The following is a 541,780-nucleotide window of genomic DNA, read 5'->3' as shown; positions in this document are numbered from 1 at the left end:
CGATTATACGAACGTCTGTCACGGTGTACTTAAGCGGGTCATTTGGCTTGAGGCGGGATCCTTGGAGCTCTGACTCTCGAACGAAGGCAAGAAACTCTCGGTCGTCTGTGTGCAGAACTGCCATTAACTTGAGATTCAGATCACGAGTGGTCAGAGCCGTAATAGAGTCCACGTTGAAGTCATGCTCATCGATGTATGCATATGCGAGCGAGGCATTGTATTCATGCTTGTGCATAAACGAGACTTGGGCAGGAGCAGGAAAACCGGTGGGGCGAGCTTCGCAACGAACGTTGTCACGTCCACATCCACTTTTAACGAAAGGCTTCCTGGGATGGTCTAATAAAGATGGTTAGTTTAAAAGAGAGTAAATTGGGATTGGGATCAAATCTAAATATGATACAGACGTCATTTAGAGCAGAGTTAGATATCCCGTAGTGGCTGTTGGTAACCTCGAAAGGTTTCAACAGGCACACGAGTCAAAAAAACCCCCCCAAATAAGCTGTGGCCTGCACATTTGGGGGTAGAAGTTCAGAAGAGGAGGAAAATTCACTTGCTCACTTACTAAAATAATTGTTTCGAGTAGTGGGAAGATGCTCAAGACAAGAGTCTCGAAAAGAGGATCTACTGCGTAAGTGGCATAGCTCCAGGCAGGAAAGGGGGAGTCTGTGACAAATCTGAACGTTGTTTGGGATTATGGTTATGTGTGTATGGAGGACCGAATGAAGCTCCCTCGCGTGTCGTGCTGAGAAGTCCTTTTTTCATACAGTCAGCGGTTCAGTAGGTTGGAGATATCAGCAAGTCACACATGTGTTATGGTTCAATTTGAAGGTAGCAATAATACAAGCTTGCATAAAGTAGAGAGTCCAAACTATGAAAGAAGCTTGAATAAAAGCAATGAACCGATGAACCAAATGCAATAGCATACTTCACTATAATCCCACTCCCAAAAACTCAACTCATGAATATATAGGGGGGTTATAACACGGTCAATCCTCTGCGGAGCACAGTTTCCTGGGGTTGTCGCCTTATGGAAAGATTAGCAATTATTCTATAACAATTTGAACTCCACTCGATGCGCGGAGGATGTACCTACCTTAAGCCACGGATGGCACATACAGGACCTCCCGCACCACGTCTTCAGTAACTTGGTCGATCCGATAAAGCCAATCTCGAATAAAATTATCGCGGTCCGTCGACTGGTATGAAGAATCCTTGTCTAGGCCAGTAGTCTCACGCCTTTGTCTCTTTGGCGGGCTCGAACCCTGGTATTGATCATTGTCTGGCGGAGCTTCTGCCGTGCCTCGCTTGGGGGGTGAGCGAATATCCCTTCCTGGGTAAGGGCCGTGGTCCCTATGGCTATCTTTCTGGTCATTGCCGGGCGATTTCGAAGACTCGGGATTACCTTCCACAGATCTTGCAGAAGTTGGTGAGGGAAAAGTTGGCGGACCCCGACCAAAGTAAAGTTTCATAAGCGTCAAAAGCTGTTCGGCGGCCAAGGGAGGGAGCAGATTAATCCCGGGAGTAGTCAGTGCTATAACGGCACGTCGTATCGCGTAAATCGGCTCCCCATGCCAAGTCTTAGCTTGGAGAATCTTCTGTTCCTTATATGGCTGTAAGAATACTCCTTGATAGAGCCCGCCTTTCTTACCGAGCGGGATTTTTCCGTTCTCTTCTTGGTAGCGCCGATAGTCAGATGCCGTTGGTACGCGACGTGCTCTCATCGTGACTGTTCGCTTCTTCGCATCTGCGTGTTCAAAGTCTATAAAGTATTGGAGATCCGTTGGAAGAAACACGAACCCGGGAGCCCGAATCTCGTCAAACATCAAGTGGCAAGATGGACATAGTATAATACCATTCGACGAGCTTACGGGATCGAAGTCGGGAGATATCACGTTGAATTCTTGCCATTGTTCGAGCTGAACGAGGATATATCAGTGACCAATTGAAAGTAATTCTAGGGGAAGGCAGCCATACCTGAGGGTCGTGATTTTCAATAATGTGGCAATGATGAATGTAAAAAAGAAGACCGCATGCCCAACACTCCTTTGCAGGGTGATCTCCGCCCATGGCTAGTTTTGCAGAGGGTGGGAAGTGAGTCTTAGAGGATTTTGTAGGAGTTCTGCATTTCGAGACAGAATCGTCTGGGTGAATTGGTGGTTCAGGACGTTCGTGGCCAGCGGTTCGGGTATCAGCAAAGGACACGACTTTTCGTGAAGATGTTGACATCTTGAAGGTATTGAATGTGGAGAGGTGAAGAAGATAAGGGGAGACTAAGCTATTCGAGGTGAAGAAATGCCTTTCCCACCCGTAAAGACTGCCCAGAGCGAAGTTTCCTTCTGAAAGTGCCATTCTGGAGAAGGTGCGGCCGTCGAGAAGAGCTGAGGTATTGCGAAAATTTTGATCTTGATAACGGTGGGATCAGATAAAATCGCTAAAAGATGTGAAAGCACATCACTCACATTGTCTGAAAAGGGTTTAGCAGTACCATGCCGCTACCGTCTTTGGATCCGGTCGACGGTCGATAGAGCATAATGACGATTCGAAATAGCAATATGGTGACGCGAATTTTGAGTTCTATCGAACTTGGTGCGCTGTTCCTGGAGAATTGCTGGACTTAGTGTGCACCAGGAAAAAAAATGATAATAAAGATGGTGGTTAGTTTAAAAGAGAGTAAATTGGGATTGGGACCCAATCTAAGTGTGATACAGACGCCACTTAGACCAGAGTTAGATATCCCGTAGTGGCTGTTGGTAACCCCGAAGGGTTTCAACGGGCACACGAGTCAAAAAAGCCCCCGAAATGAGCTATGGCCTGCACATCCGCGGGGGAGGGAGAAAAGTTGAGAAGGGGGAGATAATTTGAGGAAGTTCTAAATTGGCGAGAGAAGACAGAAGAGACGTAAACAGGCACAAGACACGTGAGGCCTCAATCGCCCAAAGTGGGAATCGCCATCCTCAGTTGTAGTTACAAGTTTAAAAGTGCATCGAGCTCTGAAATCGGTAGTAGTATCAGATACTCACCGGCCATTCCTATTTGCCGTGCTACCTCGGACATCTGTGATACTGACACCAACAATGGCAAAGAATGTTTTCTCCCTGTCGAGGAGCCCTTCTACTGCCCTAATGAAGTACCTGTTGTGCAAATCGAAGATAAATATGTGGTTCAATCATCATCATATGCTGCCCATACTCGATCACTCGCTAATTTTCAGTACTTTGGACCGAATCACCCCTTTTTAATATATCCTTTTCATCGACATGATCATCGAAGCTGATGAAAGATGTCGTCCGGCTTCCTGGGTGACCAGTGATGGCTAGGCCATCTTGTCTATTATCTAACTTGTATAAGGGCTTTTCTTTGATACTGTTGATGTGACGAATCAATGACCAGATTCGTTCAATCCACGTCGGAAATGATTTATCCCTTCGCAATAATTACCAGATTGACGATGGTCCAGAGCAGCCTAAAAATGGTTCTGTGGCGCGGTGCTCCGCGAACGGGTTCAAGTTAGGGCTTACTGTACGGCTTAATGCGTATGCTTGTTGGTTGGTTGATCCAATGATCTTCCCGGGTTCACTGAGTGGATAATGTCCTGTAGGAATAGAGTACATACCCCCACGGTCTGGCGAGAAAATGGTAGATGTACTATGTACTTCCAGGATACCGTTTTGGGTAACCTGGACGTGGGGCCTTGATCAAGAAAGTTTGATTTTCGGTCTTTATAAGGGTGTTACTCATGCCACATCTCATTAATATCACCATATAATTGTGAAAATTTCTCTACTTATGGCAACATCTATCGGTCGAAAAGCCTTACAAGGGCTTGCAGCTGGTATCGGCCTCGTTTCTGAGGCTAGTACGGTCCATAAATCGAAGAAACAGCAGTCTTCTCCTTCAACGCACGACGAAGTCCCTAGAGGTACAGATGTGCTATTGCTAGAGAGATATAGTACTTCAGTACACGAATTGCCAGCAACTAGTGGTACTGGTGCCGACACTCTCGAACAACAATGGATTCTTGATGAGGCCCAGGAAGAACTTACACCCTCATCATATAATCCTCCTTTGCCACCATACAGTCCCTCTCGAGGGCCGGTCGATCAAACTGACCTCGCTCAGAGGTTCTTATCCTCATATCCCTCGTCAGTAGCATACTCGTTACATGCCGACATTCCTCGACCACAACTGCCAGCACCAGTAATCCTTCCCCAGCGACGACCAAAGAACCGCGAACGAGGGTTTATTCGTGCATATGCCCCTACACTGCAAAATTGTGGTATTGACCAGGCCATGTTCATTGATTTTTTGAACATCGCCGAGAAAGCATGCCAAGTGAACCCGTGGCTAAATGCCATCAATCTAGCTTCCATCGGAACTATGTGGATGCCTTCTGTCACTGGGATTGCTGTTTCTATTGCCATTCAAATTGCCACCGATGTCGCTATTGCTGCTGATGGCCGCCGAAAGTGAGAACTTCGATGTACATGACATTGGAATCATGTCTCATTCGATAATGCTCATCATCGTGCTGACAAGCTCTTAGGACTAATTCTTTTTTCGACAAAATCAACAGGGAATTCTTTCGGCCTCGTGGTCTCTATTGTCTCGTTATGACCTGGAATCCTGAGCTTCTCGATGCGCCTGCTACAGTAATTGATCTCAATTCACTCGTTTCTAAGGCAGCTAAGGGTGGAGACTCAGACATGCTCAGTCGACTCCATCATCGGTTCAAAAGCTCAGATGGGAAAACGTATGGTAATATGTTCCCAGAGGTAGCTCCTCTCATCTTTCCGCAAATTGATCAACTCGACTCGGACAGAAATGCGGGAGAGAAAGTATCCAAAATGAAGAAAGGGAAAGAATTCGTGGGAGAATATCTTGACAAGAGAGCCCGGGCTAAATTTGTAAGTATCGAGGAACTTCAAGGCCTTGAAGTACCTTATATCTGCCAATTTATCTAACCAAATCGCTTCCAGACTGCAAAGAATCCTACAAGTCACTTAAATCAAGGGCCCAAGCCAGCCTTCACCTCGCGGTATGCTGATCCAACCCATCCGGCCAGTAGTGGAGATCCCCTCGCCTTTGTGACTGGTGGTCGTTTCACCACAGACGATTTACCGCGTAGACAAACTCTGCAGTCTCGATTTGAGAGCCGTGGCCTATCAGGCGTTCGTGAAAACTATCAGATACGCGAGAACTCACGTCCCAATGCACCGGCTCCGCATACCCCCCCATGGACGACCATTCGGGCTATCCGATGCGATTAGCGTAATAAAAGATTTTAGAAACCCCCCCTAATGGCTATCAAGTACCCAGGGAAAGAGTATATGATTATAATGGAGGTAATCAGGCTTCACGAGGCCCACTGGGTGCAAGAGATGATCGGCCAGCCAACCCGGTTGCAAAATTACTCAAAAAGGTAGGCATACTTGCAAATAACAGAAAGAACGTGAGATTAACTATTCGCAGAAAGTATTATATCTCGCAATTGTCAATATGCCATCCGATGAAGAAATGCAACATGCCCAAAATGCTCTGGGTCATGCCTCGGGGTATTACTAGAACTCTAAAAGCATCAACTGTTCCAGCTTCCTCTTTGCTCTTACGAGGTCATAATTTATATTCAATCTCTCAGTCACATCCTCATTGAGGGATACCAATTATAAATCCAATGAACATTATCACATATTTTCATGCCTCATGCTGAGTTTATACTAAAAAATGTACTGTTCTCTGAATTGCCTTCCTCTTTGGGCGTAGTGCTATCCCTTCTTCCTGAGTTCCGCGCCATTTCCGACCTTCACAACTCCGCATACTTCCACTCCATCATGTTTCAATGCCCACAATGTGAGAAAACTTATCAGAGGAAAGCGCATTTACTGCGCCATCAACAAACTCGTAAGATTTAACACTGTATCTTGCATTGAATGGCTTAGCTGACTGGTCGCAGACACTTCCCAGAAGGCATCCAGTTGCCCATTCTGTAACAAATCCTTTCTAAAACCGTGAGTATTCAGTAATAGACCTTCGCAACAATGCTCAAGTGTATTGACTCGAGCACTATCAGCGAGGTTACTCGAAGGCACAGCAAATTATGCGCAAAAAAGCACAACCAGCCTTCTCCTGTGGCGGGAAAACCAGGTAGGAAAAGACAGTCATGCGATCCATGCTTTTCAGCAAAAGTCGCCTGTGATAAGAAAAATCCATGTACAAGATGTACGTCTATCGGGCAGGACTGCATCTTTACAACTCAAGATGTGCTCGCGACTAGTTCAACTTCTATTTCACCCGCCTCGGCCTCGCCGAGCCCATCTTCAATTTTTAACACTTCGGCCAGCCGATCTGAAGATGGCCCATTTTCATTTCTTCGTCACTTTGCAAACCCTTCCATTCAAAAGGATCGCCTTGCTATTGGCGAGACAGCAAAGTATTCCTTGCGCAGAAACCTTGAAACTCTCTATTCGCGCCTCGAAGATGCACTCATTCCCACCAATGCCGCATTCAACCCGCTGGCTGATTTTCAAATATCCGACCTGCCCTTTCAGATCTCTTCTAGCACGGATGACTCAATATTGACCCAATATCCTTCCGAGGTTTTCTTTCCCTCGAAGCTCTCTAACCAGCTCACCGAGATCATGGCCGATCTGGTCGAGACCTCGAAGTCCATGAGCCCCTCGAATCCCAATCAGCCAGAAACTCTGGACATTATGGAGCTCACATCCCTCCTGGGGGTGTCAAACATTTCATCTTTTATATCTGCCTTCTTTCACTCACTTCATTGGCACCTGCCCATCGTTCATTTCCCGACCTTTGATCCGGGAAATGTGTCAAACGCTTTGCTACTTGCAATATTCATGGCTGGAGCAGCATATACAGCTCCGCTAGAAAGGGCATCAATGTCGCCGTGGCTTTTGGATGTTGCCGAGGAATATATATTCCGAAAGGTCTCGAATTTACCTGCCTCGCCTCCGCCGAAAGATCCTGCCACTCTTCTCCCTACTGTACAGTTGATCCAGAGTGCCCTTATCATTGAGATGCTCCAGTTCGGACGAGATGATATGCAAACAAGGAGGCGCATTCGAATAGTCCGTAATCCGTGTTTAGTGTCTACTATCAGGTCACTGGGGATGCTCCAATTCAAACGCCGGACACGCCCAAGGGCCTGTGATGAACCAACATGGCGAATAATGGTAGCAGAGGAAATGTGTATAAGGTATGTGTCAGATCAACACGAATGATCTTCTCATCAATTTTCAACTAAGAATCCACCAGAATCGCATGCTGGGTCTTTCTGGCAGACGGCTTTCTTACCGTCTGCTTTAAGAACCACCCGTCCTTGTCGATATTCGAAATGAATTGTGACCTACCTTGGAGTGCCGAGCTTTGGGAAGCCGAAAATGCAGCTGTATTCAGCAAAATGGCCACAGCCCACCCTATTCGAACCCCACTTCCACCTCTTAAAGAGGTGGTTACTCAGCTGCTTGACACACCTACTGGCGAAGATTCAATACAATGGAGTCTCTCACTCTCATCCGAGCATCTTTTGATTCTAATCTATGGTATGCCTTGCTTCTTGAACATCCTTCAGAATAAGCCGATGCTCACCCGTCCAAGCTATTAATTCCCTCGCATTTCAAGCCCGAAATGGTCTCCTCAAATATCTTCCCTTTGATGCCATCAGCCGGGCTGCTGGGAATTGGAAGAAAATGTGGGACTACGTTATTGGATCAGTGGAAGAGGAGCAGATCTTACATCTTGGTTATCCAAAGCATGCCGAGGAGTTGTGGTGGCTCTTGAAGGCTACGCTAGAAGTGTCCGATAAGCCAGGAACGGACTTTGCGTATCTTGAAAACAATGCTACTGATGAATTAGGGACTTTGAACGACTTCATACAATCTTGTTATCGCAATGTATAATGAAATAAATAATGATATTATTATAATGATATTATCAAATATTGAACCATAAGCCAGATTCTTTCTCAAGCCTGCTTCTTGATTGCCTGTGCAGCTTTATCATTCTTTTCCATGAAGGCGTCTCCCTTTGGTGTGCGGTAAGTCCCTCCCAGGCGATCCCAAAATGTCAAGAATTGACCATAGTTGTAGTTGAAGTACAGGTGATGCATCGTGTGACACGAAGCGCCATTAATGATCACCGATGAGGCCAAGTACTCAGCGTCGTCTGGTCAAGGTTAGAATATCATCCCTCAAAAGTGCATATGCTGCCGGGTGGGGGAAACTTACGAATGAGTACAGTCCACAAGGTCACGAAAGCGAAAAGGCCCAAGTATGCTGTCTTTTGAAGGGGGAAAAGCATGGGGAAGACGTGATAGGGGAGACTTTGTGACCAGCCATCCAACGGATGAAAAGCATAGCTTGCAAACGGAGTTGGAACAGCCCATTTGTGGTGTGGCTTGTGAAGCCAGCGGTAGACGCTGGGATGATGCAACCCACGATGAATCCAATAGATACCACTATCTGTGAAGCAGATGAAGAGAGGGTACTGGAGAAATGTATAACCCCAGAACGGAGCCTCGCTGGAGAAATCGTACAATTTGGACCACCCTCGAATCTCTGCGAGAAAGAAGGGAACTGTAAGAATTGATATCACCGGGATAGCTGATATACCCTGCTTTATCTCAAGTTGCATCTGGTTTGGGAGGTATCGAGGGTGCTGGAGTAATCTCTTGTCGAATATTGTGTGGTATAAAACGAAACTTCCGACAAGATACATGATCATAGCAAAGACCCTAAGGGACAGTTTGGATCATTAGCCAACTGGTCATTATTGGAGGAAAGAATACTCCTTACCAAGCGATTAGAAATAAAGAAAAAGCTTGTCTGAGAAGATCGTCACGCTTCCAGATGCTTGACTCGGCCCATTTCGATGGCTCTAAAGGGTAATACACCTTCACATGTCGATTTAAATTGGGATCTTGGGCAAATAAAGTCGAGTTATTTGCGTCAAAGAGGTAATCGGGGGCAATTGATGCATAGAATCGATCGAAGACAAAAGTATCTAGAACATCGAGGAATACATCCATGTTGGCGGTGATTTGGTTTGCAGGTATGAATTTCGCAGATCATCGGGGAAAGGCCTACCTTTATATGCATGTCACTTCATTAATAAGATTACCCAGATGTTCCATGTTGAATACCCACTCGGTCGATACCTACCTGGAGAATACCTACTTGGAGAATACCTACCGGAGAATACCTACCGGAGAATACCTACACGGAGGTTTCTCCACTGCCAGGTCTTATACCCATATTTCCGAACTTGAATCATTGCCAAAAAAAAAAAAACTTGATTTGATAATAGTAGTACACTCTATCTCTCCCTTTTACTATGTTTAATAATAAAGTCTTGCTTAATTCCGATATTTTTCCTGTACACCTCACACCTTCGGGAAATACCTACATGGTACACGCAAAGATCCGCAATCTCCACTTGCAACCACGCCACAAGACCGGAACGAAGAATTCCGTTATAGGGAGAGTAGGAGATTTAATTGCAGAACGTACGATTTAATCAGTTCATACGCTAATTAATCCCCTATTTACTTACGGGGTAGTTCGGTACCTTAATTTAGTTTCGTAGATCATGCGCTATGAACATAAGTCGTGCTAGTCTCTGGAGTATCTACTCAACAACTGCATGGCTGTGCGAAGATCCGCATAAAGACACTATCATAACAAAGTTGAACTTGAAATCAGATTGGTACGAGGGAACTAAAAGTTGTCAAATATATACATAAAGATCATTGTATACATCTCCCATCGTCATACCTCTATGTATCCTCTGGCTCCTGCTTGATATCTCTCTCTTTACCTTTATCCCCTTCCAATCCCTTGGCCTCTTCGGCCTTCTTTTGCTTGATAGCTGCTGCTTCTTCCTCTGTCGGCTTCCGACCCCAAGCTCGTCTCCTGAAGCCTTCATTTAGCAGAATATCAATCTAAGGGGATAGAATACACATACGCGACTTGATAGAAATGATGCTGCGGGTTATAAATCTCCTTGCGGACCTTTGCCATCAAAACTTGAACCTCATCGGTCGTCCAGGGCTCCGGAACACCATATTTGGTAAGGAAGAACATTGCCCAGCCCTCCATACCAGAGTTCCATTGATGATGGTGCAGTCGGCCTGCCTCCTTCAGGATAGGATCTTTAGCCCATGGGCCGATTGGCCACTTGTAATCCTTGACGTGTACATCAACAAATCCAGCCTCTTCTAGCTTCTCCCGAAGATTATCAGCCCAGGTAATTGGGCGTCCCCAGTTATCTGCTGCATCGCAGCATTGCTGACCGAAGAGAAGGGTATGGCTATCAGGAGGTACACTGCCATCGTCACAGCGGACACGCGGATTACCTTCCATTTGTTCGATCCAACCGCCTGGTTTCAAGTTACTTTATGTTCTACCATTAGTGATGAAGCCTCATTATAATCGACTGAAACGCGGATAGTTGAATCACTTACTCATAGCACTGCTGGTAGAATGTCTTCCATTCTTTCGGTGTGAATGAGCCCATCATTTGGCGCAGGTGGACAAGATCAAATGGGTCGCGCCAGGTCCATTCTTGGAGTACATCGTCAACCTCCATGATACAGTTAGGAGGGATCCATGTTTCCGGTGGAGGATACAAATCGACTCCTCGGACGGTTGCTAATGATTTCCATTAGACCAAAGTTGCAACCAATACTAGTAGAGAATAGAAGAATAGTTACCCTCGGGAAACATATCAGCGACATCACTAATCCATTGAGCAGTATTAGCCAAGGACATCCCCTGATCTCGTATTTGCAACATACATAGCCCAGGTACCTCTACCGGTTCCCACGTCCAGAATATGCTAAACAAAACATGTTATCAGTGGCTGTCATTTCAGGTATAACCCAGTATGTCTGTCTCCATTTAAGTCATATGTATGTATTTACCTTGGGATTAGAGACTGGGGCCTGAAAAAGAGGATTTGGCATTTCGGAGTCGACTACCAGATAAGTCAGATGGCTATTCTGAGTCAGCGCAGCCCTGATGATCAAGTTGTATCATTTCGATGGCAATACCCTGCTTCGTAGCTTTCAAACTGCTGCTCATCGGCAGGGCTCCTATTGACAGTGCGGTTATGATTCACGTCGATATTGTAGATGGAATTGACTTGAATGAGATCATCTCACCAGTATTCGCCTTGTTTCAGGTTTTGATACCGACGGCCATTCTCCATAATTCCTCTATAGATGGTAGAGGAGAGTGACGTCGTCTCCCTAGGATAGATCCAACATAAGCAATCCGATATTCGCCATCATTTTTTTTCTATTTCTTTTTCTCTTGTTTTCCTATTTCTTTAAGAAACTACTTACGACTTGAAATCACTGGGATCATAATCATTGAGCTCCCGATAATAATTGGGATCCTAAATACTATTAGCTCTTGATTTCCGAATCGCCGAGGTTAATGAATGGAAAACGCACCACTGCGATTCGCTCCGACATTTTGGGTTGTGAGGGGTCGAGACCAAGGATGCGATATAAGTCGTTAAATGTCACACCGTGTCCGGTCAGAGTCGGTGAGATAAGTCCTCGACACCACAAAAGTGGGAGCGATGCGAAATGAAGAGGGCCGCGCACGTTCACAGCGGTAGGGTTGGCAGCGACGGGAGAATCCGCCAGTTGCGATGACTGGGAATGTACAAAATGGTGACTCCGTACTAACTACGGAGTCTTTCTCTGTCGAGCCTAGTTGGAACGCCATAGTGCGTGGAGGCGAGTCATCGGATATGACTGGCTTATTCTTTTTTTTTTTCGCATGACGGTTGCCCGAGTGTGCCATGGGTTGTGACAGACATTTACTATCTCGATGTGCGATTATGAATCGTTGTATTGGAATGGAATGAACAATTGATAAGATGGGCTGCAATACGAGGATATTAACTTTGGCTCTTCCACAGAGATCTGCAGAAGTTGAACTTGAAGTGGTGACTGCGCCTGACTGCATACTACTAGTACAAGTAGTAGTAATATGCGTCGTTGGTCTTTGTAGTAGAGTAGAGTAGTAAGTCGATTTATTCATCAATCTGAACCAATTGGCAGAGAGTATAATATGTTAATATATTAATCTACTAAAATGAACTATATACATTTCTACCCTACTCTGTACCATCAACTAACTACCAAACTGAATGTACTCTAATGTAGAGTATGTCCTACTTCCGTTGACTATATTATGGGGAAATAACTCTACCATCTATACTACTATTCTATAACTTCTGCTTAGTTTACAGCTATATCCATACTCGACTCTACTCTATCATTACTCATAGTAGTACATACTATTCAGACTCAAGTATTGAATGTTGTATTTTGTATCTTGGATGTCAGGTGATCGGCCGTGCAGGTCCGAACTGCAAAGTTACAAGTACATAGTACAGCAGAAAACAGTAGGATAAATCCTCGTAGATTAGATGAATAGTAGAATACTTTGATATATTAGCTATCAATCTAAATATAATAAAATAGATCCATATACATCTATACCGTATACTCACTTATATGCATCGTAATAATTATGATTGGACTGAGCGTGTCGTAATACGGTGGAGTCGTCGGTTAACAGGGCTAGCCGTGGCGATGAGACTCACTGCACAATTACTACAAGGTTATATACTATGTATACGTAGAATATACAGTATGAATTATATAAGTAAATAATATCCTCGATTATAATCGACTCTAACTTCTATAATCTATAATCTATGCAATTAAATATGTATCTACTGTTTCTATATTAAGATGATCTGAATATACACCTCCGCACCAACTATACTTCTCGTACACCAGAATAACACCGAGTGTCTACAAGTCTATACTCGATATGATATACTAATTTTAATAAATCTATATCTATTAATTAGACTACTATTAAATCATTCTGAAATCTAATTATATCCTCTACTCTACTTCATTCTATACTATATAGCATATAACTCCATCTACTGATTGATCCACTGCTGACTACATCATCACTTCGCCCCTCCGCTTCTTCTTCCCTCGTCACTTTCAATCTTCTCTTCTCTTTATGACTTCCCTTGTTCTGTTCGATTATTGCCCTTTTTTAGATGATTTGCACCTTCTTCCTTTTCCTCATGTATCTCGAATGATTCGTGCTGTCCTTGCCGACCGCCTCTCGTCATTCCCTGTCATCTTCCCCCCAATTCCCCGACGAGGACCGTGACTCTCTCTCTCTCTTTCTCGCTTCCCTCCCCTTCCAATCTCCCTCTCGTCTCTTTTCGAAACAACAACTCCCCTATTTTTCCCCCATCTGTCCTTTTGAGGGACCAATCCCTCCCTTCAGTCCATTGACAATTTTCCTTCCGAGTCTTATCCCGTTGAGCAGCAATCCGTGAGAGAGATCAGATCGACATTCAACCTCCTTCGCCCCGGTATCCCCGTTCGTGTGACGGACGGCACTCCTCCGTGTAGACAAAATGTCCACGCCCTCCACGGCCACTGCAACCCATCCGACTCACCAGCATTACGGTTACCCTCATTCTTCATATCAGGCGACCACCTCATATCCCACTTCATCCTCTAATACTACGGCCGCTGCCGCTGCCGCCGCTGCTGCTGCAGGGGCTCGCCTGCCGAACCCCTACGCTTATTCGGTCCCTTCGCCTACAACCACGACTCTCCCTTACGCTCAGCCCGCGCGAGTCCCTCCCGCAACCTCGACTCCCTCTGCCATGGCCTCGTTACCGAGTGCTTCCAGTGCCGCCCCGTCGCAAGGTTCTCGGCGCAAGAAACCCGATTGGGGCGAGTTTTACAAAAATGGTCTCCCCAAGGAGGTCATTGTGATCGATGATAGCCCTGGCCCTGATGCTTCCAACAAGTCTACTGCCGCAACAACGACAGCAACAACACAACCACCGCCACCCCCTCCCCATGGCAACACCGCTAGTCAATATGCTGTGTCGCAGCCCGCTGGGAAAAGGCGACGGACGGGAATTGATAGCGCGTATGATATGGGTTACTACGATCGGCCGTCCTTTTCCATCAACCCGCAACAGTATGGAGAAACCCAGGCTCAACACCAACATAGTCACCCTCACCACAACTCCTCCAACTCTCTCTCAACGGATCGAACCACCTCCTTGCATACCACTGCTCCGACATCACTTGGTTCTCAAGGTAGTTCCAACGGGGCCAACGGAATGTATCATTATGAAGATCCAAGTATCGGCCAAAAGCGGAAGCGAACCACTCGGAAGTCGGCTCGCGATGAACAGAAGCGTCGCGAACTAGAGACGGCCAGTGACGCCTATCTCAGTTATGTTCCTCCGCCGCAACCCATCGTCAAGGCCAAGGATGTCCCAGTCCCGGTTGTTCGTGATGTAGGTACCACTTCTTACCGAGCTACGATCGCGCGATCGTATCGATCGGTCGATATTGGGATCAATGGGAAACCAAGAGCTAATGTCATATTTCTCTCACTCATAGATTGCGGCTTCTCGACACGAAAAGTACGACGATGACGATGGTCATTATATTGTCACTCCCGACGTGCCACTCACCGATCGATGTAAGTTGCCTGCACTTCTTGCGTTCCTTTTTACCATATCCGCTGACTCGGATGACTTCCACTTCTAGACTCTATTATCAAGCTGCTAGGTCAAGGCACGTTCGGCAAGGTCGTTGAGGCGTACGACAAGCAACGTAAATCACGTTGTGCTGTCAAGATAATTCGTTCAATCCAGAAATACCGAGACGCCTCTCGCATTGAATTGCGTGTGCTGTCCACTCTCTCCTCCAACGACAAGAGTAACCGCAACAAATGCATTCATCTTCGAGACTGCTTTGATTTCCGAAACCATATCTGCATTGTCACCGATCTGCTTGGACAGAGTGTCTTCGACTTCCTCAAGGGCAATGGATTTGTTCCATTCCCCAGCAGTCAAATTCAGCAATTTGCCCGCCAATTATTCACTAGCGTGGCCTGTGAGTAGTCCAGCAAAGACTTCATGTCCTTTCTCCAAGTCGCCGAGCTGACCTGTTCTTGTAGTCCTTCATGACCTCAACCTCATCCATACTGACCTCAAACCCGAAAATATCCTCCTCGTTAGCAACGCCTACCAAACTTTTACCTATAACCGTACCATCCCTTCTTCCTCCCACGCAAATCCCCGCAATGCTCGACAACGGCGTGTCCTTCTCGACAGCGAGATCCGATTGATCGACTTTGGTTCTGCGACCTTCGACGACGAATATCATTCCTCCGTTGTTTCTACTCGGCATTATCGCGCCCCCGAAATCATACTCAACTTGGGATGGAGTTTCCCTTGTGATATTTGGAGTATTGGCTGTATCTTGGTTGAGTTCTTCACCGGAGACGCCCTCTTCCAGACACATGACAACCTTGAACATCTCGCGATGATGGAAGCTGTCATTGGGACCAAGATCGACTCGAGACTTGTCCGACAAGTTGTGCAGGGTCGAGCTGGGAGTCACAACTCAGCAGCCAAGTAAGCACATCTCGTTGCATGTTATGCATTTCCCCCGGGTAGAGTCGGACTAACAATCTTTCAGGTATTTCAACCGAAGCAAGCTAGACTATCCCAACAATGAGACTACTCGTGCTTCAAGGAAGTACGTCAAGGCTATGAAGGTTCTTACTGTAAGTGCCTCAGGATGATTTGTTGTAAATTCATCTGAATGCATCCCGCTGACCCCTCAAAGGATTTCATTCCTACCAACACACCATTCAACCGTCAATTCCTTGATTTATTGCAACGGATCTTTGTGTACGACCCGAAGAACCGAATTTCGGCTAAAGAGGCGCTGAAGCACCCTTGGTTCAAAGAGAGTCTGATTGATGATGGCACTGAGGCGTACCGTATTGGCATGGGTCTGCACCGTCAGAGCCGTGGGTAGCCAGAGGTATAGCCATTCTGCATGACCATCCAGCTTTCAGCTCTTTTCAGTCTTCCAGCATTTGGCGTCTTGGATCCTAATCAGGATAGATGGTTCATTCTCTCTCCCCTTTATTTGTTCTCACTTGCCTATTTATTTGGATTGGTTTGTCATTTGTCGTTTTGTTCCGGTATAATCATTTAACGAGAGGTTCTTCATGGTGGATGGTCGGTGTTTTTTCAGGGAAAATGATGATTACGATGGTGCCTTATTCCAATCTTTTTTTTTTCTTCTTCGTTGATTTTATGGCTCTTCTTGAAGCCATCTCTACTTGGGATTGTGCTACATCAGTGCTTCATTGAGCATTTCGCGTTAATACAGCGCAGTATCTTATGGTTATCTATCCATTGTTTGTTATTCATTCTGGCGCAGGATTGTTATGTTATACTGTCTTTGCATCTGCGTTCTTACATGTGTACCCATGGGACTTGGGATATCTCAACACATTCTTATACCATGTTGATCGGTGATATCTGGGCGTCTGGAGTGGAGTGAAGGAGATGTATATAGGCTTTGGCCTGACCCGACTCCATTATCATTGATTCTTCTGCTTTTTCCATGTAAACATAGCCATAGCAATGAAGAGAGATCACTGCGTGGTCAATCTGACTGAATTATCACATCTGTATATCTATAGTATATCCATTAGTTATTTTAATTCTTCAAATTTGTAATTCTTAGCTCCACAAAGCGAGGCATTTCTCATTTCGGACTTCATTCCGACATTCTTCTGTAAACATCCACTTTACTTCTACTCTACTTTTACCCCAGTTTTTCAATTATTACCTCTGCTTCTACTTTAAAACCTGCAAGATGGGCTCACATGCAGGTAAAAGTACAAGCACAATCGATGTAACAGAATTGACTATCCCCACATTCCACGCCGCACTGCGCAAGGGACAAACTAGCATCACCAGCGTGATAAACACATACCTCGCCCGCATCGCGCAGCACGAACCAACCCTAAAAAGCCTCATTACAATCAACCCAAACGCCATCAAAGAAGCTTATCAAAAGGATATTGAAACAGAGCAATTCCTCAACGATCCATCTACAACTGGATTTGCATTCCCTCCACTCCACGGCGTCGCAGTCCTTCTAAAAGACAACTATACAACACATGACCTCCCCACCAGCGCCGGATGTAAAGCCCTAGCTACACTGACAAGCCAAAATGACAGTCAAGTGGTTCAGTTCCTCCGCAAAGCAGGTGCTATCATCCTAGCAAAGACCAATCTCCATGAATTTGCTCTCCACGGCACAACCACGTCCTCACTAGGCGGCCAAACACTCAATCCCTACGATCTCACCCGTACACCTGGTGGTTCATCCGGGGGAACAGGTGCAGCTCTAGCGATGAATCTGGGAATGGTGGGATGTGGAACCGATACAGTGAATTCATTACGTTCACCTGCATCGTCGTGTTCGATAGTGGGTTTTCGTCCTTCTGTCGGAGTCATTCTTACGACGGGCATTGTGCCTGTCTCTGAGACGCAGGATGTTGCAGGTCCCATGGCGAGATGTGTAAATGATGTGAGGATATTATTTGATGTTATGCGAGGGGACGAGCAAAGTACTATTTTGAAAAGTGCAAGAATCGAGGGAAAATCCCAACTTCGCATTGGCGTTTTGGAAGAGTATTTCTGCTTGGAGGGCAGCAGCAACAGCAACAATACTATCAACCCGGATGTCCTCGCTGAAAACGCAATTATCCAAGATATAATTCGCAAGGCATTATCATCTGTCTCATCTACATCAACCTCGATCAACATCAGTCTCATCCCTATCCCCAAACACCCCAGCGCCTGGAGTGTATCAACCCTCCTCGAAAAAGCAGATACACAAATCTACGAATTCCAAGAAGTTTTAAACGAATTCCTTGCATCGCAATCAATCATCTCACCACACAAGACTCTCCAAAGTATCGCCAACAGCGGAGAATACCATCAAGACGCCATTACAAGCGTATTCAGTCTTCCACTCTCGAATCCAAAGATATACTCGTGCACCAGTGTAGAATATAAGTCCCGACTATCCTACATCTCATCATTAAAACAATCTGTCCGTGATATCTTCGCTCAATACGCAGTCGACGTCCTCGTCTATCCGCACCAACGACAATTCCCCGTTCCAATCGGGGAGACAATTCAGCCTAATAGGAATGGAATATTGGCTGCGTTGACGGGGAGACCTGCTATTTGTATACCTGGTAAGCTCTACTTCAATTACGTCTTTCTCTCTATTTCCTTCTAAAGCTAACGCATTCAATCAGCTGGATTTAGCCCGCCTACTCTCTCTGCTCCCAGTGGTATACCCATTGGATTGGAATTGATGGGTCAGGAAAGAGGTGATGAAGGATTATTGGATTTGGCAGAAGTCTTTGAAAGGGTTCTTAGAGCTAGAAGAGTGCCGTTTACACAATAGATAGAATTATTCAGAATAGATCATTATCTTCCAAGAATATTGGGGTATTCATTGGCACTTCTCACTACTGTTGCTCCTACTGCTGCCGCTGCCGCTGCCGCTGTGCTCTCTTTATACTCCAATAGATTGACTGTACTAATCTAACCCATGCATATCTAATATAAATGCAAACAGACGCCGAAGAAACATGGAAGGCTGAAACAAATCTACATTCCCCGATTAAACTCAACCATCCCAGCATGACCACCTCGTTCCCAAAACTCTTCCTCCAAGCTACTCGCGCTAATAGCCTGGCGCTGCGGGAAAGCAGCTAATGCCAAAGGCAGTGCAAACAAAGATGTACCCAGAATCAAACCAAGATTAACAGGGAGAACCATACGAGGACGAGCCTTCAACCAAGCAGTCTTCTCCAGACGCACCAGGATAAGAGGGGGAAGGACCATGATAGGCGTGGCGTTCAACACACGACTAATAGCCGTTTCACCGACGGCCAGAGTAGCAGCCTTCTTACTCTTACCCAGGCTCTCGAGAGGCTGGACGTCGTCACCGAGAGATTCGCGCTTGGCACGCTCCTCGTCCGAAAGGACGGGGTAGACGTCGATACCGCGGCGAATTTCCTCGCCGCGCATAAGGAAGACGTTCAGAGCGGAGGCACTGGCGACAGCAGCGAAGGGGACAAGACGAGAGAGAATGAGGCGGGTGTTGGGGGAAATTCCCTTCAATCGAGGAACGAGGGCATTCAGACCCAGGGCCACGGAGCAGGATGCGGAGACGGCCATGAGGTATGATTTGGCGATCTGCGATGTGGAGAGGGGGGGTGGATTTGTTGGCATTGGCATTGTTGATAGCGACGTTAAGCGACTGGTTACCGATCTGCCAGAGAAGAGTGCCGGTGGTCTGGGTGTGTCAGTTGTGCGACAATGGCGTTTGGGGGGGGGGGGGTCGAGCTTGATTCTCACCTGGAGGCCCGGGGTGAGCATGCCGGCCGTAACGACCAAGTTGGTCAAAACATAGGCCGACATACGGAAAGGGAGTGTAACGGGTTCACCAGTATCTAATTTTCAAGTATCAGTCAAAGGATCTTCATTTCTCACGGTTATCCTCGGTCGAACATACCCGGGTGCAAGGTCGAGTCAACGACCTTCTTAGCCCGCCATAAATCCGGAGTCATGGCGGGGATCTTGTTCTGCTTATAAGAGGAGATGAGGCCTTTCGCCTGATCTAAGCCAGCAGGCGAAACCAGCAATGTCCTGAAAACATTCATTTAGCAATTGTCCTGCACATCGGAGTCACCCTCGTAGACTCACCGAGGGTCAGAGAGATCCGCGGCATGGCGAACTCGGCCCCAATAACTGGTCAAATCATATTGAGAGACTGGAAGGTCCCGAGGACCAGGAAGAGAGCCAGACATAGTCTGAATATAAAACGAAAGACGATCAAGCGAAAGATGAAGAAGTCCGGGAAAGTTCTTTGCGGGGGAATTTCTTTAATTTTACGATAAAAAGGCGGTGAGGGAGATAACGGGCAGCCTTCCGAGAAATTTGAAGAAATGGAGGAATTCTATTGGAGAGAAAAGTAGAGGAAAAAAAAGAGAACAAATAAGTAAAAGGTATGAGATAGACAAGTAGTAAAGTAGTGTGGGAGTACAGAGGTATCATCAATGGCAGAAACAATTAAGAAAATAAATGCGGGAGGTGGCCCGACTAAGTCAAAGAACCCGGCGAGAAGAACAAAAGAGAGGGGGAGGTCGTCATGATGCCAATATATAAGGGGTTTATGCAGCCACGGCAGGGTTACCGGAATCGAAAGGATTTGTGTGCCAATGGGGAGGGAGGTCCTCCACCATAGCTGGACCGGACTCGGATTTGCCGTGATGGAGTTTGGTCACAGAATACACATACGTAGAAGGACGGGAGGTTGGACCGTTCTAACCCGACACATTTAGTATGTAGCCAGTGGGTACACGATTCACTGTGATAATTAGTATGAGTTTCGTAAAGATGATGCATAAGGGAGAAAGGAGAAGGGAGAGGAAGGCTCACCATTGAATCATTAAATGGCCGCCATTATCCATCGAACGACAGATACAACGTGTGCCGTTGCTGGGATTACTATGGCGGTCGGTGCTTGGGGTAGCGAGATCAGGGTCTGTCATGGTGGTGGGAGAAGGGTTTGATTGGCGAGTATGGATATCGAAGTCACTGTGTAGGCGAGGAGGAGAGGACCGAAGATTGGCAAAGGTATGCGAAGATCGTGACATGCGGCCTCCATATCCAATTGTAGACGGTCTTGCTCTGGGGCCGCGGCCACGGTCCTTCAAGACTTGGCGGAGGGCATGTTGAGCATCGCCACTGTCGGATTCGTCCTCTCCCGGCAGGGCCTGTGATGCAGTACTACCTCTGGTGTATGTCGCATCAGAGTGTAGCAACGAGGAATGTCGCTTGGGTGTTCGCTTGACAGCCTCTGGAGAACCCCGATAAGTCGAGCGACCACTAGCACCTCTAGAGGATCCCGGCCAAGGGGACATACGACTGGAGTGTGATGAGCCCACGGTAGAAGCATACGAACCCTTGGATGGAGGTCTGGAGCCTGAGTCGCTGCGGGACAATGATGATCGGTTCTCGAAAATAGGGAAGGATGATTGAGATCGGGGAAGAACAGGATATTCAGAGTACTCGGCCGGATCAGCCTCGCTTTCGGTGGCAGAGCCATCGAGATCCATGCCTGTCAAAGGATCTGTCAATCCGGTTGGATTTTCGTCTGCGGGCTTCATCTCTGCCTTGGCACGGCCATCCGAGCCAATTCGTAGCACGACCGACGATGAACGAGTAGGGATACGTGCAGCAACAGAAGCTGAACGACTAAGTGGTGCAGGTCGCATGGTTTTTATAGGAGAAGAGCGACCGGATGCTCGACCCTTTGAAGGGCTTTTACGAATGCCATTAGTCGAAGCCATCAAACCTCCTGCTTGACTAGATGGCCGTGATGAAGAGTTGGTGATAGCCGTGTGAGTAACACTGCGAGTGAGCCCTGGGCGTCTTCCTCGTGGTGTAATGTCTTCATCTTCATCCTCCTCAGAGAAATTATCAAAAGACCGTTGGGATCCTCCGGGCTGACCCAGCGCACGACGCAGCTCCTCACGCTTATACTCTTGGGTTTGGTGGTGATATGGTTGTCTGATGCCGTTGAGAGGTCTTCTTTCTGGACTGAGCTGAGGTCCGCCAAATCGCCGAGCAGGTGAGCTCAGAAACATCGCCGGGTCTTCGGCCTTGGCAACAGGTCTTCGTGGAGAGGTCGAGAATGGAGCAGGGAACAATGCGGCATCCGTTGGAGGAGCCGAGGCGATGCCAAATGGCCCGTGGAAATCGGGTAAGTCGACAGATCCATCGATAGCAGGCAATTGGGGGAAATGAGTATTATTGAGGGAGGGAATGGCGTTGGTTGACTTTCCAGCATGAGCACTGAGACCGGTGCTTGGTAAAGGGATATCATTACTCGAGGCCGAGCTTTGGTCTTGATGATGCGGTTGATCCCAGAACAGTCTTTGTTGCGGGAAAAATGGGGCGCCTGTAGAATCCAATGAAGCCAGTTGAAAGAGATCAGGCGAGGCCTGTAAATTGCCAAACATCCGTGGAGACTCCCCTAGCAGACGACTCGGGGTTTCCAGATGTCCTCCGTTCTCCATCTCCGAGCCGGAGCCAGTCAGCGGCTCAAAGTCCGGAATTTTCCTTCTGGAAGCACTTGTGGGAGGCGGAGTTTGCATTGAAGCAGCCGATTTGGCTGAATCTACCGTTCGTGGGCCATCTTCGCTCATAGACTCCAAGGGTTTCACGGGACGAATACGTCTGACGGTATCGGATTGGTGATGGTGGTCTTGGGAGAGATTCTGACCCAATCTCTGCGGGGAACGAAGGAATTCTGGACTCGAGGCATATGGGTCGGCAGTATCCCAAGTGACTCTTGGATCAAAGAAGCTGGATTCAAGTTTGGGAGTAGTGAAGGAATCGAGGGGGTGGGTGGTAGGCGTCCTCGTAGGCGTCTGAGGTTCGCCGGGGTAGCTGAAGCTGAACATGGCGGGATTCATTAGCATCATCACGCATGTTAGAGCAGAATTAGAAGCAGCAGCAGTAGCAGCAGTTGTTGTAGTAGTAACAAGCAATCAAGATAACAGCAAAATTGTGTAGACAGGAGGTATCCCACACACACACACCCCGCACATTAGGAAGGGGGGGGATATAGCATACCTGTGGACAGGGGGATCCCAACTCATGTCAGCAGGACCCAGCAACCATGGACTGCCAGGCAACCTTAGGTTAATCGAGGGAAGGAATGCTCGACAGGGAGCATGGAGGAGGAGAGGAGAAGAGAGGAGAGGAGAAGGTAGGTGGAGGTGAAGTTCCCAATTGGTAGGGGTGAGTTGTGAGAGAGAGGAGGTAGGATGTGGTGATAGTATAATGGCCGTGGTGTAGTAGATGATATGGTGATGATGGTGTAAATGAGGCTGAAAGTGAGTAAACGAATAAATGAGCGAGGAGTAAAATGAATGAGAGAATGTTTTTCTTTTGCTAAGTTAGTCCAGATCGATTCGTGGAACCGTTTGATTCTTTTTTTTTCTTGTGATCCACTGGTGTTTGTTCCTGGTTCCTGCATAATCGTATATGCATCTGACATCCATTTAGGGCAAACTTGTATCTATACACATCCACCCTATACTCTGTAGTACGATTATCTACTCAACACTTACTACTTTTAACCATTGAGCATTCTCTATCTATCATGTACAGTATAATCTACTTCTTTTTATTTCTACTTGACACTTCTCCAGCTGAATTCAGCTGCGCCAGGACCCGCTCAGCCCCGTACGAGCCCCGATTGGCGCCCACTCGAGAAATCAGAAATCAGCCGGCTCCATCGAAGAAGTTTTAGTGTGTCCAAGAGTCTTGTGAGTCGTCGAGAAGGCTGCTAGTCTAGTCTCGTCTAGTCGAGTCATGACGACATGAGATTACTATCCTTAAGATATCCATGAATTGTCCGGAGTCCTGGAGTACAGTGTACATTACAACTTAACTATCGTAGGATCGTGTACTATCTACTAGATTACTGAATCTAGATGTATACACAGTGTAGTACTGTACAACACTAGTCTTACTCTGTCTGCTGTACTCCAGCTCTGCCCTGTGCAATTTATTCAGGTGATCGATCTGATCTCCCCCTAGTAGGGATAAATCCCATCCCAAATCTAGGAAGATCCAGGAGTTCAAGGTTGTTTGTTCCCCAGGAGACCCCCTTGCGCATAAACCGGTTTGTCTCCCGCCTTGCTAGACCAATTGAACCCTAGTCACTTCTACAAAGTAGATTATTTTATGAACTTGGAACCTTGGATCATACTATCTTCGCATAATACTACATCGGTCAATTGTTCTTACTTGAACTCCGTGGATAGCTACGAACTCCCGTGTAAGATCTGGTAGATCGCGTTGATCTCAATCTCGCCTCTACTGGGTACAATGCGATCGGAAGATCCCCCCTAGCACTGTGACAAAGTTAATTTTCTCGAGTAGACTCTTTATTACTGTACATAATATTTTGAATATTCCTCGTCCAATCCAGATCCATCTCTTGTATATACTTGAACTACATTTAAGTATACTTCATGGTTGGTTTTTATACAAACTTGAAGAGCAAACCATAGGTATCACGTGCCTCAGTGTTTACCCGGTAATTGCATTTTCATTCAAACAAAACCATCCCTGTCTATAATAAATCTTGTATCGACAGTGTATTTTATTAATAACTTCGAATTCCACCTCTATATTCATTCAATCTACACATGAATATCTTATTAGCTCATGAACTATACTTAGTATGTATTTCATAGACTGACAATGTTTGTACTCCACGCTAAGCCAAAACAGAGGCCGCCTTCCCCTTTCAGTTTCCATTTTTAAATTCAACTTCAACTTCAACCAACTTCAACCACCAAATATTAATGGAGTGGCGCATTATCAGTAAAATGTTGGTCGTTCCTTGAATTCCATTGTTTGTTTCCCAGGCAGTATCTCTTTTTTTTTTTCTCTTTTCTTACTAGCGTCGTCACTCTTTTATTCTCATCAACATTTTCTTTGTCGATTGTTTTTTGCGGTGAAGTGTATCTGCCCCTAGATATCATCATGTCGCGATCCAAGTCTTCTGCAGCGAAGAAAGAACGTCGCAGAATTACAAGAAAGGCACGAAGGGCACGAGCAGCGAACTCAGTCAACTCGGTCAATTCGGCCAAAAAATCCAAATCATCCCACCCATACCCCCTCCGCTCTTTACTTGGGAAGGCTGATAATCAGCCACTCTCTACTTTGAATTGTCCGCTCCCAAAGACTGGCCCGAAGACTGCCTCAAAGGCTGCACCAAAAGAGACAGCAAAACCACAAAAGAAGGAGAAGAAGAGTGGAAAGATAAGGAAGCTTGCTCGATCATCTGATCCTTTGGAAAAGGTTAGTATCTCGCGCTTTTCTGCTATATAATACTGATTCGAAAACGCCGCAGCATGTCCGGAGTTATCATCCTATGCCTAGGGATTATGTCTTTGTTCCCAAAGGAAACGTGTACATCACTAGACACTGTCGCAGCAAAACGAAATCAATTCAGAAAACGGTCTACATTGTGTGGGTAAGTTTATCAATTTCAGTTATCCACCTATAGCCACACTCACATCAGCTAGGACAGGACCGGCAGTAAGAGCTTGGGAATTCGAGTCCCATCCTCGATCCATTCTGAAGTGCGAGAGATGTCATCAGAAACAGCCCAACATCGCGCCCTAATTGTTCAAGCCAACAACACCAAGATTCTTGCTCATGGACGCCGTCTACTATTGAAGGAGTATCCAAAGGTCCCGCCAGACTCACTGGAAACAATCCTCAACCATGCTTTCCTCAAGGGTTCTGGCCGTGTCGGTCGCTCAAATGTGTTGACTGACAGGCGAAAGGCTTTGCTGGCAGTACAAGCTTACATCAGACATAATCTCACGTCTTATGAATATCTACTGAAGAGAAACAAGAAAAGAGACGAAGCCCGCAGGGAAGTGGAGCCTCTTGTACGGGCTATCATGAAATCCTGGATGGGCGTGAGTAGTGAGCAAGATGAGAACCTGGCCCCTCCTGGGACGTCACTTGATGACCCGATATCAATTTCCTCATCCCCTTGCTCTTCGCGAGCTGGATCTGTGATGTTGGTGGACTCGGGAGAATCCGAAGGCGAGTCTGAAGACTGCGCAGAATCTGTTCAATCTACAGATTCCCCTGAAATGCTTTGATCGGCCAAATTTTGCATCACATCGGCGAAAGTGAGAAGAGAAAGGCATACTGCGGATGGGTATTTCGGCAACAATAACGAGAATTATGAAGATTATGAACCTCATGAACTGATGTAAATTACTAGGTTGAAAACCCCTTGTCTTGCTAGTTAGTTAAAAAGGAGCATCTGGGAAAGGAAAGTATCCTTATCACCCTGTACTTGACCACCACACATGAATATACCAGCCGCTGCCACATGTTGTATTACGCATCGAGTTGGTGAAGCAGTCCAGATCTATCCTGCAGATGCACACCACCGCACTACATCAGCTGAGCCTCTGCCCCAGGCTTTACGAAGTCCTCATCCGGACCTGAAAATGAGGATGCGTCCACGGCAATCCAGGAAACCACCCCAGGCCATCCTGAGCCATCCCGACCATGTATCCGAGTCTCCCATCAGCATCGATCAAAGCAGTCTCACGATCCACAGAGAAAGTATCGATAATGATACGCACATAGAGACGACGAGGTGCAGCTCGAGCTGGGTATCGAGGGGCGTTCAATATTTCATCCAGCATCATGGGAGATGGTTGTGGACGATCGAAACGGATACGCGCGCGCGCCATCCGGATTATTTCCACATCAGACAGACGGATTGACTGTTGACTTTCGATCTCGATGTTGAAAGTATGTCGGTAGACGGGGTTGTTTCTGTGGTGTCCGTTGGGCACGGTCAATCCGGCTGTGGCTATTTGAATGAGAGAGTATGGAAGAGACTGAGGTGGATGAGTGTCTATCTCCATTGCGTCAGGATCAGTGGGGTGCAGCCGGGGGTTGAGCGAGGAGACTGAGGCAAGATGAGTCCAGGCTTGAAGTTCATTACCGATTTGGGGTTGTTCGACAACAATCGATAAGGCAGTGCTTCTCATTCGATCTGCACGAGCTTGTTCTGGGGCTGGTCTTGCATGCTGTGAGGGTTGGCTGAATACTCGGTGACTTCGATCTCGATTGGATCCTGGACTCCCAAGGGTAAATGGGTATCTTTCTAGCGGGGAGTTAGTTAGTCGGTGCCATTCTGGATGATAATATATATGATCTTGGATTTCAAACTTCAAGGGAGCTAGCTGTTAGGGAAGTATCATACCTCGAGAACCATGTCCACCAGGTCCACCAGATGGACTGGGACCATGTCCGGCTCCACGTTGAGAACCCATCGGGAGTTATGAGAGGATATCAAATGGTTGTGGAAATTCACAATCAAGGGGAATCTGGTAATCAAACTGGCTGAAGCTGAATTTGGGAGATCTGGGGAGAGGATATGGTTATGGTGGAAGGAATAATTTGAAGGAGAAAATGCGTGAGGTGAATAAAGACTCGGCTGGCTAGTTTGTACATTTCAATCACTCAGTGCAGTCATTCCAGTTCAGTATATAATTAATCCTAACTAGAATATTTTCGATCTATTAGCTATCAATCTTAAGGAAGTAGTTCTCTATATCAATCTTATATTAATTAGTACTACAGCATTTATTCTTCTAGTAACTACGTATAATAGATTATTGGAGTAAATACTGTGACTATCACTACTCTCCTCTATATACTCTATTCCTTAACTTCTATATCCAACACTATTCTATTCTATTACTTATATTAACCACTAAAATATACAGAGTACACTGTATATAGACTATGTATACTACAATTAATTAATTAACTACCACTTTCTCTTTTTGGCTAGTAAAATGACCCACAATGATCCGTCCACCAACCATCCTCTGCTACTCTCTCTCTCTCTCTCTCTGCTGAATGATGTACACTAATCCTTAATTAATTTTTGACTCTTCTCTCTCACTTCTTCAATCATGGCTCATCACCCATTATGAGGCGATTTAGGCCCTCCACCTCGAACCGGCGCAAACCTCTGCTTGTCGTGACATTGCTACTACTCGTCCTGTTGCTCGTCAGGAGTTTGCCAGAGTTGCGACATTCTCTCCACTTCCACGCGCATTCCCACGTGGATGGCCGACCGCGATTTCTGTATCGCTCCACATTTCGTGAGAATCCTGACTCAATTTATGAACAAAAGCTATCGGAGGCTCTACGCGATATCGAGCGCCAACAAGTCACAGTACATGGTCCGTCTGGTCCTGCCGAGGAGATAATATGGCAAATTATTCTGGGAAAAGAACCGGGCGCAGAACAGCGGGGCGCCGATTCTCTACGGTTTGAGGAGAAGAACCCCGAGTGGAAGTATAAAGTAAGCATCTTTGGGTCTCTACTATCTTTGGCTACAAGTACTAATTCATGATTCAGCTGGTCACTACCGAATGGGCGGAGGAATTTATCACCATTACCCTCGCATCGATACCCGGCCTAGCAACTCTATACCATGCCTATCCTCACCATGTCCTCCGAGCCGATCTGCTACGATATCTGATTTTGTGGTATTATGGTGGTTACTATGCCGATACCGATATCTTCCCTGCTCGGTCCATCAAGTCATGTCCGTCCCTACAGGACTCCTCCATTTTTCAGACAGACGATCCGGATATCTCTCTTGTTGTGGGTGTGGAAATCGATGAACCCGAAGCCTCGGCTCAAAAGATGCACGATTGGCATTGGGTTCGAAGTTACGGCTTCATCCAATATACGATCTTTGCCCCGCGTCGATTCAGTCCACTTCTGAGAGAAGTCATCGTGCGAGTTCTCTCCCATACGAAACGCCACTTGGACGAAAGCAATATCTTCCTCGGTGCAAGGTATAACGAATTGACTACCTTGGAAATCACCGGTCCCGGCGTCTTCACGGATGCTATCTTGGACGTGCTATCTGACACCTTACCCGCTTCCCATCCCTTTGTCACTGAATCGGTGAAAGCTGACACAGCACTGGGAGAATTAATATCGCCATCCACGGGGGGGCCTAACACAACGGGTGACGTGGGCACCGTTTTCTAAGCTTAGCGGCCCCCGCTGTGTTCAGGGATCTGATGCCAAGAAAGGGGCTGAGCTTGGCGGGCTGTGTGTCTTACCCATCAACGCATGGGGGAATGGTCAGAGACATAGCGGAGCCGAGAATTTTTTGAGTGCCCATGCTTGTGTGAATCATCGCTTTGGTGGTACTTGGAAACCTTGGAAACAGAGTTGGAAGAAATATCTTGTTGGTTGACTTTGATTGCTGATCACGATAGAAATCCCTTTGTATAGAGTGAATAGGAGTGTAACAATTACACATGTAAACATAGCCTGTGCATTATATCCATTGCATGAGATCAAACAATTGAGCCTACTGTTTCACTCAGCTGAGGATGACCACCTGGAAGAGCAGAGTCGATCGAATATGTCTGCGCAAGTATCAGAGGATCGTTCACGTTGTGTGTTGTGTAGGCATGGACAGTCTGCTCGCCGGCTGCAGCAACCTCCTGATGCCGGCTTCTCCAAAGTATTTTTCTCTAAGACAACCCGGTCCTTGCAAACAGGGACTAATAGATCCTGGCCGAGGATATGGCCCTTGTCGAGGCTTAAGCAGTATAGAGGGTAGGTGTTCCATGGACAATATCCTCTCTGTGATCCTTAATTCCAGGGTCGTAAAGGGTCGAAGAATGATGATCATCTACAACACCTTAGCCCAACCATAAAAGCCGAATTGTTTGTTCGGTAGGAGGCTCTTCGTAGATTTCAATCAAAGATGTCAGAATCACCTGGCTGATGTTGGAAAAGTGAGTCTGGAGCCCCGATACTAAGCCTCGAGACAAATGGAAACTGAATGAGCTAGAAGCGCTCATTTCATAAGTATAAATTAACCAATTCTCTGCTTGCGTCGGACCCAAACTTCTTTGTCGTCTTCGGCATCTGGGACATCCCGTAGCTGAACTTCCCACACCTTTAGCTTGTAGCTCCCTCGATCTGCCTTGCCAGTGATGATATCGAAGGACCAGTCATGCTTAGGACACATTATCCCAGTAGACAGGGCAATTCCAAAATCTTCAATGTCAAATAGATTGCCCTGAGAGAGCGGAAATGCCGAGTGAGGACATTGCTATATCAGTTCGGGTCAGCCATTGTATCTGCGAAAGGGCCTGACACTATCACTTACATGATCAACAGCGTGGACCTTTCCCTTGTACTTGAAAACAAGAACTTGATCTTTCATATCACCCGGCATATCAATGTCTTCGACCGGTTCGGAAGAGCCGCCCTCTTTCGGGACGTTGAAGGCCTTGCATCGTGGCGCAATTCTATACCCCTCGTCGTCTCCCAGATCCGGTAATTCGGAAGAGAGACCAATCCTCTGCCAGGCGGCTCCAGCCTGTCGTCTGAAAGGATTGAACATCTTCAAAGGAAAACAGACGTTCTTTCTTGAGATGAGTCCGTCGTTGGAGAACAAGTTGGCGTGAATGTTTTCCCAATGGGGAAATTAGGGCTAGCCCCGCGCTATCCCCAATGCGTGAAACTTCTTAGCTCTTCGCAATCGTCGGATCTTCTCAACTCCAACCCCCGCGCAAAATGGAGCACCCTGAGCTCATTGAGTCTCCGCGAAAGCGGCAGAAGACCGAAGCAGTCGACGCGACTGATGTTGCAGTGGATGCGCTGCCTGAGGTCAGCATCCCGGCTGAGAATGCTCAGACGTCGAAGGAACTCGAAGTCGGTATCACCGAGTTCGTGACCCCAGAAAATGAAGGTTTCTCCGGTATTTTAAAGAAGAGGTAAATAATTGAAGCTGGTTTGATCAATTTGGGATCCCTGCTGACCACCTTTGCAGGTATACCGACTTCATGGTCAACGAAATCCTACCCTCCGGCGAAGTGCTGCACCTCCGATCTACGACTGCGCCGAATTACACAACCAACCAGACCCCAGAGCAGACGCAAGAGCCAGAAGAGCCCGCCAAGGAGGAGACCCCCGCTGATTTCACCGTGTCTGATGAAGACAACACACTCCTCGCCGAATACCTCGGTGCCGACAAGGCTGCTGAAACCATTGACATGCACAAACAGGCCATGTCATCGCCGAAGGCAAGACCATCGGAGTTTGGAAAAGTTACTGTCGCTGTCTCTGACAGGGACCTACGAACCAAGATTCACCAAGCTCTCCGCCGCATCTTCAGATCGCAGCTCGAGTCCACCACCGACGGTGAGGGCAACCTCGACATCTCGCCTGCGCCGAATCGCTTCAAACGCAAGCCCGATGGTCGAGGCCGTGGTGGTCGCGCCGCTAATGGTGGAAGGATGAGCTGGGATGAGCTTGGTGGCCCATACTTGCACTTCACTCTTTATAAGGAGAATAAGGATACTATGGAGGTTATCTCATTCATCGCGCGCACAATGAAGGTCAATGCCAAGATTTTCCAATTCGCTGGCACCAAGGACCGACGAGGTGTGACTGCTCAGCGTGCATGTGTTCTCCGTGTCCAGGCAGACCGTTTGGTCAATATCAACAGGACGCTTAGAAATGCTATGCTGGGTGACTTTGAGCATCTGAAACATGGTTTAGAGCTTGGTGACCTGGGCGGAAATGAGTTCGTCATTACTCTCCGAGAATCTGAGATTCCCGGTATTGATCTGAAAGACCCCCAGGCTGCTGTTTCCAAGGCTACTGAATTGGTCGGAAAATCTCTCAAGAACCTTCGTGAGCGAGGATATTTCAACTACTACGGCCTCCAGCGCTTCGGTTCATTTACGACCCGCACGGACACCGTTGGTGTGAAGATCTTGCAGGACGATTTCCAGGGAGCAGTGGATGCTATCTTGTACTATGCCCCGCACGTTCTCGCTGCAGCCCAAGAAGGCACCTCTTCGACGGCCCCGATTAGCACGGATGACAAGGCGCGCGCCGAGGCCATCCATCTCTTCCAAACTACCGGGAACATCAGCGAATCTCTGGCTAAACTTCCGAGAAAGTTTTCGGCTGAGGCCAACATCATCCGTCACCTTGGAAAGTCAAGGAAAGACTTCCTTGGAGCGTTGCAGGCAATCCCGCGCAACCTTCGCTTGATGTACGTCCACGCATACCAGTCTCTGGTGTGGAACCACGCGGCCAGCCAGCGTTGGCGCCTATATGGCGACAAGGTCGTCGAGGGCGATCTGGTTATTGTTCAGGAGCACCGTGAGAAGGATACCGCAACCTTAGAACCTGCTGGTGATATTGATGCGGATGGTGAGATTATCATTAGACCAGAGGGTGAGAATAGCGCCGCGGCCGCCGAGGACATGTTCGAACGAGCTCGGGCCTTGACAGCCGAGGAGGCTGCAAGTGGCAAGTATAGCATCTTTGATGTCGTACTTCCTCAGCCTGGATTCGATGTGATCTATCCACCCAACCAGATGAAGGATTTCTACCGTGAGTTCATGGGAAGCGAGAAGGGTGGTGGTCTTGACCCCTCCAATATGCGTCGCAAGTGGAAGGATGCCAGTCTACCAGGTGGTTATCGCAAGGTCTTCAGCCGTATGGGCGCCGACTACTCAGTTGATGTGAGACTATATTCCGAAGACAATGAGCAGTTCGTACAAACAGACCTGGAGAAACTGCGGGGAGGCCCTACCGATGAAAAGGCCTCCGAGTTCCAAGGTGACAAGCTGGCGATTGTCCTGAAGTTCCAGTTGGGCTCTAGCCAGTACGCCACCATGGCTCTTCGTGAATTAACCAAGGGCAAGATGCAGGAGTATAAGCCTGACTTCGGAGGTGGTCGATAGATTCTGAATCTCTTCCATCGTGAATGAAAATTATCTGATGTATATAGGAGGGTCTCGTTCACCCGATATCCCTACGAGACTGAGTCCAGGGAAATGGTTTTACGACTAGAACATTATTATATACTGAAGAGTTGCAACGAGTGAAAAAGTCATCAATGTTTATTATTCTGTACATCATCGCATCATTCCAAATACTCACCTAACGCCATGCTCGATAAACAGAAGAAATAAGAGGAATACCACCGATCCTACCGCCACTCATACTAGTATAGACGTATAAACCCATTCATCGCAAGTTCCCATGGCCATTGCCATTGCCATTTCCACTTCCACGATGTTCATCCCCATTATCCTCGAAAGAAGAAACAGAAGACATATCATCAAAATCACGCTCACGATTCCGACGAGACACAATCGAGATATCATCATCATCATCATCCTCCTCCCCATCCCGACTGTCAAACGGCATCCTCGGTGTCGAGGTCATAGATGCAGTCCCACTAAATCGAGGCAGATCTTGCTGCGAAGCACTCCGTCTCTGATCCATCGGAACAGCAATAGTAAGACCAAGTTCCGTATGCGAGTCGTTAACACCAGGCCTTACCGAGCTCGGATCAAGATCAAGGCCTCGGTTGGATATATTGGTTACGGAACCAGGAAAATGAGATATACTCGACATTCCCGGGTTGGAAGTTTCGACCTTTTGAACGGCCATTAATTCCGATGTCGATATTCCTCTTTGTTGACCTGTTGCGATATCGTATGCTGGGACTGTATTGCGGCGTTTGCGACGTCGAAGGAAGAAGAAGATTAATGCTCCAATGACGAGTAGGCCTACTATGGAAATTGGAAGGGCGATGGCTAATTTTGTTTTTGTGGAGCTTAGACTGTTTGAAGCTCCGGTGTCTGTATTGTCTGGTGATTCTGTGGCTGTACTTTGGGCTGTGCTGGTTTCTGATGCTGACATTGATGATGACGTTGATGTTGATGTCGTCGAAGAAGAAGTTGAAGAAGTTGAACTTGTGCTCGAAGATGTTGTTATTGAAGTATGGGTGCTCGTTTCTGCCGATGGCTCTGGAGAAGATATAGATGTGAGCGGCTGTTCTGAGATGCTGGCAAGTTGCATGTCGCTACTCCATATCTCATGAAGTACATGCGTTAACAGATGGAGACTGCTCACTTGATATTGTTGTTTGTGCCCATGTTGCAGAAAATTCTGTGCCGGGTTGGCTTGTCTGAGCTTCATATGGATTTGGCTTAGTTATGCCGGTCTGGCCAATAACCTGGTCATTCAGACTTTCTGTTTCTGATGCTCCTTCGGCTGCTGTTTGAGCTTGGGCATTCTGGTATGTGTTTCCCAAATCACCATCCGGTTGAGGAAAAAATCCGCGTGCCATGTCAGCCTCTCCACGCTCAACAATCTGGACTATATCATCCATGACGTCCACGGTAGCCGGGCAAAGGGGAGGAATTGTCGGGGTTCGGAGTCGATCAGTTTTTAAAAGAAAAGAAAGGCTGATCCGGGGGTAAAGACAAGTGCAACACAAAGGAATGGGGGCCGAAATGGTGCTCTTCGAATGAGCATGAACTAAAACACACGCTTTGTTCGCCACTAGTACTTTTTCCTCGTTCGTGGTATGCCGTGGTATGTGCCAAAATGCTGTGAGATCCAGTTGGAGACAAATGAGTACTAAGATCCCATATAAACTAAAAGTGCAGACTGTCAGGTGGCGTAGAATACGGCCGTTGGACGGCTCCTAGGTGGGGATCTTCCCTTAAGCACTGCCTCGGGACTACGAATACTTCGAGCTAAGATTTATGAGGTGCATTTGAAGTACAAACAAGGCTAAGGCCACCGCTTGAATGAGCGGAATGGTAGCCGTGTATGATGGAAGAACAATGAATGGGCAATATTAATACTGGGTTCCGTAAAATTTGAATACACGACTCTAACAAAGAACAGTTCATCGTCATCCGAATTCATTCAAAAGGAATGAATGAAGACCTCGTGGACGACGCTGACGCTGTTCTATAATTAATTCAGGATCGGCGTCAACCCTAACTTGATTACGTTTAGCCCCACGCAGAGTGAGGCTCCCATTTTCAATTCTTCGGCAGGGCAACGCGGGTGAACAAATATGCTTCATTCTTATGGGCTATTTCTGGAAGATCAATGGAATGTTTGGCAAATAGTCTTCTTGTCAGCCCCTCCATCCCCGCTTGAAACACGAGAATTCTTCGGTGGGTTTTGCGTATTACCGAACCAGTGTACCTACAGTATTTAATCATTGCGGCCAGTCTCTATAGTAAATAAATCCTATTGAGCCAAAGCCTACTCCACGCTCGCTGCTATCTTTAAAAGGGCGCCAGTGATCCTCATAATAGCTTCATATGAATATCGTGGGATCAGCTATGGAAGAGCTGTGAAGTGATCGGAGAACTGCAGTCGATTCAGGAATGCCGCACAGCGACTTGGATTTCTTTCCGTGGATGAATACTGCGGGTTTTTAAATTAGCACCTGGTCGTGAGTATGTGCTTCTGGGCCTCTGTTTATATGACTTAGTATACCAACTTTTGCTATCGAGGTGGTCCAACTCGGTGGTGAGTTTGGGGAAAGTCAGCAGATATCAGCCGGGCTTTCGGATGAAATTTATATTGTAGACATACCTGTACGGTAGGCAACCATACAGAGCCATGGATTGAAGTCCAAAACTCCGAGATATCATTTCAAGGCCCATGATTTCCGTGTAATCGAAGGATTATCACATCTTGTCTAAGGATACGTTCGAATAACATTGGAACCCTCGCGGGATAGCCATGAGAACGAGTACGGAGTTGTACACGATGAATAATATTTATTCTGAAATATGAAGTCCAACTCTGCTTAGTAATTTCTATCGATTGGCAGTTTGGCCGAGTGGTCTAAGGCGATTGACTAGAAATCAATTCTCTTCGGAGGCGGCGGTTCGAATCCGCCAGCTGTCGATTTTTTGCTAGAATATTTAGATTTCCAATCTAAATACTGCTTGCAATATTTCCATGGCCTGTACCTATCTTTTTGGGCATTGACAATCGTGTACGGAGTAGTACCATGTATGTGATCAGTCATGCAAACTTTATATGTAAAAACTCAATCTTGTCCTCTGCCTATATAGTGACCTTCATTTCTGTGATGTGCTCCAGGTACTTACTTCCTTGTCTTTTGTATCTCGATCTCTAGACATATTCGACATAGTACAACATTTCTAAGAGATTGTCGTCGGCCAGAGCTTAATTCTACAAGTTGGATGCAGAGATGGAATAGAAGCAACCATTTTCGGACTGTACCACCACACCTGTGTCTCCAGACCAAAAAAAAATTCAATGGCAAGCGATGATATTCCAGTACATATGATCTGTCAAGAGCAAAAAATCGACAGCTGGCGGATTCGAACCGCCGCCTCCGAAGAGAATTGATTTCTAGTCAATCGCCTTAGACCACTCGGCCAAACTGCCTTTTGTATGAAAATTGGCAGAAAACTAAGCAATATGAAAGTAAATTGCTATATGCTGTGAAAAGCATTCTCACCGCTTTCCCAACTCTGCATGTTTACGGACGCATCATCATGTAAGACTACGATGTTCTGGCACATTCCGAGGGTATTTGAAGATATACTACGATATTGACTCCGATTTCCAGTCTTCGGGCATGTAGGAAGAATCCACGGTGTGCCATATGGGTTGATGGTTGAAGATATGGGTGGCATATGGGTGGCCACGCTTTAGGCTACCATTTCATCTCACCGACCATGCTCAGAATCGTGCTGCAGTATAACACTAATTTAAATTGAATAGTAATAGCTACTAGTGCTTACAGACTCATCCCACTAACATTGAAAATATTTTGCTATTGCATATTTCTGTTGATGGATGATCAGCTCACGCAGACAAGAGATCGCTCTTGGCTTTAATTCCGCGGCTCCGCGGTTCCATCAATAGCTCAATCATTTCATTTGATCCAATCGCATCAACAGACAGATTAGCACGACCATGTGAAAATCATTCATCAAACTTTGAGTGTCCTCAAAAATTGAAATTGTGTTGAGGCCGAGCCGAACTTCCCCGCATTTCGGGAGGCCTAGGAGAGCGGGGAAACTGTAAGATTCATATAAATTCGAGTCAGACCATGCACTTCACTTTGATTTGCCCCCTTCTCCGAATTCAATTTTTGCGATTTTCCCTTCTACATCTATATTCGTGTATATAGTACTCGGTACAACATTATACCATGGGCCGCAACCCCCCTCACGAATCCGCTGCGGTATGCAACGCCACAACTGCGGACAGGTCCTCCTGTAACCTATGCAGCAGCTGAACGGACCCTGGTAAGCTATGACTATGGTATGGATAAAAATTCGCGGCATCTTTGCTTTTTCTCGGTTTTCTTAGCTAACGGCATATAGTCATCATTGGTGCCGGTGCTGCAGGTTGTGTCTTGGCCAGCAAACTCTCCGAAGACAAGAATGTTTCAGTTTTGGTCCTTGAAGCTGGTGGTGACAATACCAAAGTTTTCGAATCAAAAGTCCCGATTCTATTCTCAAAATTGTTTCACTCACCTCATGACTGGGATTACTACACAGTCGAGCAACCGGAGCTCGCCAACAGACAGCTCTATTGGCCCCGTGGAAAGATCCTCGGAGGCTCGACTTCAATGAATGCAATGATGTATCACCACTGCGCGAAATCAGATTTCGACGAATGGGCCTCGGCTCATGGCTGCTCAGGATGGAGCTATAGCGACTTGGCTCCCTATTTCCGTGACATGGAGCGGTTCACCGTGAATCCTGGACGCCCAGCCATCGACCCTCAACATCGCGGTGTCTCTGGGCAATGGCAGACAGGCTACTCATGGCTTTCTGAAATCGTTGAACATGGTTTTTTGCCAGCCTGTGAAGACGCCAATATACCAGCTACTCCGGATATAAATACCCACCAAGGTACTATGGGTGTGACCCGATTCCAGACTTTTATCGACCAGAAGGGCCAGCGTTCATCAATGGCCACTGCCTTCCTAACACCGCAAGTTCTGTCTCGACCAAATCTTCATGTCGCATGCCATGCTCGTGCCACTCGCATTTTATTCGATCAGATCACAGACAAAATCCCAAGAGCGATCGGTGTGGAGTTTCAAACTTCCCAGGGTGGTGAGCGCTTTCAGGTTCACGCTCGGCAGGAAGTTATCCTCTCTGGAGGAGCGGTCAACACTCCACAAACTTTGTTACTTAGTGGAATCGGACCAGCCGACGAACTGAAATCTCATGGAATCCCTGTCATTAAGGAAAATAATGCAGTCGGTCGGAACATGAAGGACCATCTCTGTACGACCCCCATAATAGCCAAAGTTAAGAAGGGGTACACCCTTGATTATCTAGACAACGATCTCAAGGCTCTACCCGCACTGGCACGTTGGCTTCTCACGGGTGGTGGTCCATTGACCAGCAATGTTGGTGAAGCGGCAGCATTTATCCGAACTACCGACTACAACTTTTCTGAGACTGTCAATAAACCCATCTCCAACACATCCGGCGATAACGCACCGGATCTTGAAATCATCGGTGCTCCAATTTCATTTATTCACCATGGCGAGGAGAAACCACTCGAAGGAAACAATCTTTTCAGTATTGTTCCTATTGGTCTTCGCCCACAAAGTCACGGCACAGTTACCTTGAAGAGTAGAGATGCGTTCGATCCACGTAAGCCAATCCCCCAAATTTGCCTTTTTTGATCCCAGACCCACGAGTGAAAAGAGCTAACCTTGTTTTGATTATTTCTAGCAATCATTGACCCGAAATATCTGAGTGATCAAACCAGCAACGACCGAAATGTTCTCCTCGTAGGCATTCGCGTATGCCTTCAAATTCTGAACAGCCCGGCATTCAAACGGTTCTTCGAGAAAGTCCCTGTTAACGATGATCCGAGCTCATACTGGTGGCCCTACTCGAGTAGCAACTATGACAAAATCACCGACGAACAACTTCTACGATTCATGGATGAAAAAGCCTTCACATTGTACCACCCCGTCGGCTCGGCTCGTATGGGCTCTTCTCCCGACTCGAGCGTTGTAGACGTCGAATGCAAGGTCCATGGTGTCAATGGTCTCCGAGTTATGGATGCAAGTGTGTTCCCAGAACAGATCAGTGGACACCCTACTGCTCCGATTGCAGCTATGGCCTCGAAGCTTAGTGCAATGATCAAGGCAGGTAATCTAGGACCAAAGGTTTTCAGTGCAAACCTGTGATGGAGGGCAATCAAGTAAATCAAGAAGTATTTTTGGAAGTTTGAATCGCGTGTCACCAACCTGAAACATTTCTAGGAAAGATATCCCCGAATACGTTGTTATTGTTTGTATCAAATCAGTATATTCTTGCCAAAAAATATCAAGTGATAACTCCCAAATACTTCTCCCCAATCTACATAATGGTACGTAGCTTCTGTATCGATAAACATACTAATTAAAAGAAAATGGCAGTCGAAAATAAACAGATCAGGTCAAATTGATTGATTTACAACGGAGTGGACTGAAAGATAGTAATTCCGCTTGAAGAAGGCTCCGAATGTATGATCTATTTGCACTTTCCAGTGGCAGCGTTGGCTTGTTGCTAGAGTCAAGTATCAGTTCCTGATAGCGAAGATTATGGATGCCGGGGTTATTCTCAACATACCACGCAAAGTCCAGATTGACAGTTACCCATGCTACCATCCTTCTTGCAGGTTCCACCGGCAGGGATCTGAGTTTTGTTAGAAGCCATCTTGATGAAATTTTGCATTTCGAGTTCAAACCGGCGAGGCAGCCATGCCCAGACCAGCAATGGCAAGGATGACGAATGTGAAACGCATAGTGTCGGCTTGGGAGACTCGATTGAGTGATTGGAAGTTGAGGGATTGAGAAGATGGTTTTCAAAATCAAGCTGAAAAGATCAGGGAGAATTTATATTGTTCGGGCCCTGGTATGATCTCTAAGGTGTTTCAGAGAATGTACTATGTGACGTTCCTGATCGACAGATCAACCACCCCATGGAGTAGGTCAGAACTTGAAGTCTACCACTCCGAACAAAAATAGTCGCAAGCTTGCCAATAATTCGCTTAATAACGAAAATTGGCTACCGAGAACGCAATGATATGCTTAATTTCAGATCTGGAAATTATTAAGCCAAGGGGATGAAAGACTGACCAAGAAGTCCAACTGATCATTGGGAAGTCAAGAAAACCCGGTGGTTTTCAAAAGTAACGAAGTCAATTAGGTTAATTCATTCCATTCTGAGAGGACTCTCAGTAGCAAAGGAGATATTTTAATGATAGAAGGTAGCTCTTTATACATTGGACGGGTCATTACTATCCTTGGGAGCCAGAAACAGGGCATCAGACAGGACCAGCTTCAGTTCATTTTGAGTTGATATATTGAACAAGATTGCTAATGTCGGTATTCAGATACCAAAGACTCTTTATTTAATTGAGGCTAGTACTGGTAGAACTAAGAAAGTGTGAAAATGATAGAGTATAGATTGTTATCTGACCAACAGCTGTAGGCATGTAATCTCTAAGATGTATGGAGCGTAGTCCGCCAGGACGACCCGCAGAAATTCTACCACCCAGGCTGGATATAGCTTAACTAGAACCCAGGTTACTCCATGATTGAAAAAGAAATCAAACTGCTGTTGGTAGTGCTTCCAATGTTATCAAGATCTCTTCCACACAAGCCCTCCAAGAACCAGTAACGTTTATTAAAAGAAGATAGAGAATACCAGACCCAGAATTGTAAGATATATTGTGGAAGAAGTCCTCCGGGAAGCGCCATTCTTCTCATCCTGAACAAACTCATCGCTTTGCGATGTCGCCGTCGCCGATGAAGCTTCACTCGTCGAGCTCGCACTCTTCGAATGGCTTGCAGATGCCATGTTCAAACCAGTATGGCCCATGTCTGGAAGAACGGTGTCGTTGTTTGTAATGCGCACCGAGCTTTCTAGTCCATCTTTATTGACATAAACATAAGACCGATGTCCATCTCCCGACCCCGAGGGAGGATCATAAGAATGCATTGTGATGTTAGCAAAAGATGCCGAGTAATAGCCATGATCTTTAATATTCTCAGAATCCCAATTGATCTCGCCTCCAGCCCAATCGATGGTACCCTTGGCGTTACTCGCTCGACCTGCTGGCCAGAGTGATAGCTGCATGCGAGATGGAGTCTGGGGGTACTCGTATCGTTTACAGGTGGCATTCCAAGTGGACTTCTTGGTGAGTGACCGTACAACATTCCCATCCACTGACCATCGAATAGCTTCAGGTGTCCAGTCAATTTCGTAATGATGCCAGCCGGTATAAGTATCAGGGCCTTTGATCGCATGCTTAACTCCGTTGGTATCTATGGATCGTGTAATATCAGCATTATTTATTGATACAATCGATCAAAGTATTCCAGCATCAAAGGGCATCGTCTCACAGTTCGTAATTCCTTGGAAATAAAAGTTCGACTGCACCTTCTCCAGATCCGAGCCAACCCATTCGAAGTCGATCTCATCCTTGACATCTGACATCAAAATAAACCCCGTGACAACACCCTTACCACGACTACTTTTCACATCCGCCGCGATCTTGCCGTACCAGATATAATGAGTGCTAGAGAGTAGGGTACCAACACTGTTCTTCGGCATGGTCAAGACGATATTGCCATCCTCCAACTTAGGTTTTCCGGAGTATTCCCAGTCCGAGGCAGATGCATTTCCCAGATATTTGGTATTCGAAGCTGCCTTGTCGAGATTTGGCCAGGCAAAGGTTCGGTTTTGACCAATCGCTTTAGGCGTACAAGCTTCCAGGGAGTAGGATTCAAGCGGATCACACCCGCCTAAACAATAGGTTCCAGTGCCGCATGTTCCTTGAGAGCAGCAAGGATATTCTATGGGGCAGAGCTTAGTGCCACTGCAAGAGGGTGCTTTGAACTCAGAGGCTCCCCAGGTAAACTGGACCAGAAGGCCCGTAAGAAAAACAAGAGCCCAATGCATCATAGCATATGGGTAAACGAACGAATGATTGTTGGTTGTGAAGCGATTGCTAGGTTCACAAAAGTCGGGAAAAACAAGAACGAAGGAATGATGATGAGATTGAATGAAAGACTGAGAAGTGGATGCAGATGCAAGTTCTTCAAACTAAAACAAAGGAAATCTTTTAATCGACTTGGTGGAATACCGATACCGATATTATCTCTCGCGAGCATATAACAGGACCTCATTTTGGCTAAGACTATTAGGCACGATGATTCTACACTCACATTTGGAGTCCGCGGAGCCCTAAATTCTCGTTGCTGCCGGCTAAAAATAGGCGGCTAAACATTTTCAAGATTTTACGGCGTATACGTCCCCATTAGCAGACGCTATGTCTATAGACCTTGTAATTTGCATATAGTCTCATTCATAGCCCACAATAACTTAGGCTTCGGCATTATATAGCACCAGGACTACTTGTTGGCCATATTTCATGTTTCAAGGACAGCTTCTTGGCACTCGGATAGATCTTGGATCCGACAACCCAGGGCTTTTAGTACAACCCTATACTGGAGAATGTGGAGCAGACAATGACAAACTATTTACTTGAGAGGGCCTTGTAGTACTTGGGATACAAACTAAATACTGATAAAGTTCAAGCATGTAGGTACACGATTTACATTGGTATTGATATCAACCGGTGGGTGGTGGCTCGGGCAAAAGGACTTTGTCGATGAACTAAAAAGCTTCATTCCTGTACATCAAATGATATAATGTATGGAGTTACTGGAATCTAGGTCTCTGAGAATACGAAGTATACACCAGCTAGATTATATTGATTGTGGACTGACCAGTAGTTATCTCTTTGGGCTATTCAGATGACGCTGATGCTAAATAAAACAGGACGTATACCAATCAAACACCATTTGTACAACAAAATAAAGGGTTCCTTGCATGCTATAAATCACAAATTTGCCATCAGACGACTGAGCTCCTTTATGATACCGTTCAGAATATAGTTCACACCGGTGATGAATTTGCAGTCAAGAATCAGAAGATGCTGAGGCCACAACTTTAACCGGAAACTGGACTTCGACTATGCGAGTCTGTGCCTAGTAAAAGTCATGTAAATTAGAGGAGTGCTCTGGAGTCACAGGACAGGGAGTCGATGTTCAGGTCTTACCTTCTTCGATCCCCCCTTGAATCCTAATCGTACTTCGAGCCTATGGCTGTGGGCTATATTGCGCATCTCAAATGTCGGAGTAATGGTTCCTGGTAAAGCGTGTTCTCCCCATGAATTGCTCGACAGGTTTATTGTCGTCCCAAGCGGTTTATCAGCTAGTCCTGTTGCTGTATTCAGATTGCTCACCGTCCGCAGAATGCGGAACACACGCTGTGCTTGAGGCTTAACGCCCACTCGGCTGACGGTCTCTTCAATAAGCATTGCCTGATAGTCGTTCAGGACAATATCCTCGCTCGTAGGGTCGACTTTCGTAATGTCCACGGTGACTGGCAAGGACCGGCCCAATACGATTTCTTCACCGCGACTAAGCTCGACAGAGACCTGATAGGCCGCTGTTGTAGATACCGAACCCATCCCTTCATCTTTGCAACGACTTGGAAAAGTCACCTCTTGCCGGCGCATAAGGGGTTGTAAATGTGGTTGCAAGTTCACGACGGGACAGAATTTGATTTGTTGCGATTTCCTAATGACATGTTTGAAGATGCCGTCGACTGTCACGCTCGCCTCGATCGAGTAGGTTATTTCGACATTGCTGGCGTAATTACCCATAGACGGTGGAAGTTGATTGAGAAATAATATGTTCTCTTGCGAGTGTTTCGAGTCCAAACTTTTATGGCTTCTTCTCTGTAGGGCTTCTTCTTGATATGGCTGGCAATCTTTGGAACCATCGGGAAACTAAGAGAGATCATTAACTTGCGATTATTTCTAATGAACGAGGTGCTATATCTCACCGCTATGGAGAAAGGAAAGATGTACGTCTTCGCTCCCATGGTCAGTGGCTTGGAGTCGGAACTAAATTTGCTGAAGTCGAACTGCCTGTACTGGGGAAGTAATTGTTGCTGTTTTCGAAGAAACTGAGAGAGACTTAGTATTAGTATAACTTCCCCATGGAAATGGGTAGTTTAAATGCTTGCCTGGTGACATTGACTTTGTTTTGAGCCAGATTTTCTGGAAATAGACATTCCTGATAATGTGATCTTGATCTGCGAGATGTGTAAAGGAGCACTAGGTTCAAGAATGACTTGGCCTAGAATGGGGCTATCGGTCGTATATGTTGTGTTGATCACATCCCTTTTCAGACGAAGTGCCATGACAGGTGTAGGAAACAAAGTGTTAATAATACAGGACATTGAGAAAAGTATCTGGTTGTGATGCGCGCCAGAATAATCACTTGAAGTTAAAAATTTTATCCTGGTCAGAGCCTTGGGGTTCAAGTTGATCTTCTCCGATAAATAGTGTTGGCAAATCCGAAGAAAAAAAAATTTCATTCAGAACGAATGAATAGGCATTTATTGACCCTAGGAACTATTACTAGACCCATTACTGGATTCTAGAAGACCGACGTCTAAAAGTGACTGGGTGTATATCCTCTTGGCATTTCCTACACTTGTGCATTCAGCATCGAAACGACTATTTTTAACCGGTTGTTGAATGGACATGAAACTTTTTTTTCCCTAACAGACTAGCATAAAGTGTGGTTAGGATTGGAACAAATATTGATTTTAATTATTACTATTGAATCTTTCTATGGATATCTTGCCAGTCTGCAAAGATCCACTGTACCATGATTGCGCGGATTAAGTGGGCGCTTTTACCGAAGAGACCAACTGAACCTCAACAATGGATAACAGCATCAGCTATTGAAACTTTCCAGCAGGTGCGGGAAATTGCCGATCCTCGTTCAGTAGTTGCTAGAAAAAAACCCACGGCAGATGAAGCTGAACGGACCGCGGCCGATTGGCTCGGTATAAGAGCGGGCCCTTTACTGGCGAGTGAAGTGTCTCAGTTTATTTGCGCTCATGAATGACCATTGAGTAACTAGATCAGAATACGGACTGGAAGCCTACACGATACTCCGGTAAAGAAGACTATGCTCTGAGAATATGATTAAGCTGACCATTCAAAGGCACCGTGCTACGCGGTGTTTCAGACTGATGGCATCGTTCAAGCCTCCAACCTAACACTTGTGAATCACAGCCCATTCTCCCTCTCATCTCACTCAACCTCTATAGTATTTTGCTATTTTCCATCTGGGTATTCATTTGATGACTTTATCCTTCGAAGCCTGTTTCTAGGTGGAGTTTTTTTTTTCTGGTTGAGCATTACGTCCAGGGAAAAGCAATGGATCAAGGCACAAACCCCAGCTACCCTCTCTCCCTGTACCCCGGTACAAGGGAGACGAATCAAAATACTACACCCCCGCAAATGAGGACGATCGTTTTTTGGTGAGTGGATTACCATGTTTGAAGGAAAGAAGGAAGCCAGAATGAATAGCAATAATTAACATGCAAGCTCGCAGCGAGTACATGAGCCGAACGGATCTTCAGATTTTCACGAGCCCTCATATTACAGCTCAGCAGCGAATAATCCGCTGACGGGGCCTCCACGAGGCTATAGTCTTGTCGAACAATATGCAGAGGACTGCCAGCCAAATCCGTTCGTCGACGGTTCGCAGAAAACTTATCAAGAGCAGGCCAGAAGACCAATTTCGATTTCAGGCGAAATACAAGAAACTACATCAGTAGTAGGATGGCAACAGAGACAAGAGAGGGGAGCAAGTCGGCTTCGACGGTATCCAACCCGTAGAATCAATTTGATTCAGGGTACAGTTCTTAGTGTGGATTATCCAGTCCCCAGCCCGATACGAAACGCAGTGGAGCCACGATACTTGAACGATTCTGGTAGTTCGCCGGAAGAATTCACCCATTTGCGCTGTTAGTCTTATAGTTGATAACGAATTTTACATAGACTGACACATTTCAGATACGGCTGCGACCTGCGACCCTGATGAATTTACTCTCAGTAATGGCTATAACCTCCGCGCCGCCATGTACAATCGTTATACGGAGATGTTGATAGCGATCACCTACTACAATGAAGATAAAGTACTTACAGCGCGAACACTACACGGGGTCATGCAGAACATTCGCGATATCGTGAATTTGAAAAAGACAGAATTCTGGAATAAAGGGGGGGCCTGCTTGGCAAAAGATAGTTGTCTGCCTTGTATTCGATGGAATTGGCCCGTGTGACAAAGAGACACTAGATGTGTTGGCTACTGTGGGCATTTATCAGGATGGAATCATGAAGCGAGATGTTGATGGTAGAGAGACGGTGGCTCATATCGTTCGTTCTACCAATTCTCCTATTCTGACAGTGTGAGAATCCGGTAGGATATCTGAATTGCTAACACTATAATAGTTTGAATACACAACACAGCTGTCTGTTACGCCATCACAGGAGCTTGTCCGACCCGTTATGAACGACCAGCCTGCTCGGAATTTACCACCAGTCCAAATGATATTCTGCTTGAAACAACAAAACAGCAAAAAAATCAATTCCCATCGCTGGCTTTTCAATGCATTTGGCCGAATTCTGAATCCAGAAGTCTGTATCCTCATTGATGCAGGAACCAAACCTGGCCCTAAGTCTTTACTTGCTCTATGGGAAGCTTTTTACAACGACAAAAATCTCGGAGGTGCTTGCGGAGAAATCCATGCACTTCTCGGTAAACGCTGGGAAAAGGTCCTCAATCCCATCGTGGCAGCGCAAAACTTCGAATACAAGATTTCGAATATTCTCGATAAGCCATTGGAGAGTGTTTTCGGCTATGTTAGCGTTCTTCCAGGAGCTTTTTCAGCTTACCGTTACAGGGCTATTATGGGCCGTCCCTTGGAGCAATATTTTCATGGCGATCATACGCTATCAGCAAGGCTGGGTCGCAAGGGTATTGAGGGCATGAATATCTTCAAAAAGAATATGTTTCTTGCTGAAGACCGGATTCTTTGCTTTGAGCTTGTAGCAAAGGCGGGATACAGCTGGCATTTGACCTATGTGAAGGCTTCGAAAGGCGAGACTGATGTTCCTGAAGGTATACTACTATTCTTCCTTCCCTGGTGCATAATACTGATCAAAGGAATTAGCACCCCCTGAATTCTCTGCCAAAGACGAAGATGGTTGAATGGGTCATTTGCAGCTGGTCTGTACTCTATAGTGCATTTTACTCGAATTTACAAAAGTGGTCACAACCTTTTGAGACTAGCTTGGCTACATGTTCAGCTTATCTACAATCTCATCCAGTTGGCCATGACTTGGTTTTCTCTCGGTATGGTATTTAGTATCCAATGGACTCGAGAAGAGGATATGACTGACATTTTAAAGCATCTTACTGGTTAACAACTGCAGTTATCATGGACATTGTTGGCGTTCCAAGTACGACAAACAAAAACCGCGGCTGGCCTTTCGGAAACGACATGACTCCAGTCTTCAACAATGTTATCAAGGCTCTATATATAACATTCTTGATTCAGCAATACGTGCTCGCTCTAGGAAATCGACCAAAAGGGTAATGGATACATTAACCTGAAGTTTATGGCCATACAGACGTGGGCTAATCTTGGCCAACAGATCGAAATTCGCTTATTTGCTAGCACTTGTATTTTTTGCAATCGTACAGTTGTACATTCTGGTTCTCTCGTTCTACCTGGTCGCACAGGCCTTCTCGGGTGGAAGTTTGGGCCTCGAGACTGGGAATGGGTTTGGTGGATTCATGTCTTCCCTCTTCACCTCAACCAGTGGCCTAGTTCTCATTGCCTTGGTCTCGACATATGGCATCTATGTCATTGCTAGTATTCTCTACGCCGATCCGTGGCACATGATAACATCTTCTTGGGCCTATTTCCTCGGCATGCCTTCCTCGATCAATGTGTTGATGGTTTATGCATTCTGCAACTGGCACGATGTATCCTGGGGTACAAAAGGATCCGACCAAGTGTCTGCACTCCCTTCAGCACAGACGCATTCGGCTCCCGGTTCTTCGACGAACAATTTTGTCGAAGAGGCCGATCAACCACAGGTGGATATAGACAGCGAATTCGAGAAAACTGTCAGGCGTGCATTGAAACCGTTCCAGGCGCCGGTCGAGGAAGAAAAAATGGACTTGAGTGACTCTTACAAGACATTCCGCACAAATCTGGTGCTTTTATGGAGTCTGTCGAACGCCTTATTGGTGCTCTTGATCAATAATGCCTCTGTCAGAAATCTCTGTTTGACGGTAAGTCAGCTCTTGCATTTCTTCCTTGTCTTTTCACCATCACTTGGATATCGATATCCGATAAAGTTCATGCTGACTATGTTATCAGAGTACTTCTACCACCCGAACGGCATGGTATTTCAAAGTTATCCTCCTTGTGACATCGGGCTTATCAATCTTCCGCTTCCTGGGAGCAATGTGGTTTCTTGGTAAAACCGGGGTTTCTTGTTGTTTTGCCCGTAAGTGATTCAAACGGCCGAATCTTCAAAAGGGAAGAGGTGGATTGCAGTTTCATACAATTTGGTCTTTGTTTCAAGTTTCAAGGAGTTTATATGTTCCCTTTTTGTGTTCTTGTCGAGGACACCAAGAACCCCTTTTTGAAGCATCTCATAGTTTTGTACTGTCACACATAATCATCGTCATTCCCTTGTCTAATTCAAATGATTCAAATTCATCTCATCATTAATTAAATCAAATCCCACTCGATCATGGACATAGTACGTATTATGTACTCTGATCATGTCTCCACAACTCTGATTCAGGCTAGGTTCCATGCTTTGAATCGTTCTTTGGTTCTTTTAGGGCTCCACCTACGGCCAGGGTCCCCCCCCACGCCGGGCACACCGAACCAATCCCAATATCAAAACAAGCCATCGCCTCGGGGGGGAGGAAAAATTTGGGCCTCGTAAATTCTTGGCGATTAAGTGATTCATTAGTTAACTAGTGAACTTTCGCCTGTTCATTTCTGAAGCTTTTAACCTGTCAAGTTCTAATTGAAATTTTAGTCTGATACTGAGATTGCTTTTTTTTTTTTTGATTTCAAGACTCAACGACGCAGTTCAACCAACATAAGAATCTTTTCTTTTAGCACCGAGTGCAATGAATAAGGCCCTCGGAAGTCTGTAAATCATGCAGCCCGCGGACCCCGAGCATCATTCACCCTATCCTGTTCCCCCTGTATGATTGATATTCCCAAGCAGAACTTCCATTTTCGAGATGTAAAGGTACTGACTATTTCGGTTTTGCGGATGACAGTGCGATGTTTGCCATAAGCGCAAGGTATCGTGAATCTCCAGCGTGGATATACTCTATATAAACCACTTCAAAGTACTGATACTGACCATGCAATAAAGGTCCGTTGCGATCGGGGAATACCATGCGGAAATTGCATCGATCAAAATCTTCCCTGTCTAAGACAGCGAAATAGACGACGGCTACCAAAAAGACTTCGGAGTGGTCGGGATAAAGCAGTGACTACTAATAGCTCTCAGCATGCAACTCCTGCGAGTAGTGCTGTATCACAAGTGGCAAATCATGAGGGGACTTCTCCCGCTCTGCCATCATCTGACGGACAGTCAATTGAGAGTCACCAGATATACGATGTTTCCTCGGAGGAAATACCCACAGGAAGGTTGGAAGTTTCTCTTAGCCGTTCTCAACCCCAAAGAACAATGGAAAATGAGATGACCATCTGGGATCCGCCCTTGAGGCCGATCATAACTGGGTTCAACATGCCTGCTTTTCAAGACAGTTTAAAGCAACAAATGATCCGCGAAGCACAGCAGACATTGCAGACAGCTTTGGCTAATGCGGCGCAAGCTGTTCCTATGTCTAATCCAAATTCATCTTCTAATGGCGATATGACCGAACGTTTGGAGCCACCATCACCGGAGTTCTTAGCGTGGATGTTGCAAGGTAAGGCCTCGCTTCTAGTACATGAGGAGATAAAAAGTCAATCGCAAGCTCACATTCTATGGTATGAATACAGATATTGGAGGTCCCAAAGGGGGGAAATTCGTCTGGGACTACTTCAAACATGTATCAAAGTCGACCTTGAAGCGCATGGGTATAAGCCTTCTATCGAATAAAGCATCCGCCGATGAAAAGCACATATTCACCGTTTGTCTGAGTGGCGCTGCCCACAAGTTTCTTAAAACCATCCTCGCTAGTGGCGAGCATGATGAGGAACTCACCGAGCATCTTTACCAAAGGCTGCTCATGTATAAACAGACTGTCCTGGTGGCACTCGATCGAATTTCTCTAATGACTACACCTTCCCTTGCGCTGCTTCAGGCTCTGCTATGCGGTGTAAGTGACCTCCTCTCAGGCTGTTTACCCATCCCGACTAGTACACTTGATGTCAGATCTAACATGTAAATAGATATTCATACATCAAGGATCTGGTAACGCCCGGACTGCCTATAACTTGACTCGTACTGCGTGTCGTGTTGCCACCGATCTGGGATATCATCAAAACCGCACTGAAGGAATCAATTCACCAACTGAAGAAGAATCATTCTGTGTGCTATGGTGTTATATGTTGGATCAAAATTATGCATGGAAATTTGAATCCTCACATCGTTTCTTTGATCCCGAGCCGGGCATTATCGACCACCATTTCAGAGGTACTACATCGGGGCTACTCGCAATCTACATAATGATGTCTCAAGTCCAAGATACAACGATCTCTTTGTTGAAATCGCCGAGATCCCGACCAGGCCACCGGGACTTGCATCAATCAACTGAGCAGCTGCTGGCGAAGATGGAAGACGTACGGCAGCAAATTCAACAGGTTCGTCATCCAAAAGTCTTTCGATGAATTTGCCCCTTTCATTAACCCCTATCCTTCAAAGGTCTTTTGGAGCTAACTTAATTTATCCAGATAGCATCTGCGTCACCTGAGGTCTGGAAAGGACTCGACCATACTAATGAAATTGCTGCGCTCCAATTTGCCCATAATTCAATCCGGACTACGGTTCTTTATCTGTCTGAGCATTCACCGGAGAAGGAATCTGACTTTGGAGAGTCACTTCTTTTGTCTGCTCGACAAGAATTGTCTTCCTTAGTTGGCATTTGTCTTATCAGTGAAAAGAATAACGCCGTGGCCTTTCTACACTGGTAAGTTCTCGCCAAGTTTACATTTTACCTGTTCTTTCCCCCCGATTCTTCGGCCTTGGCTGATCAATTACTTACCTTGTTCTTCTTAATTAGGACTCTGATGTATTACCCCTTGACTTCCTGGTTTGTGCTTTTTTGCAATTCTATCACAAGTTCACACTATGGAGACTTGAATCTACTGAAAACTTTGGCAACTGTCCTGATGCCGAATATATCATTCAGTCATCCAATCACAGTCCTACAACGACTCTGCAGGGATTTCATAGCCCTTTCACAATCCCACTTTGCCAATGTGGGCAGTGGCACGGCTCTTGCAGTGGATAATTACCCTTGTCCTCCAAGGGAGTCCACGAGAAATCGTGCTAGTTTCAGCTCACTCGTTGCGTCCAGCTCTGGTAACACATCTGGACAATTCACATCAGATATCTACCAGATGTATCAAACTAGCGAGAACGATGTCTTCCCTATGTTTGGTCTGCCCCTAGCCAACACATTTTCTCTCGATCTGTCAGATGAGACCTTTCTTTACGGTGACTCTTGATACGCCCGAGACTTTTCTTCACAGACAAGGACGAATTATAATTTCTAAAAAGTCTACACCAGCTGATCTGGCCACCTTGCCAAGATAATAACAAAAATAATCTTCTTAAACTTGGCTTGCTCGGGTCCAAAATGAAAACATGGAATGGCTCGAATTTTGGCTATTGCACCTGACCAAATAAATTCATATTGCAGAATTGCCATTACTTTCTATACAGAACATATTGAGATAATTATCAATTTTGAACCACTGGCTTTATCAGTATGATGATCATTCCGAAATAAACAACAGAAACAACAGGAACTATTAAAATCTTCTAGAGATGGCTTTCTATAAACAGGTGTCGTCCTCAAAAAAAGGAAAATTATCAAAAATAGGCAGATTTATGGCCTCTAAAGATAGCATAGAAGCCTCGGGAAAAGTAGGAACCCCATTTGAAGAAGATGACATGACTTCCCCATTGCCTCTCCAGTCTGACAAGGGTGGATTTATAGTCGGGCCAAATTCCCCTGATTGTGAATTTTGCGTCTGATGCCGTGTCTCGAGCTCGTCAAGCCTCATCTGCCCGCTGTTTTCGTTACCAAATACCTCTTGAGAGAGCTTGACGAAGCGTTGAAGCACTAATCGAATCTGTGCGATAGGGTGACTTCTTGCTTCACCCCAAGCCAGGCAATCAGCCGTAGCCTTTAGCAGATTGAAGTCTCCATGATCTGAAGTTGCAACAACATTGCAAAAAAGGACAAAGTAGGCAGAAATAGGGTAGAATAGCAAAGTCCTAGAAATATAGTGAGTTTTATGGATCGTCAATTCTACTGGAGATACTAACCAATGGAAAAAGGCTACAGCACTTTTTCTTTCGGCGGCGAGACTCATTGACATCAGAGACGACAGTCCTTGTCGGGCTGAGTGAAGATATGAATCATGTACTCCAAGAGGTCGAGCTTGAGACCTCTGGAGAAGATGGAAAATGGTCGTTGAGATGGAATGGTAGCCAAATTGGAGAGCCGAGACTTCAGACTGGGCATCAAGACCCTTCCAAAATGACGAAGAGTTCGTTATCTGCCGCACTGGTTAGAAAACTGAGATACATCCGTGGAAATTTTATTTCTGGGTAGAATCTTTACCAACTCGAGTCTCTTTTGTATTTGGTCCATCTTTATTAAAAGCTGTTCTCCAGTTCCAGTGAAATCAAGTCCGCCTGCACCAGTTACCAACCAGCGATTGTCCAAATAAGGCAACATTACAGCTTGTACTTTGGCGAGTTCGAGATTCACAAGAAGGTTCTCCGACATTGGATGGTTATTTGATACCTCAAAGCAACCCGAGCCAAAATCAAAGTCAAATGGAGATTTACGGTTTCCCAAATTGAATGCATAGCTCTTGTTTAGCATGAAACACCAAGCAAAACAGTAGTACTCTTCTTCGGTAAGATAACCACCTGACCTGAGGGTTGAATGAAGACCAAGATCAACGCAAACCCGGCAGGCAGCCTTGGTAAGATCGCAGCAAATATTGATATCGCCAATTCCCTGGTGGAGAAAGATCTTCCTGCTAGTTAGTACCAGTAATACTCGATAGCATTTTTATGGGACTCACCCCTGAGAGAATTGCCTGTAAGAGCCTAAGTGATGGTGTTGTGACAAGAGGGATCTTTTGAAGTGCCGATTTGGCCGTTGTTCGATATTGCAATACATTGCGCTGAAGCTCATGGCCAATCTCATGGCCAATATCAGTACTGACGTCCATATTTATCACGCAGGTTAGGAACTTGCAAGCCATGGCATTCACGCAGACCGTGTAAATTGTGGACTCGGATTCGGGGAGATCCTTTGTGTAAAGTAGTGAAAGACCCATTTCCCTGACCGATGAATCCGATATATGACGAAAATAGTCTCTCACAAATAGCCCGAATCTGTCCCCTTTGATGTCTATAAAAAGCCAGTTTAGTCCGTTAAGCGTTGCATTTTCAAGGTTTTCAACATGGCATTGGATGGAATTTTCATGGTTCACCTTGTAGCATCCAAGTCAAAAGCTCGACGGAGGGGATCTCAAAATGTCCCTCGCTCAGAGTATCATCAAACGAATACTGCGGCGAGCTTCCATGCGTGCTAGTACCTGACATATGAGAGGTAGCCTGTAGCGCAGACTCTAGTATTTGACGCCTACGCCCTTGAAGTTCATTGAAATTCTTAAGCTCGAGCGAGATGACCGCCTGCGCATCACGCAGTACAATGTTCGAAGAAATTCGCAAGGGCTCTTCAGAAGTGCCAGTGTGCTCCTTGGGTATGCGAAGGTGAGTCTTGTCCGAATGACTTGCACGTTCTTGTTTGTCTTGCAAAAAGCTACCGGTACTAGCGTCGGCTGAAGCCTCGTCATGACTCGATTCCTGTGAATGCCGTGTCCGAGTCTCTCGCGAATTTGAGCGATACATGTTCTTCTTAGCATGCCTTTTGCCTCTCGATCGAGTGCATGGTGCATTTGCATCTTGACAATTTCCGCATGGGCTCTTTCTATCGCATCGTACCTAAATAATTCAGCCATGCTCTCAAATTGGAACAGCCAGGGTTTGATGATACCTTTCGGGCATGACACAAATCACACTGCGAGAAAGATTGTGTTAGTAAGGTTCGCATGGAAGCGGAATGGGTCCCATACCACCCCAAGAGTAGAATCGGTGGCTTTTGTTGGTCTGTTCATATCAAAAAATATAGATTAAGAGATCGATTCATGACTTTTACCGATGAAAGGGCAGGAATCGACGGATATCTAAGTATCTGCATGGTTCCGGCAAGTATACAAGTGCAATTGCGCTGTAGGCACAGCCACCGTCAAAGATCTATAAAGAGATGAACAAGAGAAGCATTAAAAGCTGGAACTAGCGGTGGCTCAGTCAGTAATAATAGCTACCATGTGGTCCTTCTAAGCTCAGCCCTACTACAAATTGGTATTCGTCATCTATAATATTTGTCTCGGGTTGCCGGGTATGAGTGTGTAATTTGTAAGGCTTTTTCTATTGGCCTCCGGCAGTGGGTTATAATTTCTTGGCGAGCCTACACAGAGAATCTCATGTAACCTTTCGGCTTATCGTCGCTACAACTTTAAGAAAGGTAAAGATTGACCAAAGAACGCTTGTTGACCATTTCTTTCGCAGAGTTGCCGAGATTCAAGTTTGTTGCCGGCTATTTTTAATCGGCGGACCCACATTATCCCCTTGAAGTCTCGCTACAGATGGACGGCTTCATTGGAAGGGGAAAAAGTAATTCCGGAAATTTCTACATGATGTGGACAGATATTTCTTTGTGAACGAGAAGTATCATATTCTTTTCTTTGGTCTTTACATAGACTGCTGCGACGCCGAAGACGCGACTGGTCTCGGCATACCGTATCCGATGCTAGCTTCAGGTTCAGAGCTCTATAGCACATGAATGGAGAAATAACCATCTATTGGCAGTTTGGCCGAGTGGTCTAAGGCGATTGACTAGAAATCAATTCTCTTCGGAGGCGGCGGTTCGAATCCGCCAGCTGTCGGTTTTTTGCTCTTCTCTTTTTCTTTTCTGTTAAACTGCGTCAGATCAATGGAGGATATTCTTTAAGACGATGAAGGTGAGGTCAGTGCTGCGAGGAATAAAGAGATCACCGCTATCATGTGATTCTTGGGTCAAAAGGTATACATCTAGTATATAACGTGATAGGAGTAGTTACTCTCTCTCTATGTTTTTATTGATACACAATTGATTCTACCAGGTCTGATGCTACTAGATCTCGTACTGGCTCTCTTGGTATATTGGCTATTGACCTGTCACAGATCATCAACCAAAAAGGAAGAAAAAGTTGTGGAGGGGAACAATGACTCAAAGCGCTGAGTAGAGCAAAAAACGACAGCTGGCGGATTCGAACCGCCGCCTCCGAAGAGAATTGATTTCTAGTCAATCGCCTTAGACCACTCGGCCAAACTGCCAATAGATAAAGAATTATTGAAAAATTTGACATTATATTTCTAAAAGCTTTTCGGCTTACTTTTTTGAAGTAAATTGCGATTCATATTTCCCAATTTGTCGAGTTCTGTCCAATCTACTATTTGTAACTTCTATCTTATACCTGTACCTGTCACGAAATGACACCCATATCTTGAATGGTGTAAATGCATACTGATACTAGTAGTACCACTGTACCCATCCATGGGTACAGGGAGGTCTCGTACTTAATAAGGTAACTAATATATATTTCTCCAGGTGCGTGGCTTTGCAATTGAAATTGCATAGGTATGCAAGCTTGCATAATCTTACTAGTAAGAAATAAGGCCTACCATCGAATTCCCATTGCCATACTATGTACTAGATTGAGGAAATCCCAGAGCCTACGACATCTGTACCCGTCGAATCGCCTGATCCCCCGGCGAAGGGCTGCATTCTGTTCCGCTGGTGGTGTGCCGTTCAACTTGAGGTTCCAACTTTACTTTCTGCTACTTTCAAGTTGACACCATACCATGTCGTCTCTAAGGGGCCACATGCATGAGGATCACTACATTCAGAGCCTTCCAGGTATTCCAGCTCCTCTGCTGGCATGTAATACTTGCCATCGGTATCTAACGGGTGCTGTGCAGTAGTTCACACCTAAACAACCTGCGGCAAAGGACCCAAGGATCTGTTTCTATAATACAGCTGTACCCGGCGGGAATTCTCACGAAAAGAGGGCATGAGATTATCACACAATCATAACTGATCTTCTATCAAATATGGGAGTCTATATTTCATACAATAGTATAGAGAACCTATCTCATAGACATAGGTAGACCATGGATATACCGGATGATGCTTCTTTCTTTCGAAAGGCTAAATACTACTACAGATATTTAGTTCTGATCCATGAGGGTAGTATAAAGATGAGTATTAGCCACGGGAAATGTAAATATAACTATCCGCACATTAGAGGTTAAGCTGTAGCATCTACTTACCTACTGAGGTGGCCAATTTGTCACCCATGGATAGGTAGCAATGAGTTGCAAATAGTACCAATGTCACGGTCAGCGAAGCGGGAGGCCAGAGGAGTAAGCTATTGAGCGATATGCGCCGTTAAACATCCACAGAAGATACATTAGCCCACCAGAGGGACAGGTTCGAATCCCTTCTTTTCTGGAAAGTTTCCATCGGGAGAGCGTGGTGGAATGGCATACGATGGGACGCCTTGGTCTCATTCCCCAGATTCTAGTCGTAATGGACGAACAAGCTCTGAGGACTCGAGAGGAGAATTGTTGGAGTCAAGTCCCTGAAACCGAGGGCAATAATGATAGATTTACCTCCAATTGCGCCTTGCCGGTGATTTACTTCTAATAATCATACCATTACATCAATGCCTAGATACTAGCCCAGCATAAGTATGATGGGCTAGTGCCACAAGGGGTCCTGGCATACTACTGGCCAATAACATATTGGCTAGGTAGCTAATATATTTTTCTTCCACCAAGCCAATGTTCTTCAGTAGAACCAACACCTCGGCAGCCGACTGAGGCGTGTCAGATTTTAGGCACTTGGCTAAGCTTCTTCGTATTACAAATTGAAGTTTCCCCCTCCCCCCCACCACAATCTCTCGTCGAACAGAAATAGGTCGACTTCCATACCAATACTAGTACCTAGATGGTACTTTGATGAAGGGTTGGAATTCCAAGTTCCCACAATATCTTATTCCCGCGACATACCCGAATAGAATACGCGGTTATTAACCCAGGGAAGTTTGCCAACCCATTCAGAACTTGTTCAGTGTGGCAGGTGGATCAAAAAAAGGGAAAAATCAGATACATTCCGATGTCATATTGGACACTATATTATCCCAATATCAAGGATGAGAAAACGAGCACATTATGGTACCCAAGATAATCTAGGCTAATATTGCATCGACATATTCTTTGGTATTCAGGATGTTTCACTCAAAAAAAAAGCCTTGTCCCAGAATATGGAGGGCGTATGTATATATGATAACAATATCTGGGACGGGATTGGAGTTAACCGATGAGCAAAAATCGACAGCTGGCGGATTCGAACCGCCGCCTCCGAAGAGAATTGATTTCTAGTCAATCGCCTTAGACCACTCGGCCAAACTGCCTGTAGATAAAATGTTGCGAGATTTTTGCGAATATAAACCAGAATGATACAAAGTAGCTCACGTGGTGAAGCGGGCTGTGCTCTCGTGTGTCGTCATCCCTTCAACCCAATGGAAACTCTCCCCTGAGGAAAGAGAACTTCCCCTCATCATCCATCATGAGTGGTTTCAGCAAGGTTATGAAAGATGGCTGGCACCCTGAAGGTAAAGGGGGCCGGAAAGAAAGCTGGCGCAATGACTTCAAAGGCATTAATCAAGTGGTGGGCTCCTCTTGTCCCAAGAAATTAGGCTCGGCCGCTAACCCTGCAATGACATCTGACAGGCTGGTTGGATGGGGAAAGGCAAAGACCCTGAATCCGAAAAGTCCGAACATGTTTCCCGGCCTTTAGCGTCTCTGAAAGACCCATCCTCTTTTGCTCCTCCTCCCAAACATATCAATTATCATGGAGCAGCCGCTGTACCGAACCAGACCACCCCGGATCGAAGTGGTTTAGGGGCCCCGCTCTCGCAGAATCAGGTAGAATACCAGAACACACAGCAGCAGCAAGCCATTGAAGAGGAAACAGAAGCAGAACAGAAGCCTAAACCTCCTCCGGTCCCATATAGGGTCAATACCACTGGTCTGTCTACAGAGAATCTCCCCCCGCCACCGCGACGTCTGGACTCGCCAAGTTCTGGCTCGTCAAACAACACAGTCGCAGCTCAGAAGCCAAAGCCTAAGCCTTCTCTACCTCCTCGAGTCCCACCCAGAAATTCTCCTCAAGTGTCGCAGGACGATGCTCCTCCGCCCGCCTATACTCCCGTGGCACCTTCATCCTCCGATGGATATATCAATCAGCAAGCCACATCGCGCCTTGCTAACGCTGGTATCTCAGTACCGGCTCTAGGAATTGGAGAGTCCAACAATGGACAGCAAGCAGAGACTACCAACTCGAATTCGCCTGTGAATGAATTGAATTCACGTTTCTCGAATATGCAAACAAATTCGGGGACTCGATCTGCGCCGCCTCCTCCACCACCAGCACGGACGTCAACTCTTCAATCTGCCCAGGCATTCCGGGAGCGCCATGCTGATAAAATTGATGCGGGCAAACAAAAGCTTGGTGGGATGGCCTCCCGTGTCAATACTTATGTCGACGAGCGCAGATCTTCATCGGCCACGCCGAATGCTCCCAGTTCAGCATCGACACTCCCCCCTCGCGATGCAGAGGAGGCATTGCCACCAGCTCAGGGATTCCGAGAGCGTCATGCTGATAAGATTGACCTGGGCAAGCAGAAATGGGGAGGAGTAACTTCTCGTATCAACACACTTGTTGAGGATCGCAAGTTCTCGGCAGAAGCGAACAAGCGGATACCTCGACCTCCTGGCCCCCAATCCCCCGCGACGAGCTCGTCCCCTGCTAGTTCCACAGCAGGAGTTGGCGCTACTCCAATTGAGGCCCAGGCCCGTAAGAAGGCACCCCCACCCCCACCACCAAAGAGAGCAGAGATACGCGCGGCGCCGGCTAGCGAGTCGCCAGTCTCATCTGCATCAACACCACCGCCTGTACCACTCAACACGAAACCCCGCTGAGCGGGAGAACGGATGAGCGGAGGGGCGGATCAGCGGGGCTGGCGGGACTGTATAGTATCCACCTATTCATCAGTGATGACATACATGGAGTTGGTACAATTAGTGTTTAGGGTTCCTGGGGAAAGGAGCTCGATGGAACGGAGTTTGATAGTGGAGAGTGTGCAATATGCAGTATGTACAGTACATACATGATACCACGGATGGGAAGATATTATAAAGCCTTTCTAGTTCCGAAAACACCCCCCCCCCTACTGGGGTTTTGCTCTCTACATAGTATATTCTTTACCCTGTAGCTCAACTTCTTTCTTTGCCTCTATACTTGATATCCTTCAGCTAGCCTCGGCCGCATGTGAGAAGCATAGTTGACCGACGATGACGATCTAAGATGTTGGGACGAAGTGATTGCGGGAGATCAGCCATGATTGGTCCCAACAAGAGTCGATCGCCATGAATTTGAGGGTTCACGCGCAGTTCGCATGAAATTGTATGCATGATGGGTAGTACATGATGTCGTTGATAAGGGCAGTGTATAAACACACACACATATAGCACTAACTATACTTCGAAGTACGTCTTGTAACTATAGGGGTTGAGTATTACTAATGTTGTATACTAGTAATCATTAATATGAAAATAATATTGTGGAAAAGAATATTGAAGCTATTCCCCATATATGTACTTAAACTCATACTCATACTGTAGTATATCCTTGTATAGAAAGGTAGAAGGTGGCTCTAAGGTGGCTCTGTACTTTGGAAGTACCCGTCCATCATTCCCCCATACTAAATTGTATTGTTCCGCAATGCAGAAATACCTCGGCCCAGCAAATCCCAACAAACGCAGGCTCCACTTTTGATAACCTCACAACCTTTTTATCGCAAGTGGAACCCAACCCCAGCGTCTTTTTTTTTTCTTTTGTATTCCTTATTTTACTTTTCTTTTTTTTCTATCAAAGGTTTCCTCGATTTTTTTCGTGTCTTTTTGTCCCCTTTTCGAGCTATTTATTAACTGTTTTATAAGTTGGGTTCTGCCATTGCGGCCGTCCTCAAGTCTGGCATTGCGTACAACTCCAAACTTGGAAACTTTCTCTCCCATCTTCAACAATGTACGACTTCAATTTGCCCACTCAATTTGGGCCGGCCACCGTTCGCATCGCCCTACCACCGGCCTCTCTTATGAAATTCCCTCCGACCGAGCTGCCTGAAGTTATTCCTGCGCCGCATGTTTCGGATTTCACTTGGAAACAACCTTTCAACATCCCCAATGGCCTCTATACTCAACTCCTCGACGTACGCGTTCCTGTCACCATTGCCTCCGTCTACGCGATCACTGTTGTCGTGATCAATCGCATCAACAAGAGTCGTGGATATAAACCCTGGGGCTTCAGCAATACCCCATTGTTCAAGCTCTTCGTCGTTCTGCACAATGTCTTCTTGGCCGTCTACTCTGCCTGGACCTTTGCTGGTATGCTTCAAGCCTTTGGAAACTCTTGGGCTGATCGCGACCAACCCAATGGCCTGGCTGGTGTTGTCGACTCGCTGTGCAAGATCAATGGACCCCGTGGCTACGGCAATGCTGCTACTTACAGCCCTATCACCGATCAATGGTCTATCCCCAACCCGGCCTACTCGCTGACCAACGGACAGCCCGATCCATCGGATGTTGGTCGTCTCTGGAACGGAGGTTTGGCCTATCTGGGCTGGATCTTCTACCTGTCCAAGTTCTACGAGGTCATTGATACTGCCATCATTCTTGCAAAGGGCAAGAAGAGCTCTACTCTGCAGACATACCACCACGCCGGTGCCATGATGTGTATGTGGGCCGGAATCCGCTACATGGCTGCGCCTATCTGGATCTTCGCCCTGGTGAACTCTGGTATCCATGCCATGATGTATACTTACTATACCGTCACTGCCCTGCGTATCCGTGTTCCTAATGTTATCAAGCGTAGCTTGACCACCATGCAGATCACCCAGTTCGTCTTCGGAACCAACATGGCTGCTGCCTATCTCTTCGTTCATTACACCATTCCCTACCCAGCTGGTAGTGCCGCCCTGGGCCATCTGGCCAAGGCCTCCCCTGCTGCGGCAGCTGCGGCAGTCGAGGATGGCGTGCTCCCGTGGCTGAAGAAATTCGCCTTCCGCGCCGCCGGCGCAGAGGGCATTGCTGAGAATGTGGGTGGTGCCGTGGCTGCTCCTCAGTCTGGATACATCCAGCAGATGGTGACCTGCATGGACACCACTGGCCAAGCATTCGCTATTTGGCTCAATGTTTCCTACCTGCTGCCTCTTACCTACCTCTTTGCTCGCTTCTTCGTGCGTTCCTACCTCAACCGCAAGCCCTCCAAGCAGCCGACCCACATGGAAGCTGCCGAGAAGGCCGGTATGGATGCTCTGAAGAGTCTCAGTCGTGAGATCAAGAAGGCTGCAATCGAGGGCGAGAACAGTGAGGTGACCACCGACGACGAAGTCATTAAAGCGCAGGTCCAGAAGATCGCCGAGGTCACTTCTTCCGTCCAGGACTCCCCCGTTCGCACACGTTCCTCGGCCGCCAACAAAGCTAAGGCTGCTGCCTCCTCATCTAACCAGTCTGGCTCGGATGAGGGTTTCTCCACCGTGCCCGCGAAGAAGGGTGCCAAGAAGCAGTCCAAGACCGAGCAATCCAGCCCCTCCTCCCCCGAGACTAACGGGCAGAACCCATTCGGGGTCCTGGACCGTGGCGCTTGATTCGCCTACTTTCGCTATTTTTGCATTGCACTGAGTTATCGTACTGCGTATGAATCTCGATGTTGACCAATTTCCCGCATAGAAAAGTCGGAGTCCTGGAGTTTCAGAGCCTTTTCAACAACTATTCCTACGCAGCGAGATACATATATGACATGGCATATCCTCGCCTCACGTCCCGCCGTCTTCAGTCGGCATTAGGACTAGTTTATGTCCTGCCCTGTCAATTCGACTGATCGTCGATCCCAGCGAGTCCATCTGCTAAGGATGAGCTTCTCCGGATCAGAACGAGCTTGACTGGATGGAAGATGAGGCCATTCAGAGATGTGCTATTTGCATATATCTGATGCCTGGCTATTTATCTCTATTTTTATCTTTATTGTCTAGCTTTTATCAGCGATACGATTTGAATGTACATTATAATCTATTCAAAAGCGAAAATCTACGTTTTATTCTTGTACCATATTCCTTTCAAGCTCTCTGTATTTTCTTTTTCTCCCACATTTCCTCCACTGCGAAGTCTCATTTCATGTGTCCCACTCAATTTCGTCGACACTTCTGAGTGGAGGAAAAATATCGCCGTAGGTCGAAGTAGCGGGGAATACTAAGGTATGAACTAATTGCAATTGACCTTCGCTTAAGGCCATACAAATTGAATTATGCAGCTAACCCTCTGTTGAGTGACTACAACCCCACCGGGAATTGGAGCAATGAGGCCAGGGTCGAAGTATTCGCTACTATAAAGTACCTCGCATGCAGGAATGACAGCATTCTTCAAGGTCGCCCAGGATAATTCCATCCAGCTATTCACTCGGCTGCAGCCCGAGTTGCTGGAAAATGACGAATCTCGCGCGTCTACTATATGTACTGTGTATAACCTTGCTATTCTGTCTCTCTGTTACAGGTGAAGACTCAACTGAATGGCCTCTCAAAGATGACGGTCTGAATGAGGTTGTTCAGTGGGACCATTATAGCTTTCAAGTTCATGGGCAACGCATCTTTGTCTTCTCAGGCGAATTCCACTACTGGCGTATCCCTGTGCCAGGTCTATGGCGAGACATTCTGGAGAAAATCAAAGCTGCAGGCTTCACGGCCTTTGCTTTCTATTCCAGCTGGGCATATCATGCACCGAATAACCATACCCTTGACTTTTCTACCGGCGCACACGATATAGTTCCTCTGTATGAGTTAGCCAAGGAGCTGGGACTGTACATCATTGTCCGACCAGGCCCATATGTCAACGCTGAAGCCAATGCTGGTGGGTTCCCACTCTGGCTTACGACGGGTGATTACGGGACTCTGCGCAATAATGATACAAGGTATACTAAGGCGTGGACACCGTACTTCACCAAAGTGTCTGAGATTACTAGCAAGTACCAAGTCTCCGACGGAGAGAACGCTATGGTTTACCAGATTGAAAATGAGTACGGAAACCAGTGGGAGGGCAGTGCGGTGGACAGGGTTCCGAATGAAACAGCGATTCATTATATGGAGCTTCTCGAAGCAAATGCGCGTGCCAATGGAATTGTCATTCCGCTGACATCGAATGATCCAAACATGAACACGCATTCCTGGGGAAGTGATTGGTCGAATGAAGGTGGAAATGTTGATGTTGCTGGTGTCGATTCTTATCCATCGGTAGGATACTTCTCCTCTGACTACTATCACACGCATGTCGTTGCTTTTAATAACAGCCAGTACTAATTGAAGGAATATAGTGCTGGACCTGCGACCTGAGTCAATGCACTTCAACCAACGGCGAATATGTCGCGTTCTCGGTAATGAACTACTACGATTATTTCGAAGAATCATCAACTACCATGCCATCCTTCATGCCCGAGTTCCAGGGAGGTTCTTATAATCCCTGGGGTGGACCCGAAGGTGGCTGCGCCGAGAATTCCGATGCAGATTTCGCCAATCTCTTCTACCGATGGAATATTGGACAGCGAGTCACGGCTATGAGTTTGTATATGTTATTCGGAGGCACGAACTGGGGGTCACTGGCTGCACCTGTGACGGCAACTAGCTATGATTACTCGGCGCCCATCTCGGAAGATCGATCTATTGGATCGAAATATTACGAGACAAAGCTACTTGCACTATTTACACGCTGTGCAAAGGATCTGACAGTGACCGATCTGATTGGCAATGGCACACAGTATACCGACAACGTAGCTGTCAGGGCCTACGAATTGCGGAACCCAGATACCCATGCCGCTTTCTATGCCACGTTTCATCTGAACACCTCAGTTGCGACGAATGAGGCATTTCATTTGAAGGTCAATACATCGGCTGGTGCTTTGACTATTCCTCGACATGGAGGCAAGCTCCGACTCAACGGTCACCAGTCGAAGATTCTCGTCACGGATTTCCGCTTTGGGTCAAAGGAACTGCTCTATTCGACTGCAGAAGTCCTGACATATGCTGTTCTCGATAAGACACCGACATTGGTATTTTGGGTTCCTACTGGAGAGTCTGGCGAATTCTCTGTCAAGGGCGCAAAGAAGGGCACCGTTAAGCAGTGTGAAGGATGCTCCGGAGTCAAATTCTGGAAAGAAGACGGCGGCTTGACCGTGTCATTCACTCAGTCATATGGTATGACTGTGCTGCAATTGGATAACAGCGTTCGAGTGATTCTACTTGATAGAACAGCAGCCTACAAGTTCTGGGCGCCAGCACTAACGAATGATCCATTAGTCCCCGAGACTGAGAGCAGTAAGTATCTGATTTCCTTTAACTTCTAAACTGTTTCCACTCTCGCATTTAATAACAGGTTTCAGTTCTCGTCGAAGGCCCCTACCTTGTCCGTAGTGCTGCCATTGAGAAGAAAAAGCTCACGTTGACCGGCGACGTAGTGAATGCTACAAACCTTGAAGTCTTTGCACCAAAGGCTGTGACATCTATCACTTGGAACGGAAAAGCAGTGAAAACTCACCGTACCGAGTATGGGAGTCTAAAGGGACACCTCTCCGCGCCTCAACAAGTCACCTTACCTAAATTGAAGTCGTGGAAGTCGAAGGATAGTTTACCAGAACGGTTCCCTGATTATGATGACTCTGGAGCAGCTTGGGTTGGTAGGTTTAAGGACACCTTTGTTTGATTTTCTCCTGCTGAGTTCGTGCACAGACGCGGATCATATGACGACCTTGAATCCAAGAGTACCCACCACTCTTCCTGTCTTATATGCAGATGAATATGGTGAGCGTCATTTCTTCCAATAGAAACCCCGATACTTACGTTTCATACAGGATTCCACAACGGTATTCGTCTCTGGCGAGGATACTTCAACGGCACCGCCACAGGGGCCTTCATTAATGTACAAGGAGGAAGCGCTTTGTAAGTCCAAGTCTATTCATGGAGAGAGTGAGAACAATCAGTAACATTGACAGTGGCTGGTCTGCCTGGCTTAATGGGAAATTCCTCGACTCCTTCCTAGGAGATGCATCTTTAGAGCAAGGAAACCTAACTCTTTCTTTCTTGAATGCAACCTTGAATACCGAGAAGCCCAACATCTTGCTAATCATTCACGACGATACCGGCCACGATCAGACAACTGGGGCTCTAAACCCACGCGGTATACTAGAGTCTCGTCTCATCGGTTCCTCTACCGGCTTTTCACATTGGCGTATTGCCGGAACCGCAGGCGGCGAATCTAATATCGATCCAGTACGCGGTACCTACAATGAAGATGGGCTATACGGTGAGCGAGTTGGTTGGCATCTACCCGAATATGATGATACCGACTGGGAAAAAGTATCTGCCAAAGATAGTTCCAACTCTGTTCTAAGTGTCCAAGGCGCAACAGTCAAATTCTTCCGCAAGACCGTACCGCTTAATCTGCCCTCTCAACAGGATGTCTCTGTCTCATTTATTTTATCTACTCCCTCTTCCTCAAGCAAGGCGTATCGTGCTCAGCTCTTTGTGAACGGTTATCAATACGGTCGGTACAACCCGCATATTGGGAACCAGGTTGTGTACCCTGTTCCACCGGGTATCATCAATTATAAAGGAGAAAACACGATTTCAGTTGCCATTTGGGCACAGAGTGAAGATGGTGCAAGCGTTAAACTTGATTGGAGAGTCAATTATGTTGCTGATAGCTCGTTGGATACGAGGAATGTTGGCGGGGAGGATTTGAGACCTGCGTGGACAGAAAAGCGAAACGAGTATGCATGATTATGTTTTGCTTCAACAAACACGACAAGCCTCAGATGAGATAAGACTAGGAGATATTATTTATGGATATAGTCGAATAAGTTCAACTGTACATCAACGTGTGTCCGCATTGGAACTCATGGACTACGTACATAGCCAACTAAAAATTCTATCAGGTCATGATCGTGAAAATTCTATAGCTTAAACTTTAACTCTAGCTCTATGTATAGCCATGGCCTATAAGAGTAAGACAAGATACCCTTGGAAGACACAAATTTGAGGGACATTGATCAAATAAGGAACCGGAAGCCACGGCTACTGGCCTGGCCTGGAACAGCACCCTCGACGTGCTCGCCACGATCCAGCTTCTTGTTGAGACGAACAAGCATAAATCGCAGGACAGTCGCTGCAATAATCGCGATGAAGGCTGTTGCACAATTGACAGACATCGCAGTAACTAGAGAAATGTCAGTCTGTAAGATCACGAATGATACCCAAGGGAAAGAAACTCACTAAACCTAGGCTTATCGCTGTCTGGGTACATATAACTAGCATAGATGCTGCTGGCATTACTAACACAATTGATAGCCGCCAGCGCAGCAGCACGTTTGGAAGCAGGACGTGGGAGCGTATTTGAGATCCAACCTAGTGCCACGACGTATCCCGAATAGAAAGATGGCACCATGAGCATCATTGAAACATAACGAGGTGCGACGTCCGTTGTCGTGGCGGCAATAATGAAAGCGGCGACAGAAATGTACAGCGGTAGGGTTACATGGAAATATCGTTCTCCGGTACGATCTGAGTGCCAGGCGTTGATGAATGCAGTGATAACGGCGAGACAATATGGAGGCGCGGTGAGAAGAAGGGTTTCAATCTTTCCATAATTCAAAGTCTCGACGACGGTAGGGAAGAAGTTGGTGACAGAGGCCGAAGAAACAATGCAAAGGATCATGAGCATCTAAAAAGAGAGACTGTCAGCATTCCATTTTCATTGAATTATTGTCTGGCCCTGAATATGCTTACCAGAACCCATGTCTTGATGTCGGTAAAAGCCAACTTAGCACCGTGCAGGAAAGATTGTTGCTCGCTGTCAACCCAATCGTCCTCGCCAATATCTTCCTCGAGACGCCATGCAGCCAGTTCCTTTTCTTCCTCAGTGAGCCACGGAGTAGTTCGGGGGAAATTGGGCAAGATCCAAATTGCGATGAAGGCAATGGCAATAGTGATAGCACCCTCAATAATGAATAGCCAGCGCCTATTTTAAAGAGCCGCAAGTTAGATTTAATCACCAGTTAGGGCATAGATAAGTGTTGGAGGCTCTTACCAAGCACGCAGTCCCTTTTTGTAATCCATGTTACCGGTAATACCCGCGGCAATCAACCCAGAGAAAGCACCTGATAGTAAAGAACCGGAGTATAAAGCCGCAGTACGGAAACCCAACTCCTTACGAGTATACCATGCACTAAGGAAGTATAGACAGCCGGGCTTAAAGAGTTAGCCCAAGACCATGCAACAGATGCAGGGACACATACGAAATAAGCTGCCTCGACAAAACCCAGGAAGAATCGGACTACCACAAGTCCGGCATAGCTTTGGACGGCGGCAGTGAGAGTTGAGATAATACCCCATGCCATCATGGCGACGGGGAGGTAGATAGCAGGCTTTCCGATCTTGTTGAGAAGCAGGTTGGAGGGAACTATTTGATATTAGTGGATTATATACGATTTGAGTAGTAGTTTGACTTGCCCTGCATCAAAAGATAACCAACAAACAAAATGCTAACGCACGTCTATGCTGTATTAGTATGGGAAAATTGCCAAAATTCGATATGCACTCACCGCGTATTGATTGCCATGCAATCCGAGGTCGGATTCGAGTCCTGCCAAGCGGGCAGCAGCCTAGAGATATCAGTTTTTGGTCAGAGAATACAATCAATGCCTTACTCACGATGTTATTTCGATCCAGGTAGTTCAAAATGTACATGATAATCAACATAGGGAGCAAACGAATGTCAATCTTGCGAACAAGGGCCTTCTCGGCTTTCTCTCGTTCTTCGGGAGTCAGACCGGCGACATAGACAGGAGCCTCTTTGCGAGGATTAGGCTTATTAGCATTTGCAACAATCTCGACATTATCCACGTAGGACTTGTCGAGATCTGCGGTCTCAACGTCGCCAGATGGTCGAGGGGACATTTTGATTGTACAATCCGTTTCCCCAATAAATGCGATATTAAGAAGAAAAAAAAAAAGCCCCGAAGAAGGTTGTAATCAACTTCCAGATACTGCCCAGGCCCTCAGATACTATATATCAGACCTCAAGTCAGAGATAAGAGGATACCGTATCAAGCAAGGGGCAGGAACGTGGATAGACGAAGGGTAGAAAGGAGTCGAAGGATCACGAAATACATACCGGACAGAGACTATTTAGACCGGGATATAACTCGGGACTTTGGGGCAAAAAGAATGGCCAAATGTGGCGTCCATCCATACTCTTCAGAATCTCCGAGATATGCGAAGTTCTGGTCAATTCCGAGCAATTCAACCGAAGCCATCGGTGTTAGTCCGACTATCATCACCATACAACCATATCCAGACTGGACCCTGGGGGTATACACCCCCCACCGGGAAAGGAGGAAAACTCGGCCAGGTCGGGGTCAAGTGGACTTATTGGAACCCGAAAGAGCTGACATCGGCCAATAATGAAGACAAGCGATCCATGACCGGGGCCCCCAGCGCGGGGGAAGACCGGGGAAGAGGAATAGCGTAACAAGGAAATACGGGGCCCAGAATCCCGGAGCGAAGCGAGAAGTTCTCCGTTCTTGCGGGGAGATTTTAGCCTATTGCACACCGTACTCTCAACTTTCAATCTGTACGGCAGGTTGAGACCGGTCAGGGAAAGGATCTTCCCTGTCTCGTGGGGGTTGTCATGCGTGCAGAAGACCCTGGATCGAATTTGTGGAAGTTGACGCTAAACCAGGTCGAGAACGACGGAAGCGTGGGGGTGCACATTACTGGCTATTCTTTCAAGATCTTGTTTTGAATTTACCTTTTTCTTTTTCTTCATTTCTCGTGCCACCGTGGCGTAGAGCCCCGTACCGTTCATTTGATTGGTGAATATATGGCATCTGGGGAAGATGCAATGCAGCAAGTAAGACCCGGGCCCATTTGGGAAGATATCGAATCTCTGCACGCAGGCACAGACAGCTCGAAGGGCCTTGGATAACTGTAGAATCAATGGAAATCTGATAGAAAGTTCACGGAAAGTGGAATCGATGGTACCATCGATGCACAGAATGCGCTTAGCACGAGAGTCAGAAGAATCTACCGGCGCGAGGGACAACCGGTCCACTCAGGCGTGTATCAGTCCAGTCATATGAATGGCCAAGTTCCAAAAAAAAAAAAAGATATCTAGTTGCATTCCGGAATAGTAAATTTTATCTGAAGCTTGTTGCGCTATTTTTCTGTCCAGTTGATACGGATAATGACCGGGGCACTTCATAGCTAAAGGCACGTAGTTGACCCCTTTCCCTGATCAACCAGGCTTTACGTGCTTGAAATGGACAAAACTGTGGGCGCAATGACATCTATGAATGATTAAACGTACTATGTTTAGTATCTACACAGTAAGTTTGTCTCAAATTGAAAGTTATTTGAATCTGACGTCCACTGATTGGTGTTCTAGAGCGAAAAATTACTATTTACATTGCCTGCTTTCTGGAAGTACGAAGTAGGAAAAACAAAGCTCACTCCAACACGCAACAGTTCCAATTTCCAGAAGCTAGAGTATATCCATTTGCGTTTGAATATTGAGGTGGTAGAACGGCTAATTTACAACGATGGACTTCTTGACTTGTTGTAGACGTTGACCCTACATGACACTATATTTCGAATCTGTTTCAATAGATACAAGAGTACACACAGCGAGGTCCCCTAACCTATTTGCCCAGGATCATGAACGATCCTAATACTATAACAATAGGTTATTATGGGATGTACAAAAGCCAGTTATCCAAGACTCCTGTCAATGATACGTTGAATATCAGACAACATCGGCGGAAATCCAGAGTTTCAAGCTGTGAGGTAAGTTAGCTTGAGAAACCGTTTAAATCCAAGACCATACAAACTTTAAAGTATTAAATAGCCCATTCTCTATTGAGCAATCCTCCCCACAAGAGAAAAATCGGTGGACTTAGTAGATTTAAAGCAGCCCATATAACTACCAATAATCCCGCTAGCAAGAAGAGTGCCGTAACCCTTTAGAAATAAAAGCCAGCCGTTGAATGTATCCTTTTCTGATCCATCCGAGAAATAAAGACAGCCTGAAAATAAAGACTACTACTACATTTACTGAATTAACTAGTATGAGAAACGATTGGACAGCCAAAGTACTCACGCTAAGAACGCGGGGTGTATAGTCTGAGCTGCTATACTGTGAATTCCATTGGATACAAAAGTCCCTTTCACAAGCATGTTTGTCTCCGTCACTTGTACAGTCTAGATTTAAATGATTCTCATAGGTTGATTAACTCCGACCTTCGTATATCCGAGGAAAGGGGTACACTACGGAGTACATTTGTACATGCATACAAGTATTTACCGTAGAAGGAAATCTCTCATCGCCACCTGAAGCTCATCCTACTGTACAGTACTGGCCCATGAAATGTCTCACTTTGCCACTATATACATAATCTTTCACTAATAGCAAGAACAGCGTGAGACTATGTAAATTTCAAGGAAAAGAACGGGACATTCCCCACAGACAGTTCCCCTGGCGCACGCACATCTTCATCTCCCGCTTGGACCGCCTGCCAACAGGGTGAAGGTCGTTCTGGCTCAGGGGTATTCAAGTTTTTCGTTGCTTGATGCGTGTGATACATGCAGGTACTCCGTTCAAGCATTTAATAGACTCGAAGGACTGTACGGAATACTTCGTGCTCGTGCTCTACGAAATCTACTCATAGTATATCGTTCCAGTGTTGTGACAATGGCAATACAAGCTCAAAGTGATTTATTCAGTAAATAACTCCCTCAAACAAACACCGGGCGAAAAGAAAAAAAAGAAGAGATTTTGTCGATGCAGGGTTCGTCCCCTTCGCTATGTACCTGCAGATAAGAAGCAGGGGATGGATGAAAGCGGAGGGAGAAACCGAAGGGAGTACAATATAGAGATGCTAGATGGACGAGGATGCAGTGGCTCGGATTGCATTCAGATGAGCTGGGGCGAAAACAAGAGAAGAAAATGAGGCCCAGTGACATGACCATGGAGAAATGATGTGCTAGAAAAACAAAGAGTAAATGAAAAGAATTGCCCACGCTCCCAAATATTCGATGACAGTGATTCAAATGCATGCGGAAGAGACAGAAGGCGATGAAGTGGGAGAAAAGCAGAAGACAAGGACAAAGAGGAAACAATTGGATCAAAAACCACCACGCCCGATAGATGGTTGGGAGAGGGGCAACATTTCATTAAATCAACGCCAATGGCGAGAGTCAAGAGAGAAAACGAGGCTGCAGAATTGAGGAATATTCGACCAAGTTTTGCAGACAAGCCGCACCATGATTTTTTTTTGTTTGGCACAGAATCGCTGACCACGCGGTAGAAAGGGAGAATAGAGAGACACAGGAAGGAAAGTCGATATTGAGTAGATCGACAGTCCGAAAGGAAGCCGATGCGTAACACGAAAAAATAATCATCAAACACAACCCAATCGCCGAAGTTTATGCAGATCTATGGGACAAGAATGCAGGACTTGGCCAACAGAGATGTCGACCACGAAAGAGAGTACCCGATTGATTTCAAATGAAGTGCGTGTATATCTTGGAGTTCTCGTGAACCTCCATCTCCTATTCACAGTTGTTAGACTCGATATTCAGGGGGTGGGGGGGGGACGTAAATCAGAAGCATGCACTGGGCTGTTTTGAAACTTACCATTTTGAAGTTGTTGATCTCCTCGCGAATCTGCTGCGCAAGTAGAGGCGTGAGGCGATTGCATGTTGCAATATCACCCCGACGATCATACTCGCCGCTTGGCCAAGTGTCATGAAACTGAATGCGAGGGCTGAAGGCAATATTCCTCCCCGCCACAGATTGAGGAGTGATGGGGGCACTCTTGGCATCAGTCGAACTGTAACGTCCACCTTCGGATAGGAAGTAGTCCTCGCCGGCAATCTTCACATGATCGGTCTGACGAGGTCGGCCGGACTCGTCGGGGGTGGTCGGAGCACTCGAGTGAGGCGATTCGCTGCCGTTCAATGCATGTGCAGGGGATGATACGCCTAGGTCGGAATGGGTCTTCTTCAGAATGCCTCTCTTAATGCCCCCGAGAATAGCGGCACGCTCCGAGTCTCCACCCACAATGCTCTTGCGAGTTGAAGAAAGGGGATCCGATACAATGCGCTGATCTCGTTCTCGGATAGACGCAGAGCGTCGAATATCTAGACTGTTGCCGCTCTCGACCTTGGGGAAAACAGTGCCACCTCGGGGGAGGTCGGCCGGGTCTGGATTGACAGCAACACTCTCTCGCTCTGCTTCGACATTGATGACTGAGATCTCCGGAGTTATGGGGTTGATGGCGCCCTCCACATCGGCAACGGATTTAGGACGAAAGAGGCCGACTAAAGAACGACCGGACTTCTTCACACCTTTGCCCATTTTACGAAGCATCATCGATGCCGAAGAAGCGGTGGAAGAGACCGACAAAGCATCAGTAGACCGAGAGAAGAGACCTCCCTGGGTACTGTAGATGCTTTCACCGAGACCACTGGCTTCCTGCTGGGCAGCAATAGCCGCTTGTTCCTCCCCAAGTTCTTCTCGTAGAGCCTCCTGGCGAGCTTTCTCTGCGGCGATCGCTTCACGTTTAGTGGCATTCGAATGTTTCAACAGCTCGGATGCACTGCCGAAAGAGAATGCACGTCGTAGACGTGATTTCCCGGGTCTCTTTGCAGATTCATTTTTCAAATCGGTGAGGCGTTTGGCAGCGGGAGAATCGGAGGGAGGGGATGCAACGTTTTCTTTGTCCTGATCGTCGGCCTCGGATTCGGGAGCTGTGGACTCTGGAGCCGTTGACGCGGGCTGGGATAATGGAGAGGGCTTGGGGACTCGTTTTTCTTCGGGCTTGCCAGTCTTGCTATTAACAGAGCTGGTGTCGGGTGATGATCCTTCGCGAACCTATGATAGAATCAATTAGCTTTGTTCTCTTTTGTTTCCCTTGCCCCATTTCTCCGTAGTTCTTCCAGTCGTTCTATTCCTGACGAGTCCGCTGCAAGAAAATACGTACCGAAGATGTTGAAGAATGAGCGGAATGCTGGCTTCCTGAACTGTTACGGTGAGAGTGCGATGACCGAGGCCGCTGGTTCTGATTGGAGTCGAATGAGATGAAGTCGTAGGGACCAGATTGAGCGGGCGACGTCGATGAAGAAACAGGTAATTGAAGGTTGAGGTCAGGGTATGTACTAGGGTCCATATTTCCTAAACTTCGACGACGGTATCGCTTCGCCAGCTCTGGTTGATTTTTGTCTGCGTTGGAAGACTCATCCGCACTCGAGCCCCGATGATGTGCATTAAACCGCGGAGCACGAAGGCCTGTTACCGCGCTGTCATCACTTGAAACGGGAGCGGTAGATGGTGACGACAATGATCCTCCTGCTGCTTTTGTTGTCTGAACAGGGGATTGTGAACGAGCTGTTTGGTTTGCACGACGATAACGATTCGGGGATGGTTTGGCAGAACCGGCGGGGGAGGAGATGGTCATAACGGAGGGAGTAGGAAGGTTGACGGTAGAGAGGGGACGAAGAGGCTGGTCAGCCCTCGGTTGTCGCGAGGGGAGAGCAGTGTCATCTTTGGAGACGTGGGATTGAAAGGAGGAGTTTGAGGAAGTCGATACAGAACCAGCTGCAGGATTGGCATTTCGGGAGACAACGCCGGCATATGAGGAATTGACCGGACCCTGCGAAATAACAGGAGCGGACGATGTACGGTGTTCTGGACGAAGATGAGGAGACCAGGACTGGCGATGTTGCGAGTTGGGCGAGGGTGCCAAATTCGAGGTGTTGGCATAAGGGGCTACGACGGGATTTCCGGCTCGATAGCCCCCGGCGTTGGTCGTATTAAAGGAAGTCCACGACATATTTTGATAGCGAGAGGCCGTAGATTGTGATGAAGGGCTAGCAAAGGTGCCCGAGGAGGAAGAAGGACGCGTTTGAAGCACAGGAACCGTGCCACTCTGTTGGGGGATGGTTTGAACCAACGCAGCCATATTGTTCTCTCCGCGTTAACGAGAGAGTGTATCCAGGGGAAATGACGAGTCTGCGGGTCGGTCCAGAAGGGGTCTCGACAGAGCAACTCGTGGAACAAATGGAGGACCAGATGGACAATCGTCAGGATGAGATGGGGAGTGCTAAGATAAGAGGTGTCAGTGTCAATCGTTGTCATTGCAGGATTCGCATGGTGGTGGTGGTGGTGGTGGTGACGGCAACGGTAGTGATGGTATAATGAATGAAATAAAAAGGAGATAGCGATGAAGATCAAAGGGAAAAGAAGACAGATGGCAGTCGCATTATTTTCTTTTCTTTTTTTGGGGGGGGGGGGAAGTTGGGGGGGTGGGAAGTTCGAAGAGCAGCAACGCGTCAGCCAGGGGGGAAGAGAGAACCATACCTGTTCTAAGTAACGTGAACATGGAACTTATAGTTGTACAACGATTAAAAGTAGGGAAAAAAAGGAGAGAGAGAAAGCAGAGAGGTGGAAAATAGAGACGCTGAATGCGAATAGAATGCAGAAAACTCGAAACCAGGCGAGTGGGAAGAAACGAAAGGTGGACTGGTCAGACCGGGGGAGAGAGAACCCCGGGGTACCAGGGGGGTGTTTGGATGGAGAGATGTACAAGAAAGAGAAAAGAAAAAAGAAGGGGAGGATGAAAAAAAAAAGAAGAAAATGGCCCGAAGAATAAAAAGAAAAAAAAGAAACAAAATCCTTTGGAAGGGCCAGAAAGAAGCCGATCGTCTGGACTGGAGGAAGAGGAGAAGGAGGAAGAAGAAGAAAAGGAGGAGAAGTTGAAGTGGGCAGAGGCGGAGGGGTTGGCTGGTGTTGCTAGGAGGAGCCCATACTAATAGTATTTAGTACAAGTATTCCCGTTGATAATTCGTAGAATAAATTATAAAAAATAGAGGAATTATGGGAAATAAAATAGCAATCAAAATATCCATAATAATTTATTATATTGAATGTTCATCTTTGGTGATGGGTAGTAATAGTGGTGATGGTGGTGCGTGTTATGTATGGTGTGCTAACCTTTAGATACCACCTCTACAACTACTGTTAGTCTATGAGTAGTTTCAGCCAATGTGAATATTGTATTCCTATTATTTATTTAGTTCTATATGTATTAGACTAAGTGATCCAAGTTATTCTTTATTCTAAGTAGTTGGTGTTAATACTCTTTAGTCTAGCACTGGTAATATTGGCAATACTGTCTATTGTGAGATATACTCATGTTCACAGCTAGTCTATATAGCTCCACGACTTTATCAAAATACCAGACTTTCAGGATATGTCTTAAACCTTTAGTTTACAGAACTTGTATTGCTCTCCACAAACTCCCGCGATTGGCGATGCTCTCACGCTAATTTGAAGTGCAACGCTATCAGCTTTTTCTCCACTGCCAACGCGAATCCACCCGTGCCATTGGAATACATTATATCTGTGAATATCTGCATAGAGGATAGAAGTATACTGCTATTTCCTACAAGTATCCATAACTATAGTAGAATCTACAACAATGGAGTATCAATACAATTACACTCTAGAAGTACATAGATCTGCTGCTACATACAGTATGTATGTTGATAAAACATCTCTGGTACGAGATAACGCATCCATGGATCACAGTCCAACATGAGCCGAGGAACCGTCGGGTAAACTGCACCACTCCGGAGTACCTAATACTTCTCTTCTCATCATGCACTCCTCAGGAGATTCAAATTGGAGATTGAGGATGAGGCTGAAGCTCCTGTGCGAGTCGAAAATTCGCAACTCGGCGGGACTCGAGATTCGTTTGTTGATCGGGTCATATGGGAATGTACAGTTAATAGTATTGAATATAGTGAAATACATGGTAGAATTACATATGTTGGCACTAATTCCGTATGTATTGAGGTACCATTTACTCATTTGTACTAGCTAATGGTTCGTGCCACAACGCCTCTATCGCTCTCCACACGCTCATTTCAGCCCGCTTGTCTTCCTTGGTTGAGTACGTTTCATCTGCAAATGTCTTGCTGTCAAACATTGGAATATTTATATCAATATGCCATGTCTAGTCTAGTATATTCGTTATTGTTGACTATCAACTACTCCATGATATAGGATGACACTACATACTTCATTCTATGTACATGCCTCTGGATAATTCCAGCTGAATAAATCATCTTATCATCACCATTTTATCTTGATTATCTTCATTTATCATCCCCTCTTCAAGCTCCACCAAAGCAAACCACAAACCACAACGATCCACCAGACTTCCCGCGTGATCGACATTGCCCCAAGTTCAGCACGCAGCACGAGGACGGAACAGTGGAACTGCATAATGGATTATATATTTCAGTCATAAACTCATCGAGATAATCTCCGTCTGTTGTACTCCGTGCTGTACATAGAATATTCAAGTTCAATTCCAAGTTCGATTCGGAGTATAAACCAGAAACATGAGGATCCTCCCCTCTTATCCCTGACTGGTGAACCACTTTCTCGCTGCATCCACAGTTCGGCCTCACTCGCTGCATTGGCTCTTGACTCTCTCTCCGATGCGGGCCCCGATCTCTCTTTTTTACCCACCGAAGGATTTAGCGCCTCCTATTTTCGATACGAATGTCGCAGACAGCCGTCAGCACAGCCAAATCTTCTTCCCCGTGCGTGCCGATAGGAACAATACTTAGTACGGAGTACATAATAACTAACTAGTACATATGTATGTATGTATTTATAAACCTGATTACTTTGGACCTTGCATAACAAAATGATCAGCATCCGGAATGCGTCTACCTCGTGTTCGAATATTTGAAACGGTCATGGAATGTTAATTAGATGAGTTTGATCTTCTCCCCTCTCCTGGAATGCTTCCGTGCATCCGGTTTGGACTTCCTGATACAGTATCGCGCCAACAATTGCAATGCATCGTGCTCGAAAAGGAGATCCACTTCTTTCGTCCGGTGTACGCTAAGGTGATTAATTAGTATAGACTCCGTTTGTGGGTGAACCAAGGGGGGTCCATCACCCATACATGTGCCAATCTCGCGGAGATGAGATCCGCATCGAACGAAATTAATCCCTGGTCACATCTGCTTCAACCAGGCTTTCATTCTCGTCGGACCAAGCGAAGGCCCATATCCACTGCAAATCCCGTCAATCCCGTCCGGGGAAAGGTTGGAGTGGAGGAAGAGGGGGCTGGTGGGATCTCACTGGTCGCAAGACCGTGCACTGGGAGTGTCGTGCACAGTCGTACGAGTGACTGTCAAGGAGACTTGTGGCTGTCCAGCTGATTCAATATACCAGAGTAGTTTTGCACAAGTACGGAGTACTACTGAAACTATTCTTTATATTATTAAACCCGGTTGGTGTTGATGAAACTACGGAATAGTTCACCCTGGTACATCTCCGTCCTCCAATTAGGGTTAATGTTCTTTTCATACAGGCATTTCAATGTTTCTACTTCGTACTCTATTTTCTCATCTCTTTCTCTATCTCTCTCTCGGTCCTCACTAAAAAAATCCTCGATTCAATTAAAACAAAGTAAAAATTAACCGAGTCAGCCCATTATCATACGACAGAACCAGACCCACAAACAGAGGTAAAAAAAAAACACCCAGTCACAGATCAGAGTACGGAGTAGCCTGTGTACATACATCTTCTCCACAAAGTAGGCAGCAAAAGACCAAGCTAAAGTACGAAAGTACGAAATGTCTTCCTTCGTACGCGCAATTCCCCGTCTCTGCATTGCAGCTGTCACTACAACGCCGTAGTGGAGAGCGTTCCGAGGATCGACACCAGCAACTCAGTCTTTGCGGGACTCGACCGAGGTAGTCTCCATGCTCGTAGTCATTTATGCTAACCCAATGGACTGTATTAGCACTAATGACGAGTGAATTATGGCCAATCAATCTCTCTGCTAGAATAGAGGCTATACGCGACACGCATAGTGGTACAACAGACTCGAGATCTAGTACCACTCAATGGATCAGCTGATGGTGCTTAGTCCTATCTCATTCGCAACTTGAGATGGCATTAGCCAGAAATTAATTCATCGTTTATTGCAATATTATTGCTGACTGAGTTCAAATGAAAAAGGAAGCCTGTCAGTAATTTCAACGGATTCCTTTGAGGGCTTCTTTACCAGAAGACGGAGAGTATGTAGTAGCGCATCAGGTCATGATGATATGCTTCTCATTACCCGGGCTAGTATCAAATAAACAGTAGTAGTCTTGCGAAGGGGGCTATTTAACTGCATTAAACTCTGCCATATGCACTTCATCAACCCAATGGCTTCTAACTGATTATGATCTGACCATGTTGCTAATCTCTCTAACCCCGGCCATGAGGAATGACCCTATGATCTGGGGATGCTGTTCTACTACATACGTAGCTAGTACAACTCATAGCGGCCCCCAGGCCACGAGCTGAATTCTCATCGGGGCTACTCTTGCAGTTGACATCAAGTATCACCAATACCAGGATGTCCGGAAAAAGGTCAGTTGGTTATAATTGTATTGAGCTCGGATTTTTGTTGGCGATGCAGAATAATAGCTCTAGCAATACTGGTAGAATAAAGCAGTTGATGTTTATGCCAATTGAACGGGTTCGAACTTGAATTTATGAATTTTGGTCATTGGTCTATCTCATCACACATGATAGTAGAATAATTGATCGGCTCATCTCAAGGTATCAATTGTATCAAATTAGAACCCCAGGTCAGATCCATTATCATCAAAGTCCCCAGAGTCATCCATCTCGTCATCTTCGCCCTCCAATCCTCCAAAGTGCATGAATTTCTCCCCCTTCGCATCGGTATCATCCGGAACCACAAAGCCGTTGTCGACTTCACAGTCTTTGAGAACGCTGTCCCGGCCGACTTTGCTGTGTCGGCCTACAATTGTACCCGTGACAACAGCCTTCTCACCAACAACTGCATACGGAAGAACCACACACTTAGACAATCGTGCACCCTTGCAGATCTTGGCACCCTCGCCAATACAGCATTCCTTGACCACAGCGAACTCTTCAATTGTCACGTTGATATCAAGCAGACAATCGGATTCTGTCACAGTGCAGCGCTTAGGAACACCTTCTGGGTGCGCAATTTTCTTGCTATGCGCAAGAGGAGAGGCAGCTTGGCGACCAACCTCATCAATGGATGGCAATTTGGCAAGTCGTAGAGAGGTGGAGAGCAAGACTGCGGAGCTGTCTACACGTCGAACGAAGGGCGCAGACCCTCTTTGAACATATGCCAGGATTGGCGGGATTTTAGCCAGCTCTTCGGATTCAGTATTCGACGGGGCTTTCACTCGCGAGGCGAAAGTAGGCGAGGAGAGGCCCTTTTCTTCAGCGGCCATGGGAGCTACACTCGATCCGCTCTTGGTAGTGCTCATTGCTTGAAGGTCAATCTCTTCTTCCAGAGAATCTCCATCATTGCTTCCATTCTCTTCAGCGTTATCGGACTTGGGAGCCAACACTTTGTTCATTCCCAGCTTCTCCCCCAGTCCCTTCTGCCATTCGGATTTGGCCCAGTAGCCAATCAAGTCCTCGCTGACGGATTGGAACTTGTCTTGATGACGGGCGAGATCCTTGACCCAGTAGGGAAACACGTAGAGATGAGCATCCCGATATGTAGAAAGCATCTTAACCTGAGCATGCTTTTCCACGAGCGAATGACGGACCAAGAAGCCTTTGTCGGCTTCCATCCTCTCCTTGACGGTATCCATTGGCATAGACATAACCAGCTTGTCCAATGGGAATCGAGGTCCATTGACTGCGGGCGCTTCATCCTCGTCAAGCGGTGCAATGGCCACAAAATCGGTTGCTTCACCCTTGACACTCTCCTCACGACCTTGTGTCGGATAATAAACTGCCAGACCACCGCGACGGCCACCTTGTTCACCACCTGGTCCGGAAACGGGGCCATCAGCATGGCGTCCTTCCCGGGTAGAGGAGCCACCAAGTGCACTCTGGGATACCATCCAAGACTCGAGCAAAGATTCACCAGGAATCTCACAGATCAGATCGCAGGGAAGAAGGAGGAAATCAGTTTTGATGCAGCTTTGAACTTCGGGGAGACGGAGGAGCTCGGCGGTACCAGTCACCAGCTCTAAGTCCTTGGGAGCGAGGACTGTTGGGTTCGGTGAAGGGAGGGAGGTCAAGTATTGATTTTGTTTTAGGGCGGCTTGGAGGGGAGGGACGGCAGATGGAGGCGTAATCAATGTGATATCTAGACATGCTGGTTAGATCTTGAGCAAGGTGAAACTTCTATGAGCCATTCAAACGATCTTGCGCACCTGAGACTCCGGATCTTTTAAGCCTATTGAGTTATCCCAAGTTAGTGATATACGGTTGAATCGTGCTGACGGGAAATAAAACTTACCAATCCAGAACATAGAATACTAGAGGTCTATTGGCGACGTTAATCAGAGCTTTGGGAAGATCCTCTGGTTTTGAAGCCAGCGTGAGCGAGACACCTGGTCCACACTGTCTACAGTTAGTCACATTGTCCAAATACAACCCGATAACCCAGATAGGGCCGAAAGCATACCAGGACGAGGGCCTGGAAGCCCAAAGCTGGGACGGGCATCTTTTTTGGAGTCAAACGAGACCCTCAGAGTCACTAATTCAGTTTGATATATCGTATCAAAGCCCCGCGGATATGGTGGGGGAAGAGTCGCCGAAACTTCTTCTAATCAATCTAGACGAATTCCTTCAAAAAGCTCTCTTTGAAGCTTCCTAGAACCAAATTGAGCTCAAAACCGGTTTCAAACAAGGTCTGCACACCACCGTGAATATTCCAGCTCAATCTGCCGCGAATGGAACAATGCCGGATGACTCCATCGCATCCCGCGCTTCTTTTTTTGTATAATCACGTGATTATCTCCCCAGACCGTAGTGCAAACAATGCAAACTTACAGTGTAAACATCCGCGGTAGTCTTTCCCCCCCAAATCCACCCCCAGCCACATGTTTCCGAGCCCCGAGGTTGAGGTTGGTCTTTCTTCTCTTCTCCACCTCCCTTCTTCTTCTTTGCAGGAGCCCTGCAATGTGACTGATATCTCTATCTGCGACCGCGATTGTTTAACTCTACATGCGCTATCTTTAAAATCCGACTTGCGACAATGTCTTTCCCCCCAGGATCCTCGCCGCCGTCGCGGTGGCGCCGGTACTGGCTTCAGCTCGACAGGGCGCCGAACTGCTATGGGGTATTGGATTCCTCTCGCTCTCACCGTGGGAGTCGCAACATTGAGCGTTGCCGCTTGGATCTGGAGCGAACGAGATGAAGACGATGACGAAGATGACCGCCCCCACGACGGACAAGGCCCCTACCCTCCACCACCTTCTGGTCCTGCTGCCGGCGATTTCCCTCCTCCCGCTTATGGCGCAGAAGGGTATGCGAGAAGTGCAGGAATTGATGTTGGTCCCGGGGATACCCCGTATGATCCTACCTTTATGAGTCGCATGCAGGGTGCTTTGCGCCGAACTCCTAGTCCGCAACAGATCTTTGACGGCGCAAGCCGAAAAGTCGCGGCTGGTGTGACAGCTGCCGGTGCTTTTGTTGGAAATGCTTTGACTTCAATTCGCGAAGAAAACCGTGGCGACTTTGAAGATCATACCAGATGGTCCGAAGAAGCTCAATCTCGTGCCATTGGTGGTCAACAGACTCCGACGATGAGTGGTGCGTTGAATTCTCGAGGACCTGCCACTGCGCAACAATCAGTCGACAAGAAGAAGAAAACTGTTGTGATTGTTATCTCATCTCTTTCCCCTGCTGATTCCGATGAGTTTGCCTCCGAGCATGCTGTAAGTGTCTATTCTTCCTCTCTCTGATGCCTCTTCAAGCCTGAGACTGTTCCCTTACTTACTTGATTATTTCAGTCTATTCTATCCCATCTGCCCGAGCATGTCAACTTGGACACCTCTCGGATATTCGTCTTGATTTACGCCCCGGAAGTGAAGCATGCAATCGGCCAAGGGAGCTCATCGCGTGCCACTCAGTCGATCGCCTCGTCCTACTCGAATATTGCGACCGAAGAGGCGAACTCGTCCGGCGAACTTCCAAGCAAGGATCTGCAGACCCTCGAGCCCCGTCAAGATGATGAGTTGGACAGCCACAGCCCCTTCTTCAAGACCTTATACACACAAGCCCAAGCCCTAGTCGAGAAAGAGAACATGATCATGCCTTTCAGTACAGCTACTGGCTATGTACACCTCGTCCGTCATCTTGCACCGGATCTTGTCTATGTTCAAGAGTCTCTCACCGGCAATGAAGGTGAAGCTGTTCAGCATATCTCTGGATGGGTTCGACAGGTCATCGTTGTCGTTGGCGACGAGGGTGGTCGAGGTGGACTCATTGATAGTGATGATGAGTCGGCTCTTGCTGATAAGGGAGAGCGCTGGTGGCAAAAAGACGGCACAACAGGTATTGGCAAACGAATTGATGTCGTCGATGTCCTCCGTGTTGGCGACGACTGGCGACGCCGAGTCAGTGGCTTGGACTAGTCTGGTTTATTCCGATCACTTCTCACACGACGTTGATGTTGATATCGATTATATTTGCATGTCCATAATTTCTGCCCTTTCTTCTTGACGATTCTGCGCCTTCGATTCCCCTGTTATCATGATTCTTGTTTCCCAAGCTTGTTCTCGCTCACTGCCGATTTGATATAATCCCCCAATCTCAGCACATCTTGTTGCTGGCTTGACTCAATTCCATAGCTTATAATGAGATACACTTGTCTCAGACATGGACTGAATTCCATTGAATAATTCTTTAATACAAATAAGGGGCTATATCTCCCTAATTCAAGCCAATGAAAGCTATTATCAAACCACTCTCTTCCCTTTGTATAGAAATTACCCTTTCCGGCCAAAATTGCACTAAACCATCTTAGGCACTCCCAAGTCATGTGACAATCACGACCGCGGCTTGGCATCATCACCCAGCGACCTCGCTGCACGACTTCCGCCGAACCTCCCCAAAGCGCTTCCTTGGACCCCGACTCCTTCGCGACATCGTTGGATGGCCGCCTTTACTCTCTTTTCCTAGGCGTCTCTGACTGCTGACTGCACTTTTTATTTTCCGCTTGACTTTGCCGCGTTGGTGACCAAGGCCGACCGACCGATCCCCACATGTCTCGCGCATCGGCTATCCCATTCTTTCTCGGACCCCAGCTTTCAATCAGCATCGTCAAATCGGTTTCCCGATAAATCGCATTCTAATCCGCTTTTAAACATACTGTTAGCGCAGGTCGTCCCGCCAGCATGGCTACTGCGGTCTCAAAGCCCGGCTCTCATCCCCCGAAGATGAAGCGGCCGCCCCCGCCTTTCCCCCAGGTTGGGGTTAACGGAGTCAAGACCCAGCAACCTTCGTCCTCGCCACCTACAACATCTACACGTCCTCCGGGGAGTAATCCCACTACCTCAAATTCCAGCATGACCAATGGTATGGCGAATGGGGCGAATATCGCGAAGGGCTCTCTCAATCGGAATCGGAATCAGTCGCAAAAGCCTGGTGATCCTACCTCGCGTTCTGGGCGTCCAGTAACAAGGACAACTAACAATGGAAATGGGGACCGGACTGGCAAACGGTCCTCAGAGCCATATGGTGAGATATGAACCTGATATTGTACGCCAATGCCTATGCGCAGGTCGGAGATGCTAACCTTGCCCTTTGTTGCGCCTTAGTGAAAACCACGTCTTACATTCTCAAGAAATACTCCAAGTCCCCACCATCTCTCATAGTACATCTTCATCCAACGCATTTTCGATTTGAACAGCAAGACGGGAGTTTCCCTTACAATTCAGAGATGAAGGTCATTATTGAGCATATCCGCGCCGGAACTGTTCCCCATGACTTGATTGAGGAGCTCTTACGCTCGGGTGTCAAGTTCTACGAAGGTAGCGTCTGCCACACCCTTTGGTTGTTTACACGAATTAGTTGCTGATGATATATCAAAAAAGGCTGCCTCATTGTTCGTGTCGTCGACCACAAGTCCATGTCTGCACAAGCCCACAAGACCTCCGCATCCAAGTCAAATGAGAACAATACCCCATTCTCCCTACATAACTACAACGAGCATGTAACGCCGTCGGCTTTTGTTCCCTACCCGAAGCAAAATCAACTCACCGCCGATTTACAAAGCTCAAAACCATCCGAGACACCAACCCAGCCTGAGTCTCAGGCTAATGGACAACCCTCTGATGGACAGGGTCAAAGCAGTGAGGCAGAACAAAAGCCTGCAGTGCCAAAGCCCAAAGTATTCACCACCGTGTTGCACCCTACCTCCCGCACGTTGCAGGCCGAATTGACGCTACTTGTGACAACCCCCGACCCAAAAGCTGCGAAAGCAGCAGCTCAGAACCAGCTTGCGCGCACCCAATCATCATCCGTTGTGCCACAGTCACCTGCCGCGACTCAGGCTGATCGTGGCCAAGACGCGAAACGACAGAAAACACTTGTTGAGCCACAAGATCTTCCGCAATGCGAGTCATTACTTGTTCGAGCTCTAGCACCTCCACTCTATTTGGAGCCTGTAGACAGCTTTGCAGCTTCACAAGACCTGCTTAAGGTCATGGAGAGTCCGCTTCACTCCAATCCCCCACCGTCGCCTAAGCGTCGCAAGAGGACTATTGCCGAGCTCGCTGCAGACGAAGCACTCGCTGCCGAGGAAGAGAGATTCATGCTTATCATGGACGAGCGTCTCGAACCAACAGCTACAGGGGCTGGTGGCGGCTCCAAAGCTACTGTTGTGGATGATGCGGCAGGTGTGGCGCCGTTTGAGCCTCGTTTCTCCCGTTTCAAGACCCTCGAAACCATTCGTATGCAACACGAGGAGAAGGCTAAACGCGAACACGAGATGAAGCTGAAGCAGGAGCTGGCAAAGAGACAACAGCAGGAGCAGGAGCGAGAGCGACGACGTGCGATTGAGCAACGCCAGAGCGAAGAACATGCCAAGGAGGAAGCCCGAAGACAGCAGCTCGCAGCCCAGCAGGCACAAGCTCAACTTGCAGCCCAGAATCGCCATGCTATGGCTCAACCAAATGGCGTCAGTCAAGGGCAACAGTCCTCCCCAGTCGTACGCAATCAAACTCCTCACAACACCTCTTCGCCACTGGTTGGTAACAATATGGCCACACAGGCAGTTCCCATGAGCATCAGCGCGTCCCAGCAATCTGGAAGTCCTCCACGCCCTCCATCTTCCATGCAACATGGACATCCAAATGTGATGGGCCACCCCATGGCACCTTCACGGAGCCAGCAGGGAGCGAGTCGACATGGAACTCCTCAGATGACTCAGGGCACTCCGGCGATGTCGCATGCCACACCAATCATGCGCAATGTCACACCAACTCAGCGTATGAACACCCAGGGAAGCCCTACTCATACAATGGCACAACAAACACCAATGATGAACCAGGCTACCATGGCCAACACACCACAAATGAACGGCAATATGGGTCTAACCCCTCAACAACAAATGTTGTTACAGCAGCGACAACAGCAGCAGTTGCTTGCAGCTCAGCAGGGACAAATGGCTGGCCAGTTTACTCCCCAGCAGATTGCGCAAATGCAAGCTAGCGCACATGCCCAGCAGAACATTCATTCACAGCAGCAGATGCTACAGAAGCAGCAGGGTCAGCAAGGTCAACAGCAGAATATGCCGAATATGCAAAACCAACAGGCGTATCAATCGCAACTTATGCGGGCTCAATTTGCTCAAATGCAGATGGTGAAGAATCAGCAGGGACAAATGTCGCAGGGACAAATGCAACAAGCACCACAGATGCATAGCCAGATTTCTCAAGGTCAACCGAATCAGCATCAAGGCAGTCCGCAAATGACACCTCAGCAACAACAAATGTTGATGGCAGCTGCACAAGCCAATGGAGGACAAATGCCCAATATGCAGGGCGCTAATATGGCCCAGCGATATAATCGACTATACCAACAACGGTTGTTGCATCTACGTCATGAAATGTCGCAACGCTTCATGTCTCAATATGGTCCGCCCACGCAATATCCGCCTCAAGTTGCCCAGCAATATGGGGCCGGACTAGAAAAGAACGCAAAGGCATGGGTCCAAGATCTCATGCGACGCGAGCGGGAGGCTACTCAGCAGCAACGAAACCAGGCAGCCATGCAGCATCTACAACAGCAGAGCATGATGCAGAATGGAATGGGAAGCTGATTTCGAATGACGACAGCATGAATGGCAATACGATATCCCTTGGCTTGATCTACAACATGATCTGACTCGATTTGATTTACGAAAGAAAAAACTATATCTGGCGGGAACATCCCCGTAGAGCATTGATTACTTATTCCAGCAAGACAGATTCGCTCCCTCAAGTCTTCTTCACTTTTGTTTCATCTTATTTTGTTTGGGAATGTACAGGGACCAGGCATCGCGGAGACTTGAGAGACTGGCGTTTCGCAAAACTTTTTGCCATTGATTTTTTTTTTCTCTTTTTTCCTTCCATCCTTTTCTTACGATCCTCTTCTTTTCTGCCTTTCCTGTTTGTACTATCTTGGGCACTGATTTCTCTCTTCTTTTCTCTCACACTCTCTCTTTCTCTCATATGGTGGGGGTTATGGGTTCAAATTTGATACCATCTTGTAAAGGAGTTTCGTTTGGGGTTGGTTGGTTGGTTGGCTTCGGTTTTGGTTGGAAATAACGGAAAGGGTCCCAAATGCAACTTGAGTTAATACCCATTTCATTCATTTCATCGCTTGTATGGTAATTAGTCCCATTAGTCTCTTCATACGCGTAATCATCGCATCTCAGCTGGTCAAGCTCTTTCTCGGGGTAAACGCCACCGACCGGAAAATCCGAGTTTCCTCCACATTCCGACTTCTTAACACTTGCATCTGCCAGGGCAAAGGTTGATAGCGTTGATGAGTGCCCTTCTCCGGTATCGAAGTCATCAAAGCTCCTTTCACATAGAGTGTTCTCCCAATATGGCATCCAACTGGACACAATCCGCTCAGTGGATTTGGTTACCAGGCTATCACGAAAAAGAAAACCACCCAGGACGTTATTTTCTCTTCCGCAAAAGTTTCCAATGGTCAGCTACTCTAAATATCGATAGCCTACCGGTGCATGTATCGGCAGATAGTCGATACAGGCTCTTCATCAATGGCCAGCGGTTGAGTTTCGGTCCTTGTAAGAGCTATATGGAGCGATGGCACTATGAAACTGTAGATCTATTGCCCTATCTTGTTGAGGGCGAGAACGTCCTCAGTGCACGAGTACTGCGATACTCTTGTATAACAGCTGGCTCTTCATCGATCTTCAGCACGGAATTACCGGGATTTTTATCACACTGCGAACTGGAAGTAAGTTTCATAATGATACCAGGGAGATATGAAACCAATTTGATTAATGAACAAATAGAATCTTTCACTGTCTACAGATACAACATGGAAATGTTTAGAAGAGACAACTCGACAAATCATCCCTCATTCTGAATGGAATTTCATCTTAGGTCCCCCTTTCCTCTCAAACAATGAAAGAGTCCAAGAGGCACCCGAGCTGACTGGTTGGAAATCTCCCAATTTCGATGATTCCGCCTGGGGGAATGCTATATTGCAATTTCGACCTGTCAAGATGCTTCCGATTCAGCCCCCATGGAGACTCGCTCCGAGGCCAATTCCAGAACTTCCTGAAGTGCAAGGACGATTTGATGGGATTGTCAGATGTCAAGGTCCAGTAGGCAAAGACCAATGGACAAGCTTCCTGAAAGAGGATTCTGCCATTAAAATACCCGCCGGAGATTCTATCACTGTCGATATAGAGACAGAGTCTTTGACTACAGCATTTGTAACTCTTCAATGCGGTGGTGGGAAAGGATCCAGTATAACAATGCTGTACTCCGAGTGTTATGAGAAAGACCTGGGGGTCGAAAAGGCACCTTTTCCTATGCCTCGCACGAAATCAAACCGGGCAGATTCCAATGGCAGACTATACGGCATGGAGGATCATTATACCGTGACCGATGGTCAATTCGAGCAAATATTTGAGCCCTTTTGGTTTCGAGCATTCCGATACATCCAAGTTACAATCAAAACTGCCGAGGAACCCCTAACTCTAAAAACTCTGACCCTCCGAGAAACCTACTATCCTCTCGAAATATCGACTGATATCCAGACCAATGAAGAGCTCAACACTATCTGGAAGACTAGTCTGCGAACTCTGAAAAACTGTCGACACGAGACATACGAAGACTGCCCTTTCTACGAGCAGAATCAATTTATCTCGGATTCCAGACTTCAGATGCTTTTCACCTATCAGATATCGTCAGATGACACTCTTGCTCGAAAGACACTGCAGGAATTTCATGCAAGCCAAGGTCCTGATGGGCTGGTCAAAGCACAATTCCCGGCTGGATTCAGAAGTAAACAAATTCCTCAATTCTCTTTATACTTTGTCGCGATGATCCACGACCATATGCATTATTTTGCAAATGCATCTGTTGTCAGAAAGTACCTTGCGACAATCGACGGAATTCTCAATCACTTTGAAGAGAGGATTAACGATATCGGGCTCGTTGGCCGCTTTGACGAGGATACTTGGCCCTTCGTCGACTGGGTACCAGAGTGGTTTGTCCCAGGCAAAATATTCGAGTCATGCATGCCCCGAGCATACAAAACCACTGGGATGGCAACTTTCAATAGTCTGCTGTACATCGTCACTTTGATGCAAGCTGCCGAGATATGCAACTTTATTGGAAGACGAGATACTGCCTCCGAGTACGCTACACGAGCCAATCACCTTCGAAGGGCTGTCAATCAGCACTGCCACGAGGAACAAATATACTCGGATGGCCCCTCAACAAAAGAGTACAGTCAACACACGCAAATATTTGCAATCCTGTCAGAGACGATTACTGGGGAAGCCGCTCAGGATCTCATGGTGCGCACACTGCAAGATAAAACCTTGGCCCAATGCTCCTATTCAATGCAATTCTATCTCTTCCGAGCGGTGGAGAAAGTCGGCTTATACAAAAAGCTGTTCCACTCCCTCATGGCGCCATGGCGACAAATGATTGCAGATAACTTAACTACCTGGGCCGAGCATGCGAACAATGCCCGGAGTGATTGTCACGGTTGGAGTGCAAGCCCTGTTCATGAGATCGTGACTCAGATATTTGGAATATATCCGGCTCAACCGGGCTTCAAAAGAGTTCGCATTGCGCCTCGAACGGAACTGTTAGAATCGGCCAGTGGGACGTTTTCCACGCCCATTGGACGTATTACCGTGACATGGAGTAAAGAATACTTGGAGGTGGAGGCATCGGCTGATATTGAGGCCGAAATTGTTCAGGGAGGATCATTGTCTGTATGCCACATTGAAAGAGACAGGCGAGTTTATTTCAGCAGGTGATAGAGCGCAATCCATCTATTTTGACATAATGAACGGAATAGCTTTTTTTTCAAACATCACTGTATCTGTCTTGAAACAATCGGGATGCACTAGAAATATTATATCAATTTTAGTCTCAACGAAGCGAGACTAGCCTCAACACGCCTAGTCGTGGGGCAGAGATATACAAGATGATTTTAGCGATACTCGGGAATCCCGAGTATCGGGCGAATCTACCCCGACGCAGAAGTGGGAAAGCATTGAAAATCAACCAGCTCGGCTTCCCCACACTGGGGAAAACCCGGGGTAGATTGCTGGCCTTCAAATGTCTGGTTATTCCTCCTTTCAGATGCCCCAGATTCCAGGATCCAGGACAAAATGGAGGCCGCCGATCTAAAGTCAAACTCTTCACACCTGGAGAATGTCACAACACACGAAACTATACCAGATGAACTTGGAAAACAAGACCAAACTGCATGGCAGTATCTGCGACAGAACTCTTGGGTCTTTCTTTTTTGTCTTTATGGAAATCTAGGGGCTTTTATGTATGGGTTTGATAACCTGGTCTTATCATTGTCACTTTCAATGCCGGGGTTTGCGTATGCTCCTCTAATGATTTGAATAATTAGTCGGAAGACCTGACCTGACTTCTATTTAGAATGCAATTCGGAGAGTTGGCAAATGGATCTTACGTGATTCCGGCATACTGGCAGTCCCTATGGAATGCAATGGCACAAATAGCCACCATGCTCGGAGCCACCACAGCCGGTCCCGTTCAGGACTTTCTGGGCCGGCGTGCTTCATTCTTGCTTGGTGCGATAGTTTCTGCAGTCGGTGTAGCTGTGGTTTATACTTCAACCTCGCCTGGCGTCTTTCTTGCTGGCAAGATTGTGAATGGTCTCTCAATGGGCATATGCTTGACAACTGGACAGACTTATATCTCAGAAGTGACACCACTTCCATTGCGTGGAATTGCTTTATCATTTTTCACTTTTTGCATGGTAATTTGCCCAAATGTGAATATTGTATATTCATCAAACTAATGAGATCTAGAACCTTGGTTATATGATTGCTGCCTCGGTAGCATTGCCTCGTATGTCAATCGTCTCTGAGAATGCGTACAGAGTAAGTCAAGGAAAACCCCCGGTGTCCCCCATATTTTTGTTAGAATATTGAAAATAACTTGACTTCAGGTACTCTTTGCTGCCGCTTGGGTCTGGCCAGGAGTGATCGTCCTTTTTCTCCCGGTACTTCCAGAGTCGCCTTACTTTCTCGTCATGAAGAATCGCCTTGAAAAAGCACGGAAATCTCTAGCTCGACTAGGAAACAAACAATCAGAGATCACCGGGCTATTGAATCAGATCATTCGAGTCAATGAAGAAGAAAAGGCACGCAGTGCCGTCTCCAAGGAAGCAACTTTTATTGAGTGCTTCCGCGGGACAAATTGGCGTCGTACTCGCATCATCTTGTTTTGCAATGCTCTACAACAGGTCATCGGGTCCAGCTTCATGTCCAATGGACCTTATTTTATGGTCCAAGCTGGCATGTCTGCAGCCAAGACTGGCATGATGACTGAGATTGGTATTGGCTTTGGCATCGCCAGTTCTATCCTCACTGCCTATCTCATGACTCAAGTCGGACGCAGACGACTGATTCTGTTTGGTATATCTCTTTCTGTCACCTTTTTTACTGTGATGGGCATTGCAGGCTGTTTTCCTCAATCAAGTCAGGCATTATGGTAAGTTCAACGTTCTTGCAAATTTTCTCTCTTGAACCCTGTAACTCACAATTTCTACTAGGGTGGTTGGTATCTTCCTCCAGCTTTCATGGTGGGTCTATGGACCAGCTATTGGTCCTGCCATGGCTATAGCCGGCGAGGTGTCTGCTGTTCGCCTTCGTGCAAAGTCCATGGCTATTGGCTTCACATTCAATTACTTTTTTTTCCACGGTGTGGAACGTAGTCATCCCGTATCTGTATAATACGGATGAAGCTGACTTGGGTGGAAAGATCGGGTGGATCTTTGCGGGTATGGGGGTCATCGCATTAGTGGTGATCTACTTCGAGATTCCTGAAACCAAGGGACGTTCATTCGAAGAGCTGGATGAGATGTTTAACGAGAAGATCAGTACACGAGCATTTCGCAGGTATCAATGTGCCGTACCTCAGCAATTCCAGAAGCTTGGCAATGATGCATAGTGTCTTGCGAATCGAATAGTCGGCCTGATGTAAATTCATGAACAAGGATTATTCCCTTGTGTATGATGAGTTTTGTGCCAATGCCTGAGAGCTTCTTCGAGAAACAAGTCAGAATGTGTTCGAGTGGAATGGTAATCTTCAATTGTATCACTTTATCTGAAAGGGTCTCTAAAGCATGCTGCAACTATTGTAATTCTATATACAGAGAACCTTGAAAGATCCTAACTCAGACTGTTGAGCTTGATAATTTTATTGGTGTCCACGGGACATGTCACGCCAATAGAAAGTGGTCATCATAGGAAGGTTCAAACAAGGTTATTCTGTGAGTTAAAACAAAGAGTCGGTTACTACTAATACAACAGTGGATTCCTCTGCCATATCGCCATGGAGAATACATTTTTCTCGTGGCAGATGGTCGAAGTGGTTCAGCTGTCAGAATTTTTAGGAGGGAAAGATGACCCGCTGGCCAACGCGCAAATTTATAACAATGATGACATAAGCCATATTAAACTACCTTATTCGGGACTAGTTAGTCCATGGAGTATAGCCAAAGTAATAAAGTAATAGAATAATATGAGGATATTCTAAAGTATGAGACGTGCAAAATGGCTCTATCGGTTTTGAAAGAATCATCAAATTGGGCTTCTTTCGTGATTCGGTCATTAAGAATGAACCCAAGGTATGCATACTCCAGATTCGAAACTCCGAGATCACCAAACAATCAAGCTAGAGATTGTAAATTAGCGTAGTAAAATGATAGATCGACCATGAGGCATACTATAGTTCAGACTATTATTATGCTTGTTCTTTGGGGGGGGAGAAGGTAGTCTTAGTATGAGTAGACCTGCATTATTCCAAGGGCATTATCGAGATATTGTACTGATAGTCTGATACATAAACAAGGCAGGGCACAAGTCCCCTAGTATCGACTGGACTAACTCAGCCTTACCTAGCAAAGCCTGAATTTATAGGCGATGCTGTCAAGGATGAAGTATATCAGCATCAGAAAGTCGATAGCGCAAGCCACGATTACTGTGCAAATAATTCACTACTATCGCACAACCCTGTGAGATACAAGACTGTTACTCTTAGCCCTATACTGGTAAATTGAAGTCAGTCACTAAATTTCTAACTGGGCATAATATCCAGTATACTTTCTGTGCGCCTCTTCGAAGTATTAAACAAGCATCACGATGCTTATCTCAAACGTGTCTATCTTTCAATACCCCCATTTGACAAAAAAAGTTAGGCTAGGAGACCTTCTGCTCAACTTTACTAAGCCCGATTTTGATATAATTAACTCGTATCTAGAAGCTGATGGTCAATCCGAAAGCACGGGAGATCAAATCGGGAATTGCAGTAGAACTTGCTGTCTGATGCATATGCGGCATTGACTCGTATTAGTAGGCCATTCGAATTGTTGCAGATATATTAACTTTGCAAGTATAAGTTTACATTGAGTAAAAGTTTCTTCTCTAGAACTGACAGACAGGAACGATCTTGGCGACAGGCAAGTGAGTTTCGATTGTGTTCACCGCTATAGAAGCCATGAACCCGAACTACACCGACAGCACGCTGCATGAGCACCCGATTTATTGATTTGGAAAATCGCGCATTAATACGTACATTATACAACTCAAATGAGTGTCTCCATTTTACCTAAGGCATTTTGCAGTTGGGTTCGAAGTTGAGTTTGCATCAGTATCTAAGAGCAATACTATGTAGAATGTAAGACAATTAAGCGAGGGATGAGAGCAGCAGTCCAGATGGCATTCATGGACTGATACTGGGAGAGACTTTGGTCCGAGGGAAAATTCCCAATTCTGGCTTACACAGATTAATGCATGATAAATCGACAATGCATTTGTTTTCTCGATCGAAATACAGGAAATGTCCAGACCGACTCGATCAGAAGTTCATCCTACCCCGGCCTCACATTCCAATGCATGTCGCCCGCAGCATCATCATAAATCGTGCGCAGACAATTGCTAATTCGCTCAAATTTTGCATGGTTGCATCGAACAGCAGCATTCAGGGTAGTTTAGGCGTCTACTTCTGGAAGAATAACCTTAACAAGAAAACTTCCCTTATCACAAAACTAAACAAGACAAGATTGGCAACTGGCATATGTACCAGCAAGTTCCGCCCAGCCGACATACTGGAGGCACAGACATACCAACAAAGCACGCGATGGGTTCCAACTGGTTGGATAATGACTGGAATGCTATAATAACCCCAGCTACGTTACCCCATTGATCATCCCGCATCCTTCCAGCCGTGCTTGCGTGGATACTTGGCGGGGGAGGAGATCATACCACGAAGCTACAGAGAGACCGGCCACATTTATTGTACATAGTACTGCAAGGTTAGATTGATTCTGTGTACTGTATTCCAAAGTTCCTGTAGGCCGTTGGAACATACATACCTCGAATGTTCCCAAAGGGGAAATTTCCCAACATCCAATGACAAATCGGGATATTCGAAGCATGAGCTCATTCCCCTCAAAAAAGAAAAGAAAACAATGTCCGAACAGCGCCGGCTCACCGTCCCGGCAAATTCCAGAACCGTGAAAAAGCAAATTGGCAAGACTTTTTCCCCTGAGGATATCCTTCTATGCATCCAGATTGAAGACGCAAAAAGACCCTGGACCCTGTACTTTGTTCCCGGGTCTTCAGCTGATATCACTCTACCCAAAGTACATAGCATTACACGGTGTAACGATGCCGGAATCAACGTCTCTTGCCATGCATTTTTCGTCGTACCAGATGAGCCCCATAATTTGAAATCAGACAATTCGTAAAATAGCAATTATCGAAAATTAAAAGAGAAAAAAGTAAAGTAGAATGTAATGGAGGGTAGTATTGTGAGCCAAAGTACTTTGTTACAAGCTACGGCTAAAAATAATTACCACCTTGAAGGGGAGCAACACAAGTAGCGGTGCGAAAAGGACACCCTGTTGATCTCCCAGTGATCTTGTCAAAGCACTGCAAGCATATGCAGGCGCCATCGAGAATCTGTAGATCGTAACTGTTGATCGATGACGAACTGGTGAGTTAGAGCCAAAGCCAAATCCTTTGAGACATTCCCTAATTGGGATATGAGTCGATCAGGGGACAATGTCAGGAAAATGATTTTTGTTTTGCATCTGCAAGTTACTGTTTACATCTCATCCGAGTAGGTCAAAGTTGTACAGTACCACGCCCGCGGGAATGAGGGTACAAATGTACAGACCCATTGGAGGAGCTGAGCATAGGCGAGTCTCTCGACCGACTTGCGCGGCTCTGACTTCTAGATCGTCAAAGCGTCGTTCCCGAGTCCTTGGCAGATGATGCATGTCACCCATTTCGTGGTGTCAATGATGCGCGCGTACTGTTTTGGGGGGAGCAGACCACGTCTTGTTAGCCACAGAAGGTCACGTCTAGTGGCGCAGGGTACGTTAGCGAGAAAAGAAACTTCTCACTCGTAATGAATCATTACTGCTCAAAGAGAGAAAAAAAAAAAGAACCTGGAAATGGTGATCCTATGCTATGGCTGCACTATTAGCGGGTGTCTGTTGTCCAGCCCGCCACATGCCGTAGGACAATGGGCTATGTCGAGGCTGAAGAGAAATGATGACTAGATTAACTGGGCCGATCGAATCTATTGAATCTCATACGATAGAAAACAAATCTGAAACGAGAGAATACTGTAGGTTACCACAGATGAGAAGCCAGCCAGTGACTTTTTGGAATGTGGAGGTGATAGGATGGATGGGCTCTGGGTGAGAACGAATAACGCCATGAGAAATGTGAGCAGCCGGTTGAAGGTGTGGCAATCGAGTGGATTACACCAATTTAGCTGATCCACATAACCAGATAGATCGGATGGGATTCAGGGACATGCTGGAGGTGTCTCGAACTGTCGGGGCGTGGGTGTGATGTGTAACATTGGCATTGGAGAACCGCGGAACGGGGTCGAACAAGATTCGATGGCCCTGGTTGTACGAACTTGGCAAATCTATCGAGTAATGTAAATACAGATTTCTGCAATATCAAAGAAATTCGTCCGCGACATTCGGTGCCAGGCATTACTGTATGATTTAGGGGGGAAGAAAGAGAGAGGATGTGTGGAATGGTGGAGACGCGGAGATGTTCAAGCGGCAGATGACGATTCAATACGATACTAACACGCCCCACGGTGTGAAGACAAGGATATGACACGGTCAAACAGTTGGGGGAGATCCCGAGCCTTGAGAAAAAGCCAGCAGATCTATTGAACCAGGTATGCGGGTGCCTGAGAGACCAAGATCTACGGTGAAGAAAAGAATTTGGAAAAAGAATAAGCCATTATTAGAATATTATGTTTTGGGTTTGAGTGTGTTAAGAGTGATATCAATGGTGGTACACGCGAGGATCTGAAGAAAATAAAAAAGCACATTGTAGCTGATTGTACATGATCGTTTCCCATTCCTCCCTAGTGATTATCCAAACCGACGATCGAGGTAAAGATATGCAAACGCCGACAAAAGAAGAACCCAGACTACCGCACCAAGCCCTTTTAGCACCGGTCAAATTATGCAAGAATAAGAATAAAAGGAAAAAGACACAAGAGAAAAAATAATATCACAGAGATCTGTCTCCGATCCCGTACCCGGGAGACATGTACAACGCCATATCGGCAAGCTAGCCGGTAAATGCTTGTTCCATCGTTGTGGCCGGTCCTTGTAAGAAAGGGTATCACATAACAAGGCTCGCTTTGGAAAAGGGGAGGTCCCTGCGTAGCCAGATCTAGAATGATGACTTCGATGTGAGTCGTGGAACTTGTTGAGTGTATCGTTTATGGTTTGAAGTATTTGGTGTTTCGCGCGATTGTGGATTTTTTTTTTTGCTTTTGAAAAATGATGCTTGCTTTTGTTGTGGATTGAATGGTTTCATTTAGTCGTCCCACCCATCCAAATCACCACAGTCAGGGATGGCATCTTCCAATTTGGAGCCCCAGATAGGGCGTCCATCGGGCGTAAGTTGACCACGGAAGTCTGGGTCGTAGTCCTGACTGGTCTCATCAAGGGTAGCGACATAGCGATTGCGCCCGCCCCGCTTGCTGTGGGTTTTCGTATAGTGTGCGTTCAGGTTGTCGCTTCGTGAGAATGCACGATGGCAGCCAGGGACCCAACAAACATGAGGCTTCTCCTTGGAGTGGCTCTTCATGTGTCGCTTAAGGTGTTCTTGACGCTTGAACCGACCCTTGCAGCCAGGCTCCTTGCACTTGAACTGAACCTGCTTAATGACTGCAGGGAGGTTCTCAAGGCTGAGGTTAGATCGGATCAATTGCTTCTTGGAAGATTTGCGAGATGGTTGCCGGTGGGTACGCATAACTCCGTCACGGTAAACTGGGGACATAGGGAATTCCTCCTGGTACTCATTTCCCCCCGATAGACGGCTCATGGGAGTATCAGTACCCGAAGGTGTTCCGATTGAGTTTGACCGCATAGGAGTAGACGGTGTGTGAGTTTTGAATGTGTGAAGATTGGCAGGGAATTCGGAATAAGAAGACGAAGGGGGAGTAACAGGTTGCCCGAAAGCCTGCGAGGGAGTGATGGTTTGTGGTGCCATTGAGTCGGCCGGAGGCATGAATTGAAGCATGTTTGTCATGGATACAGAGTTAGGAATGCGCTCTGTGGGTGGTTGGTTGAAGATTGGTCGAGACAGGCAAGGGTTCGAAGCTGACTCGGGTAGATATGTTGTTTGTTGAGGTCGATACTGGTAATGATGGTTGCGAGGCATAGTGTGATATTGGCCGATTGGGGCCTGGTAAGGAAATGAAGTCTGGTCGAAAGTTTTGGGAACATCTTGCGGGAAGTAGAACTGGTCCACGTTCTCATCGTAACCTGGAAGATACTCCATAGGCATTTGATCTTGACGATCCACGTTGCCATAAGGCATAGCCATAGGATCACCGGATGTCAGATCAGCCATCTTAAATGCGCTACGAAGCGGTGTAGCGGAGGTTCGGCGTTCCATGGGGATACCATGGTACTGGCCGGCCTCATGCCAACTTGGAGAAGCCATTGAATTGTGGCTGTAGAGACTAGTGGGAGTCGGAGTAGGAGATTCCAAAGGAGAGAAGCTCGAGGTCATCGAGGGGCATTCACTAGGGCCCAGAGAACGGCAGTCAACTTCAACAGTCAATCGGTCAGAGATATGTTGGCCCTGAGGTCTCATATCGTCAAGGTCTTCAGATTTGAAAGAACGACTGGCGACAGGGTCAACGATGCTGTCACCTGATAGCAGTGGGATGTTAGTCCTACTGCTTCTTAGAGGGAATGAATAGTGAACGAGGGCTGAGAAGGAGAGACAAGGAATGAAAGGAAAGTAGAAAAGTAAAGAAGGACGAAAGAGAGAGAGCGAAGGAAGCTAGTTGAACGAGGGAACTAGCACAGAGGACGAAGGAAAGAATGTTGGAAGGGTAAAGAGAGGGACAAACGAGCAGAAATAAACAAATTGGCCCGGCATCAAATCGGCGGGTGGGGATTGAACTTACAGCTATACGCCATGACTCGGATCAGATCCAAGCGCGTCGCGTGCCCGAAAGCAAGGCCAGGAATGCAGAGTATGAGACTTCTGTTACCGAAGAGACGGCTGCAGCGCGTCGCGAATTAGACGGGTTGCCGAATGAAGAGGCGTGAGGCTGGAAGTCGGCTAAAGGTACCACTTCACAGGCGAGACAGTAGTGATCCAGGGAGATCAATGGAGCAAGTAGGATGCTAGATTCTGGGGGAGCAGAGGGGCAGGGGATGTTGTATTGAAGGCTGGGTTTCAGATGAAGATCACCCTTGTCTCGAGGGTTGCTGGGGGATGTTATAAGGGAGAGAGTAAGGGTTTCTTTAATGGACGGGATGGAGGTAGTGAGATGTGGAAATTGAGAAGCAACGAAAAGGCTGGAGGAGAACAAGGGGTTTATAGTAGTTACATTTGGAAAGGAAGCTTGTTCATGCTTTGCTGTTTAATCAGTGCAGAGAGGGTCGATCGACTTTGATTCGCATCCCTAACCTAGTGGATTTCCATATTAGGGCTTAAGAAATTCGGGATTTTAAGAAATAAAAAAATAAAATAAAAAGCTCGGGCCTAATTGATTTCTACGATTTTTCATTTTTGAATTAAAATAACCCCCAGAAAATGATTTTTCACACCTGCAGCCTGCAGCTGTGCATCGAGCCCAACAGCGTCTGGAATGTCCGGCTGCGCCTCATACGTTCCGCGCAATGTGAGTAGAGTCTAAATGGCGTTTGACTTGCATCGAACTTTTTTGCTGGTAAATCTGCCCCAACATCTCATTTCTGCTTCTTTTTTTTTCTGATTTTTATTTTTTTTTTCATTAATACTGTTCGATCACCGTAAAGGCTAGTGCGAGTTTTAGTCTGGTGGTACTACTGTAAGAAACACACGGATCGCCCCCGGACGTCGATCATCGATCCTCGCCCCACTCAATGTCTCGCTATCCTTTCTCCTAGAAAGACAATTTGTATGTTTCAATTAAGCTAAGACACCTGTTAGGTGGACAATATCATATTGGGGATGTTCTCTTATTGAATGATGAACAATTACTTTGTACTACAAAAATTATAGAGATTAACACCTCCCATGGATATGTGAGCTCCAATGGACTGACCGATCGCCCTGCGACAGGTCAGACAGGTCGAACAGGTCAGACGTTGTTTGGTCTGTGCTGATTTTTCCTCCCCCATAGCCCGAGGGTCAGGTAACATTGCGGATTCCAATTCTTCATTCTGCTATTCTCCGCTCCACGCACTTTGGCTTCACTCTACGAGGGGTATTGATCGACTTGTAGGGCTCTGGACAACGGTGACAAATAGTGGCCTCCGTCGTCATCAGGCATGATGGGAATGTGTAGTTGCCAGAAATACACATGCTGGAGGAGCAGCTAGTTATTGTTCAATACAATATTCCGGTGTTTGGGGGATGCTAGGATGTTTTAGATTATTACAGATAATAGACTCTCCCACTAAAGAACGTCAGGCTCACGTCGAATCCAATCTACTGGGAGACCTCAATGGTAGTACTGCACAATCTCTTCCAATTGTCTGGTCTCGGCGCTATGAGGAGCTAGTTCGGACCTGCATTGGGGTTCAGGGGAGCTTTCTGATCCATCACGCGTCAGTCCAGGCCCGAATCCCAGGAAATCCATCTGGTTGAAACAGATACCATCTGCTCACACAGCACCTGCGTGGCGATTTCGCCAGCTTTCGTGCATTCTCGACCTCGAGCTGCTGCAGATTCCTGAGAGAAACTCCACGCCACCGAGTCAGTGGCGAGCTAACTACAGTAGACTGTGAATCATTGGTTTCACTCCCCTTAAACAACTTGGAGAAAGATACCAGCAACGACTTCTCCAGCGAAACGTCCCGCGCGCCTACTACTCTAGTCGCGGATTCCAATCCCAAAAAATCCCAATTTGCCTCCCGGACGCTTCTCCCCGGGCGGTTTGTATGTCACATTGCGAATGGATGTGCAGTCTATGTACACCTAGTGGGTCTATGGAATACCAAATCTATACGCTCGATCAAACCAGTCGATCATGGGTTGGATGAGCATTTGGTCTTTGACTCGAGCCTCTACCAGAATACGTCGTAGGTCCCAGCGCATCCAGAAGGTCGAACGGATTACTCCGTAGTTCATCTAGAAGCCCAGAGCACTACGGCACCGCCGCGTCTGACAGCTCTCAATGGGCCCAAGCGTTGACCTGATTGGCGATGAGCTTTTGAAACTCTAATGCTCGTCTAAGGCTGAGCCACAGGGGACGTATCGTTTCTCAGTCCCACGGTTAAAGACCCCGTAGGTAAAGAGCCCCCGGCATAGTACCATTGCGGAACCGAATATCTGGTAAATAAAGCAGATGAACCATTGCCTGATCGGTACAGTACTCTCAAACCTCCTCCCCAACCCCGGGGTAAAGTAACCATCCCCTCCCCAAGTGGCTCTCATCTGCTCGGGATGTGGGACCCGTTCCACTTTTCGCACCGGCATCGTCGATCCATGTCGTAGGACGCTGATCGTATCGATGGTCAATATCGACCTCCAATTTGTCTTTGCTATCTCGTTGGACGAGAACTCTCTCTAGATTCCCACTTTCTAACTACATAAATTGCAACAGCACACGAGTACCGATCGATTGATGTTTCATGCAGATTAGTTTCAGGACGGCTTTTGGCCACAGACGAAGAATGATCGACATCATCAGATATGAGATGTGTCATCCTGCAATAACCACCGGGACTATTGTACTTTGTTTCCGATCCAGCTCCCTGGGATCCAATCTACCAGGTGTCCAATTGCCGGGTCATTTGTTACTAATTTAGTTTCGTTCGTCTCTGATCCCGGCCACTCACGCTCATTCTTGTCTAACGCCAATAGTTTAGCATTCTGAAGCTGTAGTATCCAAGACTGTCGTCAGCCTGATCCGACTCTACTGGAAAATGCGATATAGCCTCAGTTGTATCATACTGACTCTCATCTTCTCCACTATTTTGATCGAAAGTACTTCCCCGGCACGGACCTGGCTTGACAGCAAGGGCCAGGGGGAAGCCAAAGTGTCCCCAGACAGTGCGGGTGCCCCTGCATCCCAAGGGATGACTTGCTTTGATTCAATGACTTTATCGATGCTCTTAGGGCTGCCAAGATACTCATTATGAGCTTCAAATTTTCAAAAATTTGGAAGTGACGGCCCACAACGGCAATAATTGTGAATGAAAAGGTTGACAGAACCCCCTATTGATCGACTTTTTCAAGCTCGACATTGGCTTATTCTCAATGGTTTCGGATTCCATTGCATGGACATCTGAGCTGCGAGGACAGAGTTTGAATAGTGTGTCTTCAATCTGAGCTCCATGGTCACATCGAGTCATGCCATACGAAGTCGCCTCATCAGCCTATCCACAAGCTGACTCCAAACGCCACTGGGGGGCTTGGTGGCGATGAGCTTAGGCCATGGTGGCTGAACTTGACATAGGGCATCCATTTTTGCGTACATGCCATTGGGATATCCGTGCTTGCTATCTCAAACTATTGGAAAACGTTCATGGTTTGATAATCCCGGTCGATTACGCCATGAAATTTGGTACGTGACACTACGGATCCTCGTACTGCGTTCAGGGGTTATAGCAATTATGGATAATCTATATTCTACAGATTTCTATATTTCAATTGAATTGGGAGATATCTCAAGCACTGCGCTTTGAACCATTGAACTATCCATCCTTAGACTCAACGCTCAGGCACACATCGGCTGTCATTCGATCATCACAAATTTAGAACTCAGGCTATACCATAAAGATAGATGACTTTCAGGAACTACCGTTTATCTTCCCCTTCACGTACAAACTCAATCGAGCGACCTGCATCAGGGTATGCATTAGCACGATTATCACAGTTTGGTTCCAGGTACCCGGCCCTCGCAATTGGCACTATCGATTTTGGATCCCTCTCATACCCTGTTTCTACAAGAACCGCAGAGCATTAAATTTCAAATCAGAGATGATATGTCAGGAATCTTAGCTCAGATCGCGCAGAAATATGCAAGTCTGGGAGTCAACGCACAGGCGAAGCACCAGCGGTCGATCAATTTGCGGGGAAGAGACGGGCCAATGGAACAGTATCTAACATTCCACACTATCGATTCTGATACGATTTGATCTGAGTTTACTCTTGAGACTGAAACATTCTTCAGTATGTCCTAGCATCTCCCATCTACATACATAGTATGTACATGTACGTAGAGAACTTACAGTGTAGTCGATATGGATCTTTATGGAACGCAATGGCAAGTGTCAATCAAACTCTTTCATCATGAGGCGAGTTTCAGTTCCCCATAGTGTACAAATTACGTCTTTGTGTAGTTTTACTCGGGATCTGGTACAGCCAGCCTCATTCAAAAACCTGTTTTTGGTTGGCGATCATTCGATTCATAGATTATAAGAATCGGTGAAGCCCGACTAGCGGAGAATAAAATGACCCTATCTGTCTTTTCTGTCGTAAATAGCTCAGGCCAACTCAGAAATTAGCTTCTTCGTTTTTCTCGGTGCTGAAAAAGAAATATTGATATCGCTCTACCGACATATTGATGCTCTACGCAGTCTAGTTCACGGGTTTCGGCATCTGGTAGCATCTTGATCGGCCCGATTTGAATAGCCATCCTATAAGAAGAGAGACTGAGAAACAGCTTCTGCAATGCACATCAATAGTTATGTGAGCCAATGCAAAAGTCCTGATTTGAGTATTACTCCTGAGGCTTGAAGGTCCCGCCCATCCCTTCGTTCGATGTTCTCCACCCCCTTGCAGAGTATCTTTCTTTTTCGACCAACGGCCATTCCCTCAACTTCCATGTCAGACAACAATAGATTTCTCAAAGTAAAGAACAGAAGCCGAAAAGCAAAGCAGATCATTTGCTTTTTTCTCTAGGTTATTGGGACCAATTTAGATTGTTCATGGTGGCTTGCATCGCGACACCTCGAATGGCCTTGCGTCGTTGGTTCCGGTTTCCAGGATACTACATATAGTTGGAAAGTTTATCTTTTGGCAGAGCCCTACAGAAACCTCCTTCGACACGATTTCCCCGGTAAATATTTCCAGGGGTTGTGGATCATGATTTGTAGAGGGTTATCTGGCGTTTGGCGTCCAAGGAGTTCGCTCCTGTCACCCTCGTGTTCCCCAAGCTCAAAGGGTCGCGATGGAGGGAGAAGGGATTGGTTTCTGAATTACATTCACGCCATCATGCGAAAAGCTTCTCACCAAGTTGTCTCTCTGAGACCAATGCCAAGTCTTTCAAGTCTTCGTCCGAGCACAAAGACTACGCAATCACAGCCATAGCGTTGGGGTTCAATGCGCATGCCAGTCAATTCAATAGTGCAGCAAGTTGCTGGGCAGCAATGTAAAAACGTCCTAATAAACGGTATAGTACAAAATGATTCACATCGGTGGCTCCGAACGGTTCAGGTTATCCATGATCGACACTGCACATCACTCATGCTCGGCATTCCTAGTAGATCAGACGAGGAAAGTGAGAGGGGTGGTAATCAATGCACAGCACGGTCCAATATGTCTTGCTAAGAGGCCGCGGGGGATGAAGCTCTGACTACATATAGTCGTACTATAGTCTGCTCTTTACTCCGTACATACGGTAGTATTGTTTCCATCCTGAGGGGAATCTAGATGACATCATATTATCTTGCCCTTGCTCGAGGAGCAGAAATCACGCGTATCCTATTAGTGGACCTTAGTCTAAGTTTCATATTTATCGAAGCATTGCGGCATTATACGTGGTCCTTCCATGTTGCAGCTCAGAAGTACAGAGTGTATTCAATATACTGCGCGCAGTAGCTGTGGAGTACTAGTAGCGCTGTAGGGATTGCTGGGAGATCTCCTGCAACGCGAATCAATGGATCTGGACCCTGTATCTTTGGCCTGGGGTATCTGCTCGAGATTCCTTTGGGTAATGAACGCGAGTGTCGAGGGGTCTTTGCATGGAATATCCAAATCCGATTTCCTGGGCTACCTTTGGAATGCTATCTCGTACTATGTAATTTCAGAGAAAGAAAAGATCCATGGTTATCAGTGACTTGTGGGTGATATATCATTACAACCTTGAAATAATAATTGGGACAGGCATTGGCTATAGTAGTGTCTGGCCCATACTACGTAGTGGACCAAGGTATATGCATTTAGTAGATAAGTTTGTACGCCGGTCGTGCTTTCAGGGCTCATGGAAAATATCGCAGTCGAGGGCTCAAAGAATTAATAATATTCAAGGTGCTGTCTTATTCTCCCGGCTTTACTATCATGAGCTGCTACAGCCTCAAAGGACTATAGAGATAGGCCCTGATCTGGGCAGACTGTTACAGACTTGTGGAAATATATTTCTCTAAGCCACGCCGGGCAATTACTCTCGTAACAGTATCTGAAGAGTCTAGTTGGAGTAGTAGTAATAAATAAATAACCTCCCTCCGTGTCTGATATCCATTATCTCGCTACTGGCAAGTCTATACAAACATGCAAGAGATGATTCTCTTTTCTGCTGCTTTCTTTGTACCCCTGGGTCGGACCAGCTGAAGTGATTGTCCCTTTGCACTACGCATGTCACACAATGATATATCCCTGGTTACACGACACCACACTCCCATATCTCATCTTCGAGTCTTCCTCTACTCACTTCACTCGGACGTCGATATGATAACAGGTCAAAGCAAAGATCTCCATAGCCCAGACAACTGACTTTGGCTAGACATCATAGACAGTTCGATTGCTTCGCAAGTTTTGAAGTGGTGAGGTCGTACGAGTGAGGACTCCTTGTTGCCTTCCATTCACCCCCGAAGACAAGCCAAAATGAATGAAAGAAACCTGCTAACTACCACTTCTATCCCTCAGTATTTTGATTCCAGGGCAATTCACATTACTTCATTTCACGAGCATCATGTTTTCAGGTGGGCTGGGTCTCCCAGTGATTCCAATTTCTGGCTGGCGAAGCAAACAAAGACCCAGAGAAATGAACGCTTTCGAGGAACATGATCCTCAACATCCCTCAAAGACTCGAAAACGAGTACCTGCCATCTTCCGGCTTTCCAGAACCATGTACGCGGGCGTTACTACCCACCGGCCCACCACAAGCTCAAGATCTAACAATATCCGACTAACTGTGCGCAACCGGCGGAAAAACAGAGACCAGCAATCACCATGGGATCCCAGAGCAATTCAGTCGGACCAGGAATACCTCATCCCCGGTGACCAACACGCGTATGGGATGCGCCAACCCGAGCGTGGGCGTCTTTTAGCCCGTGTGACGGGGCGAGGTAGAAAAAGCAATAAGCGCGATTGAATGACTCGGGGAGCGTCACGCCCGGCCATTGAGGAAAAGGCCCGACAATTGCCAAAATGGCTAGTCTCAGTCAAAAACCCCGGGGAATTGCTTATACTGTGCGGCCGGCTGCGCCTTGTGGTGGGTTTTTGACTATAAGAACATGGTACATAGAGGGGAAATCATTCCAGCGGCCGAAGGTTCAAGTTGGGCTTGTTGATGAGATAAAGGACTCTTTTTTGCGGAGAGAACAGCACATCTCTACATTATCTATATCATCTGAACTATCTCCTATCAGCTCACCGTATTATCATGTACTATTTGAAGGATTCTGTTTCGAAGGGGCCGAGTCAGAAGAGACCGTCAGTTGTACAGGCTTGTGTAACCCTAAGTTTCAGGCATCCAATATGATTTCTCTCGGAAACGCCAGTCTAAAATCTGGATAATCTAAGACTTGTTCTTCTTTCTATTGAATATATTCTTTATAATATCCTGTTCAATCAAATTATCTTAAGTAGACACGCGACTCCAAGTTTGATGGCTGTGTTGAATCCTGGAAGTGCCTGATATGCACTGCACGCACTAGTTAGTTATACATAGTAACTACTCCGGGGCTGCATGAATATACATCCTCATCAACTAGAATCTCTTCACCGTATCTTTAGGCACATAATTTTCCCCGCAAACACCAACCTGACCTCAACAAGTCATCAACAACACAAAATTTCATTGAGAATAGCTTATTCTAATGAGAATCAGGCAGCAATTTGATCCTTCAATCCTTTACTCCTGAAGGGGATTCTTCCTTGATTCCAACGCGTTCATGAACGCCGAACTCCGCACTTATAGCATTGTTCTGGCCCCCAAACAAAGAATGCCGCATCCCTGTTTAGCTTGTCCCTAAAACACGTCCGACATGTCTGTGGACGCGGATAGGCCACCCATGATGGGAACAACTTATCTTAAGCGGGGCGCACACCGCAATCAGCAAATCAGCAGTTCTACTTTCGATTAAAAGTCCGGAGTCAAGTGCATTAACCACGAGCTCCGGCTTTCGATAAGCTGCGAGTGGGCTACGACCCAACGGCCTGACGCCATAGGGCCCTTTTCCCCTGTCATTCAACGGTCTGGCCGTTGTTATATTCCGCCGATTCCCCCTCTCACTTTCTTTTCCTCTGCAAATATTGAATATATGCTGTGATCTGATATTCTTGAAGTGATCATGACCGTTGAAACACGATTCTCGGCCGATGAAACGGCACCGCTGCTATCGCCAACTCCGAACTCCGATATTGAGAACGAGCAACACGATAATAAACGCAAGAAGTTTCTCATCCTCGCTGCTTGTGGTGTATTTATTCTCGCCGCGGATTTTGGATTCTATATGAGCACAGCACCACAGACGAGCATTTTCGAACAGATCATTTGTCGCAATTATCTTGCGAATCTGCAAAACACACCCGAAACCAGCAGACTCGATTTATTAGCGGAAGATCCGTGTAAATCGGAGTTTGTTCAAGGGGAGCTTGCTGTAGTTAACGGCTACAAAGAGACCTTCAATATCCTCCCCAGTATCCTTTTGTCACTTCCATATGGCGTATTGGCCGATCATTGGGGCCGCAAGCCGGTGTTGTATCTCGGCATCATGGGCATACTCATGTCAGAGCTTTGGGTGAGATTTGTGGCCGCGTGGTCAGAGATGCTGCCATTGCGTTTGGTATGGCTTTCTGGTCTCTTCCGAGTGATTGGAGGTGGTGATCAGGTTGTGACGTCGATGGCTATCGCGATGGTTGCAGATGTTTTTTCAGAGGAGGAGAGGTAAGCCACAGAAAGGAACAATAGGAGTATGTATACCAGGACTAACATTTTTCTAGATCTACTGCTCTTTTCCGTCTTCAGTCATGTGTCATTATTGCAGAAATACTGGCCACTCCATTCAGTGCCTATTTGATGACATTTGATTTATGGTATCCATATGTCCTCGGACTTATCATCATAGTTTTAGGCAGTGCACCCTCTATCTTTATCCCAGAGACCCTTGACGATGCCAAAGCAAAAATGAAGTCTCTTGACCTTGATACTCAGAGTGAGGGTCATCAGAGCATGGAGCCATCAAGAAAGCAGTCATTGTCGAAGGAAATCCTTCAGCAGGCCCACGAATTTAAAGAGTCAACTGGATTCATCTGGAGAGATGGCAACGTTTGCCTCCTTATCATAGTTGCTGGAGTCAGCTTTATGAGTCGAGAATCTACCAATCTGATGTTGCAATTTGCATCAAAGAAGTTCAACTGGAGTATCGGAGAGGTAAATAATATCATATACCCCCCAGCCCTAGAATATCGTTCGACTAACTTTTCGAGTAAATAGGCCAGCTTGCTCGTCTCACTCCGAGGAGTATTTGGTTTAACAAATTTACTCGTACTCATGCCAATCTTCAATGCTGTCGTCGCCAAATTCTTTGATCTGCATGGCAAGCATCGAGACTACCGGTTGAGCCAAGGGACCAGTGTTCTCACTGCGATCGGATTTGCTCTAATGGCCTTCGCGCCGGTCCCTGGTATCTTAATCTGGGGACTCGTCTTCCTTTCTATCGGACTGGTATTCATCATGAGTACCCGTAGTCTTGCCACTGCACTTGTTCTACCAAACCATATCGGAACGCTCTATTCGGCAATGGCAATCTCGCAAGCATTAGGAGGTCTCATCGCCGGTCCCCTTTTTGCTTATCTCTTTCGTATTGGGATGCATCTGGGAAATGCTTGGATGGGCTTGCCCTGGCTACAAGCCTCTTTCATTTTCGTGTTCGTTTCTATTGGGATTTGGCACATTCGGGTCCGCGATCCATTATCGAATGACGAGGAGGCACCATTACCTGCTCAATAGTATATTATATCAACAATTTAAATATAAAGCATCGATAGCCTGCAATATTTCTCGGCGTTTTACTTTTGTTATGATTGAAATGAATGATGTCAACTCTACCAGCACTTGTTCTAAGACTTCGAGTCGTTACTTTACTACATACTATGTATGTCATCTAACTATTTGTTGCATACTATACATACCAAACCCTAAAATGCATTCGAAACAACCACACCAACCCTTTTTAATTTATTCGCCGGAGAACGTGGAAGATGCTTTTTATTCTTTGCTGATCATATCAACCAGGACCCCGTCGGACACGCCAGTTCGTTAATCTATCAGGGGGCTGGGACGATCAGCAACGGGTTTAATCTCGCGGGGGTTCAATCACAATCGGAGATCCGTAGGACTCCTGATATTTAGAAACAAGGCACTAGAGACTCAATGCAACCTCAATCATTCAGATCCCCGACAACTTGAACCTAGAACCTAAGATTCTCAGTTGGACTTTGGTGGTTGTACTACTGCGATTGGCTGTTTCACCATTTCCCCATTTTAACAGAATCCCCGCTGGTCTCCACTCGACTTGAGCTTCAGGACGGCGATATCCGATCTCGTTCGCACGAATCAGCGTCCTTTTCACAGTGCATGTGCTGCTATCAGTAGCGATCGTCATTCTCTGACAAGAGGCCGCTTGTGTAGTTCTGCCAGCCGACGTGCTTTCATAGTGTTCTTGGTACCTGAACAGAGCGACTATTAATTCACCCTTAATCCTCGAGATTCATACTGATAATATTCTTGTTTACTTCACTGTTTTACTATCAGCTCTTAGAACTGGTATTTTCAAAGATATACAGTTGCACCCTCTTTTACCATGTCTTTCACTGGCGTCTCTATCAGCTTGCTTGCCCTTGCGGCATCGGCCTCTGCTTCTCTAAGGACTTGTTCCAACAACAACACTCTGAGTTGTCACAGCTCCTCCAAAGCTCCAACTTGCTGCTATAACTATCCTGGCGGAGCTCTCCTTCAGACTCAATTCTGGGATACAGACCCATCGACCGGACCAACTGATTCATGGACCATGCATGGACTGTGGTATGTTTGGACTCTCCTATGGCATTAGAAAAAAAAAATCCAATTCTTCGTAAATAAATTCTTGTTTTTTTAAATTCATTTCTAATGAATTATTAGGCCCGACAATTGTGATGGCACCTATGAATCCAATTGCGATGATACTCGCGCCTACACCAACATCACCGACATTCTCAAGGCGCAGGATCGCGCCGATCTCCTGTCTTACATGGACAAATACTGGCTTGACATCGATGGCGATAACGAGTCTTTCTGGGCTCACGAATGGGGAAAACATGGCACCTGCGTCAATACCATCAAGCCCAGTTGCTATTCCAACTATTCACCACAGGAGGAGGTTGGAGCCTACTTCGAAAAGACGGTCGACCTGTTCAAGGGTCTGGATACTTACAAGGTAGGTCCTTGATCTTATGAATCTTTTCATTTCTTTTATTCTTGGGCATATCTCACATATAATAACTCCTAGGCCCTCTCCTCCGCGGGAATTACCCCCAATGACTCCAAGACTTATACTCTGAAGGAGATCCAGTCTGCTCTGAGCAAAGCGCACGATGGTGCTGAGGTCTATCTGGGCTGCAAAAGTGGCAAGCTGAACGAGGCTTGGTACTTCTTCAATGTCCGTGGAAATGCCATTGATGGAAAATATCAAGCCGCCGATTCTCGTGAGTCCATTGAAGTCTGAAGTCTTCCCCATCTCTCCAACTGACCATCGCCTAGTTACCAAGTCGAGCTGTCCCAGCAGTGGCATCAAGTACCTCCCCAAGGGAAACTAAACGCATGCGCGGAAATAGATTTGCTATGACATCCCAGAGCTGACGATTCGTTGCTGAATGATGATTTGCATTTCATATTGGGGTATCTGTATTGGTATCTGAGATATAGAGTACATGAGTATTATTTGCCCAGAATTAATGATACACCTTCACTCGAGGCTTCGCAGGAGATATACTAAAGTCAAGATGGTCTCAACGTATATGTGGCAAGAGTAGTAGCGTCTTTGTAGCTCGTCGTCTCTTTGGTGGACAACGCTGAGGCTTTGCCGGTGGGTTGTATTTACCTGAAAGCGCATTCCGACAGCAAAGCTGAGCTGGAAAGAAGTCGAGTGACTTGTTTCGTACTGGCGGAGACCTGCCAAAGTGGCTCTCCCACTGGATCAGGATAGACTGTTTGCTTTCTGGCAGGTTATGCTCAGACAATTGGATGGGCAATTCCCAAATGCATATCTATTTGCATGCCGAAGCGGCAGTCTTCAGGATGGTAGTTTTCACAGCCGAGGGCTTTCAACGAGGGGCTGCTTTCGTATGTATCACAACACGCAGCCGAGTTTACATACCCTTGAGACGCGCCTGACGAGCCTCTTCTTCCCTCTTGGCATCCATTCGGCCCAAGAAGTCCATGCGGCCCATATATCCTTCTTTAGCCTTGCTGTGTGTACGCAATTCCTCCTTGATGCCAGCCTCGTCCACGTATTGCGCCCAATCAAGACGAGACTTCTCAACCGTGTTGATTTTAGGACCCTTTGCATCGCCTTCGCCAGCCTCCACCGGTTGTTTCTCCCAGCTCTTCTTGATGGCTCCGGTCGGGTTTGGATCAAATCGCGAAACTTTGCGAAGCGGTCGGCGTATGTTGCGAGCAGCGTTCACGGCTTCAGCATCGGTATACTCCACAGGTTCACCACTAGCAAGAAAAACCTTTGCCTCGGCAGAATCCTTGGGTACTGACTTCTCCTCTGTAATCCATTCGCCTGCAAATTTGTATGTTCGCTTTATCTTGATCATCTGGTCGTTGTATTGGTCATTGTAAGCTTGATCCCGAGACTCAGCGGCAGGCTGTTCCTGTTTTTCCGTATTTGTCTCGGATTCGGATTTCGAAGGAAGTTCGGGCTGTTTTATAGTTTGAGATGTCGGCAAGCCCAGCTCATTCCCCGGGGTATTCATCTGTTCCCATAGCGCGTCCACGTCCACGGTTGCGCCGTCGATCTTGGCGAGCGGTTTACGTTCTCGTTCTTCTTGCCTGTTCGAATTTCAGGAATTAGGCTCTGGAAGTATGAATAGGAAGGCGAAAATATTTCTTACACTCTCGATTTCATTGCGCGTGTTCGCACAAATCCACCAGAAGCCCCTTCATCCTCGTCAGAATCATCGTCACCATCCTTGCCCCTCTTTCCCTTTCGTTTCTTCCGCTTATCTTGCGCCTTCTTAATTGTAGCCTCATCACCGGAATCTAACTCAATGTCTTCTGTGGCGTTTGCTTTCTTATGAGTCTTGCGTTTCTTCTTCGCGGGCTCGGCGTCCGCTTCCTCATCGGAGGACAACTCAGACTCATCCTGTCCAGCATCGACCTGAAAATCTTCATCTTCGGCAGAGTCATAAGGTTCATCTTCTATATCAGCGATAGCCTGAGCTTGATCGGCAGACATGGTGAATCAAATAGTCATGAAATGCAGAAGGAGAAGAAAAGAGACGCGCTGGACGAGATAGTCGATTCTGCCAAAGGCGGTACTGATAAGGATTATGTCATTATATCTTGGCCTGTGATTGGTGCATTGCAGAGTATACAATTTATCCCTAGGTCATTTACAATTTACTTAGCAAAATTACAGGTCTACCGGTCAATATTTGCATGTGAAATTATCCAGAGCTGAAAAGAACTTTTTCAGGTATATACATTCTCTTCGAGGATTATATGGATCTAGCCACATATATTTGTTCCAATCTATGTCCAGCATGATCGTCTCGAGATGGCCCATTGTACCATAGCCATTATCGACATCAACATCATAAAAGATATACACTGGCAACTATCCACACTCAAGCAGTACTTGAATCAACCAATGACACTTACCTTTGCTAAAATGGCCTTAGGTACTACCTGGCAGACCAGAATGATTATCGTTCAGCCTCGATATGCCTGCTTAGTGGCAATCTCCAGCTTCTCCAGTTGGAATTGCTCTTGTCTGCGTCGCGAAACGCCACGTTGAGCCAAAGAGCCAACAGCAGCAACAACACCCATGATTATCTCCAGTCCGAGGGCTACGCATAGAAGCACGAAACCTGCACGAGTGTCTTTGCAGTCCCGCGAGAAATCAATGGGGGTTGTCTGTCCATCGGAACTATTCTTCCACTTGCACGTCCAGCTGTGCAACGTCTCGTTTTTTGTAAATCCAGAAGGATGGCTCGAGGATGGTTGATAGATGATGAATATTATACCGACCAGAGCAGCGATAAAACCACAAATTGCCGACAGGGAGGAATAAGAATTGAGTAGCTTGATTCGAGAATGAGGCTATGCATTATTGGTCAGTCATATTTCGCGTTGATAAAGCAGATAATCCGATACTCACAGATGGAAGAAGAGCAGCAATCACATATACTAGGTTGAGAGTTACAATCACGCAACCACATGCCAGGGCTGCTACAGTAGGGCGCAGATCGAAATTCAAGGGCCACAAAGGAAGATCATCACTCGCCCATTTCGATGTGTCCTTGTAGTGGCGTAGAGGCACTGCCTCACAGAGTATAATGGCAATGGAAACAGCAGTTACCAGGATAGAAAGACCAAGGCGAGCCCAGTGGATAAGGCGACTGCGTTTGAGGAAAGCCGATTCCTCCATATCTGTCGAATAAGGGTGAGAGCCCGATGTTGACGAGCCTGAACTCATGATGATATAGATCGAGCAGGCAAGCAGAAATAAATATAATATTCGTAATTGAGAAGGAGGAGATATTAACCTCGATACCTTGCCGGCAAGGATAAAAAAAATAATTCTCGGGGAGGAGATAGAGAGTGAGTGAGACTTATAAAGAAGGAGAACCCTGGCCTGGGGTTAAAGAATGGAGATATAACACTGATAGATAAGTTCAGATGTCCTATCTAGTGTTACTAGTAGCCTTGAGCCTTAGGAGGGAAAAGAATGGCGGATGAGAATAGTAGAAATAGAAACCCCCTGGTCCCAAACAAAACAAGAGAGGACAGAAAACTGAATATGTACCTCGTAACCTTGACGAAACACTTTCACTCCGACAACCATTGCAACTCATCACGGACAATTTTTAGCGAGCGCTTTACCCATCACAATGCATTTCTCTTCGTGGGCGCTTATCAGACACTGGGGATAGGATCTCTGCATCACGACATCAGCCATGGCAAATAGACAGGATAAGGTACGAAAGCTTTCTGCATTTTTAATTCGTTGTTATATAGAAGTATAACTCTCAGGACCGCGAACTAAACACCGCAAACACGGACCTGCAGCTGACTCGTCTTGCGTTTGGGGGTTAGTTTGGCTGAAGCATCTGGGCACTAGCCTGCAGGCTTGGCTGGGGAAGGGTGGGCGGTTAACTACCTCAGTGCTAATTTTGGGCACTGGTGGAAATCGGAGTAGCTCATTGGCAGTTCTTAAATAGAACAAGCTGATGGGGGGGGGGGTCTCTGATTTGTGTTCCTGGTTTTCCTTCTTCAGGGCTTGGAGGTGGTTGATGAGTTGTGATAGGGTGCAGCTTAGCGCCGAGGACGATCTGTGACCAGTGGCGCTCGTTCATGGCCCTGTGGAGAGGTCTATGAGGGATGCCATGTTTCTATTCTAGCCATTTCCTGTAGAATTGTGGTTTCCTAGTTAAATGCTAGTTTAAATTGTTGTTGCTTTCCATACTGGTAGAGTCTAGCCATGCCGATGCTTACCTCGGAGAACAGTGGCTTGTTCCGAATAGAAATGCACGTTGCAGATATGTGAGTGGAGGATAACATCCTGGGCAATCAGATTATACCCTGAGCCCCAGATACCACTAAATTATCATCGAACTTCCACTGCAATGTCTTCTTTCTTCCCTTTTATTCCTTTTCAACTTTACATACAGCAAAATGAGTTGATCGTATACTTCCATGTCTACCCCAAACCGGTCACCGCCCGGCAGAATAAATGGCGGGGCAGAAACTCCGCAACTTTTCGATCTTTTCCGATCTTCTTTTCTTTCTGGATTCAGAAGGGATTTCCAATTGACTTCGTATAACTATTCAATATGCCTCTGTCTCAGCTGCAAGGTGTCAAGATCCCAGCCTCGGCTGATCTCCACGGTATGTGTTGAATCACTCCTAGGTGAATGCGATTTGTGAACTGACTCTGCGGATAGTTCACCTACGCGATGGACCGATGATGGAGTTGGTGACCCCCACCATCCGCAAGGGTGGTGTGAACACCGTCTTTGTGATGGTAAGACAATTCAGTGGAGAATGGTGTTGATAGTTGACTCGGTTCAATTGGCATCTAAAACTTATATACAATTGTGTAGCCCAACCTGGTCCCGCCCATTACGACTGTCGACCGCGCTCTTGACTACCAAAAGCGCCTGCAAGCCCTCGAGCCCAACGTCAACTATCTCATGTCGTTGTATCTTCATGAGGATGTCACCCCAGAGACCATTGTCGAGGCCAAGAAGCGCGGCATCACCGGCGTCAAGAGCTACCCCGCCGGTGTCACCACCAACTCAAGCGCTGGTGTCGTTGACTACACATCCTTCTATCCCGTTTTTGCGGAGATGGAACGTCAAAATATGGTGCTGAACTTGCACGGCGAGGTTCCTTCCAAGGGTGACGTGACGGTTCTGTCGGCCGAGGAGCTCTTCCTCCCCAAGTTATTCGAACTCCACGAGAAGTTCCCTAAGCTTCGCATTATCCTGGAACACTGTACTACCGCTGCCGCCGTCGAAGCTGTCAAGAAGTGCGGTCCTACTGTTGCCGGTACCATTACCGCCCACCACCTTTCCATCATTATCGACTCCTGGGCCGGTGATCCCTTCTGCTTCTGCAAGCCTGTCGCAAAGACACCGGCCGATCGCGATGCGTTGATCCGGGCTGCGGCCTCGGGCAACCCCAAATTCTTCTTCGGTTCCGATAGTGCCCCACACCCGGCTGCTTCGAAGCGTGGTGGTGAGAAGATTGCTGCCGGTGTTTTCACCCAGCCCTACACCACCCAAGTTGTGCTTGATTCATTCGAGCAGGCAGTCGCGAACGGTGTTCTCAAGGACAAGGATATTACACCGGAGATCGTGGCGGGATTCATGAGCAAGTTTGGTCGCAACTTCTACCAGATTGGAGAGGAGACGAAGGAGTTTATCACTCTCGAGAAGAAGGGAGAGAAGATCCAGGAGATCCTCAAGTCAGATCAGATCGACGTGGTCCCCTTCCGTAAGACCCAGGACACTTGGTCCGTGTCTTGGTCGTAGGTAATCGACTCGAATAGAAAATAAAAATAAAAGTTCCAAATCTTCAGAAGAATTTCCTCTTTTCCCTTCGCTCTAGGAAGATTTCTTCTCCTGGGCCAGCATGTTCGCCACATTTTCAAGGGCATGGGCCTCGGTGATATCGATTCGACGGCCTGCAACGACAGGTCCGTCATCGCTCATAGCTAGCTGTCCAGCTCGTTCGAGATGCAGCCTGATGCGACTTTCAATATATTCTTTCCGTTCATCGCGCTTAGACTTGGACTCCATCTGTTCCAATGAACCGGGGAGGGCAGCCAATTTAGGCCGAAGCTGTGCGAGTGTCGCCCGCAATGCAGGGAGCTGAGAAAGAATGAAAGCTGTGTTGGTTGTAAGCGGGGCGTGTTTTGAATTAGATCCAGCGTCGACGCCAACACGGAGCTGGCGAGCAGCTGGGCTGGAAGTGAGGAAGGAAAGGTCAAGCTGGTTGGGATCTTTAGTTGCTTCGGTAGCCTCGGCCTTGTTGTTGGTCTTGGAGGTATCAAGGGTTGAAACTATTGATTTGAGTTGAGAGATGACGGCGTCGTTTCGCGCACACTCGTCTTTCAATGCTCGGTTAAACTTTTTCGTTTCGAGGAGCTTCTTTCGTTGGGCTTGTATGGTCTCTGGAGTGGGTGCGTCTGAGGAGCTGTTGAAAGAGAGGCCCTATAATTATATTATGTAAGTTAAATCGTTCGAATGGGCTTTTATGACAGGAAGATTCTCTGCGGTCACCGTACCTCGTAATGCTTAAGTTTCACCCACGACAGTAAGTCGTCTGGCACAGTGAAGATGTTTCTCAGCACATAGATCTCGAGCTTATCAAATGCCTTGTCGACATTGGCTTCGAGAAGAGTTTCCAGCTGGTGCAAGCCATTCTCAATTTCCAATTTCGCTTCTGGGTATATAATGTTTCCGTCTTCGTCGGCTTCGTGGATAACAGTCCCATTACTGTCGTGGGCAAATCCCAGCCGCTCAGGAGGCGTGTTTATAAGTCCTGATTCTAGACTTGAAATCGCTTGGTAAATCAAATTGTTGATTGAGTTGATAATGTCGTCAATCAGAGACTGAGGAAGTGGTGAGAAAGGCATTCATTCCCCTCTTGCAGCGCAAGGAGAGCGCTCCCAACGGAAGCCAACCCCGGCTTCGGGTCGAATTAAAAAGAATCGACTTACCAGCGGAGTGTAACTAAAATGCTCAGTGAGCAAGGAAGTAGTGGCATCGTTCATCGCGAAAATAAAAGGTTATTGCTGATTCTGTAAGACGCGCGCGCGTTTGCGGAGGAGAAAGACGCGCGGGGAAGAAAAACAGACCGCCTTTTGCTTTGAACACTTCTGCACTTCACATTCCACTCGGAGGTGGCCTGCATTCAATATGCATTCACCCGTGAAGATTGTTTGAGGAATGGACTCGATTTGAAATTGGCGAGGTCATTCTTCCATAGGTGGTTTTAGTGTTGACTCGACTTGATCTCGATGGTGGTACAAATCAGAGTTGAGACCAAATACCCTATACTCACGCCACAGCCACCAGCGGTGGCATTGAAGATGAGACCGGGAGGAAATGAAGGAGATTTCATATTTCAGTCTAAATTTTCTGCTTGTTCGAAATCTGCAGGTCCGAGGAGACGAATTCAAGTTGCTCTGGCAATGCATTCGAAGTGGCGACGGACTAGTAGTATATATTGACTTATAGAAATGGCCAGCTGTAGTAGATAACTTCTAGTACTAATATTCCATCAACCTGAATTCATACTGGCTCAAATAAACCTGAGCATTCACATTCAAGTTTCATTCCAATTTTGGCTCCCATACAGACACGGAGTAGTCACCAACCGTAAATGTAAGGCACCAGGTGTAATATTGTAGTATAAAACCAATGCTAACCTCGAGAATATTCATTGATACATCAACAGACCATGGCACAGTCTCGTCTCCGGGTCTTGGTGATAGTCTCCCAACGAAGTCCTCTTCTATCCAAAGCACGAGAATCTCCACAAGACCTCATCCTTCCAGCCCTTAGAGTCTTGAAGAAGAACCAGCTTATACAAGAGCCAATTCTCCCCTCTCAAACGAGACTTCTAGCTGGTCAAAATTGGCGGACACGAACATTTCTCGTCTTCGATATTGCAAATACAGACTACGATGTCATGCTGGGTCATCTACCTGAACATAACCAGCTCCCTGTTGTAGTCGCCCACTTCAGCAAAACAAAGACAGCATACATGGCGAATGCTGTGATATCACGACGAGTAAACCATGATGTTGGCATGTTGCATAATGCCAATGGGTTCGATGCACTCCCGCCTTACATTGAGGATCATACGTCGGGAAATCCACCGGCCTACCAAAACCCCCGGGACATCTCCATGCTGCGAGTCATATGGATCAAGCAGTAACTAGGGTGAGGATAATTAGGCCAAAAGGGAAATTGGAAAATATGTTGACAACGGTATATGATGCGATGCATATGAAGGTGTGGTATCTCGAACGCATAGTGAGCTGAATAAAAGAACAAGAATTCCTCAACGCCATATCCCCTGGAAGTTCATAATCAAAAGTCCATTGTAAGCTGTGGTGCCATTTTTTCCAAGTCTTCTACCTATGCGTGATATCGTTAGTTACCAGAGACACCATCGGTGAGCAAGAATGAGCGCGGGAATAAAATGGGATTTACCTCCAAGAAACCATCACTCGCACCTTTCCCCCCACGATTATCCGTTTCCGCCCGCTCATATGCTGCACGTGCAATGGCTTCTCTCACGAAAACATCCACATACTTGGCCACAACGGCATTGGCATCCTTGGCAACCTTAGTCTTCTCGTTGGTAAATTGTTGATGTAGTAATCGTGTCAACAATTTCGGTGGTATAGTCGGGTCGCTCGAGGCCACATCCTCGGATGGACTATTTGTTACAATTTCTGCAAGAATATAGTCCGGTTCTTGAGAGATTGAGCGTTCACGACTATGCACAGACGAAGCTGATTCCGAGCCCGAATCCGACTCGGCGGCAGATTCGGGCGGAGACTGGGCGCGCGGACGTTTTGTAGTAGTTGTGGCTTTGGATTTTGTTTGAGCAGATGCTTTAGAGGAGGATGCAGCGGTAGAGGCTTTTGTGGAGGTCTTGTTGGTTTTGGTATTTTTAGACTTGGGCTTGGGCGCGGATGTTGATGGTCCTGCGCTAGGTGCGCGACTGGGTGGTTTGAAGGGGAGTCGACGTTTCTTTTGGGCAGGTGGTTCGCCAGCCATTTTTTTTGGCTTTCGTGATGAGACTTTCGTCTCAATCTAGTCTTCTGGAACAAGAAAGGTGTAGTTGATGCCGATGCAAGATTGATGGAAGCAGTGAGTTCCGCGGCGCGAATCGCGGAGACGCGGTGTCAGGTGATGCATCCATCCACTTTCGGAAGCAAAGTGTATGAAATAGACAGACGACTTTGCCTTTTAACCCGTCATATTTCAAATAAGCTGGCATTGGTGATTCATATAATTCTGCTGGTCTTATATTAAGAAGTTCTACTCTAGTTTTGGTAAAGAAAAAGGTTGAGTTCAGGTCGTCCATGGATAGCTATTTAATGATACTACAACTATTATAAACGTAGTTGTTCTTAGATGCATTGATAACTATTTTCAAAAAAAAAATAGAATCTCCAGCAACTTTTTGGACAAAAAAAAACAAACAAAAAGAAACTCTCCCTCGGGGAATCGAACCCCGGTCTCCCGCGCTTATCGGTGTTAATGACAAGCGGAAATCATGACCACTAGACCAAGGAAGATGAGTTAGTCGAGTTACTGCTCGACCACTTGGTGCTGGTTGATGAAAATAGAACGTCTTACTATGAAATATAAATAAGAAAATGAGCTGAAGTGGCGGAGTTAAATATTTGCCAGTGCTTACGGCTCTGACATGTCAAATGAGAAAATGGTGTTGGAATATTCAAGAATTAGAGAGATAAGCGTAAACGAATGAAGAGAATGATGTTTACTTGCTCGATTGCTACCCTGTGATGGTAGTAAACTAGGACATCACTGGATGGTAGCAATATATATTTCTATATCGAACCAGCGCTCCAAGTTGTTCCAACCCCAACCTTGGGGCTGGAACATCTACGATAGACTGCAGGACGGAGAAAGACAGAGAGAACAACCTGTGTTTGAAAAAGACAAGGTTGTTAGTACTCATAGTCATCAAAAACATGGCATGCTAAAAACATACCTAGTTCTTGCTCTCGCACTGCTCAGCAAATTTCTCAATGTATCCAGGAATAGTCTTGCTCCAGAAGGTCTCGTCGGTGTCGAGGTCCTTAAGCTTCTCACACTGAGACTCGGACAGCTTGGAAACAGACGCGAGCTGCTGCATATGCTTCTGGTATACTGGGGCAGAAGCCTGGATAGCACAGGATCCCCACTCAAAGAGTCCCTGAGGATCATTGCACAAAGGCTGGTTACCCATAGAAGTGCACTTCTGCTCGACTGCGTCCTTGGCCTGTTCACGGACCTGGCTGAACACCTTCTTGTCGCTGGCGGAGATGTCGAGGTTCTTGTCGAGGTCGGAAATGAGCTTAGGGAAGACATCCTGGACCAGGTAGTCATTGTGCTCGTTGATAGTGGCATTGCACTTGTTCTTCTCGCAAACCTCATCATGGAATTGTTTGAGGAGCTTGACGGGCTTGAGGCCGATGGCCTGGGGGATCTCCTGGCAAGCCTTGGGGAGGGCGGGAAGGCTGGATGGGAAATGAGACTCTGCGGCGACAGAGGCAGAGACCAACGTGGCGACAGCGAGGGGGAGTGAAAGCTTCATGATGAATCGTGGATCGAGGATTATTCTTTGGTCTTTGTGAAAAGATGTTTCTGTTTCTTGTGCTCTGCTAGAGTCGTGAATGGTATTCTGGAGAGGGACATGATGCGGTCTTTATATTCTTTATAACCTTCACCAACACGTAGAACGTATAGCATATAATGCGCTCGTCTCAGATTGACTCTCAAAATTTCGTGTTGGATGTTTGATCAGCAATCCCTGGAGACTCAATAATGTGTTCATCCAGGCACCGTGGGATTCTTGCTCGTCAATATTCCCCCGCGGCCGTTTCGAGACCGACTCCACTCCGAAAAGCCTAAAAATTAAGCCATCACCACCACCTCGGTCATCTTGGGTTGTCCGGGGCCGTTTATGAACTTTTCACTGAATCCGGACTTCCAAGCAAATACCTGAGAAAATCATGTTTCAAGAATATCCAAGATCAGACAACCCAGTTTCCATTCGGCTGTGTTGGCTTTCCAGAATCCTGAGCTGATATCAGCCAGCATTGCTGTGTTAACTTTTTCAAATGTCTTCGTTTTTTTTAAAAAAAAACGAAAAATAAAAAAGAAACAACAGAAAACAATAAGATCCTCTGCATGTTTTGTGAGTAAAAACTTGTTTCTTTTTACCGAGTTTTCTTTAAATGAGTACAACCCTTCTTCAAGTTAGCCCGAAGTGTAGATCGCTTTTGCTGTCCGTACGAGATGTGTCTCCATATGCAGCTGAATGACTTCATAGTCACAGATTTGAAACAGATGACTCCCTCCTCACTGTACTCAAAGATTCGATTTCTAGTGCATTCCGGCGAGCAAGAATGGACCCTCATGTCCTTTGACTAAATCCTACATCATTAATTTGCATATCCAATTTCAGTCACTCAATTCAACATTCAAGAAACTGAGCGGGTGTTCTTCGAATAAGCACTCAAGTTTTATAGGTCATACGAGTACTTATAGTACTTGATCTGCTTTGATTTATGACAGACGGACCGGGAACATGATTCTAGCAGCCACATATTCCAATTACCATATAGACGGAGGGACCCGCAAGAAAGTCCCCTAGGCTCCCAGACACCACAGTGAAGAATTTGACTGATGGTGTTGCTAGTGTTGAGACTCAATTCATGACATGTGGAATATTCCCACATGCTAGTTCGATTTGTTAATTTGTGCCCAACGAAAGCCCAGGGGTGCCTGGATCTGGATGTAACTACCAATCAATCACGCTCAAACTTAGCAAAATGAGCATCAATTCATTTTATAGTAACCAGAAGGCCATGCGATGCTGAAACCTCATTGAGGTGTTCTTATAATGGGGGTATGTCATTCAATCCGGGGTCGAAGCTTCCTGTCTATCGAGGACCACAAATTAGCGAAAATCTAGAATAATACATATCTGATCACCGAGAACTCAGATCTAGCTCGAAAATGTTTTGTTCAAATATAATGAGACTCATTCCAGATGGAGTTGAACGTTCTATTTATAGTATTTGAACTATCGGGTACCCTTAGGTGCTGAGATGAAGCCAGAACTGCCCTGTATAGAAAATAATCTTGATGATAGTGACACTGATGTCAGTGTCGACACTTTCAGAGCTAATCAGGACCAAGGGTACTCCAAATACAGAGCACTCAAGGTACACTACAATCTCTTTGTGCCGAAAATTTCATACTTGAGCACCATAGCCTTCCTGTACGTTATATTATTGGGAAAGAGTAGCTGCAGATCAGGGTTCGAGCGGAAATACCCTTCACTTAGTCGTAGTTTCTCATTTTTGCATTCTGCGAAAATTAGCACTGGTGCTAATGATCATTGCCACATGATCACCATATTTTTATCTGCAGCAATTGTAGTCTAGAATATTCTTGGCTATCCTCGTTATATTCTCCAAAGATATGACTACTAAATAGCCAAAACGCATGTCATAGTGAATGGAGAAACACAAACAATTGTTTGATTCCCAGCCTCGCCTTATCCCCCTTCGGGATAGATGACAGTCATGCTTAACCCCAAATCATCAATAACCTCCCTCGTCTGATCCCAAGGAACAGCAAAAAGTCCAGAATTGAATTTGCAAGAGAACAGCTCCCCGGGTGGTGGTTGGTCATCATCATCACTTTCTCTCATCTGCTCCTTGAGCATAACGAGTTGCATATCCAAATCTTCCAAGGCAGCAGCGGTATGATTCAGAATCATCTCAGGAGAATCAACTCGACTTCCGAATCCACTGGATGTAAATAAACAGATAATCCAGTGTCGCTTTTTGCCGTTCTCGTAGTCTTCTGGTTGAGGGGGAATAACTAGTGCCGTGCCCAGAGGTAGACGCACAGAGATGGTATCTTCATCATCGCTTTGTAAATCCACAATGTCATGGTTGGCACTTTGCTCTTGATATTCTTCACAGTGCTCTTTGTAGCACTGGAATGCAGCTGGATACTATCATCCCTCGATGTAAGTCACGCGGCATATCAAATATAGGCACTCGTAAGAATAGAACGTACCTTCTGTTTAAAGGCCTTCGCAATACCAGCTCCCCATGACCCCTGAACATTACACGCATCTAATCACAATATTAGGCCAGATATTGCCAGGGGTAAAGATCTAGACTTACGAATCAGACATGATCCCTCCGGTGCATCGAACAGATCGCCACAGACTTCCTTCACTCTGCTTCCCTCATCCATGCTATCATCAGATTGGGAGCCCATGGTAGATAACGATGTAGGAAAGAGTCCCAATGGAAGCTGAAATTTGAGATGGAACTGTGCAGACGTTAAGCGCAGGGAAAACACGAGTTTGAGCTGTGGAGCCGCTGTGGGGCGCGGGGCATCGCAAATCGCGAAAGAAGTTTATCAATTGGAAGAAGGTCGAGAAGTGGAAAGTCTCATCGAAAATGATTGTCATGGTTGTCCATTGACATGGTTGTTCAGTATGATGCATGTTTTATTGATGAAGAGGCTGGAATTGGACTAAGGCTCTAAAAGGACGTGGCAAATGCTACAATGGCCAATATCGAATAGAATCGTGGGAAGTTTCTTACAGAGAAGAACTATGAGAATTGGATTAATGAATACAACTAGCCTCTTTTTTTTGGTTTCCTCCACGGTTCAGCTTGGATAATTCGTGGCCCAAGACGACGACACAATTATTTCTCCTATGTCAAACACTGCTGTCAATCTATGGGCCTCTCTGGTCCTCGTCCTCAAATCGGACCCTCTCTCTTTTTGGCTTCACGGCCTCCGTTTCCACCTTAGGAGATTCTTCTTCTTCTTCTTCATCCTTTGGAGAAGCAGTATGCCTATTACGAAGGCGTCGACGAACAAAACTTTGTACAGATTCTTTGACTCCAATTTGATGTCGTCGTTCGACGGCCGCTATATCATCGCTGGCGCTTATCGGGGTTCGACCAGCAGACGAAGATGCGGTAAAGCCCGAGGGAGGAGAAAGAGGACCACTGGTCCCGTCACTGCTTGATTTCAAACGTCGCCGCGAAAATGATCTCCCAATGGATTGAAAAAGATTCGGACTGCTTCCTTGTTCACTTCGTTCCATTCTAGATAGTTCGTTCCCGGCTGTTATCCCATTCGTAGCCAAATTGTCATGGGGTATTTGTATAAATACAATAACTCCGAGCTCGGGATTGATACCAAGTTGATCCTGCAATTCGTTGGAAATCATTTCGGTACTGCGCGCATTGATAGTTGGCGCGATAACATGAGGCAAGGAGTATATTTTCAACAGGTATACCGGGAGAGAAATGTTACCAAAAGAAAGTGCGGCGTCATGATTGATAGTCAGGAGTATTGCGGCCTCTGGGCGCTGGTATATCATAGCAAGATGCCTGGAAAAGTCCATCATCAACGTTCCGATGTTCGTGACCTATGGCAGAGAGTGATGGTGAGTATCCAAAGCCATTCAAGAAGCCCGGAGAGCAAATTCAATGCCTGCTTACCTTGGCGCTGGTCGTGAGCTCAGCAATCACTACCGAGTCCTGGATGATACGCTCTCGAGGAGAGTTATGAGAGCCACGACTGGAAAAGTATTCCTCGTAATAAGTTGATCTTGCCTCTGGCTTCTGGGTCATCGTGGGAAGTTCCTCGATACTTTTGCCCTTGGCATGTGCGATCGTGAGCCCGGCTGAATGTCGAACGACGGGAGCAATATTTTCATCTGAGAATAGAGAAGGGACTCTGGCTGGCCGTTCGGATTTGATGTTCCAGTCTCGGGAGTTAGGTCTTGCGAATACTGATCGACGGCTGTGTTCCTCAGGCTGGATATTGGTTGCGAGGGGTGGCAAGGCCGGCTTCTTTGACTTGGATGGTTCCATGATAGCTGAGTGATAGATAGAGTACTGAATTGATGGAGAGAAAAGAGGAGAAGAAATCGAGGAAAAAGAAAAAGATGGGAAACGGGCTAGTCCTTCCTTTGACATTCCCAATTTGGCAGGAACACTACAGAAGTTTTGAATTTGTACTGAGGGAAGGTGCGAAGTGGAACATGCTTTGAGTTTGAAATTCCAAAAGAGGAAATTAACAACTATATCAAAATCGATATTATCCATTTGAAAGTATTCTGCGTTTGGATTCGATGTCTGAATTGACTTATCAGGCATAACGAGCCTATTGCAAGAATGCCAACTCGCTAAAGGCTGAATTCCCACTATTAAAGATCTTATCGATGCGTCGTCGCCGATCCCAGACCACTTCCCCATTTGTGTGTCGAATGTAGAGGACACGATGTTGTGGAATGAATTCCTCATCGGTTGATTCCCTTTTCCAGCTATCCAGAGTGACCTCGAGTTGTCCCTCAAAACGATCGACAAATCCAATGATGTAGTCATTGCGCTCAAAATTGGAGTCCCACGTGATGCGGTTGATGATATCTATCAATGATCCTGTCAGTGAGCATGCTATATCATCTTGACTATCTTCAATGGAGGCATGGGACTCAGAAGTGATATCGATGTACAGGCCACTCATGCAGATACTGGAAAAACTCACCTCCTGCTGGACGGAGTCGATTTTCTCCAGTTCGGAGCTCTGGAGATGGACTTCGACGGTTCGGAGAACTTTTCAGAGGCTTTGTTGTACTGGGATGGGCTGGACTGGTGGGTTCTGATCTCTGAGTTGACAGATCAGTCTCCACAGATGGCAAGGCTTGAATATTTGGAATCGATGCCATGGTTCCTGTTCACGACGGTGTATATAATTATCATGAGGTATTTACTCATTTTGCGAACTGGACAAAGTATCTTTTATAATCGCTATTCCACAACTTCAGTTCTACAGTAGCCATCACGAATTCTGGCATTGTTTCTGGGCGTCTCGTAATTGTCTCTGATCAACGAACTAGTAGTACAATGACTCCCCAATGACTCACAATGGGCGCAGCCAAATGAGTCACCAAGGCAGACAGATAGCTGTGAGTTGATCCACTCAGGCAGAGAACGGTGCTATATTCTCGCATGCATTTAGGTCTATAATAGAATATGGCACTGGTAGTCATAGAAAGAAATACCGTATACTATAAGCAAGTAACCGTGCAAGCGGAGAAGCGAATACCCCGATGGAGTGCAAATTGGCAGAAAATTAGCATACCCGCGGGCGGTGCACACTAAAACTGTCAATGATTCGCCAGAAATTTAGATCCCGCTTGTGATTGGCCAAAATTGAGAAATTTGTGTAGTTTTGCAGTTCAAAATTAATCCACCATAATCCACGATCTCGAAAAATGGACCTGCCCAGTCCCATCCAGAAAAAGAAAACGCAAAAAGTAACTCCGATAGGGGGAATCGAACCCCCCGGCTGCCGTGTGAGAGACGGCGATGTTAGCCACTACACCATATCGGATTAATTGATGAAGACTGCAGCATTTTTTGGTTATATGAATCAACTCCAGCGCCCGTGGCTCCTTCCCCGTGCGTGGTAGTATATCGGTTTCGACCTCTTCTTTCTATTCTAACGCTTCTACAATCTCGTTTTTCGCCCCTCAACCCCGGTTACTGCAGCTGAGGCATTTTTCCTATTGATCTGGCTCGCAGATCTCCGGGGCTTCGCCACGTCCATTTCTGGAGCCTGCTTCGCGTCTTCGTGCCGGTTTCGCAGCACGATTCTTGTGATGAATCCACCGTATTCTCCGGAGGGATTTCGTCCGTTGATTCCGAGGGCGGCTCTAGTGATGAGACGGTCTGTGGCGACGACCGCTGGCACCATCGCTGTCTGAGGTGTTGATTCCCTGGCCGATATTTGGCCGTTGTCAGATATATATGATATCATCTTATTCAAGGGGTTGTAGGCTATAATTAGTCTGGCGAATATCTGTAGCGGTGTAGTGATTTTGTCAGGATCGTGAGACCATTTCACACAGTATTATCCCTCTTGATCGTTAGAGGTTTGTCCTCTTCACTGAAGAATCTAATAAACCATCCTAGTTTGCTAGATGCTCTTGATAGGGAAACTTGGGAGTAGGAAGTGATTCTCCAATTCAAGGTGAGTAACCCCGGGCCCATAACCTGTTGGACAAGAATAGATTGGTTCTTGTTGGTTGGCTTCTTAGAAGCTATTTCTATCTTTACAGGGTAGGATGCTGTATATATATCATTTCCAATCCCTGCCGCACGGTTCAGCCACCGTGATATTCAACAGGCAACCCCAAACTCTGCCTGGATAGCCAATGGGCAGGCTCTGAAGACGAAAACCCAACCCGAATTTTGTCGAGGTCTAGATATACATATTGCCTTGGCCTTGCTTCTATGTCCACTGCTTCAAGACTTAGGGTCATTTTGTTAGAGCCTTGACACAGTTCTCGGGAGCCCTGCCGCTTCCAGGGTAAGTATGGTCATTTCTTCGGACTGGTGGTTTCCTAGCCACGTTTGCGTTTGAAATACTACTTTAGCAGGCCGAGCAGTTTCGGCGAGTTACAAAGTATGCCCGCAAGTATATCTTTTTTGTTTACTGCCAAAGACTGATCAGATCTTTTAGAAGGGGGTTGGGTGACCAGCCTGGCAAGCTAGTTGAACCTGACGTATAAGGGCCCCTAGACTTTTTGTAATATCTTCCTATGTTACATTGAGTAAGCGCAGAGTTAGGATTGGTAGGCATTCATCCCTGTATAGCTGAAATGAGGAGGTAGAGAACGAGCCGTATTGGCATGGCAAAGAATTGATATGGATCGTCATTAATGCTTGCATTGTATGAATATCCTACTATACCATAGTAAAATAGTGCCCTACGACTAATCCCGGATTTTATTAAAAGTAGTTGAGCCTTTGCATTCGAATAGAAAGTCAAGTATACATGATAAATCTCAAGGATAAAAACCTATCATAGGTATTCGATGTACAAAAACTTCCTTTATATTCCTCTGTAACTCCTAGCTCTTAGTTCTTCCGGCACTATTTGCAGTACATCAGCGACTATAGACGTCCCGTAGAGTAAATCACTTACATAACCCCAGCATCCTGGGCAGTCAGCAGTGCAGTCAAGTAGGGGACAGCAGTCAAGCCCAATAGACGGATTGCAGCGCAGTCCAGGCTTATCCTGGCAGCTAATAACAGGTGTATTGTCATAGATAGGACTGCACGACTCAGAGTATCCAGCACTGAGAACTGAAGCTGCAAATGGAAGCACTGCAACGAATCTCATACTGAATTTGTTAACCAATATAATAAAAAGGTGATTTATCAATGGTATTTGCTTTGCAAGCATGGATTGCAACTAAGAAATTTGGGTTTCAAGCTGAGAAATAGCATCTTCTTTATATGTTTTCAATGCGGTGTAATTACGTTTGTCATTAAGTCATGTCTGGAATGAGCTCATTATCTATATACATCTATGACTCTTTACGTCGTTTATTGGTTCTAGGCATCTGGTATATGACTTCACTTCGTACCATTGTGTCGTTCGCTTGACATAGTGCTTCAATGGAAAGAACACAAGCTTGCTGTCCCTACGTAGCACATACATTCGTGCCCCAGTAAGCTACATGACAACGGCTTAGCGCTACATCCGGAAGCAATCGGCAGAGGACAATTTATATACTTAAGAACCATGGGAGTCTTCTGCCAGCTGATGTCGAACGAATATGTATTTTGGCCGCTCTAGGAGCAGTGTGGCTTTCGATAGAACCGCCGCAGTCGGAAAAATGTTCACTTCCATGGATATATCGCTCTAAAACCCCGGTAAGGAATCGCGGTGCTATATAGTGCGGGAAGATCCGCACTATATAGCACCGCGATAAATATTTGAATTACGAGCATTGAGGCAAGTTGGATAGATCTAGGACTCTTCTACTACTAGCCCTAGCTGGCTTGTCACCCTTTACGCCAGAAATCAGATGGCGCTCCACATGTTGTCATGTAATAAGAGTTGCCGCGCGAGAGGCGATTCATCATTCAAACAAGCGGGGATAGTACTTAATTAAGCTGATTGTCGCGATCGGACATAGTTGCTCAATACTTAAACTTAATTAGGGGGCAATAGTTGCACAAGGATCTCATTGATTCCATAGCCGTATTCCACCATTGGTTGGACATACGGACATACCAGCCCAAAACCCTACCAGAGATTAATCAACTCAGGTTCAACTGAAAAAGTCCTCCTGCTGACACGAACCAAGTGCGGACGACGACTTGGCGATAAATGAGTGCTGTCCCGGTTGTTCGAACAAAGACAAGCGTAACTTTCGGAACGGCCCTGCGCCTCGACCATGGAATCTCCAAGTACAGTGTGCCAACAAGCCTCTATGATCGGACAACACTATATACGAGCAACTTGCCGATTGCGGAAAATATTTTGACTATATGATGTTATGTCGCTTTACCAATCACGAAAGTGCTTGGCCTAGGCGATTCTTTCTCCAAGATAGGTGTCAAGTGCCTGTTTTTGACTCCATGCCGGTCTCAAAAAGGTCTATCTAGATACCTCAGTACTCGTTATGCAAACATCTGCTAGACTTGCGAGTTCTGCTATCTTCTTGCTATGCCATCTCAACTAGTTCGAATATGCACCATAGGAATATATATCCTAATCTCCGTTCTTTTCAAGGCGTTAACAGGATATTTCAATATAGGGCGCCTGTACTTGATACTTTCTCCGCTTGAATCCAAAATATTTTCAAAATGCCATAGTCGTCTGTACACCAAAATAAAACCAAACAAAGTTACGAGATCTTTGAATCCGCAACCGCCGACTTGCGCAGGAAGTTGAGAACCCAGGAACGATCTAAAATTTCCCACCATCACCTTTTTAGCGTGGTGTTCAATGTCCTAGCTGTAGTGCAGTTGGCGGTTGGAGCAACAATCACCGCATTAGGGCCCTTGGCTAACAAGCATATGTTGGCCATCACTATTATAGGGGCTCTGAACGCAGTTGTTGCCGGCATCCTTGCCCTAATGAAAGAGACGTGGTCTACCACAGCAGCTTAGGAATGATATAACGGAGATCAGCAAGGTGCTGACATTCATTCACAACACGGGTATTCGACTCAAATACAGCGATAACGATTACCCAATTAGTAAGGTTATGTGACTTATTGATGACGTGCTCGGCCGGTACACAACAATGTGCGAAATACTCGAGAGAAATCAGCCTGATTCATACGCTAGCGGAAATATATCTCAGAATCAGGCAACCAATGAACCTCTCGAAAGAAGGATAAGAGGAACAATATCTTGGCAAAGGACCGCCAACCGGATGAAGAGATGGGCCATAACCTTTCACGCCGATCGTTTCAGTACGGTCTCTTCTGACTGAGTGCCATTCCCATTCACAAAGGATGTTTTCCAATGAGCACAATTCAGTAATCTTACTGCCCCAGGTTTGTTACTCCTCATTCTCTGATCGTATTCACAAGTTGAGCTTCCGTATGCAAGAGATACATGTACTGAATATACGTTGAGCTCGTTAAGTAAACATATTCCAGTCAGAGACCTGTAATGTATTACATATAGTTGACCTTAAGCGAAAATAGTGGCGCAATAGCCTAATTGTTGTAGCTTAACCATAAACTATCACAATTTTGAGTACGTTACATGATAGGAGCTCGGATGATCATTCATGGCGCTGGCTATCATTGCTTAGACTCGATTTTTGTAGATTCAACCTAGATCAGAAGCAACCGTGGCACTCGGTCATCATGGGGGTACAAAGAAAAGCGGAAAATCCACCTGCCAATCTAGAACAGAGTCGCTATAATGAACGCCTCATATATGAGCGCAAGACTACTGTCAATTGTGAAGATAGGACATGTAACTGATTTGTAACAGCAATAAGTCGGTGATGCGGGGTTGACACATGGTTGACCTTTGGCTTGGAAAGTATGGACGTAGCAGCAATGATGTACTTTCAATGCATTGCATATTGTAGAACAGCTGTCAGACCTGGGAAATGGCCAATGAAGCCCACTAGAATATCCCGGGGCTCCTTATTTGGGGTCGGACCGCGGTTCTAACCCGCGAACGTAGTTGAACCTCTAAGCAGCGGTCATGAGACGTAGTTTGATAGCAATAATCAGGATCTCATGTAGTGAATCATACATAGTGCTCGATGTCAGACTTACGCAAGGGTAGGTCTGGACTCTGGCGATGTCAATTGTAAATGTAGCTTGGGGTTTTTGCCCTTGGATAGATGGCAGGTATTGGCTATAAAAGACACTGCTTTCTCATACATGACTAGATTTTGGACGCTTAGCTCTCAAGAAAAAAAAGATTTTCTGAGACTTTAAACAGAAAGCAGTCTGTCACAATGAAACCCACTCTATTTGTTCTAAGCTTGACCACCACCACTGCTCTTGCTGGTAGCACCTGCTGCAACCGTGGCCAGTATTATTGTGGCTGGGCTCTCAACCAAGTTGCAAACCCCCCCTAGTACGGTAACCTTTCTGGCTGGAAAAATATTCACAAACAGTTGTTGGAGATAGATATATCAGCTGCTAACCTATTAAAGCCTATCAAGCCAATGCAATCTATTTATGTGACAACCCCGGTGGCGATCAAAGTTTCGTTCGGGGTTGCCCAAATGGATGTGTTGGCCAAGCTCAATGCATTGGTGGCCTTGGTGGTGGCCTTGGTGGCCAGTTTTGATCTATTCTCCCGCAAGGACATTGACAAACTGCACTATTTCTGAGTTTTTGTTGGAATCAACTAGGATGTGCTGTAGTATAGGGTTTACTACTTCCCATGCTGATCTATCGAAGAAAAGTCAGTTCAATACTTCTGACTTCTGGCAATCTGAGCTTGACCTGGTCGCTGTCTGCTTCGTTAGCTGTGTGTGAGGGATCAAACTTAATAATGTCTGTTGCTTTTGCCATAGTATAGGATTTCACTAATCTGAGATGTACCTATACTGTCTGAAGTAATGATCTCGAGATTTATTATCCAATAATCTAAGGACCCTGCTCCAGCTACACTGACCTTCAAATAAAGTCACAAACACACGATAGACTCGTGGTACCCATTTATCAACCAATATATAAAGACACCATCGCCTTCTATATATTCGCCATACAATGTTTTATTGCACCTAAAGAGTTTCATGTGTTATTTCAATTTCCTCTCATTTTTGGAAGAGAAAATGTATCTAAGTTGCCGCCTACTCAACTATCTATGCGAATTCTTGTGAGCATTAAATATCTTCTTTAGTTCCTTATAATTGTGATTTATTATTCATTGGCTTACTATCAAAAATACCTGTCAGTCTCAGTCAAAGATTATAGGTTTCCAGTCCACTTCCCCATCTAAGAAGAGGCTAAAGCTTAATTTGCCAGTTCCAGGATATCAAAATAGAAGATATCCCTGTTGTTAGGGTATACCACTTTCAGCATACCACTTCTTTATATTGTCAATCAGCAATTTGTTGATATATTCCAAGACCTTATCCTAGACCTGCTTATCAATAATGACTGTACTAGGCTTACAATATTGGTAAGTCTATCCAATAGGATAAGAGATAGAGAAAAGTTTTGCCAAATCGAGACTTATTTAAGGTTTCTGGAGTTTTCGTATAGGATATAGATATTGTGGCCAACTGAGTATACAGTATACTTTGTTGGTATAGTACTGGAACCCTATTTGATATAGGAGTTACCTTAGTACCAATTATATTTAAGTAATATTTCCTCTTAATTATATTAAGTGATATCCCTAAATATATATTGTATAGGCTTTAGTATTACTATTGGGAATCCAGAAAAGTGCTGTTTTGCTTTATATACAATACCACTTAATATGAAATATTATACAGAATGTCATAATGTAATACTTCTACTTTGATTTAAGATGTTTTCTTTAAATCTATATACTACATTGTTCTGATATATAAAATACGTAGGATAACTTGGAAATTCCCTGCTATCAGTTTATATAGTGTACTATATAGTACATATTATAGATATAAGGTTATTTAACCTGTGGGGCCTTGGGACATAAAGCGAATCCCCTGACAGCGTAGAATTATCTAAGGCAAGAAGGGTAAATATACCAAATGCCTTCCAGAATACTTGACAAGCTTGGTTTCATGTTTTAATATGCTCTTCATGAGGACCTATATTGCGAAAACGGCAACATAGAGTAACCCATACAATCCTGGCATCACACGCAACAGGAGTATTCTTCGGGTACATGTCCATACTGGCTAATTGTACTATGAAAGCAGAGCTTGCTACGAAGCAAAATATTGTATGCAAATGGATGGCTCGTCTATTCATTAATGTTCAACTTCTGTTTCCCATTGCAACAAAATTTCAGAACTAGATAAGATCCGGTGATGATTGAGGCCCAGTATTTGCTTCTGTTTGGCTAGGCAATTTCGCAGTAAATTGAGGGCTTGGGTTCCATGACATGAAGATTTTCAGGCGAATGCGAGGCCCACCGTCGGGATGGTCCACGCCGAGTTTCGTCTTACGAGCCTTCAGAACCTGCACATTGAGCTGCTCCGCCTTATTCCATCGGTCCTGGCTCCAGAATGTCATCGCAATGTTGGCCATGCTTCTTAGCGTCTCCATTCCAAGCTTTGTCTGGCGAATCTACTGGATCTGCATCTTGAGCTTTTCTGTCTAGTTTCGTCAGTATTGATTACCATATATCGTGGTTAGATTGGCTATATTAACTAGTATACTAGAATAGTCTACACCGAATTTCGTTTTACAAGTTTTCAGAATCTGTATATTGAACTGCTCCATCTTATTCCATCGATCTTGATTCCAAAATATCGATACTAGGTTGGCCATATTTCTGAATATATCGGAATGGTCCATTCCAAACTTCGTTCTACGAGTCTCTAGAATCTGCATCTCGAATTGCTCCACCTTATTCCACCGATTCTGGTTCGAGAACATCGTCGTAAAATTGACCATATGTTCTAGTATTTCGGAATAGTCCTCTCCTAATTTTGTCTTGTTTGTGTTCAAGATCTGTATTTCGATCTGCTCTGCCTCACCCCATCGGCCCTGGTTCCTATAAACTGTCGGAATAGTCTATATCGAATTTCCTTATACAAACATTCAGAACTTGCAAATAGAACTGCTCCGTCTCCCAACATCGGTTCTCGAATAAATATACTCTTGCCAATATCGCAGTATCCGCAAAAACTTCTTTATTCTCGATATCTAGTAATTCCATTTTCTGCTATCTAAATTTCAAACCTGTATCCCTCAAATCTGCGATACTACGACTTTCCAATATATACTATTCACCGTTATAAAAAAATAGCCCAGGGCAATAAAAGTCTTTTGTAAATCTGACCGTTGAACCACCGCTGCTCGAACAAATAAAAAAAATAAGCGGTATCTCCCCGAATTTTGACATTCACCGGTGGAAAACTTTTGATTTAAATTGTTGATAAATAAAAATATTCTTGTTTTTTCTATAGAAACATTTTTGCCAATCAGAATTTTCCGCCGTCAACTCTGGCTAGCCTAGTTCTATCCGAGACTAACATCGACATCCGCATCCAGCACCAAATTGGTGTGGAATAGTCGGCGTGGAAACAGCATGGTTTTTTGCCCTAAAGTGCACGACAGACCGTGATCTTTTCACAGTCACCCCCATTTACATCATGTCGGATTAATTGTTAAAGACTGAAGCATTATTTGGCTATATGTACATATTGTAGAGCAATCTATCATCTCCCACACATGCACGTGGTCGTATAGCTTCATTTCAGGCGATCTTCCGCTGCAAGGTGGGCATACCTTCCATTTATAACTTTTTGAAGACTATAACTTACGCAAAATCCATTTGTGTTTGGAGTGAATGGAATATACAGATTACAGATCGCGTTTTTAGCTCTTAGAAACTTACCCCGTCAGCTAGATCCCGAAAATGATTCAGCAATGATTTTTTGGTTGGCGACACAGCTGCAATCTTTATAATAGTCGGATCAGATTCCGACTCAGCTTCCTAATTCTTAAGAAAAAGCAAAGCAGTAGTATCGAATATATTGATTAGCTCTCTACAATCCTCCAAAGATCCTCTATAATCTACTCGAAAACTTCTTGATTCATCGGACAAACGTCGTTGTACATAACAGTATTCCATAATATTCTCATATGTATTGGAACCTAAGCTGAGGCCTGGTCTAGTTATTGTAGACTATTATTCTCTACACTATGTTAAATTATAGAGAAATATACAAAGTAGGAAAAGTAGCGAATAGAATACTATCGGCGGTGGCGGGGAATTTAGTATGCGCTCTTAATAAGGTGCGAGTAACATTCATCAGGAGCAATTTGGTTGATATATGACATTACCATGATTAGAAATCAGGTACAAGATACTCAGAAACGAAGAACACCATTAAGCTCACCCGCGAGGAAACTCAATAAGCGCACAAACAGACCACAAAGCCGAAAAAAAAAGGCTCAGCCCAAAATTGTTCTTTGGCCATATAACTCCAAGATCCCACGTGAAAGGAGCATCTCAACGGACATGACTGATGTCAGACTTGAGCGGGCTCACCATTCATTCCCGGCGCAGAGCCGGCGCTAGGGGTCGTAGCAGTTGCACCGTTGGCGCCGGAACTTATTGCACCGTTTGGTTTTTCAGGGTGGGTAATGGCAGATGTATGCCAACTGCCGATATAAACATTGGCGATTTCCAAGCACAAGCCACAGAAGGTCCAAAAGCTTACAAAAGAAATCAGAATATGTGCTCAGGTATTAAGAAAGGGAAACTGATTAACGACTTACAACGAGAGGAAAGAGAATGCTTCAATGGCATTCCTCCTTTTGCAACTAGTATTTAGATCCCATATGAAGAAAGAGCATCCGGAGCCACCTAAAAAGTCATCCGTTTGGGCAACGAAGATGAATGCTGATAGCCATCTATGTATCCTAGTGCATCAGATTCACGTAGTCTGATAAAGTATTTGCTGATCGCCAGCAATTGAGGAAGTTGGAGGGCGAAGGGTCTAACATACAGCGCATAGAAGATTATGTCCAATGGAAGCATATAACCGCGGTTACGATGCATACATGCGGTGAAGAGAGCGGGAATGTAAAATACTGTAGTGAGCACTGCCTACGCAAGCAAAGTCAGTACGATATTACCAGTTCGAAATATTGAAAAAAAGTACTAGTACTCACAATAACAAGGGTGAAGATGGCCCGGTAGCCTTTCAGGTGAGCGACTACCCATGCAGTGAGGCCCAAAGTGATTACTGCGCTGATCCATAGGAGTAGGCGAACAGCAAACAAAAATGGCCGTATATAGTCTGCGTGATCCTTCATAATTATGGATGCTGGGTTTCGTAGTTGGGACGATGAAGTTGTTGCGAGAAAATAATCCTTTTAAAATACCTTGAGCGAGCCGCTAGATAAGAAATCCGAAGTCAATGACGCCAGTGAGAGCTCTATCATATATAACCAAGGCAGGATAAAGAACGCTGCTATCATTCTCCAGATATCAGGTGATGAGCCGCTGATAGTCAAAATTCTCATTCACAGCGTTATTTGATCAAGCTCGGCGTGGCGCATCATGTCGGCTGATCGATTGCTTCCAGAAACGGAAATAATGATGACTGTCTCTAAGAACTAAAATCCAAGATGGATTTGCTGGCCTACACCACAAAGAACCCAATTTGCTTCCCTCCACTAAAGTAAATCAGGAGATTTAATTCAGAACAGGAACGTTCATAGCCGGTCACTGCGGACACCGGGGTACAAGTGGGAGAAATGCCCGTGGATGGTCTGAAAACAGACAGTTCGAAAGGTGCCAAGCTGCACTAAAAGTTCACCCACTTTACTGGTCACTCATAACAAGGCCACTGCTGAACATTTTTTGCGTATGATATGGTGTTGCGAGTCAATAAAGAATAGAATTGCCAAATACGTAGCAAACTGACTTCCAGTAGGTCGTGATACTCCAAAGTCAAAGGATCGTGTGACCATATTGCGACAGTACTTAAAAGAGGTCGATTGATTTGATTGATACTATCTATTCCTAAATAAAACCCTGGCCAGACCCATATAGATCTTGTGCAAACGCAGGATCGATCATCTGCACGATTCAAACCTCTAGTAGCGGATTTGCTACCAAGGTACCGTAGCAACCAATGAGATCTATGAGTATAACCATCATGATTCAGTGGCGTGTAGACCGTCAATCAGCTCTTAAGGCTATTTCAACTTTCGACTTCGGCCATTATATTTAATTGGCTCTTTGTATTAGTTGAGCTCTCGTTTCCATCCCTCTCTTCATTTGGTGGTATGCGCAGGTCATGACCGCGATGGTGACTCCCACCACCCTTTTGTTTCACTGGTAGTATTCAGAACGTAAATCCATTATCCCTTTTGAGTAGTTCATTTTTCTGATCAGTATTTAAATGTAAATGGCAACTCTCTCTGCCCTCTTCAGCTAAATCCATCTAACGAACGTTGGCCATATCCCGCCGAATATCCCTGTGATTTGCTACCCAATAGCCGCGACTTCACTATTGTAATGTTGAGCTGGAAGATATGGATTTTTATTCTTTTTTTTGCTGTTTTCACCTCTGGCCTTTCGGGTTTGGCCAATTCTCAACTTAGTACCCCTCCTAGTACTCTTATTTTTAGAGCCTTGCCAAACGCACCCGATGGATATACACCAAAAGACGTACAATGCCCGTCCACAAATCCTAGCGTGCGAGATGCAGGAAATATTAGCCAGCACGAAAGGAATTGGCTACAGAACCGTAAAGGCAAAAGGCTGAAGGCAATGCAGGCCTTTCTCACACGGTTGAAAATTCCGGACTTCAACGTTACCCAATATTTTGCAGAGTCCGATGCAGAATCTCTACCTAACATTGGGATTGCATTCTCGGGAGGCGGCTACCGGGCTTTGCTCAACGGAGCTGGGGCATTTGCTGCATTTGATCAACGGACGAGCAGGTCGACTATGCCAGGTCACCTAGGCGGATTGGTGCAATCAACTACCTATATTTCCGGCCTCAGTGGTGGTTCCTGGCTGGTCGGATCGATTTATACAAACAATTTTACTACCGTGACTGCAATGTTGAATTCTAATGCCAGTGGTGTTTGGGAATTTGATCAATCAGTTCTAAATGGACCTACTGGTGATGCAGGCTACTTTCGTCAACTTCACAAAACTGTGAATGGCAAAGAGGAGGCCGGATTCCCTGTTTCAATTACTGACTACTGGTACGTAGCTACCATTGTCCGCCCGAGATAATTGCCATACCTTGGCTGTTGGCTGCTGAATATCTACCCCCGACCAGATTTGACAGAGGAATATTAATAATTAATTTCCCAGGGGCCGCGGGCTATCCTTCCAATTGGTGAATGCTAGTGAGGGCGGTCCTGCATATACATGGTCATCTATCGCTTCAACAACGCAATTTGCTGATGGAAATATGCCAATGCCTATCATTATTGCTCTTGAAAGGAACCCTTCAGAGCGGAATCTAAGTGAGTATACTTGGTCTTTTACAATGATGCATATATTCTGCTGTAACTCTGCTAAATTGCTTGTTTTCAACACCAAACAGCGTTGAATTCTTCCGTCTACGAGATAAATCCATGGGAACTGGGTACATGGGATCCAACAACCTATGGATTCATGCCACTACAATTTTTAGGGTCGAATTTCACAAAAGGCGGGCTAGCAAATGACACCTGCATATCCGGATTCGATAATGCTGGATTCATCATGGGTACATCTTCTTCCTTGTTCAATCAAGCCTTGCTTCAAATCAACAACACCGATGCTCAACGCACGTTGAAGAGCCTCACCACATCGCTTCTACAACAACTCAATGAATCTTCAAATGACGTTTCAGTATATGAACCCAATCCATTTCTCGGCTTCAATAAAGCGAACAATCCAAATTCCCAAGCAAAGGCTCTGATCCTCGTTGATGGCGGCGAGGACTTACAGAATATTCCCTTTCACCCACTCCTACAAGCCAATCGCAAGGTCGACGTTGTCTTCGCCATTGACAGTTCGGCAGACACACTGACACGGTGGCCTAACGGGACCAGCATGGTGGCTACCTATCAGCGCAATAGTAACTCCTCAAGTATTGCGAATGGGACTGCGTTTCCCTCTGTTCCAGATCAGAACTCATTTGTCAATCTGGGACTGAATAGACGGCCCACATTTTTTGGCTGTGATCCATTTAATAGCACAGGCAAGCCTCCAGCTCCATTGGTCGTCTACATTCCGAATAGCCCATATACCTACATGTCAAACATCTCAACATTGACACTGGAGCTCAACGATACTGAACGGGACCAACTGGTGCTCAATGGATACAACGTAGCTACCATGGGAAATTCTACTGAATGGGGCACTTGCATTGGTTGTGCGATCATTAGCCGTAGCCTGCATCGAACTAATACGTCGATACCAAGTGCGTGTGCGGACTGTTTTCACCAATATTGTTGGAATGGCAGCATCAATGCATCCACTCCAGAGGTTTACCAACCGAGTCTGAAGAAACAGTAAGCAACCCTGTCGGCGGAGACACGTTGAGCCGGACTCAAATCTTTCGATCAGCTTCAACACACTCAAGTGATTCGTCATATCGTTCCACATTTTCCTGCGTCATTTGGCATAGCAAAATGTCGCTGTTTCTTGCTTATAAGCTAGTGCAGTCGCTCGTTCGATTGGATGTTTTATTATCTCTCGTTGAGAACCGATTCTTTACCGCTGGTGACCATATAACGTCATTGTGGCAGGGCATATCCTAGTATCCAAGGGAGGGACTGCTTTATATATGATTGCGTTTGTATGAAAATGGTTTCTCCTTGCAAATATTGAGCCAACTGCACGGTACCGATTACACATCGCGGAAATTCCACCAGATCCCCTATTTACGCCATATTTGATTAGTTTTTAAAAATTCCTGGAATATTTGGTAACATGAATCAACAAGATAGCATGGATGTATACAGTTCGAAAAGTGGAATCGAACAGCTCGGCCTTCCCGTTCAATCCCTCGAGCCTGGTCATTATGGGCGTATTGCTCGAACGATGATTTGAAAATATGACGAGGTCTATTTGCATCCAAGTCATTCTTCTCTCTCTGGTTTTCATTGCCTCTTTTCTCGGCACTGGTACTTAATGAAGTAAAAGAACAAGTTTGGAGTCTCAAATTTCTCTCTCATGAGCTCATTTGTATCTGTAGTAATACTTTAAGCCTTGAGATTCGGTCACAATGGTATACTGCACTGTGCTCTTCCTAAGCAATATTACATACTGAAACGGAGGTGCAGGTGGAAGTACAAGTCTGCGAACCAAGTACGTCCACTGGGGGTAGTGGATGATACAGAGGGAGACCCTCTAGTAGGGGAGGGTATAGAAGAAGAAAGGGTCTGAATTGCTTTCTAACATCAACATTGTGGCTTTATACCATACAATAATCTCGCTTATCACAAATAAGATAGATGACATATTCCCCACTACAATATTTACAAAATAGCCTTCTACTGGTTTACGGTAATTGTGGTGTCTGATTGGGACTGTAGATTTGACGAACACTGTGGAAGCCTTCTAAATGATGCCTGACTGCTACCTCCCTAGCTGTCTGTACGGTAGCAAGCAAAGCTATGAGTGGAAGAAAACAATATCGCGGGATCGAAATTGACCAATTCATTCTAACTATATCAAATATCATCGATAAGTAGTATGGCCGGAAAACAAGACACAAATTTGTTCAAAAGCATGGTGACACAAAGTAGATGTAAGAAATCAATAACACAAAGTAAATTTCAGAAAAGAGCACTGGAAAAACAAAAAGCACTGCCACGTAAGGTCAAGTTCCAAGGATACCAGGCAGGTTCTTCACATGATAGTCCATTCTCATCTTCCGATGTAAGATTAATTATGCATTCAAATACACCTGCACCTTCTTGATAAGATGAAAAGGAAGAAGAATAATCGTGAAAGCGAGTTCCTCATTCCCTCACATGATTTGAGCCTCGAGCATTAGTTTTGGATCTAGCTCAAGGCAATAGATTAGTAGTTCGCAAAAGAGTTCTCCATTGATGGTCGGGTACAACGCCAGGAATTGGAACATGTGCCACAGGTATATTTGATTGGGTTATGTCGAGTGCAGGAAATGGATTAGATGTAAGCGCTGTCTTAGTCCTTGCGAGATGTAAGAACGATGTACCGTCTGGTACTGTAGCCGTGTACACCATTTCTCGTATAAAGGGGCCACCAAGTCGCCATAGTCCCCGACGCCGGTAGGGGGAACATTGAACTTCTGTAGGTACCCACGGCGTTAGTTCATTCGGCGGAGCCGCCGAATCCATTAAGCAGCATTCGAGCTCTACCGTGGGATCCACAAATACACCTCCATTGGCATTCTGGAAAACAGCGAGTCGAATAAATCGCGCTCGTTGACGTGAAGTTCGAACAATTGTCTCAACGTCATCCCTGAAGATTTTTGTTCGTGAAGAGCCAGTGTCGTCGAGGAATGTCAATCGAGTACCGTCGTTAGATCCAGGCACGCGAAGAGATAGACTGTACTTTGGTCAAGTTAGAGCAAAATTCTGAAAAAGACAAGGTCTGTACATACACCATGATGACGTCCAAAACCAAGACCAGGGGGGGTTGAGAAAACGATTCTGAGTCCAGGTCACTTGATTGAATGCTGGTCCGGGGTCTTCTCCCTAGAATTCGATATTAGCAGCTGTTAATTTGAAAGGCTAGAAGCCCAGATGCCTCGGCTATAGTCTGGGAAAAGTGGTCTAAGTGAGCGGTACGCATAAAACTTCATATAGTCCACACTAGCGATATATGAACTGGCTCTTGATGGAGTTCAGAAAAACAATTCTTTGTGCTTAATCTAAGCACGCAAAACTCCTTATCTTATTCTCCGTAGAATAAATAAGGAGCCTTTCAAGACCTGTCACTTACTCCTTCTACCCAGATTCCTCCATATCCTTTCTCGGGACCCAGGTCCTCTTCACTCTTTGTCCTATCGAAGTGCTTATCACTAAGATCTCGGAATCTCTCCCAGCCAAATTCTTCGTAATCAGTAAGTTGGACCCCGTTCGCCCAATACGTGACACGTCCAGGAGTCCAAACCAATTCGCGAGCACGATATTTTTCCATCATAGTAGTGACGTTTCTCATCTGATCATAATCATCACCATTCTTCAATACTGCTTTCCTTATCACTTCGAGGGTTTTCAAACGCATGATCTCGTCATAAGCTAGACCTTCTGGCTCACTGGCTATGAGTTCTTGAACTTCAGCTTGGTCTTTCTCATAGTCTTTCAGCTTTTGCTCCCACCACTGCGGCATGATACCATCTTCGATCCTTTCTTTGTATCGCTTTATGTTTGCTTCCAAGTCACTACAATGGGGTAGAACTGTTAGTAGGTGGTCTTCTAATTGTGCTATAAAGATGCAGCAGAAGATGAGGCTGTAGAATGAGGAAGAATAAATAGCCACGTGGATATTCCAACGTAAAGCCGTTAAGTAAAATTACTAACTCTTCATGAATGTCATCATCTTTCCAGTCCCAGCCCTCAGGAATGTCTTCAAGCTTCTTGATGAGCCCAAGCCCCTTTTTGTTCCAGCGTTGATATGTGCTGGTGGCTACGGGGCCCGTCTTGAGTATATTCGATTCATCTTCGTGGGTACTTCTGGCCTTGCCAGATTTTTCACCGGACGGTGGAGATTCTGCGTGTCGTTTGGGTGGTCTAGGCATATTGCTGGAATTGAAGCATTTATTTTCAATAAATAAGTTTTAAAGTCGCTCGTTAGGATAAGCAGACTCTTGACGAAATGAGAAGTGTTCTAGTAAGATAAGAAATGTCTTCGTAGGATGAGAAAAGGCGCCGTTTTATGTACTACTGCAGATACTCGAGAGGGCCGACTAAATTCTCAAAGGAATTGCACCAGTTCAGACCTCGTAAAGGAATTGCGTGGGCTCGGAATTTGGAATCTCATAAAGAAAAAGTGTTGGTTCAAAGCCCAATGAAAGAAATTGGCCATTTCGCCTCGAAAGATTCTATGCATTCTTTGACTCCGAGTCGACTTTGAGTGATACCTTTTGTCTGGGTTCAAGAGAAAGAAGATGGGTTAGGATTACTACCAGACGAGGAATGTTCTCAGCCTCGGGAGGGATATCGACATAAGAAGTGACAAAGACATGATCCCTAGCTCCAATATCTACTAGTATAATCTGGATGAAGTCTCTTCAGCTATGATGACTAGTGCAAACAAAGGACTGTAATGAAACTGCTACGGTAGTTTTCGAAATCAGTCTAGTCCATTCTTTCCCTCACTTTCCCTGCCTGACAATCAAGAATTTTATGTACATTTCTGCTTACCGTTGTTAGTGCAGACGACATAGCTCCAAAACTCTCATCTTCAAAGCTTGCGCTCATTTGTGATATGATCAAGAGAAAATCTTTTCGCATATCTGAAATGGCTGAGCAGGCTGAATATATCAAACAGATTATTATCAGTATCCGCAACAATCTGCGACAATTTGGAAGCTTATGTATATCACAAATCTAAGTAGATCGAAAATGAACTGTATTATCTCTGATAATTGAAGTTTTCTGTAATTATCTATATAAGAAATATAGTCTCTATTTTGACGAAATAATTGTATTCCTATAGAATGAGTTTCAGACTATGATTGTAATTTTCAGTATCAGAAGAATTTTTATTGAATAAGATTGATCTCAAAAAATAATACAGAAATATAGTAAAGAACGAAGTTTCAATTTGCGGAATTATTATCTACATTATCTATCAGATTTTAAATTATACTATCTAATCTATATTGACAAATCTAGATATAATAAATATATTGAATTGAGATAAACAGACTGAATATTATATAGTATATCTTTTTTCCAAATAATACAATTCTATCTAGATCAGAGATATCAGATATTATCTATTTATACACAGAATAAAATTGTTTTATTGTATATCTTCTATAGTTCAACAAATACTACTATAGTATTTGAAAACTTTATAGTCTAGCAGCTTCAGTATTGCAGAAGATAGTCTAAATCCAAATATATCCTAGTTATAGACAATATCTTATTTCACCGGACTCAAAATCTTGAATAAATATACTCAGATACTGGGGTGAAGCTGGTCTATTTGCCACTGTATTTGCCGGACCTGAATCCGATTGAAGAGTTCTTTGCTGAACTGAAGAGATTCAGTAAATGTAATTGAAACTACTATGAGAAAGATCCGGAGCGAGGATTTGATAGATTTTTTGAATGGTGTATCAATATGGTCGGTGCGAAAGAAGAGAGCGCCAAAGGTAATTTCCGACATGCAGGCTTCAACATCGAAGTTTTTGATGTTTAAACTCCTGAACCTATACCAAATTACAGTGTGCCCCGAAACCGCTGCCAACAACTTTCATTCATGAACTTTTTTTCGATCCCGACTACCCAGGCACAGTACTCTGTATCAGGAATAATATCGGGCTATTCACCTTCCTGTGTATTCAATGGATACTGACTTACATCGTACATATAATACCCAAGTTAGAATGAGCACGATGGGGCTGTACTCCAAAGAACATATTTTGGGGTTACATCATGTTAATCTGACCTCCAGCTTCCAACCTGGGTTTTTTTAAGCCTTGAAAGTGCCCTTTCAAAATCCAGCCTCCCGTGAAAAAGAAGACTGGTAATGACGACACACCGGCCAACAGCCCCAGCGCCCAGCACATCGTACCCCAACCACTATGTTCACGAATGAACCCCGCAAAGAAAGGCCCTAAGATACTACCGGTCGCAAACCCTATATTAGTTAGACCGAGTGCCAGTGCCACAGCTCCTCCCTTACCGAACACATCTGGTGTCTGGTGTTCCTTGTCTCCGACAAACCTAATGACTTCTGCATATAGAGCCGGCATTGCTATAGAAACACAGACCCCTATTACTGTGAGGAGTGCACAAAGGAGAATCTTGTGTCGCATAGAAGCATTTGTCACAAATCGCAGAAGGATCGTACCTGGCATAAGCGACAGGAACGCACAGGCGGTTACGTAGCGGCAAGACCGGGGAAATTTATCCACGATGGACCCTGCGGCTGGGCTTAAGGCGTGTGGTATGATGAGTGGGAGGAAAATCAACCCCTGACCGCCTTGCTTCCACCCAAAAATTTCCTGAACAAACAGCGGAAGAACACTGTCGAATGAGGTCATGGTTATGGAGACAACTAGGCTCCCCCCAAATGGCAACAATGACACGAGGTGAGCTCAATAGGATTCCAAGTCGACCGAGCACACCTCGTGCAGGCGCTTCCTGATGCTGGCCTTGTCTAGCAGATGAGTTACTAGTGTCAGTACTTTCAAGCCTTGTTAGACGACTTATATTGCAAGCAACTCACTGTTCCATAGCATGCTGTTCCATAGTGGGTAGCCCATCCTCCAGCTTAAACCACTTCATGGCATGTCTTCTTTCGATCAATGCTAGCCGGAGAACAATATCGAGGCCAATCAGACCAAACGCAATACCGAAAACAGAGTAATATCCGGCATGTTGATACACAACACCACCAACAAGGGGCCCAGCCAATAGTCCGACACAGCAAGCCATTGTAGTGTATCCAATGGCTTTACCGACACCGTCTTTGCCTACAGTGTCGGCCACTAGCGCATTCCCAACAACCCAAACCACCGCGGATGCTGCCCCTTGAAACAATCGACCGGCGATCCAAAATCCAATATGGTCCCCGGCGCAGAGCAGAGCAGTCGCTGCGCCTAGGCCTACCAGGGCGAAAATATAAGGATATCGGCGCGATTCGAATCGATCGGCCATGTACCCGGCGATAGGGGAGGAGGCCAACAGACCAACACCGAACAATGCCAAGAGGATTGAATTCCAGTTTTGTAGACTTCCTTCCGAGATACCAACTCTTGATAATAGTGCAGTAGGGGTCACAGGCACGATCAGCCCATACAAGAAGATATCTGTGGCACTGGCGTACGAGACGACTGCGGTGACGAACCATCCCGATGATCTGAGCTCCAAAAGCCAGGGACGTGTGGGAACATGCTGCTTATTCTGGGAGCCATTCCATTCCCAAATACCCATGCTAGTGAATGGCTAGCTGAATTTATAAGTAGCGAAAGACGTCGAGTCGAATCGGTGGCGGCGTCATATAAGCTAGCCGTTCTCTCAGTTGACATGCAGAGAAATGATGTGGGCATCAATATATACGTAAATGCTGATGAGCATTTACTAGAATGATGCGGTGAAATTGCCCTCAAAGCGACTTCTTCACATGGCAGAGGCAAGTTTTCTTCTCGCTACTGCGTAGCCGCCAGGACCCGCTTTTGATGGTTCAGGTCCCCACATCTCCCGCTGAAACTTCCATGGCGAGGGATGACTCATGTAGGCTCATGCCGATCGCCCGAAAAATGTGGACCTGGGGGGGGGGGGGGCAACACCAGTTCTTATTTCTAGCCAAGTCTTCTACCATTGGCTGTTGGAAAGGACTCAGATTGACTCATTCTGGCGGCGGAGCGACCAACTTTAAATTGGCACCACGGATACCAGGCACTTAAAGAGTTTTCGCGTACAGAAGATTGGTATCGCATTGGCCTCTCTGTTTGCTACGTCGTGGATGTGACGACTACGTCTCGCAGATGCGTTTTCTATTCCTGCTCAAAGACCATTTTGGATGATCTTTTGCAAACATTTCCGCCCCAGAGTCGAATTTCGTGGCTCTTTTTTCGCTCACTTCCTACACAACGGGATGGTAATCTGCACAATCGTCCCCGTGGCTTTGCCCCAAGATGGCTCATCACTGGAGTGACGCTTCGTGGTCGACCATCCTTATTTGGCGGGGTTTTGGCGCTGCCAAAGATTCGTATCTTGGATGTGATTCTTGGAGTGATTCTCCTGTTGCAGCCAACAGCACATGCCATCTGCGATACAGATAGCTGACTACTGCGGGTCATGTCAGAGATAAACTCATGCTTTGAGGGGGCTAAGTATGGTGCCATCCCGATTTGGCCACTTAGAATGACGGTTCATCTGTTTGTGAGCCGGGCGATCGTCTTTTGGAGTGGGGTACAAAGACACAAACGAATACATACCCTAGCGGTAGGAAATATGTGTAAGAAACAATACCGCCTCAGTGCCGAGTATATACGGATTGATTCCCAGTAGGGATTAGCTTATATTAATAACACAGATTCAAGAATGGCAACACCAGTTTCGTGACACTGTAATCTTCTCTCTGGTTTTCATCAACTATTGGCTTTGAAAGACTCAAGTCTGATAATTCTCATGTATTTCCTGATATCCTGAATACAAATTAATCATGTTCGCCAAGGACGTTTCCTTGGCGAACATGTAAAATATGAAACAATTCCATCTACTCTAAAGGACATCATAAATAGGAATCGCTTTCATGACTAGCTCAGCCCATTTTCCGATGTCTTCGACGAAACGTCGAGGGATGCCTATTTTTATCCCTTTCTCGATAAAGAATTTTGGATCTTGATCTTTGTAGATCTGCTCAAGGTCGAGACCATTGTCGAGCATCATATCATATACTTGCCAAAATGCCGATTTGAGTATATCGTTTTCAATATTTGATATCTGCCACTCACTATATTTCTTTGCGGCTATATCTCTAGGACCAGGAATTTCTAATGAATTCAAGTCTATCTGTTCAACCGCAGTCTTGGGATCTGAGATATCTAATTCTTGGGCAATAGATTGAGAGGGCAAAACATTGTAAATATTGCAGAAAGAATAAGATACTCCAGTTTCAATGACTTGATCTTTTTTGCATTTATTCTTTCTCTATTTTTTTCTGTCTCTTTTGTTCTTTTCTGTACAATTTATTGTATATTGCTTCTAGTATATTTTTATAATTCTCTAGAATCCTATTTTTTTCAATATAGATTATAAAATATTTTATATAGTGAGTTTTAAATAGATAGTATTTTTTCTCTACTGAATTTATTTAACAATAAGATTTATATAGATATAACAATAAATTGCATTGCACAAAATTATAAATACTGTACTAGGTCAATTTTTTTTTCTGAAATTCATTTCTCTATATCAAACTATATATTTTGTTTATCAATTATTCTCTATATAATAGATACTTTTCTCTTTTTTATTTTTTGTCACGGCATTCCTGACAAAGGATCTGGAGGATGATGCGATGAAGCTACTGATCCTCACACTTCGAGCCCGATTCGATACCGCTTCTTCCTCGAAAAAGGCATGTGAGGAAAAGATTGAATGACTTCGCTTGTGCTATCCTGATTGCTCGAAGATTCTTCAAGAACCAGTCTCTGTATATCCTACTAAGTGATTGAATTGATCTCCTGTTCTTCTTCTTCCATTATCCTCCTACCTAGTCAACAAGTGCTAGCTTGTACTTTAGTACTGTTATATTTTTTCAGTTGGTGAACTGAGAAGAATAATGACTGTCTATATAGTTAGAACTGATCTTCAGTCTAAATTTTTTATCTTCAGAAAAGAGATCGGACTATATCAGCAGTTATTTCTTTATAACTAATTATATAATATCAATATTATTAAATCGCTTTATCAGTTTGTATTTAGTGCAATTATTTGTTGATACAATAATAATAGTATTATTAGATATTATCCGGCGACAGCAGATAGTTTTCTGTCGAAATACTTTCTCTAGCTTTTTTTTTTCAACAACAGCTGCCAAAAGATACTAAAAGCCCAAACAATATCTTTCTCAGTATCTATTAATACTTTCTTATTATTGACTATTATTTGTCATTCTATATAGTAGTAAATATAGATTAGAGATTTCTCATTATATATTTTACTCTCTTTCTATTTGTGCAACAGAAGAAATCGGAGAGAATATAGACTATATTTACTTTTGAGATCGAAACTATTTTCAAATATACAGAATCAAGATAGATTCAAGATTGACAGTATTGGATCGGAGCTGATACAGTATTTAGATATTGGCATATAATCTGGATTGTATTTCTATATTTTATATTGAATGGATTGAGATATCTGATTAATGTGATATAGACTCATTCTAAAGTAATCGGAATTCTTGGAATGTGTGTGTTAGCCTACGGGATGACCTATATTAGATTCGGAAATGGCAACGAATGTACGAATGAGATATTCGCATAAGATAAGATCTACAGAGAAAAAAGTAAATATCTTTCCCTACCAGAGTTAGCTCTGTACAGCATAAATACAGCCTTCTGTGTGATGACTGGCAGATATACAGCGATACACAAAAGACTGCGCTCCGTGCGGGACGAAAAAGGGGGAAGTAGCAATCCCATAGCCAGATCTACCAAGAAATTCTTCACCACATCTTTTCCGCCCAACTAAAAGAGCGGTGATACTAAACAGGATTAGTGTATCTCCGAATTATTTTCCGGGAATCAAATCGAAAGAGTTTGGGGTCAAACCGATTTCGAAAACTACTGTACTAGCAATTTTCTTTCATAGTATTTATGATTCTCTCAATTGGATGTTCAATTGTCCCTTCCAACTTTGGAAGAATGTACGCCTCATTGGGATAATCATATGGCAGCCCTCGAAGATGCAACAATGAAACGAACAGTGACTACCCCCAGCTTCTCTTGTATTACCCCTCCGATAATGTCGATAGTCAGATCAATCAACATTTAAAATAGCACACTTAAATCTGCCAAAGATAGTCCAATTGGGAAAGCTGGGTTAGGAAATCTGGCTCATGAATGCCGTATGAAGATATACAATGCTTTGAAAAGGGAGTGATATTATAAACCTTGTTGTTTGACTGCAAGAGCATACGTAATGTGAAAATAGCAGGACTGATCATTCCAAAGACCCGACATCCAAGAGGCTGTACAAATTATCAGAATCAATAATTCGCCATATGCACTATCACGGTAAGAAAATGCGGGAGAAGGAGGCTTGGGATCAGCGGTGAGAACACAAGAGACACGAAGGCCAGAGAGCTCACATGGATATTAAGGCCTCAGATTGACCGAATTGACATTGCTATTGCTACTGTCTGTAGTTATGAATACACATAGATACATTAGATATATTCTTACAACATTCACAAAAATTCACGCGAGTAATCAATGAACATTGTCCAAGCACATGCGCTGGGGGGCATCCTTCCCATGATCTTTCGAGGTATCAATTTCTTTCGAAAGCAGCCTGGGCACACTGGCCCCCTTCAAATCACCAGATCGAGCGGCAATATCGTATACGGTCGAATGGGATTGTTCACCCCAACCTTCACTCCCATCAGATGAAGCCTGGGTAATCGAGTCATGAAGCTTCTGTGCAACGAGGGGCTTGAGACCATATTCGGTTTTGCCATATGAATCAAAATCAAAACGCTCGGTTCGGAACCCATTGTTCACCTCGTCGTCCAGGAGATCTACATAGGAATAGGCAGGCAGGCCCGCAATGGCGAGTCGCTCATAAGAGTCCTGAACCCCGAGCTTCCACTCAGGCACGGCCTTCAAATCATCTCCAAAGCTGTACTTGTAGATATGGTTGCCTTCTTCATCCACGTCCTTCCAGCGCTTGTACTGCCAGTTAGGAGCAAGGGGCTTGTACAAGGTGTGCTGTTTGCTATCCGACTTGTGTAATTCTTTCATCCGCTCCACTCTGTAGTTGACGACAGGATGGATGTATTCGAAAGTCTTACCAGCATACTTGCCATTGTCATTTCGAGTGCCATAATATCCAGGAGTGCGCCACTTCTTGCCATTCAGATGGTAGAAAAGAGTGTAGCTGTTGATCAATATGCCTTCTCCCCATCCGTAGCGACGAATGCCCTTGTATTCAGGAGGTTCCAGCATTCTTGTGGGGTGGATAATGTTCTTGGCAGCTTTGTACACCCATTCTTTGAATGATTCCCTCTTGAAAGCGTTCACAGAGGCTTCCCATTGCTCGTATTTCTGGTTAAGCTTTTTGAGTCGCTCCTCACGGGCTCTCATAGCTTGCATGACAAAACGCTCATCAATAGAGACATGAGCCTTGATTTGATCCAGCATCCATGAGTAGGTAATGTTAGACATTTCCTCCATATCACCAACGTTATTCAAGGTACCAGGGTCACCTCCACCGATATTCGTGTGGTAACCGGGGAACCAGACCTGTTTCAGCTCGGATTGACATTTCAGTCGCTCTTGAGCTTTCATTAGTCGTCTAGTGGCCTTGTTCCACACTCTCGCGACTTGATTGACGTTTCTAGCGGCAGCGTTCACTTGAGCATCCGTGGCCTGCCCCCCTGCCTTCAGATCTATAGCCGCTTGTAAGGCCTCGGCGTATTTCTTCTCGGCTTCACTCTCCTCCTTTTTTCTGCTTTCAACCATTTCCGGCGTAGCTGGCTTGTTTGGCAGATACCAAACTGAAGGAGAAAAGCATTGGCGGTGTTCATCCAGGGCTAAAGCATGGAAAGCGTGTTTGATGTCTTGAACAAGATCAGTCTCATGGTTCTATTTCGATTATAGAGTGGAGAAGACAAGCATGATGAATACTTACTCGGTGAAAGCCCAACATTGTGCCAGCCATCCTTTCCCGTAGATGGCAGTTTGAAGCCCAATACCTGCGGCATGCCTATAGCACCAACAGTGTCAAAGACACCCACAACCTTGACCTCTCTTGATCCTTCCTGTGCCCAATCGCCTTGCGGAGCATGTTCATAAAGGAATGTTCGGTCACCCTCTTTACCAGCACCTTGGTGTTCATCGGCCTTACCGAACATCCAGTCAAACCACGCATCACTTCTATCAAAGCGCTTCCCATGCTTGACCTTTTTGTATTGACGCCAGAGATTGGGGAAGTTATTCAGCTCAGATTTACGACAGATGCCAATGTCCGAAATCAAGCCTGCGATGGATCGAGCCGTATACGCGCCGCGTGAGAAACCAAAACACATAATCTCATCACCGGGGTGATAGTTCAATACACAGAAGTTGTAAGCTTCGATGACATTTTGCTCGAGACCCTCGCCAAATGCCCCCTCGACAATATCTTGCAGTATACTTGGGCTTGTCCCGACTCCAGAATCATACCAGACGATTTGTTGCCATTGACTGCCATCCTCATCCGTACCGATGTGATTCAACGACCGGCACAGACGGGTAACATTCGATGGGACGTTCTTCTCGCCAGATGTAGCAGATTGCCAGGTGCCATCACAGCAAATAATGATGCGCTTGCGAATTGGGGCGCGTTGCGCGTCCTTTCTGTGGCGGAGAACGTAGTTCTCTCCCGGGATGTTCTCAGTATCTGTAGAATCCATAATGGGCGAATGTGTTCGCAAGAAGCTAGTGGTGCAGAATAAAGCAAACAAAACAGGCTAGGGAAGATTATATGAAGCAAAGATTTCTCGGCCAAGGGGACGGGACAGAAAGCACTCCATTTTTCAGGCGTGCGCAAGTCCTCGATGGAGCTGAGTGAACAGCACCTTTGTATGGGGTGCCGCCGTGTTGGTAACATGCAAGAGAGCCACCTGAGCAACCATCGCCTTGAACTCTCCACTTGGCAAGCCATCATCACGAACCTAGGGGGCGAGGATGAAGTTAGCATGGAATATCCAACCAACCAGCGGTGTGCAACATTGGGCCCCTTGACGCTAAGATACTCAGCTGCTCCACTTGTGGATGCATCTTCAAGATCCAGCTCGGCTCGCATCGCCAGTGGGGGTGTCACTTGGCCAATAATCATGGAGCGATTGACGATGTTACGAACGATAGAGTTCCTCACTGGTGTACAGAGCAGGTGGCCCTACGGCACAATGAGTCCACTTCGAGCAAACGCGATTGGAACACCCTGCACATTTGCATGAACTTGTGTAACCCCATAAGTCCAAGTTCATGCAGGCGTGTTAGAATCGAGCAATCATTGCTCTGCACTGACATAATGACACCGCCCATGTAGAGGCTTATTAGATCATAGGTACGGGATGTATGTAGGGGAGCGCGGAGAATCCTTGAAATTATATCCCCACTGATAGTCACTCTCTTCTCATTGATTAATTCCAAACTCCATATTCGAGTCCAATAAGACCCATTCACCACATTAACATTAAGCGCTCAGAATTGAACAGTTTCAAGTAATCTCAATGAACGAAAATTTAAGAAGAGCCGGCTCCATCATGCTTTAATTGCTTCTGCGGTGCGCTTCTGTAATTTCGATCCGAGTTCTTTGTCAACGCGACTGAAGAGATCTGCGCCACCGTTAGCCCCGTATTAAAATCCCCAATACTTTCGAGAGGGGATCATACCATACACAGCCTTACGCAGCTCCGGATACTTGACATCTTTGACGGTGGAGACAAGGTTATCAATGAGTCGGTTCTGGTGAACGGGTTCTCGACCAATAACCTCCCACAATGCCCGGGGCTGAACGAAGACTTTGTCAGTGATCTCACTGGTATAGGCTAAAACCTTTCCAGCCCGCTTTTCGTGGTCGGTATGTGGGCTTAGTTGGGCTGCACTTAATCCTTTAACATCCTGATAGAACTTTGTTGGCTGGAGTGATGAGCTCACATAATTTGGATCTCCACCGTAGTTGCCGTCGAACCGCATTAATCCATCTCGTTGGAATGGACAATAAACTTCAGATTTAGCCGAATTTGTAGGAAGCTGTTGATAGTCCACCCCAAGACGGTAACGAGCTGCGTCTGGATATGCGAAAAGTCGTGCTTGTAGCACTGCATCTAGATTTAGTCCACGGAATATGACTACACAACTCATCCACGCCAACTCACCTGGATCGGCGGAAGCAGCAAAGCCCGGAACCATTGTTGATGGCGAGAAAGCAGCCTGCTCGATATCGGAGAAATAATTTTGTGGTTGTTCAGTCAGTCCCAGGAACGTAAATTTCGAAGACCCGAATGAAATCTCACGTTACGATTCATGGTAAGATGACCGATTTTTTGCAAAGGAAAGTCTTTGTGTGCCCAACTTTGGTCATATCGAAAATATTCCATTCATATCCCTCGGCCTCATCAGGGCTCATTAGCTGAACAAAGACATCCCACTTAGGATAATCTTCCCTTTCAATAGCTTCAAACATATCCTGAATCATACAGTAGTTTTCGAAATCAGTTTGACCCCAAACTCTTTTTGTTTGGTTCCCGGAAAATAAGCATCTCATTCATGTATTTGTTGCTACTCCCGAATCTAATATGGGTTATCCTATAAACTAACATAGGTATTCCAAGGATTCTGATTACTTTAGAATGAGTCCATATCACTTCAATCATATATCTCAATCTATTGAACATGAAGTATGGGAACATAATTCGGATTCTATGCCAATGCCTGGGTACTGTATCAGCCCCGATCCAATACTGTCAGTCTTGAGCCCATCTTTGACCTCAAGAGTAAATGTGGTCTATATTCTCTCCAATTTCTTCTGTTATATGAGTGGGAAGAGGTAAAGGCGTATGGTGAGGAATCTCCAATCTGTATCCACTACCGTATAGAGTGGCGAGTGACAGTCAATAATCGGGAAGTATCAATGGACATTGAGAAAGATACTGTTTTGGCTTACAGTGTCTTCTGGTAATTTTCATTAGAAAAAAAAGCTAGAGTAGGTGTTTTAACAGAAAACTGTCTACTATTAATGGGTGATATCTGATAATACTGTTATTATAATATTAATAAATGATCGCACTAAACATAAACTGACAAAACGATTTGACAATACTAATATTATTTAGTCGGCTATTGGCAAACAATCTCTGACATAGTCCGATCTTTTCTCTAAAGATGAGAAACTTACTTTGAAGACCAGTTTCAACTATATAGACAATCATCATTCTTCTCAGTCTACCAACCGGAAAGAAAAGAGAAGAGGGAAATCATCCGTCACACAGAGAATAATCAGTGAGCAAGATACACAGCTTGATATGGAGGAATATACTTCGGGGGAGAGGCCGATCTGGCACAACATTTATAATTTGGTACGATGTGACTCATTGATATATCCATATTGGCCTCAATGTTGAATGGATCCAATGGGGAAAAAATATTATTCACTTAAAGCTCATAATATAAAATATCTTATAACCTATGTTGAAAAAGGTGGGGTTCCAGAGGGTCATAAGGATGTTCCAGAAGTGGTATGCGATGAATTATATAGGGAAGAGCAAGAGAGACAGGAGAGACAGAGGAAAGACAAGTGTAAAGGAGGTCAAGTTATTGGGACTGGAGTACTATATTTTTTCTGCAATATTTTCAATGTTATGTTCTCTATCTAATAAGCTTCGAAATCAAGCTCAATTTGTGTTCACAGAAGAAACGTCTACTGTACTCCGTATTTAGGAATCATTGCTTAACCCCAGAGGGCGAGTATCTTCGCGTCAGACTTGAGCGAACATGAAAATTCCGATCATTTCATATACTGATTGATCTCTTTTCCCCACACTCATTCTCTAATAACGACCTGAAACCATCATTTTTCATAAAGTGAATTATAGCCCACCGCCCCATGTCCCGCCATCGGTGATCCACGAACGATTAAGGGTTGTGCAATCCGAATGCTTCCGGGCCCCTCCTGTAACACCCCTCTGGCCTAATATGGCTAGTATTTCTGCCCCTGGATGATTGGAAAGAGTTCTGACCAATAAAATGAAAGGGAAAAGGGAAAGCCCAACTTGAAGTTCAATCTTCTTCCATCATGTTTGATTCCGCCCGCTATCTACTACTATTGTAGTAAGTACAGTACCGATAGTATGCAGGGGGGAAAATAAAATTTCACCTGCCTACACCTGGGCAGTTCAAAAAGTTTCAATGAAGAACACATACCTGACCTGCGCCAGCAACAATTCAAAGTCATTATCACTCAACCGTGACTGGTATCCATGACAAGCCAGCTGCAGCACACGAGCAAAAGTGCCATTGTCAGCTCTTTTTTCTGTTTCACGGGTGCTGACCAAGTTCGGTAAACAGCAAGAATCTTGGGGGCTCATCTCCAACCCCCACAGTTCCGCCCCTAACACACTAACACACTAACACACTAACACACTAACACACTAACACACTAACACACTAACACACTAACACACGCTAAAGATCCCTGAGATGGACCCCTTCTCATTTAATTTCCGGCTCTTTGGTCGCTCTCTTTTATTTCCCCCCTCCATCCCAAAAAACAAAACCCGCATGTAATGACAACCACATATCCGCCCACTACAATAAGAGGCACTGAAGTGACCTATCTGCCTCTAACCACACCATTTGAGGCCCCGGATGCATGTTCCAGCTATTTTCTCGGTGTCGGATCTGAAAAGGACCACGAGTATACCACCTCTTTGAAGTATTTGGAGGCATGGAACGTTGCTTATCAGAATTATGTCAACACAACTGCTGGTTGCTTTCCCTCTGAAGTAGCATCTTCCGCAAAGGCCGCCCACGATGCTTCAGTTACCCAATACATAAGTTTACTCGCGCACAATGATGCAGTGCCGACTATACGGCTTGGACCGTTCTCTTGTTTGGGGGGCTGGACTTCAGTTTATTCAACTCTGGAAGGCGAGTCTGCTGCAATGACTGCCTGCTGTCCCACGTAAGTCCGGATTGTTTTCGCAGGGAAAAATATATCAATCCGTTCTTTTCTCTTATTTTGACCTCTCCTTAGCTAACAACAACTTCATCTTCAGTGGATACGTGGCAAGTATTGACTACTCTGGTACTCAAAGAGCAGAAATCACTTGCATGTCGTCATTTTATGTTACCACGAGCAGAGTGATCACATATGCTGAAAATTCCTCCCCGATAAATTTAATCACTAGTGGCACAGAGACAATCGCTGGCACTCCTACATTCTCTCTCCACACAGCTGACTACACATCTATGTCAGTAGAAGCATCACCTATGAGAGGGTACAACTTGCATGTTGCAAGCGCTACTCAATCATCTGAGAATTCAGTTCAACACGAAAGTGGGCTCAGCACGGGAGCTAAGGCAGGTATTGGAGTCGGAGTTGGCGTGGGTGTCCTTCTCATTATCGGTGCTTTGATATTCTTTCTCAGAAGACGCCGGCGAGGTCCCTCTAATTCAGAACCCAAAACCGAAAAGGTGCAAGTTCCAGAGGCTACTACGATTGCGGAATTGCGTGGTGAATCTCGCCCACCTGTTCATGAGCTTCATAATCGAACAGATCAACCTGAACTAGTGGGCTCATATAACCCGACGAATGAGTTGGCGGGAACACATGAATGGCCTCCGCAAGAGCTGGACGCTTCTGGAGATCGACCTGTACGACATGGTTCGCAATCTTCTAAATGATTGTTGAGCATTCAGCGGGTATTATACATTAGGACACAAGAGAATTTGTGATTTGAAAATTATCGATAGTCGTGCTACTACGGGTAGTACTAGTAACTTGGATGATGTTACCTTGGTTTATTCCCATTGTGAACCAAGGCGGAATATCAGTTTCATACCTAGGTAGTAATTCAAGTTTCATCTCTATCCTTGGAAGATTTGGCCACAAACTTTGACCACACCTAGGTAGCAGTTGCCGACGACTAGTATTTCAGAAGGAAATTCTTGATCAAGATCAATTGATCTTCACTGCTTTGCGAGAGTTCGGAAGCCAGCTCCAAAGGGTACTTCGACAGATCGATAAAATGAATTATTTGATCACGTTGGTCGGAGTAGGCGAAAAGAGTTTCCCGATCTCATTCTGCTGGCGCGCAGCACCCATGTTCAGCTAATCCGTGCAAATTACAGCATGAACAGTACTGAGGACGTATTGTAAAATACATTGACTATTGTAGAAAGCGGTCTGAACCAACAAGCCTAAAATAATATCAAATCAGAACTCGCAAACTAAGGAATTATTATCCAGGAATCAAATCGTAAGAGTTTAGGGTCAAACTGATTTCGAAAACTACTGTATGATCGGGATTCTCACCGGAGACCTTGATGGCCTCTTCGCAGGAGAAGTTTCGAATTCCCTGTCGTGTTTTCAGATGGATTTTTGCATAGTTGAATGAACCATCCTAAAATCGAGTTGGTGAAGGTAATTTCAAACCTAGTATTTTGACCTACGGCTTTGGTAAACTTATACGTATGCCCACTGTAAGCGTTCATATGGCGAACGGACTCAGGCGTACTTCTATCGGTGAAAAGAATCATAAGTTGATGGATACCTTCGGGATTACCAACGTGAAAACTAGAATTTGTTAGATAGTGGAGATCATCGTGGAAATATGGCATATATGTACTCCCAAAACTGCAATTGAAATCAGAATCATTTATTCAAAATACACTATCAATGAATGATCTTACCATGTTAGGGTCGGGGGATGTGTTTGCGGGTTCCGTTTATGGGAACGATTCATCGATGGAAATTTAATCGGATCACGAATAAAAAACACAGGCTAACAGACATGAAATTTTCATTAGAAATAATCCTAAACTCCCCAAACGCCTTGCAAACATACCGTATTGTTGAATACCCAATCGAGGTTTCCTTCGTCTGTGAAAAGTTTCATTACCCATCCATGCACATCTCGAGATGTATCAGCGGACCCTGACTCCTGACCGACAGTTGACACACGCTGGAGAACCGGCGTCCTTTTACCAGCCTTACTCAAGAAGCTGGCGGAGGTAAAGTGGGAGCAATTACGACTAGCTTCAAACTCTCCAAAGCAGCTTATAGTTCATTAATCCGAGATTGCTTTTGAACCGAGGAATGACGACTTACCCGACGGCTTTTGCATGAACTTCTCTTTCAAGTTCAGTGGCGTTAACATCTTAAAATTTTACTAAGACGGAAGCTTTTAGGTAGAATGACATGCACACCGTTCGGGAATTCTCTCACGGGAGAAATGGGCTAAAGTCTCGATGACCTGAGTGTCCTGTAGCAAGCCGAGACTGCCGCCTCAATTGCCGCGCAGCAGAACAGAAGTTTTACTGCTTGCGAAAGGGCAACCTAGACAAAGTCAGCATTGTAGATCCCACATATTTCAATGACGGGAGAGAAGGCCCGTACCTTCTGCCAAAGTGTAGTATTTATCACTGGCCATGATGCCAATGATGGGAAAGCAATGGTTGTTTCGATATTGGTAGTAGAATTATTTGCCGAAGATGAAGGTCAGGGACACCCCGAGATCCTGAATAGGTCCGATCCATCTCATTCATCTCACTGAACAATCTATCAATTGCATTATAATGTCAGTCCCAGGGTCCTCGCAACATTACGCTTTTATTACGCTGACATTCATTGAAACTCTGTCCAGTCATCTAAACTATGCTCTTTGTAGTACCACTAATTGCAGTTACTTACCAAGTATGCGAGCCTTTCTTCAAATTCGGACAATAAAGAAATGGAAGATTGCAATACACAACATGGCGCTGGTTACATATGCAAAAGCTAAGGTTGTGGAGGACAGGTATCCCACCGAGGAGCGTATGCTAAATCCCTTGAAGACTACTACGTTTTCCAGAATTAAAATCAGAAATGAACATTATTAAATTGTTTTTTAGCCCCCTCAGCCCGCTGGAATGGAGCTTCATGTTTCGCGTAGCAGTGATTTAGAAGGCAATGCAAACTCCTCATGATGAAGTCAGAGTTAGGACAAAAAGCCGAATGCCGCCTACAGCAATGCCCACAAGACAGATGTACGTCTTCCAAGGCTGGTTATACGCGGGCTCCAAGTCTACAGTAGTACCGACTCAGTGCGGGCTAGCTGATGACTTTGTATCCCTCTCTATATCAAGTCATTCATGCCAGACCTGGACTGCATAAAATGATAGCCGGAAACCGAGGGTCTGAGCAATCATTTTATGCTCTTTACTGACTCGTCCTCTAGCTTGGCGGGCCTTTTTTGAACTAAATGGGTTCGACCCCGCAATTTATATTCTTTAGATGTGCACATTTCGGGGAATCAGTAGTCACCCGAGGTTAACGAAAGGGCCATATTGTACATGACAGCAGCCCCTGTCGAATAACCGAACTTCTCTCAATCGATCATATTACAACATGTACAGCATAATGCCTATGCTAAAATATATACCGGATCCCTTATGCTTGCTCTAGAAACATAACAGAATGCGTGATCACAATGATCTTCCTAGGTCGTGGTTCAGTTTCAAAACATTGGCATTAAGCCACAGCGGGGTAATGCTACAGCAAAAATGCTTCAGAAAATGCATTAAAAGCTGCTATCTTCCCTGCAGCTCAAGACCTTCAATTTTGCTTTCTGTCTGAGCATTAGGCAAGAAACTGAAATAAGTCTCGTATATCTCACTTTTTGATTATTAGAATTGTCAGTAGTGCCCGCGAAATGGCCACAATGAAAGCCGCAATCTGCAAGGAAGTAAGAGTCCGATTTTAACTCAAAGACTGGGCCATGCTCTTCCTAATCCCCTCATATTAAGGCCTGGGAAGGGCAGTGGTTGAGTCAGGAGATATTTGAATAATCGGGTTGCTAATGATCTTCCTAGATCGGGAAGCCGGTCGTGATTGAAGAGATCCCGATCCCGATCCCGAAGGGACGGGAACTCCTTGTCCGAGTACAGGCTGTTTCACTTTGCCATTCAGATGTGTCCATTGTGGATGGAATTGTTCCCAATCTTCCCCTTCCTCTGATTATTGGCCACGAAGCCATATCCGTGGTGGAATCTTTAGGTCCGAACGCTGCCTCATTTGGATTCAAGGTAGGAGACAGGGTCGGCGCTCCATTATGGCATGGGATGTGTTTAGAATGCATAGATTGTCGTGAACAAGCTCCAGAGTTTTGCCCCAAGAGAAAGATGAAAGGCGTGACAACCAGCGGATATTTTGCCGAATACGCCCTGGTCGACCCAGCAAGTGCCGTGCATGTCCCGAATATAGACCTGCCATTACCAGGGCATCTAGCTCCAATCTTCTGCGCAGGAATAACAGTATGGGATGCACTGAGAAGAGCTAGGCTGGAGCCAAATGATACAGTAGCAATCGTCGGTGTCGGCGGCTTGGGTACATTAGCTGCCCAGTACGCAAAGGGGATGGGCGCCAAAGTCATCGCCCTCGACGTTCATGATGAACAACTACAAGACCTTGAATGCAATGGTCATGCAGACGAGATTATCAATACTGCGTTGGCTGGCCCAGAAAATACTCCAGCCAGACTCTCGGAACTGAATAAGGGACGACTGGCCGATGTAGTCGTGGTCACATCCGGCGCCGTCCCTGCCTATAACACTGGACTCAGCATAGTCAGAGCTGAAGGCCGGTTGTTGGCGGTCGGAATACCTAAAGAAGAGTGGCCCGTCAATATTACTACTTTAACCATGCGCAGCATCAAGTATGATGATCCGAGACTTCTGTCCCCACATAGCTTTTTCATTGGCGTTGCTAATTTGACCCCAGTTTGATCGGTTCGAAAGTTTCCGGACAAAAGGCCAGCAAGGATTGTCTTGATTTTTCTCTTCGTAAAGGAATATTCCCCAAAATTCATTACAAAAAATTCCAATTGGAGGATATCAACGAAATGATGGACTTGATGAGGGCAGGAAAGGTCCATTATGGGAGAATGGTTGTCCAGTTTTTCTAATATGTGGAATTTCATGTTTGAAGCTCGGAAGACTATTTTTAGTGTTAAAGGCATCAAGGAAGACTTGGTAAATCATTCAATGTCTATATTCTGAATGATTATACCATTTACCAGGAAGACGCTATCCGTTCAAGTCACTCTAGTATTGATCTACATGTGCCCAACAGAACCCGGACTCATATGGTATAATTTGCCAGGCACTGCGCAGTAGGGACTCGCCTAGCTTCAGTTGAATACATCAATGAAACTTGAAGAAAATAAGTGCAGGACTTTGAATGTTTCGTCTTAGTCAATACTACCCGTGATATTTAACTACATCCATCCTAATGGTCTTTATAATTGCAACCGCCAGCATAAAATCCCCCAAACTTGAATATTTTGCCTCCATCTATTATTGAGCAAGGATTTAAGTTGATCTATATAACTCAGCACTAGCATAATAATACTAATCAGCTTCAAGAATGTAATTTGTATACTTTATATACTCTAGTTTCTAGAATGCCCCCACTCCCCCACGCTTTTGTCTCACCGCCCGGCCGTGATTCATCCTCGGCCCGGCCAAGCTGTGCTTCATCTTCGACTCATCGCCCAAAAGCATGACGACTCTGACCCCCCGAAAGCCCTACTCCCCGGAGGAGCTGGAGCAGCTTTATCCAAAGGGGTTGAAGTTACAATTGGTACAAGTCGTAAGTTTCAAGAAACTCTCCCAGCTATTTCCGTCATCCCCGAGCTAACCCCGGCCAGTTCCTTCGTCATGGTATGATCCAGACTCCGTCGAATATGCAGGTTGACCGTTAAAACGATTGGAGAATTAACATAGAACAGGAGAACGCACACCGGTCTCCTCCCGCTTCCAAAATGTACGTTCCAATTAAGTTCTCATGCCGTAACGACCTTGCTGATGATCTATGTAGACAGGCCTAGCCCCATGTACTACCGCCTTGACCCTAGCTATTAAGTTATCTTTCCAGCTGACACTTCTCCGATGATAAGATTGGCCATATTGTGGGGTTGCGCGACGTATGGTCCAGATGGCTGCCAGTAACCAGGAGCTCTCATCATGGAATGGATTTCAATGGCGCCGGAAAATGGAGTCCTTCGGCGATAGAGACCAATCGATCGTCGCAGTAGGCGCTGGTAATGAGATTGAAGGAATATGGTCAGTAATGCTGGACGGTAGCTCTATCGCGCTCACCAAGGCCAATGTAATGCTAACACGCTCCATGGAATAGCCAGCACGGAGAACTCACCGATAAAGGTCGCGAAACCACATATGCGTTAGGCCAGCGATTGCGCCATCTCTATGTGGATCAGCTTGGGTTTATGCCAGAGATCAAGACCGACAGCGAAGATATGTACTTACGAGCGACGCCGATCCCCCGCGCCCTCGAATCCCTGCAACAGGCGTTCTGGGGTATGTACCCGACCCATGCGCGCACCCTGGACTTCCCACCGCCTGTGATTGTTGCCCGCTCTGTCTCCGAGGAAACACTCTTCCCCAATGAAGGAAATTGCCGAAGATTTCGTCAGCTAGCTCGGCTGTTTGCTGACCGTGCGGCCTCACGATGTAAGTGTTCTGCATGTCTTCGTGGTAACTGCCGATCATAGCTCATGCTTGCAAAAGGGAATGACTCCGAGCAAATGGATTATCTCAATAAGCTTTGGTCTAAATATATGCCTGAAGCTTCGCCTAAGGTTGCAGTAGATGCACACCCTCGTCTTTCCGGTATCATGGACACCATCAACGCAACTGACGCTCATGGACCGGCGACTAAGCTACCTTCCGAGTTCTACGATAAGAAGGGCCGCGCGGTACTCGACCGCATTGCAGTCGAAGAATGGTTTGCTGGCTACAACGAGAGCAACGAGTACCGCAAGCTTGGAATTGGTGCGCTCATGGGAGACGTAGTGGACCGCATGATCAGTACTGCCATTGATGGAGGCTGGCGCAGCGAGACCTCTGCTTCTGGATCTAATGACCCCGAATCTGGAAAATCAATCAAATTCGCCATGAGTGGATGCCACGACACAACCCTTGCTGCAATCTTGTCGAGCGTGGGCGGCTTCAAGGATGGGTCCTGGCCGCCTTTTACTTCTTCTATCGCAGTTGAGCTCTTCTCGCAAGTTCCTGACAATAGAGCGGACGCCGGATCCATGCTGGAGGAATTCTCTAACCCTCGAGTTACCAAGAAGCCCGGCGTTCTTTCATCCATTTTTGGTAACAAACCCGCAGCTCAGCCTTTGGCTCCATCTGAAACCGCACGCGCGCCCCTTGAATCATTCCCCGAGGAGACTCGCGAGTCCCTGCGCAAGCATTACGTTCGTATTCGCTTCAACGATGAGCCTGTTCGAATCCCTGGCTGCGCCTCTAAAGCCGAGAACCACCTTCCAGGCGACGAGACCTTCTGCACCCTGGACGCCTTCAAAGCCATCGTCGATAAGTTCACACCTAAGAACTGGCAAGATGAGTGCATGCAGAATTTGGGCGCGGGCTTGCACGGCCCCAATGATCAAGAACGTATTCCGGCCGGATACTAGATGTTTCTTATCTTCTGCTTCTTTCTGTCATTTGTTTCCTTTTACTCCTACCTTACCTATTCCTTTTTGGCCTTGAAGATGTTGCAGATAAATTGGGTATGGGTACAGGCATAATCTAGGCCATATAAATATTATGAAGACATTAGAGCATCGGCGCTTTCAAACACTTCTACCGATTCTTAGCCTTTTCCTCCTCTTCTTTTTTCAACGCCATCAACTTCTTCGAGGAGATCATCATCAGCATACTTCGAGGAAGGATATCAAACGAAAGTCCCTGCAACCAATGCCAAAAATATGCCCAGACGATAACACGACCACATCCAACACGATTCAGTCCAGCACTCGCCAAGGTGCGTCCATCAGGAACAAAAAGTCCAGCTTCAATATCAAACCCAGCAGTCTTCACTTGACCAACTCGCAATCCCAAAATCTCAACCTTCCTCCTCTCTGCTTTACACTCAGCCTCAAGCGCCTTTGTAAAAGAATCCACAAAGCCCTTCGTCGCAGCATAGATACTAATATACGGCATCCCAACCGCCGATATAGAAGAGACATTCAAAACCACACCCCCATCACCAGTTTCCAACAAAGGCAACAAAACTCTCGTAATTTGAGCCATAAACCCTGCATTCATCGCAATCGTTCTATCAACCTCTTCAAATAGATAGTCACTCAAGACAGTATATGGCCTCACCTCCCCCCCCCAACATTATTCACGAGAACGGCTAATTTCCCACCCTCAACTGCAAGAATAGCCCGTACTTCCTCGGATATCCCATCCACATCCGCAGTCAATCCAACCACATCTCGAACAATGATCGACACTTTGCGCGTGGGGAATTGCGCAGATAGTGCACCGGCGCGTCGGGCGAGTTTCTCCCTGTTTCGTCCGTGTAAGAGGACATTGAAACCGCGGGCACAAAGCTCTTCGCAGAATCCTAGACCAATTCCATCACTTGCACCGGTCACGAGGGCCCAATTGGTTTTCGTACGATTGTACTTGTTTAACGAGGATCGGAGCAGGAAGGTTGTTGCTGATCGGGTGAATTTGAAAGTCGTGTAGGCTATGGTGGCTAGTCCAATGTAACTTAGTGGCTTCTGCCAATCTGAGATGTCCATTTTGAGTGGAGGCGATTGAAATACCGGGAGTTGTGGTGCGTGTTACTCAGTTGATAGGGGGATAGCGGAGTAGAGAATGCGATCCGATCGATGAGATCATTGATCAGCTATGTATGATCAGCGCGTCTTTGCCCTATTTGGGGTGGTAAATCAGTTCAGCGCCTGATCGTGCAGTGTGAATATTGATATTGAATTATATTGAATGTGAGATATTCAGATAGCTTGAATAGAAAACTGAAAGTTGCTATTTACTTCATTTCATTTTTATATACCGCGCATCATCGGCGATTGATTGGGCCGAAGAGTTGGGGTCGGGCCGGTTGACATGCCGAACGCCGACTTTTGGAGACCCGAGATGACCGGATGGAGGTATAAGCATTGGCATTTGGTGAGAGAGGCAGTTGCACTTGCACTTGCCAGTGCTGATGGCAAAATACGAATATATGCTTCTGGCCAATGGTATCTTCTTGAATACCAGATTACAGAGTCGCACCGTCAATTGGGGACCGTGAAGGTCAGCAACGCCATTCAGGTACCTTGAGGGCTGGAATCGCCAACCATACAGAACCCTCCATTTATCAGCATATTGGAGCAGGACTACGTTCATTGGACTGGTAATGTCTCCACTCTAACCCTATCAACCTTGGAGGTTCTGTATGAGTATACGTATCGCATAGGAAATACTACTAAAGAGATAGAACGATGAGGAACTTGGAGGTGATGGCTGGGAGGGATAAAAAGAGTAGCTCCCAAGGTGTCTGCGTAGAGAGTTTCAAATTTTGTTGTACTTTTGTTTTTTTCTTGTAACTTTCCAAGCCTCAAGAGCTCGAACAGAATGGTCATTGATTCGGGTCGTGAGAATCTGGCGTACCATGTCCAGGTCCCTAGCCAGGAGGCTGAGAAGCCCAAGACTCGCCAAATACCAGTCACTCTGCTTTCTGGTTTTCTGGTAAGTTCTGGATCAATCGTTCAGCTCATAGTTCAATCAGCATGCTGACTTGTTGGCTCTTCAATAGGGAAGCGGAAAGACCACTCTTCTAAAGCACATCCTTGGATCACCAGACCATGGGATGCGTATTGCTGTTATTGTCAACGATATGAGCCAGTGAGTATTGCAGGGCTGCTGCTAGGATGCGCGATACTTATCATATCTTGATTAGACTCAACATCGATGCTGCGCTTATAAAAAACCACAAGGTTTCCCAAACAACGGAGAAGCTTATCCAGATGCAAAACGGCTGCATCTGTTGCACTCTTCGAGGTGACCTGCTAGCCGAGTTGGCTCATTTGACAAAGCAAAACGAGATCGAATATGTGGTAATTGAGAGCACTGGAATTAGTGAACCAATGCAGGTTGCCGAGACTTTCACAGCAGAGTTTAGCTCTGCCATGCTTGATGCCGAGGATCAAATTAGTGCCGAAAACGACGAGGAGGCTAAGAAGATCTTGAATGAGATGTAAGAGCCCCCTTCCCTTCCTCGCCATATGTAAGTAGTCTAACATATCATCATGATAGTGTCGAACTGGGAGGTTTGCACACCATGGCCCGCCTCGACACCACAGTGACCGTCATTGATGCTTTCAATCTCCTCTCCAATTTCGACACGACGGAATTCCTCTCTGACCGATACGGCCAAGATGCGATCGTCCCTGAAGACGAACGAACTATTTCAGATCTGATGGTTGATCAGATCGAATTCGCCGATGTGTTGATAATCAATAAGGTTGAAACCATCGATCAAGCCCAGCGCGAGAAGATTGTACAGCTTCTCAAACTGCTAAACCCCGATGCAAAGGTCCTAGAATCAAGTTACTCCAAGGTTGACGTCCGGGAAATCATTGCCACTGGGAAATTTGACTTTATCCGGGCAGCCTCCGGGGCCGGCTGGCTGCGCAGTTTGCATGAGATGACGATGCAAAATACTAGCAATGGTGAACGCTTGGCACCTAAGCCGGAAACTCTGGAATATGGAATTAATAACTTTGTCTATTCGGCAAGACGACCCTTCCATCCTCGCAAACTCTTTGCCTTGCTCCATGACAAGTTCATTCTGCTCCAAAACAATGAATTGGAAGATGATGAGGAAGACGAAGAAGAGGAAGATGAGGACGCAGAAATGAAAGAGGCTAGCGAAGAGGATTCCGACGACGAATCAGAGGGTGAAGTAGAAGACTTCGATCAGCCAGATCCAAAAGACATCCTTGAAAACAAGCGTAATCATGCCGCATTTGGCCCTGTGCTTCGATCCAAAGGATTCTTTTGGCTTGCAACGCGGGCTTTCCAGTTCGGCGAGTGGAGCCAAGCAGGCGGGATGCTAACGGTTGGCTGTGGGGGGGCCCTGGTTCGCAGAAGTGCCAGATGATGCATGGCCCGAAGACCATGATGTGCGACAATCAATTAAGAATGATTTTCAGGGACCCTGGGGTGATCGACGCCAAGAGCTTGTGTTTATTGGTGAAGGTGTGGATGAGACGGAACTCACAGCCATTCTGGATGAATGTTTGCTTGATGATGAAGAGATGAAGCAATGGGAGAAGATCATGAAGAACAAAAGACTCAGTCACAAGGCGAAGTCCAAGAAATTGGCGGGAATGTGGGAAGATGGATGGGAGGAATGGCCCGAGTTGGAGATAGAAGAAGTTGAGGAAGCGGAAGTGCAAGCGGGGAGACCAAAGCACCGTGCGAGCAACTTCATGCAGCATTCTCAGCACACTCATCACGCCCATTAGAATATTCTTTTTTTTCAGACATAAAAAGTGATTTCAATAAATGGAGTACATTTTACAATTTCAATATATAATCTAGTCATATATGCATATAAATATGTAATTCAACAAAGGTGATATTCATAGTGGCTTATCGATAGCGACTCCGCCTTTGGGGAAGTTCCAAGCTGCTCCAACTTTGACTTCTTCAACTTCTCTTCCTTTTTCTTTCTTCTCTCTTTACTTCTCTTCGCTTCACAAATATTGAATCTCTGATCATTGGATCACTGGTCGCTGTCAGAAGTTCCTCTTGAGTCGAACATGCAGGTGTAAAGACCCTTGCTCCCTCAAATATCATCAACTCCACCTCCAGCACTTCCATCACCACCACCACCACACATCCCAGTCCGGCCTAAAAGCGGATGCACATTTCGATCTTGACTGGTTCGTTTGATCATTGATTGTCGTTCGTGGCTCCTCGTAAGTTCGCCGCCTCCCTACTCGCTCATATCCGTGAGTTGCTTCATACTAACTTACCTCAAGAAACCTCCCCGCGGTGATCGACTGCTTCAATGGAGGTAAGAATTCCCGCTCCACTCATGAGAACAGGCCTATGCCTTTCTCTTCGCATCCACCCAATACCTTGTTTTTTGGCCTATTCCGTTTTTCTTTTCCCACTCTTCTATGCCATTGCCTCTCATCCGTCAACTCTTCTTCAATCACAAGCTATGTGCTGGGTTCTGCCCCTCTAGTGGCTGCCGGTTGCGCGCCGCGTTCTTCTGCTTGCCGGGCACATGAATGGTGAAACAGATCCTCGGTCCCGGTCCTCTTCCATCTCCAGATCAGTTCAATGGCATATATATTGCTTTTTGATATGCAGGTCCAAAGATAAGAGGCAATCTGAGCCTGAGGCGTTCAGGCGCAAGAAGGCGCACGCGGCGCGGTGTTCAGATGGTGCCCCGTGAGTCGTGATGGCCCGAAACACCCGTGGACTACTACCTCGGAGCGTATTCCCAACAACAAAGGGACTCGGAATACTTATTTCTGAGCTGTGATGGCACGCGGCTTGTCATGTTGACCATGTGATGATGCACGATCCTCATATCTGTCTCTGCGCGAACCATTCCCAGTCCAATATGCCCTGGCCTGCCGTTGAGCAGTCTTGGTCAACCAAACGGCTTACCGAGCACCATTCAATGGACGCTTGCCGATTCTTACTTCCAAAGTCCGAGGCCCAGCTAAGTCTTGAACAAAATCTACAGGGAACTCATCATGTCGGATCCTCGGCACAAGCCCGGTCGAGCCTTGTACCTAATACCCAACCACGCGATGCTAAACCCCGTCTCCTCTTAATGGGACTTCGCCGGTAAGTATACATTCTATAGTTACAAAGCTTGTCGATCTCAAAATATTTAATATGGTTTCTAGGAGTGGCAAGTCATCAATCGCCAGTGTCGTCTTTCACAAAATGCCCCCAAATGAAACGCTATTCCTTGAATCCACCACCCGGATCCAGAAGGATTCTATCCAGTGAGTCGTAGCTGTGTCTTAACTTTAATTTTTTTTTTTTCTTTGTCTAATGTCAATCTTAGCTCTTTTATGGACTTCCAGGTTTGGGATTTTCCGGGGCAGCTGGAATATCTTGAACCGTCCTTTGATCTCGAAGATATTTTTGGCAGCTTAGGGGCTCTTGTCTGGGTCATTGATGCCCAAGATGACTACCTCGATTCGGTCGCGCGGCTAAACCGCACCATTCTCACTGTACAACAATATTATCCAGGCATCAACATCGAAGTCTTCATCCACAAAGTTGATGGACTTTCCGAAGAGTATCGCCAGGACACCTTCCAAGATATTGTGCAACGAATCTCGGACGAATTGAGCGACGCGGGCTATGAGAACGCGCCAGTTCACTATTATCTTACCTCCATCTATGACTACTCCGTCTTCGAAGCCTTCAGCAAAGTCATTCAGAAACTCATCCCTAACCTCTCCACTCTCGAAAATCTGATCAATACACTTTCCAACAACTGCGGATTCGAAAAGACATACCTTTTCGATGTTCTCAGTAAGATTTATATAGCTTCCGACACACGGCCTGTCGATATGGCCTGTTACGAGATGTGTTCGGACTACATTGATGTCATCGTGGATATATCAGAGCTCTACTCTTGGGATCATCCGCTCCGAAAGTCCAAGGGCGAGCAAGTGCAGGAAGCCGAAAGTCATGTCATCCTGCACGATGAGACCATGATTCATCTTATGGAGATGAATAAGTACCTTTGTCTGGTGTCGGTCATTAGGAATCCCGAGGCTAAGGAGAAAAAGGGACTCATCGACATGAATTGCCGCACGTTCCAAGATGCGTTGAATGAGGTCTTTTCTCGGTCTTGGGAACAGGAGCAGATAGAACAAGCAGCGCAGGGGGAAACTTGAAGTTGTATAGTTAGGTATGAGTGAAAGGTAGGCATGAAGATATCTGGTCACTATATGCCACATTACTTTGCTAGAATCATGAATTTGATGACAAAATATCGCTACCCATTGCTTTTACATATGATCCTAGTAGCTATTTCGAATACTTCACAATATTTATTCATTGAAGTCCGTTCTATTCTATCCATTTCCTAGTTACAAGTATTCAATCATTACTTAGACCAAGTAGGTACTGGGGAGTTGGCACTTTTAGTGAGCCGAGCTGGACTTCCCCAGATTTTCCACCACACCACTTCTTCACCACCAACCAACCCTCTGGCTTGTTAACCACCCCAAATGAACCCCTTATAACTCCAATCTTCCAACCGCGAATATAATAAATCCTACAAGAAAGCCCTCAACAATGTCGGAACTCCGTCAGCGACAGACAGCAGCGACTTCAGAATCCAGTCGCGACACAAACACCACCACCCAACGAACACGCCGCACTTCCGAAGACCGCGGCATTAGTGTACTGGATATCCTCCGCATTCTGGTGACTCTCATTATCACATCATGCGGTCTTTCATACTATGTCACAAATTCTGAGTCCGTACTATGGGGATACCGACCGTGGTATACCCGATGGCCAGTGTTAAAGGCATACCTGGTGAGTAGCACAGAGCAGCACAGCTCTCCCAGAGTACAAGCCAAATGCTCCCAACAGCAATACTGACAATATACCTTATAGACTGGACCTATATCACTCACACCCAATCAACTTTCCCTCTACAACGGCTCCGACCCTTCCCTGCCAATCTATCTCGCCGTAAACGGTTCCATCTTCGATGTCTCCGCCAACCCAGGCATGTACGGACCAGGCGGGGGGTATGGATTCTTCTCCGGACGAGATGCATCGCGCGCCTTTGTGACGGGATGTTTCGAAGAAGATCTTACCTCTGATCTTGTCGGGGTGGAAGAAATGTTCATTCCTGTCGAGGACGTGCCGGATGAGGATATTACGAATGCACAGAAGAAGATTCGAAAGGAGAGAGAGAGAAGACTAGCACGACAACAGGTCGAGAAGACGATTGCAAGATGGGAGGGCTTTTTCCGGAATCATCGTAAATATTTTCAGGTTGGAAGGGTAGTTGGGGATGATGGGGTTGGTGATGAAAGTTGGGGGAAGAGGGCACTTTGTGAAGCGGCGCAAAGTCAGAGACCGAAGAGAAGTGAAGAGAACGAGAAGAATGACAAGAGTGAGAAGTAAGGGGTAGAAATCGAGTCATGAAATGGTTATTACTGCATCGGCATAGCAAATTATACTGGGTTGAGTGATATATCTACGTTTTACGTAGCGAGGACACGAAATTGAAGTTTTGAAACTTTTTTATTCTTCGTTATCCTGATACTAGGCCAGGGGACGAAGTCCACAGTACCGATCAGGTGTCGGACCACTATGCATCACACTGAGCTTCCCATGTGAAATGATATCATTCGTAAGAGAGAGAGACAACCGCGAGAAATGGAGGAACGGAGCGTTTACTCGGCGGCAGCGACGCGGGCTAGTCGTAGTTAGTATATACTGCAATAGTGTTGTATCGAGAGTACTGGAGTACGCACTGTAGATGTTCATCTTGGAGTGGCCAACGACCTTCTTGATCTGTCCCTTCTCCTCGAGGTCGGCAAGAGCCTTGCGGGCCAGGCTGCCGTTGATCTTGAGACGATCGACGAGGGTGGCGACGGTCACCAGGCGGTAGGACTGGACATCCTTGTTGAGCTTCTCAAGGGTGGACTTCTCGAAGACAACGGCGTGCTGGGCCTTGTCCTTGACTGTGGCAAATGTTAGTGGTCGTTCTTCTGCTATTCATGCGCCTATCCAGATTTCCAGATTCCATCGATCCACTCCGATCATTCAACGATTCCGAATCTCTTTCTTGCGGTGGTAGGTTATGGCCGGCCGTGCGAGTAAAAAGTTCAAGATCGTTTTCACGGTCGGATGGATGATGATCATGGCGATACTGGTGATGATGATGATGATGGTGATAGCGTACCCTTGCCCTTGCTCCACTTCTTCTTTTGCTTTCCTGCGGGCGCCTGTAGATAGTAAACTGATTAGTATTGTGTCGCGATACCTATATCCCAAGTCTGCTGGATGAAACTCACCATTTTGTCTGTCGGGTGTGGATGGTCAAAGGAAAGTCGCCTCGGACGGCCGTTCGAGTGCGAAAATGGCCGTGGGGCATGACTCAGCAGACCAAGCCCTAAGCCCCAGGTCACGTGGTATGTATACTCGGTTAGTGCGGAGCTTCTGATTGGTTGGAGCAAGTATACAATGAACAGTACAGTACAGCGTGTGTACTGTTCAAGAGTTGATTAAGTACATGAATGGAAAATATTTTATACAATGAGATATCATCAATTGGAGGTGGAGAAGTGATATACTTCGGATTATGGAGTATCAAGGCGTTGCGAGTGACATGATATTGGTAATGTGGTGCATGGTAAACATCAGATTGCATCATAGTCTACCGACTTAGACTACCAGCATGACTTCCATAACCTCGACTCGACACCGAATTAAGTACTTCAAATCCAACAACATCATTCTCTTCAGAAAGATACCCCACTATATACTCCTCCGTTGAAGCAAACCAAAAGGTCGAGTCGTTCTCTGCTCCAGCAAGCCACTTCACCTCATACTTCCCGCTCTCGCTTTTCTGAGTAGGGACGCGAGTGATCACAGGTTGATCATGAGGTGACCACCATCGAATAGTAGGTAGATTATTTGTGATCGTATTTATGAGCATCTGGGGCGTCGAAGGGTTCCAGGCTACCTGGCGAACAGGCTGTTCATGTACCAAGGCAGACACCAATCTAGGTGTATCATCCTGAGACCAAACCCAAACAACGTTAGGTCGCATGGTATCTACTGTTGCAAGCATAGCTCCGTCAGGGCTAAATGCCATTATTTGTACACCTCGAGGTGGCCCTGAGCTTTCAGGACTCATGTTGAATGCGGAGGAGCTCGTTGTTTCCGCGTACTCTGCATCCCCAAGGGCGCTTGTAGATCGTTCGCGCCATATCTTAGGTGAAGCTTGATCATGAGGGAAAACATGTGAGAGCGTAGTAGAGCATGTGAACTGTAATAGTTAGCAATGTTTATCTTGGAGGAACAACGGGATACATACCGTTCGTGTTCGCAGCAGGTCGATATTGCCATTGACTTTACCAATAGCGAGAGTATGAGAGATGCCATCTTTCCTCACAGGGCTCCATTCGATATATTTGACTCCAAGATCAAATGAGTCATCAACCTCGGAAGGGCAATCATAAGTTCTGAATAGCTGGCCATCGGCCGTGAAAATAAGTACTTTGGTCCCGGAACTAGCAGCATCCCAGACGGCAATCCATCTCCCATCTGGACTCCATTTTAAACCCTGGGCATCATTGGTGGAAAGTGTAACTTTCTTGATTGTTTCGTAAGAGTGAGGCTCATGGATCGTCAGCAGATCGGATGTTTCTGGCTTCAATAGAATGGCAAAGTGATTGGTCTGTGGCCGGTACCCAAATCCAAGATGATGCGCAGACTTTGGCGACTTAATCATGGAGCTGCGGCCCGTCTCCAGTGAGTGGATGATCATCTTTGTATTCCATGCATGAAAAACCAGAATCTCAGTCTCGTCAGCTCCAAATTCAATGTTTACTGTTCCCGGTTCCAGATTCTCGATTTCAGCAAATAGATGAAGTTGGTCCAATTGCCAGACTGAGATGCGAGAGTTGTTGGAGCTAAGCAGCCTTCGATCGCTGGGCGGCAGTGTTGTATTTCTCACGGGTGAGAACTTGAGTAGTTTGACATTGGTCTCTTTGGATTTGGCCATTTGCACTTCCTTGTTCTCGGAGGCAACGTTTGAATAGACAACAAGGTCTTTGCCCTGGACATGGCTCGCAAACAAACCATCATCGGACAATGAAAGAATCAAGGGAGCTGTTCAAAGTTAGGCAGAGCTCCATGAGATCAAATGAAAACCACTTACCCCCAGCGCCAACCGAGATGTCCATTGTTGATAGAGTATCAACAATTGAGGCGCGTCTATATCGTCCGCGGTATATCAAGGTTCAGCAGTATTCACTTGCTCTGATTCATGTGATCTGAAAAAGATGTGTGATGACAGTTCGATTTCATGTATTGAATTTCAATACGTCCTTTATTCATTCGTTCTTCTGCATCTTTTGAATATCAAAATGAACCCAGCATAGACAATTGACTGCCTGAGGTATACAGAGTTAGTCATCTCCGATAAGATAAACGGACTATCTGTTTCTCCGGCCCGAGATAAGCCGCGCGCCGCAAAAAGTTGCGACGCTCGCCATTCTTCGATGAAGTGGAACTCGGCTTCAGCAGTCAAAATAGGCTTGGCAACCAGATTCTCTCCGTGGCTGGGGCGATACGTCTTGAGATTTCCCCGGCTGAACTTCAGAATGTCTTCCGACGCGACACCGCAGAAGGCGCAGAATGGCGCCCAGCTGCCCTCCACTAAACCCCACAAGAAACTATTGGGAAGGCAGTTCTACGAAAGCATTGGAAGTCCCAAGTACATTGTCGCTCCAATGGTTGACCGGTCCGAATTTGTGAGCTTTTGTCATACCATGTGGCTAGTCATATACTAATAACTTGCTTCTCAATCCAGGCATGGCGCATGCTCACACGATCCTTCATGACCGAAGACGAGTCCAAGTCCCTTCTTGCATACTCACCCATGTACCACGCTCGTCTATTCGGAGAACAGGAAGGTGTCCGCCATGGAAATTTCCAGCCTACTCGTGAAACCATTGGGGATAAGACTAGGAAGGACGAGCTATATCTCGACGGAAATCCCGCATTCGATCGACCCCTCTTCGTCCAATTCTGCGCAAACGATCCGAATCAATTCCTCCAGGCTGCCCAGCATGTCGCACCATATTGTGATGCTGTTGATCTCAATCTTGGTTGCCCGCAAGGTATCGCAAGGAAGGGACATTACGGCGCTTTTCTTCAAGAAGACTGGGATCTGATCTATAAACTCATTAACAAGCTCTCCACTGAGCTATCAGTGCCTGTCACTGCTAAATTCCGCATTCAAGAAACCAAAGAAAAGACTTTGGAATATGCGAAGATGATTCTCTCTGCTGGTGCAAATATCATCACAGTCCATGGACGTCGACGAGAGCAAAAGGGTCATGAAACGGGCGTTGCAGATTGGAGTTATATTCGTTATTTGCGCGACAATCTACCCCCGGATACTGTGATATTTGCCAATGGGAATATCTTAAACCATGGCGATATCCAGCGATGCCTCGATGAAACTGGCGCTGATGGCATTATGAGTGCCGAAGGAAATCTCTCCGACCCTACCATCTTCAGTAAACCACCACCCGTTGGCAGCGAAGGACGAGACTACTGGCGGGGCCGTGACGGAAAAGGTGGATACCGTATTGACGCGATTCTCCGCAAATATCTGGATATTATCTACAAATACGTTCTTGAGCAGCCAGTTCCAGAGCGTAAACCTCTCTTCCTGCCTTCGGATCCAGTGGACGCAGAGGAAGAAGCAAAGGAAACAGAGCAGGACGAAGAAGAAGATGGACCACCAAAGAAGAAGCAGAAACGTGACAAGTCCAAGAAGATACACTCACCTAATCTCGGGTTCATGCAAGGCCATCTTTTCCAAGTGCTTCGGCCAATGGTTAGTACTCATACGAATGTTCGGGATGCCCTTGCTCGGGCCCGAGTTGGTGATATGGCTGCTTTCGAGAAGGTCCTCGCCCTCACCGAGCAAGCAATCAAAACTGGGCTGAAAGAATATGAGCAAAACCCCGAGAAATTCGAGAAGAAAGAGGATGAATCTTTGACAGGCTCCAAAGCGACCATCGCCGAGTACGGTCGTCCTTGGTGGGTCTGCCAGCCTCACATCCGACCTCTTCCTGAGGAGGCCAGAGAGACTGGTGCCCTCACTGCCAAAGGTACTGTTACTACATCCAAAAAGAAGGTAGAGAACGAGAAGACCCAATCGGCAGAGACTCAGACGCCTACTTCGGAGGGAACAGGTACACCAGCAAATGGCACCTCAGCAAATGGCACCCCAGCAAATGGCACCCCAGCAAATGGCACCCCAGCAAATGGCGTTGGACCGGAAAACCTCACCCCGGATCCTTTGGTCAGTGGTTAAAGCCAGACGCGAAAAGTCAATATAGTATATGATTACGCAGAATAGACGAGGTTAATAGCTCGGGCAATGTATAGCCAGCCCTTGATAGATCGTTGATAAGCATAGCGTTTTGATCTCCCTGAAATACAAATATTTATTCCACAAAACATAGAGATATCAGACTTTATAAACTACACAGCCACCTCAGCTAATCGGGCCCTGACTGAAGTATCCATCAATTTCCCAGACTCTCCCTCCCGGCGACGGTAATCTCGATCATTCGCCGATGGCGATCCATCAAATGCAACCCTCCCGATCACTCCTCGTGCCCGATCTCTTCTCTCAAGATAAGCAATCAGCCCTACAAAAGGAAGAGTCAATGCCCCCGTCACTAAACTCGCAATATATCCCTTCCGGAAATTTGGGGCATCGGTAGCAGGATAGAAAATGATTGGCCACCAAGTCACAAATGCAAAATCAAATGAATTCATGAATCCAGTGGTGATGGCTCTCAGCTGGAAATCATGACCTGTCACATCTGCCATCCACGAATACCAAATTGCTTGAGGGGCGAAAGTAGTTCCCAGCAAATAAAAGGCTATGAAATAACCGGCATCTGTTGATGGGTTTGATACGAGAATGGCTGATCCAATGATGAAAGTCAACCCGATTGCAATGGAGACCTCCCAGCGAGACTGCAGTTTGTCCGATATTATGGCATAGAAAATCGTACCGAGGATAGCTGTTGCGTAAATTCCTGTAGGATAATTGTTCTGCTGGATAGTCGTGTATCCTCGTGACGCCATCCAGTACGCCATGACGTTGTTCTGCAGCATCTGCACGCAGAGAGAGTATACTTCGAAAATGTTAGCAGAGCACTTAGACACTCGTCTCAAACTCTTTTGTCTTACACATGAAGATGAAAGGTAAAAGCCAAAACTGCCAGCTCCATAATACTCTCTTGAAAACGGTCAAGTCCCAGGATTGTTTACGGGGAGCACCCAGCCGTGTGATAGCATGCTCTTTCAGTTCAGCATTCAAAAACCATGCTGCGCGATGGGAAGGGAGATCAGGAATGAAGACCCAGCCTAGATAACAGTCAATCTTTTCCATCTTGATTTATATCAATCATTGTACGACATACCAAATAAAGCAACCGGAACTGTCATCACAGAAACGATGATGAAAATCCACTTCCATGCCGGAAGACCCCCTTTGCCTGCCAGCGAGGCTAACAAGCCTGCCTGGATCCATCCACCAGCCATAGTCCCGATATGACCAAACACGCAAAAGACTGCAGCTCTGATACCTAGCTCAGATCTTTTATACCAGGAGCCTAGAATAAAATGGGCCCCGACACTATCAAATCAGTCAGTCTCAATAGTCAACAATAGTCAACAAACAGTTCGATAGGGTAATTCTTACTATGCGATTGCAGAAAATCCCCCTTCAATTGCATTCAATAAAATGACCTGCCACGCATGGGTCATTTTATAAGTGATCAGCGTCAGAACAGACCAGGTTACATTCGCAGCAACAAAGACGTATTTTGGTCGGACGATTGTCAACAAACTTGTCCCTGGCATTTGACAGACTGCATAAACAACCAGATACGCCGTGTGCATGTAGTTGTATTCCTTTCCCTGGAACCCAAGAGCTTCTTTCATCCCGCTGATATACGCGGTGGAATAACTGGCTCGTGTGACACCGAAGAGAAACCAAATTAAAGAGAAATAAGGTAGTAAGGTGATATCGAGTTTAGACAGTAGAGCTCGGTCCTTGCTATCTGGACCCCAGAGCCAGATTGCCAGTTTGTTTCGAACTGAGGACATCGTGGAGCTCCCTTGGGATTTGAAGATTGAATCTGGGGAATATCAGAGTTTATGTTGGGTTTGACGTGAAGTTGCACCTGACGAATGTTGATATCCGTGATTCCCGCTGGGACAGGCAGTTCATAATTTACCGAGACCATATGATGGAGTTGAGGAGTGTGAGGGCTTTAAGACTTCCTTTTTGATGGCGAGATACATTGGGGAAATGGTGAAATAGCTGGATATGAAGGAGCATACTTCACATGATGGTGTGATGAGAGGAGAAAAAAAAATATGACATGCGGGGCTGAAGGTGCGTCGTCAATTTAGTCGGGGATTATAAACAGAGAAGACTGGGATTAAAGTCAGCTTCAAGTAGTACGCAATTCGTAAGGGCAAATATAATAAGAACAATAGCCAAGATGTCTACTAAATTAGATTATGATATGAATGTAATACAAGTGTACACTCGTGTCCTTTCAAGCAATCGGTACTACATGAGACACGACTAAATTAGTCTACTTATTCAATATCAAAAGGCTCGATAGCTGATCTGACTTTCATATTGTGAGACCTTGTACATCAAATGGACTTTGGCCATCCATTTCCATTTGAGAACCTGCTAGGCATAACAATCTTGAGGCTGTAATTCAAAGAGCCCAGGTCTCCCACCAAATTTCCGTCCTGAACTTCAAAATTCATTACAGTCGCTTACGCCCGTGATGTCCCTGGAGAATCAGATCTCTTCCTTTTCTTTTGTCCAGGGAGTCGAACGACTGGCTTTGGTACTTCACAATTACCAATGCTATTGACGGGACTTTGCAAAATTGTGGCCTCGGCCCTGGTAATTAGGAAATCGCAAAGATCGCGACAGCATTCCACTGGAAGTTCATGCTTACGCGTCGCAAATTGAACCGAAGATGTCGGCTTAGCACACATATCAATAACGAACTGCCGTAGCGGTGATCTGCCATGCGAGTGCAGCTCATTTGCCTGGTTAATGATGGACTGATGGTCTGTATGAAGCTTGAGCAAGAGTCAGACGAAGTTGATACGGTGAGAGAGGGTGGGAGATGAGAATGGAAGAAAAGAGAAGAAGAAACAGAGAAGGAGTGAAGGTGACTTGACAACTGGACACTTCCTCCATTCACTCATATCCAATGACTACATCACAAGTATTGATACGACCAGCACATATCATTTGTGATGCCAGATTGTACATTTCTATATACTAAACACCCTTTTGAAATACAAATCCCAACCCAAGCCTGGGTATATGCAAGAATCCCCCAAAATCCACCTATTTACTCTGTATCACTAATCTCCCATCCATCTTCACTTTCACTCGCATCGAAAACAGACGGAGCCTCCTCATCGGCTTGAATACTAGCACTCAAAGCCGCACATAAAGCCGCAGACTCCGCAGCCCGCTCTTTAGAATGTTTCTTATATTTCTTCTCATTCTTCTTCTCCTCTTCAAGTTGACGCTTTTTCTTCGCAAGATCCGCTTCCCTTGCCGCTCCACGTTCCATGACATCGATCATTTTCTCCAGAACGGGCGCATACGCTTGGGCGTAGATCAAATCGCCAACCTTGATCCGCATGTAGTCCATGGCTGCTGCGACAGGGGCGGTTTGTCCTGGGATACGACAGCCCTTGGAAGAAAGTCCTGGACGATCGGGTTTCGGAAAGGCGATGTCATCGAGTAATTCGTAGGCAGATTGCATGGCTGACTCTGGCTTTTCCTCGACTTCATCGTCGAGAGGGATATCCCGGGCTGCTCCCCCCTTGGTGACATCTTTGGCTTCAGCTTCGGAATGAGAAGGGCAACGATGTTCTTGCGTCTTGCCGTCTTCACCGATCTGTGCAATCTTTTGATAACGTTGACTGAAGTGGGTGAGGAGGATGGAGCGGGCGTTCATGCGTTTTCCTACTTCCAGTGCCTCGGCGGCGGTTGAGTGACGCTTTGCCAGGGCTGAGCCGGCCATGTCGTTGGAGAATGTCGCCTCGTGAATTAGAACCGTTGAGCCGGCTCCAATAGAGGCAAACTTGTCAGAGGGTCGACAGTCACCGGAATAAGATACCTTGAATCCATCCGGAAAGACGAATGAAACGGCTAAAGCGCCGCGGCAGTGACGGACTCTTGTGGTGAGGATATCTTTGAGACCGGTGGCGGATTGCAAGAGAGGGGTGAGAGGGTCAGACTTGTTGAGGAAGCTAAGGTCGATCTTGTTGCTATTGCGAGGTCCGAAGGGAGGTCCACCATTTTGCTTGAAGCGATAGCTAAATCGAGTAGCGATAGTTTGGCCAGAAACTTCAGGGTGTGCAGAGATAGGCAGGACTTTATCGAAGCCAAAGTTCTCAACTGATGCATACTCCTCCAGCCAAGTGATCATCATCTCATCCGAGACAACACACAAGCGCTTCTCTTGCATAATTTTGGCCAAATCTGTTTCAGGGTTCGCTGCTGGCTTGGCGTCGGCACCGTAGACCTCGCGGTACCAGGCGCGAATCACTGAGACAGTACCCAGATGGTGATCAGCGTGTAAATGACTGATCCAAATCATACGCAGGTTTTGCAATACCTCGCGGAACTTTTCTGGTTCAAAAACTCGTTTCAGTTGACCGAGGGTATTTTCACCGCAGTCAAGAAGATAGTAACCATGCCCGGGGGAGTGAATCAAGGTGGCCGAGACATTGCGATACTTGGACGGGGCAGAAGAGCCTGTACCGAGAGCAATGATCTCGGCATCCGCTCCAGGCAGAGTCTCACGGAATGCAGCATACTGCTCTTTGAATTGGGCCTTGGCAACACGCTTTTTGATGACATCCAGACGTTGCGCGACGGCACGGGGAACACGAACGGTCATAGCAGTGTTCACAGGCTCGACAAGCTCGGAAGTGTTCAGCTTGAAATTAGGTTCCATGTCAATGATCAGACCTGGCTTCACCGGCTCGAATGGTAGGTTGTTCACGTCGATGGATCCAGCCGCGGGGCTGCCTGCAATCCCACGCTGAGGAAGAGTTTCATTGTCGTGGACAGGGATGGAATAGCTATCGCCATTCAGACGGTTCAAGCGAATAGTAGATTCCGCCGCACTTTCGAGTGCCAGGTAGTTCGGGCAGTAGTCTGTGCTGGAGACCAAGTGCTTTGCCTGGGACATGCTCGCCACAAATTCACGGAACTTGGGGTCCTCGCCAACACCGGGGCCGAGAATCCACACGAAGACTTTTAGCTGGGATATGATAGATGGAGACTTCCATTCCCGGCGATTGATCACGTCGTCAAGGTAATCAGCAGACGGGACTTCCATAATCGCGACTCCCTGGCCCAGTCTCGGCGCCCCAAGGACCATCTCCGGGGTGATCGTTTTGCCATCATTCGAGATGACACTTCTCCCTTTTGCCAGCTCAGAAAACGCAGGTCCGGGGGATACATTGCAGTTTCTGGCCTTATTCACGTCGAATTTACCCCGAACGTCGTGATTCCGCACAATATAACACAGGGCTTCCTTGGACGGGGTTGTAGTTGGGAGAGTCTCCACGGTTGCGCCAGGCCACGGCTTGCGAACTAGCACATTGATATCGGGAAGAGGTTGGTTGTCGCCGGGAGCAGGACCTTTGTATTGCTCAAGGTCTTTGGTTTCCGGATTCCGTACAAACAAGGTTGCGGGCATTTTCACCTGCGCCAATGGAGTCTCGATGAGAGCATCCATCTTCCATGTCGAGTTAAACATATCATGGACCACAGATTGCCTCAGGAGGTTGGCCTCTGATTGCTGTGCTTCAGAGTCAACAGTCTCATTGAACTCGTCCAGGCTGCGCTTCCGTGGGCTTTGCGCGCCGCGCGGAGAAGATTCCCTGGAGCCCTTTGGCTGAATCGGAAGGATCCAGACCTTGATATTCTCGTCGCACCAAGTAGGTTCTTGGAACGGATCTTCCACGCCAGCGGGGAGTCTCTTTTCAATTTCCTTGGCGCTGTATTCATTCATATACACGGGTAGGCCCTTTCGAAAAACAAATCGCCGGGCTGTAGCCATCGTATGCATCAAGTTGGTGGCACCGTGAATGTTCAAATGACTCTTCTCCACAGCTGCATCGAACTGGTTTGTCGGGTCACGTAGCGGAGCAGCACCGGAGTTCTTCTCTGATGACTCGTTGGCCTGGCGTTCAGCCGCGCGCTGTTGCTTCGCACGATTGGCATCCTCCAAAGCGGAATAAGTCGCCGCACTTGCGTCCGCGACGGTCAAAATAACACCAATCAATCCACCATTGTTGGCCCATTCGGTACGACCTGTTATGAAAAGATGGCTTAGGTGGCCGCTAAGCTTGGTTCCCCGCTGAACACATGCTCGTTGTGTTCCCTCTGATACCTGACCGAAGAGATATCTCTTCTCAGGAAAATTGAGTGTAAGAAATGTACCCGGGGTATCGGCCGTCGGGGTCGTCAAGATCTGCCAAAAGAACTTCATCGGGTGGGCTAGGTTTGACGGCGGCGGACGCTCGTCAATGTGAAGGAGGGAAGGTTCGCAAAGGAGGTACTCTTTTTTCCCGTGTCGATGAGTTTGGAGAATAGGCGTTTTCGGGTCAATATACTGTTTATCTTCGTTTCGGACCTTGTCCAAGCCTCGGAATTTTGCTTGTCGCTGGGCGAGAAGAGGGGTAGGTTTTTTGCGGGAGCGCGAGAACGGAGATAGTCGTGGCGAGCGAGGTGTCTTAGCAGTTACTATGCGTTTGAGACCACTTGTTTCTCGGGATCGAGTATTTGTATAAGTAGTCTTGTGAAACGTAGCGGCGCGCTGGATTGGTATCGAGCTGGGAGTTGCGCGCAAGACGCCAAAAGCCGCGGTAAAAAGAGAACCGCGGGCCTTTAGAGAAGCCAATTTGGCTGTAAGAGGGAGTTATATCGATCGAGGGAAAAGAGACCACATTGAAAGAGAAGTTGAGGCAAGTTGTGAAAAAGTGAAGAAGTTGGGAGATACCGTGAAATTGTTTGATCGGCGGAATATACTCTTTGGTAATGATATGTCATGTGATCAACTGCCAAAGCGCGAGAGATCTCCGGTTCGATCCTAGCTTTGAGCCTGCTTCAATTGAAGTAATATTAGATAGGGCTATTTTAGTGGTAAAATGATTACTTTGTAAATATGAGGAGTGATAGAAGGGCCCAATTATATCACCAAGAATTCAAGGGGTGGAGTGTGAAGGGATGGCCGCAGTGGGCAACCAAAGGCCAAAGATGGCCTTATACGGTGAGATGTGAAGTATGAAGTCAAAAAATAATGTCTTAATCGTAGAATATTCAATTTTGAGTCTCGCTGATCCTCGAATACGCCGAGTAACCGCTACCAAATTTCCACCCAGAAACCCAACCCGGGAGATACATGAATTATAGAAAGAAACGAGCGCCGTAAAACTCCCGAGGGGACATCTGACAAAAGAGACCGATCACTCGCAGGATGTAGCTAAATGAGATGATAAAGAAATGGAAAAGACGACACATTGTATAATCAAACAAATGATGCCAGAACAAAAGACAGATATACAAAGAAAAATGCTATAGAGGGGGGGGGGGGGATCACTGAAGATGAGAAGTCACAGAAGACACTCGCTGGAAGGCCGCTTCCATACTTTGGCAGAGGTAGTTGAATCGATTCTTGGCCAAGGCACTAACCTCGGAGGGGTCAACGACCAGCTCATATTGAGAGGTCTTTCGGGACTGAACACCATCGAACGCAGGAACATCGGAAGAAACAGGAACACTAGAAACGGGAGAATCGACAAAGAGGGCGAAGGCGGGGTCAGACTCGTCAATCTCGACATCAGGGTTGGCAACACCGAAGTCAGATTGTTCGCCCGACTGCTCGATCTCCGGGAGATCGAGAACGGGTGGCTCGTTCTTAGACGAGGTCTCAGTCAGGTCGATCGGGGAGGAGGAGGGTTTGCCGGAGAGAGCCTCGACATCGAGAGCAGGGCCCTCAGGAACATCAAGGACAGCGAAGACGGAGGCATTACCAAAGTTCATGTCGATACCGGAGTTCCAGCCACCGTTGTTCATCGCCATCGAAGCATCCATACCCTGGTTGGGAACCATCATCATGTTGGTCTGGGGGGTTCTGCTGCATCTGAAACTCTTGGGGGCGAGGGGCACTGGTCTCCTTGGGCACAGTAGCAGGCTGGGGCTGCTGGGCCCGAGGAGCAGCTTGCTGCTGGGCCTGGACTTGGGGAGCGACAGCATCGGGCATGTCAGTGAGGAAAGAGGAAAAGTGGGGAGAACCCAGAAGCATGCGAGCCAGGTCGTTGAGGCGGGCGTTCTCTTCGAATAGGGCACGGTTCTGCATGCGGAGCTCGTGGGCCTCGGTGGTGCGAGTGGCAATTTCGCTCTCAAGCTGGCCAATGTACTCTGGAATAGATGTTAGTTAAAAGTTCAAATATAAATGCGGAATTTAATCCTACCCTTGCGACGAGAGCGGAATGCACGAGCGGACACCTTGTTACGCAATTGACGGCGCTCCTTGCTGCTCAGCTTCTTTCCCTCTTCACTAGCCAACAGACGCTCATCCTCATCCATATCGGCTTCATCCTTTTTGGCCTTGGCCATGTGAGGCATGACCGAGGACGGGGATGGCGATGCCTCACCATTGGCAATGGCATTTTGGCGCATCTGATGAAGAAGTTGAGAAATTCGTTCCTCGACCACAGGGTCAGGCTGGCGAGAACTGCGGTTGGAGGGGGCTCCGGGGCTTTCTTCAACACGACGCTGCTGTTGTTGTTGCTGCGTCTGCTGTTGCTGCTGCTGCTGCTGTTGTTGTTGTTGCTGGTGCATCATCTCATGTTGTTTCTGCTGTTGAGCCGCCGCCTTGGCCATCGCAGCCTGCTGCTGATGCATACCAGGGTACATGCGGCCGACCTGAGTAGACGGACCAGCCTGAGCCAGCTCATGGCCGCCGAGAGCGTTGGGGTCGATGTATTGGTTCTTGTTCGCGTTGTTGAAGTAGAAAGGGGTGGAGTTCATTCCATCGGTCTCGATATCCATCTCGGAGGGATTGCGAGCAGGAGTAGTATTGAAGTCAAAGGGAGCATCCTCCCGCTTCATCTGTGCCGGGAACATGTCTCCATTCATCGCATAACCAGGAGTGGCATTTCCGTAGCCCATTTGGTTGACCTGGTTGTAGGTCATTGACAGGGCACCAGGGGGCAGACCGGTCTGCTGGCGGTGCTCTTCGTAATGGTGACTAGGGGCTTGGAAAGCCATCGGGGACTGGCCGCTCGAGGCGAAACTGGCGCTCCGGGCATCACTGGTGCTGAAGTCGGTACCTGTGACTGAGGGTTGACTGGCCAAGGCGACCTTAGGGTGGGCGGGGTCGGCGGATGTGTAGGCGAGTTGATCGAAGTTGATGAAGGAATCGAGATCTTGGTCATAACCGGCATTCATGTTAGGCATCGGCGACGCAGTCGTCTGCAACGGGTGCTCTGCGAGTGTAGCCATGATGGTTGGTGGTGGTGGTGGTTAGGTATAGGTGTAGGTGGTGATGTAGAGGATGAGAAGTATTGTGTCTTGAGTGAGACCCTCCCCTTTGTACTCAAACAGGGATAGGGCAGAAGGGTATATAAATAAGGGGAGGATTGTCAGGAACGAGGGAAGAATAAGATAGGAAAAAAAATAGAAAAGAAAAAAAAAAGAGCGAAAGTCTAGAATGAAGTCTGAATGTGAATGGAAAATAAGAAAATCGGGGGGGATCCAACGATGGGCGAAAGTGGAGGAAGGAGTTCGGAGATGGAGAAGGGGGAAGGTGCGAACGATCGCTTCGCCCAAAAAAGGATTGCGCGTCCTCCGTGATGAGTCAGCGGGGTTGCACTTGGCTGTTCTCATTGGTGGATAGCAATCAGCAGAACAATGTCAGATTTTATTGTATTTTGATTTCAGATGATGTCAATTATTATATCAGTATGAATTGAGGATACTATTATTTAGTTCAATTTAATTCTATCATCATTATATCAATATGTATATATGATATTACTGTTACTTTTCATCGTGCAAATACTCTCGTTTCTATTCCGAGAGTCCTAGGTGGATCCCCATTATATCAGTGATTGGTTGTTTCATATATGAGGTCAGTGGCTGTGTGGAACTCCTGGAATGCTTCCTGTTGATTTTCAATGGTTGCACCTTCAACGGCATTCCGGGTACAGTAAGCAGGGAGCCTAGTAGTTACTCATCTGTACATACTGTATGTAACTATACTCTACATGCCGTATAGTATGGAGAAAGAGAGGGAGATCAAATGAAATGCTTGATTATGGAGATACGAACTATACACAATAGATCCCGTTAAGATACAATCATTCTGTATCGAAATTCAGAACCTTCCTCGCCTTCTAGCACCACGCTAGGGTTTTCCAAACAGCTTGGCATCGCCCCGTAACGAATAGTGATGTTAACATCGCGGGTTAGTACATAGTATACACTAGGAAACGAAGTAGTGATCAATTACAGACCCTATGGGGTCTGCAGTCTATTGCTACAAACTGTAAATAGTTGACAACTTATTGGCATCATTATGGCACCTCATCAATAGTCATTACCTAATTCTATACTATAATAGCCATGTTAGTTCTAACTGAAGGCTGTAAGTTCCAACTTACATTTCTACGCAGTAAAAGTCCAACCCATGGATATACATCTACTATGTAGAGAGCCCTGATACTAGCACCTGATACACCCTCCCTGAATTTCACTACTGCAATCATCCGAGCCAACGGAAGTTCGCCGTGTTGCAGATATCTTATTTTCTCGGATCCTGACTATTTACTCCTAGTTCCTACATCTAGTCATTAGACCTTTCTCTCCTGATTGTCTGCAATTAAGTTTCTTCGAAGCGAACTCGGAATAGTGGCATGACTAATCGGCGTAAATACCCCCGAATGCGGTTAGCTTGTCCGAGACCGATCTCGGTGGACTTTTTTCGATGTTTGAACTACTCCGTACTTCGTTGTACACTAGCTACAATTCACAACGACAACCCCTTGGATACAGAATATAGGTTCCATGGCTAAGGCTGTCCCTAATACATACCACTATGTCTCACCTGTCTCATGATCCTTTCTATCACGACTTGGTGGCAACTCACTAGCAATGCTACTGTACACTATAACTACAATCGTCCGGTTGAAGTTATAGCCGCGTGGCCTCGGGTTCAAAGTGGATCGCGGACCGAGAACTTTGTTCGAAGAAATGACAACCTTGGATAAAGTGCCGGTTCATTTCCCCCTTTCAAGCAACGATTGTCTACGCCTCGAGTAGGGCTGAGACTCCCGCCTGTCTTGAGGCTGAGCTCAAGCATTCCGCATTGCGTTCATCTCTACTCCGTACTCCGTACTGTTAACCGTCTGCGCCTCACGGCCACATAAACAAGCTGATTTAGACTCAATTAAAAATAGCCCGCCACCATCTTTGTCCCGTGGCGCTGTAAATCATCGATAATCAGCCGATCATCTTGGATACAGAGCACCTTATGGTGATCATGAGGGCAGCCAATTCCTGCTTCCTGTTTTTTCTTCGGTGCAGGTCATCCTCTCTAACCATCCAATTCCCATGTCCGAATCTCGGCCTCGAAAGTCATCGAGTTAGCACTTATAGAGTCAGTGCATAATTTGGTTCACGGTTCCTGGAGATCCACAATATGGTTTCGGCACGTTCAAGTTTGCCTCCACCGCAGTCAATATTCCACCGGTGTGTAGATAGTCTAGACACTATCTATATCCCTATCCCGAATGGATCTTAAAACTTCAGCGGTAGAACTCCGGAGTACAAAGCAAACCAGGCAATTTAGGGGTCTGAGTAATCGGAGTCCCGGAAAAACAAGTTGCTTTGTTTTTGCCATTCAGCATGTCAAGCATTTACAGAGCAGTCCCGATGACTACAGTCTAAATCCAGGCTTTTTACTCTCTCTGGTTGTCTGACGACGCATCTTGCCTATGCCCCGCCAGGCCCTGATCATCCAGTCCCAATAAACCTGGCGACCCTGACCGATTCCCAACAGGGAGATGGATAATTTACGAGGATTTGGTTGACTGACGACTCCTCCAGCTTCTAGACCGATGAACGAATGGGTCGAAATCTGAACATGTGGTACTCTGACGACCCCAGCTCATCGATCTAGGACCCGGGATCTAGATCTTAATGAGCTTAAATAATGTTAAAGAAAACTCTTGCACGGTGATCCACTGGCTACGACCAGACTCAAGTATTCAATGCTTCTAGAACTATTCATGATTCTAGATCGCGTGTTTTGGATGTCATTCGGCATTTCGCGTGTGAGGCGTGGAATCCACGAAGCAACACCCCGGCCGAGTATCGAATGACTTTGGGTTGATCTCATTCCAGCCAAAGAATTTCGAACGACTACGAGTCAGGCTCGATTCGGTTTCTTACACCATGCTGTGCGTTGTGTCATTCTAGAAGGCAGGTCATCACTAATGACAAGGTTATTGGATCTACTACCTCGATTAGATTGATACTTGATTAGACAAGGGATTTATTCTGTGATACACTTGCTATACATTTTCATTCATGAAATTGTTATTAAATTGGTACAGCGGATCGTGATGTTATCACAAGGTGAGAGTATGTCATGAATAGAAACCCGGGAATCGCACTTGACATTCTTTATACCAGGTCAATCTGGAATGTCCTACTGCTATCAGTAGTAGCAAGTATGTCTCTATCTCAATAAAACCAGAATATCAGGCATGCTTTCTGATTTCAGATTCTTGCTTCCATCCCGCGAAAAAAGAGTCACCAGCCCAGGATGCAGGCCAGGCAAATGTCTCCGCCTTAGGGTTATCACTTGATATCAGACTGTCAATGACATCAATAAAGATATAAGCCCCAATAGCAGTAGATATGTGCCACCTAATAGATCAAAAGTCAGTTCATCGAACACGAACAAGTAACTAAAGGGATCTCACCATCCATGCAACTCCAAGTAAAAGGCCCAAGGTAGGCCAATTGCTCTCCTTGTATCTCTCAAAAACCCACAAGTTCACCCATCAATCAACCAGAGCCAGAATCCAACATTGAAAATGATTGCAAAAGATTAGTGAGAGCATACAAAGTATCGAATATGAATAAAGTGAAACAGACGGGCACCGAATCTGACCATCCCCCAAATACGTCTCCGTGCAGTGGAGTTAATCCAGGTGCGAATATTGATAAGCTGCGCAGTACGCCAGCCGATAATCGCAACTGAAACCACGAATAAGGTAGAATGGATCAATAGCTCATCAGTAATGACATGATACACGACAAACACACCGAGCCCAATAGCTAGTCCGAGTGCAATCTTAATAGACTGCTCACGGGACGCATCGACGGTCAAAACGCGATGCAGAATTGGGATCGTTGTCAAATGCATGGAGAGATCGTCCACTATGATGAACAAATCAGTAGAGTAATCACAATCGGCCGCAGACAAAGAGATATAAACATCTCTTGAACGTACATATTTGTGTATGATAATGAAGAGTCATATGGTAGATGCAGGAGCATATTCCAACAGCAAAAATCCCCAGTATGGAAGAGCGCGGAAGAAATCCACATTCCATTTATGAAGAAGCTTGCGAAGTCCGTAGATTGCGTAGAAAATGTACGCGAGGTTTGAAAGACTATTTATGAATTCGGCGATATATCTCGTTACTAAGTAGTCCTGGGAATGGAAAGAAGTCGTTATTAATCTAGACCTCACATTGAGACCTTTGGAGGCCTACCTCTTCACAAAAGCTGTCAATTTGTCGGATTAGTTTGTTGTTCATCTGCTGTGTCTAAGCTGTGCTAGTATACTGACTTTGAATTTGCTGTCGGAGCACCCCAGAATGGGCTTATCACTTTTTCAGGATTCATTTTCGGTTTTTCTGATTATCGTTGATGATGTAGCGGAGGGAGGCAGCAGAGAAATTAAGATTGACAGGAAGATCACCTTTCGCTGTAGCCTCGTGGGGGCGGTTTTGGCTTCAAAAACACAATCTTATTGAATGAAGAAGCATAGACAACCCGTGGCAGTTGATGGATATGGATCAAAATTAGATCGTCTGTTATTGACCATGCCAGAGAAAACTCATTGATGAAACAAAAGCTGACCTTAGTACCCTCACCGTGATCAAACCATCTCTAATGGCGTGAAATCCTGGACGTCGTATTTCAATTGTGGCTTAGCGCGAGGCCTCGACCTTTCCATTCTCATTTAACTTCATCAACACCTCCTAATCACCTGGAACAAACCCCGACATGGCCAACGAAGATGGATTGCTTTTTTTCAATGCCTCCAATCCGAGTCGCTTTCGCGACAAAGACATCCAGCGTGCCATTCGAAAGCGTGTAATGCGTGATATTGGAAAAGCGCGGCGAAAAATCAAACGTCCCCCTGCAATGACCTTCGTCTGGCAGACATCAAACGTAACACCGCCAAGTATACCGGAAAGGCCAGCCCCAAGTCTCACCTGTTATCCCTTACCTGTGGATATGGACTCTCGCGCCCTTGAACTGATTCATTTCAGTAAGTGGTCCGACCCTAAGTTATCCGACGGGTTTCAAGTTAACCATATATCACAGTGAATGCGGAAGCAGAGTATAACTTTCGTCCCTTTCGAAAGATCTGGTTCTCTATGGCTTTGCAGGATGAGAGTGCTTTTCTTCTCTGCAAAGCCAATGCCGCCATGTTTCTAGAAGAAACCCGATATCCGCACACCTTTCGTTACGAGAAATGCCAAGAGACTTTGACTTATTACGGCCAATGTGTTAGACAAGTCACAGATAGACTGTCTGATCCGATTGAAAATACGGGCATGGGTGTTATCATTTGTATATTGGGATTGATTTGTCACGATGTAAGTACCCTGCACCTTCATGTCTCCCTTCTCTGACATCTCAAGTTATACGTTGGGACGTTAGATCGCTGGGCCTACCATATCCAAGGATTGGCAGAGATCATCCAAATCCGAGGAGGATATTGGCAACTTGATGAGAATATTCAATTATTTTGTTCTTGGTTTGATGTTTTGGGATCAGTGACTCGAGATACTCCGCCAAAAATATCCAGTTATCCGATTACTCTCGATATCCTTGATGCTCCAATGAAAAGTACCAGCAAGCACCTCCAATTTGAATTGCTTCTCGGTGAACTACAAGTTTCACCTTTGAATATGCCCCATTTCGTTATGGTCCTTCAAAAAGCCCGTGTTTTAGCGGACTTCGTCAACAAAAGATACGACGAGGACGGATTTTGGAAAGCTGAAGATGATATCAGTCCCCTGCGGGCACTGACACCGATCACACATGACCTGCTTTTGCTTCCACAGGTCGTTCAATTGGCCGTTGAAGAAGACCAAATCGCTGTTGAGATGACGCGCCTTGCTCTGCTCATTCTTCTTTCCGGGCTGAAAGCAAAGTATGGATTCAGTTCTGCTGAAATGCCTACGTTGCATACAAAGCTTAGTAGACTTGTTCATCAAGCCTCGATATTTCATACGAATATTGTCGTACGGCGCCTGCAATTATGGGCTCTCGTTATCGGAGCTCTCTTTCAACCAACCGAGCCAGTTCGAAGTCAATTCGTTGAGGGGATTATTTCATTAATGATTTCTCTTGATCTTACAGGTGGTGCAGCGGTACTGAACTACATCCGGGATACAATATGGATTGAAATTATTGAACGGAATGCCACCGAGCAACTCATCCATGATATCAACACCTTTGACTCATTCAACACATAGATCCCCGATCAACCACCAGTGATTCCACCACTGACGGAGATAACCTGTCCGGTAATCCACCTGCTTTTCTCAGAAACGAGAAGGAGCACCGCATCAGCAATATCGTTTGTCGTTCCAAGCCTTTCTTCCGCTCTCGTCATCGGGACCAGCATCCTGTCTATTTTCGCAGCCACGTCTTTCGGCAGAGCTTCTGTGCCCACCGGACCAGGGGACACAGTATTGACAGTGATTCCATGGCTACGGCCTAGCTCCATGGCCAACGAATATGTCAAAGAGTCCTGTGCAGCCTTCGCAGCGCCGTATATGGCTGTTGATGCCATCCCGAGCTTCGATGCAATAGATCCAATGTTGATGATACGACTTCCGTGTGGCATATGAGGTACGGCGGCTTGTAAAAGAAATATTGGTGCATAAACGATGGTGGAAAAGATGGTATCGAGGGAGTCACGAGTAGCCTGCAGGGCACCGTGGGGTGCACCTCCCGCTGCATTATTAACTGAACGATGAGCATATTTGTATAAGCTTCTCTTCATTTGAAATACATAACTATACTCACCAATAATGTCAATTTTATCAACTTCAAAGGCATCAAGGGTTCTTTTGATCAGCTCTTTCGAGCCTTTAGCCGTCGATACATCTGCTTGGACAACAGTCGCCCTGCCGCCTTGTTCACGGATTTTCTCTGCCACGCGTGCAGCTCGTGGTGCACTTGCATCAGAAACATAGTTGATAGTAACAAGAGCTCCATTTCTAGCTAGGGTGGAAGCGATGCATGCGCCTATTCCAGTTTCTTTCCCTGAACCTGTTATAACAGCCACTTTGCCATTGAGGTCGAGCGTGTCGGGCATCATTGCCAAAATTGAGAGGAAAAGAAAAGATATAATGTAAATGAATGAGATAAAGATGATGGGTTCGATTTCTCTGGATTTTTATCCCTATTTATACCTCAAATTCGATCTTCTTTTCCACATCTTTGCAAAGATCCTTCGTTTACAGATCAATGGATAACACATCAATTACCCGATTTAGAAAACGGTGTTACTTAGCTGCATTCCTGCTCCACAGATAGCCACGCAGCCAATTGACGATCTTCTGATTCCACCGACCTTACTCGGACGGGGCTAGCTCATTAATGGATTTGAACAAGTAGGCAACAGAATGAAGGGGATATCTAAAATGGCCATTCATGGCATATTGATGCTAGTCGAAGCTAAATTTACCAGCTCAATTACTCGATCCAATGAAAAACCACTATCCGTTAATGCGCTCATCTACAAATATTCTAACAATGGACTGGAATTTTATGGAAGAACAGATTGAGAATGCTGCGTGAATTTTGAATCATTTATCGTTATGTGTACAATGTAGAAAACCCAATATAAACTACTTCTGTTAGCATAGTCTTTTTTTTCAGGAGGGAAACTGAGGCATACCAGTGAATATTTGCAAGGCCAATGCCCAAATCTTTAATTGACTAGACGGTGGTTGTCCATTGTCATGATTGACCGTCGGCTGAGCCGGGGCAGAATATTTGAAAAGATGAGGATTGGTGATGTTATCGTCAAGTTTCTTTTCGCTGAACTGACTGATGGTGTAGTTGAAATTTTGCAGCATCTTCTCCTTCTCTGCTTCCTGGAAGGCCGCCCACCAGACAGATGCCATTTTCTCGTAACCGGCATCATCGGGATGGATTTTGTCCACAAGCTCATCGACTGTGATGAATTTGCTCATATCAGCGAGGACAATCCTTTCCTTTCTGTCCCGACGATACGCAACCAAGCTGCGGTATTGCTCATTGATGGATTCGACTTTTTCCGGTGCTTTTCCATTTGGAAGCAAAGTCGATAAAATAATAGTTGTACCCTCAATATTATCAAATAATCTCTCGATAAGACGGTTCATTCGGATACCAGTTGAATAAACGTGGTAGTCTTGAAGCGCGTCATTTGTACCAGCGCTGACAAAGTATTAGACTGATAATTTCATCCAAAAAAATTATAGTGATAACTCTTACTTGATAAGAATGAGATTCGGCTTTTCTGAAATTGCCTTTTCGACTTTTGATTCAAGCTGGTCGACTCGGAATCCGATATGGCCCTCATTGTACTGTATTGGGGTTAGGGCTTAGATATACACTACCCCAGGACTTCAGGGGGGGGGAACATGGTATCAGAGGGACTAACGTTATCACGCATTGTGCCGAATCGTTTACTTCCGATCATTTCAACTTGCCATCCTGCCCAGCGTAATTGCTGCCGAATCCAATCGCGATAGCCATTACCATCTGTGGACTTGTAACCCAAAGTGATTGAAGCGCCGAGAGGTAAGACCCTGAGGACGAATTTCTCATCATACTGCGACCCACTCGAGCTATCTTCCCTGGTAGTCAAAGATGCTTCAATCGGTGGAGAAATAGCACTGGCAAGACTGAATGGCGATAAGATCGTCAACCAAAGAAGACAGACCTGAACGACCCAGTAGATGGGCGTCGGCTGCCTCATGGCGAAAGGTGAAGATTTGGTCGTGTGAGAAAGATAGATCTCATGGGAGCGGGAAAACGGTAACCTTAAAAACAAGATAGCGATGGGACCCTTGATATCATTCGGAGGTAAGAAAACTTGCCTTTTGACTTATGGAGTCCTTTGGACTACAAAGTAATGATTGTCGCTTCTAAAATCCGGGTCCACAGGAACAGGCTGGACCTGTCAGGGTCAAACACTGCCCACTTTTGGACTCCGAGAATACTACAACAACAAATGGTTCCAACTAAGCCTCTCTCGAAAAATTCAAAACGTGCCGGATAAGGATGGTATGATAGGACGTCAAAATTACGAGCGATGATTGCATCTTCCGTTGATTTCCACTTGATCATTTGGTGCCATGGCAACCTTGCTAAACCAGGTTTATACTAGCGTGACACTATCGGATTTGCCCCATTAAATCGGTCGCGATTTGCCGATGGTGATTTTTTCTTTTTTTTTCTTTTCTTTCTATTTGAAGGCGGTAAATTGTACTTTGTACAGAGGCAAATTGGACATGCCTCATGTCACTCTGTACTTCGATTATATTCCTTCGTTTGCCATCGCGGCGAATGTCTCAGGCTGATTCTTTTGGACCGCACAAGCGAATAACCGAATAACCCTAATTCCAGAGATCGGAGGTCATATCGTCAGGCACCAACCCAATTCCAAATTTACTTTAAGATAGCCTTTTCATGTCTTAGGCTACCGAATTTAAACTGCACAGCCTCGAGTTATTTGAGGGCCTTGCCTAGTAAAAAGTAAGAAAAAGTAACAAAGAAAAGCTTTGGGTGGCTTCAAAGCGGACCACACTAAGCAGTCTACAGTATAAAGCAGTCCCTGTCAAAATTTAGCGTCACTCGCGGTTTTCGATTCAGGGTCATTTGACCATCAGCCACAGTCATTTCCCAGTGGCGATTCCCAGAATAGTGTCTTGCAGTAGTAGTATGTGTATGTATTTCTTCTATAGATCATTTTAGTGTAAATCTGTATCTACAGAACATACAACTGGGTATACAAGGTATACAAGGTATACAAAAGGGACTGCCAGTTTCGGTAATCCAGTGTACCACCCTGACTATCCATTTATAGACGACGCTACAAGGGACTGGATATACTCCAGTCACTTTTTTACCATCCTGTACCTAGTACTTTGGGATCAAATTTATATTTTGGTATATGGATATATCTGTATATCTCACAGCACAGTTCGCCTTGAAGCAAATCCATCATACGAGTACTAGCCGCGACAAAGAGAGAAAAAAAAATTTTACACACAGCTCGGAGATTAGTAAAACAACAGCAGCACCAGCCTAAGCAATAGCAGTGCTCTAGTTGGTCTTGGTAATCTTGCCGGTGCTGCAATTGCGGTTCTTGAAAAGTGTGGCAGTGTCGAGGATGCTGCCGTTGTTGCTGGCAACAAAATCATGGGACATGTGGGTGCAGTTGTGGAAAGTCAGCTTAGACCAGCCGTAAGTAGCATTATATGTATCAAGGCCGAAGCGACTGTAGTTCTTGCGGGGTGTATCGAGGGCATCGAGGCCATCATAATGACCGGCAGCACCATTAGTGATATACCACGGAGCAGTAGGGTTGTTGAGCTCGGCAGTGTCGTAGACATTGTCATTAATGGGAGCTTGGCGTTCGTAGACGTGGGAGTGACCAGAGAGTACCAGATCAACGCTGTGTTTGATGAACAGTGGCTCAAAAACGTCTTTACAAGACCAGCAGATGGTGCCTGACGAGTTAGCATGGCTGAGATACCACGGGCGGTGGCCGGCGACTATGACCCAGGGAGTTTTGGCACGGTCGACGGTGGCCAGGTCGGCTTCGAGCCATTTAGTCTGCGCATCGATTGTGGCATTGACTGGGTCAGCGTTCATGCCTTCAGAACCGCCAACTTCGTCGTTACCGATCAGGCCGTGACCGAGGTCGGTCTCAGTATCGAGCTGGACAAAATGCACCATACCGCTATCGAAAGAGTACCAGAAGTTTCCGGTGCCATCCGAAATATCACTCGGCATGCGGAAGTGATTCTTGTAGCCGGTGAAGTTGGTCTGGCCCACGACGCAGATGTCCGCTGTATAAGTAATATTGTGAGCTTTGTCGGTGGTGCCGCCGTTATCGCATGTGGCTTCGTGGTTGCCAGGGCCGACCATGTAAGGCTTGGTGGCGGTAACTGCCATCATTTGGTCGTAGTAGTCGTTTAGAATAGTCTCATAAACCATATAGCCATCTTCAATAGTAGTGTTCGGTAGGAAGCCCTGAATTTCCTCCTTGAGCCAGTAGTCCGCATACGCAATGTCACCAGGGTGCCAAATAAAGTCGAAATCGTTCTGGTATTTGGTCAGTGACTCGATAGTGTTGGTCTCTCCGGGCTTCAGGATGTTCTGAGGCTTGACACCCGTGCCAGCACTAGTGGTCAGGCCCCGGGGGCCCATAGTACCGAGGTCGACAACCACCGCGACAGAGAAGGGCGTCTTGTCGCCGGCAGCCCTACTGGTGGTGAAGTTGTATGGCACCATATCGTGGGAGTCGGCCTGGTGGACCGGCAGATAAAAGTAAGTGGTGTCAGGAGATAGGCCTGTGAGGAGTACATGGTTGTTATAAGTCAATGAGGTTGGGTAGGTTACTGAAATCTTCGATGAGGCCGTCTCGTTGAGGTTGCTAGCCGAGACCCCAAAGTGAACTGTAGGTTTGCCGAGTTTATGGAACGTGTTCCACGATACCATCATTCCGTTGTCGCCATGGTACGCGAGACGTATTTGCGAATTAATAGCGGTGTTGTTGGTCGCTGCAAATGCTAGTTGGGCAATTGCTGCCATTGAGACTGCGAGTTTGAATTGACTTGCAAAGACCATAGTGGCGGAGAAGCACAACACAGGTAACGAGTGTCTCGTGTCGCTGTTTGAAGGATATCTCGGCTGCGTCGAGTCATGTTTTTTTTACCGTCCAGTGTTCTCCTATATACTAATCCAGTAAACAGCGGACTACCTTAATAGCCCGGTGAGTGGAGCCTTATTTCTGGGGAGTGACTCAAGTCTCTATACTTATCCAAAGCACATGGCCTGCAAGGGCAGCGTGGATGGATGCAGCTCTATCGTTAATTTCGTCGACCGATGCTGCCCGGTGCCTTTTTTGCGACGCCATAAAGAACTAAGGTCGATGAAACAAGGCTTGACCGAACTCTATTCAAAGATCATTCACCATGTGGGTAATCTGGGCGATTTTGTTGGACAGCCCCCTGGCCGTCTTCCTGTCAGACTCTCGGCTTATCTCCGCTGGGACCAACATTTTGAACACGGATCTTAGACTAACCCACAATGTTCCTGACAAAAAAGAATCCAAGCTTCGCACGAAACGTTAAAATAGTCTAGTCTCCAGGCTACCGCCCCATCATCCTGCATTCTATCCATGGCTGGCGATACTGGTCTCAATACTAGACATTTTTGGATCAATTGCGCATCCGTAATAGAAGCCGATATTGTTACTGATCTTACAATATAAGAAATTATCAGCTATATAGTTCTTCTAAACCTTCCAATATACGAGATGAATACCTATCTATCTATCTTCCTATGAGAACTAAATCAGCTACAAATTTAATCAGCAGAGTAGATCAAAATCGACCCGGGGGCAACTCTAACTTGATTAAAGCAGTTAAACTAACACATCGCGTTCTAACTATTGATCTTATTTATATTGCCTGGATAAACTGGCTTAATAAACAAGTCGGGACATTTGATCAGGGTCAGTGATCGCACAGTGGGTACTGAACAAATCGGGGGGTGCAGATCAGGCTCAGTGAGTGGAAACTGCTTATGTATAATGATCATTGATGAGTTCAGTCAGTTATGGCTGTCTCTCAATTCTATTCAGTGAGCAAAAGCGGCGACGAGGTGAGCAATAGAATGGAAGGGGGGCCGCCAGGAGTTACCAGGCATTATCTAGTTCGGGCATCATTCTGGAGAGATGCACATTGGAGCTGCTCTATCTCAAGGGCATTGTTATCCTCCATCGACGAGATATTCAAAACGAACCACAAAGCATCTAGTTCGAGTTTTCTCGGCTTCTCTGTCTAGAAACGACCCTAGAAATTCTCGCCCGTCAAGCCGACATATACAAAGCATCTCTTGTGGGGGGGGTCGTCTTCACGAAGACCGTTGGATGATTACTACTTTGACAGAGCATGACTGCCTTCTAGCTTTCATGGTCGTGTACTTACATCTTTTGGTTCAGATAGAGACATAATCGCCGGAGATATCGAATATTGAAGGGAACGAAAGTTTTACGGCAAAGAAATTCTACGCTTTGCAGGTCTCGCAGCACATCTAGGCTGCGAAGAGAAGCCCAACACCGCAATCAGACCTTGCTTCTAGGACACTGAATCTGATGATCCGAAAGGCGACCGAGAGGCAAGCGGACGCAAATATCTTCGATGGTTACGTTATCCCACCCCCTGACGATCCCTGTGTTGGGGCTGAATTGCCGTACATGAAGACCATGTCTGATATGATCGATGGCTCTGAGGCTATAGACTGGTCTTTACTCGATCAATTCTTCCAGGCTCAAGTTATGAAGCCAGTTTCATAAATAGACCGGCGGTATTCTCCACCTATCGCAAGCCTTCAACAGGAATGTTCACCCATAGCGAAGATCATACAGAAGCTGTAAACAAATCTATTGACCCAAGGCTGCCTCGCATACGTTCAGACATGGTAGGCAGTATTATGATATACCACTTTAAAAGTGGCTCGATGTTTGTATGAGCAGAGACTAAGTGTAGTCTCTTATCCACGTCTCACTTTTGTTCGCCAAGAGCGGATCGAGTTTGGAAGCAAGCAGAATCGATTGACCAAACAATTGAATATGATCAATTATGTATTCAGGAATTTGCATTAAGGACTCGCTACCGAGTATCTTCTTTTTCAATGATTTTCAAAAGCCATTCCAGTTCAACTGTGCTCTGCCCTATTGTACATGGATAAACCAGCGATGAACAATGCCAATGCCCCACCAGCCTAAACCATTTTAGTACCCCGAAAAGCGAACTGTGCATTGATACTTCGTGTTTCCCTTAATGACTCGCGCTTCATCCTTGAAATAATTCTGGTACTTGAAAAAAAAATGACACGGTGGAGTCGGTGTGGCTCAGTAATGACTCTTATGCAACCGAGAATACCAATGGGTAGTCCCATACTTGTGTAGTTAGTCAATGTGACTCCATCCGAGGTCAACCGGAGGGTCGGCAGTATATCAATGGGTCATCCCCGATATTACATATATGAACCACATCCACTCTTGTAAACCATTCAATGTGAAATCTCATATACAATATCATGACCTCTGCTCCTACAATTCTTGCAACTTGCAAACAGACGCGCTTTCATCTTTTAGATGAAAACCCTTCGGCCGAGGTAGGGCTACAACTATGACCTAACCACCCAATTTGGATGCTGTTTTAAGCTGAATCATAAACCAACAGGTCGATGTAGAAGGGCTCGGGATTACAGTGGCCTCTCCAGCATCTGAGTCTATAGATGAAGGATCTAAGCTCAAGGCGAAGGGCAAATCCAAGGCCAAAGCACAAGGAAAGGAGCTCATTAACGATGCCCACCTGCGTCTCAAAGCCGGTGTTCGTTATGGTCTGCTCGGCCGAAATGGGACTGGTAAATCCAGTACGTAAATTATCTCCAGCTTTACCTCTAGTCTTGCTAATAATCCTTGTGATCAGCTCTTCTCCGAGCAATGGCTGAGAAGCTCATCCCTGGCATCCCTCACGTAACCCGCATTGCAATTCTCCAACAGACTGATGGGGAGTACACCGCCGGAGGTACAGATGGCCTAAGTCTTGAAAAGGGTGTTTTGGAATCTGTCCTCAGTAGCGACGAGGCTAGGAATCATGCAACTCGCACCGCAGACAGTGAGAACCACCCAGTCACTGTTTCCCAACCTTGATTAACCAGACCAGTTTTATCGAAGAGCTTAGAGACGGAGGACCCGCTACATCCGGTCAAAGCCATCCGTGAAATCCAATATGATCAATCGAAAAAGAGGTTATTTCTCGCACAGAAGAATGCCAACTTGAAAAGTGGTGCTAGGGGCTTGCAAGCTCGAAAAGACCTCAAAGCAGCAGAGGCAAACTTGGAAACATCACGAGAAAGGTACGACTTAATCAGAAAATATGAAAAAGGTGCTTTCTAAATTTTTTTTTGGCGGAAAAAGAATGGACCAGGATCCCGAAAGTATTGATCCCGAGGCAATACAAGCTGATACCCAAGCGGCGATTGAACTACTTCAAACGGCACAGACTGAGTTGGAAGATGTAAGTCACTACAACTCTCCTTTCTACTACTATCTGACAGAGTAAGATGAAAATATCCGATATGGAGAAAGAGGCACGAAAAGTTCTTCTCGGCCTGGGCTTCAAAGAAGACGCCCTCGACAATAAAGTATCGACATTATCTGGCGGTTGGCGAATGCGATGCATGCTTGCCAGTGTATTGATTCAAAAGCCAGAAATTATGATCCTCGACGAACCTACAAATTTTCTAGATCTCCTCGGCGTGCTCTGGTTGGAGAATTATCTCCAAGCCATGAGCGAATCCTCACAAACAACAATCCTTCTAGTCTCGCACGATCGCGACTTCATCAATTCCGTCTGTGAAGAGATTGTCATCCTCCGTGACCAGAAACTCAATTACTTCAAAGGAAATCTCGCTGCATACGAACAAGATTTCGAAGAACAAAAGCTATACTGGGGTCGCATGAAAGAAGCACAAGAGCGACAAATCGCTCATATGGAAGCGAGTATTCGGGATAACATGAAGATCGGGAAAAAGACCAATGATGATAATAAGCTTCGTCAGGCTAAGTCTCGGCAGAAAAAGGTCGATGATCGTATGGGTTTACAGGTGAATGCCAATGGTGGGCGATTCAAGTTGAATCGTGACTTGGTTGGATATCATTTGTCCAGTCGAGCTGAAATTGAAGTTCCACAAGATGAGAAAGGAGCAACGATGAGTCTGCCTGATGCGACGGAGCTGCGATTCCCCGGGCCATTGGTTTCTCTTGAGGGTGTGTCATTCCAGTATAGAAAGAATGATCGGGTCATTCTGGAAGATATCAATCTCGTGATTCATATTGGGGATAGAGTTGGTATTCTTGGCCTGAATGGTTCCGGGAAATCTAGTCTTGTTCGTGTATTGATGGGTAATAACCTGCCTACTAAGGGCAAGGTCACCAATCATCCAAGGCTGAAAGTTGGTTACTATGGCCAACATTCCGTGGAGGAGCTTCAGGAACGTGGAAAGGGAGAGCCCTCCCTTACTGCCCTAGGCTTACTTATGGCTGAGGTGGAAGGGTCTTTGAACGAGGGCGCTGTGAGAGGGTTACTTTCTTCCATGGGTCTTTCTGGTCGTATTGCCTCGGATGTGCCAGTCAATAAACTATCAGGTGGACAGTTGGTAAGTAAATCCCTCTTCTACACCCACACAATCATGTTGCTAAATAAGGATTTCTGTTAGGTTCGTCTAGCACTAGCTCGGATTGTATGGAGTGCACCACAGCTTCTCGTTCTCGATGAGATAACTACTCATCTGGATTTTCATACTGTGACTGCCCTCGCGACGGCGCTATCCTCGTTTAATGGTGCAATCGTCCTTGTTTCGCACGATAGATTTCTAATACGATCAGTGATTGAGGGGAAGAGAGATATCGAGCATAAGTTGGATGAAGAGTTTGAAGGATTGGAAGAGGAGGATGAGGAGAAGTCCACTACTCGCCGGCGTTCTGTATATGTATTGAAGGCCGGAAAGATGTTCGAGCAGAAGGATGGAGTTGAGCAATTTGAGAGGAGTCTGGCGAAGCGAGTACAGAAAATGTTGAATGGTACCTAAGTAGGTAGTTCGTGGCCTGGGCTATTGTCGGATGTACCAACTACATTAGTGTAGATCGATAATGATACTCCGAAATATCTCAACCATGACAAGAATTAGATTCAATCATTGACCCTCCTCATGATCCTACTAGCTACTATACCACAGAAAGTCGTTTTTGTTGAATGATATGCTATCAAACAGAGATGGAGCGTGCAGTAGTATAGCGGTCGATGCCTGAAGTGACCTGATAGAAAGGGACTAACTGCTCTCTGACGTGCAAGAGCGGCAACACACCCACCAACATAATCAATGTGACCAATATAGTACTAGTTTCGAAAAATTGGCCGGCTAAAAGTGGCTTATTTGCCACAAGATACCTGAATGAGACAACTGAAAAGATATAGGCTGCACTGGTACTCAAAACGATCAATAAGTCCATTTCTATAACCTTGGAGAACACCAGAGTCTTCAAAGCTTTCGGGTAGAAAGGACCTGCTATGGCGGCTTGGACAATAGTAGCCAAGGCAAGCGAAGTCAAGGCATATTCTATCTCTCTCTTAGGGAGCGGAGCCCAGGTCAGGACTAGGACTGGAATCGTCAATGTAGCAGAGAGAAGAGTCATGTATCCGACATGACGGACATGTTTGCTTCCAGCTTCGAGTGAAGGGTCACTACCAACAGGAGCAAGATCGACTGGTGGACTCCAAGTATTTTCGATGAGGTCTCGGGGTCCCACTACATATGGATCAAAGACAACACGTACAGTATGATCGTCCACAGGTGTGATTTTAATAACTCCAACGGGCCACGTCCGACTAGCGAAACTCGAAGAGCTATCGGGGGACAATCAGGTCTATGATATACCCTTAGCTCTGAACCTTTTTGCATTTGAATTAAGTCGTTCGTTCTAATTGTTTTATGACATCTCCCACTGAGGAAATGCTAAGATCAATATTGAACTCGGCCCGAGAGAGGACCAAGCTAGTTTGGAGATCAGAGACGGCGGACACAGTACCAAGGGTCCGGTTGGGCTTTGTCTCGCAAACAGTGCAGGTCATGCCAGAAATACTGAGAACAGTAACAATGCTAACAGTATTCCGGGGGCCTTGTTATGAATGTTACACAGTGGCGGGCTGTCCTCTATAAAAAGCGGAATTCTTTCCGAAGGACATCTTCATCACACTGGTCGAGAACATTGTTCCTCTTGATATTCTTCTCGTTTCTACCGTTATCTCGATTTTATTCAATGTACCATGTAACATCGATCTATTCACTGCTCTATACTTAACCCTACTATGTAATTACTACAACATAACTATAACTAACCAATAGTCACACTGCTGTAATAATCAGTGGACGAGATCACCTGACTCGCCCGCCGGCGTCCACCGTTACTCACGTGACTCTGCCCCGCGGCTGTCCCTTTTCGGTCAAGAAAGACCGCCGCTCCACTTTGAAGGGAAGTCCATGCGATAAGCACTTTATAAACCTTGCATTCCTCTCTTCACCCCTACCCCGCGATGTTTCCCCCTGGTACCTAATTATCATATCCCTCGCCATGCTGTGCAGACGACCCGCCTTTAACCGGCGGCTCCTCTCCGTTCGGTGGCAGAGCACTGCGACTTCATCTTCGACGGTGAGAGCGAGTGGAGGTGTGCCTACGCCTACGCCTACGCCTGCTAGTGCGGAGATCCCTCCACCACCCACTCCTCGACTTAATGCACTCAGATCCGCGAAACCCTTCTCCGAGTTCCTGACCGATACCTTTAATCGTCAACATGATTATCTTCGCATCAGTGTCACCGAACGATGTAACTTGCGTTGTCTTTATTGTATGCCGGAGGAAGGCATCGAGCTATCGCCCCAGCCGCGTCTGCTAACCTCCCCGGAGATTGTATACCTATCATCCTTGTTTGTGTCACAAGGTGTTACCAAGATCCGTTTGACAGGCGGCGAGCCGACGGTGCGAAAGGATATTGTACCTTTAATGCAGGATATTGGTAAGCTACGGCGTGACGGACTCCGTGAACTTTGTCTCACTACCAATGGAATCTCGTTGCATCGGAAGCTAGATGCCATGGTGGAGGCAGGGCTGACGGGAGTCAATCTGAGTTTGGATACGTTGGACCCGTTCCAATACCAGATCATGACTAGAAGGAAGGGTTTCGAGGCGGTAATGAAGAGCATCGATCGGATTCTAGAAATGAACAAAGTCGGTGCCGGGATCAAATTGAAGATCAACTGTGTTGTCATGCGCGGCATGAATGATCGCGAGATTATTCCCTTTGTTGAACTCGGCCGCGAGAAACCGGTCGAAGTGCGTTTCATCGAATATATGCCGTTTGATGGTAACAAATGGAACCAAGGCAAGATGTTTTCATATCAAGAGATGCTGGCTGTCATCCGGGAGAAATATCCTTCGCTCGAGAAGGTCACCGACCACAAGAATGACACCAGCAAAACCTACAAAGTCCCCGGATTCCAAGGTCAAATGGGATTTATCACCAGCATGACACATAACTTCTGTGGCACGTGTAATCGGCTACGCATTACAAGCGATGGAAACCTCAAGGTGTGTCTCTTCGGCAATGCAGAGGTCTCTCTCCGTGATATTATCCGCCGAGAGAACGACGGGCAGCCTATCGACGAAGATGCACTACGGGAGCTTCGACTACTAGAGACTGTACAGTCTGCGGCCCATCTAAGCGATGAGGGAGGTCTTGTGAACGAACGGGAACGTGAGATTCTCGACATCATTGGTGCAGCCGTGAAACGCAAGAAGGCGAAGCATGCCGGGATGGGACAATTGGAGAATATGAAAAACCGCCCTATGATTCTCATTGGTGGGTAGTCCTGACCTTCTTTTCTTATCTAATGACTTGGAATGATTTATGATGCATCTTCATGGAATTGGTGTTTCTTTGCCATTGGTGGATATTTTGATACCATGTACTTATGAACTGAAGTTTTCAAATTGATGAATCCTTTGCTGATATATTCCGGGTCACACTATAGATAGAAATCCTGGTTCCTCATCACTGTATAAAACCGGTCTAATATCTTCTTCAGCTGTATTATCTTCCACCTGGAAGACAGTACCCCCTCATCTTTTCTCCTCAATTCCCGGATCTTCTCAAGCTCGTTTATATCACAGCCAAAGATCTCAGAGTAACAATGCCGCATCGTCAAGTGAAGAGAAAAATGCAGAGAGAAGTGAAGAGAACAAGACATCACACTCTCTTCCTACGGCCTCTGATCCTGACCTTCCCCATCTCACACCCTCACAAACCGTCCACATGACACAAATCACTAAAAAGCCCGAAACTTCACGCAAAGCCACCGCTGCCTGTGAAGTACTATTCTCAAATCTTCGGCCGTGGGAACTACTTCGCAAGGGTCAAGGTACTCATAAAGGCGACGTTTTCAGTGTTGCTCGGATTGCAGGGATCATGGCCGCCAAGCGAACGCCAGATCTTGTGCCACTATGTCATCCTGGTATTGGAATTACCGGGGTCGAGGTTAGTGTTGACTTAGTCGAGCCTCGGGGAGGAGAATCAGAGTATGGTTCCATGCAGATTATGTCGACTGTTAGTTGTTTTGGTCGGACTGGAGTGGAGATGGAGGCCATGACGGCGGCCACTGGAGCTGCTTTGACGGTTTATGATATGCTGAAGGCTGTAGACAAGGGGATGATTATTGGGGGAGTACGATTATTGGAAAAGCACGGGGGTAAGAGTGGTCATTGGGTTCGTTAATAGAAGAGAATGTAGAACAGAATAAATGATAACGGACCAGTGTATTTGCTACATAGTACTATTATTCCTAGTAGTAAAATGATACTTCTCTACACATACTACTAGTATGCATGCCCTAGTAGGGCATATATTTTAAGAATAATATGAATAGAGAATATGAATAGAACTAGCCGAACCTTTAAATATCTCCAATTATCCCAAATCATCCGTTTTTATACTTCATTGTCTTGCCAAGCCTTCTCACCGTTCTTTGCATTCGACTTTCTCTTCACAATTTTCGTACTTTTCTCTTATTATTTCTTCGTTCTTCTTCTAGATTATTTCTCCGAGATTCTATCCCTGCAGAAATTAGCAGGACTAGATTCCAATCTAACCCTATACTCGTGTGTGATTCTCATTATTTCATTCATTCCTCCATCCTCAGCCCTATCTAAGCCCAATTAGAGTGGGGACAACCGTTTGTCCCTAAAAAATTTCAAGCCATACCCACTTTTGCCTTTAATGCGCGTGAAACAAGCTTGGACATTTTGCATTGTGTCCCCTCCTTCAATTTCGATTATGGAGATTTCCCTCTTCACACGATTTGCTCGTGGATTTTAGAGGGTTCAGTGTTCAACGCGACCCTCGTCCACGCGGGCGTAAGTCACGTCTCACGTATTGATTACGCCCACAAATATCATTCAAGAACCCAAAGCACAAATTAAGGCCGGCCATTCTTTTTTCCACGCCAGAATGAAGGTTTACAATTTACTGATTCGTATGTCTTTGAAACTCATTTGTTTTTTTTTTTTGAGTTACTTCTGCTGATAATTTCCAGCTCGAGGGTGGCGTACCCCCTTGGGGCGAGCTATCAAGGCAGTACTGCCACCGGCTAATTTCTTGACTTTACACTATCTCTATTTCATTGGGACGTGTTTAATCAGCAGTTTTATATTTTATCTCATATCTACTCCGTGGAAGAGTGTTGCCTATGTTGATGCGATTTTCCTCTGCGTGAGCGCAATGACAGGCGCGGGTTTGAACACTGTAAGTCATTGCGTGGAGGGGAAATATTATAGGTGAATGAAGACATTCTAAACAAAGTATTCAGGTCGACCTCTCCACACTGAATAGTGCTCAACAAGTTATTTTGTTCATTTTGTTAATAATTGGCTCCGCGATTCTCATCTCCAGCACTGTTTTGATGGTGCGTAAGCGGGCATTCGAAGCCAAGCTAAATCGTGTCTCGGATGAACGCGAGGCTTCAAGGCGTGCATCTGAATTCGAATTGCATACGGGCAATCCGAATACTCTATCCGAGACGACTGGTTCAAAAATTGATGCCGCTAGTAGGAATTCTCAACGCAAGAAGTCTGCCACCGTGGACGTCCAGGAAACCCTAGCCGAATCGTCTGCCCAACATGATCAAGTTCACTGGATAGATGACGACCAGATCACTATGGCAGATCTACACTCCAGACATCATAGGCACCACCCTATTTTCCCCATGGCTGGGGTTGGGGCTCGCCCGGATCTTCAAAATCATCCACGAGATGTTGCTGGTCCTTTGCATCTATACAGCCCAGATGAAACCCCGGGTTCCAAATTAAAGGAGATGATTCGCGGCACACAAAATCTTTTCACTTCATCAGATGGGAGGGTCTCGCGCAATTCTCAATTTCATGGTCTGACGTCTGCCGAGCGTGAAGAGCTCGGTGGTGTCGAGTACAAGGCTGTCTCCTTCCTTTCAGTCGTTGTCTCGCTGTATTTTGTCATGTTCTTGCTTCTCGGTATCATTGGCGTGGGTGGATGGTTAGAAGCGAATCATCCAGAGGTATCGCTGACAAACGGACTGTCACCCTTCTGGACTGGGGCGTTTTTTGCTGTTTCGGCCTTTGTGAATAGTGGTATGTCTCTGCTGGATAAGAACATGACTGCTCTACAATTGCAGTGAGTATCAAATTCCCTTGGTTTCTCGCCAAAATCGCATTCTAATTCATTTCTTAGTGCCTATCCTCTTCTCACATTAGGAATGCTTATTCTCGCTGGAAATACTCTCTACCCTTGCTTTCTTCGCTTCATCATCTGGACTATGCGAATGATGCTACCGAACCGACCAGCGTGGAAGTCTTGGAGACTTACGCTAGACTTCATTCTGAAACATCCGAGAAGGGTCTATACAAATCTCTTTCCAGCACGACACACTTGGTACCTTCTCGGAACCATCGTCATTCTCAACGGTATCGACTGGGCTGGCTTTGAACTCCTTTCTATTGGAAATCAAGAAATAGAAGCACTCCCAACTGGATATCGAGTACTCGACGGTTTATTCCAAGCGCTGGCCGTTCGAGCAGGAGGATTCTACGTCGTGACCATCGCTGATCTCCGACAGGGATTGCTAGTCCTATACGTATTGATGATGTACGTCTCGGCTTATCCCGTGCTAGTGACGATTCGCAACACGAATGTCTACGAAGAACGCTCACTGGGAATCTACGCCAACGATGAAACAAGTGAACCGGCCAATACAAGCCGCAGTAATGTTTTAATGGACCTAATCCGCCATCATATGGGCCGACCTACCCTGACAGAGTCCTCGCGTGGCTATTTCGTCCATCAACAGCTTCGCTCCCAATTAAGTCACGATATCTGGTGGATAGCTCTGGCAGTATTCTTCATTGCCATCGCGGAATCCGATCACTTCAAGGAACAACCTGTGGCGTTTTCAACCTTCAATATTATTTTCGAGGTTGTCTCTGCCTACGGTTGTGTCGGTGTCAGTGTCGGGTATCCTGGTAAGAATTATTCCTTCTGTGGTGCATGGCATACTATTAGCAAGTTGATTCTTGCAGCTGTTGCCTTGCGCGGACGTCATCGTGGCTTGCCTGTTGCCATTGACAAGGCTATTATGTTACCTAGTGAGTCTTTGGCGTGGGCTGAAGAAGAGGATGCAGCGCTGAGAAGAGAGCAGACAAGGGCTTGGGGACATGAGAGGATGCCAGTTGGTTCTGTTTAAACAGCGACTCCTGCATATTATTTTTTCGCTACTATCTTTCCCCCCCTATATAGATACGATGTTTACGATTGCTAGAGATAGAACTGCATAGCTAAATTGATCTTTACTGTTATCCTGTGTATTTTGCTGGATAACTACATTTGACATGGTTTTCAAAACGCCAACCCTAGAATTCTTTTGATGCAACCTGACAATAGGTATGGAACACATGAAATATACAAATTAAAACTATTCATCCTCTACTCCTCCTCCATCTCACCCTCATCCTCATCTTCACTCTCTCCCTCCATCTCGAGTTCCTCTTCGTCCTCGCTTTCCATCTCGCCCTCGCCCTCACTATCATCATCACTGCCAAAATCACCCATCAATTCATCGTCATTACCGTTCTTCTTGGCCTCCTCGCGCCTCTTATCCTCCTCGCGGCGTCCCTCCTCGAGTAGAGCAGCACGCTCCTCGCGGAGTTTGCGCTGTGTTTTAACAAAGGCACCAATGGGGGTAGTTTCCCATTCGACGCCCTTGAGGAAAGTCTCTACCTCTGTGCGGTTGCGGGGAGTATAAGTGACGTTGACTCGACGTTCCTCAATCCAACGAGAGTTGGCTTCAACCTTCTGCACGAGCAGGAGGATCATCTGGTTGATCTTGGCATTCTTGTTACCACCCGAGCGGGCAGAAACTTGTTTCAACCAACGCTTGAGCGCGACAATGACAGGCACAGACAACTCGGGGAAGGCAATGTGCTTGGACCAGAGAACGAAGAACTCGGAGAGGAGTTCGGCGACCTGCTCACCGACACCATCCTGATAGGTACGCGAGCGCAAATAAGATTTCGGGGCACGAATGGCGGTGTTGAAGTCGAGGGGTCGGAGAGTACTGGACTTGGGGGGGGCTTGCGCATCTCAGCGGAAGTGAGAACCTCCAGCAGAGAAGAGCCGAGCGGGATATAAGTACCGGTTGAACGGGAAATGCGCAGCAGGGCCCGGGTCATCTGGAAGCGGAGGGGGAAAGTACTGCGCGGTAGGAATGAGGCGCATGGCACCGAGAGTGATTTGAACCACGGGGTAGATGAGAGGGCGCAGAGCAGACTGTTTGCCAACCTGCGCTTCAACAAGGCCATCGCAGTGCTGAGAGAGAACGCGTGACCAGAAGTCCAGCGAGTGCACATATTGCCAGTTGTAGATGGTCTTGTACGACTCCTTGGAGGTGTTGGTGATGCTACTGCGCAGGTGCATGGCCAATTGGCGAATAAAGCTGAATCCGGCAGTGTATGAAACATTCTGGTCGATACCCCAGATCTCAGCAGCAGAGTTCTTCATCAAATTGACTCCGGCAAGGGTGTGAACAGTCGTATTACGGCTACCCTTGACAACGCCCTCGTAGGTTGCCTTCAAGACGGTCTCCTTGATACCGGCGTCGCCGACAACCATAAGTCGGCGAAGAAGAATGAATGCAGTGATGCGAGTAGCATCGGCCGTGGTCACATCAGACCAAATTCCGACGACGGTCTTGATCAATGTCTTCAGGACCTTGCGGAACTGGAGAAGATAGGGCAGCATAGGCTCCATGGCGGACAGAGTCATTTTGAGAGTGGACGCATCAGATAGGTTCAACAGGAGCTGGTGAACTGAGGAGGTGTAGGACTTGATCAGAGGGGTAAGAGTCTTGAACTTCTTTGAATCCATCGACACCTTGATCTTGCCGCCAGCGGTCTCTTTGACGGGAAGGTGGTGTGAGAGAACCTTGGGAACGACATTCAGCGAGGTCACAAGGACTTGATGGTAGACTTCGGGACTTTTGATGGCGTATTTTTGATCTTCGGCCTCGACCTCGTTGACGAGAGCGGCAGCACGGAAAGCGAGAACAGTCTGGCGCATGGCACGGATCGAGTATTGCTCCTTCATCAAAGCATCCCATTTCTTGACCATGGGAATACTCAATGTATTGTCTGCGGTCTCCTCTTCTTCCTCCTCTTTCTTGCCTTTCTTCTTCTTTTTCTTCGCGGGTCCCTCCTCCTCATCCACTGGCTCGCCTTCGCTCAAGTCGTCGACTTCCTCGAGATCACCATGGTCGCCGAAATCGAGCAGGTCGGCATCGTTTTCCTTCAGATACTTATAGAATTCGGGATCCTTGTCCTTCAAAGCCTCAAGTTGATCCTTGTGTTCGTCGAATGCATTGGCGCTGCTAGCATCGTCATCGTCGTTATCACTAGCCTCCGAGGCCTGTTCGTCCTGCTGGTCCGCAGTGCGCTTCCGCTTGCCAATTTTCGGGGTGGTGTCCTTCTTGCTAGCCTTCTTGTCGGTAGGAAGATCAAAGCCGCCGGCGAAGAAGTCGTCGACATTCATCTCGGCATAGGCATTCTGCTTCTTGACCTGCTCCTCGTCCGGTTCGTTGGCATCCTCATGGGCCTCGCGACGCATGGCACTTCGCTCCTTGCGCTTGTCATTTTGCTGGTGGCGTTGCTTGACCTTGGCATGCGACTTACGGCGCTCAAGTTGATCCTTGAGATGCCGTTGTTCGAACTTCTTAGTAGACTTTTTCGTACCCATTGTGAAGAGTGCTGTGTATTTGATAGCAACGAGCGGTTTCGCTGCGAAAAAAAATTCGGGCGTGAGGCAGATCAGCGGGTCCCTGTTGACCGCCTTCACGACCGCCTTTGCTGATAAGCATCAACTGCGGACTACAAGTTTACCCCGGAGAATAGCTACATCTGCTCGAAATTGGCACACTCATTGATTGGTAAAAGCTGCTGGGCCAGTTCTGCTGCTGCTCTGTCGCCAAAATGTATTCACAGCGTCCTCTCTCTTATGCGCCAACTCCCTACAGCTACACTCCAAACCCCGCTCGCTCCGCCACGATCAACCTCGATGAGGTATGTATTCACGAACACAGTCCGGAAAATGCTTGTCTGACCTGCAATAGGAGGTGAAACTGGTCTCCAGTTCCGGGGAGCGCGACCTTTACGAATCTCTCGCCGAAATATATAGCATCATCGTTACGCTCGATGGGTTAGAAAAGGCATACATTAAGGACGTGGTGACCGAAACAGAATACACAGAAACATGCACAAGGCTGTTGAAGCAGTACAAATCAAGCTTGGGAGATGAGTCTGTATTACAAAGCTTCGTGGATTTGGAAACATTTAAGCGATCCTGGGGGGTAAGTCCACCAGCAGTCTGCGCATTTCCTCCGCTTCAGCCCAAGTCTTACATATAACAGTTGGAATGTCCTCGAGCTACAGAGCGCCTTCGTATCGGTCTCCCCGCAACGGTCGAGCAAGCTTCGCACAGTACACCAGCAGCAAATACTTCCACCGCTGGAGCGGGGCCGGGTGGTGCATCAGGTAGTCTGATTCTGGCCGCCACGGAGAATTTCATCACATTCCTGGACGCATTGAAATTGAACATGGTGTCGAAGGATGCGCTACACCCACTATTGTCTGAAGTCATCCAATCTGTTAATAAAGTGACGGATGGGGAATTCGAGAACCGCGGGAAGATCATCCAATGGTTGATTGCGCTGAATCAGATGCGGGCAACGGAAGAATTGAGTGAGGAACAAGCGCGAGAGCTGGCCTTTGATATTGAGCAAGCTTATCAGGGCTTTAAGGCTACTCTGAACTAGACATTGACTTGAGATACGTGTAATGAATTCATGATTGACGATAGATAGACTAAATACTATATACCCTTCTATGTCCGTCATCGTCGGTTCTGTCCTGGAATGATGTTATTAGCTGGGATGGAATTGCGATTTTGTGATATGAGGTCCAGGCTACCCTGCAACATTGTAGGATCACTCATGCCTTAGATACTAAAGAAACTGGCAAAAAAAAAAAGAGCAAGAAGACTAAACAAAAAGATAATGGCCCGAGCCCGGGATCGAACTGGGGCCCTCGCGTGTCTATGCTTTTTACCTTACGCGCGAATCATACCACTAGCCTACGCTATTATATAAAAGGCGCCGAACCAAAAATTTATGATCCTTGATACGCATAAATTCCAACTCAGTGTTAATTACCTTAGCATCAACCCTGTGATATACAGATACCTACCTACCTGGCTAGTAGGTAAATTTTGCAAGTGACTGTAAGCTAAGTACATTGTATCATGACAATCGAATATGCAAAACTAACACTAGTATAACACTACCTAGCACTGGCAGAAGATGAGTTTAAATCTCACATGAAATAAGTTCCACTAGGTAGTGGAATATATATATGGTGACCCACTACTATTCAGATCTAGGGACTCGGAGTCCAGTAATAAAATCAAGATTTCCGAACAGTACGAAACATATCAGAATCCACCAACACCCCTCACCCGGTTGAGCGCACCAACTGCACCCTTCAAGAAGGAAAAGTGACCCGGGTTATTCCCCAACGATGCCTCTGGTATCTCCGAGGTCGAAGGATCATGCCAACAGCCATCTTCACTACTCGCTGCACCATACTTAGCTGTGTTTTGGTTGCGATTGACAAGCTCAGTCCAAGCCTTACAGATCAAGTTTGAATCAATCAAGACATTGATCTCTTGGCTGTGGTAGAATGACTGTGTATCCAAGTTCCCATTTCCTAGTAAAGGTCTATCAGTCAGGTTCACAGAGCAGGACCTTCTCCACATACCTTGAATCGCAACCTGCTCATCAACAATCATTAATTTAATATGACAGCTCCGTTTCTTGAACGAATTATGAATGGGTCGTGTAAAGTCCTTGCCCACGTAGTAGTGCACGCGAAGTCGGCTTTTCTCCTCTTGGGATTTGAGGGCGCCATATAGCTTGTGAGCAAACATCTCATTTGTGCCGTTCTGGAATGGAAGAAGCTCTCCAGCATCATTATATCCGAGACATAGGTAGCAAGATACGATGACACCCCGACGAGCAGCATTCACGAGGGGCTGGAAGAGTGGTTCGGCGTTCATGTTGGGGGTTTGAATCAAGATAGATTTCTTCGCGTTATCTATGGCCGATATCCAGGCATTGTTCTGCGGTGTATTGTGGCTGCCATGATTGGGAGCTGGATTTTTTTTTTCAGCTTCACGGTTGGCAGTTCAGACTTGGAGACCTCTTACATCCATATGGTTCCCGATTCACAAGAGCCATAGGCACGGGCCGATGATCAGGTAAAATAAGGTAAGGCATCATCGTTGGATCTTGGTCAGGATCTGGGGCATCGCCAAATGTGTCGGCTTGAATTGTTGTGTCTAGGGGCCTGTCAACAGTGGACTCGATAGAAGAAGCTTCCGACACGTACTCAAATGGCGGGCCACTGCTTGAGATCTAGTCTCATCCCTGCGGGGAGTTATGCTGCTGTTCACCCTTCTTGCCTCGAGCTCAAGACATTCGTCGTAATGAGGAGCCTTGGTCGTGTGTTCTGGTAGACCTTGCGAGTCAAGCTGAGAATCTTCTCTCTCGTCCTTAACAGACCAAAGGACTGGTGCATTTGGAGATGGGGAACTCAAAAGGGGTAAAGAGGGTTCGAGTGGTTTTCCCCATGATAGCAAAGCTGCGTCATAGAATGAATCGACGATGGGTCCCTCAATATGGGCGAGCATCTCAAGATTATCATTATCTTGAATATTACTACTCTGCAGAAGAGCGATCTGTCTATCGATAACAGTGAACTTTGCGTGAAACGTCCCCAGTAAAGGCCTATGAAAGTTGATGACCTGAAGATCGACATTTGGAATTTCCTTCGGATGAGGAAGGCGAACTTGGCTGCTGGTATAGTTGTCTTCGTGGACACTTAATCGATTATCCCAGATCTACAAAGTTAGCATGCATTTTCCACGTAACAACCAACGCATATTACATACCTGTCGAGGATCTCCTCGATCGTAGACCATCTTCATTACGATTTTCTCGCCACGCTCACCAGCTCGATTCGATAACTCACGGATCGCATTCGTCACCAATGTTGATGCATCAGAGTGAATCCAAAAATTTGTTCCCAAGAAGATCTCGTGCTTGGCTCGCACGATACAATTCGCAAGATGACGACATAGATCTGGCAAAGGTGCGACAATCGTGAGAGGAACGATACCGGTAGCTCCCATCAGTGGAGGTGACACAACACCGACTTCGGGGTTCTTTTCGACAGCGGAAAGCGCATCGTAGTATACCTATGTTGACGGCAGTGAGTATTTGTTCTTTTGGATAGCTAGTCCTTTGTGATTGTGATATCACCTGTAGAAACAATTCGCTGGCTTCTGTTGAGCCCCATTTCCCACAGGCTCGTGCCTTTTCGAGCGCATCCGCCGCGTCGAACTTGGCGGCCTCTTCTTGCGTTACTTTAGAGTCACGCGCCCCATGATGACCCAGATGGTGATGAGACCCATAAAGACGCTTAAATAATAATGACGGAGTCTGACTAGGGTCTGCTGCCAATTCTGAAGTCACGGTCTCTGCGCTGTTGCATAGTTTGAGTGCCTTGCTGGTCACCATGGTTTGAAGACGATATGGTCGGGGAATGGAGGTTCTCCAAGAAAAGAAGCCGAAGACAGCAGCTGGAAATACCAAAAGAATTAAGACCATGGTTCCATCACTGAAGTGTTCGACTTTTCCCATGGGTTGGTCCATAGCTACAATGACGTTGTAGGGTAATCTTCGAATCTTAGCGTGTGGAGATATATTGTAGGAAATTTGGTGCGGACCCTCCCCTGAAGTGAGTGTCATCGAATCCGAGTTGGAATAATACTGATGCCTGGTTCTGCGTCCGGCTGGGCATTCTATAATGGTATCAAACGTATGTACGTCTTGTAGGGCTGAACAAGTTTGGCTGCCCTCACCGACGTCATCGGCACATGAACCCAGCCCAAACCTTGCGTTTCGCTTGAATTTGAGATTCAACTGCAATGGAGTGATTCAGATTAAACTGCTTAATAGTTTTGATAAATTGTTACAATTGATGCAGTGCCAAATATCCAGCACATTCAAAGTAAACGTGGCTTCGGACTAGCGACGTCATAAACCCCCAGCCCCATAGCCAGCCCTATGACGTGGAATGCCTCCACAAAAGCTTAGCAACTGCTTGTTTGTGTACAAACCTCAATTTGGAAGAGATTTACAAGAGTGCTTTTGATGTAAAGTCCATGGGGAACCCAGAAAACAAACGATGATTATCTGGAGGAAACGTGGCCGTTGGTTGTTTACCCCAATGTTCACGATTGAGCTTTTCTATGCTAAGAAAGTAAATTAGAAACATCGAAAGCGCTCACTGACTATCTAAGGTATAAGGCCTATTCTCAGCCTTGCATGGCAGCTTTACTTGCCCAGGCATAATCGCGGTCTCCTGTAATCTTTGAATAGAACAGGCACACGCGTGTATGCGCATCGCGAGTCCTGCAAACCAACCCGGCTAGTGCTATCAAGGTATTCCGATGGCAGGAACTGGCTATTTCCAGGCCAGATCGATTTGGGGAAACTGATCTGAGTGAGGTCCAATGAATGGTGTCTTCGATCGAGCTTTATCAGTAGTGGAAATGAAAGTAAGATATGGGGATGGTGATGTAGAAATGAAGAAGAGAAGATAGACGGCCGTGGGTTCTCACAAGTGATCATAATTTAAATTGGATAATATACTCAGGCTGCTCAATGGGACATTGGGCTACAATCTACAGTAAATACGGAACCCGATACAGTTAATAACGACCATTAATTGGAAACATCTTATATTCATCTATATTTACATGGGCGATTCTTATGCTGCAAATGCTTTCAGGAATGCAGGGCTTTCATATCCCTGAACAACCTTGGAGATAGGCGTGTAAGGAGCTTCAGAATCCGCCTGGCTTTCCTGGAGTCGACGAATATATGCCTGAGCAACCTTGAGCCACAGAGCCTTCTCTCGTTCACTGGCATCTTGTCCTTGCCAAACCCAAAGCCTGCTGCCAGCATCATAAAGGAAGACGTCATCACCATGAAGATCCGTCCGGCGGACTGGCCCATCTTTGACAAGGTCAAAAGTGAGTTGTCCCGATGCGTCAGAGAGTCTGAACAGCTTGGACGATGAGGGAGAACTCTCATTCTCTTTCTTGTGGAAGCGGCCTGGACGGTTGGCCTGGAATGACAATTGAGTGACATCTCTTCCACCGAGAAGGTCGACAATAATCTTATTCCTTGACTCCAATTGTGAAATGACCTCCACAGGAACATGCATTGCCAAAGTCATGTCATTGACAACTTGAGCAGCCTTGCCTTTCTCCATGGGGCTGCAGTTCTTACCCTGCCAAACCCAAATCTTCTCGCCCTTATCCAAGATGAAAACATCTTGATCGTCGAGACTCTGCCAAGTAGGCTCCACCTCATGCACAATGATTGTTCGACCAGCACCAGGGTTCTTGAAGATGCGAAGCAAGGTGGTGACTTCTTTCGGACTCTCGGTTTCGACATGATTAAAGCCGGATCGAACACCACCTGAACGAATGGAGTAGTGTCGGAACAGAGCCAGGAATTCGTCGGAAGGGTGTGCCTGGACTTCCCTGTGTTGAGTCGCTGCACCATGAAGGAATTCATCAAGCTCGACCGTCTTGTAAGCCGCGGTTCCAGCTTCATCCTGTGTCGTCTTGCTGCCGAGCCAGAAGAAGATATCATGTCCGAGTTTATCGTCACCGACTTTGTAAGAGTACAGCACGATGAAGCTGTCACCATCATAGAATTCGCCTGTCTTCTCCTTTGGCCATGGAATTACTTCAAAATTCTCAATACGCCAGATAAAGAGACCCGGTTCTTTGCCGATCTTCCCATTGTTCCAGGCCGGCTCTGTGATAGCGGAGTTGTATTTAACGCGGTGGTCGATATCGGACCCGATGAGCTCGACATTACTGTCTTTGATATCATATTCTTTGGGGTGGACGAGTCCTTCGTGGGGTGCCATATTGAATGTGAGAGCAGAAAAGATGGAAGAAGAATTAAAGCTACGGCTGAAGCTGAAGCTGGCGGGGTGCAGCCACCCCGCTTTGTGGCTGAGGTGATCTCCGGCAGTATAACTTAAAAATAGAATCTGCCACACCGCCATTCGAAGCAAGGAACCATGACCACTCCGAAAAGTATTGACGGCTCATGTAGCCAGACCTTGAGCCATAAATATACAATAGCTCGAGTGGTCTACCCTAGCGGATGATTGGTTGTTCTACAATCTTTGGCTATGTACATGATTGATCACGTTCCTTTTGTGCTCGATTGCAGAGCTTAACAGCGCCATGGCCAACATCAGTAGTCGGTTAATTCTTCATAATTCGGACTTTTACTCAAGCCAACTCGAAACAGTTGAAATCAAATCACCGCATAAAATTAACATGAAGCTCAACTTTTCTTCAAGACAGTGAAACAGGAATAATTTTCTGCTTGGCTAGCGTGACTACTGGTGAACTCGACAAAATTAGGACAAATTAGTAAACTATTGAATATCGCCACCTAATAATCCAGGCCACAATGGCGAGCCGTGGATCGGAAACACGCCTTACCAAATTGGGATTTTTCTTGCTGCGTGGCGGGCAATCGCCGATTTGTTGCGAATAGCCACCGCCGCTCCGATAAATTGAAATTCTCCGGGGAAATGCGAATTCTCTGGACACCTGGTGCACACACACACGCCCACAATGATCGGTACCACTGCCGACGAGCCTCTACATGGTTAGTACTGCCTTTCTATGTTTACTTCCATCAACTCTACAGCAATCCCTGCCATACCCACCCTGAACAGTGAACGGGTGAGCCGTAGAAACACTAAGATAGTGGACTGATAAGCGTCGCAGTGCTCGACTTGCCTCAAATCTACAAGAAACCTTCCGGGACCGAGTTGCTCAAGGCTTTGGCCCTGCTGACTCTGCAGCCACGGTCTTTCGGTACAACTGCCGATGTTGTCAAAGGCCCCGCGGTGCGGCCCGAGGGGGTGACTCGATATCTCACCTCTATCATCTCCAGTCCCCTTTCATGGCTAGACACGGAGGAATTGCAGGAGGCAGTCTGGGATGCGGCCTCAGCCCGTCTCAGTGAGCGTTCTGGTCGGACTGGTAAGTTTGTTATAGCCCTAGTAGGGAATGTAGGTTGCTAATAGCATCCCGTAGCCATGCCGGCCATGTCGCGCATTTTCAACATACCCACCTCCTCCGGCGAAGATTATACACTCACCCTGCACGAACCCTCTCTCACGTCGGATAATCTGGGCATGAAGACGTGGGTCTCTTCCTATCTTCTTTCCCGTCGACTGCACAAAATTCTCGACTCCCCACCGGAACTTGTTCCGACGAACTCGACCGAGCCATTAGCCACAAATGATAAAAGACTTCGAGCGTTAGAACTTGGCTCGGGAACAGGCCTTGTTGGATTGTCCTTTGCTGCATTGAAGGGCAAATCTGCCACTATCCATCTGACCGATCTACCCGAGATTGTGCCCAACCTAGCCCACAACGCCTCTTTAAACGTCGAACTCATGAACAAAACTGAGGCAAATGTGACAACAGGTGTGCTAGATTGGTCCATAACTCCAAGTCCCCTCCCCACCGCTGAAGAAAGATTCGATATCATCCTCGCCGCCGACCCACTGTACTCTCCTCTTCATCCCAAACTGCTCGTCGATACGATCGGGCCATGGCTAAGTCGTGGCCTCGATGCACGGGTTGTTACTGAAATGCCCCTGCGAGATGCATACCTTCCTCAAGTACAGGAGTTTCGTGAGCGCATGGGGAATCTTGGGCTGGCGGTTGTCGAGGAGGGCGAGGAAATCGGTTATGATGATTGGGAGAGTTCAAGCGGTGAGGCCCTGGCCGTGAAATGCTGGTGGTCCATCTGGGGATGGAGCGAGAGGGTATAATTGGCTGAAACGGAAGCTTTTTCTCATCCGCGAGGCGGATATGAAATCACGAATAGACGATACACGATAGATGCTAGACAGAGCCTAGATATAGACAAGGCTATTGAGTGAATGCATCGAGATAGATTAAATATGTTAGCATTCCAATTTGCGACCATTTCTTCCCAATATAAATTGGTGACATAGATGTAAATAATGAAGTCCAAGTTCAAGGACAACTTAGGGTAAGGGGACGGTTGAAGTTGAAGTTGAAGTCGGAGAAGAATGTGGCCGCACGACCCCCGTGGGGCTTGGTCGATGACGTCGGTTAGCCACAACTCTCCACCTTTTCTTTCTCTTGCGAAGATTCTCGCAGTCCACGCTTCTTCCATGATTTCAACATATCTCAATGAACCCAGCCTGGTCGTCGCGTGATTTCTATTTCAATACATCCTGCGGCTAGAATGTATATCGCAGTGGTATCCATGAATTTCAACTTGCTCAACGTCTGAAAAGAGCAGCACAACTGCGATATATATGTGAACGATAAAGCATACGCGCAAATACACACAAATATATATCATTCTCAGCTACAGGCGTCATGGTAATCGGCCTGTTAACTCTCGCCTCGATCCCAACCGTCACAGGCGTTGCGTTCGGAGTCAGCGAGCAACGCAAGTCGAATCAACGCAAAGAAGATGCTCGGCGCATGGTCAAATTCAACATTGAGTCTATCTGCGAAGGTGACACAGATGACGACCGTGATATAAATGGGAGGAGGGTGGTAGTTCGAAACGAGAAGGTGTGTTCTCTATAACGAAGACCGGGGACAAGTTCTCCGAAGCGTGAGTACTAACCGAAGCAAAACAGGTCTACCTTGATTTGGTAAATCCAAGAGACCGCATTCACCCTTCCTTCACCGCACTAGCATTCTACATCGAATACCCCGAACTTGACGAAACAAAGCATCTACAACGGGGCTTGGGATTACCAACTTACGTCTCGGCCAATCCACCGCTCTTAAATTGGGTATATGCAGATAAAAACACGCACGAGTTGAAATATGGGAACCGTACGCAGAGCGTGGAGCATGTTGTCGGACCTTGGGATTGGACAGAGGATGAGAAGACGATATTGCTCGAGGAAAAGGATGCATTCTACGCGGTCGAGGAAGAAGAGGGGCAATGGGCATTATATTTTGATCGAGAAGGTGATGAACTTGTTCGTGTCCTTGAGGAAAAGGGAATGTTGGATAATGCCTTCGTGCCTGTTTCTCTCGTACGAAGGATTGCAGAGGAACCGCCGCCTCCTCCGAGTCAAAGTCAAAGTCAAGGACAAGGACAAGGACAAGGACAAGGACAAGGACAAGCCGGTGGAAATGGTGGACAGAGATAAATGATAACGAGGATTTAAAATGTAACGAGCCATGATTTATGTGCCACGTATCATATTGATGATCGATTATGAGTTACTGGATATGCCCAACCTAAGAAAGCATATCAATTATACAGAATGTCTAATTCCCAAATCCATCCCAACTCCCATCATCACTGACGGCATCATCCGCTGCAGCCGCCTTGCGATTGCGACTAGCAGCAATAGCCCCCTTCTTACGATTTTCCAAGCGACGCTCAAATCCACTCTTCGTACTAATCCTTGCCCGACGCGCCTCTCTCTCTTGCTGCTCGTTACCCTGACCCTTAACACCAATGTGCTTCGAAATCTGTCGAGCCTTGACACCGTGTTTCTTAAGCTCCTGCTTATCCTTCTTGCTGAGATCAGGCAGAGACTCAAGGAGCCATTTCTGGATAGACTTCTCCCCGTCTGTACCGCGGAGCTTCTCACTGGCATCGATTACATTGGCGATACTTTTGACGTAGGGAATATCCTCCTTTGTATAGAATGTCACCGCAATACCGCCTTCACGACCAGCACGACCCGTCCGTCCAGCACGGTGGACGTAAATAGCCGCCGAGTTGGGAATATCGTAGTTAACAATTCCGTTAAGACCCTTGATATCTAAACCGCGAGACAATGCGTCCGTCGTGACTAAGATCCAGATCTCGCCTTTGCGGAAATCACGCATGATATCTGATCGTTGATTGTCAGATAAATCAGAGTGTAGCACGGCGATTCGAGAGGAACCACCCGCTTCCGCGGGAATGTCATATTTCAATTCGGAATGCAGTGCAATGGCGCGGGGAATGGTTTGCGTGAAGATGAGGAATGGAGGTCGAAGACGGACATCTGTAGCCGATGCTGCTGTCGGGTGAAGAAGTTGGCGAAGACCGAGTAATTTACCCTGTTCAGTTGCTGCGTAGACTAGTCGGTGGTCGATATTGGGAACAGCCGAGTCTTTCAATCCAACAACCAGGCGAACTAACGGATGAATAGAGCTGCTGTCCTGGCCAATGTTTTCCAGGCGTTCTTTAATGGTCGATCGGGTGAGTTCCTCAATATTGGAGCCCATAGTTGCGGACCAGAGGCTCACGCGGAGATCCGGGTGCACACATGAACGCCAGATGTCGAGGGTCTGCTCTCGGAATAATGGGTCCAAGAGGACATCTGCTTCGTCAAGGACTAGACTTCGCACTAATGGCATCCTTGCAACAGGTTTTGTTTGGTTGGCCGAGAGTGAGTTGACCAGTTGTAGAGGTGTAGTCACCAGGATATCGCTTTTAGTGACTGGCAAGTTTTTCTGAGCCTTCTTAGGCTTATTGTCGTCCTCTTGCTCATCGTCCTCCTCTTCCGAATCAGATTCTCCGCTATCTTCACTGGGAGTATCCCCTTCTCCTTCAACCACCCGCATACCCTTTTTCATCAGCGTGATCTTGACACCGGTATTCGCCACCAATTTTCGTCCTTCATTGACAATCTGGCTAGCGAGTTCCTTGGTAGGAACAACAACCACAGACAGAATTCCATGTTCATCTGCGTTGGAGTGATGGTGTCGAACAATCTTATTGATCACAGGGATCAAGAACGAAAGTGTTTTTCCACTACCCGTGGGCGCGACAACAAGCAAATCCGGCTCGGGGCCATTATTCGAAGCAGAACCCGTAGAGTCACCCAGCAAAAGTGGAAGAGCTCCAAGTTGAACTTCCGTAGGCATGGAGAAACCTTGCTCTGCAACATTGTTGGCAAGTCGTCCGGAAATCTTATATCGTGATCGTAGCTCTTTGAATGAAACAAGTGGTTGTGGATACATGCGCCTAGCACGTTTCTGCTCTTTTTTGCTTAGTTCCGGCGTCTTCTCCTTCTTAGACTTCTTCTTTTTCTTCTTAGATTCCTTCTCCGAAGTCGCAGGAACTGCAGGAGCGGGCTCAATTTCACTCAAATCGCGCAAATCGGTGACTTTGATCTTGTGAGAATTCAAAATCGTACGACACTCCACTTCGTCCATGGTATCTTCATCATCTGAATCATCATGCTGTTCAACAGCTTTATTGGATTCATTCTTTGAGGGCGCAGATCCACTCGCAGGAGCAACTGAACGCTTGGTGGAATGAAAAAAGTCCAAGTCGGCGGCGATTGCACCATCATCTTCAGTAACAGCCACGCGCTTCCTTTTCTTGCCATGCTTTGACTCGAGCTCATCGGCCTCGGCGGTCCGGAAAAGTTGAGGATTGGTCGCAGTCCCCGCGGAGGGAAGACGAGTAGCAGAATCTGTACCTGGAGTAGCAGAAGCAGCAGGCTTCTTAAAATTTGTCGACCGAGTCAACAATCGGAATGCATCCATTATGGTTGATATTCTCAATGGAAGTGGAAGCCGTCGATATTTTGTCGCAAGGGAAAAAAAAGATGATGACCCACAATTACGCCTCCGGACCAATCAAAAGTCTGTCAAGATCATCTAGCGCACGGTACACCAAGGAAGACATCAAATAGAGAAAAGAGGTGGGCGTGAAGACCCAGCAATGATATATCGCAAGGGCGAAGATAGCCCCATAAACTAGAGGTAGATTCATATTGTAGTCTTTTGTGGTTGGGATACTAGAGGAAGAAGAAGAAGGCTGCTGCCGCCGGAGGAAGATCCGATATAACTACAACTACCTTGTAACCTGTGCAACAAAGAGTAACTGGCTCTGCGAAGGAACCTCAAAGGATGCAAATGATTTCTATCTCAGACAACAGTTTGAATTCCATCGTCTATCATACAGAGTACAAACGCGGGAAGGAAACAAAGGAAAAAGGGGGGTGGTTAGGCGAAAAATAAATGGAAAGGACAAGATTCCACATTTAGTGGTGGTGTTCAGGTTCGCCGCGGTATCCGACAAGGTTGAAACGACCGATGATCTCACCAACAGTGAAGAAACCAAGAACTTCGGCGGCGGTGACACCGGCGAGGGCCATCTCCTTGGGGCTGGCGTTACGGACGCGGGCCAGGAAGTTCTGGGGGGAGGGCAGGTTCTTGATGGCAGCGGGGTTCTTGGCGACGTTGATAAGGGGCTGGAAGTAGGATTGGAAGGTGGCCATGTTGCTGCAAAGAGAGTAAGTTAGATATGAAGGATTATTGAGGAGCATTCCGCGCGGTGTTGCGGAGTCGTGTAGTGTGGTGATGCGGAACTTACGGAGGAGCCATGTTCTGGCCACGGAAAACAAGCTTGCCGAGCTCAAGACCAACGCGGGAGTAGTAGATGGTTGGGGGAATCATAGCTACAAGGATTGATCATATTAGCTGAGTACCGTGGAGATAGAAGTTGACGCTCGGATGTCAACAAGGAGATGCCGGAAGTATCCGCCCGGGATGTTGTTTCGGCGATGGTTAGCCTTTAAACGCTGGACAACACTGGCTGTGCTTCAATTGAGATCTCCTATATCTCGATCGACCATCTCGAGCTTTTTTCATCCGAAGTCAAGGGTGTGGAGGTTGGGTGATATCTTACAGTCGACGAAAGAGACGACCTTGCCGACAGGGCCGCCGACCTTGCGGAGGGCAGTAGCAGCATTGGAGATGGCAGGACCGGCAGCAGCAGTGGCCTTGGAAAGACCTTCAGTAGCCTTGGAGGCAGCAGAAGAGGCAGACTGGCTGGCCTTGCTGGCGGCCTCGGAGGTCGAGGAGGAGTGTCTGACGACGGACCGACGGGTCAGGAACTGCGATTGCCGCAGGACAGCACGGGTGGCAGCGGGCATCTTGGGGACTGCGAGAGGAGAAGGAGCGGAGACGAGAAGTCGAACACAGGTCACCCAGGATAGTCGCTGGTAGAAGGACGGAGGGAGGTCCAATTGGCGGATTTGAGTCTGGCGCAACTTGAACGACGGGAACCAGAATCTGCGGCTTCGGGAGGTTCAGGGAAAGGGTCACGTGAGTCAACAGTGACTAATGCGATCGTGATCTTAATAATTCATCATATGGACTACATATATGTATTTCAAAAGATTATTATTTTCATCCTTGTTTTCTATTATATGATTGATGATAATAGAATCCTTTCCGATGTACCTGGATTAGTGGCAGTGGTGGACCATGAGTGTCTAGATAGGACTGGTCATAGGGTATGATGATGAAAATGAAGAATAGTAGCTAGTTATGTGTAGTAGCTTATTAAATTAATGCTAAGTATTTTAGCCAAAGAAGCTTATTTAAAGTGGAAGGGCGGGTTGAGGAGCGGCATAAAGTGTACATGGGAAGTGTACTGTACGGAGTAGTTAACTACTCATTGCTACTTAGTACTGTAGTTAGCATAGTAGTCAATTGGGTAAATATCAGACGAGCAGCTTACATCAATGAAGCTAGTTGAGACCAATGGTTAATTCTATAACTATCTATTGCTACTACCCAACCGATTAGTTACTACATACGGAGTACACTGTACTACATGTAGTTAATTACTAGCAGTCACTCGGGCCGAGCATGAGACCAAGTATCCCGATATCCGCACGGCAGTCCGTACTTGAACTGTATTTGGAGTACATATTACGGAGTAATGAATGGCATATTTCTGGCTAGACCGGCGAAATCGCCCGGGACAATTAAAAGCGTGAATTTATGATATACACTGGATAAATGCATTCCATGAATCTGCTGTAGTAGCCTGAAACTGCAGGTGTCTAGGGGCGGAGTAAGTCCATCAACCAGCAGTCTGTACTCCGTAGTGTAGGACTAAATGGGCAAATCTCCGGTGGAATTTCAAGCTTATACATACTGCATATTTAGTTACTATGATAACAGTAGTACATATACTATCAATATATACAATACTACCATTCTATACTAATTAAATACTATGAAACTATCAAATAATATAATATCCACTACTGAATACTCTTTAAAATCCAGAAATATTCTAATTAACCGACGCGGGCCCAGTTACTCTTTTTGACCGCCAACGAGTAAGTCTCTCCCCGCGCGGTTAAATCGAAGTGCCCCTCCACTCCACTTTTTTTCTCCACGAAAGGACTCGGACGTGCGAGGGGAGGAGGGTATGACATGGGGGAAATGCGTTGTTACATGAGTTGAATTTCGGCAAGTATTAATATCCCCCTTGCTGCTCTTCTTTTCTTCTCTTTCATCTTTTCTACCCCTCTCTCTTTCTATCATTAATTCCCTCCCCCCCTCCATCTCATAATGTCTTCCGCAACTACCGTGACCAAGACCAACATTGGTGTCTACACCAACCCCAACCATGATCTCTGGATTGCTGAGACAACTCCCAAGGTCGAGGATGTACAGAGTGGTAAAGGTTTGAAGCCGGGAGAAGTCACAGTCGAGGTGCGCAGCACCGGTATCTGTGGGTGAGTATATCGATTCCCCATTCTGATCTATATCATCGGCTCCATAATTGACAGACTGATCTAGCTCCGATGTCCACTTTTGGCACGCCGGTTGTATCGGTCCGATGATTGTCACCGGTGACCATGTTCTGGGTCACGAATCTGCCGGTCAGATTGTTGCCGTCGCCTCCGATGTCACTCACCTCAAGCCTGGTGATCGTGTTGCCATCGAGCCCAACATCATTTGTAACGCTTGCGAGCCCTGTCTGACTGGTCGCTACAACGGTTGTGAGAAGGTCGATTTCTTGTCAACTCCCCCCGTCGATGGTCTCCTCCGCCGATATGTCAACCACCCTTCCATCTGGTGCCACAAGATTGGCGACATGAGTTATGAGAACGGTGCTCTCCTGGAGCCTCTCAGTGTTACTCTGGCTGCTGTCGAGCGCAGTGGACTGCGTCTCGGTGACCCTCTTCTCATCACTGGTGCCGGTCCAATTGGTTTGATCAGTCTGTTGAGTGCTCGTGCTGCTGGTGCATGCCCCATCGTCATCACTGATATTGACGAGGGTCGCCTTGCATTTGCCAAGACTATTGCGCCTGAGGTGCGCACCTATAAGGTCCAACCAGGACTATCTGCCGAGGAACAAGCCGCCGGAATCGTCGATGCTTTCAACGATGGCAAGGGTTCTGGCTCACAGCCCGGTGCTTTGCGGCCCAAGCTCTGCCTGGAGTGTACCGGTGTGGAGAGCAGTGTGAACTCCGCTATCTGGAGTATGAAATTCGGCGGCAAGGTGTTCATTATCGGTGTCGGTAAAAACGAGATGAACATTCCCTTCATGCGTCTGAGTACACAGGAGATCGACCTGCAGTATCAATACCGTTACTCGAACACCTGGCCCCGAGCCATCCGTCTGGTACAGAACGGCGTCATTGATCTGAACAAGCTGGTGACCCACCGTTTCGCGCTGGAGGATGCTCTTAAGGCATTCGAGACTGCTGCCAACCCCAAGACCGGGGCAATTAAGGTGCAGATTATGAGTTCGGAGGAGGATGTCAAGGCTGCTTCCGCTGGTCAGAAGATCTAAGCATGAATGAGGTGTTATTTGTTTCGTTTTCTTTTTGGGCTTATACCTGGTGTCAGGATGATTTATGCATGATGTTTAGAGATATGCAATAGAACATGAATGAATTCCCTTGTGTCAATCAATATCAGAAGTAAAAAGTGTTCAGAGTGGGAAAAGAAAGAAACTCCTCTTTGAATCTCTCGAGGGACCTTGGAGGCTGAGGACCCGCGTGTCTTGTCAGCCCTAAGTAACTTCCTCTTCGCTTCTTCCCTTGACTTTTTCACTTTTGCATCAGTCTCGCACATAATAAAGACATCGGCTTGGCAGCTTGCAATGCTTAATCATAATTGGCTACCGTACATAATATCGAGCGCTGCAGAATGGACTTACTGGAGTAAGCAGATCAAAACAGTCAGCAGATCGTCATACTGTATCATTGTGCTTAGAATATGGACCAGATGTATATAGATTTGTGTGGCTAATACTATACTAAATTGAGGTCTAGTCAAGTTATACAGCCACTGGCCCTGCAGATCAGCAAACCAAACTATAAAAACATTTTTATATGTAGGAATACGGAGATATCCAAGCAGGAATTTGTTTGCAATTCAAGGAGAAACAGAGGGAGAGCCCGAGATCTACATTATTTCCTTGTAGTGACCAGGATAGCCCGGCATATTTCATAATGTAGTACACCTTACTGTACTGTTGTCACTCGCTGCCTTCACTTCTCCCTCACCAAACTCCTCCAAGTTACACAATCATAGCCGACCTAACCTAGCTTCATACATAAAGCTACACAGATCCAGCCATCTTTCAAATATATCCGAGATCTCAATTTCACATCTGCTGTGTTTCCCATCAAACTTTCCATCATGCGGGGTGTGCTCTTCCTGGCCTCCCTCGTGGGAGCTGCAGCTGCAGCGGAAGTTGCACTACAACCATGGGCCTCTAATGATGAATGTGCTGGATACACAGCAAGCAATGTTAGCCAGCAGGGACCTTCTTTGACTGCAGATCTCACACTTGCAGGAGATCACTGCGATACGTACGGAACGGACCTGGAGAACCTCAAGCTTCTTGTGGAGTACCAAACAGGTGAGTTCCTCTCAGCAAGAAAAGTGGACCATGCCACTAATGAAAAGTACCAGATGATCGACTCCATGTCATGATTTACGACGCAGACGAGGATGTCTACCAGGTACCCGAGTCCGTCCTACCTCGTCCATCGAATGAAGACTTCCATCACCAAGAGAATGCCAACATCCGCTTCGACTACGAAGCAGAACCATTCACTTTCCGAATCCTGCGAAACAACCAAGTTCTCTTCGATACATCCGAAACGAACCTCATTTTCCAATCCCAGTATCTGAATCTACGTACCTGGTTACCCAATGACCCCCATCTGTACGGGTTAGGCGAACACATCGACTCGCTTCGCCTGCCGACAAAAAACTACACTCGTACTCTATGGAGTCGCGATGCATACGGCGTACCAGAGTTCACGAACCTCTACAGAAATCATCCGGTCTACATTGATCACCGTGGAGACTCGGGGTCTCATGGCGTGTTTCTCTTGAATTCCAATGGTATGGATATCAAGATCGATCAAACAGATGACGGTCGTCAGTATCTTGAGTACAATACCTTGGGTGGGGGTCTTGGACTTCTACTTCATGGCTGGTCCGACTCCGAAGGAGGTCAGCAAGCAGTATGCGGAGATTGTGGGGTTACCAGCTATGCAGAGTTATTGGTCTTTCGGGGTATATTTGCCTTCTGTTTCTGAAATAAGCTTGTCTTTTGTTATCAGATGCTAATGATTTAGTTTCACAATTGCCGATATGGATACCGGGATATCTATGATGTTGCTGAGGCTGTTTACAACTATAGCCACGCTCATATTCCACTGGAAACCATGTGGACGGACATCGATTATATGGACGGTCGTCGAGTCTTCACTTTAGACTCGGATCGATTCCCATTGGAGAAGATGAGGGAACTGGCTCATCATCTGCACCAGCATCATCAGCGTTACATCGTGATGGTAGACCCAGCTGTCAGTGTCAACGGTAAGCAGATACAACCAAAGAGCATAGAGGAAAAGAGTCTATTGGGTAGTACCTTACAAGTTGACAGATAACGGCGCCTTCCAGAGAGGAAGAGAGAAAGGAATTTTCCTTCATCGTAACGGGGACCCATACCATGGTATGATTTTTACTATAATACCGAAACAGACCTCCTGCCACATCTTCTAATACATTTTATAGGAGCTGTTTGGCCCGGCGTGACAGTCTTTCCAGACTGGTTTAACCCGGCAACACAAGACTACTGGAACAATGAGTTCAGCACTTTCTTCAGCAAGGATACTGGCATCGACATCGACGGACTATGGATAGACATGAACGAAGCTTCCAACTTTTGCCCCTGGCCATGTGAGAATCCAGAGCAGTATTCCGACGAGGATAATCTACCTCCTACCCCTCCAGAAGCCCGCTCACCACCTCGTCCGATCCCGGGATTCCCGGGAGATTTCCAACCGCCCAAGGCATCTAAGCGAGGTCTTAAAAGACGTGAAGGTTTTAAAGGGAGAAAAGCTGGTCTACCAGATCGAGACTTGATTAATCCACCATACAAGATTGCCAATGCAGCTGGATCGATCAGTAACAAGACGATTGATACTGATCTCGTTCACAAAGGTGAAAAGGGTTATGTTGAGTATGATACTCACAATCTCTACGGAACGAGTAAGCACCCCCCCCCCCCCATCTTCAAATTGAGAATGAAGAAATTTCCAGGCTAATGGAACGTGACAGTGATGAGCTCTGCCTCCCGCGAGGCAATGCTAAACCGTCATCCGGATAAACGCCCACTAGTAATCACACGAAGCACATTCGCCGGAGCAGGCGCACATGTCGGTCACTGGCTAGGCGATAATCTAAGCCAATGGGATAAGTACCGACGATCAATCGCGCAAATGCTGGCCTTCGCTTCAATCTTCCAGATACCCATGGTAGGCTCAGACGTGTGTGGATTCGGCGGAAACACGACAGAAGAGCTTTGCGCGCGCTGGGCCTTACTCGGTGGATTTTATCCCTTTTTCCGCAATCATAATAGCATCGACTCTATCCCTCAGGAGTTTTATCGGTGGAAGAGTGTGACTGAGGCTGCGAGGAAGATCATTGATATTCGTTATCGAATGCTGGATTACCTGTATACGGCCTTCCATCGGCAAAGTGTTACAGGGGAGCCATTTCTGCAGCCGATGTTCTATCTGTATCCGAGTGATGCAAATACCTATGAGAATGAGGCACAGTTCTTTTATGGCGATTCGATTCTCGTCTCCCCTGTGACGGACCAAGGGCAAACCAGTGTTGAAGCGTATTTCCCGGATGATCTCTTTTATGACTGGTTTACTGGGGCGGTTGTGCATGGGAATGAGGAAAAGGTGAAACTGGATAATCTGCAGAATACAGATATTCCGATCCACATTCGTGGGGGAAGTGTGATTCCACTGCGCAGCAAGAGTGCAATGACGACGACCGAGCTACGGAGTCGTGGGTTCGAGATAGTCGTTGCACCGAACGCGAATGGATATGCACGTGGGGAGTTGTATCTGGATGACGGGGAGTCATTGCATCCCGAGCATACATCGTTAGTGCAGTTTGAGTATGCTTCTCGCAAGTTGACCATTCGTGGACAATTTGGCTATCAGGCTGGTGTGGTGATTGAGTCTGTTACAGTGTTGGGGGAGAAGCCATCCAAACGAAGTGAGAAATGGAAGTGGGAGCGAGATGATGAGAATGAGCATCATTTTGATGCAACCATGAGCAGTGTCACAAAGAAAGTCAACATCGAGTTGAATGGGCCTGCTGTGGTGGAGTTTTAGTGGTGGAGAGTGGAGAGGTGCTACCTCGGGTACTTGATAGGGCAACTCTTTGATCGGAGTCATCAACTCACACAGTGTCTTACATGTCTTACGATACAATCACGGACAATAGGAGATATCGTGCCCTGGATGAATTCACAGACAGTAGAAGACTGTAACATTGTATGCATCTCACTTGTCAGGGACAGCATATTGTAGAAGAGAGTACATAGAGTAGTAACGTGTGCTGTATCTACTCCACCATTTCATCCCTGACGGTCCCATCCCGCCCCCATCTCCATCCCATTCATCCAAGCTTGTTCCTGCATGGACCGAAGCCCAATGCGGCCCGCAAGGGGTATTAATATAATTAACTCTACCCATGCTCCATCCTCCGCATGGGACTTAGCACCCCTCCTCTCCCCCCCCCCCAAGAGTGATTACGGGGAATACGATATTAGTCTAACGCTGACCTTGGAATCGGTTAGACATGTCTGGGGTTGCATGCGCTCAGACAGCAAGGCTTAATTTAGTCGGACCGAGAGGCAATTTGAAGCGAGAAAAAGTAGTTTAGTATAGGTCGGTGGGGATGACAGAAATAGTCGGTATAGACCGACTGCCTGCACTCGGTAAACACTGATTGAGTTAATTCAAGAGTTCGAGTTAGTTCAACTGTTTGTACTCCGTACATCCTGTAAGAACATATGTATGTAAAGGTATGCCGTCGGCTACGCAGTGCAGAAAAATGAGATATCGGACGTACCTCACCCTACGCAGGAAGGCATCCGTATTTTCTGTATCAAAAACCTCCACTGATCACGATCATCCTGTGATCGAGCACAACTGCCACAGGATGAGATCGGAATTGCCTCAGTGGATGCCTGAGTGGATCACACTCGCTTGAATTGACGAACGATGGGCCGTGTTGCGCCCCACGGCAGGCGTGCTGGATTTTCCGTGACATGATCAGCCCGGGTGATCATACAGACAGGACCACTCCATACATAGTACATAGAACAGTAACTCTACTATGAACATACATGGTAGAGATAAGGAGTACATACAGTACAGTAATGTATTGAACACTTTGTACTGATGATGGATGTAATGAGCAAAATGAAGACAGAAGAATGTCGACAAATGACCGAAAGCGGTGAAGGAGATGGGATGAGTCCGCCGTGCTCGGTTTCACTTCATCACAATTCCCATGCTTTTCCAAGGGCTGTTGACTGTACTCCGTACCTTGTAGACTTTTCTTTGTCTCTGTGAACAGCCTTCATTATCCCGCATGTCTCACTAGCAACACTATCTGCCCACTCAGGGTTACCCCAGCAGCTCATGAGGCGGCTCCACTGTCCTCGACAGCACTCCACCAAGGAGGTCCACTCGATCCCCCCTGGTGGGTGTATCCTCACCGAGCCACCAATAATATGACTCACTCGGGTGGCTGGGACCAGTCATTATTGCTCCACTATGACTAGAATAGGTGAACACGGAGTGTCGGGAGTACTTCCAAATCATCCAATAATCCCTTTTGGGGGGGGCTGTGACTATCAAATGTACAAAGTCCCGTGGAGCGCCTTCCCGCGGTTCACTTCTTGCTCCTGCTCAGCTTTGATTTGCTTTGCTTTCCTCTTCTATTAAACCCCAACTGTCCCCTCCTCCCACTCCACTTTCGTTTCTTCTTGACTCTCTATTCCTCTCTTTTGCTGTGATCTGCTCGGCTTGCGCTTTTGCTTTACATTCGCTGCAATTGCTGCATCGTTGCACTCACTTTTTCATCATGCCTTCTTTCCTCAAGTACGCCTCCGTGGCTCTCGCCGCTGTGGCTCCCCTGGCTTCGGCGCAGACTTACTCCAAGTGCAACCCCATGGAGAAGTCTTGCCCGCCTAACGAGGGTCTTGCCCAAAAGTCTGCTCAGTTCGACTTCACTCAGAGCTCCGGCCTGGATAAGTGGACGACCACTGCCGGCAAGGTTGACACTGGCTCCAATGGTGCTCAGTTCACTATCAACAAGAAGGGTGATGCTCCTACCATCCAATCTGACTTCTACATCTTCTACGGTGAAGTCGAGGTCACCATGAAGGCTGCTCCCGGTACCGGCATTGTTAGCTCCATTGTCCTCGAGTCTGATGACCTCGATGAGGTTGACTGGGAAACCCTTGGTGGCAACAATGGCGCTGTTGAGACCAACTACTTCGGCAAGGGCGATACTACCACCTATGACCGTGACACCTGGCCCGCTGTGAACAACGTCCAGGGTGAATTCCACACCTACAAGGTTGAGTGGAAGAAGAACTACATCAAGTGGTTCGTTGACAACAATGAGGTCCGCACTCTGAACTACGCGGATGCGCAGGGTGGTTCTCGCTTCCCTCAGACCCCTATGAACATTCGCATTGGTATCTGGGCCGGTGGTGATTCCTCCAACGGCCAAGGCACCATCGACTGGGCCGGTGGTGAGACCGATTACTCTGGTGCTCCCTGGTCCATGTACATCAAGTCCGTCAGCGTCAAGAACGACAACCCCGCCGAGTCTTACACCTGGACTGACAAGTCTGGTTCCTCCGACTCCATCAAGCCCAGCGGTTCTACTGGCTCTCAGACCCGTGATACCACCACTTCTTCTTCCACCACTTCCTCCAGCTCCACCTCGGAGAGCACCAGCGATGCGACCACCACTGCTGGTGATTCCACTACTACTGGCGATGCCACCTCTAACACCGCCACTACTCTGAGCACTGCTACTCAGTCTTCCTCTGCTGGCAAGACTACTCCTGGCTCTGGCTCTGCCACTGCTACTTCCGGTGCTGCTAGCTCTTCTGCTGCTGGCTCCGGCAGTGCTAGCTCCACTGGCTCTAGCACTGGCTCCGGCTCCGAGTCTGGCTCTTCCAGCACTGGATCTGGCTCTGGCTCTGGCTCTGGCTCTGGCTCTGGATCTGGCTCCGGCTCCGGCTCGGCCACTGGTAGCAGTGCTACCGCAAGCCCGACCTTCAACGCTGCCGCCAATGTGGCCGCCAACTACCTGGGACCTTTGACCCTTCTGGCCATTGTCACTGCTTTCATCCAATTGTAAACGAAACAGACAAACACAACGAAACACAATTATTAATCACGTCTCACGGGTGAAACACACTGGGCTGGAACCGGGTTCTTGGAAATGAGGGATGGACTTTTCTTTTTTTTTTCTGTGATGTATCTTTCTTCGGGGTCATCCCTTGATGATTTTGTGCTTGAGCCTTTTGCGATGAGCGGTATCTGTGCTCTTGCCTGACCATGTATCTATGTACCAATTAGATCTCTAATTTCCGATCCAACACTTGTCTTTCAAGAGTAAGCAGTAGAATCAGCACCGCATAGGCACATTCACTCCCTTCCCATTGCCATACTGTACTTGATGCAAGGATCAGCCGCATCAGATATCCCATATGCAACTGGACCAATACACCCCCGTATCTGCAACACAGCCGCACGTCGGTAAACAAAGCCGAAAAAGCAAATTTTGCATGAGTGTGGTACTCCATTTCCCAGATTGAACACGAACATTGCAGCCTATTATCAACCGTGGAATTATCGCATGCCTAGAAATATTGACTGGTACCAACCAATGTCTATGAATGACTAGGAAAAATCGAATGAGATTTCGGCCGACCAATTCGCTTTTTTACAGTATTTCATCTTTTCCGGATAATAATTATTGTATTGCTATTGGTTGTCGTGGGACCGCTAGATACTAGTGTATTGGGGGTTCCGTGGTTGTTATCGAAGGTGTAATCCGTTCAAATGAATGAACCATGGGAGAGAAGAGCAGAAGATTGGAATTGGGAGAATGTGATGGAAGTACAATACTTGTACATCTACTATATTTAGTATATTGAGGATTTGGTAGATTGAAGTACACAATTGAAGATGAGTCTCTAAATCATGTGATTGTAAAAGGTATACTAACAAAGTACCTACTAAAGTAGGTACTTCGAATATGGTCTGTTCTTCTGTAAAGAATATTCTTGTGTTGTAGCTATTACACTACCGCTATACAAGTTCATTATTCGCGAAGGATCTGAAGGTCCAATTTTTGGACCCTGGACCCAATTGCATCATGACTTCAGGCCACCGATCGTCAGGGGATATTCAAAGATGTACATGTATGTACTTTTGCCTCGAGGCGAAGAAATACAGTACACTTCTTCTCGACATAAAGACTCGCCACCCCCTGAAGGATGAACAGGTTTCGTCTTTGTGTCTGCTCTGTTCAATCGACCCCTTCTAGAATCCCTTCGACAGACCGTAGGTAGATCCTTGTCCGCCCAGACCGCTGATCTCGATCTGAACGCCTTTCACGCGTCATCTTCGCCGATCGCTCGCACTATCAAATCATTTCAATCACCCCTCATAACCCATCCCAAGTGGATCCCTTAGCACGTTGGAAATCCCTCAATTGTCGTGACAGTCGCTCCACCGAATCAGCTACAGCAAGATGATGTGTCGCCGCTAATCTCAACATGGCCAAGGTCGTCGCTGGTCTCGGCGTCTCGGTCTCAACCTTGACATCAGAATCCGACCCCGATCCTCCGAATATCCTAGACCCAAATGTATATTCCGACAATGAGTCCAAGATAGATTGCAATTGCAATCCCTCGCGCCCGTCATAACCCGAAGCAATCCCTGCTAGTGATGCCCGTCGCGTCTCGCGTGAAACAATCCCATCCACTGCCTCGAGATGGTCGTCTAATGCACCGAATCGCGTACTGAGGGAGTCGGTCTTCCCGCGAATTTGCGCACGCAGTCGATCGAGATACTCCGCGCGACGACGAATCTGAGCCGCAAGTCGACTATCGCGCGCGATAGAGGTACCCGTGGGTTCCTTCGCAAGAGGAGATGCGAGAAGGGAGTCGATGGCTGAGCGAAGGTCGGCGCGGAGAGAGTCAAATTCCCATATTGCTGTGCGGAGGGCAGAGCCGCTGCCTTGGAACTCGAGGGCGAGGGCATGTCGTGCGTCAGGAAAGCTACCCTGCAACGTTGTTTGAAGATCTCGCAGCATAGTTTCGCTCTCTTTGAGAACGTGTGATAAGGGCGTGAGAGTTGCGAGGGAACTGGTGAAGATGGATTCTAGGTGGGTTTGCGCGGTAATGATGGTTTCTTCCGGGGAGATGGGGTTGGATTGGGTTGCTGGTCGGGGGTCGAGTTTGATGCAGCTTTCCGGGTATGTGCCCTTGATCAATGGTAGTTTACAAAGCCCCTGAGCTTGGTATACAATTTCGGGGAGAAGTAGAAGGTGAAGTATAAGGGTCAGCAGGAGACCGTTGATGGCAACGTGGACGAAGGTTCGTTGGCTGAGGGAGAGAGCGAAGCTTGCAAGAAGTCTTCGTCTCATCTTGAATTCCGGAGTGGATGAGTCTGTACCAAGACCTCCATTTGTATCCTGCGACTGTTGCGAGTCATCATTTGTGGTGTTTTTGCGCCGTTTTCTCATGCCTCGGTCCTTGGTCATGTCCTGTTTACAGGACAAGTGGGTGCCCAAGATAACTTGCTCTTCTCCACTTTGATTATATAATATTCTGCCGGACAGAAAACGTCGGAAAGGTCATACTTGTAGTTGAATCAAGATTAGTATAAAGTCCATGGAGAACAAAGAGAGAGAGACAACAGTATTGATATTTAGCTAATTAATATAGGAATAGGAGCTAGGGGTAAACTTGTTTCGTGATCAGGCCAGATAAGAATAACGCTCAGGGAGAGAAGTATAGCTTGTGGATGAGTGTATCAATATTCTGATCCTCAGAATATTCAGTGGGATATTTGATATCGTCCTTGGAAAGATAAGGATTTTGTTGTTGGAAATTAGAGCTCTACAAACACAATAGATTAGTTTCATAGAACCCCATGGAATGATGGACAGTGGACAATATACCGCCATCCAGATCATACAGTGGTGTGGCCTAAGTTTGAAACTCCCTGCTGACCGTTTTTGCCTACCGACTCTCGATTTTACTAACATTTCGAAGGTTCGGAGGTGGTACTGTAGAAAGAGACGTAGATAGAACGGCAGAAGGAAGGATAGCTTCAAACTAATGTTACAACACTGGAGAACCTTGTGGTACAGAGGGATCTTCAATTGGATCTTGTGCAAATCGCTGACCATTTACGAAAAAGAGGTCGGGATCTCCTTTTCGAGGTGGCTGCAGTTCTCCAGATTCGAAAAGACGGATCGGAGATTCGTTATTGTTCTGCTGCCGTCTGCCACGACTGGTCTGCAGATAAGCTCTCAACTGTCTAATACGACGAGCGGTTTCTCCAGTACGAACTGTCAGACTGGTAATAGAGCTTCTGTTGGAAGTGATTGGGTGTAAAGTTGATACATAAAGTGGGGTTATGGATATTGTGGGTATGCGTTGAGGAGTAATGTATTGGATTGAAATCCTAGTTAGTGGGGTCCCTCGTGAAGGCGGTCTGCACGAGCCAGAGAGAACAAGGGCCCAACCCTTTAGGCAAGCCCATTTTCCCAGGCACCAAAAGCGGTGGAGGAGCGAAGGGGCAGAAATGCAACTCCACACGCCTTTAGCATTCTCATTCAATCACAATGCGTTTGGTCACTCGGTTTCGACCGCAACTTCGCGCTCGATCATTACTTGGTCCACGAGGACCCGGAAGAATACAATGGCTGTCTACAACATCCATTCGACGCTGCTCTTGCGCTGACGCCGCCAATGGCAAGCCCGAAGCGGCTCTTCCAGCTCACGACCATCGAGCTCTAGGAACCAGCCAGGAACTGTTTACCTCGTCCATTTATAGCCCCGGATCGCCGCTATTCCTCCCGAATGGTACACACGTCATCAATAAGCTTATAGCGTTTCTCCGTGCCCAATACATGCAATATGGCTTCCGCGAAGTCCTCACTCCAACGATCTACAAACGCTCATTATGGGAAATCTCCGGCCATTGGAAAAACTACAAGGATGACATGTATGAAGTGACAGGCCGTGGAGCGAGTGGTGAGACTGAAGGAGAAATTGGCGAAGACGAATCATACGGACTGAAGCCCATGAACTGTCCCGGTCATTGCTTGTTATTCAAGTCGCAGAACCATTCTTATCGGGAGTTGCCAGTGCGCTATGCGGACTTTAGCCCATTGCACCGGAATGAAGTGTCTGGCTCGCTGACAGGGCTTACGCGGGTGCGCCGGTTTCACCAAGACGATGGACATATTTTCTGTCGTCCCCAACAGATTAAATCGGAGATCGCATCAGCATTGGGCTTTGTCGATATGGCTATGGAGACATTTGGCCTGGGCCCAGTTCGATTAGTACTCTCCACTCGACCAGAGACAGATTACATTGGAACTTTGGAGATGTGGAATAGTGCCGAGAGCCAGCTTCGCGAGGCATTGGATAGTACTGGGCGAGAGTGGGCATTGAATGAAGGCGATGGGGCCTTTTATGGACCGAAAATCGACATTCAGCTTCAAGACCAGGCTGGCAAATACCATCAATTATCGACGATCCAGCTGGACATGAATCTGCCCCAGCGATTTGAGTTGGAATACCAGGTTGCCGAGGGCGAGGAGGATTATAACCCAGCTACTCCAGGTGTCGCGACGCCCGTGCTTGTCCACCGGGCAATCTTTGGCTCCCTCGAACGATTCTTGGCTTTATTGATTGAACATCATGGAGGACACTGGCCATTCTGGTTATCCCCACGACAAGGCATTATCTTGACCGTCAATCAGGATGATGCTGTCCTAAAGCATGCGCAAGAAGCTGCTTCCCGGTTTGCTGGATTCCGCGTGCTTCAAAATGATGGAACGACACAACCACCGCGCCCACTGTCCACCGCGGATTCGACATTCCTCATGGATGTTGATACCAGTGCACAAACCTTGGGAAAGAAAATCCAACGAGCCAAGCAAATGAAATATAACATGATTTTCATTGTGGGACCCCGGGATGTTACTGATGGCGGTGTCACTGTGGATGTCACCGGACAAATGCAGAGCAAGACTGACCCGGGATCTCAACAATTTCAACAAGTGATCCGTAGCCAATTGGGTGAGCAGGCATTGCAGAATCCTCGAGCAGTGAAGCTCAAGATGGAGGAGGTGCATCCATTGTTGATGCAGCTTGAGAGGAACTTCGTATAATAACAGCTGAATCGTAGCTGTCTTGTACTATAGATACTATTAATGTACAATTGAATGTCTAAATATTATATGAGTGGATTAATCTCCCATACTCATAATACAAAGAAAACGATGAATATCAAACAAAAAATTATAAAAAAATATCAAATTGTACAGAAAGAAAAAGAATCCACAATGACATACCTCCCGCGCGGTTAGCCTCGGCTTACATAGTACACTATAACTCCGAGGTCGGGGCAGCTGAGATCCTCCAAATATACGTTGGTAGTTGATGAATATACATTGTACAACCTCATTGTACATACAATTGATAGAAAGAGGTCACACAAAATACTTCATTGAATTCTCCGCCAATCCTGTCATTCGCCACCAGAATATCCCAACTCAAAAAAGACATCTCACTAATCCAAGTTTGGTTACTCGCACGCCCTGCAGATCAACGACAGCACCACGTGACTCCGCTGTCGGCGCCGAAAGGACTAAAACTCGTCATTGCGGATTGACTCACGCTTCAAATGCCCCTCGCTTTATTGGCCTTTGTGGTTTAAATAGGATTCTATCCGAACCTTTTTATTTTCTCTTGGTATCTTCTTTACTTGAAGTACTTCCTTTTTGTTGTGCCAGCGCAGTCTTTGCGTCTGTCTTTGCTTCGTAACCTTTTATCGATTCTCCCCCACACTGTACCCCGCCAACCGCCGCCATGCCAATGTATGTTCAATCCAGACATTCTGGCTTTTGTTTTATGCAGGTTGACTAACTTTATATCTAGGCTCAAAGACCCTTCTACGAAATATAAGCCGTTCAAGCCGCTGAACTTGCCCAACCGTCAATGGCCTAACAAGACGATTGAGCGGGCTCCACGATGGATGGCCACTGACCTGCGCGATGGCAACCAAAGTCTCCCCGATCCAATGGTAGGACAATTTGATCTCGCTAGAAGTTTGACTATATGCTGATATCAATGTCAAATAGGATGGCGACCAAAAACTCCGTTTCTTCAAGATGCTCGTGGAGATCGGCTACAAAGAGATCGAAGTCTCATTCCCTTCCGCCTCCCAAGTCGATTTCGACTTCACTCGTCGCCTCGTTGAAGAACCTGGTCTGACTCCCGATGATGTTTGGCTGCAAGTTCTCGCTCCCTGTCGTGAGGAGCTCATTCGCCGTACTGTCGAGTCTCTGCGAGGCGCTAAGAAGGCGATTCTGCACATCTACTTGGCCACTAGCCCATGCTTCCGTCGTATCGTTTTCAACATGAACAAGGAGGAGAGTCTGAAGAGAGCTGTTGAGTGTACCAAGTTTGCTCGCTCAATCACCAAGGATGACCCTTCTATGGCTGGTACAGAATGGCAATTCGAGTTTTCTCCCGAGACCTTCTCCGATACCGAGCCTGAATTCGCCGTGCAGGTCTGTGAGGCAGTTAAGGCGGCCTGGGAACCGACTGTCGAGAACCCGATCATCTTCAACTTGCCCGCCACTGTCGAGATGTCAACTCCCAACATCTATGCCGACCAAATTGAGTACTTCTGCACCAACATGACTGAGCGTGAGAAGTTTGTAGTCTCGCTGCACCCCCACAATGACCGTGGATGTGCCGTTGCTGCTGCCGAATTGGCCCAGATGGCTGGTGCGCAACGTGTCGAAGGAACCGTGTTGGGTGATGGAGAGCGCACTGGCAATGTGGATTTGATGATTCTGGCTTTGAACCTTTACACACAAGGTGTTTCACCAAATGTCGACTACTCAGATATCAACTCTGTCATCAAGGTGGTGGAAGAGTGCACCAAGATCCCCGTTCCCGAGCGGTGGCCATACGCCGGTTCCCTGGTTACCAGTGCCTTCTCCGGTAGCCACCAGGATGCTATCAAGAAGGGCTTCACTCTGCGTGAAAATACCACAGCAGCTGGTGAGGAGCAAGAATGGGTTATTCCCTACTTGCCCCTGGATCCCCAGGATATTGGCCGAACCTACGAGAGTGTTATCCGCGTCAACAGCCAGAGTGGAAAGGGTGGTGCGGCCTGGGTTATTCTGCGCAGTCTGGAGCTGGATCTCCCGCGTGCGCTGCAAATCGAGTTCAGCAAGATCGTCCAGGTCGAAACCGAGAAAGCCAATCGGGAACTGCGTCCTGCCGAGATTGTCACTCTCTTCGAGGAGGCCTACCATCTCAAGTCCAACCCACGCTTCAACCTCATCGATTACAACATTACTACCGACCGCTCACAATCCCCGGCTCCTCCCGAGCCTGGTAAGGCTGTGAACACCAAGAACCTGAAGCGTCGTTTCACTGGTATTGTCGAGATCGACAATGTCCAGCACGCCATCACCGGTGTGTCCAATGGTGCTATCTCTTCCCTTGCTGCGGCTCTGTCTACCCTTGGCATCGACCTTGATGTCGTTGACTACAAGGAGCACTCGATTGGTACTGGTCGTGAGACCAAGGCTGCCACATACATCCAATGTACTGCTTCCGGTAGCAAGGAGCAAGTTTGGGGCGTGGGTCTGCACCAAGATGTTGTCCAGGCTTCTCTGATTGCGCTGCTCAGCGCTGCCAGCTCGGTAAGCTTAACCCCCCTAAATAAACCTGTGAAGCCATGAATAAGTAAAAACTAACATATTCTACAGTTCCTCGCTTCTAGCTCCGGCTCTCCAGCCCCCTTCCGTCCCATCCGCTCTAACACCCTCACCAACGAGGATCTGCAAGCCCTTGAGCTGTTGAGCTCACCTCATGCGCCAACTGATAATAGCGGTCTTTCTGCTAAGGTCAACATTGAGCAGCTGACCAAGCAGGCCGAGGCCCAGTAAGCTGTAAAAAAAAAAGTTTATGTGATATTATGATATAGCCAATAATGCATGTACCGGATCATACAATAACTAAATGATTTCAAACGAAGTAGAATGTAAGGTTTGCGAATCAGAAACAAAGATTCCGTAAGTAGCTTTAGATGACATTTTTAAGCTATGTACTCCAGTTGGGGTCTGTATAGTGTTAGACGATCAGTCAGGATACTTGCTTGGACTGCATATTCAAGCTTTCTATATAGATTGCAGCTGGGCAGCAATTTCACATAGTATCATCTTCAATACATCCATGTATAAGTTAGCCCTCAATTGATCGATTTGTGTGCATAGTTGCTGTGCTAATTTCCTCTTTCTATTTATTATCCCATCAATACCTTGGAAATTAATGTCTCGATGGCATCACCAAAACTTCCACAGGAGGCACCACAAGGGGACTCTCTAGTCGAACCAGAGCCTGTCGTTGCAGCTCTGAGCTTGGAATTGGTGCGATACTAGCAATCTTCTGGCCCGGAACTTTCAAAAAGACTTGATATACGAATTGTAAATACCAAGCCGTTTTCCCTGACTTTAAAAGAACCATAACAAGAAAGCAATTCATCCGATAACAATTCAATTAATTTATAGACCACATCAGAAGTGAACGTGTACATGGCGTTATTGGCCCCAAATTAACCGAGGCATCGTTGCATCGACTAGCTTATCGTAGACCCCACACAAACTTCACATCTTCTTTTGCTCTTGCCAATACCAAATACATCAATAAACCAATCAATCGACAGCCATGTCAGATAAGTCAGAGCTGGTAATTGGTACGCGGAATTCCAAGCTAGCGCTTGTTCAGGCAGAGCGTGTCTCCAAAGCACTCAGCAACATCCATCCGCACATCAAATTCCCATGGCAAGATGTTTCAGTCCGAGGCGACGTGGACAAAACAAGTCCCTTTCTGAAATTCAGTGGTCCATCAGATGCAGCTAAGAACATCTGGACCGAAGAGATGGAGTCTAAGTTGTGTTCTGGAGAATTGGACTTGCTGGTGCATTGTCTGAAGGATATGCCAACGAATTTACCCGATGGATGTATCCTGGGTGCAATTGTGCATCGTGAAGATCCAACAGACGCACTAGTCGTCAAGAATGGTCTTCCATACAAGGATCTTGCTGAATTACCATCAGGCTCTGTCATCGGGACTAGCTCGACACGCCGGAAAGCGCTGCTCAAATATAAGTATCCGCAACTGGTGGTCCAAGAATGTCGAGGGAATCTGTAAGTTCCAAAACCTCATTTGGATCATTTCAAGTGAAGTCCAATCCATTTTCCTAAAAATCCAAAAGCTAAGAACAACAGTGACACTCGTCTTCGTAAGCTGGACGACCCAGAAGGCCCCTTCACAGCCATAATAGTCGCAACAGCCGGATTAAACCGAATCAATTTGTCGCACCGCATTACAAAAAGTCTTTCAGCCTCTGAATTCCCATACGCCATCGGACAAGGCGCACTGGGTATTGAAGTTCGTGTAGATGATGATTTGAGTATGGTTGTAATTCGAAGCATCGAAGACTTACCTACTCGCTGGATCTGCTTGGCTGAACGCTCGTTGCTTCGCACTCTCCAGGGTGGATGCTCCTCACCTGTTGCTGTGAACAGTGTTGTTGAGAATATGTCATCAGAGAAGTTGGAACTCAGACTTGAGGGTATCATTATTCATCCGTATGGATCGAGCCAAGTTTCTTCTATGGCATGCTCGGTGATTACAAGTGATGCTGATGCGGAGAGGCTTGGCACGACTCTTGCTCAGCAATTAGAGAATAATGGAGGAAAAGAATTATTGCATGAGATTAAGGCTCTTCAGAGTGGTGAAATGAAGGGCTCTGATTAATAAGTTGTATAGTATAGACCTGAATAATGAAGTCTCCACTCAAACGAACTATTGATGTCAAACACATGACCTTATACATTTCAAAAAAAAGAAAGAAAAAAACACGCTTAGAACTAACAGCTAACAACTCCGTCAGGGGTCTCTGTTATCTTGAGCTTAATGCCAAAATTAAAGGGACATTAGAAAATTGAATGTGAATCTATAGTAGATCAAACTTCCTGCTAAGTCGGTGGTCCCTGTTCCTGCACTCTCGAGTTATACTTCATTTTGCCAGTGGACAACCGGTACCCCCGAAGAGGTGTTTTTAGACCCTGAAGAGACCTTTTTAGAAGTAGACCTGTGGGCTTCATTCAAGTGCCTCTGTAATTGAATACGAGTCCGAAATGATGCAGAGCAGTGGCGGAAGCGCCTTGGGCAGTAATGGACTATTTCTCGGGCCATGGAGAGAATGGTCTTGCGAGTCTTGATGTTGATACTATAAGTATTGGTGTTTTTCTGGGAGTCGAGAGTGTTTTCTCGGAATACTTTGTGAATTGAGATGAGAAGAAAGGGTTTCCAGCAGTCTCGAGTAGTCTTATATAGCTTATTTGACCTGATTTATCGGATATTCGAGTCAGATAGTTTCACAGAAGCCATTATATTCAGAAAGAATAATGAGCAAAGAAAGGGCTTTGAAGTCTCCTCGATGTCTTTGTATTGTTGAAGTCAGAGTGAGATGGCTTCTAACAGAAAGAGTTGTGATAGGGTTAGAATGGAGGTCATCACCGATTTTACCACTTTACAATGACTTAATCCAGTATGTTCACTACCACACAAGCATTGTTCGAAGAGCTTTACAATAGTGAAGTGACCACAATCAATCATTATTCAATAATCGATCTCTTATGATTTGTCTCAGTTATTCGATATGGATAGACCGCCGCGTTGGCGGAATTCATCTCGTGCTAGTAGCCCAACCTAGAAATCAACCCAAAGATACTCATAAAGACAAACGAAATAAAATTTCGACCTCAATTCGAGTCATCAACTCTTTTCAGTGGACAAAGATCCCTTCTAGAGCTTTATGATGTTGGAGAGAAGCGTCGACAGCACCACGGGATATGAAACTTCAACATATACTTTTGAACTGCGTGGATTTGATTAGAGCTTCAAACGTATAGTTTAAGTTCTGAAAAGAGACTCTGGTATAGAATATTCTATAGTAATTCAAATCTCAATCCAAGTGTCCGTTTATATCTACCTGGCTGGATAATGCTACTATGAAATAAAATCTCGAAATAATCATATTTAACATCGTGGCCTTCATTTCCGCCCAAAACAATGCATTTAAATTATTTACAGCACTTTCCCATTCTGTTTTATATAATTTAGAAACTTTTATTTCTATAATATTATGGCCTCATAACCCGAGAGATCGGGATCTCTCAGGTTCATATACGCAATGATAGAGAATATCCAGAGGTTGCTTACAAAGTCCATTGATGATATCTACACCGACAAGTGCCAGCTCCCCAAAGATATCACAGAACGTTTAGAACGAAATCAATGAAGTAAAAAGACCATTGATCATGATTGAGTCATCTGGAGCTGAAGGGGACACAAAGGTTAGCATTCTATGGAATAGACCAGCGGAAGAGGTTTGAATCTACCAACTGGTCAAGTTTCACTGAGTAACGGGAAAAATGTCTCAATTGGGATAGTTAGAAATCAAAGAATAAAAAGAACTTTTTCTCAATTCAAGAAGATGTTCAAATTTCTCTATCAAGAAGTTACGAGGCTACTGATTTATGATATTAAAATTGTCAGAGTGACCAGATAGTTCACCGATACTAATGAAAAATGAATGGACAGAAGTGCTAGTATTCCTGGGTCTTCAAAATCTGGTCAATTTACCAAAGGAACTTGATGGATGTCTCATAATACGCGTTTTAGGCCGCGAGTCACCTATGCATCTACAGATTCTACGAGCAAATGGCGAAATCGAATTCCATAGATTATTTATATCTATAAATGTATTTCTGACGGTAGGGAAAACATACGTAGATTATTATTTGCTATAGCCTAGGATAACGGATATGGAATCATCCAAATCATCACAACGTGAGCCATAAATTATGCAACCGCTAAAAGAAACATGCTAAGAGAACATGAAAGCAGCGACTAGTATCGAGACGGCCAGTGCCGCAAGGCTTCCCGAGCTCCCGCCAGCAGCCCCGGAATCTTTACTCAGTCCAAGTGGAAGACCCTGATAACTGTATGTCACGTTCTGGGGAATACTCTTGTTGTAGCATTCTCCGTTGGCGATATCAAGGTTGGTAAGGTCATCGGCGTTCAGAAAGAACATGTACTTAGACTGGTCCAGATCTTTGAATCCGGACGTGTCGTAAGGGAACTTGTCCCCAGAATCTGTTGCGCTGGTGTTGCGGAGGAAAATGCACTGTACTTGGTCCGGAAATTCGGTTGCCATCTTAGGATAGTCGCGCATCACGTCGCTGTTACTAGTGTCTGCGACCAAAATGAACTTGCGCTGAGGGAAGGTTTCGAATATCTTCTCTAGCAAGAACTTGCGGATCGAAAGGGTGGCGGAGACATCGCTAAAGTTGAGAGGGCGAGTATCGAAGGAGCCTCCGGGATAATTGGTGTAGATGAATTGCATGTAATTGCGGGTGATTTGTTCGGGAGTGGTAGTCTAACAGTATTATCATTTAGCGCTCTTTTCTCGACTTGGTGAGCCTGTAAGGGGGCAGAAAGAGATACATACCAAATAATGGAAGTGCGCATCTGGAAGACTGATTGACCAATTCCGATAGATATCCGGCATGTTCTGCCACGGCGTGAAGGCCTTGGCAAAAGAATTGATCAGTCCCTCCTCCGGCTCATAGATCTTGGTAACACGGAGGATGTCGTCAATGTCGGAAACAAAAGTCAGACCCTTGGGTGGTACCAGATAAGCAGTACTGTTTCCAATTGAAGCGCCTTCGACTTGAGTGTTGAGCCTCTGGATCGTCGAGGTCTCGTTGCCAGCAGTCAGTCCATGGCTTTTAATGGTGACAAAAGTATCGAAGTCTCCCTCAAGTGTAGTATTGTACGGCAAAGTAACATTCTGCGAGCCTCCTGTGGTGTTGGATGAACCGCCTCCGCCAGTCTGTCCGCTAGCACCCTGAAGCGCCGCTGGCTCAAGGTGAATGGTATTGACAGCGACGTGGGGCTGTTGAACGACGAAGATTTCGGCTGTCAAGTTCCGCGCCTGATCTTGTTCGGACTTGGGGAGGTCGGAGATACTGGTGTTGACGAGGAATACATCGGCGAGCTTATTTAGAGTGGAAACGGAGGTGTTGGGCTGCTTATAGACATTTCCGTGGAAGCGAACGTTCCATCCTGAGCTGGTCCAGTTGGCATAAGGATCGATATTGAGGACATTAGTCGGCACTGCATCCAAGTCTGAACTTTTCAACCCGAGAGAGCTCACGACTGCATCGCCGGTGGGGAAACCCTGGAAAAAGTTGGGCACTCCCGATGCCACCCACGAAGGCAGATCAGAGCCCAATCCCGACAGAACATCATTTACATCCGACTCCACATCGCTCAGAATACCTCTTTCCACGACCCTGGAGGGATTCTTCTCAATGGGCGACGGGGTAATTGTGGGGTTAGGAGCATCGTGGGTAGTAGAGACAAACGCTGTTGGCGCGGGTGAGCCGTGCGCAATCGACAACAGCGCGGCCTGCGCCAGAATGTAGCAGGTCAGCATTGCGATGAATATTTGAATTTGCGAAGAATGAATCCGACTGCGATTTATGAAGGGAATATCTTTTCCCTTATAAACATCGTCTCAGGTACATGTGGAGTCGATATCAATTTGAGGGCGAGTTAGGGTTCAGTGACATCACTGACGTCAGCGGCTACAGCCAAGTTTTGGGAAATTTGCTTGTTTGACATTCAAGACATATTTCAACGTGATTATTTATGGGTCATTATCATTGCAATCTACATCGCTTCGACTGAACCCTGGGTTCCTTCCGTAGTATGTACACAATATGAGGTTATTTTAGTGCTTTTTTCTCTCCCTTTATAATGAGTGGATTACCAGGAGAAGAAAGTATCCCATCCCCAACCTCGCTTCTGTCCACCATGATACGCATTGAACTGCTGCGGACCTTCGGAAGCAACAATGTATCCATGCTCACAAGCGGAGAAGGAGACCTTGGGTTGGTTCTCGTAGAATTCATCAAAGCCCGACGCTAGTGCCTCGGAGAGGGTGGTAGTCTGACCCGCAGGATGTAATTGGCCCCACGGGTCCCGGCAGGAGTCACCTTCGCAGGACTTGAGGACCATCATCAGAGCATCGAGACGGTTGATGATCTGGGGTAGCTCCCGGTTTGCAATTTTGTAATCCGCGTGCTTGTTGGGGTGCGCTGCGAGGTTTACAGTTTGGTGGGGGTCATCCTGGTCGAAGTGGTCAGTCACCTTGTTGTTGCATGATATCGCGGTGTGTATGATGAGATCTTACCTTCAGGTTGTAGTATTCCCTTTCATTTGTACACCAAACTGCATAATAGAGGCTGTAGTCGTCGGCTACAAGCCGGATACCCTTATATGTGTTGTTCTGGAAGCTGTTGTGCGGTTGTTGCAGCTTGTCGCTTGCGTAGCCGTAAATACCTTCTGGCACGGCCTATATTATAATCCATTAGTGGAATCATTCTCATCTATGCTTCAATAGAATGAACATACCAAGCCCCAATATTCAATAGCTACGTGTTCCTTCTTCTTGTCGGATTTACTGGCCTTGACAGTGGTTGGGATGGCCTTACCATCCAGACCTTCTCTGGAGGAACCCGCAATGGACAAGAAAGTGGGTGCCAGATCAGTGTGACTAGTCACAACGTTCAGGGTCTCGTTTTCGGGAATTCCAGGACCGCGGACGATGAGAGGTACGTTGATATCAGTTTCTGCACCCATACTGTCAGTATACTGTATCTCTTCGAGGTTCCCCCCTATTACAAGAACCAAAACATACCATAACCACAATTCTTCCCAGGCTGCATACGATGCTGACCCAGATGGTACCCGTTATCCGTTGAGAAAAAGATATATGTATTATCCAGCTCACCAGCCTTCTCCAGTTTCTCGACCAAATTACCAATCATCTCATCGACAGCCTGTAGTGCACGCAGACGACAACGTTGGAACACATCGATGTAATCAATTTCTTTCTGACTCAACTCAGGCACATTTTCAGTCCAGCTCACAGCACCTTCAATCAAGGTATTGAAGCTAGCATCGCGAGGCGATTTAAGATCCTTAAATAAGTTCGCATGTCGAGGCGCAAATTCCGGCTCACCAAACCAGGTCGCTTGACGCGCAGAGTCATGCGAACCATTAGCGTGCGGCGCATTTGGTGCAACAGTTAACATCCACGGACGATCCTGAGCGATCGCTTCGTCCAGGAACCCAGCTGCTTTCTCGGCAATCACGTCCGTGGAGTAATTACCATCGTACTTGACAGGCGGATTACCGTTGCGAGTCATGCGTGCATAATAGTAGCGGTAGGTGTAAGGATCGAGAAGGAAATCGGAGCCATTAAAACCACGGGCATAGGGCTTGTTATAGTTATCTTCAGTATGAGAGTTCCATAGTTTTCCCACGTAGTACGTGTTGTACCCTGCGTCTTGCATCCACAATGGCAGGTAATTATCATTCCAGCCGGCTTGTACCACTTTTGGATATCCGCCATATGGTAGACCGACGTCTGTCACGTTCGTGTTGTGTGGCATACGGCCTGTCCAGAGATTTGCGCGAGAGGGACAGCAGAGGGCGACAGAGCAGTAGTGCTTAGGGTAGGTTGATCCTTTTTGAACTAGGAGTTCCTATTTTCCAATGAGTTAGTAACGCCCCAATGATGTTTGCCATCCATTCTACCTCGAATCATCAACTAACCTGCAGCTTCGGCATGTGTTCTAATCCTCCGACATATTTGCCTTGGTCATCTGTCAAGACAAAGAGAATATTAGGCTTCTTTGCTACAGCGAGCCCAGCAAGAAGTAAGATTCGGAAAAGATTCATTATTCAGGTAAGATTGCGATTCTTTCCCTCACAAAAGAAACGAAGAAAGCTATCTTGACGAAGGTCCTGATAAGCTCTATTATAGTTTCGAGCTCTCAGCAAAGATCGTGTCGTACCCCCTCATTATCGTCCCGAAATCAGTAAGAAGAGCTCTTGTCTAATTTCTCCACAGGAATTTGCAAAACCGAAGATCTCCTATGATCGTTCCATGATTTTTGCTTTGTTGAGTATAGAGCGGTGCGCAAGACGCCCGCTGATCGACGTACCGGCATGGAGAAACGAGGAGCACAACGGGATGAGTGTGACGATCATGCATTTTTCAAAGGGGACACAAGGGTCTCGTATTCTCTTTCTTCTCCGCGATTGCGAGATTTGTACAGCAATGGTGCCAGCGTGAATGGTATAAGGGTGGGTCAACATCACGTCTTAAAGTGTGGAGACTGGATTGACGAAAAGGAACGCTTGCACAGGATGGAATTACATCACGTATGAAGTAGATCAATGAGATAGCCGAGAGACAAGATAACTACGACAGAAAAGTTGGGATCGGAGGCATTGATATACTTCTCGTCGGGTATGGTATGTACAGCAGAAAAGGGTGGGGGGGGGAACACACGCAGAAGAACAAGATCGGCGCAGTGGAGGTATTCGGGGATCAGAGGATGGTGAAAATAAAAGCAACAAGAAAGGCAGCAATCGGAACAACAAGAAAAATAAGGAAAAATAAAGAGGAAAACGAAATTATAGAGAAGCAATGATCAAGTCTCCTGCCGATTGCCGATTACCGACAAACACGGCCCAACAATGGCTTAGATGATGGCCACATTTTTACTCTAGCAGAATTCGCTCTTTTTTTTTGGGACAACAAATGAAGTGCTCGCTCATATACAACATGCTAATGTCCGAAATAATAGGTTCGGGATGCAGGTCAGCTTCAATCTAATGTCTGTTCGCTGAAGCGTGGCTGTCATCACCATAGGCCGACTGGTACATGAGGGCCTCGGCAGCCCAATCATCACTGTCCTGAGTGCTCGGCCGGGGCTGTCCAGTATATGCAGGGCCTGCCATGCTGGCTTCATGGTTGGGAAGAGAGTCCCCCCTGGGTAAGTGTTGGTGGGTAGGCGGGGCCGATTGCTGGAAAGATTCTATCGGTGTGCTGGCCATTTCGAAGCTGAAGCGGAAGTCACGATTCGCGTCAGAAGTAGATCCTTGTTGGTGATCAGCGGCTACCGACTCGAAGTGGTGATCGTCATCTGCCGACATAATTGTAGCAGACTGCGGCTCTTGAATATAAGGAACAGCAGATGTAGCCGCAGGGACTGATGTAACGGGGACGCTGTGGTCAGTTCGAGTATCGAGTTCCGGAAGAGTACCCTGAGGGGGGCATTTCTTGATATTGTGCTTGGGGCTGTTCAATTCTCTCCTCCAAGACAACTCCGGCGGGCGACCGTGGCACCGGGGGTTCGTCCTCATGCATGGTTGACATGCGCATGCTGTTGCCCATGGTACTACCAGGCTTAGAGCTTCTGCTAGCACGATGCTGGATCACATCCGCGAAGGGGTGTTCGCCTTCCAGGTCACGAATGCTGAATTGAGCAAGTGTGCGTAGCTTTCGGGTCACCCAAGATGCCAGGACCTTTCCACGTTGCTTTTCACCCAAACGAGAGCGAGGGAAATCGCCATGCGAGACGAAAGCAACAATGTCTGCCACAACCTGATGCTCGCCCAAGATTGTATTGACGATGACGGGAACGAGGGAGGCTAAGAAAGCCTTGCGAGTTACCTCGACTACAACGACTATCAATCCACCCGCTTGGAAGATAGCACTGGAAAGTGTCATGTTAGCGATTAGTCCGATACTGGTAGACAAAAAAGAAAAAGAAAGGACAGAATATTGATAGTAACTCACCATCCTCCTGTCATGATGTTACGATGGCATCTCTCCACCGAGGACTCGATATCCATGGGGAAATGACTCAACCCGTTGACCTCAAAAGTCTCACCGATACTTCCCAAAACGAAGAGGACCTGCATCTCGACGGGCTGTCCTCCGTGACCGATAGGTCGAGTCACAGTGTGAAGGAAACCCAGATCACCAGTACGAACGTATGGCACGTTGGGATCTCCATCTGCAACACGACCATTCATTCTCTCGATATCAAATTCTTGCTTCGACCTGTAGAATCCAGCCGCGCAAGCATCTGATTGGACCCAGATCTCACCATACTCGCCCACATGAGAGAGCGTGCATGTTTCTGGGTTGACGATGGCAATCTGAGTATTGACAGGCACCATACCAGAATCCTGGAGCAGTAGCGCACTAGGATCGGCATCTGGGTCAACAGGGTAGACGAGACCGCGACGGAGGCTACGAATGTCCAGATACAGTTCGATAGGCTCAATGCACATGTATGACCGTGTGCAGATCATTGGGTTGAGAACATGTGAGTACACAACATTAATCGCAGTGCGGTCAAGACCGGCCGAAGCGAAATGCAGGCGGACCTTCTGATAGAGATCCGTTCTAGGCCGACCCTCAGCGGAGATCATCAGGTTCTTGAGTTCTTGGAGTTGGAAGCCCTTGCCAGCCATGGCACTCATAGCGTAGTCTAGCATTTGACTTGTGGCGTAGGTGTCTTTGATCTTGTACCGGGCGAGCGTCACAAAAAGTGTCATTGGGTTTTGGGCGAAGTCGACAGGAGAGACCAAGTAAGTTGGCGCACCAACGTAGATACCCATCAAGCAAGTATGGAGGAAACCAAGACCCAGAGTACTGCGCACGCTACCAAGTACCGGGCGCATGCTGGTCATTTGGCATGTTTCCTTTTGTACTTTAGCCATTCCCATGATAGTATCATGTCCAATCTGAACAGAAATACGTCGCTGATCTGGAGTCCAGTATGTCCAAACCATTGCAGTGGGGTTACCCTGAAGCCATGCATCTTTCATGGTATAGCCAAGTTCTCGACAACCATGTGATTGCTTTGATGGCTTACTAGTGTTATAGATGGCTGGTACGCCAATTCGAAGAACTTGAGCAGATTGCTTGATATGTTGAGAAACGAGCTTTTGTCTCATAACATGATCAACCTCAGAGTTAACAATGATAGCCTTGACGCCGAAGTCATTGATAATATGTAGGAACGCAGGAGCGTCCTCCGAAAGACGATTCTGGTCAATTGGGGCCATCGGAATTATGACAACGCCCAGGCAGAAGCAAGCATGAACAGCGTAAATGTAATCCTCGGAGTGAGTATACATTAAAACCAGATGATCACCTGGTCGGACCTTGACCTTGTTCTTCAAGTAGGTAGCCACGGCGGAGACTTTGAGATCAAATTTCTTCCAGGTAATACCCTTGCCTTCCTTTCCACGGCCGTCAATGGAGCAGTATGCTAGTTCTTCGGCCTGTCGAGATACACGCCATTGGAGAAGATCGACAATCGTGTTGAATTTGTTGAGTGGCGTAGAAGTCCGATCATCCATGACAACATCGCGATAGTCAACACCTGAGTACTGCTTCTCCGAGTATGCCAGTAAATCCTGTCTCGCAGCTAGTGCGAGAGGAGACCAAATACCACCTTCAAGATCAACACCGACTGGCAGGTTCAAAACAGATCGTTCAACTCCGAACTTAACATGCACAGCTTGGAGCATACCCGCCTCGAATTCCTTCCGGCAAAGCATGTTGCCAATCTCTCGTCTGCCGTTCTTGACAACACGAGGAAGGGTGTTTGGAGCAGTAAGGAGAACACAGTAGACTCGAAGGTGGTGCTCCTGATATAAGAGTTCCATGCATCGCTCCGCAAGCGAGTCGAGCAAGACCTGATCTAATTGGCGAGGTGGCCCTCCATTTGTTGTAGGTGCAGTTGAGGCAGCATAAGACTCTAGAACAATCACCGGCAGATGCTCATCATTCACAAATACATCGAACGCGGTGCAATCATGGATCTTGGGAATTTTCTTGAGTAAGCTGACCACCAGGTGCTGAACGAAGAAGTATCGATGCTCAGCAATTTCTTGACCATGCTCGACCCATTCTACCTTTTGTCGCAATCTATCTTCATACAGACCAAGCACAAAGACCCTTCCTTCGATGACACATCCCAGAAGACCAGTGCGTAAGAACTCGGGCTCCACAAGAATTGGTGTAGGGTTTGCATCCTCGAATTTATAGGGGCGGGCATGGAAGATGGCTTCTGTGTGCTTTGGCAGAGCCCAGAACCCACCAGAAAGCGAAGGAGAATCGACCCAAATTTCACCAATGACATTGGGGGTGCAGAGAAGATTGGTCTCGGGGTCGACAATGGAGAGTGTCGCATCGGGAATCGGGTAACCAAAGGCTCCAACTCGCACGGCGTGAGGCATGGTGCTGGCATACTTTCTAGCATCTTCACCCATTGCCAAAACAACAATCTCATTGCTCTTCAAGGCTTCTTTGTCGAGAAGAACCTCACCCAGGTCATTCTTTCCAGTCTCCTTGGGTGCCGACACACGAGATCCACCACCCAAGAGACTGCTACCAAAGCCTGTATTAGTCTCGGATTTCTCAAGTTTGGCATCATCCTTTTTAGAATCGCGCTCAGCCGGGTCCATTTCGTGCGTCAATGCACATCCCATTCGTTCCTCACCACCCAACCAATCGCGCATACTGATGACCATTCCGCCGTGCTCTGGCAAACAGAGCATTGGTGAAACGATCTCTCTGGCTCGCGGGTTCCTCATTGGACGCAACCATCTATCGGTCAGAATCTCGTGAAACTCGGAATCAAGTGTGAGTGTGTCTATCAGACAGAGTTTGACGCTGCTGAAATTGGGTTCTGAATTCTTTTTATAGTGTCTTGTCGACATGGGATCTTGTTGGTAATTATAAGCAGCAATTTTTAGGCCAGAATAATCTGCTGCCATGATCGTTGCACGGTACTTAGTGATGAGATGGGCGTACAGTCCTGGTGTCTCCACGGCTCGATCTTCGTGGAAGACAGTGGTGTGGCCTCCGTATACGGTCAAAAGAACACCCAAGATCATTCCGATGCCTTGGCGTGGGTCGAGGTAGCTGATCAAGGTCTCTCCTTTGGCGAACTGTTTAGAGCTCGAATCGGTGGGAACAGTCGCGACAATAGCGCTCAGACACGCCATTTGATGCATTATTGTGCGGTGGCTCATCACGACACCACGCATATCTCCTGTCGGAGCTCGCGCAAACTCGATATATGCCAAGTCCGGAACGACCAAGGGAGGTGAATCGTCCTTCTTCTTGGGATGGAAACTGCCAAACTCATTCGTCTTCCACCATTCAACTCCCCGCGGCCAGTTGAGTTTTTGTGCAGTGATGTCACGTTGGAATCCCTTCAAGTTATTTTCCGTTGTCAACGCAAGGTGAGCTTGTGTTGAGGTCAGTACCAGATTCAAACTTTGGTAGTCGTCAAGGCTGTTGATAGGCACCGCAACCACCCCGGCAATGAAACAACCCATCAACGCGACAGCAAATTCGATGATTTCAGTCTCGCGATAGATTAAAGCGACACGATCTCCACGGTACAGATTGCTCTTGTCGCGGATGACCTGAGCAACCTTTTCCGCGCGACTGGCGAGCTTGTCCCAAGTGATGGATGCAATTTCTTTGCCCTTCTGGTCCAATACCCAGTATGCCGGTTGCTTCGGATGAACCCGTGCGCGATGTCGGAGAACAGCCGGTATGTTGTCAAAGTTGGACATGGGTATATTCTTATCATGTGGATCGTTCACGGCAAAGGGGATGTCTCGAGGTTCAAGGGGAAGTAAGTGCTGTATAGCAGGCCCATGAGCCAGCTCCGAGGGTGGGATGAAAGGCGGCGCCATGTTTGCTGTAGGAGAAAATGCCTCGCCAGATTGAGAGTAACGATGAAATCCACCACCGTAACTATCCCGATAATCATCATGCTGCTGACCCGCGAAATCCGAGAAGTATCCCTGCTGCGAGTCAAGCATTGTGGACTGCCGCGTGACACCTCCCGATGCAGGGTCGTAGACTCCCATGTCATCATGTACATACTCAGGCTGGGCATACTCCGCCTGCGAATACTCGGGTTGGGCGTAGTCGGATTGACCATATTCAGGCTGGGCGTACTCGGCTTGCGATTCGGGGTTGAAGGCGTAGTTCTGGCTCAGTAGAGTTGCCGTTCTCGAGCCGTCCAGTCCTTGTGATCCTGGAGGTGCCGGTCTGGGGAGAAAAAGCGAATCATAGGATGCCGCGGATGGGGCTCGATCGGTTGTCTGTAGCATTCCACTACTATCTCTGTCATGAGACCCTCCGGTAGGATCGGGGACGAAGCCTGCAAGTCCGTGCTGACACCATGGTCGTACCCATAACCTCCACTCCCATCATAGGCACCGGCATAGGTAGGGGACGAGATCGTGGGATGAGATGAATCGGCGGTGGGGGGTCGTACACTTAAAATTGCCGGCGGAGCAACATGAGAGCTATTCAGTGAGTCTGAATGGCTTGAGGCCGCATGAGAATTAATGTCGAGAGGTTTGTTGGGCCCGAGGAATTGAGAAAGTAGAAGGGTGCGTCGCTTTTGGTATCTACATAGTACATAGTCAGCCTTTGAACCTCACGACTGCCATTGTATGACCACATAGGACCATTGAACGTGGTTCATAATATCCATGGCCACTTACCCTTTCTCAGTGATATCGCCCTCCTGTTACATATCATGGGGTGTCAGCGCATGTTTCTCGGGAATATAGGGCTGAAAATGATGATGGATATCCTTACCTCTAATTCCCGGTCCAGGGTCCGCAACGCGGATTGCAGCTCGGGGCTTTCTTCCGCCATATGGACACAGGGTTGGGCCTCAGTTTGAGGGAATGTGGATCGAACGCGCGGGGGAGGAATGAGTGTCGTGTGGACAGGAACACCTCATGGCAATGAGCGTCCAAGAGCGCAAAAGAAGAGGGACCGGAGACGGCTCTCGTTGAGGAGGGGTGGAAGGGTGGCGCAGTCGATATTTGCAGACGAATTAGCCGGGGTTGGTTAGTTAGTTGGATTTGGCTAACGAAGTCGAATTGTCTCAGTGATGGACCTTCGCGCAGCGCAACGTCACCCCCAACGAGGGCGGTCAAGGGAACCGAGAGGAGCGGGTGAGACAATTGAAGTTAAGAGGAATAAAAATAACAATAAACAAGAAATGAGAGAGGTCTTAGTGGAGATGAGGGGGGAGGGGGGAAGAGAATAAGAGGGGAGATTGGATTGATAGTGGAACAGGCACTATGTAGTGTATGAAAGAACTGGACTGGGCCAGATGGAAATGGCTTCAGGTACGGTAGAAGTACAAATAGTAGAGAGTAGAGAGTAGAGAGTACAGCAGGGTGTGAGTAGAATTTAGTGATTTCTGAGTCCAAGAAGCCTTATTGTATACTGCTATATAGATGAAGAAGTATGTACTTGTAGCTGTACATAATGTTACCTTTATATAGATTGTTAATGTTTGTCGTGATGATCTTGTAGATGTTGTATACTTCGTACCCGTAGATATTAATGCCTCAGGCATTTATAATAGTCAGCTGACCAATGATTGTGTCACATGATCCTAGACACCTGATTGGTGCCTGCGCTGCCCTAACTCATGTGACCCCCACACAACGCCTAAGCGAGCGCACCGCCAATTTCCTCCATGCGATCGCCGAGTGACTTGTTGAATCAACCACCCAACGACAAACCCTCCCATAATCCCTCCCTCGACACTGTCAACATGTCCGACGCCGGGGAAGTCGTCGCGGTCAACTCCATCCTGCCCAAGGATGTGAACGAAGGCTCCGTCCTGCTCGTACGCTACTCCCTGGATGATATTTAAAACGTTCAATCTCGAAATATACTAACCCTTGTCCTAAAGTTCAACAAGTGGTCCTACGAGGACGTCGAGATCCGCGACATCTCCCTGACGTGAGTCTATCTTTCAATCTTTTCAATTCCTCGCCTCGTCTTCCCGAATGCGAAAAAAAAAATATGGTGTGAAGAATTGCGGTGGCACATGAAATTGAATTTTGGTCAATCAACAACACAATGAATAATCGGGGAGGAATACACGACATATTGGAGCATTCGGGAATTTCAGGGCGTCAAACTATCACTCTGCACAGTGCTGATGCTTTTTTTTCTTCCAGCGACTACATTCAGATCCGTCAGCCTGTCTACCTCTCCCACACTGCCGGTCGCTATGCCGCCAAGCGTTTCCGCAAGGCTCAGTGCCCCATCATCGAGCGTCTGACCAACTCGCTCATGATGAACGGCCGTAACTCCGGAAAGAAGCTCATGGCCATGCGTATCGTCTCCCACGCTTTCGACATCGTACGTTCTTTCAATCCGACATTCAATCCGAGATTTCGACCAGCCGCTAATATTGACTTTTCTTGCTTTTCAGATCCACATCATGACCGACCAGAACCCCATCCAGGTTGCCGTCGACGCCATTGTCAACTGCGGCCCCCGTGAGGACTGTAAGTTGGACCCGAATTTCAAAGACAAAGTTCAATTTCGAAGGGAAAGAAAAACCCCCACCAAGAATAGAATTTTGTCAAGCATTTTTCATAATGGACAGATATTAATTATCTTTTCTAGCCACCCGTATTGGTTCCGCCGGTACTGTCCGTCGCCAGGCCGTTGATGTCTCTCCTCTCCGCCGTGTCAACCAGTCCATCTCCCTCCTGACTGTTGGTGCCCGCGAGTCCAGCTTCCGCTCCATCAAGAGCATTGCTGAGTAAGATTCCCTCATTGAATGCCTCATGAAATTCTAGATTCTGTGCTAATCATCGATAATAGGTGCCTTGCTGAGGAGCTGATCAACGCCGCCAAGGGCAGCTCCAACTCCTACGCCATCAAGAAGAAGGACGAGCTGGAGCGTGTTGCCAAGAGCAACCGGTAAAGGGTGTATGGGTTGTATTCTCCGTTTGGTCCTCTGTTTACGGCTTCTGGAGTGGACGGGGGGTTTTCGCCGGGATCCCGTGGAATTGCACACATCTGCGTGGCTGTACTTAGTCTGATATGGCCAGGGAAAAGCAGTGTCCAAAAAAAAGGAACGCCGTCGGATTGCTTTCTTCCAAGTAGTTGGGATGTGATCACGAAAGTCTCGGGTGGTAATGGCCACTTTCAATATGAAAAATTTTTTCCTCTTCCAATGCAATTCGATGTTATTTTCTAGTAGTCATGTTTCAAGTAGAATTCGAGTCTGGTGATTAAAATCAATTCAATTCGTTTTCGTCCTATCTTATATTGATGTAGTTTGATGTCTTAAGTTAGCAGCGCGGCAATTTGGCTGGTCGCTTATCGATACGCCGCCGAAAAAAAAAGTTTCCGTCAACGTTCGGCCAGACCAACCTCCCTCCGCTACCAACCTTCACCACCTTCCCACCAGATCAAAATGGTGAAAAGAAAGCTCGGAGCCTTGGAAAAGGCCGAGGCAGACCTGTAAGTTTTTCCCATCTATTATCACTCAATGCGCCCGAGTCATCCTCAGGCGAAAAGATCAAGGACTGCTCTATTGACATCTCGCCCCTCACAGGCCTAATCTGCAACATAAGATTCGCAGAGATCCCAAGTAAGTGATATTATACTATTCTATGCATTCCCTTGAATTGCGGTCAGAATAGCTGTCTAACAGGGTTCTTTGCGCAATATAGATCATACATTGAGGATTTTCGCGCTCAACACTACCAATATGAGTCGCACCGCGAAATTTTCATGGCCGCGCCCTCAGCCGCTACGGATACTGGAATTATCTCTCTAAGAGAGCTGATTGACTTCATCTCGCACGTTGCTGATTGTTACCCGGAAATCCTGAAGGACTTCCCGCAGCAGCTTATCGACATGCTGATGCAGCACCACTTGGTGTTGGAGCCGGAGTTGAGAGAGAAGCTGGTTGGAAGTCTAGTCCTGCTGAAGAAGAAGGATTTGCTCGATTCTGCAACGTATGTTACCACGATATTACTATTCGATTCTCCGAGTCCCAGATTCTGTTTTCTAATAAGTGTTTGATATCCAGGCTCCTCCATACACTATTTCCCATTCTTATTTCCACGCCTAGCAAGACTTTGCGCGCGCTGCTGTTTCAGAAGATCTTGTCTGAGCTCCGGACTGCGAACCAAAAGACGACGAACCATAAGCTCAATCGCACGATGCAGACTGTCCTTTTCAACCTGGTAACATCAGACCGAACGAGCTCGAAGGCACTGTGGGCAATCAAATTGACTCGAGAGCTGTGGAAGCGTCAGATCTGGACTGATGCTAAAGCTGTTGAGATCATGAAGGAGGCTAGTCTATCTGAAAACGAGAAGGTTATTGTTGGAGGTGTTCGCTTCTTCCTTGGAGGTGATAAAGAGCGAGAGGAGGCTGAGGATGAGAGCAGCGACGATGACGGCGTCGATGTTGGTCGTATCAAGCACCAACTCGGTATCAACAAGAAGACCAAGAAGAAAGCCCGTGTCGCTGAGAAAGCCATGGCTCAGCACAAAAAGAAGGAGAAGAAGAAGAACCAACCTCACCCCCTCAACTTTTCAGCGCTGCATTTGCTTCATGACCCTCAGGGATTTGCCGACACTCTCTTCACTCGACACCTGCAAAGCTCCAAGGCTAAACTGAACCTCGAGAACAAGCTGCTTGTCTTGCAGCTGGTATCGCGTCTTGTGGGTCTGCACAAGTTACATATCATGTCACTCTATTCCTACTTCCAAAAATTCCTCACCCCCCGTCAACCCTCGGTTACCTCTTTCCTGGCATCTCTGGCTCAAGCGTCACACGACTTGGTTCCTCCTGATGTTCTCGAACCCCTTGTTCAGAAGATTGCGAATGAGTTCGTCTCTGAAGCCTCCGCTGGAGAGGTTGCTACCGCTGGTCTTAACGCTATTCGAGAAATCTGTGTTCGCCAGCCCTTGGCAATGAACGAGACTTTATTGCAAGATCTTGTTATGTATAAGAAGAGTAAGGATAAGGGTGTCATGATGGCCTCGAAGGGTCTCCTCAGTCTCTACCGGGATGTCGGCGCGGGTATGCTGAAGAAGCGGGATCGTGGTAAGGAAGCGTCCATGAGTCTCCGGGCTGGTGACAAGCTTGCCAAGCGCTTTGGTGAGCAAGAAATTGGTGGGATTGAGGGACTGGAGCTCCTTGAGAAATATAAGGAGGAGCAGCGTCGTGAGAAGCGTCGCGAGATGGGACTTCCTTCCGATGGCGAGGATGAGGAGGAGGAGGATGAGGCAGCCAACTGGGCCAACTGGAACGTTGAAGATGATGAGGACAGTGATGATTCTGGTGACTGGATCAACGTCCAAAGTGATGTCGAGATTGATCTCAGCGACTCCGAAGACGAGGGCAAGGCCCATCCATCAAAGAAGACCAAGCAGGAAGAGGATACCAAGAAGAACGATGATGCCGACAACCAGTCTGCATTCTCCAAACTTGCCACTACCAAGATTCTCACCCCGGCGGATCTGGCCAAACTTGCTGAACTCCGCGCCGAAGCTGCCGTTGAAGCTGCCGTTCCCGGATCGAAATCTCGCCATGCCGCCCAGAACACGAACCGTCACACCGATGATCCATTGACTGCCGAGGAAATTGAGGGTCTTGCCGCTTTGTCTGCTGGCAAGGCCACACGTGAGGAGCGTATTGCACATGCACGGGAGGGCAAGCCAGACCGAGCGGAGCATAAGAGTAAGGAGGCTAAGCGTAAGGAACGCAAGCAAGAGCAGGGCAAGAGTACTACCAACAAGGAGAAGGCTCGTCGTAAGAACTTCCTGATGACTCTTGGCAAGGCCAGAAGCAAGAACAAGCGTAGTTTGGTGGAGACTCGTGCGGTGCTTAAGGCGCATCACGACCGACAGAAGAGAGGTGGAAAGAGAGGTAATATTGGTTAAGAGGGACTGTTGAATTATGGATGTGCATTTAGTTTATACTCTGTTTATACTATGATATATGGATATCTAAAATGGGACTTGGCGTTATTTGCGCTCAATATCGTTCGTCGTCTTGAGCAACACACCTCTCCTACTAGTCGCGCCTGTACATTGCAATGTGCCTGGGCAGGCACATTAGTGCATACCTAGTACCTGGTAGTACTTAGGTAAGTACTAACTACCAGTACAATAGAGTACTGGTACATTACTTGGGCGTTTTAGCCTCGTCTAAGTCCTGAATATCAAATCTGTTACCTCCATCGATGCAATTTAGATAGGTATCGTGCACAATATATAATGGGGACATCGGTTTGACGAGCTGCACCTCTTCGTTAAATTCTGCCCAGAATTTTTCCATGACCAATTCCTTCAACTCTAGGACCGTCCATATGTTTGATGCTTCATAAATAAACTAATAATGCCCATTATTTCAGGTGAAATACTACTAGTAGTGGCTAGGTAGTCGTACTATGCAAGGCTTTGAACCTCTTGCGAGAAACTGATATACTTCCCTTGACCAATCAAATCGTCCGAATCTCCCATGACAGACTCACGTGATACCAGCCCTAAGCCCTATCCCAAATAGGCAAGATTAGAGCGCGTCTTCGCGTCGCGTTCATCCCAGCCTTCCAACTTCTTCTCTTCCTGTCTTTGCCCTGGCAACAGACTCAACAACCCCACCTCCCTTACTTCAACCTCAACTTGCATTCCAGTCTTATCTCTACAGTATCGGTTCGCATCAAACCGAGGTCGTTTACCCCTCTCTACGTCATTTCTTCCCTCGTGGTTCAATCTACCATGTCAACCTCCAACGACTCGCTCTCGAAGCGCAGACGCTTCCAACCTGCCATCACAAGCTACTTTTCGTCTCAGCAGGCTGAGCCCCAGCAACCTACGACTGTTAATGGAAATGCCGTCTCGCACAATCACTACGCTGCTGCAACTTTTTCTCCAACCCCAGTCGTCCCAGAGAAGGTACAATCTTCCCTGCTCTCGGTCGGGATGCGGGTTCGAAAGTCAGTAGCAGACGGATACAAGACCGAACAACCACTGAAGCAAGAGAAAGCTCTTCCTCCTTCGATCGTCGTCAAACCCTCTACTCCTCAATCACAACCTGGTCCTACCTATAGCTACGCCGAACTGGCGCCTTTCTCCGGCGTCTCCAAGTCGTACGATCATATTGTCACGGATGACGGCGATGACTATTCTCTCCCGCCGAGCAGCCAAGATTCCATCCTGTCCACAGACTCCTTCCACGGCACAAACCCGCAAAAGCGCACTTTCCATTCGGATGACAACTTTACTGGCTGGGAAGATGAAAGTTCTGGTTTAGTACAGAGTACCCCCGCCGGTCGACACATCCTGGCTCCAGGATTAGGCCAGCAGCGCCGTCGTATGCTTGCCCTGCAACAAAACAGCCAATCACAAATGGATCTGGATGATTTTGAAGAAGCCTCCTTCCTCCGACGACGAGAGGAGGTAGATGCCGATTTTGCTTAGACATATTATCCTTTATTCTTCGTTGCGTGATTTTGAGCTCTGACATGATTTTAGCTGCTGGGTAGTGGAGTCATTTGCTCTTACTCGCTTTTCTATTTCGTTTTCTCATGGTCTGACTTGCCGGTCCTCCTACCCCCGTGTTCTCTTGTATCTATACCCATTTGGATTCTTTCTGTACCACCATCCTGTACATTACCTCAGTTCTCAGTCGTGCTATGAGCGTGCATGGCTTGAGCCCCTTGTTTCAACACTATGCTTCATTAATGCGAAATGAATTCTTCCCAAAGTCAATTCAAACCTTGCCCTATCTTGTACAAAAAAATTACTAGTACGCGATGACTTTGCGGTGTACCAACGGCAAAGGAGAAAGCAGAGTATATGGATATCGTTGTCATTATATTCTATCGTGATCATGGCTAAGAAAAAAAAAACAATTACAAAAAGCATGGTAGGCAAAGACTTTAGAGCCTAGTAAAACCATCGGAAGGCATCGCTAGCTGGTCCCTCCTGGAGATACTCCGTTGGGATGTCTTTTGCTTTGACATGCACTCCCTGAGCTCGATCTCGTCTCTTATTATCCATCATCATCCAAACTCCGAGACAAATGGTCAGCACAATACCAGTGCCCCCAAAGCTCGCAGTAGTGATCAAAGCAGGTAGATATTTCGGTGCATCTTGGCTACGAAAGATATTCGATGCCACAACGCCCATTAAATTAGCAACAGGGACAGCAATGCTGGTCAACACAACACGACGTCCCTCGTTGGCTATATTGTTGTTGTACCAAGCATCAAGGAGGACCGAAGGTGCAGATGTACCCCTAGAACGAAGTTAGCAAGATTGAAGAAATCCAAAGAGCCAATGGCATAGAACTGACCAGGTCATCATAAAAGAGGCAAAATAAGCGACATTGATCTCGCTCTGCACATCAATGACTGCATAGATGATGAAACCAATAAAAGTAAAGAAAAATCCAAGTGCAATAAATGGAAATCTCCATCGCGTCCAATCACTGCAAAATGCCAGAATAAGCAGCATCGCAGCACCTGAAACATTAGGAGCCACAGTAAACAAATTAGTCTTGACAGTGCCATAGTTCAGACGCTCGATAATAACTGGCAAAAACAACTGAACACCCTGAAGAGGAACACCAAGACAAATCTGAATAGCGAGAATCGCCCAACTGGTCCAGTGCTTGAAAATGCGGAACGCATCACGAATATTAAGCTTCTCGTCGACAACTGATGAACTGTCGATCTGTAAACGCAGATATGCGAGTTCTTTCTCCTCCGGTGATAGGAATTTAGCTTGGGCTGCGGACCTGGGCAGATACCATAAGGCGAAAAGGGCGAAAATTACGGTACCGCCTCCTTCAATGAGGAAAAGGTACCTCCATGATGCCAATGGGCCACCTTCAATGCGAAATACGCCAAAGGCAAGTAAACCGGAGAAGGCAGAGGCGATGCTTTGGGCTGCGTAGAAGATTGCGAGTCGACGGGCCAATTCTCCACGACGGTAAAAGCTGGATGAGAAGAACTGTCAAAAAAAGGATTGCTCAATATAATGGAAGCTGGAAATACTAACGTTGTTTGATAATAGATGACTAGCGGGAAGAAAGCACTCTCAGCCATTCCCAAGAACCATCTTATGGCAAACAATCCACTGAAGTTGAACACCGCAACCACAAGAATGGTACAAATACCAAAGGTGAGCATCATACAAGGAAGTACGATGTTAGGACCAATTTTCTTCCCAAGAAGACCAAGGAAAGGTGCCGTGAGGACATATGGGACGAAGAAGATACTGAGAATGAGGTTATATTGGTTCCCGTGTAAATTGAGAGTATCTATAAGATGATTGTTAGCCGATTCACTCGCAATGAATGGAGACATAACAATTAGATCATAAGTATACCTTCAAGTCCTGCTGTTTTAGCATTTCCCAGATTCGACTTATCAAGACTATTAAAAAGGTACATCACAGCCAGCACAGGGAGTAAACGAAGGTCAAATTTCCAGACCAACGCACGCTCCGCTCGTGGATCAATTTCCACCGCAGCAATAGTCGTATGGACATCGGGCTTCTGTGACGTTTCTTCATAGACATCCATGGTGACTATACAATATCACAATAAACTGCACATTTCAAAATCTCTACGAGGCGGGGGAAGGATTTCCCATATATCAAAGGAAACCAAAGACTAGCTTATCGAACAATATTCTTCCCCACAATTCAATCTCATGACAAACCCCGATTTCGGTTCAACCGTTAAAATCAGCAGATAAGCTGTGGTCTTGGCATCTCGTGGCAGATAAGCGTAGACCAATGGGATTTCCACCCCCGAATTCTTCCTATCTTGGATTTCTGTGACATTGTCATTCTGCTAATTACACTTTTGGCACGGGAATACTTAGAGTTTATATTGTGTTTAGTCCTGCATATCTCGAAGATGTGAGGATTTGCCGAGGAGCCTTCTTTACGCCCATCCGACTTACTCCATGAGGCTTATCTTTCGCCGCTGTGCTTTGGGTCCCAAAGTTCCAGGTCTATGGGAATAAGAAAATGTCCACCCAATGAAATTTTTCATGACAAATTAGAACGGGGTAGGGAATCAAAATGAATGCAGTATATGTATAGTGAAAGGACCACACGAAAGGACGTCATGAAAGATAGTGAAAGAAGAAATAAAACATGAGTGATGGAAAGTTAGAGAAGGCTCATAGACGAGAACTCCTTTGAATCGCTGACAGCCTGTCAAAAGGCCGGAGCCTTTTGTGGAACAGCAGCGCTATCGTCATGTGTTTGAACCTTAAGAGATCAAGTGAAATGGACTATATAAAAAAATGAAGCTATGCAACAACCTTGCAACTTGGGCTTTTCCAAAGGCGGATGATTGTGACGACCTGTCACAGGTCTCAGGCACCACAAGCCGTGTTAGAGCTGGATACCCTGTGATGATCACTACCTCGTTGAGAAGTTTGATTCTTAGATCGGTCTTTCAAGGTGGAAATGAGAATAAATGCCAGTATTGTAGCACAGAACGAGAAAACTGGGGGAAATCATCAGCCTACTGAAACAAAAACAAGTCAAACTGAGCCACAACTTACTTGGTACTCTTTGGAAGCCTTCGAGGAAACTAGATCGTGCGATTCGCTGAATAGCCCGTGGCATTTTATGGACTGCCTCAGAATCATTCAAGATGATGTTGACAATCTAACCCGGTCAGAACCATGATTAACCAAGATATTGTATTAGAAAGATGCTCACCTCATTCGCATTTTCATATGAACTTAATTGTTGCCGAAGTGCATTTTTAAATCCACCCTTGCTCAATAGAGAGGTGATTGTCACTGTCAAGTTGAATGTCACCTGTTGACACAAGTAGTATACTGTAATGACAGTGCTAGAGTGACCTTCGGGAGAAGATGCGCTTATCCCAACGAATTGAGATATGGAGCTGGTCATCAGCATGAAAAAGGCGATGAGAATGTAAGTTAAATCCCAAAGGCTCACTTGGTGCCGCCATCGAAAAATCATTATAAAGAGGCAGAGCGATCCAATCGCCGTAGATGCTAGTGCCGCGCGCTTATAGCCTCCAGCTCTAAATATGCACAAAATAGTCAGAGAACCATGAATCATATTAGAGCGAACAATACTGCTGGGGGGTAATTCATACCGTTTGATAATTGTTTGTGCAAGGAGTGAGCTTCCGGCACCGATGGCAAAAACGGGCAGAAGAACCACGCTGGCAATACCCTCTGGTAAATTTTCAACCCGAACTATATGCCCAGTCAGGTTGATCAGAATCTAATCAACATTTAGCCGGATACTAGGAAATGAGGAAGAGGATCGAATAGATCTTACACCGTAGGAACCCATCAAGTTTAAGCTATGGGCAACAAATGACACGCCAAGCTTGTTTGTTCTTAATAGCCATAGAGGAACAAGAGGATCTTTTGTAAAAAGCTGCTCGTTTGTCATAAATGTAACAGAAGTCACCGCCAGTGTGAACAACAGGAACCCAAGTGTGGTAGTATTCTGGGCCGAGGGATCCCCGATGACTTTGTATAGAAGCATAATGGACCCCATAATAATAGTTAAGAGGAAAAGGCCAACAGCGTCAAGTGACTCCATTGTTGAGGCAAAACCTTGACCCTTCCCAGTGGAATTCGATTCCGCTGAGGACTCTTTTGGCGAAATGCGCCGCCATGCCACAATGAAACACAACATCGCGATTGGGCACTGTGCTAAGAAAGACCTGAGTTTGAAGATAATGAGCCTTCGTCTGTGTTCTGCGTCGGTGTTGAGTATCCTTACCATCGCCAACCAATTTTGCTTGCAAGAATACCGCCGAGAGGTCCACCGATGCAGAGTCCAGCCGCGCTCCAAGCAAGTATATAGCCGCGATATTTGGCAATCTTACCAAGGGGGACAATATCTATTGGGATCGAAGCTTAGTATAATCATCCTTTAACACCAGTAGCTGTATGAGTTAAATTCACCATTAATGACGATAGTTACCAAGTCCACCATTCCTGCAGCGCCAGCACCAGATATGATCCTGCCAGCCACCACGATCCCGATAGAGGGAGAAAAACCTCTACAAAGCGTATTAATGAACTGAAAAAATGATAATCCCTTGAGAGATGACAAACATCATAGCGCATCCCGTAAAGAAGATAAGGTAGGAGGCAAGAAGGGGGCCTTTTACCCCATAAATTCGACTAACCCTACCAAACTAGAATATCGAGTCAGGATGTCTGGACCATCAAATCTCTTTCGTATCAGTATGAACGGATATGAAGAAAGTACATACAATTGGGAGGCTTGCCAAATAGCCCAACGAATATCCTGAAAGTAACCAAGGTCCCAGGTATGCCTGTTGAAAACTAGAGGCAATCCGATCATGTGTAGCAATGACGAAGGATTCATCACACAATCCAATGAAAACACCTTCACAACTATTAACAAGCATATTTCTTCACGTATGCTATCAATGTGTCACTCACCCAAAAGGGCCACGGAAAAAAAGGTCCAGTCCATACGGAACTCGGAATCCTCCCCTGCTCTCGTGTCGTGAAATTCATCCCTGATATCATTTTCAGCCGCCTTCGGCGACTGAATTAGAGGCGTATTCTCGTCACTCATATTGCTCACGCAATCGAACTTCACTTCGGGGGAGAAGAGAGTTGCTTTTGACGCAATATGGTCTCTTATTCACTGGTGAAAGAATGGGAAACACTAATCTCTGTCCTTCTCAAATCTTTGAAATCTCTGGAAAATTATAAATCAGCAAGGCTCAGCTGAAAGATCATCCGGTGATAGACAGTGAGGCAGTGGGCCCTTGCATATCTGCATATTTGTTTTTCAGAAAATTAAGAAAAAGCAAAAATACAATAAATTGTGCGGCTGAATGTTGGAAAATTTATTCCGTAGAGACAGCATCATAGCTTGTCTTCTCATAAAGTATGATACTTAGTAGCCCTACTAAGTATCACCTGGAGGTGAATATGTACATTTGGCCATAGGCATGTCAGCTCTCTGGTCCTGATCGCAGTTCATGTATGGTAAATGCGTCGAATTGCTATTAGAATGAAGGAAGGTTTGTATGTGGATTTGATTGGTTTCAAATTATAATATTTTCAGTGTTGTTACTGTGTATACTAATGTATCGTAGATCTACTGGCCAGACAGTACCATCGCGATGTCTTTAAATCTTATATACGCTCCATTCAATCGAGGAATTTCCATTAACCCTTCTTTTTCTTTTCAATTTTTATTCCAGAAAAGAAATAACCCTACCCAACAGACCGAAAGGGTTGTACCTTGAAGTTCCCTTCACGTACGGAGTACGCAGATCAAGGATCGACATTGTGACCCACAATAAGCACGTATAACTCATGTTACACAAGGAATACAACTCTGCCTTGGTTTACTGCATTTGTCGTGTTACAGTGAATAAATTTCATTTCTAAGTGCTCACATAGACACAATTCATACTATGGCATACTAGTAACTAGTATGTATGGGACTAGTAGGATGTATGGACCGATCCTATGTAATTGTTTCTGCTGGGGCTTCCTCCGATACCTGACTCATCTTCCTGATACTTTTCATAACTATTGCCGATGGCTCACAATTTGTTTCAAGCCATGTGGAGGTGCGCGCGAAAGCCAGGCATTTCTCCTTAAAAGGGCAGTTGACATAGAATCCGAGGTTCCTCTTCCTGCCTACTTTATTCCACATCCGGAGCGTCCCCAAGCTAGCGATACCTTTTCGTCATACCCACTTCTAAGTATTGTCACCACAAAGTACAATTGAACTTCCCCAATCGCTGGATAGCCTTGTATCTCCGTATGCTATTCGTTATCGACATCCTGCTGATCGCTGTATACTGATAGTTACAGCGAAAAATGAAGACCATTGGTATCATCGGTGGCATGGGCTGGCCAAGCTCTCTAGCCTACTACGAAAAGATCAATCTACTGGTCGCAGAAAAGCTAGGTGCCGGACATTGTGCCAATCTTATCCTTGTCCAAACCGATTTTGCGCGCCTCACGACGTATGCTGCTGAGGGTCGATGGGACATGGTTGGCGAAGGAATTGTTACTCTTGCTAAACAACTTGAGAATGCTGGCGCACACTTCATCATGATCGCTTGCAATATGGCACATAGAGTACTCCCAGACATCAAGGACGAGATTCGTCTCCCTATCATCCACATAGTCGATGTTGCATCAGAGAAGATCAAAAGTCATGGCTTCAAAACCGTGGGTTTGCTTGGACACTATCATACCATGAATGATGATTTCTTTCGCGGCCGTTTGAAGCAAGAGCATAACATCTTGTGCATCATCCCTACCCCGGAACAACAGGAAATCATCCAACAGATAACCGTCGAGGAGGTGTCGAGAGGGGTTTTCTTGGAATCGGCAAGAGTCAAGTTCAGGGAAGTTATGGATGCCTTGGTTGCTCAAGGATGCGAAGCTATTATCTTCGGTTGTACTGAGTATGGCAGACTCATGGATATAAACAGTGGGCCAGTGCCGATTATTGATACATTGATCGAGCACGTAGAGGCCGCGGTTGAGCAATCCTTGGAAAAGACTTCCCAGTAAGGCAAAGACATCTGGGTTGGAATCATAAACATCTTGCTCAAAATTTGTACTTAGATACTGCATTTTTGGCCTCATGGTGCTCTTACATGACCAAGTCCCCTTTGGTCTCGTTCTGATCAAAAGCAGAAGCGGTAATATTTGCTGCAAAAAGGTTAGATCGCGTTATTTAGTCCAAAATTGGTTTCCCAAGAGCTTCAACTTTTGCAAAGCAATGGATCTACTGTGTACATGTAGTAGCACCTGATCCCCGCATGCGTAGAATCGGTGGTTGTGCGAAAGATCATCCATTATGCGTATTTGTGGATTGACTTAGTGTAGGTGTGAAAGCCTGTAGATAGAACTAAAGTTCCTTTTTGAAGATCAATTTTGTAGCATGCTATGCGAAGGGCTACAGTCCAGGTGGACTGTAGTAACCTGTGGAGCTATCTGAAACTTCAAAAACGCAATATATCAATATAGCCGCATATAAAACTACATCACACATCCGTGTTGCTTTAGATAACTCGCTCATGGTTTGTGAATTCAAAGGACAAGAATTAAGACTACATCTATCTATGATGAGGTCAATGAATTCTCATTCTCATTCTGGGGAACAACGATATCCCTCAGGCTGAATGATGTAGTGAAGTTCTTCTGCTTGACAAACCAAGCATTCACCAACTCCCATTCCTGTCTAGGGTCAACGAAATTTATCTGTGAAAGAGTCAGTCACGTCCAATAATGCTAAAAAGAAGGTGTCGAACCTCAAATCTTCTCAACATGCTGGGAACAAGCTTATAAATCTCAAGAAGACTAATGTTTTTCCCGATACATGTACGACTTCCCATTCCGAACTGGAACATGGTTCCATTCATCTCCTTGACGCGAGATTCCTCTCGTTGCTTGCCAGACGGTGTCTTGCAGAGTTCTTCATCATGTAACCATCGCTCGGGTCGATAATCCTCAGCATCCTCGCCAAAAACACCCTTGTTCATATGAATCAGCCAAGCAGAACAACCCACAATAGTTCCACCGGGAACGAAATGGCCTGCAATCTCGGCTCCACTCTCAGGCACAACTCGTTCTAATGGCAATCCAGCGGCAGGATGTAGTCGGAAAGCCTCCTTAATACAAGCATCGAGATACGGAAGACGTTGGCTTTCATGCCATGTAACAAGGCCCGTCTCAGAGTCCGCGAAGGCTCCATCGCGACCGGCTTGATCGATTTCAGCTCGAAGGCGAGCTAGTGCTTTGGGATGTTTGAGCAGGAAGTAGAAAACTGCCGAAAGACTGATACCAGTAGTTTCGGAACCAGCAAAGGCCATGCTCACAGCCATAGTCTGAACTAAAGTTTCGCTCATAAATTCTGGATGCGATTGATGCGCAGCTAAGAATTTAGATAGAAGGTCCAGGGACTTTGCACCATCGACGGGTTTGAGATCACCATTGGCTAATTCGGGCATACGTTCTGCCATACGATTACCAGCGAATCGAGCAACTGGGAATGTGGCATCAATATATCCCCATTGCGAGAGTTTTAAATAGATTGGATTCTTAAGTAATAGCCGGTCCAAGAAGGGAATTTGACCGATCTAGAAGAACAGGTTAGATGAGAAAAATGTCTTGAGGTGATTCACTTGAGGGTAGACATACTGGAGCGACGTAAAGGAATAGCCATGATAAATAGGAAACAATACCATCGATGTCCTTGTTTTTCTCTACAAAACCATGCCTTTTACTATATGTGATCTCTCCAATCACATCAAAGGCATAGAATTGTAACCACTGTGTGAAATCACATCCCTCCGAATTATCAACATAGAAATTCTTGGTTTGCTCTAAAAATAGCTTCGTCGTATTGTCAACGAAAGGCTCATATTGGACTAGAGCCGACATAGCAAAAGCCGAGTTAACACAGCGGCGGAATCTGGCATGAAATTCGTTGTCCGTTGTACTGAAGAGGGACTGTAAGCGATGCCCCTTTGCAATAGACTGTTGCACGACATAGAATTCGGACTATCTTGAAATGTGAGCAACCGAAAGACACACAGATTCGGAGCTTACAATCAGTCACTAACCTTCGTAAACCCTTTATTTAAACCGTAGATAGTTTTGAGAGCTTGAGGATCGGAAAAGGAGAGCATATTTGGTCCAAGACGGACAACATCTCCATACTTCTTGTGAAGGGCTCGATGCGTGACTTCAGACCGACGACCATACACATCATAGAGGCGCCACCAGTCCGTAATCGAAGCGAGAAATGGCCCCGGATAACGATGAAGCCCTTTACTGTATCGATTCTTCAATATCCAGAGGACTAAACCAATAAAGCAAACAGCAGGCCAGTGCCGTGAAAGGACCTGAAGGATATGATCTGTTACCCCATGCATGGTGACAGAGAATAATATAAAATGCGGTGTGTTGAACCCGTTAAAGAATATACTGTGCCATCAGAGCTCAGTGGAAGGAGGCACTATATAAAGAAATCCATAACACGGGATTTAATACTCCCATTATCTACCGAGACCATCATGCCTTTCAAGTGTTGGCGAATCGGACATCGCCACAGTGTGCCGATTTAGGCGGCTCGAGGTAAGTTAGCTGCACCTGGTAGGGCCCAGTAACACGCACGGGATGATCTCCAACGCAAAAGAAGCGTCTGATCGCATTGATAATAGGGGTCTAGTCTTGTTAGGGGACATTTGAGTCTCGGATTCAGGCGGACGGCCTAAACGCTGAAATGATACATACGGTTTCGTCATAGCCGATCACCGGGCTCAGCATTCAACGACTCATATCCAAGGAAATATGAATGGAACGGCCTTTTTTTGGATATCGGAAAATGCGGGGAGAAATTAGCTGGGGGAAATGCAGTGGGGATCTGGTTTTAGTGGGTCTTGTCTGTTGTGAGAACGGGATTTGTATACTTCGAGAACTACCGAAACCCTACGAAATTCAATATCTGGAAGATGAGACACCACATCAAGTCGAGGATTGTCTAAGCATTTATAAGCTGAATACAGTGGAGATGATTGCTTCATTTTATTGATCTCCTCGGATTTCCGGCATCCTGTACATCTAGTTATTTGTCGGGAAACTTTTCTAACGGTTTTCCGAGAGACGAGAGGTGTCTCAAGATTGTCCCCATGCCTGTACTTCCAAGGTTGGTTCATAAGACAGTTCAATAATCTCAATCAAAACCAGCAATCTCTGTATTATATTAAATTCAAATTTGTGCTATATCAATGGGATAAGGTTAAAACTATCCTTCAGTGAATCAGTTCCCTACTTCAGGTCGCAGAAAGTATGGCATGGTCTGATATATGGGAAATATGGACAAGCTAGTAACAAATGAAGTCAACCACTTTTGATGAAATGATATATTGGATGCTATCTCTACCCTTACCCCTTCCCTTTGCCTATAAGTTATTACCGAGACACCATGATGCATCCTGTTTGCGTGTTGAAACAGTAAAGGCGGGTTAGGGCGATTTGTGCTAGGTGGATTATTCGGACCCACAGAAGACAGACATGTCGAAGAAGATGCAGGGGAAATAAGAAGCTGTGCTAGTACATAATCTGTATAATCTTGGGGAAGACATTGAATAAACCAAGCAAAGTACGGTGATCAAGATTTGCAAAAATGGGATAGACTTATGCCGGCGATGTTCAATAAGATTGATAGATAATCATAGTACAGACCATATTTGAAACTAATGAGTTGCCAGGGACTATGTACTACAGCCCAGTTCATAATATGTTGTACCTTGATGGGCGACAAGTGATTCAGCGAGCTTGACATCCAATGAGGTTATTCGGATTGTTAGGGTTATGGATCCTGGAGTCTCAGTCTCCGCAAGTTCGGGGTTTGGCCGACTCAGTCCATAAGCACAACAGCAAAATATCACATAGTTTGCGGTGAAATTAGACTCAGTCTAGGCCAAAAATAATGGAAAAAATCCTCAACTTTATTTTCTTCTTCTTTTTTTTTTCCCACACTTGGTTCCCTCATGTATGACGCGCCCACAACAAGAATTATGCGCCTCGGACATTGACCGACCGGAAAAGGTCACAGGATCCAATTTGAAGGCTAGAACCTCTTATTGCGAATAAACTGAGCTTTTTATCCAATGGGAAACTTCTTGGGAGCAATCAGATAATGCCATGCCCATTTTACCAATAAGAATGACCCACCTACGACGTGGCGGATTCCTCAATTCATTAATGATTGAAGTCCAGGGGCAAGTAGTTGAACGTGAAATACCAAGTGAAAAGCCAAGGTCAGGTTTGGCTGGACGAACATTGCAGTTCAATGCTTGAAGATCAACCATGCTATCCGTGATTAACTTATCTATTCGGAAGCCCCATGAATGCGTCTTTTGTCAAGCTTCTTTCAACCGTCCCGACGCCCTTAAAAGACACTGGAGAACATGCAAAACGCGTCTCGAACGATCGCTAGAAATACCGCAAATACTCCCAAAAGCCAGAGGAAGAAAGTCCAAGGCGTGTGATAGATGCCATAATTTAAAGAAAGCTTGCGTGTCGACAACTTCCAATGGGTCTTGCAAGTCGTGCATCGAAAATAATGCAGTCTGTTCATACAAGCGTCGGAATTCCCATCGCGAGGGTCACCAAGAGAAAAGACAAGAATTGTTATCAACGTCAAATACTACACATCTATCTAATAAAGCTCATGCTTTGTTCAACCCGGCCAATCAACAGACGGTATGCAGTCTTGTCCGTGAATACACCATCGGAACAACCCAGATTCGCCGACCAAGTGAAATGGACTTCTCAGAACTCGCTAAGTTCCCATATTTGGGCAACTTGTGCACTACAAGTGGTATTGCAAACACATTTGAGTGCGGCACTTCACAGTACCGTCTATTCATCAGGCAAAAGGTTTGTATAGAACAGGCTCTTGACCACCAGGGCTGGCTTCAAAGGGCAGACGTGTATGTGTGTGTCGACCGAATGAAACACTGACAATCACTATATAGATGCCATTCTACGAAGTTAATGAACTTGCTGAAGCCAAACCATTGTCTCTCCAAGAAGTTTTCCAGCCCGAAATCAATGACCGCGTCAATACACTTTCAAAGGCTCCGTGGACTCGACCTCGACTGGGGATTGGGATCCCTCTACCATCACTCAATCTAATAATGAGTGACCAAGATATTACGACTTTAAGAAGGTCATGCGAGATAGTCGAGAAATTACGCAATGCGATTATAAACAAAAAAGCAACCAGCAACATTCAGATTTCCTGGTCCGAATCTACCGAAGCCACCTGTCTCCAATTTTTCTCGCCCATGAATATAGAAAGATATCTTACGCTCTTTTGGTTCGCCTGGCATCCAAATTGCCCTTTTATTCATAGACCATCATTCAATTCGACCACTTCTCACCTGAACCTGGTGATTGCGATGACTATAATTGGTGCCTGTATTTCCCCAGTGGAATCCGATCGCACGATGGCCAATGTCTGGTTTGACGTGATAGAAGAAATGGTTTTCAATGATCAAGTTTTTTCTCCAATTCAATCTGTTGGAATAAACGAGGAGTTCAGGACGAGTTTCTTTTGGAATTGCTTGAGCACTCTACAGGCCGGATACTGTGTGTGTCTATACCAAACATGGGAAGGGTCCAAAGAAAACAAACGGCGAGTTCGAAGAGATCGCTATGAGGCGATTATCTGGGTAAATGTCGACCAGATTATTTATTGTTAGCGTGTTTCTTTACTGATTCAATGCAGCTGGCAAGAAAAATGGGTCTCAGATATGCGACTTTAGATACTGTTAGCGCGCAAAACATGACGGAATTCGATTGGCACGAATTTATAGCTCGAGAATCTTTGATCAGGTAATAAGCCTACTAGTGCAAGTATGTGAGAAGAAATTAAATGGCTAACTAGTGACCTTTTGAAGGATCTTTTCTTGGATTTTCAATCTCGATTCCGCATACGCCTTGTTTTTCCAACAACCTCCTCGAATGTTCGTACAAGAAGCTGATATGGATCTTCCGTCTCCAGAAGCATGCTTCCAAGCCGAATCTGCAGAGAAATGCTTCATTGCATTGAAGTCCTGGAGAGCAAGAATAGCACCTCAAAGAAATATAAAGCTTTGCGATGCACTGCGAGCCATTTGCACTGAGACAGTCCGTTGCTATGAGAATTTCTTCTCAAACATGGGCGTAGTGGGCATGTTTACCATAATGAGTGGTAAGGATTAAACCTCGTATCTTGCATGATGATGTCTAATCAATCATTCTTAGCATTTTGCGCTTTAACCTTCCAAACTCGACACTCGATGTCACCAATACTTGATGAATCCACACTCCGCAGGGGACTACATAATTGGAGGCGATTGTGGCCATCCCATATTCGTGATCTGGAACTTTCACAGAGCTTTGCACATTCGGATCCAAATCGTTGGAAAACGCTTGGCTTCGTACGACATGCTCCTGAGTATTGGCTTCTAACGTCATGGGTACTGGAACAAACAACGGGTCGATCCCAAGTAACGCGTGATACTTCACCGGTAAATGAGGATCCTGATATGAAGCAACTAAATGTATTGATTGTAGAGCTTCGGGATCAAAACAATAATGCATCCAAGGAAGGTTGAAAAATTTTAAACAAGTGATGTATCATATACACAATAGCGATGATATGAAATTTTTGACCGAGGCGTGGAATAGAAGCACGCTGATATTCTTAGACATTTGCTCGCTCCAAGATTTTTAACATGCTTCAGACCTTTGAATATCAATTCATAAATCCCATTATACTTCTCTCCTCTATTGTTTTAAGATATGAAACAGTACATGGGGACTGAAAACATGCTCTGTACTTCAATGCGCGCAAGAAAAACAACCAAAATGCAATGCAAAGAGACCCACTTGGGTGCTCAGAGCTCATCCTTACGGGTGTCGTCCGTAGGTTTAGTCTTCTCCTTCTCCTTCTCCTTACCCTTGCTCTTCTCAGCCTCGGGTTTCTTGTCCTTGCTCTTACCCTTCTTAGAGCTGTTCTTCTTGGCCGCGACGGTCATGCGCTCGTACATGCGGTTCAAAACACGCTCGAACTCACGCAGACGGGAGTCAATGTCAACCACCGTCAAGGCTGGGTCATCAGACACAGTGAGCTTCTCCTGGAGAGCAAGTTTCTCCTCCACCCAAAGCTTGGAAGACTCATAGATCTCAGTAAGAGAGGAGAGATCGGTAGGTGTGAAAAGGCTATACTTGGGACCTGTAGGCTTGGCTGCCGCAGCAGTCTTTGTAGAAGTCTTAGATGAAGATGATGAGTAAGAGTCATCATCAAGGTCATCCAGATTTTCATCGTTAGAGGAGGATGGTGCGGGAGTGGATGAGCTAATCTCGGTCTCTTCGGCGGAAGTGCTAGAGGCAGAGAGGGCAGAGGAGTAGGTCTCCTCGTCAGATTGAATCTGATTCTCGATCAGTTGTTTCATTGACTCGGCGTTCTTGATCATGTCTTGAAGCAACTGAACTCGTGCGGGTCTGTCGGTGGATTCTTTCATGCGCTTCAGTGCAGGGTTGACAATGCTCTTCAGGTCCTTCAACTTGGCCTGGAAGTCTGCCGTTTTGGCGTTGTCACTCTCTTCGTACAACCAGTCACTGGATTTGGACAATTTGTCCTGCAAGACGGCTAGTTGGTCCGGCTTGATGGCCGCGGCGAACTCCTCGTTTTCCACCAGGTCGCGACTGCGATAGATAAAGGATTCAAGTTCATTAAGAGATTCTTCACGCAGTATGCGATCACGGTCCGATGCGTCAAAGGCAGACAAGCGTCCGCGAATACGGCTGAGTTCACTAGCGGAGGGACCCTGTCTTCCTAAGGGGATGGACTTGAGTGCAATAGGAATGGTCTCGAGCTTGGTATGAGTGATAGTCTTGCCGCTGTCTTTAGTGACACTGGTGCTTGAGGCATCCTCCGAGGAAGTAGTCGAGGACTCAATTTCAGGCTCAAGGGTGATCGATTCGCTGGTCTCATCTTCACCAAGAGGCTGTTGATCCCCCTTCTTAGAGCCAAGGCCAAAGAAGCCCTTGACATCATCAACAATGCCTTTCTTTTCCGCTTCAACTTCGCAGCTAACATTTCCACTTGTGACCTCTGGGAGGCCATCAATGGGGCTAAGGCGGATGTTGAACTTGGCGGTGATGTTTGCCGTAGAACAGCCAAAGTTATCCTTTAACTTAGTAACGGAGGCAGTGAGGTTTTGTGTCTCAACGCTCAGGACAGGGAGATTGTCCTGGTTCTCACCAATCTGCTGATAGAAACTGAAGTCAAAATCGTCAAGATTTTTGACAGTAACTTGCTTCTCTGGACCCGTCTGGGAAGTAGCAGTGAATAGCTTCTGGTTTCTTTCCTTGCCTTCCGACTTCCACTGGAGTACAACAGGGTAAGAAGCGGCATCACTGGCTCGAATCTCCTTGACGCGGAAGTTAGGGCTGAGGGCGGCTCCTTTGAAAGCAGCACCAAAGACAGCTGCCTCATCGGCGTTGACGTTAGTGCGGATCTTCTTAGAGGACCCAGAAATCTTCTCCAGCTGTTTCTGAACAAAGGGAGTGCGAGTAGCTCCACCGTGAAGAACGATGGAGTCGATGTCTTGTAACTTTAGGTTGGCAGCTTCCAGAGCCTTCTCTAGAGGAGTGTTGATGCGAGCCGCGTGATCGGAAGCCAGTTTCTCGAAGTGAGCCCTGGTGATTTTGTATTTGAAGTTGACTTCTTCGTCATAGAGTCCCTCGAAACTGGTCATGGTGTCACCATTAGCGCTAAGAACCTGACGAACCTTTTCTGCATCTTTCCAGAGTCTTGCCATAGTCTTGCCATGGGCCTTGATATCCTTGGCGGTGACTTTGCCCTTGAGCTTCTTTTCCTCGACAAGGTTCTCGACCATATCGTTGACAATGAGATCGTTCAGGGCATCTCCACCGAGCGTCTTGTCCCATCCGACTCCCAAAACATTGATTTCTTGGACAGTCTTGTTGTACTTTCCAACGTCCTTGACCTGACGGCTCTGGAAGCGCAAAACGCTTGCGGTGGCCGACCCAGCCCCCATGTCAAAAACAACGTGATATTCCGGTTTCTCACCATCGGAGATGCTAGGAAACTTCCGGCTTGTAGCGTAATTCAAGCCAACAGCCAATCCATCGCTAATGAGCGCTTCAATTTTCAGACCGGCCAATTCGGCAGCCAAGATAAGGCTCTTCTTCTCCTCCGCGGTGTAGAAGGCAGGATAAGTAATGACGACGTCACGAATATCCGATCCTTTGCCAGCTAACAGATCAGCGTTGGCTTTGACTTCCTTCAATTGCATGGCCAGGATTTCCTCGACCAAGAATGGGTCTTTCCTTTCTGCCTCGCCGAGACGGTCGCTGCGCATGGCCACTGATCCACGGCCTTCGGGAGCACTTTCAAGCTTGAGAGCTGGATATCGGCTCCAGTACTCCTTGACAATATCGTCATTTCCATCGTTGAAGGGAAGTCCCAACAGGGTCTTGAGATTCATGTAAACATCATCCGGGTACCGAGCCGCCAGGGCCAGTGCACCACTACCGTAGAATCGTTCGGGGAAGGGTGCATCGCTTTCTCTCGTAGGCTTGAATGCGATGGCTGCCGAGTCCTTGCGCTTCGAGTCCTTGCTGAGCACAATTTCGAGCGGAACACCGGGCTTCACCAAAGCAGCCTTGAAGTATTCAGTACCGACATCGAGACCGATGACACCAGATCCGGCTGCGGAGACTGAGTCGACGAAGCCGAGGAGGAAAACGAGGAATGGAAGAAGAACAAGGGAAACAAACGGAGAGGATGATAATCGTTGTCTTTGGGAGAGCGTCATTGTCTATGTCTATGCTGTCCACTGCACGGTGTAAGTCAAACTATCACGCGAGAAAAGAGATACAAGACTTGGGGGGTTTCCGTACATCAAGCCAGCGGTATATTAGCAGAAAAGAACAAATAGGCGCTCCACCAAATCGCGAGGTGTGTCGGCGGAACGCTGGCCTTGCGCCAACTGAAACGTCGGGTGCAAGAGCTATTGAATCGCGTCAAGCAGATTTTGGGTGTTAGAAAAGGTAAATTTCGAAGTCGTGGAGGGCGGTATATGTCAGAATCCACAATGACTAGGCCATTCGAGCGAGAAGGAGATACTGTGGCCACCTGGCAAGAGAAGCTCGACGAGGCGCATCGCCGTGAGGCCACGGAAGCTGCAAGGGTGTTTGCACTGTTTGGTTAGATTACATAAGATAGCCCTAATTTGGGGATGGCTACATTGGGAATTAAAAAGAAAAGGAGCGAACAGCTACTTGAGTAGGATTGTCTATGTAGTATATAAAGAATGAAGTTGTATATGTATGAAGATTGTCTCATTTAAAATTACTGAACTAAATACACTTTATACTAAGCTAAGCCGGTCGATTATTGGTTGTAAGGAGCGTAAGTCGTCAACGGGTTCATCAAATCACCGTCGCCCGAACAGGGTCCAGACGATGGGCATTAGGGTAATAGCTCGGCCATCCATGCCTTTCCCCGAGAATCCAAATTTTTTTCTGGTTATTTCATTTTTTTATCATGATCGGCTACATCTCATTTGGATATGCTTTGCGATTCAGAGAATCAAAATATGTTCAAGGGTCACGCTGAAATCATTAGAGCAGCGCCATGATAATGGCTAGACCAGGAATAAGACCGGCCAGAGACATCTTATATTGAGAAGATGCGGCATTGAAAGCTGGTGAAGTAGTAGCCGCAGGAGCAGGGGCAGACGAGGTGGCTGGTGTAGAAGGCTCTGGGGCGTTCGAGTGCACTGGGGAGACCGCAGGAGCAGGGGAGGTCGGCACAGGAGCAGGGGAGCTTGGCTCAGGAGCAGGGGCAACGGGCTCAGGAGTGGTAGTAGGCTTAACACATCCCTCAGTGCAAGTGACAACAGAGGTGATGGTTAGAGTGCTAGTCTGAGTAACCGGTTGGGTGTAGGTAGACGATCCACTAGTAACAGTGGCCCAAGTGACTATGAACATTAGCATTTAATTGGGGAGACCTGGCTGACGGTGAACTTAAACTTACTTGGGCAGGTAGTAGTGGTGTAAGTTGTAGTAATCGTTGTGGGAACAGGAGGTGGTGTCGTAGTCTCCGTTTCACATGGGGTAGTGCTCTCTGGCGGCGGCGTCGCAACTGTGGTAGTCTCACAAGGAGTCGAAGACTCAGGCGGGGGAGTAGCCCCGGTAGTTGTCTCGCAGGGAGTTGAGCTCCCTGGAGGAGGAGTCTCCGTGGTTGTAGTCTCGCAGGGAGTAGAGGACTCAGGAGGTGGTGTAGCAGTGGTAGTGGTTTCACATGGAGTAGAAGACTCGGGAGGAGGAGTAGTGGTAGTCGTCTCACATGGAGTAGAAGACTCAGGAGGAGGAGTAGTGGTGGTCGTCTCACATGGAGTAGAAGACTCAGGAGGAGGAGTAGTGGTAGTCGTCTCACATGGAGTAGAGGACTCAGGAGGAGGAGTAGTGGTGGTAGTCTCACATGGAGTAGAGGACTCAGGAGGAGGAGTAGTGGTAGTCGTCTCACACGGAGTAGAAGACTCGGGAGGAGGAGTAGTGGTGGTCGTCTCACATGGAGTAGAGGACTCAGGAGGAGGAGTAGTGGTGGTAGTCTCACATGGAGTAGAGGACTCGGGGGGAGGAGTAGTGGTAGTCGTCTCACACGGAGTAGAAGACTCAGGAGGAGGAGTAGTGGTGGTAGTCTCGCATGGAGTAGAAGACTCGGGAGGAGGAGTAGTGGTGGTAGTCTCACATGGAGTAGAGGACTCAGGAGGAGGAGTAGTGGTGGTAGTCTCGCATGGAGTAGAAGACTCGGGAGGAGGAGTAGTGGTGGTAGTCTCACATGGAGTAGAGGACTCAGGAGGAGGAGTAGTGGTAGTCGTCTCACACGGAGTAGAGGACTCGGGGGGGAGGAGTAGTGGTAGTCGTCTCACACGGAGTAGAAGACTCAGGAGGAGGAGTAGTGGTGGTAGTCTCGCATGGAGTAGAAGACTCGGGAGGAGGAGTAGTGGTGGTAGTCTCACATGGAGTAGAGGACTCAGGAGGAGGAGTAGTGGTGGTAGTCTCGCATGGAGTAGAAGACTCGGGAGGAGGAGTAGTGGTGGTAGTCTCACATGGAGTAGAGGACTCAGGAGGAGGAGTAGTGGTAGTCGTCTCACACGGAGTAGAAGACTCGGGAGGAGGAGTAGTGGTGGTAGTCTCACAAGGCGTAGTAGTCTCAACCGGAGGTGGTGTTGGTGTAAGAGTATCAGTCTCGCAAGGAGTAGTGCTCTCTACTGGAGGAGGAGTGGGTGTATCAGTCTCGCATGGGGTAGTAGGCTCTTCATGGCCACCACCGCCGTGACCAGGCCATCCACCGTCACCACCTCCATGGCCGGGCCATCCGCCGTCACCACCTCCATGACCGGGCCAGTCGCCGCCATCGCCGCCATGACCACCATGTCCATGGCCAGGCCAACCACCATCACCATCGCCGCCGCGAACAGCTAGGCGCATGTCACCATTGGCATCCCGGGGCAAAACGCTGCCGGAGGCCATGGTGACGGCGTAGAGGACAATGATAGGAACACCACGCATTGTTACTAACAGACAAGCGAGGGACTGCTAGATTAGATATTGGACAGTTACCGATTTACCTGATAGCCCAGTCCTATAAACGAAGGACGTGTAGGAACCGTAACGAAAGAGCTCCTATCACAAAGTGATTTCAAAAATCAGGAAAGAGAGGTAAATAGAACGAGGGCACGGGTCAAATTTATATCCACATCTCACCTGGGGGATGGGCTTGCAGCCCACATTTCTCTCTTCACAGATGTCCATAGTACAGTAAGAGTAAGACCCTGGCCCTTGAGTGGGTCAGTCTTTGGTGACTGACATCAGGTGCTATCCATGATCCGATTGATATTCCGTATTTGGGGCAATGATCTCGATTCGTCAAATAGCAAGACAGTCAGTCACCTTCTGGTACCCAATAGAACTAGGCTGGGAAGTGGCTCCATTGCTTGCACAGTTAGCCAAATTTGGCATGATTTTGCAGCTAGGCGAGCAGAGTTTCCGTGTCTTCGATAGTCGAAGCCGACTCGCGAGGTGCATTGAACTGGGTCTCAATGCAGGGCCGAAGTTAGTGCCATGCCACCGACCCGGTTGGCTCAGCGACAGGTATCCGGGGTCAGGCCAATGGCTGGTCAATTTGAGATCAAGATGACTTGTGGTTCGTTCAATGGATAGAGTCGAATGCATGTTGCCAAACTCAAATGATTCGAAAAGACTGACGCTTAAGCGGAACTGATCGAGCTTGACCCGCTTCACCCGATGATACATGCATGACGACCTTGGCAGAAGCTGCGAGGCCGGAACAAGACTGTACTATGAGATAGCTCATTCGGATGGTGCTGGCGGAGGCTGGAGGGACTGGGGGCCATTATGTGCCCTCATGTTGATGCATGATGCAGTGCGGTTTTCTTTCGTCTTCTCTTGGTTGTTTACCCATATGCTGTATCTAACTGTTGAGTTCGAACAACAGGAAGTGATTAAACTCCCCCGCCTCCTTCACTCTCATTTCTCTCATTCAGTTGAGAATTGGTCATCACGAGACCCAATGCTTGGACGTGAGTGCTCGGACAATGGTCTCACTGTCATTACCCAGATTTAGAAACACCGTTGTGAACTTTGTGTCTATGTTCTTGGGGGCACCATGGAACTCCCAAGCAGGTCTCATTTGTTGTTGATGGGTGAGCACTGATTGTGGGGAAACCTCACGAATGAGATGCGCGACGGTAAATCTGCCGTCTCCAATACCAAGGTTCATACCGCTAAATTAGCGTGCTCTGGAAGCCCGTAAGGCGGAGAAAAGAAAGACTTGGATCTCGGCGAGTCCACCCGGGAAATTGTGACGTCCGTGCATGAGTCTGTTGGTTTATTCCCTTGACTGATTGTTTATCTCAAGGAAGTGGGTGCATCGACGGAATGCTTCCCCCGTATGTACCATAGTACGGAGTATTCAGGACCCTGAAAAGTGGCTGGTCGCTAGTGGGCCTATACTATTGTACAGGTATGTACTCCGTAGGCCACGAGTTCCTGCAGTACTGGTCAATTTTACCATCCATTCGCCCACGCCAATGTGGATGGGGGAGACAGGCCATCGATTTGCATAGATCGGCAGAGCTAAGCAGCTATACCCGGGAGTCAATTGAGTCTACCCTGATAATGATCCCTGCAAGTAACGTTACATGGCAGTCCAAGAAAGGTCTCGACTGTAAACCAGGACTGTGCAAGCCCTAGTGGATCAAGGATCAAGTTGCTGATGGCTAAAGTGCGCTGGCATTAACACTTCCCGCTCGGACAGGGATCTTTCGGGGCAGCATCTACAATTGGTAGATGCAGATACGATGCATCGCATGATGTCACGACAGCCACGCTATTCCCATGTTGTTGGCCATTTTCTCCATTTTCCCCCTCTCCCTGTTGGTCCCTGCTTGGCCGACGTGGTTGACATGTCTCAGATATTGTGATCCATGGTTACACTCTCAGGGTCCCCCCATCGCAATAAACAAAATTGCTTCTTGCTCAGCAATTTGCTTTTCCTGCTATTCCCCTATTTCATCTTTTTTAAGTAGAGCCTACGTAATACACTTCGTCGACATGCTGCCTTGTCAATTGGCCTGAAGCTCCTCGACCCCCGCATTAAAAATTTTGGAGGCTGGCTAATTGCCGTAAGATGCCTAGATGGCAAGATTGAATTCAACGGTGTTCCTAGTTCCGGGGGATTAGATCGTCAGCCCCCGGAAAAAATGGAAATGGAAGTATTGCGAGAGGTTCGATTGTTTCCCAGGGAAACCAAGAGTACCGTCTCACTCAGCCTGACTTCCATCCTTCGAAGACGTTGCGCCACACTCGAAATGAATCAGCCGTGTCCATTATGGTAATACATATAATACATATTGAAGGACAATTGAAAGTCGGCCAATTTCAATTATAGCAACAGTGATAATGACGGACCACATTTTCTACTCCGTATTTTCAAACGTCATACTACGAACAAAACTGGGAGGCGTTGTGAGACTTCGTATCGTGACTTCAAGGGCTTTGATCAGGCGGAGTATCCGCGAGAACCTGGGGACGCCCTTCCAGAATCATAAATTCCGCTGATAAGTGGCATTGACTGCGCTAATTTTGGAGTATCCGGGGAAGGGCTCGCCTGCGGTCTAACGCAAAAGGGCCTGAACCCAACCTCGGCGGGGGTCTGCGGCCATCGCCAACGAGAGATGAATTTCTCTTCTTTCTGGAGATGACGGAAGAGATGCTAACGATGACAATGTTCAAATCAAAGCTTGCTAGTCATCCTCGTCTTCGGACCCACTGCCCCAACCTGTCTCATAACTTTCCCGGATCTCACCCAGGCCATTGACCAGGTTTTCCCGTTCATCCACCGATAGCATTCGTGCAGCTGTACCTTCAATTGCCCTGATTTTGTCCGCTGTCCTAGTGGAAGCGGTCAATGCGGCTAAGACACTCAGCCCGGCACCAGATGAGGATTTCGAATACATTCCGTGGGGGAAACTGTCAAGAATGGGCAAATGCAGCGGAGTCCGATAACTAAGACAGCCTTGATTAATACCCAAAAGAGAAAGAGAATAATAGGTTATTTTTACTATGATCTTACCTTTGCAGCATGGGCTCCGAATTATACAAGCGCAATTTGCGTACACGTCCGATGTCGCCATCGACCGGCTCTGTGGATTGGCCGGCGTCATCTCCGCGCAGTACCTGAACCTGGTTAAAGATACTTGGCGTCTTTCCTTGTTCACCATCGTATGAGAAGTCGATGTCAAAGTCAGTTCTCGCTTTCGGTGATTCGTCATCGTTGCCACCGGAATTACTATTCTCAGGATTGAGAGTTGATTGGAGCTCAAAGATGGTGTGCCTTCCGCCGTCCCCGGCGAGCGAAGCTTCAAAGTCATGATAAGGACGCAATCTAGATGGCAATGTCACCGTCTCCAAGGCTGAGCTTAGGAGTGCTGTAGTTTGCCACTCCGAGTGCCGATCCACTTGGAGCGAGCGGGGAAGCTTCTGTGGAATGTCGATGACAGGTACATAGAGGGTTGACTGAGGCGAGATCGAGTAAAGTGATTTGGCTTTGTTGGTATCTTTTTTCAACTGCTTGTGCTTTGATATTGGTTAGAAATCATGATTTTGCATCCCAGGCGAAAACTTAGCTTACCCGCTGTACCCTGGTACCATCTTCCATAGTCCAAACCCAAACACTCTTCTTGCCATATTCATCTCTCAGTCGGTCGATATAGCGAGCAGTAAAACCGCCCCATGCGTCATCTGATGTTGTGAAAAGTTGAACAGCTCGTAGCTGATCACACTCCTCAGCAAATGGTCTTAGATCTCGATCTAACAGATCATGTTCTTTGTCGAGATCATTGAAAAGTTCCTCGCCAACATTCCAGTCTTCGAAAGGCATTACCTGCGAGTTTAACTCATATTCATTGAGTTGAACAATTGAGCGCGGATGGTAGAATACTCTGTTATAGTCTGACCAGTAGCGAACCGTCTCCGACGTTAGTTGGGGAGCCGAAGTGCCTTGATCAAGGCTTTTCTGATATTCACTTTGTGGGATTGGGTCTTGTTTCTGGACGACCTCTTGACCATCCCTGGATAAATAAAAATCAATAATCTACTACTTGAATGAAGAAAACCATGAGAGAATAAGACCTACCAGAGGCCTTGTCCTGATGCCGAGTCTTCACTCAGCTCGTACAAAGCATTGTATTTGCGCAAAGTGCCAAATCCACCTTTTAAGTCATAGATCACAGTTCGAGGAGTATATGTTTCTGAGCCATCGGCTCCGTACCCAGGTCTGAAATGAACATCATGATCCACCGGTGATTCTTCACTCTCGTTGTAAGTGAAATATGATTCCTAATTAGGAGATATTAGAATATATCGTCATCAAGCAGCAAATCATGATCAAGTCACCTGAAGGTTCCAGAAATGTGTAGCCAAGTAGTTAGCCCGCTGACCCAGCTGTAGAGTGACGATCTCATGCATTATTGCTATGTGATTCACCCGTCTGTTCTTCCCATTCAACCAAAAATGATATTGACTGCTCAAGTGCTTCGACTGAGGCTTCTGGTATGCCCGCACAGACAGTTCACTCCCGAATCTCCCACGAGGCTAGTCCATTTTGGGTGCGGACATCAGCACGTGACCATCTATCTTGTGATATCACACTAGTCCCAGAGAGGAAAGGCGCACTGGTGACCACAGCAACAGTCACATGACCTACCCGAAACGGGCAATAAACAATGTGCGTCACTTCCCCAAACGCCCGCCAACGGTGCTTTTCCTCTCGAGCAACACCTGCGACGCCCTCATGACCCTCTGACATCGATCGGCCTGAAATATTTATTTTTGACTGCATCCGCGATGGATTCTCCAACGCGTCCAGTCCTCAGTCCCACCAAGGTCCTACACCCGGTATCGCCAGAACGGATGAATCAACAAACAATTCCCGCGTCCCCCTCCCTCCCGACGGATCTCCTATCACTCCACCACAAGAACACTAAAGGTGTCTCGGAAGTTCAAGCGAAAGTAGCCTTCTTGAACAATCTTTCGCGTCAGGCGAGCCCCAATCCTCAGAGCCAGTCAGCAGCCCAAAATGCTGCCTTACAGAGAGCGGTTCTCGGTCGTGAAGAAGCCGAGTCTGCTTTAGAATCGGTTCAAGAGGAGCTTTCGGAAGCCCAGTCTCGTGAACGCCGCATCAGTGAGCGACTCGAATCTCTATTAGAAGAGTTACACGGAACCAAAGAGCGTCAAGCCCACGAACGCACAATTTTTGAAAAGGAGATCAGGAAAGCCCGCAAAGAAGCTTTTCGCGCGGGGTCGACCTTGGTTAAGTTACAAGAAGAGCTGAAGCACGCCAAATCCGAGGCAAAGGCTCTCAAAGATGAAGTCGCGGCAGAGCGCGAGGCAAAGGATACAGCGAAGCAAGAAGCCTTCGAGCGTGCTTACGCTCTTGCTGGCCTCACCGAAGAGCTTGAAGTTCTCAAGGGTAAATTGAGATCGATGGAGGCCTCAAACCATTCCAATACACTCGAAGTTCGCGCACACGAAATCCGGAAGGAGGATTTTGGCCGATTGTCGCTCGCAGAAGGCGACCTTGCTTTCTTGACTACCCCCCGTCGACCAAAACGCGCCGCGGCAGGCTCGGTTAGATCGCCAGCTCCGGGACTCGAGATCAACGATGCTGAATCCACACCTCCGAAGAGACAGAGGCTTTCAGAATGCACAACCACCGCGGGAGACGACCAGGTCGCTGCCGAGACCTCTTTGTCTGAATCATACAACGAAGTAATAGAGGATTTGCAAGATGAACTCGAGCTCGAGCGTCGTAGAAGATGCGAAGCCGAAGAAATGGTGCATTTCATGAACATCGAATGTCAATTCGAGCGATGCTCTTGCCGAATCGCCGAAAGTCAAGGTCGCCGTTATGTTTACGACCAGGGGTACTTTGAAAAGTTCCAGAAGCCTCTACTAGAGGCCCAAGCAAAAGAAGAAGCCCAGGCTCAGGCTGATGCTAAGACTAAAGCAGAAGCTCAAGCCAAGGCAGACGCAGACGCAGCTCGCCAAGCACACGCTCGCATCGAGGTCCCTCCTCCTGTGCCCGCTCATGTCGAACCTCTTCACAATGACTCTCATTCTAGCTACACGCCTAGCGTCGAGCCTCCTACACCGACCAGCAATCACAACATTGTCGAACATACTCCAGTTCGCCAGCAACCAGCACTCACAAATAAGACAATTAAGGCCGAGCCAACCGAGCCTCCCGAGAAGATGCCCATGCCCGCAGAGCCGTTGGTCACTTTTTCACCTGAGACAGGCACATTTACCACGTACCCGTCACCGCTGCGCGACAATGTTAGACCTCGTCGGACCGACTCATTTGCATCGTCTGGAATCAGGGACTCAAATGCTCATTCCATTTCACACCGCGACTGGCGTAATTCCGCCATTTCCACAGCCTCCTCGGTGCCACAGCCTGAATCTTATACACCATCTACGGAGCCCGTTCCTCAACGTATGAACCGCATTTCCCCGTCTGAGCCCACTCCTGCGACTGAGAATGATGATCCCAGACCCTCTCGACGTCAAGAGCGGCAGCCGTACCAGTCCCAAAGTTTGACGACGAAACGAATTCCCCTTCGTGAAGAGATTGAATCTCACGGATCCTCCGCTGGCCTCCATGATACCCCCATAAACCGGGAAGAAGCCTTGGCCCAAATTAGAGCACGACGAAACCGTGCTCGCAGCAAGCAGCGATCCGTGAGTGCAAATGAAGCCACTGGACGCTCTGCGGGATCTACTGGAAGTGTGAAATCGACACCAGGTCGACCTTCCAAGCATGTTCCCAACCTGCGTGCCGATTCAAGGACCGAGAATGACGTGAACGAACGCCGGGACCTGAGTGCTCCCGTCCGTATGTTCCGACGTTAAAATCCCGGTCTCGGAGATCTTTCAGTGTATGAATTTGAGTGGTTTGGTTGTTCAGCCGGTTTATGTCTTTTCTAAATACCCTGGCGCTGGTGCATAATGATTCTCTCCTTGCATTTTCTCGGTTGCAATTCATTCTTACTGATTTACCTGCGTTCGCTCTTTTGCATTAAGCCTTCCCACCATGATTTTTGGTCTTACGATTCTAGCTATGGCGTTTGAATGTCAGTCTGTTCGGCATGCATCTTTGCTTCCTACGTTCATTTGTCTTCTTTTGTTTCGGGATGCGCTGCACATCAATCTGACCCTCCTTATGCCATTTCCTTTGTCCAAGTGGAGCTTCTTGTATATACTCATACATACCTGTTTAATCTTCCCATAACTTCTTTCTTTCTTCCAGTACTCAGAGCTTGTTCATTTCTCTGTTATATCAACTAGAATGACTGATATTCACTACTTTGCGAAATACTTTTTTTTTGTGATATGATTAGGAGGGTGGACTGGGGGCCATTGATAGACAACCACCTGTGAATTCCCTGGGCGTAGAATGCCATTATCGTGTTGATGAGCGAGATAGTATGGATTCCGGGCACCTTAGGGAATTAGTACCTACTAATTAAGTTAAAGCGTTGGCGCAACTTATGGACATCAGCTATGGGACTTTCTACCTCAGGTGACATTCATCAAATTGTAGGCACAATTTCGGGATGAATGCCTACTAATATTTCACGGCAGTTCTGTTTACTTGGATGGGTGTGAGTGCATTTGTTACCTAGAATCCTTTATCTAAGAAGTCTCCTTCGACAACATTTTATTCTTCCACCACCGGGCAATTTCACCAGTTTGCAAGAATTCAACCTCACCCTCGCGCTCCCAATCCTTCAACCAACTCAAAGTGCGCTCCAGCATACCAATAACATGAGCCATGCCACTAGTATCAGGATGCATGAGAACAGGGAAAACGGGTTCCTCCTCGTTATCTCGAATCCACAAGAATCGATCTCGCCACAGATTTTCAATCACACGTACATCAACATAACCCTGTGAATTTTCCGTGTGGGGAGGAACTGCATCGGTGTCATGTCTTCCATGTAATAGTTACAAGGCACGCAAACTAGAGGACGTCTGTCGGGTAGTGTTGGCGATTCCTTAACCGGATGCATCCAGGTTGATGCAGGTTTGGAGAAATCAATGGGCTGCAGAGGTGGACGTCGCGGAGCGAAAAATGGGTGACAATCATGATCGGTCAAAGAGGCATCTTTAAAATCAACAATCATTAACAAATCTTTTCCGCCAAAGTAGATGGAGATGAAGCTTACCGTATTCAAAGCCAAATTCCTCCAAAAGATCAAGCGTCGATTCACGTAATTGATAAAGCGGTGCTCGATACCCGACTGGTTTCTTACCAGTTAGATTCTGCGCAATTTCCATGCATCGAACAAGGACGTCACGCTCTTGTTCGGGAGTGAGTTGATAAGCACCCTCGTGTGCATAGCCATGCAGACCGATCTCGCAACCTGAAGCTACAACTTGTTTTACCTCTTCCGGGAAGCTTTCAGCTGAATGGCCGGGTATAAACCAAGTGCAGCGTTCAGAGAGATTCAGCTTCTTCAACATGCGAAGAAGTCGAGGGACACCGACTCGGGCGGCGAAGAATCCAGCCGAGTAATCGGCCAGAACATTGTCTGGGTGAGAGTCTGGAGGCACAAGAAAGTGTAAGGGCTCTGGAGCTATGGTCCTGACCATAAGAGTACTTACTCGTTCCAAGCCAGCCTGAGACAGCATCCAAGTCAATGGAGACAGCCACGCGAATCTTATTACGTTTCGGTTTTGATAATGACCTAGGAATAGATTCCCCGGTGTCCTTTTTGGAGACGGTCCTAATAAGCTGAGTTGTGTTGGAAGTCGAGTTCTGATTGCTTCTCTCGACACGGATACATTGTCCAGATATATGTCCAGCTGCTCGCTTGGAGGCAAGGAAAGCCATGGTGCGTGCTACATCGGCCGGAGCAGGACCTTGCTCATTGTCCATGATACCTGGAGCAACGACATTAATCCGTCCATCAGGATTGAGTTGACGAATATCCTCGCGGACATTATGAAGCAATCCATGGTTAACACCGGTTTGGCCAGTCCCGGCCTCAGAATCAGCGACCACGATAGCGAGAGTTGAAAGTTGTGCGCCCAAAAGCTGTTGACTTTCATGTATAGACCGAAGAAAGTATTTTATGGCCAGAAATGAGCCTTGGGCATTGTTCTGATAGCTCTTTTTCCAATCTTCAAGGTCCAGCTCCCAGATCGGACATTCTTTTGTGAGATCTTCAGTAGCAGAGTTGACAACCAAGATATTTGCCGGTCCAAACCTTTCCTGGGCTTTCGAGAATCCACTTATCACGGATTTCTCATCGGCCAAATCGCCATTCACGAGCTGGAGTCTCGAGAAGCGCTCGGCATCAATGCCGGAAAGCTGGAGTGGCTGACTATCAAATGCTGTGACATGGCATCCTTGATCTAAAATTGACAAATTAGGTCTTGATGTCCAGATAGAAAAAAGTCCAATTTACGCAATAACAACAGTGCACTACAATACAAAAAAGACAAAGCTCATCAAAGACTTGGAACCTTTCGACAATAGGAATTTTGATATCAAGCAAGCAAAAGAAGAGAGCCGACAAACCTAGAAATTCCCTCACAGCCTCGCCGCCAATCGCACCGCTAGCTCCACTGATGAAGACATGGCATTTTTCCAGCCCCAGAAAGGAGCGACGAGAGCACGACTCATTCGACATTGGATGATTATTAGTGAGACACCGATACAACGAGTCAAGATTACGGAGTCCTTTGATACAAGAGCGGACAAACGTTTGGCCCTAGCCTTGCATTCACCCCTCCAGATCGTTGAGACCACAACGCCGATCTACACGCAGGATCAATCCTCCTGCCACTTGAAGTAGGATCTGCGCTCAAACACTGCCCACCACGTGGCAAGCGAGACCTGAGTCAGGTTTACAGTATTGTGCTGGTGCGCGAAATATTGTATTGCCGAAGGATTTTGATCGCTATGCGAGTGATGATCAAGCCCTGGAGGTGGACTCTGCAGAATGACTCGGTAGGAAAGTGGTCTCCAGCCTCCGTACAGTGTACTGGTATGCTAGCGTTCTGTGCCCCCTTTGATCTTTTCTCAAGGTTCAAAAAAATTCAAGAAAAAAATATAAATAAATAAATAAATAAAAAGAAGATATCTTCGTCTAATTTGGTAAAGGAAAGCGCCTTCCGAGAGTTGAAGGATGCATACGGAGGAGAAGCTGAAAAACTCTGGAATCAGTGGACTCGGCGTTCCCGAATAACCTTTCGGGGATCGGGATCCAGTAACAACAGGTTGTTGTTGGACAGCTCGTCCGTGCGCGTGGAAGTATCAAAAGTTGATTGAGCAGTTCCTACCTACGGAACATGGCTAGAAAAATTGTGATGAATTGTCAATCAAGCTTCAATAGTTTGTGGAGGGCAAACTCAATAGGGTTGACTTTTGACTGTGTGGGTAAGTTTGGACTTGTCAATGAACCTGATGTGACGTCCAGAACTTGATATACATAGAATACAATAGGTTATGTACAAAAGAAAATTTTGCAGCCAGTCAGAATAACATCAATCACATTGGTGACAATGTCCATGAGACATATTCAATAGAGCATTGACACTCTGGATTCTTGGCATCATTTTTCCTCGGACATTCCAAGCCATGATTTATGACCTACTAGACTAGGACTAGATGCTCTCACCATGCAGAAAGTATTAATTGGGTTTCACTACGCGGCACGCAGTCTCTCATTCTTTATTTCGTACAGTACTATGTACATATGTAGTACTCGGCGTAGACACCCGAAACAGGACAGCATTCATCTCACCTTGAAGCTCAAACCAACCAGAAGAGAACAATAAAAAAAATAAAAAGAAATCCATTGTAATAAGGTTCAAGCCGAATAGGCTAGCTACATAACCAGGATCATACATAGTACAACACAAAAGGCCATTTCGTAGCCACCATCACAGAATAAGGCACGGACCTGCATTAGAGTGGATTCTTGCCGTACCACTCAAATGCACGGACAACTCTGCAAACAATGCTTTGAAGGGACAGATGGTATTGCGCTATTTTCTCGGAATAACCCAGACAGAAGTTGAACCGGGCATGAAGTGAGCCCTACTCAATGCTACTAAATGAAACCGGTACTCCGTAGTTTACTAACTAGTACAGTACTCCGTACATACAGTGGTAGTGTGCCAGCCATTTCGAGTGGCTGGTTCTAATTGAATAGTTCAAGCCAAACTAATTTATCCTACCAGTTTTTGTTCTTTCGTTTAATTAGCTCGTGGATTGCTATTTGGTGGACCATTTAGTCTTGGTACTCCCTATAATAAATGAAGGAATACTGTATACCCAGCGATATCGGAATGGATGACCGTCGGGTAATTCCAAGATCTCAACTGCCATGCTCAGCAACTACATTCCCTATTCTTACCGCGGTACCCTGCATAAAGTAAATACTTAGTTCACTGACGCATATACATCATGATATAACCAATGATCAATAAAGTATATTCCGTACTTCGTATACATACTATGTACATAGTATGTAGTACAATCCAACTGTAAATCATCCAAGTCGGTCTACGCCCGACGGACCGCATTGGCGCCGTGGGTCGCCGAAACTCTCTTGAAAGTCAATTTTAGGCCGATTGCGTGGCATTTTTAGACATTCTTTTTTCTAGAAAGACTCTAACTGAAACATACCACGGAAGTCTCCAATCATTTCCAATATTTTTTTTTCTTTGTGAAAAACAAGGGGGAACATTCTTTTGTAGAAGTATTCCGTAGATGATACTGTATGAAGAGTGGGGATATATACACGTATTCGCATCGACCAAGTTTCGGCCGATGACGGTTAAGAATTGATAAATTTCTCCAGACCGCTTATCACATCGTTTATCTCCCCGGACGATCCTTTCCCAAGATCCATTCGGATCAAGGGAGCTCAACATATTTTCTGGAAAGTGGAAGCGGCCCCAAACTGCACACCCGGAAAATCCATATCCACAGTCCTGGGCTGGCTACCATGGTAGATAGATGGGGAAGAAACAGAAATCCATGGATAAAAGCGAATGTCATCTAACAATTTGATGTAGGAAAGCCAATGCCTCAAAGTGGCGCTCACCGATTGGGGCTGGAACCACATAACATATAAAGTGGAGTCGATCAAGTCAGCCGAGGCTCGTTGACAGGCTGAACCGGTGTTTATTCCCGAGTGGAAATAATTTGGAGAGCCAAACAAGTCATCATGGCTTTTACTTACGGAGTACAATTTGTACAGTAGGTCTGGGGCAAAATTGTATGGCGGAGATGTCGGATAATCCGGATACATACAAGGCTCTTTCCGGTCAATGCTGCATGTAATGTAGGGCTACGTCGCGTGTTTCAGTCCCTGTTTTTGGGGAGTTCTTGGGGGCCAAGATGAACGTTTGGGGGAAATCGGAGAACGACCACTCTTTTCGCTTCCAGTGTGTACACTGTTGAAAGGTGGGAACCAGTGGTATTGGCGCAACCTCCGGAGTCATCTCCTGAACCAGCGTAAGACCAAAGTGGAACTTAACCCGAGAGCGATAAGATCAACAGTCGTTGACGCAAGACCGTAAGTACCGGGAGATCGGCGGACCGAGTGGACTTCATATTAGTCCGTAAAAATCGTGCATGTATGGGAAGACTTTGTATAGAAACAATGCAGAGTAGCTAGAGCTCGACTTTGTACTTCTGGAAGATACTAGTATTGATGAAAACGATGATGGGTATATTGGTCTATACTGTATAAAACATGTAGTAAGATCTCGGCAAACCCTCCCGTTTGATACAAATCAACGCCCCGAGTAGCATTATCCGAAGAACGCCCGAAAGACCCAAGGAAAAATATGTACAGATGAAAGTCCCAAAAAATTAGGATGTCGGGCGCACACTAGCGTGAAATTCGTAGAGTAAGGTGTTCTTCTTTTGATGTGTATGATCCATAGGATCGGCGCATTTGATACATCGCATGTCGCAAAATCATGCATGAATGTAGATTTTGAGAAGTTGGATCAGGCTCGAATTTGTGATCAGACTTCTTCGTGGCCTTGAGTCACATGTGCAGTGCTAGTCTGGTAATCTGGTGGTCGCGAGTCATGTTGCACGGTGACGGTAATATCTTGTCGAATGCGCAGGGCGCGTGCAGAGCCATCGTCACTGCTCATGTCTCGTTCATCCGATCCTCCTCCGAGGCTCACGTCGGAAACAGCTGATCCATTCTTCTGCGGCGTAGCAACTGTACTGCGGTGGGGGAAATTTTGCATGTCGAAATCGCCGGAGCGTAATTGACTTGGTGGTCCGTAAGGCCGGGATCCCTTGCTTGTCCAAGGTCCAGACTTGTATCGATCGGTGCCTCTCTTTGAACCACCAGTCCAGCTCTTGAGAGCAGGGAAAACATCACGCAGAAGAGACCAGATGAGTGGCAGATTGGTGACCAAGATTGCGACGGTTGCTTCGCGGAAGTACCAATTCATGTAGACGTAGGAGATGAGCGCGGGTACCAAACAGTAGACCTTGGTCAGGATAGCGGCAACAATGACAAAAATACCCATGCCAAAGAGAATGACCAGGATAAGCTTCTGCTTCAACGGCACACGGACTTGTAGCAGGAGTGGGATGGCGACAAGAAGCATAAATATGTCGGCGGATATAGAGATACACCCTTGAACAATCTCATAGTGTTGATATGTAGAACATTGATCTGAGGAAATTCTTAGCAAATGATGTTTATAGAAGTCTGAAGTTCTGCCTTACCATTAGGTGTTGGTACAGCCCAATAATTTGTAATCGGGCGACAGATGAGGAAAAGAGACAGCTCGGTAGCGACGAACCCAAGCGCAACGTAGATGGCGATGTAGTTGATCCATTTGCGCTGGCGTAGACCCTCCGTGATACGAGCATAAATCACCAGCATGCAAGCCTTCATACTCCATACCGAGAGAATGAAGCAGTGTTCTGACACAAAAACCCATTTACTTCCCTTTTCCCGTTCAGCGTGAATCTCTGGCGTCAGATTTGCCTTGTCCTCTGCCGTCATCAAATTTGAACCTCCACCCGAGGCGACTTGATTAAGTGCGACGCAAAGAAGTGTATACCAAAATACAGCAAAGACCATGATATAGTCATCGGCTTGGAGGTTGCGAATACCCAATCGACGAATACGAGCAGTGCTAAAAGAAGATCGCCAGTTAGTTATAACAAGATCATCGAAAAGAATTTGATATTGGTGGCTTTGCAAGAAGTTGCAACTCACAATCGCAGAGCAGCGCCTAGAACACCGACACCATATAACGTCCATGTTTCGCGGGCAAAGCGGCGACCGAAGTCACCACCTAGACCAGACATCGTCTCAGAATGAAGCCTTGAGAAGAGTTAGATGATCGACCGGCCGAAGGAGGGGAAACTTGAAGAAAGTGCAGCACCCACATCTTATTATAAAATAATGCAGGGAAAATTAACCAATCTAAAGCATGGGTATAGAGTTTCCGGGACCGCTTCCATCTACCGAAGAAAATCACTCGGACAGGGGTGTAAAAGAGGAGGAGTTCGTCAGCGTGAAGGCGTATTATTGGGGAGATGCATGACGGAGGTGCATGGGCTTGGAGGAAGTAGGCTTATCAGAGGCGAATACTCCAAGACAAGCCCTCCGATAGGTCGCCGCATTTGGAAATGGAGGATCTCCCACTGACAGCCATGGACCAACCAAAGAGTCTGGTGGGGGAGGAAATCACGGTGGCCAGTTCCATGGCTTGAGCTTGGAATATACCACTGGAACGAACTTTCTGGGAAAAAGCTCTGATTGAATGAAGATGGCAGACCAGCGTTTGTGCCTGGAAATTGTGCCGATGTACTCCACCTGGGCCATATTTCCTCGCAAAGATTGGCTATATACTTCCCGCATTTGGGATGTTATCCTTGGATATTGCAGAGGGTTTAATCCTCAAGGTTCAACTACGGGGGATGTACAGTGTACCGTACGTAGTGCGCCCCGTCAAGAGCACTCCGTACGATATGCCATGATGAAGAGAGTTCAGCTGGGTCGAATACACCGCACTTGGCGATAGCGGAATTAGACCGTATATAGATTAAAGCTTTAAATGAAATATCTAGAAGAGGTAGGTCGCAAAGCCGATAATCCAAGCGTAAAGACTATATAGCCTCTAGCGAGCCAAAGAGAGTCTGCGACAAGGCTGGCCATCAAGCTGCCTTCCTATGCGAGGCAAGTCTCAATACTCTTGACCTGGATGGCTGCGGAGGCGAGTCCACAATTGGGCAAGTCGATCGCGCAAGGGCTGTGAATCGGAGTAGCCCAAGCCAGTGAAGCGAACTTAATGTAACAAACTTCCGGCCTCTGTCCGTATGCTTTACCTGAAGCGGGAGTACTGTACTGTACAACCTGGGAGGTTCGAGTATCCACAACTTTTTGATAGAGTTCGATTGGCCCCGCTGAGATGGGGGCTCGCTAACCCAAAGCAAGTGCTCCACTTTCTCAGAACAGCCCTTGCTGTTGAGACATTTTCAAGGTGGATCGAAGGAAATCATTACTCCATATGAGGAGTATGAGTGGGACGTGGGGAGATTCTCAGCGTGGCAAATGGGAGGGAGATCAATTCGATGTGCATATAGAGGGTCACCTTTGTCGATTAATTTATTCAAAATCCTTCCTACTTAATCCTATAACACTGTATATTAAAGGAAACAAGAACTGGGTTATTGTACAGTAGCCTGTAAACCCGATCGGACCAGATCGGATATAAAGTACGGGCTACTGCTAGTTCAGTATTTAAGAATCGATCATACCACACAATTCGGTCACAACGCTAGTGCACCGACGAATCAATTGTCCGGACCAGGATTTTACCGTCAATCGTGTGAAGTGTGTACCTGAACTAGGCGAGTTGGTCAAAATCGAATTCTGAGCACCATTGGGGGCCGATGGAATGCAGCACTGTCTTAGCCCTAGGCTAGGCCCAACTTAAAACTAGTCCATGCTACATAGTACTGTGTAAGCATCGGAGGCCTTTCTAGATCCAGAGCCCAGATGTGACCTTGATCCTCCGAAATCAGAGGCTAATTTGCGCCAGGGCCACAGGAATGTTGAAGTCTTGTGCTTGGCTTCAAAGGAGTGGGTGCATCATCCACTTCATTTAACATGTGTAGCTGCGCAAGTGCTTCTTAGCCTAACCCACAGTTCTTGCATCTCGGAGAGATCCTTCTTGGGCGTAGATCCGTGGACTTGATGGAGTTATGTCTCGTCAGACAGAGCCGTTCAAATTCGTTCTTTGCTCAAGATTCTAACATGTGATCGTAATGGAAATAGAATAACGAAGCCCCGAACAAGTCAAGTCCGCCGTAGCATTACTCTATAACTTTGATGATGTCTTTCTCATTCGACTCTAGTCATTTGATAATTTTTTTTCTTCGACGAGTGTGTATAATTAAAGCAGAGATTGCTAGCAACGGGCGTAAATCCGATCTCATCTAACAATAGAATTGTTGGCCCTAGTGGCTGGAGCCTCGCCTTTAGTGGCCTCCATAGTTAATTTGGAAGGCATCATTCCCAAATGAATTAAGTGCGACTACCAAGCATCTCCCAGCCCTGTGGCTGGCCGTGTCTCACATTGATCACTCTCGTATAACTTTATAGGAATTTCGGTGGCGGCTTCGATAGTCTACATAGTAAGGTAGTACTCAGCTTCTGGGTAGCGCCATGTGGATGGGCGCCAATTTCCGTTTCCAAGGCAAGTACTTTCTTTTCCTTCTAGAAAACCCCCCCTGCAGGTAGAAGGCAGCTTATAGGTAGGTCACTCAGTCCGAAAATTAGGACTGGCGAAAGGTTGTTCCACATGGTTGTCGCATGGTTATGCATGGCATGCGCCGGATGTTCTAAAGAAAGAATGGATATTGTCCCACGTAATAATGAGCTGTATTCCGAAATGGACCTTTTGTGCAATGTAATGTATGACTTAGAGATCTCCCAATGTACTCCGTATGTATCCCCCTATCCACAAATCCGGCACATCCTCCTCAGAAAGAACCAGAACGTGCGGGATCATGGGGGGATTTTCCTCCGGATCACGGACTACCATACGGAAATAGGTAATCGGTAGGTTGATAGGCCCTAGGATCAACTGAAGATGATGTGCCAAGGAGCAAATTGGAGGACTCGATGCGCCGAAAAATATCTTCTGCTGAAGCTCCCCTTCTAGGTAAAGTGCGTTGCGATCCTCCCTGTCGATAGCAGAGTTTCGTTGGAGTTTGGCTCAACTCGCCTCTTGGAAGCATCCAATGAATCGAGTGTATTGACCTTGCATTGACCCACCTTGTAGCCGGTGGCCACTCCATCTGGCGCCCCGCGGTCGCCCATTGGATGCAGATTGGGGTTTCAGTCAATTAGAGTGGCCAGGAAAGGGTGGAGTTCAGGAATGCATTCACGGTTGAGCAGACCACCGATGAGCCCCCTTCGGGGAGAGTTGTACAGGTTCTCCACCACCGCAAAATAATATAGCCTTGGGAGGCTGCTCCTTTTCTGAACCCAGCTCATTTCGATTCTTTCATTCTTTTGACCAGGGTGAAGAACGAAAGTTCTCAACTTCCTCCCCTTCTATTCCCACAAATCCCGTACTATCGAGTACAACGGCAGTGGTGAGGTTCGGAACGCAAACGCAACTCACCCCTGGGTTCCCGTCTCTTTTTTCCGGTTTATCGGATTTTACCATATATACCGATCCCACTCATTAATTATCCCTTGATCGCCTCGGGAAGCCGAGCTCCCGTGGATCCGTCATCATGTCGAACGAATATGATGAGAAGACGAAGGCCACGGCCGAGTTGGCCGCTGAGGACACCAACAGCAACCAAGGTGAAATGATCAACGCCTCCGGTCACAAGCAGGAACTCGAACGTAACTTCAGCCTGCTGAGTATCTGTGCTGTCGCTGTTACTACTGGTAACACCTGGATTGCCCAAGGTGGTAGTGTGGTCACTGCTTTGAGTAACGGTGGTCTCGCCGGAACTATCTACGAATTGTATGTCCTCTCGCCACATCGTTCAAGTATGACGTTTCAAGGAGTGAATGTTGTTATGGCTAATCTGTATCCTATAGCATTGCTGTCTCGGTCTGCTACTGGCTCGTCGCTGCTTCTATTGCTGAATTGGCATCTGGTATGCCTTCTTCCAGTGGTGTCTACCATTGGGCAACTATTACTGCTGGTCGCTATGGTCGCATTTGTGGTTTCTTTGCCGGTTGGTGGAATTGTCTGGCTTGGATCTTGGGTGCCGCTTCGATGTCTTTGATTATGGGCCAGCAGACCGTCTCTATGTATGCTCTGATGCATCCGGGCTTTGCGCCTTCGACCTGGAACTATTTCCTGGCCATGTTGCTTTGCACCTGGACGTGTTGCTGCATCGTGCTATTCATGAACCGCTTCTTGCCTATGATTGGAAACATGGGTCTGTTCTTCATTCTGTCTGGTGTTTTCATCACTATCATTGTCTGCGCCGTGATGCCCTATGTCAATGGCCAGCCTTACCAGTCGGACTTCGCTGTGTGGAAAAACTTCGATAACCAAACTAGTTACACTCAACCAGGATTCGTCTTTGTCATGGGAATGCTTAACGGCGCATACAGTGTCGGCACTCCCGACTGCTCTACTCACTTGGCTGAGGAGATCCCTAAGCCTAGTCGCAACATTCCCAAGGCTGTACTGGCCCAGATGGCTGTTGGTTTCGTCACCGGTGTTTGCTACATGATCGCCATCTTCTACGCCATCCAGAGTGTCGAGGATGTCTCGCTCAGTTCGCTCTTCCCCCTCGCTGAGATCTACCGACAAGCTACTGGTACCCGCAGTGGTGCCGTTGGCCTTCTGGTTATCGCCTTCATTCCTACTTTGATCACAGCCACTGGTTGCTACATCACCGCCGGTCGTACTTTGTGGACCATCTCTCGTGACCGTGCGACTCCATTCCCCAACTGGCTCGGTCATATCAACAACAAATTCCAGAACCCCTTTAACGCTACCCTTGTCTGTGGTTGCACTGTCACTGTTCTTGCCTGCATCTATCTGGGATCCGCAACTGCTTTCCAGGCTTTCGTCGGATGCTTCGTTCAGTTGTCTAGTTTGTCTTACTTTATGGCGATCTTCCCCCATATCCTGAGTCGTCGCGCCTCCTTCGTGCCGGGCTACTTCTCCATGCCCAATGCTATCGGCTTCGTCGTCAACTCCCTTGCCTGCATCTATATCATTGCTTTCGTCGTTATCTTTTGCTTCCCCTTCGACACCAATCCTACCGCCCAGGATATGAACTACGCCAGCTTGATGACCGGTGGTCTGTCGATCTTTGTCGCCCTCTGGTGGTTCGTCCGACAAGGCTCCTATGAGGGACCAAAGAACATTCCCATCACTGACAAGCATGTGCTTGAGGATGCTAAATAAGCGCCTTTCTTTGCGACTTGCTTCGTTATGCATGGATGATATAAAAGGAGGCTTTCTATTTTCATATACCACTGCGTTTCACTTCTTCCTCCACACCTTACCTTTCCCATGACTTGCATTATGACCAATGCATATCTCTTTATGTGACTGATGTGATATCTTCTCTTTGTATACCACCTTAATTGCGTTAGACATGCTGTGTTGTATATAGTAACTCTAGCGCTCATGCAAATAATATCGTTCTTTTCGCGAATAATTCAACCGTATTCTAGTGTAATTCAGTCTCCAGGTAACCAGGACCAATATTCACCCACCAACCCAATTTCTCATACCCAATTGAAACAATTACAGTTCTAAATTTTATTTTTGAATCCAGCTCAATAGATCGTTTCCCGTATTGGGGTACATATTGGCCACGTGACTCCGCGTCGGGCGTCTCGCGTCTTCTGGCGGCCACGCACCTTGTTGATTTCTCTCGTTAGATAACCCACGGTGCCATGGTCTTCAAGCCCTTCAAACCTCCTTTGATTAGGAAATCAGAAACTTCATCAGCCGAGAAAAGTAACGAAGAGACGCATACTGCTAAAAAGCCCCGTCTCCAGGAACCCGACGCGACAGTCAACAGTGAAACGCGGCCTACAACACTCACTAGTCGAAAGCCTTTACTTCAAGTCCGGAATGTTGGCAAAGATGCGACGGTAAAAGCACAGTCGTGCTCCTTCTCAAGAGAGGATGCAACCTATGAGAGGTTCTTCAACGCGCTCTGGTTAGTCACAACCATTGGGGAAATCTAGACATGAAAAGCAGCTCACACATTCGCTATACAGGAGAAAGCCGAGCACGAAGAAAAACAAGACATGGGATGGAGACGGGATAATTGCATCCCGGCAGGGAATGGTCTACCTTCGTGACATCAGCGGTAAAGACATGGGACGGGCCATGTATGAATCTAGTTTGGAGCCAGGGACGATGCTCTATGTAGCAGGCAAAGAAGTTGAAATCGATTCTGAAATACCGCGATCTCAATTTCTATCCACAAGAAAATTCTCAGATGACACGAAAGCCACACCACCGCCTATGTCTTCAAAGAAAACACCATTGCCAACTTCGAGGAAGACTGAAGGGCGCATATCTTCTCTCGCAATCGCTACCGGGAAAACCCAGCCTTTGAAGCGAAATTCGTCGGCAATGGAGTCTGGAGTGACAACTACACATCCTACTTTGAGTGCATATAAGAAGCCCATGCTAGAGGATACAGTCATTCCGATAAGCGCAGACAAAATAGTCCCTCGCCATGATCCTAATGCGCCAGATGCATTGGTGATGCCTCGCCCAAAATCAGTTTCCAAGGGGAAACAGATAGTGGATGTTGTTGTGGATCCTCTACTTGCAAGGAACTTGCGCCAACATCAGCGAGAGGGTGTCAAGTTTCTCTACGAGTGCGTCATGGGCATGCGTGATTTCAATGGAGAGGGAGCTATTCTTGCAGATGACATGGGACTGGGCAAGACGCTCCAGACCATTACTCTACTGTGGACTCTACTCAAGCAGAATCCCATTTATGGAGATGGCCCTATCGTCAAGAAAGCCTTGATTGTCTGCCCTGTGACTCTCATCATGAATTGGAGGAAAGAGATTCGCAAATGGCTTGGAAATGAGCGTATTGGTGTGTTTGTGTTTAATGACAAGCGGAAACGCTTGACAGATTTCACCAAGGGCAAAGCTTATAGCATCATGATTGTGGGCTATGAAAAGTTGCGATCAGTGCAAGAGGGCTTGGCTGATGGACATGGCGTTGATATCATTATTGCAGACGAGGGCCACCGCCTTAAAACGCTACAAAACAAAAGTGGACAAGCTATTCAATCACTGGAGGCATCGAAGAGGGTTATCCTCTCAGGAACACCTATCCAGAATGACCTGCGAGAATTTTTCGCGGCAGTCGATTTAATCAACCCAGGAGTTCTGGGAACTTTCAAATCATTCGTCCGAGAATTCGAAACACCCATTGTCCGAAGCAGACAGCCGGAAGCAACAAGCAAGGACATTGAAAAGGGCGAATCTAGAAGCGAAGAATTGAGAGAACTTACCTCGAAATTTATCCTTCGCAGAACCGCCGATGTTCTAGCAAAATACCTGCCCCCCAAATCCGAATACGTTCTCTTCTGTAACCCAACTCGCGCGCAGGCCAACATTTACCAAGCAGTCCTTGCATCGCCCGTTTTCCAGACAGCCATGGGAAATGCCGAGAGTGCTTTGCAACTAATCACCATTCTCAAGAAACTTTGCAACAGTCCTTCGTTGCTGTCCGCAAAGAACAACGATAAAAACCCCAATGAAACCATTGCAGCGCTTTTAGAATCGTTGCCATCAAATCTTATGCGCCATTTCTCACCATCGGCGAGTGCCAAAGTTCGGGTCATGGATCAAATCCTGGATAGCATGCGTAGCCAGACCTCCGAGAAAATCGTTTTGGTCTCTAACTACACGTCTACTCTTAATCTGTTGGCTACTCTTCTCACTTCTCTTGGTCTCCCATTTCTACGCTTGGATGGAAGTACCCCTGCCCAAAAACGACAGCCACTAGTTGACGACTTCAATCGCCAACCCGCCGAATCATGCTTCGCATTCCTCCTATCTGCGAAGGCAGGTGGCACGGGTCTGAACCTCATTGGTGCTAGTCGTCTAATTCTTTTCGATGTGGATTGGAATCCTGCAACAGATATCCAGGCGATGGCTCGCATCCATCGTGATGGACAAAAGAAACATTGTCGTATCTATCGTGTGATTCTTAAAGGTAGCTTGGAAGAGAAGATCTGGCAACGCCAGGTTACCAAGCTCGGTTTAGCCGACAGTGTCATGGAGAATAAAGACAGTGTCTCTCAATTCTCGACAGCAGAACTGCGAGACCTCTTCCGTCTTGACGAGGAAAGTGTTTGTCAAACTCACGATCTCTTAGGCTGTGTTTGCGGCGGCAAGGCTATTTCAGCCACTGTATCATCGGGCACTGTCACTCCCGCCGAACCAAAATCAGACGGCGATTCAGAGCTTTCAGAGCTCACTGACATTGGATCCGATGAGGAACTTCCCGAGTTGGATATACCTGCTTTGATCAAAGCTTCCGAGGTCGACATGGAGAAGCAAGAGAAATCCATTCGTGATGCAGCCCGGCGAAGGGTAACCAAGAAAGAGAAAGGCAGGGCTAAGAATCAGAAGGAGAAGATGCATCAATCTCTCGCACAATACCTGCATATAGACCCAAAGTTACTGGGCCAAGGTCTTGATGATGAAGAAATTGCGGCGGCTGTCGACGATGATGTGCTCGTTTCGTTGCTCAAAGACGAATGCAATCGCATTGGATATATCTTTAAGAAGACGAGTGGCGCAGAACTGTAGGCTCGCAGCCCACCACAGAGACGGAGCAAGTGAGAGATCTCCCTATTTGTCTCTGAGGTGTCTGAAATACGAACTTCTTAAACGATGGGACTTGGATACTCACGAAACATCACCAAATTAATTTGTGCTTAGCATAAATTGACATTGTACCTTGGAAACCTCGGCTTCACCACTATCTTGTCAGAACTATGTACCACCATGATATGTTCTATCTGCAGAACCTCAACGACACATTGATCATTTTCATAGCCCTGACAACCCAAAGAGCTTACATCTTAGATAAATCAGATATAGTCACATAGACCTGGGTCTGCCCTCGTCTGGTGATCGCAAAAACCCTTTCTCCCACCACCTTCATATCCTCCATCGTCGTATCATGCAACTCGAAGTCAAAACGGCGTACAAGTCCAGCAATGGCCTTGTAAATCTCGGCGTACGCCAGACTAACACATCGTCAGTAGGAATGATCCCATTTATGGGACTCGAGGAACTCACGTAATACCTAGACACCCCCTACTACCTTTTGTAAAATTAACAATATACCGCTTAAGCTCCTCGCTCCGACTTCCCTGGAGCCACCTTTCAGGATCGAACTTGTCCGGATTAGGGAAGAGATTCGGATCCCGATGGATGAAATAAGTTGTGGCACTCATTGGGGTCTTGAAAAGTCAGCGTTATATTCAGAACGAGTGTGGACTGTCCACATACACCTGGAGGAATGAGATATTCTCCATATCGTAGTGTTTCTGTTGGTGCAACCCGTGGCATACGGACAACAGGGCCATAAGCTAACCGAAGGCTTTCGTATATCTCTGCTGTCTGTTTTATAGAATATTCCTTTCAGCCATGTTTGATGGCATTCAGAGCAATTATGAGAATACTTACCAGATACGGAAGTTTCTCCAACTCCAAAAGACTTGCCGAGCTAGTCGGCGTAGGCAAGACCTGTCGCAACTCTTCTCGTAATTTAGTCAGGATATCCTTATTCGAGCAAAGATAAAAAGTAGACACAGTGAGCGTATGAGCGACTGTTTCTGTGCCCGCGCCTAAAACCACAAGGCCCTCATCCTGAAGACGTTCAAGACTTCGCTCTGAAGCAGGCACATCCGAAGCAAGAAGTTTATCAAACATATTTTGCGGTACTTGATCGAACGACTTTTCGCCCTCTCTCAAATTTCCAGATTGGTAGTTCAATGAAGAAGCCGCCTGTTTGTACACAGCCTCCATAGCCTCGAAGATAGCCGCCCTCCCTGGCTGAAGACGCCGCAAAATATGAACAGGCACCTTCCGAAGAAGCGCAATAAGCCATGGCGCGAACTCGCCAATGTGGAGCGTATTAGCGGTTTCAAGGAGAGCAGAGCGAGTCTCGCTGCGGAAATGCTCATCTTCCAAAAATCCCCAACTAGACCCATAGCAATATTCAGTGATGATATCCGAGGTGAATGCGTTAAGAACGTTATCCAGACGCACAGGTGTATTGGTTCCATGGAATTGACTTAATCGATCACCTAGTTTCTCCGAGAATCTATCGATGATAGGCATCATGTTTAGGATTGACCTTCGAGAAAAGAATTCGCTGAGAACAGCCCTTCTAATACGGTGATGGTCATGTGAAACTGTTGCTATCATCGAGCCCATCACGCCTGTGGCCGGGACGACTCTGCTACTTTTATCACGTCGACGACTGCTCGGTGCATATATCTCGTCGTAGAAGTATGGATCAATGACATGTACTTCGTTAGGCGCGATGCGGACAATAGGACCTATCATTCTAGAGGTCAGTGACTGCGAACACAGAACTAGTAGAACGTAGAAATCGAAATAAACTGGTGCATACTGCTGCATGCTTCGGCCTTGGCCTTGGAAGTTCAAGAACAAGATTTGAGCATTATCAGAGTAACTCGAATTAGTTTTGGCATGCGCTTACCGTATCTTTGATGCATCTTTTCAATCTCAAAGATATACATCCCATTCCGGATAATATTGTAGTAGAATTCAACGCCATTTGTAACAGCTACCAATTTAGGTCCAGGGATTTTGCGTAGTGGATGGAAAAAAACTCGATAGATACTTCGTAGAATGATATATGTCCCTAGCCCAGATAAGACGAGCCATACACGATCGAGCAGCATCATATTGTACTAGATCTGGTGGTACATCCCAAAGGGACCCGAGGAGACTCCGAGTCGGCAGTGTCTGCTTGTACTTGAAAGAGTGTCGGAAAAAGCTTCAGATCGAATTATCATAGAATTTCGGAGAGGAACCCTAAAACTAAGGTTGTTTGAATTATAATCTAACCGAGCTCCTCTTCATGAGGGTATTGATGACCCGGGGGTCACCAATACCTCTATATATAGTTACTCCCAGATGAAAGCCTCCTATGAAAGACCAGCGATCACCGCTTATTATCACTAGAGTAAGAGACCTGGATAAAAATACAATCACAGTGCATATGCACCGGACAATGTCTGGCAACTTTTCTTCCTTTTCGTTTTAGTTCTCACCCCCCTCGCCGCTTGTACTTTCTGAGTAGAATTGAGCACGCCTCGGAGGCGTGCTCAATTCGTCTGACCGGCCTGAGGTAATCGTGCCGGTCGCTTATTGAAGTTGATCAATGACGGATTGTTTATTAAATTTCTGCTTGCAATACAGGAGGTGGTGTTATCCCGACCACAGATAAAACAAAAGAAAGCAGAAAAAAAAACTAATATTGTGACACTGCTGCTCGTAGCAGGCAAAATCTGGATTTATTTGCAGACCCTGTGACCCTGTTGGGCCACATCATCTTGTGTATGACTTTCAAGTAAAATTGATGAGAACAGAGATACAATATAATGGCTTTATGACCTATTTCTAAATAAATAACTGGGGGATCTATCAAGTTTGATTCACTCCGGTCTCCAGATATTACAATCTGATGAGGTTGATCTTAGTCATATATCCAGACTGTCAACAAACGTGGCATCAATAACAGCGACCCTTATTGAATACTATTAATTCGCTAGGAACTTCAGTCATTATACTCCGTAAGTCCAGAGTCGAAATAAGGCAACGGAATCTTTTCTAACGAAATAGTAATTAAATGTCTATAAACCTGAAATTATTCATGTAACAGGAGAGGCTATATCCGAATTCGGCGTATATTTTGACGCCACTCAAACACCTGGAAGCGGACATGATTTTTCATCCATTTGTGATTAGTCTTCATGATATTTGGCGAGTAAAACCAATAAGCGCGTAGGCGGACTTGGGGAGTGGGGTATAATACTCATCTCCTTCTATAGTAGGAGAAACCGGCCGAATATCTCTGAAATCGTTATATAATCGACAGAACAATTTAGGGCCAGATCAACAATTAAACAGCGTTTTTAGAACTTATTTATTCCCTTCTCGATTTATTGCCTTTTAGCATTGAAAACCTCCATGATAGCTTTATTCGCCTGAGAAGAGTTTTGAATAGCACTCTGTCTATTTTTGAAAAGAAGAACAATACTAACAGAAACCGTCGTCTTCCAAATATGAAACTCAAAACATCAGTTCACCAATACATCCGGGTTGCCCAAGCTCTACTGGCACTCACTGTTTTTGGGGCTTCGATATACTGTCAGTCTCTTTCATTAATTCTCCGATCGAATGAAATATACTAATTTACGGCAGTGCTATGCCAACTTTTATTCTTGGAAATTGTTATTTACGGCTTTGCCATTGCCATTTGGACATTCAATTTTGCAACTCCCTTTCTTGCTCTCGCCCCAATATGTGCTCCTTGGCTTAGATCGCAATTTATAATACTTTTCGTTGAGATTTCTACAATGATTCTTTGGCTGGCAGCTGCTATAGCCCAGGTTTACTATCTCCCGCATTTTGGGAATGTCTCTGCAAATGTCCACAGGGGATTCCAGGCAATAACTGCACTCACAATATTGGAATGGTATGTTTCCTAAAATTCATCTCTTTTGTCTGTTTTCTGTCCTGTCTAGCTTGATGAGGGTTTCTCCAGTGAAGCTATAACCATATAGCAAATAGCCTATACTGACTTGCTATAAGGGTTTTATTTTGTTTCACAAGTATTCAGTTATTCGAGGATCGGAAATAGGCAATTTTGGCTATATACGCTATTCCGATGTTTGTATTCATGGAAATGTGAAAGGCTGTCCATATGTCCCTAAATAGCTATTTTCTTGATAAATATAACGTACAAGGTGTTTGCTTATATCGAAGAAAGAATTCGTGGAGTTGAAGAGATTAAAATTCAGTTGTGGATTTATTCTTGGTGTTTATATGACTGGTTGTTTGACTTATTTGCAAGACTGTCTAGTGGGAAAATTCAAATCGATGGAATCAAACCGACTGAATAAATAATATTTATTTGCTTATCAGTGCTCACACTGAAGATATAATTAAATAAGAGATATACTGTTCCGAAAAGCGGATGACTTCTACTAATATTATCTTCATTGTGGGAATATCCACAGCAATGTTTTGGAGTGTATTAAGGAGAGAAGTTAGAAAATGCCAGGAACAGAATGGCACTGGGGGCAGCATCGTACCGTTGTGAACGTGAGGTTCGCCAAACCATCGGCAATTATTTCGATATATATTTATTCTTATCAATGAAAGTCATTGACCCGGAGTCATAAAAGTGAAGTCAGTCCTTCCTCTATCATCATTTCCTTATAGCTTCCCCTTCCATCGCAATATACCTATAACCATAGGTATGGTTAATGATCGAGGGATCCTCAATCTCCAGAATCTGTTCTTAGTCAGAAAAGTCTGTTGCGATTCAGACGAAGGAAGACGTGACGGGATAAATAACCATCAGTGGCCGAGCTTAGAATGCTAAGAAGAACAGTTCCAAGTAAATATATATAGCATATTGGCACGATCAAGTGCCAGGTTTTCAAGAAGCAGTCTGATAGTGATTGCAAAAATGATTGGGCGATAGGAATTCGGAGCAAGCCACTTATATCGTGGGTTTGTTGAGCAACTGCGAGTCCGTTCAAAGTGCTCTGTAATATACTCGAAGCTGACCCTGATCTTGAAAAGTCCAAAGGTATAATCCCTTCAATATTACCCCGCAAATCATCTATATACTGAAAGATTCAAGTCAGTTTCTGCCTGCGAGAACGTCTCTAGACGGGCTCCTACCAGACTCAAAACAACAGCACCTAATATTTGTTAATATAAAGTAGGTCATATATCAGTGTATTAGAGAAAGATCCAAAAACTTACGTATAACAGCAAAAGACAGACTTCGAAAGCCGGCGATCAGACCTACAACAAACCCGATATCCTTTTTACGGGTAGTCATAGTTCCTGTCACATTAGTAACTATAGTCGCGTAACCATGGCCAATGCCGGACATGAATAGAAGGGCCATTGACGTGGGGTACTGGTTCTCATTACTTAAGCCGCGGAGACCAGCGAGGAATAACATTCCACAAGCTGTGCTTATAACGGCATGCCATTTAAGATGTCTCGGTCGAAATAGGAAAATAGAAGACAGAATAAACCCCGCAACCACACCGGCAGACCATAGCTATAAAAAATTAGAGATATAGTACCCATACAGATGCAAGTAGCCGCCTACTTTCTGGAATGATCCCCCCATACCAAATCTAGGGGTTATAGTTAGGAAAACGAGAAGCTGGGCTATGGGAGCAAACACTAAGATAAGTGAGCCCACAGACGCAAGTGCTACCTGAGACAAATGTGCATAATCTCGAATCAAGGAAGCTGGATAAGCAGCATCGTCATCACCAAATTTATATTCTCAAACCACGTCAGTATATAAACGGTGTCGTGTCATCTAGGCGAAGGGGCTTACCGTAAATCAAAAAACCCACAAGCATAACGCAGCCAGTGGTAAGAACTGAGATAACCTGGGGCGAATCCCAGCCTCCATAAAAGTCAGTGATCTTGTATTAAAACTACTGAGAGAAGAATACAAACTCCAGATCAACTTTCCCCATCCGAGAGGATATGTGACCAGGCCGACAGCGATGGTCGATATAAACAGCCCCTTCCAGTCCTTCGTGGGACCACCTTCAATTTGATGGTAATGTAATTGGTGATACGTCGGCGGATGATATGAAATCAGTAAACCGAGTAATGAAAGGACTGAGAAAATTGCGAATTTCGATAGGACCAGATCAGTCCAGTGATTTCTCACATAAATGGCATTTAGCAAACAGATAGGAGTGCAAACAACTGCAGAAACGGCAGATCCACAAGCCCCTAAAGAGAGAGATTGAATTGCGTATTGTCTGCGGTTTGTCAAAGCAAACTCAATCAAGACGGCATTTGCACTCAGAAGGGTTATTACCCAGGGAAACAAATTACAAGAGGACGGAGTTCATTATTTCCGAAAAGTCTAAAGAGTGCGGTGAACAGTGGGTATGATAGTCTTTTTTTTTGGTAAACGGGGCTAATGGTTTATTGCATTGTGGGATAGGTTTAGTCAAGCTAACTCATCCTTGCTAGGTTTTTGAAAAGATGGGTGGGCGTGTTTTCTTGTTTGGGCTGAGTATGTATCAGGTGATTGGATATGGCTAGGACATGCACGAATTGTACATGGAGTACGACTTGGAAAAGATATTTGATGCTATTTGTTCGTTTACTTCGAGCTTCAGATTTGCCTGAATGAATGAAAAGTGATTATATGATAGGAAAAGGAATATAATGCACTGCTAATTTTGAATTCATAATAGAATTCAAGACCACTAGATACTAGACATGAAATCTAAATGTACAAAAGAAATAGTCGAGACACGACAGGAAGATATCTAAGATACTCATGTAAAACATACTTCACAATGAAGCAATAATAAATAGAACAAAGAAATGAAAGGGGGAAAATGACAAGTATACCTCCCATAACCATGCACCAGACCCAATGCTGATATCATAAGTCCAATCCAAACCCGCCCAGCCTAGCGCCAATTAAAATTAGCAGACTTCGCACTCCTAGTATCGGAGTTTGCCAACAAGGCCGAATGTATAAGCTGCCTCGGCTTCACTCTTCATTTGGATCATATAGATTCGTTGAGAGCTAGCAGTAACACCACCTTGTTTTGCGACAGCGCCACCGGCAGTTTCTTCATGCACGGAGACAGCAATGCCAGTTCGGGCAATACGCTCAAATGAGCTTTCGGGGAGACAAACATCAAGGAGAACTTCTCCACGAGTCTTGCCTCGGATAATAATGCGTTTCTCAGTCTCGAGGTCTCGACGTGGTGTCGCTGCTCCAGAGCTGGGAGGGGAGGAACCGGGGCCGGAACCATCACCGTGGGTTCCGCTACCTTCACTTCGAGCACTGATGGCTGTACCGGGACGAGAGGGGTTCTTAGGGGGGAGCAGGCATAATAGTGAGACGAGCCGCGCCCATGTCACGCCATTTGGAAGCTGTTTCGCGGAGGTAGATGCGGATCTTGGCGTTTGATAGACCGATGCCGTCTGCACCCTTGATGGCAGCGGCGATACGGCCGATCCCAGAAGAAGGAGAGTGATTAGAAGCTGATTCTCCAGAGCCGGAGTACATGCTACCTTCACGGCCACTGCGAGATGTCACCGTTGAACGGGAGATGTTGAACATTTTGTTTCCGGCGCCAAAGCGCTTTAGAGCGGAGAAGGCGGAGCTCATGGTTCCAACACTGCTCTCAGAGCCTTCGGCGAGGGATCGAGGGGATCCAGAAGCGCGGTAGCTCTTCCTGCGGCGAGGAAAGCCGAACCAGCTTCCACCGGATTTGGAATCAGGCTCATAAGTCGGGATAGGGTTATCGAAGGTGCCGCCACGGGCGTTTTGAAGTGCAATGTAAGTTGGGTTGTTGATTCTGGCCTGGTTGATGAGGCCATAGAGCGAGTCGCACTCGTCTGGGTTCCGCGAACGGAACATGATGTTATTGCTTGAGGTGATCTTTGATCGATCGGTTGGGGGAGACCGAATGCTGATGTCGATAGCGGTTCCGCGTCGAAGAGGAACGAGTGGTGTAAGTTCCATGGAAATTAGTGGGCGCGATGATCGCGATGATCGATCAGACGAGCTTGAGTTCGAATCAGGCGTCATCTTGTAAGCTTCGATGAGGCCCGGGCTAACGATGATGTTGCACTCGTCGGGAGTAAGGCTGTCCCAGCTACCTTTATCAGACCAACCAAACAGAGAGGCAACGACCTTGCTTGACTTGGCAGGTTGCACGGGAACAGTACGATATCCACTCTGGGATGCAGAATTAGAGGGGGAGAGAGAGCTTGTCTCAGAGGTTGCAGTAGCAGTATCGTGGATTCTTGGCTTAGGAAGCTCACTCTCCTCATCCTCCGACTCTGAAGAATAGTCGGATTCAGATTCCGAATCGGATCTCGAATAGTCAGACGAGGAGTACGAGTAGTGTCGCACAGTAGATGCATCAGAGTCGGTCTCGGAGTAGTCGGAAGCAGTAGATGGTTCGTATTCGTGCTTCAGAGGGGATGATCCACGGCGTTTGAGTTTAACGGCTGAGGGACTGAGAATATGCTGATTGCTGCTCGGCTTCGAGCTTGGTGAACGATGAGGTGGTGGCGGCGGCGGGCCATCGTCGTGCTTGGACTTGCGTCGGGACTTTCGTCTTTGCTTTGTAGGTGTCTCGGGCTCTTCTTCACGATCGGGTAGGGATTCAAGAGGAGGATAGTCCTCTTCTTCATCGATATCGAGGTTGGTCGGGCTCGACATGTGAGTCTGACTGCTGGCACTGCGAAGCTTGGGAATCTGGGGAAGATGAGCCGAAGGCACGGACGACACTCGAGGCGACTCTTCTGGGGATTCTCTCTCGCGAGGAGTCTGGGGTGCCTTTGGAGGAGATTTTGGTTTCGGTAGACGTGAGTCCTTTGAGCTATCTTTTCCGCCGCCATAGAATCTCGTCTCAGGTTGCTGCGGTGTTGTTGGCTGGAGCTCTGGTTGCGACTGGGGCGGCTGTTGAGGTTGAGGCTGAGCCTGAGTCGTTGGAGATGGTAAAGCATTGTCAGGAACGCCAATGGACGAAGTTTGTGCCTCTGATAATGGGCTATCTCCATAGCGTGACATGCGCTTTGCCTTAGATCTTTTCAACCCAGAAGAGGATTTATCCGGGCTCACAGTAGATGGTAGAAGAGGAAGGCCGGGACGGGACGGTTTAGCAGACAGTTCAGATCCTCCAGTAGTGTAGTCTGTTTCTTCGCGAGTGCCTGTCGAATATACAGAGCTTCTATTCTCGCTAACGTAGGAGTCAACGGTACTAGGCTCAGAATAGTGTTCCTTTGATGTCAAAGAGCGGCGTTTGCTGGAAGGTTTCTCGCCAATGGGAATGTCAACATCACTAGGGTTCGCTCGCGGGGGCGATTCAATATCTGACTTTCGAGCCTTGTGCTGTTTGGCACGACTGATGAAGCTCTGGGTTCGGAAGATTGCTGGTGGAATTGGGTCCGATCCAAGAAGCTGAACCCATTCGAGACCAACCTCAACCTCGTCGATACGAAGAGAGATGAGTTCTTGCCAATACCTCTCTGCATCAGGGGCACTGCGGAGCATGAGTACGATCTCGCCCTTACTATCACCAGAGCGAGCAGAAACACATCGCAAGTCCATTGGCGGGAAGAGCAACCAACGATCCGAATGATCAATCTCACAGATCATCAAGTCGCCTCCAGGCCCGTTGCTTGGAGTGTTGTCGCGATAAAGTAATTCTGCTCGGCAATCTACCAGTTGTCCACTTGAATGATACAGAGACAAGTTGAAGAAATCGCGAGCTCGGACACGACGACTCCGATCAACCTTGACACCTTGAAGCACGCCCAGTGTCATAGGATCTCGTGCACGAGTTGGGTCAATATTGGACGCAGACTCGTCTTCCAGCCTTGCTCGCTCATCGCGGGCTCGTTTTCGTGCGTCGGTGACAAGGTCCTGGTAAGCCGCAGCAATTTCATCTGCTTTTGTCGAAGGCTGCAGAGTATTTATACCTTTGAATGTTTTGTGAAGGTATTTGAGGCGCACTAAGGGCCGCTTGAGCAAGTAAGCGACATCGACTTTTTCTCCATCACTACCAATCACATCGCCGTTCTCGTCGCGCTCCAGACCTTCATCTAAGCTCTTCGTTTCAGCCTCCTGATTGGCCTCATTTTCTTCCAACGGAGCAAGGTTGACAATAACGTCTTTGAAGCCAAGCCTCCAGGCCTTCAAATACTCGCGGTAAACTCTCTGGGCGCCTTGGGCCCACGTCAGTAATGCATCGGCATTGTCCTGCGGAATTCGCTTATGCAATGTCTTCAAGCGTTCAATCGCGACGCCCATATTGACGATGGGCTTAGAGAAGTTCACATCGTCCTTCGGGTCCATCGATGGCCGGAACAGGCCTGCCGCAATGGCTGAATCTGACCGCGAAAGCACGCAGGTCAGTAAAACTGGGATCACACCACCGACAATGGTCTTCAGCTCGCGCATATACTTCGTCTCATCAGCAGAAAGCTCGGCCATTATGTCGGCAATCGTTGCGTTAGCCAGTCGGCTCTTATTGGAACGGATGCTTCGGTTGGATCGAGTGCTTCTGCTGCGGCCAGGACCTGACAAGACAGACATCAAATCATTGTGAGTAGTCAGTCGCCTTTTGAGTTGCGATGTCACCTGAGGAAGCGAGTCGGGATCGAATTTGTCCTGATCTTCTGCTGCTTCCTCTTCTTCCTCGATTGTCTTCGGTATGGGCTTGTCTGTTGATGCCTCCTTGGCTGGAGCAGGTGATCCTTCAGGGACTGTACTTAGGGTATCGCTGGATGCAATAGTTGATAGTCGGTGGTTCCCAGTACTAGGGAAAGGCCGTTTGGGGCCGGTGGGAACAGGTGCATTGTTTGCAGAGACTTCTGATCCTTCCGAGAAGGGCTGTATTTCGGACTCCGAAGGTGCAAGGCTATCTTCGTAAGGTTTGTCGAGTTTTCTGTCCTCTCGAATGCGTAGCGCTAAAGGTCTTTCGACTTTGTCTATGCTGGATCGTTTGGAATTGGACGATGCATCGCGCTCTTGAGACTTGCGTGGCTTGTCTGAGGACGATGGACGGTCCTTGTCTTTAGAAGAGTGCCGGCTATGAGAACTCTTTGGGCGAGAGTCACTCTCCACCGATAATTCGGACCGTGAGAGAACGCTCGCAGCGATTTCATCCGTAATTTTCTGAGACCGTCTCGCACGGGCAGACTTTATGTCGAGAGGACCCGGCATGTCCATCTTCGATTCTTCGCCCTCTACGAATGGATCCGAAGTCCCGGACAGCCATGCTTCAATTTTCGCTCCGCGATTTCCGGTTGGTGGAGGTGCCGGTCGAGATGGTTCAGCCTCTGGTCGGGTGAACATCTTCCTTGACTCGTCCAGCATGTGAGCAAAGATGCCCCCCTTTGGTGGTCTCGCCGGCCCACGAGCTCGTCTCCGTGATAATTCTGTGAAGTCCGCTTCACTCTTGGCCCATTCCACATCTTCGGGAGGAGGCGATTGTCTCCTCTGACGTTCGGGGATATCTGACATGACAGTAGATCGAGGTAAATCTGTTTCTGCATCGCTGTCCGCCACCGACTCGGTATCTTTACGGGTGCTCGAGCGTTTGCCATCTCGAGTTGGGGATTTCGCAGTCGTAGTATCCCGTCGGGCTTTCGAACGAGGAGGGATTCGACCTCTGTCTGGATCATCTGTTTTGTGGTCTTTTCTCATCATCTTCGGCGAGCCCGACTCTTCATTCGTCGTGTATTCATTGATGCGCTTCGGGATGGGAAGGTTACGTGGTCCGGTTTGTGTCGTCGTGGTGGATCGGTTCCTCCTCCAATGTTCATCACTGATGACTCGTTTTCGGGGTGTACTGTGACTTCGTTTGCGCACCGCTGGAGCTGTCGCAATCTTCTCTTTGTCTTTGAACGCTTTCTCGACGCGGTCAGGCTTCACCTTGACAGGCTTTGGCTTCGACTTCTCCTCCTTCGCATTTTCCTCGTCATCATCGTAGGTCCCATCATTGATCGTGATTACACCTCCTCCTTGTTGCTGCCATTTCCTTACTCTTGCGCGAACGGTGTTCGTATCGTGGACGCCCAGCGGTACTCCAATATCGAGTGGCTTCGTCGGGGTGGATTTGGCATTGCCTCCACGGTTGGCCGCCCGCGGCGTCGCAGGAGGTGGCATCGATATCTGCAATAATAAATAAGTACGATGATCTCCAGGTATCATTTCATGAGTTCGAGTCTTCTTCTATCTTCCTTTTTGGAAGATGCATGCAGCCGAGTGTTTGTTGACACCGGATGATGATGATGTAGTAGTATTGGGTATATGTACTGGAATTAATGACTACTTACCAGGTGAGACCCAAGGCTCTTTTATGATCTGCACGATCAAAAATCTCGACTCAGCTGCATTTGTCGTTAATCTTCTTCTTTCACTGCAACTGAGGCTGTTCCCTTCTTCTTTGCTTCTTTGCTTCTTTGGAGGGGAAAATGAGAGTAAACAAGTCGATCAGGCGGTGACTGGCCGATAAGCCCAAGCGCCCCCCTCGAAACGCGCTGCCGGGGAAACCAAGAAAGATCGACGTCAGATCGACCAGCTGGCGACGGTCAAAAGCAGAAAAGGCAAAGGCCTGGAATCAAAAAGCCACTCGAGTCATTAGGTCTGCTGCAGATTTCTGTCAGGTTTAAGTTCGCGTGATGTGGTCGGCTGTTTAGGACTGGAGAGGGCTAGACCTAGTGGTGGCTTGATGACCACGAGAGAATGGAAAAGACGAGGGAAGAAAAAAGAAGAAGGCAAAGAAGAGACAAGTTTGGAGAAAAAGAGGACTTTCGAAAAAAACTTGAAGACTCGGCAGTGTTCGACAACGCGTCGAGTGGTCCCATCTGCAGTGCGTTGGCCGTCCACTTTGCCAGCATATTACATTGATGTACTATAGCGGTGTATCCAACATGCTTGGTGAGACTATTCAGTATGCTCCGTATCCTCTCTATCTCAGAGCGATTTGTGTCTCTATACGAATTTTCTACTACTACATATCTATTGAATTTATCCTCCTGTTATACTCTTTTATCTCATTTTCGACCAAATAAGCATTCTTCCCCTCAAAAGGGATGAGATTGCCCCACGAGACTTCAAACTTGATATCCACAATTGACATCCACCCATGACGCAAGAGGGGCTTATTGGTTCTTGTGTTGCTCGTCTGACACCTGCTGAGCTTGAATAGCAGCTGACATGATGGAAATACTCTTGATAAAGTAGTCTGTTCAGTGTTAGCCGTGTCTATTGCAAATATAAGGACTGTGGTTGTACTTAGCTATACATACATCCCGGAACGACGATCCAGATAAAATTCATAAAGAAATAATACAGCCAGAAATAATAAGGCTCGGGTCGACAGTACGGCACTCCGTTGACAAAGTCGTCGAACAGACTAGTCGCATAATACAGAGTATCCCCGTAGAGATGGCTCATGCACACGACCAACTGCATCGGATGTCGCAGCGAGTGCTGCGTTACGGCCAGATAGGCGACGACATAGCAAAGTGGACCCCACAGAAGCTGGATTTAGAGAATAAGTAATCGAATTTGAGGCTGATGAATTGGTTGGGCAGGGATTGTATCAGAGATGTACACTCACCACCGTCATAGTCTCCATACATAACACCAAAGTGTCCGAAGTCATGTATCGCGAATCGGACAAGGCATATTCTTTCCAGAGTTGACCCAAAAAGTCCTGAGATTCAGCCATATGACCATGATGGATCATAAAATAGCCTTCAAAAATGCAATGCAAAGATCCAGCTGTATTCAATCAGTCTTTTTTTTCTCTTTATATGTGCTTATTACTTGCTTTGCGGTTCCCATCGAATGAATGACATACAGAGCACAAACCACAGGATGGCGATCCGATCAGCCAGTCGGAGCGATGGACGCAAATAACTGACGACAGCCCACGTTAATCCGAGAAGGGCCGCGCATCCTCCACCGGCTTTGGCGAGTAACTCGAGCAGGGAGGTCTGGTTGGGTGAATAGCCGACAATCGCAGCCCCTAGGGGGTAGTAGGGGTGGGAATGCATCTCCGGAATCGCTCTTTGAAGCAGAGTTTATGTTTTCTCTCTGCTTTATCTGTTGGCTTCAAAGCAAATCGCAGTTATAACGATCGTTTATCGCCATGCATTCAGGCTGGTGAAGGGATGGATGTTTGCACGGCTTTGTTTTGGTGGAGAAGCAAGTGGGCCAATTGGAATCAAAATGATATGTCATTTATTCTTGACTTTGAGCGAGTAGGATGAGTATCTTTCTATATCAATCGATTTTGATATTCTATAGCTATACTGGTGCTTACTATAAATTATGATATTGCCCAGTCAGATATCAAAAGATCAACGTTGCCGATTTGTGAAGTATACGATTCGGAGCTACTATGTAACCACTAATGCATGTAGAATCAAGTACAAGGTCTTAATCACCTACAATGAGGGTGTAATCGTCTTAGCTATTGGTTCCCCAGGGTACTTTTGAATAATATAAACTTCACAGGCATAAGTTCAGTGCTAAGCATCTAATGCTATAGACTTGCCTCAGGAGGACCTTGGGAAGTAATGATGATATTCCCGAAGATCTCCTCTCAGTTCATATTCAAGTCTAATGATTATCAAGTCAGTATTTACTAAATGGATTGCCCTGTATAAATTATGTGAATATTGTTCCTGGTCTATTTGTATCGAATCCTCACATGAAATAATAAATAGCAAATAGTAAATAGTTAGAAGCTCGTAGAGTAGAACAGCATCATGTGATCTCGTGTCGGGGCTACCGTGATTCCCCGATCTTTCAACCCATCGCATTTCCTCCCTTCTCATTCCACTGTGCTCGAATGGCGCCCTGGTGGCTTTTCTTCTTACACAATCGCCCTCGAATCGAATAGATTGTCCCTCCACCATGGAATCTCCCCCCGGCATCGCCGCCTTGTTCGTCATTCGTTTCGACATCAGGACCGGGTAAGGGTTACTCCCCGCTTCCCCAAGCTCCCCAGCTATCAGGAGGGGTTCGTTAATGCGCATGTGATGATAGATATGTGGTCTCATGGAAACGAACGACATCGGGAGGTGAGTGGAACGGGGCATACCAGCATAATAGACTCGTTGCGACGCGCTGGACTAACATCGCAATCTCATAGTTGACGTCGAAGGCGTGGTCGAATATAAATCGCTGCCTTCCGGTCTACACAACGTGAAGGATGACTTAGTGTGAGTGATGAATCGCGTGCCTGGTTTAATCTATGCCTTCTGTAATCGCTGCTAACCTGGCTTTCATATAGATATTTCGTCCACGATCAGTATGCCGGTATCAGCTCCTTCCTTAACCAACCCGCCGAAGAAGCCGAGCGCAATGCGAAGATGTTTGCTATCGGGGTCTTAGTTCCCTTGAGCTCTGGAAGACTTGGGAAAAGCTGGCGACATGCCCCGAGATTGAGAGATCTGACGCTGTTCGTGATATCCAACCACAATCCCCCGCGGGGAAGCTTTCAACTCACATCCATTACTCTGACAGGAAATACGCCGCGGATATGTCGAATGAACAACCATTGTCGGATTATTGGGACGCATTCCATATTGGGGGCCCCGATACTTCTGCTGCCGACTCGCCGGTCGACTCTCCAGTTAGTCTGCGATTCCGACCGGGTGATAGACCAGAGAACCTGTCGCGCGGCCGTGCTTTCAGTGATGCGCTGGTATTGGAGACCTTCAGGCCGGCCCTGACGCCTTTCCACCCCGCTTCTTCACTTCCAAACTTTATTGACAGCTTCGGTCCTTTGATATTCCCCTTATATCGCGCCGCTTTACTGCGTAAGCGCATTCTTTTCATGACCGAGGCGCCTGTCCATATACCCTGCAATTTTGGTAAGCACAACATCCTAAGTGCCCTTTGCAACCGCCTCTTAACACGATTGCAGTGTACGATCTGTCTTTGCTAGCATCTCTCCCAAATTCCCTATTGCAGGCACTTCCGCCCGGATATATTCCCCCTCTGCGGCCTCGTCCCCTCTTTAACATTGGCATCCACGATATCCCTTACCTCTCCTCCTTCGACACTACAAGATCGAACCAGGACGCGGAAACAGACCCTAGTTGGATTGCCTGTTCAACCGATACTGTTTTGACTATGAAGCCAGAGCTGTACGACGCTTTGGTCACTCTTCCTGCTGCACACTCCCAGCATGCTGCCGAGCGAGTCTTCCCTGAGATCAGCTTGATGCACCCTTTCGAGCGAAAAGGAAAGCGCCAGAAAGACATACCTTTTGAAGGCGACACAACGAGATGCCCGCCGCTATGGGATGCTTCGCAGAGGCCTGCGACACTTTGTTGCGGACAGATCTATATCCCCCGAGGCAGAACACGAATCTGATAGTGACTCAACATACTCCTCGAGCCCTGTCGTCGAGCCTATCTCGTGGACTCGACTTGCTTATAACTCATTTATCTGGTGGGCCTCTGCCGGCGAACATCGCGACGGACTCTCTGAAGAGGAAGAGGAGCACCAGATCGAACAAGACGCACGACTTCTGGCAAGCGTGGAAAGTCTGGCATATCCAGTCCCTAACTCGACCAACCGCCGCTCATTTCAGGGAGAGGATGGCGGCCAAGAACCCCAGGAAGTTGCTCTGGTAGCATACTTCCGTCGACTAACCACCCAAATTTTCTTTACTCTCGCCGGCGCTATTGCGCGTCACGATTCCGAATCCAGCGATGATGATGGCACCAACCCATATCATGATTCGCCTTACCTTGATGACCCAGAAAATGACGACTCGAATCTTTCACTGTCTATGTCACGCCAGTCTATTCACACCGACGACGACCAAGCCCCTCTTCTCCGGCAGCGATCCAATGCAAACCATGTCTATCACACCCCCGATACACAAGGACGTGATGGCTCATGTAACGAGGACCCTGTGACTATCACGATCGCCGACATGGCAGAAATGGGACTTGATGTATGGAGCGCAACGGACAGGATCTTTGTTGAGGAGCTCGTGTCGCTGTGGTGGGGACGGCCCGCGCATGTGGATAGTGCAAGGATTCGCTGTTGTGGAATCTCGATCTTATAGAAGCCTCATTCATGGTTTCTCCCTGGCCATTGAAGTGGTAATAACACGCAATGCACTTTATTTTTATAAAGGGGTTTAGATATTACTGTTCTGTTTCACATCTCCTGTACATATTTGCATTGAACATCTGTCATCGTCGATCACAATACAGACCTATAGCCCAAAAGCAATATATTTAGGCCGATATTATGTGGCAATCCACTATTAGTCTCGACTCGACTTTTGATCACTCTGCTAGTTTAATTCAATTCCAGAATATCCAAATGTCAATGATGCAGTCGGGCTGCCGAATCCTGCAAGGTTTCCAAAAAAGTAGGGCTAGCAGCCAAGGTTGGCTGCTAGCCCTACTTTCCCCGTTTTGGCCGCTACGGTTCCCAATCCAACAGAAGTGGACTTTCATGGATTGAAGAGAGTTAAAAGCTGTACATCTCACAAATTGACTGGAATATCTACTAATTTGAAGTATTTCCCTTTCAAAAGCATCTATTTGCATATTCTCAACTATCACTTCTCTAGAATTCACCATGTTCAAAAATATAGCTTTTATCTTACTTCTTGCGCAAGCCCATCTGACTACTTCGACACCAGCCTCACACACAATATCTTCTCCTTGCAAGAAGGTTACTCATGGAAATGAACATCTACCCAATATAACAATCTACGGCACTGGAGGCACAATCGCAAGCAAAGCCGGAACGAACACCCAAACAACAAACTACAAGGTTGGCGTAACTATCGATTCCCTAGTCGAAGCAGTCCCGGAACTATGCGATATCTCGAATATCACTGGCCTAAAAATGTCAAATGTTGATAGTGGATCAATCAACTCGACCATCTTACTTGATCTTGCTCGCCAGGTCAATACCGACATGGCGAGTCCGACGTATCACGGCTCAGTCGTGACACATGGGACAGATACCCTCGAAGAAACAGCTTTCTTCCTAGAGTTAACCCTGAATTCCGAAAAGCCAGTTGTCGTAACTGGTGCCATGAGACCATCCACAGTAATGAGCGCTGACGGTCCACTCAATCTATACCAGGCCGTAAAACTAGCTGGTTCTGATGAGGCTCATGGCCGAGGCGTGCTGGTAGTATTGAACAAGTAGAAAACCACCTCCAATAGTATTCTTCCGAGAACGGCACTGACACTCTTTCAAAAGCCGGATAGGAAGCGCATACACAACGATCAAGAGCAACGCAAACGCCGTAGATGCCTTTTACGCCACCGAACAGGGCCAGCTAGGCTTTTTCATCAATCAAGTCCCAAAATTCTACTCCACTCCATCTACACCACGCAACAAACCACACTTCGAAATCGGAGACGCCAAATCCTTACCCCAATTCGACATTCTCTACGGCTACCAAGATACTAACCCATTTATCATCGAAGCATCTGCTCAATCCGGTGCTAAAGAGATCATATTTGCGGGTGTAGGGGCAGGAGGTTGGAGTGAGGCTGGACTTGAGGTTGCTCAGAAGGTATTCCATGAAATTGAAATTCCAATAGTATTTAGTCGAAGGACGGAAGAAGGATTTGCAGGTAGTGATTCAATGTATTCGTTTCAGATGATGAGTGGGTTTCTGAATCCGCAGAAAGCGCGGATTATGCTGCGCTTGCTCTTCTGCGACGACATAGTATTCGGCAGATCTGGGATTTGTTTGATGAGCAGTGATTTGATCGGCTATTTACATTATGATGTACTTAATTATTGAAGTGATGGAGTTTCAAAATGTTCATGTTGAGCTGTTCGATCTTCCATTTAGAATATTACAATAAAAATTCCTGCTCATTCGGGATTCGGGTTCCCTAAAGAGGGTATCGAAAACCCCCAGTGCGCCCTCCTCACGCTCCCTCCTATCAATATTTCTATTGAACCTTTGCAGTAGAAATCGGAAGACAGTGGCGGTAAATATCGACAACAAAGAAGTACCAGCGTTAACACTCATTGCTAGGATAAATCGAGGCGCACCACTATCAGGGTAGAGATAGGGACTGTATATCGACGAGCAATTGGCTATAGCATTCGTCAATGCGAGAGCTGCCGCTCATTTAGACGACGGTCGAGGAAGAGTATTTGCAACCCAGGAAATGCCAACGATGGAAGCAGTGTAAACACCAGGAAGCATGATCATCATGGCAAAATATCGAGGACCAAGCTTAGTCGTATCTGGATAGTGGGAGACTGGGTTTCGATTTCGAAGAGACATTTCCATCATTTCAGGCTGGCTGGCTGTGAAATTTGGCTGCACATGTAACAAAGCCTATTCCATAAAGTGAAATCTTCATCAGTCCAAGTAGGAGTGCCGGATTGATTGATATTATTCATAAGTCCTCTCTCGGAGATAGTGGCGTATTCAATAGTTTGTGATGTATGTGATAACTCACTGGGATCGCGACTATCAATTTAGTACCTCTGATGGTAAAAGAATCGAGAGCCATTTGATTCGCGACAAATCACTCAATAGGACAGCAACTCCAAGATCGGCTGTCGGAGAAGACCTAGCCTCAATGATCGGCCAGGCAAGCTGAGGTCTCATCGGCAATCCATCTATAAAATGCCACCAATCATATATTGGATTTCTGTGCCACCCCTGAAGGTTCATTCCAACTAAAGGTCCTCTTACGGCGCTGAAAAGTTTGTTTACAGGTCATTGTCCAACCCAAATACCAAATCGAAGTATATTAATGGGATCAATGTCCCTCGAAGCACTAACTGACAGATTGAACATAAACTTGAAACGACAGCAAAACATGAAACTTTTTTTTGAGGTTAGCGGTGGGCAAGGCTCTGATTACCTCTCTGCCGTCCATCCTCCCCCCCAATCCATAATCCAATGCAGATAATATGCGATCACGATGCAGTCAATACTACAATGCAGCAAACTATACATGCATCTTCGACCACTCACGGGTCACCGCAGCACACCACTATGACAACCCCTCTCTTTTCGAGCCCTCGTCCCGATTTCCGACCCTGCGCTCAATGATATCTTTTGAAAAGAGGTCGTTGACTAGCTTCTAGACCAAGGTCGACGGGCACCCCAGGGAGGGGGTACGAAGTTCTGCAGGTGTTCGGGGGAAGCAATAAAACCGTCTAAGTACATAAAAGAGACGTCAGCTGTCGATATCCTTCATGACATGTCATAAGAGCTTTAGGGTACTGCATCAATTCCATGCAGCCAATGGCAAAAGCAATTGAGATAGTAAGTAAACCCCTGTCCATAAGATAAACATGCGGCTTGACGTACTCCAGGATTGATAAGAAGGATTTTCCTCCACAAAAGTCTCCCAAATGGTTTCACCTTCCTCCCACCAGGAATTGGACCTTCCACAGAAAATCCAGCATTGCAGAACTATTTTGAAAATCAAGATGTCGTAGTCTCTATTTCCGGCCTCTAGAGACACAGGGTTCTCATTTAAGCCTTCTGCTGCGAAGAACTGGAGTGAATCCACAAGTTCTATCTCACGATTCGTCACCAAGGCAGGGAGGGCTTTTCCTTCAATAATCGATTTCACTACAACCATCTCGTGTCTGAGAATCTCTGGGGATAAAACGAGCGTCAGTGAACATCTGAGTCGCTCAGGTCGATAGTGCCAGGCCGAGTTATGTCTTTTGCTACTTACCGTTGGCGCTGCTAATAGGCAGAACTTCCATTTTGGCAGTATTATTGCGTTGGAGTCGCAGTATCCAAGGAGCTTGCATGTATTGATGACTGGGAATTTATGGAAAAGAACGTGGGAGATGGGTGTGCCCCCTTAACCGATAGGTTGATGGGTCAACGGCCAAGAACCAGATAGGGTAACTCTTCAGTATGACTCGAAGTGGATATCTCTACTGCAGGGGTTGCAGCTGTCTCTGCATCAGAGCTTAGATGGTCCCGGCAGGGCCGTGGCTCTGACTTGGTTGCGGATATTCCGGCTTCCTTAACGACTTCTTTATGCCCAAAGACAATACTTCCACAATTTATGACAACCTTTTGTCTTCGAAATCCCTCAGTATATCCAACAATCTCCTTGTCCAGCTGAAGAAAGGTATACATTGCCATTTTTATGCCTCTTTGTGCTATAAGGCATCGAGACTACCCATGATCCATTCTCAACATTTTCCATTTTTGAATTGGTGGGACTCGTCAGGGATGTTTGATTTCCAATGCCACATTGATAGTTTCAATTGGCTAGGGACAGCTTCCTTCAGCCTCCGGCTTAATGTGATCTGTCAGGATCCTGCGGTCGGCAGTACCACTAATGATGCCAATGAGAGGTGCGCCATCCGCCTCGAGAGGCTCCAGAGGTTTCACTTGACGATCATAATCAAATTTAGCACGTTTTCCCCTAATTTTTTAATCTCCAAAATCCTGCTCTAGGGTTGTGAGTCATTGTTTAGAGCTCCCTATGATGAAGAATACAGCGAATCGAATGTTTATTTGACTAAAAAAGGAGAAGCTATCGAATTGGCTATCTTGGCTGCATGATATCCTGCTCGGCCAAGACAGTGAACGCAAAACTATCAAGAAATAACCAAGTAAATTCAGTACTTTTGGGTTTCGACTCGCCATCTGTTGACGCCGCGGATTTCAAGGCAGAAGACTTAACATCACAAGTACATCGTCGATGATTCCTTTTACCTCCAGCATTTCGGCCACAACGTTTCTTACCATTCCGCGGCGTGACATAGCGAAAGAGAGCTGGATTGGTCGATATTCATGATCATTAAACAAACCCCACAGTTCGTCCAGAATAACTTGGCCTTCACTGGTTGCTTCGCGTCCTTTTGTAAGGATACTGCGCTGGTGGGGCTTCTTGAGCCACTCAAGGCCTCCCTTCAAGCTTCTCTCGGGTTTTGTATTAGCAAGCTCCATTCTCCATACATCCGGCGTCCGAAGAAGCTTATTCATCCACAGTAGAGTGCTCAGGATTATTTCCATTTTCCCCTTTGCGGAGATGTCTTGGTTCTCTAGCGAGGTATTGGCCTGTTCATTCTGGTCAAGCAGAACTTGGTCCATCAGGTAGAGAACAAAGTTGAACTCCATGAAGGCGTAAAGCTTTCGGACTCTATTATACTGACAATCAGACCTGTTCTTGAAGCCAGCACCTTCCATGAGAGCCTGCAGAGAGCGTGGGGTATTCTTCCCCAATGATTCAAGAAAGGATTTCAAAGCTTCAGATGTCACTCCTGTGCTATCGATGAAATCTCGATCATACTGTGATCTCAAGAGCTTTCGGAAGCACTTCCCAACATCATCAGCTGTCTCAAATTGCCTGTCTTTTTTCCTTTCACTTGTCTCTGCTGATTCTTGCATTGCGATCGCGACAGTTCTCGCGTTCTCAAGACTCATGCGAAGACATCGAGCGTTTGACAAAACCTTGGTGGAGGACGCACCAGACTTGTAGATGGGATGCATATATCTGGCGTACATATCGTCTACCAGAGACCGGACCTGCACTTCAATTAAAGTGCTAGTTGCGATATCCCGGCTCGCATCTGAGAGATCCCCAATATAGTCCTTGAAAGCTTCCACTTTTATCAAGCAACGATAGTGTGTACCAACATAATTAGCTAGTTGTACCTGGTAACCGAATTTATCTGTCGGCCAAGGCTTGAGTTGGTTTTCTTCCCCCTCGCCGGCGTGATCCTTCACACTTTTGACATCGAAGATGTTCTCCAGAAGACTTTTCAGTTTTTGCTGATCTTCCATGGAATGGAAGACGATACGCAGACCACACAGGTCAACAATATCTTCTTCGATATTCTTCACCGAATAATAGTCAGAAAAGCTGGTCTGCCGCTCGTCCAGCTTTTTCCGAAGACTTTGACTGTTCTTAACCCTATTCTCTATAAAATGGGATATATCGTTTTCACCTAGGATAGAACGGCATTTCTTTTCAACTGTTTCAAGAAGACTCTCATAAAAGGGAACTCTTGCGAGGAATTGATCGAAATAAGATTGAACTGCTGAATTCCTCCCTATGGGATGATCGATGTTGAGAGATGGGCTCATGTTGGTGAGAAATACTTTGCTAGTATGGACGCAATATGAAGATTTCTCTCGCGGGCAGTATATGAATGTTATTCTGAAGAGTAATAGATGTTGTTGGTATCGTCTTCCTGGATTCTTTCTTACAGCAGTGATCGAAGCAGATATTTATACTATTTCTTGGGCTATTATCCTCCTCTCCATACCTACAAATATACTTCATCGCAGCTACAACTAGCAGTAGAACCTCGATGCCCGACCTCGTCACTGTCGAAAAGTCGGTATAGAACTGAAGCTGTCACTACCAGGGTATCTTGAAAACCTTTCTCCAGTTGCACGATAGATAGCAGTGGCTCTCAAATGGAATATTTAACGAAGAAGGGGGGGCCATTCGCTCTGAATCAATTTTGTATGTTTGCCCGGGCTCTGGCAATGCAGGTGAGCCTGGATCTCCAATGGAAGGTGGTATGCTTTGACGCCCGATCTCCAATCACGTTTAACCATTTCATGGCCTATGCATGAAATAATACAAGGGTATGGCTTTAGCGCTTACCCGGCGAAGTATTATCATTTTGATTTGTCCGATGTACTGCATGAACCGCTGTATGCGCCTAAAACGAACAGATTCCTCTCTACCTGAGGTCATGTTGTGAATATCCTTTCGGGCATGTGAATGACATCGAACAGGTTTGGATCTATAGCGGTAATGGGAAGCCACGGGTCCTTGGATAAATATTATGGAGTAAAATACTTAGGAGCATTTTTATGAGAAGAGAGACACTTTGACATAACTGAGTATAGTCACCAAAGGACTTAGACTGGCCTCGAAACGGAACCAGCCAGATAAAGGTTTTAAGAAGCGGACGAGATGCGTTCTATTTGTGAGCCATTCTCATTCAAAATCAGCGGTAGAAGTATACTCTTTTTTCCGGCGGCCCGAGCCTGATGTAACGTACAACGGGACATCTCTGGGGCTCTTGTAGGTGGATCACTATCCCATAGGCTTTTTGGGGGCATTGCTATATGACATGGGTTTCTGGTGAGTATCTATGCCTGACAAGCGGTCAGTCTTCACTCTGCAGTACATGGACCCAAAATATTTTTTGGAAATCTCTTAATCTGGGAACGTCAGTCATCGGGGAGCATCAACACCGAGAAACCTGGCTATCTACAGGACTGATGACTGGGGGAGCTTTCCTGTTGGCCGGTCGAATATTCAAAGTCTGTCCACCGCTTGATATAAGTATATTCTGAAGCGACTAGCATGCAAGAATATCTACTAATGACACATGTGGCTCCAATCAAAGGATGTCATGGTTGTGCATTCTAAATGTTGAAGATGCCCAAATGGTGAGAATGAGAAGCTGTTCCGATACTATCGGAATGCGGTGATTATTGAGAGTTCTAATGATTCTTTTTCGTTGTAACCGTGGACTAGAAGAATGTAATATCATGTAGTGGTCTTACATGTATGAGAAAAACATAGCGCGTTACAAGTTTGGCTGTTGAAGACGGCCTAGGCTCGATGATCAGACACCGATCAGTTAAGTCAAAGAGAGATCAGTCCTGTATACAGGCTTGCCATGGTACTCTACTGTGTCAATTTTCTCTCCATGTATATTTCTTCCAAGGGAGGTTGCTTCCAAAATTCTCATCTCAGACCACTTTCCGTCAATGGGTCATGATTCGGGATAAGAATGACATGCCAACATACTCCTTTTCAAACCGGGGAGGAAGAACCGACAGTAAATAATCACGCCAATCAGGCATTGGTTTTAGCTGCTTAAGTGCCTGAATATTTTCCCAATATTCCGGATACCAACCCGCATATTCCCAATCAAGAATAGCAGTAACGCGGCCTTCATCAACAAGGATATTCCGCGGAGCAAAATCAGAATGAGTGAATATGATCTCATGGTTATCCATCAGTGCATATTTAGCGTAATGTTTAAGAAGATTTGGTGCTTGCCTGATGATATCTCCCAATATAAATTATACTGAACAACAGTTCAGTATCAAATGGTCCGCCTTCAATTGACATTATCTGACCGATTATAGCTGGACCACGGCCGATTGCTCCGATACAGTTGCCTTTCAGTTGGCGAAGTTGATCCAGGTAAGAATGAAGCTCGTTAGCAATGGAGAGTTTCTGATTCGAATCTAAAGTATCCCATGCTTCATCGAGTCGTTTGCCTGGTATGCCTGGTATGTAGTCCATTACAATGGCCATAACTTTCCCATTTTCACAATGAACATGATGAACTTTTGGTACTGGTATTGTTGTTTTTTCTGCAATGAATTTCAGTGTCGGTGCTTCGTGGGCTTGAATATGGCCTGATTTAACAACAACATCGCGATATCGTATAATAGTGCGGTCACCCAGGGAGTGAAGAGTCGTCCCTTCTTGGGTGTTTAAACTCATCCATGTTTCTTTCGACCTGAATATTACTGTTTGCTTTCGTATGAAGATGCTGGGTTGTGACAGGTCAAGTAGAGTAAAGAAACGAGAATGGATGAAGAAAAGTCGAGTATCTTCCCTGGAAGAAATCATTAATCTGGCGGAGTAAGAAAGAGGGATGATAGCGGGGGTTACATCTCTTCAATTATGCATGATGCCACATCCTATAGCTACTATATCCTCAACAGCTCTCATTGCCCGAAATAAATACAAGGGTGAATGCAAATACTTTTTCAAAGGTTTGGTTTGTTGATGATATAATGTATCCAAATGCCATATGGAAAGAATGTTGAAACGACATTTTGCTTTAGAGAGAATGGAAAGCAGGTCTACTAGACATTTAGCATGATCGTGGATCGGGGAAGTGATTAAATTTTACAAGTTCGATAATTTGAGATTTTGTAGTATTTACACATGTGATCATTCGGAGTTAAAACAGTACCTACTGTTTTAACTCCAGTAGTCTTCTATTGTGATCTTATTGAGTACTAGAGTAGTACTGAGGTACCTGATTGGTTAGGTAGCAATTCTACAAAGTATGAGAAAGGATGAAATAGCTTCTAGCGATGAATACAGTATGACATTGCGTATGTATTCATAATATAAACAGAGACTAACTAATCGAGAGCCAGCTGATTAAAAAAGAAATAGGCCCAAATTAGGCCATGCGAAAGATAGTTCCACAACTTGAATACCAACGCCGCACCAGAATCATGAAACAGAAAAAGGATAATATTATTTCGTCATTATCGTGAGAATCACAAACTTTTCGCTGGATATAAATGTTTTAGAATGAGGATGGATCTGCCATTTACTCGTCGTATAGATCCATGTCGCCTGTATCATCGTCCATATCAACGATAGAGTCAACGTCCGAGTCAGTCATGGACTCATCGCCATCACTATCGGTATGGTTAGGCTCAACTTCGAGATGACCATTGCGTAGTACGACGCGAGCAGCTTCGCCGTCCCGGATACTACCTCGGAGAATGAGGACAGCAAGACGGTTGAGGACTTCGCGCTCAATGAGACGCTGTAAGGGTCGGGCACCGTAAGCTGGGGAGTACCCTGCAGCACCGAGGTAATCCTTGACCTCCTCGGTGCATTCGATTTTGACATTGCGACCGTTATGCTCGAGTCGCTTCTGTACCTCGTCGAGACGAAGATCGACGATCTTGCGGATCTCTTTTCTGCTGAGACGGTTAAAGATCACAGTGCTGGAGATACGGTTGAGGAATTCGGGCAAGAAGTAATCACGGAGAGCACCCAGGACCATCTCGCGGGTTTGTGGGTCGATTTGGCCATCCTTCGTGGTTGGTCGAGCCAGGTATTCGGCTCCCAGGTTGGAGGTCATGACAACGATACAGTTCCTTGCGTCGACGATCCGGCCTTGGCCGTCGGTAATGCGGCCATCATCCATGAGTTGCAAGAGTACAGTAAGAACCTCTTTAGCTGCCTTCTCTACCTCGTCGAAGAGCAGGATAGAGAAGGGGCGACGACGCAGGCTTTCAGTCAGCTGTCCACCGGCATCGTGGCCGACGTAACCTGGAGGAGCACCAATCATTCGGCTGAGCGAGTGGCGTTCCTGGTACTCAGACATATCGAATCTGATCATCGCCTTGGGATCGTCGAAGAGGAATTCAGCAAGGGCCTTTGTGAGCAAAGTCTTACCAGTACCCGAAGGTCCACAGAAGAGGAAACTTGGTGGTGAGTTGGGGTTACTCAAACCAGAGCGCTGAAGGCGGATTGCATTGGAGACAGATTGGACTGCTTCTTTCTGACCAACAACAATTTTGCCGAGATACTTCTCCATCCGGAGTAACTTGTCCTTCTCGGTGGTCTTGAGACGAGTGACGGGAATGCCAGTCCAGCGAGCAACAATCTCGTTGATCTGTTCAGGGCCAACTGCATCTGCAAGAAGGGCTTCGCCGGCCTCGCCAGCATTAGCACGGCGCTCGGCGTCAGCCCGAGCTCGATCCGCCTCAAGGCGTTCGATGAGAGTCTTGGTTTCGGGAATAGCATAGTATTCGAGATCGGCTGCAGTTTGAGTGTCACCGGAACGTTCAGCTTCGTCACGCTTAACCTTGAGGGAGTCAAGCTTGATCTTGGCGTCTTGGACTTCCTTGCTGCGCTTCTTTTCACTTTCGTACTTCTCGCGCATAGGTCGCAGTTCTTCAGCAACGTTCGCAGCCTCCTGCTTGGCAGCTTCCAGGCGAGCCTTGGATGCTTCGTCCTGCTCACGCTCCAGTGCATGAATTTCGATTTGGAGCTGGCGAAGTTTTCTGTCGAGAGTGTCGAGGGCTTCGGGCTCAGACTCGCGGGTGACACGGACAGCAGCAGCAGCCTCATCGATTAGGTCAACCGCCGAGTCAGGGAGACGGCGAGCTGTGAGGTAGCGGGATGCAAGGGTTGCCGCTGAAACAATGGCACCGTCCATAATGTTGACACCGTGGTGGACTTCGTACTTTTCCTTGAGACCACGCAGGATCGAGATGGTCTCAGTGACAGAAGGCTCCTTGACCAGGACTTGCTGGAATCGTCGCTCGAAAGCTTGGTCCTTCTCGATATACTTGCGGTACTCGCCGAGGGTAGTCGCACCAATGCAGTGCAATTGACCTCTGGCAAGCATAGGCTTTAACAAGTTGGCAGCATCCATGCCGCCCTCGCCACTGGATCCGGCTCCCATCAACAGGTGAATCTCATCAACGAAGAGAACGATGGTTTCCTTAGAGTCCTCGATCTCTTTGAGAACACCTTTCATGCGCTCCTCGAACTCACCGCGGTATTTGCTACCGGCGACGAGAGAGCCGACGTCGAGGGAGAGGAGCTTGCATTGGGCCAAATTGGCGGGAATATCGGCATTAACGATACGACGGGCCAAGCCTTCGACAATGGTCGTCTTACCAACACCGGGTTCACCAATAAGAACAGGGTTGTTCTTTGTGCGTCGACTGAGAATTCGAATGACACGTCGAATCTCCTCTTCACGACCAATAACCGGGTCGATCTTACCCTCACGAGCGAGAGAAGTCATATCGATGGTGAACTTCTTCAGATTCTCATTCTCGCTCTCTGAGTCGGCGGTCTTGGAGTCGACGCGGCGCGAACCACGGATCTGCTGCACGGCATTGTCGATCAATTTGAGGTTGGGGACATTCGAATCCCGAAGAGCCCGCTCAACCTGGGAGTCTTGTGCACAGGTTTGAATTAAGTGGTCGACGGCAACGAAACTATCTTTTTGGGTCTTGGATAGTTCGGTTGCAGACCGAATAACCTTTGCTAATTGTGGAGAAACGGCGACGGACTCTGGCGGAGGATCTTGGCTGGGCAGACGGACCAAGAGCTTCATTAATGCCCGATCGAGTAGTTGCGGGTCACCATGAGCGCGCTCGATAACTTGTCGGAAGAGAGGAGCTGAGGCGCCTTCATGGGATGAGTGTCCTGCGGGCTGCTGATCCTGAGACTCATCAGGCGATGGGTTGAGGAGTGAGACAGCTAGGTGGAGGGGTAGAATTTGAGAGTGGGCGTATTGTTCGGCCAAAGCGCTGGCGTCCAGCAAGGCCTTGTTAGCCCGATCTGTGAACTGAGCGCCGTTCATATTGAACGGAGGAGTGAGTAGTCTCAGTTGCAATTAGGAGGTAGTTTATGTGTAGTGTAGATATGTATGTGCAATGAAGATGGAAATGGAAGGAGGAGAAAGAATCAAAAGATCGGCTGATATACTCTTGGGCTGCCATCGGCGGAAGCAGCCGGGCGGGCCATGACGACACCAGCCAGTCCGAGGGCCTTCCACCGCCTTCTGGAATGATCACCTGATTTCTCGAATGGTCTGACAGGTCACGTGGGACAAGCCACATAACTGTGGCTTCACTTGCACCAGCCACATATATCATGTGACTTTCAAACAAGGAAAACAGCTTGAGATCAGAGTAAGCTATACCACTTTACTGTACAGTTTCAGGTCCACTTAGAGAGAATACATTCCATTGGCGGGATGCCAACCAGAGAGCTCTGTACATATGTACTGTACAGTATCTGGACAGCACTGTACCTCGCGTCTCACTCTCAAATCCACCCGTGATCAAGGAAACAGGAAGATTTGATTTCTTCATGACGCGGTGCCGCTGACGCCAGTGTGGAACGGCCCAACCCCCTCTTCACTTCCATGGTAATCAGGACTTCACAGTTATCGACTGATGACATGGAGGGAGTGACTCTGTGATTCTACTTTTGAGATTATCTCATTTACATATACACTTACAGTAGTAGGGTACTGCAGAAAATCTAATATCCACGATAACCGACAGAAATATATCATGACGTCAATACAATACGCAAATCCAACACGAGAGGATCAGACCTCATGCAAAGTCGGCCGATTGAGGAGAAGCAGATGCCAGTGTAAAACTACTATGTATGTACTCCGTATGTATTCCCTCGCTATGTATGCAAGTACAATCGGAAAGGTGAGGAAGAATACTATACATTCCAAAATAAACTCTGCCATCCATGAGAATCCCACTTTGTCCTCTTGTTGAATCCTCGGCAGCTCCACTTCAGCTCACCCGCGGGATTTTCACCGGATGGCCACACCTCCCAAAGTCAACCTCAACCCTTTACTGTAAGTATGTACAGTAGTGTAGGTACACTACCGTAACCCCTCTCTGTTCCCCTCTACTCCTCCCTACTCCTCTTTATCCCATCTGTTATAGGCTACTATTAACTCTCTCGTGGAGACATCGCGGGAAAGGACTCAGACCGTGTCCCACAATTTTATTCCTGCCTCGGAACATCCAGATCAATTCAGGACCTACCCACCCACCCATCACCCACTCAGATGACCCCGATTGGACCGAGTCGACAGCGCCAGGACAGACCAAGGTTTCGTCGGGGCCACTGAGGCAACGAGATGCGCGGATATGGCGCAGAAAATAGAAGCGGAGGGTTCCTGCGGCGGGGCATGGTCTACATCGTACATGCCAACAGCAATCGTTTGGATTCTGGACCCTCGATAGCAGTATATATTGTACACTCATCTACTACATCGTACACAGAGTACTTAGTTAACCATTAGTTAGTTACAGTGCACTACTGTAGTTGGTACTTAGCTAGTTAGTGGTAGTGATAGTGATCGTGATAGTCAATGTACGGCCCTCTCTACTCCGGTATCCTCGAGTCTCGAGTTAGGGCTATATACTCCTTATAGTAGTATCATCACTACCATAATATCATCAACATCAGGTAACTACAGTATTACAGTACTGTATACTGTAAAATGATATGTAGATCATCCCCTCACAACAGATCAGACAATCCAATGATACTTCTCTCCAACTGGCAAACCACCTGGTTTGCCTCCATGGACCCAATGGTACCCATCCGAGGGTCGAAAGGTAAACAGGGCTGTGCGAACCGAGCTTATCCAGGTTGAGGTTGAGTTTGATTGGAATTCCAATTTCTCTTAGGAGGAGAAATTAGGAGGCATTTCTTTTTTCTTTTTCCTCTGTACTAACTGTAATTAACTGTAACTAAGTGGACAAGTCTAGCCCTAGTCCACTTATCCTGGATTTGTATAAATATAAACTTGATCTCACGCCATCGTCCCTCCGGATTTACAATTTCCTCGTCTTCGGATTTGCTGCTTACCCTCGCTGCATACTGCATCCTACCTTTGCCTTCTCGGCCTCGGTCAACTTCCTATTGTTACCGAAATTCTCTGCCTCTTCCAATTTTTCCAAAATTTCTAATAGGCTGAGCTGAGGCTGAGGCATTCTTGTCATCGGACCTTTTGCTACCAGCCCCATTTACAGTATTATTGTGCAGTACTGTCGGCTTCTCCACGAGTTTATTCCCAGACTTATTTTTTTGAGAACCTTCTCAAAATTCAATTTTTGATCTTTTTGGATCTACATCACTCAGTGCATATTCCTGCAAATTGAGTTATTCAGTTGAATACTGTACAATGTCGACTAAGCCGATCTTCGTGGCTACCCATCCTCGAGCATGCTCGACGGCTTTTGAGCGAGTATGTTATTCAAAATTTTTTTTCACCTATTCATGTTTATTCAGATCATTATTTACAGGTCTACGTCTTGTCTACGTGAATTTGCTGACAATTTAGGTCTTCATGACTCAACGCTCAACCATCCAGTGCATTCATGAGCCCTTCGGTGACGCCTTCTACTACGGTCCGGAACGTCTCTCCGACCGTTTCGAAGACGACGAACAAGCTCGCCTGGATAGCGGCTTTAGCGAGTCGACCTATCTCACCGTGTTGGAGAGAATTGAACGAGAAGCATCCGAGGTCCGACCCTTTTTCTTTCCTGATTCCTTACCATCTGCCCTCAATCCTGAAAGTTGACGGGATGATGGTGCTTAGCCCTACTGTCAAAAACCCTCCTGTCATATCGTCCCAACTTGAAGTTGCTTCATGGGCCAGGCCCAGCATCTGTAACACAGGCTGTTTACCCTTGTACCTGCTTCTCTCGCTGCCACTAAAATGACGGCGATAGACAGGGAAGGGCTCACCTGTTAACACGTAAATCCACGGGAAAAATACTTACCTGTCTGCAGGGCAAGAGAGTCTTCATCAAGGACATCGACCATTACCTTCTCCCCCCCAAATGATCTCCCCGCCAGTGTGGCTCCATCTCTGCGACGCATCAAGCGTGGTGTCGGCACCAACGGGGAGATCACCAATGGCGTGAATGGCAATGTAAACGGACATGCCCACGCCAACGACCACACCGCGACCAACGGTGTCTACGACACCAACGGCACGGTGAACGGCAGCAGCAACACCAACGGCTCAACAACCAACGGTTCCGCTGCCAACGGCCACGACTCAATCCGACCGTACCCGTACAATACACCTTCGGAACCAGGTAACCCGACAGTAATGCCACGCGAAATCCAAGAGCGATTCCACTGGGCGTTCCTGATCCGTGATCCTCACTTCAGTGTGCCGTCGTATTTCCGCTGCACAATCCCACCTCTAGATAAGGTGACAGGTTTCTATAACTACAGTCCTCTCGAGGCTGGGTATGACGAGTTGCGACGACACTTTGATTTCCTTCGTCGGGAGGGACTCATTGGACCACGTGTCGCGACTCGTTCGGATCTGAACCTGGAAGATGAGTCGAAGATTAAGGAGACGACGGATGAGATTTGCGTTATTGATGCAGATGATATGCTTGATGCTCCGGCAGCTACTATCGAAGCATTCTGTAACAGCGTGGGTCTCCCTTATACCCCAGAGATGTTGATTTGGGATACGCCGGAGGATTACAAGGTTGCCTGTGATGCATTTGAGAAGTGGCGTGGATTTCACAATGATGCTATTGAATCGAGTAGTCTGGTTGCGAGAAAGCACGTAAGTATTAAGTCCTTTGTCCCTATGGGAATGACAATGACAATGGGGAGGGAAGTGGAAGGAGTGACTAACGAGTTGCAGAAACATGCGCCCAAGTCGGAGCAGCAGTTTGATGAGGAATGGACCGAGAAGTATGGTGCTGAGGCCGCAGCCATGATTCGACAGACGGTGGATGCCAATATGGGTGATTATCTGTATCTGAAGCAATTTGCCGTGAAGGTATAATCAGTGATGAGTATGGCTGGCAGAGTAATAGGAGAGGAGAAGATCAGAGTGAGAGAACGAGAGAATGAGAGAAGAGAAGAAGTGAATAAGAAAGGAAGGGAGAAGAAGGAAGAGGAAGAAGGAGAATGGAGAATGTTGCAACTCCACGATTGCCCATCGGATCGGCCGATGACGCGATGGCCAGCCCCAATCATTCAATTCCACTCCAATTTTATGTACTCCATTTTTACTCTACTTTGATATTTTATGTTTCATTTGCTGTTTGTCTCACCGACTTTGCTGTACTGTTTCATGTTCGCTTGTTCTTATTAGCTCTGCTTATCTTGCGGGGATCTATGAGACCCGGTCTCGTTTGTATGTTTCCAGACTGAATGGACTTGCTAGCATATTTTATACCCACGTTTACACTACTACTCACCTAGTAGTGTATTAGTCAATTTCACAAATTGACTAACTAATACATCAAGTGTTGATGGGGCTGGTTTGAAAGCATTGAAGATTTATACTAACTAATTATCTTTGAACAGCTTGAGTCTACCTGGGGTGATAGGTGGCTATCTCAGGTCGATTTATAAGTAATCTGGGGAAAGCTCATAACTCTAACGAGAGAATAATGACTCCAACACGCAATCAAGAAGGATTCGCCCAATGCTGATAATGGGCTACATTCATCTCGGGAGTATACAATGATTTGCATCTTTGAGTTCCTCCGGGATTTCTTTTCTACCTCAGCCAGTTCCGTCAGCCTGATATGCAGTAGTAAACTAGCAGTCTGGTATATCAAGTATATCACGTTTGCTACACTCGTGGAACTCATCGCGCCTAATAACCATTTCAAAGATCAAGCTGTAAGATACGACCCAGCCATACAGATTGTAAATGTCCAACTCCCATAGTACAGATCAATCACTCTCCTTAAACCGCACTGTATCCGCCTCTCGATCCAGATCCTTGCAGGGTATCAACCACCCGACGGCCCCAATCTTTGAAAAGATATGGCACATCGCGGATTGCATCACCGTGAGGAAGAAGATCCCATCCTCGAGCGCCATAGCGGTTATAGTTGAGCCAGGAGCCGAAGATGAGGTAGGCTGCAACGCATAGGAATACACTGTCGACGAGTCAGTATCAAGTATAGTATAGGCTTTGCGTGGATTTTATCAGGTAAATTTGATCAGGTAGACAGGACACTCACATAATAAGCAACCAAGTAAAGAATCCCCAATGATTCGAACTAGCCTCCTTACCCCTCTGATAATCATCACAGGCATAGCGCGTCTGCCATTCCAACTTAAGCACATAAACCCCATCATCATCCGGTCCAAAACTCTTATATTGCAAACTTTGCTCTGTCTTCTCCTCATCCCCTTCAGCACGTCTCCGTTTCCCCGCAACTTCTTTCTCTTCCACTGACTGCGCCTCCTTGGTACCAATTCCCTCCAACCCAGATCGATCCGGATTACACTTGAAATCAATCATGGCAGCCGCATCCTTCGTTTTTTGATCATTGTGTTCACCCTTCCATGAACCACCGGCAATTCTCAATCGCAACCCTTCAATCTCAGGGTCGATCTCATTCAACCGAGTGAATTGCGGATCCTTGGAACCACCTCCCATCGGATCGAGTCCAGCGATCGGAAACCCGAATTTCTGGTCTCCATTGCCATCGGCTGGCTTTAGGTCTTCGAATCCGCAAACTAAGGGAGATGATGTTAGTGATATTATCCTAGACTTGACAGGGTAACCGGCTTAGCCCGTGGGTGTCATGGAAACGTACTGTTTTTAGAGTGCTCGCAGCTACCCGCCCCATTTGGACGTTTCGAGGCCTTTCCTAGAGATTGACAGATATCAAGGACGTAGGTGGTGTTTGTAGAGTATTCCTCTGTTTTGTTGACGTGGTAGATCTCGTGTACGCCGCCCAAGGGACTCAAGTCGTATTTATAATCGTTGACCTTGATATGGGCGCAATCAAAGCTGATCGCGGTCGCGAAGTTGGCGGTTAGCGCGGAGGCGAGAAGAAGAGTCTGCTTTGATTTCATTCGCATGGTGAGAATGTGGAATTAGGTCGAGGAGGGAGATGGAGATGGTTGGATTTGTTCCGCGTGGAGATGACAGTGGAGACGACAGCGGAGCAGACTCGCGTCGGGATTAGAGAGGGAGAGGTGATTAAAGATAGTGGGATGGCTGGAGGCAAGTCTCAGCCGAGAATGATCGGCTTGAAGGACACGTATAGATGGAGGCAGACAGTGGAAGAGTGGTGGATAGCTCCAGAGGATGCGATGGGGCTGGAGTTGAGGCGAGAAGCGACTTGCGGAGGTCTTTCGTTTCTCCGGCGCGGAGCTGCAGATCCGATGTGCAGCAGCAGCAGCAGTAGCAGTTCTGGTGTACTGTCTCTAGACAGCAAACACTCGTGACCACAGCGTTTCAAGAGAGAACAGCATATAGATGAGATAGGATATTTGAGTCTGCCTAAATGATTAAATTGTCAGGTTGAAATGCCTGAATAAGCAGATGAAGTACCGCCTCAGGCGGAGATGATGTCACCGTCAATAGTATAACAACCGAGTAACTATTAATACTCTATAAATTAGGAAATTTAAGTATACGGTGTACTCTATAAAATTGATAATTGGATAAAAATTTGAGGTACTTCAGAGTAAAGTACTAGTAATAATTGATAGCAAATGCTCCAAATTAAGAGGGCATACTATAGTAGTACAAGACGAGCTTTAATCTGCATATTGTATTACTTGTCAACTCGGAATATTTGATTATACAAGATAAATCCTCCTTATTCTCACTAATAAGTGCAACCTTATAGTCATCAATAGATAGTGATATAATATATATATTCACGCACAATAACTATCTACTCTTTACACAGTATATACTCTGCTGTAAACTGCTGTTATGCCCCTCCGCCTACGCACGGGCCAATTCACCGCGAACCTTTCAACAGGCCAACTCGCCCGTCAATGCTTGCTTCAACCCCCCTACACTCCTTCAAAATGATGCAACCTCGCATGGTAAGTACCGAGAAGAGCACACTACACCTCCTATTCTACTCTGATCCCGCCAATTCCTCCCAATACCCCGCCACACCTACACCCCCATCAAACAATCACCCCGCTAACTCTAACAGCTCTCGCGAGAGGAAGAAGGCCTCGGTGGCAGTGACGAGAATGAAGTTCGTCGCGAGGACCAGGAGAAGATCAATCGATTCAGCCGGTTACATCAACGAGAGGCTACCCTCGAAGAACAGCTAAAGGCCAAACAGGTATGTCCCTGATAACCCCGCCAAACACCAAACACCCCAGATCACGAAGAGACCCGATACTAAGACCGAATCCAGAAAGACAAGGAAGACCTAGAGGAAATTTCCATGGAACTCGAACTAGCCGATGAAGATGAACTCGTTCCGTGAGTGGCCCATTCCACATCGTCAATATACATCAGAATATCTCCAACTGATACCGAATAGCTATAAAATTGGAGATTCCTTCTTCCAACTCCCCCTCGCAGATGCCCAGTCCATGCTTTCCACATCGACAGAACAGATTGACACCGATGTTTCCAAGTTGGAAGAATCTATCGGTGAATTGCGGGAGGAAATGCAGCAACTTAAGGTGGCTTTGTATGCTCGTTTTGGACGGAGTATCAATCTGGAGACTTGAGTCTTCAGTTGCTCTCGATATATCATGATATGACTCTGGACGCAAAATGTATCTACTCAAAATAAATTAAGGAATTTTTACAGACAAAAGGAGTAGGAAAAGCCATTCTTGGATCCAAGTTACTAAGTTACTAGAGATGCTATGAGGCTTTAGTATCGAGGTCTCCATGGCCACCATTGAATCAAACCTATAGTGAAGTTGACTACCTACCTAGGTAGCAAACGGTGTAGTAAATACTACGGAATAGCTGAATCGACCACTCATAATTCATTCAATCAAATACTAGTAAAGAGGTATCTAAGAAGACCAGAAGAAACGAAGTGAAAATAATCCACCGAAGATATCACAAATCCAAACGCTGCGAGGCATATATGTAGAAAGGGAAATTGCAATACGGGTCGACAAACAACGCCGGTTCTCCAGTAGTGCTGCCCAGTAGATAGGGAGAAGAGTTAGGCTTGATTTTCAAGCTGAAGGGAGGGTGAAGTTAGGGCTGGCCATGTTGCTTTGCTTTGCTTCACATGGCCGAGCGTTTTTATGAACCGATAGAAACAAAATTTGTACGGCTCGACTTGCAGAAAACCATACGTTGGCTCTCTGGTTTTCCTTTTCTTTTCTTCTTCTTTCCTTTTCCTTTTCCTTTTCCTTTTCCTTTTTTTTTTTGAGGTTCTTTGTGCAGGGCGTTTACCGGAACTTGGCACGGCAGCGACCCATGATTTCGTTCTGACAGACTAACTCGGCACTGAATTCACTTCCATCCAAAGTGAGGTAAATATCGAAGTATACTCGGTAAAAGATACCCTGGGGAGTATCCATACGCTCGAAGTCGGTCTCCAAGTTCTTGCGGGACAGATCCGAGGTAAGTGTGACGACCTCCTTGATTCCTATATGATGGTTAGCTGGACTACTTCGCAGACTGATAAAGTGCTGCTGGGACTCACGGGGGTCTTTGGTATATTCAGGGCAGACATCTTCATCACAGGCATAAAGAACATCCTCGTACATCAGAGTAGCACCTGGTGCCACCTGACGGAAGAAGCTGACCTTGACAGGCTCTCCAATCTTGACACGCTCTCCCTTTTGCACAAAAATTTGACGAGTGTATTTGCAACGATCCCGGCCATCCAGACTGGGCACACGGTACTGCTCCGGATGATAACCCTCCTTGAAAGGCTGCAGTGTAGCCATAAGATAGTGTCGACGAGCGACACGGTGAGTGATAACTCGCTCGGTGATACCTGCAGTGACTGCACCCTTCACAATGGCTGCCACAGAGTCCATGGGTCGGACAACCTTGGAATTATATTGTGGCGGGACATGCAGCTTAACTTGTTGGAAGAGGTACTCAGAAGCACCGAATCCACCCACCACCAGGACATTTTGTAGAACTCGGTTCTGAGCTTGGATGGCAATGATCTGATTGCGAACGAGCTCGAGAATCCGGTTGACCACAGGCTCAAAGCACTGGAGGATCTCTTCGTTGGTAAACATCATGTAGCCTTCTTCGATGCCCGCATCGGGGAAATCGGCCTCGATGCCAACATCCACCGCCCATTTCTGGCCATTGTTACGGAAGTCGGCCTTAATTCGGTTCTCAAAATCCATGATACACTTAGCGTAGACTCGGCCCGCGATACGTGAGCCATCTGGCAGCTTCATCTTGCGAATTTTAGCCCGCAGGATATTGCTAAAGTTACGGTTGAGGGCTGTAGAACCACACGAGTCACCAGATCCAGTGGTACATTCCATCACACTGAAGGGCGATTCTTCCTCGACCTCGTAGGCAATCAGATCAACAGTACCGCCACCACAGTCAACAATTAAAATGGCATCACCAATCTTCAGGTTCAACAGACCGCTCTTCGCACAGAAAAGAGCAGCAGCTTCAGGCTCAGAGATCAAGGTAAGACGGTTGTCATTCTCATCACGTAAGAAACCTGCTTGGATTGCCGCTGCACGAGTGGCAGCCTTGCCAGCATCGTTCCAAATAGCTGGTACAGTAAGATAGTATCGAATATTGCGCTCCTCGCGAGTGAATACCTCGCCGAGGGTCTTCTGTAACTGAGCCCGCATAGCCTGGCGCAGCTTGAAGAGATAATCGGCGGCGACATCGATTTCGGATTTTCCTGGAGGTAGTGGTGGCAGGTTGATAGGATCGATATAGGTATTTCCAGAAAGCATTAGCTGTAGCTTAAACCATTCCACCTTTTGTACACCTGGCTTGGGGTATCCTGTGGGGGCCAAAGCATCGGCGATATCGGGGCCCCAACCGACCACTTTTTGGTATTGATCATAATAGAGAACGGTCGGAATCTAAATCAGAATAATATGTGAGCATGAATTCTGTATACGATGCTAAATGCTGAGGTTGTCCTTGGATAGTATACACCACGTGACATAGACCGACACGGATCGCAGCGAGGGGAAAATAAGGAACATGAGGAGAGATGTGGAAAGGGAAGAGAGAGGGGGGCCTGATCCATTGCGCTTACTTTTTGTTTGGTATGAGTACCGGAACCCGGCCACTCTGTAATTATATCCTCGCGAGCCTCATTGTTTGTGGCAAAGGCGAAGGCGACACCGGAGAAAGTAGTACCAAAATCAATACCAACAATGAGTTGTGCCTTACCCCGGTTGGATCCTTCGATCTCGGCGGGATTGCGATATTGTGGGGCAGCACCGGGGGGGCATGGGGAGACCCATGCCCTGTTGAGGCTGTTGCATGCCATACGCAGGAGGAGGGTTCATCTGTTGAGGAATACCAGGCTGATATTGTTGCTGCATATTGGGTGGCAGTGGGGCAGGATGCTGGGTGAGTTGTTGACCAGGAACCATGGGACTCGTTGGCCGGTGCTGCTGGGGAGGGTAACTTGGAGGGCGATTCAGTTGGGTCGGAGGTTGTTGCGGATGAGGTTGTGAAAGCGGCTGTTGTTGCTGCTGCTGATTTATAGACAAACTTGTCGTCGACGAACTGCGGTGGGATGGAGGCGCAGTGGGCGAAGTCGCACCGTTAGAGGGGTTGGTACTCGATGGGGCGGGCGAGGCAGGCTGATGTTTATCTCGCTTGTCCTTGCTCTTAAATCCAAAGGACCGGAAACGAGCGCTCATGGAGTCCATGTGCGGCAAAAAAAGAAAAAGAAAGAAAGGGGGAAAAAGAAGAGGGAGGAGGAGAATAAAAGGAAGAGAGGAAGAACAAGGAGAGAAGAGGGGGACGAGGCTGACAGCGGCAGAAAAGGCTGTGGAGAGAAGTGCGAGATCAACCAGGCATTTACTATTTTTTTAGTATACCCAAGTGTATATTTTTGTACAGAATTGAATATAGTTGAATTTAGTAGATCTAATTTAGTATTATCTTTTATTTATCATTGCTCATCTTGTAGAATGTTCATTGTAATGTCGATATAAACTGGGCTCATCAGCCCTCGTATTCTTTGGCCCCCATACTTACTACTTGCATACTAACTACTACTGGTAAACACTGCTCGCACTCAAGCCGAACGGCTCATCGAGAAGGACTCTGAACCAATCGAGTATCATCTATTCTCGTGTCCATCATTCAGCTCTCTTTCGGGCCACCCAGTGCCCTGGTCGGTATAAGTTCTGCAGCATACTCTCCCTATCTTGAATATATCCACAGTACTGATCGTTCGTCGCATGTTTTTCAATCTCAAACCCCATTTTCTTGACCAACGCTAAGACTTCATCTTGCGTCAACTCCACGTTTCCCGGTGCTCCAATCCCTGCGTCCGTGCCATCTTTCTCTGTCGTCTGTGAATGTCCATCCTCAAAATGCCACAGAAGCGGCCCCACATTAATCCATACGCCATTCGGTTTGAGGCAGTGTCGAATAGCTTCAATATATCGGATAATATTAGGCGCCGTGTCAATGAAGAATACCGTCGTGACTGCATCAAAGCTCGCTTCTTGTTCAACACTTTTATAGAGAACCACAAAATCGGCCGCAGACATGGACATCGATCCGACCTTCGTCCCTGTAGTCACCGCCTCATAGTATGCCGTCCTCGGGTTCGTATCGGGGATAGCCACACTCCGCAATTGTTGTTCTCGCGTCTTCAGATTAGAAAAATGTAGTGCAAAAGGGTGCAACGCATGTTTCATCGGCTCCTCGATATGGTTCAGCACCCAATCACTGGCCACCAACTGATGATATGAAATCTCATTCCCTTCCGCTTCATACCCCGCCATACACAGATCAAAGACTAATCGGCCCAGTCCGGACCCAGGCACCAACACGCGAATCTCCTCGCCGGCTTCACGGCGCGTCGTGAACTCTTTCTGCAGATCGGCAAGAACAGGTCCATAGCAAACATCCCGTTCAACTTGACCCTCAGCACTCCAGTCACGGTAGAATTGACGGATGGTCGAGTGCGCCTTGTTGACGTCCGATGCGGTGGCTGTATCGTGCCAGTTTTGGTTGGGATCGGCCTTGTCTGGGGCAGCGGACAGGCCGAAAGATTTCAAACCCACAGCTAGAATAGCATCGGCAATCTCAGCATTGACGTCAATGGCATCATCCACAGCATTGAAGTGATCCAATATAGAAAATGGGGGCTCCGACAGCATCTGCCAGTGTTCCGAGGGCAGGGCGTAAAAAGCCTGCCGCCGGCGATGTGTGGTGTTTCGGTGAGCTGTCCGACGATATTGTCTGTAGATATCTTTCAGCCTGGATTCAAGGATTTCATGAAGACTATACTAGTGTAGAGTAGATGCAAAATTGCACATCTAGGTGTAGATAAATATAGTATGTAGTATCATCGATCCAACCCTAGGCATCATTCAATCCACCTACCGGAAAGAGTCCAATGCTGCGAAAAGTACCCTGCGCTCTTCGGGATCAGCGAAGGGATCGAATTCCCCATCCCACTGTTGTTGATCTGACATTGTGGAGTGGAAAACAATGCAGTGTCGAGAAAAGAGCGAAAAACAAAAGGGAAAAAAGTAGAGCGAAGTGAAATGCGGGCAAATTTGGGCGGGAGAAAATCAGGCGGGGGGAGTTCCTCCACAATCGCTGCATTTCCAACCCTCAACTTCACCTCGTCAGCATATCAGCCAACAAACAACGAGAAAAGGTATCTCCGTGAAGCAAAAATCTACTGCATTCATTCTCGTCTATATCTTCATCTTTGACATGGCCAATACCGCTTTTCAACAGACGCAGCGGGTCTCTCCCGACTTGAAACCGAAAGAGCTCTCCTTCCCACTTCCAAAGGCCCTTCACACAACTGGCCATGTCCATTTGACCTTCTTAGGCCATTGTGCAACTATCTTCCTGGCAACATCAACACCAGGCGACTCAGCAGGATCCATAAAACCTCTCGGTAGTTTTGTCTACGCTATGCCTGATGTAAGTAGCCTCAAAACATCGAAAGAGGAAAAGAGAAAAGAACCTTCTTCCTTAATATGATCAATATATTAACGAAAGAAGCGCACATCCCCTAAATCAACAATCTCTACTACAATTTATACTTCACCTTCCAGCATCGAGTACACAACTCGTGTTGCGAAGATTCTTGCCCGACGCATCGGCATGCCGGTCTATGTTGGATGCAGTATTGACCCGAATGCTCTCGGATTGGAGGTTGAGGAAGAGATGGAGGGACTCAGTCATATCGTTAATCTGGTTGTTGAGAAATACGAAGCTCAAAAATAGTTCATCTTTGACGTTTTCCAAGTTGAATATGTGGAAATCGAGCTATCATATCGAGCTATCATTTATGACCATGCTGTGGAGTTTGGGTTGTTTTAAGACGGGTTTGATAATTATGGTATCAAATAATATTATCAGTGACTTCATAAGCCCTCGAGGGTAAAACTTAGAGGAGCTATTAGTATTTTTGCTACCAAAGGTAGTTGTTACGGTTCTTAGAAGCGCTGGCATTCCTAGCACGAGTCACAAGGAACATTAGGCGATAACTCACCAAGTTTCACATTGAATATCCAATATAACTCCATCATTCCAAGCTTGCTTCATTGATGGCCTTTAGATATTCCCAATTGAGACCTGGGGTGTCATCGCTGCCGTCTCATAGAATCTGTGTGGAACCTGAAAGCGAAAACCAAACAGCCGTGAAAAGAAGATGAATATGAACACATCCTGTCTATTCTTTTCCACTCCGCTATACCACTAACAAGGATTCTGCATTCTACAATAATTTTAATGAAAGGTTGGAAAACCTTTCCAATGGCATTTTCGTGGACCTTTTGCCATACTTCCCACAACTCTACGCCTTTCAGGTACTTTGTACTGATACTCCGAACTCCTGCGTACTGGGAAGCAAGGTCGTTGTTAAAGCATCATTTGAACATACTACTATGACACCCCATTCTACTATCGCACCTTTGCTGGCCAATAAATTTCAATTAATCTACGCCGCATTCTCTCATTTGAGCAAAACATTCGTTAATCTCCAACCGGAAAATTGGCCGTTGTAATATCAACACGCCACCCAGCAAGCTGCAGTCTCACATAGAAGGCCTGTGCGCATCTCATCCCCATCTTTGAATGAATTTATAGTAGTCAATTATATATTCGATGGCCTTTTTGTTGTCTCTTCGGCTATTACGCAAGTTCATGATGAATATTGATATTATCGGGCTCTCTCGGGTTGCTTTTTCCCGCCGCGTGCAGCCGAAGCTGACCGGCGCGATATGAGGTTACAAGAATACCTGCAGTAATTGACTACATGTGCTATGTTGATATTACAACGATCTCAAATTTGGGAAATTTCATGTGAGCCTCGATCTGACACACTAGTGTATAGAAATCGGGCAATCTTCACCCTCGACGAAGTAAAAAATGGGGAGGCCAACTTCTACCATACATATCGGAAACGTGAATCGAGCTATACATACGATGTATGTACTCGATAAAGCCCTGCATTTCTTAAGCCTAGATCGATCTAATCATATATTAAATCTGCAATGCAGACATACCCTCACGGCCTACAGCCGTACAGCTGATGTATGCACGTCGAGCTTACTATTGACGTCTGCTGACCGGACAAGACCGTGAGCTTGGAGCCTTGCTAGATGCACCACCTTTTTGCACCTGGGCCTTAAGACTTACCTAACACAGGAAATTATAGTATTCGATATACAAATTCTTAAAAAAAATCTGGTCTAAATTTTAAGAGCAATAGTATGATGTAAATTTGAGACAATCTGTTGACGGTTTTCATGTAGCGACCATTTCGATTGATGTACTGTTTTCCGATTCTAATTTTATTCTGAAAATTTTGTAGTAGAAAGAACTTTAGAAAGAACCGCAGAAAGAAAGAAAATCTCAAGTAAATGCTACAGTACTGCATTTATGATACAGACCAGCTGTACATGAATCTGTGGCCAATACAAACTACTCGTTATTGGGTAGATCCATCGTCCAGGTAGCAAAAAGGTGGTCCACTGTGTAGCTCTCCCAGCTTGACGGTGTCTGGTTGCCGAAGAACAATTGGTCTCCTATTGTTCAGCTCATGATCACAAGCTGATTTAATATACAAAATGCAACTCTTCCCCATCACGATTAAAACCTAAACCTTTCGAAGTTACAACGGGCTCCGTACTATTTTACAAAATGAACGTTGCAGTGGGTCAGGGCATTCCCACTCCATCGCAAGGCTAGAACTATACTAGGAAATGAAGAGAACACCGAATATCGTAATTGAAAACCAAAAAAAAAGACGAGGTGAAGATAAAGCCGAAACGTAGACTTAATCTAGCCGATTTAATCTATCGAAATTGATCGACGATGGAATAAACGCAAATAATGGGTGAGACCTAAACGCCATCTCCAAGCCAAGCAATGATTTTAACCTGAGACTCCCGCGATTTAGCTCGCGGAGGGCTCCGGTCTCAGATAGACATGGGCGTCAGACCCCAACCAGGCAAATCGGAAAGCCTCGGTTGTTGAGCGGACCTGTTTCATCTCTTTCGGTTCACTGATCCGCTGTGGGTCAGGGGGGAATAGACTCGACGAGAACCAAACACGGGCGTTGAGTCTATCACCCTTAAGCGAAATGAGCACACCGACGCGGTGCAAGAGGAGAAGGAGAAAGAGAGAGAACTACTCCGTACTCCGTAACGAGATTTTTTCTCCATGGCCGGTGATCGCCAGTCCGGCCGAGCGTTGCGTCTGCCCTAATTTGCCCTATTCTTAGAAGTGGAGATTCTGTCCATGACCTGCCCTCATCGGGAGGTATCGGGTTTATACCGCGGATAGAGGTCTTCATACAGCTAATATGACTTTGTACAAAGGACGAAAAGGTCCATGATATCCGAGCCAAGCCGCAATTTCATAGTTTGATGCCATTGAACTAGTAGAGCTTCAGCCCCATGACCTGACCGAGCGATTAGGGAGAACACGGTCGATCATCCCTGCCAACTCACCTCGGGGCCCCTGCCCTGTCTTCTCGACGAGAAACAAGAGAAAAGAAAAAGCGGGGGAAAGCGTAGCTACGGAATTCTGGGCCGAAAAGTTACCGTTCAGCTAGCGGTCCATGCGTCCCAGAAGGAGAATCTATCAAGGTGCAGTAGGAGAGTGCGTTAGAGAAACAAGCAGTGGGAACCAGATCATGAAATGTACCATAGAACGAACAACCAAAGATATTATTCAGAGGCATTGCTATGTATATAGCATAACAAGCAAGGCAGGGGAAACCAGCTACAGCTGGCAGCTCGCAGCTGCCGACGGCACGAACCGAGGACCAGGTAAGCTTGTGCAGGACAGACCACAGGGGCACGGGCACGCGAAGCAAGGATTAGGAGCAGATTCTGAGTGCGGCTGTTGTCCGCCACGATGCCTCAATCTCATCCGGTATTCAATGGGTCATGCCTTCAGTGAGGAGAAGCGCATGATGGCGCAATACCTTGAGACTACTGTCGATTTAATCTGCAGGGCCGGTTTCAATTAGAGGCTGACATGCCATTGCCATCTGCGGGCCGGGTGGCTTGCGTCTTATCGTCTAAGCGAAGGCTGCGGGGAAGTTTTGCTATGGTATAGATGATGATGATCCCTACAGAGTAGTACGGAGTAGAAAACAAACAAATATCACAGGACCTCTACCCTGTACTCTAGTCATGATTTCGAGTGGTGGGTTGTCAACCCGCGCGCGCCAAGGCAGACCTACATAACAGATTCGTCAAGAAAATGCAGGTCTATGCATAAGTGTACATAGTACAGTAGCATTTTCAAAAGTTTGCTAATTTGCCCTGCTATTCTGGATTTCTCGCACCTAGACCAAGTGTTCAGCGGTTACAACAGGCATCGTAGGGCCGTCCCGGCTCGAGTGGATGAGAGGGGCGAGAACAGGAGGATCAGACCGGAGTACTAGCCTAACGAGGAAAGCGGCTGAAGCTGTCTGTGCTTTGCATGGACAAGTGCACGTTTGAACTGTTCCTATCCCGTGATTCAACAAATAAATACAGTCGACCCAAGCTCTTGGGATTGATGGTGTATGAATAGTGGCTAGGAAATATTTTCCCGTGCCAGTGGTATTTCGTTGACGCCTCATGCCTGTCTTGAGGGTGGATATGGATCCAACACTTATCCTTTTCAAGTTCGGTATGATATTTGATTAGGCAGTGTTTGTGATGGACGAGTCAATTGATCAATTGAGGAGAGTGGTCCACCAAACTTCCACAAAAGGAATATAGTAAGTACATACTGATGTACCGATGTACTCCGTAGTTGTACGGAGTACAGTATGTACATACTTGAAGAGTGGCACATTCAGTCTCCCTATTCCCTATTACTGTATGTACATCAATGCATCGTGATTGTATGTATCTCCTTTTGCGGAGCCTGATAGAGGATAACAGTAGTCTGGAGCATGGATCCGACCTGCTTGAAAAGAGGGTCAACCGTTAAACATCGGATAAAACTCGGAATAACCGACGGTCGGACGCTTTTCAACTTCTGTAACCAACGATTCGATTCTGATCATACTCCATACTCCGTCCTGCGACAGGCAAAGAGGGAGACTAGTAGGGGGCTATGCCCACCCCCCCAATCCACCTTGTACGCCGTTCAGCGATAGGCGATAGGCTCGGCAGGCGTCGCCTGCACGAAACAAGCAAAGATTGACTTTTGGGAAAGACGTGTTGCCACACAGTCCCACCGGGCCAGCAACCGGCGTACCCATGTGGTTCCGGTGCAAGACTTCCGAGTCGATCATCAAGGCCCAACCGTGCAGGAAACTTGAAACCATCGTATGTACATACAACTCCGTAGGGTGGCGGTTTGACCAAAGCAAAACAAACAAGTCAATTCCCAAAAGTCGAGATGATGATGATCGTGATCATGATAAGCACATAAAGCATAAATCAGAAATAATAATTAGTATCAAAATAATTAGACAAGGGGGCAATAAAAAGCACGGGACGGGGGGCGCCGAGATCTTCATCCCACATACCGTGGTCATTTTTGGGTTGCGAAAGAGGGGGGTTCTCGTGCTGGGGTTGCCTAACTCTGTTTTCGATTAGCATTGGCAGTAGTACTATGTACTGTATGTATATTTAAAATGACATGAATACTACTGACACGCGATGGTTGAGTATAGGATATAAATTCTAGGAAATGGGATGGCAGTACATGGAAGGTATGACCTGAATGGATAGCAATTACAAGACTCAACCATTTCACCATTTCACCACTTCACCATTTCACCTCGTCACCTCCTGTCCATGTACAGTCAGTATCTAACTACAATACATCCACGACGATCTCTCCTGGACGATCCGGCACTGTCAAGACAGGGGAATACGCTCTCGGACCAAGTGGGGACCCGCTAAGTGTGCCGACAAGACAACTTTCTCCCAGTCAATTGTACAGTACTCCGTACAATCAACATCCTTCTCCCCGGTTGAACCAGTTGAGAACCAATCCAGCTCCGGATCGAGACAAGGTTTGCCAAATACCTAGGGCTTCTTGAAGGTGGGCCCCGTGTGGACATCGGACACTCAACTCCAGCCTCCGTCACTGGCTCATCCAACATCCTCAACGCCGCTCCCCGAAAGTTGCTTCACGTCTCCATCCACCAGCCGATCTCGGGATACTTGGAAGAGGTCTGATCTCGGCGTTCGCAGATTGAAGGCAAAAATGCTGTACAATCAACTATCACCATTATCAGAATTCCAGGATGTTCAGCTTTGAATAGTGTCCCACTGGGAAAAGGGTCTATACGTATCGACCCAACGCCTCGGGCCCGTCCCGACTTCAACCAAGTGTCATTTTCGGCTGAAGATTCCTCAGTTCAACTTATTTTTTCCCCTTTGCCGCCACCAATCCCTCCGCGATCTGGTGGCCGGGACCCTGATGGATCCCATAGGAACGGTGATCGCAATTGAATCGTCGTGGTCTTGTCGATCTAGTTCTCTCGCCCGCCTTCTTTCCATTCCTTTTTGCCGTTCCTTTTTCTTTTTCGTTTTCTTTTCTCTTTCTACCTTCATCGTTTTATCATCTTAACTAAAGTACGGTGTAGTTATACGTTACTACACGCTCAGGAACACTTGTCGATCGTCTCGCTTTATTCTTCACAAGATTCCTGGATCTTCATTCGTGCCCTTGGATCCCCCCCCCCTCCAAACCTCGGCATTTACACTACATCTCCACGATCCGTTTTGATTTGCGTCTGTACGGAGTAGACGTGGCCGCCTTCTTTTTTCTTTTTCTTTTTCTTTTCTTTTTCTTTTTTCTTTTTTCTTTTTTTAAATTGCTCTTTTCTATTTTGAGCTCAATTTGGCCCTTTCGAGAGATTCGGTTGGCCGTTTCATCTGCTCTTTTCTCCCCTCCCATCGGCGTTTATTCGCCCCCCCTTCATGAACCAATCCTGTCCACCACCAATTTTCCCCGACAATGGCTTCATCTATCATTCGTGAATGACCAACGTTTTGTGCTACTGGATGTCAGGTAATTGGTGCGATCGACTAGCTTTCTTGTGGGGAGATATTTTACCCCTACCTCAACGACCTTATTGTTGTTTTTTTTATGGTCCTTCGGTCGTGTGTTTTCTCCCACCCACGGTTTGTTAGGGTGTGATCCTGTAAAGCCATCCGCCTCCTGTGATTTTCTTTTCTTTTTATTTTTTTTTTCTTTTTCTTTTTATCTTTACGGCTGGATGAAGAGAGCCCCCGCACGATGCAGCCGTCGCCTTTTCGTCCGCCGATGATGGCAAACTCGAGTAATTCGCTCGAGTTACCACCAGTACAGGCTGTGACATCGGGCGCATTCCCACCAACATCAAACATGCTCTCCGCTCCACCAAGTAGACCGGGCAGTGGAATGCAAATGGCTCATCTATTACAGCCTATGCCTCAGGGCCCTCCACCACATCAGCAACTAACAAGTGCCCCCATCCCGGCACCGGGACCTATGTCCGGACCTGTTCCAGGCCCTTCAACATCCCCATACTCCCGATTTTATGAGTCGGGCTCGGGTTCTCCAGCAGAGAGTGGAGGTCTGCCTGATGCGCCCCCAGTAGGATCCGTTCCTGGGAACCCTGGTCTCTTTCAAACAAGCCCGATCGGGCATCATTCGCAATCGGCGCAACAAAAGCGCGCTTATCGCCAGCGAAGAAAAGACCCAAGTTGTGATGCATGTCGCGAACGCAAGGTCAAGTGCGATGCATCGGACTCAACCAGTTGTACTGAATGTTTAAATCGAAAAGTACGATGTCAGTTTACTAAAGATACCAATCGCCGCATGTCGACTATCAAACAGGTGCAAGATCTGGAGAAACAACTCGCGCAACATCGAAGCCTGGTTGATCAGCTGCGCTCAGAGAATCTGCGTCCCAAGCATAGCACCTCTGAACTTGATGAAGCCAGTATGCAGCAGGTGGTCAGACTGCCGGAGATTGACTACAAACCGGCGCGTAGGCCGAGACAGCCCGTCTCGCAAAACTTATCTGAAGTCAGACTGAACCTTCGAAAGTATGGAAAGGGCCTCTTGAAAGAGCCAACGCCTCATCGACAGCATGGGCCTCAATCGTTCGTTGGTGACGACGCGCCAAGTTTACCCCCGAAAGATCTTGCAGATCATCTTTTGGCTCAATATTACAACTGCATTCATTCGGTTCTACCTGTTTTACATTGGCCCTCATTCACATCAGAGTTTGAAAAGGTTTATCACGCGGGTACGCTTGTCGGTGTATCGAGCGAATGGGCAGCGGTACTATTCGGTGTTTTTGCTTGCGGTGCTATTCACACTGTCGAATCCAACCGCGAGGAAGAAGGGAAAGAGTTCGTGCGCATTTCGTGCGGTATTATCGATGTCTGGCAGGACAGCTTCAATCTTGATCGAGCGCGAGCCGCTTTATTGGCCAGCGTCTTTCTTTACGAAGTCAACTCCAAATCCTCGAGCTGGGTATGGATTGGATCCGCGGTGCGTGTGGCCCAAGAGATAGGTCTTCATATCGAATCCGGCCCTTGGTCGGCTATTGAAGGCGAAATGCGGAAGCGTTTGTGGTGGGGGCTGTATACCTGGGACAGGTAAGCTTCCTTTGAGACTCCCCGACACAGTCCTTTTGAAATAGGATGCTCATCTTTCAGAATTCTTGCCCTCGAAATGGGTAAACCTGTCTTAATAAATGACCAAGATTGCGAGATCGACCTTCCCTATCCCGTGGACGATCAATATCTCACGGAAACAGGAGCCGTTCCTGAAGGGCAGCAAATTACACCTTTACTCGCCACGATACACGTTGTCCGTTCTTTAGGCCAACTAACTCGAACCCTAAGATGGCCCACTCTCACATCTGCGACTCTCGAAACATTTGAACGACACTTTAGCACATGCCTTGCCACATTCCCACCTCATCTCCAGCCTAACAATAATCAAGACCTCGACCCTCGATCGTTAGCACCCGCCATATATCTTCAAAATGCACGCCTTCTCCTCTACCGTCATAACATCTCTCCTCACTGTCAACCATCTGTCCGCGAATCGGCAGTGGACAGCTGTATCTCGATATCCGTCGATACTGCGAACATTATCTCCCGTTGTATGCGACCTCATGCCGGTACAGACTGGCGCACATTATTTGCTTCTGCCGCAGGAACCCTTCTCTGCACACACCTCTGGCGTTGCTCGCTTTTCCTCCTATTTCAACAGGAGTTTGGACCCGCACTTGCTTGCGTACAAGCCAGTGCTGCCGTTGGGGACGACCGCGCCATCAATGCTTCATGCGGACGCTACCTCGCTTTCTTCCTCCAACTTCTTCTCGACCGTCTTCAACGGGGGAAGAATACCCTCGAACAAGATGAAGAGATGCTAGCTTATGTTTCTGGTGATATGCAAGGAACTACTGATGGAAATTGGGTCTGGCAAGGCAGTGAGTCCGGCTCCGAGCTGGAAACTATGTCTTCGACACCAAACTCTCACCCACCACAGGAACCCGAAAAGGGATGGCCAGGCTGGGAATGGATTGAGCAAACTGTTCAGTACTTGTCAAGCGAGAAACAACGGCAATTGGAGATGCAACGTGAACACCAGAAACGATTCGAACAACATCGTCAACAAGAGCAAAATCCCGAGAAAGAAATTCAGATTCGGCAATGTCTTCCACAGCAACACATGCAGCAGGGTATGGAATCAGATGGCCGGGACGTCAATATGGAAATTAAGCAGGAAGCCTCGATGCTCCAGCCCGAATCTTCAGTCTCCGGCGAGGATAGACAGAATAACTCGGCCCATTCTCGCATGACTATCGCCAGTATTATCTAGAACCTCTCATTTGCACTCTATTGCAGTTAAGGAAGGGAGTCGCATGCGCCACGGCCTAGAATCCTCTTCAAAACTATTCTCCGCAGTCAATCCCCTGCTTTCAGTGATACCTCATACCGCATGCCCTGGTTTCTGGTGCCTTCACCGGCCGTACTATCAGCAACTGTTTCATTTCTCAGAAATCTTGACATCCAGACACGCGAAAACGATCTTAAGGATACCCGCCGCAAAGGCCTCGTTCCGAATCATCGGAACTATTCAGACTTCTACCTCAATATCTATTATGTGTATATATGTACATACTACCTTTGAAATTCGAAATCTTTCAAAGCCTCTCTTCTGATGTTGTAGAACTACTAAGTAGACTTATTTAGATCAAGACCGTGTCAGTAGGTAAATGTGTTCCTGGGAATTACAAAATGCTGAATATTCAGCTGCTGACAGTCAGATTCATCAAGGACACATTTATTTCTAATTATAATGTTATAAAAGGAAGTACATAGTCCTCGCCCCTTTACTCTTCACCCACCCATTCACCATGATACCTTACCCACCCTTTCCACGTCAATGGAAAGAGAATCTCAATCTATCAGCTACTCACAGCGCCAAAGTCTCAAATGAGACCTAGCTCAACAGGGGCGATAGTTCCATTCTGGATAGAACCAGCATGGTGACGAGCAACAAGGCCGTAGGCAAATTGGTACCTATGATGAGGATTAGTGAATATTCTAATGGTACTCGAGTGAGGACGCGGGAGTACTTACTTGTCAAGGAATGGCAACAACTCAGTCAGGCCAGGGGTCTTTCTCCAGTCACGCATAAGGTCACAGGCAATAGCAAACATGCCCATCAATGTAACGCCAGCACGCTCCATGCGACGGTTAGCATCCTCCGCCAGTCGAAGGTCAAAAGTTCCACTGGCATCGGTGTTGGCGTAGACTTCATAACCCTCGTCAATGAGAGAGAGAGCCAGGAATGCGGTGCCTGAATATGCAGTTAGAATCTCTTTGATATTAAAAAATTCCCAAGTACATCAACTTGGAGAAGAAACTTACAAACTTCAGTGACAATTCCACCAATGATCAACTGCTTCTTGCCAGTGGCCCGGACAGCAGCCCGGAAATCGGCATTATCCCATGCATTAACCTCACCCTGACGACGTACAAAGGTAGCATTGGGATGCATATCTGTGATCTCTTTGAGCAGGAGACCGTTAGGACCGGCGTCGGAGGAGCTGGTCAAGACGGTGGGCAGGTCAAAGACCTTTCCCAGGGAGGCATGGGCCAGCATGTTGTTGCGGAAGTCATTGGTGCTGAAGTCACGGACGACTTGAGAGAGACCGACTTGGTGATCAATGACCAGAAGAGCCTAGGAGAGCGTTAGTTGAGATATTCAGTAATTGATGGCGAGGACGAGGAAATACGCACGGCATTGTCCTTGTCCAGTCTGTTCCAGGCCTGAACTGGAGCGCTGATAGCCAGCAAAAAGGCAGCTTGGATAGCGGTTGAGAAACGCATCTTGGTAGATTCAGAAGAGTAGCAGAGGCTGGATTGTTTCGGTCTTTGGCTCTGATTCTTCTACATTGATGTTGGGAGGACCGTCCTTTTATACTTATCCTCGAGCTCATGTTTCTATACAGAATCACGATCTCTCAACTCGGTCGAGAATTTTTAATATTTACCAAGCACTTGGTAATGACTAGCCTGCTTACTGCTGATTCTTTGGTACTCGTTATTGCATCTAGTTCATGCCCTCGTGGTCTATGGCGGTCTTGGCTTGCATATACAGTAGTGGAGCTATAACATGTGTTTCGAATAAGGAACCTCTGAAGGCATGTCTTCACCAGGTCTTTGTAAATTAACAAGGTCATTTTCCTATTTGGTATTCCTCGCCCTGCCGGTAACTGTTAGACCAACGGTGTGATACTGGGTGCCAAGGCTTTAGCTTGAGTTCGATGGCATTTCGACGAGTGTTTGGGAAGAGTCATATTCTACTATCTACTCTGCAGTATTACTGGCCAGCCTTACATGGGAATATGGATAACCAATATTATTCAGCATGTAGTATCGAGTGAAGGCAAAAAGAAGATAAATGAAAATACAACCACAAGTAACCAGGCTGTTCAGTGTTCAAGCTGTTTATTCGCCGAAAGATACCGGGCCGAAGCGCTGGGAAAACCCCCCCAATTCAATACTACCGAGTAAGCCACAATAGATACGAGTCGAAAAGGATCTCGTTTTGCCTACAAAGTACCTCAAGTTCCAGGTAACTCAGCATGCCCCAGCCAAATATGTAAGCCAAAGAGCTCTCTTTTAGCTTAATTAGTATCTTACAAACTCTACGCTAATCACTTGGTCAGCATGCACGTCAAACGAACATCGAGTCAACGGCGGTGTCTGCACGGTAGATGCCCGAGATCGGGAGGATTATCCAGCAATCAAATCTCTTCATTTTACGCCATATACCCCACCTGTGCCTTAATTAGTATCAGATCCAGGGTCGGTGGTCCACTTTATCCTCATGCAGACCAGATAGTTGCACCAGTTCACCGCTGTACGCCATGATCTCGGCAAAAGTCATTTATTGAAATAGACAGTATCGGTTCGACTGTTGGAGCTCGTATCTGGGCCAGTTAAGAAATAATGTGTGGGGGTTTGGAGGAAGTTGAAGAGATTTGCCCCACAGTCCCTGCTTACGGGTTTATATGTCAGAGCTTGGCATTGGGCTTCAAGTTGAATTTCAGAGCTCCTGTGGATATCTTTTCGCTACGAGTAGAGCTCAGATTGCCAGAATTATATTTTGAAAATATGATATGATGCATTGGGTATGCAGGTTGCTTGGTGCAGAACTTGAATATATCCTTGGGTAGCATTCTAAGGAATCCAAACTGTTCCAATGACCCCATATTGGGACCTCATGATGAAGTTATCATTGCATGGAACTAGATATATTTAGTAGTCAGGGTAGTATTAACCGGGCATAGTATCTCAGGTAGACTTTGGGAGTCTGTGAGACTTTTCCACGGTGTAAGTACCCAGAGAAACCCCCGGGGCTTCGGGACTGCATGTTGAAACGCTAGATATTTGGTCAAGATTACTAGTTGACTAGCAAATACCTCGAGGACACAAAGTGAGAATGAATTAGCCAATATTTACCCCTTCGTGTTTTCCTCGGATCCAGACTCCAAATCCTGTGGGTTGTTTCTATGATTTGATTAGAGAGAATATGACATTGGAGGTTTGACCACCGTCAACCAAGAACACTCACTGGCCATTGATACGATTCCATACTCCACTCAAATCTCCAATGGGTAAAGATAAGGGGAAGCCAACGGAATCCAGGAGCATTGCTGTTAGTAAGTAGAAACCAAGCATGGTAGCCAGGAATAGAGCAGCGCCGGCACCCTACGATTTCCTTTCGTTAGATCCTGGTCCCTCTGCACGGCCATTTTCTAGATTTAAACTAAGATTCGGACTCACCACTGTCAGTCGGTTCCCAAGAACTTCATTTTCTTGTCCGAGTTGCCAATAAGCTGCGGCAAGAAGCGAGAAGACGAGGATCAGAGATAAGAAGATGGCAACATAGATCAGATTTGTACGTGTTGCACAGATAGTATATATGAGCATAAGGAGTGCCATGAATAGGAAGAAAAAGGCTAACAAGTATTGACCGTTAGCAGGCAATGTATTATTTCAAGCTCAGAAGATGCAACTCACCGAATGTGTTCACAAAACCAGGGCTATGGAGCCCTGCTAAGGTGTTGGTCGTAGATGGAGAGTAAGGGGCTGTCCGAAGTATTCGGTCAGCATCAGTCAAACAAGAATGTGATGAAATGACATACCTGCCGAATTGAATGCGGGTGTCATGCTTGCTCCGAAGGCCAGACAAAAGGCACCTAATTTATGTGAGTGAGGAATCAAAAAGCCAACTTATACGGAATCCGAGCCTACCCAGATGTCCGAATACGACAGAAGAGAAAGTGTTCCCGAGAATGAATTCCAGAATACTCGATAGCACCAGCAGTAAGCCTCCGAATAGAATAAGTACACCCCTGTATAGCAGGTCAGATCACAAGCAATTGAGACCTCGGGAGTTGTTTCTTACGAGAATGCAGCACCGCCACCACCGGCACCTCTCCATGACATTAAGCAGCAAGCAAGTGGACTAGCTGTAAGCACAAAAGCTCCTAGCCCTCTGACATTGTGCATTAGCTCTGTATTCCCTTGGATCCTGCGGGATATCAATATATCAAAACATACAAAGGCGTCGGGTTTCCAAGATTTTTTGTCAACTTTGACTGTCGGTGCATCATAGGATTCAGATAAAGTTTTTCAAACTGCTCGGCAGAGAGGGTCACAGAAGTAGGAATTTGAGCTAATCGAGGCATGTTTCCGATCTCGCTGTGCGAGAATTTGGAATCACCTCTGGTGATTTCGCCTTCCATTTTGCTAAGTCTTGGTTGTGGGCACCTTGGCTGATTGATAAATCTCCTGCTGTCAAAATATACGTTGGCGAATTGACCATTAATATTTCCGATTTACATGGGAATTTGGCCATCTTTTATAGTGAACTTTTTCTCAGTCTACGAAGCTAGCATTCGCCCACATCACGGCCATGGAAACGCCTGAAAACCCCTTCGGAACCGAGGTCGGCATCTTCATAATGTAGATCCCCAGATTTCGTCTCAATATCATAAACTTTGAAATTCTTCAGTCTGGGGTTCCGCGATTTCTTATTTGAAAGCTCTTTGGCTAAACCTGGGGTCGAATAGGAGAACGGAAGATAGGTCGGTAGATCTTGGGTAGGGATTCATGATATTCTGGGGTAAACCGGGGTAAATAAGGTTTGTCTCCATTGAACCTTAGCTGGTTTTGTCGCGGCCTCTTCATTCCGCTGTGCGGTTTTTGCCTCCGATTCTCCGCATGATCATCGGGAGCTAACCGATTGATGGCTTCCGGGCCAGCTTTTCGGCATCCGAGTCTCTCCGCATTGACTTACCCGAATATGATACATTATGATGACATGCTCAATCCGGGGTAGATGCGGGTCATCGCAAACTTGAGCTTGTGGTTTCTTGGAAATGTATGATGATCAACACTTTCAATAAAGTTTTCGGAAGGCAACTCGGCAATTGTCTTTGCATTTGACCTTGAGTATTAAATGAACTTCAATTTCAAAGAAATAATACTCTCAAATCAGAACTTGACGGCCTGTTGGCTTTTTGTTGCACCTGAAGGTTGATTTGTCTGGCGTTTTATGTGCTTTGCGATGGAATTTCGTTTGTTAACATCGCATTGACTTCAATTACCAGGATTCTCAATATCAAATGTGTCATACTTAGGTTTGCCACCATCGAAATGGAATGATCATAATATAACTTGAGAGGGAGATGATGCAAATTCAACCTGCTAACGCGCGAAGTTTGGTTCTCTACATTTTAAGCCCAATAAAAGATAATATTAATACATTTCCAGTACGCACAGCTAGATGTAATCTTGAATGACTTACTTCTACATGAAAAAAAACCATGGATGCTAGCTTCACAAGAATGAATCGTCGGCAAAAACAAAGAATGATGGAGGCAATAAGCAATCCCATTCAATCTTGACAATGCAACTGCCTTTGCAGCAAAGATACACCTCTAATACGGCTCACTTGATTGGTTAATTCACTGCAGGTTTGCATAGGACAAATATCGAACCATGTACCAATGATAGGCCCACACATATTCTACACAGTACACTCGGACTGCCAGTGTAAGAGAGCCAAAGTACGATGCAGTAGTCTAGTGTCACTTGAATATCAAAAGTGGTCAAGTTATGCCCCCGCAGAACCCCGCTTCTCAATCGTATTTTCTGCTCATAGAAGTCGTATTTGCAACTTGAACGAAATATTCTTGAATACTGAACGTCTCAATCTTAGGCGCGTCAAAAGACAACACCAAGATTTTCTCACAGCCAAACGACCTCAAAATGGAGCCTATTCACCTTGAATTTTCTTGGAAATCCTCTATTCTAGTTATTCTCGCCATTGTAACCATCCGTCTAATCACCAATCGCTACAAACGCGGACTTCGTGACATTCCAGGACCCTTGCTAGCGAAGTACACTCGACTGTGGAAATTGCATAGTGTTTGGAAAGGAGATCACCATCACACTGCTATCGATCTTCACAAAAGGTATGGGGCTTTAGTTCGCATCGGACCAAATCACATATCAGTCGGAGACCCAAATGCGATACCAATCATATATGGCCTGAATAAAGGCTTCACCAAGGTGAGACCTCAGTTTATGCCTCAGTTATTCCAATAAACTACAGCTGAGGAGTTATGAAGACGATATTAATGCTATCAGACTGCTTTCTTCCCTATCCAAAGTATATCATGGAATAAAAGGCCCCAAATGAACTTGTTTTCAACTCGAGATGAAGATTTTCACAGGGTACAAAAGCGATCCGTCGCAAACGCATATAGCATGACCTCCGTTCTAGAACTTGAGTCAGCCGTTGATTCATGCAGTGAAACCCTCATCTTCCAGTTACGAAGATTTGCCGATCAGAAGACCCCTGTCGATTTAGGGGCGTGGCTTCAATACTACGCGTTCGATGTTGTTGGCGAATTAACTTTTGCGAAGAAGCTGGGATTCCTTGAAGGTGGTCAGGATGTCGATGGTATGATGGAAGCAATTCGAGGCATGTTGGCATATGCAAGTATATGTGGTCAAGTCCCGGAAATGCATCCACTGCTGCTAGGAAATCCTCTTTTCCCGATTTTGATACCTAGCATGGAGTCTTGGGATAAAGTCCTTCAATTTACTCTGAAATCAATGAGTTCTCGGTCATTTATAGAGCGTGATGGGGAGCTTCAATCCGATAAGAAAGAAGGTGGAAAAGATATGATGTCGAAATGGATGGCATTGCATCGGTCAGATCCTGAGAGGATGTCTACCAAGGATGTGATGGTACACCTCTCAGCGAATGTTTTCGCAGGGTCAGACACCACAGCCATTGCACTGAGAGCAGTCTTTTATCTACTCATGCGTAACCCACACGTCTTGGCCAAACTTCAATCCGAGATCGATAGTGCGGCCAACGAAGATAAACTTGGGAATCCAATATCTTATCGAGAATCGACTACATATCTCCCTTACCTCGGCGCGGTCCTCAAAGAGGCCATGCGTTTGCATCCATCAACAGGCTTGATAATAGAACGAGAAGTACCGAAGGAGGGTGTGGTCATTTGTGGAAAGCAAATCCCGGGTGGAACTATCGTCGGCATCAACGCATGGGTTGTGCATCGGAATGCCGAATTATATCCTAAGCCGGACTCATTCATTCCCGAGCGTTGGCTCGACAGCTCGCCCGAGAAATTGAAAGAAATGGAGCAAGGATTTTTCAACTTTGGATATGGTGCGAGAACTTGCATTGGAAAAAATGTTTCGCTCATGGAGATGTACAAGATAGTTCCGCTGCTACTGCGCGAATTTGAGATACAGCTGCAAGACCCCTCGAAAGATTGGAAAACCAGGAATGTTTGGTTTGTTCAGCAGGAAGGGATGATTTGCGAGCTGGTGAAGAAGAAATGAAGGTAAATCCTGCACACCTGTGCAGGAGTATAGCCCGGGACGAAATTCCCGTTTACATCTCGAAATCTGAACATGAAAAAATTTGACTCCAAATAAGTTGCATCTACAACCTAGGCTGTAAACATGAATGTTCAATGAGCAAATTATGACATGGACAGATGTCCGCCGGCGGAAATTTAGAAATATAAGGTGGCGTTTAAAGACTCGGACAACTCTGCTATCAATTTTACGAATATATCCCACGGAAATCCGCCAAGCTTCCTATTCAACGTAAAACAAAATGTCCCGCTATCTAGTTCGTATTTGTCCCATGAATCTCGATCCCGGGAGTCTTGAGGCTGATACGGAATTTAGGTAAAGTTCAGACCCTTCGTCAACGAGAAGGAGAGACAAGAGTACGTATTCCAAGTATCGAACGCGCGCTCATTCATGACTATAAATTTGTATTGATAGCTGCCTAGGTTTACATCTGAGCTTGCACAAAATGGAGGTCATCTAATAAAGAATCGTCGACTCCGAAATGGATCAATGTTTGTTCCCATGAGATAATCGACATTGCCGGGGTTCCTGCTAACTAATCTTTACAGATACGAGGTACCCGGGGAAGATCTTGACATCCAAAATTTCGACACCCGCAAATTCGTCGATGTATCGAGAAAAAAGAAGTCCAAGTAGCAGATCATATTTTCAATGGACTCCGAGGAATTTTCCGTGATTGCTTCTAGCCCTACTAGCTGTAGACAATGAGATAATATCATAATGATTAGGCAGTGAGTAGGATCACCTAGCTAGGATCACATAAATATAACTATGCAAAGAGGAAGCAAGCCCGGGTTAAATGGTGAGTGGGCACAAATCAAAATGCACACTTTAGTCCAGGGCTATTCAAACAAATCGTTGACCGAACATGGGGGCGGCAAAGACTAGCCAAGGACCTAATACTCATTTGAAAGTCCGTTGCTTGCCTTCATTCCCCGAACAGTCGTATGTACCTTCTTCGGGCTCTAAGCAAGAACCTAAAAGCGGCTGGGAAGAGACAGGAGAAGTAATGATTTGCCCAGAACGTGATGCCAAACCCACTAGAGCCAGCAAGGCGCAGGTGTGTCAACTGCCCAGGCCCTTTCAGCCGCAAAAAAGGCAGACGTTCCACTTAGGCTGAGGATGTATTGCAGTCTCATTGGTGGGCTAAATGTAAGGTGCATTCATTCAGGGTTGAGATCGCCTATCGGCTGGTGGCTCATCATTGAAATCTGCACCTCGTGCCCCATGATCTGCTGGGTAGCCTCTGCGACTCTTAGCAGGAGGGGAAATTTTTGTTCGAAATTTTCTCTGCAATCCTCCCAATCATTCGTTTTTTACCCTAACCCGGATTCTTCTCTACAACGACAAAGCTGATGGCCGAATGATCTTCATAGCCGACCTCATTCTCCGAGAATTTGCGGCAAATACCATCTGATGCCTTGATAAATAATCAAAAAATGCCAGACACCTCTCTTGATACCAATGCACATTCAAATCGCGCCCTGAGGCCTTGGAGGCTGCTGACGACCGTGTCGGCGGTCTTATTATTAGTTGGGTCAGTATTCGACGAACACTGATGCTCAGAATTGTGTGCTTACTTGTAGAATTTTTGAAGCTATATGATCCTACCTGTCGTATTTACTGATACAGATGATATACTACGAGTTGACAAAACTGCATCCATCGTTTTCGCCTTGTTCTTCATTGGGGTCGGATATGCTGCCTCTTCAGCCATCGCTTTATTTCAGCGCCGAAAGAAGATATTTCTTCTGAGGTCCCTTTTTTTGTCAGTTTTTTGCCTACTTTTCTTTACTTTCTTTTTCTCATTATCTTCAATCTTTTACTTAAAGTAGACAACCTTCCTAATATCGCATGACTAGGCCATACTTGTCGATCAACCTTCTCTCCCTATTCAATGTCGTCTTCAATATCTTCAGTCACAACCTTTTCCCACTCAACGCGCTCCGGGTAGTTGGAATTGGACTCCCCAGTGCATTTTCTATGATATACGGTATTTTGGCGTTCCTGATATACCGAGAAAATGGGTCTAGCGAAAATCATCAGGTGGAGGATGGCACTCCCTTGTTACGGATCAACCGGGAAGAATTGACTCGTCAACAACTACGCCGTTTGCTTGAAGATAGGAGCCCTGGTGCGCCTGCGCCTGATCTTATTCAGAATACTTATCGATTAGATCTACCTGGAATGGAGCCTCCCCAGAAATCATGGGACCGGCAATCCAGTCCGTCTGCATCGAGAACATGGAGTAGCACTGGCCGAACAATGGTGTAAACAGCCCCAGAGACCAAATTTGAGTATAGTATTCATGAAAGAACCAGCGAAATCTCTGTTATAGAAAAGTACTGAGTGCAAAAACAATCCATGTGATTTCCGAAGTATAAGAATCGCCCAAAACGGCAACGCCGGCTGGACCTCGGCTCATCCCGTCCAGCAAAAAGTGTTGGAGACCGCCGCCATCCGATCTTCACTCCTTCATCCTTCACATTTTCTGGTTGTTCACTTCGTCGCACTTCTGTTCTTCATATTCTACTTATTTCTCATGGCAGAGAACATGGCGAAGCGCGTGACTCTATTAGATCCCCCGCCTCAGGATCATTCCAAAGCACCCATTGAGAATGTCCTTGATCTGACACCAGTGGTGGACCTCGGCCCAGTATTGCAACCCCCCCCCCCTTATTCACGAAGAAAGAGTCAACAGCAGACTAATACATGTTTACTGAATCTGTAGGATGTATTCACGAATACTAGACCCCTTTGGCACCCCCCTGGAGCTCGAGGTATTTATGGCGGCGCGGCTATCGCCCAGTCTCTCTCCGCCGCGATGCGAACCGTCCCCGCCGATTTTGCCGTACACAGCATGCACTGTTATTTTGTGCTTGCCGGAGACTCCGAAATCCCTATCCTTTATCACGTCGAGCGTGTACGCGACGGAAGAAGCTTCATAACCCGCACCGTTCAAGCGCGCCAACGTGGTCGACCCATTTTCACGACCACGCTCAGCTTTAGTCGGGTTGGTAGTGGCGGTACAAAGACGCTGAACCATGCGGTCCAGAAGCCAGATATTCCTCTTCCACAACCGGTAATTCCTGGGACGGTCAAAGCTTTGAGTGAGGCCGGTGGTGGTCCGTTTGAGTCTCAAAAGGCCGGCATCGTGAACCGCGCCTCCTATCCCGAAGATAAGAAGATGCGACGCTTTGTCCGGGCACGCGGCCATGTCTCCGAGGAGGGTGGTTTTCAAGCGCATCTTTCCGCACTTGCGTATGTGACAGATAGCTTTTTCATTGGGACAGTGGCTCGAGTACATGATATTCCGCGGTTTTCATCCCCGGCAGAGTTAGAGAAACTGCTAAAGGCTCTGAAGAATCCCTCCGACCTCGACGACGAAGATATCACTAAGGCTTTGAAAGAACTTAAAGAGGAAGAAGCTGCTGACCTTAGACGGCGACTTGAGGGAGCTCTCAGCGATGCTAACAATGAAAACAACCAACAAAATCATAAGGAGGTTGGTATGATGGTCAGCTTGGATCACTCGATTTATTTCCACAATCCCCGAGCTTTCCGGGCCGATGAGTGGATGTTGATTGAAATGGAGAGTCCTTGGGCTGGCGAAGGTCGAGGATTGGCTCTCCAGAAGATTTGGTCTAAGGATGGTGTGCTAATTGCAACGTGCACACAAGAGGTATGGATAGATTCGGCACTACGCTTGTGATCACCTCACTAACAATTTTTAGGGTGTTGTCCGTCTCAAGCAAGACAAACCTCCTCTCTCAAAGATTTAAATCATTATTTACTTATACCCCTAAACGCCGGGCAATCTTCATCTGTCTTGTTGTGTCGGCTAAACTTTCATTCGATTTACATACTTCATAGACTTCGCTTTTTATGTACATTTTTATTACTGTTAGTATCATATTCAAATAATCATACAATATATGTTATTTCCAGGATCCAGTTGCTTCAAATAGATAAACTAGATGTGGCTATAAGGAATCCACCAGTAGTCACCACATCAATCAGATCGATCATGCTAGTTCGAGTGTCTTGATGAACTGATAGCAGACGCTGAAAATTTTGAATTTCAACTAGCTGTGATATTGTAATGGATAACAAGGTTCGTTTAGCAATCTCATGGACAGAAACCGCGTGCTACAAAAAAAAACCCCCCCCCAGAAACCCAATGCAGGCTTTTGGAAAAATGAACAAGAAAGAGTATTCAGACAGCCACCCAGCGGATAAACAACGCAAAAAATCAAATAAAAACGCCCCAAAACAAGACAAGGAATGTGGACATGAAAGGAAATAGCATAAAGTTTGCAAAAAGGCAGAACATGCAGTTTATCACATCTCATTCATTCATCCAGCCATTTCGGCCTCAAACCTCGATCTTCTCCTTTGTGGCGTGAGAAGCAGCATCCTTGCGCCTATTGTAAAATTCCAACACTTTCTCACTCCAGACATGCTTCCCTTTATACTCACTCACATGTTCAGGCCAACTTTTCATTTCGGTAACGAGATTTTCCAATTCTTGCATAGGAAGTTGGTCAAGTGTGGTCAGGTATGTTTTAACACCGAAGACAATAGCCTCAGTACGGGGCAGTCGACGGAAAGTCTGTCTCTCTCGCCGAATGATGATCTCTTCAGGTAGTGGATTATTTAACTCCTTTTCGCAGAGGGCTCCAGGTCGATACAGGATTTCAAAGAGATTCTCATCAGGGCGTTTTACTTCCACGAAGTAATTGGAGCGCTCCATGGGTGAGTTTGGCGTAAGTCGTGTTAGAAATCTACTCGATAGATTAGTTAACTACTCTCGTTGATTAAAATTGGCCTATGGTACTTACTTGCCGACGGATTTGGCAACTTGTTGATGCCACAATGGTACGGGTTCATGCATTCGAGAGATTGTCCATCCAATACGTTCCTTCACCGTCCAACCAGTGGGAAATAGGCTTGCACTGGCTGCCCTGTTATATTGGTCAGAAATTTGAAAAAGCTGCGTTTTTTTTTTCTGAACCACTTACAAATAGTATTCTCCTTCTTCATTTAGCATCAAAATACTCAAATCTTCCATTGTAAGTCGCACCGCGGCTTCCAGGGCATCGGTATCATTACCATCTGAGACTGATCTCCTGAGATCAAATTTCTCTCCGGTCATGCAATTTTCAATGAACTCTTGATTATTTTCGGATATTTTTCGGAACATATTTGGGAATCGCTGGCACAAGAATTCCGACACTTCCTCCAATGCTTCATGGCAAGATTCGAGAGACTCCGGTAAACATCTCAGCACCTCTGATTTTTTTCTCACGTAGCAGATGATCTCGAACATGATGCTCTTCCATATAATTTTTGTCCAAAGTAAGCCAATTCTGCGAATCCAGTCTGCGGATATCCATCATGACTCGATATTGCTTTCTCCCTCGAATAGGCTGTGCCGGGTATGGTGCCAAGCGCTTGACATTAGAAGGGTCGTCGGCGGCGACATTTTTCAGAAGCCCGGATCTTGTCAAGATATTTTTTGAAGAATTGATGATTGCTTTATGATATCGTATGATAACTAAGATTGCGAAGATTGAAAGCGTCATCAGCGAGAAGGTTGTCATTCTTTTCCCATGCGTCTGCCGTTTCACGTCTAGATTTTTCCTTCTGTCGGGCTGATTATTGTATGAGTCTAGACTCAAGTTGATAGACCGTGATAGATGTGTGTTTTTTGTTTGAAAAACTGAAGAACAAAAAAACGGAATGAAGAAGCTTTTGAAGTAAAAAAAAAAAGTAAAGACTTAAGTATCAGACCGGAGCTGGAAAGGCCCCATAAATAATGTATCATCTAGCGGGCTATGATATGATCCCGTTTGGACTCAGGCAACACATTGTACCAAGATCACCAGACGGTAGAAGTCAGTGGCGCTAGTTCAGTCAAATTATGGATACTCAAACCAAGCAGATACATTCCACATTCCGAATTGAGTGCGACTGAACCTGCGGGACTGCTGTGATACGCTCAGGGATTCCCCGCAAAAGAAAAATTTCGAATAAATTTATTTATTATTCAGTTTAGCTTGAATTATAATATTCATTATTTGTCTCAGAAAAGAAAGGTCGCTTTAGTTCGCCGCTTAGGAAGTACTGACAGCAGCCACATGATCGGGATTGACCTCAGCCTTGGGGGTTCTGCGGGTCGAGGCCAGGCTGTGTTTTTTCGGTATGAAGTTCTGTACATCTCTTTCACCCCTAGCTCCGCCCGCTACTCTTCATCATAGGTGGAGTGAGATGACTGCACGGTACATACGGCACTGGAGCAAGCCGACCGGTTTCCAAGTCGAATTATCGGCGCTTGGAGAGGGAAAGAAAAGGACAGGTCGTACCGTTCAGTGGACTGACCCAGTCGCTAGGCACGATCTAGGCACAATCACCGTGTTAGCTTCGAGTAATCGTCAAGGTCGCGTATCCCAGTCCGTGCACTCGCCCCTTGTGAACCTAGGTTTGCCTCAAAGATCTTTGATCATTGGGGAAACATCTCTCAAGACCGGTAATGCATCCCCCGACGGATATCCACGGAGGATATTGATCGACTCAGCAGCCTCAAACTCCTCAGCTAGGGATGGATCTATGACCAGGTGATTCATTGCGTGAGACGAAAAACCCCCCCCATCAGCATTAACGTACATACATACTGTACTTCGTACATTCAGCACACCTCCACTCAAACTCGGGGGTGGAGGCAATGTTTGACTCGGCCCCAGTTCTATTATCCAAGCACTTTTCTTCTGTTTAAACACGCTCGATCCGACTGGCCAGGTACCTCGATCCAACCCAAGTGCACATCACACCGTCACCAGTCTAGCACGATAGGAAAAAGACTGGCCCTGACGTATCAGAACCTCAAACAAGCCCCTTGGGCGTGTGGGGGGACCATCCCTTAGCGGGACCAGTGTCCTTTCTTCCGCGGTCCCGGCCGTAATCCTGGCTTTGGCCATGGTTCTGGCTTACGAGCATGGCTATTTTGCCCCGGACTTCTTGGCTGTCGCCTGGACCACCCTGCCAGGTGGATGTTTGATACCCCTGGTCGAATATAGGGCAGGAGTGCAGGCTTCAAGGACGTGTAATTCCACCAGAAGGCCGTAGCTTCATACTCGCTATCGAATTTCTTTCTGCATTTGCAGCAAAATCTGGACACAAGCGATCACTAGGTCCAGATCTGCGCCCCAATGAGGAACGTCCCGTTTGTGTTTTGTTCCACCGTCCCACCATGACTCCACAGGGCTCCATCTGGGGTTCCCGCTGCAACCGCTCTCTCCCTTCTCGCGCTTTGCGCGTTTGCCGCAGTCTTAAAGTCGCACAGGAACAGTCCACCGTGAGAAAATCAAGATTTTACCCTTTTACCATTAATTTTGATATTTTTTTCTCTGTCCTAAAGTATTAATTCTTTTTGCCTTTCATCTGTACATGGCGGGATCATAGCTCCATTTTCAAGGTGCCCGAATAGATCTGTCTCATTTCTTACTCCTAGACTAGCATCTTCCCCTGGCGAAAAATTGTGTTTAGACCTTATGGTTGCTTTTCCCCGCCCATTGTAATTCCCTGCTTTCGCATTGGCCCTTAGGTGGAACACAAACAACAGGACCATGAAGTCATATCGACGCACGTGTGTGCTTTCGACATGACTTGATTTCTCTTGCTCATCTCTATCATATCGGATCAATTCCATCAGACTTGAGAGCCTCGCTGGTGTTTCAAGGTTCTTCATACAATATTGCACAGCCCACCACTTGCAAACCAGCCCGCGATGAGGAGTACACAACAAGGATATGAAAGCAGGTTCTGACTATATTTACTATGACATGGTTCTCTGTATGGAATACATCATTTAATGTCAGATGTAGCTAACCGTATTCTCATGGCATATACTTCGGCAAGGCTACTCACTAGTACACCTGCTAGCAGGGAGTTGTGGAGGTTGATGCAGGTCATCCCCATCGGCTAGGCCTAACCGTCGTCCCCATACGCCACAACACATATCCGATCTTCTCCAAGAGCCTACAGCATGCACGCATGAGAAACCGTCAGCCAACCAGTGAGGCCACTAAAGAAATTCTTTGTACGTTCGAAGGATGAACTCGTGTGTTTGGTATCCTGCAGGAAGGCAATTCGTATCGACCGTGCGTCTTGCGTCGCCCAGTCGAGACCAGGCATTCTCCGATCCCCCAAAGATCAGCACGAGGGCCGTGCTTGAATGCTTTGCATTAGTAGACTCTATGGCTAGCATGTCACTGGAGGATTGATGAAAAGTATGTTTGTAATGAAATTTCCATGTGTGGCGGAGACACGAGGGCTATTTCAACGTCTGGAATTGGTGAGAGTATGAAATGAGATATAGCTACCTCCAATTCAGGTTTAAGAAATTCGTCGCCAAATTCATGAAGATATTAGCTACTAATATGAGTACTTAATACAAGCTTAAATGTCGGTTTCCTCGTTTTCTCCTAGTTCCCATTGAAATTGCTACAATTTTGATATGGTGCTTTCTCGCTGATAGTACCGTGTAAGGCATAGTAGATGAAGAATTATCTAAGCTCATTCTACAAGTCTAATTTTGATCGATTGTATATCCAATTGACCTTTCGAACACGCCCAATGTGGTGTATAAAGTGGCAATTACTAGACGTCAACCCAGAGCCAGATGCCAGGACTCAAATGCCGTGGCACAAATTCATAGTACGACTAATACCGTATATGGAGACCCCATGAAAAATATGTCCAGGAATTTTGAAACTATATTTGAAGCACTTATATACCGGCCCAGTCAGCACTACCGCTGTTGGAAATTAGATGCAGTCCAGAAATGAATATCATGCTTTGGCCTCGGCCATTCCCGATTATTACTTGTGGAATTGCGGGTAGCTGGTTGACAGCAAACAATGGCCATACTATACTAGTAGTACTAGTAGTTATAATCAACATATCCTCAACTTGCTCCTTAAAACCACTCCAAATCCATACCTGATCATAAACCCTTCGGTTTCTTACTGCATGAGGGCTTTGAGCCCCACACCCTCAAATGACTAATGACCGGCCTATTCTCCGCTCAAAGAACCAACCTCAGCTAATGTCACTCGCTTTCTTGTGAAAAGTACATACTATGAGCATCTAGTCCTAAACACTGGACTATTTAATCCCTACGAGCATCCCGCATCGCCAATTGCAACGATGGCGACCTCCGTGCTTGTCCAAAGTCAGACTATGCCGATGGAGGTAGATGACTCACAGCAAGCCTCACCAAGCCAACTCTCATTACAGAATTCACGACGAGAATCTCGCCCTCATAGCCTTCTTGCTCATGACGATAGCTCCGGAGATGGCCCCAATGCCACTCAGTTCATTCAATTGTCGAGAGCAAGAGCTATCACTCTCATTGCAACCCTTACAGGCATCACATTCGTGGGAAGCATGAGTGGGGGTCTTTTAACAGTTGGTCTGCCTGAGATTGCAGCCGATTTGAAGCTCCCTGATAATCTTTTGTTGTGGTATGTAATCATGAATGTCCTCATCAAATGACTCTCTTCCAATGTAGTGATTCCTTAAACATACTGACTCCAATTTGAAACTCGAAGGCCTGTTTCCGTCTATTCGTACGTGGCTCATATACTATGTTTCTGTACTTCATGAAGCTCACAATTTGGAACTACAGCCTATCGAATGGATGTTGTCTGCTTTTGGCAGGTTCGCTCGCTGACTTTCTTGGAAATCGACCAATTAACCTCATCGGGTGTTTCCTGATGGGTGTTTTTATACTTGCTTGCAGCGTCGCCCAAACCGGTATCCAGCTGATTCTCTTTCGTACTTTTCAGGGAGTTGCAACATCTATGTGTCTACCAACAGCCTTCAGTATTCTGACCGATACAATGCCCATCGGGAAGCGACGGAACATCGGATTTGCTTGCTTAGGACTCGGCCAGCCACTAGGCTTCTCAGTCGGTCTTGTTCTTGGAGGAATCTTTCAAGCCTCGGCTACTCTTGGGTGGCGATTTGGATATTACCTGTGTGCCGGTGCATCTTTCTTGCTGATGGCCGTCAACTACTTCAAACTACCGAAGGACAAACTAAGAGAGCCTGTCACAATTCGCCGCCTCCAGACAGAGATCGATTGGATTGGAATCCTACTGTCTAGCGCATGTCTGGGTATCATCTCATACGTTTTCTCGTCAGTTTTATTCCCCCGCACAAATCTTTCGAGAATATCAATTTCTTACTTCCGTTACAGTGCAATTACTGATAGCCCGTCCAATATTCGGCATCCGGATAATATTGCCCTGCTATGCGTTGCGGGCTCCATGATTCCCGCATTTTGGTACTGGATGAGATGGAGAGAGCACTCTGGAAAGACCGCATTGATCCCTAACTCTTTGTGGAAGAATACTGCCTTTGCGTCTATCTGCGTTATGGTCCTATTTTCCTGGGCTGTTTTGAATGGAACGGAGACTATTTTGAGTCTTTTGTAGGTCGCCTTTACCCTTGAAATTAAGGCCTGCTAATCGGTTCAAAAAGCTTCCAGGAAGTTCAGCATCTGTCTGCCCTTGAGGCCGCTATTCGTTTCTTGCCGAATGTTGTTATTGGTATCATTCTAAACCTTGCGACTGGTCTTCTTGTACATCGTCTTCGTGCCAACTGGCTTGTGCTTGTTACCACGGTTTTGAGTGCCGGTTCGCCCTTATTGCTAGCCATCATCGATCCAAAGTGGTCCTGGTGGTATTGTGCTTTCTGGGCGGTGCTTCTAGGCCCTCTTTCTGCAGATGGTAATGGAATCGAACTCTAGCAGATATTGTAAATTGCTAACGGTTACTCTCGTCAGTCATTTTCACAGTCGCAAATCTTATCATCGCCGATTCCTTCAGTCCCAAAACACAAGGGCTTGCGGGGGCCGTATTCAACACCATCGCGCAATTCGGTACTTCGATCGGATTGACCATTTTCGCTATCATCTCAGCTGGAGTCACCCAGAAATCTTCATATGCTGATAAGGCTTCTCCCGATGCTCTTATGGTTGGATATAGAGCTGTATTCTGGGCTTGTTTCGGCTTGATGATTGCTGCTTCTGGGATCGGGGCATGGGGCTTGCGAAAGGCTGGCAAGGTTGGCCTGAAAAGGGAGTAAACGCTTGCACAGGTTTACTTTCTTGAGAATAAAAAGTCTTTATCAATTTATCTTTTTCATTAAGACTATCTTGGTTTGAGGCTAGTTATGACGCCAATGCAGTGCCACCGATCACTCTGTCGAAGCCTCAGAGGCATTCCACCACTTTCTGGAATGGGGCTCGGAAATAACATAACGCATGGGATTGAAATGAAATTAAGAATCTTGTTGCTGGAACACTGAGTCAGGTCCTACGCATCATGACGTGATCAACTTGAGCTTGTTGGTATATGTATTAGAATTAAGACAGGTTGTGGGTAATGAAATGCCATAATAATATCGCTTTGAAGCAAAAGAAAAGACAAAAACTTTTTGAACCTGTCTAGCCAAAGGGAGCATCGATTTGGCTAGAAAGGCTGGGTCATAAGGTCATAGATTCAAGTCAGCAACGCAGCGTCAAATTAGCCACAAATGATTGAGGCCTTTTCTGCGTGGCTTCGAGCAGTTTCAATCCTGGAAAGATGTCCTGTAGCGGCCGATTGCACGGGCTCAAGAGAATTGGATTCCTCTCCTCTTTCCTCCTTCTCCAATTCCAGTCTCTCTGCCTCTTTGATACGCTTCAGCTCTTGGCAGAATTTGCTATTATTTCTGATGCGATCGCCATAGCGAATGAAGGCAAATGGAATGACGGAAACGCCTAGACTGAGAAATGCGATGAGACTGCATGCCCAATGGACACCCAGTCGATCGAACATCGGCTTCGCAGCAAGTGGCAGAACAGCCCCAAAAATGCTTCGGGTACAGCTAGCAGCTGACTGGGCACTTGCTGACAAGGTCTCATAGGCATCGGTGAGATAGTTGAGCATAGCCATGAAAATCAAAAGATAGCCTGCTCCAAATGGGATTCCTGAAAGGAAAGGGACGACCCAGTGAATATCTTCCGAGGCCGTCCACCCCACCCAGAAGAGAGAAACGACATAGAGTGGACCTCCGATGCAAGCAAGAGGGAGCCGCCGGTATTCCTCGATATGTGCCCAGCTTGCATTGCGGGCTTTCGCACGAGCGAGATATCCGTCGTACCACAAGAACACAGCGCACGCAAGTGCTGCACCAACGCCAACTACAAGATATGGGTTAGCGAGAAAAGATCGATCGTTCAAAACTGGACTAGACCTGTACTCACTGGGTAAAAACATCAAGCCAGAAACACCAGCATTCATTCCGTAAATGCCTTTAAGGATTTGCATTAGTATTCTACTCATCAACTACGCAAGCAGGCATTCAAGTCGACTCACCTTGAAAGATGATGGGATACGCCTCAAAATAGAGGTAGAAAATTGCATATGCAAGAGCAAGGTACAAAGATGTTAATGAGACAATCGACTCGTGAATGATCATGCGGAAAGGCCGTGAAATTGTGGTGATAATTTTCTGGCGAAGATTGCGGCTTTCCATTTCCAAAGGCGATATGATACTTGAATTTCCCGTGTCCTTTCTGATTTTCTGGGCTCGGTGCTTTAACACGACGGGGCCATATGTCTCTGGCATGAATATCACTAAGGGCATTGACACGCCAGTGCAGATCAAGCCTATCCAGAAGCACCACCGCCAACTGACGACTGCGACAAATCCAGATATCCATGGGCCCATGATTGGTCCACAGGTTGTGCAAGCCATGAAATAAGCCATCAAACGACCACGACGAGTGGGGTCATCGTGAACATCGGCGAATAGCCCGCCCACAGTAGCAATAGGTGCCGATGCCATCATGCCGTTGAGAAGTCGAAATACCAATAACGATGCGAAAGAGTCGGCTACTGCACATGCCAGGGTGAAAATTGCAAACCCACAATACGCAACAAGCAGTGGCTTCTTGCGACCAAAATATTCCGAGCTAGGACCCCATAGCAAGGGACCCAGGATATAGCCGACTAGGAAGATAGAGATCGGTAAGACAAGGACTTGCTGGTTGTGTATATCGAATTCCTTTGCGATTTGTGGGATAGCATTGGAGCAAATACTGGATCCAATGGTGCTGTTCATTACTTGCATAACACCTGAGCCTAAGACCAGGAACTTCCTTGCCTGTAATGCATTAGTTCGTGATGGCATTTCCGGTGCTTGAATATTACCTTTCGCCAGTTCACAGGATTCTCCGGGTCATTGGGACCAAACGAGACGATGGTTTTCGAGGCCACTCGGCGAAACCGAGAATATGATGGGTTATCATATCGTTCTTGAATTGGCTCATGAGTGACTTCGGATTCCTGGTCGGAAGAATTCCCATTCGAATATTGTGACTCATGGGGAGAAATCGCTACGCCATCTAGGAATACCAATATTAGAACATAAATATAAAAAAAGGTATAGGGTTAAGAGAGTGTCTTAATACCTGTAGCAGACATAACCTTTTCAAGGTTCTCTTCTGTGGGAAAATGATCTGACATTATGACCAAATTGGGACAACCACTCCGTCAGCCAGGATTTGATAGTGGATGATCAAATGGTGGGAACGGGAGTTTATAAATGAGATCGAAGTAGTATCGAGCATTTGGGAAAGCGCTTCCGGTCCCACTCTCACAGGGTCCTGAATCCACTTTGCAAGTGCAAATTCGAAGTAAAAAACTCGATGTTTTTGTGGCTCGAGATCCACTCATCTGTGCCACTCTTTCACGTTCTACGCCCTATGCACGGCAAATTCGTCTGTGTGTGATTGTTCTGGACACACTAATGAGCTCCAATGAGGTAACGAGGCGTGTTGATCAGACAGATCATTAGCCTTTTCTCGGTTAAGACGGCTTCTAAGAAACACTGTATTTTAGAGCATGAGCCAAGATTCAAGAGATTTCCAGGTGGCAACCTTTGAGCCTATGGAGTATTGTTTTCATCGTGCTGAGCGAATAGACATGGAATTTCATGGTGAGGCAAAGGGCAATCCTTCAATCCCTAAGAGGGAATTCTATAGATACCTCGACCGCATGCATCTAGGTCTTTGGGCAGTCAATTACGGGGGTAAAAAAGAACCAATGCTATGCAGATCAACCCAACGACCACTTGGTTTCTATTGAAGGCTCTCCCATGCATAGTTATCCAGGATTGACGCTCCAGATTGGTCTACAGGCTGAACTGTCTGTTCTCATGATCAGTGGTGTTAAAAAGTCCCCCGAGACCCAATTTTTAACAAATCTTAGCAACCACCGGAGCCCTTGGCGCGGGGAAGAACCTGGAGGGGCTCACCAGAACCACCGAGGACGTACGGGGTATTCCGCTTTGTGGTGGGTTTGACTCATTTCATCGGGCCTGTCAACCGAATGCGACTCCACCTGTCAACAATAACAATCGGCATTACGAATGTTGACCGGCTCCCGCACCGACCAAAGCTGGCTCAGCTTAATAGACAATGCTGCTCTTCTGTTCGAGCGTCCAATCTTGGACAAGATTCTTATGATTTTCTGTTTGTTTGCGGGTGAATTTAGTTGCCCAGGGGGGGTGGTTAAATTCCTGATGTCAAGCCGGAAGCGTCCCGAAGGTCGTCGGACTTCTGGCCGATTCGCGCTGACCGCCCGAGAACGGACTTCAACATGTTCTAGAAGACTTCGGAGAAAAATGTTGATTTGCTAGCCAATTCGCCGCGGTTGCCAACTCTGGATGCATGAAATTCTGGACTGAGGATTATTTGCAAAGACAGAAGGAAATTTAGAAATACCCAATGCCGACCAATGGCTTCTTGTTCGGCGTTGTTGTTGTTGCTAATCACGTGATATATTGACGTATAGGTACTTGGCTACACTGTTTACTGATGATAGCAGCGCAGATGAAAAGATCTCTTTCAATTGGAATGGGCGAATATTAAGTGAGGGAAGAGGATATATCTCCAGATGTATTCTTGGCACTAAGGCCCAATACAGCAGCAAATTCAGAAGGCTGTCGGGTTATGTTTTGCTTTTATTGCAATTTTGGACAATCAATCTAGGCAGATCGACAAAATAAATTTACGGCCACTTCAGAGAACATGAGAGAGCCATGTATGCCCATGCATAGCCTGGCAATCACTAAGATTACCATAGTTTCAAGAATCGGGGCTGCAGTATTGATAAAAATGTATTCGATCTATATGTACAGGTGAGCTAGAACAACTGATGACTAATTTACAATATAGGTTTTTTGACCGTGAACTCTGAATTCCACACAGTTGATCATGAATAACTGCTCTGTAATCTCTTTGTATCGTGTTTCACTTGATATGCGTTGATTACAATGACGTCGATGTGCAGATCATAAAGTCACAGCTAAAATGAGGAGCGACAAGACACACACAAGAATCGAGACTACGTTTATCGCTCTAGATTTTTGTGATGTACAGAATCAATTCTTTTTCTTGGATTTGATGGTGGCAAGGGAAAGGCTGGCGTTGTTATCTTAACTGTCGATTCTGCTGTGATATGTATGAACTAAACGCCAGGGGTTTAGTTCTGCAGAATTACGCGTCAGTTGCGTGGCGGAATAAAAACCCTGCAGCACTTCATTGTACAGCCATTTTCTCAATTCAAGCAGAATGCTCATATAATGCTTGATACAAGGTCATTCAGCACCCAGGAATATTTTCTACGTATCTTAAATTAAGAGTTTTCGGGACTCCTACCTGATTAAAGTTGGAAATGCGTACAGTATGCCAAGGCTGGACCGCTGAAGTACTTTGAAAAAATATGATTTTCCAAAAATAGCATTAAACTATAGCGAACTTGCCTCACATTTTCAGAAACATACAGTACTGCAGCTTTGTGTATCGAAGAAGCTTGAGTAAAATTTGAATACTGTATCGTCAATGTGGGGGCTCTTGGCACATGGTATTACGCGGCGACGGGCAGATTCTATCATTCGACTAACGACATCAGCCAGTAATGCAATACTGTACATACTGTATGCGCTGTATTTGTTTGTGGTGGAGATTTTTAACATGATCCTCCAACCAAAATCATCGGCAAGGCCTGATATGAGAGTCCCAACGTGCAGTCCTCTTTTTTTTTCTTCTTTCTACCACCCATTCCATAATAGAAAGCTCGATCTCTTCGGATTGACAGTATCATGCGACCTCCAGATACTACTACAGCATATCCGGTCCCTGGCAATGACTTTAGTCGCTATGGACATGCTACATCCCAATACCCTGGATTCGACGACCCTAGTCGCATCCCATATGGTTATCCAACACAAGAGCCGCCCCGCTATTCCGAGGTTGCTGGTACAAGGCCGCAAACCGACACACCATGGTATGATGTTCGAGACTGGTCGCTTCGAAAAAAATTGATTGTAGCGGCCTGCATTGTGGTTGTTATCATAGCTGTGGTAGTGGGAGCGGTCGAGGGAACCAAGGCAGCAGCATATCCAAATTACTCGCAATTGAAGTATACACTCAAGGATACGTTTTCGGGGTCGTCTTTCTTCAACAACTTCGAATATGCCACCAGTGATCCTACCAATGGATTCGTGCAATATGTGGACTCGCAGACTGCAGCTGAAATGAATTTAACATATGCCTCTGAAACATCTGCTGTCATCAGAGTGGATACAAATACACAGAATCAGACGGAAGGACGCAGATCTGTTCGCATTACATCAACAAATACTTACGACTCTGGGTTATTCATTTTCGATGTGACCCACACGCCATATGGATGTGCGACATGGCCGGCGCTATGGCTGACAGATCCAAATAATTGGCCTGAAAATGGAGAAATTGATGTGATTGAATCAAATAACAACGGAACAAACGGAAATTCGATGACATTACATACAAGCAGTGGCTGCAAAATGAAGGTTCGGAGAAAAGAAACTGGAGATGCGCAGTACACCAATTGTCTGAATACTGCCAATGACAACGCTGGCTGTGGAGTTGAGGGCGCAAAGGCAACATATGGAGAAGCTTTCAATGAAAATGGCGGAGGGGTAAGAATTGCTATGAACTAAATGTCATTCACGATACTAACTGCATCCTCAAAGGTATACGCCATGGAATTACGTGACGCCGGTATCCGAATTTGGATGTTTTCACGCGAAGAAATCCCATCCGACATCTCTAACTCAAGCAGTTCGCCAGATCCATCGTCATGGGGTAAAGCTTTGGCAGATTTCCCGAGCACAGACTGTGATATAAGTTCCCACTTTAGGAATCAGAGTATCATTGCAAATATTGATATCTGTGGTGACCTTGCCGGTGAAAACTCATATTATAAGAAACTTAATCAGTGTCCGGATATTTGCACAAAATATGCGGCGGAGAACGGGGCAGCTTTTCAAGATGCCTACTGGGAGTTTAAGAGCTTTAAAGTTTATACTGCGTCTTAGAAAGTATTATATACCCACTCCCAATGACTATATATGAATTCTGTTTTCACGACATTTGCATTTGACGCTATTAACCGTCTCTAATAAAAAATACTTTGGAGTTGTTGCTCCACGCAGGTAGACTTGGATGCTTGCTTTGGCCCCATTAAGAAATTACTTCGTGTATCGTGAGTTCAAGCTTGCTGAAGTCATCGTTGATCAAAAAGCTGCCATCGTGAAAATTAAATGCCATGGGCTTGAATCACGCTGATACCTGTATAAAATCCGTTCATTCTCCTTTCGATTGCCGATTCATGTGACTGGATACTCATCATAAAAAATTCTCAATGCAGCTGGAACTTCTATATACACGTGTAGCCGATCTCGAGATCGGCTACACGCCTTAGCATTCAGAGCTATCCTCACATCTCCGGTAGTTTAAATCATCATATTGTATTAGATGTATTAATATCGGTAAATATCGCTGTCACTGCCGTCCAAAGCTTGTTGTTAGCCTCAATTATTAGATATAATTCAAGAGAGCAAATCAATACTCACAACGGCCGAGCAAGATTCTTTCTTCCCCATGCCCTGTCATTCACCCATACACTGACACTTTTCGCGGCTACTGGGAATACCCCACATCCACGATTATCGATTATAACAATACCAACACACTGATTAAGTATATCTGTCCATTCTTCTCCCTTATGTGTCTTCCCCACGTACATTCTCTTATAGCTTGTTGAGGAATTGCTGATGACACAGGCAAGACCGAATGGGTAGCTCATATTACCATAGCGCACGAAGCCTACGGACAGTCAGAGGCCGTAAAATAATAATGAGCTATTAGACTCACCGATGCAGTTTTTTTTATTAAAGTAGTCACGTTGTTCCCCGTACGCATATAGCTTCCTCGCTCGCATCAATACTGGAAGAATCCTCTGGCAGGGCGGAGCTTTTGAAGAACTCTGACTATCTTGAAGTCCGTATAAGTCACCATAGAAAACGCATGGATGTCCTTGGGATCTCAAAAGAATCAAAGCATATGCAATTGGTTTAAAGAACGGTACGACGTTTGTCTGATAATGATTTAGAAAAGATAAGCCCCCAATCAAGCCAAGACAATGGCACTACTGTACCTCTAATGATTGCCCAAGTTGCTTTATCATGTTAGTACTATTTCATAAAGGTGATTTATATTCACTCACTGTATCATGGTTCCCTACAAATGTCTGATCATGACATCTGATATCAGCAGTAGCAAATGCCCGGATACGATCGCATGCTTCTTACCACGGCGTGGTCCGGACTCTGCTCCACTAGTGTTCCTTTGAATATCTTTCGCAAATCACCACCCTCTGTCTGCGAAATTTCCGAGATTCGACCGAGCAGCGGTACATCAAATAGTGAAACACTACCTTGTAGAATCTTGAGATATTCGAGAAGATATCCCACCTCGCCTCTCCAATACTCACTTACAAAAAGATAGTTTGCACCGACTGTCTTCCGCAAGTGATTCACGAGATCTCTTTGAAATGAGACGGAGTAATGTTTTGCTGCGTCGATTCTCATGCCGCTGAGAGAAAATTCGGATCCAATCCATTCTGCCCACCTAAAAAGGTCTGCGCGTACCTCAGGGTGATCTTGGTCTAGATTGGCAAACATCAAATAATCATAATTACCATGTTCGTCACTGACATCCGGCGACCAGTTCTTTTGCGGATCGGCGACCTTATATATGGCATTCTGGCTTCGGGATTCATCCCAGTCCACGCCATTGAAATGTTGATGGTGATATTTCATGGAGCTGTACTTCCCGCCGCGACCTGGAAAATTAAACCCCACCCAGGCCGTAATATCCTCTGGCTTTTCTATTTCAATATTCCTGTCTGTCTGGAGTGAGTTATCTTCTAACAAGTCATTTTGAACTCGAAAAACAGAGTACTTACTTTCGGAATCGACTTTCACGGCCGAAAATTTCTCGGTAAAATCAGCCCCTGCTTTATGATTCAAAACTGTATCCCAGATGATTCCGATTCCAAAGTCTTGTGCGGAACGGACAAGCTCTTGCAAATCCTCTTTCGGCCCCCAGCGTGTTGCTCTGGACCCTTTTTGGTCGAATTCACCAACGTCATATAGGTCATAAACATCGTATCCGGTGCCGGTAGATTCCATTCCTTTGCAGGCAGGGGGAATCCATATATTGTCAGCACCAAGATCTTGAAGATTTGGAAGGGCCATTCGCAGGCGTTTCCAATGGCGTTGGTCGGCGGGCACATGCCATTCGAAGCCCTGAAGCATGATAGAGTTTGAGGGAAGGGTCCATTCTAAGACTTTCTCCGAGTTTTCAATGGTGTCTAGGAAGGATAAAATGAGACATCATCACAGAATGAATTATACCAGATATAGGTGTGCTCTGACCTTTGCTTTCCTTCCATTTCTCTGTCTTCCTGGGCGGTTTCAAGCAACAGCTCAATAAGGACGTCATCTGGCCGATTACCACGTACCCTATGAACCACAGGTAAATCAGAATGCGTCGGCCGCGTTCACAGTCCTGAATTGCAAGAAAGTAAATCAACACTGGCTTTGAAAAAAGCATCGGTTGACTAAATGTAGACTGGAGGTCTGGAGATGTGGCGATGCGGGCCCAAGAATAGCCAAAAGTAACACTGACACTGTTGTACGATCTACGGAGGCGGGTATGCAAGTATGAAAGACGCTTCAACAATTGGTCAGCTTCAGTTCGGATTTGCTCCCGCGAAGAGTTTGTCAAATAAATAAGCGCAATCTTCACGTCAGGAAGATGAAGTTGTTCGGTGAGAATTCGAGGCACTTCCACTGTCACGCGAATTTTAAAGATAGTATAGAAGAAACGATGGGCCCAGTCGTCCTGGGGATTCTTATCATCAGCCACTCAGGAAAGATGCAACATTGAACAATTCGACGAAATCGTCAAAGCTTTAAGACAATGACACTAAGAATGGCCTTGCTTGGGCACGACAAAACTCTACAATTGTGATACTTGGTGACACGGTACTTTAATAATCGAGTAGACAGTTTTATGTACTTCTGATCTCTGCTCCTTATCAATTGCAATGTCCCTTGCGTATTTGTACTCGAGATAGAATGAAGTGGATGTTACACAAAAGTCATGGTGTATTTTTGGATGCTGTTAGTCTTAACTATACCTGGAGGGATTATAACTACACAGGAGCATGGCTTCTAGATACCGTTGTAGTTGTACCAATAGACTTGATATACCGACTAACCGACTCCTGCATTCCGGGGCTCTCATAACCAATCAGAGCAACTTGAGTGGCAATTCTGGGTCCACCCGAAGGCTCTGATTTGTGGAAAATGACTAAAGTGGCCCCAGCCAGAACACCCATTGTAGCCACCAAAACTTGAAGTTCAAGTTGTTCCCCATTTCATTGTTGCCGCCAAGTGTCCACTTGTGACGTAGGAGAAATGGAAGCCATTCGACCGACTTGAGAACCGTCACTACTATACTGATATAAACTACCAGTCGTAGTAAAAAATGGCTTCTAGAGACTTGATGTTCTATCTTGTTCATCATTTATTCTAAATTGATTCTATCTCTTATCTAATCATTTTCTGTAATCGAGCTTTCTCTTGTAGTATCATGCTAGTATAATGCTTTATATAAGTTTGAGGCTTACTTACTCTCTCTAAATAAAGAGACAAATAATGGGTGCTTTTCCATGTTGCGCTCAGTGCGCATCACGGGACTCACTCGGTGTTCACCGGCAACCAGGCCGATCGAAATTTTCAGACCACAATAAAAACTTCAATTCAGCTTTCAATAAATGAGGAAAAACCTGGGAATAATTCAAGAAATATTTGGCCAAAATTAAACAATCAAATGAACTTATTTTAAATGCCAACTGACCGCGTTAATCACTGAACAAAAAGATCTCTACCGTTGACCGGGCGATAAGTCGGAGGGTCAAGTCAAGCCGTGCTGAGCCGATGGCTCCGGATTGGCCCGAGCCCAGCCTCCGAGACCCATCCCTGCCTTCAAATCTTTTTCTCCTTTCCTCTTCCACTTCTTGAAATCTCCCCTCTAATCCAATCCTTCACTACTCCCCCAATTACCCTCCACTCAATTCACAATGGCCGCTCCCGCCGCTAAGCAGGACTCGCCCAAGGGCATCGACCTTTACGCTCGGTTAGTTTCGTCTTCGCCCGCTTTTGACGCGGTATTCCTCGAATCGTCATCGCATATAAGATTCGATATATGTCATAATCTTTCATCGACCTTCGACTAACCATCCTCCGAAAATTATAGCTTCGCTTTCGCTGGCGCTGTCTGCTGCTCCGTCACCCACGGTGCTGCCACTCCCCTCGATGTGTAAGTTGAATGCCCTCGACGCGAAAACCCTTACCATGAAGATTTGCGCCAGCTCCGAGTCGCACGCAATTTGAAGAGAGAAGGAACGTGTTCGCTGACCGCGTCTTCCATCAAAATATAGCGTCAAGACCCGTATCCAGCTTGACCCTGCCACCTACAACCGTGGTATGATCGGTGGTTTCCGTCAGGTCATCCAGAAGGAGGGCGCTGGCGCTCTCCTGACTGGCTTCGGTCCTACCGCTGCTGGTTACTTCCTCCAGGGTGCCTTCAAGTTCGGTGGTTACGAGTTCTTCAAGCAGCAGGCTATCAACCAGCTCGGCTACGAGACCGCTGCCAACAACCGTACCGCTGTCTACCTCGCCTCCTCCGCCGCCGCTGAGTTCATGGCCGACATTGCTCTGTGCCCTCTTGAGGCTACCCGTATCCGTCTCGTTTCCCAGCCTACCTTCGCCAACGGCCTGATGGGTGGTTTCAGCCGTATCGCCAAGGAGGAGGGTATCGGTGCCTTCTACTCCGGATTCGGTCCCATCCTGTTCAAGCAGTAAGTCGATGGACGAGAAATCTTGTTATATCCCGTCCATATAGCATGCTGACCGATGTTTTTTCTTTTTTCTCGCAGGGTCCCCTACACTATGGCTAAGTTCGTCGTCTTCGAGAAGGTCTCCGAGGCCATCTACAAGTCCGTTGACAAGAACTCCCTCTCCACCGGTGGCCAGACCGCCGTCAACCTGGGCTCCGGTCTTATCGCCGGTCTCGCCGCCGCCATCATCTCTCAGCCCGCCGACACCATGCTCTCCAAGATCAACAAGACCCAGGGTCTCCCCGGAGAGGGCACTGTCTCCCGCCTCATCAAGATCGGTAAGGAGCTCGGTATCCGTGGCTCCTACTCCGGTATTGGTGCCCGTCTTTTCATGGTCGGTGGTATCACTGCCGGTCAGTTCGCCATCTACGGTGACATCAAGCGCATCCTGGGTGCCACTGGTGGTGTTGAGATCTCCAAATAGAGAACTCGCCTTGTGTAGATGCTGGAGGATAATAGAGACTACCTTTAGAACTTTTCTTTTTTCGCGGCTTGTCCATCCCTCAAATATGATGTACAATAGTTTGTCTCCATTTTCTTCACGAACAGGCTCGGTTTCTTTTGTTTCAATACCTTCCTCGTAAGGCCAACTAGTAGTAGTCTCGTTTTGTGCAGAGCCTAGGAGCTATCGTCCTTCCGCGCCTTTATTCGGTGCTTTGCAGTTATCCCCAACTGTCAATGTTAAGACTATTGGGACAAGATATTGAACTTCTTCCAAATCAATTACATACTTCTGGTATTGGGTCCAAAGTCGAATCCTTTGTGAGGTCATGGCTGCAAGTGCGTGCCAGTGAGTTACTCGACTACAAGAACAGAAGGCAAAAACTACGGAATCTTAATTAAGTGAATGCCTCAGAATTTGACCAGATCATACACACTGTGTACAATGCCTTCTTGTTGGTACAGAAGGATACTATCTCCAATTTCCAGCCGGAAGACATTCATAGTACATAGCGGAAGTTAGGGTTCTAAGAACAGATTAGAATGGTATGATTTCATATGTCCAGCCGAGAAACTTACCTCGAAATCTGTAAGATCCGCCAATTCATCACCCACCGCCATACCTTCACCACCCTCATTGCCAGCTGCCGCGTCTCTCTTCTTATTGCGGTAAGCGAGCAACAAGCGAAGACCCAGTGCCAACGCAACCTGAGACGAAGAGCAAGCCAGAATCACTTTGCAGCCTGTTTGATACAGAGGAGCTTCACGTGCAAGAAATGCATGAGGACCAATAATATTTCCTGCACAATAGGCCAGGAAGACCAAAGCAACACCCGTGCTACGTTTCGTGTAGCCACCGAGATTAGTAGCTGGCATTTGCAACGCAAGTACCAACGAGCAAACATAAGCTCCCAAGATATAGTAGCTGAATAGAATACCAACTTTGTGGCTTTCATGCGGCAACTTCCACATCAGACAGACTCCTATAATTGTTGGTGCTAGGTATATAGCCATGACGATAGTCCGCATATTGCGGATTCGCGACGCAAGAAATGTCCCCGTCAAGATCCAGAATACTTGAAATGCACCTTGGGGGATCCCAAGTGCCACAGTCGTCAACGGGTCCTTTGTTAACCCTTTGATGATCAGCTTGCCGAAATTTGCATATCCGCCATTGATCGTCTCGTTGAGGAGAGTGAAGAAGAACAGTATCCACACTTGGGGATCTACAAGTGCCTCGCGAATCTGATACCATTTGATATGATGGTTGATGACACCGGTGCGACCTAGACGACTCCGAGCGATTAAGAGAGCCTTCTCCTCTAGTTTGAAACGCTTCGCTGAAATGATATCGTCCGGGAGGAAAAAGAGCATGAGAAGACCCCAGCAGATTGTAATTCCGCCGAGAATAAGGTAAATAGCTCTCCACACTGCAATGGTTTTGATTTGACCAATTCCAAATGTCAAAAGACTGCCGACCATCGCGCCGACTCCATTACAACTATAAAAGACACCCGCGCGAAATGGTTGCTGAGATCGTGTATACCACATACCGACAATCATCATAAAGCAAGGCGTGATAGGTGCCTCAAATATTCCAAGTAAGAATCGACAGACAGCCATGCCATTGAAGGAGGAACAAGCAGCAGTGATCATAAGCATTGAACCCCATGCCACGATATTTCCCGATACAACTTTCCCTAGTCTTGTTCTCTGGGCAAGAATATTCCAAGGGTATTCGGCGACAAGATACGCGAAGTAAAAAATACTAGCCAGCCAGCTGTATTGATCGCTGGACATATTTGTTGATTCTAAAAGATCAAAGACGGCAGAGTACGCCAATGCTGACTTGTCGATGTATTGCAGAGTATACGTGCCGGCGAGAAGAGGTAAGAGAATGAGGTCGACTCTGCGAACTACAGCTTTGTTGCGAGGTTCATCGTCAAGCATCGTCCTTAGTGCTTCTTGTGAGAATCCATGCTCATGTAGGAACAGCTCTCCCTCATCAAGATCAGTGATTGTACCGGACTGAATATCCTTTTCAGGACAGTCATTGTTGACGACTGGCTTTTTCGCAATTTCAGCCATCATTGAGATTGCATCGGTTGTAGCAAAGTGATAGTAAGCATATGAAGGAAAATACGGAATCAATGAAGGGAATTCTTTATCCCGACAATCCTTTAAAGTGAAAAAGGGCCAAGAGAGTGTTATCTGTGCCCAGCATATCCCCAATCTTTTAGCTCAGATCTGCGATGCGGAGTACTCTATTCATCCGGACTCTGGCCGAGCTGGTTGATCTCCAAACATTGATAGCGAGTAATCCGAAACATCCACGTATCTATGCTCTAAGCCAGGAATAGAAGGCAACTTCGTTGGAAGAGCAATTGAGGAGCTGCACCTATTCGAGTACGCCGCCGTGTACAAGTACTTGAGTCAGTTGATCCAGCTAAACCTCCTGGTAACAAATCTGTCTCCATACACAAGAACTAAATCAGTGTACGCTTTCATCACTTGCTAATAGAATCAGAGAAGACGGCATAACAAGACACAGTTCTGTTAATTGCGATTCGTACACTAACTTTCTCAACTTTCGTTATGATTCTATAGTTCAGAGTTCCAACGCCACGGCTCTCTTCGACCTTCTAAACCTGGTCAGTATCAATGATACTCGGATTAGAAAAGCCCCACAAGATAAAGTAAACGACTGTCAGCACTCCTATCTTTCATTCCATCGCGTGATAAACACCAGTCTCCACTTATGTCTATCTCCCCCGCACGGAGCTACTTCTACTTACCGGAGAGAAAAGCGCTCCGTGCTATAACTTCCTTTTCGCCTGCTCCTGTGACAGCCCGGGCATCAAACCAATCCCAGACGAAGCGAATCATAATGAGCAGCTCGCCCGATCAACCTACCGTCACCCTTACCCAGGGCAGGCTAATTGGAACCATTCGTGAGGAGACAGCCCCTCAATCCGTCGAGGCGTTCCTGGGCGTGCCCTATGCTCTCCCACCTGTCGGCGAAAGACGATTCAAGCCCGCCGAGAGAGTTCCCGCCTCGACGCAAAGCATTGACGCCACTAGATTTGGACCAGCAGCACCCGGAAAAGCATTACTGGCTGGTGGTCCAAAGTTGGAGCAGAGTGAAGATTGCCTGACTGTGAACATTTTCCGACCCGCTGGGACTCGTGATAATCATAGCCTACCTGTCGCTATCTATATCCATGGGGGCGCTTTCAATCGAGGCGCTGCTTCAATGCATGATACTGGTTCTATGGTGGCCTGGTCGGAGGAGCCGTTCATTGGAGTCAGTTTCGGGTATCGTGTTGGAGCATTGGGATTTTTGCCATCGTCCTTGACTAAGAAAGAAGGCGTTTTGAACCTTGGTCTTCGTGATCAGGTTAGATTGTTTGAATGGGTGCAAGAAAATATTCAGGCTTTTGGTGGTGACCCAGGAAATGTTACTCTCTTCGGGCTCTCAGCTGGTGCCCATTCAGTGAGTTATTTTGAATATCCAGGATTCACGGCTGCTAATGGACATGAACAGATTGGTCACCATTTACTGAATTATAAGGAAGAGTCTTCACCCCTGTTTCATCGTGTTATCCTAGAGTCTGGATCTCCAACATCTCGAGCGGTCCGTCCTTACGATGCAAAAGTTCATGAACAACAGTTCCAGGACTACCTTCGAGAGGTTGGCTGCCCACCAGACCTCCATGAATCTGAAATTTTCCCTTTTCTGCGCTCACTACCAAGCTCAACTGTCACCGATGCTCAGACAAGGGTATTCGATAAATACAACCCGTCCCTTAGGTGGGCCTTCCAGCCTGTCATTGACGAAGATATCATCCCGCGCAAACCATTGGACGCCTGGAACTCTTTGCTCTGGAATAAGGTGCCCATTATGACAGGATTCAATAGCAACGAAGGAACTATGTACGTGGACAAGAAATTGTCCAGCCCGGAAGGGTTCCGAAAATTTTGGCAGGACCTTCTCCCTGAACTATCAGAAAACGACCTAGATACAATTGACAGTCTTTACCCAGATCCTAGTTCTAACCCGGACTCACCATACGTCGAGGAAAGAGATGGATATGGACTAGGACCACAATATAAGCGAATTGAGGCTGCGTATGGGCATTATGCTTACGTAGCACCTGTGCGTCAGACAGCTCATTTCGCTTCATCCCAGGGTGTCCCGGTATACCTCTACAACTGGGCATTCCCAAGAACCGTTGTTGGCCGTGCGAATCATGGTGATAATATGTACTACGAGACATACAATAGCGCCATTACTGGAATCTCCGAGTCCCAGAAAGAGCTTTCTGGTACACTCCATGCATATGTCACTAGTTTCATCGCAAAAGGCGATCCAAATGCGATTTCGGGTCGTTATGCGGAGCGACCTGAATGGAAACCATTTGTTCCAGACAATGCTCATATACTGATTTTCGGGCAAGGGAATGAAGAGTTGATTGGGGGCTCTACTGCGCCTGCGGCTAAATTCGTGAAAGATGACTGGGCCGGCGAAGAGACGAAATTTTGGTGGTCGAAGGTGCCCATATCGCAATTAGCGTGAGCCGGGATGCATTGAGTCCAGTACTATCAGACAGCCGAAAAAATAGAGAAATAAATACCAAATTCGTACACAATTGACGTTACAAATTGATTGAGCTAGCACTGACAAATTTCCAATTAAGAATTTTGTAGGATCAGATCAACCTCCGCCTCTGCCATTTCAACAGCCTGTTTGGGAAGATACTCGGGTTTCCATCCAATTTGAAGACCATGCTTGGCCTGTAAAGTGCAATTTCCACCAAGGAATAGCGATACCATGTCTTTCGGGCACTTTAGTGCTTCTCCCATTCCTCCCAGAGCCTGATCATCAATTAATTCGACCTTGTCGCTGTGAACAATTTTACGCGCAGCAAGGCCACGGGCCATTGCAGTGTAGATATCATTCCAAGCGACAGTACCACTCGCTGCAAGATAGTAACCGCTCTTTCCATTGCCTATTTCCTTGCCGGACAATATGTTCCGAATGATTTCCAGATACAATTTTGCAGTGTCGACAACATGGCAGACAGGCCAAGACTTGAGAAGTTAGTGAATAAATCAAGTGCACGAGAAGATTAGAACATACGTAATTTTCAGCATCAGGCCTGTATACTTGTCCGAGCTTCTTAGCACAATTCACAATAGCGACTGTTTGGATGGAAATTTTGTTTCCGAATCCTTCACCCTTTCCATAAACAAGACATGGTATGAAGATATAGCTCTTTACTCCGTACCGAAGCGCAGTTTCAATGATGGTATTATTTGTGTTAACTGCTTTTCCAACCGGTTCCCACCGAGCGTGCGACCGTTTCTGAAGATCGTAAAGTCCCGAGTCATTATCAGCAACCGGAGGATCTGTCTGAATACCAGCATGACTACTGAACAATTTTGCACCTGATGTCTGCAGAAAGTGTACGTCTTTTCCAGTTTGTTTCTTCACTTCCGCCAAGGCTTCGATGATCTTCACCTGTGTATCAGCAGTCATAGCATCAATTAGATAGTACACGATAGTGATCTTGTTTTCGATGATTGCTGTCCTCGTAATAGCAACATCTTTGGTATTGAAAGTGAGTGGTTCTGCGCCATATGCTTTGACAGCTTCTTTCTGCTCCTCTGTGCGCACAAGAGCATAGAGCTTGTGGTATGTAGGGAGCTTGGCGCTGCTCCATCGAGCGAGAAGCGTGCCCCCGAGATATCCGGACGCGCCGGTGACAAGGATGTTGTGCGACATTTCCTTACTCTGTTGAGGAAAGACACTTGGCAATAGTTGACAAAATAATCTGCAATTGACGGTTAGTTGTTTAAATGGTGCAGAATTGTGTTCGGCTCCATCGGATTTAAATTATGGTCTATTTGTAATCAGGTTGGTGCCCCGGAAATGGCAAATGATAGCAATGTTTTGAAACTTGAATGTTGTTATTTCATTCGGTGAATAGTTACTCAAATTTAAGTGCTGGATGATTGAGACGTAAATCTTGTTCATTGTACGTTCGCCTCGAGATCATCATGGAATATAGTAGTCCCCCAATTTGGCCTGTTGAACCTCTTGCCTCCAAGGGATATGACCAGCCCATCGATCATTCTTGTCTCATCATCGTCCATTGTGAAGTTTTGCTGCAGGTTGCTAACAATTCGTGAAGGATTAGTGCTCTTAGGAATGACACTCCAGCCTTTTTTCACTCCCCAACTCAACAAGACATTTCCCGAACTGCAGCCCCTTTTCTTCGCGATGGAGTTAATCACAGGATCTTCATGGAGAGTACTCCCACTTCCTCCTAGAGGCCCAAATGCTGTCTGATGAACACCATGCTTAATGCATAGAGCATTGAGCTTCGTCTGCGGTAGCAAAGGTTGGATCTCAGTCTGATTGACCGCAGGAACAACAGTGCAGCTCTTTAGCAACTTTTCTAGATTAACAGTTGAGAAATTTGCAACACCAATTGCGCGCACTTTTCCGGTTTGAAGAAGTTTCTCCATTTCACGCCAGGTGTCCGTGAAATCCCAGCCAGGATCGTGGGCGGTGCGATCCTCTTTTCCATATGTCTCTGGCGGGGAAATTGGTAAAGTAACGGGCCAATGCATTAGATATAGATCCACATAATCGAGTTTCAGGTCATCTAGCGATTTTTGAAGAGCCGGGACTATGCGGCGATGATCTGATGACCAGCTGGAGCAGTAATAAAGTTAGTCGAGATAATTTGAAATACGCGGGCTGGAGAAGATCTAGGAAACGAACAGTTTTGTTGTTACGAAGAATTCATTGCGAGGGACCTTCGTTGTTTCGAAAACTTCACCGATCTCAGCTTCATTGCCATCTGGAAATCCATATTAGCTTCACTTCCGCACTGAAAGGTTAAGTACCATACAAAGGGGGGCACAATCCTGAATATGAGATTAGCAGGCAGAAAACAGCTTAAGTAGGCATTCGAGGTTCCTTACAAAATGTCTATAACCTGCTTCAAACGCTGCTTTGACTGCGGCCGCTGCCTCGCCAGGTCCAGCTTTCCAAGTGCCAAACCCAACTGCAGGAATCTTCGCCCCCGTGTTAAGTGTAAAAGTTTTGCTTTCCAATGAGCCAGACATCTTCCAATGTCGAAATTACAGAATTGGTTTCAATCAGACACAAGAATAATAATCTTAGTTTATATAATATCCAAACACTGGCGTGCAGTTTTGGCTAATATTATGCAGAACGTATGCAAGTCGTGAACTGTCCCCGGAGAGAAACCCGAGGAGACTACTTAAGTCAATGACCCCCCCATCAAAAGCACGGAGATACTCCGTATCTGCTTGAAAGTATATCCAAGAAGTTGATTATTTTGGAGCTATTCCATTGTAGAAAGTTACTAGTAATTCGTGATAGTACTACATAATTGATACCCTATCCCCCATTCATCAGACCGTTTCCACATGTTCCACTCGGTCTTTTCTGCCATTCTCATCATGGTCATGGTCAAGTTTGTCAGCTACGATATTCTCTCGAACATCAGATCTAACCTTTTCCTCTTCAGTTGGATAAGCGTGTCGCCACATAAGCCAAAGTGGTCTTTCGAAGAGATTATCCATACTTTCGATAGAGCGACCTTTCATCTCGGGTAGACAAAAAAAGATGAAGACCACACCGAGGTATGTTAGCATTGCATAAAGCAGAAATACACCCCATCCCATGTTCGTAATCATGTTTGGCGTTGCTCTTGTGATTCCGTAGTCCACGATCCAATTGATGAAGAAGCATATCGACATACAAAATGAGCGCTAGAAGCTAATTAGTTCCGGTCACTTGGTCCAACAGAAAATTTAAAAGTAAACTTACAATTCTGGTTGGGAATATCTCCGCTGCCACAACGTAACATGCAACTGAGTGTCCGAAGGACCAGCCGAAAGCGTAGATATAGATCCAGACGATTCCGACAATTCCACCGGCAGGTGTCCCATCAACACTATCGGGACTTGTCTCTGCAAATCGCAAGTATAGGGCAAGATACAGCATTGCGGTAGCTTGAAGTAAAGCACCCACGAGAAGAGGAAGACGGCGTCCAACTCGGTCAACAAGGAATCCGACATAGAAAAGACTGGTTGCTGTTTTGACAACACCGTAGATTCCAGTCGTAAGCAAGCTAGATGATCCGCCACTCACACCGATCAAGGCAAATATCTCAGGTGCATAGTACTATAGCTGTATTAGCGTTTGTAATAGATATGAATAGTGGTTTATCACTTACATTTAGAGAGTCCGTTCCTGTAAGCTTGTGAAACAGGAACAGCATTACAGCCAAAAAGAAGCGCTGGAAATTGCTTCGAGATGTAAAGACATCTTTCAGGACTACCCAGTAGTTGTGGCCGGCATATGATTCCTGCTCTTGTCTTACTTGTGCCTCGATTTCCCGGTATTCGGTTTGCACATACTCGTGATCTGCTGGGAGCTTTCTAAGATGGCAAATGTTCCTCAGGCCCTTCTCGGACTTTCCGTGATTGATCAACCATCGAGGAGTCTCCGGTACAAATGGAATCATCAAACACAGAAGAGCGCCAGGGATGATCTGGATACCCATCGCAGTGCGCCACTGGGTGTCGTCGTGCTCAACACCCTCGAAAGTCCACTTGGAAACTCCGTAATTCACCCAAAATGCCAGCATGAGCGATGTCACAATCATCAAATTATATGTTGCTGTCATCGAGCCTCGAACCGACTTCGGTGAGTTTTCAGCCAGGAATTGAGGTGTGAGCATGGATGAGGCTCCAACGCCCATGCCAGCAATGAATCGACCTGCAAGCAGAACATCGTAGTCGGCAATCATCTGCATGACCGCGCCTAGCACAAATACCATGCCCCAACCCAGCACTGACCATTTTCGACCAAAGTAGTCAGATGTCGGTGCTGCTAGCAAAGCACCAACAGCACCACCGGCTGCGAGCATCGAGGCGATTGTTCCCTTTCACAAACATTAAGAAAGCTCCGGATATTTCGGGCATACAAGAAAACAAACCTTCCGATTGTCCTGCTCCTCCTGAGAGACATCATTTAGACCAAATGCATTTTTGAAAGATGGCAGGGTGAGGATGCCCCCAATATTTCCAGTATCAAACCCGTAAAAGGAGCCACCCCAGGCTACAGCAACAAGAAGGTACAAAAGCCGAAGATTGAAGATGGCCTTGGGGTCGGTCTTGGCCTCGCTGCTGATCCAGATGCTGGTTCCACCAGCCATTGTAGCTCACGTTTGGCCTCGTTGTATTCTGAAGCTTTGAGTTGCAACAATCTCAATTGATTAGCAATCGGAATTAACTGAAACGCTTCGGGAACAAAAAGGCAATAAATAGTTCCCAATGACCCTTAAGACTATGGCGTAGGTCAGCATCCCATTCCTCATCACAAATAGAGTACATTTCGAATGCAAAACCCCATGGGGAAGTGGGGAAGTGGAGCAGGCCACTTTGTGAGTCGGTTTTGCCTCCGTTGTTTCACACAACATTCGCAATATCGGTGACCAAGCCGATAGTTTGCAAGACCGAATCTATTCACGAGCTAGTGATGCAATATACTCAATTGTAACTCACATCTTATCGATAAGAAAGTCATTTCAATGTTTTATTTTAAACACCGCTATCTCCAACACGCTCTATTGTACCCTTCCAGACTCCATACCGAAAGATCCAGGTACAATGGCAACAACAACTATCACTGAAGCTCAAGGATTTGTTCCGACACTTAGAGCTAGCTCTCAAAAGGGCTCGGGCTACTCCGAGGCCTACATTCCTGCCCTCACCCAGCAATGCCATGCCTCGAATCTTCTCCTTCTGCCAAATGGGGATCTTCTCTGTGCCTGGTTCGGAGGCAGTATCGAAGGTCGACCAGATATCTGCATCTATATGTCTCGTCTTCCATCCGGAAAGAATACCTGGACAAACGCGGTGAAAATGACTCACGACCATAGTCGCAGTGAGCAGAATCCCGTCCTCTTCCGTGTCCCATCCACTGGTGAAATCCGATTGCTGTACACATCACAAAACGCCGGAAACCAAGACTCGGCAATCGTCAAGCAACTGACATCAGTTGATAATGGGACTACCTGGTCCGATCCAACCATTCTATTTGGGGATGCGGGTACCTTCATTCGACAGCCTGTTATTGTGCTCGACGATGGAGCTTGGCTGGTACCTATTTTCAAATGCCGTGCAGAGCCTGGTGAGCGGTGGTTGGGAAGTGACGACATCTCTTGCGTTCGGGTATCAGAAGATGAGGGGGAAACATGGGTTGAGAAAGAGATACCTAACAGCTTCGGTTGCGTACATATGAATATCCAGCAATTGAAGGATGGAAGTTATCTGGGTTTGTTCCGAAGTCGATGGGCAGACAACATCTATCTTTCAACCTCACCAAATGGACTTGACTGGACTGAGCCGCAGGCAACGGCTCTTCCAAACCCCAATGCAGGTATTTCCTTTGATGTTCTTCCCTCAGGGCGTGTCATTCTTGTTTATAATCACTCTTCTAAAAAAGATGCAATGGGTCGCCGAGATGGTTTATATGATGATATCAGTGATGGCACTGATACTCGTGCCAATCAGGCAACCAAGCATGGAAAAGAGGCCTTTTGGGGTGCCCCAAGAGCACCTCTTAACGTTGCATGGAGTGATGATGATGGAAAATCTTGGAATTGGAAAACCCTCGAGGAGGGAGATGGATACTGCTTGACGAATAACAGCGAAAAGAAGTTGAATCGCGAGCTTTCTTACCCGAGTATTTTGATTGAGCGAGATGGGACTATCCACATTGCCTTTACTTTCTGGCGACAAAGGATCAAATATGTCAAGCTAGGAGAAGAATTCTTTCTGTAAATAGGAATGTGCATCTAGATAGTTTTACATGCCTTGCGATGGGCTTCCGAATTGACAAAGATTTTTTATGAGCATCACTATGTTGTTTCTTTACGGGGAATACTATCGAACGACAAGTTGAAAATCAATGCTTTGTTGGACTGAATGTTTCTCAACATCAACGGGAATTATTCTAGAGTTCACTTGTACATTATCTATCAACCTTCAAAGGTAACAGTGATCACCCACTTCTCTTCTTGTACACCTGAGCTTTTATGTGATATCTTGATCTCCGATTAGTTTACAGTACAAACTAATAGTTAAGGAGAAGAAATTGTATTTGAAGCTTGAATTCTATTTCTTATCCCTCTTAATCGGAATCGGTTGTTTATGCAGCATCAGGAATACTTCGCTCCAGCTCAACCAAGTGCTGCATCACTTGCTCCACCCATGCAGCCTTCTCTCCACCTACAGGAAGATACGGCTTCCGGGGCCAGAATGCCTTTGGGTCAGTCACACCAGCTGTGGGGCCTGCGAAGTGACCGACAGCATATTTGGTAGGCGCAATCCCTTCCTTGCAAGCTTTCTCAGCTTGTGCCACTAATCCTTGAAGCTCTTGTGCTTCCTTGACTCTTCCCTCCTTCCATAATGTATAGAGTCTGGCCACGGATTTTGGGAAGATGTTGGCAATGCCAGTGACACATCCACCACCGCCTCCTATCAAACACGGGAGCAGCCAGTCAGAGGAACCAGCATATACAGCAAACTGCTCGTGTCTATACTCTTGAGTGAGTCGGGTAACTTTCCCAGCGTTCCCACATGTCAATTTCACGCCAACTATATTCGGGTGCTGTGCAAGCTCGGAAAGGGTATCGGAATTCATGTCTACGCCATTGCAGACGGCAGGGAACTACAGAACGTTAGTACTCAATTCCGGGGAAACCCAGCTCCGGATTTTCTTAGTAGTACTCACACTATAAATAACAATTGGGAGAGTAGTCGCATCCGCAACATCCCGGTAGAATCCTAGCAAAGCATCTTTTGTGACAGCTTTCGCCCAATAATTTGGCGGCAACAATAATCCAAAATCAGCACCAGAGCTCAGCGCATCTTCGGCCAAACGAATGGACTCGTTCGTCGATTGTCCACTGATCCCCGCAACTATGGGAAATTCAGGACGTCCAAGGTCCGTGGCAGCTTTGCGAGCAACTTTGACCAACTCCTTTCGTTCTTCGGCGGAGAGCAGTACAGCTTCTGCGTTGGTGCCTGCGAGGACTAGTCCATCTAATCCACCACGTATTAAATGGGAGAATAGTTTGTATGATGCATCGTAGTCGATTTCCTGTCGTGGGGTGGGCTTGTATAGTGAAATTACAGGCACGTAAATACCAGCTGGTATAACCTTTGCTTTATTTGCGATAGTAGATGTCATGATGCCTGCCTCTCCTCGTAAAAGTATTCCAGACTCAAATCAATCACAAAGCTACCCCTCCATCCCCGCCTTATAGCCTCGTTTTGAGCTGCCTACCGGCCTTTCTCCCTCACGGCATCAGTCCGAGAAATCCGCCCCCGGAATCTTTTCCACCGATGCGGGGATTTCTGCCCCAATAGACTATACGGTGTGGGGAATCGTCTGGAGTATTGGCTGATCCATACCACATTAACTTCACACGAGGTCATGGTCAAAGAATTAGCTTAGATTTATTTTGATCAATCCTATGTTCGCATTCCGTCAACTCGTGGGTATTTCGTTTCCTTGTCAAGCCTAGATAAAACCCCTCGGGGTGCTCCCCGGAGCCCTACCCTTCCTGATTTCCACCCTGTACCCATCTCAATCATTCTCGAGGCCCTATTCGACGCAATAATGACAAAGAGAAAACGAAATTGGGCCGATGAGGCCTCGGAGACCTTGCCGGAGTCAAGCTCTCAACCACTTGTCAACAATGAAACCAAAGATGCTGGCGTGTTGGACGTTTTGCCGGGGATTACCCGAAAGATCACTGCCTGCGGAGCGTGCAGGAAACAGAAGGTATGCATTTTTGATAACGGTAGACATGATTGGGTCCGTTCTGATGGAGCTCTAGATAAAATGTGACATGACAGATGGCCCGCCTTGTACGCGGTGTCGTCGACGCGGTCTGTCATGCGTGTTGAACAAGAGTTTACAATCGTTAGTGGAGGAGGTCAAGTAAGTATTATATGTTTGCCACTTATTTATCTTTGTCCTTGTTTGAAGCTAATTGCGGATTGACATAAAGGAATACTGAGCAATTGCAAAATGATATTCAAGGCATTCATGAAGCTCTAGATAATATATGTCAACATCTCAGCCTCCCTCGGCCAAGACCACTGCTCACATCCACAGAACCTTCGACACATGAAGAAGTCAAACATAATCAGAATGAAGAATTTGAGCGAGACCAGGGAGACCTTGATGGGTGTGAAATATCCCCTCCTGACACCCCATCTGCTGTACAAGCTCCCATCGACACTTTCTTGGACATTGCGAAGCTAGGAAGTCCTGGATCATCCGATAACTCGCCTGGTAGTATTACACGCCAGAAACAGAATGCAGTCCAGCAGGATCTCGTCACCAAAGGCATCATCACCTTCGAGGTAGCCGAGGTATTGACAGAGCGATACTTCACTCGGCTTGATCCATACCTCTATGGAATTTGCAGTGGTTATCACAATCTACAGCAAATCAGAAATCAATCACCTGTATTATTCGCAGCAATCTGCACAGTCTCCTCTCTACAAGATCCAAACGGACAAAAGACATATGAAGCTTGCAACCGTGAATTTCGACGGCTGGTATCTCGATCCATATTCGAAAAACATGATCTCGAATATGTCAGAGCTTTATGCATAAGCTCATTTTGGCTTTCTGATGCGTCGAGGATATTAGCTAGCGATGCAATTCGACGAGCAGCAGATATGCGTCTCCATCGCGGGTTTGACCGTCTGGCCAACCCAACAGATCCTCGGTTATTGTCGGCAGATAACACTCTCAAATCAACGCATGTTGAGATAAACGCACTTAAGGATCGAGTTAGACTTTGGTACCTCATCTTTATATCTGATCAACATCTTTCAATTCTCCACAACCGTGATCCTCTTCTGCGAAGTGACAAAGAGATCGCTCTTGGTTGGGAGACATTTCTAACCCAAGAGGATACAACAGACTCAGACGTGCGTATCACATCGCAAGTGGCTCTTTTGGTAATAATGAGTCAAGTCCGTGAGCTCTTGGGCTCTGATCAGGAAGCTCGTATACCGCAATCGCTTTCCAATCAAATCGTTCACTATTCTCGTCAATTAGATCGATGGTTCGCGAAATTCTCAGCACTCTTCAAGCCAGATCCTTATATTGGGGATTTTCCAAAATGTGGTCTACAACTACATTATCATTTTGGCAAATTATATCTTGGTCATCAAGTATTCAAAGGGCTCAACGGAGAGGTCCTACCATCGCATTTCCTGACCGCAGCGACTATGGCTCATGAAGCTGCAGTTGCCATCTTCGACATGATCCTCCATGAGAGCAATCTTCAACACAGTCTTGTGGGAATGCCACATTATTTTCACATAATGATTGCTTTCGCGGGTCACTTCCTCTTAGAAGTGACAGGGAATTATCATGCGCAGCTCTCAATATCGTCCGATCAAGACTTTGAATTAATCAGGAAGGTGTTGGTGCTTTTTGAAACGACACCTTCCATTCAACATCATCCTATCAGCCGGATGACGCCTGGTTTAACGCGAAAACTGCGCGAGTGTGCAGGGATGTTGCAAAGACAGAGCATGCAGGACATGTCAACACTCAACGTCGGCAATGATCCGGTCGGCTATCATGCACAGAATGTCCATGCACAGGTGGATTCACAGCCTAGTGCATTCTCTTTTATGGAGTCGTCTTTGGTAGTGCCAGGGGATGAGTTTTTATTTGCAGACTTTGGAGAATTTACATTTCCCGGGATGATGTCCAATGCGACGGGCTGAAATGTAGTAATGAGACATGAGGTTCTACTTAGCTATTATAGTAAGTTAGATAAATGCAAGGGCTATGTTAATTTGAACGCCCCAATATCATTCTGGAACGTGGTGCAGTATGCATACCAGTATCTAGTTGCTGCACTCTTGAATTTCTTCCCTAGCTAAGCAGAATTCAACAAGGAGCTCTTCTCGAACCCCTGGCTCACCTCCTACTATTCTCGGCATTCTTAATTTCAGGGTTGTCAAACACGGAGAGATCACCGAGTTCAAATCACTCAAGTGGCCGACATTCAGCCGATGTCAGACCATAAATCCATAAATGGTCGACATTCACCACTCATAGGGACTAAATACTAACCCAAAATGCATCCGAAGCATCCAAACATCAATTCCCATCCTCAAGATGCCCCGATTGCACCCCTGTATCCAAAAATGCAGTACCAAAGACTGGGTAATAGTGGGCTGAAGGTATCTCGCATAATCCTGGGTTGCATGACCTACGGAAACCCAAATTGGGAGGGCTCTCCTTGGGTTATGGATGAAGAAGAGTCCCTTCCACTGCTCAAACGAGCATATGACCTTGGAATTAACACATTCGACACGGCGAACACGTATTCCAATGGGGCTTCCGAAACAATCATCGGGAAAGCCCTTGAAAGATATTCCATCCCGCGCAGCAGGGTAGTTATAATGACAAAACTTTACTACCCTGTTCTCGAGGATGATCCTGACGCACGTCCCAATCCAGCAATCAATGACGGCCCCTTGGTAAATCAGATGGGCTTGAGTCGCAAGCATATCTTCGATGCAGTGGACGGTTCCCTTCGGCGGCTGAACTCAGATTACATCGATGTATTACAACTGCATCGACTAGATCGAGAAACCTCCCCCGAAGAGATTATGCGAGCACTTCATGACCTCGTCCAGATGGGTAAGGTCCGATACTTGGGTGCATCAAGTATGCACTGCTGGGAATTCGCACGACTTCAATATACAGCGAAAATGAAAAACTGGACACCATTTATCAGTATGCAAGGATTATACAATCTACTATATCGGGAAGAAGAGCGAGAGATGAACCCATTCTGCGACGCAGAGGGTGTTGGCCTTATTCCGTGGAGTCCGCTGGCACGAGGCCTCCTGGCGCGCCCTTGGCAGGAAAAGTCATCGCGAGGAGAGCAGGATCAGAAAACCAAGCGCTGGTTTGTGAGTGATCATAATGAAGTGATTGTGGGCCGGGTCCATTCTTTGGCTATGGTAAAAGGTTGTGGGATGAGTTCAATTGCGATGGCGTGGTTGTTAAAGAAAGGTGCTTGCCCTATTGTAGGGCTAAACAACATTCAGCGGATTGAAGCTGCAATGGAGACACTTGAGGTGGAACTGACTGATGAAGAAGTTGTATTCTTGGAAGAACCATACCAGGCTTTAGCGGTGCAAGCAATATGACAGGCAATTTTGAGATCTTTCTTATGAGACAAAGAATGATGAATGAAGCCGAATATTCGACAGAAAGGGCAAAGTGTATGGAAAATTCAAGCATACGCCTGTATTCCACCAAATTTGGTCTTCCATCCAGTATTAGACCTTAAACAGCAAAGTGAACCCCATAGTCTCTTCCACGAGTGTACAGACTAGTGTGCTAGTGCTTATATGGGACTATGGCGTCTAGCCAGCCTCGTCATTCAATGTAAGTATTAAAAATCAATCATCTAGATTGCGAAAGCCCTCCTCGAGTTTCCGTTATCTCCGGGACCTCTGTGATTTTGTGAATTTCGGCCCCAATTGCAAATTGTTTTAAATGGTCAACACTGCCTGAACAAGTCCCAAACTTTTTATATCCTAGTTGATACCAGTACTTCGAACCTGCCAATCTATCATTCGTGCTTTCAAAATGGCCTCTTCTGATCCTGGGACTAGCTTTCACGTCACGGTGCATATTGACCCTGCAAATGTCCCCAGATTCTTCGAGCTCTTCAAGCGAGTATACGATGCTGTGATCGCTGAGCCTGAGTGTCGCTTTTTCGAGGTTTATCAGTCTCCCAATGACCCAGGCACACTGCATTGGGTTGAAAATTGGTAAGGCAACTAAAAGTTCTTCGAAATTGATGGACATGCTAACATTTGGATCCGTTAGGGCTGCGTCGACAGAATGGTTTTTATCCGTGAGTTTAGGGTTTCATAGATCTCTGAAACTTCTCTACTAACCCGTAAACAGCATCAAGCAAAAAAGGACTATTACAAGGAATATCTTATGGAAACGGAGGCTATGTTTGTCAAACCTCGTGAATTCCAGATTTATAATCGTCTTGGTGCTCCGTACTATATGGTCAAGGATCATTGACAAAACGAACAGAACACCGAACATGCACTGTTACCACCACAACACTATAGCCCCTTCGCAATGATTTATTTATTGAAATTATCCATCATGATCTGGCAATTCATGTGCCGCCTGGGCAGTCATTATACCACGTAATAGACTCCATGGTAATCGCTGAGTATACGGCAATTCATAGTATTGTAGTTTTCGCTATACAATTCAACAATCTTCGATTAGACTATGCTAAGCTATAGGTAAGATGATCGAAAGCAGTACTAAGCGAGAGGTGGCTCAGTTTGAAAGTACATACCGAAAAGACAAGACTACTTCGGCATTCATAGAGTGACAACGAAAATGAAACCCAACTTTGAAGATGGGGGGAGCAGGTGAAATCAGTAAACTTGGGGGATCTCTTTAGTCTTTGCCGAGGAGAAAAAACCTCTAGTATAATCGCCAGACCTGCGAGAACAACATGTGAAGGAGGAGTAAGTAGAATAACCAACCTTGTGTCCCGAGCCAATCACCGCGACAACAGCCTCGACTGGTGAGATTCATTTATCGGATTCACAGGTGTCTTCAATATATTACAAAGCGGAGGACCTGCCTGTTGTACGTGCAGATTGCATTCCTGTGTGAATTTTGCAAATGGGGCCCAGCCCCGAAGCGAGAAAGTCGGATTGAGTTGAGACTCCCGTTCAAGCGGAAGCAGTAGCACTGGCGACATTGGACGTCACTTGACGTTTTGCCGGGCCTTGATTCGGTTCCTGTACGAGATCAAGAATTAGTGCGTCTGGCCCTCGGTATCCTGAAAATTTTATTGCGCCTGATATGGATGGGCGAGTTCGAGTATCGGTGGCTTGCCAAGTCAGGTCCCCCTCACTCTCTTTAGTTGACTTACGTCCAACTCGTTGTTGTTGCGTTTCTGGCCAGCAATGTCGACGTTCTTTTTGACGACTTTTTTCATCGGCTTCTTTGGTCGAACTTCACCGGGTTGGAAGACATCATCGGGCAAGTCAAAGCTAGAAACAATCAGAATCAAAAGCGCCCCATCCTACCGTCACAAAACTTACTTGCGAACATGGGTAATTGAAAGGTCGTGGACATCCTGTAAGTAGCCAGGCCATGATGTGCAGGTCGATTTGAAGATATTAGCATCAGCCGAAATATCCAGAGACCGTGGGGCACCTAGTGAAATTAGAATATGAACTCAACAAGGGTATAGAGAATATCATACCTGGCTCAAGCTGGTTCAGCTCCAAACCAATGTAGTAAGAAGTAGTGTAAACATTCTGGGATTCAGTGTCTGGCTTTTGCTCTGCAGGGTCTGGTGCTTGCGCATTTTCAACCCCATTCTCCGCTGCGGCTTGATGAGCGGCGTCTTTGGTCTCATCGGTCGTCTCGGTGGTCGTTCCTTTGGCCTGATACAGTGTGGATCCATTCTTGACGGCTTCCATTTCCTGTGGACTGGAAACCAGATGGGTTCTCTCGAAGCCCTTTGGGAAGGGATGTGCAACAGCGATAATTGCTTTCCGATCAAGTGCGCCAACCAGGTGACGTAACTTGGATTCGACAAGGCCAGACCAGACTGCTTCGGCTTCCTTGGTCTTACTCGTCGCGGTGATGTTCAAGTAGTACTTGTATGCTTGGGTGAAAAATGTGTGTCGAGCGAACAAATCGTTCCACGAATTTTGTTTGGTGAAGATCTTGTCTACGATGTCGCCGCCTCGAGCCAGCTCACGAAGAATGACAGCCTTGGTCGACATAGAGATGTTGTGTGTAGCGCACATGGAAGGGTAGGCAGGGGTGATAATAGGCATTAAATGGAATCGATCGCCGTGATAAATCTGACAGTTTGTGTTAACGGATGTTGACTGCCAAGGGGGATGAGCTGCCTTACCTTTGGGTTCCAAACTTTCATTTGCAGGGGACCGTCCTCAATCTGCTTCAAGAGTACCGGTTGTGGCCATGCCCACTTGTTCATGATTCTGAAGAACTTCCCGACGATGACAGAACCGGTTGCTTGGGGGTATAACTGACAAACTCGCGCCACTAACATAGCCCATGCAACACCTCCGGGGAAACCAACAATATTCGAGTAGATTGCACGACCTAGTTCAGAGAACACATTGTTAGATCACGGGTCACGCATCGGCGAGTATGTTCCGACTTACGTTGAGCCCAGAGCTTGATTGCTCGTAATGCAAGACGGAAGGTTTTTTGCTGAGGAACCAGTTCCAAAATTTCGTCGGTAACACGAGTTCCATTCAGTGATCGCACCTCGAACTCGTCAAGTCCCCGAAGGTAGTCATTGTTCTTGAGATCCAAATTCATGGGGACAGATGAGACAACCAATCGCGCAAAGATCAGATCTATACTGATTCCCGAAATCTCTAGTTTTATGATGGGAACGAAGGCGTCCGGAACAGGTGTCATTTTTTCAATTGCACCTTGGGGTGCGATCTTTTCAAGAACTGGAGGGAAATCAGAGAAGAAGTCATCGCGAACGACATGTTTCGGGCCGACCACTAGGGTATCAATATCGGATCCTATTACCACAACGTAATTAGTGATTTCCCTCAAGCAAGATATAATGGATATCCAACTTACCTGGTCCATAAACACCCAGCCTGTAACTACCATAAGGAAAGATTTTGCCTCCAGCAGCCTCTACAGCAGCCTGGGAAAGCCCTTTCTTGCGACTGACGACCTTGACAAACTCGAGCGCGACGCGCTGAAGGAGTTGGAGAATTTGCTTTCTATAATCTCGTGATCAGCCCCTCGGCCCCATTTGTCACTATGAAGCCATGTTCTCAGCGATAGTCACGCACCTCCGTTCTGTCTCCGCGGGCAACTCGAAGTTATTCTGAGCCTTCAATTCGGCTATGAGATCATCGTTGGCAGCCAGTTCATCTTGAGTCGGCAAAACGGTGGAAATCGGAGGGGTGACGCCCCACTGTCGAGTTGGAGGCGTGGCCATTATGATTGTACGAGGGAAGAGTAAGTGTGTTCAATCGCCGTATAGCTTTGCGACGAAGATAGGGATTAGATAACGGTAGGGCTCGAATGGGAATCGACGTCACGATCGCGTGATGGTAGGAGCACGGGAATACGATAAGAACAACAAAGTTGAAAGAAAGGGAAAGAAGAAATTGAGGATACAATGCGACGAGAAAAGAGCGGCAAGTCAAGGAGTTGGTGATTGTCGAAAGGGCAAGACGAGTCCATCGCGGCGCTTCTGAAGGGCGCTTAGTGAGCGTCACATGATCCTGTGTGTCGCCTGGTTAGGAAGGACTTGAATGCCTGACCGCCTGATATCGAACTATATCTACTAAGTAGAAGACAAAGTGGAAGGAATTTCAAATTCAACACTAATAGAGTAATTCATTCTGAAGATACAGAAAGTCCGGCCAAGTTCCTGGCTATCCCAGTGACACGATCCGGCTGATTTTCTGCGAAAAAGCGTCCCAGTTGGCCATCCAACCATTCAACGTCTTCCTTACTATCTCCAGGTCCACCCGCCCAATCTATAAGTATATTAGAATCAGCCCACATAAATCCGGTTTAGTAGAGTACTTACGGCCCCAGATTGAAGGGAAAATATCCAACTTTCCCACACCCGGCTTCATAGAAGCAACTTCGTACTCCGAGTCTTCTGGTCTATACATAGTGTTGTCAGCATCCGCATCTCAGATACTAGCCAGATTTTCCTCTTCTCGTCTTACGGGAAATATAAATCAGTCTTGGCAGGCAGAACCAAAGTCTTCGCCTGAATCGATGCCATCGCTTTCTTGAAATCTCCATTATATGGCTCCTGTTTGGAAACATCGCCATTTTGCCAGGTTTGGATCATGACAAGCAGATTTTCGGGGTCTGTATAATCAGTGAGTCTCTTAGGAGTTTTTGCAAAGAGGATTATTATTATTACCTTTCGAGCAAGCCCATTTCTCCCAGAAATTCTGCATGAAGTCCTCGAGACTCTTGTATCCTAGTACAGTTTCATATAATTTGTGTCTGTAAAATGCTTGACTGAATCCCCTGTTTGATTCATAACTTCGTTAGCAAATATTTTCGCGGTAAGAATAGGAAAAGGGAATATCTTCTTACCATCCAGCATAAACTCTTCCCAAAGCTTTCAAGCCAACCTCCCTCTCCCGAGTAGTCCAGATTCGAACATCAGGCTGTCCCTCTGGATCTTGAACTGCCATCGAGCCCGACCCTGCCGAGCAAGTATGCTTTACTGCAAGCAGGGCACTCTTAACTCCTTCCAAAAAGACCTGATTATGTAGAGCAGTCTTTGCGGACCCACAAAACGGCACTGCTATATCCATAAACTTCGGATACTGAGTAGCCCACTGGAAAGTTTGCGCAGCACCCATAGACCATCCGACGACTGCTCGTGCGTGGGTGATACCTAGATGTTTTGTCACAAGTTCATGCTGGGCACGAACATTGTCATAGAAAGAGACTTTAGGGAAAGCAGCTGGGCTAGGCTGGTTTGAGGGTGAGGATGATTGCCCGTTTCCAAAGAGCGCGGGAACAATGATGTAGAATTTGGCTGGATTGAGAGTCTTGCCCTCTCCGATTAGCCAGAAGTTGTCGGATATCACTATACAGAGTCAGCTAACTGGCTACAGAGATACGCATATTACGCGACTCTGAAGCTTACTGCCAGAAAACCAGCTAGGGTAAATGATTGCTGGCGAACTTGGAGCCCCGAAGGTCTTGTAAGCAATATGGGCATCTGGTATCTTCTCTCCGCTTTCCAGCTCCCAGTCTCCAAGCTTGAAAGTCTCATAGTCGTCCTCTGACATGATCATGGATGTAGAAGTCGTATATTACGGTAGGATATTGAGTGCAATAGGAAAATAAGTGTCGGTGATGCCGGTGGCATTTATCAACTCGATGTAGTACTGTTGATACACAACCCCGCCACCAAAGAGTTTCTCCGCACGCGGGGGCGCTTTGCGTCGGACACTCCAAAATCCCGACTTTTGATTTATCCTTCGCAATGATATTGTAAAATCTAAGAGTATCGGTATAAATGCAGGCTGTTTGTTCTTCATGATCTATATACAAAATCACAACGCCTTCATATATACGGGTTCTCGAATGCACCTTACACCTCTAGAACTGTGGTCTAGGAATCTCAAACGCATCTGTTGTCCGACCATAAGAGATGCCACCAAGGCGACTAATAGGCTTAAGAACCTTGAGATCAATGAGGCTCTTATCCTCATCAATAGCATCTTCACGTGCCCAGAAGCGCACTCCCTCAACGATCGCCAAGACACTCGACTTCTTCCCGGGCGTGGAACGGCTCTCGAATTCCTTGGTTTCAACCAGCTTTGCCTCGACGGAGAGAATCGATTCTTTTACACGAGGCGGTTTCACCACAGATGTCTGGCCTTGTGTTAAACCGGAAGTTTCCCATTCGGACACGCCATAGGGGGCATTGATGGCGGTAGCGTTGGCGGCTTCAACAAAGTGCTCCGAGATAATATTGATGACGCACTCTCCAGTCTCATTCAAATTCTTCAATGTATCCTTTGCTTTCTCTAAAGACCCGACAAATCCCACAACAAAAAGTGGAGGGTCATGGTTGATGACCTGGGAGTAACTGAAGGGCGCCAGATTGGTGGTTTTCCCATCCAGCGACTTTGTGCTGATAAGAGCGATAGGCCGAGGCACCATGCCCGAGATCAGAAGCTTATAATTCGACGCGACAGGGCGACCTTCTTCATTGGGATCAATTTCGACATGATCTTTCTTCAGACTCTCGCCACCATCATTGGCACCATCGCCATTCTTCCACGTGGGGTTGGGTGGCTTAGAGAAAGTGACTTGGGCGTCTTGGTTGAAATCCGGGCGGGAAGCTTGGAGCTGGTCGAAATCAGGGTGTACTTTGAACATGGTCGCAGATTGACTCAAAAATCGATTGTTTGTTGGAAGAAAGAAGGATGCACAATGACGATGACTAGGGGATGTATCTATTAGCTGTTCAATGCCCGCTTCAAACGTGCTCGGCCCCGCCGGGCTTCAGATTGCAGGACAAATGAGGTGACACCAATCTCGCCACTGAACCGGTGAGGAACTCACAATGGTTGTACAAAGAGGCGTGATATATGGGTAGGAAGGAATCGAGGCATAGATAGAATTCAGCAAAGGTTCTTTTTAGTGTTTTGATAGATGAAAAAGGCAGCACGATACTTTCCTGTCCAATTGTTGCAGCGGATTGCGCGGGATTACGAAGCTTATCGCAGCTATCGAGGGACCCTAGCTGATATCCACGCACTATAACAATATATAGAGACGCACTCGTGTGCGCGAACGCTGCGATACAGCTCGAGTTGTGCGTGGCATTAATTACCGGCATTCGGGCCGAGGAACCACTACAACATGGCCGATTTAGCGAGGGGCCCAGCACTTGGACCCCGAAGTGCCGATCAGTTCTACCACCCTATGACGGAGTACTCCGAGTTCTCCAAAAATGGTAGACACCGTCTCTTTGCTGGTTTGTTGTTCATTTCATCACTTAATTCCCCCAGTAAGACGATGCAGAGGTCTCGAAGGAGGATGAGAGTTTAAATAGTAAAGTTACGATAGGTGACGGTGTACCTACTTGTATGCATAACATATCTATTTAGATTGATAGACCATGAGAGTTAAATCTTGAGTTGATAAGTAGGTTTTCATCAGCAAACAACCCTGTTTGCGGGGAACAACAATCTCTCGAATGCCACTCTGTATATCCATTTGTCGTGATTCGTACATTTTGTCTGACCCGAGAAGCGATTGCCATCTGGCTACTGGCGACAATCCGCTTCTTGGAAGGCAGTTCATGGATCTGCACTAACTTAGCCGAGCATGAGGTGTCTCTTCAAACCCATCGGAATTCATCTCCTGTGCTGATATACATCCAGTTTTACCTTCGACCACGCAGTATATTCTTAGAAATTGAAAAGCTAAGATAAAGTATACATCTTATCCATGTGCATTAGTTACCTATGGGGTGCCAGATCTGTCCATTGATCATGACTCGCGTTGGCCCGGACCTACCATAAAGTGTATTCAGTTGCTTCACAAAATGTATACGTGTATTCTTAAGCTTTATCTTAAATAGAATAGATATTGGCCACTGGAGGAATTATTGGCTAGTCATCTTTTTGTAAAATCCAGTACTCGATACTGGTATAGTTGTCAATTCTGTGGTATCCCTGTATAGTCCGAACCAATAAGATGAGATAACTGAATCAAAGCGAAATAAAGCTACTATACCTATAATAGTACTGGGTAGTACTATAATCATAGTATATATAGTATATTCTATTACATTTTTCTCCAAATGTACAGTTTCAAGTTTTTAGTAACTAGAGTTAGGTAGATGTAATTGTATACGCCCCACCGACATCCCATGACCGTCGGATCTTGAACTACGTAGTACCATACACTAGTTAGTTATAGAAAGTAATCGGTACCTGTTTCCTTTATTTGCCTTCAAGTTTTTGCTTTTGATGATTACCGATGATTATTTTATTAATACCAGCGCTCCTACATTTCACATTCAGCCCCTTCACTACCCTGGAAGAGTTCTGGAATTCTGATCCTTGTTAAGGGGCGGTCAAGTAGTGTCTGCCCCCAGATTGTTGTCATCCCTTCTTATTGGGCTCTGGGACCCCGGCTTCTTTCCCCCCTCCAACTCCCTCGTGAACATCGTGAAACTCCATGACTCGTTACTTACCCTCACCACTAACCCTCGGGCCCCAACAACCACATCCCTCATGAGATGGTCGCTACCAGATTCGCTCTACTCCCACGAGCTACTTGATTGCTTCGTCAGCCCCGGATCTTTCTAGTTCAACCCACCCTGGGGCAAGGTGGAGCTTCCACAGATTCGCCCATCCCGCTATTTTCGAACACACCATAATCCATCTCCCTCCACTGGACCCCAATGTGTGGTGATCACGGTTAATCCTCTTTGCTCGTCATGAGCCCCCCCGTCTCCCAAGAAAAAAGCTGGTGGCAGCTCTTCTGCACCGAGGCAGATTCGTTTCGTCGCCACAGATGGTCAACCCCAGAGCAAACGCCGCCGAGTGAACGCCGCGTATGTTCAGCGCACATCCCCCACCCCACAAATCACACCCTCTGGAGTTCAGATATCTAACGGAATTTGGTCGCATTTAGCTGTTTGACCTGTCGCCGTCGCAAAATCCGCTGTTCCGGAGAGCAACCAGGTACGTTGCGATTCTTCTTCTTTTTTCCCCCATTGTTCTCTCTTTTCCTTTTGAGTTGATATATCAGTTGCTCCACGGAGGGGGACCTCCGCATTTTCAAAACTCTACACTCGCTAACCGTGACTCTTCCTGATATAGTTTGCAAGACTTGCTCCGACTATAAACATGTCTGTCTGGGTTATACCGAGTCCACCGCTCACTTGCGATCTCACTCCGATTCCGCATCACGGGCTCCGCCGATTTCCTCCCTCGCTAGCGGGAATGAGGCCAACCAACAAAACTCTCGTGCCGTCGAGAGCTGTTCACCAGAGCCTACACATCCACCTGCGCGATATCAAAAACAGGAAAAATCTCCGCAGGGTTCAAAGGATTTAGATCTCAAGGATGGCAGTTCCAGGGATACCTCGACTCGGACAAAAACAGAAGACTCACAGCTGGCTGGTGACAGCCCGGAGAGCAGTAGGTCCAGACATGTGTGGCGAAGGACACTTCGTTGCTTTAATTCGACTTCTTGGTATCATCATGCTGATTTTGAGTTTCTATCTAGGTCGTACCTCTATGAGCTCCAATAGTCGCACTCATGTCCCATATTTTCGTTACTTCGGACCAACTGCTATCGTTCCGGGCTTCAAACAAATGGTTGGCCGCTCTCGGACTCATCGACGTACGCAATATCTAACTGATTCCAAGGTTGTACAAGTCCGGGGATCGCGCAAAAGCAACCCTTCCATGTCTTCGGGTGAGTCTCACACCACAGCCCTCCACGTCTCAAAACAATCATGTAGACTCATTCTTTCCTCATTTGTCAGCAGATTCTCTGTCTCCTTTGAGAAGTCCTAGACCTTTAGATACACCTGCTCGGGCTGCACCTCCCCCGGCAGATGAACGCGACAGCCGTGATGCTAATAACATACCATTTTACGACCGTGACGATACCCTTCCCGTTCCCAATTTAGTCACTCATCTTTGCGAATTGTTTTTTACCCATCTTGGCTGCAGCTTTCCTTTTCTACAACGAGATCGTTTTCTCAATGACCTAAATGAGAAAAAGGTGGACACGATGTTAGTTGACGCCGTCTGCTCCTTAGCGGCCAGGTTCTCTCCACATCCGCTCTTATCTCCTCCCCAGGCACCCCCCATCGACCACTCTCAACTGCCTGATGCTGACGTCAATCTTTGGGACCGAGGCCTGCCGTTCGCCCAGCGGGCAAGCAGTGCTCTAGTCGACGTATTGTCATGTCCGACACTCTCCGCCGTTCAGGCATGTCTGCTGCTGGCTTACGAGCAATTTGGGTCCAATCATGATAGTGGTCTCTGGATGTATCTGGGTATTTCGATTCGTATGGCGCAGGACCTGGGTCTGCAAAAGCACCAGGGCCTTAAACACAATTACGGTCAAAAAGGCGTTACACCGAAGGAAGTCATGACTGGACAAGCCGGCAAGTTGAGAGAAGATCAGTATGACGATTTCGATGTTTACCAAAGCCCCAAAGGCCCACCTCCCGCCTCCGATTCCGAACGAGCCAGAGAACGGGAGCAGGTGGATTCATTCTGGAGCATCTTCTTCTTAGACCGAGTCATCTCATCAGGCACGGGGCGACCGGTGACCCTTCGGGACGAAGACATCGAACTATGCTTCCCTCTCCAGTCGGAATCGCAACTACCGAACGGGTGGCCAGCACCATTTCCACCTCTCATACGGATAATCCATCTTTACGGGCGAGTAACCGATCTTATCAACGGTATTCAGGATGTAAATCACGTAACGCCAGATACGCTCAAACAACTCGCGGGAATGGAGAGCGATCTGACCGGAATCTATCAACGACTGTCACCAAAGCTTTATTTCAATGCAGCGAACTTCCAAGCCTATGTGAAAGCGAAAGAGGGAACTAACTTTATATTGCTCCATTTCTGGTTTCACACTCTGATTGTCCTTCTCCATCAGCCTACGCTGCTGAATTCATTTGGTGGGACAATACAGCATCTGTATCCCAATAGTCGCGAGCTATCCATGTCCTCGGCCAAGACAATCGCCGACATATTATCCTTCTCGGAGCTGGTGGATGGGAAAAGCTTTATTGGAAACCCTTTCACTAGCCAGCCTATGTATATCGCTGCCTGTGCTTTTCTCATGGAAAGTGCATATTATTCGATGCCTACTTCAAGGTCTACATCTCCGCCATTACCTACGGCTCTGTTAGCCAATCAGTCGAGCGGATTCGTGATGCCCACGATGGATTCTTCACATGGACCGGAGCGAAAGTCTACTGCAAAACATATATTGCTTGCCTCAGCTGCCAGAGAGAACTACCAGCGTTGTTATAAGGCCTTGAAAGCATTGGATGCATACTGGGAGGGAACACGGTACATTCTAACTGTTCTCGATCAGAAGGCGAAAGGAATCGTCGATCCGCTTCTATACACCGCTGAGGATATGGAGAACACTACGGAAAATACACCGAACCATTCATTCACACCAGGCGAGTGGCGCGGCAGGGCAGATATGGACCTTGCTTCTGATATAGAGAGGACCCCCGGTGGTGGGAACATCCCATCCGATGGGAAATGGTCTCCAAAGTTCGATCCTAGCCAGGGTAAGCTCATTTTGTTATTCATCAGATATGCAACGCCTCTTACTAATTACACTTCTCGCTTTAGCCATTGGGTGGGCACTCACGGGAGCCACCAACTCTTCCCAACCCAATTTGAGCTTGCTCTATCAAACGCCTACGGCTCATCATGAGCACCCCGTCAGCAAAACCACTCATCCTTCCCAATATAGCCATAGTTATCCAACTCTCCCTGTGCAAGCGAATGCTGCGCAGGGCGCAACTTCTTCTTTCTCCGCGGTGGCCCCGCCCCATACGCACCCTGATCCGAATCCTACTGCATTGGCACCAGCCAACCCCAAGTATACGGCAGTGCCTCGAACAGTTAGCACTGGATCACCCTATTTCATGAGCATGACTTCTCCATTTCCAGAATCAAGCTCCGGTGCTACTGCTCCAGCGGGCTACCCTTCTAATCTTCCATCCACTCAGATGGAGAACGGCCCATCACCCTACGACTACGCGGTATCATCTGCCACTGCAGAGCACCAGCCCCATGCTCATATAGGTCCCCGAGTTGATTTACACACCCCACTGAATGCCGATTCAGGCGGTATGATGATCGAAAGTCACGACGTCGATATGAATACCCTCCAACAACAAGAATCTTTCCCTTTTACTAATGGCGAGATCCTCCCCTGGCTCGAATATCTTCCGCAAGACGTGTTAAGCTTCTTTGGAGAGAATCACAGCTTTCCTCTCATGAGTCCCGATGACACCACGCCTCACCCACACCCGCCCCCATAACGAGTCTCCTTATATTCTGTTCCAATTTTCTTTCTGGTACATATGTATTGATTGGACTGACTTTTGCATTGGTGTTGAATTTGAGCGACGGTTTTGTCTGGGCTTTTTATTACTTTGGGTGGAGTCATTTTGGGTTATTTTGACTGTGCGTTTTTATATAGATCGGTCATTGGATGTGATGGATTGAAGCCATCTTGACTTGGACTACTAGCATCAGCTCTTGCATACGTGATGCAATTTCATTAATGAGAGCATGATCTGAGACTTATGAAGATGATCTTGTGGTAATGTCGGAATGTGGATCTGGTGGAAACTGATCCACCGGGTTAGGGTACGGAGTATACGGTGAGCCGTTAGACAATGATAAGATCATCACTATGCAAGGCAACGGACTGAAGTAGCCCCGTAGACATTCAAAGACATTCACAGTACCCTTTTCAATCATAAATGAAAACATCTTCAATTAAAACAGACTCCTTTTCCCCTTTTCTGCAATATCAAATCTATCTGAAGCGCCCGTTGCCCGGCACAACCAAAGCGGTGAGCCACGTCAACATTGGACTGCGGTGTGACGATCATACCAGCCTCATCATTTCTTTCTTTGCCACGAGTATATCATAGATGTCAGCCCAATGGCCAGACTCAATGACGAGAGTCAATCCATTCCGGAGGGCAAACGCCATCCTTCCGACCAAATTCTCAGTCCACAACCCTGTGTCCCTCCAAATAAAGAGCATATACTAGCCTCCTTCGAGACATCCCACCTACAAGATAATACCGAAAGAGTCACAGACGACGAACAAATGTCTCGAGACTATGAATACCCCTCCTCATCGTCTTCAACCAGACATTCAAGCAGCGATATCTTCGGCCGAGATGTAGACGACGACCTTAACCACATGAAATCAAGAGCATCAAGTCGATCTTCCTTCTCCTCAATCCCAGCCTCAGTGCTAGTCCACCCACTTGAAAAAATAAACTCAATGCGCTCAATGAACCCCCACGAGAAAATGGCCGCGTATACAATCGAAGACGACGAGGCCCAATTTGGCGGCTTCGAAGATCCTCCCAAAAACATGAATATTCGCACCATTCGCCAACGGGAAGCTGCTTTCCGCAAACCTAGCTCCGTCCGCGCAATGCAAATGCACACAGAAGATGAAGCAGACGATGATGAATATCTCACACCGCCACGTCGACGCGGAGGAATCCGCTCGCCCGGCTCTGGCTCCGGGTCATCACCGTTGAAGCGCTCGCCCTATTATTCGCCTACGACGTCTTCGAATAAACTACCTAAACCGAAAAAAGAATACCCCCTTGTGCTATTACATTGTAATCTACTAGCACCATCACTACCTGTGCCCGGGGCAACGCTGCCCCAGAACCAGAGTATTGTCGAGGAGACTCTACCCGCAGAATATTGGAGACGATGGCGACGATTACAGGAGAAAGTTGGGTCGGGCGTTCTTCGTGACCGGGGTGTATTGATTTCCCACCCGGAGGACTTATACGATATGCTCGAAGAACGACTGTTGGAGAGCCTAGAGCTGCAGCGATCTCGACTCCACCAAGGTCATTTCTTAGGGCACGAGGAAAGTGGGCCTGGCTCTGAAGCCGAGTTTTCCGATCGAGAGGAAAGCGAAACAGATGGAGAACAAGGCGATGAGTGTCCTGACTGCGGTGGTCGTGTGCAGAGACATAGCGATAGCAATCGCAAATGGGAGATTCGCGTGTACGCGGCCAATGGGCTTATGCGTGCGGGAGCATGGGCAGCTGCTTGGAAGGAAATGGAGAAGGTTGATGTTGAGGTTGGGTTGTGGCTCCCTTCTGATGTTCGAAGGGCTTTGGCGAAGAGACTTGCCGACGAACAGACTACGCTGAAGGTTGATCTTGGTCCGAACCAAACCCAAAGTGACATCGATTATCGACGGGCCTCTGTTCAGAGTCATTCAAGGGCCAGTGTTGATCCGCGGTCATTCCAAGCTATTCCACAATCCTCAGTGGAGGTGAAGGCTGAGCAACATGTGCAAGAGCCACAGCCAGAAACCAAGCAATTTGGACGAACCAAGGAGACAGGACAGCCTCAGATCGCTCTTCACATTTTATTGTTTAATTATGTTCGCATATTGGCCAGTGACAGACGGAACATTGCCCTTTTCCTCATGAGTATAGTGGTAGTCTTCCTGGCTATCGGTACTCATCCCCAGCAGAACCAACCAGTGATCCCTGTATTCCCTAATTCCGCTGGTTTCGATCACCTGCCAAGCGCTTCAACCCAGCCTGAAAATATTCCGACTGCTATCGTGCCAGAGCCTCAGGTTTTCGCCTCCTCGCCAGCTACCTTAGTACCGCCTTCGGAAGAAATGACCTCATCTGTGGAAGCATCGGTTCCAAGTTCAAGTGTCTCAGTGTCAACAGCCGAATCCATCATTCCCTCTGCTGAGGTACTCGCTTCATCGGTAGCCATCTCAGTACCGCAACCTGAGCCAACTGTCTCTTCGCCTGAAATTGCCTCTCCATCGTCAGCAGAAGAATCTCCTTCGTCTTCTCTTACTGATGAGGAGGTGGTCCCCGTCGAACCCGAGCATGACATCTCAGAAGGCAAAATACAGCCCACGGAGGTCGCATCGAATCTACCCGCGGAAGAAGACCTCTCCACGCCAGAGAGGAGGAATGAAGATGTCTTATCCGAACCCGAGGCTGAATTCCCTGAAGCGACATTGACTATTTCTGATGCGGATAAAACGCCCATTCCGCCACTCTCTTCCTCGGAAGATGAAGCGATGCTTTCTAAGTCGATGGCAGCACCCACGTTACCAGAAGATGCAGAGGCCGAGTCAATTGAGGCTCAAAATGAGTCTCCACCTGAAGTCCAAGTCGACACTGAGCAAATTGAAGCATAAAGCAAGATTTGAGGATGATGGTTTTTTTCTTCCGTTTTCTTTATTTCCCTTAAAAGAGGTGGACAGGAACACGACATCAATTTGATCTTATGACCGGAACGATATGAGTTGAGGATTTGATTTACGTATGCTAGATATTCCCTACTTGGGCGTTTCTTTTAATGATATTTAGTCTGTTTTCTTGTATCCTTCATGTCAATATCAATGATAACTATTTGCATTATGAGTTTAGGTACGATAGCAATGTGCTTGGTTTATTGTCAGTTTGAAATGGTAACTTGTAGAACAGTCTGGCTACACTACTAGTATCCAGCAAAACCTTTCATCGTCATTTAAATCCAACAAGCCAGGTCCCGAACCAGTACATCTTATGAAGGCAAAAAAGATATTTGATTGTGGAACTCTAGCGTAATGATTGGTGCCGTTGGATAATCAACTGAATGAAAACAATCGATCTAATATGTGACTCCTTATTGACATAAATCGTGCAATACATCCAAGTTAACTATAGATAAAACTGAGAACTTAACTTAGCGAGCCAGCATATCCATAGCCAGACAGGGTAATAAGGAATAGCCAAATAATCAAGCTCAACGTATAATCTTTAGTCTCAGACGCAACTCGGAGTCTTGTCCGGTCCCTCTTCAGGAAGCACACCGTAACGTTTAAAATGACTCCTAATACGGAAGCAAATATAGCAGTCAAGGATACTGAAGGCACTAAAGAGAAAGTCAGGAGAAATATCAACTTGCTCAACCATAGAGCTGAACATACAGTAAGACCAGCACCAGAATAACAATAATTGCACCTAAAGCACGACTAGCGGTACTATGGGAACCTGCAGTACCCAAGATAGTGATAATAAATAGCGCAAACCAGAATAACGTGTCGATAATAACAAGAATTTTGTTTGCCTTTGTGCTAGCCCATCTTTTGAAGCGCTCTACGTGGGCTGTAGTCAACTGATAGGCAAGAAAGAAGGCGGATTTTATGCACTTGAGAAACAAACATTAGCATTCATTTCGACAGATTTAACTGGCTTATACTTACCACTGCAATTCCCCATGTATTTGTTCTCGTGGACGGAGTGCCTTTAATGGCTATTCGGGAAATAATCAGGATGAAAGTCACCGCTAGGAGGGATGCGATGGTTATGTCGAGGCGGAATTTATTCCTCTGGCTTGGTTCAATGGGGATTCGGAACTTCATTTCGATTTTTTTCCCTTTAAAATATTTCCACGCAGTATTTCTGTCCGTATTGTAGTTGTCGGATGGTTAAAGCCACGAGTGTGTTATATAAAGTGGTTTGGGATATAGAAGAGATGGCTAGAAGAACTTGTGGTCTAACAGTAGGTCTTTACTACCAGAGTATTTATATAAGGTATACATGCCTTGCCCATTGGCGCCTGGCACTGCCCTGCCAACTGTATTTTTTTTTTTTGAAATTTTCAAGTCATTATTATATTTGTTCTATAGGTCAACTGGTATTTTGCATGTTTCTTTCAAGGGTGTCTGTCTCCACTGTTGACAAGTTTGCTCGGGCTATTCTTGGCAATGAATCGTATTCGTAAGTTTTGCCCAATCTGACCTTTTGCACTCCACCGGTTTTAGGCATTACAATTAGCTACAGACTATATATCCTTTTGACCCATTCAAATACCAATCACCGATTCAGAGCCCAATTATCAGCATAAATAGTGGATATTGCAGGTCGTCGTATACAGTCGGATGTATAAGGCAAGTGCTACGAGAACGAGCCACCTGAACTGTTGGAATTTGGATACCCAGAAACCTGAAGATTTATTTTCGAAACCGCACGTGAAGGAAAGAGTCTGTTTTCTTGCTGGCTGGGATAATTTCTGAGCTGATGTTTACGTTGGGCTGACTTGGGACGACCTATTTTTGGCTATCCTTGAACATCTAGCTCGATATCTTCGTGGACCTCTAGTACTCTACTAATCGTGACAAACCTTTGTGCGGGGCCATGCGAGACAGTACTACTTGAAACACCTACTAATGACCAAAAGGTTCTTTGAATTAGGAATATAAGGTGCCAGGTAGCCTGGCGTAAGTTTGAAGCATCATATACCAGCACCGGAATACGGCCAGAGTGTAATCAAAGTGACCGGATTTAAGGATCATTCATATGGTACAATACTGTATATGTCTTGATATATTCAGGTATTCGATTTAAAGCTATCGAAGTCCGGGGTAAGCCAATTACATCTGCTAGAAACTGAAACTATGATCTTGAGCACCTTCGAAAAAGCCATTTAAGACCGTTATATAATCGTACACAAAAGCCAAATAGCTCTGACGTATTCAAAGCTCCATTCGAATATGGCTCTTAGATACGGTTGACGGGGTGATCAGGCTCGCAGCCTTACTGATCATTCGGGTAACTCGCATGATGTCGTCGAGAGAGATTTCTTCTTCAGACTTCTTCCAACCCAACTCAATTGGAAGGCGCTCGTTCACTAAAAGTCGAATGTATCAGTATCAATGTCGGCCTGAAGCTTCAGGATGTACTGACAGAATAAATATTCTACCAGTGTCCGGTTAACCTCGCCTGATGTGGAGTTCCCAAAGGCAATGATCGGTGCAGCAATCTCACCAAGACTAAACTGTTCAGTCTTGGAGGTGAATTTGTACTGTGGGTTGAATGCCTTTGAATTTATCTGGCGGGCTATCTTGCTATTGGCCAGCATGTCAGGAGTCAAGATTTCAGCAGTCCAGTATGCCCTGCTCTCGTTGAAGACAGTCTCATTAAAGATGCGGTTGCTTCCGAGGTAGTCATCTGCTCGACTTATGATGTGTCAGTATTAAGTAGTAACTAGTATGGTTGGCCTTAGTTCCGAGGCACTTTAAGTACACTTGGTATTCACTCGGTGCGGAGATAGTGGTTTCGTGGAATTGGTGAAAGAAACCAGAGATAATTACCTCAAGCTTCCATCATGCTCTAAGACATTGTGGCGGTTCAGATGGTCCCTGGCCGTACAATGTTAGACACTATCCTTTGGACACTGATAAGTGGGATAGCTTCATAAATTTAACAGGACAAGGAGCTCACAAGGTGAAGTACGTCGCATTAGCCTCTGGATTGGCAACCACACCCATATCAAACATCAAACTAGAGAGTGAAGGGTTGAAATTCAGAGCATCATGGAGACCCTTAACAAGAGTCTCTCTCGTGATGTTTCTACCATCATGTGGGAGAAACCCATGGTTTGCGAGTGTATTCATCATTGGACAAGGACCACGAACTCCTGGAATTAGCATTCATTTTCAGCTAAGAAGATAGTCGGATAGTTACAGTCATTGCTACCCGCAGTCTTCCAGTGCACAGGGGCTGCCTTTGCATTATCGTGATCGGGATAGGCGGACACCCAAGGAAGGGTGACAAGTAAGTATGCGATCTTCATGCTTGGATCGGGTGAAAATATAGTAAATGTGGATTGAATTCGAGAGTCGCTAGATCAGCCTTGACCAACGAGAATGAGTGAAGATTGGATTGGAAAACCGGTTCAAATTGAGATCAGGGTAGATTTTGAATGGTATCTAACTGTCTGATAAGCAATTAGATATATGTGTATTGTGATAGTTGGAGCACTGAAAACTTATAGTTGGCGGCTTAGGTAATGATTGGCCTGACGTTGCTTTGCACGATACGGGGAAGACTATGCCCATGCGGGAACATTACATCTGCACTAGATACTGTGTGAGAAAATGCAGATCCTTGCTGAATACTTCTCGGCTTGACCACCAAATCCCAATCATAGAGATTGCATTACGCAAGACTGGTCCATTTGTATAGTAGTTGGCCAATCAGTTCACAAACAAAGTCATCGTATTCGTATATATATATCCATATTGAGACGACAGCGGCCTGCATGCTACGCCATGAAACACTTTTGTGGCGCTGTCTGAATAATTTCTGCCTGCAAACTTGCTGTTTTGATATGGCGTGCATATCCAAGGCTGCCGCCAAATTTCGAGTCCATATTCTGAGCATGTTACGAATACGAGGGTGTACATGTAATAATCCCATGTTCCCACTTCACTGTTTTGTAATATTATGCCTCAAGTTCACAATTGCCTTGGTGCTAGTAGTTAATAGAAAATCCCCAAAAATGCTTTTGTGAGATATCTGATGTGAACTTCCTGTGAGTGGTAATGCTATTCTCGCCACCACATTTCAATTCAATGTCTAGTTAAACCCTTTATTCGCAACTGATTTCTGTTCTCATGTTTAGCAGTACACCCTAAAGCTAACAACAAACTCACTTCCAGGCTTACATTGCTGGTGTCTGGTAATAAACAATCAAGAAATGCACGGCACAAATCTCAGCATTGAGTTGGTCTCCTCCACCGGTGATGAGGTCTGTCTTCTAACCCTTTTGATCATCATTCCTCTGTTGTAACATATTTCTGACGCATATTCAAGGCAAATGCAAAAGACAATGTTGAGACTTACCGTTCTGGAACGTGGACTGCTCAACTGAAGTCCTTTTTACGATGGGTTATAACCCCATTGGGGACTTGCATTATTATTTATGGCCTGAACGTGATTGCATGGGGAGGCATGTTGTTTCTCTTGATGTGCAATGCGGCACCTGCAATGTGTCATCCAGACTGCAACAGCCTCAATTCCCCTCGTCGGATTTGGATAGAGATCGATTCACAGATTTTAAATGCATTATTCTGTGTAACTGGTTTCGGACTTGCTCCTTGGAGATTGCGTGACCTTTATTACTGGGTTTCCTGGCGGCTTTGCTTTTCGGGAAATGTCAAATGGAAGGGACTCAGTTCTCTTGCAGAAATTCATGCGAATTGGTTTGTCAGGGGTACTCAGGGCAAGTTCCTTCCGACTAAAGCCGACGATCAACCCATCGGTCGCTCTACACCATTAGGGAAAATGGATATGGTGGTCTGGGGCAACATGCTGAACACTATTTTTCAAGTTTGTCTTGCAACTTGTATGTGGGCAATGAACAGATTCAATCGACCTTCATGGGCTACTGGGTTGTTTGTCGGTCTCGCTTGCGTTGCTGCCGGTATACCTGGTATTATCATGTGGTTGGAGAAAAGAAGTATGAAGAAGGCCAGCGAGCACCCTGGCGCTCTGTTGGTTGTCCCAAAGGGAGCACTACCAGTTCCTGGTATATCCTCAAGTGGTAACGGTGGATATTCACTTGTAAATTAGGGGCTGAGAGAGCAATATAATTTTGAAAATGCTTTTGCTGAAGCATGAAGAATTAATGCGCTCGTAAGCAGATGATGTCTAGTTCCTCTCGCCCAGCTTTCTAAACCACCTCAGATATCCAAGGCCTACCTCGCTCTCAAATCAGCTGTCCATTGAAGATTCCAATAAACAAATATAAGGCCAATTAAGCTTGTAACTGATACTCTTATTCAATACCGCAAGTTGATTCACATAAATTTGTAAAAACGTCATTTCTTGAGGGCCAAATGTTATCAAGAACACAGTTACGCAGATACTATGTTCTCAGCACGAAGGACCCTTTCAAATCGCTCGATGATCATGCACTTATCCTCGTCAGTCAAGTTCATACTTCCTGTCTGATACTCTGCATCTTTCAGTCGTGCGCTCAGGATAGCTTTCCGGTTCTTTGTGCTCAAAACAGCGTCGATACTTTTAGTTATTCCATGAAATGGATAAGCGACCAGTCCTAAGCCAGCTGTATGACACTCGAGTTAATCAACACCGACCCCCCAGCAAGAGGATAGTTGAATACTTACCTGATGGTACCTTTGTCGCGAGTCCAAGGGTGCCTTTGAAGAAACCTTTGGCTGCTCCAGCCACGCCCTCCTCTCTAGCCCCCTTAACAGGCTGGGTGAAGAGGTCCGTAAAGCCGTCAGTAATGCCGTCGACAAAGTTCCTTCCACCGTAAATTGCTCCGGTTCTCCAGTCTTTTATAGCTTCGTACTCCTTGGGCTGTTCTCCGTATAATCGAGGCGCTTGTCGAAATCCCTCCGCTGCAGCATATGGAATATCGACCACTACACCTTTGAAATATGTTGCAGTGAACTTTCCAAATCCCCCCCAGAGTTGCCCCGACCATGTTTCCTGCTACAGCCAGAGGACTACGCTTTTGGCCTCTAATAGATCGAGCGTCCAGCATATCTGGAGTTGAAGAGTTCAAGTTTTCCCTGGGAAGTGGCTCACTTGAGTGTGATGATGGTCGTCTTCGGGCTGGCGCTGAATGAACACGTAAACCCTGCTCTTCTGAACGATCTGCTGCACGACCGCGTCTATATTCCTTATAAGGATTATAGATCATCTCGCCGGTGGATGACAACATTTTGGATCCCGTTTCAATAGACGCGGACAGAACTGCTGTCAATGGGTCCCAACGGCGATTTTGTATGTAGATGGGATTTATCTCAGCGCTACAAAGGTCAGATACATAAACCAGGCTGATGATGGCAGGGAGATGCATACCTTCTCAAGTGTCTCTCTTCTATTTTCCTGCTCTCAATCAAGGTCTGAGCTGCGACTTTTGATAATTGGAATTTTCTCTTCCCTTTCTTATATATCAAGCCTGCAACCTGGGCTGGGAGCACCTTGCATTTCATTTTCTTCCTCGGGAGATTATTATAGAAAGATTCTACGGCGGACAAGACACCAGTCTCAGTCTGCATCTTCTCTGCGATTTGAAGGGCGGCAATCTTCGCTTCAGGCGTCAGACAGAACTGAATAGCGGCTGCTAGTGCCTGGGGGGTGAGTGTAGCGTGTGCTAATGGACTAGGACCAGCACCGGACCTCGCAATCATATGGCCCCAGAAAGGCTGACTGAACAAATTCATGAGCACTAGTAGGATCTCCAGAGGATTTTGAGATTGAGACTGACTCTCCAAAGAAAGGCACGATAGCCGTTGGTACGCCATTTTTCAAGCCACAGGCAGTCGTACCAGCACCACCATGATGCACAACAGCAGCGACATGTTGGAAAAGCCACTCATGTGGACAATCCTGGATGTAAAAAACACTTAGGTTTGAGATACCAGCCAGTTTACTCCATCCACTCGATACAATGGCTCGAACTCCTGCAAGTGAGGTTGCATTTAATACTGTATCGATGAGCTTTTTGGAATCGTCGACCACAATACTACCAAAGCCAATATAAACCGGCGGTGGGCCAGATTTCAAGAACTCTACGAGTTCAGTGGATGGAGTATATGGCGGGGGCTCTCTGAAGAAAAATCCACACACATCTATAGAAAATTAGCACAATGTCACATGGCTTTTTGATCTCTATGTACCAATATGGGATGGCCAATCCTGTGGCTGTGGCACTAAGGCAGGCGACCAGCAATAAGTGAATGGGACTTTCAGAGCCTCGGCCAAACCGGGTCCTTCCGTTGAAGAAATAGGATCCAGCCCTATTGAAACGCGCCATTTATTTATCACATCACCTAGTCTACTTCAGAGTCAGTGGAAAGGCTTCGATGACGCCATCAATATAGAAAAAGTAACTCACCCCTGCCACGTCAACCACTCAACCACGCCATAGGAAACCCAATTTGCTGTCGGGGTCTTCATGTTTGATGGATACAAATTGGCGAGAGGATGTGGGAATGCCTTGGTGCTGCTCCACGGCATCGTGAACATCAGGTGGACTGGAATGCTCATTGCCTGTGCACAATGGATGTGAGCAAAGCTAGGCGGATTGGCGATAATTGCATCTGCGATAAATGGTATCTTGGTATAGGGATCATCATCCAAGCAAGACCTCCAGCAACCCTCAAGCATCGTTGCCATCATGGTTTGCTTTCTCCGAATTTCGCCATCGCGCAATGTCTTCATTTGGGGTATCAGACCAGGGTTCTTCACCATGAATGCCATGAGCTCAGCTGGGTCTCCACCTATTGGATAAAATTCCAATCCTGCTTCATGAACAAAGTCCGCGAATACATCATGTGTGGCGATACGAACACGATGACCGTCCTTCTTCAATCCTGATCCGAGTGCAACGAATGGCTGCACATCTCCTCTGCTTCCAACGATCTGGATTACTATGTTGAGCTTGAATTCACAAGACGGTATCTTCTCTGGAACTTCGCGGATGTAGTCAGGGGGAGGGTTGCGAATATCTTCTTGTTGCAATTCGATGATCTTTGCGAGAGTCCTGGCGACCTTGGATTCGAGATTGACATCGATACGGCCATTGGCTATTAGGGATAGTTAGTCAATTGTCTTCGGCCAAAATGAGAGTCAGATCCGTCACGCACCTTGCAAACTGCCGGCTTCTCTCGTCAACTCATTTTCCATAACTAAGGAATATGTTGGGGGCCTTTCCGCGTAACCAGGAACGTCGGCAGGGAGTTCCACTGGCTCCATACCAACTACCCGAGACTCCGACATCTATATTTGGTATGGATTGAAGGGATGAAAGAGAAAGTCTGCGCGAGGATCAGGTTCCAACCTATTATAAGGTTATAGATATATGGCAGGTACCAAGGGCTCCAAGTAAAGTGTGGAGAAGGAACGGCGGTCAATGGAATCGTAATGTAAGTCCTGTTCAGAACAGAACAGAATTTTTCTAAATTAATATTTTTGAACTCGAGAAAAATCGCTACAGTAGTACAGTAAATATGAACTCGTTGGTACAAGAAGTACGTGGGGCTGGTTACTAGCGGATACAATATCTCGAATCTGACGATGTATATGTCGTACTCGTATTCATTACTACTTACAGATTTAACAAGAGCCCACTTCCTTAGGCTGTAAAGAATTTACTGCATGGTACCCAGCTCATTATAAATCCAGGAATTAGGTAGATAAGATGATAAGAAAGCTGTATAGTGCATGGATTTCTACCAACCATGATTCAGAGATTTGGTCAAAGAAAGAGGACAAATAGTGTAACCCTTAGGTGAGGTCAAATTTGACAGGACCGATCGTCAAACGGAGTGCCTTATATTTGCAGAGTCATTCTCCTTATCCTGCTAAGGCCGTCAAACTTCCAGCCCTGTGAAATCGTGACAATCTAGCACTATATGCCCATCATTTGGTTGTCTGGCTAAAGCACCCCTTGGCATTGTTATCTAAACTTCCAACAGGAACACAAGGTAGTCATCCCCAGTATACAAAATTGAGTGAGTCCCGAGAAAATCAGAACATCAATAATCCAGAAATATGTGATCAGGCTATTATTTTAGCCCTCAGTAAACTGTCGTCCGGACCAACTCTGTTTAATGACTGAGTGATAGATCAGTGCAGAATCAAAAGAAGGCCCACAAGTGTTGTGGGCTTTCCCGGCAACTAGGGCTGGCAACTATATTTACTGATCAAATTCAAGATCATCAGATTGAGAATTGTAACGACCTCGACACTAAAAACACAATGACTCCGTAGAGTGCTTATCACGATGATTCTAATTGGAAATCAAGAGAAGTAGAAGACAGAAAGAAGCTTTCTATATATACACAGCCTCCGGCACGTGCCGTTGTGGCCTGAGGCCTAGTAGCCTCAAGCCTTTTATCTCGGTCTGTTTTGATTGGGAGTTCCTAAAAGCTAAACCCAGTATTGGCAAGAGTGCAAGTCGAATGCAATAACCTCCAAATAACATAGCCCTAGTTGACCGCGCACAATATATGTGTGACTAAGGCGGTACGCCGAGTGGTCGGCGAGTCGGAGTCGGGGGCCTATCGGCTTTGGCTGCTGAATCCGGGGAACGTACACGAACTCCGAAAATCTTAAGAGGGACACCAAGACAAGGAATATCCAAACTGATCGCTTCTAGAAGGGCTAAAAGGGAATGAAAGGGCGAGACTCTCCGATATCGCGGGGTCCAAGTGAATCATCGCGGGCGGTCTTGTCCTAAATAGGCTTAGCGTTGTCATGCGAAGGGCGTGCAGCTGCGATTTGCACTTCTCGGGACTCTCCACCTTTTCCTTTGTGGCATGACGATTTCGTATTGATATTGAAGGATGACGTCTCTTTTATACGAACTTCCTCTAATAGACCACGCTGAAAAATAGTGGCTTTGGTGAATACGATGCCCCTCTATCAGTCTCAGTCTCAGCTTCTGCCTCAGATATCTGACCCAGCTGTCAGCCCCATGACATGCGACTATGACTGATGGGCTTTATCGGCCCACGGCATAAGCGTCTTGGAGGGGAACCGGCCAACGTGCGAAGGCCCGATTGACGGGCCTTTTAGCGCCGCATGTGGCCCCCGGCCATAGGAACCAGACTCCACTGTTGATTATTCACCCTGCCTACTCTCTACCCCGGACCAAGGATTGCCCCCTCTCGCAGACCGACTCTTTCTCCGTCATCCTACATTTCCCTGCTCCTATCTGCTGGTGAGGTGCTCAGGAAGATTTAATTCTTTCATCTCTCAGTGGAAGGAAACGGTCATATCTTTCCTTTAATGGAGTACTTCGATTTTGAAGGCGCCTCATCGGCCCATGAGTCAAACCATCAAAGTGACGATGTTGCCTCAGTTGAGCTCGAGTTTGATGAACCTGAAGAACAGACGGATAGATTCAACTCGCTGCTTCATGACCAGGAAGATCTGCCACTTGAGTTTCCCATAGACCCGCCTGTCCCGGAGTCGGCCGAGCAGAATGCGGAAGTTCCTGTTGGCCCCGATCAAGACACCGGAGTCTACCCCATGTTCCGAGCCCAAGAGCCCTGTGACTTTTGCCGCCGCATGGGCCTTGACTGTTTTATAGCAAAGAGAGGTGTTATGCAAGAAAAGGGTTGTACCTGCTGCATCTCCCTCTGGCGTGAATGCAGTTTCAAACATGCCAGAGTTCCTGGCCGTTTCCTTCAGACCTTACAGCCAGTGACTGAGAACGCCTACATTCCTGAAGGAAGTCTAACCGGGCTCAAGGCTCTCAAGTCAGTCTCGTATAACACCTTTGGTGACGACCCCGATGGTCGATCCCGCAAATCCAGTGCCCGGTTTTCTCGCAAGGCCGTCAATATCTTGAAGAGTTGGCTTCGTGAACATAACGAGAATCCATATCCCACCGAACCCGAGAAAGATCAACTCAAGGAGAGTACTGGCTTGACACGAACTCAGATTTCCAACTGGTTGGCCAACGCTCGTCGTCGAGGCAAGGTTCCTCCTGCCGGCACCGAGTCGCCCGGTTCGGGCGCTGTCAACATCCCCGGTCAGCAACATCCAAGAGATGTGTCTCTCATGACTCCTCTTGAACGTTGGAAGTACTCCCCTCCTGAGAACGAACCTGCCACGATAAGCGATATTAACCGTGCCTTGGCCAATCCCCCCCTTTGATCCCGCGCGTCAACGTCAGAAATCTAGTCACGTGAGGCGCCGGCCGGGGTCCAGTACCAATGACTCAAGCCACGCCAGTTCCGAACATAAAAGATATACCGCCTCGGGTAGTAGTCTGGATACCAGTCGTTCTTCTCTCTCTGACTTATCTTTTGCTTCTGCCTTTTCCCACAGGTCCTCCCTGGGCTCTTTTGGCTCAATGGATCGCAAGGAACGTCGTCGTCGTCGCAAGACATCTACACCTATCAACACTTTCAATCAACAAAAGGCTCGAGCATCTCGTCCTTTCCAATGTACCTTTTGTACAGATTCATTCGCAGCTAAATACGATTGGCAACGCCATGAAAAGTCAATGCATCTTATCCTTGACCAATGGACATGTTCTCCACATGGCGGCGTAACAGAGGAGAACAATATACTTCGTTGCGTCTTTTGTTCCATTGCCAATCCAGACAAAGAACACATGGAGACACACAACTATATCAGCTGTCAAGAAAAGTCTCTGCAAGAGAGAACTTTCTTCCGGAAGGATCATCTGAATCAACACCTTCGCCTCATGCACAATGCCAAATTCCAACGATGTATGGACCAATGGCAGAGCAGTATCACCGAAGTCAAGTCTCGTTGCGGATTTTGTGGGACTACCCTACTCACTTGGAAGGACCGAGTCGACCATCTTGCTGGCCACTTCAAGAATGGAGCCAACATGGCCCAATGGCAAGGTGACTGGGGCTTTGAGCCTTGGATCCAAGAACGCGTGGAGAATGCCATTCCTCCCTTTATGATTGGCTTTGAATGGCGCTCTCCTAATCCTTGGACCACCGATGGAAACCCTCCCGCGCTACCTGTCCCAATGGATGCCAACTGCTATCATCGCTTGTCGCGTGAACTGACGACTTACATTCACAACCAAACGGCACAAGGGATTGTCCCGACAGATGAGATGCTGCAAAGCGAAGCTCGTCGTGTAATTTACTGCACTGACGACCCTTGGAATCAGACTTGTGCAGACAACCCTATCTGGCTGGGTATACTGAAGCGCGAGACAGGGCTCGAAGCCCCAGCACACGATGAGAACATTCAATTTTCCGATCTAGGTCTCCAGCCTCCATATGCTGCTGTCAAAAGTGGCCCGCGAGGTCCTGCTCAAGAGGCCAAGCCATTAGCGACAACAAATTTCCCAGGAGCACTTCCGAGTCCCGCGGTGTCAAGTCCTGGCATCCGAAGCCCCGCCTACCCTGGAACAGGCTTTTCATCTGCAGCAGCCAGTCGACCAGGTAGTCTGTCAGGGAGCTACGCAGGAAGTTCAGGGATGATATCAGCTGGTATTCCAGCCTTCGCTTCTGATTGGGGCAGCAGTATGACTGGTGGCCAAGCATCATCCTCCTCAGCACCCGCAGATGGAGGGGCACATGATCCACTCGTGCAGATGGGTTTTGATCCAGCCTTCCTGCAACGTCTTAGCGATAACTACAGTGAACTTACGCCACCAGATATTGATGGAATGGACCTTGGTGAGCCAGGTGACTATAGCGACAAGGGAAAACAGCCGTGGGTGGATCCAACGTCACCAGCCCAGCCTGGAATGGTGCCTGCCTCAGATCCGATTGTTATGGACCACCTCTCTCAAAAAGGCGGCGCTCCTGCATCCAATGCAGCCCAGCCTGGGACGCCTGCATTCCAAGATAATATTGGAAACTTTTAGATATTGTAATGGCTATAACTATGATGCATCTGAAATTGAGCGGAACCAGCAAAAAAAGTTTATTTTCAGCTTTGGAATGATTGGACGACAGAAAGCATACAGTATGATAATTGTGAATCAAATCTTTTTTTTCTTCTACAATATTAGAAATCAATTGGCGATTTGATTTTATTAATCCTAGTTACCTTCACTTCCTATCTCCCATTTCTGACGACTTCATGGTGGGTGGCCCGATTGAGAATCCAACCCTAGACTAGTAAATGAACACCCCACCATCCTCAAACTCAATGAGACTTTCTACGCTGGGACTTCTCGAAATACTTCAAATATGAATTATGCATTGCGTACCTGGTCCACTCATCCATTATACACGTGGGGCCCCGGGCTTTGCATTGAAATTGAATTGGCCCAATTTTGCCGTGCGCATGCTTTGACTCATACCTTAGGCCACGAACTGGTCACTCAGACTATTATCCACAGCGGATCCCTTTATTTCAGAATTAAAAGACTGATTGGTGACTTTCTATTCGGTCGATTTCCGAGACGTTTAATCTTTGATTGACTCAGATGTGCTGGGCACATGTAGTGGTGTCATTTATAACGCAGCTGCATAGTAGATTCATCCACTGTAGAGACTACACTATCCCCAATCTGCATTACGCCGAGGTCCAAGCAAGCCGTGTATTCAATAATTGTCCTCTACATTGTACTTTATTAATGTTGTCTACTTCGCGTATGCAAGGCCTGTTCGTGTCTTTCGTCACATCGCAAATATTATTTCTTCCATTGACTTAATAGAAATTCCAACCCTCGGACTTATAATCATCCTGAGATATGAGACGCGTAGCTCGTCATGGATCTAATCCTTTTCAAAACGAGGTTTATCGTCAAAGAATGAGTTCCGACGCCGACGCCACATAATTCCTGATTTGCAATTGTTTGTTCATAGATCAAGATTCAAGACCCCGGTCAAATGCTTCAGGTGCTTTTGCAGTCAATTGATAGAAAGTCTCTTGACCGTAGTTCTAGCTCACAGACCTCTTTGAGGTACTTTCATCACGAGCACCGATACTAGCCAGAAACAAGCACTCTTTGTCGCTTGTTGTCAGCTTTGGGGACCGTTGGATGGAATTGTGATGTACTATGCTTTCATATTGCTTAGTATAAATTATCACTCTTCGTATAGCTGCGATTATCCCTAGGCTTCCATAATTGAAGACAAGAAAATGGAAGACTCCGCTATATTCGATCTGATTAAGATCAATAGGGCGTAGATACGAGAACTAGCAACAAGGATAGGTACTGATACAGGTGGATAGTTCGATGTTGGGTAGATGATACTTGTTCTATAAATCAAAGGACGGTGCCAATATTTTTTTACATGACAGTCCTTATCCAGAATTTTGCACTGCATTGGAATAGTATCGACTTGATAAATATGAAATTCAACGTTGGAAATCTGCTGCTGTTGACATTTTGCTTGGGCAATTGGGTTGATGCTGCGACGGTCTTCTTCCCTTTGGTGTTAACATGGAAGAATACCAGTGTTGCAGGGGATATCAGACCAGTGATTCGTTCAAACAACCAGTTTCCTGGGCCGGATCTCAAACTTAAAGAGGGCGATAATGTTCAATTTGCTGTTACGAATCTATGCCCTTTCAATGTGACTGTACACTTCCATGGTAAGACTCTAATCAAAATAAAATAGCAATTGGACTAATAGATAACACAAGGAATTGAACAACTTGGAACCCCTTGGTCTGATGGAGTACCTGGAGTCTCGCAGCGCCCTATTGCTACAGGAAAATCTTTTCTTTATAAATGGACAGCTCATCAATTTGGTGCTTACTTTTACCATGCTCACCATCGAGGGCAATTGGAAGACGGTCTTTATGGTTCAATCTACATCACCCCGTCAGCAGATGAACCTAGGCCTTTTGATCTGATTGCATCAAATAGCACCCAAGTCCAAGCTATGCTGGCAGCTGAAAAGAATACATCCCCCGTCTTGCTCTCTGACTGGCGATTATTGACTTCGGAGGAAATATGGGCTGCAGAAGTAGCGTCAGGGGTTGACTCTTATTGTGTTAATGCACTTCTTATCAATGGAAAGGGTGCGGTGTCTTGCTTGCCTCGCGATCTCATCAACTCCTTGATAACGCCAAATGTTGCAGCAGTCTTGGGGAACTATAGTCTCACTGATATAGCGTAAGTTCATGAAGCGAAATATGAATGGTACCAGCACATACTAACCTGAACGCATAGTTGCTTCCCACCAGATATCCCTCTTCTACAAGGAGACTACCCTCACAACTTAGATGCACTACCACCAACAATGTTTTATGGGTGCACACCGACAATCGGGGAGCAAGAGATAATCACAGTTAGTTCAGGCCAACAGTTCGTCAGCTGGGACTTGACTAGTGCGTCCGGACATCTTCACCTCATTTTCTCTGTCGATGAACACGATATGTGGGTCTATGCTATTGATGGGCGCTATATTGAGCCGATTCGTGTCAATGCGGTTAACATTCCCAATGCCAATCGATACTCAGTTCTGGTCCCTCTCAATAAACCGCGAGGAGACTATTCAATTCGCCTTGTCAGTGGTAGTTCACAGCAGATTCTAAACACCACTGGAATACTCAGATATCAGGGCACGCCCCAACTCAACAGACCCTCCAACCCTTGGATTTTGCTGAATGGGCAGAATGCCACCGCGACCACTACCTTCTTGAATGAATCACAGGTTATACCATTCCCTGCAATTGCCCCTGCGCCCACTGCAGATGCAACCGTTAAATTGACGATTGAACATTTCAATACTTCGTACCTCTGGACTCTGGGCAACGATAGTTACAACCTCGAGCTCGAGGAAGCACAGCCTTTGCTATTCAACCAGACTTCTATTCCTAATGACTTGATCATCCGAACGAAGAATAATACTTGGGTCGATTTGATCATCGAAGTTGAAGCCCCGCCCATTTCGCCTGAACATCCAATCCATAAACATTCAAATAAGCATTTCGTCATCGGTCAAGGATCGGGCACTTTCAATTATTCTTCCGTCGCGGAAGCTATGCAGTTCATTCCAGAGTCCTTCAATCTAGTTAATCCCCAGTATCGGGATACAACTGATACACAGATAGCACTTTTTGGACCTACGTGGATGGCTTTACGATATCATGTCGTTAATCCGGGTGCGTTCTTGATGCACTGTCACGTTCAAGTACACCAAAGTGGCGGAATGTCACTTGCAATCCTAGATGGCGTTGATAAATGGCCCACTATACCACCGGAGTATCGGTTTGATTCGGGTTTCTTTTGAGCCTGTTCAAGTGCAATGACATCAGGCCATGGCGCTAAGAAAGTAAATATGATGCAGATATGGGTGTTGTTGAGACGAGAACTATCAAAAAACCCAATTCCAATTGAGTTATGCTTATGTAAGGATATATGCAAGATAAAGTATATTTATTTAAATATATAGTTAGTAGTAAGTGATAGGTGTTTGAATCTAGTGTGTTTAGCGCCGAAAATGCAAAGTGTATAAAGCGAAAAGACTCTCAAGAAAAAAGCAGCAATAACTTTTAAGCCATCTCATCATCTGTGGCTCTGTTCTCGACCACTTCCCCCTTCATGACTCTCTGGGCAAAGGGACTCCGACCTCGAATCCATTCACCATACCGTATGAAAGCAAATGGAATGACTGCTAGAGCCAGAGATATAAATGCCAGCAAAGAAGTTGCCCAATTAATTCCCAACTGAGAATACATGGGATTGGTCGCCAGGGGCAGACAAACAGCCATTGTGGACCGAATGGTGCTAGCTGCAGCCTGAGCTGATGCCGAGTACTGCTTATAAGCATCGGTGAGATAATTTATCATGGCCATGAAGATGAGGATATATCCAAGACCAAAGAAGAGTCCGGACATGATCGGCGTGATTGGGTGTACGGATAGTTTTGCGGTCCATGCCAGCCAGAACATAGCAACAGGCAGCCTAAAAGGGTCAGTTACTGCAAATACTAGTGTGTTAAAATCAGAAATAGAATACTTACAAGGGTGCTCCGATGGCAGCAAGTGGGAGTCGTCGATACTCTTCGACTGTTGTCCATGACTTGCCTGATTTTTGGGCATTGGTGTGGAAGGCGCCGTAGCACATAAAAATGGTAAAAGCAACGAGTGCTCCCACGGAAACTATTTTCAGGTCAGTCCTGAGGTGCATTGCAATTTGATGGCCAGTTGAGAGGATTCACATACTTGGTAAGAAAGCAAGTCCAGCGACACCGGCCGAAAGACCATACAAATCTGGGAGTTCAGTCAATTACCACTCTAACGAGAGAATTAGGACTCTGATAATACTCACCCTGGAATACAAGAGGATAAGCCTGGAAATAGAGATAGAAAACAGCATATGTGAAGCCCATAAACAATGAAGAGAAAAGAAGGATTGGCTCTTGAACGGTCATTACAAAAGGCCGTGTGAAAACTGTCATAATGCCATCGCCTTTGGGTAAAGAGCTCATGATATTCGCAACTTCGTCGTCGGAGTCACTTTCCTCTTTGATTTGTTTTTTCAAGGCTTGTTTCTTCAGGACCGGGACGTATGTCTCGGGAATGAATACCATGAAAGGGAAACCGACACCGCCTGCAATCAATCCAACCCAAAACGTCCACCGCCAGGAGACCGTGGATATGAAGCCGGAAACAAGAGGTGCCATCTGAGGTCCAAATGCTGTGACGACCATGAACAGCGCCATTGCGGTACCACGGGTTTGTGGACTCTCGAGGATATCCGCATATAAGCCACCGAGAACTGCATTTGGGGATGCCGCATTGAGTCCTGTGAGAAGACGGAAGACAAGCAGGGCAGCAAAATTGGGTGATAAGGCGCAACCAAGTGTGAATACAAGATAGCCGAAGAAAGTCCCGACAAGAACGGGTTTGCGGCCGACATGTTCACTTAAAGGGCCGAAGATGAGTGGTCCCAATGCAAATCCAACGAGATATAATGATGTTGGTAAGACGAGCAGAGTGCTATCAATTGGGATATTGAAGTATTCTGAAATTTCATCTTTCGCTCCAGATGGAAGAGATGATCCGAAAGCAGCATTGAAAATAAATAATATACCAGCAGCTACGATGTGTAGTTTCTTGCCCTATCGTATTGGATGAGTAGCTGTTTCAAGCACCATGTCCTCACTATTGATAAAGCATATTCACTCACCCGTGAAAAAGTGAAAGGATGCTGAAAATGAACGTTATGATGATGGTGTCCCCGCGCAGAGCGATGGCCCTCAGTCACGGAAAGCTCTTTCTTCTCGGTCATGGAAGTACTAACAATAGTGGTATTTGATCACTGTATACTGATCTTTTGAAGAAATCAATTGACAACTTGGAGGTAGTGATAGACACTCAAAAACTTTGAGACATTCGAGTCATATATTCTGTGACGCCACAGGTCCTTATTGACAGCACTAAATTTTGTCAAAATTTCTTCATCGTGACCCATAACTTGCTGTTTAAAGCAATTCTCCACCACACGCCCTCCCTTCAACACGCCCCACAGCGCGCCCTACTCCCCGCCCTATATCGGTCTTCTTCCGGGCTTCAATAGGTGCTTGTCATAATGACTTGGAACTGTGACACTGATTTGAAACTGCATTCGAATACACGAGACATGCAAGAATGCGGAGTAGAATCTATCTCCAAATACTAAATACAATAAGCACTATAGCCCCGCTGATATTCATGAATACCCAAGTTGAGTATAATCAAGCATATCGAATTGAAGTGCGAACCTGAGTCACACTAATCACCTGCATATTGTACATAGCATGCATACAACATGTAAAAGACGTATGATTGACATTCTATATAGTAAAAGATTCCACGTTCAACATTGCCACTTGAACTAAAAGATTTTTCCGCGATGCAGTATAAAGTACTGTAAATGCCGGTATTACATAAGATCGGAATTTTGGCCGACCCTAATCGAACCTCTTCGTAGTCCAAACTCGTCCAACCCCATATGATCTGCTGCCAATAAAACTTCTAAACAGACAATCATGGCCGAAGAGCACCAGGCTATTGATAATTCGGATTTTGGATGTTCGTACCCGAGTCTCTGGGGATTTGGGGAGCTCCGGGCTAACGCATAGAACAGTTTCAAACTCAGATTGGAGTTGGCTTGATACTCAGCCTTTATACACCCAGACCAATCAGGACCTCGGCCTTGGGATTACAAATGAAAACATACAACCTATCTACTCTCAATTTGGGTCTTTGAATCCAGATGCTGGATTTCTGGGCTCAGCATCAACATCCGATGTGAACTTGGAGGGAACCGAGATCGGCCTATCAAGTGGAAATAGTCCATTATCACCCCCTCACTCTGAAATCCCAAGTCCTTCGATTGGATATACTGGCCAGTATTTCCGACATGGAACACCAGGCAATCTACCATTATCTTATCCATCATCTGGGGTGAACACCCCGCCGCGGGGCCTGCCAAGACGGCGCAGTCGTTATTTCGTACCACGATCAGGTTCGAAGCAGAGAACGGCTCCCGTCATGATCCCAACTGCTTCTCAACCCGACCAGTCTCTTAACCCGATGCAAAGATGGCAGGAGTCACCACCGGAGGATGAGCCGGCCTCGATGACTGCTATTATGGATGCGGTTAATAACGCTGTAACGCAGGACAAAGCTCGACTCTCGGATTATGCAAGCACTGCTTCCGAACCGAATAGCTATGGATCACTGGATGCATTCCGCCATCATCGTGGACGACCATCATCGACAAGCGGTGAAAGTGGGACCAGCATGTCCTCCAAGTTTTCGGGAGCTTCTCACCGTTCTGCTGGTTCGGGACTTTCACCTTCTGCATCTTTGAGCCATAAGTCTCAATCTAGAGTAGGCAAGACGCGACACACAAAGACGAGTCAAGATACCAAAAGACGCTTCTGCTGTACGTTCTGCTGTGATCGTTTCAAGAGCAAATATGACTGGGCGCGCCATGAGAAATCGCTTCATTTGAATCTTGAAAAATGGGTATGCACGCCGTTTGGAGCTGTCGTATTCTCACCAACTACTAGCAGGACACATTGTGCATACTGCCATGCCCTCGAGCCTAACCCCGAGCATCTTTCAGAGCATAATCATCTTGCTTGTCAAGGGAATAATCCCCACTTTCTCCGCAAAGACCATCTCGCACAGCATCTTCGTCATACCCATAAGCTCAAAGTGATGCCTCTCATCGATGACTGGAAAATCGCTGGACCGGATGTTTCATCAAGGTGCGGCTTTTGTGAGATCACAATGAGTACTTGGGCCGAGCGAATCGAACATTTGGCCGGACACTTCCGCAACGGGGTCACAATGAAAGAGTGGCGTGGTGATCATGGATTTGTCCCTTATATAGCAGCCCAAGTGAAGAATTGGATGCCACCATATATGATTGGATCCGAGTCGCACAGTCTGATTCCTTTTTCCGCGACAGACTATAATGTCAGAGATCATCTGGACCAGATATCTGCGCGAGTTCATGGTGAAGAAGCCTTTGCCGAACAGACTGATCTCCCGGTACTGGATGAGATACCCCCACGATCACAATTAAGTTCTTTCACCGAGGTTTTGACGAAACATCTAAGTCAATATGCACAGCGGCAGATGAAGCTGGGTATCATACCGACTGATGAGATGTTTCAGCGGGAGTCGAGACGCATTGTATATGATACAGAGGATTCGTGGAATCAAAGCATTGCGGATAATTCCGAATGGCTGGATGCTTTTTCGCCGGTTGCATTGTCAACCAGCACAGGTGACTGGACATACACAGGCAAATTTTGAGAGTGGTGCCCCTTTTGATATGGCTAGTCCAACACAAAAAGGGGATGTATAGCTTCTGGACGCCGTTTAAGCCTTGGGGCTCTGCTAGCTGTGGAATGCTCTACTATAGTAATCTTATGACATGAAAATTGAAGTACAAACATGATAGTAATCTTTAAGAGTTTGGTATGAAAAGAATACCAAGTCGGATTGTGAAGGTCAAGTTCAAAAATCTGAAATAATTCGAGCCTGTGCACTATACACTCCTGGGTTTATCATTATCTTCAGGACTACACTCCAGTACTACTCCACGGTATTGGAGTGTCTCCAAATTGCTGGTCTTCGTCATATGATTTCTTTTTCATTTCTATAATGTACTACACTAACTAGTACTTTATGTCCCTCTTCCTAGATTCTTTAAATCCTAGATATACCTAGGATTTAACGGCTTTCTAGCTATCTTTGTAGTTAATTGCATGGGCCTTTCGACCAGTCCGAACTCCTCAAGGTCTCGTATACAATATATCATTAATCAAACATGAGACACCTTGCTTTGCAGCTAATGGGGCAGTCCCCATATCCGTGTTAAGAACGGATCAGACGACCACCTACTACCGTCCAATTGCACGTTACTCCAAGTTCGGTTATAGTATATACTAGTGCTCCTCGAGGATTTATGAGTTAGCTGCCGATTTTAAAGAGATTGCTGTCAATGTCTACTTTTTGTGGGAATATCAGTTTCCCACATGTACCCGCTTAGATCCTGAAGTCGGGACCCTCTGGAGCTCTCCACCGAAGTCCGGTAATGCATGATCTAAAATTGCGTTATGATATAGAACAGGGCTATTCACAGTAGCTAAACACTTACCAATAATCCAAGTCTGACATTAAGTCTAATATACTTAAGGGACAATCCTGTATTATGGCTAGAGACTACTGTGTCGCTGTTGCCAGTGTGCACTGGCAAGGTATACACGACACTACTAGGTACGAAAACCGGGTGCCGTGGCTATTGCTGGCAACAAGTAAAAGGTCTAGCCCCGCTACCAAGACGATTGATATCAGGAATCCAAGCGTTGACAAGTTGCTTAAGTTGGTTCAATATCTGCGTGGGGGCGACTGGAAAAACTTTGACTACTCGCTCATCCAATCTGCTACGTATAATTATACAATGGACACATAGCTGGCCGCATCCAATTCATTCCGGCAGCACCGGAATTCCAAGGTACCAGAATATGCCACCGCTAGTCTCTTGCTTTGACCCTGCTATGACCCAGAAGTAGTCACTCGAGCATGCCTCAGCAGTCTCCACCCAGGTATCCCCATGGGGTGAGCGCAAAGTCCATACGATCGGAGAGATGACTCTCGAAAAGTTGACACCAGATTGAAGAAGAACGATATTTTTTCATTTTTCATTGACCGCAATGCGCCTGATTTCGGTATGATAGGGTATACCCTCTTTTTGAGGGCTCCTGAAACAAACTTGCGCTATTACCGTCATTGCAAAATCGACCTAAACCCCATGCATCGTAAATCCCTTAGGCGGACTTGTTCTGGACGGCCTCACGGCCCTTGGCAATGCGGGCGAGGATGTCCTCACGGTCCTTGTCCATGTGCAGCTTTGTGATGACGACCTTGGAGGGGGCGATGGGGATGGGAACGCTCTGGCCGTTGGTCTTGTCGCGGGAGACCTTCTCGACGTGGATGACGAACTTGAGACGGTAGGAGGCGGTAACCTTACCCTCACGGCCCTTCTGGGATCCGCGGGTGATGGTAACGTAGTCGCCGACACGAATGGGGATGGAGCGGACCTGTTCAAGGCAGATTGTGTTAGAGTACCGTCGAATATCTCGTTTTTCTTCCCCTCGTCTGGTTTCAATTTTTTCCATTGGGTTTATGTGCATTTCGACTCGGTGGGAAAACGTACGTTCTTCTCCTGACGCAGCTCAGTGGAGAGGGGAGCGGACATCAGAACACGACGCTGGCTGGAGGGCGCAGAGAAGTGAGCCTGTTATGAAAATTGTAAGTCGATTGTCTTCGGTCATCTCGGTCGATCGATAAATACCTTGCGGGACTTGCTCCGCGAAGAGGCGATACCTGCAGCACACAAATTCGTCAGTATTTTTGAATCGGCGAAATTGGATCAAATAGCGCAGTTTGTAGAGCGTATGGGAGTACACACCGTGGTTGCGAACAGTCATCTTTACGGTGCCTCCTACAGGGTGTCGTGGATGGGGTTGTCGTTGGTCGGGGATGAGAATTTGGTGGTTTGAATATTGGATGCGGGTCGGTTGTGCGTCACATGATGTGGTGCTCACGTAAGTCGGCTAGGGCTCGCGATTGACGTGTGATTGGTTGTTAACATGGACCCATATTTGCTGTCACTAGTCTACTTTAGGTTTAGTCGCAGTCAACTTGTCGAGGTATACATAGTACAATAATGACCATTCAACACTTTCTACTTCAAGAGAACTTGTCTATGAAAAGGTATTTATTTCATATTTAGATAAGTTTACAGGGCATTTCATTGATTTGAGCTTCAATGATGGGATAGTACTGATATTATTCTTTCATTCTTCCCCGATACAGTCTGTCACGCCCATAAATTACTTCAAGTCCCAATTGCCTCTCGATAAAAGTGGATAGCCTGACTACCACGCCGTATGTCCACCATCCATCACAAGTGCAGCTCCGGTCATATAACTACTCGCAGGGCTGAGCAAAAACAATGCAACACCACGGAACTCTTCTGGGCGAGCTAAGCGGCCTAGCATATTGGCCTCCTCCCAAATATTTTCCGACTCTGGAGTTTCCTGAAGAACCTTTTCAACCATGGGAGTGCTGATATGACCGGGACATAAGCAATTGACACGAACATTTCCGCATCCTGTTTTATCCTTCCCCCATTCCATTGCTAGATTTCGCGTGAGCTGTATGACAGAGGCCTTGGACGAATTATATATAGCAGAAGTCATTCCCTTGTTTGCAACAAGACCACTTATACTAGCCACAAGCATGATCGACCCATCACTTTTCGTTTCTCGCATTTGCTTTGCTGCCGCGGTTGCAGTGAAGAATACGCCGTGATAATTGATAGTCATCAAATCGTCAATGTCTTTTTCGGTACATTCCATTGCGTCACCGACGCGATTAATGCCAGCTGCAGCGATAAGACCATCAAGGCGATTCTTTTTCCGCGCAATCTCTTGCATGGTTGATTCGACGGCTTCTCTATCTCTCACGTCCATTCGGTGATAATGAAGCGAGCCACCGAATTCAGGATTCGCCCGTTTCTGTGCCTCCAAGAAATCTGGGTCTGGGTCATTCGCGCGGTCGATACAATGTACTAGGCAAGAAAAATCAGTCAATTGTTTTAATAAGCAATTGAAGCGTTATGATCTACCTTGTCCACCCGCCTCTACAAGAGCCTCGGCCATCGCTAGACCTAGTCCCCGTCCTCCTCCGGTAACTACGATTACCTTTCCATCCAAGTCGAACTCTCTAAAGCGCTGAGTCTTTTTTAAGTCATCTCGTGGTAGTGGCTTTTGTATGGTGCTGTTACTCGCGACAGGCGATGCGCGAGGAGGGTAGCCAAGTGGTGGAAATCGCTGAGAAGGCGATACTCCATGGATCGAAGTCGCCAATGGTCGACCTGAATTAAGCAAGCACCCGGAGGCCCTCGCAGCTCTACCCAAGATGGGTCGTAATTGCAGCGACATTGATGCGGATTCCGCAATTTAACTCGACACTGGCGGTGATAACTTAGAAATTTCCACTGCAATTTAAGTCTTCAGAGCTTCCGTGTCGCGAAATGTTAGAAGCTGTTCTGCTCAGCAACATTTAATACAGGTATAAGTGGGAAGCTGGAGCTCTGTCACTATATTTAAGCAAATTTCTCTATTAGATCTAATATCAGGGGCCGATCAAGTTTTTTTTTCCAACTCCGGAGTAGATGACATAAATTTGACTTCAGCCCTGAAAGTAACATGGGGGAGACTCTTGGCAGTGATAATAGATGCAGAAACAGGGCTGAAACCAACATAATTCGCAAGAAATACGAAGCAAGAATCCGTTTATGGTTCTATGAAGTATATGCGCTCTGTCATGAGTTCTGTAGTTGATGCTCAACTCTTGATTTGTGAGAGACGATAATCGCCCCCACATCAGCACAAGGAATGTCGCTCCCATTGTGAAATCTTGTAGTGCGGAGGAGAAAACTTGAAATATACTCTCTTTGCGAGTCAGTCACTCTTACATTATCCAAGACTTAGCCATCGCTAAGTATGGCTCGCTAAGTATGGCTAATTAGCCTGCATTTTGTAGTTACGTTAGGGCAGCACATCTAGTCCTGCCTAGTCCTATACTCAACAGTCATTATAAGACGCCCAGAAAATAATGCATGACACAATTAGTCGGAATTTCTTTCCATCTAAAACTTGAGTGAGTCCTAGAGGCTCCAATGATCTCAAGATAATAAATTCCATCGTAGCACCCATTTCGCGTGTTATCATTTACAGTTATTACAGGGCATTTTCATCGATTACAATGTATATATACCCTTTGCATTAGATAGCTTGCGATCGGACTTTCTATCAATAAATTAGATCAATCTACAAGCGAAAGAAAAATCAAATGAAGTATTATGTAGATCTTATTTTATTTTATACCAAAGTGAAACCCGAGAGGTAATATGTTCGTCAGATTCCCTCGCAGTAGTTACCTTTCGTCTATCATTAACTAGCCGCTGACGTCAAATACTAAAATGCAACTTTTCCATCAAGGCCGAAGAGGCTTCCTCCCATAGACGGCGACCCTATCCAACATTAGCACAATCACCAGCACTCAGACAGGAGGTAAACCATACGTTTGAACATAAGCATGTAATCTTTTATCTCGTAGCTCTTGCTTAACCACCGCATTGTGAATCTGAGCCACCTCTGGACTCCATCCCAGCACTTGTGTATACAGGCGTAAGGAGTATGAATCGATTGCCTGCTGTAACTGTACCGCCTGGTATCTTCCCAGGTCTTTAAGATGGGGGTCTCGAGGCCAAGGTGAGAATGGCAGGGCATAAACCGATAAATGAACATCCTCAAATCCTGCGTCAATCATCCAGCCCTTTAATTTGTGATAAATGTTCAGTTCGCGGCCGGACTGGCTACCAGCATAATTAAGAGCCTGTTGCCATTCCATGAGTGCGGAGTCCGGTTTGAGGGAGCCGTCGTCACTTAATGCCCACACGGCACTCTCGTGTGATTCAAAGTAGCCACCCGGTTTGACATGGTCGTATATTTGACGAATGAACGCAGGCCAATCGGCCACGCATCTGCTTGGCGTGTTAAGAAATATCCTTGCTAATATCAAAGATGGGGATCAGTGACAGGGACATACCCTGCCAAACATCGTGCATGTATAAAGTCAAAATGGTTTTCCTCGTATGGCCATTCTCCTTCGAAATCCTCGACGATGAACTCGATGTTAGGGGCCACCCAGTTGGGCTGGATTGGACTGATATCGTTTCCAATGACATGGGCACTGGGGTACTTTCTATATTTGGGTGAGTCTTTCCGAAATTGCAAAAATCGGGGTGGGGAATTTCACATACTCAGCAATATCCATTGCCCAGATACCTGTGCCTGTTCCTAGATCAAGAATATTCTGAGGTGATGGATTAATAGGGGCATTGTGAAGTTCTCCCCCCAATAACATCAGCCATCTGTACCGCTCTGGTCAGCTACACAAGTTCACCGATGTCATGGGGGATTTGTTTCATCACGAACATGTGGTGTGTCTGAAATAGACATCAGTATGTGATAGTTATGGAATATCAGTTAGAGTGACGACTTACTATATCCATTCGATCTTGCTCCTCCTCATCATTTGGCATCCTGATTTGGTCAGTCTCCTGCGCCATTTCTTGAGAAAAATATGCATTTACATGTAATTTCCCTAATAATAATAAGTCAATTGATCACTTAGGTCGACAATCAATGGACGAGGTAGAGAATAGAGACTCGAGACTCACCGAGCGGTTACTGCAATACCGCCGACCATTTTCATACTCATATTCGAACACACTCTCGGAAAGGGATGTGAGATCAGAAAGCTCATCGCTGAATTCACTGTTCGTGTCCTAGCAAATAGCAAAATTTCAGCTTTCAAATCCATACCCCATGAAACAATTGGTATCTATTTACATCACTGAAATTATCGACCGCAATTGGACCCGGCACGGTATTCGCCAGAATCTCATTGTGCTCCACCGGTGGTGCATAAGGGGTGGACGGCGGTACCGGCGACTGCTCCTCGGGTCCGGAGGGAGGCATTGTGATGAACGGGAGCAGAACTGTACGAGATATTTTGGAGGATAATACGGGATAAATAGAATTCTGGTTTGGAGGAAACGGCTCTTAGGAGGGATTTTGGGTTTGTATCCGAACTGTCGGGTTCTGATCAGTCGTGCAGAGTTGGTGGCTTCGGCATCCTCCATTGCCAATGAGAATTACCCAAACCAGGCCGGATATCAACTCCACTCCACATGCCCTTCCTTCTCAATGCTTCCCTCGCGGGGTCAAAAGCACAAATGGTCTGACGACTACGCGATGTTCCCAACATAACTCATTTTGTCCGAGTGCAGAGATATCTTTGCTGAGTGAGGATTTGGGGATTTGGTAAATACTGTAGTATTCTGCAACAAAAGTACCAATTAGGGTTAGAAAGGGATGTCTTCAGCTTGTGCACGTGAACAGTCGATATAATTTAGAAATTCCTAACTTAAATATTGTTACTATAATTTTGACGCCAGATCTAACAGTATCAACACACCAAATGAAATCACCCACAATCCCTTTAATTTTCCTTTCGTGGGATAATCGCAAATTTAGGGGCAGAACCTGATTCAAGTTTCTAAAGGGTCTGATCGCGACCTAGATACATAAAAAAGGAAGCGTCAGCCAGAGAACCAGTCTGCTGGGACAGACTGTGGATTAATTACGAGGATACAGCATGCCGAAAAGAAGAAGGACATAGGTAGATCAACACAAACGCCTGGACACGTTCAACTTGGGCCTTTGTAGGAAATTTCTCGAATAAACATGGTAAAAGATCCCTCTACAAAGATCAACGCAGAAATCGCCGGTTTGTAGAGAGTACATATGGACCACATCAGCCTGTAAGCACGAGTTTGAGAGGCAATTACCAGAGGGCAATCTTACATGGTATTTTGACTCAGATTGATCGATCAATGCAGAAAACACCGTTAGAGTGGCAAAACTAACCGAAGCCAACTAAAAGCCCGCGCATTGTAGAGAACAGTCAGATCCTAAAATAAAGAACCTCATTATTCTTTAATTAAATACGTAGATCAAAGCAGTTTGAAATTGCACCAAGAAGATGTCGTTAGTTATACAAGGTGACAGATCCATAGGTCGGTGTCTGTTACTACGCAGGGTAGATACCAGGTCGTCTCTCTTGTGCAGCAAGGGAAATTTGGGAAGCGAATCCCGAGCTGCTGCCCAGCAGGTGCTTGGGAGGATCTCTCCCAAGCACGTACAGATCGGGATCTGTAAATCAGCGTATGCAGTTGTCACAGATGGTCCGGGAGTTTGGGTGCAGGTAGAGGCACCATGGATTTGATGACATAATATTGGCGCTTATTTAATATTTTTCCGCAACATCAGTCTTAGAACTCAGTCAGAGCTCGGTATACAAACGAAGCAGATTGATTCAATTTAGATAGTAAACCGATATTGATTCAATAAATACTAGGTCAACATGCAGTCTACTACAATCTTGAAGAAGAAAGTAACTAGGGAGGGCGTTCATTGCTGTGTAGGAATGGATAGGTCACGGGCCATCACGTGCCACATCGCGGGACTCTGGCCCGTTATAGATAGTCCTGTACTGTTTCACTCAATTCGTCAGGTATATCAAAGAATTATGATAGAAGAATACCCATTGTTTTTTTTTTGGTTTGTTTACAAAAAGACAAAATGAACTTAAATGCTACACTGCCCCTTCGAGGAGACAGCAGTATAGGAGATATGATATCAGGTGACAGGTCAGGTGATTTGAACTGGAGGCCAAATGTATTATGTAACAAGAAAATGGGATCATGTAAGATGCTAGTTATACCATTTTGGGACAAATCCTTGCTGATTCCACTAAAATCCATGGTGCCTCTACCATCACCCGGGAGGGAGGGCTGCAAGTGCTTATATAACCATTTGTTTCATCAGTCTTCAACAATCAATCCGATATGGTGTAAATGGGGAATACAGCGAAACTTCCATGATCTGTCGTGACCTTAAGGGCAGGTAATCATGGTTATTCCACGCAGACGTATATCAGCTTGAGGGACACCACGGACGCTAAGCCCAAGTAGAATCGTTGAATCACTCTTGATTCTACATTCTGGTCATCATAGATTTGGTTAAGAAATGTGAGTAGATCCTCTAGTGTTCCGTTCGTTCATTATTCTCTCATAAAGGTAGTTGTGTTCTTTAGTGCCATCTTTTCTAGACGAGAATAGGTAAGTGTCTGTTCATTACGTGCATGTCCGATGCATGTCCGATTGCAATGTCATCTCAGAAGGACCAGGGTGTCTGAAGGATTGGCGAGAAGAAAGGCATGGAAGTGCATCTTTCCTACACCCACCCTTTCTGAGAACTTGCCGTCTTTCTTCAGGAACAGAACATTATACACCGGATGCGTCATTGACATTGAGAATCGACCCAGATCCCAAAAGGGATCGCCATTCTCTGCCATAGGCGTAGTGTCTGGTAATGCTTCGGGATTCGGCCCGCTGTAAGGTGTTTCCATTTTCTCATCATGTCTCATTTCATGAAGGAAATGCTGTGCTTGTCGAGGGTCGAGTGCCTTGTACATTTCTCCCTTCAGCCCAGGATTGGGAATCTCGGGTAGACATTCCCTCGATATTGCTGCCAAGTAGTACTGATCTTCCGATGTAGACTCTAGCTCCTCAAAAGGAATATTGAGCACCAGAAAGCCACAGCGATAACCTTGGTGGTAGAGAATACGCTGCCAAGGTGCGCGATAATTTGCCGATCTTTTCTCATCTTTAGTCCCAATCTGAATAAAATCGTCCTTGGGTGGTTCGGCGGTAAATTTAGAAATGCTCATGTCGCACAATCGAGTCCGCACCGTAGATGATTTGAAGTACAGAATGCCGTTGGGATCTGGCCGCTCCACTATTTCTTCGCCTGGGAGGTTGACAGGGTAGCTGAAGCAAATACCAGGATATTTCTCATGGGTATAGTAGTGCTGATTCGACTCTTCGTCCATTTGAGCGACCCATCCATCATTAGGGGTAACAATTTTCATGATTTCGCGGGAGTCCAAAGCCGAGAGCAAATGTTCAGGGTTACGTTCTTCGATAAACTCTCTCATTGGTTGTCCAGACTGTGAGTCAACGGGATACCGCTCAACGAAACTGTCTACCGTCATGTTGCAATACCAATCGATGACTGAGGCAGGACCATGATACTGCGCATTATGCCATCCTTTGCATTTGTAGCTGATGCTACCCTTCCAGGCACTCCAACTCCAGCTTGGGAACAATGCCCTGTCACCCTGCTTCCTTCTTTTGACCGTTTCTCGAGGGTACCAGAGGAGTGCTCTGTCAAAGGCAAACTCAGGAATGCCAAACCAAAATTTGGTATTCACCCCTTTGGCAATAAAATTCTCCAATCCAAGGAACGCATTCACTGCATCTGCATCAAAAGCCATGTTGCGTTGTGTATAGTTCTTCACTGCATTAACATAGACATCCCATATTGTCAAGCCTCTTGCATCACCCCGCAGCCTACCGGATAAATGGGGACCTGGAAGGCGAGTGATGCGATATATTGGAGATGGATCTGAGCACGGCTCATTTCCTCCCCGATCTTGGTTCTGACGCACAGCCACCATAGTTGTTGTTTGATCGTCTGTCTGGAAAGATTTATTTGGGAAAATGTGTTGCGTAGGGTCTCTCCATATCTGCATTTCTACACCACGTGGATAGGAATTGAAGCCTTCATTAACTGGCGAGGGCTTGTAGTCCAGATCCATGGCAGGTATTGTGTCCTCGAAGAATGTCGCAAACGGACAAATGAACACCATCTCGGAATCAGTGAAATACACAGATCGAGAAGACAGATGTCTCTCTTGATAGGTCCATGCGCGGGTATTCCAGATGGAGTTTTCAATATCGTCCAGCCTCCTCCGCAGGTCATGGAATGCTGTGGACAAGCACATTCCCTGAACAGTCTGAGTGATCTGTATCTTAGATCGAGGAGTCGTGCTGACTCCCGGCAGACCACAATGGGGGTTCACATTAGTCGAGGCGACTATGGTCAGGGCTGCGCCACCATAGATTTCGTCCATCATAGTAACATTCTTAGCCTCGTCTTCTGTACTATCTTGCATGATGCATAAGGCGTCAATCCATAGGTAGCAGAGACCAATATCGCGAGCCACCTTCATTGTATCTCTAATGGTTTGCGGCAGATTGAGTGAATGATCAAGGAGTCCATCTTTCGCCTCCAGAGTGGCCTTGGTTGACGAAGTATATTGAGTCTGCGACACTCCACCCCAAACGTAAGATAGACAGGCATATCGGCAAGTCGCGTCTCGTGTCACAATTCTATTCTCGTTTAAATCAATAAAACGGAGGGAAATGGGTTCTTTCGCTGTTATGTCCGCCGATGATTTGCCTCCAGAAGTTGATTCGAGGCTGTCGCACATGTCCATCCAAGATTTAAGCCGCGTCAAGTTTGCCATGTCAGGTCTTACTGGTAAACCTCGCAGAGGCTGCTCAGAAGTTTCACCAAGCCATTGAATAACTATCGGAGTAACAGAGTCGTGGGGTGCTTGCGAAATGCTTAGGGATAGTGAGACTTCCAGCTGCAGGGCATACTTTCCCCCGTCAAGGACCGTCAGCATGATGGTTTGTCCTTCAAAATCATCAGGACAGCTATCTCCTGGGAACCCCTTTTCCGACAAAGATCTTCGTATAAGCAGGCAGAATGCACAAGGGTGATTCCTCAAAACATGTGCCAAGGAATACAGTCCTATCCGAGTAGGGCCTGGCTCTTGATTACCAGGTAAGCCTCGCTGAGTCAAGAGCACATTAAAGTTTATGTGGCGACACATTTCACAGAGGTAACTTGGATCGTTCTCATCAAGTATCACTGGGTCTTCAATCCACCATTCTTCGTCTAGTCCTTCATCCTCCGAGAGAAGGCCCCATCGTTGGATGAATTGATGATGTTTGTATCCAGACCACGCTTTGTGCTCTTCTAAGGTCGCCTTTGGACTCGATGGGTGATCCGGGGTAGGGGAGTCTCCAAGAACAAACGAGAGAGAGATACGGTCCATCTCTTCATCCGAGAGAGGTTGCTTATCATGTTTATCCGAGGCTTGTAAGCTTGTTTGAAGGGCCACCCAATCCATTCTGCCGGCTTTCGTAGTTAATTCTTTGAGATCCCGAACCATTTCCTGGACTGCTGGATCCTGCGCGCTGTTGACTTGATCTTGCTTTCTTGCTAGCACATCCTTTATAATTGTCTGTGTAATCTGATTAGTACATTGCACGCGTATGCTATGCAATTCATGTGGTTTTGTGATGTGATTTATTTCTCTTGGTGCTGTCCGCTTCTTGCCCTTCAGATTACCTTCCAAGTTCGGTAGCTCATCCGGTGTAGTGCACTTCATGAGTGGGTGCATCTTCTCGTGTGGATTCGCTTCGTCCAGAACACAATCCAAGCAAAAGTCCTTGTCCATACATTTCATACATTTGTATCGTGCTCCTTCGATAGGTCGTGGCTCCGGGTACTTCATGCAGGACGGACCGTCGCAGAAGATACCATGATGGATTACTGGATGAGTGGGTGTTTGGTCTTCCGGGGTTCCACCGGAGTTGGAGGAAAGAATAATGACTGGATTTTGTATGCGGCGTTCCGCGTTCTCTAATTTTTCTTTACCTTTGGAATTCGCGGTAGCTGACAACTGCGCGGTGTGGTTTCTTCGGTGTAAAAGCTGGGGTATGGGACAGTGTTGCTCATCAAGTTTCTCTGCTTGTTGTGACTCAACGATGGCTTTATTTGATGCCGGTATGAACAATTCAACTTCTCTCACAAAGTTCATCCATCCTGGAAACTACTAAGATGTCAACATGGAACTGAAACTCCCAACTGATATTCCGGGAAAGATCGTACCTGTGCGCGTGCCCAAACCGCCACTCTATCACCCTCTTCAAGGAGAGACAAAAATTGACTTCCCGCCCCGCTCTCTTGACCAAGCGTCCAGGTCACCAAATGATGCTCCCATTCCGGATTCACCGTATTGCTAATCAAGAAAAGGCTAGTGGCTGGGGGGAGAACGATATTTCCTGGCTCGGAATTTTCACGGGGAATATCTGCGAAATAGAATCCAAGTTCCTGGATCATCGTACCAAAGTCCTCCGGGTGGGATTCCAAAAGTACTCTATCATTCACGTCCGGAAATGTTGGGTTTAGTTCCGGTTGAAACGGACGGAAGATAGAGACTTCGAACCAGCTCCAGGAACCGCCTTGCGAATCCTCACACCAGCCTTGATCATGACTCACAATATGGAATTGAAGGGCTGAGACATCATTTGGAAGAGGAGGAGAGACGAAACATAAAGCGGCTGATGGATTGGGATGCTCGGTGGTAGGTATTATCAAGGGGCTCATTCGAGCGCCACGTGTATGCAGAATGCCATGCACCCCGGAAGTAGTCATCGTAATTGATTTCTGGTGATTGGAGATCTCTTCGCCTTTAATGCAACGAGCAATGCAACGAGCTATAAAGTCTCCAGGCTTTCAGATATCGTACAATAAGAGCCGTCAAGTATACTTGGGAGTAACAAAAATTCAACTGCAAGCGAAAGATGGGTCCAAGTCGTTGAATGATAAGGCTGCAACTTTGCTACTGGTATGGGTTCCATGCGTGCCACGTCACTCAGCAGCTGATCTTTTTCCCAGTCAAGCCTAGAAAAAAAAGACTGGAGGGTTCAAAGATTATTGGAGAAACAAATTCCAGGCCAAATTGAGCCTCAGCCTCAGCCCCATATTGGAAGGGCTCATCACGGCAAAAGGATTTGGGGCGGCGAGGAAGGATCGACATGTGCAACTGCCGATCCCTAAGCTCAGATGCTTTATTATATACAGTATAATTGTATAGGTAGTATCTACGGAGCAAGATTATTTGTTTGCCTTGATCGACCTAGAGCCTTGCCTTACAGTATTAGGTAATACTTTCGTGTTGGAACCTGCAGTATAACTTTGTAACATGGAATTTTGATACAGCTACACCCAAGGACAGTCTGCGTAGGATCAAGCAGTCAGTATATATCTTCGCGCTCCGAGGGTCGATCCTTACTGACTTTAGCCCTAAATCAAAAGCTGGAGCTTTTGATTTGCTTAGGTCACGATATGTGACACGTCAACGAATAGCCTTTGCACTCAACCTCATGCAGCTTACCCTTATATTCTCAAGATGGTTATTATGCCGCAACCTGCAGCCTATTCTATCTTGGATGCAAGTGCTCTGAAATCCATTTCAGACTTCATGGATGAATAACGACATGAGGCAAACATAGGCAGCAAATCATGCAAATACTTCGCAGACCGTGGGGAAGAGGCAGATTTCGGGCAATCTAGAATGTAGACGATTCTTCACGGCGAAGTGAGCGAGGCGCTGGATGTCGGTGAAACTAGGTGACAGAGCTTGCAGCGGTTCTGTTCAATAGCTTAAATACCTCAGCTGCAACAACCGGGGTGGAGGGTCGAAAAATGAGATTGTCGAAGCGTTGGTTTCGAGCAAGTCGAAACTCATACATGCAACCGCGCATGCGGGAGGTGGAAGGACCGGACGCCAAACTGGATTCATATAACCAGAAAGTGATACAGCTTTCAACAATTAATCCGATATGGTGTAGTGGCTAACATCGCCGTCTCTCACACGGCAGCCGGGGGTTCGATTCCCCCTATCGGAGTTACTTTTTGCATTTTCTTTTCCTCGAATGGAACTGGGAAGACTTTTTTGTGAGATCGTGGATATGGTGGATCATTTTTATATCATGCGATTGGGCGGTGGGGGCCAAAATGGAGGTTGGTGGGGACACCAATTGCGGGCTGTTGATTGGCAGCAATGGAGACCGATTGTATACCAATGGTACCTACTACATAGTTATGTATCGTAGATCTGGAGGTAATGGAATTTGTGAATCTTGGTATATGTTTGATGGTAATAATTGAATGTATCTGGATTTATCTATGTTTGTTTTTCTGACTATGGATATAGTATTGATGCCCAACGCAATGAACTACTGCCAAGACATACTCCTACCAATACTTTAGGGTTGAATATATATTTTGAGTGCACTGCTGGCCAGGATCCATTCTGATGACATCCACGATGGATCTTGTAGCCTCACATATCTACTTACTGCACAATTGTAAGTGGCACCTACCACTTACAATATCGTAGGTACGAATAGGTAATTGAGTCTTCAACTCTGAGAATGAAGAATATCATTTTATACCTTCAAGCTGCCCAGCTTGAAGATATAAAAGGTGGACTCAGGAAGTCCCCCCCGAATACTTGCGGATCCACGCCATTATTTACTTGATCATGGCAATGTAGTATGATAGCCGTACTTGGACTAATATGTAGAGTACCAACGGCGCGTGGCAATGCTAAACGAGGATCAAATGGCCACTTGAACTTGACATCAAATATTCAACTTAAAAAAGAATCTGATATGCATTCGCCAAACGCCACAACACGGGAATCGTCAACTGACCAGACAAAACCAAGCCAGCATGCAAGAAAAGCAGCACACTTCACCCAAAAAAGCAGCAGCAACAACAACACAACGAAACAAAACTCTAAGCAGACCTCTTCAAAGCAACCTCAACATCCTCCAAAAGCGCAATCAACTCCTTAGACCCATCAGAACCCCTCCCCTCAATCTCAACCCCCTTAACCAAAAATCCCTTCGCCTCCTCATACCGCCCCATCTCAGCCAAACACTTACCAGCCCTCCACCAAGCCTTGACATTCCCCATAGGCTTCGAATCAACACTCAACTTCGCATCCGTCAATCCCTCCGGCCAAGCCTGCAACGCAATCTGCGCCTGCGCTCGATTTCCATATAATCCCGCTAATTCCTCACGAGCAAGGGTAACAGGTTCCCAACCAGGTCTCGCAACGCCCATTTCAATGGCGTATGTGTAGAGGCGGACGGCTTCGTCGTAGTTGTTTTTCCGGAAGGCTGTGTTGGCGCTTTCGCGGAGTTTGGTGATTTGTGCGCTGCGCTTGGGTGTTACGGGGAGTGGGGGTGGAGGAATATTAGGTGCGTCTAGGGAAATGAGGGCGCGGTGGAGGGAGTTGAGTTCGGTTAATTCGGTGGTTATGGTGTTGTGTTGGGTAGTTGTGTAAGCTGAGGATTGGGGAAGGGAAATTGCTTTTGTAGCTGAGTCCATGTGTAATGGGTATTGATTGTAGAGATCGATTTCGCTGGCCATTTTGATGGGTTTGGGACTGAGTCCTGGTGTAGTTTGTGTTTTGGGAGGTGATTGGTTTTAGAATTGTTCCTGGTGGTTATGTTAGTTGGTGCTTTGTGGTAAATATGGGTGACAAGTGGGAGAAGTATTGATTGAGATTAATCTTAGCTCGTACCAGTGAGAAGTAAATGTGTATGATTGGAAAATTCCAGGATAATACCTTAGCAATGGGAATCTTGAAATGATGTTTAAGCTGGATTGTATCGCAAGCTGTCCAGAAGAACAGGGCGGTGGCCATTCTGCCAATCCGGGGCACACCGCAACGACTTGAGACTACATTGATCAACTCGTTACGATGAACTACGTGGACAGAGAATAATATTTGCTAGATGTTGACATTGAATGACATATTTGAGAATGCCATGATGTACAGGAAATATGAATTAGTTACTATATAATCGTAAATTCGCCAAATTTCAGTTGAGGGAGATAGGTATTTCGGTATAGTTATAAATGTCAATGCTTTATTTGCTACATTCAGAAAATACAATCGTGGCCAGCAAGCCTGAATCATAAAGGCAACCAAAGCCTACGCTCCTAACGAAGCAAATCAAACAAATAAACAAACCATGCGCCCGCCAACTCCACTCCGTGATCATGTCCAAGACACGCAATAAAAAAAACATAAGCAGAGGGACGTGATGATTTCGGGGGTATGTATTGCAAGCATTTCATGCTTTCCATGCCTCTCGTGACTTCCAGGTTTTCACACGATCTTCTCACAGCATATTTATTTACCGTGGGTATCCGCTCATCGTTGTACTATACTCCGAAGGCGAATATGGCATATGTTGTGGTGCCGAGGGACCACCGTAACTCGTGTTCGTGCCGCCAAAGCTAGACTCAGCACCGGTATAACTGGTGTTGCCATAATCGTGAAGAACACTGCTCGAAGAAGGTCCGGTAGGATCGTATGCGCCGTGCATTGCGGATCGACCCATGTCATCGGCCTCGCTTTGTTGTAGCAGGGCGTAGTCTTCATCTTGGTCGCCGCGCGAGGAAGCGGCCATACCGCCACCCCGTCCAGAGCGGAAGTCATCCTCATCCTCCTCAAAGTCATGGGGTGGGTTATTGGAGAAAGCGGCTTTAGATTGAGCGGCGAAGGTGGGGTCTGAAACGGCGTCGGGGAGGGTGCCGGTACGACGAAAGTGCATCACATTGCGGAAGGACATCCAGGCGGTAACTGCGAAGAGAAGGCTGCGGAAAGAAGGGTATTAGTATTAGACTCGAGTATTATCGTTGCTCATAACAAGGTAACTCACAAGATCACGACGCCGATAATGGTCGTGGCAGTGCTGACATTGCACTTGCTGGCACTGCCGTATGCCCAGTTATCGCAGCCCTTCTTGTCGCTATCGGCCCGCTTGCTATTGCTATTGCTTTTGCTATTGCTCTTGCTGTCCTTGTCATCATCGCTAGACTTGCCAATACTCTTGCCCTGAGCCACGTAGGAAGCCAGACACACCCAGGCGCTGAACCAAAACAATGCGTACAGCGCATCAACCGTAGCGAAGGCATAAACATTTCCGAAGCGGCGGGCACGAGGCCACATGGGTACGGCGGCGAGATAGACCAAGGCGGGAATACTGATCCAGCACTATGCATTTCAAGAAGATTAGCTGCAAGGCTCGACTTTGCGAGAGATCCGGGGCGGAGGGGCACAAGCACTCCGAAAGCTGCAAACTTACCAGAACCCAATACCAGACGGTACGACCGTCGATGCCATCGCCTTTAGTCCAAATCGCGATGGTCATGGCCCAGGCGACGAAGATAATCAGGGCTTGAACGAAATGTATCAGGTTTTTGGTCCTCCCCAAGTTCCCTCCGGAAGGCCGGGGAATCCGTAACTTGGCCATGATGGCAGGTTGAAGAAGTGCTTAGGACTGCAAGGGAGTGTTAACCCTCTCGGAAGTCACCCACAAGAGACTGAAGAGGGCAAATCAAACCAAAGTCCAGAGCAAACAGCGATTGACAAGGGAGGGAGGTCTCGAATTAAGCGACAGGTTGGAAATCGAGAAATTCAATGGGGGAGAGAATAAAGATGGAGCCCGGGTGGACGCGCAACGCTTCTTGGCCGAGGTGGACAGCCTCGAATGGATGAAATGAGGACGTGCGAAAATGCCGGGTTATTGAAGTGTAGCGTACGGAATAATGCTGTACTATGTAGAAGTTAAAAGATGGAGTCAGGAGAGGATCGACGAGGTGAGGGGGAGAATACAAAACGAAGTGATGTCAAAAAAGGGCATAATTTATCGCGAGAGTTTCAGGACGATCGCCCAGGCGACAGCCCGTGGTTTTCTATTTTGGGGCGATCAGCCACGTAAAGTGGAGATTGCAGGCTGTGCATTACATTCCAGTGTTGAATATACTGTAGAATATACTATGTAAATGTAGAAGTCGATTGTTAATTGCTTAGAATCTATAGTAATTAATTAAATGAATATACTATGGTATTGGTAGATGGAACAAGCACTAGTTAGTTGGTGGGTAGTACACTTTTGTTGATATCCGAAATCGTAAACTAATACTCATATTCATCACTCGTTCAATCATAATCGTCACTCCGTACTCTGTATATACTCCCCTCAGCCACTTACAACCACTCAAGATCCATTGGTCAACCCAAGCTCCCGGATTTGCTTCACTGCCATCCAAATCTCTCGCAACGGTTGATATACATGTACATGCCACCACCAAGGAAAAGGATCCTGATAGGAGAACCGCGAATCTCGCCAGAACAAGAAGGGCACCGCTTCTTCCTCAATACGCGCCTTCATCCGTCGAATACGACTCAAGGGAAACACTTGCGAAAGTAGTTTAACAATGAATCGACATTCACTCACCGTTAAATTCGACATCCGGCTCTTAGCCGGGGACAGTGTCGCCACCACATCCCAATGAGCTGGGTCCACAGGCTCGGGCATGAGTAGAGAGAGGTAACCAGTAACAGGACAGGTCGCGTCACGTAGGAGATTCTCAATAGCCACAGCACCGGGAATACAGTCGGCAATATGAATAGCATGGCGAACAGAAGACTGATCGAACTCCTCATCCACAAGTAATCGAACGGAAAGGTGCCCAGTCATACGCATCCCTCCTTTGACGGCAAAGCTCTCCATCAGACGATGGATGGCTGTTGCTAACGCTTCATCCAACGGAGATGCACCCCAATGTGGAGTCCGAGTCTCCGCAAGTCGAACTTTGATCGCATGAACATGACCCCGAACCACCAGTATATCTGCATAAAACTCCCCAAGTCGAGTTCGCTGCTGGAGAATCCATGGCGAGTCCTGGCTGATCTGAATTTCGCTGACATCCGAGTATGTCTTGCTGAGAGTTCGCTGTGGAAGAACAACCGCTATACTGTCATTCGCGCTCGACCCTAACCGTCTGATCTGATATGACTTGCTAGGTGATCGATGCAGGATCTTATGAATGGAGTCGCGCGAGTGTACCTGATGGCGCTCAAGGATAGGAAGATTTCTCTCTGCGAGGTATTGGATGAAAGAATCAGCGCGAAGAAATCGCGTGGCCAAGTCTGTGTCAAAAGTGACACATTTGCAACTTGTTCGACTCTCAATTACTTCTTTGGCGGTCGCATCTTCAATGGCGGTTGCCTTGGGCGAGCAAGGAATCCACACGTCGACTTTCTCGCGGTGAACAATATCCACGATCCGGGAAATATAGTGATCCTTGGGTATGCGGTAAAACGTGAGAAGAGTATTAGACATACTTCCACCCGATCGAATCGGGAGATTGAGGTCCGCGACATCTGCCCCAATCACATGGTGGCCTTCTGCAGACCAGGCTCGAGCAAGAGCCAAACCATGCGGTGTGCCGATTCCAGTGATCAAGACTGTTTTTGGATAAAACTGGATCCCCTGTCTCTTCTTGTTGTATCGATCAATAGTAGCTTGAAGTCGAGCAAGGAGTATCGCAGTGAAGAGAATCGTGTTATCTGCGAATAAGAGGGCAAATGAGACGGAAATGCGAAATAAATGCCAGAATGTATTGGACATGACCTCAACCGAGGAGGGAGCCCGGATGGACTTTATGAGGCGAGACCTCTGCTTGGAAGCCATTTAGAAACATGAGAGATGGGATGGACTCGACTCGACTCGGGGTGGGAGGGAGTCCTCGAGGAGGAAGTTGAAGAATGTGGGAAAGTTGAAAGAAGAGGAGGTTGGAGAGGGGCGATCGGCACAGATCGAAGATCACACGACGGAATTGCAGAAAGTACGAACTACTCGAACTACTGAAGAATTAACTAGTCATTGCTAGTAGATTTGGTCTAGTCAAGTCGGTATCTAGTTTTATCGGTATTTATTTTCAAATTTACTAGTAAATATTGTTAGTTACTAGTAATACTAATACTAGTGGACGTAGCTATAAAGGAAGTAGATTTTCGGGGACTCGGAGTATACAACAACTTAAAATGAAGGTGGGACAAAGAACATTACTGGCAGTACTCATAGTACAATGACAACGTAACTGAATCACTGTCACATGTGCAACTGGTATATAACTCATTGATTAACCTGGTCTCTTAATTTGACAACTCAACTACCCTTGAATATTTGTAGTAAACCACTAACAGTGACTAGTCTTTTGGTACCCTCGGATAGTCCCGTGTAGATCGTGTCCACATGGCGACCCCAAATGGAGTGATGATTGGAAATTTGAACAACAGATGGATATTGGTGAGTGGAATGACTGATAGACCCTTTCTTCTAATCTGATCTGTCACACTGAATATCTACAATATTAATGGATTGTGTTCTGTAGAACAAGACATTGACTGGTGATTTGGGTCCTCTGCTCAAATTGGTAGGCGTCGAGGATATCTTCACCTATAACCGTTCCAATCATTCTTCCCCGTTGGGCTAATGCAATACTGAGTAACTCACCCAGCAAGGTGTCTCTTGGATAATCCGGACGACAGTCCCATTAATTACTATCACAATCGAGGCGCATGAGTATTCAGATAACAATATCGAGACAGATGCCGAATCCAACCAACCCATCACTGGTACGAGGAGAGTAGATTTGAGACAGATATTTTCTGGGGGGTTTTCAGAGACACTCGAACAAAGAACATTAAACTGGAGACCACAGAGACATTCGGATTATATCTTTGGCTCGGTAACTCTTCAGGCTTGTTACATTGGGGGTCGCCCCGACAAATCCGGGATAATTCGACCGGCAATTCAAATGGAGCCTGAAATGCTGGGGAAAGATGAAATTGAAGCATGGTTGGCAGGCAAACTGGGCATGGTAGAAGGTGATAAACATTCCTCGGGACTCCTGGTAGAGCCGTCAACCCGATGGATCTATACAGTCGAGCGAAAGTTAGGAGGAGGGCTCTCCGCACAGGTTAGTCTCGGCAGCCAATATAGTCCGAAGGATGCTTCACCTGAAACGCTGATTTATTGTTTTCTTTTTTAGGTGTGGGGATTTGAGATAATTCATGGCATACGCTACCTCTGTCGTCGAATAGTGGTAATGGATTCGGAAGGAAAGTATACCTGCGGAAGATTGGTATACGATTTCTGCGAATGAACCACAAGACCGATCCAGAAGCACTGTAAACATAGAAAGATCATGAGCCTGTACCTAAGTGCCAATAGCAATAGTGCTCGCTTTGCTAGTCTCTCTTGATTATGAAGGTGGATTCATTGAGGTTCTCTAGATCGCCCTAGATTACCCTTTTGGGGTTCATCGCCCGAAGTTAGCAAGTCCTCCACATCCCGCAAATCACTCTATCTACTCCGAAGATAATTCCGACGAGCTAATCTCCAGACTGATTTATACGTGGACTCGGAGTTAGCATGGCTTTGGACATCTCGGAGAAGCGTTATCGATATCTTAAGTGGAAGTTCTCGTTGCTCGGTAGTTACTAGTTACCTCCGAGACGGCACCAGTGGTGTGTTACTTACTCTCTGGAGTACTCGCATATACTCGCCGCCTTGCGTCACAGTCTCAAATTCGTGGAGGATAAAACCTTTAAATTCGGACCGATCCCTCCGCATCTTCATCACAGCCAGTCGAACGTGCTTTCAAATTCTTCGAGCTCTCCTCTTTAACCTGTAGTCTATATCAAGAACTACATTTTTACTACTGAAACACCTTCGGTACAATCCAGAATGTCTGCACAAAATTCTTCCACTCTTCCTCACCCCGAAGCAGCTGAAAAATCGGTAGGTCTGACCAGACCAATAAAGAAGATAGACAGCTAACGGAACTCACTGAATCTAGCGCGAACCAGGCCGAGAGATGAAGCTCCTTCATTTCATTTACGACCAGCCAAAACTAGAAGAGATCCGCGGTAACCCTCAAAAAGTGCTGCAGCTGATGGACAAGTTCGAAGAGAAATACCACATGATGACCGTCGGCATATCCAAGGGCAAGATCGTGACAGATTTGATTAACGAAGTCAAGCCAAAGATCATGATAGAACTCGGTTGCTACACTGGTTACTCCGCCATCCTATTCGGCGAGGCAGTACGTCGTAATGGCGGTGAGAAATACCTCAGTCTAGAACTGAACCCCGAATACGCTGCTATTGCGAATATGTTGATCGAACTGGCGGGTCTTCGAGACTTTGTACGAGTGATTGTCGGCCGGAGTGATGATTCACTGGATAGATTGTATCGCAGCGGCGAAGTAAAGAAGATTGAACTCATGTTCATCGATCACTACAAACCCGCTTATACCACTGACCTCAAACTATGTGAGCATCATGGAATGGTCGTTCCTGGGTCGGTTCTGGCTGCAGATAATGTCTTGTACCCTGGGAACCCGCCATATCTGGAATATGTCCGCAGCACTGTTGAACAGAAGCGAGAGGTGGCCAAGAAAGGACCTAGTAAAGGGTATGATACGACAGGATTTCGCGAGCGTGCTGTCAATTCCTTCCAGCTTCAAGGCTCAGTGCCGAGTTTTGAAGTGGTGGGGAACCCCAACCTCGTCTACCACAGTGAATTGAACCAGCCGGAGGGGTCAAATGTGAGTCACTTGTCCTCCTTAGATGACGGAGGATGGACGTCCGCCATTATTATACAATTGCTAATCAATGTCACATTATTCTAGGATGCCATTGAGGTGACGCGATGTGTCGGGGTCCAGGAATAAGACATTGGCACACTTGAGAGTGGGGAGGGTTTAGGCAGTGGAGATGGCAGGGATTTTACAGAATCAATTTGAACCAGTAATTGCATGACCTTGATTATCAAGCATTTCCCAATAGAGTATTGCAGAAATTATAGTACTGGGGTGACAGAACTCCGAAGGTATTCAAGGCAAGCCGAAATGCCAAAAGACGGGCCGACTCAACTCGTCGGTGATTGATTTTGCCCCGCCGGTACCGCCGGATCCAAACATTGTTCTCGCCAGGACCTTCCCCCGCGTTCGGTCTCCAAAATCCGTGGGGGTTATAAGTTCTGCCGTTCTGCCCCTCGTCTTTTGCTTGGATCATAATTACTCGCTCTAAGAAAACACTCATCATGGCCTCAAAGATTTATAACGTCGGTGTTGTCGGATACGGCTTCAGCGCTAAGATTTTCCACATTCCCTTCGTTTCGCAGATTCCTGAGCTCAAGCTCCATGCAATTGTGCAGCGTACTCCGAAGCCTGAGGATGATGCTGAGAAGGACCACCCCGGTGTCAAGTCCTATCGTACCGCCGATGAGATGGTTCAAGACCCTGCGATTGACATTGTGATCATTACCACCGCCCCAGACTCTCACTACGACCTGGCTAAGCTGTCTCTCGAGGCTGGCAAGCACGGTTAGCATCGAAACTTTCTTTCCCTTCGGTTTCCAGCTCTACTGACACGATTCATATTAGTTGTCTGCGAAAAGCCCTTTACTCCCACTTTCAAGGAGGCCGCAGACCTGGTCTCGATTGCCGAGAAGCAGAAGAAGCAGCTCGCCGTTTACCAAAGTACGTCATACCTCAATGCCAGCATCTACTGGCCCAATGCGATGATCATACATCTGACTATTCTTATTTAGACCGTCGCTGGGATGCCGACTTCGTCACCCTGTCCAAGCTAGTTAAGAACGGATCCCTTGGCCGAATTTCCGAATTCGAAACCCATTTCGACCGTCACCGTCCCGAGGAACCTGCCGCCGATGTTCACAAGTGGAAGAACAAGGTCATCCCTGGTGGCTCGGCTATCTATGACTTGGGTACACACTTGCTTGATCAAGCCGTTCACCTGCTTGGTCTGCCCAAGCGCGTTACCGGTTTCATTGGCTCTGCTCGCGCCGTCAACACCTCCGGCTTCGAGGACTCTTTCACTGTTCTTCTGCACTACGCCAATGGCACCCTGGTAACCGCCAAGGCCACCGTTGTCAGCCCGGAGGAGGAGCAGTTGCGCTTCTGGGTTCGCGGTGACAAAGGTAGCTTCAAGAAGTACCACCTGGATATTCAGGAGGACCAATTGAAGGAGGGCATGAAGCCCGAGGACAATGGTTACGGCCGGGAGTCTAGTGAGCGTTACGGTAGGTCTTTCTCTATAATACTCAGCTGTATGATGCTTTTTACTGACGTAAAGTTAGGTACCCTGACCACTATCAAGGATGGCAAGCCCGTCAAGGAAGTTTTCCCTACCGTCGAGCCCCCCCACCTATACCGAATACTACCGCAAGCTTGTCCGTGCCCTTGGTGGCGACGGTGATCTGCCTGCTAGCGGCGCCGAGGCTAGCCAGGTTATTCGCCTGATTGAGCTGGCTCGGGAGAGCTCTTCTACTGGCCGTACTCTGGATGTTTAGATAAAGTAGCATGATATGTATGAAAAGCAATGACGATATGATCAGCAGACATTTCTAGATTGAAATAAGTTTCAAATTATATAACTCAAATTTTAACTCTACAGTACTTCATCAATTTTCCGTTATACATGTATCTCTAAAGGTATCTCCGAGACTTTACTGTGGTACATAACAAACCTTATATCACCCTGCATCACCTCATAATTCACCATCTTCAATTCTCATCTCCATCCGCCGTCTCTTTTATCTCTCATCCAAGCACCTGCTCAACTGAGATTCTATTATCCAATAATTTCAGTCTTCTGATCACCCATACGAAATCTCAAACCATCAAACCTCTATGGATAATCCCAACCTCTCCGAGTCCCTATGCTGTCTTGAAGACACTGAAGTCCACCTCGATCCACCGCCTGAGCTGCCTATGAGTCTCCAACCATTCTACCAGACCTGGGTGGTTGATGAGAAGCGGCGAGAGATCTGAATCTATGACGCAGAAAGAAGTTACCGATGGGTTTGGACTTCCTTTCGCAGCCGCGAAATTTCTCTGCCATCCCAAAGAAAATCCCAGTATAGAAGCTTTCATGCGTATCTATATGCAGATACCAGTCGCGGGAACTGAGTTTCAAAATCCTCAAATCAGACGAAGACAGGCTGCTGGACCGCAATCGCATGTTGAGTACAGGACTTTGATTCTACTTCAGAAATCAAAATGTGAGGTTGTACCCCGTCTTCTCGCTCACACAGGGACAAAACAAAACGAAGATGGCATTATACCCGTTGGTTATATTACGTACCTGGCCTGAGAAAAGGTTCCTGGGGATTCTCTCAGTTCTGAAAAGTTCTGGAAGTTAGATTCCGGATCACGCCAAACAGTTCGGGATAAATTTCGCGAGGTCTATCCGTACATTTGTCCTTGATCAAATATATTCGCAACTAATATCAAGCCCAGGAAACTAAAGAAACACGGTATTTTACCGTGTATGCCAACGCTATCTAAAATAATCTACGACAAGGACACCGGGAGGATGTATGTTCTATTCATCATTGAATGGTAAATACTATTGACATTACTAACACAATAACACAGACAAGGCATTTCTCGGGGTTCACAGACGCAGATCGCACTGATGAATACGCTGAGTGGCATGATAGATGTTATGTTCTATTTGGTTTGGCGGAGGCACCTCTGAAGCCAGGCTGGAAGAATGGCAGCACGGATTGGAGATGGTAAACATTTAAATTATATCTAAATCTATTTCTAATAAATATTATCTGTTACGATCTCTTCCATTTTAAGGAAATAAGAAAACAACTAGTAAGTGCATTTTAATTTCCAAGACTGCTCCCCTACTCCCACTGTCAACTCCATCAACTTCTTATGTCAAGACCTCTTTGGATAATCATCAAGCTACCCCGCTTGTCTCTGAGACAGTGTTTTCTTGCAATTGCGACTCTAGCGCAGGCACAAGAGCCTGTTTACAACGAAACTCCAGACATAGAATGGTTTGAGAAGACCAGAAAATAGCCAACTGTGCTCGATAGCTTCATGTCATCCTTGGTCGGGAATCAAAACGTCTCTGCATCATATTACAATGTTGATCGGGGGAAAATCTCATTGTACGGAGTGCATGCAGATTAATATTTGGTATTCTTGATCTAGTTTTATTTCTCTGAATAGTCCAAGTTATACTATGAGTAACTATTCCGTACTACATTACTAAGTATGTACGTACTGATCCCTGTGCCCAAGGATTCCCGCGCTAACCCCAAGATTCACATTCCCTCCACGAGACCCAATGATGCCCGGTTTGCTAGTCCTGCAGGATCCCTGACATCTTACTCGTATCCATACTGAAACTAGACAACGTGGCTGGCCACGCGAATTTTCTTGCATCTCGAAACATCCTTGTCACATGGGCTATGCAGCTAGAAGGGGGTTAGGGGCTCGAGCATTGCAATTGCAACCGTTCGCCAACCCAGTCAGCTACAAAACACACAGCAAATTTATACCAAAGCTTAGTTCCCCCACGAGGATATTAAGGATAAAATGGATCATGATGGATTGAAACAGAAATATTCCGATCTCAATGCAGATTTCCTCCCCGATTTCAAAGTCCTGCCTTACCAAACACAACCAGATTGGTTCGATGGTCAAGCCGAGAAAGAGTCATCTCCAGCATCAGATACTATTCCTATCACAATCAATGAATCCGCGAACTGGACTTATTGCGGTCCCTTGCTGACCCTGGAAGAATCAAGTCTCCCATCCTCCTTCCATACCTGGGCTCAAACTACCATCAACGGGTCATTGTTGACCCCTCTCTTCTCATTCCTGGCCTATGTGCACGATTTTCTCGTGGCAAATAACCTTGCACATTACTGGCTGACCGTACGAGCTACCAAAGGATCAGAAGAATTCGATATTCCGCGATGGCACACAGATGATTTATTCTTCACGCCTTTGCCATCTCCATCTCTATCTTCAACTCCAAGCTCATCGCGATGGTCCAATCTAAAATTCCCCAAACGAATCAATGACTCTGTACGTCAGCAAAGAAAACATCAGCACTTTAATTCACAAAATGATGGTAAAATCTCAGTAACTGGTACCTATCCAATTCTATCAACACCAGCCCAAATCTTCACTCCAAACCCAAACCCACCAAACTGGAAGCTCAGCACTACACTCCTCGGCCCCGGAACCATCTTCATCGACGAAAAGAGCAGCAAAATAGCTCGAGAAATCCAAATCACCACAAAAAACGACGTACGAAAAATGAACCCAGGTCACATCTGTCTCTCCATCCGATGTCTAGGCTGTGCATCTTCTGCCGAGATAATACGAACGCGTTTAGCAACAGACCTGAAACCACACGGCATAGTCCAAGCTCGAATGGGCGAATGTGTGTTTTTTCGTGTGGGCGAGAAAGAAGGCGCTGTTCACACTGAGCCGCGCTCTCATGGGGATCGTATCTTTGTTAATGTTGTTCCGGGGAGTGAGGTTGATTTGAAGTGTTTGATGGCGAAATGGGGGATGGAATTTCCCAGGGCTTGGTGTGTGGGTTTACCTTTTCAGTTGGAGGAGGGATTGGTTTATAGGAATGTTGGTGAGGTGTGATCATGGATGTATCTGTGAAAGTGGTTTGAGCTTGTCATATGGTTTTAATTCATGATATGCGTGATGATATACTTTAGACCAAGTAATATGATTGGAATCAAATAGTCCCTACTATTTGATGTACCAAGGTAGGGTGGTACCTTGCTACTCGAGGTAGACTTGTTTCAATTAGATTGATCTGATGCCTGCTACAAACATGACAGAATACCTGATATTACACTAAAAGCAGTGTACTTTTAGCATTGCGGGAATCTGGGAACATTCTCGGAATCTTCAGTGTAGGACTGTTTATGTATGACATGCTCAGCCCTACCATCTGCCGTTTTTCCGAGACCAATCCTCAAAGGATTGTTAATGTATGCGAGTATCCTGTGATACATCTACTTCGATTTTCAGCCTGGACCAAGTGAGTGTGCATGAATCTTAATATTTGATCTACTTGATCTACTCTATACTTCCCTCGATAGCTCAAACTACTGTATGAACGGAATACTCCGTAGTGTACTGTATGCAATGGACAGAAATGATGACATCATCAATGCCAAGCCAGACTTACCCAATTGGGAATTTCTGTTACTCAATGCAAACGAGGTGACTGGCAGACCGCAACCGTGCGGATTTGACCCATCCGCAATTAGAGAGCAATTTGGCTGGTTGTGCCTGCTAAAAGCTGTGGTTGGGGGTTGAGGCCCGCGGAGATATTTCGAGGGTTACGCGGAGTACCCATGATCATCATGCCCACGCGGTTCAATGTTCTTTATATGTAGACTCTTCGTAGGGCTGTTTCCCGGGCTGAAGAGAATTCTCTGGATTCATATGGTTCAGGGGGCTGAAGAGAGGTATAGACTCAGGCTCCGGCTCCATGGCTGACTCTTCCCGAGAGGGATCCAACTCTCTCTCTAATATCTCGAGCTGGAATTTTGATATTGATCGATTCTTGAACCCGCTCATTCCGGCGCCAAGATGGAATCTCATCCCCCAGCCCATCGCCCACTTCTTGGGATATCGCAGCACAGCTCCAAGGCCACTCGGTAATATCTTAGCTGCTTTCTGGTCCTTGGTGGGAGCTTTCTGCGGTGTGGCTCTAGTTGCGAGTGTCTCAAAGCGAGTCCCTTCTTTTGAGGATCGAAATGCACCAGCAATTATTGGCAGTTTTGTAAGTCAAGAGAATGTAAAAAGGCAGCTCAACAAAGCATTCGCTCGGCCAATCACACCACCGGGAAAAATGTACAACTAACACAGACATGTTCAGGGTGCCGCCGCGGTCATTGAATTCTGCGCTGTCGAATCTCCCTTTGCGCAACCCCGAAATGCATTTTTCAGCCAGATGATAGCTTGCCTTGTTGGTGTCGGTATATCAAAGCTCTTTGCCCTCAACTCGAATGCAGAAAATTACACCGAGCTGGGCGGTGCCCTAGCTTGTGGAATCACAACCGCCCTCATGGTCCTCACACGCACTGTACACCCACCAGCAGGAGCAACGGCGCTGCTAGCTGTGACGAATGCGCAAACTGTAGGACTAGGCTGGTTCCTTTTCCCTATCATGATTCTGGGAATCACGTTGATGCTCTCAGCTGCATTGCTGGTCAATAATATCCAGCGTCGATACCCTTTATATTGGTGGACATCACAACCCCTTTCCCGACGACATGATGCAGATGTTGAATCCGATAATGATAAACCAGCTCAGGTGGGTAGTCAATATGAGGAAAGCCTCACGGATGTACCGCGACGAGTGGTAGTGGAGAGAGGGGACATATGGGTACCCAACGGGGTATTTGTTTCAGCGGAAGAGAGACGGGTCCTGGATCGGATCAGTGCACGGCTGTAAGATCAGTCAAAGCCACGAATATGTTTCTCAATGTATATATTGGCAGATATACCCTTGCACAGCTGATTTTTCTATGTTGATTGAGTATTGTATTGTATGTACAGTTTAGATGTTGATGGTAAAAGCAAGGTGTGGAAAATAGACACCTCATACTCCAGGCTCTAAGGCTCCCACACTTCTCGGTGACGTCGCTCGACCCAATCACAGCAAAATGGCCCACCGTCAAAATTTTTTTTGTATCTTTCGGTCTGCGCAATGCAAATTCGAAGATTGGTCTTTTGTTTAGGCCAAGACTCCACAATTCGAGTTTTCTTTCTTGAAATCAAACTGTAGAAGTACTTAAATCATAGTATTTTACAGTACTTACTGTTAAAAAAAATATTTATTCTATCGATAAGGGCTTACCCCCCACTTGAACATTTGGGAAATTCGCCCCTCTCCGCCCCGCCAAACCCGCTCCACTCAATCTTTTTGCATTTCTTTTGCCTTCAATCTCTTCGTTCCTGATACCTCCGTCATTCTCTTCTCTTCTCCCTCTTCATCCCCCCTCCCCATAACACCAACCTATCCTACCCTCCCCCCCTCCTTTTCCTCTTTTCTTTCTACTCGTTTTTCACGCTCTCTATATCCGCCATCATGGTTTCCGCCTCCAAGGCCGCCCGCATGGCCAAGCGTGCCGACGACAAGAAGACTAAGAAGGGCTCCAAGGCTGATGAGGCTTCCGAGGACCCTAGCGAGCAACCCGCCACCACCGATGACAAGATGAAGGAGGTTGAGAAGCTCACAGCCCAGATGGATAAGCACGGTCTGTCTGATCGTGTCACCACTGGTGTGCTTTCTTCTATTCCTTCTTCCCGCGACTGCAAGATCACCTCCGCTTCTCTGGTGTTCCACGGAAAGGTCCTTATCACCGACTCCACCCTTGAGCTGAACTTCGGTCGTCGTTACGGTCTCCTGGGTGAGAACGGCTGCGGAAAGTCCACCCTGCTGAAGTCTATCGCTACCCGCGAGTTCCCCATCCCTGAGCACATCGATATCTACCTGTTGAACGAGGGTGCCCCCCCCTACTGAATTTGGTGCTCTGGAGTGGGTTGTTCGTGAGGCCCAGAGCCAACTGGACAACATGGAGAAGCGTGCTGAGGAGATTCTCGAGCAAGAGGGCCCTGAGAGCCCTATCCTTGAGGACTTGTACGACGTAAGTGATTTCTATTCCCCTGGACGAGTGGCATAGTCCTCTTCTTTGAGTCATCATTAAGCTCATACTAACCATTTGTACAGCGTATGGACAAGATGGATCCTTCAACCTTCCACACTCGTGCTTCCCTGATCTTGACTGGTCTGGGTTTCAACAAAACCACCATTAACAAGAAGACCAAGGATATGTCCGGTGGCTGGCGTATGCGTGTTGCCCTCGCCAAGGCCCTGTTCGTCAAGCCTTCGCTGCTTCTTCTGGATGACCCCACTGCTCACTTGGACTTGGAGGCCTGTGTGTGGTTGGAGGAATACATGAAGAAGTGGGAACGTACCCTGGTTCTGGTCTCCCACTCCATGGATTTCCTGAACGGTGTCTGCACCAACATGCTGGACATGCGTGGCCAGCAGCTTCTCTACTACGGTGGTAACTACGATTCTTACCACAAGACTCGCAGTGAGCAGGAGACCAACCAGATGAAGGCCTACGCCAAGCAACAAGAGGAAATCCAGCACATCAAGAAGTTCATTGCTTCCGCTGGTACCTACGCCAACTTGGTGCGTCAGGCCAAGTCCCGCCAAAAGATTCTCGACAAGATGGAGGCCGATGGTTTCATCCAGCCTGTCATCCCCGACCGGGTCTTCACTTTCCGCTTCGCCGAGGTCGAGAAGCTGCCCCCTCCCGTCCTGTCCTTCGATGATGTCAGCTTCTCTTACTCTGGTAACTGGGACGACACCCTGTACGAGCACCTTGACTTCGGTGTTGACATGGACTCTCGTACTGCCCTGGTCGGCCCCAACGGTGTCGGCAAGTCCACCCTGCTCCGTCTCATGACCGGCAAGCTGAGCCCCATCGGTGGTCGTGTCTCCCGCCACACTCACTTGAAGCTCGGCATGTACAGCCAACACTCCGCTGAGCAACTTGACCTGACCAAGTCTGCTCTGGAGTTCGTCCGTGACAAGTTCCCCGAGAAGTCCCAGGACTACCAATACTGGCGCCAGCAGCTGGGCCGCTACGGTCTCAGCGGTGAGTCCCAGACTGCCATCATGGGTACCCTGTCCGAGGGTCAGAAGAGTCGTATTGTTTTCGCTCTGCTGGCCATCGAGTCCCCTAACATGATCCTGCTGGACGAGCCTACCAACGGTCTCGATATCCCCACCATTGACTCGCTGGCTGATGCCATCAACGCTTACGAAGGTGGTGTTGTCGTCGTGTCCCACGATTTCCGTCTTCTCGACAAGATCGCCAAGGACATCATGGTCTGCGAGCACAAGACTGTCCGCCGCTGGGATGGTACCATCGGAGCATACAAGAACTACCTGCGCAACAAGATGCTGGATGCCGGTGCCGTCTAAACGCTCTAATCTATTTCTTATTGCATGAAAAAACGGTTTATATTCATTTGACATAAACCTGATGACGACGAAATGCTAGACGAGAAATTTCGAAAAGGAATTGCAATGTCGGAAAAAGTTTTAAAGTCCCCGCGAACAAAACGAGAAATTCATTCCATGAAAGCGTCCGGTTTCGACAGCCTGAGCCGGGTTATATCTTGCATATGATTATTTCTCATTCATGATGGGCGCGGCGCTTGATTTTGGTTTTTTCTTTCTTTCTCTTTTTCTTTTTACACACTTGTTCTTGTTCTTAGATCGGTGGTCTTTCCCTTATTTTCCTCCTTTCCCGTTATGGGGGGGAGCATTGCTTGAATTTGTTTTTTTGTTTTTAGTTGCTGGTCATGAACTCATTCCCCCCACCAGCGCATGGTCATTCTGCCAGTGCTGGAATTTTCTTTTATTTTTTTTGGATTTCTCTTCCTGTATCTTGGATAGAGTAGGCTTTGGAATGGAATGGTAGTCCATTCAAATTGATGAGTGGGTGCTTTTGTAATTCTGATATTGTCGAGTCTTGAGTGTTTTTTGTAGGCATATCTATAGATATAGAAATAGTGTAGGCACCTATGCACAGTACAGTATCTCCTAGTGACAAGCTACTATATAGTAAAGTAGGTACTTCGGGTGAAGTATGTACTTTAATTGCCAGGTGGGCACCTGGCAATTGCTATAATAAGATACCGATTCAGGACTCGGGAAATATATTGTTATGAGATGAATCCAAGATTGCTGCTAAACATCATTCTCACAATGCCCCAGAGATCCATTCAATGAATACCCATCGAGTAAAATAGACCTTCACTGTCCTTTCGTCCTGTCAGGAACTAACTCTCCACCAAACATATCCTGAGCACTACGTTTCTGCTCCTCCAGCTTGCGCTTCTTAGCTAATCTCTCCGTCTCACTTTCGGAGGTGACTTGACCAGAATCAGTAGCCGCGCCTGAGGTAGGAGGCTGAGCTGAGTCGCGTTTCTGCGCCATATTTGCCCCTTCGGGATTCTGGCATTTATAGTGTTTCTTAGCGATACGCTTGAGGTTCTTTATTTGGGCTGGGTCGGACGAGAGAGGTGTATATGCTTGGAGTAGAGCTGAACAGTCGGAAAGAACTTGAAACAGCTTGGTGCGAAGTTCGACGAGGGGATCGAGAGGAGTAGATGGATCTGAATTGGCGGGTGAAGGTGTTATTGGGCCGCCGAGTTTTGTTTGGAGGTAGAATTCGCACAAGGGTCGGTCCGCTAAGAGGAATGCTGAAAGCCAGATTTGCGATGGGGTATAGAGGAAGTAGGCATCTGTCATCTGTGCCGCGGTCTTGAGCAGCTCACGTGTGGCATTGTGCGCGCGCCCAATCCGATCGGTGATAGAGGATGAAGGTGTAGGAGGTGGTGCGATGGAGAGAAGCGCTTGTTTAAGTGATTGGGCATTTTGATGTGGAAGGATGGGTGTTGGTTGGCCTTGGCCCTCTGCGATTGCTGAGAGCTCCATGATGCCGCCTTCAAGTCCGCGGAATGGATGTCGAACATCGAATGTGAAGCGAAGACCTTGCATAAGTAGGAATTCCGGTGCTATAACATCTTCTGGCGAGGGTGACCCTGGGATTGTTTCAGAGAATTTTTGTAGAGACATGTAGTAATTGTCGGTTTTGGTGGCAAGGAAGAGAGCGCAGGCCATGATCTTTTTTGGATGATACGTCATGGGTGAGTTGGTTAAATAGAACCGGCGAAGATACTGAATAGCAGTGGCCTTATAGTTTTTCCAAAAAAAAAAACATTGTGAGCTGGTTTTCTTTTTTCACGCAAGGCTACCTTAACTTACTCGGAGTGTGGTAGGTAATGGTGGCTTGTACTCATCACCCAATTCTAACAAACTTTCACAGTAATATCGAACAAACACTAGCTCTTCTTCGGGAGTAAGACAATCTATTGGCTTTTCATCCGTCTTGCTATCAATATCACTGCCAGGTTGTGGAGTTCCTGTCGCGGAGGGCGTGGTAGATTGCTGAGCAGCGCGGGCTCGGCGTAATGCGATCTTGACTCGATCGCTAGCAGCCGTATTTGTCGTTGCGCGAAGTGATTGTAGGGATTTCTCGGTATAGGACCACACGCGAAATTGGGAGGAGGTGCGGTAGATCTCGTCTTCAATCATCGTGTGCAAGATGGGAGATGTGAGGCGAAGTTCGGGAATACTGGAGACGATCTGGGAGAAATGATGAGAATTGCCGGGGGAGAGGACCGAACGAGGGTTGCCGGGGGAAGTGGCTGACTCAAGCCTTCAACAGGAGATGAAAGGTATTAGTCAATGGAGGCTATTTGCAAGACTCGCTCGACGAAGAAGTGTGAAAGAACAACGGCCCGCAGCGGTTGAAAGTTGAAGCGGCAAGCTTTCCCTTGTGGATATTTCCACAACTCACCGGCTTATCGATAACCTCCACTTTTCCCCAAAGTACCCTACTATAGGTAACATCCAATGTACTTGGATAGCACCCCTAATTCGTGTCTAGACAAATTGAGGTGCAAGTTTGTCTAGACACGAATATTGGGTATCCTCTAGCGCCGACATAACCACAAAGTATCAAAAAATGTTGGAAATGTGACTTATTAACGGCGGATGCATCATGGAATGAGTAGTGAATGCACTTGATGGCAACTAGAATCGTGCTTTCTTCTCCTCATTGAAGGTGCGCCATTCTGAGTGTATAGACATATGATCTTCACCCATAGCATCTCTAGAGTACTACTAGTGGAAAAATTCAAATAAAAACAATACATCCACTGATCTTTCCATCAATTTACTTCCAGTAATCGATAGTTTTCTTTTTTGAGTAAGATTTCTCTGCACTCGCGCTTCCAAGGTTCGTGGCGTGTCAATACATTAATTAAATAGAATAACTACGTACTACCCAGTATTACCAAATACGGCTATAGAATACGACACTTGTGTACGAGTATCGATTTCATATTTGCTTCCGAATTTCACAAGTGTCGGGCTTCTATATGCATCATCTAATTCATTTCACAATAGGCTCATCAAGAACATCGATACATGACCAAAAGGACAATTAGGAATAATACATTACTCGCCGAGAAGTCGTGCGGTGATATCTCCCATAACTCCGGCACCTAGATCATAGTCATCTCCCCCGTTGCGACTGACACCTACACGCTCAAAGGCATCAACAACTTGCTCCACATCAAATCCCATACTTCCAAACCGGTCCACAAGATCTTTACTGTATCCGTTATATCTAGATGGAAACAATTAGTCCAACATCCACCAACTCCATTCTTTAGTTGCAATATTTGACTTACCGGGCAAGATCGTTCTCTTCAGCTGTGTTGGCCTCTGCGGCCGAAACATCCTCACTGGCCTCGTTGGGCTTTGGCGGAGCATCGGCATAACGGACAGCCCATTGTCGGGCTACACGCGTAAACTCTTGAGGCTGACGCATCATCATTTTTGCGACTTCTGCGTCTTGAGGGTCCTTGGGCTCTGGTGTGCTCAGTAGCTGCTGCAAGGACAGAAGTGCAGATTTCACAGTCAATACCGGAGACCAAGCACTAGAAAGAGTATCAAGACAGATGGCACCCTTATAGTTGCAAGTATATTAGCGATTTGGTAAATGACATTAGTTATTTTCCAAGGTAAACTTACGGTTTGGCTGCTGATGTTCGGATGCCATACTTTGGTCTCAAATTTCATCACCGGAGGCGTAAATGGGTAGTCATTTGGGATTTTCACATCTACCGCATATGTACCTCCTTCATAAGGAGTTCCAGGTGGCCCTGGAAATGAACCACGGAGATGAGTAACATCATCCTGATCGCCAAAGGGTTCAATGCTGATCTGTGAATGGGTGTCTGCCCTGATATCGGCAATTTCTTTTCCAATTCGACGAATTCGATGGCTGGACATTATAAATGAGACGATTGATTTGAATCAAAAAGAACGATAATTATAATTCGAAATGAAACAACTTATTGGAAATTATCAATAAGAGCACTTTGGTGAGACTTTGATGATGATCATGTGCTGGCCAGGGTGTCAGGCCGATTGGGTCAGAGAGTCAGTGACAAATGACTAATACTCAGAGATCGTCCAGTGGCCAATCAGGACCGCTCAGTGATCACTCAGTGCTTGAAGCCTTGCTCAACCCCGATGCTTTCACGTCCAATCAGTGTTTGTTTCTTAGCGTCCATCTGGCTATTCCCAAATTAGTATAGGCCCATAGGGTTATTCATTTTGCGAACACTAGTTAACTATGTGATACGGGTATTATATAACTAACTAACTAGTTAAGTTAACTAGTTATTTGTTGTGCCAGTAGTAAAATCTGTTGTGTCCCTATTAATCCTCGTGCCGTGTCTGTAGCCATTCCCCTTCCGGTGGAATGACATCGAATCATTGCAACTTCACCTGACCCACAAGTCATCACATTGCAGGCCCCACCACTTCTATTTCCATCCAACCAGGACTACGTGTCGCAATGGCCACTATCCGCCCGGCTGAATTTCCCAATTTCAACGTCATAGGCCGCCAGAACGGGACTAAGGAGGAGCTCGATGGGCGCGAGTTTCTCACGCATAGTCCTCCGGACCTCCCTCCCCGCCATCGCATCCTAGCTCTACTTGGCACGACCGACATAGACGATCAAGCTAGCCCAAACGAAGATGGATGGTTTGTGTCCGACTTCTACCTTTTCCATTATCTCTTGGCCCCTGCATTCCCTCGACGTGAGTCTGCCCTGGTCCTGCTGTCATTCGTGCTCTGCTAACCGTATGAGTGCCGCCAGCGCCTAACCAGATCTGGTTGACATGTGAAGACCCCGAAAGACTCGTCTCCAAGTACAAGGAATATCTTCATGGCGATTCACAAGGAGACCGTCGGGCGGTGCTTGACAGTCAGAGACTCGCGGGTATATATCAGGCTGGAAATTTGCGGGTTGTGCCGAGAAACATCCTCCTCGAGCGATACCTGAGCACTCTACAAGAGCAAGTTGCTGAAGCATCCCGCCTTCAAGAGCATCTTGTCCTGTTCATATTCGGCCACGGAACCCCGGAGTATGATGTTGAGATTGGAGGGTCAATGCTTCGCATGGGAGACTTGCGCCGAGAGATCCGAAACAGGCCTCAAGTGACCTTGTTCACCACCTCATGTTACTCCGGCGGTTGGCTAGTGGTCCCCGACATCAGACAGCAACAGCTTAATGCCACAGCAATCGCAGCAGCTGGTCCACGCAGCAAATCCTCATCGTGGCCCCTCAGCGGAAGTATTGGACGAGCCAGCGGCAGCTTGGCCGCATCAGCAGTACTACGCTGCCTGGTAGATGCTGAAGATGACATTAAGGAGAGGTTGGAGCACCCGACATACATACAACTCGCGAAGTCTATATATGACTGTGTGAAGGGGATGGGATTACTCGGCGACAGGCAGCGAATCCACTTCTCTGCGGAAAACGATGAATGGGAGACAAGCTATCAGCCTCGCCTCGGTTTGCCTCTTGTGTCATTCAAGGAAAAATGGCAGTCCCTGCGTCAGGTTCCCCCAACGACATGCGCGGCAAGTAGCGAGCTGGCTAGAGCTGGCGGACGGCGGCTCAAACGTCTTCAGTATCTCGCCCAAGAGTACTTTGCCTCCAACCCCGGTGCCGACAATGCCGGTCCGAATATCGCCTTGCATAACTGTCTGAATCAAGTTCTCAAAGGAGCCAGCTACCCAAAGGAAAAGGTGCAGGAATTGACGGAAATCACCGCGTATAGACTCGGAGCTATGTACGAGGCCGATTACTCGCGAGAACAAATAGGGCTCCAGTTTCCGTCGATCTTCGATATTGACCCAGAGGACGCACTTGAAAACTTACCCGAAAAACAGTTGACGCTGAAAACATGGTCATTGCTTCTCTCGCACGACATCAATACAACTCCCATTGGGATTCGCCGGCCGTATGACAAGCCTCTACAGTACCTTACACTTGCTCTGGTGGAAACATATAAGTCCTGGGAGGCAATCGAGTGGCAGGTGAAGGCTATGGCCAGCAAGAAAATGGCGTGGTACCGATTCATCTACAAGGCATGGCAGGGGCATCGAATCGCTAATGATGAGGGGGTGAGGAGGAATCAACGTGCTTCCTTGGAGGCATTCAAGAAGATCGGACATTAGAACTCCCACTATCGCTTTTCTTGCTTGTAGAGAGAATAGCCAGGTTGGTTGGCGCCGGTGACTAGGCGGTAGGCAAGAAGGACTTTGGATAGAATGTGTATATTCTCTGTATACAAGAATAACGCTTGAGTTTCTCAAGCGTATCGTCTTCGGTGCGAAGTCTTATACCCGTGGGTTGACCGCTCATTCTACTTGCTTATGCACAACATACTTAAAGGCATCTAGGCAGTAACAATCTCAGTGACGTTCCCTTGACATTGCTCTTCTTCTCCCTCTTTATTCTTATTGAGAAGATTGGCTCTATTGTCTAATGCGATGGCTGTGGCCCAGCAACGTTACGAGTTTGGCTATCTGCCTAGTAGACCGATTGCGCTTTTGGCGCTTCTTCTCATTCGCTGCGCGTAGATTGGCGTTCTCCTACGCAAGAACGGCTACGTGGTGCATCGTTACCGCGCAACTCTTGATAAATCTGATCTAGCGCAGTTTTTGAAGGGGTTGGAGGGCTGCTCGACAGTCGCTTTAAATATTAAAAGCTAATAAGCAAGGTTGGGTAGCCGTTAAACTGCCAGCCCTTCTAGGCAGTGATGAGACACTCCCACTTTTAGGTCGAAGCCATGCCGCGTGTGGCGAGAGCAGCTAAGGCCAGTCAGGGGCGTGCTCAATTCTACTCAGTGAGCAAAAGCGGCGACGGGGTGAGCACTAGAACGGAAGGAGACCGCCAAGCGGTGCCAGACATTATCCAGTATATATGCATGAACGTTAGATAAAACCCAATAAAACGAATATAATGCTATATCCTCTGGATGCCTCGAGCACCCATGGACAAAATTCAAGGAATATGTTTGAAAGCAGGCAAATTATATCGCCATGGGTTGAAAAGCACAAATCAACCTTACCAGAGGAGGGGAAATACCGAAGTTAATGGATTTGCTTAGCTGTCCGTACAACTGGGCGATTCACTTCGAAACCCAGATATGAATATATAACCACTTTATAAGCTTCCTCGAACACAGATGATTCCGTTGTATTATAGGAACGAGTTTGATGGACAGTAGTTGAATCCGTTTCTTAAGGACAAAAATACGTGCGGAAAGCATAGCGGAGAGAATCAGGCATACAGGCATAAATCTCATGACGCAGTTAATACCTCAGGCATAGAGGATCACGTGCTGGCGGCAACAGCTTCCCAGCTCGCCGACCCCGAAGAGCAAGCAACACCACAGCTACATTGGCCATCCCTTTCACCTTCGAACCTCCATCCTCGTAATTCATTGGCGGGCGTGGAAGCTATACCGCATTCATATCTATCTTTGTTCGGTGCTTTTTTGGCTTTGACAGCGGTCCTGTCGCTGGCTTACAAACATGGTGAGTCGCCCTACCTGGCGAACACCTATCAGGTCCAGCATGTACTGATGTTCCATCGTAATAGGGTAACCAGCAGTCTAATATGGGCGGCGGCCCTGGCGGAGATGGACGTGATGACAAGGATAAGAAGGTATGGCCCTGTTCCATTTTCGTTTGATTGCTCGATCAGTGCTGAGATCGCGTTTGGCAGAAGGACAAGCCTAGATACGAGCCCCCCTCCACCACCAACCACTCGCATCGGAAAGAAGAAGCGCAAGGCTGCTGGTCCCAGCACTGCTGCCAAACTCCCCGATATCTACCCGACGTCGCGATGCAAGCTAAGATACCTTCGAATGCAACGAGTTCACGACCACCTGCTTCTTGAAGAGGAATATGTTGAGAACATGGAGCGATTGCGCAAGGCCAAGGCTCAGGCTTCGCAGGGCCCTGTTAACCAGGGTGACTTAGATGTCATGGACCGTAACGCTGATGAGCGGAGCCGAGTTGATGACATGCGTGGCAGCCCGATGGGCGTCGGTAACCTGGAGGAGTTGATTGATGATGACCATGCCATCGTTTCCAGCGCCACTGGCCCAGAGTACTATGTTTCGATCATGTCCTTCGTTGATAAGGATCTTTTGGAGCCTGGCGCTAGCATTCTGCTGCATCACAAGTCGGTATCAGTCGTTGGTGTCCTGACAGAGGAGTCCGACCCTCTTGTATCGGTCATGAAGCTGGACAAGGCCCCGACTGAGTCATATGCCGACATTGGTGGTCTGGAACAACAAATTCAAGAAGTCCGAGAATCCGTCGAGTTGCCGTTACTACACCCCGAGCTATATGAGGAGATGGGTATTAAGCCACCCAAGGGTGTCATTCTCTATGGTGCACCCGGAACAGGAAAAACGCTTCTCGCGAAGGCTGTTGCCAACCAAACAAGTGCAACTTTCCTGCGCATTGTTGGTAGTGAGCTGATCCAGAAGTACCTGGGTGATGGTCCTCGTTTGGTTCGCCAGATCTTCTCAGTTGCCGCTGAGCATGCCCCCTCGATTGTGTTCATTGATGAAATTGATGCCATTGGTACCAAGCGTTATGAATCTCAATCAGGTGGTGAGCGTGAGATCCAGCGTACCATGCTGGAACTGCTCAATCAACTGGACGGGTTTGATGATCGCGGTGACGTGAAGGTCATCATGGCTACTAATAAGATCGAAACGCTGGATCCAGCTCTGATTCGACCTGGTCGTATCGATCGTAAGATCTTGTTTGAGAACCCTGACCGTAAGTTTCTTCTCATTATTGATCGTATATTCTATATCACTAACCCATTTCCTCTCCCAGAAACTACGAAGAAGAAGATTTTCACCTTGCACACCTCGAAGATGTCTCTCGGTGATGATGTCGACCTGGATGAGTTCATTAACCAGAAGGATGATCTTTCCGGTGCCGATATCCGTGCCATCTGTACCGAGGCTGGTCTGATGGCCCTCAGAGAGCGCCGCATGAGAGTGCAGATGGATGACTTCCGGTCCGCTCGGGAGCGCATTATGAAGACCAAGCAAGACGGTGGCCCTGTGGAGGGATTGTACTTGTAAGCATGGCCAGTTCTCAGTTGAGAAAGGCCATGTGAGAGACCTTCAGGGCTAGATCTGTGTATTTTAATGGAACCCAAGCGATTAACGGAGATGGTATACCTCGATATGTTGCCTTGAGTGTCGACGTTCTTTAATTCTCGATTGAGCTGTAATGTAGAATACGTTTAATCACTTCGAAAGAGACCCTCAAAGCCGAACTTAGCCTTAAACAATGATTTTTGGTCGTGCTAGGAGCTCCTATGTCCAAACCCTACCCTATTCCAATAGGGTAGGTCATCCAATGTACCGACATGATGATCTCTCAACCTAATCCGGTTAGCGTATCGTCCCCAATATTAAATGCAAACAGTGCAAACAAGCTTCGACGCTGCGCAAGTTCTTGCGGCAAGATGTATTAAGACCAAGCATTCTCCAACGTCTCACGCTTGAAAAATGGACGGCTTCGACGAGGAGGCATTCAAACAATTCTTCCCTTCCAGCTTCGGGAAGCAGGAGAAGTCTGTCGACGTTGATACGCAGATCAATCGTTCAAAGCGCGCAGAAGTTTCAGCGAAACCGCATGCCAATGATGACGGCAGTGAGCTAAATGCAGCCTCCGCAGCCAGCGCTGCTGAACCAGCAGACCCAAAAGTTATCTCCAAGCGTGATGAGAACTCAGACTCGGGTGATGATGACTCGGACGACTCGGACGACTCGGATGATGAGGATGAATTCCCTGTGTCGCATGAAATGGTCCTCAAGACCCATGAACGCGCCGTGACAACCATGACCGTTGATCCATCAGGATCGCGACTAATTACAGGCTCTACCGATTGCACGTTGAAATTTCATGATTTTGCCTCTATGACTCCGTCAACCATTCGCGCCTTCAAATCCGTTGATCCCTCGTTGAAGAAACAGTCCGCCGCGCAAGATACCCATTCCGTTCACTACGTCGCCTTCAACCCTATTACTCCTGGTTATGTTCTTGCCGTACCCGCATCGGCTCAGTCCAGAATTCTCGATCGTGATGGCGAAACTCTTTTAGAATTCGTCAAGGGTGATATGTATCTGCGGGATCTTCACAATACTAAGGGTCACGTTTCAGAGGTTACTAGTGGAGTTTGGTGTCCATCAGATGAAAACCTGTGTGCTACTGCTGGCTCAGATGGTACGGTACGCATTTGGGATGCCAATGTGGGCCGATCACAAAAAGAAGTGATTGTGCATAAATCGCGTGTTGCTGGATCTGCTGGCCGGACTAAGATGACAGCCGTCGCTTGGGGTTCTCCCAAACAGGGCGGTTCTGATGTGTTAGTTACTGCGGCTCTCGATGGTAGCTTGGTGATGTATAGTGGAAAGGGACCTTTCACTAGACCCGCTGCTGAGGTGCGAGATGCCCATGTCCGCGATACATGGACCAGTGGTCTAGATATAAGCTCCGACGGCCGGCTTGTCGTCAGTCGAGGTGGAGATGATACGATCAAGCTCTGGGATACCAGAAAGTTCAAGAGTCCTGTCAATACGGTTACGCATACCTCAACCTCTTCTCGCTATCCAACATCCAATATCCTCTTCTCCCCGACTTCGGCCAATGTTATCACCGGCTCGGAAACCGGACATTTACACATTCTCAATCCGGCTACATTGCGGCCCGAACTCGTCACTCCTGTTACTCCGGGATCTCCCTTGATTTCTGTTCTGTGGCATGAGAAGTTGAACCAGATTTTGACCGGCTCCGCCAACGCTGAAACACATGTCCTATACAATCCTACAATGTCAACTAAGGGTGCGGCGCTGGTCATGTCTCGCGCACCCAAGCGCCGCCATTTGGACGACAATGCCACTCTCACGACTGACCTGACCCAGGGTCTCTCTGGAGACTCGGTGGTTGTTGGATCTAATGGTGTACCCCATTATAGCTCTTCAACCTGGTCTGCCCGTCATCCTACGGTAGGCTTAACAGCCTCTGGTCGCTCTCGAGACCCTCGTCGTCCACACTTGCCGGCCGTGACACCCTTCGCAAAGTCTCAGCCGGATGAGAAACACATTCGAGAGAATATTCCGCTTAGTTCCATGCGTGATGAGGATCCTCGTGAGGCACTCTTGAAATATGCCGACAAAGCCGAGAAGGATCCTATATTCACCAAGGCATATAAGGAAACCCAGCCTCAAGCAATCTATGCAGAGCTAAGCGATGAAGAAGAAGGCGAACCAGACAAGAAAAAGGCTCGACGATAAATCTTTGGTTATTTCCATGTCCACGATATGTATAATAGACTTCATGAACCCTGATGATGATAACTCTCCCCCAACCTCTCTCCCGCTGTAAATTCGTATTACTATTGATGATACCCACTCCATGGCCAATGCCAAACTCAATGAAACAAACTGCGCATAGTGCGCCTCCTTACTGAGTTCCTCAGGAATCCCCCCCCTCTTTTCTTGGCTGCGAAATGACGTCCGCCCTAAAGGATCAACTACCAATGGCGCATGCAATGCAAGACCAGCGTGAGTTTGGACCTCGCACATGCACAGCTTTGACGCAGTATTCGCGAGTGCAAGTAAGCGCAAAGAAGACTTGCGTGAGGCAGCAATTTAACGTGGAGTAAGGAGTGTCGTGGGCGAGTTCTGCTATGTCAGCATCTTTCCGCTTCGAAGCTTTTGGGGAACTTCCAGACTTCCCCGGCAACTTCTGCCTTTCACACGCGACGAGGCGTTGTCAAAGACGTCCACTGATTGCTTTTTCTTGCTAATTTATACCCTCGAGATGTTATCAGTTCTTTGTCTGTGAAATGTTTCCTCTTCGATTTTAACCCTTATTCCTTCGTCGACTTGGTTCGACTGCCACTATTAAAAGAGCTCGGGCCCGAAGTCCACATCGGTATATACATCGAGTCTCGACCCTGAGGTGATCGCGATTCAGTTACTCGTAACTACCTCTCATCCTTGCTTACTACGCGCCCGCATGGACTCTCCTCAGGTACCCCTAGTAACAGGGTTAATAACTTCCCTCGTTACGTCGGCCATCGCACCTCCATCTACAACGCCATACTCTACCTCCTTTTCCCATAACTCGTACGCTACATCGCCTCCTTATCCCTCACATTCTCCGTCTACTGGAAATGGCCAGTCGAGCAATGACGATAAAATGGGGGAGTGGTCATCGACGATCGGTATCATCACCGCTCTTGCCGGCAATGTCTTGATCTCCGTCGCCCTCAATATCCAGCGTTATGCGCATCTCCGGATAGCGCGGGAATGGGAGCAAGCTAAGGTTAAGAAGGAAGCGAACTGGAAACGCAATCATTCAGACGCCGACTCGAGAAATGGATATGGAACATATGGAACTCTTGAAGGTGGAAGTTCCCGCGACGGTGACCTGCGGGGAAGATCGCAGAACGAACAACGACAACTCGCGCAACATCGTGATTTTGAAGAATACAGAGATGATCCGGATGATCCTCCTCGAGGGAGAAGTCGTGTTTCAGAATCTGCGGAACGAATGCGCAATTCATTTACGTCTGATCGTACAACCCGACCCGGTGATAAGGATGATCGTTTCGGAGATCGTAAATCTTACCTCCAGTCTCCCTACTGGTGGGCTGGGATCATTCTCATGGTCCTTGGCGAGACGGGCAACTTCTTGGCCTATGGCTTTGCACCGGCATCAATTGTCTCGCCTCTTGGCGTGGTGGCGCTGATATCAAATTGCGTCATCGCACCTTGTTTACTAAAGGAGAAGTTTCGGAAGCGTGACTTTTGGGGTGTTTTGGTGGCTATTGCTGGTGCTGTGGTTGTCGTTCTCAGTGCTAAGTCATCGGAAGAAAAGATCGGCCCTGATGAAATTTGGGCAATGATCACTCGTTGGGAGTTCGAGCTTTACCTGGGGTTGACATCGGGTTTGATCATTGGACTTATGTGGACTAGTTCCAAGTATGGCTCACGGTCGATTCTGATTGATGTCGGCCTGGTAGGGCTGTTCGGTGAGTGCCCTTCTGTTTAGACCTTTTTATTTAAGCTTGGATGCTAACGATATAAAAAAATAGGCGGATATACAGCTCTGTCTACAAAGGGTGTTTCTTCACTCCTTTCATACACATTGTGGCACGCTATAACCTTCCCCATCACATATCTGCTGGTCTTCGTTCTAGTTTTCAGTGCTCTTATGCAAATTAGATATATCAATCGTGCTCTACAACGATTCGACTCGACGCAAGTGATACCCACGCAATTTGTTCTCTTCACACTTTCCGTCATCATCGGAAGTGCAGTCCTCTACCGTGACTTCGAGTCAATGTCCGCTCGGCGGGCAGGAGAATTTGTAGGGGGATGTGCCTTGACCTTTCTGGGTGTTTACTTCATCACGAGTGGCAGAGTTCGGTCTGATGACGAGTCGACTTTCTCTACCGATGATGAGGAAGGGGCCATCGGTCTGTTCAATGGTGAGCCATATCGTGACCGAGTCGACCTGTCACCCCCGAACCAGCAATTGCGAGCTCCGAAGGGGCCAAAATCTTCAGTCGATTATACCGACCGTGTCGAGCAGTCTCCTGCCGGATCTTTATTGAGCCACGGGATTGATGGAGTTGATGAAGATCAGCTTACACCGCGGGGTGTCCTTTCTGCTGCTCCATCTTCACCCAGCGGCTCTTTGCCCATCGGTTCTCCTCTTTCAGGCCCGTCACTTGAAGGTCCATCTCCACTACGACCTCCGTCCCGTATGTCCAATCCTTGGGCCGATAGCAATGATCAAAGCCCTGGAAACTCAAGGCTAGATTTCGATATTCGCCCAGTCACACCCCCATCCGATGGTAATATTACTCAAGAATCCACAGTCCTTCTTCGTTTCCCACCGGCACCGGGAATGGAAGGTTCTCCATCAAATGGCGCTGCTGCGACTGGTCGACGCGCCTCAACGCCAGCTGGAGGGAGCCAAGCCCAACTTCCAGACCGCAGCCAGGCCACACTAGACACACCAACCCGTCGCACGCTTCGAAATTCTATCTCCAATCGATTTTCACCCGGTCCCCTTCTCCCTGCATTATCAGGTGGATTCAGTGCCGTGGTAGCTGAATCTCTTCGACGCGGAGAAAACAGCCCGCTTAAAGATCGAGTCCGACGAAAGCTCGGCCGCCGAAAGCAGCTAGATGGTGCTTTCGACCATACCGAACCTCTGAGCGGCGATGGAGGGCACGATAACCCTCTGACACTGGCGAATGCTCGGCTTCAGTCGGCAACTAGTTTCACTACTCCAGCAGGAGAAGCAGGTCGATCAACCCCTGCTCTCGCTACTGAGATCTACAACTCCCCGACTCAAAAGTCCGACGAAGAGGGTACTCGACTTCGCAGCTTCAGCGACTCATGGAGCGGTGGGCTGGCCTGGCTCGGCGGCGCGTTACGAAGTAGCAATAACGACCAAGCCATTGCTAGCGGTGCAGCAACCCAGGGGACTGCGACTCCACGGAACAATGAGACAAACACGGCCGATCAGTCGCAAAATGATGCTAATACCTCTGCCGCATCTTGATAAGCGCGGTATCGCAAGGGAGTGAACTCCTTAGCTCCCTCTTTGCTTCCAGAGGCTGTACATGGCGAGTGGCTGGGTCACTCGAAGTTATACATACATCCTCTCATACCCTTTCTGTTTTATGTGTAAAGCTTCTTCGTGGCGGGAATCTCTGTATTTCTTCTTCTTCTTTTTCTCTTATCTTTCTGTTATGGACATTTACTGGGCTTGTAATTGGCATTGCATTTTGCGGGGTGCCTTTCGTTTTACTGCATTCAATATTCTACATTTAGCATCGACTTCGATGCTTATACCAAGGCTTACTATTCATCAAATAATCTGCTGTAAAGCAATTTCTCTACTCGTTTGACAAGTTAATTTCTCTTTTTGCCTGTACCTCTACCTGACTATCAGTGACAAAAGGTGAATTAAGAGGATGAAACGACTCTCAGCAGTCCGAGTTTGTAAAAAATGAATTTGATAGGTGGAAAAAGAACATGCGCTGAGTTAGCATACACACTGAACAAGTTAGTTAACCCTGAACAGGAGTACATCTGCGGCCATTCCCTCACGGCTAATGAATTGGTCCGCCCACTAGTGTAGCAGATGTAATTAACCGGTCAACTTGACTCACAAAAGCCCCTAACCCCTCCTCTCATCTCAATCATACAGAAGCGATGCTATACTTAATGAACTAGACCAAAGTGGCGGGGTCCTACTCCGTTTCAAGATAGTTATAGCGCATAAAATAGGCTCTTAGCACTGATATCCGCACGAGTAACAGCTCACCTCGTGACGACTTCATCTCCGAACACCTCACAGATCATATTGAGCTGCAGATTGAACCTCGATCTAATCTCCACTCTTCTAACTCAACTTGTGAAGTGGACCAGGTAGGAATTTTCCCCGCGGGGTAAAGAAGTTAAAGCAGGGGTTATTGTGGTATGATTTTCTAGCTTATATGCACGATGACCGACAATAATTGATGTGTATTTTTCTTTTCTTTTTTTTGGGCTTGCAAGTTTTTCTTCTGAAATTTCGCTCGGATTGAATTGATCGCGTCGTGTCGACCATCAAGATGATGGTAAAAGGATTTACTAAGGGGTTGCTGCTCATGCAGCTTCCTGCTCTGATATCTGGGGCGAAGACTCCTATCTACAAGGATGCAAATGCACCGGTAGAGAAGAGAGTGAAAGATCTGTTAGGTCGAATGACAATTGAGGACAAAATGGCCCAGTTAATGCAAGGTATTTCAGTCTTTATTAGGACGATTCGTCTAAATCGCTTTGCTAATTTTTCTATTAGGGGATATTACGAATTGGATGAATCAAACATCAGGGGCATTCAATGAAACGGGCCTGGTAACTAACATGGAGATGAAAGCTGGTAGTTTCTACGGTACGGGTTCGAATTCATGTTGAAGTCTTAGATGAATACTAAATATCATGAATTACTAGTTGGATATCCCGTCGCTTGGGACTGGATTGCGGATAACATCAAGCGCGCTCAGGATTATTTAGTTCATAATACCACTCTCGGAATTCCTGCTCTCGTTCAAACTGAAGGTATCTAAGTGATGGACCGGATTGATGAGCTGCCGATTGCTAATATACAACCTATAGGTATTCACGGATTTCTGATCGGTAATGCTACCATTTTCAACTCACCTATTGCGTATGGATGCTCTTGGAATATGGACGTAAGACTGACTTTGTGTGGTGACGGGCTTTCCTTCTAAGCTGACTTCTTTTCTATAGCTGGTTCAAGAAATGGCAAAAACCATCGCGCAGGAAGCTAAGGCATTAGGTGTGAATCAAATTTTCGCGCCTGTGGTTGATTTAGCTAGGGAGCTTCGATTTGGTCGAGTAAGTCTATAATTCGACAATATCTCATTAATTATTCATTTACACCCAAACTCACCGATTTTCAGGTGGAAGAAACCTTCTCTGAAGACCCTTTTCTTGCTGGAGAGATTGGATATCATTATGTCAAGGGTTTACAGAGCAAAAAGGTCTCCTCGATGGTAAAGCATTTTGCTGGATTCAGCGATCCTGAACAGGGCTTGAATACTGGACCTGTGCATGGTGGCGAGAGAGAACTGCGAACTACGTGAGTCCAAATATCATATTTATTCTGCTATTCTTGCTTAGCTTACATCTCTTTCAGTTGGCTACCTCCCTTCAAACGAGCTATTATTGATGCCGGCGCGTGGTCCATTATGGCTGCGTACCATTCGTGAGTCTCGACAGTTCGTTTTATTGTAGAACCTCCAGCTGACAATGTTTTTAGATACGATGGAATCCCAGCTGTATCTGATTATCATACTCTAACCGAGATATTACGAGAAGAATGGGGATATGAATACTTTGTCATGACTGATGCTGGCGGCAGTGACAGAGTCTGCAGTTACTTCAAGCTCTGTGAAAGTGACCCACTGGATATGGAGTCCGTCACCGAGCAGATTCTGACCGCTGGTATTGACGTTGAGATGGGAGGTGGTTCCTTGTAAGACTGACCTGGGTTTTGATGATTGACTTGGGCTCACATCACACAGTAATTACCAGAAAATACCCGACCTTCTCAAATCTGGCAAATTGGACATTGGTTCTGTGAACACCGCCGTGTCCCGACTTCTTCGTGCGAAGTTCGAGATGGGTCTTTTTGAGAACCCGTACCCAGCTGCCTCAGAGAAGCAATGGCATAAGTTGATTCACAGCTCGGAGGCTGTCAAGCTTGCACGGAAGTTGGACAAGGAATCTATTGTTTTGCTCGAGAACCATAATACGACACTTCCTCTTTCTAAGTCCGGTAATATTGCTGTTATTGGACCCATGGCACATGGTTTCATGAATGTGAGTTCCCTTGAAATCTACATACGAAATCCAGACAACTTGATTAATAAACCCTCCTAGTATGGCGACTATGTTGTCAATCAAAGTCAATTCCGAGGTGTCACTCCACTAGATGGTATCAAGGCAGCAGTGAAAGGCAAGGCTCAAATAAAGTACGCCAAAGGATGCGAAAGATGGAGCAACGACCAATCTGGATTCGATGAAGCAATCGAAGCAGCAAAGAAATCAGACGTGGCTATTGTCGTTGTCGGTACTTGGTCGCGAGATCAAGTTCAGCTCTGGCAAGGCCTGAACGCAACGTGAGTGAAACAATGTTTAATTACACGATCTGCGGTGTCAAATTGCGGATCCTCCCAGGAACTGACTAAATATAGGACCGGTGAACATGTTGATGTCGATGACCTCTCTCTAGTTGGCGCTCAGGGCCCGCTCATTAGGGCAATTGCGGATACTGGTGTCCCCACTGTCGTTGTTCTCTCCAGCGGAAAACCTGTTACTGATACATGGCTGTCGAATTCCACCTCTGCTCTTGTTCAGCAGTTCTATCCTTCTGAACAGGGGGGGTAATGCCCTGGCCGACGTGCTGTTTGGTGATTATAACCCATCTGGGAAGTTATCCGTTAGTTTCCCTCGCTATGTCGGTGATTTGCCAATCTTCTATGATTACTTGAACTCAGGCCGATCAATCGGCGATTCGGGCCGGGAGTTGAGCAATGGTACCCTTGTCTTCGGTCACCAGTATGTGCTTGGAAACCCCTTGCCGTGGTATCCCTTTGGGTATGGCAAGAGTTACTCCACTTTCGAATACGGGACTGTCAAGCTCGACCAGACTCAAGTCTCGGCTTCTGATAGCAAGATCATAGTCAGTGTTGATGTGACTAATACCGACACCAAGCGTGATGGTACGGAAGTTGTTCAAGTCTACGTTTCTGACAAGATAGCTTCGGTTGTGGTTCCAAATCGACAACTCAAGGGATTCGACAAGGTCTTCATTCCTGCTGGAAAAACCAAGACCGTGAAGATCCCCATCAAGATCCAAGATCTTGGGTTGTGGAATACTAAGATGAAGTATGTTGTTGAGCCGGGGAAATTTGATATCCTCGTCGGTAGTAGCTCCGAGGATATTAGGGGCAACGCAACTCTCACGGTGCAGAAATAAGTCGTTTTAATCTTCTTGTAAAGAACTATTCAGATTTATTGGAATTTATATTATTCTTTCTGCAATAAATTCAAGTTTTTTTACTCCATAATGACTCCAAAGTACTCAATATGTTATTATGTATGAAAGACACCCAAATAAGTGCCCTCAAATGTGAAATTCATATACAATACAAAAAACCCCAAACTCCAAAGATTATGCATGATAAGCAAAGTTATTTCTCAAGGCCAGGAAGGACTAGAAGGCGAGTCCTTGTATGTCTCGATAGGCCCAATCATGGAAAGTCGTGCTGCTGCTTGATCCGCCTGGACTTTCGTCAATGTCAATCTCTTCGTACCACAGTTGGTGTTTGTAGACTGTCTAGGCCCCGAAGGAGGAACTGAGGTATCCGTTTCAATAAGTGAAGTGGTTGATGAGCCGACCTCTTTCTCAAGGCTAAGAACGACCCCAATGGCCTGCTCATCCTCGATCACTTTCGGGTGACGCATGGCGAAGTAGCGAGCATATTTGTACAAAGACCAGTAGCAACTGATCACGTTGATGACCGTCAAAGCAATCTTGTATAGGGTGTAGTAGAAAAAGAGAACGATATAGTTGACACGCTCGTTTTTCAGTCGTAGGTGGATCTCATTGAAAATGATGACATTCACAATGTACATGCCGATTGTGGCACCGAGAAGAATGCCGCAGAAAGCAGGTCGGACAATGAAGGAGATCGGAAGAACAAATGGCGCGAGAAGATAGATCAATGTCTCATATACCTTGAAGAGTGTCAGTACAATCCGGATACACTGGCAGTCCGGACCTGATATGGGGAAAATCATGCAATTCATACCTCTTGGAAGACACAGATCTTGGCTCCGATTTCCCACCATCCCAATTTCCAACTGGTAAGGATATACTTCAGATCATAGTACATCCCAATGACAAAGAAGAAATTCCATCGCTTAAATCGTTGCTGGAAGATCGTCATTTCACCGAATCCACCTCGACTACCACTGCCACTCAAAAAGACCGAGGCTGGAGTCTCAGTTTCAACAAAAACAGCAGAGCACATGGTGATACGACCTCCAAGTCGACGACAACTATCTCCAAAGAACCAATCTTCCGAAACAGAAAACCCAGGATGCTCATTGAACGTTTGTTTGAGAAACTCGGTATTCCAAATTGAGATTGCGCCGTGAGGAAACGTTGCGCTACCAAGTTTACCGAAGAAAGCACGTTGAAGTCCCGACATCTTGTATTCAAGATCTTGAGCTTGTTGACACCATGTACCCTTTGAAGACTCTGGTCCAACACTCTTGATAGTATAGCCGACACATTTAACCTTCCCCTTGAGTTGATCGCTGACAATCGGGAAATTGGGAGGCAATGCACAATCATCATCAATGAGGAGAACATTCTCAAATTCACTGGCAGCGTAACAGCCAGCGAATTGAGCCACGATTTTAGACCCAACAGGAACCCACAAATGATTAACACCATAAGGTCTGCAAACGTCCTCAGTATTATCGAGGGGTGTTTCCGAATTACCGTTTGCAATGACAAAAATATTCTCTGGCGGGAAGATTTCCAGAGCTGCTTTCAAGGTTGGGCCGATGATATTAGCGGATTTATAGCAGGGAATGAGCAAAGCCGTGGACTTGGCATTCGACGTGTTCTTCTCCAAATCGAGGCTCTCAGTAGATTCCTTGGGAGGCGGGTCTTTATCAAATAGAATCAACAGCGGCAGAAATGCGTAACTAGATTTAGATTGATTAGTTGGCGATATAACGTCGACAAAAGGTGAATGAGTTCTCACAGTGCAGCCAGACCGATGGTAATTGCAAATCCTCCAGAGAAGACAAACTTGTTTCTCACAACCCAGTAGAGCCACCAGACAGCTCCCTTCCACAAGGGAACGCCGACTAGGACGAAGTAGACGAAAAGAATAAGTAGAAGATAAAGTCCCCATTCAAATACAAGTCGAACCCAGTATTTTCTCTGAAGGGCAACTCCTCTCAATTTGGCCTTTTCATAAACCTCCTGTAGACTGCTTTCTCGACTCTCCTCAGTGCGAGAGCTGATACGACTAAGTTGAGTTGGGCTGAATGCCACTTGTTTCACCGGGGTAATGGGTTCATCTTCAGAATCAGAGTGCAGAGGCTTGAGAGAAGTAGGGCTCCTCAAACTTTCTTCCCATTCTTCACAGTAGCCAATATTAGCATATAACTTATATCAGATAGTCTGTTTCTAACATACATACCTGTCAGCGCGGGTGGATTGGTAAGTGGGCGAGTGGTGCGAGGCGGTTTGGAGACTTTCAAGGCTGATAGACTTGACGAGCGACTAAGGCCACTCTTTTCCCTTCGATTAAGTGTACTCGAAAGAGTACGTTGGAGACGATCATTTTGTGGGAGTGATTTCTCCCATTTGACTTGCTCCCATGGTGAATCAAATTTGGCCGTTGACAGAAGGTGTTTAGGGATCGGCACATCCTCCACGATGGAGCGCCATTTATCCTTCTTGTCCGACATTCAGATCTTATAAAGCATATAAAAAGAGCGAATATTTTAAGTGGTGAACGAAAGACTGAATAATTGTTATAATGAATGGACAGCAACAAATTGTCACTGGATATAATATAATGAGCGTAGATGCCGGCAACGAAACGACGAGAGTAGAGAAAAAAGAGAAGAAAAGTCACTATGTACATATATGAAAACCTGTAATCCCACAGTTTATGACCTAGTCCCGGCCTCAACAGGTGCCATGGGGCCCATGAGCTGGCAAGGCCCCATCCATACCGAAGACTCTTCGTCTAGATCTAGATGGGTCCGCTCAAGACCGGATGTGAGCTCCGTAGTATACACTATGACATAAAGTCAACCGAAGATTGGATACTCTAGAAATCCTGATGGAGAATATGGATCGATGGGGAGCTGTGCATCCAGACACCTGTTTCCATTCCCTCACATGGGAACAGTCTTGGAAGGCATAGTCCGTACATTTTCAAGATATCAATTGATTCAAAAGAAGGCTATTCTCACTATCCATGTCAATGCTTCTCAAAACAGTATTGATTGATAGAGTACTACTTTAGCGCGGGAAAAGTAGCACGTAAACCCACGAGCTTGGTTCAATTCCAATAATAAACTCTCCATAAGACTATCAGCCTTATACTACAAAAACACAGTAGATCAACCTCGCTGCTCAGCTAGCCTTCCATCCGGCCTTCCCACTTCGCTACCGAGGCTACGGAGTAGAAAAAAAGAAAAACAAAGCTGCTTTTCGAGAACCTTCAGCAATCCCAAGCTTACTAGTGGATGTTCAAGGCTCATGTTCCTAAAAACGAGGGTCCAGCAAATTTCTTCGCATCCACTTCCAAGACGGTGTTCCAACGCATTGTTGCATTTGTCTTGACCGGTTAATCGGTTGACCAGATTTTAGCGTCTTCAGAATGTGGCCGAAAGACAACATGTGCCCTTTAGTCCTGTGCGAGCCGTGGCTCAATGAACGGGTCATCGTGGAAAATTCCGTGGTATTGGTTGTAGAGGCTTGATGGTGGAGAATATCTACCACGCTTCGTCTTCTACTGGTCCAGGAACCTCCAAGCCCGGGAGCTTGCCGAGCTCCACAAATGAGAGTCAACAATTACTGCACTTCTTCTTCTTGTTCTATTCGCGTTGATGCACAAATAGTCAGGTATAATAACTGCTTGTCTGTTCAGGAAGATATAAAATCAAACTAGGACTCGCTCTTCTTTTTTTCTTTTTTTTTTTACCCCCCACGAGAACATCTTTCCTAGCCGAAGAAAACATAAGCCAGTCCCGAAGCCACAAGCGAAGCCACAGCGGGCCTAAAAATAGTGTGGATGCAAGATGAAACACTTACAATCGCATTTGTTGGAATCAAAGTAAACAAGGTTTTTCATCTCTATTTTTTGTATTTTTTTTTTTTTACTTTCCACTTTTGCCTCTACGGGATGGAGGAACAATACCCTAAATTCAGCCACTTTCTGAGCTCTCCATAAACCGAGCGTCTTTTCAAGCCACCATCCAAAACTGCGACTTGAAGATTTCCATATCGGATCTCAGATAGGATTTGGTAGATTCAATTCTCCTCTCAATTCGCAGGCTTAAGTAAATACCCGGGTGGATACTAACCTGTATTCACGGGGAACGAACGCAGACTCTATGCGCTATACTCCGCTAAGAGAAAGGAACTTAAAATCTGAAAAAAAAAAAAATACTACATATGTACAAGGAGCTTCCTGATTTGGTTCGATCGAGAGAGATGCATTAGCTTGCATTAGAGCCGCACTAGAAATGTTATCGAATCCACCAGTTTCGTACATGAGGCAGTACGGTATGTATTAAGTCCGTTCGTTCGGTCCATACCAGTACGTACGTTTTTAAATACTGCTCGACTCTAATTTGGATGACCATTCTGGAAGTACGGTGCAAAGGAAATTTAGGAAATTGGCATTCAAGAAGTCTGTAGCACTATTGTTCTATTCGGTCAATGAATTACATTGATTGGGGATGGAGTGAAGGGCGAGGTGGAAGCCAGTCCATCTACCTAGTGGCAACTCATCGAATTAGGGCAAGGCCAGTGCACTATGTACCGAGGCACTAGTTAGTACCTATACATAGAAGTAGAAACAGGGAAAACATCTTGGAAGATGAATTAGTAGTAACTAATAAAGTGTTTCCTAAATAAGTATCCATTGTTTGGTAAACCAGATGGAATAATACAAACAATTTGAATAAGATAATACAAAATTAAAGACATTGAACTAAAAGGGCAGAGAGAAAGCCAGATTCCAGGCCTTGCATGCTTGATCCTCACCTTGGACTTATGATAGATGAAAGCTTAACATTCTCAAAGGCAGTACCCGATGCTCCCTAAGCATCATGTCCCTCCGCTTTCCCTTCAGTTTCCGATCGATTTGGCGAGTCCGAATCCAAATGCGGAGACGCTGGGGTATCTGGCTTTTTGCTACTTTCACCATCGGTGGCACGACTCTCCCGCCGTGTCTTTGCGCCCTCTTTCAGCTTCTCCCAGCGATCCCGATAGCGTCCAAGGACGTTCTTCAATTTTTCATTTTCTCGTCCAACGCGATCTAACTCTTGCTCACCACGGCGAACTATCTCCTCCAACTCTTTGACTCGCGGGTCGGACTCGGACATAGAAGGTCCAGCTATAGAAGTAGCACCAGAAAGACCTTGAGATAACTGGTCAGGAGACCCGGTATTTTGATGATGCATTGCTCTCAGAGATTGATGTAATGCCATAGAAGATGACTGTGCATTGACCTCCCACATGTGTAGACGTTTTGAAAGGGTGTCTGATAATTGCTTCAATGCTTGATTTTCCATCTGTAGCTCTTCCAACGTCTTGGGATTTTGCAAAGCGTTGAATTTACCTCGTGCTTCACGGGCATGATCTGTCGATGATTTTTTGTTTGCGCTTTGCAGCATTTCTGGGGAGGATGGCACCTCCCGCGCATCTACAAAATCATCTTCGCCGTCGTCTAGACTGTTCCGACGAGCCTCCTTTTCAGCACGTGTCAGAATGCCTGCGTAGGACATGGTTCCACCTGTTGTAGGAACAACGTAGAACGATTCAGCCGCATTTCCGGTGCCAGCACCCGGCGTATCCTGGATGGACCGTAGTGCCGCTCGAGAGAAGAGCCTACTAACGTCGAGGTTTTGAAGTGAAGATTTTCTGTCATGGGTGGCATGATGACGATCAATCTTGGCCTCGGCGGGTGACTTGCGGTTTGCAGGTCCAGTTTTTGCTGGATCCTCAGACGCGAGAGGCAAGCCTGCGAATGCCAGCGGTGCAGAAATCCTAGAGACTAGTCCTTCAAAGGTCGAATAAAACCGTTGGAAGGGCTCGTCGGTAACACCTGTCTTAGGACTCGACTGCGAGGACTCCCCAGTATTTCGCGGTACAACTTGATGGGAGCCAATTTCGGAGGTACTAGGTAGAGGCGGGGACCATGGTTGCCTCGATGCAGATGCACGACTTTGACGATTCTTTTTTGGGGCCTCTCGAAGTCGAGATTCACCTGTCTTGACGCTTGACGGCCCCTCGGTCATCTTCGCCCCAGCTTGATGTGAAGAAAGCGTCGGCGACGCTGGGGAGCTCCGACGAACCTGGGATGGAATACCTCTAGCCGAGGCAAGATTACTGGCAATAGATGACGACTCGCGACTGGCTAACCGGGGTGGTCGTGAGGGTTGCGCTTGCGCATCTTGATTTGTGGGTTTGGTATGTGCGGATTCGGTTGCGACAGGCTGGGTTGTTTGGTTATAGGATGTAATATTTGACGATGATGGCAGCGTATTTGCGGTAGTGTGATTTTCATGTTGAAATCTTAGAATTTCGGCGAGCTTCTTGTGGTGGCTCTCGAGAAGCTTGAGGGTCCGAAGAGCCTGGCAGGTCGCGACACAATACTGTCAGCACCACGTCTGAAACAGGGATGATAGCTCTTGCTTCAGACTTACCTCATGGTCAGAGCTACTTTGAAGGGCCGAGGCGAACTCTCCAGCAGCCAAATCGTGTTCTTCGCTGGCAGCAACCGGGTTCGACTTGCGGGTCTCGAGGACAGCGTTTCGGGCGTGGGTGTGGGCCTGGTCATGTTAGAGCGGGGAGAGCTTGGGCAAGCTTGGAGAGGGGTTCGTCCGGCTTACCAAGCTAAGCGGAGCAGTCTCCATATTAGTCTTTTCGGGGTCGAGAGGATCCCTGAAGAGACTTGGTCGGGAAGAGAAATGGTGAGGATAAAGAGGTGGACAGTGGAGGTGGTGAGAGAAAAAAGAAGGAAGGGCGGAGATGGGCGGATCTCTCCACGTCGGAGGAGTATTTGATAGAACAACTCATACTATGAGTAAGTAGTACTTCTGGAATTTCTTTGGTTATCACTAGTGCTTGAATTATACATATTTATGTATATGTTTAATTTCAGATTGTATATACAACGTAAATTAATTGAAAATAATTTTACTATATACCCCTCGAGCATTGATGCTGTCTAGTGACATATTTGTTTCGTAGGGCTGATTAGCATTCTGACGTACTAAAACATTATAATTGGGTATATATTGTGTTATATTGTATCAACCTTGATACAGGATCCCAACTGGGTACCTACCCAGTTGCAAGTCCCCAGGAGTTTACAGCTTGTATAACATAATTTTATTTTAGTAGGCAGGGTATTTATAGATAAAATCTAGCAATAGTGTATTGTATGCCGATCACAGCCAGATTAGTTCTTCAAAGACATAACCGATTTTATATTGACTACCCAAAACGTGACTCGGAGCGGAGTAATATAAATACCAGTACCAGGTAGTATCCTATACCTATAGGTGCTTGTAGTAGTATTTCAGTACTTCATTTAGAGACTCGCTGGTATGCTATATCCATGTGCTGAGGCCGAATGCAGCCTGTTCGTTGCGTTGGGTTACTTTGACACTGAAGATCTAGCAAGATCAACGACGATGATATCGAAAGATTAAATTGATTATTTAGTAAATCACTCCATTCAATACAATTCTTTTTAATCATATATTATAATTAATGCTACGCATCTACTCTCTATATTCTATAACTAAAATACAGTATATTGTACTATGTAGTTATAGCTGTAGAGTCACGGGATGTTCTAGGCGTATGACTAAGACGAGCTTCCCCCTCAAAGTGGAACCAGGGGATCATCTACGTTGGATTTCCCCCCAAAAGTTGAACCAACTTGACACGTCAGGTTCGTCCATGCCTGCTTTTTGTCGATCGACTCCCTCTTTGACTGTGTTCGCCTGGGTTTGATTCTACTCAGCCCGTTATGGCGGACTCCGAATCCTCAAGCCTGCATGGCAGGTCGCGCCGCGCTTGGACGGTCTCTGCCGACTCCGATGCTATGGAGAGTTCTGGTCGAAGTAACGGGCGCTCATCCATTGATTCTTCTGAAAGACCTAAGACTCAGGCTGGGGAAGTTGTTGATACTGGCAAGGCTGGCTCTAGCAGTTTCTCTAAACTCCTCAAGTCTCGTCGTCGTCGAAAGAAGAACAACCGGGATCAGTCGGAGGAACCACCTTTACCCGGAGTAATCACCGAACAAGACCTGCAACAAAGCCGGTCGAATGATTCTCGTGACGGCAATTCAGGTGTCCCTTCATCTAGCAATAGCTCCGCCCCTCCCGAAGGTGAGGTCGTCAATCTTCTCACCGATGATTCCGAGCCAGACAGGTACGATTGAGCCCTTCCCCCGCTTACATGGCATGGTATTGTTCCATTACACCAAGAATATCGGAGAATAAGCTAAACTAAACTGTTGCACTTACGTTGTTCAGGACACCTCCGCTCACCTCTCATAACTCCCATACTGGTTTCTATACCTCATCTTCCCCCCTCATCAAAACAACCTCCGCCGATGCCCCCGACAACGAAACAGAAGGAACATCAGGTAGTATTGAACCTGCTGTGAGTGGGCCCAGCGCAACAGGGTCAGACAATTCGGCTCCTAGTGAAGGCGATCCGAGACCGGGGGTTCAGTCAAGCATGACATTGGATATTCCGGCGGACTCTGGTAGCAAACGACGAAGCGTCTCACCAGGAAGACGCTTCAAAGATGCTTTTAGTGCATCCGATAAGAAGGAAAGGGGCGATAGGAAGGAAGACAGAAATGATGATAAGAAGGATGTGAGCGATGACCAGGATCGCGCGTCATCGAAATCAGGCGGCAGCAGAAGTGGTCGGAGTATATTTGGGGGCAACCGGCGGAGTAGTCTGTCATCTCGGCGGGCAAAGGCAACACAAGAGCCTGCCCCTCCTGTACCCGCTCCTATACGGACCGATTTGACTGACTCAAGGCCTCGCTCGTTGGAAGCTAGCCCCCTACCAAACACTCCACCCCACACGGCCATTCCCGCCCCGGCCACGACAGTAACCCCTCCAACGCCGACAGAACATCGCCCACTCAATCCACAAATCCTCTCTGAAGGTGTCACAGACTCTCCGGACTCTATCAAGTCTCGTAACTCCATCTCTTCTCCCGGCGTAACCACCGTGAGCCCCTCTGGGAATATGATATCTCATCGCCGGGTACGGTCTGCCTCGGCAGCCCATGGCCCGAGCAAGCTTTCCAATGTCACAGCTCTGAGCCCGCTGGAAGAGAACAAGACCCTTCCAAAAAGCACTTCGAATCAACAAAGCGGCTTCTTCTCGTCTGTATTTTCTGTCGCCCAAAATGCCGCCTCCTCAATAAGTAACAGCCTCAATACTCAACCGAAGAACCGCGCCCCGTCTCAGCCAGCACCCACCGATCTTGAAAACCCGTCTGCAGAATCTAGTACGGAAGATGTCAACAAGACATCAGAGAGAGAGATCAAACCTGAAAGTGTGAAGCCATCTACTGTAGAGACAATGGGAACTGGTGATCTGCAATTCGACCATCTGGACATCGATGGACCTCCTGGTGAAGTGATTTCTACTGCCGACGGGGTAGTTGTAACAAAACCAGAAACCCCGGTCAATAGACGCAAAAACAATGCAGTCTATCAACGGGATGAAGCATCCGCTAAATTGGAAGACAAACGGGCAGCCCAGGCCGTAAACATGGCTTATGATAGACCAACTGACTCGTCCAATCTTGGGTCTCCTGGTGAAGACGCTTTGGAAATCCAATCCAACATTTCACTCCCCAGAGAGGGCACAATTACGGGCGATCACACTCCACCAACCGGTAGCATCATCGATGGTGATGTTGGCAGCGGCATCAAGCGAAGTGGCAGTGTACGCAGCCGGCTTGCACGCCGCCACCGAGGCTCGTCCGGTGCCACAACATCGACCATTGGTGCTATTGGTAGTGCTTTGGCTCTTGGTGCTCCCGGTGTCAATTCCAGTGTACCTCGGTTGACCGGGTTCGCTGTTGCGAGTAAGAAGCGTAATAGAGACTTCCACCAGCTATTCCGGAGTGTTCCCGAGGATGATTATCTGATTGAGGATTACAGCTGTGCCTTGCAGCGTGAGATTATTCTCGCCGGCCGAATCTATATCTCTGAAGGTCACATTTGTTTCTCTAGCAATATCCTCGGATGGGTGACTACTCTGGTCATTAGTTTTGATGAGGTTGTCGCTATCGAGAAGGAAAACACTGCCATGGTGTTTCCTAATGCGATTGCCATACAAACCCTACATGCTCGTCATACGTTCCGCAGTCTTCTCAGCCGTGAGTCAACGTATGACTTGATGGTCAACATCTGGAAGATCAATCATCCATCACTTAAGAGTTCTGTCAACGGAACCCGTGTTACAAATGGCACTGGTGACAAGACAGAGAAGGTTGGAGAGGAAGAAAGCGAATTAGAGAGCGATGTCTCTGATGAAGATGAAATATATGATGAAGATGAGGACGGCGACAATGCCGACAGTTTCTTCGAGGCCGGGGCTAGTGCAAACGCAAGTGAGCGATCATTGCCGGCTCGGGTAGGCTTAAGTCGTCAAGCCTCTAGTCTATCTACACAACTGGCCAACGGGGCTACTCAAAATGGTGGCGGCGAGGCGAAGAATGGAGATAAGGCCGGAGTCTCAAAAGAAGCTGATTTCCCTGGCCCTGCCACGCATGCCCCTACCGAATACACAGAGCCCAATGGGCAGTATGATAAGGTCATCAAGGATGAGACGATTCCTGCACCTCTCGGGAAAGTCTACTCTCTTGTGTTCGGCCCAGCATCTGGGGAATTCATGACGAAGTTCCTTGTTGAGAACCAAAAGTCAGGTGAATTGCAATTCGAAGGAACGGCAAAAGGCCTGACCAATGACAGCCGGATTAGGAAATACTCCTACATCAAACCGCTCAACGGATCAATTGGTCCAAAGCAAACCAAGTGCATCAGCACTGAAAATCTGGAGTATCTGGATTTAGAAAAAGCAGTCTTAGTAACATTGAGTACCCAGACTCCAGACGTCCCTAGCGGCAATGTTTTTGCGGTGAAGACCAAGTACCTCTTTACCTGGGCTTCTGGCAACCAAACTCGTTTTCTCATGACATGCACCATTGAGTGGTCAGGGAAGAGTTGGCTGAAAGGTTAGTTAAATTCATTGGTATCAAAGGAAGGCCTTGCGGACTGACGCCATACAGGACCCATCGAAAAAGGTGCCATTGACGGCCAAATGTCATTTGGAAATGAGTTAGTCAAGTCTCTTAGGGCTGGCGTTGTTCCTCGCGGGCGTACAAATGGAGCCGGGCGAGGCAAGGGTCGACGTAAGAAGGGAGATGCTGTCCGCGAGGCTTCTGCCGCAGCATCCTTGCAGGGTGCAGTGGATGCGAACTCTGGCCAAAATGATTCTTGGGGTCTTTTCGAACCGATCCGCCCACTTCTGGAGCCTATCACCAGTATGATCAAGCCACTCTGGAGTGGTAACATCGCCATTCTGTTTATTGGAGTCATTCTGTATATGATGTTCTTCCGGTCATCCTCACCCCCGTCCTTGCACGCACACGATGCCATTTACCCCGGCTTCAGTCTACCGCAGCGACTAGCCGCGTACGAAGAGATGTGGCGCCGCGAAGAAAGCGAGCTTTGGAATTGGTTGGAAGATCGGACGGGCATGGATGGGATGGTGTTCCCTAGTCTTCATCACAAAATGGCCGAGCCTGAGGCGAGCCGTCGAACCCCTCGTGTCAGTCCTGCGGATCAACGCGACTTCGCGGCGCGACTGAGTGAAGAGAAAGTATCGGATCGCGAGATGGATCACGCCATTCGAACTACACGCCAACGTCTTGACATCCTCGAAGAAATGATGAACAAGCGCAACAATCGGCAGCCAACAGACGAGTCCATCCGTGTCGAGCTTTAAGCAGCAGTCAATGCTCCACTTAACCTATGATTTCTCTATCCAACCTCCACCTCCACCTTCAACCCTCTTCAACGGTTGCTCCACGTGAACAACACCCTCCTCTCCCATCAAACAAGGGCTTCCGAAAAGGGAATGCCTCTCTACACTCTTTTATTTCCCCTTTCATTTTCGTATCTTGATCCTGTGGCCGTCGCCCACGTCCCTCCCTTTCTCAACAGTTTCTTCAATACCTTTGCATCTCCCTGCGGGAAGTGCAGGACAGCATCAGCCTTCTTTTTCTTGTATATGAGCGCCAACTGCTTTGTCTATACTGGCTAACAGTATATTTTTTTTTTCATTTCTTCTTTCTTGGTAAGCGGCCATTTTTTCAACTCCTCTTTCACTTCTGTACAGTGTTCGAAAAGATTTCATTCGGCGTTTTACGGGTTTTCAAAGCCTCCGAGCACTCTGGGCGTCCTATGAGCAGTTACTTGACCCTTCCTTCTTGCTTGTCAGTTGATATACTCAATGAGCTCCAGATAGCGTACATAGAGACACAATCACATCGGATCTCGCTCATTGAAAGTTTTCAATCCGAGTAATGTTTTGAACTAAATTGAAGCTCTACTGGCACTTTCATGTGTGATTACTATTGTTTTCCTGTCATAAAATGTAACCTATTTGCAGATAACAGAATTATTTACACTGTCCATCTAGTCCAGTGATCTCCTCAACTGAGCTACTCTCCACTCAACGCTTGAATTCTCGCTCTGGCGATAGCCTTATTCTCCGCCATCGAAGTTTTCCACGGCCGAACACCCGAATTAAACACACCATCAATTTGCTCCAAGGTCAAGGCCGCAGTTTCAGGGACGAGCACAAATACCAAACAAGCAATCACAACAGTAACCGCGGCATAAAAGTAGCCTACGTTTGGCCCCATATTCCCATGGTCCGGATCCAACATGTATGGTGTCCAAAATGTTGCCCCGAAGGAAAACAGACCGTACAGGATCGTTGTGTTTGCCTGACCATATGTTCGTAACGAGACACTGTGCATCTCGACTGAGGCCAAACCTGCACTTGGGGCGATAGTCCCGCCAAAGACGAAGGACCAGAGAGAAAGTAAGACGACAATAACCAGTTTCGAAGTGCCTTTTGGCCCTAGTGCCGTACTGACTGAAGATAGAGTCAGCATACAAGCTGCCATGGCACTGTATCCTCCAAGGATTGACAATCGCCGTCCGCCATATTCGACGGCAAAGGGACCAAGACATGAACCGCCTAAGATGCATAGACCAATGATCACATTGATCAAATAAGGATTGCTGATTCCAACACCCCTTAGGAAGGTTGTGGCGTACGGCTGAACGAACTGGATTCCGGTAATCGACATTCCAACCATGATCAAAGCAGAAGTACAAGTCCGACGAATTTGCTTCTTTTGGTAAATTTGGAACCATGACGTTGATTCTGCGATCATTCGCTCAGTCTTGATGTGATTCTTGATTTCTTCGATTTGAGAAGTAATCGCCGAGGAGCTGGGTGGGATTCGATATAGGATACTTAATGCTCGCCGGGCATCATTTTCCTTTCCTTCGCCTTGATTCAATAACCACCGAGGAGATTCGGGGAACATCAGAATCCCTGCACCGAGAAGAATCCCCATAGGAATCTGGCATAGAATGGGTGTCTTCCACTGCCAATTATTATGAGGTTCTAATTGCGCAGATCCAGCGCACACAGCAGATGAAGCAACGTTCCCTAATGCCAATCCGATATTGTATAACCCAAGAGAAACTCCACGCTTACTGGCGACAATGCATTCCGAGCTATAGGTGAGACTTGAGGCGCTGAGTTGACCAAGTCCAATAGCACTTATGCATTTGCATACCATATAATGGGTGAAACTCCCCGTCTGTCCTGCTCCAGTCCCCAACATCCCTGCAGCCCCAATAATAGCCAGAATACATCCGATCTGAATGCCTCCTCGTCGACCGGTATATTGTCCCGTCACCCCAGACAAACCTCCTCCGATCCCGGTGAACAGATAATTTAAGCTGATCAAGGACTGCTGTATAGGCGTGATTGTACAATGCTCAACAATCGCACCTGTGCTCGGATTGAGTAGATGAGTCGTGCAAGTTCCGAATGCTTTCTTATAGGATGGCATTATCAGAATAGCTCCCGTATACCCGTGGTCGAAATTAAATATCCAAGCCGCAAATGCAATCCATAACGTCAGGCGTAACATCGCGCCCACTGATTCAGGTCCATTTCCTCGCGCGTCACTTTCATCATCGGATGGTGGAGGTGTGATATCAACTTTCTCGGGCTCCTCGTCGTCGTGATACTTCCCAAGAGTCATCGTGACAATATCCGGAAGTAAACGATATAATATAATGAAGTCTTAAATGCATTGGCTATCTTTTGCCTGTCAAAATTGTCTACAATAGTGTTAGTTCTAGGGTACATATAAAGGACTGCCCCAGTTGCTCGGTCCCTCTTACATACCAATGAAGCGCCACACATATCTAGCTTGCTCATCAAGAATTCCAGTCCTGGGTTCTGAGCCAATGGCGATGCATTGAGTCTGCAGATGACTGATAAGGTTATGAAATGTGTCTCGTTATGAAGCAATGCCCTTGCTGAATCCAGTTTGTATTCTCTTGAATCATGAAATTAAAGCGGAGAATTGAAGAAGCCAAGCTATTCAGGGCTGGTTCAGAGTTTACTCTTGTCTCTTTTTGGTACTTGAATGTTAATCCTCCGATATATCCGGACCTCTTCTTGTCGTCGCTCCTATTGAGTCCTGTGACCAGTACGATTGGAGAAAATGTTCACCTCTTCCTGCCCTTCGTGCTACGTCTTTCAAGAATATTTGAGAACAAGAAAGAAGTTGAAGGAGAATAAATAAGGAAGGGAAATAATTGCAATTCGGTTCTCCGAGAGGATGTAGCCAGGCTCCCAGTCATCTCAAAACAGCCTAGCCAGTGATAGAGCATGCCTATTGGCAGGTAGCACTCTACTTGGGAAAACCTTCTAGGTCTGATCAGCAATAAATCATGGGACTGTGGGATAAAGAAATACCATGAAAACACTGAACATACTACTATTTACATGTGACAATCTCGGAAAACTCAGAGAAGCGGTTGTCGTATACTACGGTCTACCTTCTCTACACCTTTTAAGACGATATTAGAAATGCATCATATTGAAATTATCTCGTTGGCGACTCTGAAAATGCAACACTTCAAAGTGGAGGAACATCTCCAACGATAGCTAACCTCTCATAGGAGCTGACATCTCCGGATAGCTTCCATTCAGGCAGAATCTGATACTGAGTCATTCCAGGGTATTTAAACAAATACTCAAACCCTCCCTCTTTCTTCTCTCGACGCTCATAACTATTTCCCATCAAGCATATCGGACGATACCTCTTTTCTTTCACGGCATGGTCTTTAGTCTTTTCAACTCGATATCCAACCACCGGATGAATCTGCTCGTACGTCTCGCCGAGTTTTTGGCCCTTCTTATCCAGCGCGTACCTGCCAGGTGTACGTGGTCGCGATCCATTAGCAATGTACACGATACCAAAGTTATCCGGTAGATCCCCTAGTCCCCACGTATAGACTCGCTCGTCCATATACGCCGGTTTATCTCCTGGGGTGAGAGGGTGTAAGATGGAAGATGCAATCCACTGTCCTCCTCGTTGGAACCATTTCCCCCATGTCTCCGTCTGACGTCTGGATAGCCTTTCATTGTACCAGTGAAGAGCATTGTTGATCCTGGTGAGTCTAGCTTGACGTGCTACTTGCTCTTTTTGTAAAGTCTTCTCATTGATCGAGAGGAAACCTTTGATTCGGTCTAGCATCCATGCAAAGACGATATTCGACATCTCCTCCATATTTCCCTTGTTCTCCAGTGTCAAGGTAGATCCTCCTCCAATATTGATGTGAACACCTGGGAACCATACTTGGAGTAGCTTGGAACGGTCTTTTTGGCTGTCCTCCATCTCCAATAGCTTTCGCATTGCCTCGTTCTTGCCTTTGCTGATTTGCTTTAGGTCTTGGAGAGAAGGACTCTCGGTTGATAGAAGGTCATTCCAGGATTTAGACGCAGCCTGACATGACTCCTGTTGTTTTTCAATTGCCTCTTTCGAGGCTTTCGTAACGTTGGGGATGTAAAACAGCGTCGGGGTGAATGCTGCACGGTGCTCGTCAAGAGCCAAGGCCTGAAAGGCATTCTTTATATCTGTTGTGTATTGGATCAGCTCAGCTCACAAACAACAATATAGAAGATAACATGTTTTTTGGGATAAATTGCATACTCGGAGAAAGTCCCACGTTATGCCACTCTGGCTTGTCAGTCCGCGTAAGCCATTGAGGTACTTCGTATCCAAACACCTCTGGGAATCCCAGCGCACCAACTGTCTCGAAGACACCAACAACTTCAATCTCTCTTGATTCTGGAGTCTGAGCCCATTCACCTCTCCCCAAAGATTCCCATACAATCCGATTATCTTGACGCTCTTCAGGCTGTGGGTCAGCCGGTTTTCCATCCTGCCAGTCGAAATAGGCATCACTTCCATAGAATCTATCACCAGTAACCGCCGTATGACTTTTCTTATAAAGCCTCCACACCTCCGGAAAATCCTGAATATCGGTTTTGGAGCAGATACCCAAGTCCGAAATCAGACCTGCAATGGCACGAGCTGTGTATGCACCTCGTGAAAACCCAAAGCACAGAATTCGGTCGCCAGGGTTCCAGTTCAGCACGCAAAAATTATAGGCTTCAATTACGTTTCCTTCGAGGTCTCGTCCGGCCGAGACTTGGCCATTTGAATTTGTGCCGACGCCTGAATCGTACCAGACAACTTGTTGCCAGGCTCGTCCATCAGCATCCACGCCGACACTGTCGATTGCCCGACATAATCGGGTCACGTTGGATGGAATACTCTCTTCACCGGAGACAGCAGATTGGCCACTTCCATCGCAGCAGATAATTATGCGTTTGCGAGATGGAGGAGGGATGTTTGGGTCGGTGATTTCGGCCATCTTTTCAGACTATCCGCGGTTTAATGGCAAAGTCAAGTTGGAGTGTTACTGAGAGAAAATGACACGGAAAGTCCTTTCTATAACAATGGAAGATAATATTCTCCCTTCTTCATTCGGGTTTCCTGTCTTTTCATTTTTGCCAGGCTGAGCTGAATCCCATCACGTATCGTTTGCTATCGTTTGCTATTGGATCAGCTCTGAGCATCATCGCTACGAATGACCCATTTTGATTACGAGCTAGTCGAAGCGATCGGGAATCACGGCCAATTTTTATTTCAAAGATAAAAACACTCGGCTTTTTTATTCAATATAGTGGCAAACATGCAGAAGAGGCAAATATGAAAAAATGGCGGGGTATAATGGTGATTCTGCTGGAGCAGAGAAGAGTAGATCGCGCAAATCATCAAACTGCAATAATCAGCCTGGACATACCACAAATCACTTGAGTGTTGTGGTATAATAAGCTCGCTGTTCTATTTCTCTATTTATTTTCTATACACGAGCCATTGTTTACAAGAATAAAATAAAATGATTTCCATTGATTGTATCATTCCAACGCACCTCTCTCCCGAAGCGTCTCTGCTACTCTGCTGTGACCACAACGCTGTGCGCGACTCAGGGCTGTTTGTCCCACAGCTATCGCATTGATATCAACACCAGCGTCGATAAAAAGTCTCGCCTTTTTGCTCGCGTCTTTAGGTTCGCCCATCATCCCTGTAGACATGTCTAAATCACCCGCCAAAAGATGCAACACGGTTTCTTCATTCTTAGTTGTGGCTTTGACGCCAGCACCAGCATCAAGAAGAATCTGAATCTGCTCAATATCCCCATAGGCAGCTGCTTGATGTAGTGGGGTATACCCATAGTCATTGACCGCGGTATGGTCGGCACCAGCGTTCAGGAAAACTTGCAGGAGACTTGCAGAGCTCTGAGCTGCACGATGTAAGAGTGTATCACCGAATTGACCTGGAGAATGTATATCTGCGCCATTTTCAAGAAGTAGCTCGACAGAATCTGGTCCATCTGCCACTGCATGATGTAGTACTGTGTCCTCGTTGTTATTGACGGCATTGGGGTCTGCACCAGAGCTGAGAAGAAACTGAACCAATTCTAGGGATTCATGAGCAGCGGCTATATGTAGCGCTGTGTTTCCATAACAGTCTTTCGCTGAGATATCGCATCCAGCATCGATTAGGAGACTTGCTAGTCTCTTTCCCCCAAATAGGGCAGCTACATGCAGCGGCGTCTCATTATCACTGTTGCAGGACTTAGCATCAGCTCCTGCTCCGAGAAGTAGCTTAGCCAATTCCACCGAATTATCTGCTGCTGCATTATGCAAAGGTGTGACGCCATCATATGTCTGTGCAGAAACGTTGGCCCCGGCATCGATAAGGGTCTTTACCATTGCCTCATTGCCCGATGAAACAGCAAGATGAAGAGCAGTAAATTCACGAGAGGATATCGGGGTTGAAACCGAAACTCCCGAGAGAAGAAGCTCTTTTAAGCGTGGAATGTTCCCCTCAAGAGTGGCTTGTTCCAGAGAGGAGGCTATATTCTCGTCTGCCTGGCCATCGTGTTCATCTGTCATGTCGAGCGTAGTTGACCCTTTGGATTTTCTGGTAAAGACAACGAAGCTAGAAGCTATAATGATCCTAGTATTCAATGGGGGCAAAATGTGATCTATATAAAGTTGGCCAGCGAAGAATTGGGAAGAATCTGAGTTTATAGCGAAAAGAGTGTGACCCACGTCTCCACGTTTGGCTTTGGTTGCCTTGAGATGTCTCAAATGTAACTTTTATGACTTCACAAAGTTTGATCGACATCAGTTACCACCCAGATTTACATCACTTGGTATTCAAGAGCAGAGTATCATTTACTCGTCAAATTATCGTATCTCGTGAGTTGACTGGTGTTATAGTATCAGAGTGGGCCATGAGATGGTCACAGTAAAATGATCTAGGACCACACAATTCCTGGTGGTGACCAGTGAATTTAATGAAGATATAGACACAACTTATATCTAGCTATACTTTCTGCAGTTAGGTATGAGTCTCCTGCTGGATATGCCATCAATGCAGCTGAAGTATAGAAATTCAATATTGTATAGTTTGCACGTGACTTCGCCGTAGTTGACTCCGGCCGGACGACATCCACAGAGTCCACAATCAACCGACCATGGAGCTATCGACTTTGCTGATCATCACAGTCGTCTTCCTCGGTGAGTAACGAGTCGATGCGACAGCGACTTCATGGTCGTCATTGAATCGCAGTCGCAACCACCCATTGCACATACCACTCCCAATTCCCGATTCCACTACCTGATCGGCAATTCTAACTTGTCCCCGCAGTTTTCCGCTACATTCAATCGCGTCGAGCAGCAGCAACCCCAATGGCAACTCACGGAAAAGTCTCCGATATCGACAAGTAAGACATATACCCCCCAGAACGAAAATCGACCAAAAGCAAGGACTCTAACAAAGTTACGCTGTACATAGCGATGTCATCTTCAAGGCTCTAGTCCACTCAGGTGCAGCCGTTGTCGACTTCTACGCTACCTGGTGTGGTCCCTGCCGTGCCGTCGCTCCTAAGGTCGGCGAACTGAGCGAGAAGTACCAGAGTGTTCGATTCATCCAGGTCGATGTGGATAAGTTGCGGGGTGTGGCTTCTCAATATGGTGTCACTGCCATGCCGACCTTTGTTCTCATGAAGGATGGAAAGGAGGTTCAGCGTATTCGGGGTGCGGATCTTCGTGCTTTGGAGGCTGGTATCCAGGCTATCTCCGCTTAGTCTGCTTCTGTCTATAGTTTTATAGAATCTGACTTTGAGACGGCGGCGAGTGTATTAAAATACAATTTTATGAGCGTCTGAACTTTGTTCACGCGTCGACATACATACGCATATTTAGAAGAATCTCACTTCGTCTTCAAGAATTTTGGGTTACAATCTGAAGTATATTGGTGTCGAATTTGAGGTATGCTTGCTAGTCATGACCTCGATTTACAAGACAGACCGGCTGGAAAGACCACACTACGTTGTGAATGCAGATAGAGAAGGAAGATTATGTATTATGCGGAAAATTTAACACCTCTATGAAGATCACAAAAGCAGTCAACTCTCACAAAACAGAACGAAATGACAAAGGTATATCCTAGCACACCCCAAACTTTCAGCCCACAAACACTTAACCCTAAAATTAAAGCGCTTAGAGAATGGAGCCAAGAGCAACACAAGGGAGGCCAGCGCCAACCAGGTCGTTGGACTAGTCACGAGGTTAGTATACATTATGGTTGTGGTAATTTGGGGTATACTCACGGCAGTGGAGGGAGAATGAGCACAGCAGGCAACGTTCTGCTTGCAGCGCTGGTTGATGAGGTCCTGGATAGGGACAGCGATGAGGATGGGGACTGTAATATGATTAGCATCCATGTCAATATCGAGAGACTAAGGTAAATCTTACTCTGAACATCCAGCTTGGAGCATTGGTCGAAGATACCAGCACCCTCAGCACCAGAGCCAGTACCGATCAGGTTGGACAGAAGACCGCCACCAAGGCCGGAGTTGACATCGGTGGTGTCACCGGCGTAGGTAGCCTTGTTACAGCAAGAGAGCTGAGCCTGGTCACCGCACTTGGACTGAGCCTCCTTGACGGTCATGCCGCCGGGAACAGGGAATCGGACGTGGTGACCACCCTCCTGGCTCTGCATGCCAGACTCAGCAGGAAGGGCAGCAGCCATAGAGGCGAAAGCGACAGCGATGACGGACAGAGAGAACTGCATTTTGATGGTGATGGAGATTAAAGATTAAGGTCTTTGATAAAAGATCTTGGGGTAATTTGGGTAAAGGAGGTAAAGAGGTAATGAACAGAGAAGAAAGATGCTTGTGATAGAGAACTGGAAGACCATTGATCAGGAGCCTTTTATCTTATTCAATCCATCTGTTTGGGCTCGTGCTCAGAGTCATCTTCGTCCACAAACAATTGCTTGAGTAATTCGGCCCGGAATGCCTCGCGCAAGGGTCAGCCTTCGTGTGGTCTTGAACATCCAGGGCCGAATATTCCTTGATTGGTGAGCTCTAGGGACTTCGGAATCTTGCAATCAATCAGAGAGCCCCTTCGCGGAATAGATGAGAGCCCTACATTCTCCCTGAGTTGGTGGTATCCATGAAAGTTACCTACTACCTCCATTACCTTGAATTTGTCTCCCATCAGCAATCACGTCGTCAAGAGTGAATAGTAGTAATCGTAAACATAGTAAAAATTAACCATCTGGTCATTGTAACTTATGACGCCTTTGCTGTGGCAATGCCAAAATCTCTTATTCTCGAAACTTTCAGGTTCAAATTGGCGGAATGCAACCCAAGCAAGTCGAATATACCCCTAAGCACCTAAGCATTGTACTAAGCATTTTGGCTTTATTGGCATTGATGGCGCTGTGGCGTCCGGAAATTTCCAACGTCAACCGTTTTCTAGTTGTTACACTGCATGGAAAAGTGCTTATTTCGTCTATTGCATGCTCTCAAGGGTAGGGGCTCCGTATAGCCAATAAAGACTCCCAATACTAGACTACACCGTGAACTCCGTGATCCATCAAAGCTACACATCAATGTCCTGTATGCTGTTTCTCTCAAGCGGACCCATCAGTGGGTCTACTGTTATTCGGACCGAAGCCCGATCGAATGTAGGGTTTTCAATGGGTGAAAGTGCCCTGTCGATCATCTCGAAGCCCGCTGAACTCGAGAATACTCGCGGTTACGAAGGGCGACCGTGATGATCGACACGGTCGTCCTTGAGAAGCGTACCCACTGTTCCTGGCAGAAGAATGGATTGTCAGGGATTCGAGATTCAAGGTTTCCGCCGGCCCTACTAAGGCACCTTGCTAGGGCTTGCTAGTAAAGTAGAAGGGGAATTCGATATCTTGAAAATCAGGTCTCAAGACGCAAATTTGGGCCCAGTCTTTTGGCATTCGAGTCGAGGAGGTATCGGTTTTTGCAGCGCAATGTTAAAGGAACTCGATTCGAGGTTCCCCAGAGCTGCTTGAGTGATGCATGGGCCTGAGGCCAAACCCCTTGCTAGGTCGCGGTGACTTGGGTCCTCAACGACAGCACTACTGATATCAGAGCGGCCGGAACACAATTTTAATTACAGGGTCAATGTCATTTGAAAATTATCGAGTAGGTAATAATAGTACGTTGGTAAATGTGAGTGCAGGTTCAACTTGAAGTTGCGATATCAACTATACCCGTGAACTTTGTACTACAATGATAGAACACTCAAGTCACGCTATGCTACGAATGCGACTACAATTGTGCTAACATGCTAAATAATGTACTCTAATGTTGCTACTAGAATACATCAGTACAATGTATACTATCTAGTATTCTTATGGATAATATTCTCTGCACCACCCCTTCGTAAACCCTTCAAAGATTTTTGTCCGGACTTTCCAATATCATCCATGATATCTATGGATATGGAGTCATGTCATCCAGTTTATTCTGATCGTAGAGAATGCAGAATTTCAAATTCCAAGTTGGAGAGTCTTCAAGAAAATGTTTGTCGTTGAGACATTCAATGTCTTAAACAGAAGTTCTGTTTAGGGATGAGAGAGCCGAGCGGGCTGGTAAATATGGGATATTGGAATAGTATTCCAATATATAGTATATATTTTGTCTAATGCCTGGGCCATCGAACATACGAAGTACGAATGCCAATCCTGGGCCCACGACCGGATGTCTAATCCTGTGTTTTGATCAATCCATACCAGAGTGGTCGGTCAGACTAAAGTATCTTGTCTTTATGAGAATGAGTAGGTATTTCCCTTGATCAATCAACTCTCAATTCTCAAACTCAAGAGTGTTGAGTTCGACACTATCCTACTTTCTGCCGTATCAAAACCCTGGGAGTGACATTATAAGAGGAAGGCGGTATGGCTATCAAACGGGAAGTTAGTCAAAGCGGTCAGCAGGCGCTCGCTGCTGCAGACTATATGTATGTTTTTCCTAAATACAAAGTAAGTCTGAGACTTCATAGCATTAACTAGCTCGTTAAACCATCAACGTAGAAGCTTCAAAAATACAGAAATTTCATCCAAAAAAAATGATTTTTTAATAATGGAGACTCGGACACATCAGCCTCAGAAGTTGAGGCTAACCGTCGAAATGCAACGAAATTCAACCGAGAGTAGACCGTATCGGGAAATGATCTACTACCAAATATTAATCCGAAAGGTTGCCGAAAGAACGAAAAAAGGAGAATAGGCGATTATCAGCGAAGGAATATACAAAATCTGTCATTGACAAGGCTATGTTCAAATATTTCAGGGGTATAAAGATGATAAGGTCTACTCACTTCTCTCCTTACAACAATCATCAATACTCCATCTCTCGAGTAAATATTATATCCAGAACTATATCCACCTATCTGATAGTACAACTCCATACTCTATAGTCTCACCAACATGTCAACAATCGCATTCTTCGGTGCAACAGGTGGATGCGTAAATACCTGTCTAGCGCTCCTCTCCGAGAAGGCTACAACGCAATCGCACTCGCAAGAACACTCTCGAAACTAACAACCCAACTCCTCGACCCACCAGGTCTAACCCAAGAACTTCTTGGGTGTAGGTGTTTGTCCAGGATTTGAAATCCTGGACAAACACCTACGCATCCAACAAACTGACGCAACAAATACAGAAGACATCATAAAAACCCTCATCATCTCCCCCAATTCTCCAGAATCCTTGAACTCAACGGACAGCAACACCCATCAAGTATCGTCTCTGGAATCGGCGGTGCACCTACAACGTCATTATAGTTTAAGTAAATAACTGTAAGTAGTCTGATTGTTTTACATGTAAATGGATTGTGAAAAAGGTATAATATTTCAATTGAGATGACTGTTCTATATGTAACAAGGTGCCAATCAACCATCGTTGTATGGTATAGACCAAGGGCGGGGAATCATAGTACAAGTGAGGTAATTTAAAAAAGCATTATATAGTGGAAACAGCCATCAGCCAAGCAAGAAAGGATCCAGGTCACACCAAAACGGAGAGAAAAATCGAGGTTAATATCCTGACCAGGACAAGGGCCAGTATAAAGTCTGTACAAGATGGAGAAGATCTCAAGCGCGCGTATATAAGATGCCAGATCTACCATGGTAGATTTCGTGAAGGTCGTGAAACGATCGTGAAGAGATGAATGGTTCGAGGGAAAGCTGGTTAGGTGCCTTCAGATGCTGATGGCCTGCTTATCTGCAGACTTTTCCGCTCTTCTTTAACTTTGCGCCGCTCCATCTTTTTCATCGCCTCTTCGGTCAATTGCTGCCGGAAGAGTCTCTCCACGATCTCCTTCTTTCGCGTCATCCGGTCACCAATCATGATCATTACACCACCTGATATATTGCAGCAGATAGAGCAACACAGAATGACAGTCGTCAATGCAAATGGCCGCTGACCGGGCTTTTCCATACTCCATGTACAAGCACCAAGAGCCATCTGAAGCAGGGAGTGGCAATCAAGTATAACCACAATCGCAATAAGCATGCGGAGGGGGAAGGCATGGTGGGTAAACGTCTCATGGGGTTTATAGAAAGTGTGAGATTTGGCGAACTTGTTTTGATGATGCATCAAGCGTAATTGTTGGCGGGGGTCGAGAACGGAATATTCGTGCTCGTCTTCCTGAGCAGTGGCTCCAAACTCTACATCGATATCCTTTTCCCGTTGGGAAGGGAGGTCATTTTTGTCCTTCAAGTCGGGAAGTTTGCGTTTATTGCGGATTTTCCAGGTCAGATGTGTATAGTGTGCGATGAAAATCATATGATATGTGTCTACAGCTCGGAAAGGAGCAAGACCATCACCCATAATGGCGAAAAGAGCCACAAGAACGTTGTCGATAATATTGATAATTTGCGATTGCTTACTACCACCGACATTGATCCAGCCTGAATGGAACCATTAATGAGAATTTCAGCACGTGAGGGGATTCTGAGCCATACCGATCAAGAAAAGCACCCAAGCTAAACCGAACAGGGTGATCAAGGTGGCGTAAAGAGTGATAAGAAAACCGAGGGCTAAATTGCGAGTGACGTTAGTTGATGTCTTTGCGTGTATGTATGAGGCCGTATGGGCGGAACTTACGCTTGCTGACATACTGCCCGAATCCCTTCATGGATCTTTTGAACTTTGAACGGCGCGAATGAAGCATGTGACGGACATGATCGTTGAGCTCCATAAAATCTTCCCGAGTCCAACCATCCAGTTCATGTCCTTCAGGTAAAACGGCATACCTAGGGCCCACCAAAACCGAGGACATACTAGTAAACGGACGAAGTTGTTCGAGAGTTGGTCGTTGCTTCAGCTTATCTCCATCTGAGTCTCCTTCATCCGCAGAAGTTGTTGGTTCTTCCTCGGAGGGAGGAGACCGAGTGATAGTATAGGTGGGCATTCGATTGACGAAATTACCCAAATTGGGCACGAATAGCGAATTTTGAACATTGGTCAAGGTGGATAATGCTGAAACCTCGGGATCTAATATGACGGTTGTCAGTTCAACAGCCCAAGTTCCGTACTTCTGTTGAGGTCAACTTACCGATAACATCCAGCACGTCAACCACATGGGACCCATACTCGTTCGGACGATTATCCTCCTTATCCTTATTATCGTCAGACTTATCGAGAGTCGGTGGGACACCAGTCACCGTCGATGCGCGGTTTCGAGAGAATCGGTTCAAAGCAGCCTGGCTTGTTCGCCTAAGTCGACCAGGTTGTGCCACCGGCGGGGCATCCGCAGTTCCAAGGTCCTCCGGCACAGTATCACGAGCCTCACTGGGCCTGGGGAGTGGAGAGGTAGGGCTTTGATGGGAGGCTTCTTCTCTCAGCGGCTTCATGGGACTCGCCACCCGCGAAAGGACATCGGCTGACGGGGAGGACCATCGTCCCGGTCGTGGCTCGGAGCTACTGCGTCGTCGGCCAGGATTCGGCGACTCATCCTCTTCTTGTACAGGAGACCTGATTTCCGGAGGTCTACTCCCAGAAGGTCCGGGGTGAAGATCCGGCTGCGACGACTGCAGGTTGTCGGTTTCTAGCGAAGGTAGACGTGAGAGGCGAATACTTGGTCGACGCGACCGAGTTGAGGGAGCGCGAGGGCGCAAGGTCGCTAGTGGTGGTCTCTCTGGAGTTGACTGCGGCTGTTCTACTGCCTGAGCCTCCGGAGCATTTCCAGCAAAGTAGTCCTGAATGGGCTCGATGCGATCGCGATCTTGAACGCGGTCGTCGTTATCCATGGCGGATGACAGGCGGAGGATTCCGAGGGAGGAAAAAAGAGACGCTAGAAAGGAACGGTCAAAAGCACAGGAAACCTCTTTGATCTTATTTTGGTGGGTTTTAAAATTGTCGTGACAGGCCGGCTTAACCCCCCAAAGCCATGGGCAAAGAAAAGAGATTGGGGATAAAGTTCCTGGAGAAAAGGGTGTACTCCGTCGATGACGGCCAATAATGGTGGATGATGGATGACTAAGGGACCGATTTCCTGTTTTGCGGCCGTGACGATTTTGGTGGAGCTCAGCGGAGTCTGTGCGAAGGGCTAGTCTGTCGATCTGGTTGGATTTTCACTGTTTTCTTCCTTGCTGCATCGCGTGAGCTGCAGGATGCAGTCGATCAATTTCTGAGGGGAAGAGCAGACAGAAAAGAGAGAAAGTGTGGCGAAAGAGTGAAATGGTTGATCAATCAGCATTGAAGTTGGAAGTAGATTTGGACCAAGACAAGATAGTACTGTATCTTAGTGTCTTAGTATTATCTTATGTACAGTAAAGTCCAGGCCGCAGTGGAGTCTACGCTAAGCATCGGGTCCACGTTCAATGATGCAAGGGTGTGCATACTGTACTAGTTAGTTACTACACTACATGAGTACATATGGAGTACATTCTGGCTATAGAATCAATTGAAATTTAGATAATGCAGTAAAAGTAAATATATAAATGATCATGTATATAGTACTGGTGGACTATCTCAACAAGTCTTCCATTGGCATCAGCATAAACTCAGTCACGTGTAGCCTAGTATCAGACATGACAGAAGTACTATGTACATCCTCCTTGTCTACTCTTATTTACCCTGTAACTATAATCCCATTAGGACTATAGACAGGCCTCGATAATCAATTGATCAAGGTAGTCTCCCCATTGTTCGATACTTAGGGGCCTCTCCTTAAAGTCGGCTCGATCGGATCCTTGTGCCTGCTACAAAGTAGATAATCAACAGAATCCCGTCGGTAAGCTAGAGAACCATGCATTGAACGATATATGAGCATATATAAGAGTACATCAGAGGACACTAATAGAACGATAGACTTTACAGCTCAATGTGATCAGATACACAGAGAGTATACTAATACATACTCTCTGGTTAGAAGCTTCAGCAGTAGAAGAGGACCTAAAAGGAAATATCGGGAGTTGCCAGTTTGCTGACAATCCACCCTCCTCATCTGCGACCATCAGTCATCTTTTACCTCTCACTTCCATTCAACATCCGAAAATTGACCACGATTCTAGGCATCATCTAGGCCCTACTAACACTTTCCAAAAATACTTGCCCAATCAATTCCCAGAAAGAGTCAGCAATCTCTCCTTGCGCCTTTCGGATTGTCCTCTTTTCCTACATAGGAGAGATGCTGACCAAATCAGTGTCAAGAGAGGCATCCCCATCAGACGTCGTTCTGCCAAAGACTCGCAAGCGTTCATGCTCAATTGACTCTGAATTCAAAGAACCTCCGCCAAAACGCCATGTATCAGAGACAATCAGTCAAATCTCAGAAGATGAAGCATCATGCCCATTACTCTCATGTCCATTCTCAGACGGATTTTTCAACGACATGGCAAGCGCCATTGGACGACATTTTCCAATCACTGTATTCGCACAGACACACAACTGCGAGAAGAGAGATGTTCTGCATGCATTGCATGCTGTTGTCCAAGCACCCCTCCGCAATCCCCAGCCCTGGCACGAAGGAATGTCTGTTTCAGAGTACGCTCAAATTCTCATCGCTGACTGGCGCACTCCGCCAAAGTATCCAGAGCGTCCAGGTAATGAAGAGACTTCCTCGCCACTTCCAGATAAATTGGGGTCAGAGCAGTCCCCCATTCTCATCGCAGATGATGAATACGATCCCTTCAGCCCTGAGCTTCCGGAGGAGTCACCACCTCGTGTTGAGCCTGCCGTTCCTCGTCTATATGATCGATCGGAAGATGAATATGGCTCCGCTCGTCGCCAACTTTTTAAGAAAGACGAGATAGCCGAGGAACGAAGCGTTTTCCCGGTTAGAGAAGAGGTTCGCTCAGAGAGTGGCTGGGTTCACATAAATTCTTGTGCTGCGGAAAAAAAGCATCGACCAGCCATGACCAAGAAGACACCTGCACTAGACGATTCCAGTGACGAGAGTACTGTGCGAGATTCTCTTTCGCCAACGAAGCAAAAAGCAATTCTGTCGCAGGAAAAGGCACCGGTTACTCGGGTTCATTGTCGCAAAACAGTGGGTGGCAGCTGGATACCGGTCCATGAATGGATTGAAGGGTATCACCAGCCGGCGGAAGAGGATGACACTATGAGTGGAAATTGATGAATAATTGAAATGGGTTGGTATAGTGATGGAGATGGATAACAGGCTCGCCAGCAGGCTACTAGTTGAAAAAATTAGTTACTTAATAATGAGTGTTCCGATGAGATACATAAAGATGCAAGCTCAATGAGTACTTGTTGTAGCCGCAGCTTATTCCGGGATTTGACAGATGGTACGATTTGGCATGTACGACCCTAGATAGTACCGGCATACTCATACTCCGTGGTTGTCTTTAGAAGCACGTTTAGTGTACAGTACTGTACTATTTGTGGAATTTATCCGAGATTAACGGAGACTGTAGGGTGCATGAACAACAATGTTGACAGGAAGTACGAAATGAGGAGACACCGTGCATATCTCCAGTATGCATACTGTAGGATACATAGCAAACCATTGATATCAGAAAAGATAAATGGCAGCAAGGGCGGTGATGCCGCAACTAAACCAGCCTGTGCAGGACGAACCACGGGAGAAACTTGTCCGCCTGAGACGTGGAGAAAGGAGCAAATGCGAGTGGAGCCGGCTGAGGTGGAAGATCAACACAGCCGGGCAGTGGGCTCATCTGGCAGAATCGAGTGAAAGGGGGGGGACGAGGAATTGAAGATGAACCTAAGGGTAGAGTAGACGCATGCAAGAAGTGAAAGATGTGGAGAAGGAAGTGTACACTGTATTGAGCCAGCCAATTCTGTGCACAGTAATGGAGTGTATGGAATAGAGAGAGTCGATTCGAGAAGAGGGAACTTTGATGGAGTCGGTGAGATGATCGAAGATCATGGCACCTCACCGAATTGGAAAGGTTCTCCAGAATGACATCAAGTGGTTGCTGGGCGAGCAGTCTAGCCTTCCGGGGGTCAATTCAGGGACTCTTTAGTTAAACCAGCCCCTCTAAGGACACTCCTATTAGGCTAGCCCTGGGGCACCCTAGGCATGCTCCTTGGTGACTCGAGGCACTCGAGGTCACCATTAAGCTTGGACTCACACCGCCCTCTCTTTAAGTCTTGACTTCCTTCCACTTCGTTCCTTCTTTCGTCAACTACTTTTTACTCTGCCATCCCAATTTCATCACTGCTTCTTTTTCCTCTCTCCCCCCCTCTCCCCCCCTCCCTCCCCCTTCAACTGGTATCTAGGGCACCAAGCTACCCTGCTCCTTCCGTCAATTTCTCCCCCTCGTCAAGTCTATACTTTCAATTCCCCCTCCCCACACCCACCCGTCGGGTCCAATTCCAACCAAAACAAACACCCCTCTGTTTGTTTGACACATCGAGCTTTGAAATCCCCATCTCTCAATCTTTGTGTCTCGCATTATCAAGATGTCTGCCGTTGACAACCTCGCTGACAATGTGGCTGCTGCCACCCTGAACGACACTCCCAACACCAACGGGACTGCTGCCGCCCCTGCCACCTCGCAGGCTACTGACGCCGCTGCCGCCAGTGCTGATGAGGGCCGTCGTTTGTACATCGGAAACCTCGCTTATGCGACCACCGAGGAGGAGCTCAAGGAGTTCTTCAAGGGTTACACCATGTAAGTTTGACACCCTGATGAATGATAGCTTGTTTTGGAAGGGGAGCTTTCACTAGGGCTCCACCGGAGACTTTCTCCCTCTTTTCTTCCCAAATTAGATTACTGACTCACAGCTTATAGCGAGAGCACCTCGATCCCGGTGAACCCCCGCACCAACCGCCCCGTTGGTTATGCGTTCGTCGATCTAGCCACTGCTGCTGAAGCAACTGCCGCCATCGAGGGACTCTCCGGTAAGGAGATCCTCTCCCGTAAGGTCTCTGTGCAGCTCGCTCGCAAGCCAGAGCCCGCGGAGGCTAAGGAAGGTGCTGCCAGTGGCGGCGAGGGCGCCAGCGGCAATGAAGGTCGCAAGCGCGCCGGTGGTCGCGGCCGTGGCCGTGGTCGCGCTCGTGGCCGTGGCGGTCGTGTCGGCCGTGGACGTGGTGTATGTATACCATTTTACCCCTTTGTTAGATATACCCTGCGGTCGAGATTTGCTAATAATCTATCTCAATAGGCTCAGGAAGGCCAGGAATCGCCCGAGGCCAATGCTGCTGCTACTAGCCAGGCCCCTCCGACCGAGACTACCAACGAGAACGAGCCTGCCGCCGCCGAAGGTGCCAAGCAAGGCAAGAACCGTGCTGTCCGCCCCCAGAAGCAGCGTGGTCCCCCCGAGGATGGTATCCCCTCCAAGACTAAGGTCATGGTTGCCAACCTTCCCTATGACTTGACCGAGGACAAGCTCAAGGAGATCTTCAATGAATACTCTCCCGTGTCCGCCAAGGTCGCCCTCCGCCCTATCCCCCGCTTCATGATTAAGAAGCTCCAGGCCCGCAATGAGCGCCGTAAGACTCGCGGCTTCGGTTTCGTCAACCTGGCCACTGAGGAGCTCCAGACCAAGGCTGTCTCTGAGATGAATGGCAAGGAGATTGATGGTCGCACCATTGCCGTCAAGGTTGCCATTGACAGCCCCGGCAAGGAGGACGACGTCAATGCCGCTGCCGACCAGTACGAGGAAACCAACCCTCCGGCCCAGGAGAACACTGCTCCGGCCGCCCCCGCTGAGACCACTGCCTAAAAGACAGGCGTAGGTCCGTTATCCCCACAGATACGAGCTTATTGATTGGCTTGTTTTTGAGATGGAGCGTTAATCGCGAGGCATGGATATGACCACAGTGATTTTCAAGTCATCTGCGAGTATTTCCCTTGCTCGACAAGTGGTTTGAAAGCGATCTGTGGCGATGAAGAGGGTGTGATGACTTTTTTTTCCCTTTTTTTTTTACGGATGTCATGGAGAATATGTCCATGCTGGAGAGCCTTTTACTTTTTCTTTTTGTCTCTTTTCTTGTTTGTTGCTTAACGCCTCCATCCCTAACGACCTTTGCCTTCTGTATTGTATCTTAGCACCCATTTAACTACCTGATGACGATCTGCCGAGGATCCTTGTAATCTAATCGTAGAATTGTGTATGTTCACTCCGTCGTGATAGAGGTAAACTTGGCAAATGACGACAGGCTTCGGGCAACTCTTGTCGATCAGCGACACTACACGTCCAAGCCCAGTCACTCAATCACTCAGTCATTTATCATACCTGTCAACTATTTATACAAATCATTGCTAAATCAAGTTCCCAATTGAAGTCACGCAAATCAATTAGTGGAGCTTGGCGCAAAACAAATAAATAAAAAAATAGGGGGGGGGTTAAGGCATCAATTCGCCATCTCCGAAAATCGACATTGCGCCGCAGCAAATCCGCTCCGCCCAGTACGGACCAACCCTTGAATCGCCACATTCTCCGTCTCTCTTCCTCCCAATTGTTCAATTCTAACACCCTTTATATTAACCCATCATGTCTCGCATGTGGGAGGTCGATCCTGAGACGAGGACAAAGGTGTGTTTCTCGAATTATTCATATCTCCCTATGCATTGAATGGAGAGACGCTTGTCGTACTCCGAATGGTGCGGCTGGTATTGTGATCTTGAACTGACTGAGTCTGAATACTGTAGCTCCTTCAAATCTCTAAGACCAATGGAAATGATAGATGCTGTGATTGTGGAGCGCCTTCGCCTCAATGGGTATGTACGACAGGTTCATTCAGTCTAGCTGGCAGTGGCAGTGGCAGTTACACTTGCAGGAAACAGAAGCAGAATTCCACCCTGCACTGCTCGACCCAAACAGCAGACGAGGACAGAACAAAACATCACATCACATCACAGAACAGAACAGAACAAGACACTGACATGGATGCGAAATAGGCCTCTCCCAAATTCGGAACCTTCATCTGTCTCAACTGCGCAGGAACACACCGCGGGCTCGGTGTACACATCTCCTTTGTCCGATCAATCACAATGGACGCCTTCAAACACGCCGAGATTCAACGCATGGAACAAGGTGGTAATGAACCCTGGAAAACCTTCTACGACGCACACCCCGTGACGACCTCCGAAGGCCGCACATTCGAAGACTCGACCATCAAAGAACGCTACGAAGGTGATGCAGGTGAGGAATGGAAAGAGCGTCTTTCTTGTAAAGTTGAGGGTCGCGAGTATGTGCAGGGCCAGGAGAAGAAGAATAATGCCTCGTCGAGATCTAGTACGCCGATGAGTGGTTCCGGCGCTGGCGCTGGCGTCGGTGGTGCTAGTGCTGGTGCTGGTGCTGGTGCGCGAACGGGATCCCCTGCTACATCTATTCGGTCTGATAGTATTCGCGGCGGAGCGACGTCGAAGAAAGAGCAGAATGAGGCTTATTTTGCTAAATTGGGGAATGATAACGCTACTCGTTCTGACGCTCTACCTCCCTCCAAAGGTGGGAAATTCACTGGGTTCGGTGGTGGAATGCCTCCTCCCTCTGCGGGTGATCGTCGGTCCTCGCCATTCGGAGGTTTCGGCGGTTGGGGTGCTTTCGGTGGTGGTGGGGGAGCACCGGGGTTAGACGAGTTCCAGAAAGATCCTATGGCTAGTTTGACTAAGGGACTTGGATGGTTTGCGTCAACGGTTGGGAAAGGTGCGAAGACAGTTAACGATTCATACCTTCAACCTACAGCGAAACAACTCGCCGAGTCGGACTTTGCAGCTCAAGCCCGTGTACAAGCTACGAACTGGGGACAGAATTTCCAAAGTGGTGCGCGTAACGCGGCGGATCAATTCAATCGCTTTGTTGAAGGTGATGATGGTGGTCATGGTTCTCGTTCGAGGGTTGAGCCTGAACGTCGTGATTTCTGGGACGACTTTTCTTCTATTGGTGCACAGCAACAGCAGCAGCAGGAAATGTCGGGTCATCAGCGTAGTGGATCGCGATCTGGTGTTATTGGAACGGCTGCTATGCGGAAAGGTCCTGCGCCTGCTGCTTCTTCCTTATCTAATGAGACTACTGCGCCGTCTGGTGTTGAGGCGGGTGATGCTCCTACGAAATCTAAGTCTAAGGAGAAGGATGATTGGGATGATAACTGGTAGTATATATTGGTGTTTCGGTTATGCAGCGCAGTGGTGAGTTCGATGATGCCAGGGCCTTGTATTTAGTCTTACCTTGTTGAACTTATACCTCGCTCGACGAATGAATGGCTCTGCATATGATAGAGATGAGACCAGCCTTGGAGTAGTTAACCAGTAGATACATCCACTCATGGATGATGAGTACCTAGCAGGTATGGATTGATTGTACATTGTAAATGCCAGAATAGTACAGGTACATAAAGTAGTGTATACAGGGTTTTCCGATATATGCCAGAGCAGCAGGACAATTGTCCATTCAATGGGCAATTACTAATTAGTACATTTTGTACTAGTCACCTTGCAAGTCGCTAGCAAAGATCACATTCAAAAACCACCTCTCAACTCCGTCATAACAGCCTTTTGTCTCTGGGCAGACATGTTCTCAAACCGATCAACACTCATCACGAACGTGCCTCGTCCAGCAGTCAAACTGCGCAAATGCTTCAAGTACCCGACCATCTCCTTCAGAGGTACCTTGGCAGTGATAGTTCGCGGACGAGACGTAGAAACCGATATCTCGGCCCCAAGAGAAGGGGACTCGAATGGATCAAGCGGTGCGTATACGCGGTTGGGGTCAATGGGCGGTAGGTCTTCCTGTCCCACGACTGAATCAGGAGAAGCATCCGTTGATGGGAGCGGAACCTCCTCGTCAAGAGAGATGATATGTCCACCCCGTGAAGAGGAAATGTCATGAACGACGGAACCTAGACTAGCTTCATCAACGCTAATCACAACATTCATCACTGGCTCCATCATGGCTGTCCCCGGGCCGGCGGGGAGTTCTCGTAGCGCGGCGCTCGTGGCTTGTCGTGCTGCGGCGGAGAGTGCAGAGGCGGTGGTATCACCGCCGAAAAGATGTTCGGTTGGGTTGACGGTGAGTGTGACTCGCGTGTTATGCATTGGGAAGGTGAATTGTGGTCCACGGGCAAGAGCTGCCAATGAACCATTTTGCAATGCCGTGCGAAGCGTAACAATATCCATGCCTGGCGGGAGTAATGGGCTTGATTCTTCCTCGCCTCTGGAAGTACGTTCCAATTGGAGACCGGGAGCACGAATGATGATTTGATTCCCTTCAATGGTCTCTGCCAGGAGGGTGTCTTCGTCAGACAGCTCGGAGGCTTCTTCTCCATCACTGAATGGCTCTACGATGGCTGTGCAACCTGCTTTGCCGCGACGCCCGGCAATATCTTTGTCGAACATCTTAGTGATGGCTGATGATGCTCCGAGCGCGGATTCGCGATATCCGATCTCAATGCGGCCCATGGATGCCTTTGCCTTGAGATCGTTGATAAGACGATCACGGGCGATCTCCAGATGTAATTCGCCCATGCCGCTGAGGAGGGTCTGACCGGATTCTTCGTCGACGCTGATGTGGAGACTAGGGTCTTCTCGGAGAAGAAGCGCAAGTGAATCTTGCATCTTCTTTTCTTCACTCAAACTATGCGGTTCGACACTGGTGAAGAACACCGGTGGTGGCACATCAATTGGACGTAGTTGGAGACTTGTCAAGGGCTCTGGGGGTGTCGCTTTGTTTCCAGCGTAAGATACGAGTGTGTCGCCTGTACGAGCGTGCTTAAGTCCAACCACGACACCGATATGACCAGCCGGAATAGAGTCCACTTCAACTGCATCATTGGCGTACATCTTTAATAAGCGTGGTGCTCGCTCAGAAAGGTGCAGGTTGGTATTAAAGAGCAAGCTGTTCCGGTCAAGAGAACCGGAATATACTCTCACATAAACCAAAACTCCCCGTTTGGCATCATTGACCACCTTGAAGGCCAGCGCACAGCTTTGAAGTTTGCTAATTGCGTCCTTGGGGCTGGCCTGAAGAGCCATGTTCTTCTTTTTCTTCCCTTTGGCCGGAGAAGAGACTTTCTCGCTCTGCTCGACGATCAAATCGCCTGAGAGTAGCCGCCGCAGTCCACCCTTTACTCCCCCGATGCTGACTTCTGGATCAGGCGCTTCGGGTGGGCTAGGAAGGAGGTTTACCACAGCATCTAGCAAGGGCTGAACACCCATGTTGCGGAAGCTTGCACCAGCAAAGAGTGGGACGATCCGGCTGCTAGGGTCGAGAACGCAGCGCCGCAGGCTATCAATGATATCCATGGAAGAAACAGCTAGATGGTCTTCATCGCATTCAAAGAATTTCTCGACAATGGTTTCGTCTTGCTCACTCAGAAGCTCAACCAGAGCGACGCGAGCCTTTTTCAGCTCTTGAGCTAGTGATGGTTCTTCTTTTTCAAGTTGATCAAAAGACATCATCTTCACTGAACGTCCATCTTCACCGTCCTTCCATCGAAGACCTTGAAGATTGATAGCATCTGCAATGCCAATAAAAGGGCCAGTGCCTGCCACAAACCACGGAATATGACAGACTGCTGGGTAGACAGATAAGCGCGAGCTGACCTCTCTAACTGTACGACCAAAAGCGGCCCCATCACGATCTAACTTATTCACATAGATCACGCGAGGAATCTGATATGTGCTGGCCTGGTGCCAAACCTTTTCGGTTTGTGCCTCAACCCCAGCTACACCGTCGAGAATACAGACAGCACCATCAAGGATACGCAAGGAACGCATGACTTCAAATGTAAAGTCTGCATGGCCCGGTGTATCTATTAGATTAATCGTATGTGAAACCGCTGACCTGGGAAGAGACTCATCGCGCACCCCTGGCTGAGCCTCGTTCCCATCACCGGGAGGCCAATGGAAAGTGATAGCAGCTGACTGAATGGTGATACCTCTAGCACGTTCAGCGGGTAAAAAGTCAGTGACAGTTGAACCTTCATCGACATCGCCAATGCGACGGGTGAAACCACTGTAGAACAGCATGCGTTCTGTAGTTGTAGTCTTTCCAGCATCGATATGAGCAATAATCCCAATATTGCGAGTTCGATCCAGAACCTCGTCTTGCCATCTAGTTAGGGAGGTGGAAAAGCATCGTGCTGATGACATAGATGGTCTGAACTTCTTGATATCAAGGAAGCTCTTCAGAGGACTTGATGTCCTATAACAATGTGAGCCCATACAACGCATGCCCGACTGGGGGACACGCAGCAACGAAGCTACGACCATCTCGTCGCCCAAAAATTAAATCCCATGTACGATAAATTGTGGTTTCATCAACAATGTAGATGGCCGATTGAGGCAATTGGCTCGAATCTTGGAGAAAAGGGAAAATCGGACCTGGGCAACGGGGCTTGGCGCACGCATTCCACTTGCCGACGCAACTACAACTTCCCTCCGACTGCACCTCCACACCGCGGATCCTCCACCCTCTCTCACTCTACTCCCCTACTCCCTTTTTGTGTGTGTCTGTTTGCTTGTGATGCGCTTTCTATAATTTCTTGTTCTTGAATCAAGTTGCGCTGAGGTGAGTTTCCTCTCTTTGAAGCTATCTGGCCGCTACTGCTGTGGGGTTCTTCCCAGCCCGTAATACTGACGCCTGCCAACACTAGCAGCTCCTCTTCTTCCCCTTTGACCTTTCGTGACGAGCATCCCCCTGCCCCGCCAATTCCAGTTCCAAAGTCATTATGGACTATTCAGCTATCACGAACGATCCCGATCATCCCACAGGCTCTTCTCCATGGGGTTCTCCGCGCGCCGACCGAAGCACATTCCCCACCTCCAACAACAATGACATCCCGTCTTCTCCGCTACCTGGTCAAGAACAATCGGCAGACAATGGAGAGAGTGGCCAGGATCAGAATGATCAAGCCGCAGACCTTTCTGCGCAACTTCAAAGTGCGCAATTAGGTGACCCGGACTACCTCGAGGGGCAATCGCCATTCGCGACTCAGCAGTCTCCCAATGCAGAGCAGCGGTCACAACTCCCCGCACGTTATCAGACTGGGGCTCGACAAAATTCCAGACCTCCTGCACCAGTACCCACTTATAAGATTCAGGCCAAGATCACTGGGCTTGAAAGGACGGGCAAGAAAGATCCCATCCTTCGATTTGACGTTCATGTGGGTTGATTCAGAGATATAAGAACACGCCTTAGTACATTTGGCTGACTCCTACTCCTTTGCCCAGACAAATATTCCCAAATTCCGCACCACCCAGTACCGTGATGTTCGCCGGACCCATACCGAATTCACCAAGCTAGCTGATCATTTGATTTCGGCTTGCCCGGAAGCCCTGGTCCCGGCAGTGCCTCCGCCAGTGACTCCGGCTGGCGCAGGAACCGATGAAGACGAAGTCAGAGTCAAGTCTGCTATGCAACGATGGCTCAATGTCGTACTTGACAATGAGGTTCTCATTCAGGACGATGAGATGGTCTTGTTTGTGGAGAGTGATTTTGGATATAGCCCCGTTCTGCGCATGAAACAGCCCGCCACAGGCGTACGGCGCAAGATGCTTAAGCAATTTGCTCCTCCACCAGATGATACTCCTGAGCTTCAAAGTGCTCGCCCAACCGTCAAAATGTTCTACTTGGGATCAATGGACGCGAGTCATAAGGTAGATCGTGTTGTCAAGGGCCGTCGAGGTAAGCTTGTTGAATGAGACACCCACGCTAAAGTATGTGACTGATAATTTTAGGCCTTGGGTTGGCCGAGTCTGACTTTGGCGTCAAGATTGGTCAGATGCACGTCCAGGAAACCCACCCAGGCTTGGGAATGGCATACCGCAAACTCGGCAAAGTCATCCAGACAGTCGGGGACTACCACGCTATTCAGGCAACCGCAGAGGCGACAACATTAGGCGAGCCATTGAGCTATCACTCCGCGGATGCTCTCATAGTTAAGGAGACTCTGACCAATCGACACATCCTGCTTCGCGAGCTCCTTCAGGCTCAGCAAAGTGCCCAGAGCAAGCGTGCCGCGGCGGACCGATTGAAGGTCAGTTCCTCTGTTCGCCCAGACAAAGTGGATGAAGCAATTGGCGCTCTGGAAGAGGCCCAGGGTCGCGAAGACTATTTGACGAAGCGTACACACCGTGTTACATCGAATCTACTCCAGGAGAAGCGCCGTTGGTTTGATCGAACCACTGCAGACCTTCTTTTCGGGCTGCGCGAGTACACTCTGCGCCAAATTGAGGCAGAGCGACGAACCCTGGCTACTCTCGAGAGTGTTCGTCCTGATATCCGTGCCATTGACGCATCTGGTGGATTAAGTCGGCTGGGTCGGGAATCACACCCAGCTCAACGCCGAGCAAATGCAGTCTCGAGTCAGGGACCCAAGGGCGACGCTTGGAGTGGAGTGCCCCGTCGTCCTGATAGCATGGGTCGTAGCATGAGTGGGAGCTTTGCTGCTCCCTCAATTGTGCACGAAGATGACAATGAGAGTCACGCAAAGTCTGGACAGAGCCGAGCTCGATCTACCAGTCAAACTGAGACAATTGCAGAGGAAGAAGATGATCGTTTGGATGCTCGCAATGCTGCTAGCCGGTTGGCCACCAGCACTTTTTAAGCTGGACAGAATGCCGAATTGTATCAAGTGTGTTTGGCATTAAATGTGTACATGTATTCTGGGCATGTTCCGTGATTCCCCTTTTGTTGCTTCTATAATATGGGCTTTCGTCTCTTAACTTTTCAGTATTCTGGTATAGTAATCGCCGATCAGATTCTGGTAGTATGTATGAATCAAGTAGATATTGACAAGTATTGCTGTGGTGTCGTGCATATACTAGTGTAGTCATGTTCAATGTACTTCTACCTGCCACTGTGCATACATATGGTCTTTAATCTCACCAGCTCTCCCCCCCAACCAAAAAAAAAAAGATATCAACAGATATCAACATCAATAGCGCCTTCACTCTACGTTATCATGAACAGCATGGACTAATACTTAGTTCCTTGAGGCCACCCCACCCACCGCTCCGCACCATCATCCGGCACCTGAAACCAAGACGCCTTCTCCGACAAAAAGATATGAGCAGATGGTGTCGGAATACTACTCTGACTCTTATCATCATCGAGAGTCCCCGCAGCAATGGCCGTTATATCCGGTTCTTTATCAAGACTCATGGAAAGAACCGAGCCACATCGAGGACAGAATGTTCGTGAAGCTGTCTCACTTGATTTCCATACCGTTGGATCGGTTTGCCAGTTTACTGAACTGGTGGGGAAATGCACGAAGGATAGGTATGGAGCTCCGGATTGTTTGCGACATTCGATGCAGTGGCAGTTTACTAGCCTAGTGGGAGGGTTGGAGGTTGTGTATTGAATGTACTTGCAAGCGCAACTTCCAGAGACCATGGTTGATATTGGTAGGTACTGATGATGAGAATGAAGGTGGTGGTGGTGATGGAATTTGGCTTTGGTACTTTGACAAGCTTACAGTTTAGCTCACGTGAGATTAGGTATAAAGTTGGAAAGTGTAGGCTCGTACTGTATTCCTGAAGTGTATGCAGCACTGTTATTGGTTGAGACAATTGAGGAGGAAGAGGTAGTAGAAGGGAAATTTTTCAGTATAGGGAGTCCTGGAGTGCATAAGTATTGACTACTATAATACTACTTACTGAGGTATCTTCTTGAGTATTCTACTCACTATGATCTTGCAACTATTCTTCTCATTATCATTATTTGTACTAGCATAGAATAATGATGTGATATTGACACATCTACATGATGCGGGGTAACTACTCGCAGTACAAAGGAGACCCCATTAGTTAACGAGTGCAAGATCATGACAACTGCAATTTGAAGATGAAGAATATTGCTATATATATACTCTAGGATGATAGTATAATGAAGTATTGTGGATTTATGTATTGAATACTTGAATTCCAATCGAATGACTTCGAATCTCGGGGATAGACAAAGTGCTCCAGAGACCCACCTGGTGGTCCTCGGGGCAGATTCCTGATTTCAAAGCAGACGCATCAGGTTGTGCATGTAATAGCAGAACATCTTCTTTTTTTTTCTTAATCTTCCTACTCTTCGTCAAATCTGCTATTTCGATTGCACCATAATAACCACTCGGACACAAATAATGGCCCCAAAAGTCTTCCTGTGAGTTCCTCTCTTCACTTCCAAGTCTATCAATATACAAGCTTCCCTCCTAATCAACTCCACAGTACCGGTGCCACCGGTTATATTGGCGGTGACGGGCTTTATGCTGTCGCCAATGCTCATCCTGACTGGGAATACTCAGCTCTTGTCCGCAACAAGGAAAAAGCTGCTCGGCTCACAGCCAAATACCCTCAAATCCGAGTCGTCCTCGGAGATCTAGATTCCTCTGATATCATTGAAGAGGAGGTGAAAAATGCAGACATTGTCTTTCGTAAGACCCCACACCGATATTTCTTCCAACATGTCTGTGTTACGAATGCATATAACTAACATGCCTAGACTTTGCCGATTGCGATCATGTCGCTGCCGCTCAGGCTATTGCCAAAGGTGCTCAACACCACACGACCGAGCGTCCATTATGGATAATCCATACGTCGGGTACTGGCATCTTGACTGTTGAGGATCAACGTGCTCGAAGCTACGGTATCGAGCGTCCCAAGGAATATAATGATTGGGAAGGTGTGAGCGAACTAGTCAATCTTCCTAGTGACGCTTTCCACCGCAACGTGGACGAAATAATCATTGACATCGGCCGAAAAAACCCATCCAGTACCCGCACGGCAATTGTCTGCCCTCCAACAATCTATGGTCCCGGTCGTGGTACTGGAAACACAAAAAGTTTACAGGCCTACCTTCTAAGTGCGGCGGTTCTCAAGCGTGGTAAGGGATTTTTAGTCGGCAAGGGTGAGAATGTCTGGCATCAGGTTCACGTCCAAGATTTAAGCAATGTCTACCTGGCACTCGGTGATGCTGCAGCTGCCGGTGGAGGCAAAGCCACTTGGAACGAAGAAGGATATTATTTTGCTGAGAATGGGTCTTTTGTCTGGGGTGATATTCAACGAAAGGTAGCGGAGGAGGCTCACAAGCAAAAATTCATTACCTCGCCTGAAGTTGAGTCGTTGGATGATAAGCAGACGACTGAAATTCTGTCTGTGGGACTTTATGCTTGGGGATCGAATTCTCGTGGACATGCTATTCGTGCTCGGAAGCTTTTTGGATGGGAGGCTAAGCAGCCTAAGTTGATTGAGTTGATTCCGGATATTGTGGCTCTCGAGGCGAAGGATCTTGGCCTTTGAGTATGTGCTACAACTTGAAGGTTTAAATGATATCTGAGAAAGTGATAGTATTGGCATTTCGACATTTTATTCACGTTGTCTGTCGAGTTTGGCTCAGAAGAATGAACAAAATACTCCGAGCAGGAGTGATGGTACATTCCTAGTGTTCCATGACCACTGGTCATGTAGTGATACCTATCACGACAAAATATATATGATATATACACCTATACCAGCTTTTCGCTCACTCTTCCTCCCCTGTGCTTACAGAGCACTAAAGCAAAACTCCAATTAAAATGTGAGATACATATAGATCACTCTAGGGGATAGATCGAGCTAGTACTAGCTCATATCGCCAGATCTGTTGAACAATCCTGACTAGGCGCTGGCTAAATCAGAATCCAAGAACTACATTGTCAAAAGTAAGTGGGGCGATGGAGAGTGGTCGAGATAATGACCTTGTTTATGGAAGAGATCTACCTCCTTTGAAACACACAATAATATTGCGAGGTCGTACTTTTCGCCGGAACAGACGGTTGTGCTCGTGATTGGTTATTACATATTTACTATAACACTCTACTAATTTCTGTACTAGTGGTAGTAATCTAGTGCAGGGCTTCTCGGACCGGAGCCTGGCATATGTAAAAATATACTATGTAGTATTAGTTTTCCTTTAAAAAAAGTTCAACGTTTATGTAAACACCCGTTTACGATGTTCACCAACATGCAGGGCAGCACGTTGGTCTAGTCTTAGTTGAATCAACACAGCGACAGCTCCTGGCAGCATTTATATATCGGGCTCTGGCCCGTTACAAATCGCCGATAGTACTCGGAATTCGATTTTTCGTCCCATTTCGATGGTAGAGAAATCAAGAATGGATATCTCTACAGCGATTACATTTGCACGACAGGGAAAGGAGGCCCTCGTGATGTGCCTGATCGTCTACCCCAGAGCGCCCAGAGTAGGATGGAGCTGATCCCAGAGTAGCCATGAACAATCCGGGAGCAATCCGGGAGCAATCCGGGAGCACATGATAAGACTGGCTTGATTACGATCATGTGATATGGAGGTGAGTATGGTAAAATGAATGCTTGAACTGTCGTCGAGTTTAGCCGTTTAGGGCGCTTGACTAACCACCACTTAGCGTTTGGACATAAGTTTAATTGTGGTACTAGAGGATTTGGACTGGAACCTTGATAGATCAAATGGTATAGCTAGTCTAGATCAAAGCTGGGTGACGACAAAGAGCTAAGCTTGATCTTGATATATACAAATTCATTCGCGTCTCAGATGATTATTCGCTAATCTATGCAGTTAAAATATTGAAGATAATATGTAGTTGTGTAGTTGTGCAGTTGTATAGTTACTCTGTACGAGGTGGATGCTGCTGACTCACCCGCCCCATCTTTGCTGCTCCGAGCTTCACTGGCATCGCCGCTCATCTTTCATCCTCTTTGCCTTCACTGCCTGCGCCCCTGAGCCTCCGCAGGATAAGGTTTTCTAGTCGGTATGGCTCTTCTTCTTGTTCTTAGCTATCTACGCGTTCTTTCGTTACACGTTCCCAATTGCTGACAATTGCCCTGCCGCGTTTCTTCAGCATCAACGGATGACTTACCATCTCTTCATCTAAGAGCCTCTGCTTATTCCTGAACCGGTTATCCAACGGTCCATCCGACCGACATGGCCCCCGGCCAGGGTGGCGGCAAGCGGAAGCGTGGTGAGCGCTCATACTCTGGCGACTCAGCTAGCAACGACGCCTCGCGCCCATCTCCTCATCGCCCCGGTACTCTCAACATGGCGCACCACCACCATCCTCAGCATGGATTTCAGGGTAGTCCGCCTCGGGAGCCCCAGGACATGCGCAATCGGTCTGGTCGACAATCGTATCGTGGGAACGGAGGCCGAACCAGCTTCCGCCGTGGATCATATGAGAACCAGCAGAATTTTTCTACTTCGCAACAGAAAGAACCGAATGCAATCTCCCCTCCGCCGCCTACACAACCTCGAGAATCCACGGATCATGCGCAAGTTCCCGAAGAACATGCATCACAAGCTACGCCATCCCCCGCACCTCACACCCCTGCCTCGCAGCCACAGCAGCGACCTCCCTCGAGAGCCGATTCAGACGCCGTCTCTGGCCAAGTGACTGGTCCACCCCCGCCCTACGATTACGAATACATTACGGATGAGATTGTAGAAGTATGGTCTACGCAAGGGAAAGGACAGGTGATTGAAACGGGCCGGAGTGCCGTCTCACAACAGGACCTTCCCCGCCTAGCATCGGTCTTTCAAGAACTTATTCGCTCTGCAATTTACGGACGAATTGCGCCAGCGGAAGCAGGTGCTGCCGTGAAGGATATCATTGGAGAGGAAACGGCCGCTCAAGATGCGGACATTGAATCTGCCAGACTGAAGGCTTCAACTGCTGAGCTGGACTCGCGTTCTTTGTTTCTCGACACGCTATCGATTGTAACCGATGCGGACACGACCAACCCGAATCTCAAGCCTCTCGTTTTTGCGACTGCGATTGCTCCAAATCTTATGCGTCTTCAACTCGAGACCCCCCTCTTACAATCGCTTGGTTTGGTTCGTGATACCTTCGCGCGCATGGGAATTCGCAAGCAAACCAACCTTCTGTATCGCCAATCAAACTACAATCTCCTCCGGGAAGAGTCTGAAGGATATTCCAAGCTTCTCACTGAACTTTTCACCACCAGCAGTAATGAGCCACCCTCGAGCGAAGTAGTGGAGGATACATTTGAGAAAGTGAAAGCCATGATCGGCGCATTTGATATGGACGTTGGTCGAGTTTTGGATGTGACACTTGATGTATTTGCTGCAGTCTTGGTGAAGCAGTATCGTTTCTTCGTTAAATTACTTCGAGCAAGTTCGTGGTGGCCAAAAGAAGGCCAGCTATCTCATGACGAGGGCTCACGACGTGTTTCGGGTCTTCCTAGCTGGGCACTTCCCGGATCTTCTGGATGGGTTACAACTGATGAAGAGCGGGCAAACATTGTGCAATCGAACGAGCAGCGTGACCGCGAATTTTGGGATCGCGTCAGACAGGTCGGCCTTCAAGCTTTCTTTGAAATCGGTCGCAAGCCGCTGTCAGACGACGAGAAGCATCAAGCGATGCCCGAAGCCAACGGCACAGCCGAGGAAGACGCAACGCGAGTCTGGGTTGAAGAAACAGGAACGTTGCCACCAATGGGCAACAGAGTTGCCGCGCAACTTCTTGGCTTCAAACTACGTTTCTATGCCTCTTCAGCACGCAGCAAGTGGGACACATTGCCAGACAACCTTATCTACCTTGCTGCTTTGCTCATAAAAGTGGGCTTCATTTCTCTACGTGACCTTTATGCTCATCTGTGGAGACCCGATGACTTAATGGATGATTTGAAGACGGAGAAAATGACTGAGAAGGCAGAGAGGGAAAAGGCAGCTCGTCCTGGTGGCGGCGTCAACGCTCTGATGATGGCCGGCGCTCTATCAGACGACACAGTTCCAATGCCTCGACTTCGAGATTCTGACTCGCGGCTGGCCACCCCAGGCAAGGATCAAGATGCTGATAAGCAATCCACTCCTAAACCTGAAGATGAACTTCCAGATCCTTCAGACCAAAAAGTGCTACTATTGAAGAGTCTCCTTGCAATTGGCGCAATCCCTGAGTCGTTATTTGTTATCAGCAAATTCCCTTGGTTGATGGATGGCTACCCAGAACTTCCAGGTTTCATCCATCGGATTCTTCACCACTCCCTCGACAAAGTTTACACCCAGCTTCGACCTCTTCCAAACATGTCAGATTTTCCTGGCGAGCAGCAAATCTTGAGCACAGATCAGTCCGGTGTTCCCAAAGGCAATCTCCGACTCGCAAAACCTCCCGCTCGTCGGATTCTGCGATGGGCTCAACTCGACGCGGCGGACACAAACGAAGGAACGGACTACCGTTTCTACTGGGATGACTGGGCTGACGACGTTCCGATTTGCCAGTCTGTTGACGACGTCTTCGCCTTATGCTCCTCTTTCCTCAATCTGTCCGGTCACAAAATCGGACAAGATGCAGCTTTGCTTACCAAACTCGCAAGGATCGGAAAGGATAGTCTTGCCAAGGACACTTCTGAAAAGAATAGAACCCGATGGTGTGACCTTTGTAAACGCCTCCTGCTACCTGCAGTTAGCTTGACCAAGGCAAACCCTGGTGTTGTCAACGAAGTCTTTGGTCTAGCCAGTTTCTTCCCCGCGACGTGCGCTACAACATGTACGCTGAGTGGAACTACGGACAGACATCAAGAGTACCAGATATTAAATCTGCCTTCGACCAAGCAAGGGCTGAAACCAAAGACGTCCTCAAGCGTCTCAGCAAGACCAACACTCGACCAATGGCCCGCGCGTTGGCTAAGATTGCCTACGCCAATCCCGGTGTTGTGATTAATGTTGCTGTTAGTCAGATCGAATCCTACGAAAACCTGATTGAGGTTGTCGTGGAATGTGCGCGCTACTTTACGGACCTGGGCTACGACATCTTGACCTGGTCACTCATCAATTCACTTGGCCAGAAGGGAAGAAGTCGCGTTCAGGAGGGAGGTTTGCTCACCAGTCGATGGCTCAACGCACTCTCAACTTTCGCTGGTCGAACTTTCAAGCGATACTCGGTTATGGACCCTGCTCCTGTCTTACAATATGTAGTGGAGCAGCTTCGCCACAACAATTCAACTGATCTGATTGTTCTCGAGCAAATGATCAGCTCTATGGCTGGTATCATCACCGACAACAATTTCAACGACGCTCAGATCCAGGCCATGGCTGGTGGAGAGAACCTTCAAGCGCAGACCATCCTTCAACTTCTAGATAAAAGACACGAGTCAAAGGTGACCTCAAAACGACTATTGAAGTCACTCACTCACACTCGCCTCGCTGGTCAACTTTTGGTTGCAATCGCACAAGAACGACTCACCTGCGTCTTCAACGAATCTTCATCGGAGCTGAAGCTACTTGGTAATATCTTTGATGAGATCCACCGTATCCTCACCCAATACCTCGATCTCCTACGCTCAAATTTGTCCGTTGATGAGTTTGACTCTTTCGTGCCCGACTTCGCCTCTCTCATCAAAGACTTTGGTATTCAGCCTGAGATCGCTTTCTGGATTCGTCGTACCAGCGTATCTCATAAAATCGCCGAGTTCGAAAACTCCAAACCAGAGCTGGAGTCTTCCAATAAGGAGACTGCAGAATCTTCCACGCCTGCGTCGAATGGTGACACTGGGATGGATACCAACGAAGACGGCGAGGTATTGACCAAAGAAGGGGAGACGATGGATGTTGATGTCGACGAGCAATCTACACCTGCTGCTCCTTCAACACCGCCTGCTCCATTGGCTGCCAACCCTGTCATGCAGGATTTGATTGATAATGTCAAATCTGTCTTGCCACCCGAGTCTTGGGAAACAGTTGGTGCCTACTTTTATGCTACCTTCTGGCAACTGTCTCCTCACGATCTACACATGCCTCAAAAGTCATACGAGGAAGAGATTGGACGATTGAAAAAGCGAGTGGCGCGCATCAGTAGCGACCGCTCCGATGTCAGCATGGCTGGCATCCAACGAAAGGAATGGGATAAGAAGCAACTGACAAGCTTGCAAGAGCGTCTTTTGGCCGAAAACAAAGATCATGTCAAGGCCTATCAACAGACACGCTCCAGGCTCCAATCCGAAAAGGATCGGTGGTTCGCGGGCATGCGCCTCAAACATGATGCATTGAACATATCACTATTGGAACAGTGCTTTGTTCCGCGATTGCTTTTGTCTCCCATTGATGCATTCTTTTGCTTTAAGATGCTGAAGTTCCTGCACAGCTCCGGAACCCCCAACTTTCGCACCGTTGGTCTGATTGATCAACTTTTCCGTGAGCAACGTCTGACTTCACTCATCTTCCTTTGTACTTCTAAGGAGGCTGATAACCTCGGACGTTTCTTGAACGAGATTTTACGAGATCTTACCCGTTGGCATGCCGACAAGGCTGTCTACGAGAAAGAAGCGTTTGGTTCCAAGAGAGATCTTCCTGGTTTTGCGAAGAGCGTTGATCCGGAGGGAGTTCCAGTTTCATTCTTGGAGTTTGAGGACTTCCGCCGTCTCCTTTACAAGTGGCATCGATTGTTTTCCAACGCACTGAAGACTTGTCTCAACGGAGGCGAGTACATGCATATTCGTAATGCCATCAGTGTTCTCAAGGCTGTTGTTCAGCATTTCCCTGCTGTGAACTGGATCGGCCGTGACATGCTCAACTGTGTCAACGCACTCAGCAAGAACGACGATAGAGATGATGTCAAGATTCCAGCTGCCTCTCTTATTGGCGATCTCAACCGACGAGAGAAGAAATGGCTGCTCCCTCAGGCTTTCAATATGGTCAAGCAACCTGATGGTGTCCAGCCGAAATCTGGCTCTCAACCCCCGACCGATCGTACTGGAAGACCTGGCAACGCAGGCTCACAATCCCCGGCCTTGAATGCCGCAGCACCCGAATTCAAGCCTGGAAGTCAAGAGTAAGTGACCAAAACCATTACAACCGCCATCTGCAATCAAACTGACTTTCACCCAGCGCCACTAGCACCACGAAACAAGAGCCCAGCAAAGGCGAAGTTGAAGACGGCGAGATTGACGATACCAAGATGGCTGATGCTGCGTCTGCCAAGGGAGACGAAGTTCAGCCGCCGACAGAACCAGTTACAGCCAGCAAGGACTCAAATGCCATGGATACCAGCGCAGATGTGACGGTTCAACCGGCCGAACGTGAACAGGAACCACGAGCCCGCTCTCGCGCAGGACGTCAACCAGATATCCCTAAACGGCCGGAGCCTGCGATGAACCCGCGTGATGTCGCTCGCCTTCCGCGACATACCGAAAACCGACTTCCCTCGCGCCCTGACCTCATGGATGACCGACGAAGCAGACATTCCGATTTCAACTCTCGTAGCCGACAAGGAGCTGGTCCGGATCATGCGCGCTCTTTTGAGGGCCCTGGTCCAGGCTCAGACTCTCGTGGCCATGGACGTGATCGTGACTTTGGAATGCGACCTCCCTTAGATGACCCCATGCGCGGGCCACCATATCGTGAAGGCCGTCCTCCACGAGATGCCGAGTGGGGATCTGACCGCAGTCGTTCCCGGCCAGACTCTTTCCATGGCCGCGATGCTCCTGCTCGCGGAGAAGTTATGCCTGACTTCCCTGATCGACCGGCCGATGGGCCTCGTCGTAGTGATGCGGTACGCTCTGAAAAAGATGATCGTCGAGCTTATCCATCACGCCCTCTGTCACCTCCCAGATCCGACTTGCCTACTCGCCCTGAGCGCTTCCCGAACGACCGTCGATCAGGCAACTTCAATCCTGCAACTCGACATGAAGACTTTCCTCGGGGACCTCGTGGCGCCACAGAACGTTCCGGAGGTGAACCTGATATGCAACACGGTCGATTGCGTGGACCTGAGCCTATTCTTGATGTGCCCTCTGGCCCTCGTGCCGGAGGCAAAGGTCGCAATGCACGCAACGCTCCGACTCACGCTCCAGCGCCTAGTGTTAGCAACGGCAGGATACCTACCCCCGATCGTCAGATCCCTACTGGTCCGAGTCGACAAAGTGGCCGAGGAGCCCAGGACCAACCACCTGCCACCCCAAGTCAAGCCTCGGAGCCTGTTGAAAGCGCGGGAATTCACCCAGATCGGCTTAAGCAACTCGAAGGAGACACACAGCAAGCACCTCCAACTACAATGACTCCGCCATCCGGTCCTCGTGCCTCGGGCCAGCAAGGCGGACGCGGACCTGGTGGTGACCGTAGTCGAAGTGATAAGCGATTTGCTGGAATCAACAACATGCTCCAACAGACCAACGGTGGCGGCGTCGATCGTGGTGTTGCGAGCCCTCCTGTTCGTGGACGTGGTGCCAACCGTCTATCTAACTCCTCGAATATGGCTTCCCCTCAAGCTCCCATTCGAGCTCCTCAGGGCCCAGCTGGCGCTGACGAGTCTGGGTCTGCTCGCAACCGCCCAGAATCTCGAACTGAGTTGATGGGCGACGCTCCTACCCCAGACAATCGTCGCGGAGGACGTGATAGGAACCGTGATAGAGATCGTGAGCGTCGGGGAGACGATGCCAGTGGCGGCAATTCTCGACGAGAAGATCGTCGTGATCGTGGTCGAGATTCTGATCGGGAACGTAGTCGTCGCAGCGATATTGGAGGCAGTGGCGGCGGCAGTGGTGGAGGCGGCGGCGGTACCAGTCGAGACGACAAAGATCGAGACCGTGAGAGTCTACGAAGGGCTCCAAGTTCTCGTGAGGAGATGAGACGACGTGACCGACGTGATCGTGGTGATGATGGACCTTCCGACACAAGCGGACCTGCGGCAGCTGGCAGTGGCAGCGCCAATGAGCCTGAAGGTCGTCCACACCAGACATCATCAATAGGTGCTCCACCTCCACCTCCTCCGCCCCCTCCCCCTCTACCAACAGATGACAACTCTCCCCGTCGCTGGGGCTCTGGCGGTGATCGAGGCAATCGATCCGAACATCGGGATCGTGAACGTGAACGCCGTGGTGAACGTGGACGGGACCGAGATCACCATCGCGAGAGTGGCGGTGGTCATCGCAAGCGTGGACGTCCCAATCCTGAAGATAATAATGGTGAAGGAGGTGGTCGAGGTGCACGAATGGGTGGAGATAACAAGCGTCCACGCCGGGGAGGAGCATGATATGTGATATTTCATGAAGTTCAAGTGTGTTGAGTGCATGTTTGTAGTGGATGTTCTGGGTTTTTTTTCCCCCTGTATCTTCTGATTCCCCTGTCTTCCTTCTCTTTTCCTACGATGTTTATTATTACTAAAGTTTGCATTGTGACCGGTGTTTGGGTCCGTCCACTATACTCCTGTTTCTTTTCTTTTCTATCTTGCTCATCAAATGTCAGAATATACCAATAAGTCATAATTCAGTCCTTG

General features: G+C 46.8%; 199 protein-coding genes across 199 annotated transcripts in view; 94 read left to right on the top strand and 105 right to left on the bottom strand.

The window, feature by feature from the left end:
• N7469_003182 (uncharacterized protein) overlaps window positions 1–235 on the bottom strand; it is a gene marked incomplete at both ends in the record, with an annotated part of 1,203 nt that extends 968 nt beyond the window's left edge. The window contains one exon of the mRNA XM_056642102.1: window positions 1–235. This exon is cut by the window's left edge and continues 968 nt beyond it. Coding sequence (XP_056504596.1) covers window positions 1–235 — 235 coding nt within the window.
• An 859-nt stretch (window positions 236–1,094) lies between these two features.
• N7469_003181 (uncharacterized protein) lies at window positions 1,095–1,823 on the bottom strand (the record flags this gene model as incomplete). Its single annotated transcript, XM_056642101.1, has 1 exon — window positions 1,095–1,823. The coding sequence occupies one exon, from the start codon at window positions 1,821–1,823 to the stop codon at window positions 1,095–1,097; it is 729 nt and encodes a 242-aa protein (XP_056504595.1).
• Window positions 1,824–3,786: 1,963 nt separating this feature from the next.
• N7469_003180 (uncharacterized protein) lies at window positions 3,787–5,267 on the top strand (the record flags this gene model as incomplete). The annotated part of the gene is made up of 3 exons (XM_056642100.1): window positions 3,787–4,466; window positions 4,544–4,904; window positions 4,977–5,267. 3 exons carry the CDS (start codon window positions 3,787–3,789, stop codon window positions 5,265–5,267), a joined length of 1,332 nt encoding a protein of 443 aa, XP_056504594.1.
• A 938-nt stretch (window positions 5,268–6,205) lies between these two features.
• Window positions 6,206–7,916, top strand: N7469_003179 (uncharacterized protein; the record flags this gene model as incomplete). The annotated part of the gene is made up of 4 exons (XM_056642099.1): window positions 6,206–6,216; window positions 6,338–7,213; window positions 7,273–7,559; window positions 7,615–7,916. 4 exons carry the CDS (start codon window positions 6,206–6,208, stop codon window positions 7,914–7,916), a joined length of 1,476 nt encoding a protein of 491 aa, XP_056504593.1.
• A 65-nt stretch (window positions 7,917–7,981) lies between these two features.
• N7469_003178 (sterol desaturase family protein) lies at window positions 7,982–9,043 on the bottom strand (the record flags this gene model as incomplete). Its single annotated transcript, XM_056642098.1, has 3 exons — window positions 7,982–8,181; window positions 8,244–8,749; window positions 8,811–9,043. 3 exons carry the CDS (start codon window positions 9,041–9,043, stop codon window positions 7,982–7,984), a joined length of 939 nt encoding a protein of 312 aa, XP_056504592.1.
• Window positions 9,044–9,790: 747 nt separating this feature from the next.
• N7469_003177 (class I SAM-dependent methyltransferase) lies at window positions 9,791–11,491 on the bottom strand (the record flags this gene model as incomplete). Its single annotated transcript, XM_056642097.1, has 10 exons — window positions 9,791–9,926; window positions 9,979–10,407; window positions 10,478–10,664; window positions 10,727–10,752; window positions 10,811–10,851; window positions 10,937–11,009; window positions 11,066–11,107; window positions 11,177–11,263; window positions 11,360–11,412; window positions 11,471–11,491. 10 exons carry the CDS (start codon window positions 11,489–11,491, stop codon window positions 9,791–9,793), a joined length of 1,095 nt encoding a protein of 364 aa, XP_056504591.1.
• Window positions 11,492–13,482: 1,991 nt separating this feature from the next.
• Window positions 13,483–15,922, top strand: N7469_003176 (putative protein kinase (Lkh1); the record flags this gene model as incomplete). Its single annotated transcript, XM_056642096.1, has 6 exons — window positions 13,483–14,385; window positions 14,492–14,573; window positions 14,642–14,989; window positions 15,054–15,513; window positions 15,578–15,665; window positions 15,728–15,922. The coding sequence occupies 6 exons, from the start codon at window positions 13,483–13,485 to the stop codon at window positions 15,920–15,922; spliced, it is 2,076 nt and encodes a 691-aa protein (XP_056504590.1).
• Window positions 15,923–16,774: 852 nt separating this feature from the next.
• Window positions 16,775–18,385, top strand: N7469_003175 (amidase; the record flags this gene model as incomplete). The annotated part of the gene is made up of 2 exons (XM_056642095.1): window positions 16,775–18,170; window positions 18,234–18,385. 2 exons carry the CDS (start codon window positions 16,775–16,777, stop codon window positions 18,383–18,385), a joined length of 1,548 nt encoding a protein of 515 aa, XP_056504589.1.
• A 206-nt stretch (window positions 18,386–18,591) lies between these two features.
• On the bottom strand, window positions 18,592–19,796 carry N7469_003174 (sideroflexin family transporter; the record flags this gene model as incomplete). The annotated part of the gene is made up of 3 exons (XM_056642094.1): window positions 18,592–19,439; window positions 19,502–19,635; window positions 19,693–19,796. 3 exons carry the CDS (start codon window positions 19,794–19,796, stop codon window positions 18,592–18,594), a joined length of 1,086 nt encoding a protein of 361 aa, XP_056504588.1.
• Window positions 19,797–20,423: 627 nt separating this feature from the next.
• Window positions 20,424–22,478, bottom strand: N7469_003173 (PHD finger domain protein; the record flags this gene model as incomplete). The annotated part of the gene is made up of 1 exon (XM_056642093.1): window positions 20,424–22,478. One exon carries the CDS (start codon window positions 22,476–22,478, stop codon window positions 20,424–20,426), a length of 2,055 nt encoding a protein of 684 aa, XP_056504587.1.
• Window positions 22,479–24,946: 2,468 nt separating this feature from the next.
• Window positions 24,947–25,691, top strand: N7469_003172 (DUF2293 domain-containing protein; the record flags this gene model as incomplete). The annotated part of the gene is made up of 2 exons (XM_056642092.1): window positions 24,947–25,048; window positions 25,101–25,691. 2 exons carry the CDS (start codon window positions 24,947–24,949, stop codon window positions 25,689–25,691), a joined length of 693 nt encoding a protein of 230 aa, XP_056504586.1.
• Window positions 25,692–26,021: 330 nt separating this feature from the next.
• Window positions 26,022–26,600, bottom strand: N7469_003171 (uncharacterized protein; the record flags this gene model as incomplete). The annotated part of the gene is made up of 1 exon (XM_056642091.1): window positions 26,022–26,600. One exon carries the CDS (start codon window positions 26,598–26,600, stop codon window positions 26,022–26,024), a length of 579 nt encoding a protein of 192 aa, XP_056504585.1.
• A 950-nt stretch (window positions 26,601–27,550) lies between these two features.
• On the top strand, window positions 27,551–28,840 carry N7469_003170 (uncharacterized protein; the record flags this gene model as incomplete). Its single annotated transcript, XM_056642090.1, is given in 3 exon segments — window positions 27,551–27,928; window positions 27,985–28,620; window positions 28,631–28,840. The coding sequence occupies 3 exon segments, from the start codon at window positions 27,551–27,553 to the stop codon at window positions 28,838–28,840; spliced, it is 1,224 nt and encodes a 407-aa protein (XP_056504584.1).
• A 630-nt stretch (window positions 28,841–29,470) lies between these two features.
• On the bottom strand, window positions 29,471–30,004 carry N7469_003169 (Rieske (2Fe-2S) protein; the record flags this gene model as incomplete). Its single annotated transcript, XM_056642089.1, has 2 exons — window positions 29,471–29,710; window positions 29,768–30,004. The coding sequence occupies 2 exons, from the start codon at window positions 30,002–30,004 to the stop codon at window positions 29,471–29,473; spliced, it is 477 nt and encodes a 158-aa protein (XP_056504583.1).
• A 173-nt stretch (window positions 30,005–30,177) lies between these two features.
• Window positions 30,178–32,363, top strand: N7469_003168 (pseudouridine synthase PUS7; the record flags this gene model as incomplete). Its single annotated transcript, XM_056642088.1, has 2 exons — window positions 30,178–30,377; window positions 30,434–32,363. 2 exons carry the CDS (start codon window positions 30,178–30,180, stop codon window positions 32,361–32,363), a joined length of 2,130 nt encoding a protein of 709 aa, XP_056504582.1.
• A 286-nt stretch (window positions 32,364–32,649) lies between these two features.
• N7469_003167 (uncharacterized protein) lies at window positions 32,650–33,802 on the bottom strand (the record flags this gene model as incomplete). The annotated part of the gene is made up of 2 exons (XM_056642087.1): window positions 32,650–33,437; window positions 33,544–33,802. 2 exons carry the CDS (start codon window positions 33,800–33,802, stop codon window positions 32,650–32,652), a joined length of 1,047 nt encoding a protein of 348 aa, XP_056504581.1.
• A 2,809-nt stretch (window positions 33,803–36,611) lies between these two features.
• N7469_003166 (GMC family oxidoreductase) lies at window positions 36,612–38,641 on the top strand (the record flags this gene model as incomplete). The annotated part of the gene is made up of 3 exons (XM_056642086.1): window positions 36,612–36,744; window positions 36,807–38,096; window positions 38,178–38,641. Coding segments are annotated over 3 exons (1,887 nt in total), but the record flags the coding sequence as incomplete, so codon positions are not given.
• A 1,483-nt stretch (window positions 38,642–40,124) lies between these two features.
• N7469_003165 (uncharacterized protein) lies at window positions 40,125–41,402 on the bottom strand (the record flags this gene model as incomplete). The annotated part of the gene is made up of 2 exons (XM_056642085.1): window positions 40,125–40,765; window positions 40,844–41,402. 2 exons carry the CDS (start codon window positions 41,400–41,402, stop codon window positions 40,125–40,127), a joined length of 1,200 nt encoding a protein of 399 aa, XP_056504579.1.
• A 1,022-nt stretch (window positions 41,403–42,424) lies between these two features.
• N7469_003164 (uncharacterized protein) lies at window positions 42,425–43,173 on the bottom strand (the record flags this gene model as incomplete). Its single annotated transcript, XM_056642084.1, has 2 exons — window positions 42,425–42,493; window positions 42,565–43,173. The coding sequence occupies 2 exons, from the start codon at window positions 43,171–43,173 to the stop codon at window positions 42,425–42,427; spliced, it is 678 nt and encodes a 225-aa protein (XP_056504578.1).
• Window positions 43,174–44,738: 1,565 nt separating this feature from the next.
• On the top strand, window positions 44,739–47,903 carry N7469_003163 (chitin synthase; the record flags this gene model as incomplete). The annotated part of the gene is given in 9 exon segments (XM_056642083.1): window positions 44,739–44,849; window positions 44,924–45,338; window positions 45,388–45,560; window positions 45,580–45,750; window positions 45,826–46,495; window positions 46,619–46,729; window positions 46,786–46,969; window positions 47,032–47,677; window positions 47,766–47,903. Coding segments are annotated over 9 exon segments (2,619 nt in total), but the record flags the coding sequence as incomplete, so codon positions are not given.
• A 1,264-nt stretch (window positions 47,904–49,167) lies between these two features.
• On the top strand, window positions 49,168–51,095 carry N7469_003162 (fungal specific transcription factor domain-containing protein; the record flags this gene model as incomplete). The annotated part of the gene is made up of 5 exons (XM_056642082.1): window positions 49,168–49,351; window positions 49,425–49,744; window positions 49,818–50,228; window positions 50,319–50,554; window positions 50,648–51,095. The coding sequence occupies 5 exons, from the start codon at window positions 49,168–49,170 to the stop codon at window positions 51,093–51,095; spliced, it is 1,599 nt and encodes a 532-aa protein (XP_056504576.1).
• A 330-nt stretch (window positions 51,096–51,425) lies between these two features.
• Window positions 51,426–53,526, bottom strand: N7469_003161 (fungal specific transcription factor domain-containing protein; the record flags this gene model as incomplete). Its single annotated transcript, XM_056642081.1, has 5 exons — window positions 51,426–51,870; window positions 51,922–52,154; window positions 52,220–52,639; window positions 52,692–53,023; window positions 53,106–53,526. The coding sequence occupies 5 exons, from the start codon at window positions 53,524–53,526 to the stop codon at window positions 51,426–51,428; spliced, it is 1,851 nt and encodes a 616-aa protein (XP_056504575.1).
• A 2,002-nt stretch (window positions 53,527–55,528) lies between these two features.
• N7469_003160 (uncharacterized protein) lies at window positions 55,529–56,077 on the bottom strand (the record flags this gene model as incomplete). Its single annotated transcript, XM_056642080.1, has 2 exons — window positions 55,529–55,680; window positions 56,050–56,077. 2 exons carry the CDS (start codon window positions 56,075–56,077, stop codon window positions 55,529–55,531), a joined length of 180 nt encoding a protein of 59 aa, XP_056504574.1.
• A 1,272-nt stretch (window positions 56,078–57,349) lies between these two features.
• Window positions 57,350–58,764, top strand: N7469_003159 (uncharacterized protein; the record flags this gene model as incomplete). The annotated part of the gene is made up of 2 exons (XM_056642079.1): window positions 57,350–57,451; window positions 57,514–58,764. 2 exons carry the CDS (start codon window positions 57,350–57,352, stop codon window positions 58,762–58,764), a joined length of 1,353 nt encoding a protein of 450 aa, XP_056504573.1.
• A 1,103-nt stretch (window positions 58,765–59,867) lies between these two features.
• On the top strand, window positions 59,868–61,490 carry N7469_003158 (elongation of very long chain fatty acids protein; the record flags this gene model as incomplete). Its single annotated transcript, XM_056642078.1, has 1 exon — window positions 59,868–61,490. The coding sequence occupies one exon, from the start codon at window positions 59,868–59,870 to the stop codon at window positions 61,488–61,490; it is 1,623 nt and encodes a 540-aa protein (XP_056504572.1).
• A 758-nt stretch (window positions 61,491–62,248) lies between these two features.
• N7469_003157 (glycoside hydrolase family 35 protein) lies at window positions 62,249–65,663 on the top strand (the record flags this gene model as incomplete). Its single annotated transcript, XM_056642077.1, has 7 exons — window positions 62,249–62,351; window positions 62,392–63,125; window positions 63,206–64,202; window positions 64,268–64,561; window positions 64,614–64,685; window positions 64,736–64,823; window positions 64,877–65,663. 7 exons carry the CDS (start codon window positions 62,249–62,251, stop codon window positions 65,661–65,663), a joined length of 3,075 nt encoding a protein of 1,024 aa, XP_056504571.1.
• Window positions 65,664–65,932: 269 nt separating this feature from the next.
• On the bottom strand, window positions 65,933–67,838 carry N7469_003156 (putative MFS transporter; the record flags this gene model as incomplete). The annotated part of the gene is made up of 8 exons (XM_056642076.1): window positions 65,933–66,099; window positions 66,156–66,603; window positions 66,669–66,900; window positions 66,970–67,130; window positions 67,178–67,341; window positions 67,368–67,434; window positions 67,484–67,543; window positions 67,593–67,838. The coding sequence occupies 8 exons, from the start codon at window positions 67,836–67,838 to the stop codon at window positions 65,933–65,935; spliced, it is 1,545 nt and encodes a 514-aa protein (XP_056504570.1).
• Window positions 67,839–71,441: 3,603 nt separating this feature from the next.
• On the bottom strand, window positions 71,442–73,900 carry N7469_003155 (uncharacterized protein; the record flags this gene model as incomplete). The annotated part of the gene is made up of 3 exons (XM_056642075.1): window positions 71,442–71,489; window positions 71,575–72,813; window positions 72,923–73,900. The coding sequence occupies 3 exons, from the start codon at window positions 73,898–73,900 to the stop codon at window positions 71,442–71,444; spliced, it is 2,265 nt and encodes a 754-aa protein (XP_056504569.1).
• A 41-nt stretch (window positions 73,901–73,941) lies between these two features.
• Window positions 73,942–74,136, top strand: N7469_003154 (uncharacterized protein; the record flags this gene model as incomplete). The annotated part of the gene is made up of 1 exon (XM_056642074.1): window positions 73,942–74,136. One exon carries the CDS (start codon window positions 73,942–73,944, stop codon window positions 74,134–74,136), a length of 195 nt encoding a protein of 64 aa, XP_056504568.1.
• A 4,457-nt stretch (window positions 74,137–78,593) lies between these two features.
• N7469_003153 (translation initiation factor eIF2B subunit gamma) lies at window positions 78,594–80,479 on the bottom strand (the record flags this gene model as incomplete). The annotated part of the gene is made up of 4 exons (XM_056642073.1): window positions 78,594–80,119; window positions 80,187–80,209; window positions 80,273–80,376; window positions 80,441–80,479. 4 exons carry the CDS (start codon window positions 80,477–80,479, stop codon window positions 78,594–78,596), a joined length of 1,692 nt encoding a protein of 563 aa, XP_056504567.1.
• A 379-nt stretch (window positions 80,480–80,858) lies between these two features.
• N7469_003152 (uncharacterized protein) lies at window positions 80,859–82,394 on the top strand (the record flags this gene model as incomplete). The annotated part of the gene is made up of 2 exons (XM_056642072.1): window positions 80,859–81,695; window positions 81,771–82,394. 2 exons carry the CDS (start codon window positions 80,859–80,861, stop codon window positions 82,392–82,394), a joined length of 1,461 nt encoding a protein of 486 aa, XP_056504566.1.
• Window positions 82,395–83,156: 762 nt separating this feature from the next.
• On the top strand, window positions 83,157–86,083 carry N7469_003151 (uncharacterized protein; the record flags this gene model as incomplete). The annotated part of the gene is made up of 3 exons (XM_056642071.1): window positions 83,157–83,499; window positions 83,580–83,792; window positions 83,856–86,083. 3 exons carry the CDS (start codon window positions 83,157–83,159, stop codon window positions 86,081–86,083), a joined length of 2,784 nt encoding a protein of 927 aa, XP_056504565.1.
• Window positions 86,084–86,853: 770 nt separating this feature from the next.
• Window positions 86,854–89,278, top strand: N7469_003150 (uncharacterized protein; the record flags this gene model as incomplete). Its single annotated transcript, XM_056642070.1, has 2 exons — window positions 86,854–87,231; window positions 87,290–89,278. The coding sequence occupies 2 exons, from the start codon at window positions 86,854–86,856 to the stop codon at window positions 89,276–89,278; spliced, it is 2,367 nt and encodes a 788-aa protein (XP_056504564.1).
• Window positions 89,279–89,842: 564 nt separating this feature from the next.
• Window positions 89,843–91,454, top strand: N7469_003149 (maltose permease Mal61; the record flags this gene model as incomplete). Its single annotated transcript, XM_056642069.1, has 6 exons — window positions 89,843–89,856; window positions 89,916–90,258; window positions 90,311–90,382; window positions 90,451–90,995; window positions 91,057–91,205; window positions 91,249–91,454. The coding sequence occupies 6 exons, from the start codon at window positions 89,843–89,845 to the stop codon at window positions 91,452–91,454; spliced, it is 1,329 nt and encodes a 442-aa protein (XP_056504563.1).
• Window positions 91,455–96,367: 4,913 nt separating this feature from the next.
• brlA (C2H2 type transcription factor BrlA) lies at window positions 96,368–98,106 on the bottom strand (the record flags this gene model as incomplete). The annotated part of the gene is made up of 2 exons (XM_056642068.1): window positions 97,974–98,106; window positions 96,368–97,713 (listed from the first exon to the last, which is right to left on the bottom strand). Exons 1-2 carry the CDS (start codon window positions 97,984–97,986, stop codon window positions 96,368–96,370), a joined length of 1,359 nt encoding a protein of 452 aa, XP_056504562.1. The 5' UTR covers window positions 97,987–98,106.
• Window positions 98,107–104,915: 6,809 nt separating this feature from the next.
• N7469_003147 (uncharacterized protein) lies at window positions 104,916–105,317 on the top strand (the record flags this gene model as incomplete). Its single annotated transcript, XM_056642067.1, has 1 exon — window positions 104,916–105,317. The coding sequence occupies one exon, from the start codon at window positions 104,916–104,918 to the stop codon at window positions 105,315–105,317; it is 402 nt and encodes a 133-aa protein (XP_056504561.1).
• Window positions 105,318–106,518: 1,201 nt separating this feature from the next.
• Window positions 106,519–108,179, top strand: N7469_003146 (uncharacterized protein; the record flags this gene model as incomplete). Its single annotated transcript, XM_056642066.1, has 3 exons — window positions 106,519–107,114; window positions 107,171–107,600; window positions 107,664–108,179. 3 exons carry the CDS (start codon window positions 106,519–106,521, stop codon window positions 108,177–108,179), a joined length of 1,542 nt encoding a protein of 513 aa, XP_056504560.1.
• Window positions 108,180–109,032: 853 nt separating this feature from the next.
• On the top strand, window positions 109,033–110,023 carry N7469_003145 (T2 family ribonuclease; the record flags this gene model as incomplete). The annotated part of the gene is made up of 4 exons (XM_056642065.1): window positions 109,033–109,253; window positions 109,350–109,644; window positions 109,717–109,912; window positions 109,968–110,023. 4 exons carry the CDS (start codon window positions 109,033–109,035, stop codon window positions 110,021–110,023), a joined length of 768 nt encoding a protein of 255 aa, XP_056504559.1.
• A 552-nt stretch (window positions 110,024–110,575) lies between these two features.
• Window positions 110,576–111,669, bottom strand: swc5 (putative Swr1p complex component (Swc5); the record flags this gene model as incomplete). Its single annotated transcript, XM_056642064.1, has 2 exons — window positions 110,576–111,263; window positions 111,326–111,669. 2 exons carry the CDS (start codon window positions 111,667–111,669, stop codon window positions 110,576–110,578), a joined length of 1,032 nt encoding a protein of 343 aa, XP_056504558.1.
• A 476-nt stretch (window positions 111,670–112,145) lies between these two features.
• On the bottom strand, window positions 112,146–112,911 carry N7469_003143 (uncharacterized protein; the record flags this gene model as incomplete). Its single annotated transcript, XM_056642063.1, has 2 exons — window positions 112,146–112,535; window positions 112,594–112,911. The coding sequence occupies 2 exons, from the start codon at window positions 112,909–112,911 to the stop codon at window positions 112,146–112,148; spliced, it is 708 nt and encodes a 235-aa protein (XP_056504557.1).
• A 1,357-nt stretch (window positions 112,912–114,268) lies between these two features.
• On the top strand, window positions 114,269–115,471 carry N7469_003142 (dihydroorotase; the record flags this gene model as incomplete). The annotated part of the gene is made up of 3 exons (XM_056642062.1): window positions 114,269–114,323; window positions 114,380–114,459; window positions 114,539–115,471. The coding sequence occupies 3 exons, from the start codon at window positions 114,269–114,271 to the stop codon at window positions 115,469–115,471; spliced, it is 1,068 nt and encodes a 355-aa protein (XP_056504556.1).
• Window positions 115,472–115,543: 72 nt separating this feature from the next.
• Window positions 115,544–116,715, bottom strand: N7469_003141 (MIND complex subunit MTW1; the record flags this gene model as incomplete). The annotated part of the gene is made up of 3 exons (XM_056642061.1): window positions 115,544–116,152; window positions 116,227–116,553; window positions 116,662–116,715. 3 exons carry the CDS (start codon window positions 116,713–116,715, stop codon window positions 115,544–115,546), a joined length of 990 nt encoding a protein of 329 aa, XP_056504555.1.
• A 689-nt stretch (window positions 116,716–117,404) lies between these two features.
• N7469_003140 (uncharacterized protein) lies at window positions 117,405–117,884 on the top strand (the record flags this gene model as incomplete). The annotated part of the gene is made up of 1 exon (XM_056642060.1): window positions 117,405–117,884. The coding sequence occupies one exon, from the start codon at window positions 117,405–117,407 to the stop codon at window positions 117,882–117,884; it is 480 nt and encodes a 159-aa protein (XP_056504554.1).
• Window positions 117,885–118,102: 218 nt separating this feature from the next.
• N7469_003139 (CENP-X/MHF2 family protein) lies at window positions 118,103–118,735 on the bottom strand (the record flags this gene model as incomplete). Its single annotated transcript, XM_056642059.1, has 1 exon — window positions 118,103–118,735. One exon carries the CDS (start codon window positions 118,733–118,735, stop codon window positions 118,103–118,105), a length of 633 nt encoding a protein of 210 aa, XP_056504553.1.
• A 316-nt stretch (window positions 118,736–119,051) lies between these two features.
• On the bottom strand, window positions 119,052–119,392 carry N7469_003138 (uncharacterized protein; the record flags this gene model as incomplete). The annotated part of the gene is made up of 2 exons (XM_056642058.1): window positions 119,052–119,319; window positions 119,382–119,392. The coding sequence occupies 2 exons, from the start codon at window positions 119,390–119,392 to the stop codon at window positions 119,052–119,054; spliced, it is 279 nt and encodes a 92-aa protein (XP_056504552.1).
• Window positions 119,393–119,699: 307 nt separating this feature from the next.
• N7469_003137 (uncharacterized protein) lies at window positions 119,700–120,284 on the bottom strand (the record flags this gene model as incomplete). The annotated part of the gene is made up of 1 exon (XM_056642057.1): window positions 119,700–120,284. The coding sequence occupies one exon, from the start codon at window positions 120,282–120,284 to the stop codon at window positions 119,700–119,702; it is 585 nt and encodes a 194-aa protein (XP_056504551.1).
• Window positions 120,285–122,255: 1,971 nt separating this feature from the next.
• On the bottom strand, window positions 122,256–122,992 carry N7469_003136 (ADP-ribose 1''-phosphate phosphatase; the record flags this gene model as incomplete). Its single annotated transcript, XM_056642056.1, has 3 exons — window positions 122,256–122,720; window positions 122,786–122,844; window positions 122,896–122,992. The coding sequence occupies 3 exons, from the start codon at window positions 122,990–122,992 to the stop codon at window positions 122,256–122,258; spliced, it is 621 nt and encodes a 206-aa protein (XP_056504550.1).
• A 469-nt stretch (window positions 122,993–123,461) lies between these two features.
• Window positions 123,462–124,611, bottom strand: N7469_003135 (MIF domain protein; the record flags this gene model as incomplete). The annotated part of the gene is made up of 2 exons (XM_056642055.1): window positions 123,462–124,163; window positions 124,237–124,611. 2 exons carry the CDS (start codon window positions 124,609–124,611, stop codon window positions 123,462–123,464), a joined length of 1,077 nt encoding a protein of 358 aa, XP_056504549.1.
• A 292-nt stretch (window positions 124,612–124,903) lies between these two features.
• N7469_003134 (DUF504 domain-containing protein) lies at window positions 124,904–125,465 on the bottom strand (the record flags this gene model as incomplete). Its single annotated transcript, XM_056642054.1, has 2 exons — window positions 124,904–125,166; window positions 125,285–125,465. 2 exons carry the CDS (start codon window positions 125,463–125,465, stop codon window positions 124,904–124,906), a joined length of 444 nt encoding a protein of 147 aa, XP_056504548.1.
• Window positions 125,466–133,028: 7,563 nt separating this feature from the next.
• N7469_003133 (tetratricopeptide repeat protein) lies at window positions 133,029–133,733 on the bottom strand (the record flags this gene model as incomplete). The annotated part of the gene is made up of 2 exons (XM_056642053.1): window positions 133,029–133,304; window positions 133,389–133,733. Coding segments are annotated over 2 exons (621 nt in total), but the record flags the coding sequence as incomplete, so codon positions are not given.
• A 1,484-nt stretch (window positions 133,734–135,217) lies between these two features.
• N7469_003132 (MARVEL domain-containing protein) lies at window positions 135,218–136,007 on the bottom strand (the record flags this gene model as incomplete). The annotated part of the gene is made up of 4 exons (XM_056642052.1): window positions 135,218–135,404; window positions 135,468–135,602; window positions 135,698–135,798; window positions 135,864–136,007. 4 exons carry the CDS (start codon window positions 136,005–136,007, stop codon window positions 135,218–135,220), a joined length of 567 nt encoding a protein of 188 aa, XP_056504546.1.
• A 1,191-nt stretch (window positions 136,008–137,198) lies between these two features.
• N7469_003131 (lysophospholipase catalytic domain-containing protein) lies at window positions 137,199–139,221 on the top strand (the record flags this gene model as incomplete). Its single annotated transcript, XM_056642051.1, has 3 exons — window positions 137,199–137,915; window positions 138,028–138,182; window positions 138,263–139,221. Exons 1-3 carry the CDS (start codon window positions 137,218–137,220, stop codon window positions 139,219–139,221), a joined length of 1,812 nt encoding a protein of 603 aa, XP_056504545.1. The 5' UTR covers window positions 137,199–137,217.
• Window positions 139,222–141,621: 2,400 nt separating this feature from the next.
• Window positions 141,622–142,438, bottom strand: N7469_003130 (uncharacterized protein; the record flags this gene model as incomplete). Its single annotated transcript, XM_056642050.1, has 2 exons — window positions 141,622–142,081; window positions 142,221–142,438. The coding sequence occupies 2 exons, from the start codon at window positions 142,436–142,438 to the stop codon at window positions 141,622–141,624; spliced, it is 678 nt and encodes a 225-aa protein (XP_056504544.1).
• A 1,860-nt stretch (window positions 142,439–144,298) lies between these two features.
• Window positions 144,299–144,625, bottom strand: N7469_003129 (uncharacterized protein; the record flags this gene model as incomplete). Its single annotated transcript, XM_056642049.1, has 1 exon — window positions 144,299–144,625. One exon carries the CDS (start codon window positions 144,623–144,625, stop codon window positions 144,299–144,301), a length of 327 nt encoding a protein of 108 aa, XP_056504543.1.
• A 472-nt stretch (window positions 144,626–145,097) lies between these two features.
• On the bottom strand, window positions 145,098–145,808 carry N7469_003128 (uncharacterized protein; the record flags this gene model as incomplete). Its single annotated transcript, XM_056642048.1, has 1 exon — window positions 145,098–145,808. One exon carries the CDS (start codon window positions 145,806–145,808, stop codon window positions 145,098–145,100), a length of 711 nt encoding a protein of 236 aa, XP_056504542.1.
• Window positions 145,809–147,101: 1,293 nt separating this feature from the next.
• Window positions 147,102–148,612, bottom strand: N7469_003127 (uncharacterized protein; the record flags this gene model as incomplete). Its single annotated transcript, XM_056642047.1, has 3 exons — window positions 147,102–147,530; window positions 148,327–148,428; window positions 148,547–148,612. Coding segments are annotated over 3 exons (597 nt in total), but the record flags the coding sequence as incomplete, so codon positions are not given.
• Window positions 148,613–149,818: 1,206 nt separating this feature from the next.
• Window positions 149,819–152,001, bottom strand: N7469_003126 (T6SS phospholipase effector Tle1-like catalytic domain-containing protein; the record flags this gene model as incomplete). Its single annotated transcript, XM_056642046.1, has 2 exons — window positions 149,819–151,167; window positions 151,239–152,001. 2 exons carry the CDS (start codon window positions 151,999–152,001, stop codon window positions 149,819–149,821), a joined length of 2,112 nt encoding a protein of 703 aa, XP_056504540.1.
• Window positions 152,002–152,124: 123 nt separating this feature from the next.
• Window positions 152,125–152,426, bottom strand: N7469_003125 (uncharacterized protein; the record flags this gene model as incomplete). The annotated part of the gene is made up of 2 exons (XM_056642045.1): window positions 152,125–152,262; window positions 152,301–152,426. The coding sequence occupies 2 exons, from the start codon at window positions 152,424–152,426 to the stop codon at window positions 152,125–152,127; spliced, it is 264 nt and encodes an 87-aa protein (XP_056504539.1).
• A 428-nt stretch (window positions 152,427–152,854) lies between these two features.
• On the bottom strand, window positions 152,855–158,472 carry N7469_003124 (uncharacterized protein; the record flags this gene model as incomplete). Its single annotated transcript, XM_056642044.1, has 9 exons — window positions 152,855–152,928; window positions 152,986–153,414; window positions 153,472–153,604; window positions 153,633–153,823; window positions 157,629–157,716; window positions 157,766–157,889; window positions 158,006–158,097; window positions 158,161–158,360; window positions 158,424–158,472. 9 exons carry the CDS (start codon window positions 158,470–158,472, stop codon window positions 152,855–152,857), a joined length of 1,380 nt encoding a protein of 459 aa, XP_056504538.1.
• A 1,542-nt stretch (window positions 158,473–160,014) lies between these two features.
• Window positions 160,015–161,077, top strand: N7469_003123 (alcohol dehydrogenase catalytic domain-containing protein; the record flags this gene model as incomplete). The annotated part of the gene is made up of 2 exons (XM_056642043.1): window positions 160,015–160,038; window positions 160,166–161,077. The coding sequence occupies 2 exons, from the start codon at window positions 160,015–160,017 to the stop codon at window positions 161,075–161,077; spliced, it is 936 nt and encodes a 311-aa protein (XP_056504537.1).
• A 775-nt stretch (window positions 161,078–161,852) lies between these two features.
• N7469_003122 (putative acid phosphatase) lies at window positions 161,853–163,794 on the top strand (the record flags this gene model as incomplete). Its single annotated transcript, XM_056642042.1, has 7 exons — window positions 161,853–161,942; window positions 162,001–162,013; window positions 162,082–162,116; window positions 162,171–162,186; window positions 162,250–162,415; window positions 162,489–162,823; window positions 162,881–163,794. The coding sequence occupies 7 exons, from the start codon at window positions 161,853–161,855 to the stop codon at window positions 163,792–163,794; spliced, it is 1,569 nt and encodes a 522-aa protein (XP_056504536.1).
• Window positions 163,795–163,963: 169 nt separating this feature from the next.
• N7469_003121 (putative short chain dehydrogenase/reductase) lies at window positions 163,964–164,913 on the bottom strand (the record flags this gene model as incomplete). Its single annotated transcript, XM_056642041.1, has 2 exons — window positions 163,964–164,438; window positions 164,489–164,913. The coding sequence occupies 2 exons, from the start codon at window positions 164,911–164,913 to the stop codon at window positions 163,964–163,966; spliced, it is 900 nt and encodes a 299-aa protein (XP_056504535.1).
• A 325-nt stretch (window positions 164,914–165,238) lies between these two features.
• Window positions 165,239–165,650, top strand: N7469_003120 (uncharacterized protein; the record flags this gene model as incomplete). The annotated part of the gene is made up of 2 exons (XM_056642040.1): window positions 165,239–165,445; window positions 165,612–165,650. 2 exons carry the CDS (start codon window positions 165,239–165,241, stop codon window positions 165,648–165,650), a joined length of 246 nt encoding a protein of 81 aa, XP_056504534.1.
• A 98-nt stretch (window positions 165,651–165,748) lies between these two features.
• On the top strand, window positions 165,749–167,643 carry N7469_003119 (uncharacterized protein; the record flags this gene model as incomplete). Its single annotated transcript, XM_056642039.1, has 5 exons — window positions 165,749–165,862; window positions 165,930–166,018; window positions 166,074–166,370; window positions 166,430–167,255; window positions 167,329–167,643. 5 exons carry the CDS (start codon window positions 165,749–165,751, stop codon window positions 167,641–167,643), a joined length of 1,641 nt encoding a protein of 546 aa, XP_056504533.1.
• A 1,172-nt stretch (window positions 167,644–168,815) lies between these two features.
• N7469_003118 (GTR/RAG family Ras-related GTP-binding protein) lies at window positions 168,816–170,055 on the top strand (the record flags this gene model as incomplete). The annotated part of the gene is made up of 3 exons (XM_056642038.1): window positions 168,816–168,985; window positions 169,048–169,149; window positions 169,212–170,055. 3 exons carry the CDS (start codon window positions 168,816–168,818, stop codon window positions 170,053–170,055), a joined length of 1,116 nt encoding a protein of 371 aa, XP_056504532.1.
• A 403-nt stretch (window positions 170,056–170,458) lies between these two features.
• Window positions 170,459–171,304, top strand: N7469_003117 (putative heme/steroid binding domain protein; the record flags this gene model as incomplete). Its single annotated transcript, XM_056642037.1, has 2 exons — window positions 170,459–170,704; window positions 170,786–171,304. 2 exons carry the CDS (start codon window positions 170,459–170,461, stop codon window positions 171,302–171,304), a joined length of 765 nt encoding a protein of 254 aa, XP_056504531.1.
• A 272-nt stretch (window positions 171,305–171,576) lies between these two features.
• On the bottom strand, window positions 171,577–172,203 carry N7469_003116 (40S ribosomal protein eS25; the record flags this gene model as incomplete). The annotated part of the gene is made up of 4 exons (XM_056642036.1): window positions 171,577–171,599; window positions 171,658–171,867; window positions 172,089–172,131; window positions 172,201–172,203. The coding sequence occupies 4 exons, from the start codon at window positions 172,201–172,203 to the stop codon at window positions 171,577–171,579; spliced, it is 279 nt and encodes a 92-aa protein (XP_056504530.1).
• A 359-nt stretch (window positions 172,204–172,562) lies between these two features.
• Window positions 172,563–174,096, bottom strand: N7469_003115 (WD40 repeat domain-containing protein; the record flags this gene model as incomplete). The annotated part of the gene is made up of 3 exons (XM_056642035.1): window positions 172,563–173,177; window positions 173,226–174,022; window positions 174,072–174,096. The coding sequence occupies 3 exons, from the start codon at window positions 174,094–174,096 to the stop codon at window positions 172,563–172,565; spliced, it is 1,437 nt and encodes a 478-aa protein (XP_056504529.1).
• A 318-nt stretch (window positions 174,097–174,414) lies between these two features.
• On the top strand, window positions 174,415–176,243 carry N7469_003114 (tRNA-dihydrouridine synthase family protein; the record flags this gene model as incomplete). The annotated part of the gene is made up of 2 exons (XM_056642034.1): window positions 174,415–174,666; window positions 174,726–176,243. The coding sequence occupies 2 exons, from the start codon at window positions 174,415–174,417 to the stop codon at window positions 176,241–176,243; spliced, it is 1,770 nt and encodes a 589-aa protein (XP_056504528.1).
• A 170-nt stretch (window positions 176,244–176,413) lies between these two features.
• N7469_003113 (pantothenate transporter) lies at window positions 176,414–178,054 on the bottom strand (the record flags this gene model as incomplete). The annotated part of the gene is made up of 4 exons (XM_056642033.1): window positions 176,414–177,078; window positions 177,134–177,310; window positions 177,367–177,581; window positions 177,648–178,054. The coding sequence occupies 4 exons, from the start codon at window positions 178,052–178,054 to the stop codon at window positions 176,414–176,416; spliced, it is 1,464 nt and encodes a 487-aa protein (XP_056504527.1).
• A 1,283-nt stretch (window positions 178,055–179,337) lies between these two features.
• Window positions 179,338–182,505, bottom strand: N7469_003112 (ribonuclease Z; the record flags this gene model as incomplete). The annotated part of the gene is made up of 1 exon (XM_056642032.1): window positions 179,338–182,505. The coding sequence occupies one exon, from the start codon at window positions 182,503–182,505 to the stop codon at window positions 179,338–179,340; it is 3,168 nt and encodes a 1,055-aa protein (XP_056504526.1).
• A 1,115-nt stretch (window positions 182,506–183,620) lies between these two features.
• N7469_003111 (uncharacterized protein) lies at window positions 183,621–184,205 on the top strand (the record flags this gene model as incomplete). Its single annotated transcript, XM_056642031.1, has 1 exon — window positions 183,621–184,205. One exon carries the CDS (start codon window positions 183,621–183,623, stop codon window positions 184,203–184,205), a length of 585 nt encoding a protein of 194 aa, XP_056504525.1.
• A 6,117-nt stretch (window positions 184,206–190,322) lies between these two features.
• N7469_003110 (uncharacterized protein) lies at window positions 190,323–191,806 on the top strand (the record flags this gene model as incomplete). Its single annotated transcript, XM_056642030.1, has 3 exons — window positions 190,323–190,590; window positions 190,647–190,921; window positions 190,967–191,806. The coding sequence occupies 3 exons, from the start codon at window positions 190,323–190,325 to the stop codon at window positions 191,804–191,806; spliced, it is 1,383 nt and encodes a 460-aa protein (XP_056504524.1).
• Window positions 191,807–191,814: 8 nt separating this feature from the next.
• On the bottom strand, window positions 191,815–192,654 carry N7469_003109 (SDR family NAD(P)-dependent oxidoreductase; the record flags this gene model as incomplete). The annotated part of the gene is made up of 2 exons (XM_056642029.1): window positions 191,815–192,302; window positions 192,363–192,654. The coding sequence occupies 2 exons, from the start codon at window positions 192,652–192,654 to the stop codon at window positions 191,815–191,817; spliced, it is 780 nt and encodes a 259-aa protein (XP_056504523.1).
• Window positions 192,655–193,216: 562 nt separating this feature from the next.
• N7469_003108 (SGNH/GDSL hydrolase family protein) lies at window positions 193,217–194,307 on the bottom strand (the record flags this gene model as incomplete). Its single annotated transcript, XM_056642028.1, has 3 exons — window positions 193,217–193,763; window positions 193,821–193,912; window positions 193,990–194,307. 3 exons carry the CDS (start codon window positions 194,305–194,307, stop codon window positions 193,217–193,219), a joined length of 957 nt encoding a protein of 318 aa, XP_056504522.1.
• Window positions 194,308–195,656: 1,349 nt separating this feature from the next.
• On the bottom strand, window positions 195,657–197,150 carry N7469_003107 (purple acid phosphatase family protein; the record flags this gene model as incomplete). Its single annotated transcript, XM_056642027.1, has 1 exon — window positions 195,657–197,150. The coding sequence occupies one exon, from the start codon at window positions 197,148–197,150 to the stop codon at window positions 195,657–195,659; it is 1,494 nt and encodes a 497-aa protein (XP_056504521.1).
• Window positions 197,151–199,664: 2,514 nt separating this feature from the next.
• Window positions 199,665–202,223, top strand: N7469_003106 (ABC-F family ATP-binding cassette domain-containing protein; the record flags this gene model as incomplete). The annotated part of the gene is made up of 7 exons (XM_056642026.1): window positions 199,665–199,742; window positions 199,811–200,003; window positions 200,060–200,248; window positions 200,297–200,489; window positions 200,551–200,650; window positions 200,697–201,791; window positions 201,852–202,223. 7 exons carry the CDS (start codon window positions 199,665–199,667, stop codon window positions 202,221–202,223), a joined length of 2,220 nt encoding a protein of 739 aa, XP_056504520.1.
• A 1,540-nt stretch (window positions 202,224–203,763) lies between these two features.
• N7469_003105 (molybdopterin cofactor biosynthetic protein) lies at window positions 203,764–205,960 on the top strand (the record flags this gene model as incomplete). Its single annotated transcript, XM_056642025.1, has 2 exons — window positions 203,764–205,048; window positions 205,275–205,960. 2 exons carry the CDS (start codon window positions 203,764–203,766, stop codon window positions 205,958–205,960), a joined length of 1,971 nt encoding a protein of 656 aa, XP_056504519.1.
• Window positions 205,961–206,692: 732 nt separating this feature from the next.
• Window positions 206,693–208,955, top strand: N7469_003104 (uncharacterized protein; the record flags this gene model as incomplete). Its single annotated transcript, XM_056642024.1, has 4 exons — window positions 206,693–206,717; window positions 206,778–206,986; window positions 207,051–207,889; window positions 207,947–208,955. The coding sequence occupies 4 exons, from the start codon at window positions 206,693–206,695 to the stop codon at window positions 208,953–208,955; spliced, it is 2,082 nt and encodes a 693-aa protein (XP_056504518.1).
• Window positions 208,956–209,194: 239 nt separating this feature from the next.
• Window positions 209,195–211,498, bottom strand: N7469_003103 (mRNA-binding ribosome synthesis protein NOC2; the record flags this gene model as incomplete). The annotated part of the gene is made up of 2 exons (XM_056642023.1): window positions 209,195–209,825; window positions 209,904–211,498. 2 exons carry the CDS (start codon window positions 211,496–211,498, stop codon window positions 209,195–209,197), a joined length of 2,226 nt encoding a protein of 741 aa, XP_056504517.1.
• Window positions 211,499–211,731: 233 nt separating this feature from the next.
• On the top strand, window positions 211,732–212,573 carry N7469_003102 (ESCRT-I subunit protein VPS28; the record flags this gene model as incomplete). Its single annotated transcript, XM_056642022.1, has 3 exons — window positions 211,732–211,821; window positions 211,872–212,108; window positions 212,169–212,573. The coding sequence occupies 3 exons, from the start codon at window positions 211,732–211,734 to the stop codon at window positions 212,571–212,573; spliced, it is 732 nt and encodes a 243-aa protein (XP_056504516.1).
• Window positions 212,574–213,247: 674 nt separating this feature from the next.
• Window positions 213,248–215,393, bottom strand: N7469_003101 (IQ calmodulin-binding motif protein; the record flags this gene model as incomplete). The annotated part of the gene is made up of 6 exons (XM_056642021.1): window positions 213,248–213,522; window positions 213,574–213,966; window positions 214,022–214,153; window positions 214,204–214,714; window positions 214,766–215,071; window positions 215,136–215,393. The coding sequence occupies 6 exons, from the start codon at window positions 215,391–215,393 to the stop codon at window positions 213,248–213,250; spliced, it is 1,875 nt and encodes a 624-aa protein (XP_056504515.1).
• Window positions 215,394–216,648: 1,255 nt separating this feature from the next.
• Window positions 216,649–217,824, bottom strand: N7469_003100 (gelsolin family protein; the record flags this gene model as incomplete). The annotated part of the gene is made up of 1 exon (XM_056642020.1): window positions 216,649–217,824. One exon carries the CDS (start codon window positions 217,822–217,824, stop codon window positions 216,649–216,651), a length of 1,176 nt encoding a protein of 391 aa, XP_056504514.1.
• A 724-nt stretch (window positions 217,825–218,548) lies between these two features.
• N7469_003099 (S-adenosylmethionine-dependent methyltransferase) lies at window positions 218,549–219,762 on the top strand (the record flags this gene model as incomplete). The annotated part of the gene is made up of 3 exons (XM_056642019.1): window positions 218,549–218,582; window positions 218,705–218,962; window positions 219,017–219,762. The coding sequence occupies 3 exons, from the start codon at window positions 218,549–218,551 to the stop codon at window positions 219,760–219,762; spliced, it is 1,038 nt and encodes a 345-aa protein (XP_056504513.1).
• Window positions 219,763–220,342: 580 nt separating this feature from the next.
• On the top strand, window positions 220,343–221,136 carry N7469_003098 (uncharacterized protein; the record flags this gene model as incomplete). The annotated part of the gene is made up of 2 exons (XM_056642018.1): window positions 220,343–220,543; window positions 220,612–221,136. 2 exons carry the CDS (start codon window positions 220,343–220,345, stop codon window positions 221,134–221,136), a joined length of 726 nt encoding a protein of 241 aa, XP_056504512.1.
• Window positions 221,137–221,257: 121 nt separating this feature from the next.
• rok1 (RNA-dependent ATPase ROK1) lies at window positions 221,258–223,480 on the bottom strand (the record flags this gene model as incomplete). Its single annotated transcript, XM_056642017.1, has 1 exon — window positions 221,258–223,480. The coding sequence occupies one exon, from the start codon at window positions 223,478–223,480 to the stop codon at window positions 221,258–221,260; it is 2,223 nt and encodes a 740-aa protein (XP_056504511.1).
• A 500-nt stretch (window positions 223,481–223,980) lies between these two features.
• Window positions 223,981–224,874, bottom strand: N7469_003096 (F1F0 ATP synthase subunit g; the record flags this gene model as incomplete). Its single annotated transcript, XM_056642016.1, has 3 exons — window positions 223,981–224,221; window positions 224,313–224,397; window positions 224,628–224,874. 3 exons carry the CDS (start codon window positions 224,872–224,874, stop codon window positions 223,981–223,983), a joined length of 573 nt encoding a protein of 190 aa, XP_056504510.1.
• Window positions 224,875–226,309: 1,435 nt separating this feature from the next.
• N7469_003095 (NAD(P)-dependent alcohol dehydrogenase) lies at window positions 226,310–227,540 on the top strand (the record flags this gene model as incomplete). Its single annotated transcript, XM_056642015.1, has 2 exons — window positions 226,310–226,476; window positions 226,541–227,540. The coding sequence occupies 2 exons, from the start codon at window positions 226,310–226,312 to the stop codon at window positions 227,538–227,540; spliced, it is 1,167 nt and encodes a 388-aa protein (XP_056504509.1).
• Window positions 227,541–228,394: 854 nt separating this feature from the next.
• Window positions 228,395–231,405, top strand: agdC (putative alpha-glucosidase; the record flags this gene model as incomplete). The annotated part of the gene is made up of 6 exons (XM_056642014.1): window positions 228,395–228,617; window positions 228,671–229,230; window positions 229,345–229,588; window positions 229,656–229,724; window positions 229,787–230,263; window positions 230,333–231,405. The coding sequence occupies 6 exons, from the start codon at window positions 228,395–228,397 to the stop codon at window positions 231,403–231,405; spliced, it is 2,646 nt and encodes an 881-aa protein (XP_056504508.1).
• Window positions 231,406–233,167: 1,762 nt separating this feature from the next.
• On the top strand, window positions 233,168–234,460 carry N7469_003093 (glycoside hydrolase family 16 protein; the record flags this gene model as incomplete). The annotated part of the gene is made up of 1 exon (XM_056642013.1): window positions 233,168–234,460. One exon carries the CDS (start codon window positions 233,168–233,170, stop codon window positions 234,458–234,460), a length of 1,293 nt encoding a protein of 430 aa, XP_056504507.1.
• Window positions 234,461–235,774: 1,314 nt separating this feature from the next.
• On the bottom strand, window positions 235,775–236,875 carry N7469_003092 (uncharacterized protein; the record flags this gene model as incomplete). The annotated part of the gene is made up of 1 exon (XM_056642012.1): window positions 235,775–236,875. The coding sequence occupies one exon, from the start codon at window positions 236,873–236,875 to the stop codon at window positions 235,775–235,777; it is 1,101 nt and encodes a 366-aa protein (XP_056504506.1).
• Window positions 236,876–237,964: 1,089 nt separating this feature from the next.
• On the top strand, window positions 237,965–239,521 carry N7469_003091 (threonine--tRNA ligase MST1; the record flags this gene model as incomplete). The annotated part of the gene is made up of 1 exon (XM_056642011.1): window positions 237,965–239,521. The coding sequence occupies one exon, from the start codon at window positions 237,965–237,967 to the stop codon at window positions 239,519–239,521; it is 1,557 nt and encodes a 518-aa protein (XP_056504505.1).
• A 700-nt stretch (window positions 239,522–240,221) lies between these two features.
• N7469_003090 (2-isopropylmalate synthase) lies at window positions 240,222–242,320 on the top strand (the record flags this gene model as incomplete). The annotated part of the gene is made up of 4 exons (XM_056642010.1): window positions 240,222–240,229; window positions 240,291–240,435; window positions 240,494–242,074; window positions 242,141–242,320. The coding sequence occupies 4 exons, from the start codon at window positions 240,222–240,224 to the stop codon at window positions 242,318–242,320; spliced, it is 1,914 nt and encodes a 637-aa protein (XP_056504504.1).
• A 778-nt stretch (window positions 242,321–243,098) lies between these two features.
• On the top strand, window positions 243,099–244,193 carry N7469_003089 (porphobilinogen deaminase; the record flags this gene model as incomplete). The annotated part of the gene is made up of 2 exons (XM_056642009.1): window positions 243,099–243,580; window positions 243,662–244,193. 2 exons carry the CDS (start codon window positions 243,099–243,101, stop codon window positions 244,191–244,193), a joined length of 1,014 nt encoding a protein of 337 aa, XP_056504503.1.
• A 2,137-nt stretch (window positions 244,194–246,330) lies between these two features.
• On the bottom strand, window positions 246,331–247,944 carry N7469_003088 (phosphatidate phosphatase App1 family protein; the record flags this gene model as incomplete). The annotated part of the gene is made up of 2 exons (XM_056642008.1): window positions 246,331–246,882; window positions 246,955–247,944. The coding sequence occupies 2 exons, from the start codon at window positions 247,942–247,944 to the stop codon at window positions 246,331–246,333; spliced, it is 1,542 nt and encodes a 513-aa protein (XP_056504502.1).
• Window positions 247,945–248,276: 332 nt separating this feature from the next.
• On the bottom strand, window positions 248,277–250,256 carry N7469_003087 (sulfatase family protein; the record flags this gene model as incomplete). The annotated part of the gene is made up of 5 exons (XM_056642007.1): window positions 248,277–248,639; window positions 248,704–248,865; window positions 248,925–249,142; window positions 249,211–250,060; window positions 250,131–250,256. 5 exons carry the CDS (start codon window positions 250,254–250,256, stop codon window positions 248,277–248,279), a joined length of 1,719 nt encoding a protein of 572 aa, XP_056504501.1.
• Window positions 250,257–251,195: 939 nt separating this feature from the next.
• Window positions 251,196–257,076, bottom strand: N7469_003086 (putative AMP binding domain protein; the record flags this gene model as incomplete). The annotated part of the gene is made up of 6 exons (XM_056642006.1): window positions 251,196–251,592; window positions 251,630–252,082; window positions 252,166–256,458; window positions 256,602–256,823; window positions 256,920–256,942; window positions 257,017–257,076. The coding sequence occupies 6 exons, from the start codon at window positions 257,074–257,076 to the stop codon at window positions 251,196–251,198; spliced, it is 5,448 nt and encodes a 1,815-aa protein (XP_056504500.1).
• An 838-nt stretch (window positions 257,077–257,914) lies between these two features.
• N7469_003085 (40S ribosomal protein uS7) lies at window positions 257,915–259,162 on the top strand (the record flags this gene model as incomplete). The annotated part of the gene is made up of 6 exons (XM_056642005.1): window positions 257,915–258,067; window positions 258,134–258,183; window positions 258,405–258,588; window positions 258,662–258,737; window positions 258,859–258,997; window positions 259,060–259,162. The coding sequence occupies 6 exons, from the start codon at window positions 257,915–257,917 to the stop codon at window positions 259,160–259,162; spliced, it is 705 nt and encodes a 234-aa protein (XP_056504499.1).
• A 495-nt stretch (window positions 259,163–259,657) lies between these two features.
• N7469_003084 (SDA1 family protein) lies at window positions 259,658–262,142 on the top strand (the record flags this gene model as incomplete). Its single annotated transcript, XM_056642004.1, has 4 exons — window positions 259,658–259,704; window positions 259,799–259,834; window positions 259,917–260,204; window positions 260,279–262,142. The coding sequence occupies 4 exons, from the start codon at window positions 259,658–259,660 to the stop codon at window positions 262,140–262,142; spliced, it is 2,235 nt and encodes a 744-aa protein (XP_056504498.1).
• Window positions 262,143–262,979: 837 nt separating this feature from the next.
• N7469_003083 (uncharacterized protein) lies at window positions 262,980–263,681 on the top strand (the record flags this gene model as incomplete). The annotated part of the gene is made up of 1 exon (XM_056642003.1): window positions 262,980–263,681. One exon carries the CDS (start codon window positions 262,980–262,982, stop codon window positions 263,679–263,681), a length of 702 nt encoding a protein of 233 aa, XP_056504497.1.
• Window positions 263,682–264,149: 468 nt separating this feature from the next.
• N7469_003082 (putative MFS transporter) lies at window positions 264,150–265,791 on the bottom strand (the record flags this gene model as incomplete). Its single annotated transcript, XM_056642002.1, has 4 exons — window positions 264,150–264,501; window positions 264,559–265,203; window positions 265,266–265,527; window positions 265,596–265,791. The coding sequence occupies 4 exons, from the start codon at window positions 265,789–265,791 to the stop codon at window positions 264,150–264,152; spliced, it is 1,455 nt and encodes a 484-aa protein (XP_056504496.1).
• Window positions 265,792–270,094: 4,303 nt separating this feature from the next.
• Window positions 270,095–270,799, top strand: N7469_003081 (aspartate/glutamate racemase family protein; the record flags this gene model as incomplete). The annotated part of the gene is made up of 1 exon (XM_056642001.1): window positions 270,095–270,799. One exon carries the CDS (start codon window positions 270,095–270,097, stop codon window positions 270,797–270,799), a length of 705 nt encoding a protein of 234 aa, XP_056504495.1.
• Window positions 270,800–271,351: 552 nt separating this feature from the next.
• N7469_003080 (cytochrome P450) lies at window positions 271,352–273,168 on the bottom strand (the record flags this gene model as incomplete). The annotated part of the gene is made up of 4 exons (XM_056642000.1): window positions 271,352–271,492; window positions 271,543–272,370; window positions 272,432–272,794; window positions 272,857–273,168. 4 exons carry the CDS (start codon window positions 273,166–273,168, stop codon window positions 271,352–271,354), a joined length of 1,644 nt encoding a protein of 547 aa, XP_056504494.1.
• Window positions 273,169–277,686: 4,518 nt separating this feature from the next.
• On the bottom strand, window positions 277,687–280,635 carry N7469_003079 (Hsp70 family protein; the record flags this gene model as incomplete). The annotated part of the gene is made up of 1 exon (XM_056641999.1): window positions 277,687–280,635. The coding sequence occupies one exon, from the start codon at window positions 280,633–280,635 to the stop codon at window positions 277,687–277,689; it is 2,949 nt and encodes a 982-aa protein (XP_056504493.1).
• Window positions 280,636–281,443: 808 nt separating this feature from the next.
• On the bottom strand, window positions 281,444–283,399 carry N7469_003078 (uncharacterized protein; the record flags this gene model as incomplete). The annotated part of the gene is made up of 3 exons (XM_056641998.1): window positions 281,444–281,802; window positions 281,859–282,660; window positions 282,713–283,399. 3 exons carry the CDS (start codon window positions 283,397–283,399, stop codon window positions 281,444–281,446), a joined length of 1,848 nt encoding a protein of 615 aa, XP_056504492.1.
• Window positions 283,400–286,155: 2,756 nt separating this feature from the next.
• Window positions 286,156–287,878, bottom strand: N7469_003077 (misato family protein; the record flags this gene model as incomplete). The annotated part of the gene is made up of 5 exons (XM_056641997.1): window positions 286,156–286,417; window positions 286,485–286,987; window positions 287,043–287,481; window positions 287,547–287,749; window positions 287,807–287,878. The coding sequence occupies 5 exons, from the start codon at window positions 287,876–287,878 to the stop codon at window positions 286,156–286,158; spliced, it is 1,479 nt and encodes a 492-aa protein (XP_056504491.1).
• A 378-nt stretch (window positions 287,879–288,256) lies between these two features.
• N7469_003076 (uncharacterized protein) lies at window positions 288,257–290,323 on the top strand (the record flags this gene model as incomplete). Its single annotated transcript, XM_056641996.1, has 1 exon — window positions 288,257–290,323. One exon carries the CDS (start codon window positions 288,257–288,259, stop codon window positions 290,321–290,323), a length of 2,067 nt encoding a protein of 688 aa, XP_056504490.1.
• Window positions 290,324–291,106: 783 nt separating this feature from the next.
• Window positions 291,107–293,109, bottom strand: N7469_003075 (SDR family oxidoreductase/polysaccharide deacetylase family protein; the record flags this gene model as incomplete). Its single annotated transcript, XM_056641995.1, has 5 exons — window positions 291,107–291,387; window positions 291,423–291,578; window positions 291,640–292,017; window positions 292,079–292,831; window positions 292,998–293,109. The coding sequence occupies 5 exons, from the start codon at window positions 293,107–293,109 to the stop codon at window positions 291,107–291,109; spliced, it is 1,680 nt and encodes a 559-aa protein (XP_056504489.1).
• A 3,355-nt stretch (window positions 293,110–296,464) lies between these two features.
• N7469_003074 (uncharacterized protein) lies at window positions 296,465–297,779 on the bottom strand (the record flags this gene model as incomplete). The annotated part of the gene is made up of 3 exons (XM_056641994.1): window positions 296,465–297,135; window positions 297,189–297,604; window positions 297,688–297,779. The coding sequence occupies 3 exons, from the start codon at window positions 297,777–297,779 to the stop codon at window positions 296,465–296,467; spliced, it is 1,179 nt and encodes a 392-aa protein (XP_056504488.1).
• Window positions 297,780–301,223: 3,444 nt separating this feature from the next.
• On the top strand, window positions 301,224–302,869 carry N7469_003073 (uncharacterized protein; the record flags this gene model as incomplete). Its single annotated transcript, XM_056641993.1, has 2 exons — window positions 301,224–301,462; window positions 301,540–302,869. 2 exons carry the CDS (start codon window positions 301,224–301,226, stop codon window positions 302,867–302,869), a joined length of 1,569 nt encoding a protein of 522 aa, XP_056504487.1.
• A 497-nt stretch (window positions 302,870–303,366) lies between these two features.
• On the top strand, window positions 303,367–306,265 carry N7469_003072 (DEAD/DEAH box helicase; the record flags this gene model as incomplete). The annotated part of the gene is made up of 2 exons (XM_056641992.1): window positions 303,367–303,635; window positions 303,697–306,265. 2 exons carry the CDS (start codon window positions 303,367–303,369, stop codon window positions 306,263–306,265), a joined length of 2,838 nt encoding a protein of 945 aa, XP_056504486.1.
• A 268-nt stretch (window positions 306,266–306,533) lies between these two features.
• On the bottom strand, window positions 306,534–308,400 carry N7469_003071 (cytochrome P450; the record flags this gene model as incomplete). Its single annotated transcript, XM_056641991.1, has 5 exons — window positions 306,534–306,708; window positions 306,761–306,924; window positions 306,974–307,084; window positions 307,151–308,028; window positions 308,193–308,400. 5 exons carry the CDS (start codon window positions 308,398–308,400, stop codon window positions 306,534–306,536), a joined length of 1,536 nt encoding a protein of 511 aa, XP_056504485.1.
• Window positions 308,401–311,347: 2,947 nt separating this feature from the next.
• N7469_003070 (uncharacterized protein) lies at window positions 311,348–311,645 on the bottom strand (the record flags this gene model as incomplete). Its single annotated transcript, XM_056641990.1, has 2 exons — window positions 311,348–311,433; window positions 311,498–311,645. The coding sequence occupies 2 exons, from the start codon at window positions 311,643–311,645 to the stop codon at window positions 311,348–311,350; spliced, it is 234 nt and encodes a 77-aa protein (XP_056504484.1).
• Window positions 311,646–313,231: 1,586 nt separating this feature from the next.
• On the bottom strand, window positions 313,232–318,422 carry N7469_003069 (uncharacterized protein; the record flags this gene model as incomplete). Its single annotated transcript, XM_056641989.1, has 2 exons — window positions 313,232–313,587; window positions 313,640–318,422. 2 exons carry the CDS (start codon window positions 318,420–318,422, stop codon window positions 313,232–313,234), a joined length of 5,139 nt encoding a protein of 1,712 aa, XP_056504483.1.
• A 998-nt stretch (window positions 318,423–319,420) lies between these two features.
• Window positions 319,421–320,320, bottom strand: N7469_003068 (EXPERA domain-containing protein; the record flags this gene model as incomplete). Its single annotated transcript, XM_056641988.1, has 4 exons — window positions 319,421–319,503; window positions 319,568–319,802; window positions 319,882–320,045; window positions 320,125–320,320. The coding sequence occupies 4 exons, from the start codon at window positions 320,318–320,320 to the stop codon at window positions 319,421–319,423; spliced, it is 678 nt and encodes a 225-aa protein (XP_056504482.1).
• Window positions 320,321–321,185: 865 nt separating this feature from the next.
• Window positions 321,186–323,355, top strand: N7469_003067 (uncharacterized protein; the record flags this gene model as incomplete). The annotated part of the gene is made up of 7 exons (XM_056641987.1): window positions 321,186–321,244; window positions 321,318–321,352; window positions 321,424–321,493; window positions 321,565–321,732; window positions 321,798–322,147; window positions 322,201–322,478; window positions 322,522–323,355. The coding sequence occupies 7 exons, from the start codon at window positions 321,186–321,188 to the stop codon at window positions 323,353–323,355; spliced, it is 1,794 nt and encodes a 597-aa protein (XP_056504481.1).
• Window positions 323,356–323,879: 524 nt separating this feature from the next.
• On the top strand, window positions 323,880–324,990 carry N7469_003066 (uncharacterized protein; the record flags this gene model as incomplete). Its single annotated transcript, XM_056641986.1, has 2 exons — window positions 323,880–324,457; window positions 324,516–324,990. Coding segments are annotated over 2 exons (1,053 nt in total), but the record flags the coding sequence as incomplete, so codon positions are not given.
• Window positions 324,991–326,521: 1,531 nt separating this feature from the next.
• Window positions 326,522–327,011, bottom strand: N7469_003065 (uncharacterized protein; the record flags this gene model as incomplete). Its single annotated transcript, XM_056641985.1, has 2 exons — window positions 326,522–326,898; window positions 326,981–327,011. 2 exons carry the CDS (start codon window positions 327,009–327,011, stop codon window positions 326,522–326,524), a joined length of 408 nt encoding a protein of 135 aa, XP_056504479.1.
• A 919-nt stretch (window positions 327,012–327,930) lies between these two features.
• N7469_003064 (RelA/SpoT) lies at window positions 327,931–329,355 on the bottom strand (the record flags this gene model as incomplete). The annotated part of the gene is made up of 1 exon (XM_056641984.1): window positions 327,931–329,355. The coding sequence occupies one exon, from the start codon at window positions 329,353–329,355 to the stop codon at window positions 327,931–327,933; it is 1,425 nt and encodes a 474-aa protein (XP_056504478.1).
• Window positions 329,356–332,600: 3,245 nt separating this feature from the next.
• Window positions 332,601–335,387, bottom strand: N7469_003063 (ATP-dependent Clp protease ATP-binding subunit; the record flags this gene model as incomplete). Its single annotated transcript, XM_056641983.1, has 1 exon — window positions 332,601–335,387. One exon carries the CDS (start codon window positions 335,385–335,387, stop codon window positions 332,601–332,603), a length of 2,787 nt encoding a protein of 928 aa, XP_056504477.1.
• A 2,364-nt stretch (window positions 335,388–337,751) lies between these two features.
• Window positions 337,752–339,386, top strand: N7469_003062 (uncharacterized protein; the record flags this gene model as incomplete). Its single annotated transcript, XM_056641982.1, has 4 exons — window positions 337,752–337,814; window positions 337,911–338,145; window positions 338,371–339,161; window positions 339,243–339,386. The coding sequence occupies 4 exons, from the start codon at window positions 337,752–337,754 to the stop codon at window positions 339,384–339,386; spliced, it is 1,233 nt and encodes a 410-aa protein (XP_056504476.1).
• A 915-nt stretch (window positions 339,387–340,301) lies between these two features.
• N7469_003061 (autophagy-related protein 27) lies at window positions 340,302–341,431 on the bottom strand (the record flags this gene model as incomplete). The annotated part of the gene is made up of 3 exons (XM_056641981.1): window positions 340,302–340,497; window positions 340,582–341,083; window positions 341,164–341,431. The coding sequence occupies 3 exons, from the start codon at window positions 341,429–341,431 to the stop codon at window positions 340,302–340,304; spliced, it is 966 nt and encodes a 321-aa protein (XP_056504475.1).
• Window positions 341,432–342,394: 963 nt separating this feature from the next.
• On the top strand, window positions 342,395–343,060 carry N7469_003060 (tubulin-binding prefolding complex subunit GIM3; the record flags this gene model as incomplete). Its single annotated transcript, XM_056641980.1, has 4 exons — window positions 342,395–342,412; window positions 342,529–342,663; window positions 342,739–342,806; window positions 342,868–343,060. The coding sequence occupies 4 exons, from the start codon at window positions 342,395–342,397 to the stop codon at window positions 343,058–343,060; spliced, it is 414 nt and encodes a 137-aa protein (XP_056504474.1).
• A 684-nt stretch (window positions 343,061–343,744) lies between these two features.
• N7469_003059 (Hsp70 family protein) lies at window positions 343,745–346,177 on the bottom strand (the record flags this gene model as incomplete). Its single annotated transcript, XM_056641979.1, has 3 exons — window positions 343,745–345,373; window positions 345,553–345,766; window positions 345,792–346,177. The coding sequence occupies 3 exons, from the start codon at window positions 346,175–346,177 to the stop codon at window positions 343,745–343,747; spliced, it is 2,229 nt and encodes a 742-aa protein (XP_056504473.1).
• A 435-nt stretch (window positions 346,178–346,612) lies between these two features.
• Window positions 346,613–347,962, bottom strand: N7469_003058 (carnosine N-methyltransferase family protein; the record flags this gene model as incomplete). The annotated part of the gene is made up of 2 exons (XM_056641978.1): window positions 346,613–347,768; window positions 347,871–347,962. The coding sequence occupies 2 exons, from the start codon at window positions 347,960–347,962 to the stop codon at window positions 346,613–346,615; spliced, it is 1,248 nt and encodes a 415-aa protein (XP_056504472.1).
• A 247-nt stretch (window positions 347,963–348,209) lies between these two features.
• Window positions 348,210–348,731, top strand: N7469_003057 (proteasome assembly chaperone 4 family protein; the record flags this gene model as incomplete). Its single annotated transcript, XM_056641977.1, has 2 exons — window positions 348,210–348,425; window positions 348,507–348,731. 2 exons carry the CDS (start codon window positions 348,210–348,212, stop codon window positions 348,729–348,731), a joined length of 441 nt encoding a protein of 146 aa, XP_056504471.1.
• A 6,480-nt stretch (window positions 348,732–355,211) lies between these two features.
• N7469_003056 (transcription factor domain-containing protein) lies at window positions 355,212–357,797 on the top strand (the record flags this gene model as incomplete). The annotated part of the gene is made up of 2 exons (XM_056641976.1): window positions 355,212–356,563; window positions 356,624–357,797. 2 exons carry the CDS (start codon window positions 355,212–355,214, stop codon window positions 357,795–357,797), a joined length of 2,526 nt encoding a protein of 841 aa, XP_056504470.1.
• Window positions 357,798–358,410: 613 nt separating this feature from the next.
• Window positions 358,411–359,314, bottom strand: N7469_003055 (putative isochorismatase family hydrolase; the record flags this gene model as incomplete). The annotated part of the gene is made up of 4 exons (XM_056641975.1): window positions 358,411–358,501; window positions 358,562–358,781; window positions 358,853–359,165; window positions 359,225–359,314. 4 exons carry the CDS (start codon window positions 359,312–359,314, stop codon window positions 358,411–358,413), a joined length of 714 nt encoding a protein of 237 aa, XP_056504469.1.
• A 1,634-nt stretch (window positions 359,315–360,948) lies between these two features.
• On the bottom strand, window positions 360,949–362,241 carry N7469_003054 (uncharacterized protein; the record flags this gene model as incomplete). Its single annotated transcript, XM_056641974.1, has 8 exons — window positions 360,949–361,000; window positions 361,065–361,201; window positions 361,277–361,452; window positions 361,514–361,582; window positions 361,639–361,692; window positions 361,748–361,848; window positions 361,902–361,991; window positions 362,057–362,241. The coding sequence occupies 8 exons, from the start codon at window positions 362,239–362,241 to the stop codon at window positions 360,949–360,951; spliced, it is 864 nt and encodes a 287-aa protein (XP_056504468.1).
• A 2,029-nt stretch (window positions 362,242–364,270) lies between these two features.
• Window positions 364,271–365,380, top strand: N7469_003053 (cytochrome P450; the record flags this gene model as incomplete). The annotated part of the gene is made up of 1 exon (XM_056641973.1): window positions 364,271–365,380. The coding sequence occupies one exon, from the start codon at window positions 364,271–364,273 to the stop codon at window positions 365,378–365,380; it is 1,110 nt and encodes a 369-aa protein (XP_056504467.1).
• A 2,581-nt stretch (window positions 365,381–367,961) lies between these two features.
• N7469_003052 (uncharacterized protein) lies at window positions 367,962–369,201 on the top strand (the record flags this gene model as incomplete). Its single annotated transcript, XM_056641972.1, has 3 exons — window positions 367,962–368,075; window positions 368,151–369,101; window positions 369,154–369,201. The coding sequence occupies 3 exons, from the start codon at window positions 367,962–367,964 to the stop codon at window positions 369,199–369,201; spliced, it is 1,113 nt and encodes a 370-aa protein (XP_056504466.1).
• A 593-nt stretch (window positions 369,202–369,794) lies between these two features.
• N7469_003051 (heme-dependent oxidative N-demethylase family protein) lies at window positions 369,795–370,748 on the bottom strand (the record flags this gene model as incomplete). Its single annotated transcript, XM_056641971.1, has 3 exons — window positions 369,795–370,203; window positions 370,261–370,383; window positions 370,441–370,748. The coding sequence occupies 3 exons, from the start codon at window positions 370,746–370,748 to the stop codon at window positions 369,795–369,797; spliced, it is 840 nt and encodes a 279-aa protein (XP_056504465.1).
• A 3,878-nt stretch (window positions 370,749–374,626) lies between these two features.
• On the top strand, window positions 374,627–376,570 carry N7469_003050 (uncharacterized protein; the record flags this gene model as incomplete). Its single annotated transcript, XM_056641970.1, has 6 exons — window positions 374,627–374,943; window positions 375,031–375,048; window positions 375,108–375,620; window positions 375,681–375,914; window positions 375,965–376,212; window positions 376,269–376,570. 6 exons carry the CDS (start codon window positions 374,627–374,629, stop codon window positions 376,568–376,570), a joined length of 1,632 nt encoding a protein of 543 aa, XP_056504464.1.
• Window positions 376,571–377,010: 440 nt separating this feature from the next.
• Window positions 377,011–378,996, bottom strand: N7469_003049 (MFS transporter; the record flags this gene model as incomplete). The annotated part of the gene is made up of 5 exons (XM_056641969.1): window positions 377,011–377,669; window positions 377,733–377,780; window positions 377,845–378,634; window positions 378,682–378,875; window positions 378,942–378,996. The coding sequence occupies 5 exons, from the start codon at window positions 378,994–378,996 to the stop codon at window positions 377,011–377,013; spliced, it is 1,746 nt and encodes a 581-aa protein (XP_056504463.1).
• Window positions 378,997–381,634: 2,638 nt separating this feature from the next.
• Window positions 381,635–382,894, top strand: N7469_003048 (glycoside hydrolase family 16 protein; the record flags this gene model as incomplete). Its single annotated transcript, XM_056641968.1, has 2 exons — window positions 381,635–382,495; window positions 382,550–382,894. 2 exons carry the CDS (start codon window positions 381,635–381,637, stop codon window positions 382,892–382,894), a joined length of 1,206 nt encoding a protein of 401 aa, XP_056504462.1.
• A 1,233-nt stretch (window positions 382,895–384,127) lies between these two features.
• Window positions 384,128–385,177, bottom strand: N7469_003047 (alpha-amylase; the record flags this gene model as incomplete). The annotated part of the gene is made up of 1 exon (XM_056641967.1): window positions 384,128–385,177. One exon carries the CDS (start codon window positions 385,175–385,177, stop codon window positions 384,128–384,130), a length of 1,050 nt encoding a protein of 349 aa, XP_056504461.1.
• A 902-nt stretch (window positions 385,178–386,079) lies between these two features.
• Window positions 386,080–386,265, bottom strand: N7469_003046 (uncharacterized protein; the record flags this gene model as incomplete). Its single annotated transcript, XM_056641966.1, has 1 exon — window positions 386,080–386,265. The coding sequence occupies one exon, from the start codon at window positions 386,263–386,265 to the stop codon at window positions 386,080–386,082; it is 186 nt and encodes a 61-aa protein (XP_056504460.1).
• Window positions 386,266–386,990: 725 nt separating this feature from the next.
• N7469_003045 (putative mitochondrial phosphate carrier protein (Mir1)) lies at window positions 386,991–388,400 on the top strand. Its single transcript, XM_056641965.1, has 4 exons — window positions 386,991–387,065; window positions 387,186–387,248; window positions 387,370–387,789; window positions 387,868–388,400. Exons 1-4 carry the CDS (start codon window positions 387,010–387,012, stop codon window positions 388,250–388,252), a joined length of 924 nt encoding a protein of 307 aa, XP_056504459.1. The 5' UTR covers window positions 386,991–387,009; the 3' UTR covers window positions 388,253–388,400.
• Window positions 388,401–388,769: 369 nt separating this feature from the next.
• On the bottom strand, window positions 388,770–390,357 carry N7469_003044 (putative MFS transporter; the record flags this gene model as incomplete). The annotated part of the gene is made up of 2 exons (XM_056641964.1): window positions 388,770–388,796; window positions 388,849–390,357. The coding sequence occupies 2 exons, from the start codon at window positions 390,355–390,357 to the stop codon at window positions 388,770–388,772; spliced, it is 1,536 nt and encodes a 511-aa protein (XP_056504458.1).
• A 799-nt stretch (window positions 390,358–391,156) lies between these two features.
• On the top strand, window positions 391,157–392,845 carry N7469_003043 (putative extracellular lipase; the record flags this gene model as incomplete). The annotated part of the gene is made up of 2 exons (XM_056641963.1): window positions 391,157–391,762; window positions 391,814–392,845. The coding sequence occupies 2 exons, from the start codon at window positions 391,157–391,159 to the stop codon at window positions 392,843–392,845; spliced, it is 1,638 nt and encodes a 545-aa protein (XP_056504457.1).
• A 116-nt stretch (window positions 392,846–392,961) lies between these two features.
• Window positions 392,962–394,054, bottom strand: N7469_003042 (uncharacterized protein; the record flags this gene model as incomplete). Its single annotated transcript, XM_056641962.1, has 2 exons — window positions 392,962–393,360; window positions 393,410–394,054. The coding sequence occupies 2 exons, from the start codon at window positions 394,052–394,054 to the stop codon at window positions 392,962–392,964; spliced, it is 1,044 nt and encodes a 347-aa protein (XP_056504456.1).
• Window positions 394,055–394,302: 248 nt separating this feature from the next.
• Window positions 394,303–395,406, bottom strand: N7469_003041 (uncharacterized protein; the record flags this gene model as incomplete). Its single annotated transcript, XM_056641961.1, has 4 exons — window positions 394,303–394,990; window positions 395,060–395,138; window positions 395,190–395,205; window positions 395,263–395,406. The coding sequence occupies 4 exons, from the start codon at window positions 395,404–395,406 to the stop codon at window positions 394,303–394,305; spliced, it is 927 nt and encodes a 308-aa protein (XP_056504455.1).
• A 312-nt stretch (window positions 395,407–395,718) lies between these two features.
• Window positions 395,719–397,529, bottom strand: N7469_003040 (uncharacterized protein; the record flags this gene model as incomplete). Its single annotated transcript, XM_056641960.1, has 4 exons — window positions 395,719–396,078; window positions 396,137–396,493; window positions 396,546–397,256; window positions 397,311–397,529. The coding sequence occupies 4 exons, from the start codon at window positions 397,527–397,529 to the stop codon at window positions 395,719–395,721; spliced, it is 1,647 nt and encodes a 548-aa protein (XP_056504454.1).
• A 454-nt stretch (window positions 397,530–397,983) lies between these two features.
• Window positions 397,984–399,159, top strand: N7469_003039 (sialidase family protein; the record flags this gene model as incomplete). The annotated part of the gene is made up of 1 exon (XM_056641959.1): window positions 397,984–399,159. The coding sequence occupies one exon, from the start codon at window positions 397,984–397,986 to the stop codon at window positions 399,157–399,159; it is 1,176 nt and encodes a 391-aa protein (XP_056504453.1).
• A 367-nt stretch (window positions 399,160–399,526) lies between these two features.
• Window positions 399,527–400,570, bottom strand: N7469_003038 (dihydrodipicolinate synthase family protein; the record flags this gene model as incomplete). Its single annotated transcript, XM_056641958.1, has 2 exons — window positions 399,527–400,048; window positions 400,112–400,570. 2 exons carry the CDS (start codon window positions 400,568–400,570, stop codon window positions 399,527–399,529), a joined length of 981 nt encoding a protein of 326 aa, XP_056504452.1.
• Window positions 400,571–401,002: 432 nt separating this feature from the next.
• Window positions 401,003–403,140, top strand: N7469_003037 (Zn(II)2Cys6 transcription factor; the record flags this gene model as incomplete). Its single annotated transcript, XM_056641957.1, has 3 exons — window positions 401,003–401,167; window positions 401,223–401,326; window positions 401,397–403,140. The coding sequence occupies 3 exons, from the start codon at window positions 401,003–401,005 to the stop codon at window positions 403,138–403,140; spliced, it is 2,013 nt and encodes a 670-aa protein (XP_056504451.1).
• Window positions 403,141–403,566: 426 nt separating this feature from the next.
• On the top strand, window positions 403,567–404,580 carry N7469_003036 (aldo/keto reductase; the record flags this gene model as incomplete). Its single annotated transcript, XM_056641956.1, has 1 exon — window positions 403,567–404,580. One exon carries the CDS (start codon window positions 403,567–403,569, stop codon window positions 404,578–404,580), a length of 1,014 nt encoding a protein of 337 aa, XP_056504450.1.
• A 445-nt stretch (window positions 404,581–405,025) lies between these two features.
• On the top strand, window positions 405,026–405,475 carry N7469_003035 (putative quinol monooxygenase; the record flags this gene model as incomplete). The annotated part of the gene is made up of 3 exons (XM_056641955.1): window positions 405,026–405,210; window positions 405,269–405,296; window positions 405,350–405,475. 3 exons carry the CDS (start codon window positions 405,026–405,028, stop codon window positions 405,473–405,475), a joined length of 339 nt encoding a protein of 112 aa, XP_056504449.1.
• Window positions 405,476–406,149: 674 nt separating this feature from the next.
• On the bottom strand, window positions 406,150–408,431 carry N7469_003034 (polynucleotide adenylyltransferase; the record flags this gene model as incomplete). Its single annotated transcript, XM_056641954.1, has 8 exons — window positions 406,150–406,218; window positions 406,353–406,473; window positions 406,525–406,639; window positions 406,689–407,298; window positions 407,352–407,563; window positions 407,626–408,000; window positions 408,062–408,210; window positions 408,283–408,431. The coding sequence occupies 8 exons, from the start codon at window positions 408,429–408,431 to the stop codon at window positions 406,150–406,152; spliced, it is 1,800 nt and encodes a 599-aa protein (XP_056504448.1).
• Window positions 408,432–408,835: 404 nt separating this feature from the next.
• Window positions 408,836–410,265, bottom strand: N7469_003033 (homoserine acetyltransferase family protein; the record flags this gene model as incomplete). Its single annotated transcript, XM_056641953.1, has 6 exons — window positions 408,836–408,978; window positions 409,032–409,111; window positions 409,177–409,324; window positions 409,380–409,489; window positions 409,559–410,060; window positions 410,121–410,265. 6 exons carry the CDS (start codon window positions 410,263–410,265, stop codon window positions 408,836–408,838), a joined length of 1,128 nt encoding a protein of 375 aa, XP_056504447.1.
• A 313-nt stretch (window positions 410,266–410,578) lies between these two features.
• Window positions 410,579–411,364, bottom strand: N7469_003032 (flavin reductase family protein; the record flags this gene model as incomplete). The annotated part of the gene is made up of 1 exon (XM_056641952.1): window positions 410,579–411,364. The coding sequence occupies one exon, from the start codon at window positions 411,362–411,364 to the stop codon at window positions 410,579–410,581; it is 786 nt and encodes a 261-aa protein (XP_056504446.1).
• A 2,151-nt stretch (window positions 411,365–413,515) lies between these two features.
• N7469_003031 (Zn(II)2Cys6 transcription factor) lies at window positions 413,516–417,044 on the top strand (the record flags this gene model as incomplete). The annotated part of the gene is made up of 6 exons (XM_056641951.1): window positions 413,516–413,544; window positions 413,636–413,685; window positions 413,824–414,144; window positions 414,233–414,424; window positions 414,495–416,282; window positions 416,347–417,044. The coding sequence occupies 6 exons, from the start codon at window positions 413,516–413,518 to the stop codon at window positions 417,042–417,044; spliced, it is 3,078 nt and encodes a 1,025-aa protein (XP_056504445.1).
• Window positions 417,045–417,676: 632 nt separating this feature from the next.
• N7469_003030 (uncharacterized protein) lies at window positions 417,677–419,947 on the top strand (the record flags this gene model as incomplete). Its single annotated transcript, XM_056641950.1, has 1 exon — window positions 417,677–419,947. The coding sequence occupies one exon, from the start codon at window positions 417,677–417,679 to the stop codon at window positions 419,945–419,947; it is 2,271 nt and encodes a 756-aa protein (XP_056504444.1).
• Window positions 419,948–420,699: 752 nt separating this feature from the next.
• Window positions 420,700–421,156, bottom strand: N7469_003029 (uncharacterized protein; the record flags this gene model as incomplete). The annotated part of the gene is made up of 2 exons (XM_056641949.1): window positions 420,700–420,942; window positions 420,998–421,156. 2 exons carry the CDS (start codon window positions 421,154–421,156, stop codon window positions 420,700–420,702), a joined length of 402 nt encoding a protein of 133 aa, XP_056504443.1.
• A 1,113-nt stretch (window positions 421,157–422,269) lies between these two features.
• Window positions 422,270–423,193, bottom strand: N7469_003028 (uncharacterized protein; the record flags this gene model as incomplete). The annotated part of the gene is made up of 3 exons (XM_056641948.1): window positions 422,270–422,424; window positions 422,481–422,752; window positions 423,018–423,193. The coding sequence occupies 3 exons, from the start codon at window positions 423,191–423,193 to the stop codon at window positions 422,270–422,272; spliced, it is 603 nt and encodes a 200-aa protein (XP_056504442.1).
• Window positions 423,194–424,275: 1,082 nt separating this feature from the next.
• Window positions 424,276–425,150, top strand: N7469_003027 (DUF2985 domain-containing protein; the record flags this gene model as incomplete). The annotated part of the gene is made up of 2 exons (XM_056641947.1): window positions 424,276–424,326; window positions 424,392–425,150. 2 exons carry the CDS (start codon window positions 424,276–424,278, stop codon window positions 425,148–425,150), a joined length of 810 nt encoding a protein of 269 aa, XP_056504441.1.
• Window positions 425,151–425,434: 284 nt separating this feature from the next.
• Window positions 425,435–428,333, bottom strand: N7469_003026 (glycosyltransferase; the record flags this gene model as incomplete). The annotated part of the gene is made up of 8 exons (XM_056641946.1): window positions 425,435–425,646; window positions 425,708–425,974; window positions 426,135–426,358; window positions 426,411–426,761; window positions 426,820–427,183; window positions 427,232–427,389; window positions 427,450–428,140; window positions 428,201–428,333. The coding sequence occupies 8 exons, from the start codon at window positions 428,331–428,333 to the stop codon at window positions 425,435–425,437; spliced, it is 2,400 nt and encodes a 799-aa protein (XP_056504440.1).
• A 2,013-nt stretch (window positions 428,334–430,346) lies between these two features.
• N7469_003025 (homeobox domain-containing protein) lies at window positions 430,347–431,219 on the top strand (the record flags this gene model as incomplete). Its single annotated transcript, XM_056641945.1, has 1 exon — window positions 430,347–431,219. One exon carries the CDS (start codon window positions 430,347–430,349, stop codon window positions 431,217–431,219), a length of 873 nt encoding a protein of 290 aa, XP_056504439.1.
• A 199-nt stretch (window positions 431,220–431,418) lies between these two features.
• Window positions 431,419–432,924, top strand: N7469_003024 (uncharacterized protein; the record flags this gene model as incomplete). The annotated part of the gene is made up of 1 exon (XM_056641944.1): window positions 431,419–432,924. One exon carries the CDS (start codon window positions 431,419–431,421, stop codon window positions 432,922–432,924), a length of 1,506 nt encoding a protein of 501 aa, XP_056504438.1.
• Window positions 432,925–434,362: 1,438 nt separating this feature from the next.
• N7469_003023 (uncharacterized protein) lies at window positions 434,363–436,252 on the top strand (the record flags this gene model as incomplete). Its single annotated transcript, XM_056641943.1, has 3 exons — window positions 434,363–434,606; window positions 434,658–435,132; window positions 435,190–436,252. 3 exons carry the CDS (start codon window positions 434,363–434,365, stop codon window positions 436,250–436,252), a joined length of 1,782 nt encoding a protein of 593 aa, XP_056504437.1.
• Window positions 436,253–436,514: 262 nt separating this feature from the next.
• On the bottom strand, window positions 436,515–438,255 carry N7469_003022 (MFS transporter; the record flags this gene model as incomplete). Its single annotated transcript, XM_056641942.1, has 5 exons — window positions 436,515–436,926; window positions 436,985–437,123; window positions 437,187–437,234; window positions 437,293–438,085; window positions 438,154–438,255. The coding sequence occupies 5 exons, from the start codon at window positions 438,253–438,255 to the stop codon at window positions 436,515–436,517; spliced, it is 1,494 nt and encodes a 497-aa protein (XP_056504436.1).
• Window positions 438,256–438,994: 739 nt separating this feature from the next.
• Window positions 438,995–440,777, top strand: N7469_003021 (uncharacterized protein; the record flags this gene model as incomplete). Its single annotated transcript, XM_056641941.1, has 2 exons — window positions 438,995–439,037; window positions 439,105–440,777. The coding sequence occupies 2 exons, from the start codon at window positions 438,995–438,997 to the stop codon at window positions 440,775–440,777; spliced, it is 1,716 nt and encodes a 571-aa protein (XP_056504435.1).
• A 1,517-nt stretch (window positions 440,778–442,294) lies between these two features.
• N7469_003020 (60S ribosomal protein uL24) lies at window positions 442,295–442,957 on the bottom strand (the record flags this gene model as incomplete). Its single annotated transcript, XM_056641940.1, has 4 exons — window positions 442,295–442,567; window positions 442,684–442,764; window positions 442,822–442,853; window positions 442,939–442,957. The coding sequence occupies 4 exons, from the start codon at window positions 442,955–442,957 to the stop codon at window positions 442,295–442,297; spliced, it is 405 nt and encodes a 134-aa protein (XP_056504434.1).
• Window positions 442,958–443,407: 450 nt separating this feature from the next.
• Window positions 443,408–444,475, bottom strand: N7469_003019 (SDR family NAD(P)-dependent oxidoreductase; the record flags this gene model as incomplete). Its single annotated transcript, XM_056641939.1, has 2 exons — window positions 443,408–444,102; window positions 444,160–444,475. The coding sequence occupies 2 exons, from the start codon at window positions 444,473–444,475 to the stop codon at window positions 443,408–443,410; spliced, it is 1,011 nt and encodes a 336-aa protein (XP_056504433.1).
• Window positions 444,476–445,532: 1,057 nt separating this feature from the next.
• Window positions 445,533–447,082, bottom strand: N7469_003018 (class I SAM-dependent methyltransferase; the record flags this gene model as incomplete). The annotated part of the gene is made up of 9 exons (XM_056641938.1): window positions 445,533–445,569; window positions 445,621–446,082; window positions 446,148–446,303; window positions 446,362–446,472; window positions 446,537–446,547; window positions 446,605–446,644; window positions 446,695–446,705; window positions 446,782–446,889; window positions 446,954–447,082. The coding sequence occupies 9 exons, from the start codon at window positions 447,080–447,082 to the stop codon at window positions 445,533–445,535; spliced, it is 1,065 nt and encodes a 354-aa protein (XP_056504432.1).
• A 2,254-nt stretch (window positions 447,083–449,336) lies between these two features.
• On the bottom strand, window positions 449,337–453,520 carry N7469_003017 (HET-domain-containing protein; the record flags this gene model as incomplete). The annotated part of the gene is made up of 2 exons (XM_056641937.1): window positions 449,337–452,915; window positions 452,975–453,520. 2 exons carry the CDS (start codon window positions 453,518–453,520, stop codon window positions 449,337–449,339), a joined length of 4,125 nt encoding a protein of 1,374 aa, XP_056504431.1.
• A 2,151-nt stretch (window positions 453,521–455,671) lies between these two features.
• On the bottom strand, window positions 455,672–456,310 carry N7469_003016 (uncharacterized protein; the record flags this gene model as incomplete). Its single annotated transcript, XM_056641936.1, has 1 exon — window positions 455,672–456,310. One exon carries the CDS (start codon window positions 456,308–456,310, stop codon window positions 455,672–455,674), a length of 639 nt encoding a protein of 212 aa, XP_056504430.1.
• A 773-nt stretch (window positions 456,311–457,083) lies between these two features.
• On the bottom strand, window positions 457,084–458,205 carry N7469_003015 (uncharacterized protein; the record flags this gene model as incomplete). Its single annotated transcript, XM_056641935.1, has 3 exons — window positions 457,084–457,546; window positions 457,612–457,946; window positions 458,038–458,205. The coding sequence occupies 3 exons, from the start codon at window positions 458,203–458,205 to the stop codon at window positions 457,084–457,086; spliced, it is 966 nt and encodes a 321-aa protein (XP_056504429.1).
• Window positions 458,206–458,952: 747 nt separating this feature from the next.
• On the bottom strand, window positions 458,953–460,431 carry N7469_003014 (uncharacterized protein; the record flags this gene model as incomplete). The annotated part of the gene is made up of 1 exon (XM_056641934.1): window positions 458,953–460,431. The coding sequence occupies one exon, from the start codon at window positions 460,429–460,431 to the stop codon at window positions 458,953–458,955; it is 1,479 nt and encodes a 492-aa protein (XP_056504428.1).
• A 2,061-nt stretch (window positions 460,432–462,492) lies between these two features.
• N7469_003013 (O-methyltransferase) lies at window positions 462,493–463,480 on the top strand (the record flags this gene model as incomplete). Its single annotated transcript, XM_056641933.1, has 3 exons — window positions 462,493–462,546; window positions 462,605–463,354; window positions 463,439–463,480. The coding sequence occupies 3 exons, from the start codon at window positions 462,493–462,495 to the stop codon at window positions 463,478–463,480; spliced, it is 846 nt and encodes a 281-aa protein (XP_056504427.1).
• Window positions 463,481–463,851: 371 nt separating this feature from the next.
• N7469_003012 (putative NAD binding Rossmann fold oxidoreductase) lies at window positions 463,852–465,123 on the top strand (the record flags this gene model as incomplete). Its single annotated transcript, XM_056641932.1, has 4 exons — window positions 463,852–464,134; window positions 464,195–464,290; window positions 464,362–464,857; window positions 464,931–465,123. The coding sequence occupies 4 exons, from the start codon at window positions 463,852–463,854 to the stop codon at window positions 465,121–465,123; spliced, it is 1,068 nt and encodes a 355-aa protein (XP_056504426.1).
• Window positions 465,124–465,608: 485 nt separating this feature from the next.
• On the top strand, window positions 465,609–466,354 carry N7469_003011 (uncharacterized protein; the record flags this gene model as incomplete). Its single annotated transcript, XM_056641931.1, has 4 exons — window positions 465,609–465,913; window positions 465,953–466,024; window positions 466,073–466,174; window positions 466,216–466,354. The coding sequence occupies 4 exons, from the start codon at window positions 465,609–465,611 to the stop codon at window positions 466,352–466,354; spliced, it is 618 nt and encodes a 205-aa protein (XP_056504425.1).
• An 816-nt stretch (window positions 466,355–467,170) lies between these two features.
• N7469_003010 (uncharacterized protein) lies at window positions 467,171–468,241 on the top strand (the record flags this gene model as incomplete). The annotated part of the gene is made up of 1 exon (XM_056641930.1): window positions 467,171–468,241. The coding sequence occupies one exon, from the start codon at window positions 467,171–467,173 to the stop codon at window positions 468,239–468,241; it is 1,071 nt and encodes a 356-aa protein (XP_056504424.1).
• An 862-nt stretch (window positions 468,242–469,103) lies between these two features.
• N7469_003009 (HPP family protein) lies at window positions 469,104–470,072 on the top strand (the record flags this gene model as incomplete). Its single annotated transcript, XM_056641929.1, has 2 exons — window positions 469,104–469,397; window positions 469,494–470,072. The coding sequence occupies 2 exons, from the start codon at window positions 469,104–469,106 to the stop codon at window positions 470,070–470,072; spliced, it is 873 nt and encodes a 290-aa protein (XP_056504423.1).
• A 636-nt stretch (window positions 470,073–470,708) lies between these two features.
• On the top strand, window positions 470,709–472,619 carry N7469_003008 (ATP-binding cassette family ATPase ARB1; the record flags this gene model as incomplete). The annotated part of the gene is given in 3 exon segments (XM_056641928.1): window positions 470,709–471,115; window positions 471,126–471,267; window positions 471,351–472,619. The coding sequence occupies 3 exon segments, from the start codon at window positions 470,709–470,711 to the stop codon at window positions 472,617–472,619; spliced, it is 1,818 nt and encodes a 605-aa protein (XP_056504422.1).
• An 837-nt stretch (window positions 472,620–473,456) lies between these two features.
• On the bottom strand, window positions 473,457–474,800 carry N7469_003007 (TFIIH complex kinase subunit CCL1; the record flags this gene model as incomplete). Its single annotated transcript, XM_056641927.1, has 2 exons — window positions 473,457–474,398; window positions 474,471–474,800. 2 exons carry the CDS (start codon window positions 474,798–474,800, stop codon window positions 473,457–473,459), a joined length of 1,272 nt encoding a protein of 423 aa, XP_056504421.1.
• Window positions 474,801–475,727: 927 nt separating this feature from the next.
• Window positions 475,728–476,567, bottom strand: N7469_003006 (E2 ubiquitin-conjugating protein UBC1; the record flags this gene model as incomplete). The annotated part of the gene is made up of 3 exons (XM_056641926.1): window positions 475,728–475,899; window positions 475,964–476,241; window positions 476,307–476,567. 3 exons carry the CDS (start codon window positions 476,565–476,567, stop codon window positions 475,728–475,730), a joined length of 711 nt encoding a protein of 236 aa, XP_056504420.1.
• Window positions 476,568–477,138: 571 nt separating this feature from the next.
• N7469_003005 (uncharacterized protein) lies at window positions 477,139–478,811 on the top strand (the record flags this gene model as incomplete). The annotated part of the gene is made up of 2 exons (XM_056641925.1): window positions 477,139–477,385; window positions 477,436–478,811. 2 exons carry the CDS (start codon window positions 477,139–477,141, stop codon window positions 478,809–478,811), a joined length of 1,623 nt encoding a protein of 540 aa, XP_056504419.1.
• A 1,316-nt stretch (window positions 478,812–480,127) lies between these two features.
• N7469_003004 (proteasome regulatory particle base subunit RPT2) lies at window positions 480,128–481,750 on the top strand (the record flags this gene model as incomplete). Its single annotated transcript, XM_056641924.1, has 4 exons — window positions 480,128–480,176; window positions 480,241–480,306; window positions 480,353–481,436; window positions 481,497–481,750. Exons 1-4 carry the CDS (start codon window positions 480,174–480,176, stop codon window positions 481,748–481,750), a joined length of 1,407 nt encoding a protein of 468 aa, XP_056504418.1. The 5' UTR covers window positions 480,128–480,173.
• A 432-nt stretch (window positions 481,751–482,182) lies between these two features.
• N7469_003003 (WD40 repeat domain-containing protein) lies at window positions 482,183–483,970 on the top strand (the record flags this gene model as incomplete). The annotated part of the gene is made up of 1 exon (XM_056641923.1): window positions 482,183–483,970. One exon carries the CDS (start codon window positions 482,183–482,185, stop codon window positions 483,968–483,970), a length of 1,788 nt encoding a protein of 595 aa, XP_056504417.1.
• Window positions 483,971–484,697: 727 nt separating this feature from the next.
• Window positions 484,698–487,259, top strand: N7469_003002 (DUF803 domain membrane protein; the record flags this gene model as incomplete). The annotated part of the gene is made up of 2 exons (XM_056641922.1): window positions 484,698–485,715; window positions 485,779–487,259. The coding sequence occupies 2 exons, from the start codon at window positions 484,698–484,700 to the stop codon at window positions 487,257–487,259; spliced, it is 2,499 nt and encodes an 832-aa protein (XP_056504416.1).
• Window positions 487,260–488,316: 1,057 nt separating this feature from the next.
• N7469_003001 (uncharacterized protein) lies at window positions 488,317–491,249 on the top strand (the record flags this gene model as incomplete). The annotated part of the gene is given in 12 exon segments (XM_056641921.1): window positions 488,317–488,485; window positions 488,544–488,636; window positions 488,696–488,803; window positions 488,861–488,937; window positions 488,996–489,103; window positions 489,169–489,347; window positions 489,405–489,473; window positions 489,528–489,743; window positions 489,793–490,090; window positions 490,151–490,389; window positions 490,465–490,629; window positions 490,649–491,249. 12 exon segments carry the CDS (start codon window positions 488,317–488,319, stop codon window positions 491,247–491,249), a joined length of 2,322 nt encoding a protein of 773 aa, XP_056504415.1.
• A 221-nt stretch (window positions 491,250–491,470) lies between these two features.
• N7469_003000 (uncharacterized protein) lies at window positions 491,471–493,765 on the bottom strand (the record flags this gene model as incomplete). The annotated part of the gene is made up of 4 exons (XM_056641920.1): window positions 491,471–492,010; window positions 492,085–492,991; window positions 493,051–493,345; window positions 493,495–493,765. 4 exons carry the CDS (start codon window positions 493,763–493,765, stop codon window positions 491,471–491,473), a joined length of 2,013 nt encoding a protein of 670 aa, XP_056504414.1.
• A 2,370-nt stretch (window positions 493,766–496,135) lies between these two features.
• N7469_002999 (uncharacterized protein) lies at window positions 496,136–497,953 on the bottom strand (the record flags this gene model as incomplete). Its single annotated transcript, XM_056641919.1, has 3 exons — window positions 496,136–497,692; window positions 497,744–497,869; window positions 497,930–497,953. The coding sequence occupies 3 exons, from the start codon at window positions 497,951–497,953 to the stop codon at window positions 496,136–496,138; spliced, it is 1,707 nt and encodes a 568-aa protein (XP_056504413.1).
• Window positions 497,954–499,077: 1,124 nt separating this feature from the next.
• On the top strand, window positions 499,078–503,093 carry N7469_002998 (GRAM and VASt domain-containing protein; the record flags this gene model as incomplete). The annotated part of the gene is made up of 3 exons (XM_056641918.1): window positions 499,078–499,481; window positions 499,586–502,320; window positions 502,375–503,093. The coding sequence occupies 3 exons, from the start codon at window positions 499,078–499,080 to the stop codon at window positions 503,091–503,093; spliced, it is 3,858 nt and encodes a 1,285-aa protein (XP_056504412.1).
• Window positions 503,094–503,811: 718 nt separating this feature from the next.
• On the bottom strand, window positions 503,812–505,440 carry N7469_002997 (uncharacterized protein; the record flags this gene model as incomplete). Its single annotated transcript, XM_056641917.1, has 1 exon — window positions 503,812–505,440. One exon carries the CDS (start codon window positions 505,438–505,440, stop codon window positions 503,812–503,814), a length of 1,629 nt encoding a protein of 542 aa, XP_056504411.1.
• An 885-nt stretch (window positions 505,441–506,325) lies between these two features.
• On the bottom strand, window positions 506,326–508,129 carry N7469_002996 (T6SS phospholipase effector Tle1-like catalytic domain-containing protein; the record flags this gene model as incomplete). The annotated part of the gene is made up of 2 exons (XM_056641916.1): window positions 506,326–507,326; window positions 507,403–508,129. 2 exons carry the CDS (start codon window positions 508,127–508,129, stop codon window positions 506,326–506,328), a joined length of 1,728 nt encoding a protein of 575 aa, XP_056504410.1.
• A 547-nt stretch (window positions 508,130–508,676) lies between these two features.
• N7469_002995 (ankyrin repeat domain-containing protein) lies at window positions 508,677–509,717 on the bottom strand (the record flags this gene model as incomplete). The annotated part of the gene is made up of 1 exon (XM_056641915.1): window positions 508,677–509,717. One exon carries the CDS (start codon window positions 509,715–509,717, stop codon window positions 508,677–508,679), a length of 1,041 nt encoding a protein of 346 aa, XP_056504409.1.
• A 587-nt stretch (window positions 509,718–510,304) lies between these two features.
• N7469_002994 (thioredoxin family protein) lies at window positions 510,305–510,916 on the top strand (the record flags this gene model as incomplete). The annotated part of the gene is made up of 3 exons (XM_056641914.1): window positions 510,305–510,347; window positions 510,478–510,553; window positions 510,625–510,916. The coding sequence occupies 3 exons, from the start codon at window positions 510,305–510,307 to the stop codon at window positions 510,914–510,916; spliced, it is 411 nt and encodes a 136-aa protein (XP_056504408.1).
• A 415-nt stretch (window positions 510,917–511,331) lies between these two features.
• N7469_002993 (hydrophobin family protein) lies at window positions 511,332–511,905 on the bottom strand (the record flags this gene model as incomplete). The annotated part of the gene is made up of 3 exons (XM_056641913.1): window positions 511,332–511,388; window positions 511,442–511,533; window positions 511,587–511,905. 3 exons carry the CDS (start codon window positions 511,903–511,905, stop codon window positions 511,332–511,334), a joined length of 468 nt encoding a protein of 155 aa, XP_056504407.1.
• Window positions 511,906–515,346: 3,441 nt separating this feature from the next.
• N7469_002992 (DUF2985 domain-containing protein) lies at window positions 515,347–517,409 on the bottom strand (the record flags this gene model as incomplete). The annotated part of the gene is made up of 4 exons (XM_056641912.1): window positions 515,347–516,068; window positions 516,123–516,197; window positions 516,265–516,654; window positions 516,716–517,409. The coding sequence occupies 4 exons, from the start codon at window positions 517,407–517,409 to the stop codon at window positions 515,347–515,349; spliced, it is 1,881 nt and encodes a 626-aa protein (XP_056504406.1).
• Window positions 517,410–518,791: 1,382 nt separating this feature from the next.
• N7469_002991 (uncharacterized protein) lies at window positions 518,792–519,739 on the top strand (the record flags this gene model as incomplete). Its single annotated transcript, XM_056641911.1, has 1 exon — window positions 518,792–519,739. The coding sequence occupies one exon, from the start codon at window positions 518,792–518,794 to the stop codon at window positions 519,737–519,739; it is 948 nt and encodes a 315-aa protein (XP_056504405.1).
• A 1,310-nt stretch (window positions 519,740–521,049) lies between these two features.
• On the top strand, window positions 521,050–522,315 carry N7469_002990 (RNA-binding protein; the record flags this gene model as incomplete). Its single annotated transcript, XM_056641910.1, has 3 exons — window positions 521,050–521,261; window positions 521,382–521,682; window positions 521,755–522,315. The coding sequence occupies 3 exons, from the start codon at window positions 521,050–521,052 to the stop codon at window positions 522,313–522,315; spliced, it is 1,074 nt and encodes a 357-aa protein (XP_056504404.1).
• A 771-nt stretch (window positions 522,316–523,086) lies between these two features.
• Window positions 523,087–524,690, top strand: N7469_002989 (GTPase-activating protein GCS1; the record flags this gene model as incomplete). The annotated part of the gene is made up of 3 exons (XM_056641909.1): window positions 523,087–523,128; window positions 523,245–523,313; window positions 523,494–524,690. 3 exons carry the CDS (start codon window positions 523,087–523,089, stop codon window positions 524,688–524,690), a joined length of 1,308 nt encoding a protein of 435 aa, XP_056504403.1.
• A 363-nt stretch (window positions 524,691–525,053) lies between these two features.
• N7469_002988 (mitochondrial elongation factor MEF2) lies at window positions 525,054–527,804 on the bottom strand (the record flags this gene model as incomplete). Its single annotated transcript, XM_056641908.1, has 1 exon — window positions 525,054–527,804. One exon carries the CDS (start codon window positions 527,802–527,804, stop codon window positions 525,054–525,056), a length of 2,751 nt encoding a protein of 916 aa, XP_056504402.1.
• Window positions 527,805–528,262: 458 nt separating this feature from the next.
• N7469_002987 (retromer subunit VPS17) lies at window positions 528,263–530,140 on the top strand (the record flags this gene model as incomplete). Its single annotated transcript, XM_056641907.1, has 3 exons — window positions 528,263–528,697; window positions 528,765–529,218; window positions 529,272–530,140. The coding sequence occupies 3 exons, from the start codon at window positions 528,263–528,265 to the stop codon at window positions 530,138–530,140; spliced, it is 1,758 nt and encodes a 585-aa protein (XP_056504401.1).
• A 371-nt stretch (window positions 530,141–530,511) lies between these two features.
• N7469_002986 (uncharacterized protein) lies at window positions 530,512–530,697 on the bottom strand (the record flags this gene model as incomplete). The annotated part of the gene is made up of 1 exon (XM_056641906.1): window positions 530,512–530,697. The coding sequence occupies one exon, from the start codon at window positions 530,695–530,697 to the stop codon at window positions 530,512–530,514; it is 186 nt and encodes a 61-aa protein (XP_056504400.1).
• Window positions 530,698–531,664: 967 nt separating this feature from the next.
• N7469_002985 (putative nucleoside-diphosphate-sugar epimerase) lies at window positions 531,665–532,820 on the top strand (the record flags this gene model as incomplete). Its single annotated transcript, XM_056641905.1, has 3 exons — window positions 531,665–531,684; window positions 531,750–531,955; window positions 532,024–532,820. 3 exons carry the CDS (start codon window positions 531,665–531,667, stop codon window positions 532,818–532,820), a joined length of 1,023 nt encoding a protein of 340 aa, XP_056504399.1.
• Window positions 532,821–534,480: 1,660 nt separating this feature from the next.
• On the top strand, window positions 534,481–541,537 carry N7469_002984 (putative THO complex component (Rlr1); the record flags this gene model as incomplete). The annotated part of the gene is given in 3 exon segments (XM_056641904.1): window positions 534,481–537,012; window positions 537,030–539,338; window positions 539,395–541,537. 3 exon segments carry the CDS (start codon window positions 534,481–534,483, stop codon window positions 541,535–541,537), a joined length of 6,984 nt encoding a protein of 2,327 aa, XP_056504398.1.
• Between the last annotated feature and the right edge of the window lie 243 nt (window positions 541,538–541,780).

This window comes from Penicillium citrinum, assembly GCF_028827155.1.
Source record: "Penicillium citrinum strain IBT 23319 chromosome Unknown utg000002l:1.0-3833315.0:1.0-3834789.0, whole genome shotgun sequence".
NCBI lineage: Eukaryota > Fungi > Ascomycota > Eurotiomycetes > Eurotiales > Aspergillaceae > Penicillium > Penicillium citrinum.
This window is presented reverse-complemented; position numbering and strand designations above follow the sequence as displayed.

Coding starts and splice junctions, on each gene's coding strand:
- N7469_003045 (XM_056641965.1), top strand. CDS start 387,010: ATGGCCGCTCCCGCCGCTAAGCAGGACTCGCCCAAGGGCATCGACCTT. Junction 387,066..387,185: donor GGCATCGACCTTTACGCTCG/GTTAGTTTCGTC, acceptor CGAAAATTATAG/CTTCGCTTTCGCTGGCGCTG. Junction 387,249..387,369: donor GCTGCCACTCCCCTCGATGT/GTAAGTTGAATG, acceptor ATCAAAATATAG/CGTCAAGACCCGTATCCAGC.